Source organism: Alligator mississippiensis, chromosome 2 (assembly GCF_030867095.1).
Source record: "Alligator mississippiensis isolate rAllMis1 chromosome 2, rAllMis1, whole genome shotgun sequence".
In the NCBI taxonomy this organism is placed as follows: domain Eukaryota; kingdom Metazoa; phylum Chordata; order Crocodylia; family Alligatoridae; genus Alligator; species Alligator mississippiensis.
The window spans coordinates 43531680-44108395 of NC_081825.1; the positions used below are offsets into that span (position 1 = coordinate 43531680).

The following is a 576716-nucleotide window of genomic DNA, read 5'->3' on the forward strand; positions in this document are numbered from 1 at the left end:
GGGCAACTGTGCATGCACTGCCAAGAGGGGAGGAGGTGACTGGTTGCACAGCCCTGGGTTGCACAGGCCCAAGTTTGAGCCACCTCCGGAGAAGTTTCTGGCAACAGTGAATATGCCCCAGCCACCCGAGAAGTGGAACTTCCACCTCCCGTCCCTGCCTGAGGGTGAAGGGGGTGGCAGCACCCCCCCACCAAGCCCTGACACTCCCAAAAACAGCTGGCAGGAAGCAGGAGGTGGCGGGTAGGGAGGGAGCTGTGGGCCAGGTGGATATGGAGCAGTGGGGATAGAGTGGGGCTGGACCCGGAGTGGCAGAGGGTTGGACCAGGACCAGACCTGGAGTGGCAAGGGGGGTTGGAGCAGTGGGGGGAAGTGGAGTGGGGCCAGACCCACAGCAGCAGGGAGTGTGAAGTGGGGCTGGACCCAGAGCAGTGGGGTGTGTGAAGCAGGACTGGACCTGGAGTGGTGGGGGGGCTGGAGCAGGACCAGACCTGGAGTGGCAAGGGGGGTTGGAGCAGTGGGGGGAAGTGGAATGGGGCCAGACTCACAGCAGCAGGGGGTGTGAAGTGGGGCTGGACCCGGAGCAGTGGGATGTGTGAAGCAGGGCTGGACTGGGGGGGGCTTGAGCAGGACCAGACCTGGAGCAGCAGGTAGGGTGGAGCAGCAAGGGGGTGGAGCAAGGCCAGACCCAGAGTGGTGGTGGGATTGGAGCAGGGCTGGACCCAGAGCAGCAGGGGGATAGAGCAGGGCTGGGCCCAGAGTGGCAGGGGGGGTGGAGTGGGGCCAGACCTGGAGCAGTGGGAGGTGGAGTGGGGCTGGACTCAGAGAGGCTGTGGGGTGGAGTGGGGCTGGACCAGGAGGGGTGGGGGAAGGGGGAAGGGGGGCCAGAACCAGAGCAGCAGCAGGGTGGAGTGGGGCCAGACCTGGAGCAGTGGGGGTGGGGGGTAGAGCAGGACTGGACCCAGAGCGGTGAGGGGGTAGAGCAGGGCCAGACCTGGAGCAGCAGGTGTGGGGGTTTGGGGGATGGGGCAGGGCTGGACCTGGAGTGGCATGGGGCTGGACACAGGGCTCTATCCCTGTCTGCCCCCTGTCTGCCCCCCCACACTCACTGTCATTCTTGATAGGAAATTTGCTAGGTGTGTTATAATGTTGTTATCAGGGATACTGGTTGTAGCTCTATTGGTCTATAGGCAAAAGGAATCAGAACTCATGGTAGACATGGTATCTTTTATTAAACCAATTAGATATTTTCAAAAATATTCTAAAACTTATTTACCTAAGTTTACCTCATTATCCTATGCTCAGTGAATAAAACTTTGAGTGCCAAGCTGGCTACATTCAGGATGAGACAAGGTGGAGCCTTAGTATCAACGTTCTTAAATGGCTTTATTCACATATCAAACCAAGAGGTATACAGAGGAAATAAGTATGATACTGGGAGATTGGGCTGGTGGAAAGCAGCCTGTCATTTTCTGGCCAAAAGAGTTGGGGGACTGAAACAGACTGAGACAATCCTTGGGGTTCTGGAAAAAACTAAAAAGGGAATATCTGAGTATCTTTGGGGGCATCCAGGTTTGTTCTGGCTAGATTACAGACAGAGGGATTGCTTAACCCTTTTGGAGGCATTAGAAAACTTCTCACTGAGTGGCTTTTGCCCAAGTAAATGCCTTTAATGAAGAGACTGTTGTATGCACAGGGTGTACAATATGAATTAAAAACAAGCAGGAATCTTATCAGGGGATAAGGCATAACGCTGCATTTATTGAAAATATAAAACCAACAAAATAAAAGAAAGAATAATAACAAGGTAGTGTTTCCTATTTCATACACTCACACATACATACCCTTTTATTTGCATACATATAAAAGGAGACAGACAGACAGTCCTGCAAATATCAAGATATTACCAGTCCTTAAGATGCTTGGGTTAGGTTGGTGGTCAGCCAAGTTAACCATGAGGATAAAGTCAGGTCTTATCAGATGTGCATCGATGCTGCTTCTTCTTCTGTGCAGGACAGACCCAAAGCCTCTATGTTCTTTTCCTTCTTTATAGTGATTCTTCCCCATACAATTCAATGGGTCTTGCTGTGTCATGTCCCCTTGATGATGAAACGTTCCTCTTCTTCTGTTGCGATATTATGATTGACAGACTCTTCTGTCTTTGTGGTCTGCAATTTTTTCATCTGTTGTCAGCAATTTCTTCAGCCATTGGAGCAAAACTTGATCTTGTATTTTGTAATTCTTAACTGCTGATCTTGGACATTGTTGTAACCTTTGGCTGGTAAGTCACAGAAGACTATTTCTATCTTTCTAGTCTGAAGTACAAGCCAGACTGTCTCAACATATGCATTTTGTAAGCAGGATTGTTAATTGAATTAGATTGTTTGCTTACTTAACTGTTCAAATAGGGTGCATTCTAGCTCCTAGGTCACAGCTGATCTTCTAATTAAGGTTTTAGTCAGAACATCTGCCCTATCTCACCTGCCACAACTTGTTGGATCAAAGGAAAAAGAGGGAGGCTTGCTGTTCTCAACTGCTGTTGACCTTGGGCTGGTTAGGTTTTTTTTCCATGCACTACTGTTTTTTTGATGGCACTGTTATACGGAGGCTGCTGGTATTTTACTTTATAATTTCCCATGCCTTTCACCAGTGTGTCCAGTCCATGTGATTTTCTCTGGCTTTGCTGTCGCTTTAAGAAAGGAACAGACTTGTTAATGGAATAGACCTTGGTTGGTACCCCCAGGGGGTCTCGCCTGCCACATCTTTGATGGAAAATTACTTTTGATGGGAGGAAGATGGTCTATCCTGTCCGCCCAGGGTACCTTCCTCCAGCTGTTCCAGTTGTCCTTCCTGTTCAGGGCTCCGCCTCCTCTACACCCCACCTAACGCCAACCACAGATGGTGTTGTCTGGGCCACCAGGTTTAGTATCGCACACCCTTCTGGTGTCTTAGCCCCTTTTGAGTGTACTCTGATGGGACTGGTATGTTGATTTGACATGGGTTTCTACACCTTGCCTTGCCTTAATTATGGGTCTCGTTGGTCCCAGCCTGGTGTGTTCTCTGGCGTCCCACTCTTAGCTCAAGTTTTGTACCTGCCATGAATTATTTGCCCGCTGGTCCCTTCTCTGTCTGGTTCCATCAATATCCAATCTGTGCTGAGGATCTCTGATGTCCATGGAGTATCCTCTAATAAACGGTGGAGCCGTCTTTGGCTCTGATGCTTCAAAAAGGCCCCCTCCTGGGGTCTCCACCACATCCCTGAGCTGGGACTGCCTTCAGGGCCTGGCCCCTCCAGGCCAGTTGTGGATTTTGCTTGGGGTCCTCTTTGCTGATTTCCTGCTGAGCTTTTTATCCTGGCTGCGGGGTTCTGGGCAGTGAATCGGCCCCGGCAGCTCCTATGAAGTGTGCCCATGCCAACATGGGAGCTGATCCTGGCTCCTTCGGACTCAGTGGTCTTTTTTTTCTTTTCTTCTTTCTTCACCCCAGTGGGTGGGACTGCCACGGTTTCACTTTCACCACACTCCGGCTTCTCTCCTCGTCGGACAGAGGTAAGTTTTTCCCCACATACTCCTTAGTATATTATCCTTATTATTAATTTTGGCAGGCTACAGGTGTGTGGATCCCTGGTATTCCACAGGTACACCAGTCCTGTAGCACTGCTACTCATGATTAGTAGTTTTGCATCTCTGTAGATTACTGGGCTGAAGCCTCCCTTGACCCACCAGATCCTGTTGATGGTGTTTTCTTGTTTCTGAGTCCAGATAAGTATAGAGACTTTTCTGAGCCTCAAAAGGAGAGAGTTTCCTACTCTCCTCCTTCACCCCTCCTGAGGCATTGTCTCTGCTTTAATTCCTTTAAATACTCCATCTGATCTTCTCCCTGGTCTCTCTCCTCCTCCTTTCCCCCAGTTGCTGCCGGGTGTGGTTTTTTAACTGCTCTCCATCCCAAGCCCAGCCAACCAGAACTGACAGGAACTAATAAATCTCATTGCATTTGAACTTTTTGCATCCTGTTCTTTCACTTCTTGTCTATCACAAGGTAAGTGCTCAGAGCAGCCTCCCCAGCACTCCTTATAATCTTCAGGGCCCTTCTCCCAGGTCCCTGTAGCATCTTTAGAGTGGGCAGTGTGATCCTTGCTGCCACACATTTCCACACATATTGTTTATTCTTTCATTACCTCTTTTCAAACATCCCAGGCATACCACAGCTCCTGCATACACACCATTTCTCTTAAACTATATTTAACCTACAAAATCACAAAACAAAATGACTGTTACACTTATGCTAAGCAATGTAAAAATCAAAATGGAATCTTAACTAAAGCTAAGCTACACAATTATTTGAGCAAACTAAAATGGATATTGGTTACAAAATAATAATTGACAAATCAATAAAGGATATTATAAAGGCAATATCAAGGGTATATACAGCCAAATTCACATTAGCTCAACAAGACTGTTTGTTGCGTTGCTTGGAACTTTGGGTTGAATGAAATCCCTGCCCCCCCCCCAGGTGGAGATGAAGCCACTGTCTCAGAACTGGATGCCACTTCTTGAGTCAGGGCCATGGAGAACTGGGGAGAGTTAGGGACCAAAAGGCCAGGATCCTTAGAGTTGGAAGGAGCCTGAGCACCCTTGTGTTCTAGAAGTCATGTCTGGGCCATGCCTGTTGGCTGCAGTCATCCTGAGCAAGTTCCCACCACAGTACTCTGTGACACCAAGGTCAATCACTTGGTGTTTAGTTATCATAGCTGGTGTTTGGACATGGCCAGCTATATGTTGTAATGTCAAGAGTGAAGTCACTTAACAAACTGAAAATACAGATTATACAGACAAATGATCAAAATAATAATACAGTAAAAGCTATGTTATCCAGCACTTTACCATCTGGAATGCTCTATTAACTGGCATCTGTCATAGACAGCAATACATCAATATGGAAGCTTCAGGATGCTGCCAAGCGGTGTCGCTAGCAGCAGTCTCAACTGTAAACATCCACCATCCACCATTGTAATCACGTTGTGCTTGTGCTGTATCATTGTGCTTGTGCTGTATTGTGTGACTTTATCACTGAATATCTTGCCCATGATGCATCTATGGCTCAGCATAACTCTCAGATAACTGGCAAATTGTACCAGATTTGGAAGTTATATACCCACCCAAAAAAATGGTTTCTGGCACAATACTCCAATAAAGTTCATAATTTTAATATGCTCAGGATAACATGCTGGTTTTTTTCTACTTCATAACTTGCAAAATGATTGAACTTGCATTCTTGTTTAAATGATGCATTTGAATACCCCCTTCTGAAGCTATTCTGAGGACAATTTTGTTACATTTTTAACCCCAGTATTGTCCTAGGACTCTGGAAATATATTGAAGCTAATAACTTTAAGTTGTTTTATCAGCTGAATGATAAGGTTAAAAAGTGTTGAAAGGCTGATATAGACTGAGCCAAAGTTTTACATAGAACCAATATATTCCATTTTACTAAAGTTTTCAAGGTTTTTGACAAAAAACTTTACACAAATTTGGTTGAAAATTAATGATTAACACACAAAATAAGAAAGAGCCAAACCTTAAAAGAAAAAATTGTGGCACAGTGGAAGGAAGAAAAGAATCAACTGCAAAAACAGTCAAACAAGCTCAAGTTGATCAACAGCATGATATATCTCATTGTGTGTTTTGGGTGAAACATCTTTTAGCTTTAAGCCTAGATAGATCTTGCTGTTGGTGAAGAAATTTGCTGTTAGGAGTTATTCAGGAAAGTACATTAGAAAGCAAATGTACAAGTGCAACAAATATTTTTAACAAAAATCTGCAATCTTCACAGTCTTTATCACAGTGTTTTGTGTGTCATTTAAATACACAAAGTGATTTTAAGATACTACTCCTGATTAAACATAAAAGAATGAAAAGTACATAGTTTTTATTTTCTTTTTCTTAATGTAATCTGTTTAAACTGTCTGTTTAAACATCTGTAAATGTTGTGGAAAAAGCATTCAGCCTTTCATTAAATATGACATATGAGCCATCATAAAGTAAAATATCATAAACTAATTGGCCTACATTTATTCCCGGTATCTCTCTCTCCATTTTAATGAAGAACAAATAGGGGTGATGTCTGACCTGTTCTCTTTAAGTGAACCCATTTAACCTTGTTCTTCCCTCCCCTTCACTAAAATAGAAGAGAGTGATGCTGGGTGCTCAGGGTAAAATGGCTTAAGACAGCCATTTATGGCAGCACATTTTGCAATATCTCTTACTTGTCTTACATAAAAAGAACACAAGGTTCCTTGGGTGAATTTGATATCTTTTATTAGACCAACCCAAATGGTTGGAGAATAGTTATTAAGCAAGCTTCCGGGTTCAAAAACCCTTCATCAGGCTAAAGACGCTGCAGCAGTTGCTGCGTGCTCTTCCTGGATGGAATGAAAAGTAAAGAAGCCAGGGGCTGGGCTGGGGAGTCAGTTGCCAGGCAGATTGTAATGTATCAAAAATCCAACGTCTGTGTTTAGTCCCTGATCTCTAGTATCCAGCAGGTTGATGAAATGGAGCTCATAGGCTCGTCTCTGGGATGTGTTGTGTAAATTTCCCTTGAGGATCAGGACTGAGAGATTGGAGAGAGAGTGACCTTCCTGTGAGAAATGTGCCCCCACTGGTAATTGGGTGTTTCTGTCTTTGATGGATTTCCGGAGTGCGTTTATTCTGGTGCGCAGTTGTTGTCTGATCTCTCCTACATATCTTCCATCAGGGCATTTGGTGCATTGGATGAGGTATACTACATTCCTGGAGGTGCAGCTGTAAGATCCTGGGATGCTGATGGCTCTGTTGTGGGGTGTAGTAATAGTGGAGGTGGTGGAGATGTGGGGGCAGGTTTTGCATTTCTTGTCATGGCACGGTCTGGATCCTTTTGGTGTGTTCTGGGGCTGAGGAAGTTTGCTTCTGGTGATGAGGTTGGCGAGGTTCGGTGCTTGTCTGAAGGCTAGGATGGGTGGCTCTGGAAAGATTTTTTTAAGAATAGGGTCTTTTTCTAATATGGGTTGCAATTTTTTGAGGATTTTCCGTATAGGTTCAAGGGATGGGTGATAGGTCATAACCAGCGGTGTGCGATTGGTGGGTGTTTTTCTTCTGTACTGCAGCAGTTCTTCACGTGGTATCCAGGTGGCTCTTTCAAACGTGCGATCTACCTCTCTGGACGAGTGTCCTTGCTGGGTGAAAGCCTTTTTAAGATTGGTGAGGTGGCGATCCCGGGTGTTCTCTTCAGTACAGATGCGGTAGTATCTGAGGGCTTGGCTGTATATCACAGCTTTTTTGGTGTGTTTCGGGTGATTGCTGGTTTTGTGCAGATATGTGTGTTGGTCTGTGGGTTTCTTGTATACTGTGGTCTGTATTTTACCCTTCTGGATACTGATCATTGTGTCTAAAAAGGGGATGTTGGTGCTGGAGTATTCTAAAGAAAGTCGGATGGAGGGATGGTGACTGTTGAATTTCTGGTGGAACTCAATTAGAGATTCCTGGTTCTCACTCCAAATGATGAAGATGTCATCGATATATCGAAAGTACAGCAAGGGTTTGATGGTGCAGTTCTTGAGGAAGTCTTCTTCCAGGTGGCTCATAAAAAGGTTGGCACACTGTGGGGCCATTTTAGTGCCCATAGCTGTTCCCATCGTCTGGAGGAAGTGTTGATTATTAAAAGTGAAATTGTTGTGTGTGAGGGTGAAGTGTATACGCTCAGTGATATCTTTGGGTCTGTATTCTGGGTTGTAATCTTGTTCCTGTAGATATGTAAGGCAGGCATGGATGCCATCCTGGTGTGGGATGTTGGTATATAGGCTGGTAACGTCCATGGTGGCTAGGAGTGTGTTGCTGGGAAGGTGGTCTATGTTTTTAAGTTTCCGTAGCAAGTCTGTGGTGTCTTGGACAAAACTTGCTCTGTGGGTGACAAGCGGTTTTAGGATGGATTCAACAAAACCTGATATTTCTTCAGTTAGGGTCCCATGGTTGGATATGATAGGTCTGCCAGGGTTCCCTTGTTTGTGGATTTTAGGGAGCATGTAAAAAGTCCCTGGGTTAGGTAGTGGGGGGATCAAGGTCTGTAGTTTTTCTTGTAATCTCGGTGGAAATGATTTGATGGTATTGTTGAGATTTTTGGTGAAAAGGGGAGTAGGATCTTCTTGTAGTTCTTTGTAGTAGGTGGTGTCAGAGATCTGTCTGTTGGCTTCCTTTATGTAATCCTCACGGTTTAGGATGACTGTGGCTCCTCCTTTATCTGCTGGTTTTATTACTATTTGGTGGTTAGATCTTAGAGATTCTATGGCCTTTTTCTCTGGTAGAGAGAGGTTGTTGTGGTGGCGCGTGTTGCTGATTATTTCATTGTTCATTCTTTCCCTGAAGTAGTCAATGTAGCGGTCAAGGTTAGGGTTTCGTCCACTGCGAGGTGTCCAATCTGATGTTTTTTGGGGTTTTTTGGCATTGATCTTTTCTTGAATGTTGTCAGAGGATGAGTTGTCATTGGGAGTGGGTTCAGTGTGGTCGTGAAAATATTCTTTGAGGCGCAGGCGTCGGAAGAATTCTTCTAGTTCTCCACATTGAAGTATTTTATTAGGGTATTTTTCTGAACAGAAATTTAGGCCTTTAGAAAGGACAGATTTTTCAGTTTTGGTAAGCGTGTGTGTGGAGAGATTGATAATATTTGTGGGTTGGTTGCTGCTTGCAGTTTCATCAAGTCTGAGGTTGGAAGGTTGTAAGATGTTGGTGTTGTTCCTCTGATGGTTGTTTTGTGGCTGGGGAGCTTGTTCTTGGAGTAATTTGTCCCATTTCTTTTTTTTATGTAGCATGAATGCTGTAGAAAGTTTTTCGTAGTCTCTTTGTATCTGCTGTATATTGTCAGGGAACATGCATGGATTTCTATCTTTTAAGTTGTTGTAGTGTATGACGATTTCCTTCCTGAGTTGGTCTCTTTTGGAGTAGAGTAGGTGAAGTAGATGATTTCTAATTTTCTCTGAAGTTCTTCTGCATAGCTGTGCAGCATATTTGGAGTTGTGTGTAGTAGTCAGGGGATTGTTGATGTTTAGTCCTCGGGGAATGAAGTTGTGTTTCTTGCAAAGGCTTAGAAAATATATGTCGCTGTTGAGTCTGGCTTCTTTCTTTTTCATGTTGTACACACTGCCCCATTTCTGCTTAATGATGACAGTGTATGAAGAAGAGTGTTACTAGCCTGGTCAAGATGTCTATATTCTGTTAGGGCTATGAGGTGCAAGCATGAAATGTAGGCATGTAGCAGCCTAGATCTCAAGAGGAAAGGTGCATTCTCCTGTTCCTTCCTATAAAAAGGAAGGAAGATCCCCATATCATCTTTTTCCTTCAGACAGCTCAGAAATTTGCTATTGTTTACTAATGCTTTCACCCTTGTGTGCCAACATTTTTGGCCTAGAGTTATATCCATATGAAAGAAAATTCTATGCTCATTGTCATTTCTAGGTTTGGTTTTAATCTGCATGCCATTAACAAGAATGATGTAGCAAGAATTAGCAGTGCTGGCACCAAATTCACTTCACTTGACATTATCACCTAAATCTCTCAGCGAATAGCGCTACAAGCATTCTTATTTTAAACTGAAGTGAAAAACAGCAAGACTCTTGCTGAAGATAATGACCAAAAAAGATAGCATCACAATAAAGTCAGAAGTGCCATTCATTTGTCTGCTTGCCACTTGTAACAAAATGTGCTATTACCTGATTTAGGATTGTGAAGAACATTGCTCAGGTGGTATTTACTTATTTTGGCAAGCTCCTCAGGTACATAATCAGACAAGCAGGATGCTTATCATTTGTGGCTTCTGTAGAACTCATGAGCATACCACATTTCCAAGTCAAATGATAAGGGAAACATAATATGTAATGCGATTCAAGATCCAAAACTGACCCTAAAAATACAGGGCTCCCTTAGTATTAAGATAACTGAAAGAGAAGAACAAACGCCCTTGTCACATGGTCATTTCGGGTGGCTCCTGGAGATTTTAACCCCTGGATTGGCCACACATTAACACTTTACTATTGCTAAAAGCATTTGTGAATGTGCTCAAAGTTATGCCACTCCAGGGCAGGATTTCCTTTTGATCCACAGAACCCAACTTCTGTTTCATTAAGGTGTGATTACTCCCCACAGATGTGCCACTCAAGTTGCTGTTGTGACTGCTCCAAACCAATCAACATTTGGGTGACTTACAGCATAAGGCAGAGGTGGGCAATTATTGCGGGCGGAGGGCTGCTTAATGAGTTTTGCCAAGCCATCAAGGGCCACATGACAGGCAGCCAGGGGCAGATCAATATTCATTTTCTAAATTTTTTAAGGGCCCCGTGGGCTGTATAAAATGGTCTGATGGGCTGCATTCAGCCTGCGGGCTACATTTTGCCCACCCCTGCCATAAAGTGTAACAAGGCCTATATGGTAGCCAACATCGAAGCAGTGGAAAATAGGACAAATGTGAACATTGAAAGGATTTTGTTCAGTTGGGCCAATATATATAGATATATAGACATTGATATCTATCTATATCTATAAATCTATATATCTATTTCTATATATCTATAGATAGACAGATAGATAGATAGATATGAGCTGGATATTTTGAGGAAAATAGCCATCCATCATTGGATCAAGGGATCAGACTGTTCTCCAAATTGAAAAAAAATAGGAAATTTACTTTTTTGAAAAAGTTACTTCAATATTCTTATACTTATCATGTTCAAAAGCATCTAGTTTGCAATATAATGATCATTATATAAGAACAACAGGAAAAGAAAGAATTAAGGTTTCAAGGACAGGATTCAGTGTGTGTCTCCTCTACACAAAGCAGCATTTGAACTCAAGCTTTACCTTTCCAAGTATGACCCTAATTATATATATTATTTCCTTTCTTATATATATATATATATATATATATATAAAAGAAAGAAAATAATCACATAATTCCTTCCTCAGAAAATTATTCATCAGAAATGCAGATAAAACTTTCTGTTTGTATGCCTGAAACTAGTACTGTGTGAAATACTCACTTCTGAAGGGAAAAAAGAATCAAATGTCATGAATCAAGGGTTCAAATTCCATCATGATTTCATGCAGCTTCTGCCAGCATTATATTGAATAATTACTGGGCGTGTCTATGTGAGATGCTGTCACCATAGTAACCAGCTAAATAGCATCACTGGGCACAAACCATGACAGCAAAGTTACTGCACAGTAGCAATTAGCTACTGCATAGTAGCTCATTGAGACTGCGCAGTAGCAGCTAAAAATTACTGTAGCAACAGGACTGCGTGGTAATGCCGGTTACTACACAGTCATTTAATACTTGCTTAAGCAAGTATTAAATGACTGTGCAGTAATAACTGTGCAGTCTGCCACATGTATAGATGCACCACTTTTCTCTATTTAAAAGTACTAAAGGATAATATCATATTTCTTATAAAAGTAGAGAGTTAAGTTTTGACCTTGGACATATTAAAGTAGATAAGTTTTTTTTTTTAATTCTATTTTTTCCTCTCTCAGATAAGGACTGATTTTGACTTTCCAGATAGAAGGAAGATTATTGAACTTAGCACCCTTTGTTTCAAGAGCAAAACAGATATGCTATTCTTAAAATCAGAAAAAAATCCCACTAATGAACTCTTGGTTGAACTACACATATTTTCTTAGGTTTTTTTAAAAGAAAAATAAGAAACAAAATCCTACACTAGCACTAAAGGCTGGATCCAAACGCTATGAAAGTAGATGGGATAAAGTTGTAAATCTTTTGAAAAGAAAATATAGGTAAATGTGAAAGAACAGAAATATCAAAGTGTGTAGTATTGAGTTGCATTGTGCCATAGAATCATAAAAAATTAAAGTTGGAAGGGACCTCAGGAGGTCATCTAGTCCAACCCCCTGCTCAAAACAGGACCATTCCCAACTAGATCATCCCAGCCAAGGCTTTGCCTAGATGGGTTTTAAAAACCTCCAAGGTTGGAGATTCCACAACATCTCTGGGTAAACTGTTCCAGGGTTTTACTACCCCAGTGAACAATTTTTTTCCTACTGTCCAACCTAAGCTTCCCTTGCTGTAACTTGAGACTATTGCTCCTTGTTCTATCATCTGTCACCACTAAAAACAGTCTTGCTCCATCCTCTTTGGAACCATGCTTTAGCTAGTTGAAGGCTGCGGTTAAAACTGGACACGATACTCCACATGTGGCCTCACCAGTGATGAATAGAGGGGAATAATCAGTTCCCTTGATTTGTTGGCATTCCTCCTACAAATGCAGCCCAGTATGCCATTAGCCTTCTTGGCAACAAAGGCACACTGCTTGCTCATATCCAGCTTATTGTCCACTGGAACCCCCAGGTCCTTTTCTGAAGAGCTGCTGCTTAGCCAGGCAGCCCCCAGCCTGTACTGCTGCATGGGATTGTTCCATCCTAAGTGCAGGACTTTGTACTTTTCCTTATTGAACCTCATGAGATTTCTTTTGATTCAAACCTTCAATTTGTTGAGGTACCTCTGAATCCTAGCCCTTCACTTCAGTGTATCTACTACTCCCTGCAGCTTGGTGTCATCAGCAAACTTGCTAAGGGTTCACTCCATCCCATCTTCCAGATCATTGATGAAGTTATTGAAAAAGATAGGCCCAGAACCAACACCTGGGGAACTCCAGTTGATATTGGCTGGCAACTAGACACTGAGCCATTGATTGTTCCTCTTTGATCCTGATGACACAGCCAGTTTTTGATTCACTTTACAGTCTATTAATCCAACCCATACTTCCTTAGCTTGTTTGCAAGAATGCTGTGGGAGACTGTATCAAAAGCTGGATGAAAGTCAAGGAATATCAGTCCCCTGCTCTCTCCACATCCATAGAGCCAGTCATCTTAACATAAAAGACAGTCAGGTTGGTCAGGCATGACTTGTCCTTGGTGAATCCATGCTGGCTGTGTCTAGTCACACTCTTCTTCTCCAAGTGCTTAGAAATGGATTCCTTGAGGATCTGTTTCATGATTTTCCAGGGACTGAGATGAGGCTGACTGGTCTGTAGTCTCCTTGATCCTCCTTCTTCCCTTTCTTAAAGATGGAAACTAATTTTGCCCTTTTCCAATCATCCAGAACCATTCCCAATTGCCATGAGTTTTCAAAGATAATGGCCAGTGGATCTGCCATTGGACATCTGCCGTTGGACATTGTCCAACTCCTTCAGCATCCTCAGGTGCATCATATCTGGTCCCATACACTTGTATCCTCCAGGTTTTCTAAATATTCCCTAAGCTGTTCTTTCACCACTGAGGGCTGCTAACCTCTTTTCCAGACTGTTCTGCCAGGTGCAGTAGTCTGGGAGCTCACCTTGCCTGTGAAGACTGAGGTAAAAAAGGCATTAAGTACTTCTGCTTTTTCCACACCATCTGTTGCTAAGTTGACTCTCGCATTCAGTAAAGCACCCACACTTTCCCTGATCTGTTTGCTAACGTACTTATAGAAACCTTTCTTGTTACCCTTCACAACCCTTTCTAGCAGCAGCTCCAATTACACTTTGGTCTTCCTGATTTCATCCCTGCATGCTCAAATAATATTCTTATACTCCTACCTGGCCATTTGTCCAAGTTTCCACTTCTTGTAAGCATCCTTGTTGTGTTCTAGTTCACTGAATAGTTCCCTGCTAAGCCAAGCTAGTCTTCTGCCACACTTGCTAGTCTTACTGTGCATCAGGATGGTTCATTCCTGCTCCCTCAGTAATTTTTTTTTTAAATCCAACCAGCCCTCCTGGACTCCTTTGCCCCTCAGACTGGTTTCCCAAGGGATCCTTCCCATGACTTCCCTGAGAAAGGCAGTCTGCTTTTCTGAAACCCAGGATCTTTACTTTACTTCTCTCCTTTCTTCTTTTCTTCATGAATCTGAACTCAGTCATCCCCTTGTCACTGCTAATGGCCAAGTTGCCATTCACTTCTACATTCCCCACCATTTCTTCCCTGTTTATGAGCAGCAGGTTAAGAAGAGCATGGCCCCTAGTTGGCCTCTTCAGCACTTGCACCAGGACATGAATGACGCGTGCCCCTGGAGGCTGGGGAGGGTGGGGGGAGGGAAGGCAACTGTCTGCAGGTGGTGGCAGCAATGTCGGCGGTGGGGACATGGCAGTGGTGAGTGGGGACCACCTGCAGGTGGCCGCGGTGATGTCGGCACTGAGGGTGGGCCGAGGGGGGACTGCCCGCAGCCACCATCCGCACTGTTGTCATCTGTGAGCAGGGACCGCCCACGGCCACCGGCAGCCACATCAGAAGTGAGGGGGGGGAGGCAGTGACTGCCCACAGAAGCCAGTGGCAGCTTCAGCAGTGGCCCATCTCAGGGGGGGCACATGCCCCCCCTTCCCCCTCCTATGCATCGCCTATGCACCAGGAAGTTGTCTGCTATACTCTCCAAAAACTTTCTGGATTGTCAAGGTGATTGAAGCCTTCCTCTTCCTCTTCCTTCTCTTGTTTCCAGAAAACTGTTGGCAAATATCTGTTTGCTACCCCTGTTCACTTGCTCCACGGTCACTTAGGCAGTCTCATTTTATGCCCTGCTGGTCCTGAACTGGCTCCATCCACTTTTTAGGGCTTTTGTTTGACACAGGCAGCAGTCACCCAGCAATCACTCAGCTAGCAGCACTTCCAGCTGCTCAGAGCAAACACTCAAACACACAGTCATTAAACAAATACTCACCAAGCCAAATATGCAGGCAGCCCTGACTCAGTTTCCTTCCTGGAGTATCTGGTGCCTTGTATCTGGCTCCTCTTCTCCTTCCTCCTCCCAGCAATCTAATTGCAAACTGCCCTGTTTGCTTCCCCTTTTCACTTATTATATTATATTATATTGAAGAACAGAAAACCCACAGACCATACCATACATATGTCCAAAACACCAACAATTATCCTAAGCACGCCAAAAATAGCTGTTATCTATACCCAGGCCTTCAGATACAATCACATCTGCTCTGAAAACACCTGTGATGCCCACCTGATCAGCCTAAAATCTGTCTTTATACAACAAGGACACTCCAATAGAAAAATAGATTGTACATTTGACAAAGCCATCTGAATACCCTGCAGTAACCTGCTATAATACAAAAAGGAATCCTGTGATCACACACCACTGGTAGTCACGTATCATGTTGAACTGATCAGAAGAATCACCAAACAATGACTCATCATCAAATCAACAGAAGCACGCTCCATTGCCCAACAGACAACAAGTGGAACATAGCCTTACCTTGGCAAGAAATGTTTAACCTGTCAACACATCTCCACTATTCTAAAGAATATGATATGTGGTTTTGAAAAGTTCTTTGATGACTTTAGAGATAATGATAGTGTAAGGGTGATGCTATAGCCACAATGGTCCAGAAATTATGAGAGAGGCAAGGATTTCTTAAAGTTATTTCTTTTATTGGACCAACTATGTAGCTGGAATAAAGTTAGAAAAACTTTCAAATGAAAGGCATTCTTCCTCAGGTCTCTGATCAGAAAGACACAGCATAATGAAACACCACAGAGGGAAAATTCTTAGGGTTAGCAGACACACAATTAGCAGAAGAAAGAAGCTGTTTACTGGGAGATCAAGGCCTAACAGAAAGGAAGGTCATTCAGGAGTTGGGTAAAATATAATGTTCCATTAAACCACTATCTATGTTTAGCCCTTGAGTCTTAGTGTCCAGCCAATTTACCAGGTTTTGTTCCCAAGTTTGTATGTCGCTGTCCTTTATATTTTTTGCTTGAGACTTCATTTTGGTGTGTATCTGCTAGTTAGTTTACCCAAGTAGTTACCATGAGGTATATCACATTTTGGAAAAGGCATGTGTAGTAACCATTAATTCTGGTGGGTTTTTTTTATGGGAGAGTTTTGATAGTGGCAATGGAGATGTGATGACAGGTTAAACATTTCTTGCCAAGGCAAGGCAATGCCCCACTTGATGTCTGTTGGACAGCAGAGAATGCTTCTGATGAGTTGGGCAAGCTAAGGGGGCTATTTGAAAGTCAGGAGTGGAGTAATGTTCTTGGGGAACATCTACATAAGATGCTTTACTGCTCATTAGACTAATTTAATGCACAGTAAAGCATCACCATCTATAGGTGCATGGGGCTTAATGCACAGTAAATTAGTCTAATGCACAGTTTGCTAGTACCTGTAGATACAGGTACTAGATTAACTGGACATTAGCTACTGTGCCATAGCACATGTGTAGATGCTGACTGAGAGCAAATATGCTCCCAGTCAGCTACATTAGCAAAGGGATAGCCTCCTACCTTGGGGAGAGCCTTGTAGCTGGGAGTTCCTCTACGTACATGGCAGAAACATCTCCATAGCTGGCCCAGGCTGGCCTCCAGACCCCTAGTCTGAGCCCTGGGGCCTGTACCAGCTGCTGCCTGCTCCCTGGCACTATGCCTCTTACTGCAGGCATGGGCTTTATGCATCAGTACCACAGACCCTGGCTCTTCCCCGCAGTGCCCAGCTGCCTTGCCCCTAAGCACCATGCCCCTCTGCTGCAGGCACAGGTCAACTGCAGCAGTGCCTTAGATTCAGGCTCTGCCCCCTGGGGCCCATGCCGCCAGTTGCCTGACCCCCCAGCCACTGTACCCCTATGCTGCAGGCATGTGGCAAGCCCTAAGAGCACCCAGAGTCCCTGCCTGAGCCCCTGAGGCCTCTGGAAGCACCTCTCATGGCAGTGTCCCCAATTCCAGAGACATTATCCCAGAGCCTCAACTGGACCAAGCAAGAGACCGGTGACCTCATAGCCATCTGGGGCAAGACAGGCATGCAGCAGCAATTTGGATGGGCTACCCAGTCAAAAACCCATATATATATAAGGAGATAGTGGCCCACCTACAGGAGTGCAGCCACCAGTGGTTTGGGCCACAATGCCACGTAAAGGTGAAGGCCCCTCACGCTTAGTGGGTCTGTCTCACAGACCACAGCCACTGGTCCAGGGCTGCCCACAGGACTTTGTCCTTCATGCAACCCACACCCTAGCCGCAAGGGACCCTGGTGAGGCCCACCAAGTGTACTCAAGCACAGATGGCTTGCCAGAGCTTGCACTGCAGGCCAGAGCTTATGAGGAGTCTCTGGGGAAGGGTACCTTGGAGCACCAGTGGCAGGAACTGGCATGCACCCCACCCTCAGCCTCAGCTGACAGTGCAAGCAGCCTAGGCCAACACCTTCCCTATCAACTCTGGGCGTGCACCTCAACTAGGGAGGCCAGGCAGGGATGGCCCCAGTGACAAGCAGCTCTAGCTTCTCTCCAGAGGGGGCCACTGCCCACGCAGCCAGGCACTGTGCCTCCAGGCAGCTGGACCATCTCAGCACCAGCAGGGATAGAGTCGAACCACTGGAGCCATATGCCACACCTGTCCAGTAAGCCCTGCATAGGCAGGAAGGCCGGTGGGGAAGAAGGAAAAACAGCCACCCATGCCTGCGCCAGCCCACCTGGCTGCTTCCTGGATGCACACTTGGAGCCAGGGGTCCCATGCAGCGGGGTGCTCCCCTCTCCTACTCTCCCCTTCCCTCCCTGCCCTGCTTGGCCAATCTCCCCCTAGCCACTGGCATTCTCCCCTCAGCATGTAGGGAGGTGAGAAGTAGTTCAGGACTTTATTGAGCAGCCAATGCCCTGCTACCTAGGCAGCCAGGGACCTGTCACATACAGAGAAACTCATCAATGGCAGCAGTGATCTCCTCCTCAGCTGCAGGTGTCGGGGGCTCATAGTATAGGCAGAGACACCCCTCCAGGCAGTGGCACACATTGTAGAGAAGTGTGGCTTTGCCTGGGCTGCCATCGAAGCTTAGGGCCCCACACCAGGTTCTCAGTTGCACCCAGGTCACTATGGCAATCAGCAGCAGCACGGCATAGTGGGTCAGGTACACTTTGGTGTGCTCAAAAGGCTGGTTTTAGCACACCTACGGGACTCTGACCAGGGGCACTATTGGAACATAGGCCATGCACAGCCTTCCCAGAGAGAGGCACAGGGGGAGGCTGGAAGCATCACCAGCTCTGTGTCTGAGTCAGGCGGAAGCCCTTCTCCCCCTGACCCCAAGCACTGTGGGCCCAGCAGCACAGAAGCAAAGTGCCTGGTCTATAGTAAAGAGAAGGGCTGAGTTGTCTGGAGCTACCACAACAGCTGCTGGCAGGAGCTAGTCCTGGACTGGCCTGAGGAGGGGATGGGGAAAGCAGGCTGCCTGCCACAGGAGGGAAGTGTCCTTTCTGCCCCCACAGTGGGAGTGGAGATGGAGGACTCGGCCAGAGGATGCCTGTGACAAGACTTATCCAGCCAACTTATCATGGTCTCTGGGCACATCTGCACACATGGCCCCCAATCTGAGGCCTGGCAATGCACAACCCCTTGGTACAGTGCATGTTATCTCTGAAACATTGCAAACTCTCACAAAGAGCCCCTCTGTCCTTGCTCTGCAGATCCAGTAGCTGAACATATGGAAGAAGAACCAGCCACCAATGGGTGGGCACTGGCACCTGCAAGATGCCACCACCATCAGTTGGCACCCTCTGTATGCACTGCCTCCACCAGGAGTGGATACAGGACCAGACCCTGCTGCTGGAGCAGCTGGTCACAGTACCAGATGACTGGGTTATGGATTTACAGGCCTGGCAAGCCCAAGGCCTGGAGCAGGAGAGGAACTGGGAGGACCATGTCTTCCAGGAGAGGAATCTTGCCATTGAGGAAAAGCACATTGCCCTCCTTGAAATGATACATGAATCCCAGGAGCATCAGGCCGCCATGGTGGCCCCGGCAGTGAAGGCCAGTGAGGAAGACTTCTGGGTGCTGGACACTATCCTGGCCCTAGCGGTCAGCTTCATGCTGCCCATGGCCCAGCCCCTGGTCCTGGCCCCACCTGGCCCCTGGCAGCTGCTTGTGGCTCAGTCCCCAGCCCTGCCCCTGGCAGCCTCCTGCAGCTTGGCACTAAGCCTCCCTGTGGACTTGAGATGAGTTTCAGTGCCACCTGCAGTGGCCAGGACCTCCTCCCCCTGGTCCTGTTCTGGGTCCTCCAGCAGCCTGGCCCCACAATCTGGGCTGATACCTGCTACTTGCCCATGCACCATGCAGCCCCTGAGCAGGAGCTGCCCATAGCTGGGCCATTTCCACACACAGGCCCTGATGGCCCCTGCCATATGATGGAGGAGTGGAAGCAGGCTGAGTAGGCTGGACAGCACCTAATCTTACCCCCGGGCAAGCCCCTGGGCACCCCCACCATGGGTGCGGACACCTTGCCATGGTGTCCACACCCATGGTGGCACTGCCAGAGGCTGGGGTGCCTTGCACCTCTCCCCAGGATCCATGCCACAGCATCTCCACCTCACTGTTTCCCTCCTCACAATTCAGAAGGCAGATTATATATAGTTGCATGGGAAGCAGGAACTTTATTATTCTTGGTGCATGTTGGGGTTAGGGAAAGGTGTGTTGCTGGGAGGCAGGAAGGGAATGAAGGACTGTGCTGTTGTTGGGAAGGGTGGGGGGTCTGTTATTTTGTGGTTGAGGAAAATAAAGTTAGGTGCTTGTTGCAAACTGGGCATAGTGGGCATGGTCTTGGGGTTGCCCTACGGGCCTGGGGCCCATGGACAGATGCCCAGGAGCCCTACTGTGGGGGTGGAGGAGAAGGTGGTTCACGAGTACCTCATAGAAACTGTGCCCTGTTACCTGATTTTGGGGAGGAGGGCAGGGAGCATCCATGGTGCACTGGCCACAGGCTCCTGGGACAGCATCCCCTGCCAGCCTGAGGCTGCCCCTGGAGCCCGCTGCCAGGCTGAGCTTGTCCTCCCAGAGCCCTCTGCCAGCATGCAGCTGTCCCCAAAGCCCCTGGCCAGGCTGAGCTTGTCCCCTGGCACCCAGGCAGCTGCAGCCAGAGCCCGCAGCCCTCACTGGGCCTGGGTCCTAGGCTGCTGCAGGGGGCCAGAACAGAACAGGAGCAGGCCTGGACCTGCCTACTCCCATTGGGCACAAATCTGTACCCTACAGGATGCACATGTAGACGCATTCCCAGGCAAAGCTTACTGCACTTTATTTTACTGCTGAGTAAGCTTAAGGTGCATTATTAACATGTATAGACATGTCCTGGAGGTCTGATCTTTGTCAAGTTATAGGAAGGAATGAATTAATATGAAGTTGAATATGAAGTTGAAAATATGTTCCCTATAGTCCAGCCAACTGAAATAATTGTTTTATACTCTCTTCATAAAAAAAATCTTCCTCTAAAAACAGGTAAGAGTGCCTTAAACAAAGAGTTAAGGAATCCAGCCTATTTCTGCTCCCCTATAAATGTTCTTTATTCATTATCACTTGAACACCCAAAATTCATTAAAAAAAATATAGGCAAAGATCAAAATAATAACAGAAAACAGAAATGTCACCTTTAAATGGGATATATCATATTATAATCTCTCCAAATTAGACTGTAATTTTATAATCTAGACACTTTATTGAACAGGATCATCAAAGCAGGAAGGCAGACACCAACCAGAGTGACACTAATCCCCGCTCGTCCTTTTCATTAATGCAGTTTAAATTGACAAAATGTAAACATCTATCATGACACAAACTGCTGCATTATATGAGAGGCAGAGCCAAGACATTGTCCATTTGCTTATTTCCTCTGCATGGGCTCTGGTTATGCACATAGCTTGTTCAATGAAGAAAGATATCTCATGCATCCCTTTTCCCCTGTGTATGTATAAACCAGGTTTACAACTATGCATGTAAAGATTTGCTGTTTTCACTTTTTTGTATATGGCCCTGTCTCCCATATGCATATTAGAATCCATTACTGTAAGATTACACAAATGGGACTCTAAAGTTTCAAGGAAAAACTATGGTGCTGTATTGTATTTTAGAACTGATAACTCAGAGCTACATTTTGGTTAGAGCTGTGGATGTGCACAAGGGGAAAAGAGAGAGAAGAATTTTCCATCCAAGCCATGGTGCAACAGATCTTCAGTCTGGGTAAACAGCAGTAAGCAGGCCTGCAAGCTTGCTATTCTCCTTCCCACAATCTCCCCTCCTCTCCCCTAACCAATAGATTAAGGACTGATTGCTGTGGAATGAGGAGATAAGAATTAGCTGCAAATTATTAAATTCTCAGAGGACACGTCTATGTGTGCATTAATGTGCTTTAATTACAGTTTATTAAGTTTTTGACCTGTAACAACAGGTACTAACTTTATGCATCATAATCAGCGCTACCACTAAGTATTACCGGCACATGTCTTTTATGTAATGCTAATGCGCAGCAGATTAATTCTGCTGCACCTTACTGCATTAGCACAGCTTTCACTGTGACACACTAATGCTTAGTAGAATTTGTTTACTCTGCTCTTAGCATCTCATGAAGACACGCACACTGTAAGTGAACTGATCTCCCATATACAGAGTGGTGGTAAAACAACACTGTATCCCAGGGGTTGGTAATGTTTTTTGGTAGAGTACCAAAAGCACCCACAACCTTGATGAGGTGGACAGTGGAAAAGCCTACAAGAGGCCCAATCCTTGTTGTGGCTATGCAGCCCTGGGCCCTTCCCTGCGATCTGCCCTAAGTCGCAGGTACCAAGCAAAATGCCTTCACTTGCCATGCTCTGGCACCTGTCCTGGGAGTTGCCTACCCCTGCTCTAGCCCTCATTCATAGCATATACAAAAGAGGACAGAGTTAAGGCTGTTAGTGCAATCCTAACTTTGCTATTCTTCTATTTGCAAACTTAATATTATTTTAAGGTTATGTTTTGTGTGATATTTTCCTTTTTTTTTTTAAACTTTAACCACAAAGTCCATCATTCTTAAGTATTTCTAACCAGTGGAACAGAAGCCTGACATATTCATTTTTATCCTCTAATAGAAAAAGACTTGAAGCCCTGTATGAAAGGGCACAGGCCTGCTGTAGATACCTGACTATTTCTTTATACATACTCAGGTTTCCTACACAGCTTTATGCTTTGTATGAAAATAGGAAACACTTCCCATAAACCTTTCTAGAATGTCCATACATATGTATTTCCACTAGAACACATCCATGCATATGTATTGCCACTAGAACATTGTCAAACAGACACTTGATTGCATTTAAAAAGGCATTATGCATGTGCAAAATACGTATCTGAAACTCCTTAAGTCTGAAAGATAAAAATTCACTCTTACCAAGCCTCAGGGAGTCACATCCACAACCAAGGGATGACATCCCTCCAATGTCCCAGGAGCAACATCTGAGTCACTATTTCTGTTAAAAATGTAGTTGCATGCTGAAGGGGAAATATTGTTTCTTTCCTTTTTCTGACAATAGTTGAATGAATTTGGCCCATGATATTCTTAATTGTTCCAGGACTAAAAGCAAACATCCTAAACTTCAGGCTGATAGGAAAAAGTCCAAAAAAAGTTATCAGATTCAGATTTGACCTTCTCTCCAAGTAATTTCTTTTTCTGTTCCTTTCAATAAATAAAAACTGAAATTAGTGCAAACTTAACTATAACTATTACAGTGTGCTTCAAGACCAACAAATTACTTTACTGTTTTACTGTCTCCTATTTTTCTCTCTTTTGTTAATATTTAGGCTTTTTCTTACTGAATCAATAGCCTTATGTATAATGGGGACTTTATACTTTTTGTAACCACTGTACCAGCTACTAATCAAGGAGATATTTGACTAACAATAGGATTTTGATTAATGGTTAGTGAGCGTTACTGTACCAAAGTTCTGTTTTCACTTTCCAAAATACTGTTTTTGATGTACTTTTGTGTTTGCTTGTGTGCATGTAAGAAGCATACTGTACTTTGCAATCAAGAGAACAAAAGAAAATCAAAGAAATGCCCACCTTAGTCAGTGTGTTATTTTACATTTTTTTATACTACACATATCTCCCACTATGTTTCTGATTGATAGTTTTTGAACCTAAGATTGACAGCATGTAGGATGTAATCAGTGGGAAGAGGAGTGGAGTGTTCAGCTTACAGAAGAGTGGTCTGCCTGCACAATAGCTTTATGAGTTGTCACAGTTGCCTGTTAGTGCACTTGAAGGAAAAAAATGGTAAACAGTGGCTGCAAAAAAGACCCCAAATGATGTAAGTGCCATCATTTTTAAATTATGATTTGCAATATTGATCCCTACCTTCAGGTGTTTGATGTCTCAGATTTAATGCTGCATTAATGTAATTTTTTACCTAGGACAAATAGATGGGGGTGGAGGAGGGAAAGGAAGAAGGGGGGAGAAGAGAGAAAGAGAATATTGCCATGGCTTCTAAGTAGCAAAATAGGGCTGGAAGAGACCACTGGAGATCATTTAGTCCAGGGGTGTCAAACTCATCTGGTCTCATGGGCCAATACACCCTAAGACCCAGCCCCAGTAAGCACCATGTGCACTGCAGTCTGGGCCCAGCGAGTGCTACATGCAGTGCAGCCCAGGACTGAGCAGGAGGAGACCACCATGTGTAGCATAGCCTAGGAGCAGCCCCAGAAAGTACCACATTATATATAAAAACCTTATTCTCTACAATGGGTCACCACTACCAGGTTTTCAAGTAAGTGACAGGTAAACACAAGTAGCAGCTTGGGGTCCCAGCAGATTCCCCAGGCAGGGTTTTAGACTCTATTAAACTATCAATACACAAATATAGAAGTACACAAAATATAAGGCACAAAATTACAACATATAAGCTGCTCACCTTCAAAATATAAAGCACTTCAACATCAGGTTAACTTTAACGTCTTAAGTCCCTTCCCCAAACCCCTCAAGTGGCCCACTGGGGCACTGGCTGCACTTCGGTAACCAGTGGGAGGGGAAATCCTTGGTGCTCTCCAGGTTCCACTGTGACCTTCAGGGACAGGCCCTGAGGGAGAGACTTTAAACCTGGGGAGTCTTCCCTTGCTTAGGCTTCCTCTGCAGCCTCACCACCTGGGGCAACTTCCCCCTCCCCTGTGGGAATCCCCCTTCCTGGGTAACTCACAGCTCTAGGGTCCCAGGTGGGTGGTCTATGTTTCCTCACTGGCGAGCTAGCACCCCTCCTGCTGAGACCTAGCTGCCTCTGCTTCTTGTGGCCTGCTGGCCAGCATGGGCCCCCATGCACCTTCAAGTGCACCCAAGGCTCTGCCTTCTGCTAAAGGGTTGGAGGCCTGGGCTACCTCGTGCAGTACCAGGGCTTGGTCTGCTCCCAGGCCTTCGATGCAGTGTCAGCTGCACCGAGCTGCTGGCCCAGTGCCAGCAGCTGTAGATCCAAGCTGCCTCAAGTGGCACCCTCCAAGCAGGACCTCCTGTACTGAGTTCCCTGCCTCATGCTGGGGGTTGGGGACCTGAGCCACTACGAGCAGCTCCCAGAGTCCTACTCCATGCATCAGCCCATGCACTGTGTCTCTGGCCTCATGCCAGAGGCTGCAGACCCGAGCTGCCTCATGCAGCTCCCAGGGTCTGGATGCTGTGCACTGAGAGCCTGGCCACTGGAGCCGTCTGCCACTGCCTGCCACTGACAGAAGTCTCCAGGGGCTCTTCCAGGCTACTTCTTTGCCCTGCTGAGCAGCTCTCCTCTGCTCTTCTAAGCCCTGCTCTTCTCTTCATCCCTCAACAAGTCTGTGATGTGCTGGGCACCAGCCCCTTTTCCTCTCTTCAGAGGCTCTGCCCCCTGAGTTCTGCCGGACCAGCAGAGTGCAATCTCAAACCAGGGCTGAGACTTTTCCTTTTTTTTCTCTCTCTCTCTCTCTCTCTCCCCCTGAGCAGAAACAGGGCAAAGCCCCTCCCAACAGTTACCTGATTGGTGGGTGGGTTCCATCAAGCACAAAGAAGATTCACCAAGCCCGAGATGCGCCAGGCTGTCTCTGTAAGCCCACCACTACATATCATACAAATCCTTATCTACCCTATTTCTAAAACTATAAATCAACCCTGTCACACAGCAGCAAGTTATACAATCATAACCTCCCACAGGTAAAGCAGGGGGATGGGGGCAGTAACTGTTGGAAAGGATTCTTGATATTCTCCTGAGAGATATAAGATGCCTATACCTCCTGCCAGAGGAAAGCAAAAATCCCCACAGTCTATACCAATCTGACCAGGAGATGAAAATCCATTCTGACCCCAAATGTGGCAACCAGTGCAACCCTGAGTGAAGAGGCAAGCCAGGAACCTTTGGCTTTTAGTCCCCATGGGAGCACAGGCACACCCCAGTCAAAATCCCCAGTCTTGGCTGCAACAAACACGCAATGTTTCTGAGGAAGGCAAAACCCTCCCCTATGTAACATGTAGCAAGAATGGAAAATACTTTCTTCCCAGACCCATGAGGCAACCAACAAGTCCCAGAAGCACAAGAAGTCCCAGAAGCACCTACAGCATAGCATAGGCATACCTACTTGTAGATTACCCCTGACCAATGCTTATCCAACCTCTTCTTGAATACCTCCAATGATGGAGAGTCCACAACTACCCCAGACAGTCTATTTCAGTGTTTTAACACCAAAGACATTTTTCCTGATATACAATATAAACCAATGTTGCTGCAACTTCAAGTTAGCTCCATGTCCTAGTCTTTGCAGCAAGAGGAGAGAAGTGCTATTCCCCTTCTTTATGGCAGTTCCTCAGGTATTTGAAAGCTGCTATCGTGTTCCCTCTTAAGTGCCTTTTCTGCAAGCTGAGCATGCCTAGCTCCTTCAATTTCTTCTTGTATGATATGCCTTCCAAGACTTCTATCATTTTTGTTGCCCATCTCCGAAATTTCTCTAACTTTTCCATGTGCACCTCAAGACTACACAGAGTAATCTAGATGTTTTCTACCATGTGCCAAATAAAGAAGGACTATCTCCTCGTGTCTTGCACCTAATGCTCCTATTTTGGGCAAGTGACCAAAATAGCATTCACCCTTTTTCTAACTGTGTCACCCAAGGTGGGCATGGCTGGGGAGCAATCCAGTTGTGTGGGGGGCAGGGAGTGGCCCAGCCTTGATCTTGATGTGCCGGGGGTGGGGCAGGGATGGAGGCTGAGGACAGAGAGGATCAATCTAGACATGTGAAGTGGGGTCCAGGTCTAATCCAGCTGCACAGCAATGACCTGGGCAGGGCTGGATCCAGCCGTACAGAGCTTCCACTGCTCCTCTCCCATCCCTTGTGATCCCTTCAGGCCACATGCTATGACTTCATGGACCAGATTTGGCCTGTGAGCTGGGAGTTGAGCACCTGTGGCGTAGGCATTAAGAGTATTCATCCATGAACTAGGAAACATGACTTCTAGGTGCTTATTTCCCTGTAGGGCCATGAATCCTAATCTTCCACTTCCCAGGAGGATGTCTACCTTGTATTATTCCATAACCAGGTGACCAGGGTACTTTTCTAGGAAGTGATAGATGCAAGTTCAAACTTGCTCAGCCAGGCTGGCCTAGAACACAGACCTCTTACATTCTGAACAAGTCTCTTAACACTTAGGTTATTAGGCAAAGGTCCCCCTTGCTTTTTGTGACTTAGGTACTTAAGGTTAAGTTTTAGGAGCATTTCAAAGAAGATGGATTAACTGTTTTCCAGATACTTGAATAGGATGAAATACGAGTAGAGGTTTATTTGCTGTGTAGACATCTAGGCAAAGTAGATCAAGGCCAATGCATTTTCAAGTAACCTAGAGCAGATTGCTTTTCCTGGCACCTGCTCAGCTGGGCTGCCTAATACATTGGAGAGCAAAATCAGAATTATGTTTTTCCCTCTTGATTGCCCACTAAATCTACCTGACAAAGAGGCAAAGTTACTGCCCATGAAAACTGCTCTCTTTCAACAGTACTGCCAGCTAACATGAGTGGTAACTGTAGGAAGAACACAAGTAATGGCCCTATATTTCCTAGGGTGGGCACAAAGCCAGGATCTCATTCTCATACATTTTAACAGAAATAATAATAGTATAAAATTTTGTAGTAGTGTAGACTATCCAGTATGAACAGGGATATTAGACAATAAAAGCAGAGGGCACCTATCACAATCAACAAATGTAGCATACCAATTTCAGTACAATGTATACCCACCTCAAGGAGCAGTTGGCCAGTTTCACAGGCTGATCATGGAGCTGGCTGGCCATTTTCACAGGCCCATCATGGTGCCCCCCCATGCCTCTGATTGGCCCCACTCCCTGCTGCTGATTGGTGGAGAGGCCTTTCTGTCATGCAGCAACACCCCTTGTCACTGATTGGTGGAGAAGGGTAGGGCTGCATGACAAGCAGCCCTCTCAGCCACTCAGTGGTTAGGGGTGGGCGCAGCAGTCATCTTGCCTGCTTACCTTCATGCCAGCATCCCCCTGGCCGTGCAACCAGGAGGACTTCTGGTTCCAACATTTCATTTTAAATAAATTCTTTTTAGTAATTTATTTTTGTTTCTTTTCTGCAGATTTCACAGAGATCAGACAATATGTCATGATTTCCAGGAAATCCACATCATCATGATTTGAGCAAGTCCTAACAATGCACTTCTATGCCTGCAAGATCCCTCAGCACCAATGGAAGCCTACCAGATTTCAGATTTTTTGTTATTACCTAATATTGTCAATGTATTTGGTTTGTATTTGTTCTCTATTTCTTCTACAGCACCCAAAACATTGTGCTAGGCAAAATGGATAAATATATAGGACCTAGTTCCAAGAATTTGCTATGATGTGGCAAGTGGGATGAAAAACAGGAAAGTATTGTATAATATAAGTGCCAAAGTAAGGCTGTTGAGGCATACGTCTGGGTCTGAAGAGATCAGGAATTCAGCACTTCACAGAAGGATTGATGTTCCATCTATTTAAATCACTTCAAATTTGGAAGCACCATTTGTCTTCAGTGGCTAAATTAATGTGTTACTGAACTACATCAGTAGTGGAACACAAGGATCTAGTTGATGGCAGGCAACCATAACATAGGAGCCTATCATGAATTTAAAACTCTGTCTTAAAACTTGTTAAGCTGTTTATCCTTCACTACTCCTATTAGAAAGCTATTCTAAAAGCTTGTTTTTTCTTGTGTTTAGAAACTTTTCTCTAATTTTGAACCTAAATTTATTCATGGCCATTTGTTCTTGTGCCAACATTGTCCATTAGTTTAAATAGTTCTTTCCTTTTCCCAGTGCTTAAATCCCTGATGTGTTTATAGATAGTGAGCAGATATACCTTCAACCTTCATTTTGCCTGATTAAAAAATCCAAACTTGTTAGTTGCCTCTCAGTGTTGTGAACCCTTTCTGCTGGGCAATGATTGCATGTCAAATCTGAGAACATTTTTGCCACTTTTGATGCACTGCTGCTTTTTTAACTTTTTCATTATTTTCAGTAAATTTTATAGTGATATCACTGGATAGTTATTTCCACCCAGCATGGGTTGCATCCCCAAAAGAGAAGAGAAAAAAACCCAGAATAATTTTGTTTTAGAATATCATTCTATTCTTTAAGACCTCTGAAATTTTATGATTTACTGGCTATGGAAAACATTTTGCTTTTTTTTCCTTTCAGCTTATTTTATGTTCCTTTATTTTGTATATTTTTGTAGTCTGTTTGTTTAACTTTGGGGTAGGAACAATGTCTAATTTTTTACTTCTGTAACATGCAATGGTAATTTATGCCACTATAAAATATTTACTACTGTTACTTACTCTCATATATCTTTGCTGGATTGGGGGAAAAAATACCCTGATTACATATCAGAATGTTGCTAAGACCTTTCTTTTGGTTCTCAAATATTTCATGGAATAAATCCAATGCATATTCTGCTTGTTCATCCACATTTCCTAGGAAACTATCACAGTGCTATCTGAACTACCTGAGAAGGATGCTGTTGTGAGTAGGGAAGAAACTACAGATCATCCTTCAAATTGGGACAAATGAGACTGCATGATTCTCACTGGAATGGACCAGGAATGACTATACCTTGAAAGAGAAGACACTCAACAAAAATTTGGTAATCATCTGCTGGTTTCTTGTAATTTATGGAGGAGGAAAACAAAGGCATGACAAAATAGTGATAAGCAATAAATGAGTTATTTAGTTGGTGCTATAGGAAAGCGTTGGAATGTTTCACCTAGATTCAAAGAGAAAGGACTCTTCACACACAGACTTCTGGAATCAAGGCTGCCATAACTGATAAAATGGATTCTAAGCTAAGAAACAAGGGAAGAAGTTTGGAAGGAAATTTGTGTAGTCACCATGCCTGTTTTTGTACACAAGCAGTATATCTACATGTGCAATTAATACAACTGAATCAACTCCAGCGCAATTTGAGCCTAAGTAAACTAATCCCAATATCACCATCTATATGTGCATGTAAGTGCAGTAATTTACTTCACTGTTGAATAGACACTTTCTTTGATAATATAATGTATTTTCTATACAAAGGAAACATAGTGCATCTAAATAATCTGGATATCAATAAAGCATTTGATAAATTATAAGTGTATTTGGAAAAGATAAAGATTAGTAGAGGAATTGTAAATTTGGATAGGTAGTTGCTAAATGAAAGATAATAATTAGAGGCTACCTAAATCACAGGGACTTACTAATTTTTGCTGGTTGATCATGACATAAAGTTCTAATTCCCTGGTCACTTTGTGTCAGCCCCGCCCCCAGTGCTGATTGGTGGAGAGGCCCAGGGGGTGGGGAGGAGGAGGGATGAGGGGACAACCACCATCTTGATTTCTGGTTGCCCTTCATGTGGCCCAATCCCCTAGTGCTCATTGGTGGAGAGGCCCTGGTGGCGGAAGATGGGATGAGGGGGCAGCTGTCATCTTGTCTGCTGTCCTTCATGTGCCTTCCCTTCCCAGCAGCAAGGACTTCTGGCTCCCACTGGAGATCCAGCATTTTATTTTAGTTAAGTTTCTTTTTTGTTGATTTTGTGCATTTTGCAGGCAATCTCAGATTTTCAGTTTTTGTATAATTGGCAAAACTGTGAATTAAGTAGGTCCCTAATAATAATGGGCTTTGTTGAAAGGAAGCCTCAGCCTAGTAAGCAATGTCCAGATGAGTGTGGCCATGAAGTATGTGGCTCTGTAGACCCATCTGCAGCACCACACATCACGCATTCAGGTGTTCCCCACGCTCTAAGGTAGCCGTGTGGGGTTTTTTTTTTTAACATGGGTAAAGAATCCCACGTGAAAAAGAAGCAGGGCAGCACACATGGGGGCAGAATGCACTGCCCAAAACCAGACCCTGGCAAAACCTCAAGCAGCAGGATCATTACCAGCTGCAGTCCCATGAAGCCCCCAGAACCCTAGGTAAGGCTGCTGGGGCCAGCACAGTTGCTGGCCCCAGCCTCGTCCAGCCCACCCAGAGTAACCTGCCACACACTAGGGCACATGGCACAGATGTTTCCCCAGGGAAACAAACATCCATGTTCATGTGGACATAGCTGTAGAGCAGGAGTTTTCAAACTTTTTGCATCATTGTACCTCTGGTGGCTGGACAGGGAGCAGCGTATCCCCATCTGCCAAGAGTGGGGAGGGAGAAACGACGGGGTAGCCAGATGCAGAGCAGCAGCAATCACCATGTGTGAGCTTCCCTTGGCTCCCACATCTGGCCAGGCACACAGTGCCCTGCTCATCAGGGCAGGATCCTGCGTGGTGGCACTCCATCCCTACTCACCCACACATACCCCCTAAGGCCATCTCAAGCACTCCTGGGGGTACATGTATCCCCAGTTGACAACCCCTGCTGTAGAGTATTTTTATTACCTTGGAACAAAACATGAACATGTGTTAATGAAATGTGTTGATGACTCACAACTAATAGTCATCGTCAATACTTAGGTATTTTGGGATATCACTTGGAAAGAAATAGATGGTCTTGAAGTCTAGAATTAGAAATAGACTGAAATTAATAATGCAAAATGCAAAGTTAACATACCATCAGAGATAAGTTGAGATAAAACCATGAGCTGATCACAGAACTAGGGGCAATTGAGTGACTCAGGAAAATTAATATAGTACTACCGCTGCTGTCCCTAAATGGTGTTATGTCAAAGTCAGTTGTGAAGGCATTAAGAATATGGAAAAGGAGCACATTATTCAAGTAATTAAAAAATTGTATTCCTATGGACAGCAAGGATTATACACAAAGGGTGCCTATACACATGCAGGGAGGCTGCTCCAATGTGCTGTAATTACAGTACATCAGAGCAGACTCGATTAATCAAGGCTGCTGGAGTGTGGGTATTACCGCATTCCAGCAGACTCCAGCACCATGTGTATCAGCCTCCCCACACTGAAAAATGGTGGCAAGGGGGCTTTAACTAAAGCTCATTCAACGGGCTTTAGTTAAAAACCCCTGCTACCAATTTTCAGCATGAGGATGTCGATACACATGACACTTTGGAGGTCCCCCCCTTCACTGCTCTCCCTGTCCCACTCCTGGAGCACATCTATAAACACTCAAAGTTATTTGTCTGTAAGCTAGCAGTCCTGGCTTGGCCATTTATAACCTGACATGTTCTGTACATATTCTATCATATATTGTAAACCTAGACTTTAATAATATTACCATAATAATAGCAATGGTGGTGGTAACAGTAGGAGTAATGGTAATAATAATAATTTGTAACTATAAAGGGTAGTATATATGACATTATGAACTAAAGAAAAACATTTGCTCTCAGAGTTGCCCGGTGAGATCTACCTGTAATTTTTGTGGGAACTTGTTGATAAAATATTTACAGCATGACACTACTGTTAAGTTCTGGTGCCATCAACAGGTTTGTCTGTTGTCACTGAATCTTGTGCAGTCTAGTACACTCAGAGAAACCCCAGTGTGATATTTGGAAACTAGAAAGCTTTAGATGACATGAGATGTAAATTGCTTGCCAGACCTACTATTTTGTTTTACCCCACCTCACTGGGAAATTGACCTATTGCTGACCATAATAAAATGTTACTGACTTGGTGTTGACACTTATTTAAGTTTAAGTGTAGTCAGAACATAAATCATTTTCAGTGATATTGTAGAAAACAATTTCTACCCCCCAAAAAACACATTCATGCTTCCTAAACTGGTGTCAAAAACATTTTGTCCTGTCTTCCTTAGCATATCTGTACCATTTTTAATATTGATTTAGATATTGTTTTCTAGTAACAGGATAATTTCTGAATTTATAAAGAGTTGTAGATATATTTTGTGGGATGTTACAATGGATAGTTGGTAGTACAGTAATTACTTTTTTTTCAAAATTGCTTTTCCCCTTCAATTTGGAACATCTGAGTTCAAATTATCTGCAAACACTGGTTGCAATGAATATATTTACAGAATCATAACTACACTTTGATCTTTCAGTGATGCTATAATTATCAATGTTACTCAGTACAAAAGACATCAATGAATTTTCGGCTACCATGTAAAAGGTCTGATGTTTAAACAAGCTCCTTCTCTACTCTAGCTGCTCATGTCTCTCAAACTTCTCTCCTTGCCAGAAAGTTCTTTCCAATGGTTTAGACAACATTGACTTTGTTTAATGGGGCAACATTATCAGTTCCCTTCCAATACTTGACATACAGGGTGCCTGGAAAATAGACTAATTTTCTACTTATCTAACTACTGTTTTTTGCAAGGACTATGAACTATAATCTATTTTATGGCTAATCCTTTATCTTAATTCCCTATTTATGGGCATAGCCAATGAGAGAGAGGTAGCAAAATAATGATCTAACCCCCTTCACCCTCTTAAGGGACAGAGTAATAGCAGCACCCCAAGAATGCAGATTTCATATGCATTCCCTTTTTCAGTTAAGTACTTTTGACAGTATAATTTAATGTCTGTCAGCAGTTTTTTTCAGTAACTTTCATTTTCAAGACTTTATTGCTTAGGCCAGCAACAAAGCTTTGATTTTCATGGGAATTTGATCCCTGTTCCCTGTCCAGGCTGGCAGATTTTCAAAATCTCTTGCTTCTGCCTTTGTGTCACCTATCGTCACTGTTCTGAAATTGCACATGTAGATACAATGCTTGTTTCTGTAAATGCAGATTCAGGATGGCAGTGCACTAGCAGCCCCTATGGCTGCTGCCAAAATTCTTTAAGAGTGTTTCAAACTCAAACAAGAAATGTGAAGATGAGCAAGCATAAGCTTCTGACCTATGGCTCAGGGAGAATACCTTTTCACCTCGTGTTTGAAATGCTTTACAGCAACTTCTTATTTTGGCTTTCTTCTTGCCATTCTGTATATTGTATGATGTATATGCTGGAATGAACTAGGAAACATTAGAAGAAAAGCACCTTGAGATTGTGATTTGGGCAATGTGTCTATGTAGTGAAATAAAGGAGATTAAGAACTCTACCATGATTCACATTTTTATTTAGGATGAAAATTTGTATGCAGGAGTAAATGGCCACTACACCATGGCCTATATTATAAGCCCACTATAATAGCAAACACGAGGTTAATTGTGGCCCCTTAGATCCCTGAAATATGCTTATTAAGGTAACACAATCTGACCTTAAGTGAACAATTGTTCATGTGTAGAGGAAAGAAACTTTCTCTAGAGAAGGACTTCCTAAAATGTATAAATAATGACTAGAAATGTTTCAGAATAGTAGAGAATAATGCTGTCTAGGATAGTGTCTTAGAATATATCTGGAATTTTACAACTTCTTAATGTATCTGGAGAAGGGGAAATATAAACCAGTGTTTAAGAGAAAAGAACATATCTGGTGCCTTACCTTTAGTATATATCCTGTTTTGGATATTTTTTATTCAAGTGAATAAAATCCCTTACCCCATCCTCCTTTGAAAGATACATTTCAACACGTATCTTATTAACATAATAACAGCATAGGCAAAGGAAAAGACATCTCTGAACTCTAAGAATCCACTGGAATTAAGTGTAGTTGGACACTTATCAAATCATGCAAGCAATAAGATGGATTCAGCAGTTCTTTAACATTTCATATTTATAGCTTAATACTTCAGTGCATGCAACTTGAAATTCTTGCCAAATCATTCATTTAGCAGATGAGTAGACTATGAAAAAGGTGTCTTGTTAATATAGAATGCATGGTTCTCAACATTTATTTTTCACTGTGACAAAACTACCAAAGTAAAAGGAGATCCCCAAGCAATCTGTGAAAGAGAAACACACAAAGTGGTGAAACATGTACATACCAGATGGCTGTGTTTTTCCAGTGCCAATAAGAGAGTATTACACCTTATACAGAATGCATAGGAACTTGATAGCTTGATGAAGAATGTGAAGGCTAATATGCTATTAATAGGTAATATTCCTAATACTCCTGTAAAGAGTACAGTATAAAAAGATAGGCTCTTACAAAACCCTTACATATTACAAATCAGGTACTCCATAGACAAGAGCCACTGATCCATCTGTTCTACTCAGAAATGCTTTCTTCTGTTAAAAACAATTCACAGTGGTATATTCAACAATTCCCATTGTAGAGTTGATTTTCTTCTACTAGCACAAGTTTGTATAAAGCTACTACGTGCTATTTCTTGCAAAGTAGTTATGGCTCATACCATAAAAGACCAATCAGCTACTATTTCTAGCACTTTTGTTGGGAATGAATTGTTTGAAGTGACCTTCAAAAAGGAGATGGTAGACACAGCAGAAAAGGAAAAAAACAAGAAATGAGCTAGAAGTTTTACCAAAAAAGGAGGGAAAAGACACCAGATATGTTAGAGAACTAATTTTAGTGTCTGTAGGGTTATATTTTTTTATTTGTTGTAACAGAGAAACATTGAAAATGGAAAGAACAAAAGTATTTTGAATCTAAAAGACTGTACCAACTTTTGAGAATTAACTACTGCCCACCAATGTTATCTTCAATAGTCCAGAAGATAAATCATAAAATAGAATCTAGACATGCTGTGTGTATGCATGTGTATGAATGTGTGAAAACTTGTCCAAGACTAGTGCCAGGGTAAGAGTGGAGATTCAAAATCTAAAAAAGGTTGTAGAAATTTGAAATTTGGAAGAGACATAGTCCCTAGTTTCAGATGAGCCTCTTGGTGATCCTATGAAAAATGGTTCAGAACAAATTATAAGTAGTACAAATTATAAGTAAACATTGCAGTTCTATTACACTGCATATGAACAATTTGCCAGTTGCATTGGAAATGCATACACTGGATACGCACATATAAAATAAGTAGAAATTTAAAGTGAAAGCAGAAGCTTTCACAAACCTTTTGAAGTTGCAGTGAATATGTAAGCAACTAGAATATAATTATTTTTTATTTGTAGGTGGATGTGGAACATGATTTGAAATGGTATGTATGGAAGAAACAGAATCTTGGCTGTAAAGATGCATATAAAATGAGATAGAGTTATACAGTTAATGGAGCAAGGGTCTATAATGCCATTACACACTGCTTTATTCACTGCAGAATATGAAATGTGTGGTGAATAATAAGAATAAGGCACTTTTCATCAATAAATCTCAATACAGATTACAAAGGAGGTTAATCTCATTATCCTATTTTACTGAAGGGGTAATCCATGATGAATGAATCATGACTTCAGAAGACATGGAAAAGGGGGTCTGGAAACAGGGCCCTTCATTATGAAGAACAGGAGTCATTTTCATTATCTGCAGGGTTTATATGCTGTGCAGCATATGAATGATGGAATCATGAACTGAACAATAAAGACAAGAATTATAGCAAACAGCTGCCTTATTCACTGAGCCCAGTCCAACAAAGTGAAGGATACAGGAAATCTTGTAAATATTGTATATGAGCATATAATTAAAAATTGCTCTGTATAGTTGAATCAAAAAATGTGATAATTTCCTGACAAATAAGTGCTTAAATTTGGAGCCCTAATGTTATATTGATGTTTTACATTTATCTTTTAGGTTTTCTGTCAACAAAAGTGGCAATCCTGATACCTAAAAGGTTGTTCAGCTGGGTACAGCTGAATGGAGGACTCTCACTTTTATAACAATGTGACTGCATTTTTTCACAAAAATAAAATACTTTAGAGACAACACCTTTATATATATGTTAATGGTCCAAGAATGAGGTTTACCTTCATTTTGCCAAATTCCTTCATAGAAGAACAATATAACCTAGATAGTTACAGTCTAGAAAATACTCCAAATTATCTTGAAAGACTAAAACTCTTCAAGATTATTCAACTGTTTTCATCATAGTCGTTGGGAAAGAAAGCTTTTAAGACCTATATAGCAAACAGATCAGAGGATGTGTACAAATCAGGAGAAGTTGTTCTATCTCATAGGAATAAAGCCCCCGCTGCTAAGACAATAGCATCTTTACCTTGTTCTTCATATGAAGGTCATGTAAAGTGGATAAAGAAATGTATCAGACAATGTATTTAACAAACCTCTGTAAGCTAGTCATATTGTCTTCTTTTGGTAGAAAACTTTTTAACAGAATGATGAGATTTTTACAAAAAGTTGGTGCTTTAAGACTATTTTAAGATATTGCTTTATTTCTTACAAGGAGTTACTATCACTCTCACTGCTAGCAACAGACTCTTAACTGATTTGAAGATAAGTTTTGGTATAAACAAAACTTGTTTGAGTTTATTACTTTTGGGGGGTGCAGGGTGGGAAGGGGAATGAAATATTGCCTACAATTTTACCTGGCCTAGAGAATTAATTTGGGGTGATTAATAGTTTGATCATGTAATACAAAATAATTCCCTTCTATATTCATGCCCTTTTGTTCGATGATGCTTGCCAGTGCTCAGCGTTATTGCACCTCTGGAAAAAGGAATTCCGGTGAAAGTTATCACTGTACCATATTTCTTGAAAATAAACAAAACAAAAAAACGGGGAGGGGAACTATAAAAACCAATACAGGTAAATTTTAACTTCCAGATCTTGACATAAAGTCTGCATGTTTATAAAATTACCAAGTTTTGAACTGTACTAAGTAGTGGAAGTACTGTATATTTAATTACATAATTATTATATTTTATCTGTAATATATTTTCTAACCATCTATAGTTTTTGTTTTTAATTTAAATGCTTTTTTAACTCTATCTGGCATATCAACATTTAAAAATATATTTAAAGAATTTATACTCATATCTAAGTTTGTACGGAAAATACATACTGCTGTGATTATGTAGCCAAATAATAATATCAAAATTCATATACATGAGGGACCTTGTTAAGGTTGTACATACCTTTTGCTGTAATGTGAATTCCTGTCAGGATTCTCTTTAATATTTCCTTTTAGCTTTAATATTGCATTAATTCAGGCCTTGGTGTAGGCTTTCATGCTTAATAGTCTAATATTTTTATGTTAATATTTGGAATTTTTTTTATTTTTGGTGGGTTTTTTAAAAGAAAAGAAGGATGTGGGGAGAATATGGTGGCAGAGAAGTAGACAGGGGACCTCCATAAAAGAGGTCGCAGTCCTCCTGGCTTTGAAGTTCTGCTGGTACAAGCAGATTCTGCACAACATTGTGAACAGGGCAAATGTTCTGTGCTGATTCCAGGACTTACACCCACTCACCATGCCAAGGGTTTCAGAGTATATATAACTTCCTCACAGAGCCACAGCAGCTTCAGTAAGGTCTGATTTGGAAAATACACACATTAAATTTCAGGGAAATTAATGTTTCCATCTTGATGATGACTAGGCTAGATTTGCTTGATTTGAAACATTGATTCAGGTAGACTAAACCTTTCCACTATGTTTAGATGAGACAACCACTCCCTCCAGCAGAAAGCTTCAGTTTTTCTCTTCTTTTTTGAAATCAGCTTCTCTTCACAGAAAATTATGCTGCCAAACAGTCGTGCTCACTAAGTAAGAGCTGTGAAGTGCAAAGAATTATTAAGATCTGTTAGTGGAAGAGAATTCAAAGACTCCAGGCATCAAGCCTAATTCATGTCCCCCTAGGCTAAAGGAGAATTACACAAAATAAGGTTTTCTTTACAAGGAACCTACTATAATAAATTACACAAGAAAGTGCCTTTCAGAAATGTTTATGATAATGCCATTTCTATGGTTGTCAATGCCAATATATCAGCATCTTAAAAAATGGAATAAGGAACTAGTATATACTTGGTGCACTCTAATGTCTAGTATCTAATAAAAATTACTAGGTTTATTATACTATCAGGTTGACATGAAGGGGGGGAATTGATAAAATGAAGAAATCTAGTGCAACAAGACTCAAAAGCTAACACACCTGCTTTCTAGATTACTTATGCCATCACTTCAGTAAGTTTTGACAGAACCTTTATTGTGAGCAGAAAAAATGATTCTTGATCATAACACTTTGCACCATATTTAATATCTTTCACACCAAAAATATTGCATCATTAGTAAATCAAAAGAAAAAAGGAGAAAATGACAGAGAAGACTGTTTATTCAAAAGGAGCGGCTACTTTTGGTCATTGCTACTTAGCATACAATTCATCTTAAAAATGTTCTGGCACAATGTAGAGAAGTTTATGGAGTATTATATGCAGAAGCACTTTGGCAACAGTGTCACATTTTTCCCCTTCTTTTTCTTCATCAGGGACATTTGTGAGCTCTCTGTCCTAAAAACAGAAAAGTAGAGAAATCCCTACTGCCATCTGTTGATGAACAGAGGAAAGACTGAATAGGAATTCCATATGAGAAAGAGCTCTCTTTTGCCATCTATTGGGGAATAGGGTTCACTACAGTAACAGAAAAAGTTAATTTGTGAACACACTCCGGGTGTGTCCAGACGAGTGCCCATGTGCCTCTTGCCCTGCCTCAAACCCCTTTGAGGTGGGACAGCAGGCACATGCGGGAACAAAAAAATGTTCCCCATGCTGCAAACTTGCAGCGCAGGGAGAAAATTAGACCCCTGGATATCCAGGGCTCTAAAAAATAAATGTTTAAAAAAGCGTTAAAAAATGCCCTGAGGAAACCAGAGGCTGGGTCCTCCATGGAAATGCTCTGCCTGCCAGAGCATCTCTATGGTTGGCCCTCGCCCTGGTGCTGAAACACGCTGCCGGCCAGGCTGCATGTTTCAGCACCAGGGTTCCAGTGCTGGTGAGTAAGGGACCAGGGGAGATGAAGGAGGGGGGAGGGGACCATGGGGGGGGACCCCTGGTTGGCCCTGCCCACTTCCCCAGCCCCGCTGAGGTCTCCGAGCCCTGCTGCGGCTGACCCCTCCCTCTGCAAGCCCCCATGAGGCCCCTGACCCCTGCTGCAGGCAGCCCCTCCTCCTGCCATCCCCCCCAAGGCCCCCAACCCCTGCCAGGACTGGCCCTTCCCCCTGCCAGCCCCCCCAGGCCCCTGACCCCTGCTGCAGCCAGCCCCTCCCCCCGCCAGTCCCCTGAGGCCCCTGACCCCTGCCCTGGCTGGCCCCATCCCCCCAAGCCTCCCTGGCCCCTGCCCCTGCCCCCTAGTTTAAACAAACCAAAAATAAAACAAAGCCCATGCACTTACCTGCTGTCTGGCTGCATCTGGCTGACTGAAGCTCCGTCTGTACAGTGCTGGGCAGGGTGACAGGCCCAGCAGCCCAAGCCCTGGCCCTGCTGCCCCGTGCTGCCTGGGGGGGGGGGGGGGGGAGGCTGTACGAGGAGGCCCTGAAGCTCCCCCACCCCTGCTTCTAAAGTAAGCAAAGGCTTTTTTTTCCCTTTTTTTTTTGTTTTTTTTGGGGGGGGGGGTTTAAGTGATGGTACCTGGGGTTGTGGGGTAGCCATGGGGGCCTGGGTGTGCAAGTTGCGGGGGTGAGGCTGGGTGGGGCAGCCATTGGGGAGGCTGCAGCAGCTGGTGGGGGATGGGACCAGGTGGGGCAGCAATCGGGGGCTGAAGTGGGGCATGTGGGCCTTTCAAGAGGGGTGGTAGCCCCTGTAGGGCCATTCAGCCATTTGTTGGGGGCCCATATCCCTTGTTTTGGAGTTGAATCCCCTGTGGAGGGGCCGAACCACGTGTTGGAGGGCCATACCCCTTGTGTGGGGGCTGAATCCCCTGTTGGGGGCCCATACCCCTTGTGTGGGGGTTGAACCCCCTGTTGGAGGGCCGTACCCCTTGTGAGAGGGCCAAACCCCTGTGTGGGGACCATCGCCCTGTGGGAGTGCAGCAAAACATGTATTCATGAATTCATGAAACATGTATTTAGAGTTCACTTTATTATTATGATGAGACTTACTTTAACACTGTAAGATATATCAATAAAACATTGTCCAAGTGATCACTGTCTCTGTCTTGCTCTCTGTCTTTATAGTGGTCTTTTGTTTTACTTGTGGAGGAACATGGATTTGGGGGTATTTTACAGAGTGACTTTGGGATTTTTTTTATCAGGGATTTTTCAGTTTTCCAATAGGGAACACCAGAATTCCTGCTAGGACCTGCTTGCTGGGAGCTGGAATCTTGCGGCTGACCTCCTGGACAAATGGGGCCAGGAGGACATGCTTTGACAGTTCAAAGCAGGTCACCACACCCAGAACATCTTCCGGGTGATAGCTGCCCAGATGGCCGGGCAGGGGCACACATGGCAGTAGTGCTTCACAAAGGCCAACCCTGCAACCGCAGTCTACTGGCAGCTGGCCTAGAGGGGCAGATGCCTCTACTGGCTCTGCAGTCCCCATCTAAGTCTGGCAGGTGCACAGCAGGTCACAGCCAGGCAGCAGCCCCCACGGCCAGACTGCTGCAGTGGGTAGAGGGTGCAGGGAACTCTCAGGGCTGCTTCAGCAGTCCAGCTGACACAAGGGGTAGTATCCACAAGTACCAATTGGCTAGGCCCCAGAAGCTCCTGAGAGCTAGTAGCCCTGAGCTACTTGCCAGGGCAGCTTTTTATACTGCTGGGGCTAGGACAGGGCAGCTTTTTATACTGCTGGGGCCAGCACAGGTGCTGGCCCCGGGCTCTAACTCCCCCTGGCTGAAGATCTGGGAGGAGCCAGGCAGCGTTATTTTGCCCCAAGTGGCATGATTTGCTCCACAACAAAGTGCATGTCCGAGCACTTGCACTGAAGCAAAAAGCCCTGGCTCAATTTCCACTGCTTCTATTTGAGCTGCTGCATGCGCACATGCTTGTATGTGTGGACGCACCCTTTAGCCACAGATCATCCAACTGACATTTTAGAGACTCACTGAAACTGGATACAAATACCAAAGGAGACAGATTTTAGTGGAGAAAGAAGTTTCTGTCTCGTGGCAATAACTCTGTTCATGTCATTGATTCCTTTTTACTGAATACTTTGGGAAGACATGATACTGAGGTGACAGCTCAAAGGCAGCTTTACAGTAAGAGTCAATGCTAACGAAAGTTTTTTCTTAAAGTCACAGTGAGCAGCAATGCAAGATCTAAGATAGTTTCCACAAAGATTCATCCCCTCCATACTTAACATCAAGAAAATTGAAATAATTATAATGAGATTAGGTGCTGGTACTCTACACCACACTTTCCCTTGAAGTTGAAACAGGCTTGCCTGATTGCACCACAGAATTCTGTGATTGTTCTAATCACTGATACCAAACTGAACTGAACTAATGGAGCAGAAAGTGGAAGAGTGGTATATTGAAGGCCAATTTGTTTATGGGATATTTGTACCAGCTGCGGAGAGTTTAGTTGAAAGATTACTGCCAAGATGTTGAAAAGAAGGATGTTGCATTAGTTTTTGTCCAAAACTGATGCTGTGTTCCTTCGTCTTTTGATAAAAGAAATTCCATTGTTTTTTATTCACAACGTTCAGTACTTCTGGACAGGAAATTTATTGTCTAGTACAGAAATTTAGAAGAGGTTTTTTTTATTTTTTCTTTATTTTATTTTTTTTTGGATTTGGGTTTTAATTAGTAGTGTTTTATGGTACTAAGAGGACATTTAAACCTAGACCTCTAGGCGTTTAAACCTGGACCTCATTGCTTCAGGCAACTGATTTACAAATAATAGCTCTTGGTAGTGAAAAGAATCTCGCATACAAATTCACAGTAAAATTAAGCTCTTCACTTCTCTTCAGCATTTTTCCCCTGCTAAATATCTTTCTCTCATCAGTCCTTTTGATACGAAGGCTATTTAAGTTCACGCTTGTTCATAATGAAACAGTTCAGCTAACGGTTATTAGAGTTACTTATTCCTGCAATGGCCTAGGATGGCAACGGTAAGGATATATAGAACATAATTTTGAAATATGCTCCATTCTTTCACTCTTGCATCATTCCCACCAAATCCTAAAAACTAGGTAACATAACGAGAGGCTCTGAACATATATTAATGAAAATGCCTAATACAAGCCAAGAATGGCTTTGTCTGCTTATATCCCACAAAATAGTAGCCCTCAGACTGAGACTGACTGGGACACAAGTTACTTTATTCTTACTCTTCACTTATAATTTAGTTATCCAGATGGAGGAGATCTGTAGAGTATTACAAGGATCTCAATACTTCCCCTCACTAGGCAAGTATACCTCTACAGAGTTCCTGACCCATGCTGGTATGAAATGCAAAGATGTGAAGCAAGATTTGAAGTGTCCATCTCCTTTTGGCATTGCCTTTTTTCCCCTTCTTTTTTGCCTTCTTCCACTTCTCCAGGATTGCATCTGTGCTGCTATTTCTAATTATAACTCTTCTCACAAAGTCCTGCTGCAGAATAAAACTGAGACAACTTTGTCAGTCTGATTTTAAGTTCCTGCTGGGAAAATGCTGGGTGGTGGAGGCCAGACAGGGACATGAAGTGTTGGCAGATGCAGCATTTGGAGAGAATATGAAATAACACCATAAAACGCCTTCATCAGCAATGAAAGATTGTGCTTGTACTGCTATTTCCCCAGCAAGGGAAGCAAAGGGAAACATCAGTTCTTTTCTGCTCCTACTGATGCTGGGAAAGCACTATGAGCAGAAGGACTACAAAAGTGTAAGTCTTTCAGAGAAGTAAAAAAAAACCCCTCAAAGCAGATAATGAGGCAAATGAGATTGAACCTCCTTTATAAACATAACTGTCTTCAGAATATTTTTGAAAGTTTACTAAGAAGCATCAAAATGTTTCAAAGTCTTGCATCTATATTCATTCCCACATTAAAGTGAAAGAAAGTCTTGACTTTATAATTACTTGGCTTTAGAACGGCTAAAATGGAATGCAGATATTTTACTACAGAGTGGAATGGTCTTAGTGCACATGGAGACAGCAAACAGATAAAACTAACCAAAAATGCCTTCTCAAGAAAAGGCGGAGTATAAATACATAGCAAATATGACAAGCTGACATCCCCACATCCTTGTTTAAAATGGAAATGTATCCTGTCTTAGGTGTCTATGCTTTATCATTGTAACAATGCCTCAGATCTTGGCAAACTAGCCATAGAAAGATGGATATCTTTATTAATCTCCAGTTAACACTTATTTATTGGGCAGTGAACAATGGAAATAAGCCATCTTAAAAGTGGGTCAAGAGATAGGTATTTAAAGCTTTTATTTTTTCTTTAGAATGAAGAAAGTTCTCTTTGAGAGCAATATTTTGTGGCTCATTACTCCCTACCCTTAGCCAAAGGTCAGTGTCTTCCTAGTCAGGTCTGAAAGAGAGCCTGAACAACGATATTACTAGGAATTCTTGTAGCTGGTACTTAGCCAGTCAGTCCCCAGCCTGTACCAATGTATGGGATTGTTCCGTCCTGAGTGCAGGACTTTTCACTTTTCCTTACTGAGCCTCATGACATTGCCGTTTTGTCCAATCCTTCGATTTGTTGAGGTCTCTCTGAATCCTAGCCTGACTACTCCCCACAGCTTGGTGTCATCTGCAAACTTCCTGAGAGTAAGATATACTCCATCCCATCTTCCACATTGTTGAAGAAAATCTCATGAGGTTCAACAAGGACAAGTGTAAAGTCCTGCTCTTAGGATGGACCAGTCCCATGCACCAGTACAGGCTGGGCACTGACTGGCTAAGCACCACCTCTGCAGAAAAGGACCTAGGGATTATTAAAGACAATATACTGAATATGAACCAACTGTGTGCCCTTGTTGCACAGAAGTCTAGCAGCATGCTGGGCTGCATTGGTAGAAGCACTGTCAGCAGACTGAGGGAAGTGATTATTCCCCTCTATTTATCACTCGTGAGGCCACATTTGGAGAACTATGTCTAATTTTGGGGCTCCCACTACTGAAAGAATGTAGACAAATTGGAGAGAGTCCGGCAAAGGGCATGAAAATGCCTAGGGGACTGGGGAAACCTGGCTTATGAGGAGAAGCTAAGGGAACTTATTTAGATCTGGAGAAAAGAAGACTGAGAGGGGATTTAATAGCAGCCTTCAGCTACCTGAAGAGTGGTTCCAAAGAGGATGGAGCCAGACTCTTCTCAGTGGTGACAGATGACAGAACAAGGAGTTATGGTCTCAAGTTGCAACTAAGGGAGTTTAGGTTGGATGTTAGGAAAAAAACTTTCTCATAAGAAGGCTAGAAAAACACTGGAAAAGGTTACACAGTGAGGTTATGGAATTTCCATTCTTGACGGTTTTTAACATCCATCTAGACTGAGCCTTGGCTGGGATGATCTAGTTGGGGATGGGCCTGCTTTGAGCAAGGGGCTGGACTAAATGACCTCCTGAAGTCCCTTGGAACCTTAATTTTCTATGATTCTATGATTATAAGGATAAAAATATAAGGGACAATATACAGCAGCAGCAAATTCTAGTGCTTCTGCCTTAATAGCTCTATCCTGAATTTTGTCAATATTCCATCCCTCAGCTTTCCACTTTTAGTTTCTGTTGTTATTTATGACCCTCAGATTATCAGCACTGCAGTGTTGTTCTTTTGGAACACTGGAATTGGCAAAGGATTGTTGGATACAGCCACAGAGAATAGGAGGGCTGGAGTCATAACAAGAAAGGGTGGTTGCATTTGGAAGAAGCCTGAAATTCTGGGCAGAAGTAAACTATATCTAAGGTACTCCATCCTTCTTTTTCAGTGTTCTTTTCCCCCTCTTGTCCCTGGACTCCTTCCATGCAGTTCACTATGCTTGGAAATCACTTCAAGCTCTGATTTGCCATATTGCCAGTCTGTCATCTTTGAAGTCCCTCCTCAAAAATCACACTTCTTCCCTGTAGTCTGTAAGCCTTGGTCACGCTTTTTAAGAAACAATTTTCACATTTGTGGTAAAACACATATTAGAAGCACAGAACATTTGGGAACCTCTCCCACCTTTTCATCTCCTGTGAAAGCTTATTGAAATTACTTTCCTCTTAACTGAAATGAGTTTAGATTTCACACCCTTTGGGGTGAGGATCCTTTCCTTCATCTGTTTGTCAGGCACCATGGAATACAAATTATATAAGTAGATTTGCACATTCACTTATATGAAGTAAAGAAGAAGTATTATTGATGTTGCAAAGTCAAACACATAACTGTTAGAAAATGATAGAATAATGGTTATTTGTATAACATTAATTTAGTCCACTTGTGCTATGTTTTATGAGATGGCCCTTAATTAATTGCATCACATGCCATTTGTCTCCACAGGATCCCTCTCTCATTCATTGCATAGGGTTGATCTGTTCTAGATATGAATTAGGGTTTGGCAATGAACCCTGCAGAATTTCTGATTGTTACAGAAGTTAAAACTTGTATAGTGAATGAGGAAGGAACAAGGGAACTGCAAGAAGAAGGATTTTTTTATGATCCAGGCTCTTGACTGCTACTGATAAATGCTGGATATTATCCCTGCCTCTACTACAGAGTTCTTGTGTGATGCTAAGCAAATCACTTCAAACATTTTTAGAGGTGGTTACTAATCATATATTCCTTATTTTCTTTGTGCCAAACTTGAAATCCAAAAGTCCAATTATTTGGACCACATTTGCACCTGATGACCACATTTGCACCTGATGACCTATGGTATTCTAAACAACCATATCTTCCTTAAATGCCATAGCTATTTGCTACTTTATAGGTGTTCTGTGTATATAATTATTCACATGGTCTGGAGTGGATGGTTCAGTTTTGCCAAGACCTTTCCCTGCTCTTTGTCCTGAAATGGTCTTTGACTCACTTCCTGCTTTCTTGCTCTTATTCTTTCTCTGTCTGTATAGCTTTTAGACAAGAGAAGTGATTGACATTACAGATAAATGATACAGATGGATAGACAGACAGACAGTGAGGAATCAGCAGCAAATGTCTATCATTGTGTCACCTCCCAAACTTCAGTAGAGTGACAAACCTGAGTCAAGTCTTATTCAGTTGACATTGTTACTATCAGGAAAATAAAGGCATTTATATGTGAAGATAGAGATTAAAGGAGACCAAGATATAGCCCAAAGCTAAATAAATATTTTGCCCTGATCTCAATAAGGATGATGATATTGAACAGGGCAGCAAAGTCAGGATGGATAATGGGAATGAGGTAATGGAAATGTATATTACTGTATCTGAGGTGCATGCAAAAATCACAGTTCAATTTACTAAGTTGAGGGGACTGGATAATATGTATCTTAGGGAGAATATGTGTGGGAGAACTGGTACATTAAATTATAGATTCTATGTCAATGAATTTTAGGAACTCTATTATGACAGGGATTACTACTGTATTAGTGAAAAACAGCAAAGCGTTTCCATTAGAAATAAGGAGACAATAATGTCATTCTATAAGAGACTGATAGGACCTCATTAGGAATACTTTGTATATTTCTGGGTACATATATTCAAAAAAATTAAATTAAAACTAGAGCAGGTGCGGAGCCGGACAATGATGATGATCTGGGTAATGAATATATCACAGGAGAAATTTTAAAAACCCTCATCATGGATTTGATTGTTCTATATAAATATGTCAGAATGAGAAAGACAAAGGAGAGAAAAGACTAATGTTGGACAATTCACAAATGAGTAAATGCTGGCCATAAATAAATTCAGGAAAGAATCTGAGAGCCTTCCAATAGGAGTAGTAGGACAACAAATCCAAACTAATTTTAAGAGTGAGTTTTAGATTTCTAAATTAACTTAAATGATGATGTTTCCTGCATCAGTGACACAGGTGGTCACCTCATTGAATAAATATAATCTCTATGGAAAAATAATAAAATCGATATTTACCCCTAAATAGGTCTATTAGTATTGATTTCATTTTTTTCTTCTGATTATGAACTGCATGAAATGCTTAACCATCAGTTTCACACCTTTAGCTTGAGGCCAAGCCCATTTTACTCAATGGAAGATTTAGAGATAAATTATGTTTCGTCTCTTAGATTCCTTTATTCTACCCCTGAAAAGCAGTTAATGTAAAAGATGGGTGGGTCTTCCTCCTGTTCTCTTCTTTTTGTTGCTGAATCTTAAGGGAAAGGTGTTGGTTTGTTACAAACATAGCTTCATTAATGGTTTTTCAGGGACTTGAGCAGGATGCAGTTAAATCACACATAGGTGTGTACGACCCCTTGGATGTCTAATAGGTGAAATAGAATATAGTTCTTAATGACTTCAGTGGTGTTTGGCTCTATAGCCTTAGATATTATCCCAATATTGTAGTCTTCCTGCTTTATTATATTTCTCTTTTCCCCATGATCTTGAAACACAAATGTTCTGTGTGTTCTTTAATGTTCCTAGACTGCAGTTATTTCCTGCCTACTCCTGGATGAAGTTTAGTTTATTGAAGAACACCTTTTTAATCATCTTGCAGTATGAATAGACAGAAAGGTATGTTAGGCTTCTATCAGATGAAAAATGATGAAGCTTATCAGTATCTCTTCCTCTGGATATATTGTAGGTCCTCAGAAACCCTCTGTACTGTACTTATTACTTTTAAAAAATGAGCTATAAATGCAATTATCAGAGGGTTGAATCCCAGAAAACTTTACAAATGAGTTAAAATAGACATAAAATGTGTGCATCGGTTCATGGAACAAAGTGAAAGAGTAAAGGAGGCAGCAGAGAAATACATCCATCACAGATAAAGTATTTAAAATCTGTCCAGTGTAAGGCACAGTTCTAAGTTCCCTAGGACTCCAAGCCTTTGCCTATTTAATCCTATGCTTCACTTGGAGTTGTAGGAGTAATGTGTTCCCTTACTAGACAGGAAGAGGAAGCCTTCTTTTCAGGAGCAAGCAGGAGGGTCCTCTTCTGCTCATAGAAAGGCAGGGGTGAGAGCAGGGGAGCATCAGTACTTACTTAGCAGACACAGAGCTTCTGTTTGCATGGGTACACACAACACAGGACCAGTTTCACTTTCTTCCCTGGACACACAAACAATGTCTTGGCAAGCATTGGCAGAACTAGCCCACAAGTCCTAGTTGTAGTTTATGTCCACCCACCCCCTGCCTCTGGATGAATGGGGAAGCTCACCACCCCAGAACTATTGTGTCTGGTTGTATGCAAACCTAGACAGAGGTCACTACAGTATATACACTCAGCTCACATTTTCAAACTTTCCTTCTCAATTACAGTAGCTAGAAGCTAACTTTTTTCAGAAAAAAAATTGAGTTCCTGACACGATCACGTGTCAGGCACAGATTAAGGTATGAGATGCTTTTCTGTACAGTAGAGCTAATTACTGTACAGTAACCATCTGCATCTACATGTGCAGATGCTTACCATTCAGTAATTGGCTGTAATCATGAGTAAATCTGTTACCTGCAAATGAAAGTAGCAAACCTATTTGAGATTGGTAACTGGGCAGTACAGCACGTGTAGACCTCTGACTGGAAGGAAGTGTGCTCCCGGTCAACTGGGCAGCAGGAGACAGCAGGGGATGGGAGATTGCTCCCTGTCCCTGGGAGTTGCCTGCTGTCAGAGTGTGGGGACAATGTCCCCCTGCCCTGGCATCAGGAAGCTCCCAGCCCCCACTCTGCAATCATGGGGTTGGTGCTGGGAGATCCCTATCTTCCACTCTGACCCCGTAGTCATGGGACCCAAGCTGAGAGATCCTTCTCTCCCAGTGCTGGCCCTGCCATCATGGAGCTGGTGCTGGGAGATAAGGATCTCCCAGCCCAGGCCCCATGATCACAGAGCTTGGGCTGGGAGATAAGGTTTACCCTTCCCTTAGTTCACAAGAAAGAAATCATGAATTTTGAGTGAAGTGTAACACTTTTGTTATAAATCATAGCAAAGAGAGACACTTGGCATTCTTTAATAATAAGTATAAATACATATGTAGGTCAGTGATTCTCAACTTGGGTGCCATGACACCAGAGGCGTAGCAAAGCAGCTCTGCACCTGGGGCAGCTGCGATGCATGGGCCATGCTGATTGCTATAGCAGCAGCCACAGGTGACTGGTAGTGGGGTACGGGGCGGGGAGGCACATACCCCACCTCAGATTGGGCCCCAACTCAGCACCGCTCAGGATGGGGCAGTTTTTTAGCTATGCAGGCTGGCAGCATGTTGGGGGTGGGTCACAGCACAGAAATATAAGAGTGGATATGGGGGTTTAGGTTGTAGCCATGTTGGTCTAAGGATATAGGCAGACAAGGTTCCTTGGGTGAATTTGATATCTTTTATTAGACCAACCCAAATGGTTGGAGAATAGTTATTAAGCAAGCTTTCGGGTTCAAAAACCCTTCGTCAGGCTAAGGAAGCTGCAGCAGTTGGTGTGTGCTCTTCCTGGATGGAATGAAAAGTAAACAAGCCAGGGGCTGGGGTGGGGAGTCAGTTGCCAGGCAGATTGTAATGTATCATTATTGATGGATATGGGGCTTTTGACCCATTCCTTGGCCCGCCCAAAAATTGTGCCCCCCCAAACTCAGGAGGCACCAGTCACCCCAGCCCAGCAGATGCTTTTGCACCCCTCACCCCTGACAAAAGCAGCTCCTGGGTCTGCTGCCCAAATCACCCGCCATTCAGTTGTGCTACTGTGTAACACTCTGGGGTGCCATAAGATCCTTCTAAGGGTGTTGCAGAGTGTCATGAAATATTAATGCTCTTAGGTGTGCATTAATTTAGGTAAGAATCACAAGATAAACCCAGAGATTTCAAATAGGAATCCCATAATGCCAAAAACATTCTAACCGGTTGTGATCTTTCTGAGTTCTTCAAAATATAAGAACTTATCTATTATATTTCCATAGTAAAAAAAAAAACCCAAAACAGTGAAAACTAAAAGGTGGCATTTTGCAAGGGGTACCTTAAATCTAATGAGGGGTGTGCATTGAGTTTAAAAAAGCTTGAGAACCACTGGTACAGACTTAAAAAATAGCACATTTAGGTATTAGGTCACTAATACTGAGGAAAAAAATACACAAGGCACTGGAGCTCCAGCAAATCCAGTATTTAAATCAAGTAACTGCAATATTATTAGAATTTTAAAACCAAAGGATCCTATGTTGAAATCTGCAGAACTGCCATTTTGTTTGGTTCTTTTCTTTTCTACTTGGGTGACTGAAATAGCAAATTTAGGCAAATGTGCCAAATCTTTTACAGCTATCCTTTACGTTAATAGTGAACTAAGGGTTATACAGGATGTTATAAGAGTATTAAAGAAAATATTTTATGATGTATTACCCTCATTTAACACAAAACAAGACTTTAACTCATGGAAAAAATACTTGTAGCACACTGAAAAGACAATTAAAATATGGAATGCACAGCTGCAAATGCAGAAAAAAAAAAAATTAACCCAGGATGTCCTGCATGGGGAACAGAGACAGTTAGTTATAGTTAGTGTGTATTGGACTTTGTAAAGAAATAGCTAATAGAAATATACAGGCATGGAAACAGTAGTTTAAAAGATCTTTATTGCAGTAATAGTAAAACAGTTATTATTCCACATGCCCCTCAGATTCCCTGGTGTAGGGTTTTTCTTTTGTGAACAGATTTCCTCTGAACTCCAGTTTGCTATGACTGTAAACTTCCCTTATTTTCCAATGGTTCACTGATTGCAAGGGAAACATCTCCCAAACATGTAGAAGGATCCAGGTTTCAAAATGATAAAATCTTTCAACAGGAGTAAATATTCTGACCACAATACATAATAACACCTTTCTAACTGTGTAGTCACCTGAATAGCTGTGGACATCACCTTTTCCACTTATAATGATACTTAAGTGCCTAAAACTCTTCCATTGATATGCAAACAGGCACTGCCATCTAGGCTGGACTGAGGCACTCAGCATCTCTTACTTCATGCATATGGCTTTTTAGGATTAACACACTAGGCAGCCTTGAACCTTATGACCCTGAAAGGCTCAATCCAGTAGTATTCTCAGAGTACTCATAACATAAACTGCCTGCACTAACTTCATCACATATCACAGGAGCCACAGACACATTCATTCAAAAATTTGGCAGGACATGGCTCACCTTTTCCCATTAAGACATGAGCACAAGAGAAGGTGATGACGATGCTATTCACCTTTATATATAGGATAGTGGTTAAAACAACTACCCGGAAATTAAGAGGTCTAAGTGGTTTTCTAGGCCCTCCTAAACCTAAGGGAGTTCAAACCCTCATTTTCCATGGGAGTACTGTGAGCACCACACTACAGGACACACTGGGCACATCTACATGAGATGCTATGTTGCCATAGCAACAAGCTTTGTCACTATAGATCATTGCACTGTAGCATTGGCGGGCATGAACTGTGATACCAACACTACTGCACAGTAGCTCATTGCTACTCAGCAGCTTTGTGGAAAAAAACCTGTGCAACATCGAGACTGTGCAGTAACGCCAGTAACAACTGTGCAGTTTAGTGCATATGTAGATGCACCCTCTGGGTGGTGGGCTTTGTTGACTGTGAAGCAAAGAACGTAAGATTCAAGAGGTCAGAGGCAAAACCAGTTGTGGAAAAGGGTATGCATGATGAATACACTCCTCTAAGAGGGGGCAGCCTTAAAGTTTTGGGGTTGTTTTTTTTACCAACCTTGATTATTTATTTTATCTAATGACTCCTTGATGCAAAATGCAGAAGCAGTCTCTAGAGTGAAGACCAGAACACAGGAATCCCCTCCTCAGAGATTTGTTCTCATCATTGGGTTATGCTTGTCCATCTTGCCCTTAAATCATGCTCTGGGTATAGAGAAATGTAACAATGGTATTCATATCAAATGATTTTGACATGCTGATAGTGTAGCAGAACTATTGAAACTTTAATCCTTCATCTTTCAAGGCTAAGATTACAGTGATTTAGCTAATTTATATCCCTAGAGGAGTAGGCAGATGTAACAGTTACACTGGAACAGCTGATACATTCCCCCAGCCTCAGTTCACCCTCCTCTTAGTAAAATAGTTAAAAATATATCTGTCCATAGTCTCTGCCTTGCTTACTTTCTAGTACTATGGATTCTTTGCTGAACAATGACACAGTTTGACATTCGAGTGGAAAGTGCTACACCCCAGAGTTGATGACTAAGGCATTTCCTGAACAAGCAAGTGAAACTATTGGGCTGCTGTACCATCCCTATCTTCTCCAGCTACATGGTAACAGAATAAAGTTAGGCACTTCTCTTAGCCTAAAGGGATGCCTTAGGAACCTAAGTCCAGAAGGAAGATATAGATTTTGAATACCAAACTCATACGGATGAGTCCAGGACAAGGGTTTCAAACACCCTCTTTGGAAGTCGCTCGTGGGTGCTTGCTTTTGCGACACTCATTCTTTGGCATCTGAGGACTTGTCTAAACAGGTGGATCTTGAGCTGGAGTCCTCTGACGCACTCCAGAGCCAAAGTTGACTTGTTACAGACTGGTCTCCAGTCCCTGCTCTCAAACCTGTCAGAAACCAGGGTTCAAGTTGCTGGGCTGTAGGTGGGACATGCTTATAATTCTCTCACCCCCTCCTCACCTCCCTCATCCCATTCACTATACAGGGAGCAGTTTTGGAAATCCACCCCCAAAATTAGGCTCCTAAAACTAGGCATAGTGAGGTTGAGCACCACCACACATAAGTAATTTTGTGGATATGGACATAAGCACTTTATTTCAGTCTAATTTGTTATTGTTATTTCAGTCTAATTTCAGTCTGTATGCCCTTTCCCTCAAGCTTATTTTGGACTTTGAATGGAAAGATAATTTAATTAAAAATTAAAAGCCACATTTAGTCCTGACTTACATCTCTGAAACTTCAATGAATTTAATTGGTTGTATGGAAGGGCTAAATCTAGCCCACTGTATAAATTCATATACTTTTAAAAAGAACTTTTACTAATGTCCTTGCAACTGGAAAGAAAAGCCACCTATAATCCTTGCAGTCCATTTACATTAAATTGCTTTGTCACCCAATGGGAAGATGTCACTGTCTCTGTGCAGAGTGCCTTTAAAAATAATACTGCTACATAGAAAATGTCTTCATTTAGGAAACAAAAAGATCTTAAAACTAAATCACAGTGATTTGTACAGAAGATAATGTAATCTGTCAAAAATTGGTAAACACAAATAGACTATGTACCTGCCCCACTTTCTCCTTTAAATGGCATTCTAAATTGCATGGCTTTCACCAGAAATTCTGGATCTCAGAAAGAGCAGTAAAATAATATCTGAATGAAAGAACCATTTTTATTACTTCTTTTAATTAGACAAGTTCAAATTTTGTTCCAGGGATGTAAAGTTTTAATCAAACATGTGTAGCTTAACTATGCCCCCCCCACCCATTTCCTGTAGCTGAATAGCTGGCTACTGTTGTTCTATCTAGCAGTATTAAATAAAAATCAGGTCTTTCCTATACATATAAAAAGCACCAGGGTGAAAAGTTTCCTTTAAACAGGGTAGCCAGTTTTATGTTTGGCTGGTGCTCAATTAACTAACCACGGATGCAAACAGTTATTACCTGCTTAAAAGGAAATCTGTGGTTTCCTTATTTAAACTCTTAAGTTTTAATGTCCATCAGAAAGGCTGTTATTGCAATGAATAATTTAATCTCTTCAGTCTGTTACATGGTGCTGTAAAGCAAATGGGATTTGCAGGCCGTGAAAGGCAGTGGACAGCATCTCCTCTTGCCATCAGCTCTTTGTCATTTCCCTGCCAGCACACGGAGGAAGCTTTTGGAGGGGGAAGAGTAGCGGTGGGGCTGCGAGGTGGGGAGATCAGGACCCGGTTACACTAAATCCGGGAGAAAAGAAAGATGAAAGGTCACCCCCGGTGCTGTTACGGTGTCATTGCAGCTGTTTGTCCCTTGGTGGAGTTCTTGAGTTAGTTTCGCCTTTCCGTCAAAACTGCTTTAACCGCCTCTATTTTTTCCCCTAGAATTGGCTATCATGTTTACTGTATTTAACCTTTTCCTTATACGATTATGAATATGCCACCTCCTTGAAGTGAAAGCCCACCTGAGATCCTGCCTTCGCGACCTCCTTCTCGCCTGCCTCCGAACCTTGATCACTGTTTCCCCCCATCCCACTCCCTCTCCCCCGCGGAACCTACCGGCTGTGTTGCAGTCTGAGACCCCGGCATTCCTACACTGCAGGGGGGGAGCAGCTTGTCTGGGGGAAAGAGCCGGTGGTTCAGTGGAGGAGGGCTCCGCCGAGACATCTAAATAAGCTAACAATTAATTACATTTGCATATTTAAGCGGTGCCTTTGCCTGTTCCAGCCGAAAAGATCCAATGACAAAAGATGCCAATCACCGAGGAGGGAATCCTAAGGATGCAGAGGAGAGGGGGGAAGCCGGGTGATGGCTTGAAAAGGATTCCCCGCCTATAACACGGGAGAGGGATGTCAGAGGCAGACGAGCCCCCCACGCCACATGCCGGCTCGGCAGGCAGCGATCAGCTGTTCTCTTGCAGGACACGAGCGAGCGTCTTCTTCCCTGCCTGGGAGTTGCGGGTGCCTGCATGTGCGGGCTGCTAGTGTGTGTGTGTGTGTGTGTGTGTGTGTGTGTAAGGGGGGATCCTTAAAGCTCAACAGGCTTAACCAACAGGGCAGATCGCCAGCTCCTGGAACAGCTGGCCTTGGTCCGGCTGACACTGGAGCTGCTGTGATCTGTGACCGGAGCTGCCAGGAGTGGGTCGCGGAGCCCGTCCTCCCGAGGGGGGTAGTACAGCGCGGGGGTGGGGGGAGCTCCCCCCTCAGAAAATGGCAGCAGGGATCGCGGGGGTGGGGGGCAAATGTAGGACAAGCAGCGTAGACCCGTCTCCTCCGGGGCCGAGGCACGTGGCCCAGAGGCACCGCTGCTCATCCAGGATGCAGCGCACGTCGGCCCCATTTCCCACGCCGGCAGCCGGGCCGCCCGGGGGAGGGAAGAAGGGAGGGGGCCGCTACCTCTGCTCGGCGAGAGGAGCCAATCCAGTGTGAAGGACGCGGGACTCCCGAGCGGAGAAGACCCGCACATGCAGCAGGGAGGAGGAAGAGGGAGGGGGCAGGCTATGTGCAAGGCAGATTGGGTGCGCGCGGGGGGGCGCCGGGCAGGACAAAGCCGGCGCTTCTCCGCTGGCTCTGGCCGAGCAGGGGGCACGGGGGGGAGATGCAGCCCCGGTGCGAGGAGCCTGTGATCCGCAAAGGTCGTGGCAGAGCAGGAGCCCATCAAAGTTTGACGGCGGGGGGTGGGGGGAGCCGCGCAGCCCTCCCCTCCCCGGGCACCACATGCGGTTTCCCGGCGCAGGGAGGCCGGGGGGGGGGCGAGGCACTGCGGTGCCGCGCGGGCCGGGCACTGCCGCCCGCCGCGCCTCATGGGCAGGAGTCTCCTCGCGCCGCTGCCGGACAGCGAGGGGCCGCAGCGGCACTCCTGCATTCAAGTTGCTCGGCAAAAAAAAACATAATGGGGATTTGGTATTAATCCCACTTAACCCGCTGCGAAGGCGCTGAGCTCCCCCCTCCTCCGGCCGGGACTGCGGCGGTGAGCACTGAGCCTGCGCCGAGCCGGGCTTTCTCGCTGATGCTGCAGATATAAAGCGGAGTGTCTCCGGCTGCGGGAGGGGGGCTTGGCGCGGCCGGGCTGGGAGGGAGGGCGAACCGCCCCGCCGTGGGGCACGAGCCTGCTGCCCACACACACGCGCGCACACACACGTCCCGGCGGTCCAGGGGGAGAGAGGTGGAAGCCCCCCCCTCCCCGGCACAGACACTTCGCCTCACACACGCGCCGCCCAGAAGGACCCGCTGCGATCGGTGCTTTGAGTCATGTCCACACCCCGCCGGGGGCAGCGCCATGGCTCGGGGCGCTCGTCCCCCCGGGCGGACAAACCCGCGCGCGCGGGGCGGCTGCCGCGGTGTCCCCGGCTCTCCCGGCCCCGGGCGGAGTGGCAAGGACGGGGGCAGGCAAATGCCACAGGCACAAAGTCAAAAGAAGGAGGGGGGGGGGGGCAGATGCACAAAGTTAAAGGAGAGCTCGAGCCTTAAAGTTTCTCCCCCACCTGCCCGGGGAGGGGAGGTGCCGGCCCGCGGCCGCGACCCCTGCAGCGGCTCAGAAATAAAAGCCGCGACTCTTTCTGCCATGTGTCTCCCTCCCCCCAAGTCCATTCTCTCAGCCTCCGAGGGTCCATTTTTTCCCCCTGCCGAGCACACACAAGGCTGCTGAAAACGTGCATTCAAATAGCTGGGATGAAAAGGGGGAGGGAGGAGGGGGAAGAAAAGAAATGCAGCCGCAGGGGCCGGGTCGGGGGATCTCTGAGCCCCCCGAGTTTCATCCTGCTCCAGCGGCTGCAGCTGTGACACGAGCCCCGAGCCCGCCGCAGAGGTGCGGGGCGGTGCGGAGGGGCTGCCTGCCCCTGCGGCGGTGCACAAGGCGCGGGAGGGGAAGAAACATGTGCTGTGAAAAAATCATTTCTGGGTAACTAGTCTGCAGGGGGGGGGGGAGAAGGGGGGTATTGCTAGAGACCAGAGGTTAGGGGAGAGTAAGAGCTGCCGCGCTCCGGCGGGCAGGAGGCTCGGGCTGGTGCCGCCGCTATCCCACTTGCTGCACTGGCAGCGGCGGAGGCTGAGGCTGGGCTTTGTGGAGTGCAGCGCTTGGCTCGTCCTCCTCCCTCCCTCCCTCCCGCCCTCTCCCCCTCTCTGTGTGTGTATGTAGCGCAGGCGGCTCTCACTGCTGCAGCGTCAGGGAAGAGCCGCCGAGAGAGGCTCTAGCAGCTCACACCACTTTGGGCAAACTTGCCGCTTTACTGCTTTTTTTTCCCCCTCTCCCCCTTCTGATTATTTGATTTTCGCGAGTGGGAAGCCTCGCCGTTGCCATTCAGCCCCGGCGAGCCCGAGCCGCCGTGCCGGGAGAGCGACTGCCCCGCACTGCTCGCGGACACACGCGAGGGGCTTCGCTGCACAACCGCCGGTTTCCCGCAGCCGAGGACCCCGCTGCCTGCTCGCCTTTCGTCTGCAAATAGGACTCTGCTTTTTTAAAATTTTATATTTTTTTTAATCGCATCATCGCTCCCCCCATTCCTCCCTCCCTCCCTGTCTTCCGCCTCTACGGATGTAATTGAGAATCTGTGTGAATTCACGTGGGGGATCCAGTTACAGCTTGTTCCGCTCCGGGGAGATTCAATCAGAATCGCCTTTTGGACACGCATCCTGGTTACTAACCTTTGCACTGCAAGGATCAAGTTCAGCTCCGGTCCTCGCATTGGGACGGTCAGGGAAGCGGCGGGAGACTGCAATCTCACTCGCGAGCCGCCCCGCGCCGCAGCCCCGCGCTGCCCGCAGCCCGGCGGCGCGGATGCAGGTAAGGCGCCCGCCCGCCGACTGCGGCTGCACGAGCCCCAAACTTGGGACCGGCGGGTGCCCGGCGGATGTGCCTCGCTCCAGCCCCGCACCGCTCCGGCTCCTGCGGGTTTTGTAGCGCTGCTTTGTGACTAATGACCTTGCGCAGAGTTGTTCACAAAAAAAAAGAAAAAAAAAATCCTCTCTGAACATTTGAGGAAGATGGATCTGGGTGCTTGTCTGCCGAGCAAAGGGACTGCTCTGTAATACCACGGCTCCTCTGCCGCCAAGTGCATCACTGGGATTTTGCATTGTATTTTCTATTCTTTCATTTTCTTTTTTCTTTTTTTTCCTTCCCTCCCCCTCTCCATTGCTAAGAGGATTTGTGGAGTTTTCCGGGCACGAGCCCTTTGAATGAAGCGATTCACATTTTTCCAGCCACCCCCCCCTGCGTATGCGGAGGGAGGGAGGGAGGCAGAGAAAAGCTTAATGCCTCGGTCATAAAGGGCTGGGAGAGAAAAGAGTGCGATCTACTTAACTCGAGCGGCGAGGAAGACGACCTGGGGGGCTTCGGTTCGCACTCTGCAGCTCCGGCTTTTATTGCAAACCTTGCAAAGTGATTACAGTAAAATCGGAGAGGAGGAGGAAAAGGAGGAGGAGGAGGAGGAGGAGGAAAATCCTGTCCTATCTGCCGAGATGAATCTTTAAACAGCAGCGCACGCTGTCCCGTGAACTGCGAGTGCCTCGCAACTGGGAGAGGAGCCGCCGCCAGGGCTCCGGCCACCGCTTGCACCGGCTCCGGGACCACAAGTTTGCAGCCGCGGGAGGCTTTTCTCGCCGCTCGCCCGCGTACCCGGTGGCCGCCCGGGGGAGTGTGCGGGGGGGGCGGGCGAGAGGGGGCTGGGGTGCAGAGAAGATGAGGAAGATGCGGACTCTCCTGGGTTGCATGCGCTGCTGCTGCTGCTGCTGCTGCTTCCTGCTGCTCCTGCCTCCTCCGCTCTGGCTTAGCCTGGCCGCGGCCAAGCAGCTGCTGAGGTACCGGCTGGCCGAGGAGGGACCCGCCGACATCCGCATCGGCAACGTGGCCTCCGACCTGGGCATCGTGACGGGCTCGGGCGAGGTGACGTTCAGCCTGGAGTCCGGCTCCGACTACCTGAAGATCGACAACATGACCGGGGAGCTGAGCACCACGGAGCGGCGCATCGACCGCGAGAAGCTGCCGCAGTGCCAGATGATCTTTGACGAGAACGAGTGCTTCCTGGACTTTGAGGTCTCGGTGATCGGCCCCTCACAGAGCTGGGTGGACCTCTTCGAGGGCCGGGTCATCATCCTGGACATCAACGACAACACGCCCACCTTCCCGTCGCCCGTGCTCACCCTCACGGTGGAGGAGAACCGGCCCGTGGGGACGCTCTACCTGCTGCCCACCGCCACCGACCGCGACTTCGGCCGCAACGGCATCGAGCGCTACGAGCTGCTGCAGGAGCCCGGCGGCGACGGGGGCAGGCGCGGCGGCGGCGGTGGGGCGGGCTCGGCCGCGGCGCCCGCCGACGGCGCCCTCTACCCCGGCGGCAGCAAGCGGCGGCAGGAGGCGGACGGCGCCGGGCGCAGCACCGTCTTCGAGCTGCAGGTGGCCGACACGGTGGACGGCGAGAAGCAGCCGCAGCTGATCGTCAAGGGTGCGCTGGACCGTGAGCAGCGGGACTCCTATGAGCTGAGCCTGCGGGTGCGGGACGGCGGCGAGCCGGCGCGCTCGTCCCAGGCCATCCTGCGGGTGCTCATCACCGACGTGAACGACAACAGCCCGCGCTTTGAGAAGAGCGTGTACGAGGCGGACCTGGCGGAGAACAGCAGCCCCGGGACGCCCATCCTGCAGCTGCGGGCCACCGACCTGGACGTGGGGGTGAACGGGCAGATCGAGTACGTCTTCGGGGCGGCCACCGAGTCGGTGCGGCGCCTGCTGCGGCTGGATGAGACCTCGGGCTGGCTCAGCGTCCTGCACCGCATTGACCGCGAGGAGGTCAACCAGCTCCGCTTCACCGTCATGGCCCGCGACCGGGGCCAGCCGCCCAAGACCGACAAGGCCACGGTGGTGCTGAACATCCGGGATGAGAACGACAATGTGCCCACCATTGACATCCGCAAGATTGGGCGCATCCCGCTGCGGGACGGCGTGGCCAGCGTGGCCGAGGATGTGCTGGTGGACACGCCGGTGGCACTGGTGCAGGTGTCTGACCGCGACCAGGGCGAGAACGGTGTGGTGACCTGCACTGTGGTGGGGGACGTGCCCTTCCAGCTCAAGCCGGCCAGCGAGAGTGAGGGTGAGCCGCAGAACAAGCGCAAGTACTTCCTTCACACCTCTGCACCGCTCGACTATGAGGCTGTCCGCGACTACCATGTGGTGATCGTGGCTGTGGACTCAGGCAGCCCCAGCCTGTCAAGCAACAACTCGCTGCTCGTGCGTGTTGGCGACACCAACGACAACCCACCTGTGTTCGGCCAGGCTGTGCTAGAGGTGTCCTTCCCCGAGAACAATGTGCCAGGTGAGCGAGTGGCCACGGTGGTGGCCACAGATGCGGACAGCGGCAAGAACGCTGAGATCGCCTACTCTCTGGAGCCGTCGCCATTGTCAGCTGAGACACTTGGCGGCCTCTTCAGCATCGACCCCGACTCTGGGGATGTGCTGGTGCAGGCCGTGCTGGATCGTGAGCAGCGTGACACCTATGAGTTCCAGGTGATGGCCCGCGACAAGGGTGTGCCGGTGCTGCAGGGCTCCACCACTGTGGTGGTACGTGTGGCAGACCGCAATGACAATGAGCCGCGCTTCATGCAAGATGTCTTCACCTTCTATGTGAAGGAGAACCTGCAACCCAACAGCCCTGTGGGCATGGTGACTGTCATGGATGCTGACAAGGGCCGCAACGCTGAGCTCAGCCTGTCCATCCAGGCTGGTGAGCAGGATGGTGCAGCTGGCATCTTCTCCATTGAGAATGACACGGGCACCATCTACTCTACCATGTCCTTCGACAGGGAGCAGCAAACCAGCTACACCTTCAGGGTGAAGGCGGTGGATGGCGGAGAACCACCCCACTCAGCCACTGCCACTGTGTCCCTCTTCGTCATGGATGAGAATGACAATGCACCCACCGTCACCTTCCCCAGCAACAGTTCCTACACTGTGCTGCCACCCTCCAGCAACCTGCGCACTGTGGTGGCCACCGTGGTGGCCACTGACACTGATGCTGGCCTCAACGCTGACCTCAACTACAGCATTGTAGGTGGCAACCCCTTCAGGCTCTTTGAGATCGACCCAGCCAGTGGTGTTGTGTCACTTGTGGGCAAGCTGGAGCCCAAGCACTATGGCCTCCACCGTCTCGTGGTTCAGGTGAATGACAGCGGTCAGCCACCCCAGGCCACCACCGCCTTGCTTCATGTCTTTGTTAACGAGAGCCTCTCCAATGCCACCGTGGTGGAGAGCCAGGTGGCCCGCAGCCTGCACACGCCCCTGGCCCAGGACATTGCTGGTGACCCTAGCTATGAGCTGAGCAAGCAGCGCCTCAGCATAGTCATCGGTGTTGTGGCTGGCATCATGACTGTCATCCTGCTCATCCTGGTGGTGGTCATGGCCCGCTACTGCCGCTCCAAGGGCAAGCATGGCTACGAGGCTGGCAAGAAGGACCACGAGGACTTCTTCACCCCACAGCAGCATGACAAGGCCAAGAAGCCCAAGAAGGACAAGAAGGGAAAGAAGGGCAAGCAGCCTCTCTACAGCAGCATCGTCACCGTTGAGGCCTCCAAGCCCAATGGGCAGCGCTACGACAGTGTCAACGAGAAGCTCTCCGACAGCCCCAGCATGGGCCGCTACCGCTCGGTCAATGGTGGGCCAGGCAGCCCTGACCTGGCCCGGCATTACAAATCCAGCTCTCCACTGCCTACTGTCCAGCTGCACCCGCAGTCCCCCACCGCCGGGAAAAAGCACCAGGCTGTGCAGGAACTGCCCCCGGCCAACACTTTTGTGGGGGCAGGAGACAACATCTCCATCGGATCGGACCACTGCTCCGAGTACAGCTGTCAAGCCAGTGGCAAGTACAGCAAGCAGGTAAGAGAGCTGGGGGCATCCCCTGACTACCTCACCTCTCTATGCACTCTTCCCCTGCACGCATGCACATGCACACACAGAACCATCCCACCAGGGCAGCAAGGAGGCTGAGACACCCCCTCTATCACCCTCACAGACCCAGAACCAAGCACAAGAAGGGAGCTCGGGACACCCCTGCCACTGTCTTGGCCTGTGCAGCCAGCACTCACTGCCTGCAACCAGCCAGAGTGAGCTTAGCAAACAGATCAGGAAAGCAAGGTCCTTATCTTCTCTCACCCCACAAACAGCCAGCCAGCTCACCGACAGTGAAGGAAATAAGCAGGTAAAGGACTCAGGTACTCAGGTAAAGCACAGCCACACTATTGCTCAAAGGCAGCCCACAGCAAAGTAGGTTAGAGTGCCGAGAGAGGCCTTCTCTGACCCCATTACTCCCATCCCCTCCAGCTAGGAGCCAGGACATGTACCAAGCAGGGAAAGAAAACCAGAGATCCCCTTATCAGCCCCCAGCACACATTCCACACATATCTGAGCAGCACCCTGCCAGCCAGCCAGCCAGGAGCACTACAGGCAGACAAGTCAGCTGGAGCCAGTCGGCTCTCTGTTACACCCTTCTCGTGCACTCCCTCCATCAAGTCAAAGCTAGCCAGCCAGAATCAAATCCAGCAGTCTCTACAACAACCATCACTACATGCACACACAGCCAAGCTGCCAGGGTCCCTCTGAAAGAAACAGTGGGCAGAAGGAGTCAGCAAGGATTCACTGCTGCCAGGGAACTGCTGACAGGGACAGGGAACTGTTTCCACTTACTGAGCCAGCAGCATCCCACTGAGGGAGGGATGCACCCAGGCATCTGGACCTAATCAGGAAGGAAGCTGCACTCTGACATTATTCTCACTTGCTAAAGCTGTGTGTGTGTGTGTGTGTGTGTGTGTGTGTGTGTGTGTGTGAATTTGAAGCCATTGTGTTAAATTGTCAGTGGTTTTAATTGCCAGACTAGTCATTAAGGTGTCTGTAATGTACTTGCTTGTTTGTGATCTAATTTACACCATTGTGACTTCATTGATATTAGGAGAATTATTTTTGATACCTGTAAGTCTGGGTGAATTCAGAATTAGCCTCTACTGTGACATGTGACATGTTTTTCACTGTTTTGAAGGATATTAAAGGAAATCCATTACCTGGGAGAAGGACCCAGTTCTGCCCCCTTTATTCGTGCTAAGTAGTACTTGACTTTATCTGGAGTCCTACTGATTTTAGTGGAACCTCCTACAGAGTGAGAGATTTCTCAATGGAAGGTGTTCAAAGGAATGATTCTGTCCTCAGCTACACTGATTCAGATCTGTCACTGTAGTGAGTGGAGTTCTGTTAGTGTAAGAACTGGTGTGAGGGACACAGCAATGCAATCCCTGAAATAAAATTGGGTAAAATGGTGGAGAATCACTTCATGTTCAGTATATGTTTAGTTTCAAACTTAGATAATGCTACTTGCCTTATCTGGTCAGGGATTGCACGCTAAGAGTTGGTCCTGTTACTGGGGGAGCCGCATAGAAAATCATTCTGAAAGTTTTCTCAACTACAATGCACATTATGAGGGATGCTACAGATACATGAATGCTGATTCATGCAAATATGTTGCCAAGCCTGAGACATGGAAATCCTGTCTAGTTTGACAAAAAATGCCTGCTTCTCTACTTATTAATATGCAAATATGGTGAAATATTCCATTTTTTTAATTCTTTGAAACATCTGTTAGTCTGCTAAAATTGACTTTTATAATATATAGCCGATACTTGCATTCTGCTTGTGAATACTAAAAATATTGTAAGCAGAAGTCAACTGCATGAGCCATTCATTCTTTTAGCTGAGCCACAAAAATGTGTGATTGATGTAATATTTGCCAGTATTATTTGTGTGTGTTGTTTTGTGAATCATACAGATGTTTTTTGGAACATTTGACACAGGGGTTTCCCAGTGAAATGTTTCACTAGCTCCCTCTTGGAGAGAACATTATAATGTTAGTTTCACAACTACTGTCTGTATAAAATATAAAATACTATAAAGGTTTTGAGGCTTCCATTTACTGTGGTTTATTGAAGACACAGCAGATGACCCTTTTTTTAGTGATCCCTATGCCAGCATAGAAAGAACCTAAGCTAATTGGCTACTAAATCTCTCTTGTTGGATAAATTCATCTAAAAATATAAATTAAAAACTGACAAGAATATCATTTATTGTGGGGGAAAAATGAGTTGCCTATTAAAAGTAGAAATTGGTAGAAGATTAGACCATACAAATGACTACTTGTTCTAATGAGTGCCTCCTTTGAGGTTATTGTACAAAAATATATTATCTTACTTATTATTTACATTATATTACCAGGAATTTTTTTGACATACAATATCTTACAATGTATCCTTGGAGAAGAAAATTACTTATTATAATTTTTCATGCAACAATCATACTAAAAGAAATACATCTTGAATTACACCATTATTTATCTCATTTGATACAAAGACAGTTTCTCAGTTAATGTCTGTCAGCTTTGCAAGTTTACAGTAGTTTGATTTGTTATGAAGTTTATTATGCTTGAGTAGTATATAGCGGACTTTTAAATGTCTTATCATAAGTGTTATTTTAAAATACACTGAAAAGTTGATGTTACTTAATATATCAGTTTAATATCTTTGTTAACATGGCAATTAAACTTTCTTCCTCCAAAATAAATCATAATGTCAAAACCTAACAAATGCAAAGGCCCCTTAAAGCATTCATATAAATTAGGGAGTGTGGTCATTCTTACTGTTTTCACAGAAACAGCAGGAATAATGTTAAATTATAGCTTTTGGCAGACTGCTTCTATTGCATACATCCTCTGAGTACCAGCTAAGTTAGTACTGTGTCACATTTATATACTTTTTGTATATGTTTCCACATAGCAGAGAACACACCAGGACACGGTTTATAAAAAAGAATAGGTCAATTTTCCATGTTTCAAACATCACCATTTTGGCATTGATTGATTTCCCATTTTATCCTTACTCTTGAAATCTTAAATCAGGAAATATTTTTGTTCAGCATCTGATTTAGAAGGGAAGACAAAATATTTATAAATAAACTATTATCAAATGACATTGATTGTATCATAACTGTACATCCAGATCATACAAGTGGCATATTAGGATGTACATTTCAGGAAGTGCTTAGCTAAAAGTTGTCTGTCTTCCTTTTATCACTAATAATTATTTTTGTTCTGTTGAGACATAATATGGTGTATAAAGTTTTAAAGACAAATAAATAGGCAATTAAGGAACTTTTTGTCCTGAGGAACTGTAGATGAGGGTGATATCTATTAGCCATTAATGTAATTAGAATTGGTAATGGATACATCATCAGATCCACAGTATTGTTGTCAGGATATAAGGTATCTATTTACAAAACTGTTTGTTGTGCCTAGGAGAGTACGTGGGCAAGGTCTTTCATTTTGATTTGTGGCAATACATTTTTCTTTAACAGATTTCATATTTGGGGGGTGTGTGCATGTGCACGCATGTGTGTGTGTAAGTTTAATACCATATACATAATTCCTGAGTGCAATTTTTTTGGCATAATACAACGTGAACCATATAAACAGCAAAATATCTTGGTATACATATTAAAAATAGAAATGCACATTTTGTCATTTGACTTATGTTTAAATTAAATCACTAAGAACTTTCACATTTAACCTTTACTTTACAGCAAGGTTCTCTATAATTTTTTCCTGAATTACTTTGCAGGAGCTCATTTTAAAGGCTATTCTTGTCTTATTAACATGATATTATGTTTGAAACAGTATGTTCTTTTAGGCTTCCCCTTTGAAGTCCATTCTAATTTACCAAAGCACTTAAACCTGTGATTAACTTTTCTTAAGTTTCCTAGAACTTAACCACTTGCTTGTAGTGAAGAACATGAAAAAAGTGCTTTGTAGAACAGGGATGGACTTAAGTAAGTGCTTTTCTGGATCATGGCCTTATTACCAGAAATTTTAAGTTGCTGAAGGCTGCTATGAGGTGCCAAAGGCCATTAATATCAGCACAGACAGTAGCAGTTAAGGAAGCTCAGTGCATCACAAGAGCTTCTTATGCTTCCTTAACCATAATCATAAAACATAACTAATAACTTTTACTTATCAGTATTGGTTTATAAATTTATAAAGTTATATTCCATTTTTCTTTACAGTTGAGTGTGATAGAAGCTTATGTATGAGCAGAATTTTCAGTGAAACTTTTAGGAACAAATGAAAAATGTTTAGATTAGCATTCTTTGGAGAACAGGCCCTTTAGGAAGTGAGGAGTTTGGTAGATTTTGATTTTGTTTTGCTTTGGGGTTTGCTTTGGGTTTTTTTGGTCCATTATTGTCCATTGTCTCTCTTTTAACTGCCAGAAAATGAACAGTGATAGATAGGATATTTAAAATGTTCTAGATGTGTTTGCCAAAGATATTATCAGCGTGATTTGAAGGAGCTATGCAGAAATTTGTGAATGGCATTATGTCTTTGCTTGAGGTACATTGTGCCTATCAGTTCTGTAATCCTTTAGAATTATCCTTATGCTTTTGCTAGTTAGAAAATGTGATGTTTAGTAAAGAAAGCTGTTATCACACACAGATGTAGTGACAAATCTACCCAGTTCATAGCACTTAACTTTGAAGAAATTAATTTTAAAAAAATCATTTAGTGGGTTATTCAGTTAATTTATTTTTGTAGCTATTATATATTAAACAGTCCTGACTGTAAAAGCACTCTGAATGGTGCGTTAGCACACATGTGAGTTGTAGCAGTAAAATAAAAGGGTCCGTTTTCCTGTAGCTATCCACATGTAACTTCCACAGGTGTTAATGGAAGCCCATACATTATGGGGACAATTAGTCTTAAATGAACAGTATAACCAACACAAAAATCATCATCTTTCTGGTGATAATAATGTATAAATAACTATTTAAAAAATAATTCATAGGAAACTCCAAGGGTAACGTTGGTCATGACTTTTGTCTAGACTAATTTTATAGGGTGTTGACAAATGTTCACAGCACCTGGCCTATGACCATGCGGCTTGCTTTAAGCCTTGTAATTGTAGACCAGGAGAACCATGTACAGGCCCTCATCAGTGCTGGAAGCTGTGTGAGAAACATGGTATAAGTAATTCAGGGTGGGGTTTGGGACAGGCAGGAGAATGGTGGGCCAGTGGGTCTGCAGGAGATTTTAGCAGGTGCAGGAGGGTTTGGCAGGATCAGGGAGGCTGGTGAGTTTCTGGGAGAAGAGGGAGGCTGTTGGGTCCATGTCAGGTGGGGTGCATCCAGAGATGGGAGGGCTGGGAGACTAATAGCTTGGTCAGGCTGGCAGGGGTAGGACGTGTGCAGCCCTGGGGTTGCGGCAAGAAGCTGGGTTTTCCCAGACCTGGGGCTGTACTCCAAATGCATGCCAATGTTCACTGGATCATGTTAACTCGTTCTTTATCTAAGTTAGGTGATCTACTCAGTTGACCTAATTTAGATCGGGCCCTCCTTTTATGGCCTGATGAAACCCATTGAACAAATGGGTATTTAGATTGACCTAACCCCTAGTTAGGTTAATCAAAATGTAATGCTCAGATGTACCTATAGGATCTAGTCAGACAAAAATAAAATCTTACTTTAGCGCTAGTTCAATATAAAAAGAGATATGAAACATTATGGTTGAGTTATACACATCTCATTTGGATATCTCATTAAAAATAATATTGATACAGTTTGTCAAACTATGTCCAAAAGTACACTTTAAGATTACATTTTTTAAATTGTATGATGTTAAGTATTCCACAGTTAGTTTTAAAAATGGCCCATATCTGACGTTTAGCAAGAAACGTTTCTTGAAAAGAGGGACTAATTAAACATATGAAAGATATATTCTTGAGGCTGTCATTATCTTTTCTTAACAAAAGTGTTCCACTGTTAAATGATGTCTTTGGGCACTGACAGACACGAAAAAACCCCCCAACACCTTGCTGGAAGAGGAAGCATGTTAGTTTGACCCGGCTCCCTAGCGTCTGTAGAGATTGGGTGCTTCAGCGGGGCTTTCTGGCACTTTTATCTAATAGCTGATTCACTCAGCTATTAGATAAAAGTGCCAAAAAGACATCAGATGAGCCAGGTCAAATTAACACCATGCCTCTTCTGGGCATGCACTGCACTTGGTGTGGGGGTGTACTGAGCTAAAAGTAAAGCACTATTTTTTTTTCATGTCTGTAAGGTTCCCCTTCAGTGAAACTGTCTTGTACTATGTGCAAATGGCTATCTTGCCACTGCATCATCTCTCAGTCCCATGAGATGTACAGTCCCTAAAGAGATGGGATCTGAGTAGAGTAGGAGTGCAATGCCTTGAGTCTGTAAGGAATTCCTATTATCATGTGCAAGAGAGGGAGAGAAAATGTCTAAGGAACAGTAGGCTGTGATTTGCCAGCTCTGACAGCTTTCTGACTTTGTATGTAAGGATATTAGTCCAGAATATTAACATACCAGTTTGATCTTTGCTGTTCAGTTTTTGCATTACATAAATCACATATACAAACAGCCCCAAAACTTTTTTTTCTTTTTCTTCCTGAGCATCTTGAAATGTTACATACAACTAAAATATTTCAGTCAATGAAATAAACATTTGTTAAATACTAAAAATGCAAAATGATTGGTATGGAGAACCTTCATTCTTTTACAACTATCATGCTATCTAATTGCCTACCTATCTATCATGCTACTTTTCTGCGCACTCCGGTATCTTGTATCTGGCATTGGCATACTCACTGGTTTCTCTGTTTCTGTTACATATTAATTGCTGTCCTGAAGTCACAGGCAGATTTTCCCTGTAAATATCTCTGTGGAAAGTTTTAGAATGTTTGTACAGTTAAAGTTTTATTGCATTGCTCTCAAATATAAAACCTGGCTGTGCTAAGGTTTTGCAGTAAAACATAATAGCTCATCATCAAACTTCAGAGTTCAGATCTTTCTGGTGTTGTGCTTGTTAGCTAATTAACTAGATCCTTTACAAGCACTCTAAATTGTTTATTACAATTGTTTAACATTTTATTTTTATATAGTACCTTAAACATGACATTTTATTTTCTCTTCTTTGTGTGCACATTTACAGTACATTTTTGTTAAGTACATTTGAGAAAAATTCCTAACAAATATTTAGGAACTATTAAAGCTGTAAAATGTATTATTTTTTTTCATTCTCCAGCTGAGTAAAATAAGTTATGTATAATTTATGCTGCAAGCTTCTCCATAATATTCTTTACTGTTTCACATATTAGCAAAGGAATGTATATTATTTTATTCAATCTAGGTCTGGCAGCTGCTGTTCAGTATCTTTTGGATTGCTTTCTCTCAAGATGAGAGGAAAAAAATCTGTTGTCCCTAATTTTTCCCATCTTGGGCCATTGCTTTAAATGTTACATTCTATGAAGAGTTGAAATAATGTAATTAAGTTTAGTCTTAATTATCACTTGTATTAATGAGTGAATCTCTAAAAAGGGTGAAAATGTATTTAATTATTACATTAAATTGCATTACCGATATGTCTTTGTTGAACTGAAAGATTTTAAGAACAAAACTTCAAGTTTAACATAACCATTGAGAGGCAGCTTCACGTTTATTGACTACACAGTTTACTTAAAATTGACTTGCAAAAGTGAATGACATAGTCCACGTAACTTTGCTCTTATATGCTGAATATCTAAATAAGAAGAGAATTTAGTGTTACGCTCTATGTATTACCTTTATTTTTCTTCACTCCGATTAATTCCATAATATCCATTTTCATCTAGTTTTGCTAGCTCTTACCTGATGCGATGCCTGGTATGTCAGATACATATTATGCTAGTATGTTATATACCCCCACAGAACAGGGCCAAAAGAGGCTCAAGTGAACCTTGTTTTTTTCTGAATTGAATAAGTTTTCAAAGTTTTCAAATTTAATTAAAAACAAATGGAAGACTACACAAATCTAAGGCCTGTGCTGTGCTGGGAGTCATGTCAAGTTATCAAAGTATTACCTTCTGATCTTAAAAATCTAATAACACCTTTGAAAAAAAAGCCCTCTTGCAGCCTAGAAAAAACTCTGGATTACCTACCCATCCATATATAAACAGGGCAACTCCAAGAGCTAAGAGTTTCAGAAGTAGCTGTTACCTCTCTGTGGTGAATGATGGCATGTTGCATTGGAGTGAATGTCAACTGGGTGTGGTGGGGATAGTTATAAGAATGAGATAAAGAAAGATACAGGTTTTTCTTTTAATGTTCTGGAGTGTTTTTTTCAGCCCAAGGCAAAAATCAGCAAACAGCATATAAGAAATGAGCAAAGAAATGTGGTACTTCCTTTTGCAAGTCACTTACAAGTAATCTCAAACCAGATTCATTATCAAAATAGCAGTTTAGCAGGGCACATACACACATGCCTAACTTTAAGTGTTTGAGTAGTCCCAAATACCTTACTGAATCTAGGACCAAGTGGTTCTCACTCACCCACTAAAGAAGGTTGATGAAATTCAACTATTTTATTTGAGACCAGATTTTGCCTTTATTTTTTTTAAGATGGAGATATAACTTAATTTGACATGTAAAATGGTATGGGCCATATTTATTCCACTTAGTAGGCATGTAAGTGGACTTAGGTGCTGACGTATGATCCCGTCCCTCCTGCTTGATTTCCTGACAATCAGTTAATTTATCTACTTTGAAATGCAATGTCATCTTACCCTTAAGACTTACCCTTAAGACAAAAAATAGTGATTCATAAGACCCGCTTACGTTTAATTTTTATAAATAGTTTTTTGGAGGTTCGAGCAAAGTAGAATAAGATCATTCTTAGGGTCCTAACTTCACTCACACCTAATAGGTAGAACAGAACTTGGCTCAATGTGTTGAAATAAAGTGAGCAAGTATATTTCAATAATTTTTCTAAGGGGAAAGCTAAACAAAACAAAACAAAATTTTGGACCATGTGAAATCTTATATATTCCTAAGAGTGGCTGTAGACATTTATTTGAATAGAAACAGATTTTTTGGGGGTCAGATGTAGAATAGAACATTTTAGAAAATGATGTGATTTATTTTTCATTATTTACATCCATTTTCCCCTGGCTTTGGCAATCAAGATGTTTTACTGTTATTAGTGTGTACAGATGATGTTGTGATATAACCTTCAAAATACAGTTTGATTATACTCACAAGGGATTGCATATATTATATATAACAAAAAAAAATCCAGACAAACAACTCACTGTCTCTCTCTCTCTCTCTCTCTCTCTTGCCATATATTTTAACTCTCTCTTTCACACACTAAAAAAATATTGTCTTGCTCCCAGAGTGGCACATTATGCCACTGGCCTACCAGAACCAGTATGACTGAGACCTGAAATTACTTGGTCTCATGCATCTCTACCCTGCCTTCAACACACCTATTTCTGGAGCCAACAGCTCACAAGGGAGCACCACAGCAAATGCTGCACCCATCCACTTTTGTCTCCCAAGCTCAAATATCTGTATACCAATTTATGCCTGGGCTGACTGTAGGCACATTAAGGCTTGAACTCATTTATGCCTCCGAGTTGTGGTGAAGCATCTTAACCATTCTGCCATCACTCTCCCGACATTTTGTAGATTCAGACTTTATTTTATCGGCTTCTTTACATCATCTTAAAAAAAGAAATGCCTCAGAACCTTGCCATTTACATTATTTTCAAGAACCCAGAATGTATTGTTTAAAGTAATAGCAGTCAGTGTGCTAGAGGCAATATATTTTATTAGACCAACTAGAGAAGCATATTGGTTCTTTCTATTAAGATTTTGTTAAATATTTTATCTTGAAAATCAAATAAATGAATGAAAACAAAAGAGTGCATGCGCATATGGTATACGTTCCTTTCATCTAAAATATTTTCAAAGTAGTTTCGAATCTATCTCTATCGCTATGTCTGTCGCAGGGATTTGTTGGTGTGTGTGTGTGTGTGTGTGTGTGTGTGTGTGTGCATGCCTCAACAAATACCTCTGAGCTAGGAGTTATCCATATTGTACCAATAATATAAATTCAATTTTTTAAAAAATCAGACACAGAACAGTTAACTTGCTGAAAAATCACCCAGAAAATCTATGGAAGACTTAGTAATAGAACTCATAAGTACTGATTCCCTATTCTTTATTCTAATCTGTAGACATGCTAAAAGAGATTGTTTTTCCTGGTCAGATCTGATCTGTTCCCTTTATGCTATCTTTCACAGACCCCCTAGACATAGTCTGTGCCCCACCCCACGTCCCAGCCATATAATCCAGCCTGTGGATGATTTCTTGGTCTGCAGTTGTGAGGCCTCTGAGAAATGTGGCACAGAACTTCACTCACTGTGTTACCAGAAGCTCCAATTCAGGATAGAATCCTTATTTAGATCTGCATTTAATCAAGGGTTAATTCTAACCATGTGAACATGTGCAAGTCCTTCCCTGAATCAGTGTCCTAGTGCTGGAAGTAATCTTGAGTAATTTATGAGACATGATGATACATTAGTAAAGTAGTTGTTACATTTTCAAAAGTAAAGAAAAAAAGTACATTTAGGTAGCCCTGCATCTTAAATTTAGTTGATTAGGTTCTTTTGAAAATGATTGTGGGTGTTTGGCCTAGGACCCTATTGGCACAGTTTTCAGTGACATTTATCATGAAACAGTGTTTAACATGAAACAGAACAAATAGATTTCCGATAGACTGAAGGCAGATAAATTATTTTAAATTGGTGACAAATTACTATTAATTTTCACAAATTTAGGCACCAGCAATATAGCTTAGTTGATTTTCCATCAGTCAACAGAGTAACTGGGATTGATTCTGCCTGCATATAATTTGGTTAAAATTAAGACCATTTCCTTTAAAGGCAGTATTTACACTGGTTTTCTATAAGTGTAAGATTAAAATGAGCCATGCTGATTATATGCCTAAATCTATTTGGAATCTGTCTATAGAGTGAATGGTTCTTAAGATGTTTTATCAGTGTATATCAGTGGTTCTCAAGCTTTTCAGTCAAAGACCCCTCCACAAATTTTTTGAATGTGGAGGCAACCCCTTTTGAGAACTGCTGTTGTACTCAACTTACCTCAGTGGTTCTCAACTAAGTGTTGCTCTCTTTAGGTTAAACTGTCCCTCACATCTCCTGCACTGCAGGACCAGGAAGGGTTGAGACATGCATGTGCTCCTCCTGCAGTTAGGATTCTCTGATAAGCCTAAAACGGATAAGAGAACTGCCTCATGCTGTAGCCCTTCCTGGACTGACTCTGCACAGCATCTCCTGGAAAGAGAAGCAAATGGGACAGCTGGAAGTGTCCCATGCACCCCTATTTCTGCAAGGAGTGGTAGTGGAGGGTAAGGACTGGGAAGATCTACAGCCCAAGTCAGCTTTTCTTCCTTCTTTAGTGTTATCAGACAACCCCACTGCAGGAGGAGTGTGTACTGCGTGTGTGCTGCGGTCCTTGCAGGTGACCACTTTTAACCTGGCCACCTGTATCACAGCACCCATGAGGGGTCTTGTGGCACCCCAGTGGAGAACCACAGGTGTATATGTTAAGCACCAGATCTTACTACATTTGTTTACAAGTAACCACATTGACTTCACAGTTACTTTTGTGAATTAACATTGATTAACATAATTTGGCCCTATGTCGAATGCAAAATATAGATTCATTGTTCTAATGACATTCCTAGAGTGATTTTACTTTGATGAATGTTTCAGGAGACTATAATTACATTCTTAAGCATATTGTTGCTCAAATTAATGGGTAGTGCATGGCTACATGTACTCATATATCTTTGTTTAATCTACTGGGTGGTCCACTAAGCATATTTGTTTATGCAAGCATGTGATAATCTCTAGAGTGTATAGTAATGCAACAGATTTGACCTTAAACGCATGTCTTCTTTTGCAATTAAAACTTTGCCACCCATCTGAGGTCATGCATGTTGTCTGACCAAGTTTGGCCATTTGCCTAGTCAAATCAATTTAACATAATACATTTGAAACTTCATTTCTATATGTAAAATTGAACCCAGAGCAAATCTTACCAGGACCTAAATCTTTAAAAATTAAGATTAGAGAGAAAAATGGAAACAGCTAATGATGGAATAGGAGGTGCTAATACAATAGGAATTTTATTATGCTGTTCTTTTTCAGCATTTCCACTGTGATAGCGTAAGTTAGTATTTTATTATTTCCCCCCACTCCAATTCGAAAGTTTGTTGCTTTCAATATATCTGACTTTCCAGGGTGTTACTCCAGTGGCATGCTTGTGTAATACCACTGCTTTAAACAAAATTACACCAACATAAAATTTGAATAATGAAGTAGTGAATCAGGCTTCTTATCTCCACCCACATTTACAAAATGAGTTGTAATGACATGGTTATATGTGTGTGTCCTGCTTGAAAGGAAAAAAAAAAAAGGATATATATCATTTTATTTGATCCGGGAGAGGGGATGGGGACTCTTATACTTTATGTAGATATAATTATGTTAGAGTTGTCGTGCAAGTTTATATAAGGACCATAATTGATTCCTTTGAAAGAAAAGTATTTATTTCATTTTCAAGTAATTATCTGAAACGTCTTTCAGTAGGAATAATTACACTGGAAACTTAAAGACATCTTTTTAACTAGAGGTCACTAAAAGCTCAGCCAGTAAACCTCAGCCCTGATCATGGGTGGTGACTGTCTTACAGATTTAGAACATTCATTCAGAGGGCTGCTTTGAATATATACTGCAGTTTAATTATGCTGCCTATCTTATCTGTCACCTTTACTCACATTAAGTAATACTTCACAATGAAGTTGTTTCATTGAAATAAACAGGATTATGGAGCAGGTACTGATTAATGTAAGGATGGCCGAATCAGATCCTAAAGTAAGTAGTATGCATTTTCTCGGTGTCTTGATGCTATTAGCAGTTTATTAGGATATACACAGGAATTAGGATATACACTTTACATTTTAATCATAATATATGTTTTCAAAGTAGAAATTGTACCTGGAATATATAAAAATATGTACATATAAGAAAAATAAAGGAGATGCCTACAGCCTGGAAACAAAACACCATTACACGGTCTTAAACTACCTTTTAAATATTATACAATTGTGAGCAGACATCCAGTGTAAACCTTTAGATCAATCTGGTGTAGAGTTACTTTTGGGGAAAATGCTAAAAAAAATTGGTGTAAGGTAGGTGTCATATGTAGTGTAGGTGATTGTCATATGCCCAGTTATTCTGAAGTATAAAAAAAGACTACTTTGTGTTCCACTGCCACTTAATGGAATATAAGAACATAAAAAAATGCCATACTGAATCAGATCACAGGTCCATCTAGTCCAGTATCTTGCCTCTTATAGTGGCAGAGTGAATGCTAAGGAAAAGAGCTTTTAAGCTGGACATGTCCAGAATGATCTATTTCTTCATACCTTCCCCTACTCTCCTACAGCTTCCCACATTCAGAGGTCTAGCAAGTCCTAATTGTGATGGAGTCATCTTTCATGATTTTTTCCAGTCTTCTTTTGAACTAGGTTAAATTAGTCTCCACAACACGTTCCACAAATAAATTATATGCTGAGTGTAAAATAATTGTCTTCTCTTTATTTAAAACCATTAGTGAATTATTTCATTTTATGTCCCCTAGTTCTAGTATTGTGACAATTACTCTGTCATATCAACCAAAATCATCTTTTTTCTAACCTGAAAATCCTAACCTATGTAATCTCTCCTCATACAGAAGCTTATCTATACATTTTAACTTTCTCTGTGCCTTTTCTAGCGGAGAGACACTATTATAATGTCTCTTGTCACAGTTATCTCAGGATAACTGGTCATCTGACCATACTAGATCCTAGTGTAATTTACATCTGTATAGACATGTAAAAGTAATGTAAATTACTGATGTGCTAAAGTGTCATTTGCCTAGGCCCCTATATAATACGTATATAATACACCTATATTAGCAGAATATAAATTGACTTACCATATGAAGTTTAATAGAGGCAGGCAGTCTGACAATAAGGTATATCAAAAGGAGACCCAGACTTTACTGTTCTAGGCCTTTTCTGGCATCTATGATCTGGAGAGTCATTTCTTACTAAAATCATTAATCAAATTCTTGTTGACTCCAGTGAGTTCAGGATTGAACAACTCAGGTTTATTCATCACTGATACTTTATGTTAATACTTTATGTTATATTTGTGTTACTTCTTTGACATTGGTGGAGTTCTGCCCCAGTAAAGCTAGAGTTAGACAATGATATCAGGTCTCAACTGTATAAGTTTTTCAGTTGTCTGCAGTTGTATAATATTGTAAAAGATGTTTTTTAAATGTCTTTGTGATGTATGTTTGTCCTTTGCTATACTGAATTTAGAAACAGAAAACTTGGAGAAAATAACTATTGAGTCTACAAATAAAGAAACCTGTAAACATGATTAACTGAGTTTGCAAAACCATACTACTCTATTACTTTCTGACTCTATAGAGCTTAGAAGTCTTTGGCCACACATTTTACCTCTCTTCTTTTGCACAATTATGTATATTCAAAATTAATTAAATATGCTTAAGAAGTCTTCTCTTCTTTTCAATTTTTCTTTTGTAAAGAGGAAAAATAAGCAACAGTAAGAAATCCCTTACGTGTAAAAGATAGAACAGATTTACTTATTCTCCTTTAGAGTATTACAAAATAGTTTTTGAGTAGCATGGTATCCAAAGGCAGGGGGTTTGCTATATTCCATTTGCCACGCACAATTTGCTGAATGAGCTGATAATTCATCCTGAACATTCTCACAGTGAATTTCAGTGTACTTTTGTAGAAGTCTTGAGTGCTGAATTTAAAGTGTTCTTTACTAGTTCTTCATTAAGTATATAAAGTGACTGAACTCAAATTAAATGGTAACCTTCCTAGAGAATTAATGTTACAGAAATATAAAAGGACTGGCTAAAGCTCCCCTCTATCAAATGTTTCTAAAAGGCTTTATGTATTTATAAGACTTCATGATCTACTATTGATGCAAATTACTAAGGATAAAAGAAAATCCATCTGTTATCAAAGAAAAAAAAATAAACGAAATAAGTCCAAGGATTTAAAAGACTTAGCATTAAGAACTAGGAATTCATACTTTGTGATGGGTTTATAGTAATTGACAGTAGAAAAGACTTCTTTTTAGGACTGATTTTTTTTTAATGAAAGGAAAATGAGTTTGCTATAAAAGCTTCTCATATAACATATCTTATTTCATTTCATTATTTTATGTTCTTCACTAGAATAGGTCATTTAAAATATGACATATCAATTCATGTAGTGTTGGGCATTATTAGTTGTGTTATTATTGCCCTTACATCTAATCAAATAGTTTGTAGTTAAATAATAGTACTTCATCAAGGGACACTGGTTTTCAGTCTACTAGGATTCAGATTACTGGCATGAAAACAGATCTGAGACAAGTGTCTTCAGTCTGCCACTAATTGTGCATTGATAAAAGCATTGCCCCTAGGCAGTTCTTTCTTGCTATCAGGATATATGATTTTTTTCTGAAAGTTAATATTAAAATTAGGAGACATTTTATAGTGCATCTACAACCCTTCACCTTTCCTTTTTAAAATTTGAAATATGCATTTTTTTGGAAATATTTCACATAGTTTCTGTAGGAATAATCACAGGGAAAATATATATTTGTATATAAGTATTATGTATACACAAAAACATACATATAGTTATATATGTATATTTAAATGTCTAAAACTATATATAGTGGTATGTGCACATTTAAATAATTAAAACTACTTGTAATAATATAAAATAGCCATTCAGTGTTTTGTAGCAAAATCTGACTATTATGCAAGGTTATCTCCAAGATGTTTTGGGGGAGGTAAAGAGGGTAACCAAAAAATGAACTGAAAAGAATCATAAAGCTATGCCCTAAATTAGCTTATAAAATCACCTGTTTGTTACTTAATCCCTCTTTCTCCCTTCCCTTTCTTCACTCCTTGTTGTCTTATTTTAGATTATATTATTGTCTTTGATGTCAAAATGGTTATAACACTTTTAATTTGGGAATCTTAGAGCACTTTGTATAAGTGGGTTTGTGTAGGTCTTAGCATGAAGGGTAACAAAAGCATAACACTAATCTGAACTTTTGAAAATGTGCATGTTTAAATATTACTAATAACAATAACAGAAACAATAATAACAATGATGATGATATTAAGAAGATATTATATAAACATGCAAGAATATATTATATAAAGACAATATAAAGATATTTTTCCAAGCTGAAAATAATGATGATGATGACCATAGTACCCTGGAATCCTAGTCATGGAGTAAGACTTCATTGTACTGGGCATTGTACAAACACAAAACATGTTACATTGTTGAATGTGACGGAAACTTTTAAAGAAGAGAAGGAATTTAGATAGAATAGTAATAGTGGGGCCACCACTATTTAGCACTATGAAAGGAAGCTATGAAACTATGTTATGATCCATGTAATATTGTTCTTGCAAAGTGATTCTAACAATTTGAAATCTATTTTTCACATTACTAGTTATGCGAATAGCTAGCTCTTCACTTTTTCAGTAAAGCAAATGGGAATTGTTCACTGTCACAAATAATAAATAACAAGAGTACCCAATCTGCACAGCATGGAAGTGATAAAAACACATGCTTATGAGTGCCTGAGATGTCACAGCTATTAATTTTGAATTTTTTGATTGCAGTTCTGTTTTACAAGAAAAGAAGCTGTTAGGGCAGCAGTACATGGTGACAGTGAGAGATTATGACAACATACATTTATCATTGTAAGCCTGATAAATTCACTCTAAAAAGTGGTCAGATCATGTCCCTAAAACCAAATCGATAAAACAAATGTCCCTTTCTACTTATTTTATACATTTTATATAATAATAATAATTGTTAAAAATTGTATAACAGTAACACAGCAAAGGACAGTTTATTCTTGAGAGGATTCCTGAGCACGAAGATGTTTTACTCTAATCAATGCTAATGGCACCTGTATGGTACATTCCGGGCCTTTAAGAATAACAGAGGTTACTGTTATGTTACTGCATATACAATACACTGGTTTATTCACATTCCCAGAAGTGTCTCTTTACTTTTCTTAAATATGCATTTTGGGAAGAAAAAAAGATGGAGCTAAGGCGACTGTTCAAGCTAGAAAAAAAAGAAAAAAAGTGTTAAATAGCTCCTATAAAAGATAGCTTGGGATCTATAAACTATGAGTTATAAGCATTTGTCCATAAAGCAGAATTCCCAAATACAGCTGTATAATTAATGTGGTGGCTTATTTCATTTTATGTCCTGTGACATGAAGTATTTATTGTATGATATAGAGTGTGAGTTCAACAATCCCATTTTTATCTTTATGGACATCATTATGAACATACCATTAAATAGAAATCATTCCTGAAAGTTTCCTAATACTAGGACACAGCAAAGTAACAGGAATCAGAATTCTGAATCTACCAGAGTTTTTTTATTTTTATACCAGACCTGATTCCACAGCCTTTACCCAGCAAAAAAAACTTATTTACTTAAATGGAAAATTAACCTTAATTAATTCAGTGGGCCTGAGCCAGCAGATGATTTCAAGGGCAGGATGGGGAAAATAAGACATGGTTAAAAACAATAGTAGGAAAGAAATAATTAATGGTAGGAGTAGTTTATTTTACCCCTGAAACCTGGCAACTCGTATTTATTAATTTTCAGTACCACAGGTGTATCCAATGCCCACTTCAAAAGATTTTTTTTTGTGTGATTTCTTAGTTGGTCTAATAAAGGGTATCATCTCTGAACCAAGAGTTCTAGAGTTTTGTATCACTTCAAAATAATGTATTTTTCAGGATGTCCAGATCATCACAAAACTCAAACTAATTTGATTTGGAGTTAATGGCAAGTTCTAGAGTTCCAACGCCTTCAGACAAAACAGTATTCTAGATGCCCCTGTTTTGATAACATTTACAGGGCGGGCTTTATATATTTTATATAACCCCCTACAGACTAATCCAACAATAAATAGGAAGTAAGACCAGGCTTTGAAGCACTGCTGACACATGTTCCTAGCAACATGCTGCACTTGCTTGGCTCTATATCAGTACTGATTTCTGAAGGGTTTGAGGTACAATCTCATTTTGAGTGCATTGCAGTATTGTCACCTTGAGTTAAAAAAAAAAAGCCAATGCAAAAAGGAAGTCCAAGTTGTACTAATCAATTTTTTGTTCCAAATACTTGTTTCTGTGGGAGAAAATTGCAGATATTTATTGTCTCTCCCACAGGAAGAGTATAGCATTCAAGCAAGATTTTTTTTTTTATAGAAAAGGAGAGAAGTTAGAGAGACAACTTAATTTTTTTTTCCCAAGAATTTTGCTTGAAGCTTAGAAAGAAGTGCTTTTTTAATCACTCTAGCATTGCAATTTCTGGCTGTGTCTTTTATTAAATAATTGAAAAGTATATTTTGGAGGAAACTTTGTCAAGAAAAGAGTGATTTTTCTTTACCTTTATTTTCCTTTTCATCAAAAGCAATACACACTAAAGACACTGGGGGACATATATAGGAAAGCTGCATCTTTTTGTGCTTTCATGATTGCTTGAATTTTTTCCTAAGCTTATATTTGGAAAGATTTTGAAAGGATTCTTACATGAGGCATAGACTAGCAAACTAGTATGAAGAAACAGAGAAAGAGTGAAATATAAAGAAAAGTTAACATGGAAAAAGCTATATCCAAAGATTTTTTTTTCTCATTTTCTGTTGCTTTATTTAAACACAAAGATTCCAATGGAATAAATCCATCTGGTGAGCTGTAAAATAATCATTGCATGCTGGCCTTATGAAAAACTGTTTTAAGAGCCAAATACATTGAATCTTTTATACAGTTTTATTTTCGTTTTTTGTTCTTTTTTCCTCCCCTGAGGCAGATATTTTTCTAGGGATGCAATAGTACAGTATTTTATGTATAGGAAAATTTTGACCTCCTCTGGCATGTACCAACGATTGTGGTATGGCATCCTATGGTATATGCCAAGTTTTTATGTATACCTATTCTGGTTTATCATGGCCCGAGTCTTTGGCCTTTTATTCCCCTGTGGTATCCTGCACTTTAACTCCCATCTTCATTCTTCCTGCCAAACAAGTTTAGTTTTCTCACTCTCTCAGTGGGAGTCAGATGTCAGTGAGCACCAAGCAGCCAAGCGATAAGAAATTTTGAACGTTGAACGTTTTTCAAGCTTCATTCTCTCTGCTGGATTGTAGTAAATGTTGAGGGCTCAGCAGTACTAGGCTAATTTTTTAACTTAAGACTGGTTTGAAATATTAGGCATTTGAAACTCCATGAGTATATGGGAAAGGATAAGGAAGGAGTGAGCATGTGCAGAATAAAATGCTTCAGTTGCAGAGTTCTCATAATATAGAGCACCACTATAATATAGAGCATGTGATTGTGGATCATCATCAGGAGTGAACATTAACAGCTTAACATGCTTCTGTACCTGACCACACTTTTAAGAAGCAAACAATGTAAGTGTCGGTATTGTAATTAATCCTCCTATTTTAATGAAACTTTCTCTTTTCAAATAAGGCTTAAACATCTCAGGCCCCAAAGAGAATAGCGCCCATCTCCTTTACTTTTCCATAATTTAGGAGTTAGGATTCCATTTTTTTTTTGTCTTTGTTTTGTAAGAGGTTTAATCAGTGAATTTCTGTGTAATTAACAGTGGCTGTATTTATACATGCACTTTGCTGTGGAGTAGATTAATTAGCTTCAGAGTAAAGTGTCACTGTCTACATGTGCAGTGATATTAGGCCACAGTCAATTAATTAACACTGCTGTAAGATAGTACTGTCAGGGACAATACTATTTTTAGTGGAGTAATTAACTACGATTAAATGCACATGTAGATGCTGACTGCAGATGTAAATTGCACCCGGTCAGCGCAGCCAGCAGGGTGCCAGACTCTCACCTGCTGCCTAGCCACACAGCTCTGCACTTTTGGCATCCTTGTGCCCCAGCTGGCCCCAGCCAGACACTGACACCTGGAGACTAGGGATGATCCTCTGGGATCCTTGACATGCCCAGCCTGCTCCACCTAGCTCAAACTGGTGCTGTCATGGGCGCCCATGTAGACCCTGCACCTAGGAGTAGTTTACTCTGGTTCAAACTGCTCCAGAGTTATTGCTTTTAGTTAATTGCATGTGTAGACTCATCCATTGAAGGAAAAAAAGAAGGCAAGGTAGACTTGTGAATACTCCTTCTAAGGAATGGAATATATCACTTTATGCTTTAATGACCAAAGCTATATTTAGAATCATGGTTTCTGGCACAAGTTTTGAGAGGTGGAGGGGCAGATCTAAAAGTAAGCTTTCTTTAGAAATTATGTCCCTTGAAAAAAACAGTATCTTTCCTTGACCTGAATAGTACTTATGGATATAAATAACCATACATGGTTTAACAAAATTATTATCATTACTCTTACTCTTACTCTTACTATTATCATTACTGCTGCTATTGTATTACAGGATGAAAAGCTGAAGGAGAGGAAAGAATATGGTGAACAAAAGATATGTGGAGGAAGGAATAAAAGCATGGTGACCACCCCATTTTATAATCTAGTTTCATAACCACCTTTGGTGCTGTTAAAATTAATTTATCTTGTTGCATGGTTATTTGACAAATGTTAAGAAAAGTACTTAGTGTCTTTCTAACTCTATTTTCAATGGGAAAATGGAATCTTTGGTATTAGCTTTGTTGGAAGCAGAGGTAGGCCAACACTGAGTGTATTAGAAAAAATTACCCTGATATTTTAAGAGGATTTGAAAGGGCTCCTTACAAGATTTTCCTAACATTTTTTTTTTTATTCAGAGGACTACTGAAAAATCCTGTGTAGGCATATTGATATGGTCCTCATGGTTAAAAATGAGATACATAAGTCAGACATCGATTTAAATAAAGGATCAGACTCTAAAATGCATTTAGGTGTCTAATGAGCAGGTATCCTGGTTTTTAGTGATTATGTAAGTAGGTACTTCTGAAAATCCGATTAGTTCCCTATCAACAACTTTATGCTCATAAATACCTTTAACAATCTAGCCCTTAGAGTTTAATATTCTTCATACTCCACGCTGTATAATTGAAGGCTACCAATATCTGACATCCCTTTTATTAGCAAATAAAATAGGTACCAAACCATTCTATCTATACCATCCAGAGCCATAACTGGGCAGCTCCCTACCTGGGGTAGCCACAACTCACAGGGCAGCACCAGCTTCCACAGTGCTGATGACAGCAGCACTGTTTTTGCACTCCAACGCAAAGGCAGTGCTTGGGGTGACTACTTTGATCATATTACTAATAATATCTTCTGATTACTGATAATATCTTCTGATTACCACAGCAGTTAAATTGTTCCAGAATTTTTGCCTTATCAGGATGGAAAATACCTGAAAAAAGTTTGTCTTTTCTGTTGGTTGGTTGGTTGGTTAGAAGATTAGTTACAAATATTTATTGTTGGTTTATGGACTATTTGAATTTTCTATAGCAGTTTGAAGTGAAAAAATATTAAAGTTATTTATGAATGACTTTCAAAGTATTCTACATTACTTTATATTAAGTTATATTTTTCCAAAATTTTCTTCAGACTCTCGTTTTAAAGTGGATGTGAGTAGTCTTCAGAATGGCATTTTGTATGTGGTTCTGTGCAATGAGCTAGTTTGGAAGAATGTAAGAGTTGTAATATATTTTGTCATATAAAGTTTTAAGAGTTGTAATATAAAGTTCAAGTTCTGAATTGTAATACTTATACAATGTTGTTGATGAATGTATGCATTGTTACGGTTGCTATAAGGTATATTGGTCATATAGGAGCTGGGTGAACTGGCCCTGAGGGCCCAGCCTGGCAGTGTGGAGGAGCCTTCCAGGTCTAGGCTTTAGTGGCAGAAGTGTTGCTGGAGGTGCAAGGAGGCTGTTGTCATGCCTGGTCCCCACCACTTAGGGGGCACCAGGAAGATCCACCATGGGGTCGGGAGTCTCACTGCTGTGGTGGGAATGCCCTGTGGGGGGCCTGGCACCTCACTCCCTCACTCCCTCTCTCCCTCCACATGGCAGCAGGAGCTGGGCACAGGAGAGGTCCGTAGCCCTGGCTCCTTTCACTGCCCCAGCTAGAGCCCCAACCCCTATCCATAGATCTTCAGCTGGGCGGCACCCCCTAGTGGATCAACCGTACCCACTGTCCCCTGCCCACAGCTCCCTGCTAGCAGCCTAGGGCCCACACAGTGCCGGGCTCATGGTGAATTCATAAGAGGCCAGGACCATTGCTGCCTTAGGTTACTAAACAATGAATGCTAAGCAGAAAGTGGTATAAATATAATTGTCATTTAACCATTTAACTGTTTCACCATTTACATTCCTAACACAAGGGGCCTTGGACCCCTTGGATGTAAAAGCATGAGCTATTTCTGTTTGAACTAAAAGATGAAGCCCATTAGGCGAAAGGCAGGATTACTGCCTTAATAGTCACCATATGAGGTAGTCACAACTAGGGGGCAGTTACACTGGTTTAGTTTGAGTTTCATAACGTGTTCAGCAGAGGAGGCAGTTCATAGCATTTTGGAATAATCATCACATCTTACAATGGTAGAATGCAAAGTGCTACTGGAATGCGATATACTGACAGATTTTTGATAACAGTAGCAAATATTGTCACTGTTGTCAGTTATGGTGGACCTTGGCTGCCAGGGCAGCTCAGGTTCCCCTTTAGGAGTACCTTTGACTTTCCCTCAGTCTTGGGGTTTTTAACTTTTCAGCCAACCCCTCTTAACTCCAAACCACCAAACCTCATTAATGTAACAAGATATAGGGTGATATGGGGCGAGATGCCAGAAGACAGGTTGTGTTTGGTTTGTGAGGAGATCAGTTAGGACTTTTGCAAGTTATTGTATGCTAAATTTAGTCTTCATGAACAATGGTAGAGGCTGAAAGAAAAGCTATTTCTAAGGTACTTGTTGTGCATTTTGAATGCTGTTGTTGCATGCAGTCAGGTTGGAAGGTGGAAGAGGTATGCTTTTCATGGACAGAAATGTCAGAGCACAATGAGTACTGTTGCTGGAGTGCAAGCATGTGCCCTGCTGCTGCAGTTGCTCTTGGTTACATGCATTTTCCAGAAACCTGAGAGAAACTATGATATGGTTTGGGAACCGAATAGATGCAAATCCTTCACAGAGGTCTCTCCAGCTGACAGTTTATGTTATTGCTCCTAAAAATGGTAGGTAGCTCTTAGCATAGGTATTTACTGTAAATATTCAACAGAGATAAAAATGACAAGTGTTAAGTTGATATGAGCATAACAATATAAGATTATCATCAGGGCTTGAGCAAGTTTTGATTTCACGGTGTAGCTAGAACTCTGATATTCAGTTTGTCTATCTTGTCCTAGATTTGTCCTAATCATCAAGAATATTCAGAAAGGAAAATGCTGTTAATATTACATACATATATTAAATAACACTAACAGAGTTCTATACGTTAGAGCATCAGACACATAACTATGGGGATTGGAAAAAATATAAATTACATTTTTATTTAGCCTTGATTGTTTTACCTTTTGGGTCTCTGATATTTTTTAAACAGATACAGACTCATCCCAGTGCAGGGCAATACTAAGTAATTTCATTCCAAAGTGTAATAGATTTGTTTTTGGATATAGGCACTTTGAACAAATAGAGATTTTTTTATGATTGTAGTAACAGTTATGCATGCTGATACAAATGTTTCAATTTTAAGCAACAGGTCTTTTTTTTTTAAGTTTTATTTTAATTTTGTTTCTCTTTGGAAAGGCAGAAAGGGGTACTGGTAGATTTTGTAAATGGAAATGTTCATCAGGGAGAAAAGAGGAAACAACGATTAGAAAATGAAAATATTTACCAGTATCTGTGCTATCAAATTAAAGAAAAGTTAGTGAAATTATTAAGATACCATACAAATGTACAGAGGAACAAAAACTGCCATAAAAAGATTTACCCTACTTGTAAAGAAAGTAATATGGAGTAAAAAGCTATCTGTCTCATAAAAATGTACTGCCCATGACTGGCGCTGCTGTGTGATAGTACAATATAACCTTTGTTACGGTTCCAGCAGAGCTCTTTATATACTGTGACTTTCTAAGGACTGCTTCCTGTGTTGGTCTTTCTTCAACTTTAAATAAGTAATTTATTGGATGAAATAGTAAACCAATTAAACCATAAATATAGTTAATAATAATATTCAAAGTTTTCATTTTTGAACTGGAAAATAGAAAAAATATATCATCCATTACATTAGATTTTTATTTTTTTTCAAAGCTTATATTTAGTGAATTCAAAATCAGGCCTAGTCTCCTTTTTGATGAGCAGTCACCAAGAGCAGGGTTCATATTGTGCCAGTATTCACCTAAACTTAGGCAGGGCTACACCTATTTTTTGAGTACCTACTCCAGATGGAGATTCAAAATTACTCAGTGAGGCTTCTGGCATCCATATCATCAACTGAGGGACTATAGGGATACTTTATGTTCTGTACAGAGAATGGGGATAATAGATCCCCATGGTATGTGCCTCCAAGGGTGAATCAGAAAACTTGGGAGCTTAGAGAACTTAGAGATAGCCACTGTTAAATCACAGGGGAATGTAAAAACTCCTGTCCTTCTCAGGTATTCATTACATCCATTTGTGATTCACAAATGGTCACACTTCTAAGATTCCCATGTACAGAGTCACTGAAGAGAAGCAATTCAAAATAATGATGGTGGTTTCCATTTTTTGCCTAACAATTTTTATGCTAAAAAAATTACTCAGGATATGAAATATTTGGGGTCTATACCTTAGGTACCTTGAGTGGATTGGAAACTAAAGCACTCATGTTCCTGCACACTAATCACCAGACTGCAGGAGAAGCTAGGTGAGAATGTCCACCATCTGTTGAAACTGGGATTTGGGATACAATATTCATGGGGATAGAATGAAAGCAAGCAATAGGGAATGTGTTACCTCGTGAGGGGAGGGGAATCCTAAATTTTACTTTCTGTTGCCAGATATTTTCTTTTAATTTTCTAAAACTAATGACTAATGTAGAGGAGTGGTGGTAAAGCAGTTAAACTAGCTCACTGTCATTCTGGAGGTGTGAGTTCCACTGAGGCAAATCATGTTTTTTGGTCTGCTTACCTTTAGCCTGAAGAAGGGTGTTTGGACCTGAAAGCTTTCATTAGAAAGATTTTTTTTGCTACTATTTAGTTGGTATAATAAAAGATATTGCCTCTAACCCAAGGGTTTTACTTTTCTATTGTTAGGCAAAACACTTAAGTCCCTTCTAGAGACGTAAGTAAAGTTTGGCCACTTCTTAGGACCAGTTTGGATTACCTCTGAGATCAGGCATGAGTTAAGATACCAAACAAGGGTGGATCAAGAAGGGGTGCAGTGGTGTGGCTGCACTACCCTTTTGGATTGGACTGCACCATGGGAGCCTCTGGGGAGTTTTTAAAGACCCTAAAGGAGCAGAGCTGTTCCTGTCTGCCCCAGCTAGGCTGTATGTAAGCTCAACTCATCTGGGAATGGGGAAAGCAGTAGTGGGGCTGGGCAGCAAGAGATTGCCTTCCCTGTGCCTGGTCCCAGAGGACAGGGCAGGAAAGGGGGCACCTACTTTTTTTCCCTGCTGTTGCCACTGTCCCCATCCCCAGATGAGCCCAGCTCTGGTGCAGAGCCCAGCTCTGGTGCTTCTCCCACAAAAGTGGCAGGTAGAGAGGGAGGAAGGGAAGAAGAGGGGGGATTTTCACTTGCTTCAAGGACTTAAAAATCCCTGGAGGCTCCTAAGGGTGGTCTGCCTGCATCAGTGAGGAGAGAGAAGGCTGGGAGCTAGGGGGTGCAGCTACTCCTGCAGTGCAGGTGGCTGCTTCTGCACCCCCCTTTGGGATATCATGGATCTTCCCCCGATGCCAAAGTATATGGTTTGGATTGCTTCTGCATGTATCCACACACCTATGTATAGCCTTGCTGTCTCAAATAGAGGTGAATGTTAAGTATATTGTGTAATGTGTTTTCAAGGTACCCCCAACAAGCAAATTTAAATTGTTCATGGGACTCAGGCAGATAACTCCCACCGAAATACTACTTATGCACATACTGCAGCCATGTGAATCTGGCTAAGTCCTTTAAACAGATGAAAGCAAGATGGAGAGTAGGGAGATTCAACAGAGAAAGAGATGTGAGCATATTATCATTCTTTTAAAGACTGGAACTGCAATGGGAATATTTATTGAATGTGTAGGAATATACTGGGCTGGGTTAAGGGGTGCATTGACATTTCACAAGTTTTATTAGAAAGGGTACAATTGTCCTAAGAGTCTACAGTTTACATGATTGCTAGTGGGTCTTGATGAAGGAGCGTGGGAGTAGAAGTGAAAGAATTCTGAATATGTCTGTTTGCAGAGTGAGAGAGCATATCAGGAAAGTCTTTATAGTATAGGGACAGGTTTTCTACACTGAGGAGGAACAAAGTGCTAAGAACAAAGGGATACCATCAAAATTTACGAGTCACTTACTTTGTGCAGGAATTATACGGTGGACTTTGATATGGTTCCCATGACATGATTGCTTATGCTTGAGACAGACAACAGGATCACTATCCAAAGCAAGAGAATATAGTACACATGCATCATAAAAAAGTAATTTGATGATAGAATAAATAATTTTTTTATAAAGCAATGATTGCATGTAAATGCTTATTGCATATGACTAGCAATTGTGGCCAGTTTAGCTAATAATACTATGTGTCTCTGACTAACTTTACAGTTTATTCTATCCTTACTATACATGTCCTTAGCGCCAGATCCTTTTCCTGCTGTTGCTGAGGCCATGTACGGGTTTTGCGTTTCTGTTGGAAGAGCTGCTGCTACAAGTGTTTAGTCAATTTCTCTACCAGGAAACAGTGCCCCCTCCCCTCCCCCCGAGAGAAAGATCTTCCAGGTGACAGCTAGGAAGGTGTCCCTTGTGTGAGAAAATCTCTTGCAAGAAAGAATACTAATACACTGTCTTCCCAGTCTGTTCCGGACGAGGGGAGTAGAGTAGTGGGGGAGCAATGGGGGATCCCCCTATATTGAGTCTCTAAGGGGATGGACAGGGAGCTTTTGGAGCTGCTCCAGTTCCCTTGTGGTTGGGTCTGGGTGGGAGGTAGAGTAGCTAGCTGCTCCTTGCCCCCAGGGTCTTGAGTCTGGGGAATGGATTGGGGAGAGGTGGGGAGGAGGGTGTTGCTCACTGCTCCCTTGCTTGGCTTCATTTCCTAGGAGGAAAGTCAGGAGCAGAGCAGAGATGTTCTTTGCTCCCTCCCGGCTACCTGGCCCCCAGGTCTATGATCTGAGGGGTGAGGAAGTGGGGTGGCTCTGGGTCTAGAGCACTTCCATCTTACTTTCTAACTTACAAGTGCATTTTTCTCTGAAAATACTTATACAAAGTGTTTCAACTCTTATTTAATTTTAATAATGCAAAGTGACCTTGTAAAGTTTAAACCAATTTTCACATTTTTGAAGGAAAAAAGAAGAAAAGTAAAAAAGTGATAGTTTAACTTTAACACTGTTAGTTCATGTAAGTAAACTCATTTTGAGATTAAAAAACTCACATTGACAGAAAAGTTTATTTGTATTTATTTGAATACATAATGATCCACTTCAAACTATAAGAAGTGTATACACACTGTATGTTGTGTATATAATGTAAGAGTGCATTATTTTTACCTAGATATCGTTTTAAACAACGATTTCCAAATTTTGCAAAGCATATATTTCTTTTGAAGAACCAAATTCCAAGCAATTTTGAGGAACTGTCTTTAAACTTGAAAAGATAAATGTTTGTAGCCTGAAAAGAAGCATGAGAAATTTAATCTCCAAAATTACTGTTTGGGAAAAAACAGGTAACTGAAAAGTAGGATTTACAATGCATCCTATGTAGTATCTGTTGAGAATGTGGTTCTGATGCCAATCAAGTATAAGAGAACTCAATTTTTTCTTTTTTCTGCCAAGTAGTCTACTAAATTAGTGAGATGTAGATTCCTGTATCTTCACAACTATTGTTAATATCACTCATGCGATGATAAACTACTATAGTACATTTAGACATAATAGAAAGGCAAATTTAACTGTTTTAAAATCTGAAATCCTCTACTTTCCCCTACAATTTTGTGAAGAAAAAGTTATGAATCATATGTGTGCATGTGTTCACATATTTCACACATGTGCATACACATATGCAGGTGTATTAGTATATGTTTGAGACTCACTGACATTTATTTCCTGGAAGCATGATTTGCCATAATATAGGTCAACCCATATTATATTTCAATGAATAACATTGATAATGAGTCCCGCCTAGAGATTTGTCCCTTTGGATACCAATGGCATAATCTCAGAAAACAAAACAAAACAAAACAAAACAAAGACACTAAAAAACCCAAAACACATTTCTAGCAACTACTGAGACATTATGTTCTTTGATGTTGTTGCAATGACTTAAATTTTTGGACAGAGAGCTTTTCTGCCCTATAGAAGGACAACTTCAGTGCAAACTACATAACTTGCAAGACATTTCATTCACCTATTGTAAAATGGTTACAAAATGCTTATAGCTACATTATTTAAATATCAGTCTGTTGGCTATCAGAAGTGATCAAAATTTGCTATCATATATCCCAGAGTATCCCATTCTTTTCTAGTAATCCCAGCAGAGGAAGCCCAGTAGAGAAGAATCAGTGAATATTACAGCGTTTGTGATAAAGAGTTACAAATGTCAGCATAGTCATCTTGTAAATTAGCTCATCCCAGAGGATGAGACAAGTTAGTGTATTACTGGTTATGTCTATGGCATTTATTGTGTGATGAGACCTATTTGAAGATAATCTGATCACCCATTCATGTAATAAATTTAGACTTTTATTCTGATTTTTGCTAAGTAGAAAAGAGATAGACATTTTCTTTATGTTGTGTTTTTTCCCCATTATGTTAATATATCAGTCACATCTGAAACACTTCTTTCCATTTTATTCTAATTTTCTATTTCTGTACATTTGTAATATGGTTTTATTTATATGGGACAAACCATGCCATTTTAATTTAAAGATGAAATAATATATTCATATTTATATAATAATACATTGTACTATATATATTTACTGTGATGCTACATGAAGTTTATATGACTGATGTGTGAATATGTGAATTTTGAATATTCACTGTAAATGCAAGTTAGATACAGGGTGCAAACAGAAATTACAGTTGTTGTGTGATCGGTTTCTTGAAAGCACTTTACAGCCATGCCCTAACAGAAGAGCATGGCTACAGAGTGCTCCAATGGCATGAAAAATTAACCCTTATTATATGAGAATTCAAATGAAGGTGCTCCAAAGTGAAGTGCCTTCATTAATGTCTGTCTGCTTGGGCGGGTAGGCTGATACAGCCCCGCCGCTGGTGCTGTCTGAATAATGGGAGAGGGGGAGAAGAGATGGGAGGGAGCTCAGGCTGGTGTTTGCCCAGCCTGTGCTGGAATGGAGGTGGCTGGATTGAAGCCCCCACAAAGCAAGGGCTATAATGCACCCTCCCTCCCTCTAGTGCATAAACTGCATGTAGCTTCACAGCAGCTTGGAGGGAGGGGACAGGGCTAGGGGAGAGAAGCTGCATGCCTGCAGCTCCTTATCTGGATTAGCTCCAAATGGAGCTTGATCACCTTCCCAATCCAACAGCGAACATCTGTTGATTCAGGAGGGTTGGTCTAACTCATGGGGCTTTCAATGAAGCACCATGAGTTAGACTGGGGAGCTGAACATCTGTCAACACCAACCGTCGTCAGGATTGGGCGCATATATATACTGTCATTTAGGCCGCAACATTTTCTTATCCATATTTTAATTTTTTTTTTAATTAGAAAAAAGACGATTAATTATTTATTATTTGATATTTACTTTTAAGATTTTATATATCAAAATGATTTACTACCTAAATTTGGGTATATATTTATTAGATGCATATGGGTTTAGTTGAAAAGTCCTTTTTAGTGTCTGCTTCCTCATTAGGTCCTGATTCAGCTACCTTCAGCTCAGTGACTTGGAAAGGGCTAGTCATATGCTTAAAATTAGTTATATCATTAAGGATCCTGCTGAACTGAAGTCGCAGTTTCACAGTTTTTGAATAAATTAAATAATTAAATAATTTTTGTGACTGAACTTGTCGTTTCTAAATATAAAAACCACTAGTTCTTATGTACATTTTGTTTGTTACAGTCCAGTGAGGAAGTTGTTAATTAAGGGTGTGCGAAACAGGCCATATTTGATTCATATTCAGATTCAGCCCAAATCGGGGACAGTGATTCAATTTGTTGATTTGGATTCAGCCCAAATTGGGGACAGTGAGTCGATTTGTTGATTCGATGTGGCCGAATCCGAATCTAAAGATTCGATGCTGATTCAGAGAATCAGTGATTCGGACATAGACACAGCTTTAAATGTCTTTTCTACATACCTTGAGGTACAAGGTGTGGATCATGAACACTGCCATGCTGGGCAGATCCTACAGGAGCGTGGGGGGGGAGGGGGGCCCTCTGCATGCTCAGTGGTGAACCCAGAAGTGGACCAGAAGTACTTCCAGTCCACTTCTGGGTCTGCTGCAGAGCATGCAGGGGTCTCCCCCCAGCCCCGCACCTCCCCTAGCTCAGCAATTGGCCACGGGGGGACCCTGGGTGCCCCCACCAGACCCAAGAGGCACCAGTCACTGAGTCAGGATGGGGGGAAGGGAGTCTGCTGAGCGTGCTGGGGAGCCCCCCATACCCCTGTGGGATGCTCCATTCGCCCCAGCATCGCAACATTCATAAGCTGCCTGGTACCTTGAGGTATGTAGAAAAAAAGATTTAAAGCTCTGTCTATATCTGAATCATCGAATCTTTCTGAATCTCTCTGAATTGATTTGGAGGGTTCCAGTTTGATTCAGAGAGATTAAAGGGTCTCCCGGTTTGACTCAGATTCAGAGATTCAGCCATCGAATTGAGCTGAATCTCTGCTGAATCGAATCAGGGACCGAAGCTTCACATAGCCCTATTGTTAATATATTCAGAAAACTGGCCTTCAAAGAGACAGGAGCCTTTAGGCTACATGAAAAAAAAGTGTATATACATGTCTTATATACATATATTTGTGTTCTGATGTGGTCAACTAGATATTTGACTGCTTGCTTTCTGTTTTGTGAACACATTTGTTACAATCAGGTATGCAAATTTGGCTGACACTTGTATGTATAATGTTGCATACAGCCCTAGATTTCTGTTGTTTTAATTTTAAAAAACTATAATTAAAATATACTTTAATAAATATTATTTAAAATATATCATTAAAAAAAACTAACCAATAAATGCACTACAAGCTAACAAAAGCTATTTATACATATAAAAGCTTTGTGACCTTTGTTATGGTTCTCTGATTATAGCACAGTACAGCATCAAGGATCTCACCCTGTTTCTAATACTTGACTATTGAGCCAAATCTGATGGGAAAGTAGGTGCTAAATCATTTCCCACTAAAACATTTGAAAGAAGATGTCATGGGAGTATTACCAATTAAGTTATAGTTACAAATTTTATTCTCAGCTACATGCATATAAACGCCACTGCAGTGAAATTATCCTGCATTTATATCTGTCTTATTATATATTCATCATATATCACTGCAGACTCATAACTCAAGTATAATTTTTTAAATGTAAACTCCTTACAGCAGTTGTTGTAGGATACCTTGGCTCAGGACGGTCATGGATTCCACAAATTGCCTAAAGCTGCCACTGAATAAAGTATCACTAACTAGCTATCAGCAGGCACACACTGTGTTGGGTGAACCTCAGAAAATTCTGGCATTGTAAAATTTTGAAAGGCTCTTGTTCACTTCTTGAGGCAAGGATTGAAATTTCTCATTGCAGTAAGCTAATAAAAATGTATTAAGGTTAACAATAGGAACTCTGGAAAGGTTTTTGTTAACCTCTTGATGCTAGGGATCCTCATTAAAATGTGCTAATGCAGGTATGAAAGCTCTAGAGTGGCCAATATCAAGGGATAAAATACCACAACTGTGAACATCATAGTTTGATGAATGCTTAAATCACTAAGGATAGGAAAGTACTCTATATTCTTGTAGATGTAAAAAGGCATCTAAACACCATGCTTGAATAAGCCCCAGATGGTTGAAGGAACATAATTCAATTAAAAAAATAAAAGAAAGAAACTTCTAAGATACGGCTAAGTATGAAAAGTTTCAACTCTTGAAATAAATTATTTAAGAACCATATATGGAATATGTATTTAGAATAGAACTGTTATTTCAGCCTATATGTAATTTATAACATTCACAAAAACATATATATTAGATGTAGATTATTCTAGTCACATAACATGGCTCCATGAAACTACTATAGCATGTTATTCCAAGGTCCATGCTACTGAAATTTGTATTCTTTTGGTATCAATCAGTCCTTATTATCTAACTTCTTAGGATTGTTCAGAATAGCTGGCAATGCTTGAAAAACTGCATTAGGTGTGAGTTACTATTAGCCTTTAAGATGGTTCATTAGAATATGTCCTAAAATTACTTTAGTTTTATACAAGATGGACTGTTGAACATTCATAAGTCATCTAACAAAAGGCTCAGAAGATGACTGTCATATTGCAACCGCAGTAGTTATATGAGCAGAAATGTATCACTTCATTCTTTTTTCTATGTGGAAAATAGAATGTATTGATTTATTTCAAATTGTTTGGGATCTGAGGTGTTTTATGCTTGTAAAAGTTATGAATTAAAGGCCCTAAAACACAAGCTTTTAATATGAATGAAATTCTCATACAATGTAGGAACTATTAGTTTGAAACAATAAATCTTGTCAAACTCAAGGTAGTTTTGTGGCTGTAAAAAATGAAGGTCAGACGTTAATACTGTTTTGGGAAGTATGTAATATGTTTAAAAAGATTGATTGTGGTGAGCAGTGCGCATAGCTATCTTTTCAGGAATCCTAGTATTTTCAAACTTGACATCACTTTGTCTTTAATTATAGTAACTTATCTTTGTTGACTGATTATTTCATTAATCTTTTAGTATGCCTTTCTACTTAAGTAGGCTTTCTAGGTAGGTTACTATTTGCCATAACTTATTTCCTAACTATTCAGCTTGGATATTTGGAAACTGGTCTTAATTGTAATACTTGGAATAGTCACAGAGGTAACAATCTAATCATCCTTCTTGGGTAAGTGAAGTAGAGTACACTTTTTGGCATTCCTTTAGTGTTTTATTTTGGGCAATAGTTAAGGTTTTAGGAGAAGTCAGCAATATAAGCTGGTAGCCTATTGTTCTGGTGGCAACAGTTAATGGAATTGATGGGGAAGAAGAGAGATCTTTAGTTTAAGACTGGTGAAATCCAGTTGGTTGTTGCTATGCTGTAATCACTAAATTGCTGACATGTATATAAGCATAGTAGATAATCCTGTTAGAATCAATGTTAAACTAAATTCAAGTTAAACCAAATTTATGGATCAGATTTAAATCAGTCCTTTAGACGTTTTTATTTAGGTATAGTGGGTGCACCTACATGTTTATTAATATGCCTAATTATGGCATATTAAGTTTAGTACCTGTAATTGCAGGTGCTACCTTAATGCACTGTAATCGGTGCTACTGTGTATTAGTTGCAGTGCACACTTTTTTGGTGATGCTAACACGCAGTAGACTAATTCTACTGCACATTAGTGCATTAGCACAGGTTTTGCCACCATGATAATTCACAGTAGAATTTGTCTACTGTGCTTGAAGCATCTTGTGTAGACGTGCCCAGTAACACTAAAAATTTAGACATCTTGTCTCAGGCAGATAATCCAAGTTGACAGGATTAGATTCCTAGGAACCTGATAGAATCAGTGAAGAGAGTCAGCCAGCTCCCAAAGGGCAATCAGGAGCACCCAAGTCCTAAGTAGATTCCTAGGTCTAGCCAACAAGAAATTCTAGGCAGAGGGATATAGCTTCACTCTTGCTCCTCTTTGTAGCTTAGATGCCCAAATTAGGACCGTGAAGGAGTTATTTCCAGCATTTTTGTATCCAGAGCATGGAAAAAGGACCACCTGACCAGGAGCACTGACTCCAGTACAAAATACAATTGCTAACCACAACTTTTATTCTTGAACCCAGCTGCTGCTGGTGGTGGTGGTGGTAGCAACAGCCGCAGCTGCAGGTGGAGGCGCAGGCGCAGGCGCAACTAACTGCAGGAGCAACTAACTGCAGGAGCAGCAGTAGCCATAGTCCACTTTTGCATGATAGCTTAATGACAGACACTTCCCCAGCAACTAGAACATATGGATTTTAGGCTTGCCTCAGCTTGTGGAGATTCAAGCCTATATCTGTCAGTCCCCACAAGAGTAATAGTCTATGTATAAAATAGACTTACTAGGAATACTCCTCATTCTCATGTTGAAGCTGATCCACTGGGCAGCCAAGTTTTTAAGACTTATAACATTAGATAGTAAACAAGGGATGCACCTACATGACCTAAACAAGGGCTGCTTACTGCACAGTAGCTTGTTACTACTGTACATTAGCGTTGCTGGTCATGAACTGTGAGATGACGCTACTGTGCAGTAGTAACAAACTACAGCACAATAGTAATGACCTACATCCCTGCTGCTATGAGGAAAGAAAGAAGAAAAAGACCCTTCCACCAGATTTGTTTGGTCACTGTAATAACTCCAGTGTCTGTCTGCTGCTGCTCATTCCTTTTCAAACATGGAATGGCAGCAGTAGCATAGTATGACCCCTGCTATGCGTTAGCGGGGTTATTCACAGAAGAAAAGCAACTGTCTGGAGATTGAGAAGAACAATCTTGTGGTTACACAAGTATGGATTATACATATGCAAACACTAGCCTATATGATTACCTCTAAAGCTTTAGTGGGATACCTCCGCCTAAACTGAAGCAGATACATGTGTTTTTGTAGGAAAGAGGTCCTAATTTACCTTTATATTTGTAAAGTAATTTTCAAAATATCTAGAAACCTGAAGTTTTTTTTTTAGTGAGATTTCAACATTTGCAGAAATTGAGTGCTTAGCCTTCCATACTCAATAGAAAATCTTTCCAATGAGTGGGTGGGTAGATATTTCAAGCCCTGTATATACAATTTACAGAACAGCTTTATTGGTATAAATAAATCACAAATAAATATAGAATATTGTATTTCTGAACCTTCTTTGTTATTTTCTTGGGGTTAATGTAATCAGTAATGTTATGATGCTTTTACTTTTTTTTATAATTTATTATCTGCTAAAATAACATAGCTATGATTTATTCAAGGAAACATGAAAATATTTGCCTTCTTTCTTCAGGGTAAAATGCTTACAATAGCTCCTCATTTTCTGAATAATGGTCATTTTCAAGTTATTTACTTTTTTTGCCTTGCTGTATGTGCTCATAATGTGACTGCTTATATTGATTATTTTTATTTTTATTCCAGCTGATTATACAAACCCCCCTGCTTTTATTATAAAGGAATATTTGCAAATCAATGGAAGCTGTTAAATTAAAATGGCTTTCCCCTAGAGGACATTCAAAGACCAACAAAAATATTACTTTGGAGGAAAAAGAAATCTTAGTCTTGCCTTATTGCTATCATTTACTGATCTCTGGTGTTCTGTTACAAGGGTCATAGTAAAAGCCAGCTTACTCCGGAAATAAAAAGTCAGATTGGAAGTTGATGTCACAGAAAAAAAGGGGTAAAATAAAGCCTTGTGCCTCCTAATCATTAAAAGCTTGATTTTTCAGGAGAGCTGAAAACTGTCAACTTCCACCAAAATCACCTCTGAAGATGAAGTACAGAGGGTGAATCTTAGTTGATGTTTTTTTCCTAAGTGGTCTACAGAAAGGAACCATGGATAAAGTCATCTCTCTCTCCATGGACATAGTAGCATTTACAACTTATGTGCATGTCCTGTATAGAGAGTTTGGCCAGGGGATCTATAATAATATAATTTTGCCCAAAAATATTTCACAAGATTTCAGGGGATAGTTTGGTACAGGGAAGAAACAAATAAGGATGCAGTCCTAGAATTAATCTGCAGCATGGGGTTTCACTCTAATCCTAGAATGCCAAAATCATTCTTTTTTGTTTGTAGAAGAATGAGCTCAGTATGCTGGAGCTGCTTCTCAGTATGCCAGAGCTGTTTCTTAGGGAGGAAAAGGAGGAAAGTGCCAGTTCCTGGCTAGAGCCCAGCTGCCTGTTAGAGTTCCAGAGCATGTCCCTCTTCATCTGTCTTCACACTTGTTCGCTCATATCTCAGCAGTAAAAACTTGGGATATTAGGATTGAAATATGCTTCAGAATTCCTTTCGTATTTCCTTTGCTTTGCTTCGCTTTGCTTTCCCTATCATTCCTTACTTACACAGCAGAAGCACTTCTTCTATAGACAGTTGCATTTATCATAGAAAATAGCAGAAGCTGCTCCAAATTGCCATCCAAATATATGGATATTTTCTCCATAAAATAAAAGCATGATATGAAAATAAGACATATTCTTTGGCCTAAATTCAGAGAGCAGAATGTGTCCTGACAAGCTAAATGCCTGAAATAAGTTGTAACCGGCCTCCATTCTCACACTGGTGGTGCTTGTGAAGGAGGATCTGGATATAGCAACTGCTTTGCTACTACCTCAGCTTTTCCTCTAGTCAGATCATTTGCCCAGTGCAATTCAGGATCCCTACCAGAGATTAACTCCGTACTTTATACACACCACTCATATATTTTCCATGCATTCGGGTCTATGACTTGGAAGAAAGGGGGATGGATTTGTTCATGTTTAAATAGACACCATAGGTCCTATAGTCTGTACTTTGCTGGAATTGAAGTAGTCACAGCTATGTCAGCATTCTGACAAAATTCCTGAATTTAACACTTAAAATTGAACATGTTTGAATCAGCAAATGTGTATCTGAGATCAGTTCTGAAAAAAGTGAAGAGGGATATAGTTCCATTCATTTTTTGGCTAGAATATAAATGTAAGTACCTATGAAGGCAGACTGTGAAAATGGAGAGAATATTAACCTATGGGCAGAGGGGTAAGTGATGTGAACATTTTTCAGACCTTAGTTTAAAAGGCCTCACATTAAATTTGTTCAGGTTGTCACTTTTTTGGATTTCCTACACTTGTGGAATGAAATTCAGAAGTGACTAAGTAAATCTAAACCTAAGGGAGGATTAAACTGGTATAGCACTGAGCTTTGTCTTCTGCCAAATATACAGTATATGACTTTACTCCACCTTTCTTAGACTCAGAATCATAACCACATAAATTCCTTCACCCCTTGCTTATGAGTTTAGCACACTGAGCCTAAGGGGATGCAAGCTGGTATAACACAGAAAATTGAGCATATTCTAGAAAACAATAGGGTATAAAGAATTATAAATGGAGGCAGGCACAACACATAAACTATCTGCTGCCTTCTCTGTATATAAGTCCCCTTTCAGTTAGATTCCCATATAACTAACAAAACTCTGTTAACAACTCTGTAATTTATAATGCATATCCCCTTGAAGGTGACTGCTAATGTTTGTTTTTATTTATAACCTGTATTCTAATTTTGCCCTGCTCTGTTTTCAGATTCATTCTACTTTACAACCAGAAATTGTTACTTTTTAAGTTGTCAAAATTTGAATATGTTTTATGGCATATTAGGCCATTGGAGTTCAGAACAGTTTACCCTAAATAACTGAGAAATACCCTAACAGTTTGACCTGGATTAACAGGCCTTATTGAAGAATTCAGAAAATCCCTTGTTTTTTTTTAAAGAACTAGAAACTTCAGGCCATTTAATTAGTTCCCCTTTGTTCATAGTTTTCAGGAAAGCTTTTCTGACAGCTTTGGGTTAAACCATTAATGAAAAGGGTATGTTAATTAAGCAACTTGTATATTTCTAATTGGCAAAATCTATCCTGACTCTCCTGAGACTTAGGACTGAGCAGAGCGACGTCTGCTAAGAGACACCAGTGGTTTGGAAAGAGACGTCATAGAAAATATTAGTGTGTCTTGGGGGAAAAAACAGTAATGAAAATCTTGTGTACTGAATGTTTCACAAGGGGTAAACGACGTGGATATCCATAGTCTCTGGAGCCTTCTTTTTTTTTTTTTTTACACAATGTAAAAGTGATATCAGAGTGATAGTTAAGGTCCACCATTAGAAAAGTTTGACATAAATCATAAGAAATTGACTGCAGTACTTGAAATTTTTAATTTATATTTCATTGGGCGCATCTACACAAGACACTAACTGCACAGGAGCCTAATAACAATGTGCAATAGTGTGCTAGGCAGAAACCATGCTAATATGCTATTGCACAATAGTATTAGGCTACTGTGCGGTAAGCGTCACTAAAAACCAGTGTGCTGGTGCTGCTGTGCAGTAGCACGAATTACTGTGCATTGATTTAGTACTTGGTTAACCAAGCACTAAACTTCATGTACAGTAACTACAACTTATTAATGAATGTGTAGACATGCCCAGTATATAGAAGTAGTACTCAGGTACCTTCCTCTTTCCCGTATTTGTCATTGGTTACATTGATTGAAAAGAAAAGAGACCCGGACAATGAAAAAGCTTTTTAGAGGTAGTGCATTAATTCACAGAAGAAAATGACAACATTACATTTTTGGTGCCAGTTTCTTCATTGGCAACTTTCCTGATGTAATTAATGGAAATCCTGCTGATAAGTCACTCAATTTAGGTAGCGGAACATGAGAGTGAAACTGAAGTGTTATTATGATGTTGCAAAAAGAACTAGCATCCAAAATGCAGTCATGTTGAATTTCCGTGAAACTCAGTTAACATGATTTTTACTGTAGTGCAAGTATAGTAAAAGGAAAAAAAAATGTTAAAGGAGTTTAGATATGTCAATATTTGGTTGTAAAATATATAAAACCATATGGAATTGTTATATTTTTTCATATTATGATCTTAAAACCAAAGTTATATGTTAAATTTGCTTGTCTATTTTTTTTATTTTTGGTTATCACAGCCTTGGTGTCTCTTATATAATATTTAAAATTATCCAAAAAGTCAGCTTTCTACTGTATTATTTTGCTGTTTATTAGAAGATTCCACAACAAATACAAAGAGGAAATACCTAGTAATCCAGTTTGGTGTTTTGGGGTATCAATTTTGTCGAGTGTGTACTATTCAGTAGCCACTCTCATGAGTAACGCAATGTATTTTCAAATAATAGAGAAGTCTATTTTATCAAAAAAATATTCTTTAAGAATTGTTCATACTAACTAGGTGTCAGCATTTAGCTGATGCATACTTAGTACTCTTTCAGGGGCAGTATCATTTTTTGTTTCTTTGTTTGTCTCATTTTTCTTGTTTTGTTTCACAATATGGCACACAGGGGGTGCATCTACATGTGAAATTAAGTTGATGTAATAAACCCCTGAGCAGTTTGAGCTTGAATAAACTGCTCCTGGGCACAGCATCTACACATGCACCTGGTACAGCAGCAATTTGAGCTGGGGTGGAGAAGGACTGGGCTGGCAGGGGACACGAGGCAGAGGGAGTCAGCCCCAGGCTCCAGGTTGGGGCATCAGATGGCAGAGGAGCTGGCTGGGCCATGAGGATGCTGACGCTGTGGAGCTACGTAACAGGCAGTAGTCTGGCCCCTACCCTGTCACCATCTACAGGTATGTTTCAGCATAGTAAATTACCCTGCTGTAAGATAGTACTGTACCCAACAGTACTATCTTATGGTGGAGTTAATTAGTTTACTGTACCCTAATACTGGTGCATGTGTAGAAAGTGATGCTTTACTTTGGAGCTAATTAATCTACTCTGCAGTAAGGTGCATGTGTAGATCCATCCGGGGTTACTTAAACCAAACTGACTGTCCTTTATGCATTTTTAATCTAGGCAGCAATATCACTGACGATCTAATGAATCAAGTTTGTCATTGGTAGCTGGCTCTGTAGCAACAGAACACAAAATATTGTGCATCTACATCATCTGAAATTATGACATAGTATGAGATAAACCAGTGGTACTCAAGCTTTCTGCCCAGAGGGCCAGATTGGCAGCGCCTGGTCTGTCTGCAGGCCAGATCCAGGTGGTTGGTGTTCCCAATCCTGTGCCCAGGCAGGCACAGTAGGCACCATCTGACTGTGGAGGAGGGTGGGGGGTAGGCTGGCCCCATTGCAGCTCCACAGGGGAAGGGAGCTTGCCCTGGTCCATGGAGAGGGAAGGGGAAGTGACCATCTTTGTAGTGGGGAGAAAGGGAAAAGGGGGACATCAAGTCTAAACCTGGCCCTGCAGGGAGGGTAGGGGGCATGTTCCAGCCTTGAGGGGTGGGAGGGAGCATGGCCAAGCCCCAACCTGGCCTAATGGGGGGAAGGGGATGTGGCCTAACCCCAGTGGAAGGGAAGGGGGTGTAGTCAAGCCCTGTTGGGCAAAGGGGTGTAGCCAAGATCCAACTCAGCTCTGCAAGGAGGGAAGGGGGCATGGCCTAGCCCTGATCCAGGAGCTGGGAGGGGAATGTGGCCTGACCCTGCAAGGGAAGGGGTTGCAGCCTGACCTGGCTCCAGCTGGCTGTGTGGGGCTCATAGTTTGGAAATTTGGCAGGGGGGAGTAAAGCCATATTAATGGCCACCGTTCCCCCGCTGCCAAATTTCCTGACCTGTGAGGAGACCTGAAGGCCAGATGTGATGGCTCTATGGGTTGCATTTGGCCCATGGGGCAGAGGTTGAGCACACCTGAGATAAACTGTTGACATTTTGAAGTAAGATGGCAAATTCTTCAAGTTAGTGAAAAAATAGTATATGCTTGAAGACTTCAAATATACTCCTTTGAAGACTGATAGCTGAATTTACAGGAAAATAATAATTACAAGGTTAGAGAATTAGTGGGTTGAGAAAAACAAAAATTAAGATAAGCGTTCCAGATATCCCTGGAATACTAAAATAGTCAAAGTTCTTACCAATTTCAGGAGAAACATCATTATATCCTGAGAATACTCATAATGTACATTTGTCCTCTTAGGTCCAGATTTCTACCAGCTTTGGTGAAATAAATTAAAAAAAATATGGAGCTTAATGAAGCGGGTACATGATTAGAGAAAGTGCGCATAGCTTGCAAATTGACATTTGTGGCAGTCTGAGAAAGCCTGAAAGAGAAGTAATATTTAGTTATGTCCTTTTTTACTGTGACTTTCAGAACTTTTTTGGTGATCTATAAAGTAATTGAGCCGCCTTGAACAAAGACAATTTTGTATTGCCTCATCATTGATGCTCATTTATTGTTCTAGTTCTTCTGGACTACAGTTTAGGTTCAATGTTTACAAGTTCATTACATGATATAATTCCTTTCAAAATAATGAAGAAGCCTGAACAGAAATCCCTAAGGTCTTTCTTTGGAAGATGCTGTAATAATGATCCCTTAAGATAAAATTTAGTGTACTGAACTGCTTGATTTCTGACCAGGTCTTGAAATGTGAGGAAGACAAGGAAATCTAAAGGCAATTTTAAACTCTAAAGTCACCCTTCTATTGTGATTTTATAATTCTTCTGTCAGCTGTAAGAGCAGAAGGCAGGATAGATATGCACCTTTGCACACTAAGATATATATAGATAGAGAGAGTGCACAAGCTTTCATGAACCCAAGCCACTTCACTGGGTGCTGTGAAAGGATGTGTAGAAAGCAGATTATAAAGAGAGAGAAATTATAATGCAAAAGACAAGGGATGAAGAGACAGAGTGGGAGACTGTGTGGAGACTGGGAATGTGGGAGTGGGGAAATGCTAGGAAGAAACAAACAAGCAATTAACCCTTAGGAACAAAGGTGTCACAAAAACTAATTCAGGTAATGCGGCAATAATCCATGGTCCCAGTTTAAACCATACTTAACAGTTCAGTTTGTGGATAATTTCTTGTTCCAAAATTTCCTGTTCAAACTGTTTGTTTGTTTTGTTTTGTTTTGTTTTGTTTTGCCTGAAAACAGCAATCCTGAGGTCAGCAATGGAGTTAACAAGGGAGGTTGAAATGTTCTTCCACAGACTTTTTTGTCTTTCTGAAGTTGATGTCAGATCAGTGCTCATTCATTTTTACACACAGAGATCACTCTGCCCATCCAGTATAGACAACAGAGGGATGTTGTAAAGCAGATGATGGCATATATGAGGTTAGTGAATCACTTTCTAATAAGTGCAGGTGAATCAGCTGTGAATGTTGTGCTCCTTGTTGTTAGGTCTAGTGATGATGTGGTCTGTATTGATCTGGGGACACAGCAAGCACTTGGGTCCATTGCAAGGCCTGGTGCCTTGGTGAGTATATTGGTTTCTTAGTTTGTTGAGATGCCATTTGAGACTGGGGGGCTGTCTGAAAGGCAGGACTGGTTTGCCTCCAAACCTTGAGAATGTCATCCTTTTCCAGGAGGGGCTGGAGGTCATTAATAATGTGTCTTCAGTGTTCAAGCTGGGGGCTCGAGGTGAAAACCAGAGAGATTCTGTTGTCTTTGTCCTGGGATTGGTATTGTAGCAGGTCAGAGTGAGGTATGATAGCTTTGTTGATTTGAGTAGCTACAGTTTTGATAATGTATTAATTGTAGAAATCCCTGCTCTAGATCCTTAAGGTGTTTATCTTGGTTGGTGGGGTCAGAGCAGCTGCAGTTGTAATGTAGAGCTGAGCTGTATCCCATATATCTAGCATTGCGCTTTGGATGAAGTTGATGGCGTAAAGATATTTGTGACTATCATTAAGTTTCTGATACAATGTGGTAGAAATGTGGCCCCTCCAAACCTTCATTGTAGTATCTAGGAAATGAATTTGATGCATGGAATATTCCAGAGTTCATCTGATGGAGCAATTTGTTAACCTTGATGAAATTTACCTAGAGTTTCCTTCCCATGTGTCCATATTATGAAGATGTCATTGATGTACCTGAGGGAGATGAGAGGGCATCTGTGGAAGAAACAAACTTCGAGACCTGTCATAAATATCCTGGCATATGGGGGGCCATACATGTGCAAAAGACAGTGTCATTCATTTGTAGGCATAGGGAGTTCTCAGACCTGAATTAGTTGTATGTGAGAACGAAGTAGGAGAGCTTAATGGAAACAGAAGCAGATATCTTGCCAGGGACTATGTTCTTTATGGTTTGTAATCTGTCCTAATGAGGTACAGAGGACAGATTACAAGGCTGTTGGTGTATGAGATGTGACATCCATGGCAGCTAATGTGGCATTTGCTGGAAGGTTGTTAATGGAGCCCGGTTTCTTAAAGAAATCTGTGGTGTCTTCCAAATAGCTGGCAACTCCAGTGGCACATGGGAATAAGATAGATAAAACATAGCCAGAAACTCCCTACATGATAATGCCAATGCCGGAGACAATGGGGTATCCTGGATTGCCAGGTTTCTTGCTGTTGGGTTGTAAGCAAAAGTTGCGTGGCCTAGGTTTCTGGGAGGTGGAAGCAGTAATCCTCTTTTGTGTTCCCAGAGGTAGCTTCATTAAGAGTTTATTTAGTTGTAAGAGCAGCCAGAGGATTAAAAAAGTTAGGCTTTCTTACTTATACAATGGGAATCATGCAATGACCAAGATTTGTTCCTAGCTAGAGACCCATAAAACTAAGGTGACTTACATGACCTTTTGTCTAGTATTGGGGAGATATTTTAAAGAATTCATAGGCTAAAATGGATTAATAGACTGGTCATTTGGTTTGATCGGCTAATTCCTAAGGTTGTGTCAGGAAAGTCAATGAGCAGCCTTATGAATTCTTTGGATTGTATTGAAGCAAAATTTTGTAGAGGTCTAAGGACTCTTTGGGTGCGTCTACATGTGACGCTGCATCACTGTAACAATGTGCTGTGATGATGTAGCATCCATGGGTGTCTACACATGACCAGTGGCTTCTTCATCATAGCAATGTATCATGTGCCATTATGGCAAAGTAGCTGCTAAAAATAACCATGCCCCGCAAGTATGGTGCAGTACGGGCTGCTACTGCCCTGTGATTTAGTATTTCCAGAAGGAAGTACAGAAGAAATTACTAAATCATGCCACAGTAACAATGTCGCCATAGCGACATGTGTAGATGTGCCCCTTCTAAACTTTCTTTTAGGATTTCTAAATAGCATAATGATTTCATAAGTTAAATGAAATACTGCTAGATGAAGTTACCTATGGAAGTTCTATCTGTGCTCAGGGTCTGGGGCAATATATTAAATTTTGTTAGAATACATGTATATTCTATATACGCGCAGTTTAATTTACTATGTATATAGTTTAATTTAATTTTCTGTTTTATCTATTCTTTGTGGAGGAAGAACTGGGATTTTTCAGGTGATATGTAATAGCTTACTGGGTTTGGGGAAGGAGCTATCAAAAAAAGATACTTTGAAAATTCTGGACACTGGGTAGTTTGGAGGCCAGGGACATGCAGTTGTGTGGATTGTTCAATGGCTACTTATGACCGTGGTCTGGATATTTTGGTGATTGGTGTTTTATACTTACCTAAAGTATATAGAACTGAAAAATGATATGAATGCAGAGATGCCCTTCATGCTGTCCTATAAAAAAGTGTCTGAAAAATTTTAACCTTCTTTATTTTGATCTCAGTGTTTGCAACTGAATGCAACTTGAATGAAATCTTTATTTGTCTTAGTCTATTTCCTGCTTAGTAAGGAACTTGAAATTGATTTTAACTTGACACTGAAGTAATATAAAATCTTTGTTTAATAAATGTATACAGAGGCTTTGTGGGCCATCAAGGTACCATGACTTTCCAGTGTATTGATTTTGTGGTGTTAAAGGGTCACCTATTTGGCGTTAACGGGCTATCTGAGAATCAGGATTTGAGTTGTACACCATAAAACTTTCCTATAATATGACAGACCTTCTATATTGCTGCAAGTAATTTTAATCTTGTTTATTTTTGTGTTTGAACTTGGAAGATTAAGCCAGTTTTTATGTAATCATAAACAGAAAAAAATGCAAAATGGTTAGAAAAATAAGAAAACGTAGAAGCAGATCTTCATCTTAGAAACATAACCAATATTAAAACAAACAAACAAACAAACAAAAAACATAAAAATTATTTTTGGACAAATACTTACAATTTTTAAGTTGTTTCTCAGAATATGAGAAAATCTTTTCTATCTTTGATTTTATATTATAAGCCAGTATAAGATACATTTATTTATGCAAAAATATGGCGAGAGTCATGAGAGGAGCTCCTTTTTGATATCGTGGTTGAGTACAACATGTAGGATTTGCTTACATTTTGCTTAATATTCTCACCTTTTCACTCATGCCATACATTGTGGTATTTGCCATAAATCACAAAACATGGCTAGGGGTACCAATGTAATGTTTTAGCACGTTTGTGTTACCCTATAGGTCATTAAATGTTGACAGATAAATCTGACAACAACCACAGATGAGTATTACAGAGGAGTAATAATGACCAGCTTTCATTGTACTCTTCTTTAGTTGAAGTGTTCTTTTTCAATTTAAACACCTTCTAGTGGTTGCATTGAAAATAATATTTTGATTATAGGATTATTGTGCGGAAAAAATCATGGAGCCAAGTCTAACTGTATCTTTGGAAACTAATGATAGGTGTACCAGATTTATGGACTTAAACCAATCTGTCACAGTCAGCTTTTAATTTATTTTTGCACGTTCTTGCTATTTTGTTTGAATAAGAGTCTTTCTGCAGAGGAATATAGAAAGCATTTCATAATATATGTTTGCTCTGTTTTCTAACAACATAAGTATTTTGCTTAAGCAGATTTGCTAGGAAGTGACAGCTCTGAAAAATTGGACACAGTGGCTGCTGGAAGCATTTCAGTTCCAGGCAATCTGAGTAGTGCAGAGGGGGGAAATGAAATATCACCGTATTTTGAAGATGACAGTTTTGTCAAAGATTCCTTTTCACTCTTCAGCTTAAAACAAATTGAGTAAATCAAGTATATCTATTTATAATGTGTGTATGCTCTTTGAAGAAAGTACCACTTTTTTTTTTTGCTTAAACCTCCAGTAAGAAATAATAAATGTAAAACAGATTGTGAAGAATTATAATTCTCCTGATTTAATTATGGGTTCTAAACAGTTTTGAATCATAACAAGCTTTCCTGGAATACAGAGTTATCTTAAGGACCTAATATAAAGTTTGGCAAGATTAGACTGTAGCTAAGTGTATTATTTTTCATACACCTGTGCTGCTGCTCAGGAATTAGAATGTTTTGGTTTAATAAATGTTCCTACAAGTTTAAATAATACAGGAATAAAAATGTATTAATGAATAAAAACAGGAAAATGTTTTGCTCTGATCAGGTGTTCTCCACTCTTTCTGTACTGTGATAACTTATTTCATAGAGAATGTCTGTGCCAGAACACCCTCCTTCTCTGCCTTCCTCTCCCCCCTTTCCCATTTAGCTAGCTTCCTGACATCAGTTCCTGACATTTCAGGATGTTAAAAAACACTTGGATTAGATCAATAGAATTTTTTAGAGTATATTGTCTCTGCCATTTTTTGTCTGAATAATTTTTATTCTATTAGTTGGTCTGCTTTGTACAGACTGCAAAGTTTTCATCTCCCTGGAAGCAGAAGCAGGGCAAGCAGCCAGACAAACCAAAATACTACCGCATCTTTCAGTGTCTCCTCTTACTTTACTCATTTAGTTCAACAGTTTATATTCTACGTCACAAGAGTACAGAAGTAGGAAGATGACCTTCAAGATCCACTTGTATTCATTTTCCTTAATTAATGAATTAATGAAATCTCAGAAACTTTAGAAAAGCCGTCCCTTTTTATTTAGTTTTTTCTATTGATTTTTAAATGCAATGTAAACATTATAACATTATATGTTTAGACATATATCGATCAATCAATCTATCTATATATGGATATAGATTATATTTAGATATAGACTGATAGATATTGAGACATATATAGATATATATAGAGAGACATCTGTCACAAATAATAAAGAATAAAGGGGAGGAAGAGGGAAGAGGGAGGGACAGAATCTGAAAAGAGAAATGTGCAAAGACAAATATTTTAATTTCCAAGATATTCTAAAAACTCCTCCCAAACTACACAAAAACATTCAAAGATGTTAAATCTGCTAAATAAGACTCTCTCTATAGATGCCAGGTATGCCATTTAATCACACCAGATTTGACCTTGGTAGTGTCTTCCAAATGCAGTAATATAATCCCGTATGTCATTAATAAAGCCCACTGTAAAAGTGCACTCTGGGAAGGATTCAGTTTGAATTCTTTAGGGATACATTTGCCAAAGATGTCAGTGTTGCATTGAAAAGCCATGTTAACCCTAGTTCTTTCAAAAAAGACTTGGTTGACATCACTTCCACTAAAGGTGGTAGGAAGGAATATGGAAGACAAGGTTAGGAGGAGAGCCTTTAAAATAGAGCCTGAGCTGTAGCTTAGTGAGATGAGTATTTCGCTGAGTTAGAGCCCTAGGTTACATGCCCTGTGCTTTTTATATATTAAGCATTACTTGGAAAAATGGATAAAAAGCAAAGAGCTGTGTATTGACTTCCAGCTTCAAGTGTCTTAATGCTTAGCTATTCAGTGACCCAGCTTCAATAGGAGGGTTAGAAGCTTCTGTCAGCCCTGTCCAGCCCATAGCTTTGTGATTGGGGCATTCTCCTGAGTTATAGGAGATAGGGGTTTAGAGCTCATCAAGATGAGTTATTTCCTTGGGCAAGTGCCCTAACTACTTAGCAAAATAATTGGTTCTCTTCAGTCATTTTATACTGCACTCAGTTAGATGTTCTGGTTTGGATAAATGTCTCCTCTTTCTGGAGGGTGTTGCTATTAGGAGTATAGGAGAATGATGTACCATTCCTTTTGGAATATTATTGATTTTCTGAAGTGACACATTTGGGTTGGAGCAGAAGGGGAGGGAAGGAGTGAAGGAATAGCTACTAAATCTTAGGTATCTAATAGGCAGAACAGAACCTGGGTCCAAAAGTTGTGTGTGAATAAATTAGGGAGATCAAATAATTTCCATCTCAGAATTTTGAAAAAAAAAGCTGATACAGAGCAGTACCATGTCAGTTGAGCAGTATCTAAAATTAAGCAGAGGGAAAATAAAACAGGCAGCTATATGCTTCTTCATCTGACCTCGATATTAATCAAAGCTTAGAACAGAATAGAGGATTAGTAAAGATATGTAGGTAAATGGAAAATGCAAACAAGTGCAACATGTATCACTGGAAAATAGGGTTACAAGGGACCTCACAAGGTCTTCTAGTCCAGCCCCATGCTCATGGTAGGATCATTTGTAACTAAGCCATCCGAGCCAAGTGTCCGTCCAACCTGCTCCTGAAAACTTCCAAGGATGGGGATTCTATAGTTTTTCTTGTAGACTTTTCCAATGCTTGACCACCCTTATAATCAGAAAGTTACTCCTAATCTCCAGCCCAAATTTCCCCTGTTGCAGTTTGAGATTGCTAGACCTATCCTCTATAGCCATGGAGAAAAGCCCATCTCTATCTTCTCTGTAATTACCCTTCAGGTGTTTGAATCCTGTTATCAAATGCCCCCTCAGTCTTCTCTTCTCCAGGCTAAATAACCTAGGTCTTTCAGCCTTTCCTCATAAGTTTTGCTTCCCAGGCCTCTAATAATTTTTGTTGCTCGGTGCTGTACTCCTTCTACACTGTCCACATCCTTTTTGAAGTGTGGAGCCCAGCCATAACACTGGAACACAGTACCACCGGTGAGATCTTACCAAAGCCGAATAGAACAGAATAGCTTCCCTTGATTTGCAAGTGGCACTCCAGTTAATACAGCCCAATATGCTTTTTTGAGGGCAACAAGAGTACGCTGTTGGCTTATATTTAGCTTACGGTCTTCTGCAACCCCCAAGTCCTTCTTTGTGGTGCTGCAGCCTAGCTATCCTGTTAGATATATTCTTTTATAGGGTAAATGATTTTCTAAACAAGAGACATGCAATAAATGTCATCTATCTAGCTTTCTGAAAAAAAACATTTTCTTGAGTGCTATATAGGAAAGAATTAGTTTAAGTGGAGAAGATGGGGATAGTAAGTTTGAGCTGGAAACAGAAAAAGCTTGTTTAATGAGCATAGGGACACTGATACACAAGATGGTTTGGGCATTTTAATTAGAATGGCTCTCACTTTAATTAAAGTGCCCCCCTCACTCCTGGAGCACATGTATAAATGCCCTGGGGGCTCCTACAGACATGCAGTGAGGTTGCTCTGGCATGCTGTAAATCTAGTGCATCAGAGCAGACTTGATTAATAGAGTCTGCTGGAGCACGGACCAGCAGATGCACTCCAGCAGCCTCCATCCAGCGTCACGTGTATCATCATCCCTGCACTGAAAATTGGTGGTGGGGCACTTTAAAATGAAGCTTGTTCTATGGGCTTCAATTCAAAACACCCCACCACCATTTTTCAGCACAGGGATGCTGATACACATGATGCTTATGTGCTTTTAATTAGCATGGTTTGCTAGTTAAAGCACCTTGCCTCCAGGAGCATGTCCATAAACACCCTGAGGTACTAGGAAAATGCACATTAGCCTGTCTTTAAAATAGGCTAATGTCCTTTGAAGTGCATGCATAGGCATGCCCAGGTTGGAGGGAAGTTACTAGTGAATTTCTGAAGGATAACTCTTGAGACAGGTGTTGTTTAACATTTTTATTAATGACTGGCACAAATTTAGGAAAATGCCAGTGAAAGGTTTGCATGACCAAAAGTTAGGAGGCATAAGCAAAATCAAGTAGGATCATCATACAAGAAGGATTAGATGACCTGAGGACAGTAGTATGAGAAATGACATGACATTCGATAAAATGCAAGATCATATACTTAGGGACTTTTAACAATAATTTCTCATATAAATTGGAAGTCATCAGTTGCAAATGGCAGAGGAAGATAAAGAGCTAGGAATTCAGGATTATTTGGGATTCCAGATTATTGTGAACCACCAGTGGAATGGGACTGTTAAAAAGGGAAACCAATCATAAATTTTATCAGGTGAGATATTTCTAGCTGAGAAAGAGAAGTATTAATGTCATTTTACAAGACAATGATGAATGTATCTGGAACACAGTGTATAGTTGTCACTTATGTTTAATTCAGAGTAGAAACGGTGCAGAGAAGGTCTGTGAGGATGATCAGAGGAATGGAGAGCTAATCTTTCAAGAAGAGGATAAATGAACTTGGCTTTAAATCAGGAAAACTAAGGCTGAGAAGAGATAAAATTGAAGTCTATAAATATAAGGGTTAACAGCAGGGAGAGAAAATAAATATTACTTTTGAAGGACTATGTTGGCAAAAGGAAAAATGGGTATAAACTAACCGTGAATAAATTTAGAGACAATTGGAAACTAACAGAAGGTTTCTAACAAGCAGAGTAGTGAGGTTCAATAGCTTTCCAGTAGAAATAGTAGAGGCAGCTGCTCCCCCAAAACAAACAAACAAACAATCAAGCAAAATACCTAGCAAATTTTCAATTGAAGCTTGAGCAATTTACTGAAGGGTTTATATAATGAGGCTGCTTTGATGACCCATGTTGTCAATCCCATTTCTGTTTCCAAGTTCTGAAGAAAGGACAATTATGGTCCGAGTTGTCCTACTCAGAACGTATTCTTTTGACTTTTTCACCATCTGCAGGTGGTTCAAACAGTGGTTTGAATTTCACATATGCACATTTAGGTTCTTGAAATTGTTTCCAGGGAGGCATAAATCTCATACTGTAAATGTATCAGGTTCAGAGGTAGATAAGGCCAGTGTTTGTTGTAGAACTATTTCTGTAAGGCATCTTACTCCTTTGGGATATTAACACTGTCCAATGTTTATAGTTACTACTAATACTACTATAGTTCCTCAAAGCTACTAGCTACTATAGTTCCTCAAATAAGACCATAGAACTACAGCCTGAAGACTGCAATAAAGATAGATTACATTTATAGCATTTTTATTTTTATTGTATTATTTGTTATGAGAATAGATTAATGTTTGAACCATTTTCTGTTGTATTTTTATTGTTGTATTTTAGGAAGAAGTGATAGGATGTAATATATATGTTAAACAAGTGTAACTATGTGTTTCTGTATATGTATATGGTAAACAAATGTGAAGCACAAGTGTGCTCTACTCTGATATTATCAGAGGACTCTATTTTGTTTAGGATGTTATTCCACTTCCTTTTACCTTCTGGGAATTGCAACAAGATTTTTCATTAAATAATACTGCCTGCTTATATTAAGTCCGTGTACCCAAAGTCAAAACAGAGAAAAAATGCTTTATAAATGTAATCAGGTGGTTCCAGAATTGTAAGATTCATATACTTAGATGATTTTCTTTAAAGTTTGTAACTTTTTACATACTTCATTATGTTTTTGCTGGTTTGCTGTTTATTTAATCTTACAGATGTTATTTTCCTTCTGTAGGTATCTTTTATAAGTGTGATTACTTTAAAATTGTTAATTGATATTAATAAGTCTGTTGACCTCTAATTGTTGGAATTTGGTCTTAGTAAACTAATAGCCTGAATATCTAGTTAAAAGCAATCAATTATGCTAATGAAATTAAGAACTCTAGATTTTGGCTTTTATTTTTACCTTTTGTAGATGTTTACTTGTTATTTTTGTCTTTTTTGGAAGCAGTGGTTTCTTTATGGTTTTTCTGTTATGACTATATGAATGTAAACTGTAATGGGTTGTTTCATTAGCCCATGAACTGACTATATTAATTTCAGCCAATGTTACAGATAGGGTGGCCATCATAGAGGACATTCTGGTTTTGTGCTACTCTGTCCTCTGTCCTCTATTGATATGAAACCTGACGCCTTTATCTCCTCTATTTTTCTCTTCAATAACTTTTCTTCAGGAGCAAAATAGAGGACATAAAGGTGTTAGGTTTAGTATCAATAGAGGACAGAGGACAACCGGACTGTCCTCTATGATGGCCACCCTAGTTACAGACATCAGTGTCTCAAGTTCTGGCCACTGCTTTGGTGCTCACATGGAACAAGATGAAGAACAAATCCAGTGCCACAGCACACTGTTGCAAAGTGTGATTTAGAAGTGAATAATGACAGATGAGGACAATGATTCTATGATGTGTCAATAATCTTTCCAAGAAGGTCTAAGCATCTTTAATTCAAGAAATTTGTAGAGAGATGAGAACATTCATTCTCCATTGGACTGGTAGGGTCTAGTACGAACTTTAAAAAGAATGATAGAGAAGTGCATAATCAAGGAATGATAGTTAAATAATAGTTTAACAGAATGTTAATATTGCTATTTTATTAGCATTACATTTTAAAAATAAACTTAAAGAATGTCAGGATTAGTTTCTTTTCCTGCCTGTTTTCAGCTGAAATTAGATTTCCTAGATTTGATAGATTAATTTATCTTTCACTTACCCTTTCTAAATCAAGAATAGCTGCATTAAAGTCAGTGGACCAAATCCTAAGGTGATGTGAATCAACAAATGAAGTAATTTGAACCAGCTGGGGATATGGCTTATTGGTTTTAAACAGGTATGAATAAGAGTACAGTCAGGCCTAACCAATGTTAAAACTCTGTACCACACTAAAATATCTTACCCTTTTGCATTGATTTATTTAATTTTTTTGAGGTTTGTCTCACTGTTAGTAAGATGGTTAATAGATTTTCTGTTATAAATGTAGAGCGTATGTCTTTTACCTCAGTGTTACTGAACCATATCTTAATCAACAAGACTATATCTTAGTTTCCTATTTAGCATTTTTGCTTTCATCTTAATCAAAACTCTTATTAGTTTCAAATGATTTTTCTCTTGAATAGAATGCACAAATATGGTCTTTAACAATATAGCACATAAAGCAAAAATGGTATTAAGTTTTTATTTTTGGATTTACATTTATCTGCTCCATTGTGGCTAGTCTATTATGAATTATTACATTTTTGTTCAGTTTGTCCAGTTTTGTTACTCACTCAAACTGTTGGCTGAATGACATGCACATTAAAGTTTTGGGGCATATTCTGTATATTACTAGGACATATATATTTTCTACAATATTTATATAATGCCTATGTCCTTGGAGATCCATAACATGTTAGGAAATTCTGTGTTTTTTCTTACATTTTAATAAGAAACATGTTTATTTTTTATATTCACTTCTATTGCAATAGTGCCCAGATCAGGGAGTTAGAACATCATTGAAGATGTAATTAAGATAAAATTATTCCCAGAAATTCCCCAAAATAGAAGTAATATTTAACTGGTGAATAAATATAACACCAGCATTGATCTCTCCAGAGTACTGCACATCACAACTGGGAATAAAGCAATAAAGGTGCGCTGAGAGCAACCTTCACCTCTGCTCTCAAGCATACTAGAGGCAGAGATCTTGATAGCAGTGCTGGCTGATGCCCTTATATGCCTCATTTCCAGGTTTGGCATATGAGGAGTGCTGAGTGTGTTGCCCAAGAGAGTACAGAAGAAATGGTATTGAAATGCTCAGGAAAACAATAGCATTCACTTCCCAAGAGCTAGAAAAGAGAGAGAGTCCCTATCTATCTCCACCAAGACTGACAGACAGACAGAGAAGCTTATTTCTACTGCCAGAGGGAGGAGGAAGAGAGAGGGAATATAGTGTTTTAGAGCCATGTCACATATTCACTTGCAACAGTTGTAAATCTTTGGAATGTTTTGATGTGCTAAAGTTAGTACATGTTAAAGGGTACAACTTTGCAACACCACTAAAACATGCTAAACTGCTAGAACATAGGTCTGCTTACATTTTAACTGCACTTAGTAAGGGCCTTGTCACATGGGACACTTAGCATGTGTTTTATTTAGATTGTATTATGCATTACCATGCCATATTAAAAATTAGAATGCGTTCTGAGCAGTTGTACAGTAGTGCTTACCATAGCATTACCTGCTCAGCCTGCTCTGGACAGGGATGGACCTAGCTATGCCCCTGCAACACTAACTCTGGCACTGCAGCTTGTACATCCGTGCCAGTAAAGATAACAAACTGATTGTTGGCCCCAAACCTGGCATCGCACCAGAATCCTGAACTCATAGTATCTCCATGGAGAAGTCCAACAATAGCTGAACACATGCTCCTTAATATGATCTAGAGATATTCTTCCCATGAAAAGTCAGAATGTTGCTACAAAACAAGTGCATTTAGCATGTGTTTTACTGCTTGAATGCAAGGATACTCAGGTTTAAGTGCAGTTAATATGTTCTAAGTGTACTGTGCAACATGAACAAATGTGTGAAACTTAAACCTGAGATTGCTTAAACTTTCTAAGCAATCATTAGGATGGGTTACCACTTGTCTGTGTGTGTGGATCCTTTTTCAAAGGGCATATTGCAATCCCACTTTACTCTCATTTTTGACTCAGAGGTTTAACCCTTTGGCTAGAAGATGTCTGGTAAGATTTTTTAAGCAATGTTTTTATTTTTATTTTGCACTATATTATAGTGTAATGATTTTTTATTAAAGAACACTGTTATCATAGAATGCAAATTGGGCAAATTGTCCTTAGAGGAAAATGCTTCATATATGAAGAGTAATGCATTCATTTTTATGCACCTCTGGTTCTCCAGGGAATCTTACAAAATCACATGATGCTCAATTTAGTGTTTATATCTTATACCTACCTTAAAGGTGCTTAAAAATTGCAATTAAGCAGAGCGATTTCCATTGACTAAACATTGGAGGAGTCAGTGGTGCTTTGTTCATTTCAGCAGGCACAAGAAATATCTTGTGTTTATTAATTATGGCAGGGCTACATATATTTTCCATCTGAGTACCTGAATAACTGTTAGAGTCAAAGCTTCCAACTTTTATGGAAACCATGCCTTATATATATTTCAAAATGCAACGTTTTTGCTTAAAGGTGCTACCTCTGACAGCACAAAAAGATGTGCTTGGTAATTGAATTAATGGCATTGAAGCATTTTACTAAGACATAAATACATTTCTGCTGCAACCAAGACAGAATGTTTTGCATGCTTGTCCCAGATGGCTTTTTGTAAAAAGATCGCATTTAGATTGGGGAACAGACGGTACTTATTTGAGCACATTTTGGAGTCTCATAGATTGTATCATAAAGAAAATATTACTTCTCTGAGATGCTTGATATTGTTATCTTGTATTTATGTAAATTGGGACTAACTTTGCATTATATGTAATGGACTAGGTAGAGTTTCACATTCCATTAAGAAGCTACAGTTTAAGAAATAAACTCCGAGGGATGCAAAATGAGCGTGCGCGCGCGCGCGCACACACACACACACACACACACACAGAGTAATAAAAGAAACCCCCCAAATCAGGAAAAATAAAGTACATGATGAATCTTAACTCATCTTTTTGTAAGACCTGTTTGTGCATGACAGAATTTCAGGGTTAGTATTTTTAGGAGGATGAACTGTTTTTGAATGATATTTTAATAACTGTTCTTTAACTACATATTGGATAGAAATGGCTTTCTTTTAATATTAGACATGCATGTCTTTTTGCTACATCATTTATCTCATATTGATTGTAACACTTCAAGGAAACCCATTTCCCATTAATTATTCATTTTTTTTGTATGCATCTTGCAGTATAAAGGCAGTACTTAATACATGACGCTTTCATAGTGCTCTGCACTTTCACAGTATTGCTCAGTATCACAGGGCATTGTTGCATTTCCTATTTTGCCTTCCACAGCTGTCTTGTCTTCTCTCTAACATTCCTATTCTAACTTTGCTTCTCTAAGTCACCTAATATTAGTGACCCACTGCACCATTAATTTAATCCTTTTGGAGAGAGAGAGCAATGTTAGTCACTGATACTTGGAAGATTCATATTGTTTCTAGTCTGTGACAAAGCAGGTGCAGGAATAATAGCTAAGGATGTGAAGGAAGCAGAACTTAGCACAGTTCTCCTGCTGTGTGCTATAAAACCAGTCTATTACTGGACTTTCTGCATTTGATTTAAATGATCCTTATACTGTTAAATAGTATGTTACATTGTTATGACTATTTTCATTGTAATGTAGTTATCTTATGGAGTATGCTTGGACTTAATGAAGAGAAGAGGATTCTCTCTGTTCAGTTGGGAAATCCATGCTGTAGGATTAGGGTAGCTAAACCCTGCTCACATCCCGGTAAGCAGACATATATTTTTGTATTTTTTATAGGTGGATACAGTGCAGACTACGCAGTCCCCTGGCCACATTGAGGAATCGTGTAAAATGAATGTATATGCTCGTAAGTGAAATATTTATAAATGAAGCTCCAACTCCAATGTGTGTTGGATCATAAAGCATGTGAACCCTGCTTATTGCCATATTAAGAAATCGATTCCCAGGAGGCAGGGCCACTGCGGAACTAGGAGGACATTCAAAGCAAAGCTCTTTTTTTCAGAACAAAACAAAGCAAAACAAAACAAATATAAGTCAAAATTTTGGATTATTAAGAATTGTGCAAACAAGAGATTCAGATTACCTCTTGGATGTATTCAGGATGTTTCTGAACTGATTCAAGATTTCAAAACTGAAAATGAAGGGATGTGAGAAAGGTTTTGTAAACTGAAGTCATCATCCATGGAGGAACAAATGCTTACTTAGGACCCTAAGTATGACCTGGAGAACAAGACATTTTGCCTTCAATCTGTCTTTGAAAGCATTGAAATGTTGAAACTGAATTTGATCAGATTATTCCTTCAGTTAGTAACTGGGCACTGGGTAGGGATGAGTTGAATTTTCTGTGGTTAACATGAGCAACTTATTATGGGGTGTTGAGGGAAAAGAAATATAAACTTGAGGAGATGCTAGATCAACAAAGAACATGGAATCTATACCTCAGAACTGAATTCCTGGAAAACCAGATACAGTCCCATTTTTAAAAAATCTTTGAACTACCTGAAGAGGGGAAGAAGATTGATATCCTCTGGATTTTACTGAGAAATGGCTGCAAAAGGAATTCAAATTATATATGCAGAAGAAACCAAAATATGCTACATGGTGCTGTCACATACCCAGACATCATTCTTCAACATTTCTGTTTTTTTTACTTTAATTAATAAACAGAGAGTAATCCATATGGATAAGACACTCTGAAGTATTGAACAGAAATGACCTTCCTGTGATTTGAGCAACTGCACAGAGAAAGGATTTTCATTTGTTTACATGAAAACTGCATGATAGGTGATTCTTCTTAAATTTCTAGTCCATGTTAAGCTAAATATATCATATAAATACAAAGACTATATTTTGGTACCCAAGGGATTAAAAATATATATTTGGACACCACAATGTTATTACATTATTTTATGACATGGGTGAGGGTTAATAAGGCTGAATACTCTGTTCTTAAGTTTTAGATTCACATAGTTCATCTTTATCTTAAGTAACAGAAAACAGGGAATAATTAAGTATTAGTAAATGTTTCAAACTGCTTCTCTGCTGAACAGTAAGGTGTAACTTTGGTTTATTCCAATTTTTGGTCAAAATCTGGTATAGTTGTATGAGAAAAGTATGTTGTATTCTATTATTAATGACTCATATATACTATCACCTGCCTTCACAATATGCCTTTGGAACTACAACGTTGAGGACTACATCTTTCCTTTTGGTTTCTATGCATCTAACTCTGAATTAGCTCACCCTCTGGGTCTGTCTTTTTGGAACTGTCTGCCCCTTTCTCCACTTGTGGTAATCAATATCAAGTGGTGGAATTTCTGATATGGTAGAGGTTTTGACCTCTTCATTGTATTAAGAAGATATTATCAAAGTCTGTATACTTCTAATGTATTGATTTTTTTTTCTGTAAGCAAAACCAATAGGCAAAATTAAAATAATAATAACAATTAATTCTTTTTTGAATTGCTTCATATTTTTATATACATATTTTGTTTATTTTAAAATTTACTGATATGGAAAGGCATCATAAGCTGCAGTAATGCTGAATAGAATATATAGATATAAAGTACAAAAGAGAATAAGCAAAATGAAGAGCTATAGAAATAAGAAATGAGGAGTGACAGAGAGAGAGTGAGAGAGAATAAAACAAGAAAGAAAATGGATAAAAAAAGAAAAAAATAGTGTCTGTCATTGCTGGGATGGGTTGGTCAAAAACATTATAGGAAACCATCAAAACTAGAACTACCACTAGCTCTCCAGCTTCTTTGGTTTTTAGGCTACTTTTCCAGCCATTTTGCATGGATCCACCAGCATCTCTAGTCACCCAAACATACTGCTGCTTAGTTCTCAAAATACTTAATTCAGTGAGTCACAAGAGAAAGCATATATGAATTAATTGTTATCCACAACATGCTTTGTTGTGGATCCACAAAAATCATATTTTACACTTGTTATCCCATACTGGTATGCATGCAGAATGACAAGTATAAAAAAAATAGAGAAAATAAAGAATGCTCCTTTGTTTGGCATGAAATAAAAGATTCTGTGCTTCTGTAAAAGACCTTTCACAACTAGGTGTCAGATGAAAAAGAGGCACCCATTATCCAGTTTCATTAGAATGTACCTCTTAATGACTGTGTCCTTGTGAAGTCTTCAAACTGAGGAACTAACTGCTAAAAAATATCAGATTTTTCACCACTGTCTCTAAAAATAATGTGTTTGGGAACATAATTCTTTCATAAGGTAGAATGCTTAAACTGCTAAGGTGACATGTTCTTTTAAATATTGTCCACTTACCCCATCACTTAATATTGTAATGTTAACAGGAGTTGTTCCTGCTCATTGAGAAGATTTTAAAGCTCACATGTCACATAATGATTTACAAATCATCTATGTATTGGCATATGATTTTATATGATTCTATATTTACAGGTCATTAACTGCAACCGTCTCCCTAATATATGAATGGGGTGAGGAAAATCTTTAAAATAGGACCTTATAGACAAATTCATTTTCATAATCAAGAGATGTGGGTTAATCTGGCACAGTCATCCTGGTATAACTCCCTCATAGAAGAAATGGAGTTATACAGATATAAAAACAGTCCATGTGAGTCAAGCCCAAAGAAAAAGTAATTTCATACTGAAGTAATTTGAATGACCTTTTCTTTGTTATGGAAAGTCTATCAAATGCAAGATCTGACAAAGCATTGCTAATCACTCAATGTGATTCTTTGGCCTATAGAAAAATGGGGCCAAGAGACATAAAAATGGATATACTATGTTGGTCTTCTTTCTCTATAACTGTTGATGGCCATGTCAACAGCAACACTGGGGCATTATACAGAATCGAAATCCGGCATCTGTATGCTTTTGAAGTAGGAACATCCTCCTCAAAGTATTCTGCTTTGGTTGGGGACCTGGGGAAAGTTAGGTTTAATTAACTACCTGTTGAATGTGTCTCTTTTCCATGATGTTAGCCATGCAACCTCTATTAGGTTAGTAGAAGTGAATTGATGTCCTATTTTCTATACTTAATGTCCTGCTCAGAAGCAATTAACAGCAGAGGATCCTTGAAGATATGTTGTATAACTACTGTAATTTTTAGATTTCACAGAGTTTAGCAGCCAAGTGGCTCACATGGAAAAAAAACACTTTCGTTTTTGCCTCCTGCTATTATTCCAATGGGGAAAGGTCAAGCCAAGCAGTGGGAGGCCAAATGAAAGAGGATTCTTTTCCTGTATGACATCAACTTGCAAGACTGTGAATTTCAGAATTACAAGATATTATAAAGCTTTTTTTTCTACAACTGCTCCTTTCCTTCTGGCCTCCTACTGCTGCTTCATTGTTGGATAAAATCTTTTTCCTGTAAGAGCAAGCTAGCAAAAACTTCTATGTGACAAGTGAAATTTCACTTTCTTTTTGGTATTGTTACAGATGGGGAAGTAAGTCTGGTCCATACCTGTCTCATTTTCTTAACCTTTGAAGATTTCAGTTAGGCCTTTAAAGGAAAATTTGACCTGCCTTATTCACCTCAGCAATCCACTGAAGCCAGAAAAAACTACTTATACAAGTAAAGTGAAGAGGATCTTTCCCTTAATGCCATTTTATTTTTTTACTTATATATTTTCCACCATAATATTAAAAAAACAGTAAGTGTTACTAACAGGCTGTCTGGGTAGTTGGGATATGCTATCACTACCAATATTTTTTAAATGTTATAAAAGTAATTATTGGGAATGAAATAAAAGTGGCAGTGGTGGAAGAGGCAAATTTTGCTAGCCTATTTTTTTTTGTTTTCGGTTTTAGCTACCTATACTTCTGTGGGTCTCATATTTCCCTCAGCCAATGGTGACATTCCCGTAATGGCAACAGCTCAGCTAGTTTGGTATCAAGAAACATAGAGGCATATACATAACAGACAGTTTGATAAGATATCTATAAAACCTAAACTAAAAGTTTTAAAAACTTCCCATCTAGGCTACATTCTAAGCTACAAGTGAACAGCATAATTTAATTTGAATCCTTTTTTTTGTGAAAGTTCATTAAAAAACTTAAAATCTCCCTTTGAGATTTCAGACTTATTATAAAATCTGTGTTCCTAACCTTACTGAAAGCTCCATAATGGACATGGAGAGAGGTGTATAAGCAGAAATATGGATTCAGTGACTTCCCACTCACATGCAGTGACAATACAAAGTTAAGGTAATACTGATTTTATTCCTTGGGAAGGGTTTTGCTAAGTTTTGTTGACGACTAGTAAAAAATGATGTTTCAATCTCTGTTACAATAACTACATCTCCATTTTGAAGTTATACTTATTATGCATACTTATGGGCTCAACGTGATCTATCTATCTATCTATCTATCTATCTATCTATCTATCTATCTATCTATCTGTGTGTGCGTGTGTATTTATTTATTTATTTATTTACTTATTTATTTTCCTAGTGGGAAATACATTTAACCTGTTATACTCAGAGGCATTATATTTGCCTTTTGACATAACACTTGGGGTTCATTTTCACTACCTGAATAAGTATTCCCAATTTCTACACAGTCATAAATGTTTAAAGGTAATCTGCAAATATAAAAATCCCTTCAAAAAATTATCACATTAGTAGGATAGTGTAATGAATGCCTCAAATAACTTTCTGCAGCAGTATGAACATGCCTACACATTTTCAGTGCTTAAAATCAAGCTATTTATTTCAGTTAGAACATGTCAGAAAATATCTAAAACCACAATCTAATTACTCCTCTCTATTATACTCTGGCTTACCATTCCAACATTGGGTTTCCCCTTTGATCTGCAGCTCTCAGTGGCATGACCAGATCTATTTCTCAGTCACAAGAAAGAGCATTAGCTCTCCTTTTGGGGAAAACAGAACAGTTTATCCTGCTTCTTGGCAACTGTAGTGTGGAGTATTTGAACCTCATGTAGTCTACAGAGCTCAAGAAAACTAATATTTTCAAATTTGGCTCAAATTTTTGCTACCTTGTATATTTTCCTCTGAAATCAGATATTTAAAAAAAAAAAACAAAAACAAAAAAAAAAAACTTTAATCCAGGGTCAAGGTTGAATGTCAATGTTTACCCTGAGAATATTAAAAAATATATATTAGGCTTACATCTGTATTTTTTTATTTTGCTCTCAAAAATATAATTATATAATATAAATGTTATTCTAGAATATAAAGCTTGCAGGTTTGTTTTTATGTGGCTATTCATAATAAATACCTACACAATCACTTTGTTATTTCCAAAGTGTTTTAAAGTTTCAGTTGCTAATGATTATTCATTTTCTTTTTTCTGATAGGGATTCTAAGTCAGAGGTATTAAAATGTTTTTCTAAAGCCACAGAGGGTACATCTACATGAAACTGACTGTGCAGTAGCCAAATAATACTGTGCAGTAGCGCATCACAGTACAGACAGTACTAATACACTACTGCACAATATTATTAGGCTACTGAACAGTAGCGTCACTTAAAAGACATTCTTCAGTGCTACTGCACTGTAACTCTGGTTACTGCACATTTATTTAGAACATGCTAATACAAGTACTAAATAAATGCACAGTAACTACTGTGCAGTAGCATCTCGTGTAGACATGCTCAGATGGATCTAATGTCAAAGTTCATATAAGATGTTCCTAAATATACAGATCACTGGTCTTCCTAATAAAACACAGAACAGTTAAAGCAATAAAAGGCCAGGGACACAACTTTTTATGGAGTATAGTAATTTAAAGTGAAAAATTATCAGGCAGCTGTTATATAACCTGTAATGCTGTATGATCATAAAGCTAGCTGACATCCACCATGTGCTTTAGGTATCGATATGATACAGCTTGAATCTCCAAACTGCAGACCAAATCCATTAGCTTTCTTGAGGAGTCTGTTTTATGTGTACATTACTGAGCTCTTCTATTCCACTATCCCCACTCTTATAGCTCCTCTTCCCAAACCTGCACAAAAGTTATGGGAATGATCATCATTGCAATCAACTTACTTTTATTGTAAATAACTCTTTCCAGTTGCAGTTGTAATATCAAATGCTTCAGGCATAATGTATAATGAAAAATATTTGCACAGTGCAATTGCCTGAATACAACTCTTAACTAGGATCTCTCTTCCCTTTACCCATGACTGAGAACATGCAAGCATAGAAGAATGTTCCTTTCCAATTAATCCTGGGATGCGGAGCAGAGAATCATTTCAACAAGGGAATGGAAAAAAAACTCCAAACTCCATTGGTATCTTCTTTAAGACATGATTCTTTGGATACAAGATCTTGCTGTAATCTTCTTTGTATCTGTTACCTAGGGTGAAAAGGGAAACTAGTCACCATAGTCAGTCTCCAGCTCAGGAGACACAGGAAAAATGAAAAGGAGAGGAATTTAGGTCACATAAAATCAGCCTCAGTAAACTTTTTGGCACCATGAAATAAGAAAACAAAAGGGAAACAGTAGTAGCAGCATAAGAGTTCTATGCTTGCTTTAATGTTACAAGGAACTCCTTTCAAAAAACAAGTATAATATTTCTAACCTACAGGTCGTATGGTATTAAAGTGAGCAAAATCCTAAGGTTGAATGTGTTGTTTTTGAAAAGGGCTAATATTTGGAATGTATTACCTGAGAAAACATTTTGTTTTATATTTCATATATAATTGTATTTATAATAAATCTAATTATATTCTATAGTTCTTCTTTTTTAAGGTTTAATTATTTGTTTATGTTACATTTATCTTACATTTACACATTGTGTAGTGTTTATGTTGAGGAAAGTGGCAAGACCAGAACTTGGATTATAGCGGGGAAAAAACAAGCAAATAGGCTTTATTTAATGCAAAAATGCTCAAAGCACTTACTGGCTGTGAAAAATCTTACCTTTCGAATACTTCCTGGGTAATTAAGTCTAGATTTTTATTTTCAGCACAGTCATGTAAGTTGGCTATTGCAGGAGAAACCGTAAGATTCTTAGTGAGTTAGAGAAATGCCTCTGCATCACAAATATCCTTCTGCTTTTTATCCTGGCTTCTGCTGTTACAGACCAGTGAGTGGTAAGGAATGGTATAGGCCAAAAAAGATATCTTTCTTTGTTCTCCACCTTTACCTGCCCATTTCTCCACCACCTGGTCCAAAGAACAAATTAGGTTTACTCATATATTCATTTAGCCTCAGAATCTGGGTAGCTCTTGTAAAGATAACGTAGGATAGAGCCTCATGTTCACACATGATGTTTAAACCAAAAATTAGAAGTTATTGTTTTTAAGCAACTTGCACAGAAAAGTACAGAAAAAATGTTCCCATTCAAAGTTTAATGTCATTTAACAGAAATCATGTTCAGCTTGAAATATTTCATTTCATTAAAACATTTAGGATCTGATACAAAGTAAAAGGTCAGAATGTTCTCAAATTATGCATATGTGAAATCTTCAGCAGTCTCACAATGTCAATTTACTGGAAAGCAAGAAAAATGTATTATTGTATGTATGGGCACAGGTCTTGGAAACTAGAGATCTAGATGTGGTACAGACATTCAAAAAAGCACTCTAATCTAAATTGCTTTAGTTTGAAACCACTTCCATGAAGTGTTAACCTAGAGCTTGATCTGCCATTTTTCAAGTGCTCTATGAGTTGTGAACATCTGTTCAGTTATGGCTTTAGAATACTTTCTGTGGGTTTAACATGCAATAAGTATAAACTCTGTACAGGCCCCCTGGAGTTTTTTTCTTGTTTATGCTGCTAATATCCTCTTCTGTAGGGGACTATAGATTCCTCACCTGTAAAATGGAGAATATGAATTAAAATTATCTTTTGAGTGATATTGTACATATTAATCTCTTATTTCTTTATGATCTGCTCATATGCTATTTTGATGAAGAACTTAGCATCTATAAACTGCTTCTTGGTGAAATAATTGATAGAAATTACATTATTTTTCATCATTATGCAGATAGTACATAACATCCTCAGTGTTTTTAATCAGAGTATGAATTTTACTGTTAGATGTGGAATTTGGGTATATTTATTTATATTTTACCTTCTGATGGCTGTGAAAGGTGATGGGATTGGCATTACTAGAAACTGCAGACTTCCTATAAATGGACAAAAGATGCAGTGGGGAGGTAATCTATTTATTAGTAGTAGCATGCCATTGATTATATCATGGCTGTCCATTTGATGGCCTATAGGCTGCATGTGGCCTGGGAGGACTTAAACTGAGACCCCCAGGTTCCCACATGGCCACTGCTTCCCCCATTGCTCCAACTGCAGAAGCAGCTGGGGCTTATGGGCTCCCTCCATCTGTCTCATCCTTCCCCACCCCAGGATGGTACAGTGTGGCAAAGCCTGCAATGCAGGAGAAGCCTAAAGCCTGGGGCACCTGGGAGGCACAGTGCAGCAGAGGAGCCTGTGGCTGGCAAATTTAGGGTGATGAAAGGTACCAGAACATGTGGTAGAGTGAAGAGCACCCTGACACTTGGTGCAGTGGTAATGGGGGCCTTGGCATACGTGGTACAGTGCGGATGAGGGATATGGGTTTGGGAATTCATTTCATATGCAGGAAGAAGAAAAGTGGAGAGCCCAAAGACATTAATGAGAGAAGGCTACAAATACTGTCATGACAATTGTCTGACAGCATTATAGTATCTGAAACCCAGATCTTCGGTAGTTTCTTAGCACTTATGATGCCTAAAGAAGTTTGAGAATTCAGGCCTGAGAATCCAGTTTGAGAATGTCTTGCTGTAAGTCAAAACAGAAATTAATCTTATTAGGTCCTTAGAAGATGTGACTCTCATGATAACATCTAAGTTTAAGAACTCGAGTATTGAGTTCATTTCATTGTTGTCTTTTCAGCAATTTTTCTCTCAAATACTTAAATGCTTAATTAAAACCTTGTCTGCCTATGTCATTAGACCAACACAGATACAGCCAGGATCCCTAAATACTCTTTGAATATTTTTATGTTTCTAAATGTAAATCAAGCCCTTTGTTCCCAACCCATGTTCCCAACCCTGTTTAAGCCAGTTAGGTCTGCAATAGTATGGCTTTTAGAAAAAGGACAGTGGGGTTATTTTTTGTTTCTTTGCGGTTTTTTGTGAATTGTTGAGCACATTGAAGCTTTCAGTAAGCAATAATAATACAAATATTGCTACTAGTACTACTAAGTTCAGTATCAATAACAGCTACATTACTAGAATGGTAGGATGTCACTTAAGAAATGTACTATGGGTTCAGAATATGGCATTAGATTATAAATATATTGAATTTTATTTTGTTCTCTTCTGCTTCGTGTGTGAAGTACTGCAATGCAGCCTTCCTCTGTTTGCTTTGTTTGAATCACTGTCATTGACATTACAACTATCAGTGAGCAGTTCTATGCAGACTTTTGACTCCATTTTGTAGTCATGCTAGGCTGACTTTTTACAAATTTACAGTTTCTGTATTTTTTTTCGGGTGATTTTTCTCACTGATTAGATAAAATTGCTCATAGCACATGAAACTGAATGTTTTGGTTCTAATTATAACATTCAGATCCTCTTAAGGAAAGGATTGTTTTCCAAAAATAGGTCTGGGAATTGTGGGAAGTAAAGTATTAATACCAGTGCTCCTTTTTAAATGAAATTCGTTATCATAAGCGATCAGAAAAGGTGATTTATTAGGAAGGTTTAAAATAAGACTGAAAAGTTTTAAAATGCCGTTCCGTCTAAAAACACCTTTAGTTATTCCAGTTCAGTATATTCCTAAGTTCTTACCTGCGTCAGTAAAATAAATATTGTAGCTCTGACACCATCAGTTAAGCTATCCTCTTCTTAAAAGAGCAATGTATAATATTGTGGTTTAACATATAGACCAGGGAAGTGAAAATCAGGAGCTTTGTATTGCCTTCTTAATCATTTCGCTGCATTGCTATGTGGTCTAATGAAATTTGCCTGACCATTCTGTACCTTTACTGACCCATCTATTGAATAGACATAAAGTATTTTCTTACCTCACAGAACACTGTGAAAATTACTTAAATAGGGGTGAATCATGGTTAAATGCGTGTCAGCAGAAATTTGACCTTTGAGATTTAGGCCTTATTATTTGGGAAGTGCTTGGAAATATTTTTCCAAAAAAAAAAAAAGGTAAGTGCTTTGATGTTTCAGAGTTTCAAAAATCTGGATGACAGAACAATACATTTAGATTTGCCTTTTAAAAAATAATAGATACTGCTTTTTTCATTTATCAGGACAATAGAATGACAGCAAATGAACCAGAACATGTAATCACTTCAGCTTTTTCAAGTGTATCAGAAACATCTACTTCTTCTAGGGGCTATGATCCTTTTGAGCCTCCAACATCCTGCAGCCGCAAAGATGCTAGAATGAACTTCACTAAGAAAGACTTAAAACTGCAACTGCAGGAAATAGGTAGGAAGTACATTTAGGGTAGAATTTTCAGGAACACGTAACATTGGCCTAATTCAGAATTGGGCCAGTTCTCAGTATTTTGGAAAATGCCACCCTTAAGTGCCAACACCAGGAAGCAGATGGCTGTCCATTTCCTGTGATAACCACAGTTTGATTTGTGCCAGTGTGAATTCAGTGTAGGCAGCAGGTGGGGAGGTTCTGGACATCTGTATCATCTCGCTAGCCTGTGCATCTGTCTCTGAGTCCTTTCAGCTGCAGGGGTTGCTTCACTGTATGGCATGGCCAGGAAAGAAAAGGCAATTGGAATTTAAGTCCCAGGGATAGACATCAGTGACTAGCATTTGTTGCTGAATTTTCTTTCACCGACTGTATTTATTTTTCTGTTTGTCAGCAGACCTTTTAATGTGCATGTATCTAAAAAGGTAGCATACATTTTCAAAATTCCATTTCATCCCTGTACATTGCTGCATTTTATTTTATGTTTTAGGACTGAATATGAACATATTGCAAGCTTTAGAGTCTTGGAAAAATAAACTGAAAAATGTCTACAGCTGAAGCCTTATCACATTTTAAAAAAGGAAGGTCAATTTATTACTGGATATTTTGATATATAATTTTTTTAATACATTGAAATTCTGTTGAAGAGATTTGGAATCTATGTGACTGGGATGGCTGCCAAACAGCCTTCCTTCACCTATGATCTTATTCAAATTAATACTGCAATATCATAAGTAGCTTTAGTCCTTCTATAATCTGCTCTTAATAGGAGAAAGAAATGCGGTCCATATGGTAACTTGGAGGATCAATTTCAAATTATTTCCAGGCCAAAACCAAATAAACATATATATATATATGTATGTATATTCAATTATGAATTGTTTCCATCCAGCAATAATTTCTGCTTACATGCACATTTTCTGTTAACTTTATTAACCCCCGAACCACTGATTTCATGGTGACCTCTTCATGTTTAGTTTAGAACAGTGATTTTCAACCTGTGAAAATCCAGGTTGAATGGATTTTCACAGGTCCATGGACCCCTGGAGGTCCACAGACTATGTCTAAGGGGTCTGTGAAAGATGACTATGACCAATCAGAAGCATGTGAATACCCACACTTGCAATTCAAAGAATTCTGTACTTTCGTTCAATATTTCCAAAGGGGTCCACATCTCCATTCAACAATTTGTAGGGGTCCACAAATGGAAAAAGGTTGAAAACCACATTTGGTTTAGAACATTTGAAACTTCCAGGCATGGTTTTGGAATGTTCTAGGTTAGAACGGGAGCTGATCTGTCTTGGCTGGTTTTGTCAGTGTTTTTAGGGCCTTTTCCTAAACTTACTGGAATAAATACAAAGATAGCTCATTTACATGATTAGCTTTGGACCATGTCCTTAGTCTGGAAAACAAATTCAAGAGAGAGAGAGAGAGAGAAGGATTTGTCTAAAATGGTTAGTATGATTCTACCTTTTTCAGTACCTCTTTTAAAAATGCATTCTTTCATGTACTGACATAAACCTACTAGTAAACAAATAGACTATATTCCACCTTTTGGACTGTTTTACAAGCTTTCACTTATTAAAAGTCTCTCAAAGGGATAAATGCAAAGTACTACATGTATCCATGGGGAAAAAACAAAAACCAAACAAAACATTGAATTCTCCAGAGACCTCATAGGTATCTAAAGTTATCAGTGTGATATGAAGTATACTGTTACTGTTCTTGAACTAGTCATGAAGAGTAATATGCATTAGGATAATCATAATTTTGAATTCACTTTATAGCTAGGTATTGATCTGTCACAATATTATATGTTGCCAAGAGACAACTGTAGCTGCTTAAAAAGGAATATACTTTTAGTTGAAACAATACAAGCAAGTCACTCAGCAGAACTGATGACAGGAATGCAGATCTAATAGTTAATTGTCAGGGCCAACTGATGGGGTCCTCTGCAACACAGAATTCCAATCAACCTATATACAGTCTTCCTTATTACAAAGGAAGGATGACACTGCTTGTCAGAAACTCCTGTCTTCTAGTAGATTGACTGTATACTTCTAGAACAGTATTAAAAAATGTGACAAGAGTCATGAAAATATTGGGCTATAAAAGAAATAAAACCTCCTCTATTATATTTCCTCTTTGTAGACTGCAACAGGTAAAAATACAAGAAGAAATAAAATTATATAAACTATTTGCTTAAATGTCAATTATATTTTCAGTGATATCTCTACTTGTCACTTAAAGCTGTTCATATAACTATTTTTATTATGGTTTAATAATTACGTGATTTTTCTTTTAGCAATATGTGTGATTTGGATAATAAAATGGATTTTCAGAGGCTTTCAAAAATACCATTATTTTTGGATCATTATATATTAAATAAGTACCAGCCTGTATGTGGGGGTTAATGTATGCATACCACTTGGAACTTACTTAGTATCATTATGTAATTCACAGATGTTTTATTATTCATAGTACTGTGCATTCATAGCTTTCTGTAGTCACTGCTGTGCAAAATCTAATGAGGGAAAGCCTGTGCAAGTCCTTTGCTGGTCTTTTACCCTTGTCAAACTCTTATTCAGTCAATTCAAGGTGCAAACAGTAGGAAATGGTTCCCTTTACTGATAAATTTGCTGTTTGACAGATGGAGTGGAAAGTAAAGAAACACAAACATTTTTTTTCTAATTTGTATATTTATATTTCCTACTTTTAAACTATAGTATTTGGGGGAGAATACCAAACAATTTGATCCTTCACCATATTCCAAATTATGCAGTGCTATACTTGTGTGAAGTACATCTATAACTTTATCAGATCAGAATGGCGTTTTTTTTTACCGGTTTGTACAAGTTAAAATACCCATAGAATAGAACCAAGAAAAATGAAATAGTTCATTATATACTTTTTTTTTTACTTTAAGACAAATTGGAAATATTTTCTGAAGCTTGTGTTTATACTGATTTTGATAGACTGTGTTTATACTGATTTTACTAGGGTTAGGGACAGAAATTATACATAAACTGGTATAAGTGATTGGAAACTGGTTCATATCTGTAACACTACAGAAGATCCATGCACATAAACCACTTTCAAAATGGCTGAAACCAGGTTAAAGTGAACCTGGATGGATGTAGTATCAGACTTAGCTGATTTAGGTTAAATTGGTTTATTGAACTTCCGTTCCAGATTCCCTCCAGATTCAAGTTAACTCACAGTCCCCACACATTCCAGGATGTTTTGCACCTCCCCTGCAAAGCCCCCAACTTCTGTAGGGTGGGCAGGCTAGCTGTCCCCTCCCCCACGTCCCCCATCACCCCGGATTCTGGCCTGGGACACTGCAAGCATGTGGCTGCATTTCTGGAATCAAAAATGAAAATCTGTTCACTTTCTTATCAGTTCAATTTTCATAGTTTAGACTAACCTGCAAAGATTGAATCGACTCAGCCTCATACATTTGACTGTCTGTACTTAGCTCAGATGATCAGTTCTAGTGTGCCCTTCTTGTGAAGAAGGCTAATGGTATACTGGTCTGCATCAGTAGGAGTGTTGCCAGCAGATCAAGGGAAGTGATTCTTTTGCTCTATTCAGCACTGCTGAGGCCACATCTGGAGTACTGTGTTCAGTTCTGAGCCCCCTACTACAGAAAGGATGCAGACAAATTAGAGAGAATCCAGTGGAGGGAACAAAAATGGTTCAGGGGCTGGGGAACATGACTTATGAGGAGATGCTGAGGGAATTGGGCTTATTTAGTCTGCAGAAGAGAAGACTGAGGGGGGATTTCATAGCTACCTTCAACTACCTGAAGTGTGGTTACAAAAAGAATGGAACTACACTGTTCCCAGTGGTGGCAGATGACAGAAGAAGGAGCAATGGTTTCAAGTTGCAGCAGGGGAAGTTTAGGTTCAATACTGGGACAAGTTTTCTCATCAGGTGGGTAGTAAAGCACTGGAACAGACTACACCCTGAGACAGGTTATGGAATCTCCAACCTTGGAGATTTTTAAGACCGAGCTAGACAAAAGCCTTGGCTAAATTGATATAGATGGAGATGGTTCTGCTTTGTGCAGGGGGTACGACTAGATGACCTCCTGTGGTTCCTTCTAACCCTTATTTTCTATGAATTGATACTAGGGCAGCATCCTAGAAGAAAGAGGAAAATAATGTTTGAGCTTGAAAAGATGTTTCTCATTTCTATTAATATAAAAAAGATCGAGTCTTAATAATGCTATAATTCCACACAGGGACTCATAAATCATAGGAAGAACAGTAGAGTGATTTGCTAATGTCCCCAGAATGTTGAAATGTAATTGTGGCTTCAGTGCAGATGGATGGATGGATGGGTGGGTGGATGGGTGGCTGGTTATCATATTAATAGTGGTACATGATTAAATTATTGCCCTCTTCATACTTTACTTTCTTATTCGTCTGCATATTACCTCTGAATGTTTTATTTTTCATGTGTTTTGGGATCAGCTTCTCACTATTCATCTTGGTCATTTTATGTGTTAGAATCACTTACTTTCCAGTAGTTATTTTTTATTATCATTTTACATGTCACCACTTTTGTCCTTACTATTTTATGCTACTTTTTAATTACTGTACAAAGACACTGTGCAATATTAAGCATTCATTTAAAGAGTGTATTACAGATCTAAATACCTAATACTTTAAATTGTAGATTTTTACCATTTCTCAGCAAGGCACAATATGCAGTGAGCTCAGGAGACATATTTCAGTCTTTTGTTTACCCATTTCTCTGTGAGGAAAATCATCTGTACCAGGTATTTGTATGGTGCAGATTAATTCTCCCTCTGTACCTGGCCAGCTGTGATAGTTGGAGTGAAGTTGATGTCCACTCATTATCCCTGACCAGCTGCCTGCATGAGAACGAGAATAGCAGTCTCTTGGGGATTGATCCATACTCCTTCCAGGACTATGAGTAACCCCCACAGAGGGCTATTGCATTGTTTTATTTCCTTACGTTGAGCACCTGACAGTCTTGCCCTTGAAATCAGGACTCAGCTTAAAGAGAAAAAAAAGATGAACTTGACAGTCTTTTAAGTGATTCAGTTATTCCTTGGGCATTTGTGAAATTTTGTTTTTCAGTTATTCAGCATTTCAAGCACTCACATGTATACTGTTGTTATGTTAATTCAGATACCCTTTTAGTATGTGCAGGCCACTTTGGATTGAATTGCAAATTCCCTTTGAAAAACCTATGGGAGAGAGACGACAAACCTAGGAAGCAGTGAAACTACTTTACAATATGGAACATTTCTAGAAAACATGGAATTTCCAAGAATTTGAAAAGGAGGTGGTGATTATGCATCCTATAGAGATAGTAGGCATGCCACTCACTCTGACCTGCTCAAGACTGTAGATGGAGCTTTGCTTTCATGGACAGCTCCTTTGTAGCTGCACAGAAGCAGCTGTGGAAAGGACTCAAAAGAGGTTAATGCTTCTTTCGAGCAACATTAAATCCCTGATTGGTTAGAAATCAGAAGGCACAGCAGGGAATGATACTGTACTATGTACAAAACCTTTTCTCCCATCCTCAAAATTTAATTGAACACCACATTCATGAATCTTCAGCAAGAGATTACACATAGTTCCAGCGAGCAGAAGGAAATGCCTCTTCTGAATCCTCTGGAGAGATTTGCAAGAGTTTCTAGGCTCACAGAAAATAACTTTCTAATGATTCCAATGATGCATTCAGTTTGACTTACAGGGATGTGTATTATCTATTTAATATAAATATATCTATGTGTATATGTGCACATGGATGCACAAACACATACTTTAATTGAAATTTGGATGTGAGAAAGGAGCTAGACTATTGCTTGGAGCCCTGGTTCATTTAATGGTTCCATGGGATCTGATCCCCAATCCAAACTTCTGCTATGCCACACATACATGGCAGGATATGGGATTTTGGGATCAGGGATCGCATCCTAGTAGCATCACTATTATTTGCCCATATAGGGAGAGCCCAGGGAGCCAGCAAGTTGAAAACTATATGCATTAAGCCCAGCTGAACTCAAGTAGCCACAGGACTGGGAGTGACAATCAGTTGATTTTTGGAGCCTCTGGAATGCACCAGGACTATTCAAGACTCTCGTGTGGTCCCAGGGCCCATTTGAGACTCCCATGCCATCCCAGCTCCAGGATTGTACCAGAGCTTATTTGGGCTATGGTGTGATCTTGGGGCTGGAATCAACAATCAGCTGATTGTAGTTCCAGCCCCAGGATTGTATGAATTTTGAGGTGACTCTGATTACCCTGCCATGTGTTCAATTTAAGGTACAGTGTAAACCAGCCACAAAAATGTCCCACATCTTTTATGGAACATTTTTGTGTCTGGTTTCCCATTTTGCCATGCCATTCATTCCTTGAGTGTATGGCAGAGTTACTATTTATTGTACTATTTATGGTTAATCACATCTTAATTGTTGTATCTGCTAGGATCCTATCACCACCACTGTGTGTGTGGGATATTAGAGTCATAGGGATTTTCTATCAGTGGCTCTTGCTTCTTACAGATTCTGGGGAACTGCAAGTCATGGATGTGTTTTTGGGCAGGAATCCAAACCCTGCCTTCCCAATAGTATCCTGCAGGGTAATTGCTGCATAGTAGTGCTTATGTATATTTCTTCATATAGACCCCTTCTGGAGCTTATTAAGTAAGGGATGGTGTATTAGTACCATTTGGGGGTAGCAAAAGCTTTAGGCTGCTTGATTTTTGTGATCTATTTCTTTAAGGAAGTTTTACCAAGAAGGACCCTAGGGACCTAGAATTCATCGTAAGATTTATAGTGTTCCCTGTGAAATAAGGAATATGAGTTCCCAACATATCTATGATCATGGTCTCTGTCTTCCATGGTCAATAATATTTCTGGTGATGCCAGTGCTTGTTGTTTGGCTCATATATATGTATATGAGCATACATTTGGCTCACATATATGTGGTGTATGTGTGTGTGCATGCTAAAGGTCCGACATCACAAACAGTATCAACAAAAGGTGTGGACAAGTGTTACATTTCTAGCAGTAGAAATGCCACTTATCCACTAGGAACTGTGAGCATATAGAAATTCACGTGTTTTTCTCAGAGGAAACCTGGCAGATCCATAAGAGAGATGCTACTCTTTGACTCCTGTCAAACCAGGAGGAGTTGAGCTGCCGCTTCTGCTTTCTGGGAAATTAGTAGCTCTAGAAATGAATGCCTGTCCATAACCAAAGCCATCACTGCCAAAGTTCACTAATCTGTTAGCTGTGTTTTATTTGACAGATAATTTGAAGGGTGAATAACTCATAAGTACCTACAAGTAGAAATAGGGTACACATTTCAAATTTCTCGGGAAAAACATGCCTTTTGTCCAAATATGACTGTGACTTGTCTGTTTGTGAATTTACTGGGCACATCTACACATGGCTGTATAGATGCCTTTGTTACTGCACTACCTCTTAATATTTCCTTTTGGAAATACTAAAAGATGGCACAGTAACAACCTGTACTGCACTATGCTGGCCACACACGGTTATTTTTGGCTATTATGTCTCTGCAGCAATGCATTGTAATGAAGGAGCACATTGCTGTGGTGACGTAGCAGCAGCGTCATGTTTTTTGCCAATGGACGCTATAACGCCATAGTACATGGCTATGGTACCATAGTGTCTTGTGTAGACATGCCCACTAGCAGTTAAGTTACTGTATGAGTGCTCACTATAAAGTGTCTTCTAAAAATAGTAAAACCGTCATATCAGTGAACTTCACATGAATTTATTATTGGCTAAATATGCCAAGCTACCTTTACACTTACAAATCATCATCAAATCCATCGTAGCAACTTATGAAAATTTTTACATGAGTAATATATTGAATTAAGAAAACTCTTTGGAAGAAACTATGTGTATTAATATACTGCTAACTACAGATCAACTCAATTATCCAAATGTTACAGGAACATAGCATGAGTATGGATAATCAATTTTTTTAGTTAGTTGAGAGCATTTTCAATAACCACTGAGGGTCATGCTCTGTTTTTTGACAATAGGGAGCTTGGGAATAGTTGCAATTGTAGAGTATATAATAACAAGCTTAGATGCACAGTACAGCACCCTATCTTATCTGGTGAGAAATTAAAGATGGTGTCTCATAGTTTAGTCTATTCTGGTTCTGTTGCTTAATGAGAGGCTGCTTGGCATCTCACTGATGTTGGTCAGTTGGGAGAGGCCAATAAGAAGAACACTGGGCAAGAATTGTTAATCCATGTGGATCATACTGCCAGAAAAAGCACTAGAGATAGTGTTAAAGAATTTCATACTGATTCTGTGTCCATGCTGCATTTGATTCAGGATTTGGCCAAAAAACAGCAAATGGGGCAGTTGTCCATAAGATAAATCTTCAAAGTCATATAGCTTTGGTTTGGCTCTTTATAAAGTAAAATTTAAAAAGCAACAATGAGTTTGTCTTCAGATATTATTTCAGCAAACTGAAGGCTTTTTAACTAGCTTATTCTATCCTGTTGGAAAGAGTTAACATGTAATAATCTTCTTAATTATGGATTCTTTGTTTCTGTATAGGCAGAGAGCAACTAAGGAACAGAGAGAGAAAGAACAGGGAGAAATTCATAGATTCATAGATTGTAAGGCTGGAAGGGACCTTGGAAGATCATCAGGTCCAGCACCCTGAAGCAGCAGGAAAGATAACTGGGAATCAGGTGACCCCAGCAAGGTCTCCTCTTGAAGATTTCCAGGGTAGGTGATTGCACCACCTCTGGAGGGAGCTTATTCCACAGAATGGACACCCTGACTGTGAAGAAGTTTTTCCTACAGTATTGAGCTTGAATTGATCTTCTAGGAGTTTGTGGCCATTACACCTGGTTTTCCCCTTGGGTGCCCTGGTGAACAGTTGCTCACCAAGCCCTTGATGTACTCCCCTAGTGTAGTGGTAAGTTGCTTCCAGGTCCCTTCTCAACCTTCTTTTTCTCAGGCTGAAGAGTCCCAGATCCCTCAGCCTTTCCTTGTATGGCTTGCCGCGTAAGACTCTGATCATATGGGTGGCTCTTCTTTGGACTCTCACATGCTTGTCCACATCCTTGTTAAAGTATGGTGCCCAGAACTGGACACAGTACTCCACCTACAATCTCACCAGTGCTGAATAAAGCAGAGGAATCACCTGCTTGGATTTGATGGAGATGCACTGATTGATGCATGCCCAAGTATTATTTGCCCTACTGGCTACAGCATGGCACTGCCAGCTAATATTTATATGTGGTCTGTTATTACCCCGAGGTCCCTTTCATTCATGGTGCTAGTCAGTTTGGTGCTTCCAAGCCTGTAGGTGTGTTGGGGGTTGCTTGTCCTGAGGTGAAGCACTTTACATTTCTTCACATTGAACTTCATCTGATTCCAATCCACCTAACTTGTCTAGGTCTGCCTGTATCTGTAGCCTATCTTCAAATGTGATCATAATCCCCCATAACTTGGTGTCCTCCGCAAACTTGGTCAGTGAGCCAATGTAGGAGAGATTATATCATTCTTGAGACAGAGCTGCACTCTCAAATTGAAAAGAGAACTAGGTGAAGAATATAGAAATAAAGAACAAAACCCAGATCAGAGTTCCTGGGTTAGAACATTTCACAAGTGGAATCGGGTAATTAGAAGTCTAACTGACATTATTTACAGCCCAAGATAGCAATGGCTATGAAATTGAGGAATTTAAAAGTTGATATGAAACTGAAAATGGATCCCGTAAAGTTAGGATTCTCTTTAAGCCCCAGAAAGTAACTTGGAAATGCCTTCTCTTCTGACAGAAAACAATCACCACCAAATGAGAACTAAGCTAAGCTTCTTAAAGCACAAAATCTTTTGACGCTGTTGTTTTACACCTCACCTAGAAAGCTTGGCACTGTTTCACTTTTGTATAGCACCATCTCTAATATGTGTTAAATTAAAAATATAGGATAATAGATGCCCTGGAGTGAATACAAGTGTATAATTCATTTGAGCTCTGTTGATGGCATAAGCTGTAGGAGCATGGCTCTGTTGTGTTTCTGCAATGACTGGAGTCATCTATTGTAGTTTTAACAGCTACTGATCATGCTTGAGTAGAAACATTAGTAGCTGCTGACATTTAAGCATTGTATTTATTAATTCTGACATGGGAATGTCATCAGTTTTAATTATGATTATTGTTTTGTTTCCTTAGAAGTGTCAATGTGTGAATCTCTTTTATATATTGTAAAACCTTCCCCTCCTTTATCCCCCTGCAACTCAAAGCACAGTTCTGAAAATCTGAAATGTGAATTCAGTTTTATTTCCAGGTTTCAAATATAAACAACTCTTACTAAAATTTGAATAGATGTCATTTTATTATCACCCTGTATTACAGCATAGGATGCCTTTCCTATATTTGTTTGCCAAGCCAGCTCTTCCCTATTTAGGCACCCTCTGGAAGATTAGTCCTGCTGCAGTACATATGGAAAGTGACCTTTCTTTTCTTTTCTCCCACTTCTTTACATCTATTTTTGCCCCATTCTTGTTATCATGATTGGTATGTGGAGAGTGCTCCCCAGGGTTCACACATTTAGATCAGCAGTGAATTTGGTCCTTTGTTGTAAAGGGCCTTAGGGGTATGCACTGTGTCTTTATTTGTTTCTTTGTGCCCAGTTCACTTTTATGTGCTCAGACAAAGGAAGCTGCATGTTTTGGTTTGTGACTGATTTTCTTTTGGTTTACTGTTGCCAGGTGAGATGCTGCAAAAGAGAACTGTACAATGAAGCCAAGTAGTTATGACACCATAATTATAATAGAGACAGTGCTGGCATAGAATTGGCTAAAAGCTATACATAGTGGTGTTTGGCTTTTGTTTTTGTTATTCCGCTTTTTGTTTATTTTGTTTTTAATTAGGTTGCTAAGCTCATAAGAGAGGTAATGGATTTAGGGATTTACCTGAGATAACTCCTTTTGCCCTTCATTTCTTTTGTGATCCAGACTAAAGAGATGCTACCACTGTCCCCAGTGCCATAATATGTTAAAGGTAAAGGCATACTTGCCTTTCAATTAACACCTATTACAGGGGTATAGAAAGGCATTTTGAGCAGACCAGGAAAGACTTGGTTAGGGGTAAATAGAGGCCGGCAGAAAAACTTACGGAGGGCCTAAGGATGTTGCTATGTATGTGAATTTGTCAATATTTACCATATTCAGCTATGATTTTTTTCCTCTTATTTTTTCTGTGACAAAGCAACTGCCCTAATTGTTATAAAGCATTTACATTTTAGGCTCAAAGGAATTGATATTTGTAGTTTTGTGGAAAAAAAAATGATAGTAAACGGAACATTTTCATAGTTCTTATGATGAAACATGCTTTGTTCACAGCCTACATGACAGCTCTGACAACATTATAAATCTTTCTAACCTTCTCATCCCAATTTAGCTATACTTGTGAGGATATTTGTTAAGGGCATCTTAAGCATAAAAGAAAACAAAGATGCTAAGCAATAAAACAAATATGACAAGTAGCATTTTTTAAACTACATAGATTTGGAAAGGATTTATACTGTGTATCAAAGGGCACTGTCTCTGTGCTTTTATGCTGTTCTAGGGGGTCACCTCTGACTTTTTCAGGGTGCCAAAATTGTTCTGCTCTGTTTTACAGCTCTTGAATTCTAAAAATGTAGGCAGCACTGCTCCTGAATAGCCAAAAATGCAGAAGATGGTGTTGCTGATAGCTTATGTCTTCAAAATGTCTAGGGCTTAGACAAATACAGTCTACTTAGACAGTAGTTTAGTGATGCAAGGGAGGCTCAGCTTCCTTCTTTTTGTCTTCTGTCCGTCATGGAATGCTATGGACATGATATTCAGGGTCAGAGAATCCTCTCTCTCATTCTGTATTAACCCATGCTGCCACATGAGAGTAATAATACTGACTGATCTGGAAAGAGTCCTAGCTGGCTCTTCTCCCTCCCCTAGACCTTTTCACTCTGAAGTTAAAAAAGGATCTCAAGGTATGGGAAGAAGATTCAGGGAAAGCAGAGCTAAGAGCCTGAAGAGGGAAAAAAACTTATCCACTGAGGGGAAAAAATCCCCCTAAAGTTTAATAATGAAAGTATGTGACTGTAAAAATGAGGAAGTGGTTTCTGATTCCTTATATAGTCATTATGTGGTTTTGCAAAAGAAAAAAAATATCTCATTAACATCTAAATTGATGGTGAAATGGAGCGAATGCGGCCCCGCTATCTTTTCACAATTTACTCCCCTTGCAGTTCTTGCTTTATTGCTTTGTTATTCAGGCCTTGTTTACTTTGAATTTTAAAATCCATCCATCTTAAAATTAAGAAAAGAGAGAGAAAGAAATTAAACAGATGTTTGGAATCAGAGTAGAAACAGAGAAGTTTGAGCCAAAGTTTCCCCTCCACTGCCGCTTGACATGGTGAAGGTAAAAAGTATAGAAAGCTTGTTCAAAGGGCCTGTACCTCACAGATTTAGAGGAGATGAAGTGTTTGTGGCATGCTCCCCCTAAGCCCACAGAAGCCCCTCTGTGTGAACACCTCATAATTGGGGCTCCATGTGCCTGCAGGGAGAGTACACAGCCAGGGAGCAGTCTTTCTACACAGCACGCTACCCTGGCAACCTGATAGATTTCCAGCAGAAATCTGTGTGGGAGTTAATGCTGATCTTTGCAGAATTAACCCTTATTTTGTTTTATATTTTAGAGAGAGGATTGTATGCAGCTATTATTGAGTAGCCAATGCAGTAAGTGCTAGATACAAAAATAACTTTTTGTTATATATTCCCATTTTACAAGTATTTTTAAAGTTGCACTCCTGCTCCATCCACACAGGTCCAAATCCTTTTGTGGGAAGAATTTTGGCAGCTGCTCTGCAAGTTCATGTACATGAACTGTGTCATTGATCTATCATCTCAGTGGTAGATAGGCTCTGACGATGGCTCAAATTCAGTTTTCCTAAATGAGCCTAAATAGCACTTACCCATCTTCAGAAGTGGGGTTTTTGGCACCTACATAATTACATAACCTACATAATTACAGCTTATGATTCTATTGCTGTCTGTAACTTGTGCATCAACAGTGTGTCAGTTGTACATGCTTAGTAGGCTGTGCACTAAGCCCATGGGTATATAGACCTATGTCTGTTTACAAGTCATGGAATTGTAGTCTGACAAAAATGATTCATGACTACTAGGTGTTGGATGCTAGACAAAGATGCTCCTATTCTTCACCCTCATAAGTGAGTGGTTAGGGCACTCACCCTGGGGGCAAGAGACCTGTCTGGGTTCTTCTCATGCAGAGGATATTGTACCTATGAATCGCTGACTTCTCATCACAGTGATCTAACGTCAGAGGTTAGTAAACATGCAGGCCTTCTTTTAAAGCATCCATGCTTTTGAATTCAAGGGAGGAAAGTCTGTGGGATCAGAAGGAGGCAAGTAAATCAGTGCCTGTATGGCTCAGTGAAATGACTTGTGTTCTTGAAAGGAGCTGGTCCTGGAGTATACCCTGTACTCTTCTTCCTTATGCAGTAGAAACTTTTTTACTCCTTTTTATCCACTAACTTTTAAACATAAGGTGCAGTTGGCTCAACTTCAAAGCCCAGTTAGGGATTTTAAAATTCCCCATAGGGTACATGGAGGCACTTAAGAGTAGGATTTACAGTAGTGAGCACGCTGAATGGGCAGATACTTAGGCGAGTCAAGATGAGATGCTGATGACAGATTTAAACACTTTATTTATATACTGGTATGAGATTGGGATTTAAATGCTGAAGTGGGGCTGGGATTTACAACACAAACCCCTTCTTTTGGCTTAAGATACTACACCATCTGTGTGTAGATGGACAGAAGAAGTGGTGGTGCTGTCCCTCTCTTTTATGCAATAATAGAGAAAATAGAAATATTAACCCAGGAGCCCTCAGCCAAACTCACATTTTCTACCTCCAAGCAGAGTGCCTTAAGCACCAGAACCTAAATCTTCTTTTATCTCTAAGGTGCTTAAGTGGCACTTAGGTACCATAGTACAATCCTATTTCACCTTCCTCAAATTCCTGAAAAATCTATTAATGTAAGAGTTGGAGGAGTTACTATAAAAGGTACATATGTTTTCCTTCTCCTCCTCACTGCTATCCTGGAAGAATTGGGAGAGCGCTGAGTTTTGATTCCTGTTTCCAGTCCTAGTTATGCATGTTATTTAATGACTCTACTGTAAAGTTTTTAACCATTTCCTGGAACAGGGACCAGTACAAAGAGATCCCTCATTCCACGGGAGTGCCCTCATCACTGAGCCACAGTCATGTTCCCTTCTACTTACAATCTCCCTCCTATTTACAGTCTCCTCTAGCTGCATGAATCTTGCATTCCTTTTGACACAGGGACCTATCCCATCCATCCCAGAGTTGCCTAAAACTAGGTGGTGAACATAGCGTCTTGGAAGTAGGAAAATGTGAGTTGGAACCCCCTGAGGTTGAGGAAGGCTTAGAACATAGGTTTCTCACTTCCTAGATGAGTTTTCCAAGCTGTAGGACAGCGGTTCCCAACCCCGGGTCACGACCCAAATGAGGGTCGCAGGGGCAATGCCGGTGGCACCGCACAGAAAAGATGAGCCGTGCCACATTCCAGGAGCTCCCCTGCCTCTACTCTCGGGCTGCTGCCACACTCTGCTACCAGCAGTGAGGTGTGGAAAAAAAAAAGGTTGGGAACCACTGCTCTAGGTTATTGTATAAAAGGCAAGGGGTCCTACAACTCTTCCTTCCCAGTTGTGTTTTTGATGAACTTACTGCTGTTAGTGTGGCTAGGGCATGGTTTGAGCATGCATACCAGATCAGGCCCACCAGGTAAATGAGGCCTGATTTGCCAAGTTTCTGGATCCCAAATGACCTTTAGTGAAAAACAGGGAAAGGTACGCTCAGCTCAGCCATGACGGTAACACCTCTGAATGTGCACAGTAGTAAAACTGTGTTCTTCTAAGTAAGTTTTCTGGCAAAAATGTAGGCACTTGTAACCTCTCAAGTACCTAATTTTTCCCCAAATTACCCTTTAGACACCTAAGGCTTTGCTTGGCTTTGCTTGGCTTTTCTTTTCACCTGTTCCTGATTGCGCTCCACGTAAAAGCAGTAGCTTTAGCAGAATCCCTGGATTGAATCTGTGGACTGCATGGTACTTCTCTTTTCTGTTTCAAAACTCAGCTTGATTTACCATGCTTGGTTTGGTTGTTTTCCTTTATTCTTTTAAGTTTAATTTTGAGGGAGGGGGTTGGTTTTGGTTTTGAGAATAAGATGTTAGAAGTTTGGGGAACAAAATAGATACTTATATCAGTAGCATCAGTTATTGTGGAAAAGTTTTATCAAAGAGAAAGGGATTTCTAGAGGTGGCCAGTTTCTGGATTCACCCAATCTCTGAAAGATTATTAGTATTATAACAATTTATTCAGCACTTTATAATATCAAAGAATGGAATATGTCTAATCTAATTAAGTTCCAAACCATCCTGTACTAAATGAGATAAATTCTCATTTCACATATGGGTAAAATGATGGTATATCTACAGCACTGCGACTGTAGGTTTTCTAGATGTAGTCAAGATTGCTTTAAAGTAACTATCTTGAACACATTAGTGACTTCAGTGAAGACATATCCTGAAGAATCTTTATAACTAACTTCACACAGCCACCTAAAGGTAGAACTAAGGTTAGAAATCATGAGATCTTGATATCCCACCAAAGATCACTTACTAAGATTACCACAAGTTCTCTACTACCAGTATAATGTAATTGTACAGTTTGTACACAAATTGATAGGAAACCACAAGAGCATGTTATCCTTACAATCAAGTTGTCTGGTGTTAAATATCAATATGTTAAATAACAGTTTTCCCCTAAATGTAGTTTTTACTCATATAGGGGTGTGAAAGGCTTTATGACCATATGGTATTCATCTGTGATTAATTGCCATTCTTACTTAAAGAATTTAAGGGATCAAACCAGGAAATAGTTTGCTTAGAATAGTTATTGTTCCTTACAAATAACATATAACAATAAGAAATGATTCATGTCATTCCTGGGGAACTCACCAGATAATGTGAAAACATGGAAGTTGTCATTTATCTTTCTCCCCTCCCGTACCCCCTTTAGCCATACCAAATGACTAGACTCATCAAAATAACTTAAAGGACTGCAGAAGTCAATTTTCTTATTTTCAAAATGAATACAGCTGTTCTGTATGAAAGACACATTCCCACTGTTTCCTTCTCTCTCTGAAATGGACAGCTATTTTGTCAGTCATAATGGTAATCATTCCTATACATCCATGGCAAACAAACAATATACTCCCCCCCTCCACCCCATTTCCTGTCATAATGTCTATGTCTTTGCTGTTTTTATGTTTTTTGCTCTTGAGTGTAATTTTTTACCCCTAGTCATCTTTAGGCCATAAAAGCTAAACTTTTTCTTGGCTCAGTATCCTTCAGTCAAATGTGTGAAAGCTTTAGAAATATGTATTTTTGGCAAGAGGATCATCTCCATATACAAGTCCATCTCTCTGAGAATCAAAGACTTTGCATATCAGAATACTACTTTCATAGTTCAACTCTGAACTAAATTCTTTTTTACACATTTCTAATACCAGGAAGATCAACCAATCACCACTACTGTATGTTCTCTAATGTTTATAGCCTAGTCTTCATCACCTTTCACCTAGACCATGTTTATTAGCTCTCCTGACTTAAGATTATGTGAATACTGATTTCCATTTTTCAGACATACCAATTGTCACTGTATCAAAAGCAACCTCATTCTCATACATATCCCCTGACTCTCTATTCATGCTTTGAAACATGGCTTTCCATAAATTTAGGTCAGCCTACTTTACAGACCTTGAGTCTTTCTATTTCTCTTCCAGCTCCTCTCCTGCCCCTTACTACCTACTGTAATATCTACTGATGTGATAACTTTCTCTCCTGCATTTCTTCCTGGGTGAAACAACCATACCTCATTTCTCCATCAGATTAAAACTTCATCTTTTTTTCAAACTTAATCATAAAAATGTGATTTTTGCCTATTCCTTCCAATGATTTGTTTGACTTTGATTGACCTTCATTTCTTAATCTTGGTTTTTAGGATTTATTTTTTATACATTTGAATTTGTTATAACATATTGCTAATTTTTAAATGAAGTTGGAAATAAAAAAATATGAAGGGCATACAACAGATAAAATTGGTATTGGTTTGTCTCTACCTTTTTGGGCAGGTGGATTCACTTTGTGTATAGCTCATTTTCACTATAGCACTCTTTACTTTTAGATGGATTTAGAGGGGAATTTGAAGGGTACAACAAATGCCATCTTTTGTCAGGAAGTCCTTCCACTGTGACAGCACTGTGACATGCAATTTTACATTTGTTCATCTCTGTTCATATTTATGCTTCAGAAGAGAATACCGAAAAAGGGAAAGAGATAAAGGTACAGAGTTTGAGTGGCTACTCAATCAATGATACCTTGCAGGTAAGGATGCTGATACAAGGTATCAAGAATATGAGGTTTCCAAAGTAGTACGGCATGTTATGCCCACACACACACAGACACACACACAGATACACACACACACACACACACACACACACACACTATATTATAGTCAAAGTGACTGACCAAACCACAAATTGCATACGTGGCCTAAGGATAATAAATAGGCAGGTGGTTGGTAATTGTAACTGACTTTTATTAATGTTTGCCTTTTCCCATAGGACAGAACCAGAAAAAAGATAGCAAATATGGATTTAGAATAATGTCCTTACTTTACCTACAGCAGAACTGTATAGAGCGAAGAACAAAAGTAAGAGCACATACGATAGATCCAATTTGTAATTATAGCCACAGCCAGGCAGGAGCTAATAGCAGTTTGACAGCACATATTTGACCATCATGAAACAGGCAGAAATGCCTTTTTAGCAGATTCTTGACAGGCATTTTACAGCAAACTTGTCAGTTTCCCTATAAGACTACAGTCTTCCTGTAAGATTAGACTTGAGTGCTACATGACTCAGTATTGGAAAGACTCTGTGAGTTCTGACATCCCTGTTCTCTTCTCTTGTGCTTATTTCAGTTCAGCTGATGCCATCCATCTGGCCCATCTTACACAGTGTGGAGAGTTAAAAAGCAAAAGTCGTGTTGTAAGACATGCTAGATTTTTCTGACTTATTCTGACTTTCAGAGTCTATGTTGTTGTGTACTTCTCAATTGGTAGCATTTTGTCTTTGGTTGCAAAGATCTAGGATTCTGGTCATCAATGAAGACTTGGGCTGCTAGTTAGTGGACATGTCTACACGTGTCCCTACAGTGCCTTTGTTACTGCACTATCATTTAGTAATTCCTTTTGGAAATACTAAACTAAATACACAGTATCTAAGTACAGGCTGTTACTGTACCATCAGTTAGTTTGGGAAGCACTAAATGATGGCTCAGTAACAGCCTGTACTGTGCCATGCTGGTGGTGCAGGGTAATTTTTAGCTGCTATGTCACCATAGCAACGTGATATAACAAGGGAGCTTGTTACTACAGCAGTGTACTTGTGGCATCAAAGTTCTAGCCCATGGATGCTATGGCGCTGTAGCACATTGCTATGGCGACATAGCATCATGTGTAGATGTGCCCAGTGATAACATTGCAAAGCAGCACTTCAGTGTATTGTTTAATTAGAGGTATAGCAGTCTCAATGCTACATTGAAAACACTTCTGGTTTATTTTAGTCTAGGTACAAATTAAATTCTCTTATCATTCATCAGAAAGTTTGGTGATTAATCCCAATGTCTTGAACAATATCCCTTCCTAGTCTCAGTTTTTATTCTGAAGCCTAAAGTTGTCTGAGCTATTGTAACGGATATAGTCAATTTTAACTTTGCCTTTAGTGCAGTACAGAAACAAAACACACAAGTATGCTGTTTTGCAAGGTGCTTCAGGATATTGCACATAGGAAGAAGAAATATTAAACTATTTTGCATTTTATTCTACTTTTAAATTGTTGTTCCTCTATTTGGAGGGCAATAGCATGCCCCTCAGATGAGTAGTACATTCACTCACATCAGGAAACAAGGCTTAATCCTACCATGAGGCAGAAGAGTATACAAACAGCATACCTTTTTTGGATACCAGCTCTGGTGAGTTTGAGCAGTTTATTGCAGAGGAGAGGCAGACCCATATGAGAGCTTGTGATCCAGGGAGAGAACAGGCCTTGTGGTTGCTTTTATTAAATATCTTCGTGAGAGTATGTGAAGGGTCTGATTCTTTGTGCTCAGTCAGTATCTTTATATAGACAACCCCACGCAAGGACTAGAAACAATTTCTTCCCACCTTGCTAGTGAGCACGGGGAACAACAATTATATTGCTTGGCTAGAATATACACTGATCTGATGCACTCCTCCATATGTATATAGGCTTGATCATGTGTTCAGATAATACAGTATAACTGTGTTCTACTCTCTGGGTGCATCTACACGTTTATTAATGCACCTTAGAGACTGCACATTCAGTTTAGTACTTATGTAATAAAGTATGAATTAAATGCTCAGTAACCAGAGTTACTGCACAGTAGTGCCAGAGCAGTTATTTTGTGACACTTACTGCACATTAGCTTAATAACACTGCACAGTAGGTTATTAGCATGGTTTTTAACCACCATGCTACTGTGCAGGAAGCATCTCATGTAGATGCACCCTCTGTGTTGTAAAATTTGCATATTCTCATTGGTATGTAGGTTCAAAAGGCTAGGGACCATTTTGTGTCTATTCCTTCATTTGTATCGTAAGGCTATGTTTAAGTGATCTGAAACTCGTTTAAACCTGTAACAGACTAGAAGTTCAATGCATACCACTTTCAAAATGGTCAAACTGGTTTAAGATAAACCTGGTTGGACATAGTATCAAACTTAACTGATTTAGGTCAGACTAGTTTATAGCACTTCCCCCAGAATCCCAGGATGCTTTGCAGCCTTGGGCTATGCTGTCTTCTTCAGTGGAGCAAGGACTGCCTCACTTTTCTGCTCCTTATCCTGCTTACTGCCTTCATCTGTCACCCCATGGGGTGGTGGGGCATGGGACCAAAGAACAGATCCCCAGCATCCCCAAGTCATGGTCTAGACAGCACATGGGGGGAAGGAAATCCCCTGTGGTGAGGCCTTTTCAGCCCGCAGCAACCCGTCCAGCTGCTGATTGCTTCAGGAGCTGCCATGGGAGGGAGGGAGAAGAAGTCCTCCAGGCTGGGTGCCTGCCCATACAGCCCAGCATGGGAGTACCAGGGAGACCCTGCCTTGGGAGGTTCCCTCTAGCTCAGCCCAGGGCAGCTGAAGAGAAATCTTCCCCTCCTGACCCCCAGGGCTATTTGCCTTAGCTGCTGCAAGTTTCAGGGATAGCTCAAGGCAGACTCAGGGAGTGGAGGGAGGGGAGCAGCAGGGAGTGAAATTCTTCTACTTTCTTGCAGTTAGTTTTGCCTTAGACTTGCAGCAGCTGAGGCAAAACTGGCTGTGGAGGAGCAGGAGAATTTCCCTCTGTTCCCTGAGGCTCAAAGGGGTTAAGGCAAGCAGCTTTGGGGTTTGGGAGGGGAAGAATTCCCCTCATGTCCTATGGGCTGCCCTGGGCTGGGGTGAGTGGGAGCCACCCAAGGAGGGGGCTCCCCGGTAACCCCATCCTTGGCTGCATGGGCAGGCACCCAGTCTGGAGAACTGTTTTTCTTTCCCTCCTGTGGCAGTGGCTGAAGTAATCAGCAGCTTGGAAGCAGGAATTGGGGAATTTCCCTCAGCTCTCCAGGGATTCTTGGGATGGGCAATCCAGGTTGGGGGAAACCTCCTGAGGGGGAGGCTCCTCCGAGGTGGGCCAGCATCCAGACAGAGGGATACTTAACCCTCTCTTGGGGAACGAGGGGGGAGCAAGGGGTTGCAGGCATGTACTGGGGAGATGACTGGGGATGTGGTTGCATTGGCAATGGCCAGCAGGCTGGGAGACATGCTCTAGCACCCCTTGCCTTCTGCCTTTACCAATTGAAAACTGAATGTTAGTGCAGTTGATTGTCAGTTCAACCTCTGCAGCTTAGAGGAAGCTGCTTAGACTGAATTGATTCTGCCCTGGGCTTTTTGGCTGTCTGTACTTAGCCTAAAAGAAAGGTGTGATGTAAAATCTTTGGCTAAAAACAGAACAGAGGTTTAATCCAGGGCTAATTGTCCTGGGTTTTGACTTGCATCAAAACAGGCCAGGACAATCATTTACAGATGCAGTTTGAATGGTAACGAACTCCAGTTAGCCCAAATTGTTTGAGGGCAAAGTGTTATTTTGGATGTTTCACAGGTATTTAAAGTGGAGAGATAGGTCTCAGGATAAAATTCCCAGGTGGCTCACAGTTTTTTTTTTTAAGTGGGTAGACAGCCCAGGTAGCTTAGGGAAAATCCTTTGAGGACTTTCTTTTTGAAGTTTAGAAAACCCTCTCTAGTAACATGCAGCTGAAGTTGTCCTGCTAACAAGACCAAGATTTAAAATTCTTGGTGGTGATGACTCTTCCTGAGTGGCAGATGGTGTGATCCAAATCAGCAAACCTAGAGTGACTTCTCTCTGTCCTAGACTGGGCAAGGTAACACCTCCTAGAAAAAGAGGAGTTTTCAGATAGAGACTGCAACTGAGAGATTGATAGTGTTTTAATAGTTGGGATATTTAATCATAGGGGTATTTGGTAGTGGGTGCCTAATATTTTGGGTGTTTGACAGTTGTGGGGTTTGGTAAGGTTTTGTTGTTTTCATTTTCCTTTAATAAATTATTATTTTATGTTTGATAACATTTTTTTTTGCACATGGGGAAATTGTTCTTGAAAGACCCTCAGTAAAGGTTATATCTCCCAGGTTTCTGTGTGTGGACTGTAGTTAAACCCCACAAAGTTGAACGCATTGAACTGCCATCGAGGAGGGTCTGACAGAAGGGTTACACTAAAATTTTGCTGACAAATTCATTAAACAGTAGAACTGTAAAAAGTAAGATAGGATTTTTATTTTAATCAAAAAATATATTACATACCAGTAGATAGTTTTGATTTTCTGTCTAAATTTGGGTCCAGTTCAAAGCCCAAAATTATTGACTTGACTGTAGTGGAATCAGACCCAGAGTACGAGGAAATAACATTAAAGTTTGCTTCCTTAACTTTCATTTGACTAAGCATTTGAGCCTTGTGCTTAAGTATATGTGACTAGTGCTACTGTCTTCCTTTAAATTAAGCATGGACTTAAGCTTTTGGGGCACGATTGCTTCAAAAAAAATCCAAAACAAAACAAAAAATTAATTCAAGAAAATAAAGTATGAATGAAATACAGTAAAATGAAATTAATATTATTTTTTTAACTGAGTAAACATTTGCATATTAAGTTCTCTAGTACTTGTAAATTTAATTAAACTTTTAATTAAAAATGAAATAGCAAAGTTTGTAAATGCTGCAAGACTAATCGAAATTGTAATATTATTAAAACAAAATAGTGCTTTAAATAGATAAATCCTTCTTTCTTTGTAGGTAACATAAACATAAAAATAAGTGTTTTTGTGTCTCACTTGGGGTTACCATATTACAAGTTACTTCTTCACCATACATTTTAATCTTTTAAAGGAGCTGAATTTTTGCACTGAATTACAACATTTAGTTTTTACCAGACCAAAAATGGAGAATGTAGACTGTCTCTAGTTTAAAGTAAAAAAAAAAAAAAAAAAGTAAAAAATCGAACACAGTTTTATAGATTTTAGACCTGTAGTAATAGGGTGTATCTACACATTACGCTTTAATGCACATTAGCCTAAGTTAACGAGCATTAAAAATGGTGAATTTAGGCTATTTGCACCTAAATTTGATACCTGCAAATGCAGGTATCAAATTTAGATACAAATAGTTAAAGTGCATTAACACACACGTAGATACATTAAAGCACAGTAATACTGTGTGTGTGGACTGACTTCAGACTAACTTTAGTCCCAAGTCAGTCTATACACGGTGTTAATGTGCTTTAATGCCTGCACGTGTAGATGCGACACACCCATAGATGCACAGATTTTCAGAGAAGAACCATGAGTTACAGTGCAAATAGGCTAGTCTAGCAGATTGAAGCTTCAAGGAAATCGAGTGCCATTGAAATTTCCAACAGTATTCAGCAATGAGAAAAATTAATTCTGTATTTAACATGTGCTGGAAAACTCCTTTTATAGAGTCCACATACGTTTTTCTGCAGCTTTTCCTTCCTATATTACTTAAGGGGTGCAAGAGAAAACAAAACACAACAAAAATGCTTCCTACTATGTTTTATACTTCTTCCCCATTTGATCAGTCTTTTAAAATTCATTTTATCCTTCATTACATTTTGTGTTTGTATGTAAAATACAGTAGCAGTAATCTATTCTTGCCCTTCTGCTCTGAAAATGATGGTGCTACCACTTTTATCCACCTACCTTTTTTCCTCTGGCAGATTATGAAACTCTCCTTTCCTTTATTAGATTTCACTTGAAGTCAGACAAATGTTATAATTGTGTACATTCACAACAATCAACTGGCTTCCTTTATGAGAACGAGCTGTGGTTATTAGGGCTGTGCAAAATGACACTGTTCTGTTTTGACTTGTATTTCGACCTTTCGACAGAACAGCATTTTGTTTCAAATTTTGTTTCAATTCGAAACTGCTGTTCTATTACATTTTGTCAAAACTGTTTTGCCCATAGGCTATAATAGGGAAGCTCAAAACAGCTATAACTTTGTCATTTCTGTCCTAATTTGGATAAAACTTATGAAAATGGTAGCCCCTTCTTAGGGCATAAAGCCAAGTTTCAAGGAAATAGGTGCAGGGGTTTTGGTGAAAATGCACCTTAGTCTTGAAAGCAAAACTCATCTCGTGTGTGTCTTTAGCCACACCGGTGTCAAAACTGCAGGCATGCTTGCCCCTACTAAGACCACAAAGCCTGCCAGGTTTCAAGGAGATACGTGCAGGGGTTTTGGGGAAACTGCACCTCAAGCCGCGGACAAGCAAAACTCGTGACTTGGTTGACACTATGTGTGTTAAGGCACAGCAGGGTGAAAGGATCGAAAATTTCAAAAGATTTCGACTTTCCTCATTTCGTTTCAAGGCTGTTTTGAACCTCTGTTTCTTTTCAATTTCGCTGTTTCAAACTTGAAACAAATCAAAACGAAACTGCTGGCAAAATTTCGCACAGCCCTAGTAGTTACATTCAATATGTGAAGATTTTTTTTTAATTGTGTGTGTACACAATATCACATTTATACTTAAACGTACATATAGAATAGGGACAGAAATTACACATAAACCAGTATAAATGATCAGCAACCAGTTATACGTGTAATGGAACAGAAGTGCAGTGCACATAGACTGGTTTCAAAGTGGCCAAACCTGGTTTAAGATAAACCTTGACGGATGTAATATCAGACTTAACTAATTTAGGTTAAAGCAGTCTATACAGTTTGTGTCCCAGATCCCCTCCTGACTCAAGTTACCATGAAGTCCTCCAGCATCCCAACACAAAGCTCCCTTACAAGGTAGCCCACTGGACACAATTCACACAGTTGCTCCAGCTGGCCTTACCCCTGGGCTGTCACAGATCGAAAGGAGAAAAGCCTGTGCCCTGCTTGTATCTGATCTGCAGGACAATGGTTTGGTACAATGTTAAATATGATAGTAAAGAATGACAGATCTCTCCTGAGCATCAGTCGTAAATTGCACAGCCGGAGAGTTGCTATGGATAATGTGATAGTTGGTAATAAATTAGAGCTAACAAGATGTCTTCCCACTGTTACTCCAGGCACTTTGCTTGTATGTTATAACACCTTTCATCCCTCTCAACATTTCTTTCCTCTTCTTTTCTTCAAGACAGTAGTCTTTTTATGGCAGGGACTGTGTACCTGTATTTCTGCACACCAGGAAAATTTAGAAATTTTGTTTGCTACTATATATACAGGTTTATGTGTGTTGATATATACGTATGAGAGAAAGCTGCTTTGCCTTTATTTCTTTTAGTCTTCATAGGTTTTGCATCAAATTAGTGAAATCCAGTTTTTCTGGATACAAAGATGCATCCCAGAGCTAGTATAGTAAAGGGGAGACAGACCTATCTGTTCTTAATATCCACTGTATCTTTGCCTTTGCTTTCTTTTTCTTTAAAAAAAGAAAATACTGCTTCCTTATTTAGATCAGGTCTGTTAGATGCAGCACAGACTAATGGGCAGTATGGAGTCATAATGTGCCAGAAAGAGAAATACTGGAATTCATGGAGAATGATGATACTCTTCTTTATTATGCACAGGGATGTATGTGGTAGCTGTGTTGGTTTGAGACAAAAAGAAATGCAAAAGTCTAGAACTTTTGGTTCCAAAATGATCCCTTTTATTAGACCAACTGAGAAATTGAGATCCCTTTGAACCATCACTTTCCTTGATGCTATGATTCCTTGAAAAACAAAAATAAATAAATTAATAATTAATAAAAAGGGAGAGAGAATCTTTTGTCAACAGAGGCCATAAAAATTATAATAGATAAATCCTCAAAATATCCCTTGTGAATATTATTCTTGTCTTTGAACTGAAGTGATTATTTGAGAGAATAAAGCCTTTATGGTTGCTACTGAAGGAAAAGCATAATTTGCTCAGTAGACAGACTACTAAGAAGAGGCCAATCTATGGAGTGTTACCGCCATGGTCAATGAGAATGTGCAGTATCTCAAGATGCACAATTCAAGAGGATTTGAGAATGAAACGTGCAGATTTATAAAATATTATAAAGTATTATGTTAACACACATTTTTCAAATTCTCTCTGACATTTAAAATTTCAATGTCTTGACTGGTTCTCCATCTTTTTGCAGTATTCTTCAGTTACAATAAATGGCTCCATTATGTCATAGCAGAGCTGTCCAACTTCTAAGTAGCCAGGGGCCACAAACCACCTGGGCCACACTAGTGGGGGCTGCACACCCTGGAGGCTACTCTAGTGTGAGCCACAGGCTCCTAGATTGCACCTCACCTGTACTGAATGCATGGCCAGCCTTCCTCTCACACACCCACTGCTGCAATGTACCACATGCTCCCCCAGTGACATCCACTGTGCCATCCTACCCCTGGGGTAGGAACAGGAAATGCAAGCTAATGGAAGAGGGACCTTGGGGACCCTCACTGCAGCAGCAGCCAGATAAAGGGTGGGAGCAGCTGGGTAAAGCCCGAGGGCTACACACTGATCCCTTGCAGGCTGCATGTGGCCTCCAGGCTGCCAATTATACAGCCCTGTAGTTAGAGAATTTGCATAACGCTGTCTTGTGGTTGTTAGGGATACATATCCCAAGAGCTGATTTTGAGAAACAAAAATCAGGCTTGCTTATTGTAAATATTCTTACTGTGTTTTATGGGCCTTATGTCTTAGAAAAGCAAAAGAACCAAAACAGTAAATAAACATGAAAATAAACAGAAACTGAAGATGTTACAGTTTCTCCTGTTTTGTCCCTTCTGTGAAGTTAATATAAAGGAGTTTCTATGTAGAAACTCTCCAAATTATGCAAGAATGATACCCTTTCTTGCAGTAAACACTGTTCTCTTGCTGGACTGAAAAAATATTTTTATTATTCCCCAAATTAGCAGATAGAATTTGTCTACTTAGTTTGATAATCTTTCCAACTACATTGAAATTCCATAACTTAAGTAGCTTAATTTACTTACTTAAATAAGCCTATTGAAGTTTATCCATTTCATGTTTTGTCATATCTCTTAACCCATTCACTAAATCACTCAATAAGTGGATTGTAACAGGCATATAAATATAATAATGAAAAATACTTATATTAAATATAATATATTATTATATTACTTTTATGTTAAATTTCTCTATCTTTGTTTCCCCATAGCTGATACTACCTCTTCAGGGACAGGTTGTTTAGCTAGATAGGGTTTAACAGAAGTTATTAATACCTTAAATTACAGTAACACATTGCTAGTTTATCATGATGGGAAGTATCTAAATAATTAAATTTAAGTAAAATGTTTGTTTTTGCATTAATTACTACTAGCTTTTGCATCGTGTCTAAAGGTTTAATTTTTCCAGTCTCATAAATGGTTAGGGAAAATAAAAAATGGTCAATTTCCTTTTCATTTTCATGATTTCATTTTCTTTCACCTGTCTTTTACAAAAAGGTATATGCTTGAATTTCTTAGGCTAGTGTTTTACTTCTAGAGCTGGCCTGACATGCCATTTAGCATTGCAGTAAAGCAGATCAAACCATGTGGCCTTATGCTGCATTACGTGATTAACAGTTTTACATACTGATGTTCATGTAACAGAATTTCGGAAGGCAAACAATGCACTCTACTTCATAATCCATGCTTCAATTTTTTTTTAAATTTAAAAATGAACACGATCAGTCAGAAGATGATCCAGGATATCCCAAAGGTGGGAGAGTGGGAGTAGCAACCTGTACTGCAGGAGTGGCTGCACCCCTTGCTTCCTGTGCTCGCACTGGTGTGGTCAGACTGTCATGGGAGCCTCTGTGGACTTACAAATCCTCTAAAGCAGGTGAAAATCCCTGCTTCCCTTCCTCCTTCCCTTCCCCTTGTGGCATGTCCCCTCCCCTCCCTTTCCCCCTTTCTACCAACCCTGCTTTCTTCACTTTCCCTGGGGCAGGGAGGCTCCAGATCCATCCAGGCTATGTGGGGGCTGGGCTCACTTGGGGGTGGCGACAGTGTGGGAAAATACTCATCCCTGGGAGTAGGCACAGAGAAAGGGAACTCCTCACCTGTTCCCATTACTTTTGTCCCTAGATGAGGCCAGCCCCCTACACAACCTGCTGGAGCAGGCAGGAATGGCTCTGGTGCTTCCCATACCCCAGGATAGGGCAAGGAAAAGCAGCAGCAGCAGGCAGAGGGAGGGGGCAGCACAAAGGGGAATGGAGGGAGAATTTTTACCTGCTTTAGGGACTGGAAAAAGTCCCTGGATGCTCCCATGGTGCAATCCAATCCAAAAGGGGTGCAGCTGTGCCACTGGACCCTTCTGGATCCTCCCCTGAGATCAGCTGTTCAAATACTGGGAAGCAAAATTCTTCTGCTTCAGTCTTGAACCAAAAGAAAAATTATGCCCTTCCTATATATATGCTTAAGTTTTCATGAGTGAGCATAATATGTAAGTCAAGATCTGTACTGCACAGCTGAGTGGAGAATTTTGCTTAGTTATACGTCTTTTATATAGAATGCTAAATTAAATGCATTAGTTGTAGCATTAATTCAGGAGTATATTTTTAGAATTCTCTTGGGACCGTGATAATGTTGGGTGGAGCATATGATTAATTAAGTGCAGATGGTTTCATATGAGAGCTTCACATTGTTAGAGGAAATTGAAATAGAGTAAAAATAGAATTATTTGCCTTTTTCAAGGACAAATTAAATGATTCATCTTCAAATTGTATGTCACTGAATTAAGTGAATAAGGGTGTTATGCTATGGCTGATCTATGTATAATTAGTTTAATGATGGTTACAAAATATTTTGTTTTGGTTAACATTAATTCTTAATTCACAAAACTTCTCTCTGCTAGTGTCATAACTAGAAAAGTTTGGAATTAAATGTGTATACTTGCTTAAAATGCTTTATTATTAAGTCACTAAAAAAACTTTGACTAAATTAGAAAAGAAAGAACCATCAAAGATGGGAGAAGACAGAGTAATAGTCAAGAAAAATGAAATATACTTGTATGTATAATAACTACTTAGTTTTTATTTTGCTAGCTCTTTTAAACATTGGTAGATATGATTTCCCCAAAAGTATGTAAAGTATACATAACTACATAGATGGACAGCAGTTCTCAGCTGCCCCTTAAATAAGACCTACATATTTATTTAGTCATTTATTACCACATTTTCTCATATAACATATATCTTTCCCTCAAAAATCAGCCCCTCAAAACTGGAGTGCATGTATTAAGAGAGGAAGGTGGTTTCTTGCTGGAAAAGAAACATGCCTGGAGACACTGTGCAGTCGATGCAGATGCTTAGATGGCTGCTGGTTGTGTCTTCCTCAGAAAACCAAAGAAGAGAAGTTCTGTGTTAATGTCTCATAGCCATAGCCATTGGCTGAGCATCATAGCCATTGGCTGAGCACTATAGCTTATGCCTGAAGCAGCAAGTGAGCTGCTGGAAGTATCTTGATGAAGCTTGTGGTGTGGAAGCAACACTTTATTTACAGGAACTAAAATAAGAACTATGTATGTATAAAACTAACTGTCCTACTCTTGCCCTTGCAAAGGTGTGGAGCCTAACCTTGTATGACAAAGATAAGTTCTCCTGAGGCTATAAATTGTCCAGGAAGTGTGATACCCCAGGAGCGAGTCCTGTCACAACATGAGGTTCCTTCTGTTTCTATCTCATCCAGACTGTGTCCAGGGATGCCACTTCTCAGCATGATGCTGGATCATTCTGTTTTCTACTTCATTACCTTCTGCCTTCCCAAAATAATATGTGTATTTTATTTGTGGGTATGTTATATTCAATAAAATATGGTATTCTGTAGTAAGGGCAATGGGGAAAGAGCATGGCATTTTTTTTCCTTAAAACTTGGTTTAAAAATATCTCTTCTTTCATGTGCATATTGAGGTGAGCATTTGTTTTCTTCAACTCGTCAGCAGTTGTGATTGAAGCATGATTTTACAAGAAACCAAGAGAGATACTTTTGCTCTGAAATCAAAAGTGAAGTTTTTTTACATTTTAGTTGTCTTGAGGGACTGTTTCCAGTTCTCTCTCATGTGTCTGATTGCTGTAACCATTTAACATCATAACAACAATGAAAAGCATGACTGAAACTATAATCTTAACAACAGATTTTCTTGCTTTCCATGCATACATTTGTAGCTGTAGAAGATGAATCAAGGAATGAGGATAATTTTTTTCCCCCTTTACAAACTTGCACAGAGACAAGACATTGATGGCTAGTATAAACATATATTTTACAGTACTATTGATTAGGCTGTGTAGTATTTTGGTTAGGCTATGATTTTTTTTTTCCCAATACAAATATAGTGATACAAGTCATAATATGGATGATGTTTTAACAGTTTGTAGTGTCTGATACCTCTATAGTTTATTATTCTTCTGAAACAGGAATATGTAACACCAGTATACATTTTTTATTGTTGTATCTGCAGTTACATTATGGGAGCTGTACTGTTTTCACTATAACAGCATATTTAAAATAATGTACTATTTTTGTATTTAGATGAGATCAGAATTGTTTTGTTCAGGAAGTAAATAGATATTAACCTGTAGCATTAGCATCTTGGGGCATTTGTAGATGACATGTTAAATGCTCTTTTGCACCACTTTAATGGTGTTGCTGTTTGCACGAGTTTGCAAATATAGCAGCATATTGAATGTTAATTCCAGCTGCTGTAGCAAATTCAGCAGTGTAATGCACCTTAAATGGCTTTGGGGCGCAGCAAACTAAAAAACCTGTGAGGAGTTTTAGTTAGCTACCTTACAGCTGTGGAGATAATTGCCAGGCTCTGTGTGGCTCAGGAGCTGTACAGATAGCCCCAGGAGCAGCCCAGGAAGGTAGACTGCACTGAAGGGGAAAAAAAAAATGTGGCGAGCCTGGTCTTTTTTTCCTTTTTTCATTTTCTTTTTTTTTCTTTAAATTATTATTCTTCCCTGGAGCCGGTCTGTCTGCCTGAGTTGTGTGTGTGTGGGGGGCAGGCAGTGCTTGCCTCCGCAGCTGCAGTGACCCCCGGGACCACCCAAGCCGGGTGCCTGCGGACAGGTGCTTCCAGGGGGGGCCCTGCCGCTGCCATGGAGGGAAGCACAAACTCCCCCCTATTCCCTGTCCCCCCTCACAGCTCGGGGACTGCTCAGCCCACCAGCAGCTTGCTCTCCCCTTCCTGCCACCGGAGAGGCAGGTAAGGACACGTGTGTACATGACACAGGGGTTTACTTCGCCCTAAATTGAAATAGTGTTTTTTTAAAAAAACACTGCTTCAATTTAAATCCCCATGTCATCTACAAATGCCCTTACTTCACCTCTTCACCTGCCATTGGACCTGGCCCAGGATAAGGATGTAAGTAGAGGCTACGTCCTTGGAAGGTTGGTTAGCACAAGCACTTCACCAGCCAATGCAGAAGCCCTCCTGAAGCCCATTGGAGAAGTGTGTATTATTGTCACTTACAGCATATTCAGTTTCTCATACACAGAGGAAAAGGCTGGATCTGTTTCAGTTAACTGGGGGATATCATATAACACCTTTTTCCTGGAGTAGACCATAGCAAATTAAGGAAGATGGCTTAAATGTATTTTTCTTAGGAGTGACATAACTGTAGGTATGCTGCTGGAAAATGGTGAGGAGAACTCTTTCCATTCTTTGTTCTATGGGTGAAATATATACCTGCATAGAGTGTCAGCAAAAGACCAGTGCACCACTTAAATCCACTTTAAACCCCCAAAGGGCTTGTTCTGTCTCTTTACAGTGTTTAATTTCACTCCCCATGCACTACTTCTTGTTTTGCATAAGTAACAGTAAATTAGCAGGAGCTGTGTATTGAGTCTGACAATGCTTCCTGTAATGGTCAAAATCTCATTAGGGCTGCTCTATAATATATCCTTAGAAAATTTGAAGGAGAAGATAACAATTATGCTACTCTCCCTTGAAGTCAGACGTCACAGCACCAGAGTTATCATATCATATCTGTGCTGCACATTTTTGGCAGACAGAAGCGACAATATTTAGCCAGGATATACAAGAGCATTTATATATAGTAGTACAATCAGTTAGTAGAGGATTGAAGGACACAATAAATCTTTGTGAACCTTGAGATATTAATAACTGAGATCCGTTGATCATAGCAAGTTGGCCTGGCTCAGCAGAAGAGTAGAGAATCATTTCTGTAGAATTCCTAAAGATCCCTAGCACTATATTTTTCTGGTGTCTCCATTTTTTTTCTTAGCTCACCAGCTTTTAGTAAACCACCAGTTCATCCTCACTCTTACAAATCACAGAAGTTTATCAGTTAGTATAGAGATTAAGCAGAAGAGATGGGGCTATAGAGAAAGAGAGATCAAGTTAAACTGTGAAGAACCCTGGTTCTGTAGCTCAGTGATAAGTTTGCTTTCTTAGGAAGGAATTCTGGGTTTTGATCCCTGCTCCCAGTTTTATGTCTGCTTTTTAACCATGAAGGGTATGTCCAGACAAGTGCAGACATTTGGTTCCCTGGGGACAAGTAGCAGTGGTGCACCTTGCACCACAGCTGCCTGTCCTGGGGAATGCTCATGCCACTCATGCTTTGGCATGCAGCAAGTTACCTCGGGGGCAGTAGGAGAGGCTGGAGCCAGCACTGTGCTGGCCCCAGCAGCCTTATGTGGGGTCCTGGAGACTTCCTGGGGATGCAGCAGTGGTGATCCTGCCAGGCGGAGCCTAGCCAGCAGCTGCAGCACAGCTCCAGTAGGCTCAGCTTCCCTTTTCAGCAGCCCTTACAGCATGGAAAATGCCTGTTTGTGCAATATGTGGCACTGCAGATGTGTTTGCGGTGCCACACCCCGCGTGGCCACGCTCATCTGGGTGTGCCTTAACTGTCTAATAATGATAATAAATAGTCTTAGGAGGAGAGACCATAAGCCAGTATGTCGACTTTTAGAAGAGCGCCCTCATCGCTAGATTGAAGGCTCAAGCTTCTTGCTTGCTGTGTCTCATGGATTATTTCTTATGTGGTTATGATCTACAAAATTAGGACCCAAATTCAAAACATGAACTTGCATAACTATAAGTGGGGGCCATACAGTGTACTCCAGTTATAGGCATATTAGATAAATGTATAATTTGTTTAACAGCAGAATTCAACACCAGTGTCAATTTTTGTCTGTTGTTTAGGTTGCAACAAACAACAGTTATCTGCCTGTTGGGTGAGTGCATAAACCACTAAGGGCATACCATTTTTGACCGCTATCTTCCTTGCAATGGAACTGTATTACCTTTAAGTGAATGATAATTGTCACTAGAATTGTTCCAACAGAGCCAGTTGACAAAGGTCTTCTATTTGAAGCCTTAAAAATGAAGGGAACTAATCAGTTTCAGGGCTGCTATCAGATTCAGGAAAGTATTTTCAAGGCTTCTAGTAGCAGTCCCAAAACTGAACTTTAGAAGTCTTGAAAAGTACAGGAGCTAATCAATTTTGGGATTGCTAATACTACAGAACTGTGTACTGGGTGAGCCTTGCATACATTATTTTCAGGTAAGTGCAGAGCTGTTTTTTTTTTTTTTTTAGTCCCAAGGCTATGCACTTTAGTGGAGAATACTGCATGTGTGATTTCTCACTACCTAAGCTTCTGTTCAGGATGATTCAATAATCTGAATCTGATTTAAGTTAATTATTTGAGGCTTACTTAAGGTCAAAAAGGTAAGTGGTAAAGAAGACTCAAGGATCTATATGGCCTAGCTCTGAAAAAAAAATACTTACTCTTCCTCTATTTATGAATGAAGGCTCATATCCCATTTTTAAAAAATGTATATAATGAGTTTTCCATGACAGATGATCCCTCTTAGTGGCTTTAGTGCAATTTTCAGTTAGATCACATGTTGCAATCAATGGCTGTGGACTTCTGGCAAGGGGAAGGGAGTGTACAAAATTGCACCATCTAGGAGCATCCCATTGAAAGAATTGCTGAAGGCTAATGTAACAAGAATAGAAACATGAGCAAGGTGAAATGTATATTTGAGAGGCTTCATTCAGAGGTTTTTGAGCTATCTTATGACTATTCAGAGGCTATTCAGATTTTATTAATTGGTAAATTAGGAAAAATATATTGATAACTTAAAAATAACTTTGCAGCATCTCACTTGTACAAATCTGGTGCTTGCTGATCATGGGAGTGGCTGCTTTGTCAAAATGTTAGGGATATATGGTATACATTGATTTACAAAATCAGCGTTCTATATCTGGCACATAAATTTAGCACCTTATGTTGGGATTCACCTGATAGATTCCCATAGACTTCAGTGGGCATTGCTTGGTAGTGGCCAACCCTGATTAATAAAAGTTTTGATAATGAGACCATAACACCATTAATAGAATTTCACTTTCAAAGATCATGACATTTAGCATTTATTGGGTTCATTCTTTTAAAAATAATCACAGTCAAAAGTTTGGAGAGGTTTTTTTAAATGAAAGTGTGAATTTGCACCTAGCACATTATGAAAAAAATGTCTTTTTGTATAAAACTTCATCCACTTTGCCTTAGAAAACATTGACAAAGAAAAAGATCAATTTAGATCTTGTTTTCTAGTAGATATAGCAAGCCATGCTGCCTATCAAAATAGCAGCTATGTATGCATCAGGTGTAGACCAGAAGGTCTATACTTGCATTATAAATACTGCCAGCTGAAGTACCTGTTTGTACAGTGGAGCACAGGCAGGCTATGAAGACTTCAGATTCTCATTGTTCCTGGACAGACTCCCAGTTTTAGAAAGAGACAAGTTGACCCACAATTTGCCAGTGGTAACAGAAACCGTTAATCAGAGTGTGGTAAATTAATTCTCTATAAAGGCTTCTGTATGCTTTTCATGCATAGTCATCTTCATTTGCAGTGCTTTGTGTTTTACCTATGGACTTTATCATAAACTGAAGTAAAGGGGTTGAGGGTGGGAAGAGAGAGAGAAAACAAACTAAACCTGCTGCTTTCAGCATAAGACAACGGATGACTTTCTGGAAATGAGCTTAAAACTGAAAATTAATACAATGAATGGTAAGGCTTCAGCCTGTGGTATGTACACTGAATTAAAAAGAAAAATGTTCTTTTTACTGAGCAAGCTTCTTGGCATATTTTTATTCATGCATTTGATAACACTGTTATCTTAACATTGTTCTGCCTGTAAAGCTTTTCCAGCCATAATATGCAAGTACTCTGTTTTTTCCTTCACTGTGATGACTCTGTCCTTTGGTATTTTTCATAGCTTGACATGAGACAGTAATGGTTTTATTAGCTGCACTGTATCTGCTGAGCTTGCTCTTTTCAATGAGCATGTCGTCACTAGTGCCTTTCTGCAGTTTCCTTATTAGCATGTGCCCTTTACTGACTCTGCAGGAGCCATCACCTAGAATTAAATATTTTCTGCTAGACCTGTCCTTACTCTGCTCAAAGTGATTACAATCCATTATCCCAGCCTCTTACTGACAGCCAGATACCATTTGAGATTACAATAAAGTTGCTTCAAATTTAAATTTGATACTAGCTTGGTGCGATGAGTAGTTGTTCATAGGAAATGTTTGAAGAAATATCTTTCAGTACACAGATGATGAAGAATTCTTGAGAGAAACTGTAGGTATTTATTAAGCTGATCATATAAACTATTGTGTTATAGTTATTAATAGCCATAATAGTGGAAAATATAAAGCATTTAAATTACCTTAGTGCTTCATTTAGATTGCTAATAACATAAACAGCAAAACTGTCCTTTAGAAATTACACTAGAAATAGAAGACAATGAAAAGACCTCAAATACTTTTATTTAATGCTGCATGTAATACAAAAAATGTATCATAATTAATTGTCCTTCAGGTTTTCACAGTTGAAGAATTTCTTGGCCCTCATATTATCAGAACAGAAATGCTAAACATGGTAAATGTCATAGTTAATTTTTTTCTTGGCAATAGAGACACCTTTTTAAGACTCAACCTCCACTGATTATTGTCATTATTGTAAACAAATATTATTGTTACCATTTTCTCTCTCTCTTTGAGAGTAGCTTCTTTCCCTTCTTCCTATTGCACCTAAACTGACATTCAAAAGCCTCAAAACAGTTTTCTCTCTGTCAGCCAAGGAGAGCTAGATGTAGTTCTCACCAGGGAAATGGAGAGATGTCAGGGCCTAGACATATTTACATAGATGTAACTCACTCTTACACAGGTGTAAACAAGGAGCAGACATACAATATATAACCCTACACAGGTCTAAGTTACTATAGTGTTATAGAATTACCCCAGAAAAAGGTCAGGATAGAATGACACTGGTACAATTTACACTGGTGTTTGGGGTTTGTATTTACTTCAATCCCAAGATAGCTTTTCCTCTGTTAAGAAGGTTATTGCTGGCTCCAACTCACCCAGTTGCAAGGTTCTCTAAAAGCACCTACTGCGACAGGTACTTGAGGTGACCTGGTTGCTGGTCATCTTCTTGCTCTGGACTCCAGTATAAATTAAACCAATGTACAAAATTAATGCAAGTTAAATTGCTGTTAACGTGTCATCTGTCCAGGCCATCAGCCTTTGTCTATGATTTGTATCAGTGACTTGCTTTGCTGGAAAATCTTGATTGGAATTCCTAGTACTGTTATGTGTCATGACCCAAAGGTCTGATTTTTTGTGTGTGCTTCGGCACTAAGAATTATCCCCGTGGGTTTACAGCTTCATTGCACAGAGGAGTTCTGCTGCACAGAGAACCCGCGTGCAAAGGAGTGTTCCCGCCACTTTGCAGCGGTCTTTGCAGGGTGCATTTTCTTTGCAACACAGAAATGCACGGTGCAAAGAGTTCCCGCTCGTCGTATGCAAATTCGTGCCCTGCAATTGGCTAGTGCTAAATTATTCCCATGTGGTGGCTAGCGATTGGCCGGCTAGCCGTATAAGAGGCTTGAGCAGTTTCCGCCCAAGCCGAAGAGGACTCCGCATCCATCTCGTGGGGACTCTGGGTGTGCGCGGCAGGGTAATAGAAACCCTGTGTGTTGCTCAGAGGAGTTTGGCGGCCTGATCCACCTTCCACCTCTTCCTGTCTTCGAACGGAACCTTCTATAAGATGTATCGACGAGTTTTATGCGCGCTTGTCCTGGACACACGGAGTTCTGTCTGCGTGGAGCCTAGCAAACTCCACGTGATTGTTCGTGTTCTGTCTGCGTAGAGCCTAGCAAACTCCACGTGTGTTCGTGTTTTCTGTTTGTAACCGCAACTCAAGCAAGTTCTCAGCCTGCACCACGACCATCTCGGTGTAAGTAAACAATCTTAAAATCAACCGTTACGTGTCTGTGCCTAATTCTAGCTCGGCGCCCGCCCTCTCCGACCCGGCCTGCCCGGGCTGCCGGCCACAGCCCACGTGCAGAGCAACGAAAAGGGCCCGGGGCCTGACCCGGCCCGCACATTATGATGCATGTAATGGTAGTAAGCTGCATACCAAAATGGTATGGAACAACAGACACACAACCACTGATTACCTGGGATGTGTTGCACTCAGTGCTTCTAGCTGTATTGTTCATCTCTACACTTAATACAAAGCAGGCCTGTGCTTAAATTGCACTATCAAGTGTTCTTTGTCTTGGCATGAAAATCTTGATTTTGAAAAACTTGGCCCTTTTTCTGTAAGCCTTTATTGCAGGCATTATGTCTATATAAGGCTAGAATTCTTTGTTGAATACATTACTGTGTGAGATCCAGACCACTCACTAGCATAAACTCAGTGAAAACTCAGTCCTATTTTTTTTCTAAAGAATGACACTTTAGAGAGAGAACTGGGAAAAACACAAAAAAGAAAAAGGGAAGGAAAATCTCCCTGCCATGAAGAATTTACTATATAAATATATCAGCCCAATTGTTAATCTATATTTTGTAAAAAAAAATCTTTACATGTTTAAGCTTTCAGCAGTGACTTCTTTGAGCACCTAGCAGTTAGTTTTTCATGTTTTACTCATGAACCTGTGTGCAGCACAAGGAAAGATAGATCACTGTCACATTAAAATTTGCATAGCTGCTACATAAAAATCATATGCTTCATTTACATGGGATTGTCAGCTACAAAAACTATATTGTGTAATACATCTTTTTGGGGTGAATATCATTTGTTGAACATATATCCTTCCACTCCATGCTGGATACAAAAAGTACATAAGGCAAAGAGGATGGTCAAGACAGATGGTGCTCCATAGGATATCAAGGGGCAGTCAGAAGGTATTTCAAATTGTTATGCTGAAAAAATTTGGCACACTTGATATATTTTCATACTTTCCTTTAGGTTATTCTTTTTCTCCCTTTTCCCCTAGCTATTTCTTTCTAAAAACTATAAGAAATACTAGTCCAAGTCTTTACTAAATCATGAAAGAAAGGGGAAGGTTTTAATCAGTCCGTTATGTGAGTATTATGTAGTCAAGTTGACTAATATAACAGAAAAAAAATTCCCTTGTATTTTTATTTTGGCTTTGGACTAGTAAGCAGGCCTGTTTTCCTTTATTTTCCTGTGGATTGGCTTGTCTTCTTTCTGTTGTAACTGAAAATTGTTAAGCCTCTATCCGATTTGGAAAGGAGTAGAAATATTAGATTATCCTGCCAATACTTCTGTCTCTGGGGATGTGTACAAGTGTTCACTTCAAATGGTTGAAATTTAACCATTTTGTGCAATCAGTTGGAACCCCAGCCAACTGTGAATAGTGCATGTGTTCAGGGTTTCAGACTAGAGTAGCATAGGCTGCCTGTGCTGGTGATGGTCTGCATCCAGAGGGCCAAGGCAGCTGTGCAGGCTCCACCCTTCTGAGGAAGATTGCAAAGGGCAGCCAAGTACAGGTTTCCCTCAATTTATGCAGTGCATACATTCCCAGAGAACGGCACAGAAATCAAATTTGTATAAAGTCAACCCACTTTACAATGTAACAAATAGGGATAGGCTCCCATGGCGGTGAGGGAGGGAGGGAGTGAGGCTGGGGCTAGGGAAGGGATGGGGGGAAGGTGCCACTCTCGAGGCTGCACAAAGCAGCAAAACAGAGGGAACACTCACTCCAGCCCAGGCTGCGGTGGACCCAGGAGCAGCTGGCGCCAGGTGCCTGCAACCACTAGGCTGTACCATGCTCTGCCTGTTCCCCCATGCCTGGGCTCTGCCTATCCCTATTCACCTCTGCTTCTGGGCTGCACCATGCCCTGGTGCAGGCAGCTGGTGTTGGCTGCTCCCAGGGCTGCTCCAGCATGGGCTAGGGTGAGTGCGAACAACGGATTTATGTGCCATTCTCTGGGAATGCATGCCTGTGCTGGAGCAGCACCGGGAGCAGCTGACACCAGCTGCCTGCACCAGGGCATGCTGCAGCTGAGGAGCAGAGGTGAGTGGGGAGAAGCAGAGCATGGTGCTGCCACTGCAACTGGGGCTGGAGTGAGTGGGGCCATGGCTCTTTCCCCTCCCACCACAGACTTACCTGCTTGGGTTGGGGGAGGGGGGCATCTACACTGATCGCATAAGAGATAATTTACCTCGCATATAACAAATTATGGGTCTAAATATGCTCATTGCATAAGAGCAAATTTTCATATAAAGAACCCACATAAATCAAGTGAAACCTGTATGCTGAGCAGCCCTGATTGGTTGCCTGCCACAGAAGATGACACCCCTCTGAATTCCCAAGCGACAGCAGCTCTGCTCTTTTTCCCTGCTTCATAGCTGCCATGGGGAGAGTCTCTGTTGCTGTCAGAGTCTCCCAGGGCATTTTAAATAGCTGGTTAGCCTCATGCCTCACTCTGCACTCTCCTGGAGCATGCAGCTGCTGGGTACTTCCTAGCTGGCCATGCTTCCCCAGGCCTGGTGTCTCCTGGGGCATTAAAATGGTCAGGATCTCCCTAGGCAGCCATGGTCCCCAAGCCCTGGGGTTTCCCAAACCTGCAGTCTGGATCCAGCTATGTGTCAATGGCTAAGGACAGAAGTTACACATAAACCAGTGTAAGGGATCAGAAACTGGTTTAAACCTGTAACTGAATATAAATTCAGTGCACATAAATCAATTTCAAAATGGCCTTAACTGGTTTAAGATAAACCTGGTTGAATGTAATATCAGTCTTAACTGATTTAGGTCAAACTGGTTTGTGAAACTTCTGCCCTAGACCCCTTCTTGGTTTAAGTTAAATCAGAGTCCCCCAGCATCCCACCATGTTTTTCAGCTCTGGGCTGGGCTGTCTGCTCCCAAGAGCAGTGCTAGACCTGCCCCTCTCCTTCCTAGTTGGAGCTCTGCCTGGCTTCCCCCTGCCCCACCCTCCCCTCGCTTGCTGCTCAAGCAGGAATCCTCCCTCTTCCACTGTGGAGGCCCCAGTGGCACAGACCCCAGCTGGCATCTAGACACAGCAACCCCATGCTAGCTAATGCTGAGATTTGTCTATTTGTGTGTGTCTCAAATTTCACTGGAAGAAAGACAGACAGAACAGTGTCTACTTATGGCTTTTTGGAACTAATTAACAGGTCAGCTGGTAATATCTCTCCTTTCTTTCTTACAAATGCCTTGGAAAAAGCTTTTTAAGAAGAGCTTGACCTAATGAGAGAGAGGCTTTTGTTTTCTTGATGGGCTGATAAGCTTTGTGTTCTGATAAGTTCCCTGCTGGCTGCTGGCTTGCTTCAAAGGCTGCAATCTGTCAGTTTTCAAGAAGGGACAGAGAGAGGTGTGAGAAATAACCTGGTTTACAATGAAAGCAGTGCCTGTCAGTTTGCTGTAGACAGTATGAAGAAACAGGGAGAGGGAGATTGAAACGCTCGGTATCATCAATTAATGCATGCAGTCCTCCCCCTCCCCAACCCCACTTTGCCCCAGAGTGCTAGCTGAGTGCTGAGGTCTGGTAACACTCCCCACCTGTTGAGCAGTGAGTGGGGGGAAGCCTGGTGAGAGCTGCTTCCCTTCCCCCCACCCACAGGCACACCCCAGCTGGGAACTGTGCAGGGCAGGGTGGGGGCTAGAACCCTTCCCTACTCAGAGCATCCTGCTGGGGCCTGGCCAGTTCTCCTCTTAACTCAGCTTGTGGAAGGCAAGGGAGGGCTTCCTCTAGTGCCACTTGGCTTCTAGCCTGAGCAACTGCAGGTGTGTGCCTACATTTCCTGATTGAAAAGTGAATGTCTGTCAACTAGCAGATTAGTTCAGTCTCTGCAGGTTAGATTAACATGAAAACACTGAATCAATTTAGGCTCAGACTTTTTGAATATCTGTCCCTAGCCAAGGAGGTTTGGGTTCTCTCTGGGGGACATGGTTGCTTTGACTCTCCAGGGCTCTCTGGAGACCTGTACTCCAATATAAGCCTGTAGAGGGGGGCTGGCCTTTCCTGACCCTGACACTGAGAGGGGGCAGGGTTTGCATCACTCTCAGACAAAGCATAGGTTTTCTGAGGGGGTTAAAGAATTTACCCTATGGGGGGACGTGGGGATTACAAGCAATGCACAGTGGGATTATGGAGGCCAGTGTGGTGGCCGCAGTTTGTTGTGAGTGTGAGACAACATTCATTCAAACTCTTCTGCCCCAATTGATAAACACTTCAACCTTGTCCAAGGTGATGGAGATTTTCACTGCACCAGCAATTTTAAAAGCAGTTAAAGTGATTTGAATGCTTGCACACAGCACATTTCAGCCAATAGAATTGTGATTCTACTGGGTGAAATGTAACATTGGTACGTACCAAAAAAGATATGCAAACCCATCAAGCTGTTGCTTTTTAAAAGCAAGATTCTTCATCTTTTATTTACATTGAATACTAGCTGAAATCGTGCTGAAGTGAATTTGAATGCCAGTTACGTTATGCAGTATGAAATGCTGTAAAGCTAGACCCCAAGCCTTGGGGCCTGAAGGCTCATTGAAGGAAATTGATGGAATTGGGTTGGATTCAGTGAGTGCTGGAAAAAGCCCTTTATGTGGTGCCATTATAGACTTTTGGATAAAACAGAGCAAAATACATGAGTTGGTATTCATGAACTAGTAATTAATTTAATTTTACCAATTAAACTCTTAGATTGGGAGGTTTTTATAATCTAAACAAAGTCTATGACTGGAGCTAGAAGTAACTCAATGAAGGAATTTGTAGAGAATTTTCTCTTTTCCTTATTTATGTATAGTACTGAGAAACCTTAGCTACAGATTAATTTTAATAGACAATAAGCAATGACCTTAAAGAATTTCTACAGTTTACAGTATTGTTTTCCCCCAAATTTCTTATTAAAGTCCTATCTCATGTAAAATGCTCATTTTACTGTTTACTTAGTTGCCTGTTTCCATGTTATATGGAAAAAATGGTTATAGTGACGTAAGGAAAAGCCCAGCATCCCAAACTTACTTTGCCAGACAAACAGTGCTCATTCATAGTTACTCTGGAATGTGGATACAATACAGTAGATTACTTGTACAAAACAAAAACATAACTATCAGAACATGCACAAATACATACCAGTCACACACACATTTCTACACTCTGGGCTGGATTTTTACCTAGTTTTTATATGTATGTGTGATGATTTTCAAGGGTCTCTCTATGAATTCTTATCAGTGCTGGTTATATTATTATAACCATTACATGACTCACAACAGTGAAGCCATCAGGGCTGGGTCATGGATCTCCCAGACCTGGGACAATGAAAGGTTGTTAAATATTGATGGCTTGCAGAAAGAGAGGTAATGATTTCCCCAGAGGCAGAACAGAGAACCAATCACTTGATGTCAACTGTTAAAACCACTGAAATGAGTGGGACAAGGGAAGAGATGAGGGAAGCTAAACAGGTTGAGAAGAACAGAGGAGCATGCTTTCATAGCAGAGGAGACTGTTTCTTACTGTGGGACCAGCTGAATACGAGAAAAATTGGCTGCTCAGGAGTGCGAGTTATCTACCACCTGATATGAAGAAGAAGTCATTTGCACTAGCTACAGGCAAAACATGACTGTTTTTGGAACCTTTAGAAAGCCTGTAGGCACATCTACATGATGCCTAATTAGCTCTGCAGTAAATGCCTCAGAGTCTACATGTGCAGTCCTATTAGGCCATAAGAAACTAATAAACTTCACAGCAGGGTAGTACTTTTAAATACAAGTGCTACCCTACAGTGGAGTTTTCTCATGTGCAGCCATGCACCTGTAAATGCTGACCCAGCTGGCTGGGGCATGAGGGTGCTTAAGTGTGGGGGCTGCCTGCTGGGTAGCCCCACACTGAAGCATGTTGAGCTGGGGCAGAGCAGCCCTGAACTGGCAGGCTGACCCCTGGGGCCTCCTGCTAGCTGGAGCTGCTCTGACTTGGCTCAGCATGCTGTGGTGCCAGGTGCACATGCGGCACCTGGGAGCAATAAACTATGGTACAAATTGTGCCAGAGTTTATTCAATTGCATTAATAGCACATGTAGACATGCCCTCTTAATCATATTTAGGCATTTAAGCAAAGAAATAAAGTGTAAACCTAAATTACCCACAAAGTTGGACTACTGTAAAAGGTCTATTTAAGCTATAGAAGCATTTTGGGAGTTACCACCTGTTCTATGGTCTAGTGTAGATGGTTCATGGGATTCAGTTCCATGCAGGAGTAAGGGAGAAGCTGTGCCAAGGAAATCTGCCAGAAAGAGCAGTGAAGATGGCTGGAGACCACTGAGATGTAGGGAAGCTAAGGGTACATAAGCTCAGTATGTTGGGTTAGAAACACAGGAGCATGATGAATGTCCAGCTGGAGGAACTCTACTAGAGCTTTCCCCTGAGTTCTACAAGCATCCAGCCTATTTCCTGTTTCCAGTGCTCTAATAACAGTGTCAATCTTCTCAATAATTTGACTTGAGTTTGTACAGCTGAAAAAGGGGTGACAACTATTGTCTAGGAGAGAAATGTTTCACTGTTTGTGTTTGAACCAGGGTGGTTCCAAAGTTGTTTTCAATTCTTAAGGTAGAGTTCTCAATGTAGCAGATAAACAGTGACCTAAAACATTAACAATTATGATTACTTAGTTCTTCTATTTTATTTTACTCAACCACTTTCTAGGTCTTTGTTATGTCTGCTATAAAAAAATAAAATAAAATGTGTTAATTTACAATAAAATATTTTTAAATAGTAACATTTTTTAAAATACTAAGCTGTAAAAATACATCCCTGCTGGGGATTCAATTTTTTCTTCAAAACATGGAAAAAATAAAAATGTATATGAAGTATTGACATGTGTACTTCTTTATACCCTGCATACTTTACCACGTGACAATTGCTCCATTGACTTTGTTATTTATTGAAAAGTAAAGTAAACAGGTTAATAAATCATTTTAGTACAACTATCCAATCAGAATTCATTTTAGTAATGAGTGTAAGGATCTCTCCTTTTTTTACACTGTGTACAGAATATATCATGCATAAAGGATACAAGGGATGCATTTGACCAATATCATTGTAATACTTCTTAAAAAGTGAAAAAATGAGGATTGAATAAAGACCATATCACATCTTTCCTGATCAAGAGAAACTTTCTGTTTTTTCTTGTTAATGTAGTTTTTAATGTTGCTGTATATTTTGGAATAGCAGCCACATTATGCTCCAGCAAGTACCAGCAAAAATTCCAAACCTACATTTCTAAGATTCATCATATGGTGCCATACTCATCCATTAAAATAAATTTGTCACCTTATGAAAGCTGTGGATATTCAGCATTCCAAAAAAAAAAAAAGAGCACTGTATTTAGGTGCATTGAGTTTATGGTAGAATGAATAAAATAACCTTCCTAAAATAAAGAAAAAATTATTAAACAAAGTTAACATTTATATGAGTAAAATGTGGAAACAAATGAAAACAAAACAGAAGTGAGGCCAGAATAGCATTTGGGAAAAATATTAAATTTAGATTTTTAAATAAAATCTTGTGAAAATAGTATTCTTGCATCTCGGTATAAATCAGTGGGATTTGCTAGATGTCTAACAGGAATGATTGGTCCATTTTTCTTTTTCAATTAATCTTTCTACGATCGTGAATGAATTCAGCACCTTCAAACCCTTCATAATCAGACTTTCTCCACTGGTCTATTCTTACATCTTCAGGCACTGTTTCCTGCAGCCCCGACTCTGACAATATCACTTATATTCACTTCTTTGTCAGCTCCTTCTACTACAATGTCTACAAAATCTTTTATACTGTTCTTTATGCAGAGAATGACCTCCATAAAACCCTTCATATGCCTCCACAAGACTAACATCTGCTGCAATTGCAATTTATAATTATATATAAGAGCACTAATATGTTACAGATTTATCCTCATATATCCAATCGCACATATTTGATTATGCAGTTCTCTCACCCGCATTTCCATATAACTTTCCTACTTAAGTTTCTGTTCTGCAAGCTCCTAAAGGTTTTCACTTCAATTCGGTGAGATTCTACATGGATGCAGGGGTAGGGGCAGGCAATTATTTCACCTAGAGGGCCACTTGAAATGTTTTGGTGAGCTGTCAAGGGCCACATGCGTAGCCCTACCCCTTGACGGTTGCCCTGCCCCCTGATCACCATATTGGGACTGGCAGTCCCTCCCCCTAACGCCTGACATTTGCCACTGGAAATCCCTCCCTTTTCTGCTCCCCCACCCCCCCAATATTCCTTTTGGGAGGGGAGGGTTACCATCTTAGAACCAGAAAAAAACAAAATCATATACTAAAAATCAAACACCTACAATAACATATTTAAATTTTATTACAAAAAATGCTTGTCATGATTTGTGTCTGTGTACTATATCCAGAAGGGATTGTATAATAACTCAAAAATAAAGTCTCAGTCTTTTATATTGAGTGTCTATGGGTGTGTTTGGTGGTGTATGTGTACAGGTACTCCTCACTTTAACATCATCCCGGTTAATGTTATTACATCAATGATCTATTAGAGAATGTACTCGTTTAAATTTACGCAATGTTCGGTTATTTTGGCTGTCACCTGCTAGTAGCTAACTACTGTGATGTAATTTGGTTTGCTTAACATTGTTTTGCTTGGTCACATTTTTCAAGAATGTAACTACAACATTAAGCAAGGAGTAGCTGTGTATGGTGGGGTGTGGGGATGTGGGAGAGTTTATGAGGGGGTGAGGCTGTGTGTGGGGGGCATAGGGTATGTTGGGTTGTATGTATAGGTAGGTATGGGGGCAGGGTGTTGGTATGTGAGGTTTGTGAGGTGTGAGGGAGGGTTGAGGGTTTTGGAATCCCCCATGCACCTGCCCCATGGTGTGCAGTCCCCACTGCAGGACTTCTCAGGAAAGCAGGGGGGACTCCCTCCACTCTTGGTAGAGTGTGGGGACCTGCACAGCAGCAGCTGGAGAAGGCAGCTGGCTCCAATGTGGGGCTTCCCCAGGTGCCAGTGTGGGAGATGCAGGCACATGGCCTGAAGCAGCAGGCCAGGCTGCGCTCTTTGCCCCACTACACAGCGCTGGTCAGAGCTGCACCACACCAGGTGCCAACCCCTGGACTGGGTATGAGTACCCTGAGTCCTCTGCTTGCTGCTGCTGCCAGCAGTGGGGGCTGCACACCATGTAGGGGAGTTTGTAGGAAGGCCCACACCTCCCACCCTCCCTCACACCCATACCCTGCCCAGCTGAGCTCCACACTCTTGCCGCCCCCCTGGGTGCAGGCTCCACACTTCCATCACCGCCCTGGGCATAGGCTTCATGCTTCCACTGAGCTGCAACTCTCCACTGCCCTGGCACGAGCCCCGCTACTTCCCTACCTGCTGCTCCAAGTAAACTGGATGTCTGGGAAGGCAAACAGGTGCAACAGTGTATGTTGGGGATGGATGTACACATGGGTTCCTTGCTAGCATCCTTGTGGGTAAAAGGGCTGGATGGGGCACAATTCACTGGGGGGCACTGGGAGCCAGATGAAAGTGCCTGGCAGCTGGATCTGACCCATGGGCCATATTTTGCTTGCCCCTGACGTAAAAGTTCATCAAGGCCTGGGGATTCAAACTCATGGCTTGCTGTGTGCCATGTCTGGCCATGTCTGGACCTGGCAACCTCAGCAGAAGCAGCTACAGCACAGCTCTTGCTCACTGTCATTGGAGCTTTGGAACCCTGATATCAGCAGCAGGCCTGCCTTCTCTCACCCTACTGTGCCCCTAATTCCCAGCCCCTGTGGGCTAGATGACATGACTACATGAGCCAAATCCAGCTTTTGAGCTGGATCAATTTGCACAACTGATTTGCCTAGAGCAAGGCTTTAGTTTGTAAACTGAGAGTGTGACTACCTGTGCATCTGTAGAGCATAAATACCAATTAAGATAAGACCTTCTAAGCATTACTTTAATGTTAAATAACAACAAATGATAAATATTGTGTTTCACGTGTTGAACCACATTACAAAACAATTAGTCCACGTTTTAACACTTTGGATAAGTGATAGTGTTCACAAATTAGATATTTATACTTCCAAATTATATTCTTGCTATTCATAGTTATTTGTAAGCTCAGAAAGGAAAGGCATATTTAAAAAAAAATAAATCCCATAGTTCTCCATGGCATATAACTAAAACCTGATTCTTCTTTCATTTACTCTGATGTAAGGCTCCATTCTTGCAAATACTTAAATCTGTGCTTAATTTTATGCACTAGATAACACTTAGTGGGATTACTCACCTTTGTAACATTAGCAAGGCATGTTTAAATTAGTGTATGCATGGCTTGAAGAGAGACTCAATCTCTAAAGATTTAATTTTGATTCAGATGTTATGGTTATATGTCACTGCATGTTGAAAATATATATCATCTTATTTCTAATTATTCTGAAAAGTACAAGTTGATGACATTTTTATCATTATTTTATAATGCCCTCTTTCATGATGAACAAAATAATGCTTTCTGATTTGAATTTTGAAGTCATCAAAACTCTTCAGTAGTGTTTGTTCCTACCTATGGAAGATGGGATTCCCATTTTGCATAACATAGAAATAATATAAAACAGATGCAACCAAATATACATTTTATAAATCACCACAGTTATACATTAAAAACCTGAAATGGTATATAAATTGGCCACTTACTTGATATTAAAGTTTTAAGAATAGCTCCAACATTTCCATCTGCTATTTTAATTGACACATGTAACATATAACATTCCATGGTATTTAAAAATCCATATTCTTGTAATATTTTTTGTGTATAAAGCATATTCTGTATCCTGTAGTACTCTTCAGCATCATGTTATATGAAGAAAAATGCAGAGGAAAGGAAATACTAGTAGTGCTGAGCTATTCATATAAGAAATGATAGTGTAAAAGAGGAAATAATTAGCCAGGTTTTTTTTATTATACAGCTTATTCAGCAGCCCTACAGCAGTTTTCCTGAATACAGAGTATATGTGGGTGCCAGTACAGGCTAGTACAAAGCAACATCTAATGCAGAAGAAAACAAAGAATTAAAGACAATTTTTTTTGGCACTCGATTTTTAAATTGTTTTAAACATGGGGGGGGGGGACCCTATAGTTTTGATGGGTTTCATTTTGCTTAAAAGAAAATCATGCAAAATGAGACCATAATCTAAAACATTAAAAACCAAATTATAAATATAAATGTATCACGCAAATGATTATCAATTCTGAAATCATCGCCATATTTTATCTTTTGCTAGTTTTTAACAAACAAAAAAAATCAAAACAATGTTTTCTATATTCTGCTGATTTAATAAATAAAATTGGTTGTTACTTCAACTAGGTATCTGCCCTCATTCCTGAAATATTTAAATTACTAAGGCTAAGGACAGAAGTTACATGTAAACCAATATAAATGATCAGAAACTGGTTTAAACCTGTAACAGAACAGAAGTTCAGTGTACATAAAACAGTTTCAAAATGGCTGAAACTGATACTACATTCAACTAGGTGTATCTTAAACCAGACTTAAATCGGTTCGAACCAAATCAGTTATGAAACTTCTGTCCCAGACTCCTTCCTGGTTTAAGTTAAATCAGAGTCTCCCAGCATCTCAGCATGCTTTCCGTGCTCCCCCTCCCCCTGCCCTTTGCCTCAGAGTGCTAGCCAGGATCTGGGTGCTGGCAACACTCCCCACCCCTTGAGCAGTGATCCTGGTGAGGGGACTGTGCAAGCCAGGGTGAGGGTTTAAAGTCTTCCCTAATAATAGCAACCTGCTGGGGCCTGGCCATGCACCCCCTCTAGCTCAGTACTGTGGAAGTGAAGGAAGGGCTCACTCTAGTGCCCCTGGCTTCTAGACTGAGTCACTACAGGTGTGTGCCTGCATTTTCTGAATCAAAAGTGAATGTCTATCCACTTGCAGATCAGTTTAGTCTCTGCAGGTTAGACTAAGCTGCAAAGATTTAAATAATTGAGGCTCGGGCTGTTTGAATGTGTGTCCCTAGCCTCTAGGACCAATTTTGTTCTCAGTGGATGCAGCTACATGTGCAATTAGTATGCCTCAATAAACTCTGGCACAATTTGTGCTGGAGTCAGCTGCTCCCAGGCTCAGCATCTTCACATGCACCTGGGACTGCAGCAGTTTAGGCTGCGGTGGAGCAGCTCTGGGCTGGCAGCAGGCTCAGAGGGTTTGGGGGAGGGGGTCAGGCCTGCACTATGGGTTGTGGCATCAGGCAGCAGAGGGGCTGGCTGGGGTACGAGAGTGCCCAAAGAGCAGAGCCATGTGGCTAGGTGGCAGGCCGGACTCTGGTCCCATGCTGTTTGGGCTGACAAGTCATAATTTACGCCCCGGTCAGTATTTACACCTGCATTTAAGTGCAGTTATTTTCACTGCCTGACAGCACTGCCTTATGGTGGTGAAAATTAGTTTGCTGCAGTCTAATAGCATTGTACATGTAGACTGTGATGCTTTACACTACAGCAAATTAGTTTACTGTGCAGTTAAGCACATGTGTCAATGCACCCAGTTACACTGGCAAAAATCCAAATTCATTTTATTGACTCAGTGGACCTAATTCAGCTCTACTTTAGAAATTCACAAAATTTAGCATTGAATGTAATGTGACTTTGTCTGTGTTGGCCATGGTCTCAGTTCCAGCTCTGTATTACCTCTGCACATGCAAACATAACAGTTTATATATTCCTTTATGTGCAACTTATACTGGTGTATGTTAGCTTTCAGGAGATATAGCACCCAGAAACCGCTGCAAAAAAATTGACATGCAGTCATCTTGACATCTATAAGCACTGAAAATGTTTTAGATTTTGAGTAGAAATTGGAAAAAAAATATGACTGAAAAGGTTGAAATATTAATGTCCTATGGGTTTAGAACCTTCTTTTTTATTGCATCATATTTTTTTTAGATGCCAAGGATGTGCTAAACAATTTTTTTGTAGCACACTTGCATCATTTTAAGATTGTATCGTTGGCCTGCTTATACCACCAATGATGAAGTCAAACTGATTTATGTGTCCCCTTTTTATTCTTGTGTCTTTGAAAAAGCTTCAGAAAGCCTTAATGTGTTACTTCAGTAGTCGAGCTGAGTGTTTCTTGGAGCTGATTGTAGCTGGCATTCTTTAGGTGCACTGAGTTCATCTGCCTAAGCACACTATAAGATGTACTGGGCTCTTTGACATAAATATAAAACCTTTAAACAATATAAAACTAGGTTTAATATAATATATTTCATACAGGTAGAGGTAAGTCATCTGGTTTGAAATGCTTTGGAAATGTTCAGTATGAGTTTTTAGTATTCTTAAAGCAGAATGGGTTTTATGGATGAGAAGAAAGCAAAAACTATTTAAAAAATCCCAGAGGGAACTTTACATTCATCTTGATTAGTTGGGTTTAGAAATAATTGAAAGGCTGTTGTTACTGGTTGCCACCTGCAGTGTAAAGTAATGCCCTTATGACTTCCTATCAAGGGCAGTGGAGGCACTGCTGGCCTGTCTAGTTTGACATTAGACAGTGTCAAGAAGAGGCAGGCATGCAGAGAAAGGGAGAGTAATTAAAGCTAGTTCATCACCAGGTAAAGGTTTGAAGACTCCTAATCCATATATTTAAGGTGTAAAAGAAGAACTGCTGGATAATGTGGATAATGTCTAAAATATATACACTAACTTTTCTTTTCCACATTTAAATGCATCATTGTTTAAAATCTTTGGAAGTGCAGAAAGACATGCAGTTAATACCATAAAAGTTAAACAATTAAACTGAGAAATAAAGGGTAAAGCAACAAGTTTTGGTAAAGATTTGGTAAAAGGGCTCTCTAAAAAGGGATTTAAATGAAGTTTATTTTATGTAGGTAATGGTTTTCAAAGGTTTCAATTACCTGTTGAGGTTTTGGGTTTTTTTTTAATTTTGAAAAGTGTAGGATGTCTTCAAAACATTTGGAATCTTTTTGGAAACTTATTTCATTTATCTGACTTTAATATGTGACTTGATTCATCACAAAGGTCACACCCTGAATCTGAGGACTGTGCACTTATGGAATTGGTAGGCAAAAAGTCCACTTTGAGGGTGGATTCTAAATGAAAGGGATGTTATGGTACTTTAAATCTCATATTCATCTGTCCACCTATCTCTATTTTTTATTTCCATGGAAACCTAAAAAAAATAGCAGTCTCCCACAATTTTGCATAGTACCCCCGCTTCCCCCCTTTCCCCTCCCCCCCAAAAAAGCTTACCCGAATACAGTCCCTGAGAAAGAACTACTGAGAGGCTGAGCTAGAGGCAGACTCAGTCAAGGCCTCAGTCAGGAAAGCTAAAGGATTTTGGTATAGTCTTTTAAGAAGCCAAATGCAAAGCTGCAGTAATGCTGCAGTCTGAAAATGAATGATTGGCTTCTTGGCAGTCAACGGTGAGGGGCAGGGCTGCTGGGGCCCCTCAGCCAAACAGTGGTGAGAGGGAGATTTGTGCAAAAAACACACAAAATTGACCCGTGAAAATCCCTTTGTGTTGCTGTGATATAGGTAGGTCCCTATCTTTTTCCAGTATGGATAGTACACAAACTTATGCTCTTTTGAACTTGTACTAATAGTTAACTTACAAATAGTTAACCTTCTTTCCTTCCCAAATTTTCTTTAAATTTAACCTATTAAGTAGTGGAATCTATGGGTATTTTAGCTAGGTTATCTTTACCAAATTTAATTTAACTTTTTATCTATTGGTAAAGTAGCCTGGACAGAGAGATATAACAAGAAATAGAATAACCAGAAAGACCATTGGGGGGTGGGGGGCGGGGATAGGGTGGTTAGTTATTTTTGTTGTTGTTTATGTTGTTTTTCTATTTTAAAGTCTTCCCAATTACTTAGAAAATAATTCAGCGCATGATCAAACTTTTTCCTTTGGAAGTCAAAAGGGAACTTAACTAAAATATTAAAAAAAATATATATTGTAAACAGTCTTCTACAATTGTTTCCTATTCATCTCCCTGAGATACTTTGAGGTGCCCTAAAAATTGCACTTTTTCCAATCCAGTCTTACCTATTTGCATCAATGAAAATGACTAGCACAATATTAATATATAAAAAGGATATTTGACTAAGAAGATATGAAATGATAAGTATTTGACTAGAATTATATCTTTTATTTTAAACAGGAAACAATCCAAAAACAATAAAGATATTGTTTTTAGTTGTAAGAATAACATTTTGCAGCATTTTTCTCTTGGGGACTTATACATAGAGGAACCACCTTTACATTCTCGCAATATGGTTTTAATTAAGAAACAAGGAAGAACAAATATTTTATGAATAAATTTCAAATGATCTCCTATCCTGCTTGAGTATCCAAGCCATCATGTTTTACTGTGGGCAATTCAATAGCTTAGGAATTTCCACACTATTAAAATATTCCTTTCAAGACAGAAAATTTACCCTTCCTGTCTCAGAGTGCTGCCATCTTTTGCTTTTCACTAAAGCAGGCTCACACAGAGGGGCTTTGAAGCAGGCTCCAAAGGTCAGCCACTTAGGTCTATTTTAGGCTTTGGTAGGGAAGAGCATTCCAGAAGGAAGTCACTTATAAAGAGTGATTTGCCAGCACCTCCACTCCCTGTTACAAGAAAGGGAATCAAGCTCGAGGGCATCTGCTGGTCTCAGCTATGGCGATGTAAATTATCTGTACAAATGCTAACCACAACCCACATTAGCATTTTTGCATTCCGTGTTTCCTGTATCATTGACTCAAGGCATTGTTTATTATATACCTAGAGAAATGGGCTCAATTTTTCTAATGATCTATCAGTACCTATATTTTGATAACAACCAGCTGTTTTTGATGAAAGCTGATGAATTATTCATTTTGGCTTGGCACCACTTAATATTATTTCCACGTGTTATAATGTGGAGTACAAATTAATGATTAATTGATTGTAATAATCTTGAGTTGTTTCCACTTGAATATCTTTGTGTCCATTGATTAGCTGCATACTTTCCAATTGTTTTTTTTTCCTAGACCTACTGAAGTCCATACCTAGTGTAAACTTATTTTAACTCCTACCCAGAAATTTGCTAGCTTTCTCTCTTTTTTTAATTAAATATAACTGGACACATTGAGCGTATCTACATTGCCTAAGGACCGGTCTAAGGACTGCTGAATTAAAGCCTATCTTGCCAGCTCTGCCTGTGCTATCCCGCAGTATGGATGTAATGTAGTTGATTTAGTATGATTTTGGATACATGCTGATAAGCTGTCTCAAGAGAATAAGCTCCAATACTGATGTGAGTGTCACAGGAATTATAAGTAGCCCTCTTAAAGTTAATGAGCTGCTCACAGTATTGAAATATGAGACTGTCCACGAGTTTTTGTAGGGCTGAGGCCTAAATCTATATTCTGTTGACCTAATGTTTACAAAGATTTATCATTCTGATATACAAAATATTATTTATAATGTGCCTGTATAATTTTGGAAAGTGGGGATACCCAAGACCACAAATAGGAATGTGTTTATACATACTTTTATAGAGCAGTCTAGGGCCAGAGACAGAAATTACGCATACACCAGTATAAGCGATCAGAAACCGCACCAGTATAAGTGATCAGAAACTGGTCTATAATGCAATAGAAGTTCAGTGCACATAAACCACTTTCAAAACAGCTGAAACCAGTTTAAAATAAACCTGGATGGATGTAGTATCAGACTTAACTGATTTAGGTTAAATCGGTTTATTGAACATCTGTCCCAGATTTCCTCCAGATTCAAGTTAACTCTCAGGCTAGAGACAGATATTACACATAAGAGGGTTTAAGTGTTCAGAAACTGGTATAAACTTGTAACTGAACAGATGTTCAGGGCACATAAAACAGTTTGAAAATGACTAGAAATGGTTTGAGATGAACCTTGTTGAGTGTAGTATCAGGCTTAACTGATTTATGCAGTATCTGTCCCAGACCCCTTGCTGGTTTAAGACTCCCCCAGCATCCTGACATGCTCTCTGGGCTGGACAGGGCTCTCTTCTCCACAGCAGGGCTGGCCCCTCCCCTCTGCTCTCTGGCTGGATCTCCGGCAGAGACTGCAGATACAGAGGGTCTTCCTGGTTTTCCCCAGCCTAACTCCCTCCTCACTGCTCACTGCTGAAGCAGGAATCCCCCCTCTCTCCCATCTCCCACAGCACAACCCCCAGCCTCATGGACCTTAGGCATGTGATATGCTAGCTAATGTCGAGCGGTGTCTGCGTGTGCATGTCTCCAATTTTACTGGGACAGGCAGACTGAACAGTGACCGCTTAAGGGATTTGGAGCTAATCAACAAGTCAGCTGGTAAGCCATTCAAGAAGAGTTTGAGCTAATAGACAGTGGCTGTTGTTTTTCTGATTGTCCCGGGGGAGAATGGGGGAAAGAACCCCGAACAATGAATAGGGACCCCATGGGGTGGGGAGCATGCGGCAAAAAGGGAAAAAATATAAAAATAGCTCCAAGGGATTACTTACTGGCAGCAGCAGGACCTGCGATGCAGATGGAGGGAGAAAGGAAATCTGCATGGGTCATAAGCCGTGCCTTTATCCAGATGAAACCAGCTGGTGACATCATTGGCAATCACCAGCTGGCGGGAATAAAGTGAACCACTGGGGAAGATGGAGGAGAGAGTGGAGCAGAAACAGGGAAGTCTTTGACACCGGGCGCCACCCGGGATACCCTGAGGGCTAGAGAGCCGGCAGGGGCTCTCTACATCAGTGGGAAACAACGTGTTGAAGAGACAGGGGAGCCAGAAGAGGCTCCCTGTGCTGACAGACAGGATCGGTGGAGGGAGGACAGAGCTGGAGGAGGCTCTCCTCGCCGGCACAGGTGGGAGCATCGGAGGAATGCAGGAGGCAAAGGAGTCTCTCCCTCTGGGCGGAGATGGAATGGAGCACCAAGGGAAGCTGAGGTACAGCACCGCCAGAGGCTGGGTGTCAGCCCACAACACTAGGAGTAGCCGGATATGTGGGGAGACACCACAGGATATCAGAAGCGGGGCACTCCGTACAGGGGAAAAGGACAGCAACAGCCCATGTCAGACAGGGCAGAGGAAGAGCTGTAATGACCCGGGGTGAAAGGCCGTGGTTTATGCTGACCATGACGGGCCAAACCCCAGCAGGATCAGAGGGCGTGAAGGTTATACCGTCACCCTAACATAAGGATAGGGGAAAAGGACAGGTCAGGTCCTCCTACACTTGATTTGCATTGGTTTTTCCTTTCTTTAGTTTTTCCCTCTTTTGGAGGGGCTGAGAGAGAAGGCAAGGTGATATAGACAGGATGGCACTGTGTCATATTTTTCTTTGATCCTCCATCTTTTATTTGAGCATAGAGTGAATTTGGAATCCCGGGTAGGGACTGTTTGAGCCAGGAGGGTGTGATTTTCTGTAGCCCTACTTCTGATTGAGTTAGTTACCTCGGGAGGCAAGTCCTAGAATCTGATAGGGCCACGTGAGCCACCGGGTCCCAGGGAAGACAAACATCATTGGGGGTACGGCCAAGAAGATCTGATGACCTGCTGGAGGTTGGCATGAGGTTGGGGTGTGGGGAGGTGGAGCCCCATGGACTACCACCGGGCGGTCTCCCCGCTGCAGCCGAACCCTGGGTGGTTGGCCCCCCACTGGTATAACATTCAAAGTTGTGGCAGGAAAGATTGGGGAAAACCACTCAGGGGATGGATGGCAGCCCATGGGCCTACAGGAGACCGTAGGACACCCTCTACCAGCTGCCTGGACCAAGGCCACACGAGACCAAATGTTTGAGGCCCGGCGGGTACGCTGATAAACACTGTTATCAGATTCCTGTTGGCTTGCTTGCCTTCCAGTTTGGTATAGACAGTATAAAAAAGCAGGGAGGGAGATTGAAAAACTCTGTATCATCAAAAGATGCATGCATTGCACTTCCCCCCCCCCCCCTTGTCTAAGAGTGCTAGCCTGGTGCTGGGGTCTGGTAACACTCTTGCACCTTGAGCAACCAGTGGGGAAAGCCTAGGATGGTGCAGGCAGACCTTCCTAATCAGAGGTCCTGCCAGGCCTGGGAATGCCCCGCCTCAGCTCAGCACTCTGGAAGGGAAGGGAGGGCTGCTCTGGTACCCCCTGGCTTCTAACCTGTGCCACTGTAGGCATGTGCCTGAATTTGCTCAGTTCAGAGAGAATGTCTGTCCAGTTACAAACCAGTTCAGCTTAGACTAACCTGCAAAGATTGAAACATTTCAAGCTCAGGATTTTTGAATGTCTGTCCCTAGCCTCAGCCCCTAGCATCCCAGGTTGCTTTGTAACTCTCTCCCAAGCCCACCCCGCCTCCTCCCAGGGTGGGTGGACTAGCCTTGGCCCAAGCTATTAGCTTCTGCCAACGAGGGAGGCATGCTCTACTACCCCTTGGCTTTGGGCCTGTGCCACTGCAGGCTTGTGGCTGCATTTTCAGAATCATTAGTGAATGTCTGTTCCCTTGCTTATTGGTTCAATCTATGCAGTTTAGACTAACCTGCAAAGATTGGATTGATTCTGCCTTGGGCTTTTTGATTGTCTGTACTTAGACTACAATATCTTCCCATAATTATCAAAATAAACTTAAAAAACAACAGCATTGGATTACAAAAATAATAAATTTAGGAAGCCTGAAAGTGCCATCATACTAAAAAGTGCCGTCATGCTATCTTGCTGGCACACATCCCCTATTGTGTATAATGCCTTCACAAGGTTTGACTAAAAAGCTTAAGTTTTTTAGCTCTTTTAATTATATATCTATTGTATTTCTGCCTCTCACATTTTGAATTAAGAAGTATAACATAGGTTTTGAGTTCAAAGGAGTAAAGTGCCAATAATTTTGGTACTGCTGTTTTAACATTATTGTTAATGGTGCTTTGTGCTTAGCTTTAAATAAGAGAAAAAAATCATTGATGGAATGATAATGGACTGCAAAATCGAGAAACAATAATTCTCAATCCTTTCACAGTAAAAAATGTAAAACAAAGAGCATTTTTAAAAATGTAGAGCTAGAGTTTAGATAATGATATTATTTATTTTTGTGTTCATAACAGACTGAAGCTCTCATTGCAGTAGATAGAAATAAAGAAAACATTCTCAACAAAGGTCAAATCATGGCATGGTTGGTTGTAAGGGGTAGCAGAAACATTATCTTGTGTACTTTACTTCACAGGAACTCATTCGTGCAGCTAGTGATTACTCATGGCAGTGCTAAATGCTGCAGTAATGCAGTGTACTTTACTTAGTGTCTGAATAGGAGCAAAATGCACATGATTGGTACTTCTTGTTCATTGCAGTGCATGTGTTAATGTCCTAGAAGGCTGCATACAAACCAATGATACTGATGATAGGTTGCTTTCTCAGCTGCCATAAACTGGCATAGTTTCACTGAAGTCAATATACCTATATGAATTTACTCTGATTGATTATCTGGTCACATGTTTTTTACCATACATATTTTTTCATATTATCTGAGATCCAGCATACTAGTGAACACTCCCCTGTGTAACCCCATGTGCTGTGGATATTACTTGCTCTGCTATTTGTGTGGGAAGGAGAATTTTCCTGTGCTATTTCCTAACCACCCTCTTTCCATTGTGAGAAATTGGGATACATTGCTTACAATATGCATCAGCCTCTTTGTTTACTGTCTCCACTATACCTGGGATTTTCAAAGGAAGTTAAGAGAATTAAGTTCTCAAATCTCATTGGAATCCAGTTCTCATATTCTCTTCTGAAATCCCCAGGCCAAATTCTCTGCTGATTTTCTCCCACTGGTTTGAGTGGGAGAAAATCAGCATCAGACCATGAAAATATATATCTTTCCATTTGTCTTCTGGTCTCATCAGTAGAGTTTAATTTATTGAAATTATAATAGTATCAAATACATTTGGGTGGCTGATCACACCCTGTCCCTTATGTGTTTCCATTAGGGTTTTTTTTCTCTTTCTTCCCTCTACTTATTTCGGCTTCTTTACTAAAATACATAAAGGTCCTTATGCAGTAGAAAATATTTTTGTTTCCATATTGGTATCAGTGCCATAGCATTAGACTGTTTTACCCTTCACACTGGCCTGCATGATGGTGTGTCTAAGGAGTTGGAATTTATTTGTTTGCTAGTCAGGCCCTGTCCATTATCATAAGAGCTGAGACTCATAGTTTCATAGTATATAATATGGTAAAAGAGTCAACAGTTAATTCATTTTGACAAACAGAATCGGGTACATTCAGCAGTACCTGAGATGTCATGTGCATTTAGTGAGCCTACCTGCAGGCAGGCTCCTGTGAAGGCAGTTTCCACAGTTATATCAGGCACTTGTGCACATCTGTGGGTATACTATACATGGACACAGGCAAATTTGCTGGTAGGCATACATTTTTCATGAAGTTCATTGTATAAAACACTATCATCAAAGTCATCATTGTCATCATTAGTCTTCTTGGTGAAGACCCAGTTTAAAAGTATAAAAAAAGTTCATTTTACTTTTAGTGAAGCTCTCAATCTGTCTGCAACAGTGGTGCAAAACATTGTTTGCTCATGGGCCAAATGAGCAGTGTCAGGTTGGTTAGGGTGCTGGATCTTGTCTCTGTGCCTGATCCAGAGAAAAGCCTGACTTGATCCAGCAGAATGGGGCCAGGTGCCAGTACCACATGGCTGCATTATACTGCAGCTCAATATAGCCGGATGTGAAAGGGCCCAATCCTTCTGCACAAAACTGATCTAGCCAGGGCCTGATTTAGCTGTGTGGGGTTCACAAATTTGGCTGTGGGAGAGTGGCTTAGCTAATTACTTGTTGAAATTTTTAGACCAATGGGGGAGGAGGTGGGGGGGGGGGGGGGCTTCAGGCCAAATTACATGAACTTATTGTTACAATATTTAGGTGGCTTGCCTCCATTACTCCTATTGAAGGCTGTCTAATTTTTTGTACATGGTCAGTTTATATCAATTTATTGTTGTAAAATTAGTGTCCTTTAGCTCTGTTCTGTCACTGGCATTTATTCCCTGATGCATTTACATAAAGCAGTCCAGTAGCTCTGGAATAGGTTTATTTGGTGTATATATGTGTTTTGGTGGCTTTCTTTTACAAGAGTCAAACTAAGCTCAAACATATGCATCAACAAAGTTCATTTGTCACTGAATTCACATTGAATTAATGGAGGAGAAATATCTGATATAGAAATGGAGCACAGCTGCTTGATTCCAAATCTAAATGGATGAATCTCAAAATCTCTTTTCAGTTATGGAAATGGTGAAGCAGAAACCATTTTAATTATTTGAAGGATTTCCTCTTCCTTTTCCTTTTTTCATGTTTCTTTCTTCCTTCATGAACAGACGCAAAGTTTGGCAGCAAAAACAAAGACCAAAAAAAAAAGAAAAAAAATCTGTCCATCTTTTACCTCCAGAATATTATGGAATAAGATGAACAATTTTTCCATACGACTTTACAGTTTACTTTATTTTTGTGGGCTCCTGCCCTGCTTCTTTTGATTGCTTCTGCTGCTTTTTGCCCTGTCATATCCTCCCCACAATTCCAGGGTATGGTAAACTGTATTTGCTCTCCGGACGTTCCAGGATAAGATCAGAACTAAAGAACAGCAAGTGCTCTCTGGCCCCATGTACCCACCACTTGACTTCTACATTAGCATGGATAAGTACTGACATTATAGCTGTAATATTACAGGAGCTCTACATCCCTTTGTTAAGCCATTAGAACTTGAATGACTTAAAAAATATATTGTGGACCACTGACCTTGACATTTAGGATCCACAATCTTTTTTGATTCTGTACAGGAAGTCAAGATGCTCTCTCAAAATGAAAGTACAATCAGTGTTGTTTTTCATAATGTCTGAGATGTTGATACAAACTTATTTGGATTCCATTGTCTGTGGTGTTTTCAAAATACTGTACATGTCAGTTTACTAGCATTTAGCATGTTCTGACTTTAGCTCATCTTTCTACTTCCTCACAATCTCAGTCCCTGATTTTTTTTTTAAATCTTCATATTCTTTTTAATTTTATTCCCTCATTTTCATTTTCCCATTTTCATTTGAATATTTGGATCGAGAAAGCTTATACAGGAAAGACTTAGTTAACAAGTAGATCATAGATCTTCATTTGCATATAATGAGATATAATCAGAGCAATGAAGTCCAAGAAGAGAGCAGCACTACAGTCAGTGTACATAAAACTGAGGCTACTTTCCTTTTATTCTTCAAATTTAGAAGAGCCAAGTAGTGATACATAAAATCACAGGGATCCATCCGTATTTTAGGTTGCGAATTTTAAGCCAATATACCCTTCAGGAATGTGCTTGGAAAGACCTCTTGCAAAGAATAACCTCTTCCTGCATTTGAAGATTTTTCTAAAATATGCTAGAGAATTGGTATAAGGAGAACCACAGATTTTCAATTTTTATACTCAGCAGATTTCAGATTGTTTTTCTCATTTTAAACCCCATCTATGTACTGTATTTGCCAGGTTAAGTAAAGCCTAAAAAGACCCTTTCTCTTCCAGAGGCTTAGTTTTGTAGATATAGTCCCATGAGTATACATGCCACTGAAGGTCCCTTAGGAATTAGTTCATGGTGACGGCTGGCTATTAAAATTGCATTCAGTACAAGGTTCTCTGAAGATTTTAATTCCCATTCCTTTTGTAAGTGACCTGAGTTATGAGGGTCCGAAAGTACAGTGTAATCTTAAGCTATTTTTTCTGTTGGCATAACTTTTGGGAAAGTAGAAATATGAAAATCATAAGCCATTGTCAGTTACTCATTTTATATTGCTTTAGGATTTCAAACACTTGTTAACAGAGCTGAGTGGAGTCAGTGGGAGGGGCAGGGTGGATGCTGGCTGCCTGCTGTGGACTCGGGGTTCCCTGCCCTGCTGCCCTCCCCCCGGGAGCCCTGGACTTGCAGCACTGCCATGTTGAGGCACCCCTGCCCACCTGGCAGCAGCAGAGGACACAACACCATGTCAGCACACCTGCTGCTGCTGGATGGACAGGGAGCAGCTTGCCATGGCAGTGCGCTGGCATGGGGCTCCTGGGGGGTGGCAGCAGGACGGGGAGCCCCAAGCCCACAGCAGGCAGACTGCATCCATCTTCACTCTATACACAAATCTGGGAGGCACGTGCACCCCCATACTCTGTCCCTGGGAGGGCTTACAGCAGCAGGGAGACAGCCCTCCCTACCCCTTGGACAAGCTGCCCATGGCTCTGTCTCACTCTCTACACTTAGCTCCAGACTTCATGCACCACCCTGGCCAGGATCCTGTCCTCTCCTTCCTGGGCCCGGCCCCTGTCCTCTCCTTACCTCACCATGGGTGTCTCAATCTGTCCCCTACCCCAATAGACTTAGCAGCTGCAATTGGGGGAGCTTTTTGGGCCCCCACATACTTGGTGACTATGCTCAGCTTCACCACATTCCTTCTGATTCTGTCCTACTTCTGGGACACACATGCACACCTCTCTTTATGCTAAGAGTTTACGATCTAAAATGGTGGAGCTGCTTCCATCAGCTTTCTACAAATAGCATTTCACCATCCATTTTCAACTGTTTTAAGTCTATTTATCTTAGCAGCTCAACGCATCTAGCCCTGCTTATCTGTGGCCATGTACAGATGTTCATTTTCTATTGGAAGAATTGCTGTTCTCCTGATACAAACTAAAGCATACAGACATTCAAGCTTTTTCTTCTGGAGCAAAAATGACTTCTCTTGGAGAACAATAACCTGACAATGAGTACATGAAATTTGCTACTGAGAGAGTTTCCCTTGGGACATTGAGGGCACATCCAGACAAACGCGTTAGTGTGGTATATGGTGTACAGTCTGGTGTTCTCAATGCTGCAAGAGCAGCACAGTGCTGGCCCCAGCCTTCCCTACCACCCCCCGGGTAGCTTGCCATGTGCCGAAGTGCATGCAGCGCAAGCATCCTCCAAGGACAAGTAGCTGTGGCACTAGGTCTGCTGCTGCTAATTGTCCCTGATGAACCAGATGCCCATGCACATCTGGACATGACCTGAATGTCTGCACAGTTTCCCCCAGATTAACTCTTCCTGAGAACCAGGAGGAGATGAGCTGGGGGAAAGAATCCTATGCTTCCCAAGACTGGGGTCACCCAAATCTGGAGGTCTGGAGAAGGCACATGGGGACAACTGCTTCTGCCCATCCTATAGACAGGCAGAGACTTTGTCCTGCTCATCCCTTTGCTCAGCTCCTGGGCACCAGGAGCCAAGCACAGGAAGGGGTGCTGCCCCCTGCCTGCTTCCCCAGGATGAATGAAGGGGACAAAAAAAAGTAGGTAGCGGGTAGCAGCTGAGCAGAAGGAGCAGTGGGGCAAAACCCCTGCTTGCCTTTCATAGTGGAGTCCCAGGTATATAAAGCAGGCACAGGTTTTGTTTTCTATCTCCAGTCCCCACCCTGGTCTGGGGAAGGTGCCAGGAGCAGGTGAGAAGGGGTAGTTGCAGTCTGAACATTTATACTGTCACCTTTCATAGAATCATTTCTAGCAATGGAAATTTTCCACCACTTGAAATGAATGTTTGTGCACAGACTGTATTTTTAATTCACATGTAATATGCCTTTTCAGAGTAGGTAAGAGTTTTACTAACTCTCATGCAGTAAACGAGAAAATATTTTTAATTTAAGGAATAATATTTATGCATATTTTCTATGATACCCAGTTCTTGCAAAAATATGAACATGGTTAATAATGACCTGCTAACAATTTAAAGGAATCTAAGAAGGGAAATCTTCTCACCAGCTGTGGCATTGACAACTAGAAAAACAATTCCATTTTCACCATATGGTCCAGTGAAAAAGATTGCTCCATAATTCTTCATTCCTTCTCTATGGTAGAGCAATGAATACACATCCCCTTTTGTTAAAAAATAAAATAGCCTTTTTATGGATATAGGCAGGTGAACAAATTGTAGAGAATTAAGAAGGGGAGGGAGGGGACTTGCTGTGGGTCAGCTGTTTTGTGGGAACTATTCTGGGTATATGTACAGATGTTACACCTGGATGAGGAACAGGTTAATCCAGTCTAATGAACATCTGTACACATTTGGAGCACAGTCATGGTGCTGGGAAAACCCAACCACTTTTACCAGCCCTGGGGCTATGTTTTCCTACCCCACCTTTCCCTGACCAGTCTGTTTTTATCCTCCCAACTCCTCCAGCCCCAATGGACACCCTCCGCATAGATCTACCAAACTTTGCCCCAGAGTCTCCACCTCCCCCTGCAATATTGCCAACCTCTGCACCTTCCCTGGACCTGCCAAACCCTCCTGTGGATCCACTAGCCTCTCCAGTCCCACCAACCCTCCCTTCCCCTAGTTAGATTGGGTTCCCAGCATGTTTTTGGCACTAGCAAATGTGGGCACAAACTGGACCCAATCTATAATTGTAAAGCTTAAAGCAAGCCACATGATAATAGATCAGGTACTGCAAACATGAGTATATACTCTCTGTATACACTTTCCAATCCCACGGAACTGGAGCAGCTTGCCTCTAACTAGCTTACTTTACTCCTACTTCGGTCAAATGTAAGCTGGTCCAAGTTAGCTTCCACTCGTGGGATAAGAATGTACTCATTACACAGTTACCACATAATAGGTCAAGTGCTCCCTCTGCCTTTGACCCTTTAGACTCAATATAAGTTTATTTGTCTGCCCATATGTCATATATCCTAACATATATCATATTGTTGATGTTAATTTATTAAGTTAGCTTTCTTGAATGTTTCTGAAAGGAAAACCCGAATCCAACATAATTTAGGAAATTGTTACCATTTCCAGTTCCATCTGCATATTAGAGTATTCTTTCCTTAGCTGTTCACAATTGCCTTATTTGCTAACTGGACAGTTTATTACTAATGTTTGAAAGTCTAGCTTTGTCACTTTTCTGCAGAATAGTAAAATAACTGTCCAGACTTGGCTCCCAAAATTCCTGACCATGCCCAGTACGGAACCCCCACGGCTTGGGGGATCATGGGTTCCATGCACTCCTGAGCCCAGGAGATTGTGGATGCTGCGATTCCCAGGCCCAGGGGTTTCATGGACCCTCAAGCATGGATGATCATCGCTTCCATGATTCCCCAGCCCCAGAAGTGCATGGATCACCCCCATGGCTGGAAGCTGCCTCACCAGAGGGGGCTCCCTGCCACAGGAGCTTGCTTCTTGCTGGTGTATGGAAAGCCCGGACTGGGCTCCCCCTGCACTGGCAATAATGTGTGGTGGAATCTAATTCATGGTCCCGCAGTAATGTCTCCTGCCATGTATGTGTGAATGGCAGAAAGCATAGCTGTGTGGATCACACAGCAGATCCCATTGTTCATGTACCTGCATATGTAGAAAGGGCCTTAATCAAGAACTGTAAATAATTAAAACTTATCAACATGCTCAAAATGTTCACTAATTATTCATTTTATCTTGAAAAATAATTTCATTTTTACCAATACAATTTCTGGTCATCTGGTAAGAGGAAAGTCTGAAAGCCAGTCAGACTTGCATTATAGTTAGTATAATTTTTCATTCAAACTTTGAGGTTACTAACCAAAAGAATTTCGTTGTTAATTTTCATAATAATTTGATCCAGCAGTCATTTTTCCAGACACTTATTAATGCAACCAATATTACTTGGTTCTTATGCATAAAACATATCTTTAAAATTTTTAGCCAAGATTCCTAATATTTATAATGAATACTTTAACAGCATTTTAATAGATAAGTTAAACCAAGATTTTTCCCCAGTAGCTTAAGTTTAGAAATTGTTCTATGTATGTATAATATAAGCAGACATTATATTAAAAATACATTTATACAGGGTTTTTAAAAGAATAACAGATGTTATAAGCAGGGATCCTGGTTTTCTCTGTTTAAAAATCCCAAATGTGGGGGAGAGAGAGAATATCAATTTAACACAATGTTTTATTGGTGTATTTACAATTTGAAAGCAATTTGAAAGCCTACCAGTGCCTCAATAGATGCAATAGATTAAATATCTACCATATTTCATGGTATATAGGTCCACATGGTGTATAGGTTAACCCTGGCTTTCCAACTTGAAAGGTAAAGATTTTCATAGGCACAATGTATAAGTCAGGGCCGTGCTAGCCAAGCGCTGAGCCCATGCCTGTCCCTGTTCCTGTCACCTGTGAGTGGCCTCTTCCTAGCTAAGCACAGAGCCTGTCCCTGTCCCCTGTGAGTGGCACCAGTTTTACAGGGGATGAGGCTGCGCCACCCAAGCACCAAGCCTGGCTCTGTCTGCTGTGAGCAGCGCTGATGAATGCTGAGCCCAGCGCCACTCGCAGGGGATGGGCCTAGGCATGGCGCTTGGGTAGTGCAGCTCCATCCCCTGTGAATCCAGCACTGCTCACAGGGGATGGGGATGGGGACTCAGCTGGGTTTAGTGTTTGGCTGGGGCTGCCTCATCCCCTGCAAGCAGCGCTGGGTGTGGTGCTCAGCTGGCGTGGCCCCATCCCCTATGAGTGGTGCTGGTAAGTGAGTGGCGCTCACAGGGGATGAGGCCATGACAGCCAAGCACTGAGCCCAGCCCTATGCCCAATTTTTTTTTGTGGCATGGTGTACAAGTTGAGTGTTGTTTGTAAGACCCAAAATTGGACTTCAAAACCCAACTTATACACTGTGAAATACAGTATATATTTTGGCATTTATTTCTTGTTTTATCATGGGTTGGCTTCGATGACCTCTTGAGGTTCCTTCCAACTATAATTTTCTATGATTCTATGAAAATCAGCTTCCCCTGCTGCCTTTGCTCATCAGGATATGGGCCCAGCTGCAGCTGTTCCCCCTGCTGCTTTGTGGTATTGAGAAGCTCCGATATGCTGGTGCCTTGCCCCTGCCCATGCCATTGCCCCTCCTTCCCAAGCCACAATCCCCTCCGCCCCAGCCCTGTCAGTGCTCCTCATTCCTGACCTGCAGCCCCCTGCTCTCCCCTCAGCTCTGGCAGAGGGGGCTCCTAGTTGCTCCCGGGCCAGAGTACAGCAGCTGTGGCAGCTCCAATTTATGTGGGTGGTAGGGGAGTGAGTCTGGCTCCAGTGCAGGCTGGAGAGAGGGGGAGGGCTGGTCTGTGACACCCTCTGCCCTGGGCTGGGACTTCCATGCCAGGCAGCCTGGCCACGCTTCCCCTGCACAGTGTCTCCTGGCTGCCCCACCTCTGCGAGCAAAGGCACTGGCCCCAGTGCCACTGGCCTGGTCATGCAGTTCCTCATGCTCCCAAAGGGCACCCACCTCTGCCCCCCTCCCCCTCCAGAGGGTCAGGAGCCTCCCTTCCACCCTCCTTCTCTGCTGCAGCCCCAGCCCCAGCACCTGGACACCTTCCCCCAGTGCTGGTGAGAACCTGCTACCCCTCCAACACCCTCCCACAGTTCCTTGGACAGTCCCTTAGCCCTTGCCCCCTAACTTATCCCCATAGACTTACCTGCATCCAGGTGCTAGGGCTACTCCTACCACCCTGCCTGGCTGTATACCAGTCACATGCATGTGCACGTGCACATGCACACGGTGCCCCCAGCCTACAATCACCTTCCCCAAACTCCCCCTAGCCTCAAGTAGCTCATTGCAGGCTGGAAGGCTGCCAGCCTGCAAGGCAAAACCTGCTGTTTTCTCCTTTAAAGAGGAAAATCAGCATTTTTCTCCTTTAAAAGATAAAATTCATGTTTTCCAACAGAAAACCTGGATCCCTGCTTATAAGTCTGTCCTTAGTACCATAGTTATGTATAGTTCTGAGTTGCGTATAGTGTAGGGGTGTATAGTTACTGGTAGGAGCTATAAGTAAAGCCTATAAATCAGTATAAACCCTAGTAATAAACAATATGTTGGACTGAATATCATTCAGTTAACCCTTTATTTCAACATATTTATCATTTATTATCCTTTAAGATAATGTGCGATCACTATATTCAAATGTTTTCCGGTACACAGTTCCAGTGCAATGACTTTTTAGTATTGAAAATCATATCAGCTTTGTACAATGTCACATTTTCCTTTATATAGGGGATTTCTGACATTTATGTCAGAGATTTGAGATGAAGAGAACCAGACATTTTAGTCTTCAAGTAAATGTAGACATATAACATCTGCAGTGATGTGGTGACACACTACTTCATGAGAAATTGTAGAGGGATTGTGCTTCATGGAGTTATAATTGTCACCGGTCATGTCATATATTTTTTCTTGTGAGTCAGACATGCCTAGTCCAATTTGTAATTCTATATTGAGAAAAATCAGAGCCATGGCTCCACTTCCTTCTTTCATACCCACCTCCAGGAAAGCAGTTATCAATTTATCTTAGTGGTGTTAGCCTCTTCATGGGCTGAAAGACTGGGTAGGCTGTTGGGACTTCTGACTCAATTATGATCTTCTGATGAAACCTGAACTCAATCCCTGCTATGTTGATGGTTGTTTTGCTCCTCTGAGGTATTCCCAGTGGGAGAATCAGCATAGTTATTTTGGTGGTATGATTGATATGTACTAATGGTTGGGACTAAAAAAACATTCCTTCTCTCATCAAAGCCAGGAAGAATCTTATGCACCACTTTCTATACACAAATCGTTTTCTTTGCATAGAAAAACCATAGTGGAAATTTATGAAATATGAAGACCAGAGACCAAATTCTTACCAATAGGGCAAAATATATTTTATGGAGAATTAATTAAAATATAAGGTACCTTATTTTGTGAAATTTCAAAATTGGAGTTTGTTTATTTTACCTGTTTCCTTACTGAGTTAGTCATGGGTGGCTCTGGAGACTGTCATACAATAATCATAACAATCTTGCATTTTATAAATCTATGCAAGTAACAAGAAGACAGAAGTGGGTAATTGGATAATAATGGAATAAGACTTAAGAAGTTTTTACCATTTTAATAAAAGGGGACATTTTCAGAGAGGTAAGAGGCATGTACAGAGAAAAGTATTTTTTTCTAGCTTTTCTGTTTGGAATTAGTGTTCAATTAATTAATAGTGTTCTGTAGAATTGAAAAACAGTGTTTTAGTTTAGACCTTTCCTTTCAGAGCTATGTTAAGACATGTTTCAAAGCTGAGTGCATATTCCAGCAAGCAGCATTCAAGACGGGAGATAAGGTCTGTCAGCAGTTCCATTTATAACCCACCTCTGTCCCTCCACACTTTTTTAAAAGCATTTTTTAATTGATTTTTAGATGCTTTAACAGCAACAGCATATCACTGGTTACATATAACATAAAAATAAAATTAAAACTTAATATTGTAGGTGATAAGTGAACAGTCTTTTGAACTTTACAGAATATTGCTTTTCCTTATAAGGTATTAATACGGTCTTCTTAAACAGTGGTACATTAAGCAAGCACCAGAGGCCCAGAAACAAAGTGAAAACTTTATTATGGTTATAACAGCTTTATTATTTGCCCCTTAGTTAAAACTGCATTTAATAACTGCTAAATTGTTTATGGTGTGTTTGCTCCTTATTTTCTTTTAGAGAGTTAGATCCTTCAAGGGGAAGCTGAGGACAACTTGTCTAGAGACCATTTCAGTCCCTGGTGTAGTTTAGAGCAACCTCAGAGAAGATCTAAGTGATGCTGAATTACTTATGGGTCTCACTGGGCCATTTGTTAACTGGGCTTTGCAAGAATCTCTGACCATGTCCCTGAAACCTGAGGATGCTCCAGGGATCTGGAACTTTTGCTGTATGAAAGGGACTAAAGCAGGGCTCAGAATGAAACAGAAAATTTGAAGGGTGACAGTGCTTCAGAAATCCTGATTGTGTGAGCTTAAGAAGGGAGAAAATATCCACTAGGATGAATAATTGTTTTCTGATAAAGTGGTAAATTTTATATTTTTGTCCGGAGAAAAACTGGTGATCTACATCTTTTAGTTTCACTTTTAATGCCCTTTAATGCTATTTATATAGTTTTTAGAATCACAGAATAATAGTGAACTAGGGCTGCAAAGGTCCATACCCATCTTAGTAAAACTACACAGTCAGCCCAACAATACAAGACATGACACCGTAACGTGCCACAGGTAAAGCAGGGGAACCATGCAGCCACCATCCTGCTTCTGTAAATTGTTAATATTATCTCAAAATATCCTAGGAAGAGGGCCATGCCCCACAGTACAGAGGAAGACAAAAAACCCCAGAGTCCACACCAATCTGACTGTGACATAAAATTCCTTCTTGCCACCAAATATGGTGACTGGTTAGACCCCGAGTGGAAGGGAAAGACCCTCTAATCAGGAACCCCCAGTTTTAAGTCCCAGTAGAGCACTGACACACCCCAGCTGCAGCCAATACCCATTCCCTCTGAGGAAAGTGTAAAACAAATACAACCCCCCCCTTAATATGTAGCAGCAGGGGGTGGGGGGTTGGTGAGGGCAGAGGAATCTCCTCCCAGCCCCTTGCAGTAACCAGCAAAGCCCATAAGAGTCAGAAATACCCATGGGTTTCAGGGACATAAGCATAACTACTCCTAGGCCACCCCCAACTAGTTGCTGTCTAGCCTCTACTTGAACACCTCCAGGGATTGCAAGTCTACAACTTCCCTAGGCAGTCTTTTCCGCTGCTTCCCTATTCTAACAGTGAAGAAGATTTTTCCTGATAGCAAGTCTAAGCCTACTTTGCTGTAACTTCAGGCCATTGGTATGTGTCCTCCTCTCTGCAGAAAAAGAGAAAAGGTAGTTTCTCTCTTTTTCTTTACGGTAGCCCTTTGGGTATTTGAAGACTCCTATCATGTCCTCTCTTAAGCATCTTTTCCACAAGCAGAACATGCCTAGCTCCCACCGCCTCTCCTCATATGATATAGCAACCATTTGCTAATGAATATAGGAATCTTGGAATTACAGACAAGCTGCATGCTCAGATTCTTTAACAGTACTTGAAAAATCAGAGCTGAAGGTAAATGTTTAGATAGAATGAATTTGCATAAAATGTTTGAGAGTAATTATTCCAGATGTGAGAAGGGATTCTGAAGGATTAGCAGCCTCAAAACTATGTTGGAGATGAATATGCCTCTAGTATCACTTTGTTATCAAATCAACTGCAATTCTGACAAATCTTGCAGAGTTTTTGAAATATATCAAAGTTATTGTAAGTGCAGCAGATGCAGAACTGAGAGAAATCGTGTCATATTGCGAGAACAGAAGGTGATCAGCCAGATTAGTGTCACCAGAGACTCTGAGACAAGCACAGAGTACCAAAGATTCTGCTTGCTGCCAAGCCATTTAGCTCAATATCAGGTATATTTTTTTTGGTTCCCATTTTTCTGTTTGTATTTTGGAGGGTTTGGGGGTTTTTTTAAGTACACAAACTGCTATGCCAAAAACCTTCTATAAATTAATCATACTGTAAGAAAATACCTACATTTTTTTCTAATTCTAAATCCTGTGCATTTCAAAAATATACAGAATCAGATTTGTTGTCATAGTTTTTTTTAGTAGCTGTAGGACAAAATAACTTTTAGAAGCACAGATTTAAAAAAAAAATCAAAGTTGTTGACTTATTTTAACTCTGTAAAGGAAAAAAAAAGCTTTTTTTTCTTTGAAATCCTCTGGGTCCATATTCTCTAAGGATGCCAAAAGCCTTTTGTAATGCACTTCATGCTCTCAGCTTTTATAGGTTCTATTTTATTATTACTAACATATATATTTCTATGACATTTTACCAAACAAATGCTGAAGTAAACTGAATTCTGGTCCCACTGAAGTCAATGGCAAAATTCCTGCCATCTTTAGTAAAGCTAGGATTTCATTTAGAGTTCCTTTATCAGTACTTTACTTTCATCCTTCGTGGGTGAAGATGACCGCATCCAGCGGGGGAGGGAAGGGGGGAGAAGAAATGGAAAAGAAAAAGGGAAGGAGAAAAGAGAAAAGGAGAAAAAAGGGAAAGAGAAGAGAATGAACCGGGGTGGAGGCTAGGTCACGTGAGAACATAGGTGACTTGTAAGTCTTATCTTTGCCTTGAACAATCTGCTGCAGAAGGAGCAGGAGAGTGATGAGGACTGGGTATGGGAACTTCTCATTTTCCTGGCCGTACATTTCTTCATTGCTTCTGCTGTGCATTGCTGTTCAAAGGCCAATGCTCCATTCTGGATTTGGGACCTCCAGGATGGACAGACACAAGTGATTTGCTCCTACAACTCTGGGTTGATGCTAAAACTCTTTAGGTGGACCTTTAGGGTGTCCTTGTACCACTTCTTTGGTGTGCCGTGAAATTGCATTCCATTTGATAGTTCACCATAGAAGACTTCCTTTGGCAGGCAAATGCCAGGCATTCTTGAGAAGTGGCCGGCCCATAGCTGTGCCAATTTCAGCAGGGTGTGAATACTGGGGAGAGGTGATATTCCGAGCACCTTGGTGTCCAGAATGTTGTCCTGCAACCTGATCTTTAGTATCTTTTATGGGCAGCATAACTGGAAGTGGTTTAGCTTCTTGGCGTGACACTGGTAAATGGTCCAGGTTTCACAGTCATAAAGGAGGGTCAAAAGGATAATGGCTTTTTAAACCTTCAGTTTTGTTGATGTTCTGATGCCTGGTCCCACACTGACTTACGGAGCCTGCCGAAGCCCACACTAATTTTTGCTAATCTCACATTGACTTTGTCATCTATATTGACAGCACAGGAGAGTGTGCTGCCTAGATAGGCAAACGTTTTGACCATCGACAGTTGTTCACCTTTAACTGAGATGTGTGGCTCCTGGGGTGTTGTGCCAGGTGCAGATTGAAACATCATTTCAGTCTTCTTCATGTTAATAGTGAGTTTGAAGTTGCTACAGGCTGACGAGAGTAGGTCCATGGATCATTGCATGTCAGGCTGTGAGCCTCTGTGTAATGCACGGTCATCAGAAAAGAGGAAGTCGCAAAGTGTGGCTGTCTGGACTTCGGAGCTCACTCTGAGCCTGCAGAGCTTGAAGATGTCTCCATCAAAATGGTACCTGATCCCCATACCAAGGTTATCATCTTGGAAGGCATCGAAAGCATAGCAGAGAATACCAGGCTGAAGAGGGTAGGCGCAAGTACACAGCCCTGCTTGATGCCATTTGTGACTGGAAAGGGGTCAGAGCATTTGCCATTTGCAAAGATGTATGCCATCATACCATTGTGGAACTATCAAACCATATTGATGAATTTTTCAGGGCCTCCATACTTCTTCATGATTTCCCAGAGGCCTTCGCGGTTTACCGTATCAAAGGCTTTGGTTAGAATGTGAGGTGAATGTGAAGAGAAGGTTGACATTCTGTTCCTGGCACTTTTCTTGAAGCTGCCTGATTGCAAACCCCATGTCGGTAGTTCTGTGTCCTTTTCTGAAGCCTCATTGACTCTCGGACAGTAGGTCATTTAGATGGTCAGTCAGCTGGTTCAGGAGGACTGTTGCGAGTATCTTTCTGACAGATGAGATGAGGGAGATGCCCTTTTGGTTGTCATAGAGTTGGCAACTTCCCTTCCTCTTGTACAGATTGATGATGGAGGCATCCTTGAATTCTTGGGGGACTAACTCCTGTGACCACATACAACAGAAGATCTCGGTTAGTTTCTCTGTAAGGCTGTGACCACCTGATTTGTAGACCTCCACTGGAATTGCATCAGCTCTAGGAGCTTTGCCACTAGACACTTCCATGATTGTAGGTGGAGCTTCAAGCGAGGTGTTGACAGTGATTTGAGGCAGCCTGCATATGGCATCCATGGTGATGGAGGAGACCTGATTGAGGATGGTGCTGAAGTGTTCAACCCATCTCTGGAGGATCTAGGTCTTGTCAGTTAAAAGTATGGTCCCATCTGCAGACAGCGGAGGGGAGGATCCGAGGACCTGCGGATCGTAGACAGCCTATATGGCACTGAAAAACTTATTTGCATCATTTTGGTCAGCATAGTGCTGGCTCTCATCTGCTTTGTTCCTCAACAGCGTGTCTTGCATCCTTTGCAGCTTGTATTGAATGGTCTTCTGTATTGAGCTGTAGGCATGTTGTGCTGACGCAGACTTATCGTAGAGGTAGGCTGTGTGGAGATGTTGTTTCTCTTCCAGCAGGCATTGTATCTCCTTGTCATTTGCATTAAACCAGTCTTGGTGTCTGCAGATGCTTGGTCCCAGAGTCTCAAGGACTGCAGAGTATATAGCTTTACAGAGCTGCTTCCATTCTGACTCCTTTATCAACCGTAAAATTAACTGGCTGAGTCCTTCACTGAGGTCAATGTAGGTATCCTGCCTTGTTCCTCCCAGATCCAAGATTTTCATGCAGATCATTAGGAGTGTAGAGTTCACTTCTACAAACCACTGGGTACATCTACTCGTGCCCCTGACTGCACAGTTGGTACTTGCTTTAGCAATGGTGCATGTGTTGTTTTTTACCCTGTTGTGCAGTAACAATGAGCTACTGCACAGTAGATCAATGCTACTGTGCAATAGTGGTGGCATCACAGTTAGTGCCCACTTATGCTACATTGCCATAGTGATGAACGACATCATTGTAGTTTGTTGCTACTGCCACATAGCATCTCATGTAGATGTTCCTACTATGTAGGACTGGAGTCAGAGATGAGAAAGAAAAGTAGGGGAAGTAAACAGAACAAGAAAGGGGGGCAAGGACAAGGAGTTTATCACCGTGAAATTGCTTGAAATAATAATGAAGGCAAAATAATGAGGGCCCAAATCTAACTCCCTCCTTTGGTGAACTTAGCAAAATTTTATATACCGTTATCTCTAGCCAAGATTCCTTTGCTTTTCTGGGCACAGCCAAAAAAAGGATTTACTGTGGCCACTTAAACTCTGTTGCAACCTCTGTTGCCCAGCAAAGCATGTAAGAGAGGAGGAGGGTCCTTTCACAATTTAGCTTAGAGTTTAGGGTACTAACCCTGGGAATAGGAAGCCCAAATTCCATGATCCCCCTCAACTGGAGGGGGTTTTAACCCTAGTCTTCTACTCACAGCAAAGCACAAATCATAGGTAGGAAGGATGAAGAGCACACTACACCTCTCATTGGACATTGGTCTACTGGGTGGGCATCCTGGCGGGGAAGATATATAGGAACAGAAAGAGGGAAAGCAGAGGGAACCTTTTTTCAGTAACAAGGTTTTGTAAGGGAGTGGGAGTCGTGTTCTCGACTGGCATTCCTGCATTTTGTGTTAAATCATAATCAGATAAGAATGATAGACTTCACTGGGGTGCAAGACCCAGTCTAGGTGCCTCAGCATAACTTCCTCTCTTGACTGAAGCTTGTACTTTTCCATGTACTCAAGAAAATGTTAATCCCCAAGAGACTAAAATAGTCGCATTTAAAAGCAACTTTAAACTTTAAATAGACCATTAAACTTCTTTAATTACACATTCCTTCATTCAGGAGATGCACATGTTTAAACAAATATGTCTTTAAAAATAGTTTATCTCTTAATTTTAATCATAAAAAATATTAAATATCTTGTACATGTTCCAACGTGACTGTATCCCTGTAAGCTGATTTATTTTTCCTTAAACATTAGAAAAGTGGTTTTAGCTTAAATTGAAAGGTATCGTATTAGAAGGAATATGGTACAATTTCAAGGTAAAAGGTAGTGTTATAATTTTAATAAGAACCTTATCATTTTTTCTTGTTCTGTTTTCATTAAATATTTCTATAGTATGTATACATAAATATATACATGAATATAAACATATATCATATATGTATATACATATATACAGTGTGTATGTGAATGTGAATATATGTATATATTTCTGGAAGTATAATTTATTTTAAATCTACTGACAGAAGATTTGAATAATGTATATATGGTATTGCAGTTTGCATCTGTCTTTGGCTTATAATAAAAGATTTAACATTAAATATCTACAAATCATTCAGCCATTTTGCTTTCTATATATACTGATTAGATAGGATGCAGTATTTTGGTTAGCTGCCTGTGCATAACTGCATATGCAGCAGAATTGTTGGATAATGGAAACTTTAATTTAATTAACCTGCCTTAGGGTTAGTATGACATACATCAAAATATATTGCACTGATAGTACTTTCTAAAGCTTTTTGATTTTCCATGATCCTGTGAATAGATTTGTTTCACTATGTTCCCCTTCATTTGTTCTCATTCTTTTTAAAGTTGGCCTTATCTTCATTTTCTCTAGCTTGGAATGCAGGGACCTGTGTGACTGACACTTTTTTTTTTTTCTGGTCAGTGCACAGTGCTTCTATTCCCCTGTGAAGAGTGAAAAACCTCCTCTCTGCAGTATCCTTAATCACCTGTGGAATGAGCCTTTCCTTTGTCGTGATTCATCTGTGTTTTATACCATTATTCCAGAAGCAAATGGGAATGTCTATTAATACATATTTAATTGCTTTTAATCCAGTAAATGGGATGAGCTTTAGCTCTCTAGTAGTTTGATTATGTTGGGAAACTTGGTAATAAATTGAAGTTAGCTGTAATGGTAGGAATCCTTTATAGCCTAATCTTTCCTTTTCTATCTTGCCATTTATATCTATGAAAAAAAGTAACGCATTATTCACCCATTCATTCAGTATAGGTCAGAAGAAAGAAACTTCTGAATCTTTTATTTGAAACTATGAAGTCATTTCAAGATAAAATTTACATTGAACTGGAATCCTTTGGACAGGCAGTTACTTCAGTAAATGTCTGAACTGTCAGCAACATTAGTGTCAGGGAAAGAGTTAACAGTTATCTTTTCTTTTTAATGGGCTTGAGGTTCCACTAATCAAGCTAAACCTTCTTAGGGAAATATTGCTATCTGCTAGCTAATCCTGGTCTCTTCTTCTGCTTCACAGCCCTTGAGTCTCTTTAGCTCTTTTCAAAATTACACATCAACCCATGGAGACCAGTGTTCAGCAGCAGCTAGAATTTTAGCTTTGGGTTAAGCAGGAATGGGAGGGTTAGTCAGCTGAAGGTTAGGCTCAGTCCCTGTTCTGTTGAACCATAACTCTGGAACTCTCTTTCTCTCTTTCTCTCTCTCTCTTTTTTCATTACCCAACACAAAGTATGTATTTTATTTGGGGTCATATATGCAAGAAAATATGGCATTTGGTCATATTGATGTTACTGGAACGCCACTGGAACTCATACAGTGTGATAAGGGGCAAATGTGGAGATGTGAAAGTAAAATGTGGAAATAAGTAAAAAAAAAAAAAAAAAAGAGAGAGAGAGAAAAACCATTATTAAGTCTTTTAAACATCTTCCATTATAACAACCTTTTATATATATTTTTTTTAAATATATTTTGTTTCTTGTTGATTCTTTTTTCTTCAACTTTTTGTCCACAATTAGTAGTTTTAGGTCTCTGATATCTTACGAATCCTCAAGCATAGAATGATTGCCTCAGATTCCCATTCATATTCACATCTCTTTTATCTCTGAAGTTCATAAAGAGTAGTTCAATCTCATTACTTTGGTTACATTTTTTCACTTTTTCCTCATACTCAATTTGAACTGCTGTTAAAGCCTGTTAGTTTGGTACTTCCTAGGAGTGCAAACTTAGAGGTAGAACTATTAGATGGTATGAGATTAATTATGCTGTAATAATACTGGGTGCATCTACATGTGCAGTTAGCACAAAGCAATAAACTCTGGTACAGTTTGTTTTGGAGTTTATTTTTCCTAGGTGCAGTATTTACACATGCTCAAAGTGCTGTGGAGGGGGTGGCTGGGGTACAAGGGTGCTATAGTGCAGTCCTCGGTGGGAGGCAGCCCCCACGTTACAGCATCCTTGTGCCCCAGCCAGTCCTAGTCACCGTCTACGCATGCGTTTCTGTACATGTAACTATTCTGCTGTAGGACAGTACTTGTCCCAGACAGTACTATCCTACAGTGGAGTTAGTTAGTTAATTTACTGTGCCATAATGCAGGTACACATGGAGACAGTGACACTTTACTGTGGAGCTAATTAGCCAGATCCACAGTACAGTGCATGTAAAGATGCCCCGGCTAAATTGCAATGAAAACAAATGAATGGAGTAAGATTTTGTTGTCAGAATAAACTGATTTCAGAACAGTTGTGACGTCCAGTTTGCCAGATTTATAATTATTTTTGTTAATGAGCATACCTATGAATTACTGCTTAATAGTTTCAAACAAACACGTGCACAAACAAAAGTGAATAATTGAACCCATTTTGTTTCTTTGTGCCTGCAAACCTGGCAAACATATTAAGATTTCCATAATACTTCTTCCATAATTCTTGCTTGCATTAAGTAAATTAGAGAAATTGTAGAACTTGAAGAAAAGGGTGAAACGTCCAGTATTTTATCTATTTAGCTCAATCATGGCATTTCAATTCGTTTTGAACATGGAAAAATAAACTGTTTACAAAGTCAGGGTGGAAAGGTAACTTAACAGTCTTCAAAATTTGTTAGGTGAGGGAGCCCAAGTGAAGATAGAAATATTAACTCCTTAAACTTTTTTGAAAAATCTGAAGTTTCGCATAGCTTGCAATGAGTTACACTACAGAAACTTGAATTAAAATTGGCCAGTCAGTGAGCACCCATGTTTTAATACTTTCCTGTCCTCAAAGAACTAAAAGGAGAAAAATATAAAAGTATGTTTAAGAGAGGTATATTTTTCTGATCATAATCCTGAATTAGTGGCCAAAAGAAGCATTTTTGACACTTGTAACTGCAGGCATCTTTTTAGAAGAAGATTGATGTTGGCTATAGAATGTTAAAGGATGTTGTGAGTGCCTAAAGGCAGTATTACAAAAATAATGCTAAAAGTTCTGTTAGCAGTGTCCCTCAGGTTAGGGAACTGCATGGGAAAGGCACAACTATATTCAAGAGCAAAATAGGCTGGGATTTAATGTAATTAAATCTCTGGTGTCTTGCTTAATCCTCAGACAGGATACAAAACAACAAATACTGAACACTAACAGTGCTACAGCTTCTTTGAAAATGGTAAAGCTCAGCAGGATACACAATTGTTTATTAATAATCAAGCAGCTAAGGTGTCTGATGAGTTACAGGGTGTAATAAAATGTTTTCAGACATCCTAATCATGCATTTGTCTATGAAACGTGTCAAGACACTGAGGAAACTTTTACAAAAATCTTTCTGTGGGCAATTTAAAACACATGCACAAACTCACTGTTCTACTTTGATTGTTTGTCATTGTGGATCTTCCTATACCTATGCATGAAACTCATGTACATGAGTTCATTTTTATTTATTTATTTTTTTGATTAGCAGTTTTCAGTGGGCCTCCTCATGTTCTCTGTGTGACCTTGTGCTATGGTTTGAGGCCATAAAGATGTAACTGTGACCTGCAAATATCTCAGATCCCATTTATACCTTTGCCAGGTGGACACAACATTCCTAACTTTAAAAATTATTATTTTAGATGTTCCAAAAAATTCTGTCTTTCAACTTCAAGTACAACCTGGGTATATGTTTCATTACAATTCCCATGCTAGCTTCTAGACTGTAGGAATTTGGTCTCATTCTTGTCAATGACTAGCATAACTGATGCTTTTTCTGTCTGTAGAAAGTCATTTTCCCAGTAAGCTTGTGGTAGGTAAATTATTCTTTTTGAGAGCACACAAGTCAAGGAATGGGTTGATCAAACCGTGCTCAAGCAGTCAGTGACTATTAACTCAGACATGAAAGAGCAGCAGCCTATTTTAGGCAGTGAAATATGGTGGGAAAGAAAACCAACCATTAGAATCATCACCAACCATATCAAATCCAATCCCTCCTAAGCATCAGGGCTTTTTGGGTGCATCTACATGACTACATAATTAACTTTGTCTATTATTGTACATTGTAATAGTTTCTTGCCTTGTCCTTTTAATATTGTTTTCAATAAGACTGTACAGAAGATACTAATTTCAGTAGTTCAATTTTAATTTGATATTATAATGAGTTCTGTTTAGAAGGACCCTTTGGGTTGGTTCAAGACAACAACACTAACTAGTCTAGGGCTCTTCCCTGCTTTTGCCTCCACTGTCTCTGTGCATAATCCCACTGTAAAAATGTATTAAAATGTATCTTTATTTTTTCAAATTAAATGTATCTTTATTAAAATGTATCTTTATTCCTGCTGTTATGATAAAAGCATCTGCAACCCTAGGGAGGACAGTGTGCATGTTAACTCCACAGACAAGTGCAAGAGAGTGATGTCATCATTGAATTGTATAAGGTAGGAAATGCAACTTAATGTCAACAAAGCAATGACAGTGGATACATTTCTCTAAAAACAGAGACTTCAGTGCTGTTATTTACCAGTCTTACGTGACAAATACCACAAGGGAAAAAAGTTTTGATTTTATGAATAAGTGACATACAAGTAAGCTTTATACTTCTTATTCTAAGTATATTTATTCTGAAGGTCAAGTAGCTCTTATTAAGGACTGGTGCTGAGTACATTAGTAAATGCTGCAGTTTCTCAATTTTCTCATGTTGTCAATATTCATTCTCTGTTTTTCCCCCATCCTGGGAACCCACACAGGCTCTTACACATATTCAGATGTTTTCTGCTATCTGCATTTTAAAATGTGCATTCTAGATTGTAGGGAATTGCACTGACTATGGTTAATAATTACATATGCGCCCTGAACCTGTAGGAGGCATTTGTTTGCTCACTTACTAGAGACCTGTCACCCCAAGGAGCCAGCAATTACCTTACTTTCTTAAATTTGAAGTGCTCCTACTTCTGTCTGGGTTCGTTTCTGTTCATGGTTTGTTTTAAGTTTAAAATGGCTTTATAAGTCAGTTGTATCGAAAGAAAATGTAATGCTTACAGCTTACTACAGAAAGGAATTACAATAACTCAGATTCCAATTCCAGCCCTTATAATGATATTAACATGGGGTGCATCTACATGCTGCCCTACAGTGATGTAGTGATGTGCTACATCACCATACAGTGTGCTATGGCAACATAGCAATCACATGGGTCTACACATGATGACCAGCTACATATAGTGTGTCCTTTATAAGTAGGTATTGTCAAATGTCTGTTTATTCAGAAGTACATTTGGTTATTTACTGGCTGCATCTATATGAGATTTTGACTGTAGACTTGTTACTGTGCAGTCATTTAGTACTTGCATACACGAATAGTGTCCCCAAATGGCTTTTTGGTGTTTCTGACTGTACAGTAGCTTGTTACTACTGTGTACAGTAGTGTTGCATCACACTACGCAGTAGTAATGAGCTATTGTGAAATCAGCATCTTGTGTAGACGTGGCCACTGAAAAGTATGTAGGTTTAAAATTTGGCTTTATCCTGAAACAGTGGGCAGAAAATATACTCCAGGACAAAACCTAAGATGATGTGCAAAGTGACTATGTAATAGCAAGAGGGTACCCTTACTTATTAGTTAATAGCTATATCTTTGTCTAAGATGCAGTTTTTATGGATGTAACAAGGAATATACCTGGATATCTGGATATGCATTCATGAAAGAATTCTTGAGTATTGCAAAACACATTGTGTAACTGTAGTCAGAAAAAACTAAGACTTGGTTACTGAAGTAACCCCATATAGCATGTCATAACAACACTGTGTAAATATCTTTGGATTTATTGCATTTGTTAAACATTCAGTAGCAGTACAAACAATACAGTATACATAAACAAAACCAATAAACAGATACATCCTTGGAACTAAGCCTTGTGAAATAGTCTTATTGCTGACTTCAAGCTGTTTTTTTCCCCAATAACTTTGGTTATCTCCTGCTCCAAGTTCCCCAGGAAAAGAATAAAGGCTTCACATTTGTCTTATCTCACTCCTGTTCCAAAAAGCCTCACCTTCCCTCCTTATTACTGAGAAATGAGGGAGTGATATCTGCTCTGCAAAGCATAAGTACTTTATATATCCTGACTGTGCTTTGTTTTCTATAATGGACAGTGTTTCCTGAGCCTGTTCCTTCCACTCATTGATCCACGTATATCTTTCTTGAATAAATAAGTAAATAAATTAGCATTGGTTATTGGTTACGTTGCAGTAGTAGCCATTGCAACGATGTCCAATTCACACAGATCTGTACCTAGTAATTATGGGAATCTTAGAAAGCATTCCAATTAACTTTCTTTATGGCTGCTCACAGGCATAAAAACAAACAAACAACCCCCCCCTCCCGCCCCCACAACTCCCCCTTCTCCCCCCATGTGCTTTACCAGAAGAAGCAGTGTGTTCCTTTGACCTGGCTCCACAGCATCTGTAGAGATCAGGCGCATCATTGGGGCTTTGGAAATTAAGTTCTGCCTGACTTGGAGATGAAAAATTTCATAGCCCAGGAGTACTGATACATTCTGACAGTATTAATGAGATGAAAACTCAAAATAATAATAATAAAAATATATTTCAGTGATTACATCAAGATTTCAAACGATCTTTATTAAATTGAGAGAGAGTTCCTCATCTGCACTGCAGATCCATTTGTGGAATTCTGCAAGGTTTCCTATTGCTGCCCCTCCCTATATGAGATGATATAAGGATACATTTTTGGTGTCATAATTGGATAATGATACCCCAATATTCATTTCCTTTTAATTGGTGATTATTCCCTGCTTTCCCTAAGAGTGAAAGGAGCTGTGTAATGACCTAGGTTCAAGCTGGCTGGGTTAGCCCTTTGTGCCTGATTTAAATAATCCCTTGATTATTGACAGAGGACATATTTTAAGATTCTGTGATTCTACCCATTTAGCTACTTATTTCATAATCTCAAAATCTTTATTTTGGTCTCAGATTCACAGGGAGTTTTAGTAACTAGAAATTCATTCCTATATTTTCACCAAGCAAAGAGAGTACTGAATCCAGATGGAGTACTGTGTCCTGCTTTTGGTGCTGCACTTCAAGAGGGATGTGGATAACCTTGAGAGGATCCAGAGAAGGGCTACTTGATGGTTGAGGGACTGCAGGTAAGACCCTATGAAGACAGATTGAGGGACCTGAACCTCTCAAGCCTCCACAAGAGAAGGCTGAGAGGCAATCTTGTGGCTGTTTACAAACTCATCAGGGGAGGCCAGCAGGAAATAGGGGGCACTCTGTTTACCAGGGTGCCCCTCAGGGTTACCAGAAATAGTGGCCATAAACTGAAGGAGAATAGATTTAAAGTGGACATAAGGAGGAAATTCATTACTGTGAGGGTTGCCAAAATATGGAACAGGCTTCCAAGGGAGGTCGTGCTTTCCCCTATCTTGGAGGTGTTCAAGAAGAGATTGAATAAGCATCTGGCTGGGGTTACTTAGCCCCAGCGCTCTTTGCTGCCTGGAGCAGGGGGTTGGACCCGATGATCTGCCAGATCCCTTCCAACCCTAGAAATCTATGAAATCTATGAGTGCATTATTTAGTCTCAAAATCCTGATCACACCAGATTTTGTTCAACTGACAAATTGTACTGGGCTAACCACTGAAGCTACCTTGAGATATCAATTAATACAGAATGTTGCACCACATCTTGCTTAAGATGTGTACTTTGAGATTATATCCAGCCTCTGTGGTTTTCATTTAAATGCAGATTCACTTTCAGATTCTTGATTATTAGCTGTAAAACTCTAAGCCTAGGAGCAGACATTAAGAAAGCCAGAGCCTGAATTCATTCAATCTTTGCAGGTTAGTCTAACCTGACCTGGTTGAACTGATTTGGAGGTAGATAGACATTTACTTTTAACTCAAGAAATGAAGGTGAGCCTGGAGGCATGTAGTACAGGGGGACAAAGTTATGGGTACATGATATAGTGGGGGAGCACCCACATGGGTGTGTGGTGTAGTAGTGATTCTGGGGGGAATAAGTAGTTTGGGAGTGGGTGGGTTGCAGTGTGGGAAGAGAATTGTAAGTGACCAGTACATGGATGGGGTTTGGCCATATAGTGTGGTGGGGATTGTGGGCATGTGATGCAATGGTGGGGGGCTACCTGTGGGGATTATGGCCATGGGAGGACCATGACCATCATCAGTGTGCCCACATGGCAGGCAGCCCCTGCTGCTGCAGCTTGTCAGATGCCCAGCCGGGCCTCTTGGAAGCTGGACAACTGTTTCCTAGGATGATCTCATAGGTGCCATGCATGCAATGTTCTCAGGTCTGGAGTGTTATAAAATCTAGTATGGTATTCTCCTGGGCATTGGGTTTCATGGCTGGTTATCTTTCTATCTATTGCTTCTCAATTAATTGTACTGAGTCAAGTGGATAAAGGCAGAGCATTGTTTGTTTCTATGTTTTATTTTAGGAAAGTATTTTATGTTGTTATTTGCATTATGTAAATGATACTCAACTCTTACGGCATTTGGCACCTTGTAAATATGTTTTGTAATTACAGAAATGAGAACTAGGCCCTCAGATTTAACACTGATCAAATCACTTCCTAATTAATGCCATTGGCTTCCTGTTTGATTTAGAGTAAATCACCTTATCTTTCCTTTGTGTATTCCTTTGTAAAATTAGTTCAATAATACAGTCTTATGTAACAAGGTTATAACTTGGTTTAAATAATTGATATTTCTGAATAATTTTGAGAACCTTTGGTTAAAGTGATTCACACCAGTGTAAAGTCTTATTATTAGGAAATAATTGAGCTTGCTTCTTGTAGGTGCCTTTTTTTCAATAAATGCAAACACCGTTGTGACCCAATGCTTATAGATTAAAAGAAAAGTAATTTAGACCAAAGTGCAAAATAAATCAGCTCCACTGATATTGTTATGCATCCCAATTGTGACAAAAGCATCTGTCCAAAAAATCAGGCTTCTGATGCCTACACATTTAATCAAGTATATCTTTTTTTTTTTTAATTTAACTTTTGACTCTATGTAGACACAATGTGGCAAAAGCACATGAAAGCTAAAGGAACTTTAATGTCCCTTTGTCTTTTAGCTTTACATCAAGGACAAAACTATCTTGCATTCTCTCATGGATATGTCTGTATGTCCATAGAAAGACACCAATTGGATGGTAGACTTTGATAACTCTAGTGCTTCCATCTCAGCTAACCCAAAGACCATCATCCCAGGCTGTAAACAGATGTTGCTAAATGACACGTTTGGCACAGCTGATCTATTGAGTCAGGTCCTTGCCACTCCAAGAGCTTCCAAGGTCTGATACTGGGGAACAACGGTCCGGGCATGATTTGGCAAGTGGGGAAACCCAGGGTTCCCCTGTTTGCAGAGTCATGCCCTGAGTTGGAATTGCTGGGCACACCTTTCGACATTGGGTTTCCCTACTTCCAGAGGTGCACCTTGCATTGGAATTGCAGGTGCATTTCTGCAAGCAGGGAAGCCTGGGGTTTCCTGCTTTGAGGTATGACCAGAGATTCTGATTTGGAGCATGTCTCTGCAAACAGGGAAACCCAGGCAGGTCACTGCAGGGCTTCAAGGGCCCAGTCCTCCTTGCCTGCCTGGGGCTCCTGGACAGCACAGGAAGCTCTGTCCAGCCTTAAAACAAACAGATGTCTGCCTCAATATAGCTGCAGAGATTTATATTGCCTTTTCTCACAGCCACAATTTTGGGAATTTGTGGCATGATGAAGGACATGGACATCTGTTTGCTTTCACTTTGTACGGCATAAAAATTGTTATGGTGGCACAAAGGCAACATCTGTTTGCAGCCTAAGGTACACAGAGAGATGCTTACATGTGTTGTTAAGGCTTCAGGTAAAAGAGGAGGATGTTAGAAAGGGAGAGAAGTGAAACAGCCACAACAATAAATGAGAAAAGGGATTTGGTCTTTGTCACAATTTAGGGGTTTTCACAAAATCTGATTTCATCAGGTCCATGAGGTTCAGCACATGAGAGGCTATATTTAATCCTATGCTTATACAGGATAAATACTAGGATGTTTTTCTACCAGTGATTTACTTGTGTATTTCCTAAACACTAGAGGATGTACAACGGTGTGAAAGCTCCAATCAAAAATAAATATTAAATCAAAATTATAGCTCTCTTGACAATTCATTTTATTCTGATTTGGAGGTCAAATTAAAAAAAGAAAGAATTATTTTGAATTTGATTTGAATTTTGAATTGATTCAAAATTGATTTTAAATGGGTTTTATTTTTATTGTTTTTTTCTTGTTAAAACAAACAACATGGATTAAATAATGTCTTTCATCTGATCTGAAACAAAGAATTTTATCTCATTTTGAGAGGTTATGATTATATGAATATAACCTTAGTTTATAGTTTGATATCTCATTCCCTATTATTTCCTTTAACTGTTCTTCAGTTTTATATGAGGTAGATAGTGGTGATTCATTAACAGTAGGCATGCAATAACTCAGATACTTTTGTAGATCAAAAATGAATTTTATCTTTTTTTCTTGGCATAGTACAAAAACTTTATTTTAAAAAAAAGTTTTAGCTTCTTTATTGAATTAAGTAAATATTTCAGTATCATATCAGTATATCTATAAAATGTTTTGATTTTCAAAACTATGCTACCTCTTTCTTTTTTTTTTAAACCAAACTGAAGATAACCTCACTTTGTGAATAGTTGTTGATACAATTTATCAAAATTTAATTTTTTTGGTAAGTATACTTTTTTGTTTGTCCAGAAGTTATATTCAACTCTAGGCATGGGTGAATCCTGGGAGGGGGTGGAAGAAATGGAAAGGGAGTGAAGGGATTGCTGGTATGGTTATAAACCCCCTTCTTTGTGCAGCACAAATGCAGTGAAGTTTCTGAGCTCACTAACATGTAAGCACAGATCCTGCCAGAGCTTGCTGAGCTCATCAGCTGATCAGCATGAGCTGTGACTGCAGCCCCTGATTTTACACAGCTCCAGAATTTGAATTCAATGCTGTACTGGGGGTGGGGTGAGGGGAGGAAGGAAGGCAGGGTGGACAGCTGTTTCACTCACCTCCTGGACTCCAGACCTGTCTGAAAGAAGAGATCAGTCAGAGCTTGCGCTGATCTGTTTGTGAGCTCAGAGAGCTCGTGGCATGTGCAGGTCAATGGGAGGTAGAAGATGATCTGATTCACCAGTGAACAAGGAGAACTCAATGGTATGCAACATGCTGTCATAGGGGGCATGTTGGCATGCCCAGTACCCTAATCCTGGATCTGCTCATGTATCTAGAAAAAAATATAGTGTTACCTCAATATATATGTGCATTTATCTGAAAAGAGATACACATACTCTTAAGATATTGACACAAGAAATATCTTCAATCCCTGGCAAGGTGATAAGTACTTTGATATAATGAGGTCAGCCATTTGGGGGTAAATGGATATTTACTTTCTTACAAAATTGATCACTGTTTGATTCACTGTTAGAACTTATTAAAGAAGTGTGAAGACTTAATTGTAAATTGTTTGACAGGAGTATAGTTGTCTTGTGTTCTGAGAATTTAAAAAATTTAGGGTGGGTTTTTCCAAGCAATATAGGTATCACTGAATTTCTATGTGACTTTTGAAAAAATAGCCCCAAAACTCTACTTGCCTTTCTGTTATTAAATGTGCACTGGACCCAACTTTAAATAATGTCACTCAGGATTAGTGCTACTGGAAATAATAATATGTCTATTAATTCATTATGCTTTTGGAAATAAGAATTATGCATTGTGCTATGTAAAATCCAAATTGAGACGTCTGGTCTGGATAGTAAAAGATACAGATATAAATAATCCAGGCATATCCATGTCTGTAAGCTAAAAAATCAGTACATTTATGCTACCTCAAACTGGAATTTACTGTGAAAATGTGGATAAAATACATTCTATGTGACGTCAAAGGATTGTGTCCCCTTTTCAGGTATGTGTAAATATGTTTGTTTGCATAAACTTCTCTTGGCTTATAGTAGAATGTCATTTTGGTAATGATATGCAGTTTTGAACTTGGGTCAATATTATTTTTTGTATATTATACTGTTGTTGGCTAGATATTTGCATATGTTCTTGATCCAACTTCAAGAAGATAAATAGGAAATGAGGATCACAGAAATTAGCAGCATCCTCTTTCTTGAATTTTGAAGCTTGTTCCAGACCACGATTATTGACTTATCCAAAATAGTACGTTGGCCTTCTGTAATATTTTTTTATCTTTTTACAAATATTCAAAAACTCAGTGTTACAGTAAGGTAAATGTTATCCCTATTTTGTGACTATAGATACTGATGCGAATACAACAAAGGCTTGCCCAAGGCAATACAATAGGTTTCTGGTAGGCCAGGAATGCAACCCAGACCTTCCAACCTTCCACTATTTCCTTGTAACTTTTCTTCCTTTCTATAAGAATGAGGAGTAACAAGGGGTATAACACTTTACTTACATTTTATCTGAAAAATAATCAAATAGGTTATGTATGTACCTTCTTGACATCATATATTTTATAGTTTCAGATTTAAAAAAAATTGAATTAAGTAAATATTTCAATACAACATGTGCATATATAAACCTGGTGTTACTCAACAGTTCTGAATCAGACTGTGGTTCATTACTGGAATATTTAATGACACTTAATATATCATACATAAAATAATTTTACAACTGTTCAGCCAAACTGAAGACTCATGCTTTTAATACTAATATAATAATATATTAAAAAGCTCAATATTATTTACTTAAAAGATAGGAAAGTGGCAGAAAAAAATGTCATTCAACTTTAATCAGTTCATCCAAGTTTCTCTAAAAGTAGTATCAAGTATTCTTTCCTTTTTTTCACTATAAATTTCTTGATATTTTCATTTTTGAAAAGAAAATCTGTTTTCTAATCATTTAAAATTATCTTTCCAACATCTATGCAGACTTTCTGCTTTGTTTGTCCTGAAAAGAGCTATATCTTTTTCAGCCACTTATCTTAGAGAATTTGGACAAAGCTCAAATGTAAATATTTGTGCTGTGAAAGTAACAGACATAAAACTGATACAGTGCTAAATAATTTTGTTGGCCAGATGGCATAGTGGCAGCAATAAAAACAGCCAAATGGGAGAGCTACATTTAATCCTGGACTTTGCAATATGGGCTTGCTGATGGTGAGATTGATACTTTTTTATTTTATTTTTAGAGGGCACTGACCAGAAATTGTTTTCACTAATGCCAGCTGGCCTTATGAAGTGCACATTGCTTTATCCAATCAAGATCCAATACTGCCTTCCACCATCACAACATTGTTTTTCATTATGTAGCCTTGTTTGGCAAGAACAAAGCATCTTGGTGTAAGTAGGTAGAGAACAGAAGTATGACGAAAGAAAGCAGACTTACACCATTTTATATCAGATGAGAATTGGACCTTTAACTTTTCTTATTCAATTAAATAAGAATAAAAAGCAAGATTATTACTGAAAGCTAAAAAGTTGATGAATGGAGGATGTAGGGATATATATCTATAGGCTAGAAATTATGACAGACATGAGAATTTGAAATTTCCACTCATCTCTCTTAGAAGTTAACACACAGGCTAGGTACACACATTACACATAAACTGGTTTAAGTGATCAGAAACTGGTTTAAAGCTGTAACAGAACAGATGTTCAATGCACATGAACCAGTTTAAAAAGATCTGAAACTGGATTGAGATAAACCTGGTTGAATGTAGTATCAGACCTAACTGATTTGAGTCAAACCAGTTTATGCAATGTCTGTCCCAGACCCCTTCCTGGTTTAAAATAAACCAGACTCCCCCAGCATCCTGGCGCATTCTCTGGGCTGGGCAGGGGTCTCTGCTCCACAGCAGGGCTGGTCCCTCCCCTCTTCTCCCTGGCTGCAGATCTGGCAGAGACTTGCAGGCATGGAGAGTCTGCCTGGCTTCTTCCCACTAAGCAGGGATTATTTTCCTCTGTCCCTCTGCCTTATGCAGACACCTCAGCATTAGCTAGCATACCACGTGCTGGCTACAGTCCGTGCTGTGGGAGATGACAAAGGCAGACAGGCTTTTTGGAGCTAATCAACAGGTAGCTTAAAGTCCTTCCTTAGAAGAGCTGTTTAAGAAGAGCTCCATTAGTTAATGGAGAGGCTTTGTTTTCCTAATGGGTTGATAAACACCTAGTTATGGGAGATATACATTCCCTGCCAGGCAGCTCAGGGGTTGGGGGAATAATAACATCTTGCATGGGCCTGGCCGTGCCCCACTCAGCTCAGCTCTGCGGAAGTGAAGGGAGTGCAGCTCTAGCACCCCCCAGCTTTTAGCCTGAGCTACTGCAGCCATGTGCCTGCATTTCTGGAATGAAAAGGAAATGTTTATCCACCTGCAAATTGGTTCAAGCTTTGCAGGTTAGATGAAACTGCAAAGACTGAATCAATTCAGGCTCAGGTTTTTTGAATGTCTGTCCCTAGCCACATTGTTACACATAACTTTTAGGGACTTTGCTATGCAGTATGCAGTAGAATTCTTAGTTCTGAGTTAAGTACTCAGGCCCCTATTACACATTTAAGAAAGACATAATCAGAAACTAGGAAATGCTCAAGTTGGCTAGGGGTCAAATGCTGTTCCAGTGTTTATGAATAGTGTACTTACAGACCATACACCTTTTCCCCTCAACTTAATCCTCCAAATTTGGGGTTTATGTCTTAAGTGATATAGCCGATTCTTCTTTGGCAGAATAAATGCATGATAAACATGGAGAGGCTGGCTGTAATATCTGTGAAAATGACTACCACTTCTTTCTGGTGTATCAGGTAGAAGGGGGCAGGAGCGTGTGGGGAGAAATCCAGTGTTAAACTTTTCACAGCCCCTAAGGAATTTGCAATAACCATTGGCTGAGCATTGTAGCTTGTGCCTGAAGCACCAAGTGCAGGTGAACTGCTACATGCAGTTTATAGCATCTTAATGAGGATTGTAATATGGAAGCAACACTTTATTATTTAGAGGAACTATTTACAGTAAAGAAGTACAGTTTTGTTACTGCCATTATAAGGGTCTGGGGCATAGCTTTGTGGCTGTCCTACCAAACCAGGAAGTTCCTGCTGCCTCAGGCCTCAGAAGTTCCTGCTGCCACGCTTCCTGTTCACTCTGTGCTTCCAGAAAAACTTGCTCCATGCCACACAGTTGGCTATGACTCTAGAATTTTCCCCTATATTCTGCCTTATAAAAACAATGTGTGACTTATTTGAGGGCCTGTGGTGTATAAGAAGATATGGTAATTCCATGTTTTTTAATTCATTTTTAGAAAGAATGACCCTCTGGCTAAGAATATAGATTATTCCTTTGTATATGTGGGAAACTGATAGTCTTACAGAGATGTACTTGGGCACTTCTGTGCCTTATATAGCTACTATTTTTGTGTCTCTCAACTCTGTACCCAAGGCTGTTGCCCTGGTCTCCTCTCATTGGCTATGCCACCGTATTATAGTCTGTACTTAAGGGCAGGGATTTAAACTAGTCTCTCATATCCCATGGCAATCACCTAGTCATTAAGCTATTCTGTTTTGGGTCAGGGAAAACACACCTTTTTGCTGCTTTGAAAGGGAAAAGGGAGCTACTATTTTGGAGCACACATTAGTTGTTATGATATAACTGTTATGCCTGCACAGCCTTATAGTGATACAAGTTAGCGCAAATCACTGTAACTTGACCCTGGATGAAACAGGGTTTCACTGCAACCACTTTATTATACTTCTATCACTACAGGATCGTATAGGCATAACAGTTACATTTTAATATCTTGTATCATTATTATTTAATGTTGATTCGATTGTTATGTCTGCCTATGTCCTTGGACACACACATGTTTTAACAGTATTGTGGTGCTATAGTTGTGATGGTCCAGGGAATATGCAAGAAGCAGGGTTGCTTTGTGATATCTGTCATTGGACCAACCGTATATGATTATATAAGCTTTCAGGTACAACTTGCTCTTCAACTTTAGAAGAGAAGCTGATGTATTCTAAAATCAGTATGTATGAAAAATAATCCTTTTTCATTTTTAATAAATATGGCTGTGCATGTACTTTGTAGTTCATTACAGAATTAGTATTGTTGGGGGGGGGGAAACATTTGTATCATGCCCCCAGCATATAATAATGCTGCTGTTGAAAATAATGCACTAAGTATATAGAAACTTATTCTCCCATTGATGAGCCTCCTTGAAGGCAATTATAATATAATGCAAAGTATTTTTGTGCAGCGATGGGAGAATAGACCTTTAAAACATAGGCATAAACACTGTCCAGTATTTATGATAAATCATTGGACATTTTTCTTGAAAGAAAGGTAATTGTAATTTGGCTGTCAAGTATAAGTGTGCTTTTCATTGGCTACAAACCATGCTTTTTTAATCTCTCTGAGGCATTCTGAAAATAAGGTAGTAGAAATAATGTATCCTAAGCTTAATATAGCTTGGTTTTGATTGCATGCCTCACATAAATACCACAGATAGCAAATGATTTATGATGCACTTTGTTTTATGTGTCTGTTGAAGGATGAATTCACATTATAGTTCATCAAAGGCTATATTTCCATGCTCATAAAGCATTCAGCAGTCATCAGTGTCAATCAAATGTTTATAGACATTTTGACCATAAACACATTATCAACTTTGCTCATGAACTGATTTGTGAAAGTTTAAGACAAGTTCATAAACTTTAGTATCTATTTCTGTGTTAGAGCTACAGATCTGCCTGGTAACTTTTAATGTCATGAGGAAAAGAAACCAGGAGTTTGATGCATTTTCTGGAATGAAATGCAGGTCTACAGGAGTATACTCTGAGTGATATGTAATGCACAGTGGTTAGCACTGTCTTTGAAGACACATTCATACCCTTTTTACATGGTCTTTAAAATATTCATTTAAAAATATGCTTAGAGGAATAATGCTACAACTGTGATTCAGTGAACTACTGTATTTATTATCAGGTACCACAACATTTTTAAATAAGATATATTATCATATAAAAATGTGTCAGGTAAAATAAATCTGCACCTATATTGGTAACATATGGGCATGTCAATTGAACAGACCACATCTCTACTAATTCTAATGGAAGAATTATTATGGGTCTACTTTTTCATGTAGCAAAAGTAACAAAAAGCCTTGGCAGGAACTGGGGTTTTGTTCTTCATGTGTACAGTGCTGAGCAAACTGGGCCCATTACTAAGGTCATAAGTGCTACAACAATACGTATTTCTCTTGAGAAATTAGACAAAACTGTGAGAGGGGAGGCAAAAGCCCCCTCAACTCGCCCCAGACCCACTCCTGAGGTGCCCTGATACTTATCACAGGGAGGGCAAAGAGCGGCAGCTGGGGAGAGACTCTAGGACAGGGAGAACAGTCTTGGGAGCTCCGGAGCTGCCTGGCCCTACAAATCAGCAGGTACAGGGGGCATGGCCTCAGAGGCACGGGCTGCTCAAAAAGCATCTGGGGTCTTAGCTGAAGGCTGACAGGGAGAAAGAGAGCTGAACACCAGCAGGGAGATGCCAGCCAGAGACCCAGACAGTGAAAGCCCTGCAGATGGGGGCAGGAAGCCGAGCATCTGCAGGGGGACACCGGCAGGTGAGCCAGGGAATTCAAGCCCCAGGAGCAGAGGGATGCCAGGGAGCTCCACTGGAGAGGAGCAGCCCCCAAGGATGCCACGAAAGAGAGACGAGGCCCCAACAGAGAACCCAAATGCCACGGCAGGAAATGGCTCCGCAGGACCACCAACATTCCCGGGCAGCACAGCAGTGAGGGAGGCAAAGAGAACCATGGAGCCCCATGCAGGGGGGATGGGCAACACTGGCTGGTGGGACTCAGACAGCCCAGCTGCAGCTCAGATGGGTCCAAAAGGGGAAGGGAGGTGGCCCAAGGGAGGCTTCCCTGAGAGGGCCAACAGAGGCCCAGCATAGGGCAGCCACCCCTCCTACATGCCTACTAGGCAAAGAGGGATGGTGGAGTCCTCAGCAAGACCAAAGGTCCTGGGAGACAAAATCCCAGGAGCCCATCAGCAGATGCTGACATTTTATGTTCAGCTTTTCCTAAGTTACACTTAACCCCAGACAGAGGTGTGCTTAGTTGCCCAAGCCCCAGTCTGAAGACAGATGGCCATTATATATGGCAAGTTCCTAATTTATTCACCCAATTTTAGGGAAAAAATATTCTGAATTCTTTATGGATTTGGACTGTTTTTTGAATGTGAATGCCATTGAGTTTATCATATAAGTTTCTATTTACTTAGTGCACCATTTTCAACAGTAGCATTATTATATGCTTGGGCATGATAAAAAAGTTCCCCCCCCCCCCTTTAAGTACTAATTCTGTAATGAACTACAAAGTACATGCACAGCCATATTTTTTAAAAATGAAAAAGGATTATTTTTCATACATAGTGATTTTTAGAATACTTCAGCATCTTTGTTAGTCATTAATATCAAAATTCTACTTATGAAAATACTCCAACCAAGTTTGAATTATTCCTAGTTTTGAGAATCAATTTCACTTTATACTTGTTTTTCTATTTTAACACCAGCATACATGTGGTCTAGCTTTTCCAGTTTCTATCACGTGCCTTTAGATATGGAACATATTGAACAGATATTAAAATACATGCCATTTTGTTATGGTGAAACTTTCAAAAGCTGAGTGGGGGAAGGTGAAAGCATTCTTGATTTGCACTGTGAAAATGAAAGTAAAACTACAGTTGCTAAAACTGATATAAATCAAAATCGCCAGAATGATAGAATTTTCAAACCTTCATGAGAGGAGATAAACCATGGGACTGTAAGTACCTATTACCTTGGAAATGAAGCCACTGAAGTTTTCATTGAAGCCTTCATATGAAGGCAAGTTCCTAATTTATTCACCCAATATGGGGAAAAAATGTTCTAAATTCTTTATGGATTTGGACTGTTTTTTGAATGTGGATGCCATTCAGTTTATCATATGCTAATACTGAGCTTTTTTCAAGCTGTTGGTCAAAGGTGTTATCTTATATATTCATCCTCCATGAACATTTTCTTAGAAAAATGAAGATAACGTATAAGTTTACACTTGCTTTATAGCCTGAGATGTTTATCATTGTAATCAAGGTAAAAAAATCAATTTAGGAAAACAAACGTATATAAAAGATATGCTTTGGGCTTCCTCTTGATTCAGTAAGGTATCTGTTTAAATATGAGAGGTAAAAAACTGGACATGGAAATCTCTCTGGTTTTTTTTTGTCAATAATCACCATTCTACTATATCCCTCCTTCAGTGTTCTTAAGCCCTGTTTAATTTTTTTTTAAAAAAGGAAAATAAAAAAAAACCTGACATATACTATGCATTTTTATTAATTCATGTTGCTATTCTTTAAGATATTAGAATTATTATAACAACATTTATGGTTTCAGAACAAAATGAAAACAAATGCAGTGAATCTAGATGATTTTTAATTCTCTATATAAAGAGAAACTATTTTGTTATTGGGGTGTTGGTGTTTTATCAGCTACATTTCATTACCAGGTCACCATTCCCCCTTCCATCACCCCCTCCCGCCACCTGTCTCTCACCTATTGCCTCTCACCCTCTCTGATTGCTCACTACCATATACTTGCATTTTCATTTACCTGCATTCCTGTATACTAGCTTCTATCCCAGTGCAACTGTAGACTCTCCCTCTGCCTGAAGAAGGGTGTTTGTACCTGAATGCTTGCAAAGAACAATTTTTTTCAACTATTTAGTTGGTCTAATAAAAGATAGCACATTTACCCAAAGAACCTTGTCTGCCTGTTTTGCTCCCGTGCCTTTCAAACAAGCATCTCAGCTAGGGACAGATATTCAATAAAGCCAGAGCCTCAATTGATTCAGTCTTTGCAGGTTAGTCTAACCTGGCTAGGCTAAATCACTTTGTAACTGTACAGACATCCCAGACATGCAGGCATATGCCTGCAGTGGCTCAAGCTAGAAGCTGGAGGGTGCTAGAGCAGCCCTCCCTTCCCTCGCACAGTACTGCGCTGGGGGAGGGGGAGGGGAGGCATGGCCAGGCCCAGGAAGGATGCTTTGATTAGGGAGGGTTTCCCCTGCTTCTGACCAGCCCAGCAGGGAATTGATAACCGTGTTTATCAGCCCTAAGTCAGCGTTTGTCACCTCATTAAGAAAACAACAGAGGGACATTACCAGCTACCTGTTGATTCTCTTCTCCCTTCTGCCATAACGGACCGTAGCTTGCATTTGGTCTGCTAGCTAATGCTGAGAGGTGTCTATAAGGCAGAGAGGATGGGGGGTGGGGTGCAGGGATGCCTGCGGTCTGTGCCAACCTGCAGCCAGAGAGGGGAGTGGCCAGTTTTGCATTGGAGCAGAGAGCCCCACCCAGCCCAGAGAGCATGTCAGGGGTGTCTGATTTAACTTAAACCAGCAAGGGGTCTGGGAAAGACGTTGCATAGACCAGTTTGACCCAAATCAGTTATGTCTGATACTACATTCAACCAGATTTATCTCAAACTGGTTTTACCATTTTGAAATTGGTTTTTATGCATTGAATATCTGTTCTGTTACAGGTTTAAACCAGTTTCTGACCAGTTTCTGATCACTTAAACTGGTTTACGTGGAAGGTCTGTCTGTAACCCTCATGTTTGGAAGCCTGAGGTATGACAACCTTCATGATTTTATCTTGCAGAGCTATGAACATCATCATTGAGGATGATAGTTTCCTTTAAAATTCAAGCATATTTTGTTTCAATATATTTAAATTTAGCATAATTTAGAAAAAATTGTGTAAGTCAAGCAAATAAAATTTAAGCGAATACAAGAGACAAGCTGATTCAGAAACTTAAAAAAAATGTATATGGCCTTGCACTTTTTGTTCTCCAGTCTAAGATTACAGTAATGTTACCTGTATGAAGTTATTTGGTATTCCCTATGAAAAGAGTAGAATGAGTATGTATATGTATGTATATAAATGTTGGGGCTGATTTCTATCCATATGCACTTTTAGGCTATGATCCTCCTCCAGAGGAAGTCAATGGCTGTTACTTTCTGGAAGTTTATTGTAAATAGCTAATGAAAACAAAAATAAAAAATGAAACATATGTTGAAAGTGAAGTCAAGCATACGGTGAGCCTCAAGAACCAAACAGATCTGCTTTGTTGCAATATATTTATAAATAATTCAAATCTTTATTGATTTTTTTTCTTTTTTTTTCTGGTTCATCTAATGAACTCTACACAGAACACTGTGGTCTAATAGCAAGGGTATTCAAAATGTCTTATCTAATCTTAGCTGAAAGAATGTTTTTCATTACTGAGAGAATGAAGTGCTCTAGAAGGCATTATTTCTTGCACTTATATATATATTTTTGTAATACCAGGACTTCATCCTACAAAAGGCTTATGCAGACTTATACCATCTGAGTCTCAATTATTTCAATGGGACTTTGTAAAGATGCAAGGGTTTTCACTGATGGATTCCCTGGCAGATTGAGGGCCAACATTTCTTTTTTGAAATAATTCTAGAGATAAGTGGTGTAAGTTGGTGGGGGAATGATAGGGGCAACCAGCCTGGGCACTGTCTAGAGGGTGGGAAGGGATTGAGAAACACCTGATTGTGTCCCTACACTGCTAGACATAATATAATAAGGCAAGTTTAAAATATATAAAGTAAGCTAAATTATAGTTATTGTATGGTATTCCACAGCAACATTCAAATCAAACTATATTTTTTCTTAACTCACCAGAATATTGCGTCAGATCTGTGGGTGGTAAAAACTGGTAAAGCTCCAGTGAGTTCACTGTGCTTAAAAGTGAACGCAGTGCTCCACATTCAACTACAAAGACAGGTCAAAAAAACTCTATAGCTTAGTGGTCTGGGCACTCAAGTAGCATGGACTCTTGCTCCAAAGACTCTTTTCATATTCAATAATAAATATGCATAATGACTGAATTCCATTATTATTATGGAATATTCATAGGATATATACTTGAGCAGTATTAGGCACAGGAACCTAAGTCTCCCCTTCCTAGGTGAGTGCCTTAATATTATGCTTAAAATGTATGTGCTGTGTTGTACTTTTAAATTCATCTTAAATATTTTTCTGCACAGTAACATTTTTCCAAAAGAAGTAGAGTGCAGAACCATCCAGAGAAGTATGGGGCCTGGTGGTTAGGGTTTTCCCTCAGGCTAACTAGGGATTGAGCCATACTTCCTGGTGAGTGATGCAAGTATTAGACTATTGGGGCACCACCTCCCTTGCCCTTCTTTTGCCTTAAAGATATGGACTGCAACTTCATTTTATTCTGTCATTATAGGTTAGGAATTCTCGGAAAAAAATCTGGAGCCTAGGGATATGGACTAAGTGGGTGACTCTGGGACTTAGCTGTTGTGATCCTGGAAAGTCCTGAGCATATACAGAATATTAGGCACCAGAGTATTTTTTTTAAAGTGAAACAGGAAGTGAGTTTAGGTACCTCAAGTGTTGGGCAGCAGTTGGACAGATTTTTTTGGAATGTAAGGGACCTCCACCTGAAAGCTGACTAATTCCTTAATTGTATATACTGCTAAATCAGACCTGGTGCTATAGAATTATTTAGGGCTTTTTTGCACCTTTCATGGCAAAGCATGTGGAAAGGAAATGTTAAGTAACAAAAAAAAATCACAATTGGAAGTACAGAAAACTTTTAATCACCTTATTTTGGTGCAAAGCAAAAGGACAGCAGCTGTAAATATTCAGAGGCGAGTATCCAAAATTTCCAGGTGAAACTGAAGATTTCAGCCTAACATACAAAGAATTGCCCAATGGCAGGGTTTCTTGCCCTCTATCAAGAGCAACTCAATCATCATGAAGTACATGGACTTACAGTCAACATATATACAATACTTTTATTCCAAGGGAGTTAGAAGTTACAGAGCAGAGTTCAATGCTGTGTTAAGTAGCGGGAACAATGTATAGGGGGTGCATGCAGGTGCATGTGGACTCCGTGAGTGCGGTGGTGCACCCCCTACAAAAAGGTGCCATTGACACTGTCGGCAGTGCTGTAGGCGGTCACCACTTGCCACCCCCCACCCGCCATCGACACTGCTGGCAGCATCTGTAGGTGGTCAGTGATCCCTGCTGCATGCCGCTGATGCTGCTGCCAGCATCTGTGGGTGGTCACGGACCCCTGGTCAACGCTCGCCACCCCTCCCCCTACCACCAACAGCGCTGGCAGCATCTGCAAGAGCTCTGTGCTTACCATCGCTGCACTCCCACCACTACCGCTGCACTCCACCCACCGCCATGTCCCCCCAGCTGCCGGGGGCACATGTCATTCATGTTAAGTAGTATTACTTTCCATAACATTTCTCATTGTACTGATAATTCACCAATTTATCAGGGAAGCATTCTATTATCATTCAATCCTATGTCTGTCTGGCTGTGCCTGTGATTTTATTTGGAGCTCCTTTTTCAGTGTTGGCAGCTAGGTGGCAGAAGGAGCAGACTGCAAACATGTTTTTATGTTTCTGGCCCCATCGTATGTGTTTTTACCACTTCCTTGTTTCCTTTATGCACAATGAAGGAGAAAAATACAAGACATTAAAATTTTACTTATTTGAAATCACAGAGCAGGATGTTGAGGACTAGTGTACTGGGCTAGGAAAAGTCAGATGCAATAGGAAATAACAGAGGAGTAATGGTTGATTCTCTGTATAGGTGGAGGTCATCACTGAAACATTGATTAGTGCTAGGATAAAAGTTTAATATATTTATAAAATTAAGAATGGATGACAGGTGGAAATGAAGTAGATTGTTTTTATTATATAAGTCTTCTGGAATTAGATATAAATAGTACCTAGGGAAGACAATGGACCAATACAAATTCAAGATTATATCCATTGAAACAAGAAGTTTAAATTATCCACAGGTATTCTTGACTTCTGAAATGCTTGGAACGTCATTTAAAAAAAACAAAACAAAACCTGTTACCTTGAATACTACATTTTGGTCATCTTAACAACCCCCCCCCCCCACCCCGCAAAAAAAAAAAAAAAAAAACAGTTAGAAAATATATTTTTAGAAGTCCAAGTGAGTAAGTGAATGCAACAAAAATATTAGAAAAACTGACAATTGAGGGAAGTGTAGTCTATTTTAATAAAAGTGTCTGAGTGGGGATAGAAAAGACTAGATTTGGTAGAGCTGCACAGGCCTCGTTTAAAAAAATATATATATATAACAAAGGTTCATGATATAAAATTATCATTGTTCTTGAAAAGGCCAATAGGCTATTCTCCTGTTACATTCTTATAGTAAAATAACAAGAGGTCATTTTAGGACATCACAAGAACCTGGTTCTTTCCATAGTACCCTTTACATGACACTCCTCAAATACATACACTTAGCCAATATTTTTGGAGCAGGATGGAGCTACTGGCTTTCAAAGAAGCCTGCATGGGTAGCCTTCAGAAGAGAGAGAAGGAATTGCTTTCTGCTTGTTAAGTTAGACAATAGCTCACATTCGGTATTTTGTCATGACTAATGGACATCAGTTAGTATTTGATAGTGTAGACGTAATACAGGCAGCCCTTGGACTTACGACACAATTGGATCTTGAAAACCGTGTCTTAAGTCGAAACGTTGTAACTTGGAACCCATTTTCTCATAAGAAATTATGTTATAAATGGGGGATTGGTTCCTGAACCAAGGCCCGATACCCTACTTTTACCAAAAATAACCCAGAATTTTGTACTCAATCAATAATAGATGAGTGATATAGCTACATGAATGTATTTATATTGTAAATAGCAATCATATTGATTTGGAAGGACTTCTTTGAGGTGACTTTGCTGGATTTTTTGAAGGGCTCTTGGTTGGACTTTTTGAAGGGTTCTTGGCTGGAGTCTTCTCAGGAGTCTTGGCTGCAAGTTTTTCTGGAGTCTGGTTTGCTTTCTTAAAGAAAGTGTCCAAGGAAGTTTGGACAGATGTTCTCTGGGGAGATGGGTGATGCAGTGAACTTGTTCACTGGCATGGTGTTGCATCAGGCCAAAACAGATGAATGAGGGCCAGGGCTAGCATGCTGCCCTGAAAGAGAGGGGGTGGAGGTAATGGGGGCTGGTAAGGTAGCCTGGAGGGGGTGTGGTCCGACCCTAATCCAACTGTGCAGGGGGCAGGTTATGGCACAGCTCTGATCCACTGTGCAGAGCTTGGGATTTTGGCAGCAGGGAGGGATGGCAGTTTTAACTGTTACTGCTTCCCAGCCACCAAATTTCCTGACCCTTGGGGAGACCCGCGAGCTAGATTCCAAGGCTCTGGCTCTGTGGGCCCTACTTGACCTGAGATGCTGGCAGACTGAAACTTTGAATCCCTAGGGGGATCTGATACAGAAATTCAGTAGATTGGTCTAACTTAAATTGCTTAATTTTGATACTACCTCCATCCAGATCTATCTTTATCTAGGTTCTGCCATTTTTAAACCAGTCTGGGCATACTGAACTTCTTTTTGGTTATAGGTGTAAGACCAGTTTCTGATCACTTAAACTGATGTATGTCTAAAGTCTGTACCTTACTAACGTCTCTATTGGAAAAGAAATATGATGAGAACAAAAGAAATGATGTCCTCTGTTGGAACTGGTGAAATAGCTGGGTCTGGTCTGGTCTGGTGTGGTCTGGTCTGGTCTTGTCTTGTGTTTCTTTTTGTTTTCCTTCTTTCCTTCCTTCCTTCTTTTCTTCCCTGAAGAAAGAGCCATTAAAAACTTGTTTAACGGTCACAACCATGTGAATCAAAAAGGATTTCAGACCTTTAAAAATAATTGATGTGATTAGACTACCAAACATGAATCATATGTAAAAAAAATAATTCTAAGATAATTTTTGATCCTTTGAAATTAAAAAAGTGTTGTTTTGAAATTTCCAGTACAACTGTCAGTAAAATTAGGAACATGAAATAATTTCTTTGCAAGTCAAATCTTAACATTTAGTCTTATTGTTAAGCAAATTCATATTAATGGACCATCCTGTTGTTTTTGGTTTATGTAAGATTTAGCAGAATAGAGGCCTTGTCCATGACTGGAACTGATAAGGACTAATATAATAGAGAGAAGACAATGACTACTTTTATTATTATTATTATTATTATTATTATTATTATATTTTTTATCATTTGTTCTTGGTATCGAAGCACTTCTTTCTTCGTCTGAGGGAACCCTCATCCTTCTGAGGCTGGTTCATTATCAAGTTGGCATGAACTCTTAAATTTTACTGCCTGTAGAAAATAATAAAAAGGCTGCCAAATTATTCCTCCTCTTTCTTTTTTATTGTAGTACTTGCCTGAGGTACTACAGCCTTCTCATTGAAAAATAATACCTATTTAATTTGCCAATTGTATATTAAGCACAATGACAGGGACTGTGAAATGTGTGGCTTGAAGGGGGAAAGGAGTTGTGTGGGTTGAATCCATTCATGCAGAATAGTAACTATTCATTAATATTTTGTTTGTTAGTCTTTTCACAAACTAATAGCAATTAAGAATGAATACAAAGAAAAGGGTAATGGTATGTTTTGTCAAAAATACAGTCGTTAAAAAACACCTTTAATTTGTATGATTGCTTGATGTTACTGCTTCCTAGTATGCAGATTTACCTCATTCATGTATCAATATAATTATTTTTATCTCATGAGCCATTTTACATTGTTTGACTCTCTGAGACTAACAAGGATTGTCTTGTAATATCTTCATTTGGCTTTATAGCAAGAATTTCAAACTCTGCTGGCTGTATAAATACCAACCATATGAGAAGTAATAGAATAAGTAAAAAAAAAAAAAGTAAAGGAATGTGAGAATAATGAGCATAATCATTTTAGTACCATCATAATAAAGCTGCTGTTGTCACTGAATTTAAGTAATATTAGAATTAGTGTCAATATCTCTCTGGTTTCTTGAATTGCTGTCCCTCCATGTTATATCCCCCGGAGCAACAGGGAAGGTAAGTGTTGCCATGATGCCACAAGATGAACTATTGCTATTGCTATAAATATTGTGGGTCTGATTTTCCATCAGCTCATGTCTTGAGCCTGAATATAACTTTTACTAATATAAAACTGGTGTAAGTCAGTGGGGGAAAAAAAAGAAAAAGTATGCCTCTAATGTCATTGCTGTGCAAAATAGGATACTTTTTAGATTGCAATTGATTTTACCAGGGAAGGGAGGTGTCTCAGCGTAGGTGAACCAAGATTCACTGAAGCCACTGTAATGTCTCTAGTCACAGCTCTCTGAGCTGACCAGATATCAGATAATTTCCCAGTGTGAACCTGTGGGTGTGTACAGAAGTGCTGTGTTGTGCACATTTTACAGCATGGGAACTCAGAGCACTTTTTATAAAACTATAAAGTTACAGCACTCTTAAACATGACAGAAGTGCTGTGTTTGGTGGTGGTTGGGGGGTGGGGTGCAGCATCTGAGCCTCCCTGCACTTTCCAGGCTAGGAGGCAGGGGGCACTTCAAAGCCTCCTGGGACTGCTCCATTGGTCAGAAATTTGGGCAGCATACAGAAGTTATTTAAAGTAGTGTAAGTTGATAAAGTGACAGCACTCCAAATTTAATAGCTCATATAACAAAGGTTACTTTAAAGTGCTGTACCCATTTTAAAGTGTTGTAAAGCCATAAAATTCTGTTGTCACAACAATAAAACACTTTAAATGGCAAAAAAAAAAATCAATTTCTGTACACACCCTGTGTTTCTAGGAGCCCTCAGTGGTATGTCAAGCAAGGAATGACTGGGTTACATTAACTGTCACCTAGAGCTAGGTAGATGATAGAAATTGTACTTTATGGAGGATTTCAAAGTTTCAGAACATGCCAATTCAGATTGCCCCCCCAACTGTAAAATAATATAGTTTTTAAGCTGTTTTCTGAAAATATTGTTTAGATCACTCAAGTGCATCAGTTCAGTCAGCATTTTTATATTTTGTAATATAATGTATAATATACCAAATATAAATTTTAAAGAGAAAAAAGTAATTTTGAAAGGAAAACATCAAAATGTGTCACGAAAGATAAAATGGGACATTTTGACATTGTCATTTTATCCCCTGTTAATGCTGAAACAATGTCAGGAAAATTGACAAAATCTTATGAAGGATTTTCATAGAACTACCTTTTTCCAATGGAGAACTGTTCAATCAAACTTTTTCAAGCCTTTTCTGGAATCTAAGTGTATGTGTTTGAGGGCATTAGCATGGAGGCCATTATAACATACTGATAGAGTCCTCCTATACAGGCAGAAATTTCCATTGGCTGGTCGCAACAGCTTGATACAAACTCCCTGAGCTGCCCAGTTCCTAAAAAGGCAGCTTCTTTGGGGGATGGGCAGGATGGGGAGAAAACTGGCTTAAGAGTTGGGTAGCTTTGTAAATCCTGGTGCTTGACAGCATACCAGAAAGGCATTTGCAAAGCAAGAATTTCCATTGTCAATTAATTTAGAAACTTAAACACCCCATTGTTTCAAAAATGTTTTAATTTGTTTCCAAATAACAAATGAAACAACAAGGGATGAAAACAACTTTAAAAAATACTTTATTAAATGAATGGCAGACAAGGTTCTTTGGATAAATGTGATATCTTTTGTTAAACCAACATAAATAGTTGGAAAAATTGTTCTTTGCAAGCTTTCGGGTAGAAACACCCTTCTTCAGGCAAAAGTAAATGCATTCACCAGCAAGTTTTAACTTTCCATGTTGTACGCAACTATGCATCATGCTTGGGATGTTCAGTTCTTTCTTGGATCACACACGTGTTCACGTGTATACATAAATACACGCACACCTTTTAAAAAATATTTTTTAAGTCCTGTTATCCACTGATGCATTTGAGATGCAAGTCACATGAGAACAGGAAGAAGTAATTTTCTCTAGTTCAGTTTAGTTTAGTCAAATAATTCAGAAGGGATTTCCCACCCATTCCACATTATGGTTTAGCTGAACTGATTTGTTTCCAGAATCACAAATTTCTGAAACTTTCCAGAAATGGGTTGATGATTATCTGGATCTTAAGTAATACAGAAAGGATATATTCACCCACCGATTACTATAGAACAGACAGAGCTGAACCAAGACTTAAATTCCACTGGATTAAAAAAGTTAGCAATAATTGCTGTTCAGAGATCAGGAAAGTGTGTAAAAGAACAGTCCATAAATAATGGAGAAGCACCAGGAGGAACAGTGGTTTTCTAACTTATAATTAAGGAGGTGCCAATTAGTCTGTACTTTCTCAAAATACAGAAACACATGGGGGTTACCTGCTTAAAGGAAAAAGAAATGTACCATCACACTCTCAATTGAGCTACCATGTATACATACATACATGTGTGTGTTTACATGTAAACACATATCTAATATATACAAATACATATCAAATGTGTGTATGTATGTTTGTATGTATTCATGCACATGTATATACATTTATGTATACATACACACTGTCAGCTGGGTGTGTGCTCAGTACACTTTCTTCCATATGTATTCCAGGAGTGTTGGGCATATGTAAACAGCGAGGAAGACAAGATACGTGGATTTTGTGATTTTACACACAAAAATATAGAAAATGGAAAATGGCCTCCAAGGCAGACTGAACAACTAATCAGACCATCTTAATACAAAAAAGAATAAAACTTAAGACATAAAAAAAAAATTGTGGGGATTTTTTGAGAGTAGAAGGAAAATCTTTATCATAATGGAAAGCAAATTTGTATCATAATAGAAAGGAAGTGTCAAGCATAAGTATGGTGCAATTTCTGCTACTCTATTTTCTCTCTGGATAGTTTTGCTGTACTATAGGCAAGGTACCAGTCATTGAAATTTATATTAAAGGGATTTAATTTTCTTGCTCAGATAATTTGTATCAGTCAATGCAGGGTGAAAGGCACTGTACACCACACAAGGGTTTAATATGACTTAAATATTGGACAGAAAAATGTGGTGTAAGCCTTCTTCAGTGCAACAAATTTTGTCCTTTTCAGGGATTGTAATACGAGGCATTTAACAAAAAGTATGACAAATTCTCCAGTGCTGATGAGTAAGGGGTCGGGGGACTGGGGTGGGGAGGGGGGAAGGGACCATGGGGGAGGGCGGGGGGGGATATTTCACATTAGTAACATCATGAATTAAAAATATCCACTAAAAGGGTCATAATGTGGGTGTGTGTAACTTGTCATTTCCTGTCTTTTTCAAACTTAGCCCTTTACAGTTTGTGTATTTTTCATAAGAGCAAATGATTTAATCTATCCTGACTCTAAATTAAGAAATACTTATGTATGTGATTTGTGTAATGACAATTAATATATAAATAAAAGTTTGGAAGACCAATCCAGCAACATTCCATTAGTTTATTAATTAAGAATATTAAAAAAAAAAACCTTAATAATTAACATAAAGCATGTATTACCAGCCTTAGTTGGATGTGGTACTGCAGCATATTCTTATGAAACAAGATCAGCATGTAACTTCATGTGATCCCTTTATAGCTAACTTGTTAATCCTATAAAATTAGCTCAGTCAGTGCTTGTATCAGGCAGAGAAGTGTTAAAAATATCACACTACAAATATTTCTTACTGGTGAATACCTGGCAGCTGCTGAAAATGATGCAATGTGGGGAACTAGACCCTTCCAAACAAGAATGTTATGCTTACCAGACAATATCCATAAAAGTAACTAAACTAAAGCTTATTCAAAGTTTAACCAGGCCAGTGGGTCTTCAGCCTAACTAAAAAACTATTATGAGAATTTGGTTAAATTTGACCACTACCAAAGCTTTATTTTAATCTATACATTAATTAACTAAGGAGTAGATGGTGAAAGAATACTTAAAGGTATTTGTGCTTACTGTATGATTGCACATTATATATAATTTTAAAGCTTATAGAGTATTGAGTTGCACACCATTAAAAAATTCTGACAAAAACAGGAGCAATTAATTTAAAATGGAATAAGCTTTTTCTTCCATAGAAAAAAGCTGTATGTGATGTAGCATATTAACATGTCTTGTATGAACTCTTAAGCAAGCTGGCAGGCAGTGCTGGACTTCTGTTCACTGTGAGACTTCATGTGAAGCAATCTCTGCCTGATTTTCACCGGCAGAATGCCATCTACTTAGAAAAAACTTTGTGCATGCACCTTGACCCACTCCTGTATACACAGTGAACACTGAGATTCCATTTGGAGAAACATTCATAGCTTTGGGAGGTGATTTCAGGCAGATTTTACCTATTTTTCTTTGTATGTTGTGCACCCTTATAATAGAGAACTGTTTTAAAACATCACCATTGTGATGACATTTTTTAAATATAGAAACTTCACTGTAACGTGAAAGCAATGGCTACAGCAGATTAATTTATTGCTTATCTCAAGAGAATTGAACAGGGGATCTGCATATGAAGATTTCTCTGATCTTATTTGAGTACTAAAATACTGCCTTTTAAAAAAATCTAATTTAATCAAGTGTGTCTATGGCAGTGACTTTTCAGAGAATGCCATTCAAATTATGTGATATTTTGCCCCCAAAATGAACACAGTGATACTATAAATGAGGATGCAGTTACCTGAATTATTGAAGAAGAGATTAGTAGATAGAGTAGATAACAAACATGGCAACAAGGAGATCCAGTATCCAACTGAGTTTTTCAACAGTTTGTCGCTACGCAGTTTGCCTGCCCACACTGTAATGCTTAAGTGGGAATAATTGTGATTCTGTTGCAAAATATGAATCTGAAAATTGGCTTAGCAGCATGAGACTGATCATAGAAAGACTTTACAACACTACAAGTATAGAAGTGATAAACAGGAAAAGCTACTGGAACACTTGTGCCTTTGCCAAGAGTCATGTTATGCCCATCAAACACAGCTCTTCCTTTTAAGATATGCAGGAGGCAATTCCCTGTCAGAGTTGCTTTTGCAGTGACTATCAACAAAAGCCAAGGTCAAACACTTGATAGAGTAGGTGTTTACCTACCACAGCCTATGTTTGTATATAGCCAGCTATATGTTGCAATGTCAAGAATGAAATCGTTTGACAACCTGAAAATGCTGATTATACAAATGATCAATATTACTAAATATGGAAGATGTATTCCATGAATTTTCCAGCAAAGTTCATAATTATAATATACTGCTCAAGATCTCATGCTGTTGCTCTCCTCTTTGTGACTTGCAGAATAATAGACCTTTATTATGTTTGTTTAAATGATATATTTGACTGCCTTTCTGAAGTATTTTGAGTTCAACAAGAAATTTCAAAAGGTAAATTGACTATTTTGTTATATTTTAACCCCAGATTCTGTGGAAATACTTTGAAGCAAATGACTTTAAATCTATAAATCAGCTGTATGAAAAGGTTGAAATGAGTAGACTGGGCCAAATTTTTTGACAGAAACAATATGTTCTGCTTTATTTAAGATTTCAAGGTTTTTGCCACAAACTTCCCACAAAGTCAACACAAATGCGGCTGAAGATTGATAGCAAATTCAATAGAGAGTCAAACATGAAAAGAAAAAAAAAACTTGAAAATCAGAGGAAGAAAAGGAAGAGTTGAAAAAATAAATTAAATGAGCTCAAGTTGGAGTGATGTATTTGATCACTTGTTATAACAGTGGGGGCCAATCCTTCTGGCAGGAGTATCACAAATTTGCCCTTCACACTCCCCGAGTGCCACTACCCAATCTCTTTCCCCTACCCAATCTCTTTCCCCTACCCAATCTGCTGCTGAACTTCCTACTCGCTACCCTGTACTTCCTGTGAGCTGCTGCTCTGCTTTCTACTTCATGCCCTGTGCTCCCTTCCTGTCCTGATGCTCTGCTTTCTGCTCCCTGCCTATCTGCCACTGTGCTGCCTGCCCATCTATCTCCCTAATTTGCTACATGTCACACACAGTTTGCCTGTGTCACTTGTGGCACTTGTGAGGCAATCTGGCCACCTTGGTGTTATAACCCGAAGCATTTTTTCACTTTAAGTCTTCACTCAAATTGCTCAGAGTTGGTGAAGAAATTTGATGTCAAGAGGTATTCAGAAAGAATCTTACTGAACCAAACATACAGTGAGAATAAACATTTTTAGTGAACATTTTCTGGTACATACTTTTAAGCTCACAAAATAAAATAGATATATGAATAAAACCATGTATCAGTAAGTGGCACAATTAAATGGCAATCTAATTTTCAAAGATTATGAGGACATAATACTTCAGTTGGTTTAAGATTAATAGTATCCTCATCCACTAGTATGTAGCCTGTACTAAGTATATTGCATGATGCTTTGTATGGAATTACTATTTATCATGAGGACCAGAATGAACAGCAGTACAACTATTGAGATTTTTCTATTTTTAAAATGCACTGAACTAATCAACTACAGTGTTTCTTAACTGTTCTGATAGCAAGCACATATTAGCATCAAGGTCTCTTTCATTTTATCAGCAAAGTACAGGCCATGACCTTACTCCATGAGGTATGATGCATTCAAAATTTATAATACTTTGACTGAGAAGATCTGCTTCTTAGAAGTCATGCAATATAGAGTTCAGAATTCCAATGTCTGTAGTAGCTGAAGAAGTGTAATAAATACTGCAGAATACCAATTAACATGCACATCAGTCTTTGGGGAAGGATTTTACCAGCATTATATTGCATTCATTTAAATTCTGTGGAATAGGCTAAATTGGCTCTACTGAACTGAATATGATGTGTGTTAATTTTGTGTGAAATAATTCTTACTCAGACCAGCACTTGAGAAAAATGGCAAAATGAAAACCTGTATCTGTTTAAAAGTCAGTGCTAATAATTTATGAAAGGGCCAGCACATTTTCTTTAATTTTGAGAATAAATAATGAACTCAGGGACTTTCAACCTTTTCTCCATAACACAGTCCATTCTTACATCTCCTCCAAGATCTCTTCTTTATTTGCTGGAATATCATTTCCCTTATATGCTATGGGAAGGGAAAGGTGTGGTCTCATTTCCTGGGACCTGGTCACAAGTCTCTGCTGAGCTGTATTACTCTGATTTTTGTGATAATTCTACATAATGCATGGGTGGGATTTTATTACCACAAGGTCACCCCAAGCTGGTGATATCAGCTGGAAATTGGAGTGTCACAACCCAAAGTTGTGATTTTTTGTTTGTGTGCGCGCTTTGGCACCGCTAAATTATTTCCCGCCAATTTGTCGCTTTCTTTGCACGGTAGAGTTCTCTGCTGCTAGAGAGAACTCTGGTGCAACAGGGGATTTCCCGCCAGATTACAGCTTCTTTGCAGTGTGCATCTCTTTCTTGCATCGTAGTGATACACGCTGTAAAGAAGTTCTCGCCATTTGTATTGGGATTTGCGCCACGTTATTGGCCGATTCCTAATGTAGGCACACGTGGCGGCTAGCGATTGGCTTGCTAGCCGTACAAAAGGCTTGGGTAGTTTCCACCCAAGCCGGAGAAGGGAGGACGAGAGAGATTCTGTGTGAAGATCTCCAAGCGCTGCGGACCCTCGCGGACCCGACGCGCCTCCCCTAAGCAGGCAATAGAGGCAATAGAACCGAGTCTACGGAGCTTTCGCTTCTAGCCTCTCCCCGTCACCGAGCGCAATCCTAGACGTATCCCTTTCCTGTAACTTCGGACCCGTGGAGCCTAAGTAACTCAGGGGAAACTTTTCAAACCCAACTTAACCGGACCTGAGGAGCCTAGCAAACTCCGTGGGAGCAATCGATTTGTCAGAGTCCTCCAACAAGGGTTCAAGCGGGAGCTGTGCCTGGAAACCTGTCCAGCCTACACCAATACCATCTTTGGGTGTAAGTAAACAATCTTTTCAATCAACCATTACACCTCCGTAACTAATTCTAACTCGCATGCGCCAAACCGCCCTGCGGTTCTCTCCAGCCCCGCGTGCCCGGGCTGCTGGCCACAGCCCGTGTGCACCGAAGATGGGTCCGGTACAACCCCGGTTCACTCCCGACTCGCCCATGGTGGCCAGAATGGGATTGGAATCACCGCCGCACATGGCGACGAGGGCAGGATCGGGGCCCGGCCCGCACATGGAGATGCACAGATTGATGACACCTTTGGGTAGACCACACTTTAAAGCCAAATTTTTAGAAGTGGGTGATGATAACTGTTTCTTGGAAATGAATGTCACATAAGGAACCAGAATGAAGTTGAGCTGAAATAGTATTTTAGGCCATTGTCTGCATATATTTAAATTGGAGACATTTATACAGTATTCCTATATCACATTTTATTGTAGAACAAAACACAGTCTTCCTCCAGAAAATAGTTGTATTTGTATACCATATTTACTCACATACTGTAAGCACCTTTCTCCCCCTAAATCAGGCCCCAAACATTGGGGTGCATCTCTAAAGCACAGAACCTGCTTTTTCTGCTTTGGAATAGAGGCAGTATGGAATAGAGCAAGTAGAAACCGTGGCTGCCAAAATGGGGCTGCAAGATGGGGCTCCCAAGGGGCTGTAAAAAACAGGAGCACAGTCCACTGTTAACCCTGTCAGCCACTAGTGAGGCAGTAGCCTTTGGCTGAAAAGCCGCTGCCCTGGCTGAGGTCAGTGAGCTGCTGCATGCAATCTATATTACCTTAATGAGGCTTGGGGAATAGAAGCAACCCTTTATTGCTTAAAGGAACTTTATATAAAGAACTGGTACAGTAAAGAAGTAACAGTGTTGCTACAGCTTTTGCAAGGATCTAGGGCCTAGCCTTGTTCCTGTTCTGCTACACCAGGAAATTCCTGCTGTCTCACTCAGACTGTACACCAGAATGCCACACATCATGGACTACTTTCTTCTGTGTTCATATAATATGCAAAACATTATCTTGCTTCCATATGGGAAAAAAGTAGTAGTTTTATTATTTATTGGAATAACGGTCCTTGTTTTTGTTGGGACCCAGGGCAGCCGGCCAGCAGCTCTCCCTGACTCCCACCCGGGCAGTATGGGTCCGGGGCCTTAGAAGGCCATCAGGCGGGTACTTGTGACGCTTGGAGTGGAATTAATTAGGCGGACGCTTATCGGTTGCAAAGGAAGATTATTTACTCACGCCATCAAGGTGGTAAAAGACGGAGGTCAAAGATACTTTGTTAGTTACAGCTTAGAGTTCGTAGGTCTTAGGTCGGTCTGCATAAGAGTTTGGAAGTCGGGCAGAAGGTCGGGCCGGTGGGTCGTTGATTTACGTCTGATTGGGTTGAGACGGGGGAAACTGACAAGTGATCAATTTGTCAGTTACTCTCATGCATACGTTCAGAGGTTTTTAAGGTGTGTGTGCGGAGGTCTCCCACTTCACGGAAGTGAAGATGGGTTTTATTTGTATAATAGCCAATTGCTTTTCGCCACGTCATAAATTTAATTAGAATCGCCAATTGTATAGTGGTCTTCACTAGAGTGTTATCATAGGGTTACTCCTGGTTTTCTTTGACCAATTATAATGATTTATGTACAGCACAGAAGGCTAAGTTCTATTTCATGTTAGTGTCGCAGTTATAAATTTCTTTTTGACACGCGCAGCAAAAAACTGTTACTATCTTGTTATTAGTTAACTCTTAGTTAACCTAGTGCAGACTAAAACTGTTTTTGATTAATATATTTCTTGCTTGTGGCATGGGCAGTACTTAATTTGGTTGTGACATGCCCCCTTGCCCATGGCACAGCAAGTTACATTATGTTTACGTACAGACCATTTTGTTTATCTTTGTTAGTGTTTGGCAAGCAGGTGTATACAAAAGCAAAAAGCGTGGTTAGCTTTGTTTTGAGATACTGTAAAATTCAACAACCAAAACACACAAATACAACAATGGCTATTATGATCCATGGTAAATACAAGATACTCAAAGACGCCGACACTTGAATTAACTTAAACGCAGTAAACTGTTCTTATTATATTTGAGTTAAATCGTAGCTCTGAAAACACCAGTTTTTCATACCGTCATTAGCGGCCTTTCTTTATTTCTTTGCGAAACACATCAACCTTGTCATGCATCACCATCTGCTTCTCCCCTTCTTTTAATGTATAGGTTCTTTTAGAACCTTGACTACTTGCCCCCTTCCATCATCATCTTTCTCATCTCTTTTTTCACGTTCCCTCAATGAATGTTTTTGTCCACACCCGACCTTTCTGCAACATTTTTTAAACCTTCAGACTATCAGTGCTGTTCTCTCTCAATAATTTAGAGCTTTTCACTCAAAACATTATGACTTGGCTTCACTGCGTAAAGTCTTGAACAGGCTTTAAAACAAAACAAAACAAGTATGTATAAGATCATTAACAGGAAAAAGAAAAAACATAAAATGAGTCGTTAGTTATGTCTTTGGCCTAAAATGACAGAAGGTTCATGATCGAGTTGGAGGTTTTGAAGTCAGCTCCGTTCGCTGAGGAACCTGTTGGTAACAGCAGGAATAGAGCGACGACCCTGCTTGCGACATATGAGTAGGCGGCCATTGTGGCGTTGACCCGGGTGTGCTGTAGGTTGGTGCTCGGTGATTCTTGCGATCGGGCAGTCACAGATTGCTGTTTCGTCACCACTGGGCCTGTAAGGGGACAAAACAAACGAACAGACAAACAAACAAAGAAATAAATAAATAGAAAACTAAAAGCAATAAAATTGTTTTTGTATATCTACGAGCATAATGTCATAGTGGTTGGAATAGTTCATAGATGCCCCCTTCGAGTAGTTGTTTGTTGGGGCTGTCTTGGACGGCCAGAGCCGACTCAAGGTGATTTAGAAATTACTCGTTCGCTGGGCGGGCTGGTGAATGGAGAGGCAGACAAAGCTTAATGGTTGCAAAAACTTTACTTACGCCGCTTGTAGCCGCGACGCAGACGGTCCGGTCGTTTGAACAACTATGTGAGTTGCTCCAGCTGGCAAGGCTCAGGCCAGCTAATCCATCCATAAATTAAGCCGGCGGGGAAAGGGTACGTCGAGGATTGCGCTCGGCGACGGGGAGAAGAATCGATAGGTGATCAGTCTATCGATCAGCTCAACCGCAAGTCAGATCTCTTTTGAAGCACTCTTCAGCGTGCTCAAAGTTCTCTGACTTGGGCAGAAGTTGCACGAAATTTTAAATGGCTAGCAAGCCAATTACTAGCCGCCACATAGGAATAATTTAGAACTGGCCAATAGCGGGACACAAATTTGCATTCAAATGGCGGGAACTCTCTTGCACCGGGGTTTTTCTGTTGCAACAAAAACCCTTTGCTGTGCAAGAGGCTCTCATGTGGCGGGAAAATTCCATCGTGCCGAGGCACCAAAATCACTGGGTTGTGACGGGGCAGGCTGCGGTGTTATCTGGAATGCGCTGCTAGGCGTGGGTGCCTCCGGGGCTCAGACCGGTTGGCGGGATCGGTCGAGGTTGGTAGCCTAGTATATGTGCCAGTTGTCGTTGTCCCGCATCTCCTAGGATGTGTAGTCGTTGTTTGGTAAGCGCGAAGTGGTTTAGGAGGAACCCAAACATGGCTCTTTCCTCCAGTGTCTTCTGGGGTGGCAGTCTTGATTTTTTTCGTGAGTTGAATTGGGAATGTCTTGGCCTTTGATGTTCGACTGGATATGCAGTAAGATAGCTTATGGCCATGGCTGAGTTTGCGGTTGCTGACTTCACAAGGGCTTGCAGTCGTGGAAGTTGACTTAAAAGATTCTCTGCTGGCTGAGTAACGAGCAGGTTGAGGAGAAGGCGAAGGGTGATGGTGTCTTTTTCTCCATAAATCTCCATGCATGCTTCGATGACATCAAGGGTGGTGGTGGTGGTTGAACCCTCTGGGTTGGTTACTTACTTGGTTATTGTTACAGGATGAGCGGCAGCTGTAGTTGTTACTGTGTCTGGTGGGAGGATCGGATTCTCGCTCGTTGCCCCCTCCCTGTGGTACAGAGATGGGGCCGTTGGCAGCGATGTCATCTCAGGGGGCGGAGTAGCTGGGTGGAGTCCCGCCTGTTCTTCTGTGGCTCCGCCCTTCTTTTCCAGGTCCTCCGGGCAGCTCATATTTTTCTCGGTCCCATTTTCTGGTGGCAACGGACGGTTTTGGCACGCTGCCATCTCTGCAGCAGCTTTGCTGACCATAGCTGGCTGGGTTTTTAAGTTAGCATTTTCACGCAGTAGGAGTGACACTACGTTAATCATCTTCCCTTTGTCCCACTCGGAGCTTGTCCACTCCTTTTCGACTCCCTCCTCTCTTTTCAGTGAGAAGTAGCCGCTGACGCACCCTGTCTCCGCTCTGCTCGCTTGGTGATAAGCGATGTGAGCCCATAATTTATCCGCGTTATCTACGCGGCGCCCCCCACTACACACCAGGGGCAGTTCTTAATTAATTCCACCTCCATCACATTTCCCCTGCATCCTGTTCGTGACGCTATGTTGGGACCCAGGGCAGTCAGCCAGCAGCTCTCCCTGACTCCCACCCGGGCAGTATGGGTCCGGGGCCTTAGAAGGCCGTCAGGCGGGTACTTGTGACGCTTGGAGTGGAATTAATTAGGCGGATGCTTATTGGTTGCAAAGCAAGAATATTTACTCACGCCGTCAAGGTGGTAAAAGACAGAGGTCAAAGATACTTCGTTAGTTACAGCTTAGAGTTCGTAGGTCGTAGGTCGGTCTGCATAAGAGTTTGGAGGTCGGGCAGAAGGTCAGGCCGGCGGGTCGTTGATTTACGTCTGATTGGGTCGAGACGGGGGAAACTGACAAGCAATCAATTTGTCAGTTACTCTCACGCATACGTTCAGAGGTTTTTAAGGTGTGTGTGCGGAGGTCTCCCACTTCACGGAAGTGAAGATGGGTTTTATTTGTATAATAGCCAATTGCTTTTCGCCACGTCATAAATTTAATTAGAATCGCCAATTGTATAGTGGTCTTCGCTAGGGTGTTATCATAGGGTTACTCCTTCTTTTCTTTGACCAATTATAATGATTTATGTACAGCACAGAAGGTTAAGTTCTATTTCATGTTAGTGTCGCAGTTATAAATTTCTTTTTGACATGCGCAGCAAAAAACTGTTACTATCTTCTTGTTAGTTAACTCTTAGTTAACCTAGTGCAGACTAAAACTGTTTTTGATTAATATATTTCTTGCTTGTGGCATGGGCAGTACTTAATTTGGTTGTGACAGTTTTCATTTGCAATATTGTTTTAGGGACAAGGAATTTCCCCAACAATTGTCTCAGATACGTTTTTTATATGAATTGGCGGTTTCAGCTGGTGTAAGGTCAATACAATGATCTGTGACTCAGGCTGCAGGTCTAGAAGGCATTGATCACATTGAATTCATCATAGCTGTTCTGTACCTTTGGTATTATACTATACCATATCACCTAGCAGTACTGTTGATCAGGATTGAAATCCGGAATATTTTTCTCTCTTTCCTGCCCCCAAAGAAGCTCATTAAGTGTTTCAGCGTACCTTTTGAGGTTTTGCTAGGTTACACTTATTTGTCTTATAGAGGTTACACATACTCTAGTCTTAAAAGCTTCTCTTTTGCTGCAGTCTTCCCAAGGTGGAATGAAAGTGATAATACAAAAGAGTTATGCTGTGTAACACTTGTTCAGATGATCTCCACTAGATTCCCTACTGCCTCTTTAAATAGAACAAATCTCCCTTTTTTCTTCTCAGTGTAAACCTGACATAAATAAATAAACAAACAAATAAATAATACTGCTCTATGGGAAAGGAGAAAAGGAAGGAATTTTAAATGGATCAAACAAGTTTGTTTCCTGTTAGGGAAGATGTAATTAATGACCAACTTTTCTGTACTTTTTAGTTTAGTTTGGAAGTCAATCCAGCTCCAGGACTAGGAATAAGAAAAAAATAAAGGGATATATTTTAAAATAACAGTTACATCTTCTTAAAGTATTTTTTTATTCTGCAGACAACTCAGCTTCAGCCTAAGCATAGATTCACAGATTTCCAGTCTGTGTATTCAAAACAGTTAAACTATTCAAGATCTTCATTTAGCATAATTATACATGGGATTTTCCTACAGGCAGGCTCCAATGCTCTATTAACAATCCATTCCAAGATAGTCAAAATGTGACCCATCTGGGCACACCTGCATCTGCATGAGCCTGAAGAAACTCTGACATAGTTTGCACTAGAGTGCTGGGCACGGCATCTTCAGGTGCACTGAGGACCACAGCACATTGAGCAGCCTCAGTTGGCAGGAGGTCCAGGGCATCAGCCTGCCATCCCAGAGCTGCTCCACCACAGCTCAGCAGGCTGTGTGGGTGGGGCTGGCTGGGGCACGAGGATGTTACAGTGCAGGGCTAGCCAGCCAGCCTAGTCACCATCTACACGTGGGTTGCAGCGACTTGTCTCAGACAGTACTATCCCATGATGAAGTTAATGAGTTTAGTCCACCCTTATAGTATTACACATGTAAACAGTGGGGCTTTACTACAGAGCTAATTAGGCAACTCAACAGTAAAGCACAAATGTAGATGTACCCACTGGGTACATCTACATGAGATGTTTTACTGCTCAGCAGACTAAATTGCTGCACAGTAAAGCATCACTGTCTACACATGCATGGCAATTAGGGTGCAATAGACTAATTTACTGCACTGCTGGATAGTTCCATCAGTTATAAGTGGTATCCAGCAGTGCTGGATGTTGGGATTAGTTTGCTCTGGCTCGAACTGAACTGGAGCATATTCAGTCACATTAATTGCACATGTAGATGTGCCCTCTGTGTATTAAAGCTAGGGACTAGACAGATGACTTAGGTGTGGGTTGGAAGGGATCTTTTCTTAGGGCATGAAGTCACTGGAAAGGTTTTCACAAATGTGTCACCTCTTTCCCTGGGGAAGGGTGGAGGTGGAGAAGAGGATTGGTTTACCTCTCCATTTTGACATTTGTTCTTATGAATGATGATTCTACGGGGGAGAATTCAGCACTATACAGATGGTCTGTAGCACATCTTCATAAATACACAACTATTCTTCTACTAGGGATCCATGAGCAGCCACAGGGAATGATAAAATATTCCTCAGTACAGACTGCTGTGTATTGTAATGGAAAAATATTCATATTATTGGAGCTCAGGCTACACAGTCAACTTTCTACATCCGTTTGGAATCTTATTTTAAAAATGTTTTGATGTCTGAACATTTTAGCTTTGAGCATTATTTTTATTATTTTTTGCTGACACTTTTGCTGTTCATATTGTCTTAGAGCCATCGGGAATTTGTCAGTTGTGTATAAAGGAAGAAAAGTTTAAATTGCTAAATAGTTTTATTTTTAGTGTGTTCTGCATTTTGATTTTTGGAGCTAATTGCTCTGAAAACTTCCATAACACTCATAGGCTTCCCTCCCTCCCCTTTTAATAAAACTGAGCCATACCCTGGATCTTAGCAGGGAGCCACTTGGAATGTACTAGTAACTGTAACATATTCAGGAAATAACGTGCTCATATTTCTAAAACAGAAATATCTCCTCTCATGAAATCAAGAAAGGTGGTCAGTCACCTTACGTGGTAATAATGTGATAAAAGGAATATAGCAACTATGTCAGAACAGTTGAAATAGCCTTGAGTTCTGTCAATGTAATGAGAATAATTAATGTTATTGAACTTGCTTAGCCTTAACTTTCTGTAGAATACATGCTTGCTTGTGCTTAAGAATATCTCCTATTGCTTGAAAATAGTCATATTAGAATGGACGGACAAGGAATGCCAAGAACACAGAAAACATCTACTTTTTTATTAGACCAATTTAAATAGTTGGGGGAAAAAATTATAGCAAGCTTTCAGGTTTAAAAACCCTCAGTCAGGCTGAGGAAGTCTCTGCAGTTAGTGTGTGCTCATCCTGGATGGAATGAATTGTATGAATAGTTTACTATTGAATACTAAGGAATAGTAAGAGTAGTCCAACATATTCCTACTTCTAACCTTACATAGGGTGACCACACGTCTAGGGTTACTATATTTCTATACTATATTTCCAGGTCCACCTGTCATGGAGGGGTGGGCAGGGAGGCAATGACATGCCACTGCCCTGCCCTGCCCTGCCCATTCTGTTGCCCCTCACTGACAAACCATGCCCCCCCACCCCAGCCCTGCTGCTGACTCTCACTCCCAAACAGCAGTACCCTGGCGCTGCTAGTGCCCTGGTGGTGCCGCTTGCTTCCTATCCACAGCCCCTGCCAGCCCTGCTGGTGCCCCTCCCGACCTGCAGCCCTCGGCTCTCCAGCTCTGCTGGTGCCACTCAATCCCAGCCCACAGACCTCTGCCCCCCCCCACCCCCCCACAGTCCTGCTCACCAAGCAGCTCCTGAATTGCACATGCACTCTCTCTCTCTCTCTCTCTCTCTCTCTCTCTCTGTGTTTACCTGGCTTGCTGCAGCTCATGTGAGGAACACATGACCCCGGGGAGCCAATTTCCCAACCCCAAGCAGCCAGTCTGGGAGAGCAAAGAACCTGGACATTTGTTCTTATTTTAAAAATCTGCCTGGACACAGCGCAGAGATCCAAAAAATAGGGCATGCCTGGGAAAACCCGGACATATGGTAAACCTGCCTGACATGTCCTGGTTTGGCCAGGACAGTCCCGGATTGCATAGGCTGTCCTGACATTCCAGCTGGTTGATGAAAAATGAAGCAAAACTCCCAGATTGGCACCACCCTGCCCACATGTGCCTGGCCCGAGTCCTCCTGAGCAGCAGCTGGTGGCTTAGGAGGCAGGCTAGACCGAGCACTGCTCCTCCTGCCTGGGGTGGGGATCAGTGTAGGTGTTGCAGGCTGGGGGAAAGGACTGAGGCTAGGGCCAAGGCAGCTGCATAGGGTGAGCCAGGATAGTCACCAGCTGCTGGCAGCCTTGTGCCATGCTGCTGAGCCTGCTGCCAAGGCCCAGGCTACATATGGTGGTTCTGGGCAGTGACCAGTGGTGGAGAGTGGCACTGTGTGGCTGTGCAGCATGGGCTGGTGGAGTCTGCGGGGGCTGTGCACAGGAGCCATGTCCAATTAGGTCCAGCCTCTGTGCATGGGGGAAGGAGCCCAGCCATTGGTCTCTGTGCTGTCTCTCCCCACCCTGTTTTTTCATCACCATGGATTCAAGTCTGGATGAGTTCGGTGCCCTCACATGCAAATGCGCTGGATAGGACTCTGGTGTCTGCATCTGTGTGTCTGCATGGGGAGGAAGGTGTGGATGCGCGCACGCACGTGTGTGTGTGTGTGTGTGCGTGCGTGCATGTGCATGCATACCACCATCTCCCGCCACCTCCAGATTTCCTTACCCCCATCCCAGATTTTTTTTTAAAACAATATGATTTCCCTAGGCACACATAACATCTTATTGTGGTACTGTTTGCATAATGCTTTGAAGATCCTAAGTGATAATGTCGGTGTTAGTGCTAAGATGATGATAGCTAAGAGCAATCAGATGCCTGGCACAAGTGGATTAGAGATTAGAATGTCTGGTAATTTTCTGTTTTTGTAAATTTGATCATAGACTGAAAATGCAGTTTGTTAATAGCAAATTAAAATATATTATTACTGTTTGTTGTTTCTTACAACTGATTTAACCTAGAATCTAAATCTTATTAAATGTTATGAAAATGAACTATAATGTTTAGTTTGTTTCAATGTTAACATAGTACCTTGCCCCGTTTTGGATAAACACAGTACATTCAGTGTCCTTTAAATGTGGAGGATAGATCTCTTCCACTTTGTGGAATACTCTTGGGTGGTAGAGTTAAAATATTAACTTTTTAGAGCCACAGTGATTTGTTCTGTGATACTTGATGTTCTGAATGAGCACAAATCCATAGCAATCAATGTTTGCATGGCTGCAGTGAAAGCATGTGGTGTCAACTGTGTCTGTGGTATTTTAAAGGCTTTATTAAATCAGCTGGCAACACACCCAATCTCAAGGTATTAACTTCTATTGCAACAGAACTAAGAAAGTGAACATTTTTTATCTTTCTTAAGAGGGCTGTCTTTCAAAACCAGATATTGATTATTTTTAAAAAGGTCTGCGTGTCATGGTGTTAGCCCTAGTCAGTTTAGGGTGAAATACACACGTGTGCACATGTACACAGATTTTCAAATGCCTCCATGCAGTGTTTCATAAACTCTTTGAAAAAACTTATCTTAGGAAGAAAGAAAGTATACAAAATTATGCATCTTGTGTGTGTGTGTGATGTATGTGTGTGTGTGTGTGTGTGATGTATGTGTGTGTGCGTGTGTGTGTATGTACGTATGTGTATGTGTGTTTCCCACTGAAAACACACACACACCAGATTTTTTCTATTTGCTAACGTATTTATTTTCTGAAAGGAGTTTGATAGACTGCATGAAGGTACTTGAGAGTGTTTCCCACTGAAAAATACATAGAATTTCTCATAAAATATCTTTCTAAAAATTATACGCTTTGCTTAAAGTCGGACAAAACTTTATAGTTTTTTTTTCTTAAATAGTAATTGTTAAGATATTTCTCTGTTTAAGTCATGTTTTGAGAATCACTTGTTTAAAGACCTAACTTTTCAGTGACATTCAGAATCTTTTCTCTTGCAGCCATTTCGTAGAGTGACGTTTTCTGTTGTGAGTCAGCCTCAGGACCCACATCAAGGGTCATTGCAGAGTTGCTATGACAGCGGTCTGGAGGAGTCAGAAACACCAAGCAGTAAGAGTTCATCAGGGCCAAGACTGGGTGCCCTTCCACTCCCAGAGGACAACTACGAAAGGACTACGCCGGATGGCAGTGTTGGTGAGGCAGAGCATATGGAAAATGGTAGGGGCAAACACAACATCCACACACATAATCACACTAGCAAGCAATAATAAGTAGACATGGAAAGGTCAGTCCAAAATAAATAAATAAATAAACTAGTTTAAATTATAATTGTTTTAAATGGCAACGTTTGCTAAACATAGCTATACAAAATAATGGATTATAACCTTACAGATAAAATCAGCAGCTTTTTCCCTACTCTTTTTTCTTATTTTATTTTATGTTATTTTATATTAATTTAAAACTACATTGCTGAGACCAATAAATATATTTTTTTAATACCAGCGCAGAGGCTGGGATGAAGCAATTACATTTTACTGAAGAGGGACTTCTGTTCTACTTTTCTTCATCCTATCTGGTCATGAAACTGCTGCTTATGAAGTTTTCCTGAAATTGAGGTTGTGCAGCATCAATAAAAATAACATAAGAATTTAAAACCCCCTTATATAGTCTTCCCATTCTCCTAATATTATGTAAAATGTTTTCTAAACAATACCAAGTTTCAGTTCCATGTTGAATTATTTAGCAAAGAGCAGCACTGGTTTCTTTTTTTTTCTTTTGCTTCACAATTTATTGTGGAAAACACCTTCAGAACATCTCACTTAAATTCAGGGTTCATTTATACAGGAATAAAAAAATGCACCCTGATTTGCAGTATGAGTAATTCTCCAGGAATTACAAAATTATGGTTATTTAATATTTAATAAATGTGAGGGGGATTTTGTGCCTAAAACTAGGAGTTTCTTTGTACCTAAGACCTAAAAAATGTTGCATCTTGGTAAAAAAAAAAAAAAAAAGAGGGCGGGGGGCTTGAAAAAACACTCTTTATGTTTGTGACAAATTTTAAATGACTTACTGTCCTCCATTGACTAGCCCTGATCTAACATCTTTTGAAATCCAAGAGCATTGATTTCAATGGCTTTGGATTGTGCCCATAAACCATAAAGCAGAGTACTACATGTTAAAGTGTACAGGTTGATGATGATCAGTGAAACAATGGGTTTGCTGATAAATTTTATATAGCTGTGTATATGGGAAGGATGATCTATCTTTACATTCTTAAACTTGGTATAGATTTAATGCTCTGGTGTGGTTTTACACATCCTTTTCGCTTCTTTCAGAGACTACATGAGTAGCTAATAGCAGTTTTTGTTTGTATCCCTGAAACAGATATACTGGGCTCATCTCCATGTGCCCCTGACTGTACAGTTGGTACTGAGCAGTCATTTAGTACTTGAAAAGGAAAGTACCAAATGACTGTGCAGTACCTGCTGGTATTGCACAGTCCCAGCAGTGCATGGGTTGCTTTCGACCCTATTGCGCAGTAGCGGCAGCATCACAGTTAGTGCCTGTCAGCGCTATGTTGCTGTAGCTCATCACTACATCAATGTAGTGTCTCATGTGCACATGCCCACTGACCTAAAAATCAGATCATTCTCTGCGGTCAGGAAATTCACAGATCTAATGTATATGAATAGAAATGGCTGCAGCAAGTCTGTATTTGCTGAAGGTCTGCATTTCAATAATACATGGCCATTTAAAGTCATACAAAGAACTGAGCAAAAAATGTAAACCATAATTATTTTATGTTAAATTATTTGTCCAGATGTGTGTGTGTATATGTATGTGTATGTGTGCATGGGCACATGCGTATATATTATATTTCTATACAAAATTCATTTTCAGGCATGGGGATATGTGTGGTATTGAAAAAAAGATGAAGGCATTTAAGTGACTTCTCTGAATTGTGATTTTTAAAACTTTTATGGTGAAATTTAGTGCTAAAAAATAAACATAAGCTCTGGCTATATGTAGTGTACACAGTATAGTAAAGGCAGGTACTGTTCAGGTATATTTTTATCAGTTTGCAACTCTTAAAAAAATGTTTTGATATCCAAAACATAGAAAGCAATGCACACAACTTAGACAAACTGTACAGCTGTGTTTTATAAGTCAGTAATGGGACAGCTCTTATACCAACGACATGGGAAAGATGGTATGTTTCAGTTGTTAAGCATTTTCAAAAATAAAATAGATTAGTGTGCTTACATTCTAGAGTTTGTGGGGAAACTAGAATTATATTCAATTACCCTATTTTCTCAGATACAGCACATCCCCATAAATAATATGCATCTTGATTTTGAAAGGCAGCATGAAAAACAATTTGTTTTGAAACTAAGTAGCAACAGGCAGGGAGCCAAGTCTGCTCCCTAGCATGCCAGCAGCCCTGTGCACCTGATGGGGTCTGTGGACCAACCTGGTGTGCTGGGTCTAGGGACACCCATTTCAACCCCACATGGGTTTCAGGGTCGCATGCCGGGTCTGACACCGTGCATCAGGTCTGGACTCGTGCTGTGCCTGGGTGTTGGGTCCAGGGCCGTGCTCTCGGTCTTGGTCTGAGTGCTGGGTTTAGGACCAGACCAGTCCCACACCCTGGCCTAATCCAGCACACAAGGACATGTCATCCAGCCATGGTCTGGAAATGTGTTGGTGAGGGACTGGTGGCAGCATTAACTGCTGTTGTTCCCAAAACTGTGGCAGTGAATGCTGCTGCTTCTCCCTGGGTTCATCTACCCTTTCATTAATTAGCTGTTGTTACTGCATATTTTGTTTAGTACCAGTAATAACATGTATTAACTGAATGCACAGTGACCAATGCTATTGCACAGTAGTCCTGTCACATGGTTTTTTGTGAGGCTATTGCACAGTAGACTAATTCTTCTGTGCATTAGCATGGCACACCATGACACACTGATGTGAAGTAGAATTAGTCTGCTGTGCTTTTAGTGTCTTCTGTAGATGCGCCACCTAACCACTAAATGTCTGAGCCTATGGCAATCCATTTTTCTTGCAGAATGCACACCCCAGTTTTCACCAGCTAGTTTTGGGGGAAGATGTTGGTTGTATGTGAGAAAATATGGTAATTGACAAAAGACTGTCACAATTGAAAAGTCTCAATAGGAAGAATTCAAGACTTGCAGGTAGTAATGGAGAATTTCTTTTATAATCACAAATCTTGAACTGAGCCCCCTGAAAAATGGGTGACATTGTGATTAAAATGATCCTCTACAGATTTTTAGGTTCTGCTGTCACTTGTTAAATACAGGATTTTGATAGTGCCATGTCATCTGCCTCTAGTAATTTTTCTTAGTGCTGGTCTATGGCTAATGACAGGAGAAGATGGAATGCACTTTTGGTTCTTTGTATATGTAGCATTTGACATTTGAATGAGAGTTTTCTCTGATCCAAGTTTTAAGTCCACTTGTCTAGCTATATAGTGCAATTGTATTGCTCAAATTCGGGTAATTTAATCTTCAATATTAATGGATCATTCTGACATAAATAGAATTGGAATTGAAACCTGTCAAGTGTTCATTTGTCACATTTAATTGGAATCTAGGTAATCTGCAGTGTTTTGCTTGGTTAGGTTTTAATCAGAATTTGTATTGGATTTTCATTTGGATTTTCCATGGAAACAGCATTTTGAAAGCTATCTTAGTCCTTAATTGTTATTACCTCAAATATTTACCATTTAATTTCAACCAGTATGAAACAATGCCGTTATAACTAATTGCTTTGGATTTACGTTCATTTTAAAGTTTGAAAAGATAATTTTCAGCACAATAACATAGAACCTTCTGTAACCTTTGATGCATTCTATGTGCTAGCTAGAAAGACTAATGAAAACAATGCACCTTGCTTGTTATAACAAATGAAAGAAGGCCGAGCGTACTACAACCAGAGTAAATATGGATAATGAAATTCAGTTTCCTAAGTTTGTTCCTTAGATGTCTCTTTCCACAGAAGTAAAACAATAGGGCAAGTGGGCTGGTTCTCTTAGAATAAGCAGTATGGTATATTACCAGTGTATGTGAAGGTCAGATCTAGACTATAGTCTCTTTCACATTATTAGCCCTGGTATCAGATGTTAGAGAAAAAATGAAACGTTAGAAGATTATGAAAAATGCAGTAGGAAAAGATCTATTAATTAGTAAAATCTGCAGAACCAGAAGATTTCTAAATCTTTCCCCATGCTTGGCCTTGCAGGTTACATTAAAGAAAACCCAGTCACTTGTGCAGAAGGCAGGGTCTTGTTTAATGTGCATTAATTGTTTCTCTAATATTGCCATATAAAGGTAGTATTATAATGTAAATTACAGGTTTTTTTTTCCCCTTGAGAACTTTTTCCTTTACATTTTGACTTTTCAATTTAGAAATATAGGCATTGTCATACTGGAACAGATCCCTGTTCTGTTTAACAGTCTTCAGTATTTAACAGTGACTGGAAACAGTTATTTCAAAGGAAGATACAAAAAAAAAACAAACAAACACATAAGGGGACAATTATAGCATAATGTTTCTTCCTGGCCTCTGTAGTTAACAGTTGGCTTGTGCCCTAAATTATGATTTTTCTAAAAAATACATTTTGCCTGTTTAATGCAATTGTGGATTTTCTCTTCATGCAAATGTGCCCTTTTATGAATCCTACTTAAACTAGTGGCTTCTTGTAGCACTGAATTCCACAGGTTAATCATCAGCTGTATAAAAAGTCCTCCTTCCTTCCTTTCTTTATCAGTTTTAACTTGTTTTCTTTGGTTTCACTGACAACCTGTAGTTGTTGTATTATGAGAAAAAGTAAATAGAAATATTCAGTTTACTTTTTAATACTATTCTTTAGCTGTATACTTTTAAACTTTTTCTTCATATATCCCCTCTCTGGATTATACATTCATATTCTTATTATTTTCCCTTAACGTTTGTTTACTGTCTCTAAACGTCCGTAATTTCTATCACGTGTTTTCTGAGAAGGTGTGATCATAACTGAAGTCCAGGTGAGGTCATTACAATATTTTTGGTATTATTTTCTATCTCAGTTACTACACAACTTATCATCAGGTCAAAGCTTTTTATTTATTTATTTATAATGGTGCCTGAGTCTTTTTCAAAGTAGATAATTAGAACGAGCAATTTAAACACATTCTAGTCCCTCTCCTCTCCTCTCCTCTCCTCTCCAGGTTACCTAGAGTTATGTACCAGACACAATACTGGTATCAAGATCCTGGGTGGGACTTAACTAGTTTTAGTAGATGAACTAGCTAGTTTAAAGCTTGTTCAGCTATATTTAACAAGTTTCAATTACTGATACAGGTCTGGACTGCAGTGAAGATATAGTTCAAATTAAAATGTGTCTCATTACTTAGAGTGAAGTACACATTACACTTAGTCCATACTAAATCTGTAGAATTTTAAGCAATGTTAAAATTAGAATGTGCTATGAGCAGTCAAATGTTAAGGGCTAATACCATTTTTTTCCAGCACGGTGCTGACTTGCCACTAGATGGCAAGCAGGGGTGTAGCTAGGAGCAGGGACACACATGGGTTCTATCCCTGTTCTTGGTCAGAGGGGTGGCCTGGGAGCTGTGCATCCCAGGACGCAGGGAGACTGCTTATTTTATCTTTGTGGAGAAGACTGAAGTTACCCTAAGATGACCTAGATATCACAACCCACAGTTAACTCTCCCCTAAAGTGGCATCACTTTGAAATGTTCAGAGGACACTTAGCATGAATTAATGAGCTTCATTATATAGACACTCACATTTTAAGTGCCTTTAGTATGGTCTAAGTGTAACATGTAACTTCACCATCAATCTACAAGGGGTGGAGGATAGTAATTATCCATCTCTATAAGGGGTTCTTAAACCTATAGATGAAAATAAAGAACTTATTTACACTCATTATCTTATATAAGGCAAACCTGAAGCGAAGAAGTGTCTGTGACTTTATCACACATGATATCAAGTAGCAGAACTTGGAAGAGAACTGACTTTAGCTTGTGGTTTAGTTGCTGGACAATTTTCTCCCTCCAGGAGGAGCAAGGAAACAGCAGGTAAATTGTGCTCCAGTTGACAGCTGACTAATTAAAGGAAAAGAAAGAAAACTTGTTTAGTTATATTAATATAATTTGATTGCACATTATTTTACCCACACGAATTTCAAATTAAGATCCTAGTTGACAAATAGTAGGTGGCAATTGAAAAAAACCCACAAAAAGCAGTTCTAAGAGGGACATGGCAAAAAAGCTGAGCTGGGTTTTTTTTTGTTGTTTTTTTTTCTTTTTCCTTTCCAAATATAAATCATTACAGGGTTTCATTTTACCAAAAAAAAATCTCTAAGTGCAATTCAGTGTTGATCATTTAGTAGCAGTCTGCTATCATTACAGGGTGTATCGGTCTGCTTCATTAAATACAAAACTAAATGTGAATAAAAGTGGAAGCATGTAGCTATATGCAGTTTTATATTTTGAAAATCTATTTTCTGCAGATCTTTACAATAGAGATATTAATAGTAGATTAATATTGCTGAAAACCAAGGTTAAGTATTTTCAAGTACAAATGACGCAGGGCAAATAAATAATCATGGACTTCTTCTACGAGCTGTTGTACATTTGCAGTTTGCATTACTTGCAGCTGTCCTGGTTCTCTCAGGTTGTAATTATTTATCAGTAGTTTTATTTTAGGACTTGATCCTGAAAAAACCCTTCTACATGTGAGCAGTTCATAAAACTGTTAAGATTTTCAGGAGTAGATCTATTCTGAATTACAGTTCAGCTGCTATACAAATGCAGTAATTACAGCTCTGCCTAGTAAGAATGCATATTTTCTTTGACTTTTCTGTCAAGGCAAAGCTATTATATCTGCTAGGTTTTCCTTAAGTATCACACACACACACACCCCACACCACCAACAACCGGAAGGCTTCATGGATTGTCATATTGTCTTTTCATTGATTGAGAAAGAATTCTTATGTTTGCTATAAAAACCTTCCACGCAATGGTTTATATCAGTTATACATCCAGTGATAGACTTTAAGCCCAGAAATAGTTTAATTCTAAGAATGAGATATTCTGATAAGACCTGGGGGGTTTTTTGAACAAGAAAAGCCTTTCTGATAGAAAGAGAAAAGGTTGTGAAGTTTTCTAATTGAAAAGATATTTATTATACTATTATAATTGCATGGAATCCAGCGAATCCATTTGCCCAAACATAGACATATTTCCTTTATTTATTTATTTATTTATTTTATCTTTTAAATCCTCTCCTCCCCCCACATTCCGCCTGAGACTTCTATTATGTTCTTAACTAGAGAATATATAATCAATCAGCAGATAGTAATATCCTTAATATGTCTATTGTGAATTATTTTTTTACACCGAAAATAAGGAAAAATAATACTCATTTTATAATCCAGTAATACTAGTAGTCCAGGAATATTAGTACTGTGATATTGTATAAGGTTATGATAGTAATACAGAAATATGCTAATAAGAAAATATATTTTTGGAATGGGGATAACTAGCACAGGTATTGTATCTTAAGGTTATTGTTATACATACCTTTTCTAGTTCCATCCGTTTATACTGTACTTCATATGCATAAAGCAAAACAAAGGACCAAATGCAGCCATATTGGGCATGTCTGCACAGGTGTGCACAAGTGGTTTGCAGTTCCACAAACAAATTCACCCATTCACTGCCCTAATTATCAGTGTGGTGGCTGTTTTTTTTACAAGGGAACATCCTGGTGTCAGAAAAAATGATGCTGAAAAAAGGGGCATGGTGCATGAGTCAGCAGTGTATGCTGCCAGAATGGCAATATGATCTGTCAGGCTGTGAGCAGCTGGCTCAGTGCCACTGCTGCCCTGGCAGTCCCCCCAAACTTCAGGTAAGGCTGCTGGGGTGAGCACAGGTACTGACTCCAGTCTCCCCTATCTCACCCAGGTCACTTTGCTGCATCCTGAAGCATGTGTGCAGGGGAGGTACCTGGGGACAAATAGTAGTGGCACAAATATGTGTCCTATGGGAAACATGCGCCCTGCATGTGCGTGCTCATGGGGATGCACCCAATGGGTGCATCCACACATGTAGGCATGTGTGGTTGCATCAGCTCAAATAGCAGTGACACAAATTTGTGCCGGAGATTTTGTGTCTCAACACGTGCCTCAACATGCACTTTGATGTGGGGCAAATTGTGCCACTTGGGGCAAACTGACCCTGCCCAACTCCTCTAGGATCTTCAGCCAGGGGGAGCTAGAGGCTAAGCTGCCCTGAGGAGTTTCTGAGGCCCAGTCAATTGGTATCTGGGGACACTAGCCCCTTGTGCCAGCTGGAATTATGAAACAGCCCTAACCTAGAGTGACCCCTGCACCCGCCTGCTGCCACTCACTTGCAACAGCTTCTGCCCCCATGGACCTGCGACCCCATGGCTGCACACCTGCCAGACCCAGACAGGGACTGCATGGTTCCCTGGGCTGTGGCATGGGCACTGCATCAGAGCCTCCTGCACCTCTGGGCCAGCTGCAGTGGGCTTTGGCTGCACAGTTGGCCTTTGGGTGGCACTACTGTCATGTCTTCTGGTGTCCCCGCTCTGCCATCTGGGCAGCTATGTCTTGTTGTGGTGGTCTGCTTTGAACTGTTGAAGCATGTCCTCCTGGCCCCAAATGGCCAAGAGGTCAGCCACCTTCTCTGCCCTCCAGCTATGTCCCCACTGCTGGACCTGGGTAGGCTCCTCTGCTGAGTCCCACCACTTACCTCACCAGCATGGATCCTGGTGTTCCCTCTTAAAAAATTGCAAATTCTCTCATTAAGAAAACCTAAATTCTCTCATTAAAATACCCAAAATCTGTGTTCTTCCACAATTAAAATTAAATGCCAATATATATAAAGAGATCAGTTCAGCAATGTTTTATTGATATATTTACAAGTTTAAAGCAATTTGGAAGCCTACCAGTGCCACTATTATCATAATAAATTATAAGTTCTAAATATCTATACACTTTGATGCTTGCTTTTGGGTTTTTGGTCATAGAAAAATCAGAGCTGCCCCTGCCCCCTTTAATCATCATGATGTGGAGAGCTAAGCAGCACTGACAAGCTGGTGCCCTGCCTCTGCCCTTGCCCCTCATTGCCAACCCACAGCCCCGCCAATGCCCCTCACACCTGACCCATAGCCCCTGCCTGCCATCATTAACTCCCTCCTGCAACAGTTCCATCCCAGCACCAGGACACAAGTCCAGCTTCAGCTGTATCATGCGCTGCTTTGTGACTCTGAGCAGTGCCAGCCCTTGCTGTTCTGCTCCCTGTGCCTGTGCCCAGGCCCCAGTGATCCCTATGCCATTCCTGGGAAGCCCTTGACTCGGGCTCAGGGACTGGGCTGGGCAAGGCCAAGCCTCCCCCTGCACAAGCTGCTCTAGGGGAGCAGGGGGGCTCTAAGCCCAACTCTAGTGGCCTCTCCTACCTGGACCTTTCCCCCTCCCCTGATTCCCATCACTCGTGCTCTCTCTCTCTCTCTCTCTTTCTCTCTCTTTCTCTCACACACACACACACACACGCACCTGCTACCACCTCCACCCTTCCCCCAAGCCCATCACACCCCTCCCCAAGTGATTTCTGGGACCAGGAGCCCCCACAGGCTGGGACTGCATGTCCCAGCACTAGTGTGGACACAGGGCAGGGCTGCAGTGTGGGAATTGCCCCTGCAGCTGCAGCTCCCATCAGCAGGTCCTATCCCATCCTGCCAAATGGCTGGGCATGCAGGGTATGAGATTTGTCGGGGGGGATGTGGGGTTTGTGAGGGGAGTGGTGTGGGAGGGTGGGTCTGCAGTTTGTGGGTGGCTATGTGGGTGGGGGGGTTGTGGAGTGGTTTGGGGGTGTGGGGTTTCTGAGTGGATTGTGGGGAAGTTTGTAGGTGTGGAGGGGTGGAGAGACTGTAGGTGTGAGAGGACTGCATGCGAGGGGTGGATCCCCCACTGGCCCCCTGCATGGCGCACATCCAGTACTCCAGCAGCAGCAATAGCAGCAGCCATCAGTGTGCTCATGCCAACTCCTGACAGAGTACCCTAGCAGTGTAGTGCCACCTCAGACCAGTGGCTGCACATGGCGCAGGCCTGGCATAGTCTGCAAGCTCTCAGACAAAACCGGGTCAGCTCCTGCTGTCACCCATGGCTTCCGGCATCGCAGGCAGAAGCTGTGCAGTCAGGCTGGGCCAGCTTCATGCAGGAGCAGTCATGCCAGAAGCTGGTCTGTGCTTGGAGCTGGCATGAGCACCCTGATGGCTGCTGCTGCTGCTTTTGGTGGGGTTAGGGGGGCTGTGTGCCATGTGGGGAGGTGGGTGAGGGACCCACCGCTCCTGAGCAGTCCCCTCACCCCCACAGTTCTCCCTACACCCACACCCAGCTTTCCCACACACACATCCCTATTTACCTGGGACAGTGCCTGGGTCTGATCCACCATTGCAGCCTTGCCGCACTCCTATTTGCCCCAGCAAACTGAGGCAGCATGCTGAGACAGCATGGGCACACGGCAGCTACAGAGATGCTCTGGCCAGGTGCGTCTCTGGAGGACCCAGCCTCCAGTTGTTTCCCAGCTTGTTCCAGGAGTGCTGCTTTTTTTCTTCTGGCGGTATTAAATTTAGAGTCTGCTCTGCAAATATATAGCACAGGTAACATCTTTTCATTCTTAACATACCTCTTGCAACATCTCCAACTGCTTTGAGATGCTGTAGCAAGCACGTGCTTGCTCATCTGGACATGACCTCCCCTGCTTCCTGCCCACCCATCTATTTCTTCCCCCTACAGCCTCTGCACCTCCCTCTCCCCCCCGCCTTCCCCAGGCCAGCTCTGGTCCTTCCACACCCTGGGGCATGGAGCATATGGTTTCTCTTCCCCCCACCTAGCCACATAGCAGTGGTTTTGGGAGTGGCAGCTCCAGCCTAGGAGCTGGGGCCAGAGTTGTGTGGCCAGGCAGGAACTGAAGTAACCATGTGCTCTTTTTGCCCCAGGCTAGAACACGCGCAGAGCTGGGGCCAGAGCCAGAACCAAAGGGTAGCAGTGATAGAAGTGGAGGAGATTGAGAGCACGTATGGGGGCAGGAATTACAAAGGTAGGTGGCTCAGGTCAGAGGCTGCAGAGGGCAAAGGTGGCAGGGAAACAGTGGCTGTTGCTTCAATGCCAACCTTGAGTCTGGGGTCAGAGATGGAGTCACAGTGCCTGCCACCCCTGCTTGTATTCTAACCAAAAATGAGTGACATGTTAAATGGGGAAAAAAATCTTAACCTTGTATTCAAGTAAATACAGTATTACTTTCCTATTTTATTTACAATAGCTCTTTTTTGTGCATCCCAGTGGATCATTTCCATCTAAATTTAAACCATGATTTTTTTTCTTTCTGATTTTTCCTATAAAACTCTTCAAAAGTGAAATATATATAGAAATCCCTATAGGGTATTCAGAAGGAAGAATAGATTAATATCAGATAATTTTTAAGTAACACTTCAGCAAAGTTTACTCAATTTTCTTTTAAAACTAACCAGAGCTCCAGAACAGAATTCTATCAGCCTTGCATAATTTTTTACACTATTACTGGCTTCACTGCAGGAAAAATATATAACATTTTTATTTTATATATAAAAGGGACAGTGGGCCCTGTTGTTGTTGTCCCACCAGGAAACCTACAAGTCACCCCTTGTAGTTTGTATAAGGAGGCCACTAGAGACATAACAACATAATTCTTGGGAGGAGGAGGAGTAAAGATCACAGGTTGATAAGGAGAGTTCCAAGGAGATGCATCAAGCAAAGAACACTCGCCAGTACCCACTGCCCCTCTAACATGTGCAAGGAGCCAGTGGAAGCCACTCAATGAAACTCTTATTCATAGATTCATAGATTCATAGATGTTAGGGTCGGAAGGGACCTCAATAGATCATCAAGTCCGACCCCCTGCATAAGCAGGAAAGAGTGCTGGGTCTAAATGACCCCAGCTAGATACTCGTCTAACCTCCTCTTGAAGACCCCCAGGGTAGGGGAGAGCACCACCTCCCTTGGGAGCCCGTTCCAGACCTTGGCCACTCGAACTGTGAAGAAGTTCTTCCTAATGTCCAGTCTAAATCTGCTCTCTGCTAGCTTGTGGCCATTGTTTCTTGTAACCCCCGGGGGCGCCTTGGTGAATAAATCCTCACCAATTCCCTTCTGTGCCCCCGTGATGAACTTATAGGCAGCCACAAGGTCGCCTCTCAACCTTCTCTTGCGGAGGCTGAAAAGGTCCAGTTTCTCTAGTCTCTCCTCGTAGGGCTTGGTCTGCAGGCCCTTGACCATACGAGTTGCCCTTCGCTGTACCCTCTCCAGGTTATCCGCATCCTTCTTGAAGTGTGGCGCCCAGAATTGCACGCAGTACTCCAACTGCGGTCTGACCAATGCCCGATAGAGGGGAAGTATCACCTCCTTGGACCTATTCGTCATGCATCTGCTGATGCACGATAAAGTGCCATTGGCTTTTCTGATGGCTTCGTCACACTGCCGGCTCATGTTCAACTTGGAGTCCACTAGGACTCCAAGATCCCTTTCCACCTCCGTGCCACCCAGCAGGTCATTCCCTAGGCTGTAGGTGTGCTGGACATTTTTCCTCCCTAGGTGCAGCACTTTGCATTTCTCCTTGTTGAACTGCATCCTGTTGTTTTCTGCCCTTCTTCCTGGAGACGTGAGCAGAGGAGTAACAGAAAAGCAGAACAAGGGTTGTCCTCCTGGCCTGGTAGCCGGTAAGTTTGGCCAGAGCCAGGAGGAAGTTGACCAGGAGGCCCTTGTGGCCTTGTGATGGAGACAGGAGGAAAGAGAGGTGGGGGGAGGCACAAATAGGGGGTATGTAAAAATAAAATCTGTGGGAATAAATGCAGCCAAACCTCAGGAAAGGTTCCTGAAAAAGCAGTAGGGAGGCTCAGGAAAAAGAAAAAAAAGCTATTCTTTCCTAACAATGATCTCTGATAAGAAGATAGTAGGGCAGTGTGGCACTTTGTAGACTATCTAGTTCAGACAGGCATGAGCTTTCATAGGCATTGAATTACTTCATAAGATGCCATGTAAGGACTGACAGAACAAATGATTTTATATAGTATAGAAGGGAAGGGAAGAGGGGGGATACTTCTACAAGAGGTATTAGGTTAGTTGAAGAGATTAATTGAGATGAACAAGGCAGGTGAAAAGAAAAAAAGGGGTGTGTGTGTTCATGTGAGAGAGTAAGGCCCTGCTGCAAGTACCTTGAAATCTAAACAGATTCCCTGAATTTCAAATCAATTCACAGAGGTGGGTAAGTATTAATATTCTAAACCAAGAGATGGGAATGCTAAGGCACCAGAAGGTTAAGTGATTTGCCCAATGTCAAGTTGCAAGTTGATGGCTGAGCTGGGAATTGAGCCAAGGGGTGAAATGTTGGCCCCAGAGAAATCAATGCAAGTTTTACCATTGACTTCCAGGTCTTATTGAAGTCAATGAGAGCTCTGCCATTGACTTCACCAGGGTTAGGATTTAAATCCAGGTCTCCTGACTTCCAGTCATTTGTGCCAATTGTTAGTTCATTTTCCCTTCCAGTGATGCAGCTTACAGAATTCTCTTTGCTATTGTCAAACATTTGGAAAGAGGGCAAATACATTCTTTAATTTTTTAGTCATGGGGTAGAAAAAAATATTCCTTGGTTTATAAAACGGTTAAAAGACAGTTAACATCCAGTGCAGCTTCTTCCAAATGAAAAGTCTCATACCAACAGTCAACACAAATGTATTTTTCCTCAATTCAGTAAAGTCCATTCAGCATGTTCTATTTTGTTCAGTCTTCCCCAGTTCTCTGAGTATTCACATTTGATGACTGTTTTGGGGGTTGTTGGTTTTTGGGTTTTTTTGTTTGTTTGTTTTTTGCAGTTTCCTGGATAGCATTAGGTCTTTCAGTTCCTTCTAATCTTCAAGTATAACGAAGACCCAAAAATTCTTTAGATTGGGCAGCTCCTCTCTGTTACAGTGATAAACAGGTTTTGTTCTCACCAGCTGGCTACCATTTCCTTTTTTATTTATTTTTTCATTGCTGCCTAGGCCAGGATTTTTTTCTCCACCCCCTATTTAAAGCAGTGTAATTAATTTTACTTCTTGCGTGTAGGTAGTGTGGGTTTGTATTTAGTATTTTTAAACACTTGTTTTTTTAGGGAAGCAAAATAGATAAAAGTAATAAGAAAAAAAAACCCCATAATTTATTCTTGTAGGTCCATTTGGTGATTACAGAGCAGTGATTCTCAACCAGAATGGTGCAGGACTTTGGGGTGTAATGAGATCCTTTTAAAGGTACTACAGGGTGCTTCTCAACTTTGTTAAATTCAAGGCACCCCTTGGAAAATGCCAACTCATAGCTTTCACTCATTTTTTGACTATGGAAAAATAATGAAGCAATTTCTGTTGCAAATAGAAAGACCAAAACAGGACATACATTTTTTGACACTGTGGATTTGCACTTGAAATTTCTGGGTTTATCTTGTGAATCATGCGTAGGTGTTTGCACTGTACAAAGAAGATGGTATGTCTTGGAGCATTTCCTTTTATTTACCATAAAGATTAAATATCCCTAATCAGATAGGTTTAAGGTACTAGTTTAGTAAATGCTGCACAACCATACAAGCAGGCATAAATATTATCTTTCATTATTTACACAACAATACATGTCTGCCTTAATTAGTCATTGCATTTTCAAAGGTAAGCTTTTTATGAAAAGTAATTTGCTTTTAATGTTTGGTTCCTCCTTCATGTTAAATGAGTTAACTAATTTTAATAAAGTTCATTGCATTAAAGTTTTACAAAATTAAAAGATAATGACCAAAACCCACCATCATACCAAACTATTTAAGCTCATACAGAAATATGAAGGGCCCCAGTCTTCCATTTCTTTTCTTGCTCACAACTATAACTGTAGTTTCTGACAATAGGAGATGGAATACACTGCCAGCGTCGGACCTCTTAGAGGTAGACAATCCAATGTAAGGGGGGAAAAATAGAAAAGTCTTTTCTGATCAGTGTACATCATACTTTAAAAAACAGTTGTGTTAACTCATTTCCTTGTGACCCACAAAAAAATTATTTTGGCACAAACATATGCTTCTCTTATAGAAATGGAATCAGATTTAAATCATGGTGTACAATTTAAACACATTTGGAAAGGATGCCAAATATGTCTGTGTAAATGCTAACCAGCTCATATGTTTTCATCATCTGCACTGAAAGTACTGAAAAAAGAGAGACATCCCTGTAACTGCTAGCAAAGTTTAAGCAGCCATGTTGGGCTAGTTTTTTAATCTTTCTGAGCATGGGAGACTAGTGCTGCCTTAGTAAGGGGAACACATCAGCAACTGGGGGGTGGTCCCCCACAGCCAATCGCTCCAGCCAATCACTGCAGCCACTTTTGGGAGTGGCTGCAGCCAATCGCTCCAGGTACAGCTGCTTCTGGGAGTGCAATGGCACTCCTACTCCCTGGCTGGTGCTTGCAGGGAGACACTGGCACTCTGGCCTTCCTTCCCTATCCATCACCTAAGCAGTGAGCATGGCTGGTCAGGGGGTGCACCAGCACTCTCAGGGGGTGCACTTGCACCCCTGTGGACCCTCTACATGTTGCCATATGCTAGTGCCACTCCTTCCCTGTTCTGCCCTAGGGTCCAGGTGGTGGCATCAGGCAATAGAGGGGCTGGCTGGGGCATGAGAGTGCCGAAAGTGCGGAGCCATGTGGGTGGGCAGCAAGCAGGAGTCTGGCTCCCTGATAGCTGGGCTGACAGGGTGCAATTTACTGTCCCTGACAATACTTATGGCTGTGTTAATTAGTTTACTGTAGCCTAATAGCATTGCATGTGTGGACAGTGACACTTTACTCTGCAATTAATTAGTTTACTCTGCAGTAAAGTGCACATGTAGATGTAGCCGGTAGGTGCATCTCTATAGGCATTTGTTCCCTGATCTGCTGGTACCCCTCATTCCCAAGCCACAGCCCCCCTGGCCATGCCAGTGCCCCTCACTCCTGACTCAGAGACCTCCAGCCCTGCTGGTGCCCCTCATTCCCGACCCACTTCCCCTCAACTCCAGGCCCCAGCTCCCCAGTGTGTGGGGTGGGGGGGTTGTGTGAGGCTTAGGGGTGTGGGGATGGAGAGGTGCCCAACATCATAGGTGCGATGCAGTAAGTGGTGCCAAAGGTGACACATTGGAGGAGCATGAGGGGGCACATACCCCTCAGATTTCTGCATACACATCTGGGATTGGGGCTGCGGCCTGGCTCAACTGGCACTGGGAAGAAGCTGCCTCCATGGCCCAGTGAGCGGGACCCAACATGGGATGGTAAAGCAGGGTGGCGAGATTCATTGCTGCTGCTGCTGTTGCCACTACCCACCACCACTGTGAGCTCCGCACCAGCTGAGCCTCCATGGCTGCCAAGCTGAGGCGACCCCCTGCCTACCACCACAGTAAATAAAACTTTCAGGAATGTACATTATTTCTCCACAAGGTTTGAATAAGTTCATTTTATCATAGATGCTCCTACTCAATGTCTGGCAGAGACAGGCAGACCCTGAAGTTTTATTCCAGTGTTTCTGTCAGACAATCACTATTGGTCTTCAGCTGCCATTCCTCTCTAAGTAGGGTCTAGAATGGAGTTGAGTCCTTATGGTTTTTCTCACTCCTGCCCAGGCCCAAATAGGCCTGCTAGTCTGGCAGACTGGCATTCTCCAATAATCAGCTTCCCTTTTATTCCTTTAAAGAATCTTAATATACTCTCTGGGGTTGTCTTATCTCTGACAGGTGAACTGAGTTTTATGTGGTATCTATCTTTTTGTTCCATGTTTTGAGCATCACAGTGGGGTCATAGTCTATTTGTGGGGTTCTTGTCCTTTTCAGCAATGCAAACAAATAACACACAAAGAACAAATGCTCCCTTATTCTGCAGAGTGTCAAAAGCCGTTTTTCATGAGGAGGGGGAAGAAGGAATTGATACAAAAGGAAACTACATGTTAATAAGTAATTGATGTTGATCAGTATGCAATTGTGAGCATGTGTCCTGTTTTTTTTTCTGAAATGCTTGCACTTTCCATATGCATAATCTATAATATATGAACACATATGCATGTTAATACATATTGTATGAACATACATATATGATTATATAGATGTATTCATATTAGATAAATATGTATTAGCATATACACACACTGTGGTTATATATAGCTATACATATATATTAACTGTAGTCTTGATTTCCCTAAATATGTTGCCAAAATTAAAAGAAGTAACAAAACAAGTCTCTTTTTCTTGTGGATGTAATCGCTTGAATAGTTAGAGATTCTCAGGAATGTTAGGCCTTTTCTAGGCATATAATTGGCATCTGCATATACTGCTTCACATCAGTGTAAGTCCATTGATTTAAATTAAAATACTCTGATTTACATCCATAAAACAGGCATTACTCAGGCCCATGTAACCTTACTTTTCATTGCACAAGTTTTTTTTTAAATTGTAATTGCACAGTTGTTTCTTTATACCTGTGTAAATGTGTCTTTGTTATACTAGTTGTTTAATATGTATTTTTTGAAAGTTTAAACCCAAATACTTTAGATCAGTTTCTCAGCATCAGATAGTTTGCTTCCTGTGATACATTTCAAAACCACTTGAAGAAATTTGCTTTTACAGTTCAGTTGACAAGTTTGCATGTGAAATGGAGTGGGAGAAAAATTAATCGTTGTTTTTAAGTTTTCACTATGAATATATCTTAGACTTGTATATCCTTTCCATTAATCTGAGAGAAGAAGCATCAACAAGTATTTTTGAACTAACTACCAATTTTTCTATCACTTACAAACAGTGTGTTGTTCTCTTTTTCACAAACAAGATTTCAGCTCTTTTTTCCTATCTGATTAAGTTACAGGGTTTGCTAATTTAAACCTGAATCTGGAATTGTATCAGCAATTCCATACGAACGTACCCTGAAGGGGTTTAAGACATATATCTTTAAAATTCATAGATTTAATAGATTTTAGGGTCGGAAGGGACCTATTAGATTGTTGAGTCTGACCCTCTGCCATGGGGAAGAAAGAGCGCTGGGGTCAGATGACCCCCTACCTGGGGTCTGTCCAATCTCCTTTTTAATACCTCCAAGGAAGGGGACAGCACCACCTCCCTTGGAAGCACATTACATATTTTGACAACCCTCACTGTAAAGAATTTGCTCTCCCTCAGTTTGTGGCCATTGTTTCTAGTTACCCTGATGGGCACCCTGGTAAACAGTGTACCCGCTATTTCCTGCTGCCCCCCAATGAGTTTGTAGATAGCCAGAAGATCACCTCTCAGCCTTCTCGTGCCCTCATAGGGTTTTTTCTGTAAGACTTTAACCCGATGGGTGGCCCTCTGAACCCTTTCCAGGTTATCTACATCCCTCCTGAAGTGTGGTACCCAAAAATGGATGCAGTACTCTAGTTGTGGCCTGACCAATGCCACATAGAGGGGAAGTATCACCTCCCTAGACCTGTTTGTGGTGCACCTACCTATGCAAGAAAGAGTGCCGTTAGCTTTACTTATTACTTCATCATTCCTCTGAGAAAAAGAAAGTGCAGGACTTAAAGTGGAAAAGATACTGTGGACATGAAGGAGGCACCTACTAGATAATGAAAATATTTTTAACTAAAGTTGTAGAAGACCATAAGGTTCAATTTCAGAACTTTTTTTCTAATTTATTGGACGTTATAAATATAAATCTTTTTCGCTAAGAAGTAAGATGATCAATTTACACAAAGGAAAGATGGAAATTAAACCCACAGACTTAAATTAACTGTGTTTATTGTATATTTCAACCTTTTCAGTGACAGATTTTATGGAACATTTTTAAGAAAAATTAAATTAAAATGTGGTTTTTTAATTTTAAAAAAAAGTAGTTTTAAGGAACTGAGGTTTTGACAAGTCTAAATAATGTTATTTCAGGTATCTTATAGTGCTTAAAGTTTCAGGATCAAGCCCCTAGTAAGCAGAGTTTAAACTGAAATGCCCAAACAAAGCCAGCCTTGTTTTATAAAACTAAAACAGAAGAAAACAAAATAGAACCCCCACAAAAAAGGAGAGAGAGAGAGAAAAAAAAAGGATTGTCTGGATAACCCTGGAGTCCTTTATGTGTGGATTTCAGGAAAAGTCAGAGAAAGACAAAATGTATTAGAAAAGAGATTATCCCTACATCCCAACAATGTTGTGCCTTCAAAAGGTAAAATTCAACCTTCATTTAAAATGTTCCATTTAAAATGCCTACCAAGTTAGAACATACTATTAAAACTAAATTAGCAACAGATAAAAATGGTCAGTCTTATATCGCTTTCTAGATTTATGTGAAACACTGATAAATCTCACTCTTTAAAGACAGTTTTGATATATGCTTGGGTCCCATATCTTTTTCTCTATAGGAAGTAACTGAAAATAGGGGCATATAAAATTAATATTTGAGTATGTGATTAAAAATAAAAATAGCAGAATATGAAGCTAATGAAGAAGGAACAGTCCACAAGGAGTTAATTAGTTTTGATAGTTACCTGGTACCTTACAACCAAACAAACGTGTCCAAGCTGGTTTTCCCAACTTGCTTGTCTTAACCTGCTTTTTGCTATATCTAAGGAACAAATCAACCCTAAAGAGCCCTGCAGGGGTACTTGTTCTTTTACTGAGCAATCTGTATTATTTCATCAGCAAGGGAAGCAAAATCAAAGTGAATCATATCTAAAATTTCATGTAAACAAGCCATAGGACAAGCTTGCATTGAAGCGTTTTCTTTTCCTGTGGGGTAATGGCAGATTTGTTTTCTTGATCAAACAATTCTTTCAGTTTTAGAGATTTGTAACAGTGCTATATAGATCAGTGGTGTCCAGAGAGAAATCTTGTAGAGTTGTTTTTCTTTTTTTTAACTGAATCTCCAAAAAGCAAAACATAGGCAGTATTTGTTAACTGCTACAACAGACAGGGATATCTTTAGTCTATTACAGCTGCACAGTGTAGAGTAGCTTAATTGCTTCCACAGTTAAGGGTCCTTTTTACCCATCACTGAGTATTTATGTGGTCCTCATATAAAAGACACTGTGATTCCTTTTGTCAAAATGAAATTACATGTATATGCTAATGACATGTTAATGCAATATTTACATATGAAATTTAAAAGTACACGCTTGTCCTAAGCTGCAGTGGCAATAGAATCTGATTCATTTTTCCCCCTCGCTGTCTTTAGTTAACAGTACACCTGACCAGCACAGTTCCTAACACCTTCTTCTCCAAGTGCTTAGAAATGGATTCCTTGAGGATATGCTCCATGAAATATTAGCTTGAAAACAGAATAACATAAGAACTGGTAAAGAAAATATAAAAAGTGCTGTATGTCTCCTAACAGCTGATGTGCCATCACATCATAATACAGGATAGATTGTGACTGGACCATTTGGCAGCTACTCACCTTCTAAGTTACATCATCAAGTGAGAGAGCAGATTTAATGGGCCCGTATTCCTCCACAATATCCTTATATGAAGGAAGATGAGCAGTGAGCAGGCAGAGGAGAGAAATAAACCAAGCTATATTTTCTGAAGTACTGGCCACAAAGACAAACTGGCATGAAGAACGTTTATGAGAGAGAACTTTAATTTTGGGGCAAGACAATAACCAGAAAGGGCTTTTGAGCTTTATGATTGTGACACTACCTACCACTCCTTACTCAGTGAAGATAACAGTTTTATAATCTATCCTATATGTAGGACATGACCTGCCTTCACTGCTCCTTGTAAATAACTCCAAAGAAAACAAGCAGGGGATTTGGGAGTGTAGGAGGAAACAGTTCCAGGTTTTTTCTTCCTGTTTTGTGTGCGTATGTTGGAGAATATCCATGAGAGATCTAGATGGAGTGTACAGAGAGAACAAAATAGATATTCCCCAATATATCGTGTCCACACACTGTAGATCTGCAAAATTACAGACCTTGTACCTGGGGACCTAATGCCTGGCATAAAGAAGCATGTGGTGCTGCAGGCTTATAGCCATATATAGGAGGGAACAGAGTGAGTTGGGATTGAAAGACAGCTGATATTAAATCTTTATAAAGTGTGATAGAGATGAAATGTTCCATCCTAGAGGTGTGCACCATCCTTAATGAAGGCTATTCCCCAAGGGATGAGCTTACTAAAAACTCAGATATGGGACCCTCACACACAGGCAGAACTAAACACATAAATAGCATAGAAGAACAGAATATAACCCAAGATGCCACCATAGCTTTTCCTCTTGCTTCTTTCTTCAAAAAAAAAAAAAAAAAAAATGTTGGGTTTTTTTTGCTTTAGTAAGTAATGTCCCACAAATGAGGCCCCGTGTCATGAACTGTAAGTGACAAAATTAAAAAGTATAAAGGCCTTATCTTACAATTCTTAGGGTATGTTATAGACTATCTGAAATATTTTATCTAATGCTTATCTCTATCTGGCAATGTTATTTTTCTGTTGTTTTGTAAAAGGTGTTAGGGTATTGTGGGAGTCTAGTACTTCATGGTGACAGATTTGCCATCGCTCCTCTTTACCCTTGATCTCCTCTTACCTAAAGAAAGAGAATAAGGAGAGGTGAGATGTGTGTTGCCAGTAGTGAATAGTGACTCACAATCTTTACAGGGCTCATCCTCCTCTATACCCTGTCTGTATCACACCCAACCAGATGTTGACCTGTGGCCTACTTTGGGCCTCATTCTCCCACAGACATGATATTGAAGCTAGGTTACCGACCAGACATCTTCTTAGTGGCTATCTGGCTTACTCCTTACTGCAGTCACTTGAGGGCCTCTAATTAGAGGCCTTTGCCAGAGCAGTACCTTTCTCTCTCAACCTACATTAATCAATCATTATTCCCTCCCCAGTTTGATCAATCAAATCAATTCACAGTGGGGCCATTAACTTCTTCTCAGTAGATTCATCCCGTGAATGCTAAGCTACAGTCTGTCCACATTTTACTAATCAGTTTTCTAGCAGTTCAATCAACTACCCAGCTGACCAGCTGAAATTAATCTCCATCACTCACAAAATTAGAAGGCCCCACCTGGGTCCAGCCTCTGTTTAAGTCTATCAGGCATAAGCCTGCCACTCACTGACCCATACTGCTATGTCAAGTTCAATATCACAGGCATATACCCCTTTTAAACTTCCAACCTTACCAGTTCCAGAAGTATTTTCCTGCCTGAGGCTGAAAGCATCATTGCCAGGGGATGTTTGCAGGCCCTCAGCATCCCACTTATTTCCACTTTGTCTCCATCACACTAGTCCAGCTCTGGTCATCAGTCTCACACCTCCACATGGCTTGCAGAAACTCTCTTTTACTTGTGATTTCCCCTCTCTGAGGCAACTCTCTCTGGACCAGCACAGCCTTATCTTCTGGCCAGGCTCCTCCTGGCCAATAGGAGACAGCTCCAAGGTCCCATGACCTAGTTTCTCTTTGCAGCCGGCACGGAGGCTGCTATGTCTGCCCTAGATGTCAGCATCTCTGCTTTCCTTGCCACTCTACTGGTCCTTCACTTCTCAGTGAGTCTCCCAGTGTGCTCAGGTCCAGAGAGGTTCTCCAGACTATAAGAGGGCTCAGGTTTGGTGCCCTGTTACAGGTATGCTTTTATAGAGGTCTTAGAGAGGTGAGCTCTACTGGCAGGATTAATTTGCTTATTACAGTGAAGATAAATAGTAAAATAATTTATTCTTGTCCTGATCAGAAGTGATTGAAAGTCATTACTGTATATAGACTCTTAAGTGACCTGTGTAAAATGAATTAGTGAGGGTTTAAGGGTTACACAATTACCTTCTAAAAGCATTACCTACTGGGTGGCTACTTAGATCAGAAGACACTAACTAGCTTCCTGCTTGAGACTAACAGCAGAGGGGCCAAAATATGTAGTTATAATATGAACTCTATTAGTTCTTGAAACAATGTGGCCAGATAGTAAAAGTCAAGGCCAGCTCAGAAGCACATTAGCAGGAAGCAAACTTGCAACAAATGGCTGCAGCTACACGAGATGCTGACTGTCCAACAACTAGTTACTACTGCACAGTAGCACTGCATGGCTGGAAGCATGATGCAATGCTCCTGTGCAGTAGTAACAAGCTACCATGCAGTCAGCGTCACCTAAAAGCTGTTCAGCGACACTACTGTGCAGTAACTCCAATTACTTCACAGTCATTTAGTACTTGTTTATATAAATAATAAATAAGTGCATAGTAATAACTGTTCAGTCAGCAACTTATGTAGACATGGCCACTGTTGATGAAGCAAGCTTTAATAGACAAAATCTAACATAAGTGGAAAAGATATTAGATTATATAGCTGCTTCATACTTTTTCTAATTTTTATGCCAATGTACGTTTAAACAGCTCAAGTCAGTGGGCCTACTAATACTTCAAACTCCCCATACCAAGAATATTAATAAGACTACTGCACTATAATTATGGAAAATCATTGCATCATAGGAAATAATTTTATTTTATACCTGGCTGCTCCTAAAAACAAATAAAATAGTCCTCTGCCAAAATGTGTTATAATACAGAACCAAAGGAAAAGAAAAAAAAAACAAAAAAGCATTTTGTTGTTGTCTCGAGACCTTTCCCATCGTACTCTGCACTCACTCAGGGAAGGTTACTTCACTAGATTTTCTCAGGAAAGAGTACTTCACTAGGTTTTATGTTATTGGCTCACAACTCTCTCTCAAGTGTAAACTTCATCTGTTCTCATTTTCCAAATGCTCCTGCTTTGGTAAGTGATCTCCATCCTTGTACCATAGATTGTGAGTGGCCAGCTGTCACCACAGAGAATTTAGATAGGATTTTGTTGCTAGATCTTATTGATCTCTCTCCCTCCATAAATACATGCAAAAAAAGTTGTTCCTGTGCCATGTTTTAGTACTTCCTTTTAGAAGTATTAAAGAATAGGGCCATAACTGTCCATACTGTGCTGTGCACACAGTGCACAGTTAATTTTAGCTGCTACTTTGCCATAGTGGCACGCTAAAATGGGGGAGTTTGCTGTTATGATGAAGTAGCTGCTGGTCACGTGAAGACTCATGTGATTGCTATGTTACCACAGCGCATTGTACAGTGATGTATCACGTTGCTACAGTGATGTAGGGTGATGCGTAGACATGCCTAAATAAATCTTGTGTTATGCCGTATTGGACTGAGCATGACTAAATCATTGGGATCTTAGATGCTCCAATTTTTTTCTACATCATTTTCCTTTCAACTAGTCAAAAAGCAGTTCCCAGTAACTGGTGCTCATTCACAATAATTAAGTCAGAAACCTATTAGATGTTATGCTGAGTTTTTCATTTCTTTCAACTGTTTAAACAAGGCTAGAAGACCTTGAAGCAGTGCTAGTGCTGGCTCTTTCCCAGTTATGGAAGGTATATTCATTACATTAATGAGATGATTTTTAACCTAATATATGACAACTCTCTCTCACAATCATAGAATCATAGAAAATTAAGTTTGGAAGGGATCTCAGGAGGTCATCTAGTCCAACCACCTGCTCAAAGCAGGACCATCCCCAACTAGATCATCCCAGCCAAAGCTTTGTTTATCCAGGTCTTGAAAACCTCCAAGGTCCACCACCTCTCTGGGGAATTTGTTACACTGTTTTACTATCGTCCAAATGAGAAAATTCTTCCTAATATCTAACCTAAACTTCCCTTCCTTCAACTTGAAACCATCACTCCTTGTTCTGTCATCTGCCACTACTTTGAACAGCCTAGCTCCATCGTCTTTCAAACTCTCCTTCAGGTAGTTGAAGGGTGCTATTAAATCCCACCTCAGTCTTCACTTCTTTAGACTAAATAAGCCCAGTTCCTTCAGGCTGCCCTCATAGTTATGTCCCCTAGTCCCCTCGCCATTTGTGTTGCACCTGCTAGATTCTCTCCAATTTGTCCACTTTTTTTTTGTAATGGGGCCTCCAAAACTGAACACAGTACTCCAGATGTGTCTTCAGCAATGCTGAAGAGAGGGGAATAATCACTTCCCTTGACCTTTCGGCAACACACCTAGCAATCAAGCCCAGGATGCTGTTAGCCTTTTTGGCAACAAGGGCACACTGCTCGCTCATATTCAGCTTATCGTAACCCCCAGGACCTTTTCTGCAGAGATGTTGCCCGGATAGCCCCCAGCCTGCACAGCACTACATCAAGAACAAGTGTATCAGTGGTGCAGCACATGTCAGTGCTAAGAATATGGCAGCGGTGCACTTTGAACTAAAGCACATCGAACATGTTTTAGTTAATAGTGCACTGCAACCATTTTCTCAGTGCTGACATGCTGCACCACTGATATACGTGACACATGAGGCTGCCAGCATGTGGCAATTTACATGCTTGCGCAGACTTAATCAAGTCTGCTCTGAGGCACTGGATTTCCAGCACGTCGGAGCACAGTCCCCTTACATAAGTGTCCTATATCTATAAATATATTTTTTTCTTTTAAATGAATGTTTAGATTCTGCCATTATCTTATGGCTCCAAAAGCTGTGGTTTTGGGTCTGGGTGCGAGGGGGTGTGTGTAATAGAAATAATGAGAGAGATGCCTATTCAGCAAGATATTATATTAAGTGTATTTATTTCAAAGGAAATCTTGGGAGAGGATTTTAGAGAACACCTGGATGACCCAGTATAACAGGAGGCACTTGTTTCACATCTGGCCAAAGCAATCTTGCTCATGGCATACTGAGTCTTGTGTCATGAAATGCCATTTTCACTGTGGGAGCATGTACACGAGATGCGTTAATGTGCATTAATCTAATTTAATGTACATTATGGGGCATGCATCTACATGTGTGTGCCCTTAACACATATTAACTTAGGCTAATGGTGCCTAAATGCAAATTCAGGTATCAAATTTAGGCATGATTAGTTAATATGCATTTACGCACATGTAGACATAACCGAACACTAACTTTAGTGCCAGGTTTGTCCTGCCACTAGGGGGCTGGCCTGGGCCCAGCCCTAGGGAATATCCAGGGGTTGGGGTGCTAAGGCCCTTCCCTGGGGTCCTGCTCCCTAGGCCTCCCCCCATGTCCCACCACTCTGGGCCTGAAGATCCAAAATATTGTATATAATTTTCCCCTTGTATATAGTTTCCTGCTTGTAAGCGGAGTTTTACAGTGGGTAGAGGAGGGGCTCTGTTGGTTGAGGGGGTGGAGAGGGAGAGGGTGTTCTGTTTGTTGAGAGGAGAGGGATGGGGATGGATGTTGTGAGGGTAATAACATTTTTTTGTTTCACCCATGTGCACGTCCTGAGAGTGGTGCTGGGTGTTGGCAGGGAGGACAAGGAGGGAGCTGCCGCATGATGCCCCTGTACTGGGCATGCAGCTCCTGGGCAGAGAAGGGGCTAGTTAGTGATCAGAGTATCCCAGATGATTGTCAGGTGCTGGCAGCCATGTGGCCAGATGCTGCATCTCCCCTGGTGGCCACAGGGGCACGTGCCAGGGTTGCAGAGACTTGGGACTAACTATAGTGCCAAGTCCAGGGACTTGGGACTAGCTTTAGTGCCAAGTCCCTGCAGCTGTAGACACTTGCCAAAAATTTCTTCCTGCGCATTAAACTTAGTTGCACTTAAATACATATGTAGGTGCACCTTAAATGTCATACCTTTTTGTCTTTCATCCACGATCATTATTATTAGCTGTCTGCTCTGAAACAGCATACCTTTTACTCCCCTGGCATAGTGTACATTGCTGATGACTTCAGTAAGTCAAGGGTACTTAGCACCTTGGAAAACCAGGCACTGTGTGTAATACAGATGTCTTTTAAAACTACAATACCTGTGTTTCAATGCTGAGAACGATGACATGTGCTACAGTTACAGGTTTATTAATATTATTTTTAATAATTCACTGGGAGTGCCAGCATTTTTCTTTTCTTGGCTTTCTTATTCGGTGCTGAATTTAAAAAATAGTATGTAGCTGATACGGAAACAGGTTTATATAAATATTTTTTTAAATCACGCAAGAAAATCATTAAAATTAAACTTTGACAACTAAAAATTTGCTACATTCTCATCATGCATTAGAGCTTTAGTTATGGAATAACTATTGCTATATTTGTACATGCTTAAATTCCTTAACAAGATCATTTTTAAAATTTGCTTTAAATCCAGTTTTATTAAATACATTGCAAATTGATTCATCTTTTTTGACAGGATCACATCCTGTGCTGATCTCAATGGAGCTTTGTCATTTGACTTGACATAAGTGTCTGAACTATATTTTTTGTGTACAGAGAGGATTTGAACTGAGATATTAAGTTACCAACTCAACCTGCAGCTAATTCTGTGATCTTTGCCTTAGTTTACTGTACAAGTGGGCATGTCTACATAAGATGCTAACTGCACAGTAGCCTAATAACACTGTGCAATAGCGTGCTGGGCAAAACCCATGCTAATATGCCTCTGGGCAGTAGTATTAGGCTACTGCACAGTAAGCATCGCTAAAAACCCATGTACCGGTGCTACTGCGTAGTAGCATGAGTTACTGCACATTGATTTAGTACTTGGTTAAACAAGTACTAAGCTTTTTGCATAGTAACTATGGCACATTAATGAACATGTAGACATGCCCACTAGTATGGAAATAATTTAAATTACTTTCCTCAAAGGAATATGGTGAAATATATCACTGTATATGGAACAACAGACTCTGGTTGACTATTATCAACCTTTAATTTTCTTACAGTTTTCATGGTAAAGATCAGTTATAAAGTTTATAGGAAAGATCATTTTGTAATGATTCTGAAAAACGTTGTGAGGTCTAATATCTATATAAAATCTGTTTATACCAGTATAATTCCACAGGTTGAAATGTAACTTTGCTGTCCTTGTATTGTAGGAAATAAAGTGAGAATCAAATTCTGTTTTCTACCCTTCCCTAATCCTCTTTAATATATATGATATTAGCTTGAATTCATTTTCCCTTGTTGAAAAGGAAGAGCGCTCTGATCAGCTACCTGATTTTTTTTTTTTAATGGAGATACTTGTCATCATTTAAAAAGTGAAGAAACAACCTATAAGGAAAGGAAACGTGGCTTATTAGGTTAAAATTTGCTACCTGACCATTCGTCTGCTAGTAAATTTTAGTTTAGCTCTTTTAATTTAGCTTTGAATCCTTCATGAAACTTGGGCTTCCTCTTCAATGTTTAAGTTACCATTTTCCTAGGTTAGAAGATTTTAACTGAGACCTTAGCTTTTGTTTAATCATGCAGAAGACATGTTGCTGAACAGTGCATCATATTTCTACCCACCTCAGTATGCCGTCAAGGAAATAAAAGAGTGAGAATGGACATGCTTTATTTTTAAGGCTTAAAAATGACCAAAATAATAGAAGAAAGTATCTTCTTGACAAGTAGCTCCTGAATAGAAACAATTGATTACAGCATTAGAATAAAAATTATGCCTTAATTAAAGTGGTTAGTAAACTATTAATCAATGATTAATCAGCAATTCAGGTAGCAAAATATTAATCTTTGTAAGGAACATGGTGGCATCATGCTGCCACAGATAGAAATATGATGATTCTGTTTTGGAGTCCAGCTCATCTTTAAATTATGTTCATTTCAATATCTACTTATATAATTTTTTTAATTTAAAAAGTTGTGTGTCTGTTTTGTTTTTTTAATGGAGATTACTTGTCATCATTAAGAGAAAAAACAAAGTTAGGAAACCTTTTCTAAGGAAAAGAAAATTCAGTTAGGCTAAAATTTGCTACTTGACCAGTCCTATTGATTTTAAAACCAAGGAGTTCCAAGAGGATGGTACCCACACCTTAGTCCATTATCCCAGATTAATTTTCATTATTTGTTTCAAGGAGATCAAGGAGATCTGTTGTTTGTAAGCAAATTTTAGTTTAGCTCCCATGAAACAAATTTGCAAAGTCTCATGTCAATGAGTAGCCTAAATGATGAACTAATTCCCTTCATTTTTATTTCTATGCTGATTTCCAAAAAAACATGCTCATCCTCCATTCTGAACAAGAATGGAGATTTTACCATTCTTAAAAAACCTGTCTGTTAAACCACAAACTAGTCTCAGCTTTAGCTATAGGGACACTATCACCATCCCAAAATACAGGTCATTTTGCTAGATGTTTTGGTAGCTTAAAATATATAATTAGTTTTTTGTTATGCATGAAGAAATAACTAATGCTGTAATTGAGACAATGATGAGTCAGCCTTGTAGGTGTAGTCACAATATATATATATATATATATATATATATATATATATATATATTTATATCTTTCCAGCAGAAATGGCATTCTGTTCTATTTGACTACTGGGCATGAGTTTAAATGAAGAAGAAGCATCACAAATGATGTATTAGTTAAGATGCATCCAAGTGCTTCTGAAAACCAGCCTTGCATTACAGTTTGATTTTTAATAAGTTGAAAAATCCCAAGCCTGCTGCAGGCATTTCAGAAATGTATATTAGCCAGCACAGCTGCAGCTTTTTAATTTTTTTAATTGTCACATGAAATAAAAGAAATGACTGTAGATAATTATATGACAACAGTATAATCACCAATGTGAAAATGACTTCAACAAAGGAAACTTTGTGGCATTAATTATAATAAATGAGATTCTTCAGCTGAAGAAAAAGGAAAAGGCATTTTATATTTATACTATGATAGTACCTAACCTTTTTTCTACAATAACATTTTAAAGTGTCATAAATCCAGCATTTTAAATTATTTACATGCTACATCCAATTAAAGGTTAAGTTCAGCCAGCTAAAAATAATCACAACTTAAAGCAGAAAAAATGTTTCATTAATTGCTTCATTATGTAAACACATTTTTAAAGAAAGTGACTTTCTATACTTTTAAAAAAGCAGACGTTTTCATGAAAAAAACTTACCAAAAATGGGTGTCGTTATAGCTACAAAGCCTCTTTATTTTTTGTGTGTAACATTGAAATAAAAGGCCAAAATAATTTCTTGTTTAAACAAGTATTGTGCAAGGCACCAATTCTGGGAAATAAAACCATGTGAGATAAATATTACATTGATTTCAATCTAAATAGTGACCATGGTATAGTTAAGTGTGTCTGTGTAGGACTAAGACCAAAGTGGAAAAAAACCCCTAGGATTTCCTTTGTATAATTTACGGTTAAATTTGCTCTGTTCTGTACTTCAAAAATAGTGGATCATAGGGTTTTGTATACCTGACTGGACCATTGAGATTGATACTCCAATTTTAGAGTAGGCCAGTTTTGGACTATTCAGAAAAGCTAGTAAAAATGTAGAACTTGCAGGTAATACTGAGGTTCTGGAACAAAAGAAATGGCCAATCTATGAAATTGTAGCAAATCAGCAACTTTTTTTTTTTCATTAAAAAAATTCAGAAAGAGTTGCAAACATGCTTTGACCAGCTATACTTCAACCAAGATGTTCCCAGCACAGGGTGGGAAAAGAAATCAGACCATATCTAAGCTGTAGCACACATTATATACACACAGCTAAGGAAATATTTTTTCCTGATATCACACGCAATAATAAACGTTCTGAAGTATCTATATCATTGTAGTCTACATAATTAAAAATACCATTAGCACTTATAATATTTGTCAACCCATTTTAAAATCCAGATGCATTATGGATTGGGAGGAGAAGGGGGTGCTGAGTATATTAAGGATTGATTCTGTACTATTTTACTGATCAGCTTATGGCATGTCTTTCACAATACAGACTTCCACAATCTATCTCAGTTTTAGATAAAGCTGGTTGTGTTCCGATGCATGTGAGATTTTTGTTACTTTGTTTTTTTAACATTGTATAAGAAGGTTTTGCAGTCAACATTTAATCATTGTGATATTAAAGGAAATTATTTGGCTTGGAGCATAGTAGATGGCAAAATACTCAAGTATTCAGTCTCTTGTGAATGTTGCCATCACCTCATGATGATAAGGTATTATGCAGCTTATTAACCTGGCAGGGATACGAAAACAAAGCCGCAATCCAGACTTGTGCTGGTGAAATAGTTCTGTATCACAGCTTGGTGATACTCTGGATTGTAATAAAATGATGTATTAAACATTCAATATATAAATAATATATAAAAATGTTTTCTAGATGATCCTAGTCTGCACAGAACATGTAAACAAGCCTAAAGCCTCAAACCTGTAAGTAATTAAAGCTACTGACTTTAAATGGTTGAGCTCATTATTTACCAGGTATAAAATAGGAATAGAAAAAGAGCTATTAGGTCATCTGGTCCATTCCCCTGCCACTGCTGGACTGTTCCATGTAGTATAGTAACTATCCACTAAATAACATGTTCATTTTCCGCTTTTATAGGTCTAGTGTTTCTGTTGGTATACTATAGGACCATTTATCTGGATATTATTGGGCTATTTAACCTATTAATTTATAGATTATTACTTTTATTAATTGTTCATCATACCCTCTATTCTCTACCAGAAAATGTGAGCATTCTCCCCACATGATTTAGCATTACTTTATGTATTTAATTTCTATCTTGAGTTTTAAGGAGCTCTTTAAATCCTCTCTTCTTTTTTTCTTGTATGTCTGTATGCTTTATATTTAAATTTCAGCTGAACAGAAACAAAAGGAAAGATGAACAGATTCAGAACACTATGCAACCATGCAGTATTTTACATCCAAAAATAGATTTTTAATTTATCTCCATTTTTATAATGAGACAAACCCAGTTTTTGGATCCAAATCCAGTTAAATCTGTATACAGATTTTCTATACTATGTAAACTGAGGCCATTTTTACTTTAATATTGATAGGTGAGACTTTAATTAGTGTAACTTGACATAGCACCATTGGCTTCATCCAGATGAGCGCAGACATGCTGTATGTGGTGCCACAGACCACACATGCAGGCATTTCCCATGCTGGTACTTTGCAGCGTGGGGGGTGGGTTTTTGACCCCAGGAGATTCTGGGGTAAAAACAAAAGGTGGGGCAGCACGTGTGGCAGTATTGTACAACATCCAAAACCAGAGCCTGAGCAGTTCGAGCCATGCTTTGGCTGTGGGCCAGGCTCTCTGCTGCAACAGCACTGTAGCTGCAGCTTCCTGAGGCCCCCAGGACCCTAGGTAAGGCTGCTAGGGCCAGCACAGTTGCTGGGCCCAGCTCCCCTTATCCCAACTGTGGTACCTGCTGCACACCAGACTGAGCATGACACGGGCATATCCCGGGGACAAGTAGCAGTGGTACTAGGTGTATACCTGGTACCACTGCTACTTGTCCCTGGGGAAACACACGTTCTCACTCGTGGGGATGCAGCCATTGACTGCACTTAAGGCCAATCTCATATAAAAACAAAACAAATAAATGATATTTAAACTCGCATTTAAATTCTAGATATTTTATCTATATTTTAAATAGATATTCAGGAAGTATTTGTTAACGAAGAATCGGCCAAAGTTCAACATTTATAAGTTTAAGAATAACTTAACTAACATAAGTTTATAACGTATAACTTAACATGTATACATTTACTAATAACTAACTATTAAAATATAAGTTTAGTAATAACAACTACAGAATGAATTATGATGGAGTATAACAGCTGCTTAAAACCACTGTAAGGTGTTAATGTGTGGTTAAGAGCTCCAGGAGCCACCCAAAATTACTGTGTAACAAGGCCCTTGCAGACCTTTAGGCCATCTCTCAGTAAGTTACTCCCATCTCCTTTATATTCAGTGTGGAGTCTAATGAGCCATGGCTGTCCTAGTGAGTCAGCAGCAATTAACCTGAAGCTCCCTACAGGGTTCCAGCACCTACTAATAGGGACGAACACTAAGAGAATCTTTCTGTTGTCTTATGGCTCTATTCCCCAAACTCTGACAATATGAACGGGGGTTAATATTAATGCCTTTTATTTAAGCAGTAAGTGTGCATAGGAAGAGGCAGGGTGGTGGGGGAGAGGAGGAATCCATCTTGCAGAACAATGCAGGAAACTTCTACTTCTAGACAAAACACCACTCAATCAGTTAGCATAAGTACAGACATGCAGAAGCTTGAGGCAGAATTGATCTAAGTTACACAGTTTGCTATAAGTGGCATAGTTTAGATTGGTAATGAATACAGCATACATTCACCCTTTGGTGGGGAGGGAGACTCTTAGACTGAGTTCCACCATTTTTAAACCAGTTTGTGTGTGCCAAACTTCTTCGTTAATTGTATAGACCAATTTTGTGTGCCAAATTTCTGTTCTGTTACAGAAATAGACCAGTTACTGATCATTTATACTGGTAAAAGTATAATGTCACAGCCATTCAGAAAGTAAGTATAATGGTTATATTTTTAAAGCAGGATTTCCTTTATAAACATACTGCATTATTTGAGTAGCATTAATAATAGTCCTAGTATTAGAAATAGGGAAGCAGAGCCCAATGCAAATTTATACATCTAGGAACAAAAACTTCAGGCATATCTATAAAATTAGGGCCTATATTTAAGAAAGCAGTCACTTGAAACTCAACCTGTGTGTTGACTGTCATGTTGTGGCAAAATTGCTAAGTAGCTCTTTACATATGTAAACAGTAGAGTGGAGAGTAGGAGTAATGAGGTGATTTTAATTCTGTATATGGCACTGGGGAGACTGAAGTATTGAAATACCATATATAGTTCTCCATATTTTTAAAAAGGATATTGAAAAATTGGAGTTCCTGAAAAGTCACAAAAATGATTCAATGGATGAATAACATGTCTTAAAGTGAGAGACGTAAAGAACTCCATCTGTTTAGTTTATCAGAAAGAAGATTCAGAAATGGCTTGACTACAGGATAGAAGTACCTTCACAGGGAGAAAATACTGAGAACTAAGGGGCTCTAGATGAAAAAAAAAACACATTGTGGGTGCGTCTACACATCTCCATATGGTGACGTTGCTACGGTGCTGTGATTTAGTACTTCCTTTTGGAAATACTAAAGCACAGTGCAATACAGGTGGTTACTGTGCTGTGTGTGCTGTACATGGGTAGATTTCACTGCTGCGGTGCTGTAGCAGTGCTATGGCAGTGTGCTGCTATGGCACCGTAGCTGGTGATCACGTGTAGACGCATGTAATCGCTACATCACTGTAGAGCACCATATGGCAACGTAGTGCGTCGCTATGTCGGTTTAAGGCAATGTGAAGATGCCCCCAGTGAGAACCAGCTTCTGGAAGCTGAAGCCAGACAAATATATTTAATAAATAATGCATATATTTTAATAGTGAAAGATGCTAACCCCTGGAACAAACTACCAAAGGAAGTTTTGTATTTTTAGTTGAGTTTATGTCAAGACTGGATGCCATTGTGGAAGATCTATTGTAGCTAAACAACCATTATTGGGCTTAAAACAGGGATAATAAGGTGAATCTAAAGGCCTATATACAGGAGACCAAACTGGATCTTGTAATAGCCTCTGTGAACCTGTAGACCAATAATTCTCAACCAGGATATGAGATCTTTTAAAGGTGCCACACTATATAAGCACTTTATGTGTGTAAATACCTACACACAAATTACAAAATAAACCCAGAGTTTTCAAATAGAATTTTATAGAGTCAAAAACATCTGACCTTCTGTAGTCTTTCTAAGTTCTTTGCAACAAGAGAATTGCTCTATTACTTTTCCACAATCAAAGAAACTAGTGAAAGCTAAGAGCTGGCATTTTCTGAGGGATGCCTTGAGCCGAAAAAAGGTTGAGAACCACTGCTTTAAATGCTAATCAACACTGGGCCTCTGTTGTGCTACATATTGCAAACATATTTATAATGTTAATATCTAATTACTATTATACTTTTATTTGCCTTACACTTGTGACTAAAATCCTTTTTTTTTTTGCAGTAATTAAGATTGAGATTATTTCCAGTGTTTGCTTCCATTGTTATTGCCATCATGTACTATGTAGAAATAAATAAAGTGTGGTTTGATGGCACCATCTACTTTCTTCTTTTCATCCTGTGAAAGATACTTTTCAGCTGATTTTTTGGAGCTGAGGCTCATGTATGGACAGAGTGGGCCATAGGTGTTTTATATATTTAAAGGATTCATTTTCAGTTCAAACAGCATATTTGAGCATTGCTATAATCAAAAATGCCGTTTGAATAAAAAATGAAGTTTTTAACCATTAAAAAATAGCTTCAGAGACTTACACTATCTCAAGAGCAAATTCAAAATGGCAACAAGAAGCCCTACAGACACTCTTAATGTTTAAAATCTTTGTATTCAGATAAAACAAACACATTTGGGTATCTCAAGTAATGTACTGTACTGAAATAACTGTTGGACCACAGGTACTACTATAATGTGATCAATGTTCTCCAAGTTATTCACCAGCATACTGTTTAAATTAGAAAGACATCTTATAAATTCTTAAAAGTGGCAGTTTGGATTTACTCTGGCTGAGGGCCAAATCTGAGATAGACATATGTTCTCTAACATATGGTGGGTAATCTCATCATGTAAGTGTGGTGTATTCACTGACATTCATGAACCTAAGTAGTATGCCTGAGAAATGTCCCTAAAAGGTTTAGAATAATACTTATTTAACAGGGTTAGAAAGAATGTGTTTGCACTTAGGATTTGTATGTCAGGACTCAATTAGCAGACTAAATTTGTACTTGGTAATGGTCCTTGGTACTGGTTACACATTACCAAATTTTAAAGACTTTAAATTTTAAAGATTTTAAAGTATATAGTAAACTGTATGCCCTTTTCTATTATAAGTTCCACTCCTTATAATGGAAACAATGGCTTTGTTGTCACAATTAAACATAATACCTATTCCAACTAGGTTTACCTCTTGTTTTTGTTTTGTTTTTTTTGTGGGAGTTAAGTTACCAACATTTAACCCACATTTTTGGCTCCAGTGCTATTTCAGACTGTGCTCAAATCTCAATGTTGTATATAATTTCCATTTAAGTTGCATATCGAAATGACATAAACCCAATTATTTTAGGCTGTTGATAAATATCTGTAGGTTGTGATATATCTGGCCTATACTATAAATCTGTTGCAAGGTTAACTAATGGCCACAAACTCCTGGAAGACCGTTTCAGACTCAACATTAGGAAAAACTTATTCACAGTCAGGGTGCCCAGACTGAGGAATAAGCTCCTTCTAGAGGTGGTGCAGTCACCTACTCTGGAAATCTTCAAGAGGAGACTGGATGGTCACCTTGCTGGGGTTACATGACCCGTTATCTTTCCTGCTTGATGCAGCGAACTGGACCTGATGATCTTCCAAGGTCCCTTCCATCCTTACAATCTACAAATGACAAGAATCTGCTGATGGATTTTGACTCAAGTGATTTGTCAAAGATTCTAGCATATAGGGGATGATTCAGGAGAGGTACAATGGTACAGTTGCACTCTCCTTTGATTCCTGCTCCACCCAAACTTTAAAACCAATGGCCTAGAAGAGGCAGTGGCATTTCTGTTCTGGAAGTACTGAGAATCATTTCTCTGATTCCTGCTAATGTTTTTACTTCACAGGTATTAATGACTCTCTATCCTTTCAAATGATCTTAATGTTCCATTATTCAAACTATCCTTTCTTCTGCATTTTTGCTGGCTGTTTGTCATTCTTGTATTTCAAAGCCCTGCAGCCTGTTTTTAGGTTGGACTAAAAATATTTAGGTGTGGTAATATTAACTATAGGATGCTTCTTTTTTTTAATAGGAGACTTACAGTTAAATATGACTACAGGACTAATGACACTATATCTTTTGACTATTTTGACTATTCTTAGCCGAGTTCGTTGCATTGTTCTTTATTAACTTTAAATATCATCTAGCAAAATAGTGCACATTCCAAAAGTTACATTTATTTTTGCTTTAATTATAAACTGAATAATATAGTGCTATCCCACCAAGCATTTTAATAAATCAACTAGTTTATCTTTAAATGTGTTTTATATGATGATGTGCCACCCTTTTTGCAACCCCCTTTTCAAAATCCTAGATCTGCTGAGGGGTGTCCATGTCTTGTTTTGGTATTTTACATTCTGCCATTAGGTGCATTTTATCATACTTATATCTTAAACCTTTATTTATTACTGCTATTATTGATACTACAATTAAAATCTTCTGCAGTAATCAAACTGGAAATTGATATAAGAAAAAGCAACTAGTGATCTGGATGGCCGATTAAAAAATACCTTCTGTATCTGTAGGTGCATTTACACATATGCTTTACTACAGAGTAGATTAATTAGCTCCACAGTAAAGAATCAACATCTACATGTGTGCTGGTCTTAGGGCTTGGGAAACTAATTATACTAATTAACTCCAGTATAGTATAGTAATGTCAGACAGAGTACTATCTTATGACAGATTAATTAACTCTGCTGAAACACACATGTAGACACTGACTGATGATGTAAATTGCTCCTGGTCAGCCCAGTCAGTCAGGGGCCTGCTCCACTCCAGCTAAAATTGCTGCTGTCCTGGGTGCACATGAAGACTCTGTGCCTGGGAGTAATTTACACCAGCTTGAACTGCTTTGGAGTTTATTGCTTCACATTAATTGCATATTTGGATGCACCCAGTGTTAGTTACTAGTGCATAACTCCTGTAAAACAAATAAAAATTTAAAATGAAAAATAGTACTTTTTTTCCTCAGAATTACACCCCCCTCCCCAGTAAGCCTTTTAACCAGCACTTGTCAATGCCTTGATTTAGTATACAAGGTTCTATTACCTCTTGTGATGGGAAAAGTGGTGTTCACAACAGACTCTTCATCAGAAATAAGAAGGAAGAGTGCCTTTTTTTCTATTTTTCCACAAGGAAGGAGATGGTGGCTGGATGCAGATATTTTGTAGAAATTTAACTTCATTGTCTAAGTTCTATCAGAATTACAGTAGCCCAAAATTAAATAGGTAAAATTCAGTTCCTAAGATTATCCATTTCTATGTCTGCATATGGAAGTTGGCCATTTTAAAATTATTATTTTTCCTTATGTTTCTACTTGAGAGGTATACTACACACTGCAGAGTTTGCATTTTATTGTCATTCAGTATGTCCTTTCCTTCAACCTGTGAAGGAAAGTTGGCATTAGTGATATTAAAACAACCTAATTAAGGCATTAATCATTTGGAGCTAGATCCAATTAAGGATAAAGCCTCCTAACACTTAAGTTCTTAGACCAGAAGTGGGAATCCCGCATTCTGCATTATATACCTGAGTTCTGTATAGAGCATATGGAGAAATTCAAGAGCTTCAGATTTATATTTGAAACAAGTAACACACTGATCAGGGAACTATCTAAAATCAGTATATTCCATGTGCAGCTTCTTAGAGCTAGCCAATAGAAAATATTGATGACAGGGATGAGTCTTGAATCCTATTTCTAGAAACCTCACTGTAGAGGTTAAGACTGTAGAGAGGGGCAAGCAACTCAGGCTCTACAGCCTTAAAATCTCTTCTCAAAATAGGCAGTCTTTTAAAGAACCAAATTTTTTTTCTTTTAAATCAGAGGAGGACACCTCCCATGACTTCTTCTATACCTAGTCATCAGAACACTTCATCTGTAAGTACATAACAGGGCTTAATTTAATCACCAGTCTGAAGAAACTCAGTTTGTCATCATCCACCATCCAGGAGATCATCGTAACCACTAGCCTATGGGCTTGTTTGAAAGGGGCCAAACTCTACTTCTCCTGTGGAAACTGAGCCACAGATTACAAGTAGGCAAGAAAAGCATGTGAAGCATGTGAACAACTCTCTGGAGTTCTGGTTCTTTCTTTATGAATGGTTCATGCATTTTATTTTAAACCATCATTAGATAAAATAAAGACAGTGCCCAGGCCTTAGGAACATAAACCCAGATATTAATATTCTCTTTCCCCTCCAACTTCAAGGTCTAAACCAGTATGATTTAGAATTATACTGGCCCTCATCCTGGTTTTGGTCCATTGTATCTTGATTTTTCCAGCACACTGTCATTGAAGAGCCTTGCAGAACAGTGGCATAGCTTTGGTTCGGAAGTGTGGGGGGGAGGGGCAGTAAGTACAATGGATAACCTATCCTTGTACAGCACCCCATGGCACCCTTAAAAGGAGCTCACAAAACCCCAGGATGGTATAGCTCCCCAATTGGGAATCACTAGTGAGATGGTAAGGGTACTCCCTTGGGAGGAAGGAAGTGTTTCGTTGGGCAGCTGAGCAAATTGAATATGAGCCTCTCACTTCTTCATTAAGTTCACTAAACATGAGTCTTGCATATGAAAGAGCAATAGAAATACTCCCAACACAAGTCCCATTTTAAGAGAAAGGGCTGCTTATCAGGTTTTGTATGGAGCCCAAAATTGTTCTATGCATGTTCTGCAAGCTTCTTCTAATATGGGGTACTTCTGATAATGTACAGAAGTAGAATTTTCAGATGGTTGGAGGTTGTTAAGATCACAAGTTTAGTATATCTATGGATTGTATTAGTCTCTAGGGATAGCAGCTATTGAAAGGATTTTCAGGATCACAATATTTAGACTTAATGCATAATTTAAGTCCCGCTTTAGTATCCTTCATTACATCTGGTCTTTTTCCTCTAAGTTACTGTGGTATTGCTCTAGGAAGAATGTTTACTATCAATATGATTCCAATAGCCTATGTGTAAACCGAGTTCCCTAGGTTTTCTTGTGTGACTGAGTTAAATATTGGGTTTCCTATTAAGTGATACGTACCCTGTGAACCTTTCCAGAAACAATGGAGTTTGGCTTATGGTAAATATAAATGTGAGGTTTTTATCTATTTTCTTAACAGCAAAAAGTCTGATTGCCTTTTAACAGAGAGCAATGGTGGTAGTAGTAGTAACATTCAGGATTTTAGAGAGAGTCACTCACTAATGAACTATGTCAAAAGACTGTCCAGCCATTTTGTTCTATTGAGTTCATTGTGGTAAGCATTCACTGCTGCTTGGTAGCTGAGTCATCTCAACTGAAAGTCAATCAGTTCAGTGGAGTTTTTACCAATAAAGACAATATGACTGAGCCAAGGTTTTTTGTGCCCTGTAATTATTCCTGCTGAGAGATCTCTTCATCTAAGTATTGTTTCTTATTATTCCTGTTTAGTAGATACAATTAGTATTATTGAAAAAATAAGGGTAACCCCCCCCCCCCCCCATGGGTTATTTTGTTAGGTATAATAATCTGGTAGGAGTTTCAGTTATTGTTTAACATCAGATTGTGGATGTTAAGGAAAGGGGTACAAAAATAAAAGCTTCATCTGATATAACAATAATCAGATTGATGCAATTCAGAGTGACTCACCATTTCTTGTGGCATCATGCCTAAATGTAGTCAGTCAAGACTAAGTCTTTTGAGTGTATAACTTTATGCCAGATGTTGACTAAGCTTGTGTTGTGAGGCTACAAATCATTAGAGATTTTACATCCATAGTTAAAATAACCAAATTCTATTTTCTTAAGAAGAAAAAACATATTTAAAGTAAGGACAGATTGTTATTTTGGTTGCAGTTGCAAAACAAATGAGACAAAGCTTTAAGTACTTACTGTTGAAGTTGTGCATGTTTCTATAACTGTTTATTAATTAGCAGTATATAATAAAGTAAGATGACTCTGTGGTCTTTATAGGGTACATATTGTTTTTATTTTTTGCATCATAATAACAGCTTATTTGTTTGAATAATGTTTCTGCCGTAGATCATGAAAATATACTTTACCTGTTATAAAAAATGCCAGTTGTGAGGGGATCAAAAAAAATTTTTTTTTTAAGAAGAAATTACATTATCCCATTTTTAGAAAAAGCTCCAGAAAAAGTGGACAGAGTTAAAGTTGCCTTCAGGCACCTTTAACTTGTATGACCTGCACTTACTTAGCAGATCAGCCTAGGTCTCATTGACCTTGGCAGCATAACAGCAGTCAGATTTTTACATGGATGAACTGTTCTTGAACAATTTCTCCAGTGTATTAGTCACAACATGCTTTTCTTCAACATCAGGCATGCATATCTTGTCTATATGTTTCTTCTGCAAGCATATTTATTTTGGTGATTACAATAAAAATTCTATCTTTTATCCACGTTTGAATATTCTGCATATTATCCTCAATAATGATAGAGTACAATATTATACTCTGTTCTTTTATTTTTAGACTTCATTTATTTAATAATGTTATTGTTTCTAGCAGACATGACTTATATGGTAGATATATTGATTTTGAAGGACTGAATTTCATTCTTCACAACTCAGCAAATCCAGGTTAAAATAAATAACCAAACAAAATGAGTGTTCTTCTTGCTCTGCTTCTTTACAGGCCATTAGAAATGGCAATTAGAGAATGCAAATTTTAAGCTACCAAAAACGGCAGCATTAGATAAATGTATTGAATCCTCATTTGTAGCATTAACATTTAATTCATATGTTAATTTTAACAGAATCCTCTGTCATTAGGTACCTCCTCCCTTTTCACCTAACTCTTGATCTCTAAATGAAAATATGCATTCTAGAAGACTGGTCAAATATACATTAAAGAAAATAATTCTGTCATGCTCTTCCATATGGATAAAGGGAGGGAAGATTTCAGAACCCTCCCCCCAACACATCTTTGCATGACTTACATAAGAATCAGACAAAAATGCAGGGACTATTTCACTATTCCTTTGAGGACTGCCTAGTGCCTCACAGGTTGAGAGGCAAGGAATATTTCTGTCACATCATGCACACTTCCTTATAGTATATGTGAGGAGCATTAAGCTGATTTCTGTAAAAGGGAGCTATACTTCTTTCATTAACCTGGGAGGCATTCTGCATTTAGGTGCTTTTCCTCTAATAGATAATTTATGGAGCTTTAAATGTAGAGGCAGAGTCTAGTCCAGCATAAATTAAAAATTGGGGATAGGGAAGGAGGAAAAAGGGGCATGAGAACACAGAAAGAAAGATCCCACAAGCACACCTAAAAGAAGCAGAGTTATTTTGTTTTAACATAGGCCATCAATATTAAGTCTTGGCAACAAATTTCCAGTTGGATATATTGTTCTTTCAGCTTTTAAAATTGTATAGAAAAGCCTATTTAACACGCAGAATTAATTAATTCTAAATTTGAACTCTTTATCTAATCCAGAAGTTTTGTCCTCTTGTCATACAAACCAAACTCTTGCAATGCTATAGCCCATAAAATATATGCTTCCAAATTAGAGGTTAATAGGGACACCAGTTTCTGTATTAGTACAGATTTTTTCCAAAAGTTGGAAGTATAATTTTTTTCTTTAAACTTGTGTTTTCCTGGCCATATAAAACAATTAAACTTTGCAAACCATATATTTGATTGTTTAAAAAATCTGTTTCAAACTATATAACTGCAGATTGATCATTTACAACCACCACTGCAAAAATAACAAATCAGTGGGATAAGCCAGTCTGTGATCTGATCCCTCATGACTTGATAATTTCTTTCTTGTACTACTTTAAGATAATTTCTAATTTGATCTTGTTCCTTGAATATTTCATATCTTGTATTTTGTTTAATCTGAGGTAAAATAGCATTGAATTTTCAGGAAAAGGACTCCACCAGAGGAACTGCTACTAGAAACTATGAATCAAAATGCCAATATTCTGCACTCAGCATAATAAGTGGATTGTGTTTGGCTTAAGGCAGAGAGAGTATGAGCAGAACTTAATCTCATCAGATATTTTACACTAGAATAGCATATGATGCTTCCTGTTTCCTGCAGTGTTTGATTCAGTAGGCATTCTAAGTATGCAGAATCTGGTTACCCTGCTGATTGTTCATTTATGCCCAGTGGGTAGATAACTTACTTGATTTGAGAGAGAATGTCTTCTCTGCCTCATTTGGAATAGAAATCTGAATCTAGATCTCTCCAGATGAGTACAGGCAGTCAAAAACCCTGAGGCTGAATTGATTCAGTCTTTGCAGGCTAGTCTAAGATGCAGAGATTAAATTGAGAAGCAACTGGTCAGACATTCAATTTTGATTTAGGAAATGCAGTCGCATACGTGTAGTGGCTCAGTCCAGAAGCTGGGTGGTGCTAGAGCACGGTTCTCTGGTACGTAGACATCAATGGTTGCTTCATTTTCCTGCTGCCCCTGTGATCTCTGGGACTTACAGTCCAGACTCACAACAGCAAAACTCTGCAGGTTTGCTCATCACTTCTTCCTGCCTCCAGGTGCCTCTGGGATTTGTAGTCCACAGTCACAGCCAGCAATAAGTTTTTAGCAAGGTAGGGCAGCTTTGGAGTTGGGGGAAGGGAAGTGTAACTCCTCTCCCTGGCCCCAGACCCCAGCTGGGGTTTGCCGGGGAGGAGGGGGGGGCAGGGGCCAGTTCCTGCCTCTCCCCACCTCAACCCGTCACTGCTGGAGCAGACAGCACAGCACAACCCAGACCAGGGCTAGAGAAAATGTTGGGATGCTGGGGTACTGTGGTTTAACTTGAACCAGGAAGGGGCCTGGGACAGATGTTTCATAAACCGGTTTGACCCAAATTAGTTAAATCTTATACTATCTTGAATCAGGTTTATCTTAAACCACTTTTAGTCATTTTGAAACTCGTTATGTGCACTGAACTTCTCTTCTATTACAGTTTTAAACTAGTTTCTGATGGCTTAAACTAGTTTATGTGTAACTTCTGTCCCTACCCTCTCTGACACCTGTCAGAAGAATGTGCTCACTAGAGACTCCTTTGAGATAAATGTCTTTCAATCTATCCTGTTAAAGATATTTGTTGCAAGGAATAAAAACCTAAATACTCAGTGGAGTTGGGACTGGGATCCTCGTTTCTCAGGTAAGTACCCTGGTTAAAATGATTCTGTCATGTGAATAAGTGTTGGGGTAAAAATTGACATCAGGCACACCAAAACTATTCTGGGGGAGATATTCCAAGCAGGAAAGGCATCCTTGAAGTCCTTCTTACCCACAGCACACACATGTACACATGTACACACACATGCACACACTTCAAACATTCACAAAAATGAAAGCAGAAACTCAATTTCTTATCACATTTAATATATCATACACTTAATAATTCAACCTACCTATTTTCTGTAATATAGAATGTTTTCTTCTCACTCATTCTCTGTTTATGCAAAAAAGGTACATTCCTCCTGTTTTCAGAGCCTCTTAAAAACAGAAATTAGGAGCTTTTTTTGCAATACCAAACAGATATCAAACAAACAAGCTGAGCAGAATCTTTTCAGTCTTCTTAAATGCAAGAATTAAAAATCTTAAATTTAAACTCTGATTCATTTTCAATCTCAATAATGTATAAAAATTTGCAGAACCAAAATTGTACATCCACATATTTCCATTTAAAAGCAAGCCATATTTACATCCATAAATGAAACATTTGAAAGAGTCATTAATCTTCATGTGATCACATATTTGTTAGTGTTATGGTTGTCATTCCTTTGTTTATTTCCAGCATACCTAAGTTAGTTTTGTCCTGCACAGAAACCATTTAGCTCACCTAGCACATTGATTTCTGCTGATTATGTTTAGCTTTCGATTTGGAATTCTGGAAGGAGTTTCATTACTGACTACATCATCCTTATCTTCTTTAGTCACATCACCTGCTGATTTTTCAGTAATATGGATTGAAGCTCAAATGAGTGGCTGAGTTCTTCCCTGTCTAGTCCTGGCTTCTAGCAGATTGTTAAAGCATCATCAGCTGTAGCATATTAAGCAGCAGGTGGTCTATAAGCAATGCAATGAAACAAGTCATGAGGTTGCTGCAGCACAGATTCTTTTTGGTCAGAGGGAACACAGATATCAGCATTTCTTATAAAAACCCACACACAGTTAATGAGCCATGTTCCAATTGTCATGGCCTTCACTGCTGAGGTTTGCTGCTTTCCATTAGCCAATATCTGTATAGTTATTCTGCTTTGGCCAGACTCATTGCTCTTTCACTAGTGTCATATTGTCTATTCACCCTACTAGTAACGATTGTGATAAAAAATGTGCAAAGTGTCGTTATTATCTCAGTACCTGTTGGTTTAAAATAAGAGAAGCAGCTTACCGGTACTATCTTTAGTTTTGTGCTTGAAGGAGATAAATTAGTATGAAAAGAGTGCAAACCATACTCAGCTTGTATAGAGTAAATAATTAAATTAATTAAAAAATCCCCCCATTATAGTACATACATTTCTGGGGTTCTTTCTCCTGTCTTCAAATAATAATTTTGGCTTTTTACAGAATAATTGTTATTCATAAGCTTCCTGATTAACAACTTTTCTGAAAATCACATAACTACATAGCCAGATGACTTTGGTCTAGTTTTTATTCCAACTTTTGTCTTAGGTTCCAAACACAAGTTCTTGGCTGATCATGATATATAATCTTTTCACATTATATTCCAGAATTTCTCATGATCTAATTTAAACAGACATCAAGAAATCTCTGCTACCATTTAATAATGGGGTTTTTTTTGCACATTCATTCATAGTTTTGATAAGATAATAAAATAGGATTTTGCCCATACTGATGTTAGCATGAGCTTTGCCATTAATCTTTAATGGAAGCAGCTTAGGTCCACAGTGGGCACATCTACAAGAGACATTGACTGCAGAGCTGCCTAATTAGCTCTGCAGTAAAGTCTCAGCATCTACACATGTGGCCCTATTAGGCTGCAAGAAACTAATTAAATCTGATGTAGATTAGTACTTTTAAATATAACTACTATCCTGCTGCAGACTTTTTATTCTGCAGCAGTGCACGTGTAGACACTGACCCAGCAGTCTGGGGCACAAGCATGCTTCCGTGTGGGGGCTAGCTAGCTCTGCACTGAAGCATCCTTGTGCTCCAGCCAGCCCCTCCATAGCATGTTGAGCTGGGTCAGAGCAGCCCCAGGTTGGTCCCCTGGGTCCCAAGCCACCTGGAGCTGCTCTGACCTGGCTCAGTGCATTGCGGTCCTGGGTCCACATGCAAATGTGGCACCTGGGAGCAATAAACTGTGGTGTGATATGCACTGGAATTTATTACTCTGTGCTTATAACATGTGTAGATGCACCCAGTGGAAACGTCCCCACATGCAGGGGTACGCACTTGCAGCAGCAAAAATAGTAGCAGCACAAATTTGTGCCACTACTTTTTACCGCAGTGCTTGCCCCTGCATGTGCACCTTGGTAGGGGGCAAATTACCACACTTCAAGCAAATTGCCCTTTCCTCGGTCCTCCCAGCTCCCAGTGTGCTAGAGCAGGGAGGCAACTTAAAGAGAGGACCAAGCCTCCATGTCTGCTGGTGCATGCACCTCTTGCATGCACCTTTCCACTTTTTTCGAGCTGTTTTGAGCCTACACATCTGGATGCAGCCAGTGAGTGCTTCTGAAAATCCCACCTGCATCATTTCTTTCATTTTCCCAGTCCAGTTGTCAGTCAAGATTCCTAAAAACATGCTGTTTGATGTAGGGAAAATCTAAGAAAAATTTTGATATAATTGGGAATAGTGAGATGAAATTAAAAAAGGAATATTTAGATGACTCTCAGGACTTTTTTTTTCTGATTAGTGGAAACACATAGAAGAGGTGCAAAACTCATATTTTAGTCTAGACTTGATAAAAAATGAGTAAACATATAGCAAAAAATAAAATTTCACTGATAGAGGCATGAACTATTAAATATTAATTATTAGACTTTCAATACCATTTAAGATATATTTAAAGCTACCAACCAAGATCCTCAGGGATACCTGGCATCTGTATCCTCAGGCAACTGTATCTACCATTTAGTTTTTTGTTGATATTTTCAAAATTGCCACTCAGCTGCTATCTCTTTCTGCATGCTCTTAAGATTTTCAGTAATGCAACTCTTCTACTTCAGGCTCTAAAGTGGAATTTTCAAAATAAGTATCTCATATGCCTTTTATGACATATGCCACAGCATCTAAGTCCACAGGTCTAAAATCCAGGCAAATTATGGCCCATGGGCCACATCCTGCCCACCAGGAAATATCATCCAGCCCATAGGCACCCACCAATTAATTGTAACCCACCCAGTCGACATGCCTCACTCCCACCCTCGTGGGTGAAAGGTCCTAGCCCAGCAGCATGCAGCTTCTGGGTGGGGCTACTGCTGCCACTGCTGCAGGGGATGTGCTTGGTTTCCCCAGCATCTCTCTCTCTGGGCACCAGGTAGAGAAATGGCGGGGGTGGAGGTGGGGGGGGGGGAGTTGCAGCTGGGCAGGAACACAGAACACGGGGCTGGGGCTGGCAGCAGCACAGAACCTGCACCCAGGAGGGCACCAGGAGTGCAGAGTTTGGATGGGCATGGTACACACTTCCCCCCCATGGCATACAGCTCCTGCTGCTGGTGGCAACAGCAGCAGCAGCAGGTGGGTGCTCAGGACACTCATGCCCCACACAGGCACTGCCACCTGGCTCCAGCCATTGCTGCACATGGTGTCAAGGAGTGCAGCCAGGCCAGCCCACCTCTATCAGTTGGGGCTCCATGTGGCACATGTGCAGCTCCTGGCACTCACACACAGCCAGGGGAAGCTTCACACACTGGAGCTAGCTTCCTTCACCTCTCCCTGCTCTGCAGGTCCTGGGACTCTGCTGGAAGTGGAGAGGAGCCTTGCCCCCTGCTTCCCGGTGGAGTTCCAGGACCTGAACAGGGAGTGGTAATGGCAGCTGGCCTCATCATTTGAGGCTTCCCCCAGTGGCGTGTGAGTCCTGACAGCTGCAGGTACAGTGTGCAGAGCCACACGTGATAGAAGCAGGCCAGCCTGGCTGCCCTCCTTGTCAAAACATGCAGCACTGGCTGGAACCGTGAGCCGCTGGGTGGCACCATCTGCACAGGGCACGAGTGCCCCAAGTGCCTATCACCTGCTGCTGCTGCCACTGGCAGCAGGGGCTATGTGCTATGCAAAGGAGTATGTGGGGTCTCTCCAAACCCTGCCCCCCACTATCCCTCACACCCCACAAATGCCACACACCTACACCCTGCCCTCACAACCCACCACATGCACCCCCCAGCATACCCTATTGCCCCCACACACAGCCATACCCCCTCACAAATGCCTCCACATCCCACCATACACACACACAGCCCCCAACCACACCCCTACTCCCACACACAATATACAAGAGTAAAACTTTATTTTTGAGTTATTATGTAATCACGTCTATATGCAGTACACAAATACAAATCAGGACAAAAATATGACACGGGGGAGGAGGGGTGGGAGAGGAGGGCCTGAGGGAGGAAGTAGGCCGACTCCTTCCCTCCCACCACTGCTGCCACATCGAGATGGGCCCGCTGCTCCTCCCCCCCACTTCCGTGGCAGGCTGGCTTCTCCCCTGCCTTAGGCCCGCTCCTCCCCCTCCTTGTGTCAGGCCCAGGCTCACTCCTCCCCTTCCACCACTGCCACCGTGTCAGCCCAAGCCCACTCTTTCCCCCCCACTGCTCCTCCCCCCTTCCTTGTCGGACCTGCTCCGTACCCACAACTGCTGCATCGGCTCTGCAGTTGATGATGATCAAGGGGAGAGGGGCGGGCCAAGGCCATCACTGTGGCCTCACCTCCCCCATGGTGTCTCAGCCCCATTTCTCCCCCCGCACTGCTGCCACCACCTCCAAGGAGCAACGCGCCCCCCCCCGCTCCATCATTGTGGTCTGTGGGGAGCCGGGTGGGGGGGGTGAGGCCAGCACTTTTGACCTCACCTCCACTGTTCCATCCACTCCATTACTGCCATCTCCAGGGAGCAGGGCGGAGGTGGGAGTGAGGCCAGCTTCTTAGCCCCCCCCTCCATTCCCTGCATCCCTGCTGTCATGGTGGCACTCCATTGCACTGCCACCTTCTGTCCCAAAGCTGTATTCACAATCTGATTGGTTGTTTCAGTCAACCAATCGGAGTACAAATAAAGCTTTATGGACAAACAGACAGATTAAGACTTTTATAATATTAGAATATCTTTAAGAATACTTTTCTTAATTTGAATGTTTAAGACTTACAAAAGAAGACAAGTGTGATGCTTTTAGATGTAACCATTTGCATTTTCAGACAACAATGAGAGAGAGCCACATGTGAAAATCTTGCTTCAAAATATATACATGTCACCTTTGGACTAAGAATAAAAGTAAAAGTTGCATGTTTGGACTACTGCCTGTATCTCTTGTAGGCAATGCTTAGTCACCTTTGGTTCAAATGATAGTAGTTATAACCACAAAGTGGAAAATACTTCATCAGAAGCAGAGGAATAATTCCTCTGACAATCACCCCTTCCTCCTTTAATTTTTTATAGTGTAGTCACAGTCCTTTCGATTTTATAATTTTTCTCTATGTTATATGAATATTTGTATATTTGTGTATCAAAATTTCTTATTCCTGTTATTAACATTTAAAGCATATTTTTCAAATTAAATAGTGGATTTCTTATTTTATAGAAACAACAGATGTTCAGCTTTTCTTTAATCTGAGCACTAATACATTTTTGCAGTTACATGAACTTTAAGGAAATTAATTCTTTATCGTAGAGCTCCTTGGTTGCTAATGGATCTGCCAGCTTATTTTTGGTTATTTGCTTACTCCTAACATAAATCAAAGAATGTCATGTGTTTACTCTTAACAGACACAGACTCTATACATTAAATGAAGAGAACCATATATGAACATTTCATTTCTATTTCATAAAAATCAAGTATGGAATCTGAGCTGCTCTACACATTAACCTTTAGCTATAATAGAAACAGATCTAAAATGATCAGCATAATCTATAACCAGTTGTATCAACTAGTTATCAATACAATTTGAGGAGGTTAAACTTGCTTAACAAGAAAAATGCTCAAAGATGCACATTCTTTGTAACATATAACACATTTCAAATAGATTGGGGTGCTCTGAAAAATAGACTGAACATAGAATTAGATTCCTTACTATGGAAAAAGACATTTGAAAACCTTGGCCTTGATAAAGACAATTCTTATTAAGCCAAAGTCAAAGGAAAAGCCAAAGTCCAAAAAATCTGAACTAGCTTTCACCTGCTAATCACAGCCACCTGTTCTAACACCCAGTAAAAGCTTAGTCCCTGTGAGAGTTCCTCCCTATTAATCACATTGCATTATCTGGCCATCTGTTATAGCTGCCAGAAAAGCAGCAGTGCCTTTGGTGGTCATTATTAACAGATTTCACACACTATATTTTACTTGCTGACACTCTCCACCCACCCTTCATCCTCAAAAAAGCAGGAAAAAAATCCCAACAACTCATCAGGTACTTTGAAAAGTCTAGCCTTTTTTACTTGAACATGTCAGGTGGGTGTTTGCTCCATGGGGTGCAATACCTGAGGCTCGGAAGCTTACGTTTTATAGCCAGGGCTTAAAACTTTCTATATTAATAAAAAATTTTGAATGGTTCAGTTAAAGCTCTCTGGGGAAGAAAGTTGACAACTATGCACATAACCTACCTCATTGCTTCAGCTTCAAGAATAGAAAAGGGCTGCTTGCATATATATATAAATAAAACCCTCAAAACAGCGCTTTACTTTAAACTCTGTGCACTCCTGTGCTGAACCCAGCGCATGCCCAGAATAAATATCGTAGTAGTTGGACCTGGCTCGTCCAGCATCTGTATAGATTGGGTACTTCAGTAGGGCTTTTTTGGTGCTTTTATTTAATAGTTGATTGACTCAGCTTTAGATAAAAGCACCAAAAAGCCCTGCTGAAATGCCCAATCTATACAAACACTGTGGAGCTGGGTCGAAGTAACGCACTGCTTCTTTCAATAAAGCACTGTTTTTTTTGTTTGTTTTTTTTAACATCTGTGAGCAGCCAAGGTGTCCCCTAGGTAACTTCAGACTATCTTTCTTCCTTCTTGGCAAGCATCACTTACTCTTGTGGCTGCCTGGAATATTTGGAGTGTAGTAATAAAAGTAGGAATTGCAGACAACTTGTACATTCTTAATCATTGGATTGAACTTGTCCTACCATGCTCATCGCATAAATTTTCTGTCTTACTGAGTTCCCTACACCCTAGGATATGATGGACTATCTATCAGAAGGCTAATGCAGGCATTCAAAAAGCCTGGGATGGATTGATCTAAGTTATGTGGTTTTCTGTAAGCAGCGGAGTTTAGATTGGTAGTGAACAGATCACACATTTGCCATTTGGGAAGGGGAGGGGAGGCAAATCTTAAATCAGGTTCTGCCATTTTAAATCAGTCTGTGTGTGCCAAACTTCTGTTCTTTTGCAGGTATAGACTGGTTTTATGTGCTGAACTTCTGTTCTGTTATGGGTATAGTCACAGTTACGGTCTCTGATCACTTATACAGTAAAAGTGTAATGGCATTACCTGGCCTATAAATATTAGTTATTATTAACTGATTTTAGTGATATTGCAACGGTGATTTGGGCCTGTGATTTCTAGGCAACCTTTGTAGGTGCTTCTAACCCCTGTTAAAACAAAGGAGTACTCATCCACTATTGGTTTTAGCCCAGAATGTTATTGTAGTATTAGTCTATTCAATGTGTCATCTGCAGTGTTGTATTTTGATATAAAATACACACAAATATTGTCAGCAAAAGGGGAAAATGGTTTAAATATGCCCTGTATTTTGTTTGAGTAAAGCCCTTTTCTTAACCTCATTTAAGTAACTGGGATGCAATATGTTCTGAAAACAAATCATCAGTGGCCTACATGCAGCTGTGCAATAGTTCTGACACACAGTAATCTGTACTTGCCAGCTGGACAGCCAGCAGATGGATTTGGGGGCAGACCACCCATAATGATTAAACAGATAGAGAAAGCATGGTAATTTATTAAGCCTCTTCTATAATTGAACCATTCATTCTCATCCTTTGAGGTGTAAACGGAGAGGCAAAAATGTAGGCACTTAAAACAGTCGTTGAAGTAATCAGGATTCTTCAGAATCTCATAATGCCTCTTCAGCCGCACTGAAGAATGTATTCAAAATACATATTTCATATGGGAAATTTGGATGGAAAACTGTTTTTTTTGTTTTGATTACATAGGTGGCGACTGTTTTCTGAGTTAGTTATCCACTAAAAAAGGATGTTCCCACGTGCCTAGATAGCCACCACTTTGCAAATCTTTATTTCTATTATAAAAACAAAAGGACATACCTATACCACCATTTTAGGTTGACTCTGAGGGTCACCATCAACCAGTCCAGATCATATCACCATCAACTAGTCCAACCAGTCCAGACCCTTTCTAGCTACCTATAGCATACACCAAAGCTGACCACATCATATTTCATGCAGAGCACTTGTAGGAATCAATCTGCAGATTCCTGTCTGTCTAATTACAATTAGTAGAGAGAGTGAGTTGGGTGAACATAGAAGTTAGGGCAGGTAGGATTTTATGGAGTGCTGCTAGTGGATTTTCTGTGTTCAACATCTGTGACACACAGGTAAGTTTTAAACTTACTGCACAAAGTGGTGGGCTAGGAGACATGGTCATATGGTGTGGACCTCATACCAAGAAGGGAGTTTAACTTTCAGAATCAGAAGAGACTGCCACCAGAGGCTGAGCCAAAAGGTTTACAGTAGAGTTATAAGGTTAGGGTCAACTTTAAAAGTGAGATTTAATTATAAATGTAGAGATACCATCAATCTAACTTTTGGTCATCAGTTAGGCAAAATTACTTCATTGATGTCCACTTTACTTCAGATCAATTCATCCAAGTAAATTGCCTAGTCCACTCATAATTTTTATACAATTCAAGCAATAACATTATTAATATTCATAAACAATTTTGTACTTAGGTAGCTCAACATCGCATAAAATATAGAAAATACAATGATCTGATCAACATGTCACCAATATGAGATTGCTATTAGTGTCTCCATTCTGAAGATGAAACATAGTTATGTGATATAATAGAAAATATGAGTGTTTTGTTTTTTCCATGATCTTACATTGATGAGTACCGTAATCCATGAGTATTTATTAATTTTAGTTTAGGCAACAAGTTTAAAATATGCCCATATTAAAGCTTTACATGCCAAGCTGTTCTATTCTGTCAAAACTGTGACAGTTTTATGTGCAGAAGTTCAACTCTAGATGCCAGAGAACTTTAAAGTGGAAAACTTTAGGTAGAAGCTCAGTGAAGGTTTCAAGATTTCAGTAAAATTTGGGGCATGGTTTAAATTTAGAGGTCTAAGTTCCCCCCTATCTACTCCTAGCTGTTTTTTTGTTTGTTTGTTTGGGGTGGAGGGGGAAGTTGAGAAGCAGGGAGGAGGGGTGTCTAGCACCTAATATTATCCCATTGTTTCTGGTTTCTGTTACTTTTCCATATTAATATTTTCTCCTTCTGTGTATTCACACCCTTTTAAATGTTTTTTAAATGCTTCCCTTTAATGAATACCTAGCCTAGTTATACATATTCAGGTCTGATATTCCTCTTTAAGTCATTATTTCTCAACTTGAAATCATTTCTTCTGCTCTTATCTACACTTTGTAAATATAATTTTGTCTTTCTGTTATAGAGAAGCACAGAAGTGAAAGTCCTGTTCTTGTTTGAAGATTATTCAGTTATCTGCCATAGATCCTGTGTCTACTCTATGACAACTTGGTATAGGCAGCCTCAGACAGCGGTGATGTTCTTTGCTTGTCATAATTCTTTGCAAATTCATACCCAAATTGCTACCCACTCATACGCCAAGGGCATTTAAAGACATTACCTTTAGAGCACCCTAACTGAGCTTAGGGCAATTTAAATGGCTAAGCATGCAAGCATTCACAAGGCTTAAACTGTCCTAAAAAATGGTTCACCCAATCTTAAGTTAGTTCACCTGAGACATGAACTAACTTTAGATCAGCCTGGGAATGCCTGAGTTAAAATGGGTTAAGCTGGCCTAACAAATACCTGCATGCATTCACAGCACAGCCCCGGTGCTGGGAAAACCCAGCCAGTTCCTACAGGCCTGGAACTGTGCTGTTTTAACCCTCCCACAGCTAACCCTCCCATTGCAGACAGTTGCCATGAACCTGCCAGCTCCTCATAGACCCATCAGTCTCCACCATGGATTTGCCAGTTGCCCCAGTCCTATTAGCCTCTGCCTTCAGCCCCTGCTCTCCTCTCCTTCCCCCCTCCCCCGCCAAACTAACTCATCTCCAGCTGCCTGGATGAAAACCTTCACATGGCACAATGCGACTCAGATTTAGATAGAAAACCCCTAACCTGAGTGTAGGTAGTCTGACTGCTTGTTCACATCCCTGAGGTCTTACAATATTAAGGGTTTCCAGAATTCCCAAATGCCCATTCCTAATGAATATTTGTATTTCTATTTTTCTATCACATGAATTAACATGTATTTTTCAAACTGAAAATTACTTTTGTTTTCTGTCTCTGTAACTTTCACCTCTGCATTATATTTTTGTCCTCATTTCCTCTCTCAATACCTCTCAACATATTGTCATCTTGCAATTAATTATCTAAAATAAGGAATGAAAAGTCCCTATTTATAAAGTTATACAAAATGTTGTTGTCAATCACTGTATAATTCCATAAAACTGTGACAAACACTGCATGTTTATAAATTGGCAAATGAACTTCATCATGCCATCTCCTAACAGGGCTGTGCAAACCTTCAGTTGCTGATTCAATTTGGAGGAGAATCAGCTTGATTAAGTGGCCAATTCTCCGAATCCAATTAAAACTGGGAGATCAATAAAAAGGTCTGAATTGATCCAAAGCCTCCAAATTGATTTGGAAAAAGATTCAGAGGAGATTCAGAGATTCGGCAATTTGGGCAGTCCCTGCTCGCCACCTCAGGGAGATGGACCCGGACTCCTTGTCAGTAAGTAGGGGGTGGGGAGGGTAGCTGAAGGAGGGGGAAAGGGGACTAGGGGGGACCCCTGCCAGGCCCCATTCCCTACCTGTTTGCTCTCCCAGCCCCATCAATGGCTGCCCTGCCCGGTCCCAGTGCTTTAAAAAAAAAAAAGCCCTGCAGTCACCGGCTGCTGCCAGGGCAGGTGGGGTGGGGGGGTGCGATCCTTGGCAGCAAAATCTCTGAATCAGATTTGGCCGAATCAATTTAGGATAGTGATTTGAATCACAGAATCAAATCATTGTCCTCTGAATCAGCCAAATCCAAATCTGAACTGAATACTAGTCGCTTTGCACAGGCCTACTGACTAGTAATTGACTACTTGTGAAGAACTGTGGTGTCCAATCAATTTCATTCTGCTCGTTTTTTCTGAATTCTGTAGGTCATAGGACTGTGATCCCAGTGGAAGTTTAGAGCACTTACTTTAATCAGAAGATATCAAAATGAGGGCTGTTGCCTATGCATACCTGTATTTTGCCTATAAACAACAGGCGTTGATGACTGGTTAGAACTGCAAAGTTTATAGATAATTTGAATTAAACAAATAGTAAAATAAAGTTGCTCTCTTCTTTCAATGTTTGTGTTAAAGATATTTAATTTCAGACAGTAGTGAGGAGGGGCCCTCTCATGCAGAGCTCTTCCTGTACTGCTTTCCATGTAGGTCATAATGGAGAGCTAATGTTCTGTTAACTAGGACTTGTACCTGATTTTTAGAAATAAGAACAGCTGACAAGCACATACCAATATTTGACTCTGCTCTGCTCCTTCCTTAACTATGCTATGGCAGCAGGCAATAATATAGTTAAATCACTGCCCACCCCCCAAAATAAGTATTTAAAATCTATCTATGCAACAGATTTCACTCATCTGTACAGAGACATGTGTACATGCTGTAAAACAAACCAGTAACAGATGCTGGCTTAATGCATTAGCAACAGTAATTTAAATGATGATACATATTTTAATGTCTTGGATTTTTCTTTTTTCTTTTTTTAATAACGCAATAAAGAAAGGAGCGCTAAGTACTGAAGGATAGACAGACAAAATTGAAAAATTGTGGAAAACTATTGCAGAAAACTAAAAGATTAATTTCTCTATTGTATTAAACTACAGCCTACCATGGGCTGCAAATACATTATTGCAGTTTATGGCATCTGTCTAGTTTGTGATTCAGCTCTGGGTGTATAAGTCTGCATGCTCAGTAGAGCTCCACTCTGGCCTGGGAGGCTGTGGTACATACATAAAACTAAGTCAGTCCTGCAATTAGAGCTGGGTAAAAAACCCCAGGACTGGTATGTGGGGGGCGGGGGGAGACTCTCCCTTGCTTTTGCCAAATAGCCAGGTTACTCTCTCAGGTAGCAAGAAACCCAGACTGTATTACCCTAAGAGTGTTTGATCGGCATCAGCTCCTTAAATATCAAGCTAGAGATTAGGCATTATCTAGACCTTTCTCCCACCCTCCTTTTGAAGCTGAACCCCTGAGAAGCCAAGAGATGTGGGGCCAGGATAAAAAGAACAAGCCAGAGAATATGTGACCAAATAAAATGCATGTTGCCTTGAATGTAATGGAGGCCTATGAGAAACTCCCCCATTGTTCTTTATCCAAAGAATAGTAAATGCAAGGTGCAGTGGAGCAGCTTCCAGAGAAGGGCTAAAGAAGGATTTGGATACCCTGTAAGTTGATGGTTACAACTTGTTCTTCCCAGCAAATTTCTGAAGGTTCAGAGTTCTGAAGGTGAAACTTCTAGGTAGGCAGGGCCTAGAAAATGGGTGTCTCACTCTATGGGTGTGTCTACACATGCTTTTACATATGCCTACACTTAATGTGCATTAGCCTAATGTTCATTAAGGCAATTTAGTGCCCATCTACAAGTATACACAGTAAGACACATTAACGTGGGTGTATGGACTGATTTGGGACTGAAGTTAGTCTTAAGTCAATGGACACACACCACATTAATGTGCATTAGTGTATTTACACATTCACTAATGTGACTTAGCCATTTGCACATACATTTGATATCTGCATAATGCCTAAAATCACCCAGTCAATCACCTTGATTAGCCTAAAATCAACATTTTTAAGGCACATTAAGGGCATGCACATGTAAACACTTGCCCTTAATATGCCTTAAATTGGGCTAATGTGCATTAAATATGCACCTATAGATACACCCTATAACTCTTAACTATTGGGCTAAAAAATGGGAGTGCCCATGAGACCCACATTCAAAACAAGTAACATTGGGACATGGCTTCCTACATGCACACACAGAGGGCTAAACAGATCCCAAACTGTGCATAAGCCACGCACATTGCGCATACCATTTTTGATACATAAAATAAAATAGGATCTCTGCTATAAATCTGAATCTGATGCAAGTCTGACTTCTACTGATTTATGGTGGTATAAATTATGAATAAAAGAAACATAATGCCTAGCTCAGTGGGGTCCTTGTTTATGACTAGGGCTTGTAGATTCCATGGTAATGCACATATTAAATAATACATTAGGATTTTGTTTTTGTTATACAAGTTTATATCTTATTTAATATTTTATCTGCTTTTATAAGTTATTTGGCTTTTTACTGTAAGCCACCTTGAACCTTTTTTTGGGAAGGGCAGCATACACATCTAATAAATAAATAATAAAATCAGATTTTGACCATCCTCTAGATTTTATTGTTCAATGGCCAGTCCTTAATTGTTCAGTTTGTGCTCTTTAATTTGCTCATGTAGTCCCATTGATTTAAATGAAACTGTGTAACAGTTTCTAGGATTTTGCCTTAATATTGTAGGAGTGTTACTTGGCATGTTCTAGTTCTGCTAAAATTCAACAAGTAAATATGAGATGGCAGACAGTGCAATGAGTCATTTTTAAACTATAGGCTGTGGATGTTATCATTCTATGAATATCTGAGCAAGACCATAAGTTAAAACAAAGTAGTTGACTGACTATATTTCATCTTTTGTCAAATGAGAAAATACAAGAAAAATGTTATCAATTCCATCACTGTTACAAATTTCAATACCGGAAGATGTATCACTGATGTTGCAAACTACAGGGTTGCACTGATCTGAATTCAAAGAAGATCTGAGAGTGGCAGAAACAAACCTTCATAACTCATGCCATGATTCTTTTGTCACTTTTTGAAACCTTATACAATTTGCATATGAAGAGCAATAAATAAAGATACAGCATTTCAGCAGCTGAATGATGAGATCACGCCATAGATTTTTGCAATAAAGTCTTTAAATATGAACTGCATGGTAGCAAAGTATATATCATATTTTCTTGCATATAACACAGCACCCAAATATGATTTGCATTCTCTTTTTAAAAGGCAGAACAAGGAGCTATAGGACATAGCCTAATCTTCAATTAACTCCCCATCCTTCTTTTCCTGCAAAAATAAGCGCAATACCTAGCTGTTGCTGAAGACTGGCTTTCATGGGTGAATCTACTATTTTAAAAAGCTAAGGACCTAAAGAGTCTGTGTTGAACAGCTAAAGCAAACTGTGTTGAACAGTTTGAGCTAAAGAGCAAAAGAGGCTATGAAATAGACTAGGGACAGCTAGCAGGCCAGGCAGCAAAATGCCTTCAGACTAAAGGTTAGCTTTATTAGTAGAACATTAAAAAGGCAAGAAAATTTGGAGGGCTGATTTTGGGGGAAAAGTTGTATATTATATGTAAGAAAGTATCATAGTATGTTTATTCAATCATATAAAATTGCACAAATGTTGCCTAATCATTGTCAGGGAAAGGAAGATTAACCTTCAGCTTTATCCAGCCAAGCTATGGTTATGTGTTTTTGTACAGAGGTGGGGTAAAATTAAAATCTTAGAGGGAGTGATGCATTTCAAGTATTTCAAGCTAATAAGTAAGTATGGAACAAGGAGTATTGTGTGGTTAAATCTATAAGAATTTATTGTGACTTGAAAATTATACAAAGGAACTTCTGCTAAGTCATTCCCCAGTTGTGACTTCCACCAGATAATGTATCCAGCTTCTACTGTAGTCCTCATTTCCAAAAATGGGGTCTACAACTAGGACTTCTAAATGCTGCTTTATTGCAAATATGAAATACTTCTGTTCATACAATCAGATTTGCACTCTGTTCTTAATTTTTTTGTTAGTCCTTTGCTCAACTTTACTCTTTAACTTGTATAAGCAGTCCCATTACTTTCAGTGAAACTAGTCTATAATTGCTATTTTTATATGTAAGGTTTTCTAAATTTACAAAATAGGTATCAGGGAAAAATACATATTACTATGTTTAGAGGTGTGATAAAATTAACACACCAATTTCTAAACCATAGGGTTTATATATTATTGTATGATGGAAAGTATTTAATTGTTCTCTTTTAGAGTCAATGTGACATAATAAAGAAAAACAGATGCCAAATGGCATCCATCTTTTCCCAAGACTAATTTGAAAACTGTTTTACAGGTAGTGATCAACACTTAAGTTCCTACCTTGGCAAGCAAATATGACATTTGTCAATAGTCAAGAAGATGTTAGGGTGTGTGGATCATGGAGATCTTTACAAAATATCATTGGTGCTTTCATTGCCAGATTTCTAAAGGGTATTGTAGAATCATCAGCACTGGGAACAACCTGTCATTTCCCCCAAATCTACATTATTAATAGTATAATGCCATCCACCAAAACATGGTTAATTCCTGTAGGGCAGGGGTGGATATAGCCTGCCAGCTGGATCCAGCCCACAGAGCCCCATCATCCATCTCCCAATGCTGGCTTTGCATCTCAAGTTGACCTACAGGTCACATGTGGTGCATGCTGGAACAACCCTGCATGCAATCCCTGGGACACATGCCATGTATCGTGCCCACTCTGACACTTGTGCTGTGTGTGGCACCCATGGCGGGGGGGGAGGAGGGGTGTCCGTCTGGGACACTTCTCCACATACACATTCTGAATCCAGTGCCCATGGTGCCTACTTTGGCCAGCTTGGGACTATACTGTACATGGCATCTGCTGCAGCCATTCTGGAGCAGGTGTCGCATGCGACATGGGGACTGGACTGGCCAGAGTGGTCACCGCTTGGGGTTCAGTCCCAGATTGACTAAAGGAGGCACTGCCTACAGTGTGCATCTCATACTGGCCAGAGTTGGTGGTGACTGAGGCTCACATCCCATACTCATCAGTGCAGGCACCATATGTGATGCAGTCCAAGCCTGGCTAGAGCAGATGCTGGATCCTGAGTGGAGGGAAGAAGGAGTCCGTGGGCTCTTTTTGGCCCATAACACCAGCCCTGCACTGTTGATCTAGCCCATGGACTGCTACTGCACCACTCATTTGGCCCACAAGGCCAGACAGGTGGGTTAGGGGAACTCTGTGAATATGTTTTTTGAACCAAATGAAACACATTTCAGCCTACTGAATCTAATTTGGCATTATCCCATCACAAGTCTGCATCTTGTTCATTCAAAACAAACCTTAGTAACACACATATCAGATCATCTACTGTAGTTGGCAAGCCAATAGTTGAAATACATAAATTTATGGGGACTGAAGTTGAGTAAGTATATTTGGCAAATACAGCAGCACAGAACACCAGGTTCAAACATTATACCAACTGAATAAAGCTGAATCTACCATTCTCTCAAAATAATTTATTAAAATTATTATTTGTATATGTATTTTACTGTGTGAAAAAACTCAAGTACATGCACACAGACATCAATTCTCTATTCTATTGAAAACTGAAAAAAAATGTATCATATTTGTATAGATGTTGTGCATGTTTCATAAATATTAAGGACCAGACTTTTTAAAAATATCTAGGTACCTATAGATACAGATAGTGCCATAGTGACTGTCAAAGCTTTTGAAAAATCTTTCTGGCATCTATCTGCATATTTAGATCTCTAAGTACCTTTATAAATCTGGTTTTAACTCCTCCCTGAGGGAAGACTCTTGATGTCTTCTTATAAGTAATCTTTTCAACAGAACACTTTTTTCATATAGAGCACGTGCAAATTTCCTAAATTCATTATACAGCTCAGGATATATAATACAAATATCAGTGCTGGTAGCAAGGTTGTAGTGAAATGAAATCAATTGTCTCTATAAAAATGTGTTCAATTGCTCTGTTAGCCAAGAATCCTTCTTGAATCCACAATATCCCATTAACAGACCTGTTTCATGCACCCGAGAGACAAGCATGGGATCCTTAGTTCTACCATAGAATATCAATAGGTTTTGTTCCCCCTACACTTTCCAAGATATTGGGATTCCATAAGAAAAAATATTTTCTATGTGGGAAAAAAATATCAACTTCATGGAATGCATGTAGTCTTGCACAAATGATCTTACTCAGGTCATTTAAATTTGTTCTTCACTAGATAGCATTGTACACCTACACATAAATAATTGCCTATTGCTGAGTTTGGTGAATATATGTTTTCTTGGTAGACATATTAACCTCTGTAAACCACCATAGTTTGTCATAATTTTGGAATCTTTGATCAGAAGAGGCATAGGAATAGATAATGAGGTTGGTACCCCAAATATTAAATCATTTAAACTCTGTTCATACTAAGGATAGTTGACATTTAAAAAAAAATTCTTTGCAAATGTTGTTTATTTTCACCCTCACTCCTCACCATCTCTCCCCCCCCCCCGTTGTTAGTTTATTATTTTTTTTACCTTTTATATTATCTTTTTGTGGATTTTTTTAATTCAAACTTTCTTCTTTTGAAATTTTAACAGAAAATGATTAGCTAACAGCTCTTATTTATACTATTACCAGTAAATATATAATAGAGGTTGCTTATCCCTCCCAAAATATACAGCAAGATAGAACTCAATAATCTCCAATACTCTGTCATAATATCCTTTTGGTACCTATATTTCTAGTCTTATTCTCAGTTTCAAGAATATAAGATTAAAATATTTCAATGTTTCTCTTAAAATGACAAGTCATGAAAGTCTTGACACATTTAGAAAATGTATACATACAAATATACTATATATACACACACACACACACAAAGAATGTAAGCATATAATATATAAACTACTGACCTATTTATTCATATAATATATATTTGTGTGTGTGTGTGTGTGTATAGATGTATGATTAAATAGGTTAGTAGTTTATATATTATATGCTTACATTCTTTTTTATTACTTTATTGCACATTATGTTTGACAGAGTTCATAACCTCCAGTAACTGAATATGATTCTGCTCATAAATATGTGGTCTAATAAAATCAAGTAGTTGTAATCAGTATGCATTCCGTGCAAAATTGTAACAAAACTGGCAGTTTGAAATATTTAATTGCATATTCAAAAGTGCTAGTGGATATGCCATAGCTTGAAGAAGATACTGAAATCAATTAATGTGGCTTCATTTATCAAACATGGTAGAGTTGTTATAAATACTACTAATAGCATCATAGCAGTATGTTTCCATTTGCCTGTAGATACAAAATGCTGCAGCATTTTACTATGCTCCTGAAGTAATGAACATGTCTCTTATAGCCTTAATTCAACAAAACTGCAGCCATTTTCCATATTATAGAAGTTGCTTTGCAGCTGAATAACCCTTTAAAAACTATTTATTTAGTCCCCAAAACAATAGAAAATAAATATAGCCTTATCTTGTAGTACCAGAAGTTTTTCATCTTTGAAAACTGACATTTTATAATGTTAAAGTGAATGGTAGGATCAGGGAGTCATGTTAGACTTCTAAGATATGTGTTTCATTTTTATATTATTAAACACAATAATTTAAGACAAAGAAGGAAGATTATATATGTGTATCTTTCTTCCCACTGAAATATGTGAAAATTTACCTTAAATTGAGGTATCATATAAAGTCTTCAAAGCATATAACAAAATAATAAATTGTAAAGGCCAGCCAAATAGTGACAGAAGCAGCCATAAAGTACAAAAAACAGTGGCCCAAATTCTGTTCTTATTTATATCCGTGTAATTTGCTAACGCCAAGGCTTATCAATGGCAGTAGAAAAGCTACTGCTGATTTCATTTGTCAAGTCCTACATCCTCCCACTGAATAAGTCCAACCCTTTGCAGATCATAGCCAAGAACTTCTAGATTGTTTCATGTTACTCAGAAAGGGTTGTATATTTGTTCCAATATTTTGAATCCAAATCTATATTGAGCATGGATTTTTGTCCCTCAAGGCCTGATTATGGACTTCTCATGTTGAGTAGGTCTTGCAAGATGGCCCATTGATCTCAGAAACAATTTCTGTCATATTTAAATGAGACAATGTGAGACAATTCATTTTAATCATTTGTCCCTCAGAACATATAGAATAAATGATGATCCCAAAATTCTAAAGTAGTGTCTAACTTTGTTCTAAATGATTAGTATGCCCAATTTTTGGTAAATGAATGGGAACTGTGAATGCTGAGCTGCTTTGAAAATCAGGCTGAGGCTTTTCCTGTTGAACAAAAAAGTGAGGTCTTTAAAATGAGAAGTGTTTTTTTTTAATGTTGCCTTTGATGTAGGTAGTATGATTAAGATAGCAATCCAAATGCCTTCAGTGATATCAACTCACTTTAATTCCACATCTTTCTCATAGATGAAGATGGGAACTCTGATAGAAGCACTTAATTTACCTGATGTGTAAATCACATTTTGTAAATATTAATGAACAATTAAAATATAAATGTTAACATCAGTGAAATTATTTAAAACCATATAATACCAGAATACTTCAAATGACACTGTATACAATAAAATCTATTTTTATTTTATCTCGTCTTATATTTTGTCAGTTTTAAGAATTTTCACACTCAAGTCTGAATTAGATTGAAACAAAGCTCCTAGAAACAAGGAAACCTAACATTTTCCATATGCACTGTCATATTCCATCCCTTTTCTAATATTCATGTTTCATTAACATTCAGTATATGATGAATGTAGGCCTGTCTTTACAGAATTAAAAGAAAAAAATAAGAAGTGGGCAAAAATAAAAAAAAGTTAAAATATTTCTAATTTGTTTCAATATTTGCTATCATGTAGTATTTGATCATGCAAGTCCTGGTTTTAAAGAAACCTGGCAGCCTGGTTTTAAACAAAATATGAACAAATCCAAATAGGCAAACAAATTATAATGTTGATTATTTTAGTACTTATAAAGAATTACCATGAAGGGATACTGAGTTACTGACTTAGGGAGTTGGGAATTTGCAACACTAACCACTGGTATAATTCTGGAAACAGCAGTACCACAATTTAGTGTTGGGAAATCCTACTCCTAGAGTCAAGAGGTTAAAATAACAAATGAGACTGGGAATGGAAGAACTCAGTTTATCTGCAGGCTATCTACAGCAATGGTAGTGTTAATGCATGCATCTGTATGATACACATAGAGAAGTTCAATCAAGTCACTGTCTTTCCTAGGGAAAAACAGTCTATCAGGAATTTAAATTTGATAGTGATTTTGGGGGAAATGTTTTTTTTTTTCTTTTGTTTTGTTTTAATATAATGTTTTACAGGACATTTTTAGATTTTTTGTTCCCCATGTTTCTTTTTTAACCAAACATACCATGTTTTAGTTTTATGAGCATACTATCTGACCAGCATTTTTTTAAATGTATGATAGACAAACTTGTTGCAAATGTCCTTTTATTAAATGCTTAAAGAATGCTTAGAGAAATCTAGTAGACACCTAATATAACAACTAAATGCAGCTAATGTTTCAATAATTGTGAAGTACATTACAAACTATTGGTGTCTCCCTAATTCAGAATGTAACATCAGTATTTGGATGTGAATAGATTGTTTAATAGCTTCTAATAAAGTATCTGTCTTTCTCTTCCTCATCTTTGCTTTTAGATTTTTAGTTTATTGGCATGTACTCTGGAATAGGTTAATTTACCTGCATGATATGCTTTAGTCACAGCTGCAGTAATATCTACCACCTGTAGTATGCCTGCACCAGTGCATGATCTTATCTGTTTTATATACAAATATTGTTTGTCTGTAGTGTATGTCTTTAATTTGTCTGTTATATGTCTGTAAGTGTATATGCTAACTAACCTTTTACAGGTGCTGCTACCAGACTTACCAACTCTCCTGATTTTATCACGACTCTCACAATATTTGGTGTGTGTGCTTTTGTTGATGGGGTTTTGTGGTTTTTTTTAGCTGGATTTTCAAATTAGGCTCATGGTAGATGACATGAAACATGAACATTTGTCCTTATTCCTAAGGGAGCTATCTTCCTTAAGTCAATAGGGCTGAATATATCAAAATAACTGCTATCACACTACAGTTTTCTACTTGAAAAAGTGAGGCTGTCCTTAGTAAATATGCCCACCATCTCACATTATTTTTTGTGAGAAGAAAGCCAGATTAGCTTCAAGGAAGATGCCTCCACTGTACAATTAGGTTATTGGACAGGAACTTCTGAGATCATGGGGGAACATATGGATTTACAAGGTAGGGAGGTTCAGACAAATCAAAATGGCAAGTGAGTGTAGGAAAAAGCTAGAGAGAAAAAGTGGGTATAGGGAAATATAACGGAATAATGAGGGAAAACAGCAACAAAGGGAACCTGCAAGGGGTAGGAGACTTAAAGGTAAATCGAGAAGGAATGTGGGCTGAGACGAACACAGGTGGTAAGCTGGGCACAGAAGTCTGGGAGAGAACATTAAACTAAATCAGAGCTAGATAGGAGTAAACTAGGTAATTCTGCCTGCCTCTCTTGTCACATTTACACTGCTTCAGTGACCCTTTGGGGAAGAGAAATGTAGGATCAGCAGTGGCAAAGGTATAGGGTACAAGCATTTTTACATGTCAATTTAAGGTTTAATTTTAAATAAAAGCAGACTGCTTTTCTTTAAAGACTCAAAACTTAGAAAGCAAATAAAAAATTACCACTGTTATTTTTATAAATCCCCTATTTTTTGCATACTTATGAATTGCATCCTTGACCTACAAGCCAGAGAACCTCAGATACTCCAAGGAAAAATAATAGCTTGACAAGCACATTTACATCCTAACCATTTATAATTTTCAGATCTATAGTAAGACACTATGTGATAGATCAACAAAAGGATTCAGTACATAAATCCAATATTTAGATGCCCCACAACCTCAAAATTCCTCCTCGGTTGTCACCTAATTTTATAAGCATTACAATACTTACAGGCACTTATACAGGAGCACTGAGGCTGCTCCAATGTACTGGAATTCCAGGAGACTCAATTAATCAAGCCAATTACTACATTTTAGCAGCCACCTGCATCTCATGTGTCAGCATTCCTGCACTTCAAGATGGTGGTGGGAGTGCTTGAACTAAATCTTGTTGAATGAGCATGTGAACTGCCACCATTTTGAAGCATGGGGATGCTGATACACAAAACATGGTGGCACTTTAATTAGAGTGGCTCTCTGAGCTGCTCTAATTAAAACACTCCCCCCCCCGCCACCCCCGCATTGGAGCATGAGTAGAAGTGCCCTAGGTATCTATATTTCAGTTAGTAAATCTCCTAGGTATCTAGTCTCCCTGGTGGACAGCTACCATCTTTTTTCTACTAAGCTATTTTTCATCCAAGACATTATAGTATTCTCAAACTAGGTGTATCCCCACCTATATCTTTAAGACCTGATTAAATTGGTGTTCTCTGAGTACTCAGCGGATTTTGGGGACAGTGGGCACGTTTACACATGCATTAATGTGCTCTAGTTATGGTGCATTACGTTTAGTACCTGGGGGCATTTCTACACATGCCAGTGCCGCAGCAGACGCTGCGACGCTTGCAGTTGTATAAATAGCAAAATCCACATCAGCGCTGAGAAAATGGCGGTGGTGTGCTTTTGAACTAAAACACATAGAAGGTGCTTTAGTTCAGAAGTGCACCACTGCCATTTTCTGTGTGCTGACATGCATTTTGCCACTTATGCAATGGCACATGATGCAGTGCAGTGTGCATCAGCTCACATGCAGAGCAGACTTGATAATTGAGTCTGCTCCGAAGGAGCAGATCTCCAGTGTGTTGCAGAACAAAAAAGTATGCATGTAAATACCCTGGAATAACAGGTACTACTCAATGTACAATAACTGGTGTTACTGTGCAGTAGTACTGGCACACACCTTTTTAGTAATTGCTGATTCACAGTAGAATTAGTCTACTGGGCATTTAGCTTGTTGTGTAGATGTGCCCAGTAATACTAATTTTGCTTTGGACTAGAACTAACTGGCTGAACTTTAATGATGAAGGTGCTGATATTAGTAATTATTTATTTTTATTATATGCCAGGTATGGATAGTTCATATAATTCTAGAAGATAGTGAAAACAGTGATGGTAGGAGAATCTCTGTTTTCCTATAAAGTCTTCACCATTGGCAAAAAATGAAATGTCTCAGGAAGGAGGAATATGCTGTAAACCGGCATTTTAAAACTGATAGGCTGCTGTGTTAACAAATAATTTCTTTCCTATGGTCATAGTATCCATTATTACAGCTAGTTCTAGTGACCAAATATGCACGGGAAGAGAAAGAGGCTGTGAATCTTTCCCAGCACCCTGGGTAACACAACTCCCTAGGTAGAAATGTTTGCTTGCTTTCCTATTTTTTCACCCAATGGACACCGCGGTATTTCTTGAGAGCTATTGGAAGTCCAAATAAGATGAATGCCATCATTATGGTACTAAAACTGTCTACACTGTTTAATACAAGGAGTCGAATGAGGAGTGCTTCCTAACTAGTTTTGTCAGCAGAACCCCCTCTGTAGACACAATTACACTGGAAAAATTGTGCTTCAAATGTTACATTTTGTTTTGCTTACAAGGGGATGGTTTTATTATAATGATACAAAGTATAGCTTTGCTGATATAGATGCATCCTCACTGGTATTCCTTGTTCGTGTACTATATTGGTATTCCTATACTGATTTAAGACTTGTAACCTAGATATAGCCTAAGAAAGGAACACAGAGCAATTTTAAAAAGAACACGAAACTAGAAACTTTAAACATTCAACAACATAACCATAGGGCAATATGCTGTACTTGTGTATTTTACAGAAGATAGGGATGTTTTAAGCTTTTGTTCTTGCGTAAGAAAAAAAATGGAAATTCTGTGTTCCCAATTCAACTTTTCAAAGTTAAGTAAAATTTCAAAGCTACCCAAACTTTCCCAGGTACTTGTCAAGTGTCAGAGTTGACTTGAAAGGGAAAGAGTGCTTTTTCATGTATTTGATAACTTGGTAAATATAAGGCTTTAATTCAAAAGTGAAACCTTTATAATCCTCTCCCAGCCAGACTGCTAAAGATTACAATTGACTTAGTAGTTGTTATATTTTACATTTGCCTGATTTGGCTGACCGTATAGCTTCTTTCCTCAAAAGGAACTGAAAATGCTGTTGTGGATTGAAGATTTGTTATTTGCCAATATTTTCTTTATTGAATATTCTCAGTGTATAGGTGCCCCCCTGCCCCCCACTTCCTGTGATTAGAAATTAGTCCAGGCTCTTTCTTATGCACTATCACCTGTTCTCCAGGATGAATTAGGCTCTCATATTTTTGTACAACCTCAGTGTCTCAGAGAGGTTACCCTGTACTAGATGATTGGATTGTAGTACAGTATTCAATTATTTTGGTGAAGCTCAAAATGGAACATATGCTGGATTATTCACTCTTAGCTGTGCTTGAACTGAAAGACTGTCTTACATTTATTCTATAAAAAGGAATATGCAGACATAAAGAGGTAGCAAAAATGTTGAATAAAGTGGTGTTGTGTTTAGGTCTTTTTCAGTAGAGCTGTACTTTTTAAAATGGATATTTAATCATGTCTATACCCCCCCCCCCAAAAAAAATAAAATAAAATAAAACCGCCCCATGCAACTAAAAAGCTAAAATAGTTACATTTGACTGAAGGGGCATGAGGAAGGAGGGAGAAGAGAGACTCATATTGTGCCCAAATTTGCATGTATTTTCTCTTTCAGGAGTAGATTTTTGACTCAAAAACTCTTCTAACCCTCCCTTTCTACTATGAAAATTTATTTTGTAGGAGTAATAAAAGAAAAGATTTTCAAACTTGTTGAACATCTTAATTCATCTCACTTGTTCAAAAAACAAGGCTGTAGCTAAAAGAAGAGTAAGAGTATAAATTTATACCACTGAAACTGCTGAAAAAGTTAAAGCATATATTTTTTTTTAAATCTGAATTACAAACATCCCTCAGTTGAAGGCACTCTGAGATGTTGGCTTTTGCTTAAACCTATTCCAGATTTTCAGGTCTTCTGTAAAATTCATTTTTGGCCCACAGTTTGAAATAATATTGCCCACAGGACTTTTGGGTGCTTAATTTGAGACACCTTAAAGTGAGACTACTTTAATAGGTTCATACACTACATATTCTGACAATTTCTATGCACTCTCCCAGGTACCTCAAAAATAGATCTCCAAAAATGAGGTAATAGCATAATGTATTTTTTTAGGAGAAAGAGTGAGGGGGATCAAAAGAAAAAAGACTCTTTTTCATTAAAAATATATCCGATTTGCACATAAATGTAGCTAAAATTGGATTGAAACCAAAATTCTCTTATTTAAACAATTTAAGCATTTAAAAAGTATGACAGGCCATAGACCTTTTATTCAAGGCAAAAATATTAATAAGAGTGAAATGTGGAAAACTGAATAATTCCAGGAATGTAAACAGAGGAGAAAAATTGAGGGAATAATTTTAAAACATTTTCACACAGATTGTGTAGCTGGAGTACTGTTAACATTTCTTTATTCTTAAAATTATTGCTAAGCTATAGGCACAGGAAATGGAAGTGTTGCATAAAGTTTCTCTTTCAAAAAAATCTTTAAAAATAAAAAACAAAACAAACAGACCTTAACACAGCTGCTTACAAATGTGGAAAAAAATATCCCAATATGGTGCATTACTCAACATACCCCTGCACCAAGTGTAGTACATGTCCAAAAGAGGCATGTCCAAAGGAGGCATCAGATTAGTTGGACCTGGCTCACCCAATGGCTGTATACATTGGGCACTTCAGAGGGGCTTTTTCATGTGTTTATCTAATAGCACCAAATCAGCTATTAGATAAAAGTGCCTGCAAGCCCTGCTGAAGCACCTGACCTGTACAGGTGCTGGTGAGCTGGGTCAAACTAACACATTTCCTCTTCCAGTAAAGCACTTTTTTTCATGTCTGTTAGCAGCCTAATGAGAATCTTTAGTCTCCTAAGGAAACATTTACTTCCTGGTATGTATTCTTTAGTCTTGTTGCACTCTACACTTCTCATGTAAACACAGGTTTTTCCTGCAAAAAGAGTCCTTTTAATTCTACATGCCTGGAAAAGGGCTAACGTCCCCATTTTCAAAAAGGGGAGGAAGGAGGAGCCGGGCAACTATAGGCCAGTCAGTCTCACCTCCATCCTTGGTAAAGTCTTTGAAAAAATTATCAAGGCTCACATTTGTGAGAGCCCGGCAGGGCAAATTATGCTGAGGGGAAACCAGCATGGGTTTGTGGCGGGCAGATCGTGCCTGACCAACCTAGTCTCTTTCTATGACCAGGTTACAAAATACCTGGACACAGGAGGAGGGGTGGATGTCGTATACTTAGACTTCAGGAAGGCCTTCGATACGGTATCCCACCCCATACTGGTGAACAAGTTAAGAGGCTGTGATGTGGATGACTGCACAGTCCGGTGGGTGGCGAATTGGCTAGAGGGTCGCACCCAAAGAGTCGTGGTAGATGGGTCGGTCTCGACCTGGAAGGGTGTGGGCAGTGGGGTCCCGCAGGGTTCGGTCCTTGGACCGATACTCTTTAATGTCTTCATCAGCGACTTGGACGAGGGAGTCAAATGTACTCTGTCCAAGTTTGCAGATGACACAAAGCTATGGGGAGAAGTGGACACGCCGGAGGGCAGGGAACAGCTGCAGGCAGACCTGGATAGGTTGCAAAAGTGGGCAGAAAACAACAGAATGCAGTTCAACAAGGAGAAATGCAAAGTGCTGCACCTAGGGAGGAAAAATGTCCAGCACACCTACAGCCTAGGGAATGACCTGCTGGGTGGCACAGAGGTGGAAAGGGATCTTGGAGTCCTAGTGGACTCCAAGATGAACATGAGCCGGCAGTGTGACGAAGCCATCAGAAAAGCCAATGGCACTTTATCGTGCATCAGCAGATGCATGACAAATAGGTCCAGGGAGGTGATACTTCCCCTCTATCGGGCGTTGGTCAGACCGCAGTTGGAGTACTGCGTGCAATTCTGGGCGCCACACTTCAAGAAGGATGCGGATAACCTGGAGAGGGTCCAGAGAAGGGCAACTCGTATGGTCAAGGGCCTGCAGACCAAGCCCTACGAGGAGAGACTAGAGAAACTGGACCTTTTCAGCCTCCGCAAGAGAAGGTTGAGAGGCGACCTTGTGGCTGCCTATAAGTTCATCACGGGGGCACAGAAGGGAATAGATGAGGATTTATTCACCAAGGCGCCCCCGGGGGTTACAAGAAACAATGGCCACAAGCTAGCAGAGAGCAGATTTAGACTGGACATTAGGAAGAACTTCTTCGTAGTTCGAGTGGCCAAGGTCTGGAACGGGCTCCCAAGGGAGGTGGTGCTCTCCCCTACCCTGGGGGTCTTCAAGAGGAGGTTAGATGAGTATCTAGCTGGGGTCATCTAGACCCAGCACTCTTTCCTGCTTATGCAGGGGGTCGGACTTGATGATCTATTTAGGTCCCTTCTGACCCTAACATCTATGAATCTATGAATCTATGCCAAAAAACCATAAAACAGCAATAAGAACAAAACCTGTGCACTCATTTAACTGAATCACAGAATCAAAGATTCTGAATGCATAAAAAATGTATTTAACCCCCCCGCTCCCCATCTCTAAGTAATTGTACTTTAAAGTTGCTAGCATAAACTAGTCATTAAGGATGAGTATGAACAAACAATGTTTTTGTTACGTGTGTGTGATTATGCATATGAGATATGTGTTGTTAATATATCACTGCTATATGACTGCATGTCAAATTTATATATATATATATTTCTATTTATATCAATGCTTTTTTTAAACTTATAAGGAATTTCACCATGACTTAGATCTTTCCAGAATCTCAATTAGGCTAAGACTGAGTAGGTGCTCATGTAGTTAATGGAAGTGCTACATCCTGTCTCCTGGCAAACCTGATTTGAGAATGCCTGGTAAATATAAATCAAGCTGTGGCCAGTTTGTTGGAGGGAAGAGGGTGTAAAAGAGATGTTGATTATTCTGATCTGAGCCAAAGATGATAAATCAAGTTTAAAAACAAGGTATTAAGCAACAGCATTACTTCATCAGAAAGATGTTTGAGTTAATGTTATAAAAACACTTGAAGAATAATGTTAAGCAAGATCCTGTTTCATAGAGGGGATTGGAATAGATAACCCAGGTGGTGTTTTTATATGAATAAAATGAACTGGGTATATTTTTATGCTAATAAAAGTTGAAACAATGTCAGAGTGAACTAAAGCTAGTTACACTTTTATGCCTTTTAATAAATCTTATTTTTGACATTTAACATCTTCAGCATTTTTTACATTTAACACCCTGTTCTCAGGCTGATCAGAAATTTGAAAATCAGGAATTATGTGTGATTGTGTTTTGTTTAAATGTATATTAGATAGTTTCAAATCACTACTCTCAATATTGCATGGTATCTAACCCATATTTGAACTCAGATGGCATGTCTGCATATGCATTAATGCACCATAATTATGGAACATTAAGTTTTGTACCCGTAGTAACAGGTACTAACTTAATGCACCATAATTGGTGCTACTGTGCAGTAGTGCCAGTGCACACTTTTTTGTGATGCTAATGTGCAGTAGACTAATTCTACTGCACATTTGTGCATTAGCACAGCTTTTACCTGCTGCACTCATGCTCAGTAGAATTAGTCTACTGAGCCTTTAGCATCTTGTGGCTAGTATACTACGTTGGCCAGTGACACAAGGCTGGCTGCACAGTAGCTCATTACTAATGTGCAGTAGCATTGCGTGGCATGAAGCATGACACAACACTACTGCGCAGTCAGCATCACCAAGAAGCCATTCAGGGACATTACGGCATAGTAACACTGGTTATTGTGCCATCCTTTAGTACTTGTGTATGTGAGTACTAAAGGACAGCATAGTAACAACTGCACAGTCAGCATTTCATGTAGACGTGGCCTGTGTAGACACGCCCAGACTAGCAGATGAAATATTAGTCTGTTAACTCAATAAGCTGGTCTGAACCTTTCTCTCAAAACTATTATAGGTAAGCTCAAACATATATGTTCAAACCTTAAAAGTAGCATTCTGGTGTTGGTATACTTTTGTTATGTAACAAATTATTATGTAACTATGATATATTATGATTCCATTTTCCAACTATAATTAGGTAAGGAATAACCCACATTAGAGCATCAGATTGTGAAATAATTGCTCCATAATGTTTGCATGTACCTAGTTTAGCAGATTTTCTGGTTTTATTTTTGTTAGTCTACTATTAAATAGCATTTTTCAGTCATTGTTTTCCCTCAAATTCCTTTATAAATTGTTAAGTTAAAAAAATAATTCTTTGAATCTTAGTGTTATATGATTTTAGAGATTTCAATTAAACTGGCATCTTCAAATTGGGCTTCTTGGTGTTAATCTATATATTGTGACTTCCTATTTTAAAAAGAAGGGATTTTTTTTTTTTTTTTTTTTTTTGCTTTCTTATTACCCCTCAACTCTGGGGGCAGGGGGTGGGGATTTTTTCCCCCGCAATTGTTAAAGTTTTGAGATTCAGGGTACAAAGTAAGTACAGGAGGAGATCTATGCCCCTTTTTTCTTAATATTTGAAATATATCTGGAGCCTGACTCATTATCTTTTAATATATTATCCACCTCCTATATTTGTTAATGCTGTTGTCTGACACATTTTATCCCAGTCTTTCTCTGTTTACCCCAACTCATTGAGATTTTTTTCTTATGTCCAGAATTCTTTCTGGATTCTGAGGTAACTTTGATCAGGTTACTTAGTGATGCCTTACAGTGCAGAAGCAGATTGCAGTTCTAGCAATAGTACCAAAATGAGGCAGATTCTTGTTCCTGGAAGTAATTTTTCCATGGAGGCTGTGTGCATTTAGGAAAAGGGGTTGACTAGATTTAGAAGGGAAACAAAGAATCAGGAATCAAAATTTGGGGGGAAAATAGAGGAGGGAAGGAAAAGAGGATGTGTATTCCAATTCCTAGGCTACCATACATAAAGTTTTTGTTTAAGCCTAACTGAGTTTATTCCCATTGGGTGCATCTACACGTGCAATTAACGCAACACAATAAACTCTGGAACTGCTTGAGCTGGAGGAAACTGCTCCCGGCACAACATCTACATGTGAATTTCAGCGCAGTTACATACTCCACCTTAAGATACTACTGTCCCCTAACGCCCATGCATGTGTAGACAGCGATGCTTTACTATGGAACTAATTCGTTTACTGCATTATGCAGTGAAGTGCACGTGTAGATGCACCCATTCTGTACCTGAATGCAACCAGAAGTTTGTTTTTTAATACCTGACAGCTTAAGCACTTGAGCGGCTTAAGCATTCCTATCTCACACCCTTGCTTTCTTCTCCTCCAACTTCTCCCAGCTCCTTGACACACACACAGATTCAACAGAATCATTCTTTGTGAATAAGATATTATGGCCTTCATGCTCAGAAGGAATGTGGAAACCCAAGAATACAAACAGTAGCAGAGGTGGGCGGATAATGAAAGTTCATGGTATGCTGGACCAGATCAGTATTGTTCTTCTTAAAAGTACTGATTGTTTTTAGGTGAAATTCCAGTGTGCATGTCTGAACCATCCTCTACGTGTAACGTCAATTGTTTTTGCTTTAATAAAAAGAAGAAAAGAGATGCTGGCAAATACAAGTAGGTTGTCTGGTAGGCTCTTCTGTTGTTAGCAGCAGCAGAGAGGTGGTTGTTTAGACAATGGTAACAGTCATATGCTTATTTATGTAGAAAAATAATGAATATACTTAAAGGTCTTTTTTAATGCGGTGATGTCTGCACAGTACTTGATAATGTCTACTGTTGTTATGGTATTGTTGATTATCTGTTTGGGTGAGAGAAAACCACACTCAACTACTCATGAATTTGAGAAGGTGGAACTGTTCTAAACAATGTAATAAAATCAAGACAAAAAGCAGATGCTGTCCAGGTGCAGAAGTGTCCTTGTTTAATTTCATATTTGAACTACTGTACCAGCTGCTTGGATGGGCAGATTGCAGGGGTCATAGACACTATTAAAATGGCACCTCTTCACCTGTTCAGATGCTGAACAGAACTGTTTTTGTACATGAAAGCAGACAGGAAACAGTGAAAGTGCAGACACGTTTTGAATAGAGATAGTGGCTTTCTTCAGCACTTTAATGTGATATTTTGTGAATAAAGATGGGTTATATGTATAAAGTTGAAAATAGTTTTGCTTTAAACAAGGTAACCTACTTGTTTGATTTGACATTTTATAACTATTTACATGTGGATTAACCTTAATATTTAAAATCTCTTAGACAGACGCATTTAAAGTAGAAAAATCTGACTAAATAAACTAAAAACATGTTAAATTATTTTTATATATGACACTTAATCAGTTTCATATTGTTTAAATTATTTTTTTGAGATTTTACTATGAAAACTATTTAAACCAGAGCTGGGAAACAGTTCAATTGTTTCACATTTTGGGCATAACTATATGAGCTCTTAGGCTAGGTACAGAAATTACACACAAACCAGTATAAGTGATCAGAAACTGGTGTAAACCTGTAACAGGTCAGAATTTTATGGGACAAAGGCTGGTTTTAAAATGGTGGAACCCAGTTTAAGATGAACCTGGGTAGATGTAGTATCAGATTTAATAAGTTTAGGTTAAATTAGTCATTAGAACTTTTGTCCCAGATCTCCTCTTGACTCAAGTTAGGTTGCAGTCCCCCAGCATCTCAGGATGCTTTGCAGCCCTTGCTAAATGGCCCTTGCTAATCCCTTCACCCTCAAAGGGCAAGTGGGCTAGCCTCTGCCCATACTCATCTGATTTAGCTGAGCCAGGCCAGGCCAGCTGTCAAAGAGCTGAGGCAGCAAAGACTCTTTTCCTAGCCCTGCATCCTGACTGTGCCTTTCAGGCCAGGCAGGAAATCAGAGCAGGGAGCTGGGGAAAGGAGCCCCAGTGCCTTCTGCCCCCTCCACGCCCCCCCAATGATGGGGTTTGCTCAGCAAGGGGCCCATATGGTGGAGATATTTCCCCCACCACTCTGCCTACGTGGCTGTGCATCCCATCCGACTGACCAGTCTAGCCAGGCAGGCACAGTGATGGGGGTAAGGCCCCTGCCGTGCAGGTTCACTCAGCTAGGCAGACCCCAGCTCAGGGGAGAGCCTGGGTCATGGTGGGGAGCTGTGCAGCCTGAGTGGCCAGCCCAGCCAGGCAGAGACAGCTGTGGGGTGGGAGGGGCAAGGGAGAGTCTCTGCTATGTGCCTCCCACCCCCAGCTGTTCTGGCTAGGTCTGGGGGGACTGGATCCACATGGTGGGCCTCCTCTCCCTCCATCACAACAGGGCTGGGGACAGATCTTGTGCTGGCTCCCTGCCTCTCTGCCTGTGTTGGGGCATGTGCTCAGTAGCCAGTCAGAGATGGCCCCTGCTCAGCTAGGCTCAGCTGCCCTTAGCAATGTCTTGCAGTCTGGGAGGCATGCAGGACCAGCCCCCACCTTCTGGGCTCAGCGCTGCAGGCAGTTGCCTACCTCCCTCAACCTAAGGGTGAACATGAGTTCTGTTCACACGCCAGCCAATCTACATATCTTAGAGAAACCTGTACAGATTGGATCTGTTCTGCTTCAGGCTTTTTGAATGTCTGTACTTAACCTTAATTGCTGGAAACCTAAAGTAATAACATTACTGATCCCTAAATGCACTGATATAAATACTGGCAACATATTTATCTATTTTATCATGAACATTTATTCAATTATAAGCAGCTTTATTCTTTGAAAGCCTGATTTCATCATTTCCTCTCTGTGATACTTCATAAGAATGCTTTGCAGTCTGTAGTTACATGTTATAAAATGATGTATATCTACAAATCTAGGAAAAAGAAAAGCTCAATATGCTCTCCAGTTTCTTCATCATCTTTATTTCTTTGAAATATTTGCCTCTTGCTGTATATATGTGTGTGTGTGTATACACACACACACACACACACACACACACACACACGCACACGCACACACACACATATAGTAGCAAGTCAAGGAATATGGAGTATTATACACTGTTTTAGGGGTAAGGCTCCGAAATTCTCAGAAATTCCACCCATGCATTGTGAGTTCATTGCTAACTTTTTTTAAATGTGATTATCACAGACTATGTTCAGCCATCATCAGGTGCCTAACCTTTTGGCCCTTCAGGCTTCATGAATGGTGAAAGGTCTGTCAGTGGGCTGCATCCTGCATGAGGTCAGTATGCTGGGTCAGTCTGTGGGCCTGATCCTGTATGCCCTGAACCATTCTGCCTCAATCCCGTGCTGCCCTAATCTGGCAACATGCTGCCCCATCTCTGCACCAGCCATGTGCCACCCCAATCCTGTACTGCCTTGATCTGGCTACACACCTCCCTGATCTGGCCCATGCTGCCCCAGTCCAGCTGTGCATGGCCCAGATCTGGCCACATACTGCCCTGATCCCCCACATTGGCATCTGACCACAGGCTGGCAGAATTTGGTATGCAGGCCATGTTATCTGGTCCTGGAGAGACCTGTGGGCTGGGTGAAACAGCTTTGTGTGCCAGGGGTTCAGCACCCCTCTGCTAGGTATCTGCTAGCTGAGTAGAAAGTAGCAAAATAGTTTGTTTGATCTACTTTTACAGGGATACGCATGGGGCCAATCTGCATCATCCAAAAAAATATATCAGAGAGGTGTAAGGGTTGCTGCTTAAGCATGGCTTTCATTATTTCTATATACTAGCCACTCTGCAGGCCACCTTGTTGTCTTCTGTGCACTGAGTTGTAAAGAGATGCCATAGGGAAAAACCTAGGCTTAAATTCAGCAAAACTCTTATGGCCATGATTAATACTAAGCAAGAGTTTAAGTACCAAGTTAAGTTGGGGCTTTGTAGAGCAGAAGCAAGATCCATGTTTTAAATGAAATAAGACGATACAACAAAAACTGCTATACCACACCTTGAAACTACTTATGCTAACACACAAAGGTACAAGAGTACATTCATAGCTGGCAACCACCTAGTAGACTAGAAGAAAAAAAACACTCTGTAGAAAGGAATAAAAATGGCCCAAATACCAAATATAAACAGTTGGACCATAAATACTAACTTGGTCTGCTGTTTGCAGGTTTGATAAATAATAATATCAGCCCATCTGTAAATACTGCTTTTATTCAAAGAATTTAAAGTAATATAAGAAATAAATTTAAAATGGCTATTGCTTCTTAATATACAATATCATTATAAATGAATGTTTTGCTGCTTACGATAATTAATGCAGATGATAATAATTAAAAGTAAATTTAGGTAATGATTATATTCTCTCACTATTGTTAGAGACAATTGATTCTTTTAAAGATCTTATATACGAAAGAAAGGTGTTAATGATGGGTTGATGCATTTTAAAGCATCTAATTTAAATTGTAATTCCAAGAGCAACTATGATAATAATGATTGTTTTAAGGCAAAAGTTTCTCTTGCAGAAGAACTAACACCATGAAAAATACCTGAGAGGTACATACATTATTTTATAAATCCTCACAGAAGTAGATTTGTGTTTGTATATACTCTGTAGCTGTAGGGTCTAATCTTGTTCCTTTTGAAACCAGTGGCTAAACTTCACCTAGGTTTTTTGGGGGCATGATCAAAATGATTTAAATTCTTTCTTTTGTCTAGTCATGATATAGACTTCTGGTATCATACATTGTTTCCCATGTAAATTCTCATGGACTCAAGGCAAATTCTGTGCAGAAAATAAGTAAAAAAATTGACATTGTGTATTATAGATCATAAATATTGGTTAGAAAAGAGAATTTCAGCTCCCTCTTTTTAATAGGATCCCTAATACAATAATTATATCACAAACATGAACATTAATTTGGCAACATGTATCTGTGTAGCATGATCATTTAAGAATATCAGAATGAAAGTAGGAATCAGAACTCATGGTAGAGAGATATTATTTATTATATCAATTAGATTTTTGCAAAAAATCCCAAAAAACAGCTGCAAACTTTCAAGCAGAAGCACCCTTCTTCAGGCAAAGGAGAAATGTTTCTAAAAGTTCCTCTAGGTAAAAATGAAAGTTCATATTTCATAGGAGAGTTAAAGGTGTGGTAAAATTTCCTGTTTGGAACAGTTTTCTTTATTCAGGTTAGGCTCAGAGATAAGTTGGAATAGTCTGTTTACCTTGAAGTTGTTTGGTATCAAGCAAGATGTAGTCATATTTCTTTCTGGAAAAAAAAATTAAATTAAATTAAATAAATAAATATATATATATATATATACACATACATATATATGAATGAAAGTAGAGCTTTCACTGTCCTTTTTGGATGAGTTTAGGTAATTGAAAAGTGTGAGATTACTATGTGTATTGATTATATCTTTTATGGGGCAGACCAATGTTCTCTATTTGACATGAAAATAAATAATAACTTATTGATAGCAACCAGTAGTTCTCTATAAAGTATACATAAAGATTTTTAAAAAAATGATGATGGAGTATGCATAACCTTCAAACATCTTTTGTTTTGTAAACTTTTCTCTAACTCTATCTAATATTTACTGACATTCGCTGTATTTATTTTTCAAATGTAGCTTGTAAGCTCTTCAAGACCGGCAGCCATACCTTTTACATATCCTAAAACTGCCTGGTACTCTTTAGGTGCTATATGAAGTATTTTTAATATTTTTAGCTGGAGCCTGCATATGAAAATAGAAATATGTCATATTTTGAGTAACAGAAGGACAGATTAGTAAGTACTGATGATGAGCTATGAGTGTTCCTGTTTTGTGAGGCTTTTTTGTTTGTCTGCTGGTTAAATTCTTATACGGCATATCGCAGATCAAGACTCACAATAGTAATAAACATTCCCTTTCACTGAGAGAGATTCCTTTCACCCCTGCCTACCTGTGAAGTGTGGTTGTGTGGTTAACAAAGTAAACTCAGACAAGGTACAGATTTCAATGTACTTTAGAATATGACAGGCCTTATAGAGAGGTTATAGAAGTATCAAACTGATCTAAACTCATGGTAGGATTGGAGAATATCCTGTTTTTTCTAGTTACTCTTTATGAAAGAAAAGCTTTAATGCTAACAAAGTTACAAATCAAAATAACAGTGTGCTATATATTCTATAAAAAGGCTTTCATTTGAAACACAGAGCCAATTAAATGAGCAAATGTGGACTGAAAGGGAAAGTTGTGTGTGGATTTGGGGATGCCATGTGAATCATGATAGTTTACTTAACAAATTGCATCCATGGGGAATGGAGATACAGACAATATACATCATGTTTCTATTACAAGCCATTTTGTATGTCTCTGGTACTTTCAAAGTTGGTGTAAGCTGTCTGTAAAGCAGATTGGTAATTGGGGAATGATGTAAACAACTACAAAGAGCTAACATTTCCGGACAAGTGCCCATTAGTACTGTGTGTATTATGGTGCTCCCAGGAAACAAGAGAATAGCTTAAAATCTTGCTGGAAAGTCATTAAACTGATGGCTAACAATACCAGCCTCAAGGAGGTGAGATAGAAAAGGCATAGGACTTAATCACCCTTTGAAGAATGTACGAAGAATGCTAAATTGTCCCAAATACTTAAGCAAGTTGGCAGATGACTTACCCAAAGGCAGATCTCATCATCACCATCTGTAGCAGGCAGGCCTGGTGCTAGATAAGAAGACTCAGGCACACAGCAGCTGGCTGCAAAGTGAGCAAAGAGGTTAGCTGATAGGGAGCCAAGCTTTATTAAAATTGGCATTGTTGTTGTTCTTGTCCTTGTTGTTACTACTACTACTACATCTATGTAAACTTCACCTACAGCAATAAAGAACAGTCAGCTTATGAAGTGAAGAATCTGGAAACTTCAGTTTGGTGATTTACTTTTGTTTCCCTTCATTTTTTTTCCAATTTCTATTTTAAACTTGCTTGTTTGAGATCATTTTAAATATGTTATTAGGCAATTCCAGTTTAATAAATATTAAAAGCTCAAGGAAACACACAATCCTTGAGCCTCAGCTTGGATTTTCCATTTAAGGTTCAGACCAGGGATCTTATCTTATGAACTACATACACTTTCCTTTCTGCAGTCCTCTCCTTTCCAAAGACAGGAGGAGTTTGAGCTACAAGGAGGAAGAGCTAAAGGTGTTAGGAATCATCTGCATAAAGTAGTGTTTAAAGTTATGAGAATACATAAAGCTACAGAGAGGTAGACCGGGAAAGAAATCACAAAAATGCCTTCTCTTTCACCTTGACTTCGGATGTCAGATGCTTATTCACAAATCAGTCAGTTGCTGAAAGCTAACCAAATGTTGCATGTTTTGATAGTGTTTCAGTCCCATTCTGAGTTACACTGGGATATGGAAGTCTTTGTAGTATGGTCTGGAACTTAAGCCCTGAATTTTCGTATTTTCCTCTGTCCTTAATGTGATGATCTTTGTATTATCTGACATGATATTCGGAACAACTAACATGTATATGACAGGATATGCAGTTTCTCCAGAAAATGCTACTGGGCTATTAAACCAGAGTGCTATTTAATAATTTTGGCTTTACTCTACCCCTCAATCTTTGAAAAGGTTGGATAAATATTTTTTATGGCAACTGGCCTTTTATTTATTTGAAAGGAGGTGTGCTACAGAAAGAAACACTTACAGGGCACGTCCAGATGTGCCCACACGTGTCTTTTGCCACATCTCAAAGCTGTTTGAGACACACCAAGAGGCACACTGGGAACAAAATAATGTTTCCTGCACTGCAGATTTGCCGCACAGGTTCAAAATTTGCTACCTGGATACCCAGCTATCAAAAAAAAAAAAAAATTGCAGAAAAAATCTGGGGCAGGGCACAGTCCAGGACCATGCTCTGAAGCAACCAGATGCTTGGGTCCTCCAAAGAGACGCTCTGGTAGTCAGCCAGAGCCTCTCTATGGCTACTTCTTGCCCCAGTGCTGCAGCACACTGCAGCATGTGTGGGGCAAGGAGCAGTGCAGGCTGCAGGGACCTGGACCCTGGGCTGCATCCCCAGGTAAATAGAGACTGGGGGCAGGGGGAACTGGATCTGGGACTGTGTGGGTGCAGGGAAATGAGGGGGAGGGGGACTGTGTGGGGGGGACTGCTCGGGAGGACCGGGTCCCCCGCCTGCCCCCACATGGCCCACACCCTCCCCTACAGCAGCAGGGGCCATTGAGGCTCAAAGCCCTCCTGGTACAGTCCCCCTGTGTGGCATGGGACAATGAGGTGCAGTCCTGGGCACCTGGCACCCGGTGCTGCCTGTGCCCCATTGCGCGGTCCCAGCCTGGTTCAGCATGGCACCATGTACCTTTGGGCAGCTCCAGGCTGCTCAGGCTCTCACCCCAGGCCCTGCCCTGCTTGTGGGGACTGTGTATCACACCAGGACATGTTCTGCATCCATGGGCCCATCAGGCTGGGCCACCTCTGTGCTTGCAGGACCCAGCCTGGAGCAACAAGCGGTCCCCATGAGCGGCATGAGGTCCCAGGTGACAGCCTGAGCAGCCTGGAGCTGTGCAAAAGTGCACAGTGCCTCACCAAGCAGGACAATATGGCACAGGTTGAGAGTGAGGGGCAAGGGCAGGGGCAGGGCACTGGCATATCAGTGCTGCTCAGCACTGCACATCCTGGCGAGCAAAGTGGGTAGGAGTAGCTCTGATTTTTCTATGAGAAAAAAGTCAAAAGTAAATGCCAAAGTGTATAGATATTTAGAATTGATTTTATTATGATGAAAGAGCCACTGGTAGGCTTCCAAACTGCTTTAAACGTGTAAATATATCAATAAAACGTTGCCCAGCTGATCTCTCTATATACAGTGGCATTTCATTGTAGTAGCAAAAGAACACTATTTTGCATATTTTAATGAGAGAATTTGGGTTTCTTATCAGACAATTTGCAATTTTTGAACAGGGAACACCAGGATTTCTGCTGGGGAGACAAGTGGTGAGACCTGGCCAGAGGAGCCTGTCCAGGGCCAGCACTGGAGAACCAGTTGGAGGGCAGACTAGGTGGCTGGCCTCTTGGCCATCTGGGGCCAAGAGGACACACTTGGACAGTTCAAAGCGGGCCACCACAAGCACATATTCTGAGCTATAGCTGCCCAGATGGCAGAGCAGGGGCCCTCCATTTGGGTCTGGCAGGCACACAGCCATGGGGCTTCAGGTCCACAGGGGCAGATGCTGTTGCAGGTGGCAGCAGCCCCCACTGTCAGACTGCTGCAGTAGGTAGAGGTGGCAGGGGACACTCCAAGTTAGGGCTGCTTCAGCAGTCCAGTTGGCACAAGGGGTAGTGTCCCCAGATACCAACTGGCTGGGCCTCAGAAGGTCCTGAGGGCAAATAGCCCTGTGCAGCTCACCAGGGCAGGTTTCTATACTGCTGGGGCCAGCACAGGTACTGGCCCCAACACTTAGCTCCCCCTAGCTGCAGATCCAGGAGGGTTATTTTGCCCCAAGTGGCACAACTTGCCCCAAACCAAAGTGCGTGTCCAGGCATGTGCACTGAGGCAAAAATCCTTGGCTCAAATTTGTGCCACTCCTGTTTGAGCTGCTGCAAGCGCATGTGCCCACATGTGTAGACATGGCCACATACAGCATCATGCCAATAAATAGTATTCAAAGAAGCGGAAAAAATTCCATTTTTGTAAGACTGTCCTTTTAACAGTCACTGCTACTCTTAGGAATTTCATATACAAATTAATTATTCCTAAGTTTTCATATATATTTCATACACAAATTAATTATTCCACAATTAAGTATTGTGCAGGTTTCCTTGAGATCTAAACCTATTTTTGTGTATAGTATATCAATTGAATCTATAAATTCATCCCAAAATATTTTGGTGAATGCATTTCTACAAAATTTGTAACATTACATACCCTCCAGTATATTTGTATTTTATTTTATTCTGGCTTGTTTCTATTTTCCTTGAGCAGTATGATCTAAGTCGTATTTGTGTTAGTCTTATTCCTAGATCCAAAGTGAATTTGCTTATTTTGAAACAATAGTTTTAAAATCTCACCTAGGCATAAAAGCTTTTGTTTTCAGGTTCAAGAATCATTCAGTACTTGTCTTTCCCTTCAATGTTTTGCTTGTGATTGCATTGACATGACCATATTCTTATGGCCTTAAAATTTTTCCACTTCCAAATAAAATATGGTTAGGTGAATATAGCCTTATTTTCCATAATGGATGACTAGAGTAACTTGAGGTTTTCTTTCCTTCTTTATATCCTATTCTCTAGGAATCTTGTCTTTTGATATTTTATTCATAGGGTTTAACTCTTTGGCAGACTTTCCTACCAGTGGAAATTAGCCTGTGGTGACTTGATCTGAAGACCTGTTCTACTTGTACATAAGCAGTTTTCCTTTTAGTAACTACCTCTTCCTATAGGGTAAAGTTTCCAGAATAAGAACATTAACCTGGTTATTCTTATCAACAAACTTAATTTCAATGTAAATTGAATTTTTGATTAAATTAAAAAAGTAGCAAACTTTATTATATGGAGCTTTGCAAAAGTATATATGAAGCAAACCAATATTCACATTAAAAACGCATCTGTTATGCTAAGACTTTTTGTTTAGTTTTTTCTGTTTCGTCCCCTGAATGTTAGGCCTCAGTATCCTTCACTACATGAATATTGTGTGGCTGATATTCTGTGCCTTATGCTGCCTTAGGTGAGACTAAGTTTAGATCAGAAATATTATTTGCTCTGGTCTTAAGTGTAAGCCTGTATTGAATTGATATTGAAAGGCCAGTAACCTCTATCAGGAAGTCTTTGGGAGACTTATGCCTGAGACACTGTGTCTCTTGGAGCCACAAAGCAGCATATTTGCTGTGGTATCCTTTGAGACATTTTTCCATTTCTCCCTGCACCGTTGGGACTAATTAGTAGTGTTAGTTGTATTAGTCAAGGGATAGCCCTTTCCTTTAGATAGCAGAGATACTATTGTGTTTGCCCTCTGTTTAAAGTTATAAGATGAGGGAGCAGTTTCTTGTGTCCCATCTCTCTTACATTCATCCACAGGATCAGGCAAAACAACAATTTAATGTACTTTCTGGGCCAGATAATTGACTGAGGAAAACTAATATAAAGTCATGTGGCTTCAGTGAAGCTATACAGATTTACATCAGTTTAGGAATACAGGGTGAATCTATGCATGCAGTTAATCCAGAGCAATAAACTCCAGAGCAGTTTGAGCTGGAGTAGACTACTTCAAGGTACAATGTCTACATGTGCGCCCAGAACAGCAGCAATTTGAGCTGTGGTGGAGCAATTAATGCTAGAGATGCTTCTGCTCTGCTGGCTCAGAGTATCGGCTCCAGACTCTGGGAGACAGTGTCAGGCAGTGGAGGGGCTGGTTTAGGCACAAGGGTGCTGAAAGTTCAGAGCCACGGTGCTAGGTGGGAAACAGGAGCCTGGCCCTCTGCTGGCTGGGTTTACAGGGAACAATTTATACCCACAGTCAGTGTCTACATGTGTGTTTAATTGCAGTTAATTACCCCACCTTAAGATACTGCTACCTTATGGCATCATTTTACTGTGGTTTAATAGTGTTGCACATGTAGATGGTGATGCTTTACTCCATAGCTAATTAGTCTACTTCACAGTTAAGTGCGTGTGTAGACACAGCAACAGTATACCAGATTCTGAATTTCTAAAAGCATCACAGGCTGATTGGTATGAAGATGAAGCCTTGTGGAGTTTCAGAGAGGTGTTCCATTCATGACTTTGTTCTTCATTTACGGTTTCCTAGGATTTCATTGTAACTCTTGGAATACAGGAGAGAAGAGCTGCTTATGAATCAACTATTATGGATGCAACCTGACTAAAGCTAACTACAGTCATTTTCTAATTTCTGTATTTACAAAATTAAATGATAAATTATACAGTGTTGCAAAGAATTCACTTAATTAGGGCAGTTAGATTTGAAACAGTTTTTGATAGTGGTTCTTAACCAGGGTGCTAGAGCATCTGGGTGTACCACCACATCTTTTGAAGGGTGAAGTGAGGTGTAAGGAGGTAAGTCAGGTGGTAGCAGATAAGAAACTAAATTAAGCAGATAAGTACAGACTCAGGCCTTTTCCTGTCTGGATCATCCCCCATTTCTACTGCCAGGCCTCTCTGTAAAGAAGCAAGTACAGTAAGTTATAATTAAAATTTTGTAATTGGGTGCTAATCAATTCACAGAACAGGGGTGAGACATAGGGGGTGCACGTGGGTGCACATGTACCCCCTGAGCATGACACTGCACCCCCTACAAAAAGGCGTTGCCACTTGCCACCCTGCCGCTGACACTGCCGGCGGTGTCTGCAGGTGGTCGCCAACCCTTGGATGGCACTTGCCACTCCTGCCACCTCCGGCACCTGTGGGAGCTCCCTGCTCACTGCTGCCATGCTCCTGCTGCCACATTCCTGCCACTGCTGTGCCTGCCCAGCCACTGGGGACATGCGCCATTCATGTGACAGAAGTTATGGAGGGGAGCCTCAGGTTTAATAAGGGGTGCCTTGAGTTGAGAATCACTGGCTTATGATACTGTAACATGAAGCACCTGCCATCAGTTGAGACCACATAACTTCTGTTCCCCTTCTTTTATTTTGCTATAGCACTTGTCATGTTAGAATCTAAGCTGTATGCAATGGGAACAGTTTAGTTTAACTCCTTGTGCCTTCTTGAACTGACTTGGATTCCTTGCCTGATCTGAATACCATTGGATAATCTTGTCATTCATGAAAGTGGATTGACAGAAAATGCTATAGCTGTTGCATAAACACTCCTAATGGTCAGAGCAATGCAAATGGATATTACAATGGCTCTTATTCACAGTACTGTATTACTAAAAATAAAGACAAAATCAGGAAAAGACTTGTGGAAAACAGTAGAAGGAGAATGTATAAAGAATGAAGCAGCACCTCTGAAAACAGCTGCTTTAAAAAGATTAATTAGAAGACAGTATTATAGAATAAAAACAAAATGAAATTCTAAGAAGTTTGATTTTTTGAATAGGCTGAGTTTTGTAATTTTTAGAGGTTTTTAATAGCTCTATAACTTTGGCCTTTGAATACTGAGCCTTCTTAAAAGCATTGCTGTTGGTTTGTTTTTTTGTTTATTTTTGGGGTTCTTGTGGGGAAGGAGGGTTATCTTTATACAACATATTGTCATCAGAATTTATTTGGGAAGTACAGACACAAAAATACCATATTTTAAAATAAGTATTTTTTAAGCTAGGTGAGGCTTTTCAAATGAGCAGCAATGAAAAAGAGCCCAGGAAATGCTGAATGTTTATGCTAATAATATTATATTGCAGCATGTTTGAGAGAGGTGCACAAGTTATTTCTAGAAAACAAGGTAAAAGTCTGAATTGTGCTGTGGATTGTGTTAAAATGCGTTCTCTTCCCTGGCTTGTCTACCCCGTGTCACTCCACTCCTTTTTTTCGCTCAGGCTGTGGCACTGCTGTACCTTCTCTGACCATATTCACTGATTGTGCATTACTCTCTGCAGAGTTCTCAATAAATAAACTCAATTAATAAAATTTACCAATCTTACCTCTACAGTCTTCAGAGCTTCTGCCTTTTGATCAATCCACTTAACTGTGATTTGCACGGTTCAATGCAGTTAGGATAACTAGACAAAAATACTTTAATTTCTTTTAATTCTTCCTATCTGATGTCTTTTCACATAGTTTCAAAGTTTTGTCTTGTCTCTCTTTCCACACCTTTTCCCCACCCTCATTTTTTCAGCTTTATTCAGTCTTAATTCCCTGTGAGCCTAGTGCTATAATGTATTCTTGTCAAGTAGGTACATCCTATACTGATGTAACACATTACCGCTATTATTGTGTCTCACCTCCCAGGTTCTCCTCCAAAAGCCTACTACCTAGATTAACCAATTAATAATCAAATGAATGCTAGAAATGAGAATAGGAAAAATAAAGCAACATCAATGAAAAGTAACAAATACACAGATAGCTATGGCTATTTTAAGAATATATCAGAATAAGAAAAATATTTTTATACAGTCTTTATCATTGCAGAGGTATGTACTTATAAATCAGAGAGAAAAGCACTATTTTATTTGACATATTATTCTTTCTTTTTTTATGAGATTTCCAACATATATCAAAAGATTTTGATTTTCATAAATTGATGCTCAAGGTCATTTCATAATTTTTATGCACAGTAATTTCAGTAAAAGAATGCAAACTGGGCACTTGTTTTTACTCACAAATTTCCCAATTTGTATGTACAATTTAGATAACTGTTTGTGCATATGCCTGCAGACCCTGGGCCTTCATGATATAAAAATCAGACCCAAAGTAACTACACTGTGAAAATAACTGGAAAAGCTAATGTAATCCAAATGGCATACTGTCTAATCTAGCTCAGTTCCTATCCACTGATGAATCCTGAAGCAATTCTGAGAATAAATTGTTTCCCATCTTATCATGCAGGTGGTGGTTTGTTTATTTTGCCATCCATTTGGCAGAAATACATTCTTTACATAGTGTAAAGCAGGGGTGCTCAGCCTTTGGCCTGCAGGCCAGATCCAACTCCTGTCCCCATGCTGTCCAGTTTGCAGTGCTCCCAATAGTTCCATGGGGAGCTCTAATTTGTTTTTGAGTACCTCCATTGTGATGTACTAGAAGAAGGCTCATTAATCTATTTTAATGCATATTAGTGAAAGAGCATGGGTTTTTTTTATGCTTAAATGCTCATTAAAGCACACATGTAGATGTGCCCAGTGACTCTGTGATAGAAGCTCCTAGGACTATCAATAATATATATTTCATGGAAATGGAAAATTAAAAGCAAAGAATTTTAACAGAAGCCAAGTTGTGCTTGAGACAGATAGTAAAACCTTTGAAAGGCAACCACAAATCACTGTTCAACAGCGGTCCTCTACTCAATGGAAAATTTCCTGGGTCACCTAGGTGTACATGAGCCTGGATAAAATTGGTTAGAAAAAATGAGGCCTGTTGCACTTTATTGATGGGAAACAGTATACTTGCTCCAGAGATCACCTGGAGTTCAGATTGGTCATGGTAGTGAGAAACTAGCTCTCACCTGAGTAGTCAGAGACAAGACTTACATTTTAGAAGTATATATAATAATATATAAACTTTCTCTTTTTTTGAAGCTAAGATAAAGTGGTCTGTTTCACTGGACTAATAAGGGATGGGTTTGTTTTTTTTGGGGGGGGGGGAGGGGGTTGTGTATGACTGTCTCACTTTTTTACATATATTCTAACTGTTTTTAATAAGCCACTGTTTGGGGGGTAGTCTATTCAGATCACCTATCAAGAATGCCAAGTTGTTCAGCTTAAAGGAAAAGTATAGATGTGCCAACAACTACATACTTACTCTTTGTCAAAATGGCTTGGGACTAGGTATCCTCCCCCAGCAGTATTGTTAGATGGGTGATCAAGCTGTTATTTTAACAGTAAATTCTCTCGTTTTATGATAGATGGCAGATAATTGCATGGGCGGCCAAAATGTACATTAATTCAGAAAGAGCTAAAGAATGCTCACATTGGAAAGAAACATTTCAGTGTTCCATCCTCAGATGAACTTAACTCATCTATCTTCAGATGACCTCATATATCTCATGTGTATGAACTTAATCAGAGGTGTCTTTTAAATGTAACTATCCTTCAAAAGGCAAGCATGTCACAACAGAGGAAAGCAGTTCCAAAGTGGAAATTCAACTGAGATAATAAAGTTCTAAGAGGTCACAAAGGGTAAAACAAGTGAAAAAACCTTGTTGCTTACAATGATTTAGGAATGATGGTGATAGTGGTAGGGAAACTTCATTGCACAATTTTAAATCTTGACAATGTTTTGTTTTTTTTTTTCAATAAATAAGGTAACTTAAGGGTCCAGTACTACAGTTCCATTTTTCAAATCAAGCCACACTGTCTCTCAATGATGTGTGTTGCACACAGCCTTGATGATGATGACACATTAGGGAAAAGTCTAACCATTCAAGGAGAAGACATGAGTAGGGTTGTACATGATGATTTTTTTTTTTTTTGTACCTGAGGCCCCCTCTACATGTTACAGGCATTGCACAATTAACTGGTTGCACAAGCAAAGTAGCTATTATGCCATAAAAAGCTCCAACCAGCTATAAAGTTAGACCTCAAAAATATCTACTAACCTTATGCCTGGCTGCTACTGAGCTTTAATTTACAAGTGTAGCAGGGTCTGCCCTGTGGCTGGAAGTCATGTCAGCTGATGGGCTAGGGCTCCATGATTTTCTGCTGGATATGGTGCACCCCTGTGGCTGGGAGCTCTGCCAGCTAATGGGGCTCACAGCCAGAGGTGAACCAAGCCCAGGGTTAAACCCCTGAGCTCTAAGTATCACAGCAGTGACCCCCTAAGGCTCAAGGGCATAGGAAACTCCTGGGGCTGGAAAATTGCTGCTGCAGCGTCTCCCCTACCTCAGGGGCATGTGAAACTCCCCTGCCACATACCCCCAAACTTTCTCTCCATACCCAGAGTGATGGTAGGTTTGAAATCTTCTTATCCATTCTTTTGTTTCACATCTATCATGATCCAGAGCTCAAAGTCCCAGAAAAAAGACTGAAGATGTGATATGTCTGCATCTTCCTAGGATCAGACCCAGAAAAAAACATTTTTGGATTAATGTTGCAAGTCCCAAACTGCTATGTTAAAAAAGAGGGGGGGGGGAGGGGGAGGGTGACCTCATCAGCTGATGACCCAGAAATGCAGTTCGATGCTCAAATTAAGGCTTCAGTCTCTTCAAGGAAAAAAGCTTCAGCATTTCCTAAATCAGGGAAACAAGTTCTTGATATCAGAGCTTCCGGTTTGAGTTTATCACGGGCTTAAAAATCCATTTGAGATCATTCTATGAGTTAGTTTTGAGAAACAAGAACAAAAATATTCAGCCGAGTATCATTGACAGATTTAAGGGCAGGATTTATCAGATTTTGGAAGAGGGGTATGTCCCAGTGGAGAGATGAGAATCCCCATTTTAATGGGATGCATAACTTTTTCATAATCCTGGCAGATTACAATATATAAAACTGCAAGATTGTAATGTATAGAAAAAGGCAAAAGGAGTTTTAGCTAATGTTATAGATACGTGCATCTATATACACAGACAAATACACATATTGTGTTATAATTTTTTTCTTGCTCAGTCAGGCTAGTTCTAAGATAGCTTGGCTTTACAAGCAAAATAATATGGAAAATATTACCAATAAATACTTTTAAAACTGTCAAAGCCATTCCTAAAATAGATTTTTCCATAAATGTGAAGCACAAGCAGCATACATGATAGCATAGTGCTGCATAAAGGTTTTATTGTCACTTGTTTAGGATGGCCTGCATAACTCACTTGTGGCTTCATGCCTAGTGAGTAATGCACCTTACCAAGCTTTAGTAACTATGCTAACAAGTATTCTTCATCTACTGCATGCCTGTTGTTTAGAAAGGCAGCAAAAGGTAGTATTGACACCAATCTACCTCATTTAGCGTAAGTAGTTTTACCTTATTGTTTCCAACTCCAGGACAAGACTTAAGAAAAAAAAAAATTAAAATGGATTCACTGAGGAAATTGTTAAGTGTGTGTCTTGCCTAATTACCTCCTGACATGGACAACAGAGTGCTCTGAGAGCCATAGAGAAAATCTCTTGGATGACAAGGAAGCTGGTAGTGCTAGAGGGACAAGGAGAGTACTCTATTTTCCTATCATTTTAACAGTTTTTCATTATCAAACTTGGCTGCAGAATTATATACGAATATATATTATATAGAGAGACAAATATTCATCATAGGAAATTAATCAAGAGAGCATTAGAAAGAGTGCATGGTATTGCTAAAAGGTGGTGTCATATTTAACACACAATTTTTGATTGCATGTGTTATTTTAAATCTGTACTGTACTTGGATCATAATCTGGTTGCTAATTTCACCATTAATCCTGCATTCTTGGGATAGCAAGATTATTTTCATTCTTGAGAATCATTAGAAAAATACCTTCAATTGGACGTTTGTGTGTGAAGCATACTCTTTCTACAATGTCCTTTAAATGCAGCTGATTATTTTTCTTTTTTAATAAAGGGACCAATCATGTCATTTCAGGGCACATTTGCACTGTGGAGATGATGCAAACAAATGAGTCTTTGGCCATGGGTAGACATTACATTTGTAGTGCTACAAATGCAAATGCAACAATGGTAGAAATGCTACAGAACTGTTCCTGGCTGATATCAGGACTTCTCTGTAGCACTGTGTTTTATAGAGCTGTAAGTAACATCCAGCCAGTGCACTGGGGTCTCTTGGTCCTCCAGCATCCCACTCAAGGCACCCCTTGGAAAATGCCAGTCATTTGCTTTCACTCCATTTTTGACTATGGAAAAATAGTAGAGAAACTCTTCTGTTCCAAAGATCTCAGAAAGACCGTAACAAATCAGAATGTTTGGGACACAATGTATTCCTATGTGAATTTATCATGTGAATATTGTGTAGATTTTTGCACACCTAACAGTGCTAATATTGTGAGGCACCCCATGGCACCCCAAAAAGGATCTCTCAGCAGGGAAGAGAATGAAAGCACAGCAGGGTGGACAGTTACTGAGTGAGTGCAGGTGAGGATGAGGAAGTGGTAGCAGGTGGCAGGGACTAGAACTGCCCGCTTATCATTGATACCACGCTTGCTTGTCTTTCCCTGATGTGGTTGTGGAGAAGGGTAAGTAGGCACGGCATCAGTAATCAGCAGGCTGCATCGGCCTCTCACAGCAAACAAGAGGTTCCTCACAGCAAATAAGAGGTCCTGGCAGGTTGTCATGATTGACAGGCAGTCCTGGTCTCTGCTGTTTGCTCCTCTTCCTGGCAGGGGAGCAAGCTGACTATAAGTGGGTAGGCTAACTGACAGGCTCCGCTCCTCCTGGTGTGTATGAGAGCAGAGCTACAGTGCTCGGTAACTCCCTACTGCCCCCTAGTTTAAGAGCATATTGCAGAATGCCTTCATGATGATTTTGTAGCAGTCTAGCTAGGGGGTTCTGTACATCTCTCCACACATTGTATTTCTACATTTTCATAGTGATTCAAAGTACTACGGTGCTTGTAGCACTTCAAAAGCACATCTGTCCATGGCTTCTAACTGCAGTTAGACACAGCCATTGTAACAGTATTTTCTATTTAAAACAGATGCCTCATTCATTGCTGCTATCCCATCAGTCTCTGTATCACCTGAATAAGGGCCAGGTGCAATCTGCCCCAAAATAACTAGCCATCTTCATAAAAACTGATACATTGGCTGAGTGTGTATAACATGATCTGCTTCAGTCAATAGCATACTTTCCACAATATGTTACTCTCAAAATAAGTTACTTGCACATCATAAGTGAGGGTGATAAAAGCTGGTCTTTTAGTTAGAAAGGCCTGAACTAAGCTGTTAGCCACTGGGGGAAATTTCAGTAGCATATGGCTGTACGCATCCTAAACAAATGGCAAACAATGTTATGTAAGCTACTATTCCTTCTACTTCATCTGCTTCCCATTAAAAATCCACTTCTCACTATTGCACATCTTGGAGGACTCAGAAGTCATAAAAGTTAAAGATGTAAAAAGTTAGTGTCATATGTAGTCTACTAACGGATATCATTCTTAGTTTAACCTGCTAATTGTATAGTGAAGACTGTAAGTATATTTACAGATTGGGTGAAGTGACTTCCCCTAAAGCCCACCAGTGTGAGACTGGTGGGAATAGAAAACTGGGCCTACGATATCTATTTAACTACAACAAGAAGTAATACTGATTCAAATGGGTGTATTTTTAGAGAAGCATAATTGACCATCTCCCAAATATCTTCCAATGTATATGCTGCCTACAGCTAAAAACAAGCAACCAGCCTGATTTAAATTTGAGCTTTTTATCTCACAGCAAGCCCAAGCCCTTGCAGATGGACAAACCCATAGTCTGACATTAAGTACCTGGGAAATATCTGAATTAACACTTTACCTTGTATCAGTCATGGCTAATTCATGTTAACTGCCATTAAGTCTTTTGTGTAAATGACTGTGCTAGATCTGTTTTGATGCAAGTCATATCCCAGACCAATCAGTACCACATTAAACTGCATGTCTCTTTTTAGCCTAAGAGTCAGTCAAGTTGTGTAGAGGTTATGAAGACTCTGGAGGAGATATAGCACTTCTCAGCACACCCCACACTGATTTCTGTACTCCTTTCAAGTGAACAACAATTATGGCAAAACAAGAAGGCTAGAACCCAATTAACGTAGCTGCAGGAACAACTCTAAGTATGTGTTTGATTGGCTTGGTTTTTTCCCTGACCACTATTTTACTTCTCTGAGTAAAATGGCCAGTAAAATTCTATGGCTTTACTTTATGCATTAAAACTATGAAAAGTAGGATTTTAGATGACTGGTCACCCCCAGGAAAGAGGTTGCTTTCTGTCTTTCTGGAGTTGGATATAAGGTCATCAAGCAAATTTCCCATTACAGCTCTTCTGTCTTTCTTAGTTCGAGGGTCTGATATTTATGGGGTAATTATGTGGGTCAAGAACTACTTTCTCTCCATCCCTCACTATTCTGTGGAAATGTAGGTTACTTCACACAATTAGTATTCAAACCTGTATGGCCTCCTGTGTGTTGAGTACTTTTCCCAAGGTACTCAGAACCCTCTGCTCACATTTGAATTCAAAACCCTTTTTAGGCAGCATGACGGGCACCAAGCCTGCCCCAGCACAGAACTTCGGGGGAGTGAAAGAAAGCAGAAAACTTACCTTAGCCACCAGTCCCAGGAGAAAAGGGCTGGGGCTACCCAGATGGGGGAGGGAGAGACCAGGATGAAAACATAAAGAGAGCAGCACAGAGGGGAGAGAGTGGTGGCTGTGAGAGAGACAGCAGATGGCTGGAAGGATTTAAAGGGGAAATAACCCAAATTTAGCTGGAAAAAGTGAAGAAAGCAACCCAGAAGAAACAGGGAGAAACTACAAGAAAGAGAAAAGGGAATGTAAGAAGAATCCTGGAGAGAGACTTACCTGGGAAGATGAAGTGAGTTAACAAAGAAGGACTTTGAGTCAGTGAGTCTGATACCTGAAGACGTCGAGTAACATCCCAGAGACTTAAAATTAAGAGAAAGGAATGAGATTGGATGAAAACTAACAAAGAGAAGAGAATCCCACAATGTTGATATCAGTAGTAAATACAAGGTGACCTAGGATTGCTATTTGCTTGGGACCCGAGTGGAGGAGAACAGGGCAAGCACCCAAGAAATTGAGAGTTCTCAAAGAGAGAGGGAACTAAATATATATAAGATGTTATATATCTAAGAGAGACATAATAGTTGTGCAGAAGAGTTATTTTTGTTGAACCGCAGATATGATATCTTCCTCATCTCTCAGGACTGTGTTTATTTCTGTATCTTATTCCATCAAAGTTGTGGTGGGCGAGAAATAAAGGAAATTAACTAGTTCATATTAAAACAAGAGATGGTGATTTATTTTGTGGGCCTAGCTTAACTGTCACAGGCAGCAAACAGTATTCAGAGGAACAGGCCCTTAAATCCTATCAGCCTGATCCTACATGTTATCAATGGACATATTTCCATTGACTGTACAATCTGTACGTGTGTGTTATACACATAAGGTGTGTTTACATGTGACCAGCAGCTACTTTGTCATAGTGGCAAGATCCCCCCGTTATAGTGCATCACAATGGTGAAATAGGTGCTAAAAATAACTGCACTGCATGTACCGTGCAGTACAAGCGGTTACTACTCCATGCTTTTACTTTTTACCAAAAGGAAGTATTAAAGCACAGCTCAGTAACAATGTTGCCATAGGGCAACTTGTAGATGTGCCTATAATATTATTAAATAAACCAAAAAGGAGTATTTAAACTCTAATTTCTTATTCTTAAAATTAAAGGTTAATGGAACAGTCTTTTCCCCTAGTCATTTCTTAATCTTAGTTTTAGAATGGGTTAGACTAGTTCTGCCTTCATGCCTCAACAGCCTATTTGAGTCACCAGACATCTGTGTTTTATGCATATGTAAAAAATGTTGTTTTTTGTGGGTTACAAGATGTCAATAAGTCACTTTAAAGAGTTTTAAAGCGGTTATTATTTCTGAAGCCAAAACGTAGCAAAATCATTTACTTTAACCCCCTGGATTTTGAGCAGAAAAGAAATATTACTTACAAATATAAAGCATTTCTCTACTATTTCTTTGTTTTTTTTAAGATGATCAGGACAGGAACTTTGTCTTCTTGTGTATTTGTATAATGCCTAACTGAAAATAATTAAATTTAATTAAATATTTTAATACTATTTCTTATTTCAATTACAGTAGTACCTTGGAGCCTGAACTGAGCTCAGGTCCTCATTGTACTAGGTACTGAAAAAATATATAGTAAAAGATATTCTTTTCACTGGAGAAAACTAAAACATCCTTGCTCATGATAATGAATAGTATATTATGAAAAATGCTTTCAATGTCATTTTGACTATCTGGGAAGTAAAATGTCATTTAGAAGAAGGAAAGGTATAAGAATCTGTCCCCAGAAAAAAAAATAAAGCATTGTATTGCAAACTAAAAGAAGACTGTGTGGTTTAAAAAAAACAAACAAACAAAAATCCCCCCAAAAAGTGAAGACCAATGTAAAAGAAAAAAAGTAAGCTTAATCTTCAGATTTCTTTACTACATAGAAAAATCCACAAAAGGTGTCATATATAATATTGTAAATGTATACACATACATGCACACACATGGGATGGAGGTATAAATAAAACTGACTGTACATAAGGTATTAGTATTGAAAGTAGTATAAATCAGAATAAAAACCCACATGGATAAACAGCTGGATTCATAATCTGGAGGTCAGGTGTGTAGTTTCACATAAAGTCTCCACCCTCATAATGATTTATATATTTGCTATATATGTATGAGTTATGTATATGTGTATCATTACTCCTTACAAAGAACTGGTAAAGATTTTTTCCCCCAGTACTTTTACACTCTAGGCATAAGGTAATAGCTTTAATCCTGTACCCCATTACTGCTTTTTGTTGTCAGCATAGCAGAATGCATTAACTCAGTAAAAATATTGTTTGCTTTATCGTGCAATAAATAAAGCCTAGATATTCTGTATTCTGGTCGGTACACCATTGCCAAGCAAGGCAATTTTTGTGTATTATTTCTCCAACAAAAAACTTTGTTTAAAACCTAGGTATGGTGGCACAAATGCATGTCATAAATACAACCAAAATAGGTTAAGAAATCTATACTTACATCCAATTCTCAGGGCTAAAAGCATGAACATCTTTTCTACTTTATCCATCACAAATACGTGATACATGCCTTCTCCCTTCACATCACATTCAGTTTCATAAACAGGTATATGTTATAATATACAAGCATGAATAGAGATTATTATACATATATATGTTTGAATATAGCTTTGTGTAAAATTATAAATGATGAATTTATATCACATCTTAAATTTGGAATGTGATTGAAAACTAGTGAGGCCCAGCAGTAACTGGGGGTGTGACTATGGGAGGCATGAGGAGAAGAGAGGCTATAAAGAGAAAAAGGTGAAAAGGGTGGGACTATTTTGTCAGAAGAGTTATTTTATTTTGTTAAGGGAACCCCAGCAAGGCAATAGAAACATAAAACAGGTGAACATTTAAAAAATGACCATTTCTAAATGTATCCACTACAAAGACTAATATTTGCCTGATATTTTTTAATTAGGTATAAAAATGTCATTTGTCAAATGACAACTTTATATAAAAATTGTTATTCTATAAAATTTAAAGACTAAATCCTTTCAGTGTGCAAGATTCAGAGCCTGATCCAGTTGTGACCAAGTGGCTCTGTACCATTAAATGGGATCAAAATCAAGCCCTTTATCTCTTTCTCTTTCTTTCTTGCTAGGAACAGACATTCAAAAAGCCATTGCCTGAATTGATTCAATCTTTGCAGGTTAGTCTAACCTGCCTAGATTGAAAAAAATTGCAAGTGAATAGACATTCAAGAAGTGCAGGCACATCCCTGCAGTGGCTTAGGCCAGAAGCCTGGGGGTGCTAGAGTGCACCCTCAGCTGCAGGGAAGCTGGGAGGCATGGCCTGTCCTGGCACTAGCCTCAAGTGAACTGGCCAGGGAGGGCATTTAATTCCCATCTCCCTGTCACACTGGCATGGACCCAAGTCAGGGTCTGCCTGGTGCTCCTCCCTCACTGCTGCAGCAACAGGGGCAGGGGCATGGCATCCTGAGGCAGAGGGGGCAAGGAGGGGGTTTATTCCCCCCTCTGCTCCATCTGCCCCCAGGAAAGCACAGCCTGGGTCTGCCCACCCTAACTGCTGCCACCGCCGATCGCTACCTGCATTGGGTGAATGGTGGAATAAGACCTTCCCTGCCCACTCCACCAGACACCAGAGGGAGGGGGGAAATAACCCTCTCCTCGCCTAAGGGAACCATGCTGGCTGGCATCTGGTAGAAAGTTAATATAGTACTATTTTCACTGAGGCCAGGTAAAATATTTTATCTGTTGTTTAAATCATGGAAGTTTTGTGGAACATCTAAGTATTTTTCCAGTGTAACAAACAGTCTTGGTTTTTTTTAGTTGTGTCTGAGTAGGACCAAATTTAGTCCTGGCATAGAAGGTTACAGGTAGTTAAATGAAATAACTGGCAATATTTCCTATAATGCAGAAATGGCCTTTAGCACTCATAGATCATTTTACTCTTCAAATACTTTTCTTACAAAAACAGCCACTGAAACAGCAATAATAGTGAATGGTCATTTGCACTTACACTGTATAGCTGTGAGGAGCATGAAAGTTCTGTTTCAGAAAGGTTTTCCAGTTGTTAATATTCAGCTGCATTTTGAACCAAGCAAACAGAAATTTCAAAATTGTCTGCAAAGGAAAATTCAAATTTTGTATCAATTTAACTTTTTGATTTTTGTACTGCATTAAAATGTTATACAGGAGACCCACACCATTCATGGGGGATACCTTCTCGAGATCCCCATGAATGGCAAAATCTTTGAATAAATCCCTGTGTTCATGAACGCCATCTGTGTTCACAAACGCAGTGCCCCTGGCTGCTGGGGGGGGGGGATGGCTGCGCTGTTGGCAGCGGGAGCCTAGCAGCGGTGGTGGGAGCCCAGCAGCAGCAAGCACAAAACTCCCAAGGAGCTTCTGTAAGTGTATTTAAGATGCAGGTTTGGCATTCACGAATATTTGAAACCACGAATGCCAAACCCACGAATAGTGAGGGTGTCCTGTACTGTAAATAACATAATATCATTCAAATTTAAGAAGAAGAAAAAAAAGAAAAATGATCTGGTGTTACAAGGCTCTGTCCATTTTTATCCAAAGCAAAATTCTGGTAAAATTCAACAGATTTAATAAAGCATTTTGATTTCAGCTAATCCAGCTCTAAATGAATTATGATTCAAATTAAAACTGCCCAGACAGCTCTGTTATTCAGCGCTTTCATCTTCAAAATTTTGCACAAACTATAATTGTGAGTATGGTTGTTGTTGTTTATATGTAACACTTCAAAGTGCTTTACTAACATAGTTATGTTTTATCAACCCATTTTGCAAAATAAATAATTTGGTATCAGAGAAGTGATTTATTCAAGCTTTCACAGTGATGTGCTGGCAGAGATAAATGGAACCCATTATACACATGCACACATGCACACACAGAGGCTAGAGCATATCATTAGAAATATAAGTGTGCTGTTAAACAATAATGCTTCACAAATATTTGCAGTAGTGTTGTTCTATTTGAAGACTGGTTCATTTTTAAAATACTGTATGTTTTAGAGTCTTGATTCAGCAATGGCAGTACTCATGCTTCAAATTAGGAACATGCTTAAACAGCTTTCTGATTATTATTATCATCATTATTAATCCTTTTGTACATAGTAAAATATTAAGGCTGTGCAAAGCTTCGGTTGCTGGTTCAATTCAGAGGAGATTTGGCCCGATTTGGTGGACAAATCTCCGAATCCGAATTGAGTCAGAAGACCCATTATCTCTCCAAATCAAATCAGAAGACTCTGAATCGATTCAGAGAGATTCAACGATTCAGCCATAGACACAGCTTTATATGTTTTTTTTCTACATACCTTGAGGTACCAGATGAGGCTCATGAGTGCTGAGATGGCGAGGCAGATGGAGCATCCCATGGAAGTGTGGAGGGGGTCCCCCGCATGCTCAGTGGCAGACCCAGAAGTAGACTGTAAGTCCCCTGTGGCTTGGCGACTGGTGCCTCCTGGGTCTGGGAGGGGCGCCCAGGGGCCAATTGCCAAGGCAGGGGGGAGAGGCATGAGGGGGTTTCCCGTGCAATTGGTGGCGGACCCGGAAGTGGAACCCCCTCGCACTCCCGTGGGACGCTTCATCCGCCCCACCATCTCGGCATTCACAAGCCACCCCTGGTACCTCGAGGTACATAAAAAATACATATAAAGCTGTGTCTATAGCCAAATCACTGATTCTCTGAATCAGAATCAAATCTTCAGATTTGGGCAAATTGAATTGGAAGTGAGCCGAATCAGCGAATCGAATCACTGTCCCCTGAACTGGGCCGAATCCAAATCCAAATTGAATACTGCCTGCGTCACACACCCCTATAAAAGATACAAACAACATTGAATTTAATGGAAGTACTCCTGTAGACTTAAGTGAGCTCTGAACCAGACCCATATGCTTTTTTCCATCAAAGGATCTCAAGAAACGCATAAACAAGGAACTAAGACTTAGCTCCCTATGAAGTGGGAAATTATTATTAGTCTCATTTTACGCAAGGGAGAACTGGGAACACTGTTTTCAAACTTAGTTGCCTAAAACAAGTGGCCTTCATTATCAGTAGCACTGAGTACCCACATTTCTCAGTGAAGTCAATGGAGTTACATCAGAAGTAAAGTTGCTTATGTGGAAAAAAATTAGCTGGCACTGATGTATGTGGCAGCCAGTCACCACTTACAATAAAAACATTCTCAGTCAAACAGTGTGTCACTATTATAAGGATTACAGTTATACTGCAGAGGCCTTTGGGTAAAAATCATTTTGTTAATACTGTTTGAACAGTCATTGAAAAAGAACATAGTGTGTCTTTAAGTTCATCTTTAAATCAATGGAAACAAATAGGATATGTTTTAGGTCAAAGAAGTCTGGAACTTACTGTGTGTGTCATAATTCTTAAGGTTATCTTCTATATATAAACTTTTTTTTTAACAAAAGATCATGGTCTAGAAACACTTATGAGGCACAAAGAATCTTAGTTTATTGGTTTGGGTTTCCCTTTAAAGTGCAAAACCATAACTTTTATTTCTTTAAATGCTTTTCAGCCCATAACTCCTTCAGAAGAAATTTGTGAAAATGCAGAAGCCAATTTGGAAATACAAAGGGTGGTTAAAAATAATAGTAATAAAGCTATCTTAAGCTTAATTCCTGATAGTAATTTTTTTGACCAGGTTAGAAACCTGGAAAAGAACATAAAATCAGTGCTGCATATCTGGAAGGAAGCCAAAGGGACCAGAACAGAGGTATAGTAATTGTGTAAAGCTGTGACACAGTCATGACTGTCTCAGGAGCCACATGAGCAGTCAGTCTTAAACAGAGAACCATAATAATATACACCCCTGGATAAATTGTGGAAAATATGGTTTAAAAGGGGGAAGGGAAATTACCCTAAAACTATAGTGCATGGTTGCTTGTGTTGGATTAATATAGTTGTAGAAAAACATATATATATATATATATATATATATATATATATATATATATATATAGCATATATTATTTTCTGTATATTTTGGTTTTCTTTGATGTTAGAAGACAGTGATATAGCAATCACATTTTCCAAAATATCTAAGTTCTAATATGTATAACTATTCCTTTTTTCTCCCCTCTATAGCTTATATTCTGGATACTGTTACTGTTTTTGTGCATTATTAGGCTGATGATAGCGCAAGATTACATGTTAGAGTTAACAGGGGTTAATTGTAAGGAATGTTGATCATTATTAAGGTTAGCACCTGCTAGTAATCAATGGCATGTTAAGGGTTAATATCCTCTCTAAGATGCACTTCTGAGACATGCTGTTAGAAGGCTGGCAAGGGGCTACAAGGCATGGGACAGACTTGCAGCCCCTTGTCAGCCTTGGTCTCCAGCTCTCTAGCTTCAGTATAGGCTGAGAGAAGGAGGGAATGAGCTCTATCCCATGCTGCTTGGATTGCCCTCCATCCCTCCAATTGCCCCCTCTGCCCTGAAAATCACACTGCCACCTCCTGTTAGCTCCTGGATCATTGCTTCCTTTCCTGCCATCTTGATTAGCATAAGAGTGGCAATGGCAGTGGCAGCAGCAGCAGCTGGTGGGGTTCCACTTCCCTGCCTGCTCCCACAGACCATGTCACCCCCATATGTCCAGATTGAGCCCCTGGTGGGCCCTGCAGCCACATGGCAACTGTTTGCACCTCCCTAACCCCTTCAATTGCAGGGCCTGGCAAGGGCTGGATCTAGGCATGTGGGAGCCAGTGTGGGTTTCAGGGAGTTTGAGAGCATAAAGGGAGAGGGAACTCCTCCCCTCCCCCACTCCTACACTGGTGCTGCTCTTGGGTTGATCTGGATGGACAGGTAGAGGGGGTGATCAGAGGAGCAACTTAGAGAGTGGAGGGAGACTAGATAATTTGAGAGGGCTGGGGGATTAAAGAAAGCAATGATCCAAGTAGTAGTGGGGTGATCAAGGTGGGAGGGGGGTGATCTGAGGGCAGAAGGGACAATTAGTGTGTGGGGGATGATTTGATGGGTAGAGGGAGCAGCATCCTTGTAGCTCCCTGCCCACTCCCTCTCTGCCCCTGCACTCCTTTTCCTCTCCCGCCTCCCCTTGACCCACTGCCCCGCTGCACTCCTTTCCCCTTTCTTCACACTCACCCCCATTCAGCTCACCCCACTCATTCACTGCCTGGCTGTCTCCAGCTGTCAGTCTAGGACCTGGATGATAGCTAGTTCACCTGAGATTGGTGCCTTCTGGGATCCTGAAGGACCACAATTTGTTGTTTTTGTCTCTGGTGAACAGCCAGAAGTTAACTTAACTTGAGTTAGGTAGCACAGTTCAAGGATAATTCTCACCCATAGTGGCTAGAGGGCACTCAGCACTTGACTGAATGATTTTTTTCAGTGCTGGTAATGTGACCTAACTGTAATGTGTATTCTCACCCATGGAGATAATGCTGGAATTCTGTATACTAGTAATTAGGCCACTGTCCTTGGAAAAAATTGATCTGGGTTCCAGTCCCTGCTTCAGTAAAAGAATCCCTAAGTGTTTCTTAGAACAAGAACTACAGTCCACATTTCACCGTTCCTAGGGACCTGTCCTACTCACTTGGATATAGACTTTCTCTGACCTAATCCTTATTTAATTATTCTCTGAGGAGTGGAACAGCTTCTGCTGGAGTAACTGAATCTCACAGGTCAAAATAAGTGTCAAGAAAAATGGTAGTGTACTTTCCTGAAAGTTGGGAGATGTGGGTATACTCTTTGGCGGAAGAGGGTCATTCACATCCTGCATTTAATCACTGGGCCATTAGGAAAAATGGGGTATCTCTTATATTTTTGGTGCTATTAGTTTGAAATCTCATCAAGTATGTGTACTCTGGAATCACCTACAGGATTAGGACTCACAGGTGATATAGCTGAAGTAACGTTTGATTCATACATCTGGATTTTGTTATGCTGAGAACCCTCCAGATCTAAGCAGTTCTGGGCATCAGTGACTGGTGCCTCCTGAATTTTGGGGGGCACCCACAGAAGCTGCTGACTGTGGCAGCCCTGTCAGGGGAGTACCAGCTCTACCAACAGCATCAGTGTTGGCCATTGGGGAGAACATCGGCCCCATACTGGGGTGCACGTGCACCCCTGCACACCTCCTACCAGTCAACTATGGTTCTGGGTATTTCCAGAAGTGCAGACTAGTATAATTCAAGGAATAATGCAGGCAAAGTAAATAAGATTCTTTTTTAAGTGGGGGTGGTGAATTACTGAGGTACTTGGGCACATTCTTAAATTTAAGTGTGCTAACATTTCTTATAGACTCAGTGAATTATGTATTACTCACAAGTGCCCTGAAGCTACTTTCAAAACAGAGATTTTACAAAATCTGAAGCAGTACCCATAATTTGGTGGCTACTCAGGTCCCTGACTTTTCAATTTGCCTCTTAACAGAATGTTGCATGCTGATCAAAGGGGACTGCTGGAGTGGGACTCCCAAAGAGGAAGGCCAGTCAGCAGAAATCTAACTCTGCAGAAAATCTTGATTAATTGCTGAACTGTCTTAGATGATTCAGAGTAGCAATAATCCATGCAGTGCCAAAGTGAATTTGACCATGTCCAAGCTTTTTTTCCTGTATGGCTAATCACTTTTCACCACATAGGGGTGACTTTTATTTTCATCAAATAATAAAATGGAGCCTGGGGAATGAATAATACAATCTCATTCATTGTACCACAGAATTGTTTCTGCTAACAGAGAGAATCATGATAGCTGAATTTACCAAATACGTGGCAATACCTGTAACCAAAATAATCAGATTACAGGCCTCACTGAACAAAGTATTTGCTGCATTGTATCTGGTGATCCAAATTACGCTATGTACTTCAGTATTTTACTGTCAAATTATGCTATGCCCAGTAATGAGAATTTGATCGCATAAAAACTGTATAATTTAGTTGTTGTAGCTAATTCTGCAATTTGGAATTAATTTATATGAAATTAGGACAGAAATTACGACCCACACAGTAACTGTTCAAAAAGGGGAAAATAGTATCAGAACAATAGTATCAAATTTACTTGGACTATTTTAAGTTATTAAGATGTCATCTGTTATACAATAGGATATCAATTACATGTTTCAAACCATCTATAATTTCACCAGAAAAGCATACCTATCACATTTAGGATATGTTCCTGATATTACTCAGGCTTTATTTCAAATTTGTACACCAGACTTCACAAAATGGGATACTGGAGTTGTACATCCATGCAATGAGTTGCATCAAGTAGCAACAACTCTCCATTTCTACCAAGTTCTGCTGCAGGACAAGTTTTACCCAGACTTTGATCCATTGAGGCATAAATATTCTGCATTGAAGATTACCAACTGTAGTTCATTGAGCACATTGTCACCTAAAGGAAGTTGTTAATCATAGTGTAAATATTTGCTGTGCATTCCATGCAGTTGCGAGATTTTTTTACTAGTATACTAACGAATTTATATCCACTTTGTTTACAATAGGTATGAAAAATCAAGATTTTTCACAGGGTCATTGTGGTGTTGATAGTTGATGTTAGAGGTATTGAGTTTTGTTGGCTAAAAGTAATGTTTGGTTCATATATCTGGATTTTGTTATGCTAAAACCCTCCAGATCTAAGCAGTTCTGGGCATGAGTGACTGGTGCCTCCTGAATTTTGGGGGGCACCCACAGAAGCTGCTGACAGTGGCAGCCCTGTCAGGGGGTATGAGCTCTACCAACAGCATCAGTGTTGGCCACTGGGGAGAACATCGGCCCCATACTGGGGTGCACGTGCACCCCTGCACACCTCCTACCAGTCAACTATGGTTCTGGGTATTTCCAGAAGTGCAGACTAGTCTAATTCAAGGAATAATGCAGGCAAAGTAAATAAGATTCTTTTTTAAGTGGGGGTGGTGAATTACTGAGGTACTTGGGCACATTCTTGTTGGTGTTAGCGGTATTGAGTTTTGTTGGCTAAAACTGTCTACAAATTGAGTTTTAGTATCATTTAGATGTGATATATATCAAATATAAATTTTAATATAATAGTTTTAATATATATAGTTTTGTCTGTTCTATGTGCATGTGTCTGTGTATAAAATCATTTCTATAACAGCTACTGCAGGCAACATTTTTTTTTTAAGACATATTACACTATTCCATGGGTTTAGATAGACATATATATTACCTACTCTGCTACAAGTGCTAAGTATGTATAGTCATTTCTCTCATTAGAGTCCAAAATAAAACTTAACTGTCTTCATTTCATGTGTCTATTGCTGATTTAATACTATGCTAGTAACAGCCAGAAAAAAAAAAGCTTGAGAAGAGCTGCAGCCAGTCTGATTTCATTTCAAAATGATTCTGCAATTACTGTTGAAGAATAAGTCATTCAGTGCTGTTGGTTCCACACTGCTGTGAGGCACTCTGATGCTGTTGTTTTGATGTGACTTCGAATTGTTTGTGCAGTGTTAGAGTGCTTAGAAGAATTGTTGAAGCAGTGATATGAAGGACCCTGAAGCAGTATCTAATCAGTAACATCACAACACCCTTTCTATATCATCTCTTTCACAATAATTACAAAACACAGTCACTTTGGAATTGCTGATGGTATTCTTGAGTCACTCACCTCACAGTCATTCTCTTTGCTCCTCGGAGCAGAGTTGAAGAGAAGTGTCACAGAGCAGTTCCTTGAAGCAGCAGAGCTGAAGAATAGCTTATAGTCTGACTGAAAGGTTGCACCGTGACATAACAGTGTACGGGCTAGAATTCTAATGTCCCGCAGCACTCTTTGATTTGGGAATAGGCAAGGATTATGGCTCCTTTAAATAAATAAATAAAAGGCACTGGGAGGAAATAGCTAATGGTGCGGTTGGAGACACTGACCATTGCTTGAGCAGAGCAAACCTGTATATTTTCTCAAAGCATGATCTCTGTAAGACAAGGGAACATGAGGATTGATTTTCATTGGCCTGTCATACATAGTCATTTATACTCACATTGATTATTTGGCTCTTCCCAGGATGACATCTTACATCTGTGACAAACTGAAGCTGGGGCAGGATTCAACAGTTTGTTTGCTACATCTTGCTGGGAGCACATTTTACCATTTTTGAATCTTTACTAGCTATCAAGCAGTAGGGAGAATTTAAGTGTTGATTTTGCCCTATAAAACCTTAAATCCCATTGGACCCACTGATTTGACAGACTCTTTTTCCTCCCATTGCTGAAATTACTGAGGACAAATGAGCTTGAACTCTACTTTTATGAGTGAGAGAGAAAGCATTCTCCAAGAGAGCTGGTCCATTTGGGATGTCACTATCCTATCTAGTTCAAAAATAGTTTTGATTTATCAATCTTTAGGTTGTGCTGAAAGAACTGTGTTGAACTGAGAAACAACTGTGTTGGAAGAACATAAAACATATATATGAATTTTACCTGTAGAGTTAAGATAAATATTTTAAAGACTGGATGAAGGAAGGGGTGGTCTATCTGTTCAGAGATATTACTAAACTGCATTAGAGTCTCCAAACTCCACAGGCCTATTGGCAACAATAAAATCCTCAGGGAAACATCACAGAGTACACTCCCTATCATCTTCAAGTTTAACTTTTCAGTTTTCTGTGGCTATAAACAATGTCAGAGTCATGTAGACAATATGTCCCCTGCAAGCCCTGAATTGTGGACAACTGATTCAAATATGGTTTACTATCATGGGCTTGTGAAATTGCCTTTGTTGCACCAAGCGATAATGTTATTGCAGAATATTTATTTATACTTTTTTTTCAATTATTCTATGTAACTTATATTTTTTCTTGTCTTCGGTAATTTGGCGATGCCAGCATATGACTCCCCCACCACAGTATTAGGATGTTTATTTATAATACAGTATTTATCCAAATCTATGATGGCTTTGCATTTAAGATCACCCTCCTAATAATTAGTTTCTATAAAGGGAAAATTGTATATGTTATAGTTTATATATATATGGAATCTAATTAGTGGAAGGTCATCTTAAATTTGTCCACCTCTCTACTGCTGCAGCAGGGAGAAGCAGCAGTGGGGGATGAGAAACTAAACCTCCACCTCTTGCTCCCCTGCCTGTTATCTTCCCTGCTTACTGCCCCATGCTGCCTGTTCCCCCTGCCACTTGCTCCCCATCAGCACCTGTTCTGACATGGTTCTTTCCCCCACTATGTGCCTCCCAGCCAATGCCCCTCTGTGCCTGTGCCTATGCACTGCTGCTTGCCTCCACCCCCTACACTTTGCCCTACATGCCTATGTCTGCCCCCTATTCCCTGCCTCCATTGTCTCATCTCCCCTGCAGCCTGCCCCCCCAAGCCCCACACCTGCTCCCTTGCTGCCTGTCCCGCATCTCTCACTCCCCACTGCAGCCTGCTTCCCACCCTTTGCCCCTGTGCCTGCACCTGCCCCCCAAGCCTCTTGCCTCTCATCCCTCTACCTGATCCCTAGTGCCTGATTCCCACACCCTGTCTCCCTGCTGCTTACCTTGGCTGCAAGTCCCTTCCTCCCTAAAATGAGCCATCCTGAACCAGATCAGGTAGCAGCTCATCTCTGGCTTTGGCTCCATACCTGGGGCCGAGGCTGAGTTACTACTCTGGATTGTACTCAAATCCAAGATGAGGCACTTTTTCACCATGTTGAGCTTATACTGCTGGGGGTGGGGGGGAAGTTTGGGAAGCAGGCGGTGGAGGAGAGTTGGGGGGGGCATGCACAGAGGCATGTGGTTTGTGGGGGAGGAACTTGCCCTGGATTTAAGTAAATATGGTAATATACATTCTATATATTTTGTACACTACGGGAATGGACTTTTAGAGAAAAAGTCTACCATGGATCTCTGTAAATATAATGTACTGTAGTCCTTCTTCTTCTTCTTCTACTTCTTTTTTCATGTACATATATCCAGATGTTTTGCAAAATAGGAAAGTGAACAAAATTTAAAATGATGATGATAAAAATAGTTAATAAAATGCTTAAGGAAAAAAGTTTTTGGTTTTTTTTAAGGATTTAAAGGTTCTTCTTTGTTTTTATATTATGGCGCAAACATGACTTGATTAATGCTTTAGAGAATTGCATTTTTAAACCACTCTCCTGAACAGTTGTAATTCAAATTACAGGTAGAAGTCAAATGACCTGATTTCGCATATGTTGCACTACTGTTACATTTCTCTCTAGAGTTCAGGGAATTCAATTCCACTTGGAAGGAAACAATGCCAGTAGCAGATATTGTGGGCCAAATTCATCTCTTGTGTCGTCTTTTTAAAGATCGTGTAGTTATTCTACAGATGGTATTGCCCCAGTTCTCTGAGAGTGTATCTTAATCAAAAGTACTTTGGGGGAAGCCTTGTTTGTACAGTAAAATAAAATTTAAAAAACAGAATGATTGCTGTTAATCCTTTGCATCCATCATATCTTTGTCTTGCAGCTAGATAGAAAATATTAATTTTTTTTTCCTGAAACATCATCCTTTTTCATATTTAGGCATAACAAAAATACTAATTCTGGAAAGATATTCAGTTGACATCAGAATATAATAATTGTAATAATTTCAAATAGAAAAGGAAGTTTTATAACATTAATGCCTTGAAAACCAATTGTGTATACTGTAGTCAAATAATGATTAGTCATTCAGATTCACCTAGATACACTCTTTCACTTGCAGAAGCCTTTTTCAGATATCCTTGTGGGACCAGTTATTTTTTTAAAGTTTTTTTTTCTTTGTTGCTTCAGGAAAACAACTCTCCTATTTTTCTTTGTATGTAACCAATTTATGCTCTTGACACCAGAACATCTTGTTCAATAATGTTTCATGGATTATACCTAAACATCTATTGTGTAGAGCTAGGATAGTAACTTAAAAAGTACCTTAAGTGATAAAACATAGTGCAGGGTTATACATTTCTTATTGGGCGTGAACATGCTAACAAAGGTTGACAGTCCTTTTTCAATAGCAAGATATAAAACTATAATGTCTAAGGTTTCAAATTTAGAGGAAAAAAAAGTGCTAGTGCAACCTTTTGAGGGTTACGTTTGTGTTGCAGATTGACCTGGCTAGAAAGGATTTGATGGAAAATATAGTTTAGCAATGATACAAAAAATGCAACAAAAATAAGGAACTCTTTTCTGTCTCCTCCTTTCCCTTCCCCAGAATATCTGCCCAGCCCCTGAAAGATACAACATGAAAGCCTTGTGAACTCAGAGAGGTGTTTTCTTTCTTTCTTTCTTTTTTTTATTTTAATCATATATGCTCAATTTACTTAGATTAACATAATTTAAAACCCCACTTAAATTTAACACCGCTGTCAATACAGTTTGACACTTGAAACTGAATCCTAGCAGACTGAGTTATAGCCAAAGAAGAATACAACAGACTATAACATGAACAGCTTCAGGCAAGACAAATGTTTGATCATATGTGTGATGGACTGTGTCTCCAGAAAACTGCAAAGTTCACTAAGCACATTATAAATATAGACCCCCAAACAAATACCTTTATTTTTCTTGAATTACATTGCATAAATCTTTATTTTATCACTTATAAACTTTTGTAAATACTTGGAAGACAACAGTGTGTAAAGGAGGCAGGTACTTAATCCATATTGGATTTGCATTTCCAACACCTTATGCCCTTATTAAAATCACAGCTGAAATGAATGAGGTACCAAATCACAAGATTGGAACAAATCTTAGGACCCAGTAGATTTATGTTCTGTTTTTATTGCTGTGTCAATAACTTTCCATATGTCGTTGTACAAATAATTTTTCTTATCTATATTCCTTAGGGTTTTTAAAATTAATTAATCTTGATAAAATGTATTGATATCCTTATATGATTTCTGTTCTGATAGAAGTGCAGAATATCTCCTAAAAATATAGCAACCTGCAAGTGTTTGTTTAAAGTAACCTACTGTGGAAATAAGGAGAGGAAGGGTTTTGTTTTTATTTTTGTTTGTTTAACACTCATTAACATATTATTTTTTTGACTAGTTTAATATGACAGCTAAGTTTTGGTGGTTATATATTCCTCATCAGTAATATTTAGGAGCTTGATAATGGACAAGATTAGGCCCACCCGTGTGTTTGGTTTTGACCTTTAAACGTAGAGGCCTTGAAATTTCAATGGTGTTCCTTTTCTAATATTTAAATAAAAATATGAATTATGGCAGGTATAAAATAAGTGTTAGAAACACATTTGTTTTTTAATGCACTATTTTATAAGGTTTGGAACAGGCCTGGAAAAAAATCCAAGCAAAGTGTTGCATTAGGACATAGGCATATAATCATTATCAATAACAATAACAATAGTGACATTATTAATAACAGCACTAATAATAATAATTGTTGGTGTTGACTTCATCTGAGATAGGAGATTCTATTTTAAACTGTTTCTTAGTTGTCAAAGTTTGTTGTAAATAGGCCTTAAACAGTGATCTTCTGTGTATTAAGACTCAACCTAGAAAATAGATTTGTGTTTTTGTAGGGAAGAAACAATTATTTCTGCTATAATTTTCTGTTTAATATGTATGCAACAGATGGCAAGATTTGACAAATAAACCTATGATGTATATGTTGTCTGTTTATGAATTAGTTATGCCTGATAATTGCTCAATTTCCATGTAATTGTGCTCGATTGCAGGTCCCTCTAATGTAACTTGCATATAAATATAATTTATCAACAAAGGTTACTTAATGTGGATGGCAAGACTCACCCAGCATGTATCTCCTGGGCAGGTCTGGATGGTGCAACCAGCACTTACACAGCGGGCAACTTATGCTTTCACTGACCTTGGCAGCATTACAGGGGTAATTTTGTTTTGGCAAGAATGAACTGCTATTAAACAGTGTCTTCAGTCCATTAGGAATGAACATGCTTGTCTTCACCATCTGGAATGCATATTTGTCTTGTACATATTTCCTTGGTACTATACAAAAAGCCCAAATTTTCAAAAAAAATTGCTCTCCATTTAGGCAAATCTCTGTTCCCTGTATAACTGTGCTTGACTAACAGTGAGTGCATCTACACATGCACTTTACTGTGGAGTTTGCTAATTAGCTTTGCAGTAAACCATCATAGTCTACACATGCACCAGTATTAGGGCACAGTAGACTAATTAACTCCACCATAGGATAGTAATGTTGGGACAGTGCTATCTTATGGCAAAGTCATTTACTGTGGTATTGATAGTAGTGCAGCCACAGCAGCACAGAGTTCTGTATGAGCTTGCTTTTGAATGGTTAACATTTTTCTGTGCATGTGTGTGTGTGTGTGCGTGTGTGTGTGTGTGTGTGGGGACGGGGTTATATCCTGCACTGATATGCATGCTGCCACTGCAAGAGTGCTACTGGTACCTGTACTAACTAGGTTAGAAATATCACGATTCAGCTTTTCTTCCCAGGGTGCTGTCCGTGGCAACTCAACATTGTACCATCTTTTATATAGGGTATTGGGCAAAGGCGTAAGGACACGTTTTGATTTAGTTGTATTTTAGTTTAAATACATTTAATAAAACAAAAAAGCACAGGGAATATCATTTTGCTATGCCATTTTATTGGCTGAGGATGTCATTCTTAGTGTATGCCTTACAACAGTGGTACTCAAGTTTTTGGCCCAGCAGGCCTCATGAGAGGTACAGGGCTGATATGCGAGCCAGATAGGATCCTGTGTGCTGGGTTCAAACATGCCAGAATCAGGCATAGGGGCCCTGTACCATCCCCTAGCCCTACATACTGGGATTGGGCCCAGTGGTGCCTTGCACACCCAATCTAGCACACAGGGCCATAGCCTGAGTGGCTCCACAGAGATTTGAAAGGAACCCTACAGGCTGGATGAAATAATTTCAGGGGCTGGATCTGGCCTATGGACCATGGTTGAGCATGCTTGTCTTACAATATTAGAAGGAACACTGCATACTGCAATGGTCCAAAAGGGTGTTTTATTTTATCTGTGTTTTAAAATATATAGTGTGCCATAACAAAGTCATTTGTTTTCTTTTGTATTGAAATTACTTGAAAGTTAAACTCACGGCTTGAAATAGAATAAAAATGGACTAAGCAAACAGCAATGACAAAACTACAGTTATTACCTTTCTTTCTTTATTTTAGAGTTATGGTTATAGCAGATTTTAGAGGGTAATGTAAAACATGCCAAAGCAAAATGATTTCCAATTTGAATTTAATCAACAGGTTTTAGATTTATGGGAAAATTAAAGTTCTGTAATATCTGGACTTCTTTATGACTATCTATGTTATTTCTATAAATAGACTTTACTGTTGTTGAAAGGTTAAAAAAAAAGAACCTCTCAAGTTTATCATTATATACTGTGAAAACAGTTAATTCAAGAACAACAGAAGGGCAACAGAAGTCAGGCTGATTCATATTTTTTAACCATGTCAGCTTCTTCTGCAAAAAAAGAGAAAAAACTTTTCTTACTAGTTTTTAAGTTTTGCCACCTAAAATATGTGATTAAATCAATTAACATAATCTATTTGATCAATTTAAGGTATTACGGGAGTGTCAATAATAGAAAACAGCAAAGCAAAGGCAATCAAATGTTAACAAGGTTGCTATTTTTCAATCTGTAGTACATAGTTGTACTGTACTGTTAGCAGACTGGGAAGCAGATTATTATTCAGTCAAAACCTGCCTCCCACATTATCTTTGTTATTTTTGGGGAGCAAAGGCAGTTTACTTTTCAGTGGTCATATACCTAATATAATGTACAATTCCTGGCATGCCTGGGCACCTGAAATGTCTGGAATGCTTTAGGAGTCAGAATTAAGTTTATCTGTATTTTCCATGTCATTCTACCTATGTTCTTCTTGCTTGCCTGGGGAATGTAAATGCTTTTCTCCCTTTCTTTGACTGTAGTGTGGGTAGACAACATTAGGGAATAAGTGGGCTTCTAACAGCCATTTACTTTGTGAAGGTGCACAACAATCTGGTCCTATGATCTAAATAAAGTGTCTGATTTTAATCAAACCCTATTTGAAAGCAATGGTACTATTGCAGTGGTACTATTTTGGAGAGAAAAAACAGCTCTTCTGACCTACATGGAATTTTCCTGCCCTTTTGTTCATATGTCTGCTTCTTATTTGTGTTTTTTTAAGTATCCTTGAGACATAATTATACAGAAGTACTATTATTTATCTCAATTTAACGAAACGAGTAAGGGATCAACATATTCTGACACAGAGAAAAGGAAATACTAAACCTTACCATTTTTTAAATTGCGTGTATGGTACAAAACAGTGGGAGCTACTGAAAAATAGCAAGCCGCTCATTAAAAGATGAAATTCCAGAAGCAGAATGTAAATATTTAATACAAATGGAGTCACAAAAGTAGGATCAACACCATCAGGTAGCTAACGAGCTTTAGCTATTCTGGGGGAAAAAATACCCACAGTGGTACATCTTTTGCACTACTTTGCAGTAGAAAGAGTTTTATCATTTGAGTTATGCAAAGAAATAGAATGTTGTTTGTTCCAGTATAGCATGAAACACTAGAAGGCTGAACAGATGCACAGAAAATTGAGTAAATTCCTATGTCACCTATCTTACTGTGCTTGTGGTTGGATCCAGAGCTGAATAACCTTGTGTGGATTTATTTTCCTTTGAAAGTTGCCTCTTCCCTTGAATAGCTAATTTAAAGAAAATGACAAAGTCTAGGGTTTTTTTAATCACAGGTGCTGATTTTTAACATAGGTTTTTTAATGGGCTGCTTCCTTGCTTTTATCACTGCTTGTGACTAAGATCTGATGCAATAACTTTGGAGTGCCTTATGTACAAATATAAAAAGTAGCAGCTGAGGTTATATAGAAACACAAAGATCCTAAAGTATTTTTCAGATTTTAAAAAATGATTTCCAACTATTGACCAGTTCCTGACATCTGTTGCACTTATGCTATGTGGATAGAAGAGATTGACCTACCCTATATTCTGCAATCAGCAGGGTATAAATAGACAGAATGCCATACCACTGAATCTATTGAGGGAGGTTGTAATAGGCCACTAGAATTTTCTCAGAAGATCAAAATTTTACAATTTTATAATTTTTAGAATCAAGTTTTACAACGACTACAACTGAACTGTACCACATTCAATATATAGAACCTAGAAAATCATTGTGATGTCATTTATTTCTTTGTGACACAATGAAAACAGAGGGTGCTGCTATGGCACCATTGTTACTGTTTCAACCTGTGTAACAAGCTGTACTGTGCCTTGCATGCCTCTCTCAGTTATTTTTAGGCATTACATCACCGCAGCAACATGCTATAATGGGGGAGCGCATTGCTATGGCGACATAGCTGCAGCATCACGGGTTTTGCCCGCGGACCCTACATCCCTGTAGCGCATTGCTGCAATAACGTAGCATGTGTAAAAAAGTCCAGAGGGCAGTGGTTACTATGCATTTATTTAGTACTTGTACATTAATCACAGTATTGGGAGTTACTGCACAGTAGCACCTGCAAACATTTTTAAAGTGATGCTATTGTGCAGCAGCTTAATACTGTGCAGCAGCACATTAGCACTGTTAGTATTGTGATGCACTACCGCACAGTATTATTTGGCTACTGTGCAGTCAGTGTCTCATGTACATATGCCCAGGGTCATCATCACTACTTGTTGAAGCACACAGACTTTCTTTAGAAGTCTTCAGGTGTCCACCAAAACCATGCCAAATTCTTAAACTGTATAACTGCAGGTATGCAATAGGAATATATTCACAGAAGTAATAACACTTGAATTATTTCATTTCTGCCCAGTCTAAATGATTATAACATTGAAAAACACAATTGAGAAATGTAAGAACATTCCATTTGATTCCAATTACATATATGGCTTAGCACCAGTAATTTAGAAGTTAATTTGTCCAGTAATGAACTTTATCTGTTTCTAAAAGAGACAACAAATGGTATTACAATGTTCAATAGCATCTACTTGTTCCAATGTCTCAGGAATTGAATTATACTTGACATCATTTAGGCTAAATATTAAATATGGCTTGATCCTAGAGCTATAGAACTCAGATCTGACAGGTTAAAATAAAATTCCATATAGTTATAAAGACTATTAGAGGTTAAGGGTGTTTCATTTTTTTTCTCCATACAGCTGTAATGTAGTAGTCAAGCTGCAAATAGTATGGCTGTTAAAAGAAACTGCTGTTGTGAGTAGCATTAGGGGACCACACAAACCAGGGAGGTGGTAAACACTCCCTCTTTTTTTCTGTGCACCTAATCAGTGATACAAAAGGCTGATGGCAAACACCACCATTCAACTTCTTACTAGTAAACCTGGCAGATTAAAATGAAGAATTGTGAAATACCTTTATTGCAGAATTGCATACAGAAATTTTCCCTCAGAAAACTAAAGTAGATTACCTGCTGGTGTTGATCTCACCTTTGTGACTATCTCTGTATTAAATTTTTAGCTGCTGGTGCTGTAATTTCACACTTTAATGACTTCTTTACCACTCCACCTTTTTAATAACTACTACTGCTGTGTATATGCAATTTAGCAGGAGTATTTGCCTCTATAGCTCCAGTTACCAAAGGTCAAGCTACAGCTTACTGGTATGCACCATATATATGTAATTTTCTTTAATGTTTGGCTCTATTGGGTTTTAAAATATTGTTTGTATATAGCTGTACGTCAAATAATGCTGTATACTAAGTCTATTTGTGAGAGCAGTAGAAATGTAACCCAGCATGGCACACCTTTTTTTTTTTATGCCAGTCCCATAATTACTAAGTTAAATATGTTATACATATATCTAAGTACTCCTTTCTACTATCACTCCTGGGAGCACCATGTGGCTCTGAATCAGCCCTTAACCTTCTCCCCAATAACAACATAATTATTTTAAGTGAAGCTCAAGGAAAGAGAGCTATGTTGTTTAAAGAAAACATGAAACTCTGTCTTCTTGAAAATAAGCTTTACTCTTCAACAATATTAAAAACAAAAAGTAACAATAAAAGCATTAGAACAAAGATTTAAACATTTTGGGCTACATCTGCAAAAGGACTTACAGAGGGGTGAACAAAATACAGCCTGCAGGCCAGATATAGCTCACCAGCCCATTCTATCTGGCTCATGGGACCCCTAAACATTTCAGAAAATTAATTATTATCTGCCTCTGGTTGCCTGTCAAAGCTGACAAGGTGACAGCAGCAGCAGGACCCAGGGGGAGCTGGCAGCAGAGCCTAGGGGTGGCAGGACCCAGTAGCAAGGCCTGCCAGTCTCCCCCCATCTGCTCCCCCCAAGCAGAGCCTTCCAGCCTGAGATCCTGGGGCTGTTCCCTGCACTCAAGCAACTCAGCTAAGGCGGGGAAGGGGAGGATCACTGGTTATTGCTGCAGTCCTTGGGGCCGGGCCAGCACCTGCTGCATCCTGTGGTTGGGTGAAGCTGTGGGAACCCCATGGTGTGGGAGCGGCCAGCCGGCAGGCGAGCAGAGGGGTAGAGAGAAGTGGTAGTGGTGGGTGGGAGAGCAGGACAATGACAGTTACAGTAGCAGGCAGGGCAGGCAGGGGTGAGTGACAGTGGGAGGGGAGCACAGCAACAGCTGGGCAGGAGTGTAGGGCCTGTATCTATGCCCCAGGGCCAGGGCTGGTGGAAGCCCAGGGTGGGGCAGCAGGAGCACAGAGCATGACCTGGCAGGAGTGCTGGTAGGGGCTTCACCTGACATGGGCCCTGCATGCCCTGAGGCCTCGTGGCCTGCTGCTGCTACAAGTGGTAGGGGCTGTGGGCACCCACACCCCCCATGCCCATCCCACACCGCCTCAAACATCTCAGCCATGATCCCCCCACACACTCTTACAGCCTCCCACAAACCCCATACCCACCCACACCCCACATATCCATACACATGCTCTCCCACCCCTTATATACCCACACCCCCAACCAAACCCCATACACACCTGCACCCCCAAATGTATCCAGCCTCCATGCCTCACATACATAATACCTCGACAGCCCCCCCAAACCTATACTCACCCACCCATACTCCCCACAGTGCCCCCACAATATAAAAGAGTAAGACTTCATTTTAAGCTATTATGCAATCATCTCTATGTACATTATACAAACACGAGTAAATCGGGACAACATTTTTTTTTTTAATCAAATTAATAGCTGTTGTAGTACATTTGATTTTTAAAATATAATTTGGTATTTTTCTAGTTCTGAGATGGAAAACCCCCTTCCTGAAAGGAGTACTTCTGGAGACAAGGGGAGTGACTTCTGGTGGCTAAGTTCAGGGGTTAGGGGGCAGGACTTTCAGTCCCAAAATGGCAACCAGGGGATGGGGCATCTGTCAACAGGTGGGGCTACCCACACAGCCCTCAACAGCTCATCAAAACTCTATAAGCGGCCCTCCACCTGAAATAATTGCCTGCCCCTGACTTAGGGGGAAGTTACACATTATATTTAGACCATACTAACTTTGTGGAATGACAATTGGTGTTAAACTTAGAACATGCTGTGAGCAGGCACACATTAAGGCTTAATACTATTTCTTGCCTCCACAGCTCTGACTTGCCACTAGAGGGTTGGTGAGCAGGGGCATGGCTAGGAGCCAGGATACCTGGGGTTTATCCAGTGAAGGAGAGCAGGGGAGGCTGGGAGCATAACATCCTGGGATGCTGAAGGACTGCAAATTGCTTGTTTTATCTCCGTGGAAAAGACTGAATTTATTGTAACACAAACTAGGTAGCATGGCCCAGAGTTGAATCTTAACTGAAGTGGTGTAACTTTGAAATTTTCAGAGGGCACTTAGCATAATTTAACAAGCTTTAACATGCAGATGCTTGCATTTTCAGTGTCCTTAGTATGATCTAAGTACAACATGTAACTTCACTAAAAAGCTTTTCTGTAACTTTCAGGCAAATTGGCAAATTGACTCAGTGTCTAAGAAAGACTGCACAGAAACACCTCATTCTCTGCAGGAATCTCCAAGATTTAGCCGTGTAAGCCAAGCAAGCTATTTATCACAAGAAATAGTGGGCATGGCTACGAGATGCTGACTTTGCAGTAGCCTGACACTACAGCGCAGTAGTATGGCTGCTATGTAGTAGCATCAGAAGGTGTTTGCCAGTGCCACTGTGCAATAACTCGGGTTACTGCACATTTATTTAGTAATTGTTTATACAGTAGTGTCTCATGTAGATGAAGGCAGTCAGAAGCATATGTCTGAGAGGATGTTAATCTCCATCTATCAGCCAGATAACTACTCTACTTGCTCTACAAGTTATTCTGTAGGAATAAATATTGGTTAAATTTACTTGGAGTAGCAATTAGGTGATGCCTGAATGGTTTTATGGATCTTGTCTTCCTTGTCCTTAGTGTCATAGGTCTTTATTGAACAACTCCTTTTCTTTCCTGAATTTCTTTTGTCCTAGGCCCAGATCAGAAAGCCCTCTCTGATCTTAGTAATATTTACTCCTAAACTCTTGATGCTTGTAACATCCTCCATTAAGATATTTGCCAAGGTACTTTCTCACCTTAAGGAGTAAAGGGTAACAGAATGCTACTAAAAATCAAACTGTAATGAAACCAGAAAGATGTTTACAAACCTTGCTGTTTAACTGTACGACCTTGTTATTGCTGTTCTTGAATTTCCTCTCTCTCTTTTTTTTCTGTTTCCAAACCTTTCTTGAATATACATTATAACCTCTCCAGAAGCAGCTATGGCCTAAATATACAGAAGAACTAATGATGTGGGGTCCATAAATAAATACACTTTTAAGAGCCCTTGATTTTTCAGAGAACAGATGCTGAACAATTTTTGACAAAGCAGTCTGTCTGTTACTTTGACCATCCAAAAATTAAAGCATGCAGAATCACTAGTTACTTAGAATAAATGGATATTAATCTTTCACTCTATAAGAATAATATTGCTCACACCAAAACCAAAAATGAAGAGTGTACTTCTGATTTGGAAGAAATTGCTACTTTAAAAAAATTAAATGGTGGACATTCAAAATATATTAAAACAGCGGTGATTAACTTCTGGCCCAAATGGCATATCTGGCCTGCAGAGCTGTGTCATCCAACTTGTGGGGCTCTGCACAGATCTATAAATATGGCAGCAATGAAGGGGTTGGAGTGTTAATTACTGCTCTTCTTCTGCCAAATTTCCAGACCTGTGGGGAGACCCGTGGGCCAGTTAGTGTACCCTGCATACTAGATCACCAGTCTTCAGCAGGTCAAGCATGTGGAATCACTCAATGGCTAGCTTTGATGTGTGGGTTCGGGCCGCCAGGTAGTCTGACCCAGGGTGCACAATTAGACCATGGGTGAGGAAACTACAACCTGAAGGCTGGATCTGGCCCACCAATTGTACCTAGGCCACAGCTTCCCCCATGGCACTCTGCATGGGGCTGAACCCAACCTACTCCCACCCAGGACAGCCCATGGTGCGCTTCCACCTGGCCCTGCCCCGTACCCGGGGACAGCTTGCTTTGCCAAAAAAATTGTTAAGTGTCTGTTCTCTGAAAACTCAGGGGCTCTTAAAAGTGTCTGTATATATGGACCCTTAGTCATTAGCCCCAGCCTCGGCCTTCAATCAGCATGCACAATGTTGCTGCTGCAGCTCCCTGGGTACTACTCAGTTCCCTTCATCTCCAGAGGCTCCTCTTCCTCTTCCAGGCAGCAGGCAGTGTAGGGAAGCATTGACAGCCATGGGGAGGCATGTGGGGCACCACATGCCAGCCAGGTGAAGAGAAAGCTGCAGCTGGGTGTCACCTACCACATACACCTCTCACATCCCTACATCCCCCCACACAAAGTATACAAGAGTTAGACTTTATTTGAGCTATTATTCAAATGTCTCTATATACATTACTAAACCTCCTCCCATAAATCAGGTAAAAAATATTTTTGAAGTAAAACCTAAATATGTTATAGTAGATATTTGATTTTTAGTATATTATTTGGGGCTTTTACCTATCATTTGTTAAAATCATAACTTCTGAAATATTTGTGTGGACCCCTTAATAGCTCACCAAAACTTGTTAAGTGGCCCACCAGCCAAAATATTGCCCACCCCTGGATTAGACGATGTGGTCAGTATATGAGGTAACACTTGTGCACTGATTCTGCATGTGGGATGTGGCCATGGGCCAGCCCCATGCTATTCTCATGGCCCACAGGGCTAGAAGATAGAGTGCCCCTGCAATAGAGCAATCTTCTCTTGTTCAATTTAAATCAGTAGATCATTAAATTTACAACATGTAGGCAGAACAAGGAACCTCCCATATAGTGTACATTACAGAATCAAAGCCCACATGTTGCCTAATAGTTAAAAATTATAAAATTATTTTTATGGAAAGGTTGAACACTTTTCCATGTAAGTCAGCAAACTTTTCTTTGTGATAGTGAATAATCAGAGTGTTAGCCAAATAAAACTCCTTATATGGTATTCCTACCTCCTCACTCAGGAGTGCCCCACACAGACTTGCATAATCTTGCTGAAGGCAGTACTGCAATGTATAAAAGGTGCAGTAGTATGTCTGAATAGAGAACTTTTTTATGATTTATCATTCATTTCTTTAGCATATTTTTTTAATTAACATGCAACCTTTGATAATGTAAATATTCAACTTATTAAGAAATCTGACGTTAGACTTTTAAACAGGCTTCACTGTTTCAGGAGCCTATTTAGCAAAAAATTCTGTTCCACTGCAGTATTGTACTAGGCCACAGGAATCGATTGTTCAGGGTTTGTTCAGTGTGAAAATGAGATTATATTCTAGCCAAAATGGTTCTGAAAATGAAGTATCAGAGTTTCAATGTGAACTTTACATCCACTGACCTTTTGTGTAAAAGTTTATATGCAAATTTTTCAGGGGCTAATGATTTATGTGGGCCTGGTTTTTGAATGCCCAAATAAAAAATACTTTCAAGGAGTCTGATATTCAGAAAGTATGTTATCTTGTCTCTGAAAGTCAGGCTCCCTTAAGATACCTCAGTGTGGGCACTCCAAAACTGGAGGATTACAAGAAATTCCAAAAATATAGGTTTCTGTAGCACCATTCACCCACTCTGCCCACACTTTTTTTCCCATCATGAGGAGGAGTATTGTATGACATCATTGTGGACACAAGTTTTGAAAAGTGCAGCCTGGAGCTGCATTAGTAGCTTTTTCCAATGGGTTCTGAATTCTGGCATCATGCCATTTAGATCAGCCATGATCTGGGGAGCCCTAACACCTGTTTATGGTGATAGAAAGGGTTCAGGTGGTTGCTAATGTTGAGCAACAGTGCCTCAGTGAGGACTAGGAGCAATATATTCCCTAAAACACATAGGCTCTAAGGAGCAACTGTGCTATTCACTCCACAGATAAATTCTTTCCACGCTTGTTCCAGCAAAACTCTGTGCTTGAAAACTTTGGATTCAGGGTCCTGCACCAGTGATGATCTGGCAATGCCAGCAACGGTGGAGACTATTTAGTAAATAGAGGTGTTGCTTGCTTTGTATGTGCAGCATCTAGCACAAAGCAGTCCTGTTCTTGGACTGAAATTCAAGGAGTTACAATAACATAAAAACACAAGAAAATACAGTGATCAGATTACAGTGCTGCCAATAATGTCCTGAAGACATTACTGAGTGGGATTTTAAAGAAGAGTATAGTGTAGTGTTTCATTTCTCTTCTCTGACTACTACAAGGAGCAATTTAAGGAGCACACTCCTTATTTAGCATGTCGAAATCCAGTCACTATTAATTTCTGTGGCTGAAATTTTTACCTGACAAGTGAGAATCAAACCAGTCTCCTGAGACCTGTAGGCTGTAAAACAAGCCCTTATTGTGGAGAATCCAAAGACTGAGGTGAATTATGCTTATTAATGCAGCTATTAAATTGACAGTAAGAACTTTAAAAGATGGGAAACAGCCCCAAACCATATTATAATTTCAGTTTTTGCTAGTTGCATATACAGGTAGCAGATAGCAAAATAAAAATTTAAAAAAGGAACAGAAAAGAACAGCTGAAATATCAGTTATTTTAAAAGTAAAAAAAAAAATACAACTTTTAAAATTCTTATTTAAAATATATTTCTATTAAATAAATAAATTAAAGCTAACATTAATAACAGAGTAACTACCTTTCTGTTAATGGAATCGGGTTTGCCTGTATGAGAGAGAGAGTGTGGTGGCTCTGCAGGGCTAAAAAAAAACAACAATGGGAATAGAAAAACTAATAAAAAAAAGTAATCATGTGCATCCAGGCCCTGTTCCCTCCGCAGTGAGACACCAGTTTTCCTGATCAAAAAAGCAACACATACATATAGGGGCACCGATGATCCAGTCAGCTGCATAGACATTCTCATTCTGAGTTCTGGAGGAAACTCACGGCTTGTTTTTTATAAGTTACTTTTTCTATTCTGTTAGGTTGTGTGTGTTTCCATGTTTTTGTTTTGTTTTATTTTTCCCTCCACCTCCATTATCTCTGATGTGAGAGAGGAATTTGATACTTCTGGTAATATCTGACCCTTGATTAATTAAAATAGCATGCCTACTTTTGTTGTGACAAATGCTGACCGCATCTTTACAAAGATAAAATGATCTACTATTTCCTTAGCATGAGAATGCATTCATATCATTCAATAGTATTTATATGTCTGGGAAGAATAAATCCCTACTTTCCCTATGTGAGCATATGGTGTAAGGGCATAAATACACATATTTCAACTGAAGAAAATCAATGTTACTTTATTTTGGACAGTATGGAGAGATACTGCACCCACATATTTCTATTTCAAAACAATTTGAGAACATGGAATATCTTACTTCTTTCCATGTTGGATGTGACAGAGATTTGATACCAGCATAAATATATCTAAATGTTTGTGTTTGCTGGGAAAAACAGATTCAGATCGCTATAACACTTGCATAACAATAGAAATTAAATCTAGTGAGTATCCATTAAGATACTATGACCTCTGGGAGTAGACTAGTAGAAACTTAGAGAGTAATGGCCTTTCAAATAAAAGAATATATTTGTTTTGATTGGATAGTCCCTATGATTGTATGACGTACAAGTTGTCCATCAAAAAAGACTTATTTATGAACACTGCTTCCATTCCTGGGAAAAAAGAAACCAAACTTTCATACACGCTGATATGAAATAGGCTAGTGCATTTATGAGGGCAATGATCAGCCTTTAGATGAAGTAATGTATTGCTTCTCCTACCTATAAAAGTTAGATACCCATAGCCACAAACTACCCTTTAGCCTCTTAAAAATAAAATGTGTTACCAATTTAGAGTTTTCATTTAAGCTAACTATTGTCAGATTTTGTTACATTCCTAATGAAGTAAAAGCAGTATGTTTACTATTTTCTTTGTTTTGATGCATATACCTCTAGGCATTGCTAGTGCTAATTAACTCTTTTTTTCATAATCTTAATTGTGCCATTGCATGAAAGGCTTCCAATTCATTACTCATGTACTGTTTTTTCTATCTTTGAAAATCAGTGTTGAAGTTTACCTTAACTTATGTTCTTGGTGTAACTTTAGGATGTTCAGTTCACTACTGATTCCTGTATTAATTATAGCATCGATGAATCATTGCAATTGACTATCTTTTGATTAGCTGGTAGTAGACTAAAATTTCACAAGTAATAAGGTGACTAAGAATGCATATAAGTAAAGAGGGCTAGAGCCAAAAAAGGACTGAGGTATTACAAACTTTTAGGTATATGACCCTGCAGCAGAACCCATAGCCTACAGTTAGGTGTTCTAATTCTATACGAAATGTATGGGGAGAGTCAGGCATTTAAGGGCCCACCAAAAACAGTGTGTTTATTAGGGAGCTGCTTAAACTCTCCAATAGGAAATAGCTATTATATAGGATTATCTTAAGTCTTGTGTCTCCCAGCAGTTTCCTCTACTTCGTACCCTCTCCTGAAATGAGGTGCCTAAGCAGGGGGTCATCTATTTCTTTCAAAAGATGGCAAAAGTAAATCCTTCATCCCTCTCATTTTATCCAGTAGTTCAGTGATTAGAGCAGGGGTAGGCAAGTCCTGGCATGAGTGCCAGAGAGTGGCGCACAAAGGCATTTTGCTTGGCATGCACGCCTTGAGGGGGACAGTGGGGAAGGGGACAGAACTGCACTGCCACAGCAAGGATCAGGCCCCTTTAGCTTCACTGCCTTCTGCCCCTGGCATGCCAGCATCTTACAAATCAAAGTTGTGAGTGTTGTTGGCACTCTGCCCAAAAATGTTGCCAACCCCTTGGGTAGAACATCACATGGAGCTTCCAAATTTCAGTTCCTTTCATTTTTATGACTGAAATTTGAACCCCTATCCCAAGAGTGTTCTAGCCACTGGTCTTCATGCAATTCTGGTGAGTTAAACTTGTTTTACTTTACATGGAGTAGTTGCATATTTATTGGGCGAAAGAAAGAGTGTATGGAGAACAGAAGGCATGGCTCTACACATTAGATTATGGCATTCACAGTGGAGTGGGGAGACTTGGACTGCTGCTCAACAATAAGTATTGACTGAAGTGGGAATTGGGTGCATATGAATTTTTTCAGAGGTGTTGGTTCTAGCTATGTTGGTCTAAGGACATAGGCAGACAAGGTTCTTTGGGTAAATCTGATATCTTTTATTAGACCAACTAAAATATTTGGAAAAATTATTCGCAAGCTTTCAGGTACAAACACCCTTCTTTCAGCAGAGGAAGCATGTTTGTACCCAAAATCTTGCAAAGAAGAATTTTTCCAACTATTTTATTTGGTCTAATAAAAGATAGCATATTTACCCAAGAACCTTGTCTGCCTATGACTTTTTAAAAATTTCTGCTGGGAACAAATCTGCCTGCTTGGGGGTCAAAATACCTATGTGTAGCTGACCCACTGCCTGTTAGTAAGTTGAAGGTAGAAGCATTAGAGTCTTCTGAACTATTTGCATACAGGGTTAATACTATAACTTGAAATTTCTGGATTTTCAACTTGCTGCAGTAGTGTGGTATGAAACTGAAACTGAAGAAAAGAATTGTATACACATTGACAGAGTACTTTGGTTAATAGGTATTATATTATTTCAAAAATTATATCCATTATGGAGCTTTGAGTAATAGAGTTACTGTTTTTCTGGAAATGATTATAAGATGGACATTCTTTAATTATAGAGTTTGTTTTTTATATTTTGTAATTAAAGGACACTAAAAACATTATTATTCTCAGCACTAAAATACAAATATATTCTACCAATAGCCTACAGGAGATAGGATGATTTAGTGAGTAAGACACTAGACTGAGTGTAAGGTGACTTTAGTTTCATTCCTAGTTCTGCCACTGACCTTCTCTGTTATCTTGTAATTCACTTTACTTTCTCATAGTTCTTTTTCTCTGTCCCCTTTTGATGGTCATCCCTATATTGACTGGAAGCAAAATAGCTATCATTTGAATGCCCATGGTGCCTAAGACAATCAGACTTCCATTTTGTTTGGGGACTGGAAGTATTCCCATAATAAAAAAATAACCATAATTAGAAATATGTTGAAGGCTTTGCTACCTTTGGATATTGTTATGAAGCTATACATTTAGGCTAGGGACAGACATTCAAAAAGCCTGAGCCTGAATTGATTCAACCTTTGCAGGTTACTCTAACCTGCCTAGGTTGAACTGGTTTGAAACTGGACAAACATTCTCTCTGGGCTGAGGAAATTCAGGCACATGCCTGCAGTGGCTCAGGCTAGAAGCTGGAGGGTGCCAGAGCAGCTCTCCCTTCCTTCCACAGTGCTGAGCTGAGGGGGGCATGGCCTGGCTCTGGCAGGACTCTCTCATTAGGGATGTCTGTCTGCATGGTCCCAGGATTGTCCCTGCTGGCTGCTCAAGGGGCAGGACTGTTGCCAGCCTCAGGTTAGCACTCTGAAGCAAGGAAGGGTATGCATTGCATGCATCTGTTGATGATACTGCACTTTTCAATCTCCCTCCCTGCTTTGTCATACTGTCTGCAGCAAACTGACAGGTGCGCAAGCCAGCTGAGGTGGAGGGAGAGGGGGGACTGATAACAGTGTTCATCATTCGATCAGCAAAACAATAACCTCTCTCCAAATTACTTCAAACTTCTTAAACAGCTTACCAACTGATCTGTTGATTAACTCTAAAAGCCCTAAGCAGTCACTATTCTGTCTGCCTATCCCAGTGAAATTAGAGAGAGAGACACACAGACACCTCTCAGCATTAGCTGGCTGGCCACATGCTGGCTATGGTCTGTGCTGTGGCAGAGAGGAGGAAGGGATCCCTGCTTAAGCAGCCAGTGGGGGCGGTTGGTACATGGTGAAGCCAGCAGACCCTGCTGTGCCTGCAAGCCTGTGCTGAGGTCTAGCCATCGAGCAGAGGAGAGGGGCCAGTCCTGCTGAGGAGCAGAGTCCTGCCCAGCCCAGCAAGCGTCCTGGGATGCTGGGAGAGTCTGATTTATCTTAAACCAGTAAGGGGCTTGGGACAGACATTACATCAACTGGTTTGACCCAAATCCGTTAAGTCTGATACTACATTCAACCAGGTTTATCTCAAACCAGGTTCAGTTATTTTCAAACTGGTTTTTGTACACTGAACATCTGTTCTGTTACAGGTTTAAACCAGTTTCTGATCACTTAAAACAGTTTATGTTTAATGTCTGTCTCTAGCCTTAGGAACTATATAAAATTTGCTATGTGCTGAAAGCTGTGTGAAACCTAGAGAAAATAAAGTGACTTACACAGAATAATATGACCAAATGATTTTATGTCTAATCCTTCTATTCTGTTATCTCTATCTGCCTTTTCATTGCATTATTCAAGTCATGATTACAAAGACCCAAGAGAAGCTTTCCGTGTTTGGGGAGAGATTCTAAATCCTCTGAATGTTCACTATTTTAGAGTAAAAATAATATTTGCCGAACCGAATATGCATACAGTACTTGTATTTTGCTCCTTTAGTATATAAATTGTATTAAGATGAAAAACACTGACAAAAAAACTTCTAAATGCTGAACAACCATGTTGTTTATTCAAAAAGATTGTTAAAACTTAAAATAGAATTCAAATATTAAAATTTAAAATATTAGTTCAAATAGCACCTATAATTATATTTATTTGCATGAGCTGTAAAAGAGCACCCCTACTAATATTGCTCATTGTAAATAAAACATTTTTTTAAAAAGATGCATTTAATATTTAATTTCAGGGAATGGAAACAATATTGAATATTTGAAGAATTGTGCATTTGTGCAAAGTACAATAGAATAAATTTAATGCCTCTGATTAAAGTTTTGCATTCCACAGTCCCCCATGATCCTTTTGAGAGGCATCCTATGCAACTTTAATGCTACTTAGTATTTATTCAAAATGATGGGATGGTCATAAAGGAATTATTCTTTTCTAGATCATACTAATACCTTTTACACAAATCTTTTACCGCCTCTTTCACTGTCCTATTACCTATATTTTTTTTATGTGTATACACATTCACAGACATGTATAAACAAATACAAAGTGACTTCATCAAAGAATAGTAGCACAATTCCAAAACACACTGGAACATGCACACAGTTGTATTATTAATTTGGCATGCTTGTCTCTTAATTATCTAATTCTTTCTCCTTCGGCAGTTGAGCTGATTCATTGTCATCACTCCCCAGTGTGAGATTGACAGTTTCAACACCCATGTGCAAAACTCTGGAAAGCTGCTTCTAGTATAAGCAATTGGTTTTCTTGGCTTTTTTCCTGCCTAGTCTTTTTAAGGCCTTCTTTTGGATTCAGTTTCTCATTGTGCCTTTGGGGCTTATACGTGTTCAGCCTGTTGCTGGGAGAACTTGTCACTTTTGGATGACATTTCTGACTTGCATATGATTGAGAGAAAAAAATGCTCCTTTAAGAGTTAATGTTTCTAAAGACCCTGTGAAAACTTTTTGTTATGTTTCCTCGTTTCTGTGCAAGCATGTATGTGTTTGTCATGTGTGTGTTTGTGTGTGTGTGTATGTGCGTGCACACACTACTATTCTTTTTTCCTTGCATTCATTCTTAAGACATTCTAAAAAGGATGCAGACATGTTTTAATTGTGGTAATATAAGAAATGTATGAAAAATTTTACTATAAATATGCTTTAAATTATTTATAAAATACAAAAAAACACATAATTTCTTGCATTTCTTTCTTAAATCAGGGGGCAAAATATAACATTGTAGTTTATCCTTAGTTAAGATTAAGATTTCCTAATGAATACAACTAATAGCCCTTACTATTTCGTAATAAGGGATTTATGACTAGTCCTCAGGCTTGATGCCAGTAAAAATCTTTGCATGTCAGAAGAGTCCAAGACTAATTTACTGTGATTATCTGGGAATTACTTTGTCAGACTTCTTGTTCACTTATGCAAGGACAGACCTGTTAATTCCAACTCATTTCCTTTATGTAGAATGAAAAGTGAATTCAACAAAAGTGGTCAGAAGCCTCAAGCTTTTACTAGTAACAGTTGATGTTGGTTGTACATACTGTACACTCAGTCAGGATAAAGCATCACAACTGTGCTTTAGAAATGTCAGAATGCTTAATTCATCAAACAAAGGCATTACTGCAATTCAGCAAAGCAAATGCATGTAGCTAAGTGCACACTGAGCTTCCCAACCAAAGGACATAGAAGGAACATTAAATCAGAAGGTTGTCTTAACAAAGTATCTTCTACATGCATCAAAGGAAGGGGGCAGAGAGCTGCCTCAGAATTTTCAAGATATTGGTACTGAAGAAGGATAACTGAGTACATGATGTATGATTCAAATCAAAACCAGAGGTTTACAAAAGAGAGACACCAAAAATACATTTAAAGGCACAGTTAACATGTTCACCAAGTTTTGAATTGGGTATCACAAGATGAAATCAAGTGGAATTGGGGTACCACAAAATGGATTCAAGCTAAATGCTAATGATTTAATATTAAGTAAGGTTAGCGTATTAAAGTTTTAATGTGTTGTTCTCTTAGCTTAGTCCTTTAGAACAATATGAAGTAACTATCAATTCAGATTTCAGTATTTTATAGCTGATTCTTTTCATACCATCTCTCTGTTTGCTGTAACATGCAGGCTTCTGAACTGAATATGAAAGTGAAATCAGAATTATATTCCACTGAAGACTATATAACCACATACCTTAAATCAACAAAACTATTGTTGTCTATTTATGTGATGTAGAATATTCTCATAGATTTCATAGTCACTAGGGCTGGAAGGGACCCTGAAAGATCATCAAGTCCAGCCCCCTGCCCAAGGGGCAGGAAGTCAGCTAGGGTCAAAGGATCCCACAGGCAAAGGATTTTCATGGCCTTCAGTTTTAATTTCTACTCCATCAGGGAAATATACTTCAAGTCCTTGAGATAAACAGAGAATTGAAATGTATCCTCTTTAAAAAGTTTAATTTAGTAGAAGCTCAGTAAACAGCAATCTTCTCAGTGAAAATTCTCTACCAGACTGTGGACTTACAGTCACTGTACCTATTGTAGAAAACAATGGCAAAGATTGTTTCCACAATTGCTGAGTATTATTCTTGCCCAAATTTAGTAAGCGATTGACTGAGCTATAATAGAAAATCAAAAAAACCTCACTATGTTTTAAAATTTAAAAGTTCTGAAGTTACAAAAAAAGGTTAAAACAATTCCCATTATGTTTTTGGTTATATTCCATTCATTCCTTTAATAATGAAATATTATGTATATATAAATATTTATCAGTGTATCTTCACGGTTATAAAATATTTTACAGCAGTCATATTTACAAAATAGATGTCCTAATGCAATTTGTGTTAAGAGAAAAAAAATAAAAAAGATTTGTTTTTCTTATACTGTTGAATAAATTAAAATGATGGAAATATTCTTCCTGAATCAGATAGATAATGTTACATTTCATATACATTGACTGTCTTTATACTTAAAATATAGAAAATATATAGTCTCATACTGAAATGGTAGTTTTGGGATTTTGGTTAATGCACACAATGGCTAGGTACAGACATTCAGAAATCCCAAGGAGGAATCGATCTGTGACATGGTTTTATGTAAGTGGTGTAGTTTAGATTGGTAGCAAATAGAGCACACATTAGCCCTTTGGGGGAAGGGGGGACAGCAAATCTTGGACCGGGTTCCACCATTTTTAAACTGGTTTATGTGCATTGAACATAGTAGAAAACTGACAAAAAAAAAAAGGGTGGAGAGTGAGAATTTGGGACACAACAAGGAAGAGTGATTTGTTGTTTTTTTTAAGTTTAGTGGACAAGAGGTGAAAGTGATGACAAAAATAAGAGCTAGTAAGAAGACTGAGCAGAGTCTAAGAAGGAAAGAATTAAAAGGCACAAGATAAGTTGTAGGTAATGGCAAAGCCACTCTAAATTATGGATTGAAAGTGAATTTTAGGTGGAAATAGATGGAGAATTAGATAAAGGATTTGAGAAGAGGTGAGGCTGGCACTGGATATCCTAGTGTTAATTTGGACAAACTAGTATGTCGTGTTAAAACTATTAGGAACCTATCAGTTCTTTTATCATTTGAATGTCTTGTTTCTGTGAAAGAATCCTGTATTATGTAGTACATGGTATATGAATATGTACTGCAGGAATAGATATGGAACTGAATAAAAGGCATAAAGGAACTTGCAACACATGAAAATTAGTAGCACAGACCACCAAAAACTTTAAGAAAAATAAACAGAACAGAAAAATACACTTGAAATATTGTGAGAGTATGTGTGTCATTTCCCGTGTGATACTGTCAAAGTTAATTACTATGTGGATTTTTTGTTGCATAGTGGCTACTTGTACAGTAATTAATGCAGCCCTTATACACAGCTTTCTTAATTAAAATGGAAAACCACTTTTGCATGTGTTTTGATTCTGCTTTTTTCCCTCTCATTATCTACTCTGTGCTACAGTTGCACTTTGCAACCTCTTACAGTTTGCAATATCTCTAACACAAACAGTTCCTTTGTTAGTCAGTCATCTTTATGTAGTCATTTGTTATGTTAATTAGCTTTTACCAGAAGGTGGCAGCATAGTGGCATACATACTTAATTGGTTAAACTGACCTGAGACTAGTCAGTTAATTTCTATTATTTAGCTGTTTTAAGAATTGATGTTAGCATGCACACACCCACCCACACACACACACACACACACATACACAAAAGAGTGTACATTGATTAGCTGTCTATGTTCAGTGATATCTTTCTCTGATCCCATCAGCTAGCTTATGCAAATCTCTGTTTCTTGGCTGGGTCAGCAGAGGGAAGTATTTCAGCAATACATCATGACAGGAAGTGGATTAGTATACTCTTGATACGAGTTTGCTTAAGTCATAAATCCCAACCACTTGGCTCCAGGAAACGCATTCATATCAGTCACCAGTTAGAACTTGTGTCCAATAATTTTTCATGTGTATATCTATACATGTTATTGTCTATTTGTAGTTGCCCTACAATAACGTTTGAATTAGACTAGAGCTTAACAGGTGTTCCCAATCTTGGTTTTAGTCTCTTGAGCTTGTTTAGAATGCTTATTTTTTGTTCGTATATAAGAACATCATGATATTTAAATTAATTTACTGTTATTCTCCTATAGTCTGTATAATTACTAGAATAAGCATGTATATTAAATTATAGTAATGTTTCCATTGTCTTCTGGATTTTGTCCATTGCCCTGCCTTTATTTTAAATCAGCTGCAGTGCTTTGGATGGAATTGCATCTGTTTTCCATCTTGACTTCCATATTCTCCACTCTCATCCCCTAAGTCTTGTAAATTGTTTTTACTTTTTTCCTGCTTAGATGTCATCTGTTGTGTCAGTGTCTTTTACCTTCATGTGTTTCAATTAGGTAGGAACAAGGTACATTTGCTATGTACTTTGCAGGAGCTGGTTTCTATTTGCCATCTCAGGTTCGTGCACAACCACCTATTTTTAACTTCAAAAGCACTTTTGCTGGTTTGTCATAATGTAGCTTTCGATTTTGTCTGCCAGCTTTTACTTGATCCCAAGCTTCTACTGAAGTTGTATATCTCAATAGCATTAGTGGCTGTTTTAGTACACAGTAGCTTGGTTTTAAGTGTATTGAACTTAAATGGTGAGCTACATTCTGCTGTAGGAATGGGTCTATTTTATTTGATTCCAAGATATTGAACATCTTACATTTGTTATTTTTACAATTTCTTCTTTAAACAGATTATACTTTTTGTTCATTTCTTGTGAACAATAATCATTTGCATGCAGTGCAGAGAGATATATATCTGTAATATATTTGAATTCCTTGAAGTATTCTAGATGTACTTAGAGATTTTTGCACGGGCTGGTTAAAAAGTATTCATTTTATTTTCTTTTTATAAAATACTGCTCTGCTTTTGAAACCTACCTTTTTTTACATAATCTATTATGTTGTCTGCTGAGTAGTTATTAAATATATACATTATTTCTGAATAATATAGAATATGTTTAAATACTTTTGAGATAATTTGTAATGCAATAATGTGTTACAGTGTGGTCCTGAACTTCTAGGACAAATATAAGAGATCTTAAGAAAATATTATCCTGAGGCTGTCAGTTGTAGAAGAAACTGAGAGGCACATGCTAGGTTGCTGTTGAATTGTCACAGCTCCAACAAAGCCATGGAATTATTTATACCAGTTGGGTTATATACCCTTAACAGAAGATTTCTTTGTCTATAAGACAAAACAAAGCAACCTGAGAACCAAGAATGTCTGTAAATCTAACTCTGACATGGAGTAAAGGTTGAGAACAGAATGATGTATTCATGGATTGTGGCTCTTCCCACATTTATATTTCTTTCAGCATGAAAAGAGGACAGAAAAGGCCTCGTAGTGAGATATACTGCCTTGCTGATACAGAGAGAACCAAAACCAGGCAGCTTTACATCTCTCACCTGGGAGTGTTTTGTTCTTAAAATCTCTGGTCTGTTATCTTATAGTCCTGTTCAGAAACTACAACACATACAATACCTGTGTGATTCATTACACGGCTATTTTTTAAACAAATGAGTTGTACTAGTTCAAAATACAGTGTGTAATAATGTAGGGTTGTTGGTTGTAGTTGTATTGGTCTAGGGACATAGGCAGAAAAGGATGCTTGGGTATATGTTATATCTTTTATTAGACTAACTAAATAGTTGGAAAAATTGTTCTTCTTTAGACATAGGAAGAGTCTGTTGGTGTTTGTGTGCTCTCCTGCATATGTAAAATATGAAAAATGCAGGTCTGTGAAAATGCAAATGTGTGGCACTGAGGATCTGAGGAAATGGGAGACAAGTGAGAGACAGGTTGGGGGTGGGGAGTAGGACTGTAGAACTGGTGATAGAATGTAGCTTGTAAAATGCAGAGAGGTTACCTGTCGTTATCAGATGGCAGCAGGCAGAAACAAGTGGGGGGATGTAGACCTGGTGATAAGATGTAGCTGGTAAATAGTAGAGAGGTTACTTGGGGTATCAGATGTTAGGAAGGTTATAGTGTGCCATAAATCCAATGTCTATATTTAGTCCATGATTTTTTGTATCCAGTATATTTATAAAGTGAAGTGTGTAGGCTTGTCTATGAATAGTATTTGTACATTCCCTTTGAGGATTAGAACTGAGAGATTGGAGACAGAGTGGTTGTCTTATGAGAAATGTGCCCCCACAGGTAACTGGGTATTTTTTATAGATTTCTGGTGTGTGTTCATTCTTGTACACAGTTGTTTGGTTTTTCCTACATATTTTCCATTGGGGCATTTAGTGCACGGATGAGATATATTACATTTGTGGAGGTGCAGGTGTAAGATCCAGGAATGTAGTTATTGTGGGAGTGGTAGAGATGTGTTGGCAGGTTTTACGTTTTTGTCCCAGCCTGGTCTAGATCCATTCGGTGTGCTTTGGGCCACAAGAAGTTTACTTCTGATGATGAGGTTGTTGAGGTTTGGTGTTTGTTTAAAGGCTAGGATGGGTGGTTCTGGAAAGATCTCTTTAAGAATTGGGTCATCTTCTTGTAGGAGTTGCAGTTGTTTGAGGATGTTCCACATAGGTTCCAGGGAAGGATGGTATGTCATAACCAATTGTGTGCGATTTGTGGGGGTTTTCTTTTTGCACTAAAACAATTTTTCACATGGTATCAAGGTGGTTCTTTCAAAAGTGTGATCTACCTCTCTGGAGGAGTGTCCTTGTTGAGTGAAAGCCCTCTTAAGTTTTGTGAGGTGACGATAGCAGATATTCTCCACAGTGCAAATGTGATGGTATCAGAGGGCTTGGTTGTATATTACAGCTTTCTTGGTGTGTTTCAGGTAACTGCTGGGTTTGTGTAAATATGTATGTTGGTCCATGAGTTGTGTAATAATCTGAGTACATTTGCATTTCTATTCCATGAGAGCAAATCTGTTCCTATAATTTGATATGGGTGACAAAAAAATTGAATTTTTGTCAATTTCTAGCTTATCTAAGTTTTTAAATTTATGTTTGTAATTCCTTACATGTTTTTTACATTAGTGGGTGTGGCATTTAGTTTAACATTCAGTACAAGTTTTGCTAGTTTTGATTTACAGTCTTCTAGCCTTGGTGTCTGCTCTAAAAGTAAAAAGATGAGAAGGTGCTTATACTTCAAAAGATTGTTTCCAAGATTTCCTTTTGCAAAGGTAGGATTTTTCTTATAGCCTCTTCTGTACTGTTTATTTTTTTGGTTTGGTTTGGTTTGGTTTTCTTGGTCCAGCTGGGTATGTCCCAAACAATATTCTTCTGCAACTTCTGTTAGTCTGGTTTCTTGTGTTTCTCTAACCAGTTTAAGTTTGTTAAACCATGCTGCAAGCAACTTCTGCCTTTTTGTTGTATATTAATTAACCCATCTCTCATATACTGCACTATGATATAAATAATACCTTCTCCATTGTACATATATGCATCTAAAGGTACTTTTCTGGCAGCTAATACCACTTGCTGAAATTTGGATTCTACTAGAGCTCATTAACTTATTCACAGTATGGTACTTTTATGCTTGCTTCTATTGACCTTTTGTGAGTTCTAATATATCTCTTCAGTTGTGCTTGCTGTATAATTACCAATTGTTTTGCCATATCTGCTGCCCTGCATAGTAAAGTTTAAATTGTGTTCATGCAACAACCACTGACTTCTCTTACCAATTTTATTTTTCCATAACATTTTATTGTGAACTGTACCTTCCCCAAGGTGTACCTAGTTAGCTAGTTTATTACAGACTGATCAGATCAGAATTTCATATGGAACTTCCAAACATATGTGTATGTGTGGTTATGGAAAACATAATATATATCTAAGTTGATTTTTTTTCTCTCTCATCATTGCTTCCTTTAAAAAATCCATTTAATTGTTTCCTTTTCCAATTTCAAATGGAAATGAACTTTTATATCAAAACAGAACTTGGGTAATACAAAACTAAGCAAAACAAAACTGACAAAAATTGCCAAATATGTAAGAACTAAAATAAGCAGGAATTGCACAGCTCTGAATTAAGACATCTCTAGCTAGTGGCTCCTCTCTTGTCATCCAGTGACAGAATAGTGGCACATACAACCTAGCTGTTTTATTGAGTGACATAACATTCTGTTTTGATTGTTCCAAGTCTAATGGTAGCTGTGCAAATTGCAGTATAAGTTGCATGAAAATCATCTGCAACAGGATACAATCAAAGACTCCTAAAGAAGTTTTTTGAGAGTATCAAATGTAACTGATAGTTTTGCCAACATTCAGGGACCTATGTTTTGAAAAAGATCTGAACATTAGTTGCCTACTTGATTTTGCTAAGGAGGCATTTAAATGGCACAGATTTGTAGAATACATTGATGAATCTTGCCAGTCCCCCATATTAGTGTATATATAGAAAAATTCTTAATGTTTTGTTGGATGGGCCTGACTTTGAAAAGCTTGCTGTCCATATGCAGCAGCATCACATTACATTGTACAGTAGCTGAAAAATTAGGGATTAATTTGTTCTGGTGGTCAGCCTTTTCAAAGATGGTATTGTAGTCTCTGATCTGACTCCTCAAACATGCTCTCATTTTTCCCTTTCAGTATGTTCAGTAATTTGGTAGGCTTGCTCTGAATATGCATAACATACATTGTCAGCATCAAATTCGGCACAAAACGCAGCAGCTATGGATATTTTCATTGAAAAGCATTGCTTTTGGGAAAACCTGAATTATGGCTTCTGCTGACAGTGATGGTTCTGTATTTTATCCAATGTTTGTTTACTGGATAAAACTGAACAGTATAAAACTTTAACAATACAAAGTTCAAAATTATACACATATAAAATAAACTCAAGAATTTATGCAACACATTGGGGATTTACACATTGAAGGCAATAATTAATGAGAGGAATATTAGTATATTGGTTGACTGGAGAATGATCACAAGATGCCAATGTAGTGCAAAAAAAAATCTGCCCCCTTGTGTACATAACTTTTTTTTACTATCTTTTTTTCTGAAGTATCAGGGACTGGTCATAGTTGGAGATAGGAGGTTTTGCAGGAGGTACTAAGGTTTTTAGTGGTACTAAGAAACCACTCAGACACAAAGTTTGTATCCTGTTTGTTGCTCAGAGTCAAGGCAATGTAATGCACCCAGCACTGGAGTGGCAAAGTCATCTTTCTTGGTCCCCTGGATCACACCTTTTTGCCCTCTCTGGCCCCTGTCCCAGTCTGTTATCTCACCTGCCATGCCATGATGTTAAGATTTGACAGGGAGGATGCTCCTAGACGCCCCTGTCTGGGCTGAGGCTCCCTGGCCTTGGCCCACTTTACTCCAGCTGGGTCCTTCTGCCCAAGGCCCACTGAACCAGGACCCTAGGCTCCCTGGCCCCAGCTTACCCAGTCCTCTGGTATTAAACACAATTTTAAAAGTTGAGCATCCACTCCAAAGAAAGGATTCACCACCTAGGGTTAATCCCACACCATGGTAGTGTTGCCATACTGGCTCAAAATATTTATTGTTCATTGTCTGGTGGTGCAGGGGCTTCCTTCCTACTCCCCTGTGGCCAGGAGTCCTTTCTCCTTGGGCAGCCTGCCCATTTGTTCCCTCAAGCTCTGCTTCCTGTGACTTAAAAAGCCCAACTCCTATCCCTGCTGCAAGCTAGGGGTTGCCCCTGCCTGCTCTGGGATGGGGGTTGTATCCCCAGCCCAGCCTCCTTCTAGTCATGTGAGTGGCCCTTCCACCCTTCTCCCCTAGAACAAGGTATAGCTAATTGCCTCAATAGCTGCCTGACCTCTGGTTCTTTACCTAATTAAGCTCTTCAAGTAATAGACAGTCACCACATTTGGGATCCAAAAGCAATATTCCTCCATGTCAGATTGTCAAGGGCTTTTGTGTGTGTCTCTCTCTCCATTTGTACCCAAGGATGATCCACATTTTAGGGTCATTTAGGCATATTTTACCTAATATTTTTTCATGTTATTTATTCTGTTTTACCTAACAAATTACCTTTCACTGTTGTAGTCCAAAGTATTGACAATACTCTTAGGGTGTGTACAAGCGTTACATTTGTATTGATAGAATAGTGTTTTTTAGCCCAGTAGAAATGCTCAGTATATACGTTATAATGCTTAACTCAGTCTAAAAATGGAGTGCCCAGTGAAAAATTAAACCTCACGCAATGCATGTTGACTCTAGTGTGATAGGAGTTAGTTTGGTTGAATGACTGCTTAGACACTGGCATAAATGATAGACTTCTGGGCATTCCTGTATGCTTTGCCTCTTCATCACCTCCAGACTCCACACACCTCAGACTCCACTGCTGTGTCGGAGTCACTCTCCCCCTGCCAGCCCCTGGGGCTGTGCAGTTGTTACCAGGGCCGAATTAACCCTTTAGTGGTCCCAAGACAAACAAACTCATGGGCCCCAGGCCAATGGAGACTCCCCCTCCCCACCCTGGCACTGCTGCCCACAAGGAGCGGGGCTTAGAGCTGCTGCTAGGAAGCAGCCATTGTGGTGGTGAGGCCGGTGGAGGGGAGGAAGGGAAGGGAGACAAATGAGGCCATTTGTGCCGCTGCCATGCGGGGAAGGACTGGGGCCCCATGCAGCTCAGGGCCCTAGGCATGTGCCTAATTTGCCTTTGCACTAATCCGGCCCTGGCTGTTACCCCCTGAGCAAGTAGGTGAAAGCCACCTGCCAGCACCATGCATGAACCTGCTAGCATCTTGTGGGTTGCATCAAAGCTGGCTGTTGATGATTGCAGAGGGCTGGGACTTATTGACCTGTGTCATCGAGTCCTATGCTTGTATGTAAAATCAGGATTTGATTGTTCCCTTAGTCTGCAGTGAAACTCTGACTAATGTCAGTGGGTGGTCTGCAGTGAGGACAAGGGAAGAACACATATTTGTGTAACTAAACTTTCACGTCTTTATTTTTTTAAGTAAAGATTGTGGGGGTGCCCAGGGTTTAACTAAATATGCTCCAGTTTAGATTTTACCTTTAGAATGTATTTTGTCTTAACTGATAAGCTAATTAATGAGTAAGCAATGATTAAAAGCCCTCCTAGTTCCTAGTAAACCAAAATCCCTCTGGGTATTAATTCAAACATTTTAGCAAATGTGAAAGGCAGTGCATCTTTCCAAAGTAGACTTTTAAATTATGTTAGCATCTATGAGCTGGTATACTTAAATCCTAGTCTTGGGAAGGTCAAAGTCTGGACTTCCATATCCTGTCATAGAAAAGAAAGCTTCCTCAATATTTAAAAAACAGTTCCCAGAAGGGAATGGAAATTAAGTTGTGGAGACAGGAGTGAAGGTACAGCACTGTTAACCAGCAGTACTGTTTATATTATACTTATTGTATATTATGAATTGTTCTAGTTTCTAAGTTCTGTCTTGCAGATGAGACCATTCATTACTCATTTTACCCAATGTGCATCCACTAACTGTTATGGACTTACTGTTCCTGTACAACAGCATAAATGAGAAGATAATCTCATTTAAACAGTATAAAAGACTTGGTTTTGCAGAGTGAAGTTATCTGCAAACTAAGAGCACTAGGGAGATGGTGGTAGTTGTGATTATGATGATAATTACTAATAATTAGTTTTGCCAGTCACTCCAAAGGAATAGCATTAGTTCAAAACATTTTCAAAATTCTTCTTGTCTTTCTGTTATCAAAATAGGACCTAAACAAGTTGTTGTTGTTATTACAGCAATAGATAATAAAGTCAAGAGTCAAACATTACCTGAATTTGGAAAAGAACCAATCTTTTAGTGCTGAATCAACAATTGCTTTCTTATAAATATAGTCCTCACGTTGTGAGCTGCACTGCCAATGAAAATCAATAAAAACAATTTCCAACTATGTTCATGATCCTCTCTCCTCACTGGTTTCTCCTTATTATTTTCTGGAACTATTTTATCAAAATGCCACAAGGCCCAGACAAAATAGGATTTTCTTTTCATTTTGCTAATTGTGTGACACCTTTTTTTAAAAATAATTTTTGATATGTGACTTCAAGCATACAACACGATAACATTTATTTTCAGTCTTGTGCTAGAGGATTCAGGACACCAGCAGCTGGTGCTCATCTTTGTGACACAAATCTGAAGCTATTGAACTAGGTCATAGTAGCAAAAAATGAGTTTATGTCAAGGCCCACATGCTTACTAGGTTCATAGAGTTTATTTGTGTGACAGTCTAAAGACAGACAGACGTACCATTAAAAGTGAAATTGAGCCTGGAGTCTGTATTGGTTGAAGACATTTAACAGAAAAAAAGGCTTAGAATACTTCAAAAAACATTCATTAAAGGAAAACTCATATAATACTGTCAAAGTCTTTGGAATGATTGTGAAACATCTTAACCATTGGTATGTATAATAAACTATGAACATCTGATCATGATACCTCCATTTCTGGTGCTTATTTCTCGCTTGTTATATACACATATTGGTAATTGTATATTTTTCCAAGGACAATAAGCTTCTTGAATGTAATACATTTTAGCGGGGGGGGGGGGCGGGGGCAGAGGAAGGGGGGCACAGCAAGAATTTTTTTCTTTCAATAAAATAAGAAGGTTCATAAGTTAAACCTACCAGATAGAATTTCTTTTAAATACTATTGGAAATTTCCAGTGAGGGAATCTAGAAATTAATTTAAGTTTTGTCATTTCCAGTAATTTTATATTTGTATAGTGAGTATGTCATGTATTCGTCATCCAGAGTAGTTTTGCATGCCAGCTTCAGTCAACTGTGTTTAGTGGTGAGTCGTCATAGCATCAAAAAGACCTGAGCTGTGAGGCCGACTAAGGCAGTACCTGAGTAATATGGCTGGGGTGAGGTTCAAGAGGGAGTGTTTGAACTAAATAGAGTTTTATGGAATGTCAAGAAATGTATGCTTAGCTTCATTCATTGTACTCACTCACTCATATATCCTCCCTTTTGTTAAGGAGATGCATTTGCTTTAAAATGTAGCATTGTCTAATAAAAAAATACACAGTAAAACAAAGAACTGATATCAATACTAATTCAGAGAACTCACTGAGCCAAATGTTTATGTCATTGTTTCTTGCAGTGAACAAGTATTTAAAAATATGATGAATATTTTCAAGTATAGTTTGGCTTTCTTAAGGCTATTGAAACCTTTTATTCAGTGGCATGTTGACCTTATAATAAAACCTAGGCGTGAAGTGATGTAACGTTGAAAAATAACATTCTAAATGGTACCTATGATTTTACTGACAAGTTACCTCATCTTTAGAAGACTGTATAAAACAGCCTTTTTTATTTTATAAAGTAATATGGCAAATATAACCACCAATGTTCAAACTTCTATTGTGACTACTTTTTAAAAAGTTTAAATAAATATTAAGGATTGAGTAGCTACCAACTAAAGTTGCAACCAAGTTTCTTTTTACAACTATTCTGTGGATGTGTGCATATGCACAAAATGTTTAATTTATATTTAAAATAGATTAATTTTTAAAATGAAAATCTTTCCTATAAACAACGAGTTGTATGGTAGCTGGTAAGAGAAAATAATTGCCTCAGATTACAAGAGCTGCATTTCCTAGTTGTAGTAGGAGTGCTAAAAAACAGAGATCACATCCTCTGGCACTGTACAGTGGGGACAGTAAGTCACAAGATTTCATTGACACTTCAGTGAGAAACATTGCACAGGCTATGAAATTTTCTAGATTTCTGTGGGGATTCTTTACAGTGAATGTTGGCTTTTTATTGACAGTTGCATCAAATGTGTAACAGAAGTGTAAACCTTCAAGGAAAAAGATGAAGCTTGTTGAAACTAGTGCTGCCTAGTTTGGTGTAAGTAAAGAATGCTAGAAAATAGATGAGAAGTTGAAGGAAAATGTTTTTTGGTAAAGGGAACATACATTTATCATAAATTGAATTGATGATCACTGCTGCCTGTGGATATTCCTGCTTGCACTTTCATTGCCATATAATTTTCCTCGGGCCAGATTTTTTACAGGGGGCCAATGGGGTAGGGGAGCATAGTGTCTCTATTCATTGGAGATTTGTGGATGAAGCTAGCTGTGTAAGGGCAAGGGGATCTGTCCCTGACATGGGAAAGAGCCTGATAGACAGGAAGGGAAACTGCTCTTAGTAAATTAAAATAACCTCTGTCAAAAGGCTTGCTTTGATGTTCAGCATGTGGTGAAGATCATCTCCCCAGTTCTCTCCTATGGAATTCCTCTGTGCGCAGCCAATATGGCATGAAACACTGTCATTTCTGCTAGCTACTTGGCTCACCTTCTGCCCCAGAGTCTACTAACTCTTCACAATGACAGGAACAAGTGGGAGCTTGTGATTGACGATACATAGCACCTATACCATCTGCTATGCAGATGGTCACACATATGAATATATTACTGTGGTAATAAAAGGTTCACTCTTGGGAAGCTAGAGGTGGTAAAAGAAAGTGAAAAAATAGGAATCTGGGGAGATCCCTGAAGCACAGAAGAACCTGGAGCATCCTTCTTTATCTCCTATATTTTATTGTAGCATGTCCATTAATAATAGAGTTGTTTTCTCAGTGTCCCCAACTGTATTCTGTAACTCCACACTAGGGAGTTATATGAGACAACAGCAAGTTTCTGTTGATGGTTTTACCTAGCTGTCCTACAAGTGAATTTGGGAGAAAGGTCAAACTGATTACTGCTGTTCTTCCTTCTTTATCTTATGTCATACCTCATGATGTGTAAATATTTTTACTGGGCCAGTCTACATGTGTGATCGACTGCACAGTTGTTACTCTGCAGTCATTTAGTATTTGCTTTAGCAAGCTCATTGCTACTGTGCAGTAGCAATGGCATTACGGTTCATGCCCACCAACACTATGTCACTGTAGTGGTGAGCAGTGTTGCCATAGCTTGTCACTACAGCGCTGTAGCATCTTGTGTAGACTCGCCCACTGCATAAGAAAGGGTGCCCTGCAGAGGGAGAAGATGACAGCAGTGGGTTTAGGCATATTCCTTTTCCCAGAGAGTCACAAAAATTAACTTCTTAAATTTGCTCCTTTCTTCAGTCTATAACATAAATAGGTCTTTGCTATTTCTACTCTACCTAGGACTATACCCTGAAGGTTGTATCTTTTGGTCTACTGGATTAATACAAAAAGGGGCAAGGATCTAACCAACTTTGATCAGTTGTAAGCAACTATAATAGAGATACAAGACAATAGAAGATTTGTCCTGTAATGAGATGCTCTGACTGCACAAAAAACCCTGTGCATTGCAGTCATTTCTTTCCTGTAGTGGCAGAAATAGCATTCATATATATAGAGATATCAGTATTTCCGCCTCCAGTTTTTATGTTCGCCTGCTAAACTGAATTAGGGAACTCACACATAATGTTTTCAACATATAAAACAATAATATCTATACCTTTCAAAATAAAAAGAGGTATTTCTTGCATTCTATGTGCCCCCAAGCAAGACACGTCTTGTTTTTAGAGAGCAAAATGTACATTTTTTTTTCAAGATTAATGACTTAGGTTGTGTATTTTCACAGAGAGGCTGTGCTACAAAATGGCCACTGGTTCTCTCTCCAGTTAAGAGCAGGGGCTGTAACTACCTGTAGGGATCCTGCAGGTTGGAATAAGTGTTGTAGGTAAATGATTTCTAGGGAGACACCAGGAATCTCCATGTGTTTGGGGAATTTCATAGTAGCTCTGAGCACATGCTGCACCCCACGGCTGCAGGCAGCAGCACTGAACACGTCACTTCAAATAAAGACCCAAGTTCTTGAAGTCCAAATGGAGTCCCCTTATTATTGAACAGAGATCTATACATAATCCAGGTGCAGAGTCCAGTATTAAACTTCTCACAGCCAATGCCAATTTAATAGCAGTTTTTGGCTGTTCAGCTAAAAGCTGTTGCTAATTCAGTTGTGCTGGTATGAAAGGTTTAACACTGGAGTCAGTCTCTGCTGCTTCCGTACTGAGAGAGATACAGCAGCCATTTTACAGAATAGCTTCCACTCCACCAGACTTCTGCTCTGGTGAGGAAAATCAACTTCTCCACTTCAGTCGTTAACCTCAAGGTCTGATTTTTGGGAACAAAAATGTGTTTCTTAAGCATAAATAGTTTACTAAAAATGTAAATGGACAATTTACTGAACAACAATGATAAGGACACATGAGAGGGGGCAAAATACAAAGAACAGAATTTTTAGAAAGCTCAAATACATGCCTGGGTTTTCCAACTATAAAAACGCTTATCCCTTTTCAACATTTTCCAACACTTATCTTCCACAATAAAGTAGTGGGTAAATTTTCCAAACATCTGCACCGTCTGCAGATTGATCTCTCATAAAAATCTACTCAAAAGTGGGACGTGTTGGTTGCACTAAGCACTTCTGAAATTCTCATAAATGGCATCCACCTTTTTCAAATAGTAGAAAGTAAAAAAAAAAAAACAACCCCCCCCAAAAAACAGTTTGAAAAACATGTAATTATACTTTTTTTCCATTTTTAAACTGGAAAAAAAAATCTGCAAATGTGTTCTTTTTCTGCTATAAAAGACATTTTTCATTAAAAGGATTTACATTAAAAATAGTCTACTAACTAATCTAATGCTTATCTTTTATGGCAAGCTCCTGTTTTTTTGCAAATCAGTTTGGATTTGAACTTGTTATTTAATTTACCAATCTGATTTTGAATGGTAACATCTCATTTTTGTAGCCTAAGCTTTTGGAAATAAGACCAGCTTATTTTGATGCTGGTCATATTTTGAACTTTGCTTTATAAGTAGGGATCAGGGTTTTCTATTCACCATGGTAAAATATGGAAAAGCATGAGTTCTGTCATTTTAAGGAGAAAAATATCGATTTTCTCTTTAAAGGAGAAAAACACAGGAAACGGTGGGTTTCCCCTTGCAGAATTTCAGCCTGGAAGGCTTGGGTATCCAGGGCCAGGACGATAATGTGTGGCTACAGGGCCCAGGTGGGGAGTGGGACAGTGCCATGGGCAGCTCATCGAGAGGATTGTGGGGGGTGGGGACCAGCTTCTTGCCAATGCATGCACTCCTGGGAAATGAGGGGCATGTGCCCCCTCATATTTGTGCACCAGGTGAGGATGGAGGGCAGGACCCAGTGCTGCAGGGCACAGCAGAGTAGGGAGGCTCAGTGCCACCATGGCAAGGGGCCCCCTGTCCACCTGGCAGTGATGAGGGTGACAGTGCAGAGTTAGTCATAGAATCATAGAAAATTAGGGTTGTAAGGGACCTTAGGAGGTCATCTAGTCCAACCCCCTGCTCAAAGCAGGACCATCCCCAACTAGATCATCTCAGCCAGGGCTTTGTCTAGCTGGGTCTTAAAAACTTCCAAGGATGGAGAGTCAACAACATCTCTGGGTAACCTGTTCTAGTGCTTTATACCCTCCTAGTAAGAATTTTTTTTTTTCTAATATCTAACCTAAACTTCCCTTGCTGCAACTTGAGATCATTGATCCTTGTTCTGTCATTTGCCACCACTGAGAACAGTCCAGCTCCATCCTCTTTCAAACCTCCCTTCAGATAGTTGAAGGCTGCTATTAAGTCCCCTCAGTCTTCTTTTCTCCAGACTAAATAAGACCAGTTCCCTAAGCCTCCCCTTATAAGTCATTTGCCCCAGCCCCCTCACCATTTTCATTGCCCTCCACTGGACTGTCTCCAGTTTGTCTACATCCTTTCTGTAGTGGGCGGCCCAAAACTGTACACAAAACTACAGATGAGGCCTCACCAGTGCTGAATAGAGGGGAATAATAATCTCCCTTGACCTGCTGGCAACATGCCTTGCAATGCAGCCCAGTATGCTGTTAACCTACACTTCAGTTTATCTACTACACCCCTCCCGGCTTGGTGTCATCTGTAAACTTACTGAGGATGCACTCTATGTCATCTTCTAGGTTGTTGATTAAGATATTGAGCAAAATCAGCCCCAGGGCCAACCCCTGGGGCACTCTACTTGATACTGGCTGCCAACTAGACATTGAGCCATTGACTACTACCCTCTGAGTCTGATGCTCCAGCCAGTTTTCTATCCACCTTACAGCCCATTCATCCAGCCTATACTTCCTTAGCTTGCCTGCAAGAATGTTGTGAAACACTGTATCAAAAGCCTTGCTAAAATCAAAGTATACCCTATCCACTGGTCTCCCCTCATCCACAGAGCCAGTCATTTCATCATAGAAGGTAATCAGGTTGGTCAGACATGATTTGCCCTTGATGAATCCATGCTGACTGTTCCTAATCACCTTCTTCTCCTCCAAGTGCTTAGAAATGGATTCCTTGAGGTTATGCTCTATGATATTTCCAGGGACTGAGTTGAGGCTGATTGGTCCGTAGTTCTGTGGATCCTCCCTTTTCCCTCTATTAAATATGGGCACTATGTTTACCCTTTTCCAATCATCCAGGACCTCTACTGATGACCATGAGTTATGCCCCTCATTGCTGCTGGATGAGCAGGGGGTGTCTTGCCATGACAATGCGGGGCTCCCAGCAGCAGCACCCAGCCTGCCCACTGCACTCTGCCCTGCTGCGCTGGGTCCCGCCTGCTGGGCTCTGAAGGCCTTGGGGTGAGGGCAGCAGGGTGGGAAGCCCCAAGCCCACAGCTGCCAGCTGGCATTTAGCCCCACCATGACCTCCACTTCAGCTCTGCTGCCCATGGGGAAGAGAGAGCCAGGCTCCACACTCTGCTCAGGCCACAGCAGCTGATACCTCCCATAGGCAGCGGCCAGCGCTTGGGCATTGCTGCGTGGGGGCAGGGCACTGTGGACCTAGTTTACTGACCCTATATCTCTGGCAGCTCAGGACCCCTTCCCACAGGGCAGGGAGTCAGAGGGCTGTGGGTGGGTTGTGAGGAGAACCAGCAGGGCCAGGGGACTGTGGGTATGGAGTGAGGTGCACCAGCAGGGCCGGGGTGCTGTTGCTTGGGAATGAGCGAAACTGGCATGGGCACAGGCAGGGAACCAACAGATTGGGTCTTCTCAGCACCACAAATAAATGGGGGGATAGCTGCAGCTAAACCCATGTCCTGGTGAGCAAAGCAGACAGGGGGAGCTCTGATTTTCCATGATAAAAAACTCCAAATCAAATGTCAAGATTTATAGGTATTTAGAATATATTATATTATAACAATTGATGCACTGGTAGGCGTCCAAATTGTTTTAATATTGTAAATATATCAATAAAGCATTGTGTTCAACTGATACCTATATATAATATAATATATTATAATTATAATAATATATTATATTATATTAATATATTATATATAGGTATCAGTTGCTTTATTGATATCTGGATTAAAATGAAATGCCAATATATATATAGGTTCATTTTAACCATGGAAAAACCCAGATTTGGGGTTTATATCATGGATGTTGTGGTTTTATCAGGCAGACACGGAATTTTTAATTTTTAAACAGAGATCACCAAGATTATCAGGCATGTTCTCACTGTTTGCTGCTGCTGCTAATGTATAGCAGAATACAAGCTTTATCAGACTGTGGGGAGCCATGGCTCTCATCCTAACAGGCACTCCTTCTATGGCAATTTTTGCAAACCAGTTCATGAAGCAGAAGTTATTGCCAACTCATCTCTGTACTCAAGGGCAGGATGCTGGTTGTCACCAACTTTATGAGCAATGCTGTACATACATGGGATATTAGCTTCCTGCTCCTTCAACCCTGCCCCTCCCCCACCAACTCCTGTCTGATGCATCTGAATAGGCAAAAATGTTATCTTACAATTTGTAATGTACCTTAGCTCCTTTAGACTGAAAAATGTTTTGCACATATGTTAAACATCTGAAGCTGGATTTGAAGTATGTGGGTCTTTAATGATAGTTCTGTAAAGAAAAAAATGAGAACCTATTTTGAAATTTGATTACCACATAGAAAAGATAGGGAAATTTTACTATTCTATGAAGAATAAGGTATGTGTGGTATGTTTTGATTTGTTTGTTTCCCATTTACTCTAGCATGTAAAATAAACTAGAATATAGTCCACGTGTGTACTGAATGAACGGAATACGGCTCCATCTAAGGTCCAGTTGAGCTCTCTGGTCTCAGGTATTCTTCAGTGTGCATTTGGCAGGCAGGGTGAGTTATTGATCCACCACACTAACAAAATCAGTCAGCAATGTAATATTTGAGCTGTTTCATTAAAGTGAAATGGCCTTAAGTATTTAGACAGACACCTGACGATTAATGCTTTTCAAACAAGTTGTGGAATGTTCATAGCATTCATTGATCTGGCTGGATCCAATACCCAGAGTGCCTTTCTGTTTAAATTAGGAGTCACTGCAGAATGTTCTGCTCCATTAGTGGAAGGGAATTGTTTGAGTTTTACACTGATGTTTTCAAGGGCACCGTGTGCCCAGTAGTTCTAATAGAAATACAATTATTTGGCTTGCAATGACTGCTGCATGCATGTAGCACAGTAAAATATACTCTCTCTCTCCCTCTCTCTCTCTCTCTCTCTAAGTCCCTAGGATATTAATATACATTATTTGCTAACAGCTTTTGTTTATCACTCAGAGTATAGTATATTAATCAAAATGGTGAAATATTTAAAATTTTGTGCATAAAAATGCTAACTTTGGGAAAATATGTAAACATATTTTTGCTTCCATATGTCCTGAATTCAGTGTTACTTTACGCATGAATAAGTAAAGGAAAAAAAAAAAACAACAGATAAACATTTTCCCATATTGTTGGAAACTTTCCATTATAATGGAAAGAAACCTAAACAAAGGAAAGTATGCAACTTTTATAGCTGAGTCTGTGTTAAATGCTACAGCTGTCTTTTAGCCTGCCTTTTTCTTGGAAAAAGAAAGATAGTTCTGTTGCAGCAGTAGAGCAGAAGCCTTTCTTGCCCTTATTCACTTTTAGAGACTTGCTCTGTCTGGCTGATAAATAGACTTTGACAGAAGCAAAGGTAATTCAAAGACCATTTACAGGTAGAATAGTTTGTAACAGATTCCTATAGAAAACCTTCAATTTCACCCCTTTCCTGGTGGGGAAAAAAACAGAAAATGCTTCACATTAAACTACTTAAGATTTAGTTATTCAGCCAATATTGAAAGTACTCTTAGCTCTCTATGGAATCATATTTTAATGGTATCAACAATGTGTAACTGTTTTTGTTTAGTTACTTACAAGATGATACATTGATTATCCAAAATGTAATGTGAATAGGTGCAAAGAAATATTTTTTCAATATAGCAAGAGATTAGTTTTATAGCACAGAATATATAACTGATCAGCAGTTCTGCAAGTATAAGACTTACACTGAGCATATCCTTGACAAGAACACTCCATAATTACCTTGTAGAACCACAGAAAGCAGCCCAGAGATTCCAGCGGTCTGGAAGTAAATCATAGCACTTTATGCTGTACAATCAATGGTCTACCAATCAGTGTATTAGGAATTAAAGAATATGATAGATTTACAGGGTAATTTAATTTATGCCAGTTGTCACACTATCTAGTTCATTCAGAGGTCTGAGTTAGTCTATTTTTATATGTGCATGTTTTCCCATTAACCTTTCTTGCTTTAAGACTCTACCGATCTAAATTAAACCACTTACAGAAAACCATGTAACTTAGATTGATTCCACCTCGGGCTTTTTGCATATCTGTGCCTGGCCTCTGTTTTACTTACCCTTGCAGGGTTTTTTTTTCCTTTTTAAATGGCAGATCATACTTTAGAACATATTGTTTCCAGTAAGACATTTTACACTAATCCTTTCATATTCAAGATACAATTTTTTCTTCTTTTGTTTTTGTTTTCCCCATTCAAAAGCAAATTTAATTAACAGAAACATTTGTTGGTATTATTTATTTTAAAGGACTCACACCAGAGTTACTTTTGTTCAAGATCGTTTTTTCAGTTATTTCATATAAATAAAAAGAACAACTTTATAAACTTCTCCAGTGTCATGATATATTTTGTTATCAAAGTTGCCCTTCCTACTATTGTTCAGCAAAGGGGATTAAGTAGATAAAGGTACTGTTCTGATTTAATAAACTTCTGTGAATAGATACTGAACTTTTAAACTATTATAGTTCTTTCTTATATATATATATATATATATATATATATATGTGTGTGTGTGTGTGTGTGTGTGTGTGTGTGTGTATATATATATATATTTTAGGGCCCAATCCTACATTTATTTAAATGTGACAAAGCTTTTATTGGCTTAAACTGGGCCAAGATCAGTTAAATAAATAGAATAGACATTGACCACCTTTATTTGTGTTCTTGTCATGAGATAAGTAAAATGGTTGCAAATAATATTTATATAAGGTTCACAGTCTTCTTTTTGTTGAATTTACAATCTGTCACTTTTTGACAACATTGCTGTTTGATTATGACAGTGACTAATGATATGGCAGTACTAATGTACATCAGAAAAGTTAAGAAAAAGAAAATTGGATTTGCTTTTGTGAATACATGCAATTAAAATTGAGTTGGATTCATTATATATATATAGGGCTTAGATAATGTGCTGCTAGAAACCACATAAACATCTAGATAGATTAGATATGTACATGATTTGAATGTAAGTATCTATACTCCAGTGTGCCTGATTTTGACTCTGGGCAAAATCAAGAAAAGCATGATGCAATCTGTAAAGCCTGAAGCCTATTATGATAATCAATATGGCTTTGCTGATGACAGATATTTTCATAAATGTTTTAAAAATTGACCACATTTCCTAGTTTTTAAACAAAGAAGACTTTTCTAATACCTTAAACTTTTGAAAATCATCCAGCCTTCTTATTTAATAAATAAATAAATAAATAAATAAATAAATAAATAAATAACCAGTTTAACAGTTTATCTAGGACCATAGTCAAGTCTGCTGCACTTGCCATGTTTCCATCAAGACAGACTATCTTTCTAAAACTCTGTTAAAGCTTAAAGACAAGTTGAAGGGTTGGTGTGAAAATTACTTATTGAGGTTGCTTAGATCATAGGATCACAGGCTGTGGCTCAAGCTATCAAAAAATACAACTAAGGTGCTGTCCACTGCACGCATGCTATTTTATTACAGGTTTCGGAGTCCCACTTGGCACCACTAAAATATACATGATTGAGGTTAATAATTTCAGTCCAGGCTGGCTTCATTCATAATGCTGGAATAGAACAATGCTGGGATATCTAGGGGTCACTCAATAACTATCGAGTGGAATGATTTTACTCATCTGATTCACAGCACTACGTTTACAGCTGTAATCAGTTTCCTTTATTTTAGATCTTACACACTGATTAGCTGTCTTTTGATGTTTAATTCAATTTCTGTATACTCAGGAATTAACTTCAAGGATTATGAGGGTGTTGAAGAGACATACAAGAAACAAACAGCTTTCTTCCTATACAGTTTACAAGGGAAATGCAAAATCAATTGCCTTTCTTTTAAAGCAGTTTATTTTGTTGTGATTTAGTTGTGAAAGCAAAGCATATGTATATGAGTGCAGGGGGCCAGTTTTTGATCTTGCTCTTCTTAAGAGATTGTTTTTCACACATAGGATCATTTACTGCTTTCATTCAGATATGTGTGCGTGGTTTTATTATGAGGAAAAAGCAGAAAAGTCAAACCAACACCTGACTTTCTAATTCTGCCAAATTTTCCTTCTATTCAATTGTCTTGATTTCAATGAAGAGAGTGCAAACATATATATTAACCTACAGCATCATCGCCTTTGTACAGTATGAGTTGTATACCCTGTTGTACAAATAATGATGAATGTGGATGCATTTCAACAAATAAGTAACATTAAAAGAAAATTAGTAAAGCCAACAGAGCAAATATCACTTCTAGTGTTACTAATTTGTTCAAATTCATCCACACTGGAAAATTTCTAATTTCCAAATTACTAATTTTCAGTAACTATTTGCTAGAATCACCAAAGAGAATCAAGTAGTCTTTATATCTATAGTTGGGCAGTTTTAAAGGTGAATATGAAACAAAGCACTAAAACCAAAAAAAACTACATTCTGCATTTGAATATAAATGAAGATTGAGACTGGAAATTGTGACTGTTGAAGAAAAGAAAATTTCCAGTACCTAGTATACTGAGAGGGGGGAAAGGCTGTGCATGTTTGTAAAACATGATGCCCCTGATTGCTAAGGGACATTCCCTGAGCAGTGGTATTTACTAAGTCCATAAGGTAGACTAAATGTGTTGTGAGGAAGCGATTGGCGCATACTTATAATGGCTCATTACACTTCTGAGGAATGAAGTTACAGCCTGTAGTGCAAAGCTGGATACTCCTGCCCTATGGGTGTTCTTGAAAGACAGGATGTTCTTCTCAGTGGGGTAAAATAGCCTATGCAGAGCTCCATACTTTTTCAGCTAGATTTCTTCCACTACCTGAGCTACCTTGGGTAGCTTGTATATTCTTGATACTTTTCTCAGTATGCCTTTTTTATTTATCTATACTTCATATACACTCCAAAAATCATTATAAGGAATTTGCAGAGATGGGGCTGGTAGGGAAGTAAGGATTAAATGGGGGGGAAAAAAAGGCAAGATTATTTCCAGTATAAATATCTGTTGCCTTGCTATACCGTAGCATCTGTTTGTAACTAAAAGTATCTCCAAAGTATCCTACTGCAGGAGGTAAAGACTTATTTGAAATATGTTTTTTTTAAACTTGTGCACTTCTGTTCTTGTAACTGTGATCCATTTCTGATAAGTATATTGCTTGAGCCATATTCTGATTCTAATGAACATTAAATATAACAAGAACCTATAGTTGAAAACTAAGTAGGTAAAGCTCAAATTGGAAATAAGATGCTATTTCCCTGTGGGAAATAAGATGCTATTTAGTACTGAAGATAATTCCCAATAGAACCTATTGCCAAGGTCATAGTAAATTTTTCCATTACTTGGAGTCTTTTAATCACAATTCAGTACCTTATTTTTTTCCTAAAAGAAAAAGAATCCTTCAGTTTAAAGTTACTGGGGATCGCTGACTTGTAATGATCTTTATATAGATTATTAGGAACTTTTACACATTACACTTAGCAGGTGTGAACTATACTTACTGGGTACTGACAGATGTGCAGCTTCTGGCTGTAACTCATGGCATTTTGCAGGAAGTGCCATGGGTTTCAGCTATCTCTGTAGATTGGGAGATGAGCTGCAGTTTAGAGCAGCTGCATCTTTGCAGCTGCTCTTCCTCTAGCCCCTCCTTTCCCCCCTCCAAGCCCTGGAATTGGGGGGGTGGGGGAAGGGAGCTCATTCTGGGAGTTGCCCAGCTGGTGCTGCAGTGTTGGGAAGGTCAACTGGGGGTGGGGGAGGGGTCCAATCCACCTGCCCCATCCTCCAGTGCTGGCTGTGCAACCCCCAGAATGAGCTTCCTCCGCTCCTTTCCCCCACTCCCATATAATGAGGGTTCAGACTGTCACTCTATCGGGCACTTTTTAACCATTCTGCCATGGACTTCTGTCAGTGCATGGCTTTAGGGTGCTTTCAGCCACCACTCATATGACAAACTGTCATGTCTGTCAATGAGACTGTCACATCTGTCAACGCCCACAATGCTAGTGTCAAAGCCTATTGCCTAACATGTTGAGGTAATATTGAACTCTTTGATGGTGGTGATATGATCAAGGGACTCTGGTGTGGTGTGGGGGGTGGGAGCTGATGAAGGGGTTTGTCAGGCTCCCAGCCACCTTACTGCATCGGAGCCTGGAACCAGGAAGGCTCCAATGTGGTTGGGGTGTGAGAGTCCATTTGTCAAGCTCGGCACCCTCCCTACCATCACCACCACATTGGAGCCTTGCTGTTTCAAGGCTCTGATGTGGTAAGGAGGCTAAGAGTCTGACAAATAGCTATGGTGCAGTGCCAGGGCTGAAAGCATCTACGGCACCCAGCCCCCCTACTTCATGGGAGACAGTTCAAAACTCCAGTGCAGGCTGGAACTGGCTCCCATGGTGTGCCAGTGTCATTTCAACCCCTGTACTACATGGGAGCCAGTTCAAAGAGCCATTTCCAGTGAGATCCCAGGATTTAGACTGAAAATTGGGTGATTTTTGGTTTCAGCCCTTGGATCACACCAAAGCTGGTTCTTGCCTCTGGTATGGTATTGACCAGCTGTGGCAGTCCTGTAATACAAGGCAGACAGGAATACAATCTATTGTTATAAACGTTCATGTGAAACTGCTTAGAAACTTTTTTAGTCACATTGATGTTTACGACAATCTAAATATTATACTTGCTAAGTGTAACATGTAACAAGGCCCTTATATGATCAGAATCAATAATAACATATTACATGATCATAATTTTCCTTATTTTAAATTTATGAAGACTGCAAAATGATATTTATTTCTCGAAGTTATATTTTAACCTCTTACTCATAATTTCTTAAAAGTGAAATCTATCTTCTTTTAATGGATTTCTGTGTGTGATACTCCAAAGCAACTGGATATATTTAATTAGCTTTTATTCAGAAATTTACATACGAGCCCAAATTTTTGCAGTTCAATAAATGGAAGATCTTTCTATTACTAGATGGATGGAATGAGTTCAACTTCTAATTCTGAAAGCTTTCCAGTCTGACTCTTCCTTCTCTCACTACCTTTCTTGCAGTGGTAGAGTGTACTTATACTTTACTTGTACTCTGCTACACAATGAGTATGAAATACAGTGAGCTGCAAAGGACCTTGTGTACTGTGCAGACATCTGTGATTCATTTAAAGAATCCCTGGAAACTGGTTCACCTCAAATAAGAACTATACATTTGTATAAAACTCAACATAAACTTGAACTTTTCTTGAAGTTGAAAAAAGTCTTTTTCTGACTTGTCTTTCTTTTATTTCCTTATCCTCTGAACTCCCTGACTTTGAATGCAACAAAATGTGAAAATAGCAGAAATAAAGTAAGAAAAGCTTTTCATACAACATTTCTTTCCCAACCAAAACCCATCACTACAGGAAACCATATTTAGTAGAATGGTCATGATTTCATAATTCAGATGAACTCTGTAGGGGAACCTACAGCCAACTTTTCACTTCATAAGCAGAAACATCCTGGTCCTGCAATCAGATTGAGCCAAAACATGCATCAATGCCAATTTACCATTTTTTTCTGAAAAATGTCCATGCATCTAATAGGGACTTCCTCTTCTTGTTCTATTTCCCAGCTGCCCAGAGAGTAGATTATTTGAAAATGGCTCTCTTTTTTCTGTTTCCTGAATTCATGACTCTTTTTCATTGGTTTGTATATCCAAATAGGAATTTATGTTTATATGGAAAGCTAAGTATCAGAATGTCTTGGTTTCTCTTTAGTCATTGGATCCACAAAGTGGACACTAAGCATTCTAGCAATGAGGCTGTGGCTACACGAGACACTGACTACACAGTTGTTACTGTGCAGTTATTTAGTACTTGCATACCCAGGTAATAAATGATTGCAGAGTAACTGGAGTTACCGCACAGTAGAGTCTCCGCACAGCTTTGTGGTGATGCTGACTGTACAGTAGATCATTACTACTGCACAATAGTTCATTACTGCTGTACAGTAATGTCATGTCATGGTTTGTGCTCTGCAATGCTAATGCACATTAGTAATGAGCTACTGTGCAGTGTCTCGTGTAGACAACTTGAGTGTTGCAGCTTCTAATTTTTAGACACTTCACTGCTTTAGTAAAATTCACCACCAAATTCAGCTCCTTGGGCTCCTTTTGTAATATAGGCTCCATATACAATGTTCCAGTACTGAGGAGCTGGATTTTTGAATGCCAGTTCATCGTAAAGACTAATGCCTCAGAGAGAGCCTTTGGAACTGTTCTTTTGCAGAACTTGGTGTTGTTTGGAGGATGAGAAACATTCAGTCCTTTATATGAGCTGAAATGTCCTATTCTGAGAGCAAAAATATGTTGTTGCTGAAAAAGAATGCCTTGCTATAAGGGCCCCTGCATGTGTGCATTCATGGGGACATATGGTGGGAAGGGTCCCTGTGGCTCTGGTCTTCCCACAGGAGACTTGCCCTCCTCCTAGCCCAGCAGTATCCAGTTTTGGTGCTTCTCCTCTGCCTCTTCTCTGGTTCAACTCGCTGGGGTTTTTGACTCCCTCCTTAGCCTTCACACAGCTTCAGCCCTAGCCATGCTGACTGGCTGCCTTCCCTTAAGGAGACAGGCCAGGATGTTACATACCTTTCCCTTCAAGAGTGAAGTCAGAAATACACTCTTCCAAATTTAATCCTCCCCTTCTTCCCTGCATTTAACAGGAGAAGTCTGCATTTGTATCTGCAGTCCCAGATCAAAGGTGTCTCCAACTCACATGGATGTAAATGGTACCAATGCATGAGTCTGGAATTCATGTCCCACATTATCTTCATCCAGATTAGAAATTCATGATTGGTCACAAGTGTGAAGGGGACCCCTAGGAGAGAATAGTGGAGATCTTCAACTGCGCACTTTATAGTGAAGCTTCTCTATCATATTTGTGCCACTGCTATTTGTCTCTGGACACGTCCCTATATATGCTCTCCACCACATGGCAAAGAGACCCTGGAGGGGTAGGGGAAGCTGGGGCCAGACCCTGGGCAGGCCCCAGCAGCCTTACCTGGGGTTCTGGGGGCCTCCCGGGGCTGCAGAAGTTGCAATCTCGGTGCTTCACCCTGGCCAGCAGCCAGAACATGGCTCTGGCTGCCCAGGCTCCTTTTCTGACAGCGCACACCGCTGCCATGTGTCGTGCACTGCTTTTTATAGTGGCATTTTTTTTTTGGCACCGGGAGATCCCCATGTCAAAAAAACCCACCTTGCTGGAATGTGTGCATGTGTGCCACATGCAATTTTGGTCACTGCAAACGGCACGAGCACGCTTGTGGGGACACACCCCAGTGTCCAGGAAAATGAGGATTTTTTGTTTGCTTACCTGCTTTATTTGTTGAAGGACTGTATGTTACTGAAGGCTTTTCCTCCTTGAGAGATACTCAAGGAGGAAAAGCCTGGTTGAAGAATCCCTGAGGCAGCTACCCACTACAGATACCTAATGGGGTAGATCCTTTGTAGCTCTAACCATTGTACAGTACTGCTTATCGTTGCATCTCAGCAAGTATTGTCAGCTGCTTCGTATACCCTGTCAGTTTTCACTTCAACATGCACATCTGATTGCATAAGTGATTTGCTATATCCGCTTGATAACTTATACTTTGTTCATAAAGAACTTAGAGCCTGCATATTTATTGTCCAATGAATTCATATTAATTAAGCAGTGAACCCAAAGTAAATTGAAGGAATAAGCAAAGTTAAAAAGAAGAACTCCAAAGCAAAAGAAGCAACCCCCCTTCATATTGTGCATGTTGACAAAAAATAATTCAGTATTTAGTTCTATTTTGAGTCTACTTTGTTAAATTTGTAAGTTGTTTATAGCAGTATTTTTAGACCTTGTGATACTTATTTGTTGAATCATACTTTTCATATGTTTAGAAGAATGAATTAATATGAAAAGGCATTAATATGCTTTCTGTGCTGTTAAGGGTCTCTATTGGGAATGCTGCCATAAAGCATACCAGTGCTCTGACAGTCTGAGATCTTCTCATAATTGTTAACACCACTGTGTTGTAGGTTCTCTCTATATGTGTTAAATTACAATAATTAACCTTGCGTCCAGGATATCAACCATTAATCTCTTGTGGGAAAATTATTCCCCAAAAGGGATTATTTTTATACTTCATTTAATTGGCTTTTGTGGCTTGTCAGTGAAAGGAAAGGGAATGGATGAATGGAGAGTGTGCTGTGCTTTCCAAAATAGGATAATATATCTTTTTTTCTTTAAAGCCAGAAAATATCTAAGAAAATAAATCGTTAAAAATCAGTATCCCTGATGTTCATGGTATAATAATCTTTGTGTGATTATTTTGGATAGTATGCAGTACTTGTATTCAGCTCTTCTAATATAGAAATATTACTAATATTGAGTCCACAATTTTGTCTGCATTAAACTAAGGGCTTTAGAATGCACTCCAGTAGTTTTAGTACTTAGCATTTTTTTCAATGTACTTAAATATTTTATTATTTTTGTAGATTGAGGAACTTAGGCTCTGAAGAATGAAGAAACAGGCTCAACCAACAGTCATATAAAGTCAATGCCCAAATCAGCACCTAGATGTATTCCAACTTTTAGTTTTCTACTGTGCTAAAGACTAAGCTAGATGCTTTAAATATAACTTAGGTAAAATTGCCTTGCAGTTTCAGCTGTTGCTTATTCTGCCCTGAATTATGGTATCTGTTGATGATGAATTACAGTCATATAGTCAGGCTGAGATTTGTTATGTAGGGGATTGGGATATCATTGCATGATATCCACCACACAATAAATTTAGCAGGAATCAGTGCAACTTTGAAAATTTCCATCTTAAAATAAGCCTCCTTTTATCAGTAGGGTTAATAATTCCATTTTATTAACATAAAACATATTGCAACATGTTTAGAAAATCAATTAATGCATGTCTACAGGACCTCTGAGTGGTGGGGATGAATATCAGGGAGAAAGTGAGAAAAAAAAACTGAAAAGGAAGGAGAGACCTGTTTCTTCCTCTTCCCATGCTGAGCTGCCTTCCTTCCCTTAAAGTGTTGAGATGGTAAGATTAGAATCATCCCATACAAGTGTCAGTGACACCTTTAACAAACTTCAGCCAGTTCAGAGACATTCCCTGATTTATTATATGAAGAGTTTCAATTACAATTTTAAACAGCATCAAAATGAATAGGAATGCCATAAATAACATAAATACCCATTTTCCCTTTACCTGTTCTCTGAGCATGCCCATGCACACCCACACACTGCATTCTCAGTTTACAATGTCTGAAGTGCAATCTTCCTCTAGTTTAGTAGTAAGTGAAGTGAATTTTCCTTCAGTTGCAGTACTAAGTGAAGATGATATTCAGAATCACAGGCAGTCTATTTTACAAATTTGAAACACTCTGGGTGTAAATCCACAAGCAATTAGCACAGAACAGTAAACTCCGGCGCAGTTTGAGCTGGAGTTTATTGCTCCTGGATACAGTGTTTACATGTGTTCCTGGGACTGCAGCACTTTGAGTCAGGGTGGAGCAACCCCAGCTGGCAGGGGACATAACTACTGTGCTGTAGGATAGTACTTGTCTTGGACAGTACTATCTGACAGTGGAGTTAATTAATTTACTGCACTCTAATATGGATGCACAGTGACACTTTACTACAGAGCTAAGTAGTCAGCTCTGCATCATAGCGCATGTGTAGATGCTCCCTTTGAATGCTCAAAGGCATACAGGTCTGGCTGAAATGGTAGCTGGTTCCATACATTTAAAATCTATGATTGGTTTCACTCCCGATTATATTCTTGCAGTATTGCTAGTTCCTCTTTAATGTTGGTAGTAAGCTTTCATTTGACAAAATATTTATTTCAAAATTTCATCCTGATTTCTAAAGGCTTATCTCTTAATAATCTGCTCCTACCATGTATGTTTCACAGTGATCGTATCTGCACAAACAGGAGACTGTATGTTTATTATTAAGACAGTGTTTAACTTCTTTTGGGGGGATGTTTCTGTGGAGCCTGTTCCTATGATCTGTTATTCTTTATCATTGGAAGCTAGTCCGTTCAAATACTAACTTCAGCATTTAACACTATAAATCACAGCATTTCTCTGAACTGGCAGATGCCTACTGAAGGTTTTATTGATTCTTGCTCAGGTTGATCATGGTTTTACTTTTTTTTGGTGCAGAATTATTCATATTATTTCAACAATTAAAAGGAAGGAAAGAAATGCAGAAGGAAGGAGAGAGAAAATTCCTTTCTCCAATACTTATTGTTAATTGAAGTATGCTTTCTTGACAATATCAATTAGGCCTGTGTGAAGCAGCAAATATTCAATTTGGATTTGGATTCAACCTATTCGGAGGAACATTGATTTGATTCAGCAGTTCAGATTACTGTTCCGATTCGATTTGGCCGATTTGGATTTGGAGATTTGGCGTCGATTCGAAGATTCAGCCATAGGCTATAATGGGGAATCACCAAAATACCTATAATTTTGTCATTTTCTTGCAGATTTGGATGAAAATAGCAGGGATGGTAGCCCCTCATGTGGGCATGAGGCCTGCCAAGTTTCAGGTACAGTGTGCAGGGGGTTTTGTGAAAGTGCACCTCAAACTGTTAAAAGCAAAACTTGTATCATTTGTGTGTGTTAAGGCAGAGCAGGATGAAAACAGAAGGGATGGTAGCCCCTTCTGAGGGCAAGTTTGAAGGAGATAGGCAAAGGGATTTTCTGAAAGTGCACCTCAAACCGTTGAAATCAAAACTCATAACACGTGTGTGTATTAAGTCAGAGCAGGATAAAAACAGCAGGGATGGTAGCTCCTCATGTGAGCAGAGGCAGAGTGGTGCAGGGGTTTCTGTGAAAGTACACCTCAAGGTTTTGAAAGCAAATAAAAAAAGGAAATACTTGCAAAGTGAGGAGGGTGGCACTCACTCTGTGTGCACGTGGAGCTTGGGGACTCCCGGTAGTGGGAGGTTCACCTTCAGGAGCACCAGCTGCTCCATCAACCCAGAATCCAAGGAGGTGCAGTGGGGTGTCACAACATGACCAGCAATTTTGAACACCCTCTCACTTGGAACACTGGTCAGTGGACAGGACAGGTGTTCCAGGCAACCATGGCCAGGTCCTGCCACACCCGGCTGTGGGTTGCCCAATACATAAAGGGGTCACAGTGCAGAGGCTTCATGCCCTCAGTGAGATAGGTAGCCACCAAGGCCTTCACGCTACCTACCTGATGGTGGGGTCTGGTGTCTCTGGACCACAACGTTGAAGCCATGCCCTTGGCCCACATTGGCAGCAGCTGTGGTGGAGGATATTGGCTTGAGGTTGGCGTGCTGGTACGGGAAAGTGCATCCCCCTCTTCCACATCCCCCCACTTCTGCCCTTCTGCCTCCCTGACTCTTCACCAGCACATCCATCCAATCAAGGATTTTGGTGCTGCAGTCACTCTCCTTCACCCTTGGGTCACACATGCCTGCCAGCTCTTTACAATACATGTAGGACTTTATTGAATTCGAGGCCTGTTATATAGGATAATATAAATTATGGAAATGTGCCACTATAAGAAATGGCAGGCATGGTTCTTTGGATAGATGTGATATCTTTTATTAGAGCAGCTAAATAATTGGGAAAAAGTTATTTGCAAGCTTTTGGGCACAATCACCCTTAAAGAGACTCTGCACTATATGACACTATACAACACTAAGAAATGTTGGGTCCATTTTCTACCCCTAATCATTGTATTTCAGTGTTTGCATTCATTTTTGCATGAGGTGGAAAGACTATTTAAATTTTAAATAAATACACTAACCTTAAACAATGTTAACATCAATAGAATCATTTGGTGTGAATTAGTATTCCACCAGCTAGCTACTCCCCCAGTTTTACTTGGTACTTGAGAGTGAAAAGCCTGGCTCAATTTGCTCAAAAATAGAAAGATAATAACATAACATATTTGTGTGTAATCTAGATTTTAGACAATTGTGTTCTTAATCTTGACATTCAAAGTAGATATCATGTGATGCTGTAAATATTTCAACAGGATGAAATAGAGGCTCCGGAGTCTCTAGGAGCATTCCAACCTGTCTCCAGTATGCTTGTTTTTCAGTGGTACAGAATCACAAAAGGAGTTTTAAGTCAAAAGATCCATATCTTGTTAGATAGATTAATCAAAAGTTGACTAAATTGTAATTTATAACACAGGAATCCTTTTCTGGCTATTTTCATTTTCCCTTTTTGCAATGTGGGGCTGCTAAAATAATTGCTCTGTAATGAAACTGTAAGTAGGTCACATTAACATTGAACTTAACAGAAAGCAAGAAAGAAAAAATAAACAATACAGGACTCTAGGTTTGTAGCTGAGAAGTCTAAAAATAAAAATACATCTGCAAACTGCTTTCAAATGTTTACTCGACAGGTACACTGAAAACCAGGCACTATGAATTAAAGGGTCAGATGCTCCACTGTCTTGCATGTTGTGTAGTTTTTCCACACTTGTACAAAATAGATGTAATGTGGTACCAAAACAGAACAAAAACATTTTATATTCACTTTGAAAGATAGATACAGTGTGCAAAGCAGTGGAGAACAGAGCCTAAATGTTTAATGTTTTCATTAATCTGTTTGCATGCAGGATGCAAAATTAAAGCTAGAGAGGTAATCAAAGTTAGATCTTGAAATGGCAAGCATTTCTAACCTTCATTGAGATAACTGAAAAGGGATAGCATGGATATTGTAGGGATTTTATGCGTGTGTTCTGATAGGTTAAGAAATTCAATATGGTGATTATGGGCTTGGACAGACATTCTGTTTCTCCAGGAAGAGTCCTTGTACAAGTGTGCAGAAGTTCATAATTTTTCTCCCAGAGTAAAAGTGGCCAATTGGGAAGAAAAATAACTTGGAAAGAACCCTGTAGAATCTCTCTTAGGAGACAGAACTTCTGTACTGACAGCAGATGCAGAGCTCACCTCCGTAATTCCAGAGTGCTTTGCTTCTCCCCACTCCCACAAAGGGAAAGAGAGCATGTGTCAGTCTTAGCCAAGCACAGAGCAGAATATCCCCCCATCTCCCCCTCCCCCCCCCCCCCCGGGGATCTCTAGCCATATATTAGCTTGTCGAATGAAAAGGAAAAAAAAATAATTTTATTGAAAACATTGTTATAGAAAGCCTGTGGCATTATTCATTTCTGTGGCCCAGAACTGCAGAAAGGAGATAAAATGGCTTCCATGGCCCGCTTGATTTGGGGAATGTAAAGGTCAGTTGGTTTAAATGCCAATTCCACAGCCTATATCAGTTCAAGCACTTGGATATTTTCTGGGAATAAGTCTGCAAGTTTTACTTCTGTATAAGTCTAGGTCTCCATTCTCTCCAGCTTTATATAGCATTTATTGATGATTAAATAATTAATAGGCTTCCTTCATGTCTGCATGATTCACCAACTGTCAGAACAAGGTCTGAATTCTTCAGCATTCACAAAAAATGATAGGGAACACAAAGAAAAACAAACTCATTTAATCAAGATTCATTTGGCGACTAGGTGATTGGCAGAGAGAGATATTAAGCTCTCAGATATGCTCATAGAAACCAGAGTGAATGTACAGCCAACACTACCATCTGTTGAATATGAAATGCTTGGATCAAGACATTACAGACACATTTCCCTAAACAAGAGGAGCAGCAGCCTTGCTGGAAACAAAATCACAATAGGGTAGAAATGTGTCAAGATAAGAGTCTAAGAGGCAGGCAGTTTGCTGACTTCTAGAAATTATGTAACTTCATTAGTATTTTGGAACAAGGTGACCTGTGTTGTTTATGTACTACAGGACTTTTATAGGATTTTACAACTGAGCTCTGAATTAATGTATTACATGCTAAAACAAAATAAGCATCAACACATTTTATTATTTTCCTTTCCTGTCCAGGGATCCAGTTTTGATCTGCAGATGAGCTGTGCTCTGTAGACCTTGGACAAAGACAGCTTTTTTGTGAGCCTTATCCTCAGATCCCTCCCATCCCCTTCACTCTCCCTTTCACCCACATTTCTTGGACTGAGATGGCTCTTAGAATAAATGATAGCAACCACAGGTGATGTTCTCACTTGCATTTAATCCCCAAAAGCTATTACAACAGGGTTAAAGCAGAGTGTGACCACACCCTATTCTACCAGGTCCTTCCCTATGCTGCAGGTTGGGAAAAAGGGTGCTAAAGGGGTGCTTACATCTGTAAGAACCAAGACTATGATTCCCTGCCCCTTACAGATTTGCCCCCATTGGAGGGATAAGCAGCTGACAGAAGCATGACAATCTGTACTGCTGGAATGAGCAGAGGATCCAAACCTTACTATGTTCCTTTCCCAACAAGGAACTTTGTAGGTAAATCACTTTAAGAATATGAATAGTCCCATTGACTTAGTAGAAAAAGAAGATTTGATGGAAAGCAATTAAAGGAGCAATATCAATTCAATACCTGTTCTGTAAAATGAAGGTTCCTCAGCACCTAAAACCAATAGAAATGTTTCCCCCACCATTTATTCATGTTCCAGTGGCTATAAATGTTTATAGAACCACTATGTTCTGAAATTTTTGAAACTATGGAAATTAACCAGAAACATGAGAAAAGTTCACTATGTAATTTTCATTTTCCAAGATGAGACAAATTACTGTTAGCAATCTCAGGGTCATTTGATAATCTAATAATGTTAGATTGTCTTAATAATATGACTAAATAACCACATTCATTTTAACGTTTCCTGACAAATAGGGTTATACATTTTGATAAACAGTGAACATTCTAGATTCTGCCCTGATATTTTTCTTGTGAGATGTCTTTTCAGTTTGATGAAATACTTCCGATGGAGGGAATTGGTTTCTACTTCTCCTTCTCTACACAAAGGTTAACCCATCAAAATTCCATTGGTCAGGATCGTTCAGCTTGTGCACCGTTGCAAGTCAACTGGATGTTGGGTTCTGAGCCTCAGAGTAGGGTCACTGCCTGCTCCCTAGCTCCCAACCACTTGCATACAATCCTGCCAACTATTCCAGAATCTGGCAGTCCCTGAAGTGTTAAATCATACTGGGTGCCTCCAGACAAGCACGGACATTTGTTTCCCCAGGGAAATACCAATTGCAGGGAAATACCAATGCCAATACCAAATACCAATGCAGGGAAATACCAATGCCAGGTTTTCTAAGAAAATATATATTTAAAGCAAGTTATAAGGTATGTTGATTTATCATTGCATTTTACAATACATTATCTTCTGTAATACAACGTAGGGTGAAGTGAACATATCATATTTTAAAACAGGAAAGAACTTATTCACTTGAAAAATGCTTATCAGAAGTAATTTGATTTAGTAATTATCACAAAAAATAAGTATGAAATAGCTGACTCATTCCCCCCCCGCCTTTTTCACAACATTATAACAGCAGTGCCACTTCTCCCTGCCTAAAAACATTAACTTTAATAAGGTAGATAAATAACCATATCAGAGCTTTGTGCTTACTACTAGAAGACATGGGGTTAGACATGACTCCAGTTCTTAGAGAGATAAATAGATATCTAATACTAGAAAAAAGCTTTGTTACGTATACAAACTCCCATAACTTTTTGGTTTTTTTTTTAGATTAAATCTGAGAGGAAAAATAACCTTAATTAGATGCAACATGTTATATGTTTCTTAGTATTATACACCCGGTACTGGGAACAGTATAAAACAACATATTGACATGTCATGTTCAATTACTGAAAGAGCAGCAATAGTTGAAATGCTCTTGTGTAAAAGTCTTTAAATTACTGATTACAGTATGTGTACAATAATGAATACAATAAGGAGAACAGTTCAAAGACAGGAGAGTATTAAGAGATGATTGTTTATATCATTGTATCCCCACTTTTATCTGGAAAAGAAATCAATATGGCATTGCACCTTGCTTACAGAAATTCCTTGAATGGTATTTGCATTGCATTTGCGGAGCCACATAACTGGGAAGATGGAGTGTCAGATATTGAGAGACCTCCACTGGAGGTTCTTATTGCACCTTAAATTAAATGTGATCAACGTCAATCAGCCATTCGGTGCTCCCTGCCTTGGGAGTGCACTGGAACTTTGAAGAGCAGTGGTGCACTTCTGTGGCTGGGAGCACCAGTCTGTTGACCAGCACTCCCACCCACCAGAGGGTACTGGAACAAGAAGGCCCAATGCACTCCCCCATCTGTGAGCACCAATTGACTGACTGGTGCTCTCAGCTGTGTGGAAAACAAACACTTGATCTGCTCTTTGCCAGTGCAGGGGAAGCCTGGGGTCAAGATCCCAGCTCTCCTGACATGGGCAATAGACTGCAATTGGGATCTGCCCCTATTCCGGCAATCATGCTTCCTGCTGCGCACATAGGGCATGGTGGGAGAAGCAATTGTTGAGATCACATATCAGATCTGATAGTATCTTTAGCTGAACATCTTTCAGCAGCCTTAGGAAAGCAGTGAGCTTGATTTAACTTCCTACAATGGTTTTACAATGGTGCAACTTCATTGAGTCCAGTGGTGCATCCCAGATTTGTATCAAAGTCAATGAGAGTGGAATTGTGTGTGTCTGGGTCAGAATCTCATTTTTTTTGTATATCTAAGTGACCCTTACCAGTTAATACCATTTTTCAGATCTGACTCCATTAATTAAAGTAAAAATAAATTTCATAGAAAACTATTTCTTCCCATAGGTAAGTTCATATGTGTTAATATTACTTTACTTAACCTTTTAACCTTTTCTTTTTTTATTCTTTTTTGGTTTTGTACATCGTTCCAGGGTGCTCTTCTCACAAGAGTTGTTATGGATATAGAGTTTCATTATATTACACTGACGCCTGCAAGCACTTATCCTAAGCCTCCAAATGGGTTGTGACCCACCAGCAAAAATGTAGGTTACCACCCTTGAAAGGAGCTGCACGACCATAAATATATGGGAGGAAAATCAATAGAAAAGATATAATGCATTACTTAGCTTATTTTCCAAACATTTTTTCTTTTGTAATGAAAAAAATATTTTAATACTAGGTTCCTAGCCAGATTACTGGGAGGAGGAAAAAGTGTTTCCTTATTTACTGTTTGAATGCTGGTTTGTAGTCTTGGCTTTACTAGTAGATTCATAGATTCATAGACATTAGGGCTGGAAGGGACCTCTGCAGATCATCGAGTCCAGCCCCCTGCCCAAAGGCAGGAAGTCAGCAGGGGTCATAGGATTCCAGCAATATAGACATTCAAATGTCTCTTAAAGGCATTCAAAGTAGGTGCTTGAACCACCTCTGGCGGCACTCTATTCCAAATCTTGGGGGCTTGGACAGTAAAAAAAGTTCTTCCTTATGTCCAGCCTGAAATGGTCATGAAGGAGTTTGTGACTTTTCGACTTTGTGACCCCTTGGGGAGCTCTGGTGAACAAACATTCCCCCAGATCCTGGTGAGCACCCCTGATAAGCTTATAGGTGGCCACCAGATCACCCCTGAGCCTGTGCTTTTCCAGGATGAAGAGTCCCATGTAATAGTATTAGTGAAGAAGAGAGGAAAGAAGGGACAATCTGTGAGAGTAGAAGGGTAAAACAGGATTGCAAAAGAAAAACAGATGAAAAAAGAATAATGCAATAACCTACTTTGAGCATAGTATAACCATTATTTGTCAGACCCTTATTAGATCTTTATCATTGTTTTCTTCATTTTTATGAATGAACAGTAGGACAGAAATCAATATTAAGGTATGTTGTGTGCAGAGTAGGAACTCTGCACACAACAGAATATTTTCTGGAATATTTTAATTAACATAGACTTCATGCATTTGTCCAACTATCCTAACAGGAGTTTATTCTTACCTAGAAGACGTACATCTTTTTTTTTTCCTCCAGCTTGATTTTTTAATTAATATAGTACCTTATGACACATCCTAATCACAATCCTAAGCCTCTACAAAAAGAAAAAAGTAGACATGAGATCAAGGATATGCTTTCTACATGCAGTGCCCAGGTCAGAATAGAAAATATCTTTATTTAGTAGCTTACTCCATTGGAGCCATGCTACATAACATTCTGTCAAATAAACCACCCAACTTGCAAGAGGAGACTGCTGTCAGATAAAGTTTATTATTTGGCACATCAGCTTTCACATTCAACATCTTTAAGGCAGAACTTTCAGAATCACAATAAAGCTTTTGTGAGTACAAGCTATAAATAACAATTTGATATGAAAAATCAACACAGTTTCCAAAAGTGATAAAAAAATTAATTCTGCCTAATTGTTGGAACATATAAGGCAGCAACCGGAACACCATTGGTCCTTTCATTGGTCCTTGTCTGAAATTCATTTTGATTGGAATAGGCATTGAACAGGAATACAGTAGATTCATAGATTCATAGATGTTTGGGTCAGAAGGGACCTCAGCAGATCAAGGAGTCAGACCCCCAGCCCTGGGCAGGAAAGAATGCTGGGGTCAGATGACCTCAGCCAGGTGCATATCTAGCCTCCTCTTAAAAACCCCCAAGGTAGAGGAGAGCATCACCTCCCTTGGAAGCCCATTCCAGATTCTGGCAACCCTTACTGTAAAAAAAGTTCTTCCTGATGTTCAACCTAAATCTGGTCTCCATCAGTTTGGGGCCATTGTTCCTAGTTACTCCAAAGAGTGCCCTGGTAAACAGAACGTCTCCTATTCCTTGTTGCCCTCCCTCTGATGAATTTTTAAACAGCCACAAGATTGCCTCTCAGCCTTCTCTTGCACAGGCTGAAGAGATCCAAGACCCCCAATCTTTCCTTGTAGGGCTTTGCCTGCAGGCCCCTACCCACTGGCAACATGTAGGGGGTGCACACAAGTGCGCGTGCACCCCCTGAGTGTGACTGTGCACAACCGATGAAAAGGTGCCACCGACACTGTTGGTCATGCCTGCAGGTGGTCACCACTTGCCACCCTCTCCCCCACTACCAACACTGCTGGTGGCATCTGTGGGCAGTCAGTGATCATCGTTGGCTTCCACCAATGCTGCCAGTGGCATCTGTGGGTGTTCATTGACCCCGGTCAGTGCTTGCCACACACCGCCCCCCCCCCCCCCCACTGCTGACAGCTTTGGCAGCATCTGCAGGAGCTTCCCACTTCCCACTGCCGTGCCCCCCCAGGTGCTGAGGGCACACATCATTCATGCCCATAACCATACGAGTGGTCCTCCTCTGAACTCTCTCGAGGTTGTCCACATCCCTCTTCAATTGTGGCACCCAAAACTGGATGCAGTACTCCAACTGCAGCCTGACCAGTGCCACATGAAAGGGAAGTATCACCTCCCTGGACCTGTTTGTCATGCACCTGCTAATATACGATCAAGTGCGGTTAGCTTTACTGATCGCTTTGTCATATTGATGATTCATGTTCATCTTGGTGTCAACAATGATCCTGAGATCCTTTTTCCATGGTTGTGCTGTGGAGAAGTTTCTCCCATAACCTGTAAGCATGCTGGTGATTCCTTCCCCCTAGGTGCAGCACCTTGCACTTATCCTTGTTGAACTGCATCCTATCCTGTTCCAGCCACTTTTCCAACCTGTCCAGATCCACCTGGATTCATTCCCTACCCTCTAGCATGTTAACTTTATCCCATAATTTGGTATCATCAGCAAGTTTGGACAGAGTGCTTTCCACACCCTCATCCAAGTCACTGAGGTCCTGGACCTGAGCACCAAGAGTGCTCAAACAGCCATGCCAGTGGCTCTGCTATGACACTGGCCAGTTCCTTCAGCACCCTTGGATGAAGATCATCCAGGCCTGCTGACTTAAACACATCCAGCTCCTCCAAGTGTCCCTTCACTAAGTAGTGTTCATTGCTACTCAAACAAAACCTTTTTTTTAGGATTTTTATTTTATCACTTAATTATTTAATTTAAGCTTAGTGTCAAATTAAATTTGACAAATGGTTGAGTCCATATAGCCTTTCGTATTTTGAAATAGATTATCTTCCCTTGTTTTTCAAATGGCAGACATCAGGTCCAGTTTTTACCCTGGTTATATTCTAGTGGAATCATTACTGTTATGGACAAATACACTTGATATCTATTCTGCCTTGGGAAAGGTCAAAACCCTGACAAAAGGTCTATGCGTGGTTTCTTATTGAATTCATGTTGAGGCTGATTGAGCCACTTCCAACCCCATCTGTTTCATCCTTCTGTATTATTATATGGCCCTGTCACAGTTGTAATGGAGTTATGACCCCATGACTGATCTCTGAGCTGCCCATTCTCTGTTCTTGAAGTATCTCAGTGATCTCTCTCTGAGCTGACTTTCAGTTTGAGTTTAAGACTCAGTTTACATTCCCTATGCTCAATGAACAGACATTCCATGTCAAGATATAATGCAAACTTTGCTGAAGACTTTTAATGATCTGGAATGATCTTTAAAAGTTTATTGTAATTTTGCTGCCTGTCTCTTTAAACCAAAAACTGAAGATAGAAAGAAAAAACCTCCATTATCAGTTTGATAGTCTTATGAACTACTAATTGGGATCTTTAGGGCAAGCCAGAAATGTTCTTTGAGTGACTGAGTCTATGATTCCTGTTCAAGACAAAGGAAGGAAAGCAGAGGCTTGAATTTTATCTGTCCTACCTAACTCTGATTGATATGATGTCATGCTTACTTCAGTGTTGACAGAGCTTTTATTTCTATCCATATTATTTAGGTTTTTACATGATACCATTGCATTGGAATTCAGGATTATTTTTCACATCTTTGCAACAGACTTTCAATGTTGAGGAACACAATTTAAGACTCCTGCTATTATTATACAATTGAGAACACTTAAACTATCTTCTTGAGTATAGTGTCTGCTTATTAATCATTAATATGAAGGCAATATTAAAAAAAAACCTTCATAGTATGAATTATGCTTCAAAATTATTACATTATCAATATATTAAAATTAAATTTTAATATCAAAATGTATAGCGGAAAAGTGGACTACAAAACAATCAAATGTAACCTATATTACAATCATATCATACTATCACACACTTTGGCTAAGTACAGACTGTCAAAAAGCCTGAGGCTGAATTGATTCAATATTTGCAAGTTAGTCAAAAGTGCATAGATTGAACCAATAAACAAGTGAACAGACTTTCACTTTTGATTCCAGAAATGCTGCTACATGCCTGTAGTGGCCCAGCCAGAAGCTAGAGGGTGCTAAAGCATGCCTCCCTGCTCTACTAGAGTGGACAGCTTGGGTCAAGGCTAATCTGCCCACCCTGTGAGGAGCAAGGGGAGGATTTGTGGGGGAAGTATAAAGCATCTGGAATGCTGGGAGCTGTGAGTTTACTTGAATCTGCCACCAAAATCAGTGCTGTATGAATAGTTAAGTGATGAAGTAGCTTTCTGGGGGACCTCTGCACTTAAAGCAAATTCATCACAGTTAACCTAGAGTTTAGCCAAATTACTACTTAAAGAATATCTTAAAATATGTTACACAAAATTAATACTCTGGGAAAAAAATGATGGCTTATTTGTTGAATGCAACTACTTACTTATTTTCTCAGATGGTGATATGTATATAGTCCTATAATTCTCATTATTTTCAAAAGCTGTGGAGCAAAACTCATTAAAACTTTTATATTTTCATTCTAAGTTTAGAAAATACTGTTTTTAAGAACTTTCAGAGAACAGGTAGGTTGGAGGCATGGGGGATGGAAGCAGTTACTAATGCATAAGCTTTGTTCAAATTGGGCTGCCTTATCTGATTGAAATACAGGTGTCGGGGGGAAAAAAAGAACAAACACCAAAACTAAAACCTTGTGTTTCAACTTCTATTTTAAAGACTTCTAGCAGCATTAATGCCCAAAGATACTTTTGAAAAGGATATTCCTTATTTAAAATGACAAAAAAAGTATTTAACTGCTACAAAAAAAAAAAAGAAATGCTCCTAACAATTAAAACGGATCTGCACACCTCTATGCTGAAAAGAGATAAACGAGATAAGTGAGAAGGGCCCAAACTAACAGCGGCAGAAGATGCAAGTTAGTTTTCAGGAAGGCAGCTGAAAGAAGAATTGAACCTGCTTGATTAGCAGACAGTAGTGACATCTTGATTCTTGTCTTACTTTCCTCTTCAAAAAGTGCTTATTGAAACTTCGTGGGAGAGCGGAATTTGCAGCTGTCCTTTATTTATTTCACTTTATTATCATCAACCCCCCCCCACCCCCCCAAAAAAAAACAGAATTGTTTTTTAAGAGCAAGTCCCTAGACAAAAAAGAGTGTTTCACTAGCCTGCTTTCTATTTGTAATGAGAGAATTGTAACAAGATCTCGCCAGACATTTTCATGGAAGTGGCAACTGGAAAGAGATGCACACAGTGATTTGCAAAAAAGATTATTAATAAAAATACATGAAACTAGGCTTCCTTAAGTTTTGTTTTGTCCCTATAGCTAACCATTTATTTTTAAGGTTGGAAAGAGAAACTAGATTTTCCTGTGCCAAAGTATGTTTTATGATGTCCTCTACAAACAGATGTAATTCATTCTGTAGAAACTAATAACCAAGATCGTTAATTGTTACTATTGTTCTTAGAACCACCAGAGAAAGATAAGCTATCCAATAGGAAAGAATGGCAGGTCAGGTAAGTAATTAAAATCATTTTAGTTTTCTAGTTTATAGGGGAAGAACTATGAGTGATCTGTATACTTCCAGTATTATGTTTGGGAAGTTCTTTGGTACAGCATAGCAACAGGCCCATAAATGGAGAGACATGAACAGTGTCAATTTTTCTCTCCTGTGAATCCCCACATATTTAGTTGAATGTTTCATAAGAAAAAGGAGAAAGCTCTAGTGGATAAACAGAGAAAAAGAAATATCTCAAGATAATATAATCTTCAAATATTTCAGAAAGAAACAGTGAATAAAAATCAGGAAGTCTAAAAGTATAAACACCTAACAATGATGAAGGAATACATTATTTTGCATTAAAAAAAAATTAAGATCAATTGAGTTTCTTCTGAAATATTCAAGTTAATAATAGTCAAGGCCATAATATTTGTGAAGGTGAACTTAGAAACTTAATAACAATCCAAGATACACAGCAACCCACCAGTTGGCACAATATAAAACAGTCTAAATCCCTTTGTAATTTCATAGTTTCTTTTTATAAAGGGGGTTGTGTAACTGGACAGGAAACCAACTACAAATTTCTACCCCGGCTCTTAATATCACAGCTGGAAATAAATGCATTCCCAAGCCTGGCAACTGCATCCTGCACTGCAAAACACAGGCAGTAAGTGGTTAGTCAAGAGTTCTGCCTTTAATGTTGAAATGCATTACATGTAGAAACTGAAGTAGAGAAAGATCAATACCGCTAGTATCAGGACAATGAAAAGCCAAGTCAGCATCAAAAGTAAAGTCAAGTGCCAATTTGCCTTGAAATTATGATGCTGTTTTGAAAAGAGAGGGATGGAAATTAGCATGGTATCTGCAGAGTGGTTGATAATCTCCATTTTAATGAGTGATGCATGTACAAGGAACAAATATATTTGCTGATTTTTAGATTTTTTTTCTTTTGTCCGGGCATTGTTATGGTTTTTCAGACTAGGGCTCTTAATATTTATACAATAGTTGTGCACTTTATTTTCATGAATTACATTTTGGATCAGCAATTTTAATGTAGATGTTCAAAGAAAGAGAATGAACTACTATTTATACTTCAGTTCTTTAAAAATATTGAAGTTATGTCAGGTTTGACAGTGAAGCAAGAACACTGATATTCAGCTATTTACTAAATCAATATACTAGGATTTAACAACTTTTGATACAGTAAACAAAACTAATGGGAAGTTTATGACATTTTATTTAATCTTTGGATTTGTACGCACATTTTAAATGCAGATTTCAGTAGCAGTTACTGTGGCAAGAAACTCTCTTAAGCTGCCTCAGTGTGATTGGTGTTTGCATGACTGTTTCACTGCAGAGCAGTTATCTCATTAGATTCCAGTGGAGCTTTTTTTGTTTTTTTGTTTGTTTTGTTTTTGGTAATTTATGCTCTAAAGTCAAATTAAGATTCAGTATTAAAGAAATAGAAATTCTTTAAAAGTCTACTGGATATAATGCCAGAAGGAGTTGCCCTTCAATTCACAAGACAAGAAAAGGTTAGGTACAAGGAAGGTGTTTGACACAAAAGGCCACTATCCTTAATCAGTAATAGCTGAGAGTCCTGAGCACTTTCTCAGAGGCCTCAACACCTTAAAAGAACTAAGGCCGAAATCTGATTTAAAAAATCACTGTTGGTATATTTGAAGGCAATAAGGAAGGGGTGGGTTTCCTTTTTTTTCTTTGAAAAAACTTATCCCTCTTCTAGGTTTGGATTTAGGGAGAGGATTCTAGTTAGGGTGGATTTTTGAGCTTGGGCCACAAGAAGATTTCCAAAACATAAATATTTTCTTAGAACAGAGTTGATTGCTGAAACTATCAGGTAGCTTTTAAGAAAATCCCCTTGAGTAACCCACATCAGTAGGTTCTAACCAGAATCTTCCATTTGATGCAGCTGTTTTACATTGTCATACTGTTGGATATTTCAGGTGTAGGGGTACAGGTGCTGTTCCAGGCTCCTGGGGCTGTCAGCAGTTTCAGTTAAGCAGCAATTAGGCAGCACAAAGCTGTCTGGGTACTAGCCATGCACGCAAAATAACTAGGAATGATGGAGTATAAAGGTGATTTTTTTTTCTTCAAACTTTCCTTCACTCCCTCACTTGCACTGCAATGTGCATTACTCAGCTATGGCAAACCTCTAATCCCCCTCCTCTTAGAAGGAATTCATTGTCCTGGAGAAAGTAATATACATATGTATTTTAACTTGGATATTAAAAGCTCTTAATGAGGACCAGTTGGACAGATACAGAAAATGATAAACCTACAACAAAGGGAAAATTTCTGATGTAAATCTGCAAGCTTTAAAACAAATATTAAAGTCCTAAGGTTTGAAATAACTAGAGTGAAAGAAAGAAAATAAGGTTGTTTTTTTTTACATTAAGAAGAGAATTAATAATTCATAAATCTGAGTATGGTAGATTTGGAGGGAAAAGTCCACAGCACACTGGAACAGTTTATTTTTTACATGAAATTGTTTCCATTAATAACATTTCCAGATTGATTTAAATGCATTATTGATGGGTGGTTAGAGGAATAGTAAAATTTACATATTATGTCACATCGTTCAGTACACCACTGCAAGAATATTGCTATGGTAATGTTGATATAAGAAACACAATTGAATTGGAGATGGGAAAAATACAAAAATTTTGTCTAAAACTAGAAATGTTAAAATTAATTTGGTTGAGATGCCTGGAATTATGAAGGCCAGAGCAAAGACTTATCATCTTCCTTCCCTCCTTCCCAAAATATAAAGGAACACCTGGGGGGAAAAAAAGAATAAATTTAGACCTTATATTAGTAACTACCACTGTTTCTATTATAAAAGCTATATGTGGAATTCATTGCTGTTCTGGTAGACTTTTTTGAAAGAGTAGATACTTTATAAATATTATGAACATTAGCAATGGATTAAATATTATTGCAATCAAAAATTTAAACTCCAATTGACTTTGATAAAAGTGGAATAATTCCTAATATATTTATCAGTGCAAGCTAGGACTGTGAATAGTAAGGATCTTAAAGATACAAAAGAAATGCAGAAAGCTTTCTGTGCCTCCTAAGGCACTAAGAGTTGCAGAAGGATAAATATTCATTATATAAAGTTTTCAGGAGAGAACCGGAACAGAACATCCAAATAGTGATTTTTAATAGGCAAGGTTCTGTTATCCTTACTAAAATTGTTATAGTAGAATTATTTCATAGTCTCAATGAAGATAGCAGAATCTGGCCCTTCTCCTTTCACTCAATATTTATGCTTAAGACAGATAGACAATTTAATGGAAAAAAATGTAACTTAATATTTTTCCAATACAGGAAATACAGTGGATTTCCAAACTTTGTAAGTGTGTCAGTTCCAAGCTGTATGAAACCCCAGAGGGAAATAAAAGCATTGAAACAGCAGGGCTGCTTGAATAACCTTAACTCTGCCTTTTGAATGTATCAATTTTTTTCCCCCAAACTTCTGTATTGTAGTAAGGTTAGAGTGTTGTTATAGCTGTGTTGGTTCAGGAAATGTATGAGAAGCAATGGTATTTTTATTATATATTTTGCTCGACCAACATATAGCTTGTAGATATTTCAAATATCTATGTCATGGGGAGCTTAAGTTCCTTTGAAAGTCATTTATTTTCTTGCATGTTCTGAAATAAAATGATTGTATATTTTAAGTCTTCTATATTTATTCAAGCAGCCATATACTGTAACTCCAGTCATTCCAATGTATGCAAGTAAATAGTAACTTAAAAATAAGCAGTCAGCAACTTCATATCTTTGCTGATAAAAGTAAATATAATTCCAAACTCAGGATTCATTTTAAGTCAGTGTAACAAGTAAAATGTAACATAAAGCAGTGAAGAGCTGATTGCTTTTACCAGATGCCGATCGGGCTCATCATTTTGAAAATACCAAAATTCTAAGTTGCTTTCAGTCTATGTTTTCTCACTTTTCTGCCTATATATCTATTACAAAGAACACATTTTCCCTTAATTTCATGACAGGTAGAAAAATATTGTATAAACGACAAAGAGACATAGTTCATTTTATTATAGTGATTTCTCTATATAGTATCGGACCAAAGTATTTGTAGTAGTAGAATTAATTTTACTCAATATAACTATGTTAGTAGTAATGAACCAACAGTCACAAATTTAGGACATCATATACCTGCACATATGACTACAGATGGCAAATGGAAAAAATGTATTCTGGTCATTCCTAGATGTTTCAGTGTTGACTATTAGGTGCTCTAATTCATTTCTGCATGCCTAATTTTCATTTGTATGAAAATCCAGATAGAAATGAAAGTAATGTATTAGATGTATTGGAGAAAATGTTAAGTCAATTATACTTTTGCAAGATTTATAAGAACTAAAGTGAGTTTAAATTTGAATTGTCAAAGGAAATATTACATGCATTAACCACTCAGTAAAATCCATCATATGTACTTAATTATGTACTGGGTTTTGAACCACCATCTCCAAATCAGCGTAAAAAGAGTTTTCTTAAGCTACTGTTCATAGGCATTGCTGTGAATTATACATTTAAAAGTCTTTCTGTACTCAAAATTGAGGTCTTTCCAGAAAACCTACTGTTCGTATGCTCTTGAAACCTTTCCCAGCAACATGTGTTATAACAAGACAGACATCAGCCTTTCACTATTTAACTAAACAACCATTACTAGTCATTTAAGGGGAAAATTGCCTGTTGGTGAAAATGATATTTGTTCTCCTTATTTTTGTAAAGGGTTACCAATTTTTTTTTTTTTTTGCCATTTTGACACCAAAAATGAAATTACTAAAGAAAGAATTAAAAAAATTAAAAAGAAAATGAACAACCTTCTCTCCTCCTCCAAGGAAAAAGGTATAGAGTCTGACTTTAATACACCATATATTCAAAAGAAAAAAGCTCAAAACTATTGATGAGAAGCAACTATACCAACTGCACCCCAAATATATACAAATCATTTTCTGAACTAGCAGGTTTGTTTGCCTTGAATTCCTAGGGCAGACATACTCAAATAACTTAGTTTATTGTACCATTTGTGTATGTGTTCACTGGGGACTATGCTAAGAAAATTGCATCCAATTGCAATGTGTGCATTTTTGTTTTCTACTTGTAAGGATTAAATTAAGACAAACCAGGCTTGCTGTTTCTACTGGAAGAACTGATATAGTGCTAACTGCCTTTGGTACTAATGCTTTTTCTCACTGATTGTGTTTACCATCCCCATGTTCTTTTATAAGAAAATATAACTATCTGTGTATAAAAAATTGTTACTGTACATTCTGCCTTCCTAGAACATGTTAAGCAACCACTTATTATGATTTAATTTGCAGGAGTTCTGTGCCTAATAAGCTTTTTGTTTAAAATCCAAGCTCTGAGCTTTCTAAGAGCTACGTGGTCTACATGTAAAGTCTTTGCAAATAGCATCTGAATAACAGGCAAGAGCACACATTAGGAGCTGCCAGAATTGTGTTTGTTGTGGCTGCCCCGTTAGTTGCTGCTTGAACAGCTGAAGTAGAAACGTATTGATCGATTAGTGCCAGCTCAAACAAGAAGTATGCCAACCTAAAGGGAAGTTAGAAATGAATGCAGAAATGGTCTGTAAGAAGTGTGTGTTTGTCATGGTAGAGGGGCAGGAAAGAGCCATTGATTATGTAGTCATGAAACAAATGTTTGGCTGTGATTAATTTAGGTCACAAATACAGAAGCAGGTTGTTAATTTCAGGAAATCACTGTCAGATTATAGTGTTCCAGTTTTATGTGTTCTAATATAGAATAGTGGCTATATGAAATCGTGTTTTACTAAAGTATGCAGTTACCTAATATGGCAGGTGTATAAAATGCTGATAAGATTAAAATATGAACTTTTTTTGCAATGTAAAAATGGTGATAGTAAACTGCAAACACAAAGGGGCAGCTGTTTCCTCCTCCCCCTCCCCCCTTAAATCAGTTGTTTTCAATGGTGTTACAGCATAGATTACTATGGACTGTAGCTCCCACCATTCTTTATATATGCAAAGGACATCCATCTAATTAAGTAGAATGCTTATTTGCCTACCATGGATTGAAAACTTACAATAGCATTTGTCACCACCATGTATTGTTGTGTTGGGAAACTACTTGTCTGTTTTTATTTGCTTTAAAAAGAAAAGCAGCCAATTACTTTTTTATTCAGAGCAATTGAATTTAATCAAACATACTGTATTATCCAGTATCGAAGAATAAAAGTGTGTTATGTAGAAGAGAAAATAATTAAATTTGGGAACTGGCAATAAAAAAAAAGTTAAGTTCTGCTGGTTTTGATGTAAGATATTTGAATCGATTTGTACACCTAAAATTGTTTGGACAGCACGCTATTCATAAATAAGCATTTGTAGTAAACAAATAAGGACATAAATATAAGAATGACATAATGTAGTTTGCAGGCCAAATGGTGATGGAAATGCATCTCAGCTAGGTACAGACATTCAAAAAGCCAAAAGAAGAATCAATCTAAGTTGCGTAGTTTTCTATAAATGGTGTAATTTAGATCAGTAGTGAACAGAATTCACTTTGCCCTTTGGTGAGGGGCACTAATCTTAGAATGATTTCCACCATTTTAAACCAGTCTTTGTGTGCTGAACTTCTGTTCTGTATTGCGTATAGACCAGTTTTGTGTGCAAAACTTCTGTTCTATTACAGGTATAAACCAGTTTCTGATCACTTATATGGGTAAAAGTGTAATGCCTGTACCTGGCCCTCATGTCTATACATTTCTTTACATAAAGTAGCAGGGAGAAGCAGAAACATTATAACTATACATTATGAAATATGAAAGGTCCATTAGCTGGCATACAATTTTTTATAGCTTTGTGCTACAGTTCCAAAACAAAAATGGCATATGATGAGACTGAGAGACTAGACTGTTTTTTCTATAATTAGAAAAAAATCCCAGAATACCAAGAAGTGATATTCAGACTGCCTTTGGTAATATATATGGCACTTGGAGAAAGGTTAATACCACCTCAGATAGAAAGAGGAACATTAGTCTTAGTGACAAAAAATTTCAATATACTATTCCTCAGGGTCAGCTGCTATTGAATTGTCCAACTTTGGTCATATTTCCAATCTTTCCCTCTTTGCTTCAAGTTTTAGAATGTATTTGCATGGCCTAAGTAATACTAAGTCAACTTATTTATCATTCTGGTTGTACCCATCAACTCATGCAGAATGGCACAGTACTTTTAGCCATGGATAGTTGTCCAAAGGACAACAATATAGTACAGTAATGGAAGGTAAAGAAAATATATAAATAAAGAACCCAAGGAAAAAATAGGACTAATATTTATTCTGGGTTTCATGGAAGAAGTCAGTTTTCAGACGGTAAGATTTGTGGTTTGATGCAACAGAGTAACATGAGGAGTGTACATGTGAGAACAAATGGAGAAATCACAGCTAACATTGCAAAGGAAGTGAAGGAGGAACAGACAACAAACTAAGAGACAAAACAGAACGGTGGAGGGGGAGCTATATAAAACCTAAAACAAGTAGACATACTATATTAAATGCCTTTCATACTATATTTACATCGAGCTTGTTTTATCATAATTTAACATGCAAGTAAGAGAATAGGCTGGGAAACTATGCCAGTGTCAGAAAATTAGATTTTTCTAGTGCTTTAACATTATTTTTAGGTGCTTGGTTATGAAAAATACTAAGTACAGGAGATACTAAGTACAGGTGTTTGGTTATGAGAGATACTAAGTGCAACTTGGTTGCAATGGCTGTTTCAGAGACAGATGGGATAAGCAAAGTGCTTGACCTACTCTAAGCTGTAAATGCCTTTGGGTACTTCAGTTTTATGAAACTGGCCTTGCCCCAATTCTCCAAGAGTCTAAAGAGGACAAAATTGATATCAATCAGCATCTAGTAATTAACTCAACAAGAAATAGCAATGGATTAAAATGGGACTAGCTGATATAAGCAGTGTAAAAGAACTTTTTACAACACACGGCTGTAAATCCACTTATCAAGGAACAATTCATTTTTTAATTGGAATACAGTCCATAAAGAAGTTCCATGAGAGTGTGTGAGATTTCTTTGTGTATAACCCTCGTACTTTAGAAAATAATCTGTGTTAATAGTTAGAGAGTTTTGGAATACATCAGGAGAAACTTTTAATATATGTCCACGTATTGCGCAAAATAAAACCTGTTTTTATAGGTTGCTTTACTAATTTGTTTGAGGAAGGCAATATCGTTGATATAATACACTTATATTTCTCCAGTGCATTTGTTTTAGTAACATCTGACATGTTGATTAAGAAAACTTACTGATAGATTTCAAAATGCCATGGGGAGACATCAATAAGTACAATTATTACTAGTGGGGGTTCTCTCAGGATCAGATCTTGGTTCAAATCTATTCAACATATTTATCAAAGTAGTAAAGTACTATAATTTCTTGTTTAGTTTACCAGTAAATTTTAGAAATGGCATGAAAATTAGTGGGGAAGTAAATGATGATCAGGATGGGATGCTGTTACAGAGATAAATTAGGCATTTGGTTAAACAGTGACAATTCAATAAGTTTGGTAGCAAGGATGGGATAGAAAATAAGCCATGTAGAGGTATGTAAGAACAGGTTAGAGACTAAGAAAAGCTTAAAGTTTTCAAGTCAGCAAGGCCAGAATTTATACATCTTAGAATACTTAAGGAATTGGTTGAGGTAATTTTAGAGACAATGGCTAGTATGTCTGAGAACTTTTGGAGGTCAAATGAGGTCCCAAATGAAAAAAGCAAATATAGTACCCATCTTTAAGAAAGCAGAGAAAGAGAATCCAGGGAATTACAGACCAATCAGTCTGACTTCAATACCAGGAAAGACTGGAACATGTCATCAAGTAGTTTCTAAGAACTTGGAGGAGAATGAAGTGTGCAGTACTATCCAGACATGGACTCTTCAAGAACAAGTCATGCCTGACCAACCTGATTTCTTTCTATGACAAGGAAACAAGCTTGGGTGGATGCGGGGAGAACAGTGGATGTGCTTAAGCGAGGTTTTTGAGAATGTCTGCCATAATATTATTATTAGTAAGCTAAGAAAATACATTCTAAAGTACTGTAAAGCGGATACAAAACTGGTTGGATAATTGTGCTCAAAGATTAATCATCAATAGCTTAAATCTTCTTCTTGTGTCTCTACACCATATTTGAACATTTTGTTATGCATGCTTGTACACATTTATTGTACTTGTAACCTCCTGTGCATGTTCATCAATGACTGGATGACCGCTGGCCCAGAGAGTGAATATTCGTTCTGTGATGTGTAGTCAGCCTGCTACATAGGGCGTCTGTGTGAGTGCTGTAAGTTCTCTCCTGCCACATTTTGGATGTTGCATGAAAAAATAGAGAGGCTGATCTTCTTTCCTCTTGCATAGCCTTCTCACAGAATTTGCAATAGTCTCTTCCTGGTGCTGTCGTGAAGGTCTACGCAGTCCTCTGCGCCAGTACATTTCCCCCTCTACTCAGGAGGTTAAAAGTCCTTCTCATGCCCGCTATTCATATACTGAAGCTAGGGAATTTCAGCTTTCTTTCCTCAGTGTTCAACCCCAGTACTCACGACTACAGTGTGTTGCCTGTAGGTTGTCCTGGCCTGTCTCTAGTAGTCATCATTGCTGAAGCCCAGTCTCAACTCTCCAGAAATTGATCCAGCTCCTCCAAGCCAGTTCTGATGAGAACTGCTTGCTGCTGCAGTTCCCAGCATTCACCCCTGCCAAGGTAGGCCTTCCAGCGTGCGGCTACCACAGAGCCATTGTCTACATTTCTGGTCCCCTTCCACACCATGTCCAGGCATGTTTTGAATTCTGCTGCCACATTCTTCCCCTCCCACTGGGCCCAGCAGGTTCCTCTTAGCCGGGTTTGTCCTGGGGTCAGCATCCCTGGATGTGTTTGGTGTGCTTCTGGGTCACCATCGGGGAGCCTCAGCCCAACTGCTACCACAGCCAATCGAGCACCACCGCCACAGTACTTTGTGAGATTTTTCATTGTATGTATGGCTTCAAACAGTGGGTATTGCATTAAGTGTTGCAATAATCTGAGGTTCTGTGCTGAAGTCACAGGTGGTTGAACCAATGCTATAGCCCCACTTCTTCATTAGTTCTTTGGAGCATCTAACTTTAGTGCACGGATGGTTGAGTCATTGCCAACTTTGCTATGGTTCCTCAGACCCTGGTGGTAAAGCCTGGGCTGCTGGAATATCCATTTTTTTCACTATCAGGTTTTTCAGCCTCTCATTTCACTTCTGTAGTCATGTCTCCTTGGGTGTGGCATCAAGAGGTTAACTGCTGGTGAGAAACTCCTGTATGACTTCAGTTATTTGTGTGCAGAGGGATGGTTATACAGTGGGTGTCTCACATCTTCAGTTTGTCTCAATCATTTTGTCCTGCTGGCCACTGCCCTTCTGATGTCAGGCAGAGTGATGTCAGCCAGCAGGTACCCACTGTTTTGGTTGGTAGGCTTCCTGTTGGATACATTGGCAGCTATCATTCAGAGTGGGGTCAAGGCACTTAGCATGTGTGGATCTCTCCCATACAAAGTATGCATACTCAGCAGAAGAGAAGCTGAGAGCCAAATAGTAGTTTGGATGGCTGAGAGGCTAGATCCCCATTTTGAGTTGGCGGTGAGTGTTAGGGTGACAATAATTTGGATTGTAAGATATTCTTATGTGTGATCACCTTTTCTTTTGTCTTTACAATGTGTTCTTTGTATAATAGGGTTTGATTGATGGTGATTCCAAGGTTTTTGCTTGGGTTGGCATATGATTGGTTTTCATTGTAGTATTTGGTTAATCCAGTTATTACCCCACTTAGGAATTTTTCACCATGGTCAAAGCCATTGTTTTGGGCTGTTGTGCAGTGGTCATCTGCATAGATGAAAGGTTTTGTTTCCAGATCGGTTGGTTAGTCACTTATGTAAATGTTGTATAACATCAATGCAAGTACCCTTCCTTGGGGAGGCCATCATTTTTTTGCATCCATCTGCTTTGCTTCCCATCTATATTGACAAAAACAATGTTTATGAACAGAGTTTGTATCGGCTCTGTAAGGCATAAATCTTTTATCATTTTCAGAGTCTTATGGAGGAGTCATCAGAGGTTAACTTTATCATAGATGGCTGTTACACTGACAAACATGGCTCCGGTGAGGTACTAGTAGATAGAAACTTGGGCAGCAGTGACCATGAGATTATTGAGTTCAGGATCCTGAGGAAATGATGGATGGAGAGCAGCAGAGTAAGGACCATGGACTCAGAAAAGCAGACTTTGACTTTCACAGGGAACTCATGGGCAGGATCCCTGGGGAAGCCAGTCTGAGGGGGAGAAGAGTCTAGGAGAGCTGGAAGTACTTTAAACAAGCCTTACTGAAAATGCAGGAGAAAACCATCCCAATGTGCAGGAAGTCTAGCAAATATGGCAGGAGACCAGCTTGGCTTAGTGGGGAGATCTTGAGTAAACTAAATCACAAACAAGAAGCTTATAAGAAGTGGAAACTTGGACAAACAACTAGGGAGGAGTATAAAGGTATTGCTTGGGCATTCGGGGATGAAGTCTGGAAGGCCAAAATACTATTGGAGTTGCAGCAAGCAAGGGATGTTAAGAGGAACAAGAAGAGTTTCTACAAATATGTCAGCAACAAGAGGAAGATCAGGGAAAGTGTGGGTCCCTTACTGAATGGGGGAGGCAACTTAGTGACAGAGGATGCAGAAGTACTCAATGTCTTTTCCACGAAAGTCTTTATAGGCAAAGTCAGCTCCCAGACTACTGTATCTGGTAGCACAGTTTGAGGCAGAGGTGAGCAGCCAACAGTGATGAAAAAACAAGTTAGGAACTATTTCGAAAACCTAGGCAATTGCAAGTCCATGGGGCCGGATGGGATTCACTCAAGGGTGCTGAGGGAGTTGGCTGATGTGATTGAAGAGCAGCTGGCCATCATCTTTCAAAACTTTTGGCAATCAGAAGAGTTCCCAGATGATTGGAAAAGATCAAACATAGTGCCCATATTTAATAAAGGGAAAAAAGAGGATCCAGGGACCTATAGGCCAGTCAGCCTCACCTCAGTCCCTGGAGAAGTCATGGAGCAGATCCTCAAGGAATCCATTTGTAACCACTTAGAGGAGAAAGTAAGATTAGGAACAATCAACATGGATTCACCAAGGATAAGTCATGCCTGACCAACCTGATTGGCTTCTATGTTGAGATGACTGGCTCTGTGGATATCAGGGAGACCAGTAGATGTGGTATACCTTGATTTTAGCAAGGCTTTTAATATCATCTCCCACAACATTCTTGCAGGCAAGCTAAGAAATTATAGGCTGAATGAATGGTCTGTAAGGTAGATACAAAACTAGCTGGAGCATCGGGCTCAGGGAGTAGTAATCAAAAGCTCGATGTCTAGTTGGCAGTCAGTATCAAGTGGAGTGTCCCAGGGGTGAGTCTTGGAACCAGTTTTGTCCTATATCTTCATCAACAACCTGGAAGATGGCATATAGTGCACCCTCAGCAAGTTTGCAGATGACACCAAGCTGTGGGGAGTAGTAGGTATGTTGGCCAAGGTATGTTGGTCAAGGGAAGTGATTCTTCCCCTCTATTCAGCACTAGTGAGGCCACACCTGTGTTCAATTCCTCCCCCCCCCCTGCAGAAAGGATGTGGACAATTTGGAGAGAGTCTAATGGAGGGCAATGGAAATGGTGAGGGGGCACATGACTTATGAGGAGCAGCTGAGGGAACTGGGCTTATTTAGTGTAGAGAAGAGAAGACTGAGGGGGATTTAATAGCAGCCTTCAACTACCTGAAGGGCAGTTTGAAATAGGATGGAGCTAGACTGTTCTCAGTGGTGGCAGATATCAGAACAAGGAACAACGGTCTCAAGTTGCAGCCAGGGAAGTTTAGTTTAGATATTAGGAAGAATTTTCTCACTAGGAGGATAGTAAAACACTGGAACAGGTTACTCAGAGAGGTTGTGGACTCCTCATCCTTGGAGATTTTAAAGACCCAGCTAGACAGATTGTTGGCTGGGATGGTCCTGCTTTGAGCATGGGATTGGACTAGATGACCTCCTGTGGTCCCTTCCAACCCTAATTTTCTATGATTCTATGATTTGACCTATTTTGAACCGTGATTTAATATGTTGAGTTAGACTGAGCAGTTGGTTTGTTGTTGAATTTCTAGAGTGAAATCAGTCTTGTTCGGGGATTACGTGTTTATCCAGGTGTGGGCCAAGCCAGTTCAGTATGAGTCATTCATAGTTTGTATATATTACATAGCAGAGAGATAGGTCTGAAGCTCTTTGGGTCAGATGGATCTTTCCCTGGCTTTAGAAGCACCAGTACCTGATCATGTCACCATATCTTTGGGATTTTTGGAGTGACTGTGCATGAGTTATATACACAGAGGAACCATTCCTGAGTCTGGGTATTTGTTTGATTTGTGCAGAAAGTATGTCATCAAGGCCAGCTGCTTTCCCAGTCTTCAGGGTGCTAATACCAGCATACAGTTCCATCGTTCAGAAGAGGCTTGTAAAACCCAGGTCTTTTGGGTACTGGTGCCATTCCAGTCTGAGTATTTTTTGTTTGTTTTTGATGTTGGAGCTTTTTTTTATTGAGAAACATCTAGTGGGCAGTTTGGTTAATGGTGACATTATGATGTTGGCCTCCCTTTCACAGGTCATTGCTTAGTTTACGTATTGTTTCCCATGTCTTTTTACAATTATGCTTCGTATAAGTTGACTGAGTCAGGGTCTGCAAGGATTTCCTGCATTCTTCTGTGATAGGTGACATAAGCTTCTTACCTGTAGTGACACTATTTACAGAAAAACGGTCTAGTTCAAACTGTTGCCTATAATCTTTGTATAGGCCAGTGGTTTGCAGAGCGAGACATGGGATGCAATTCATTTGACAGCCCTGCAGGATGTTCTTCCTTTGCAGATTTATGTACAGATTTTATGAACTGGCCATAGTTTTCAGGCAATACTTTGATGGTTTTGACTGTGGCATCAAGGTATTCTGCAAAGCCTTTCCAGTTTGCCTTTGTAAGGTTGAAATGTCGGTGAAATGGCACTGCTATTCAGGTGTTACTGTGACTTTGATCTGAATGCCAATTGCTCAATGTTGGGAATGTGGGATAGGGTCTAATCTAATATTATTTTATTACTTAGCCCAGTGATGGTGTTGCTGTTGAATATAAGGTCTGGGTTTCCAGTGGCTGCTATTGAATGATTTAGGTAGCTTTGGGTTATGTATCAGACTTAGCTGGTATGCTTCCAACCAAGCTTCTATTACTTCACCATCTTTATTGGTCTCATTGTAGCTCCAGTGCATGCTGAGGCTCATAAAGTCACCACTGATCATGCTTGGTTTGTTCTGAGTGATTTTTGGTGCATTTACAAAGGTGAAACTCAAATTGGGTGGTTCATAGACTAAAGTGATTGTAATTCCATTGAGTTTTATGGTCAAGATTTCAACATTGTTTTCTTCAATCTTTGCTGTAGAATTTGTTTCTGTTCCAGTTTTAACAAATATGGCGCTTCCAGATTGCTTGTGTGCTCTTTCAATCATTATAAACTTTCTAGATATAAATGACAGTGATTATGAGGCCCTCAGTATGTCTCTTTACGTATATTTGCAATCACTTCTTTTTTTGCCGTTGAAAACCCTTTGCGGTTTGTGGACAGTACTGTCAGTGCTGGCCCTGAAGAGGGCTTGTATCTATCTTGGTAACAAGGCATTATGATTGATTATAGTTTATCAATTTGCAAGAGCAAAATTGTGTTTTGGAGTGTTAGCAGAATTTGCAGGTATTACCTGACAGGGGTTGTGATGTGAACACTTCTGCTGTGACTCTTTGTCTAATTGGGAGGAGTTATCAAATGGGGTCCTGGATATGGTATTGTTTAATATTTACATGAATAGGAAGATAGGATTGAACAAATTTGTGGATGAAACCAAGTTCAGTGGAATATAGGATTAGGATTCAAACTGAACTTGATAAACTGGAAAAATGGCATGAAATGAATTGAAGAAAGTTCAGCAAGAACAAATCCTGCTGAAAGTCCTCCCCAAGTCCTGCATTTGGGATGCAACAGCTGCATGCAGAAATACACAAGGGGATGACTGGCTAGATTGCAGTACTGCAGAAAATGACTTTGGAGTTGCAACAAACCATAAGATGAATTTGAGCCAATAATGTGCTCTTGTTACAAAGGAAGTCAATAGCATACCAAGATGTATTCATTGGAATGTCACTTACAAGTCAAGAGAAGTGATTTTTTTCACTCTCTTGAACACTAGTGAGTCCTCACCTAGAGTACTGTTTTCAGTTTTGGGCACCATAGTTCAGAAGACGTGTGGACAGAATAGAAAGAGTCTAGCAGTTAACGACTAAAAGGAGAAGAGGTCTGAGAAACATGATTAATGAGGAGAGATTAAAAAATTGAGTTTACTTAGGCTGGAGGAAAGAAGACTGAGGGTGGATTTGATAAGTCTTCAAACACATGGAGAATGACCATTAAGAGGATGGTGATAGACTATTTTCTGTGAATGCAGAGGGCAGAACAAGAAGCAGTGATCATGGATTGAACAAGGGAAACAGGTTGGATATTAGGAAGAATTTTTCTCATTGTGAGGGTGGTTAAGTATTGGAATAGAATACCTAGAGAGGTTGTGTAATCTCTGTCCTCAGACTTTTTACATCATATTGGACAAACCCTTCTCCTGGATGATTTAGACAACTCTAGACTTCCTAAGGTCTCTTCTAGCTCTACTTTTCTATGGAAATATATATTAAATACATTTTAAATATATTTTAGCCAAATATCAAGTTATTCTTATGGAATCAAAAATGTAGTTTATGTTTACCAGATGGAAGATTACTATCTTGGAAAGCAATGACCCTAGAATATGACTTTGGATGTCATTGTAAGTAATCCTCTGATTCTAAACAAACAATGCATTGCTGTTGCAGAAAAATACTTAATGAGTTTCTATGTTTTATAAAAAAAAGAGCATATAAAATAGGAGAGAAGGTATCTTACATCTATACTCAGCTTTAATAAAACTGATACTAAAATATTGGCATCATAATGTATTCAGTTCTGATATGTACACTTAAAAAAAAAAAGAATGAAAAATTGGAGAAAGTTAAAAGAGGGCCACATGAAATAATCATAGGTCTAGAAAACAAGCCTGACATTGAGGGTTAATTAGCTCAATATATTTAATTTACTAAAGATAATGCCAAAAGGTAACCTAATCATATGGGGAAAGAGATTTCCAATTGCAGACAAGATCCAATGGGTAGAAGTTGAAGGCTGACACATTCAGAAGTGAAAAACTAGGCCGTGTTTTCTAGCAGCAATGTTAGAACTACTTGGTGATATTATGGAATCATTATTGTTTGTTGTTTTTAAAATAAGATTAGGCATCTTTTCAAAATTCATGCTTTATCCTGCATCTAGAAAATATCTTATGGCCAGTGTATTTATGAAGAATGGCTAGATGACCACTGAGTTCCCTACTGGCTTTAATGTCTTTGAATATTTCTGTTAAATACATTTCTTTCTTTTAGTATTTTTAATTAAATAAATAATGACATTGTAATAACGGAAAGTAAACAAATTGGTGAAAGTTATGGAGGCCTAAATACTGAGTAATATTATTCATTAATCTCTCATACAGTATGAAGAATTAAAGCAAAACATTTTTTAATGTAATATGTCTAGTGCTTAAACAGACTGATGAGAAACATGAAATGAAATTCAGCCTAATTAGACTACTTCTAACGGTCTGGTAACCCATGTTTAATCATACTAGTTAGTGAAACATTGATTAGTGTTATAAGTCTAGCAATGAACAGATAACAAGGGCATGAGTGTGAGAGAAATAGAGTAGGTGCTTTGCATGATCTGCATCAGTCATGTTAGAGACTCACTTAGAAGACTTCTAGGTCACTGGCACTAGTGCATGTTATTGGTTCTGAGAAGAAGAGTTAGTCAATCAAATGGCTAATATTCTTTGTGTTACTTTTAGATCATGTTAATAAGTGACTGACAGTCATTATTTGCTCCCTGCTATCACATCTTAGAAATATACGCAAGGTTTTCATTTGTGCAATTATGGAAACTAGCAGATTTGAAATGCAACTAGAAACAAAATATTGAGTCCTTCTGTTCACACTGAGAAATCTAGAATCAGTTGTCATCTTACATTTATTTTAAAAGACTTTAAGGGATATTGAAAATTTTCCAAGAGGAACTGATGGCTCTGGATTTCAGACTATTAATCCTGTGAGAACAAGGTGATGATGAGATAAATGTGAATAATTTGCAGAACAAAGGGATATATCAATAAACTCAACCGCATTTTGATCAAATGAAATCAAATATGCCACTTTAAAGCATTTATTGATGTGTGTGTGTGTGTGTGTGTGTGTGTGTGTATCTGAACTATTAGCCTAGAGAGAATATTAATAGCCAACATAGTTCAATATTTAGTACTTGCTTTGGAATTTAATTGATCAATTAAAAAGCAGAAGAGAAACCTTGTCTTTCAAATGGAGGAAGGATTTACATTTCTCATGCCCCAGCTAAAACGAGGGACCTTTTGTGCATGAGACAACTTTGAACATAGATCTGTTGCTTGAATTTCTGGTATGCTGTATCTGAGTTACTGGTTGCAGCTTTAGTCATCAAATCTCTTCCTTAGCTCTGTTCTCACTAAGATACCATATTATGTTTCTACTCATTTTATTTCTCTTGCAACAAAGCAATAAACTTTGCCATTTTATTGACTGTTTGCGACCCTGGGAATTTTAATTGTAACATTTGGCTTGATACTACCAACCTAGATTTTAAAAAATTAACACAAGTCAGTACTTTAGGTCACAGTACATATTTATAATTAAAAAAAAAACCAGAATAAAGTCAACTGTCATGAATTATGTTTTCCTTAAATGTGCTAAAACACAATAATATGGATATATAAGTCATCTGCTACAGAGACTTATATTGACTACAAGAAAAAGCTCTCTTTAGAAACATACTTTGATATCAAGAAGTTAAACAATTTTAGTATTAAAATACCATAGATTATTCATACATAAATGAGCAGGTTTGAAACTCTCTGCTTTTTGTTTGAACCTGCATTTGCCCTTTGTAATTATTCCCTGTGTATCAGGCTCTACCAACAGACTGAAAAATCAAAGTATATATTTAGTATATTTTAGAAAATGATCCCTCTTTCCAACATGCATTCCTTCTTCAAATTTCAGATGGTTGATAAAGCTAGAAATTAAATTTATTTTGTCAATAAAGGATTAATATTTTCCTACTAAATTTAACTTCGTGACAGGTGACAGCTGAGTTCTTGACAATAGCTAATAATCAGCAATTTAGTTTGGATTGCTTTTATGAGATACTGCTTTTGAAGTAGTTATCTTTTTCTTAAACAATGCCATTTATATATATCTGTTACAGGCTATGAGGTCTTATGATATCCTGGATTCTAAACATATGAGGAAGAGTCCCTCTGATATTTATAGCCTTTAAAATGAACTGTTTCAATTTTCCCAAAAATTGCTTCCTGTAAAGAAGAACCACATAATTTAAAAGAGTAACTAGGATAGAATTGTAATGCAAGTATTTTGATGCATTTGATGGATTTTCTTAAAATAAAATGACTAGTAGTTTTATTACTGATACTTTTCATTCTAACCAGGATTTGCATAACAACATTAATTAGTTTGTCTAAATTTCATTTTGAAAACGGCTGCAAATATTAAGCATGAAGGAGGTAATTATACTATTTGGGATAATAGTCAGGTTTACAGTCTGGAATAGCAATTCAAAACACTACATAAATATTATTACAATTGCTTAGATCTTGTTTAGACTAAAGCTGTTTTCCTTTTAAACTTTGCTTTAAAGCTTCCTTTTTTTTTTACAAGTAGGCATCATTTTACAAACACGAATGCCTCTTTTATGTTTTTTTTTAACCTTCCTTTGTTGTCCTTCTTAAAAAAAAAACCCACAACCCTTAACTGAAAATAAAAACTTGAACAGAAGGAGTAATTTCAGAGGTGTATGACAGTGGGTGCATCTACACATGACGCTACATTACTGTAATGATGCACTATGGCAGCATAGCTTGTCACTACAACACCATTGTATTGGCAGGCACAGACCATGATGCTGATGCTATGTCACCTCAGTGATGAACTACCTTGCTACAGCACATCCCTATGGTGACATAGCTGCTAAAAATAACCGTACACCTGCAAGATGGCACAGTAATGGCTGTTACTGCACCATCATTTAGTACTGCCTAGTCTCTACTCACCTCTGTGCCCACTGAGCAGAATACAACTGAAAGCGTGGTCAACTTTGAAGACCAACAATATTTGCTGAAATAGGATGCCTTGTTCAGCTAATTACAACTCCACCCCTTTTTTGTTCCACGGACTGTAATGTTTTATATAACTTTCTGTGTTTAGTTAAAATCTGCTTGCCTGTAGATAGGTAGATAATCTACAATTTTGAATAGGGCGTATATTTTGGGGGAAAAAAAATGTTAATGCATAAGCCAGGTGTTATCTGGTTTGAATCTGTGAAAGATTAATTTCACCCATAGATTTAATATATATTAAAATGTTAACATTACTCCACGCTGCAGTTGTGTTTCCATTGTAAACTCAATTTAAACCCCTACTATTCTCACCCATCAGCTCAGCAGCAACAAAGCTGAGTCTGGTCCAGTCATTTTGTTTTTATGCTCGAATTTTCTCATAGTGTTTGTCTACAGCCCCTTGGATTTTATCGGCATCACCTGCAATTCTAAGGTAGTCTAAAGTGCTAGTCAGGCTCAGGACTGTTTAACTTCCAATATGACAAGTTCAGATGTATTCAGCCTGGCTTGCTTGCACAGTTTTGCACCTCCTCTGCTCTAAAGCCTATAAATAAATAGTATCAGCTTCAAAACTGAGAGGTGAGGCTCGTGGAGTTTACTCTGGAAAACTACAGGAAATTAAATCAGAAAAGTAAAATGTAAAAGAGCAGACTTGGTGTCTTTTTTTCCTATTCCTGAAGACCCCTTGTAACTAATATAAATCTACATTTTTTGTTTGCCCCCATTTTCTATTTTTTTAAATTATTTTAGCAATTATGTTCTTATAAAACAAATGAAGGAGAGTCCATCAAATATAGCATCAGCCATCTTTCACATAGATTAGATTTTTGTCTGGTGAATATTATTCAGAATCTTGGACATGGGAATCATCTGTGTATATGGAGGCTATTTATTGTTGATCTACCATATTACAGAGGCAAATTTAGAGTTCTAGAATTTGATAAAACTCCCTTACTTATAGTAGGCAAAATGTAAAACATGAACAAAAAATCTGAGAGACCTTTGTTCACCCAGAACTCCCAGGTGAAATCCTGACACCTGATTCTGAGCTCATATACATAGGTTTTGGATGTGGATGTGGAACTCCAGTGGACTGAGTGGAGTTAATTTTAGTTCCCAGTTCTTTTCACTGGGGAGATAAAAATTGGACACTGCATTTGTAATATAAAATTGGACCTTGGTAACTAAAACATCTGGGGGGTTTTAGAAATTTAAATGAAGTTTAGATTGACTAGATTTCTAAATCCTTTGTTCTAATGATATAGTACATCTTATCAAAGTTGTGCCTTAGGTATATATTGCCTTTCCCCAGAAGACCAATTAGGTCACCCTGCACCAGTGACAAAGTCTCTCAGACCTTTATTAAAAGAATGATTGCTCAGATCATACATTGCCCAGATCATTCTTCACCAATGAAACTGAGGCCTTAAAATATGTCAGAATGCAGAAGAAAGTTGTCAAAATATGGTTGATTATAAAAATTTAAAAAGCTCTCTTTTGTAGAATCAAAGCAAAATTGCCTGCAGCTAAATAAAATCTTATAAAGTAAGAAATAATAACTTAATCTAAAGTATCAGTCACCAGATAAATTAAATTATACTTCATTTTTTGCAGTACTGACAAGGTTTTTCCCCTAGAAATAGGCATTTTGTATAAAACTGCTGCAAATTAAAGCTTTACATAATTAAAAATGTGTTAAATGCTAACAATTAGAATAGCTTCATTTTACAACATAATCAATTGCTAAGTATTTGCTGCTAGTTTGTTATCCTAACAGAAGATATCATTGTTATCAAATCAAATCAAATCAGAATGGTTTCAACTATAGAAAATATATTTTCTCTATTTTGGTTTCAGTTGATGGCAATATATACTATGTTAAATGCAGAGAATCACTGCTAGTGAAAGACAAAAAATGTTTAATCTATTGGAACAGTAATTGGTACAGTATTTCTCCAATGACTTGATGAAACAAGACTTCTTCACTTTTATGACTGATGCCATGTTCTCAACATACTTAAGTTTAAAAGTCACTGGAAATAATGTCTTTTTTGGAGGTATTGTCCAGAATTCTGTAACAGAAGCAACCGGACATACATACCTATTCCCATAAATGACCTAAATGTTGAGTTATCAATTTACTTAGGAATTTAATGTTACATGATTAAAAGAGTTGAACAAATCTTTATTATCATTTGACAGTTATTTGGCCCATATCTGCACTCTGGTAGTGTTATCTGTAGGCAGATCAGAGCTGTACACTTGTACAATAAATCAAGGGCGTAAGATATTGATGTTAAGTATTATATGATACCATAAAACACTGAACTATGTCAAGTATCAAATCAAATGTATATAGCAGAATTTATCTGATGTGGATGATTGGCATCTGAGCAAAGTATGTAGGGAATGAGAGTAAAATTCAACTTATTAAGTATGATCCTTACAGCAAAATAAGGAAAAGCTGTCTTTCAAGAACTTTGCTTGAAGCATGAAAATTGTTAAAGGGCATCCTAATTTAGCCAGTTCACAAAGCTATCTGTGATGGCAGGAAAAGACTCTTTCTTGAAATGGATGCCTCATTCTCTTTCCCCCAGTAGCTATTCTGAGTCTTTTGTCTATTTATATTCATTATTGTTGCTGTAAGAACAGTGCTGTTTTTCATTACTTCATTGGCATGAGATGCGCTGATTCAGTTTTGCTGTCAATTCTGACCTCTTTCCATACCTCCCCCACTTTCAATGATTAAAAACATTAAAAAAAAGAAGAAATAAATAAAGACACATCATAGCATGTTTCTGTAGTAATGCAAAATGTTTAACAGCATTCAAGATAAATGAAATTGGGGTGCATGGTATAAATTTGGTATGTTACTGAATACCTTGTAAAAAATCATTTAGTTTTTTATGATGTTATCATATGGCCAGTATGTTTTCACATACCTTAAGTATAATTTGGAAACTTGGATGCAAACACAAATAGCCCTGTCAAAACTAAAGATTCTTACAATATTATCTGAAGCAGCACACTGAAGAACAAAACAAAACTAATATAAATATTAACATGATGAAGTTATTATTGTAAAGGGTTTTTTTTTATATAATATGAGCCCCCGTTCCCAAATATACAAACAGTTTCCAGGCTTCCTGGTTTCTGGTTTAAAAAATCCATAAATTGATAAAATTCATCCATTAAAAAGTGTTTCTGCATCTCTTCCATTTGGCATTGGTCTGATGCTAATTGTGAGCACTGATCGCAAGATAGGAAAATTAAGTTATCTAATTAATAGTCATTCTAATAAGGTGTAAAATAATTCGATAAAACACAATTTTTTTTTCAAATGGCTTTCTTTTTAAATATTAATAGTTTGGATCAAAAATATTTTTAAAACACTTGAATGAAAGTCATTTGATTTAATGAGATCAGTAAAGCATCTAGTAATACACGTTCCATCGGCACCAATATGGTTGCCTTCCATCTTATACTGTTTACTATGATATTATTCAGTTTCTTTCTAAACAGGCTTTCTCTTTGAGATGATTTGCTTACATAGAAGAACTAAGTATGGCTGACAACTGTTCTTTTTCACATGGGAACTAAATATGTAGGTCCTGGAACATCTGAAGACCATAACCCATGAGTTAGAGTTAATGAATGGAAATGATGATAACGAGCATGATGACAATGATGATGATAGCTTTTCCAAACAGCATTCTGCTCAATAAATAGTGAATACTTCAGGTGACTGGTTGTTAGAAATGGAGTCTTTTTGCCCTGGGGTCACTACTTCAAATCTGATCCAGATGGTAAAGACCAATAGTTGGACCATCTGATGTTTATTTAGTGGACCATATGAAATAAACTAGCTATAGTCTAATGACTATTATAACTATTATGCCACTGTTTAAATTCACAAAAACCTTTATGTCAAATGATTATCATAACAGAGACCCATGGACTGAACCACTAAGAATTTAGTTTCCTCTCTGTATATAATCTTTCTAAAACAATTTATGTTGAGCTCTGGAAGGCTGGTGAAACTAAAGCTGAAGTAGAGCGTTAAAGAAAGTGTTTGCTTGAGTAGGTGTTATATGATGAGTGATGAATAGTGGTGGGTGACTAACAGAGATGAGATTTTAAATTATATCATCCCAATTAAAGACTATCTTCTGAAACATTGAATGATATGGACCTTTTATAGGTTGGAATTAAAACATACTGCATGCAATTTAGTGATATATTAGCTAAACATGTTAGTTAACAACATTTAGCAAGATAGCAAGTTAAAGACTCACTTGTAGGCAAAATACTGATAACCCTAATTATTTTGTCTAAAATCCAGTTTTCATCAAAATAGAGGGAACTACCATGGGTGTATCTGGGGAGTGGGGATGTGCAGTGGTACAGTAGCAACCCCCTTTGGCTGTACCATATAAGTGTGCTCTCAGAGCAGGGGATGGTCAGAGCCACTAGTTTCATGTGGCTCTGGATCCCAGGGGATAAGTAATGTTACCTCTCATTCTCTTCTTTTCCCTGCCACAGAATTCAGTGGGGAGAGTGAGAGGTTGGGGAAAGAGCAGCAGCACTCACCTTTTGGGCTTCGGAGCCACATGAAAGTCATAGTTCTAAACAGACCCCACCCAATCATCTGGTGAGCTCAGAGTTCACTGCTCACATGAGACATTCAAAAAGCCTGAGCCTGAATTGATTCAATCTTTGTAGGTTAGTTTAACCTGGCTAGGCTGAACTGGTTTGAAACCAGACAGACATTCTATCTGGACTGAGGAAATTCAGGCACATGCCTGCAGTGACTCAGGCTAGAAGCCAGAGAGCACTAGAGCAGCCCTCCCTTCCCTTCCAGAGAGCTGAGCGGGGAAGTGGGGGGGCGGGACTTGGCCAGGCCCCAGCAAGAAGCTATGATTAGGGAGGGATGTAAACCCAAACCCTGCCTGAACCGTTCCAGGTTTTTTTCCTACTGGTTGCTCAAGGGGAGTGTTGCCAGTCCCCAGCCCTGGACTAGCACTCTGAGGCAAGGTGGGGTGGGGAGGGGAGGAGTGCAGTAGATGATACAGAGTATTTCAATTTTCCTCCCTGCTTTGTCATACTGTCTCCAGTAAACTGACAGGCAAGCAAGACAGCTGAGGGCTGATAGTGATAACAGTCTTTGTCACCTAATTAGCAAAACAATAGCCTCTCTCCATGACTTCAAACTTCTTAAACAGCTTACCAGCTGGTCTGTTGATTAGCTCCAAACAGCCCTAAGCAGTCATTGTTCTGTCTGCGTGCCCCAGTGAAATTGGAGAGAGACACACAGAGACACCTTTTGGCATTAGCTAGCATACCATGTGCCCAGGGTCTGTAGGGCTGGAGTCCCTGCTGTGGGAGATGATAGGGAGGGAGGGGGGGATTTCCTGCTTGAGCAGCGAGGACAGGGAGGATAGGGCAGGGGGAAGCCAGGCAGACCCTGCTGTGTCTGTAGGCTCTGCTGGAGCCTTACACAGCATTAGCTAGCATACCACATGCTGACTATGTTCTGTATTGTGACAGAGGAGGAAGGGATCCCTGCTTAAGCAGTGAGCGATGAGGCAGGGGAGCACAGAGAAACCAGAAGACCCTGCTGTGCCTGCAAGTGTGACGGAGCTCTGGTCAGCGAGCAGAGGGGAGGGGCCATCCCTGCTGTGGAGCACACAGTCCTGCCCAGCCCAGAGAGTATGCCAGGATGCTGGGGGACTCTGATTTAGCTTAAACCAGCAAGGGGTCAGAGACAGATATTGCCTAAACTGGTTTGACTCAAATCAGTTAAGTCTGATATTACATTCAACCAGGTTTATTGCAAACCAGTTTTAGCCATTTTCAAACTGGTTTATGTGCACTGAATGTCTGTTTTGTTACAGGTTTAAACCAGTTTCTGATTATTTAAACTGGTTTATGGGTAATGTTTGTCCCTAGCCATGGAGCTCCAGCAGGAGCCCATGCTTACCAAACTGTGAAGTCAGAGCTCACTGTACATGTAGAGCATAGCCAAAGCAGGTGTGGCCACACACTCCTTGCTCCATTCCTGGATCTGCTTCTAGGACCTACTACTCAATATTGAGTTTGATTAGCAACACTGTACTTCTGAGTTTTGTCATTTAAACAAGAGAATGAAAGGGGAAGGGGAAATAAGAAGATTCAAAAATATTTTTCTTATGCATTCAGGCTAGAATAATGACTGCAGCTCCCTGGTGAAAGTGACTTAGACTGTGATTAGAGACATTGATAATTAAGTCCTATTTTGAATGCCATTTAGATCGTTCTGCATTGATCATGCCCCATTCGGTCAATGTACACAGCTGGGAACTTGTAATTTTAGCACAAAAATCCTGATGCCTTTCATGGTTAACATGATTTCTTTCAGTAAATGGGGGAAATATTTAATATCTTTTCCAAGTATCCTTTTAAAAAAATCTTTAAAATCTAACCTTAGCTAGTATGATTTATTACTCCAGACATTAGATATGTTAAGTACAACAGCAGCCGAAGCATCTAACACCTATACACTTTGTTTCCCTCTTCTGCTTCTTTCTGTCTCCACCAGCCATCTATATTAAAATCTTAATGTTAATTCCTCTGATCTCTTAGTTTGTCTATAGGATGTTCATAGCAATCCAGCTACTGCTGTAGTTCTGATAAGCAGTAGCTGAGCTGGGGTAAATCAAGAGTGTTAGGAATATATTTTGCCTGTTATGTTTCTCCTCAGCAAGAGGCACTATGGATTATACTTCCATAATCAGGCAGAAGAGTCTGATGTTCTGATGTTCTATTTTATACAACATTAATACAAGGTACACAAAAGTCTCTATATTCTTTAATGCTCAGTGTTACTACAACTATTTTAAAAAGTTAATGTATTCTACTGATTGGGCACATGTACATGAGATACTACATCACTGCAGTGATGCACTACAATGACATAGCATTGGCAGGCACAAACCATGACGGTGATGCTACATCACCGTAGCAATGAGTTACCTCACTATATAGCGTGTCACTATGATGATGTAGCTGTTACTGCACCATCATTTTGTACTTCCTAAAGCAAGTACTAAATGACAGCACAGTAACACCTACACCATGGGAGGCACATGTAGACATACCCATTGTGTTTGATGGCGGCCTAGTTTCTCCCATCTATTGTCAAGCAGTAGTTTAACGATGTGCTGGTGAGCAGAGCATGGGTTCTGCCTAACAGAGAAGAGTAACCGTGTGGAATGGGGAGCCACTCACCCTCCCGTTCACCACTCTCCCTGCACTTTCTGGCTCCAGCCTCAGCAGTAAGTACTCTAGGAAATGTAGTCCTGTGGAGCAGCAGTGCCTAAACTTCACTGCTGGGGGTGGGGGGAGAAGATATCACCTTATATTTTTTCCCTCACTTAGCATCAGTGAGCTCAGGCTGCTGTTCCTGTACAGTGCCCACTTGTGAAGCCTCTGGAGCCAGAGAAAGTATAGGGAGAGTGGAGAGAGGGACCAGCTACATCTCTGTTGTTAACCATTTTCCTCCTACTTTCTAAATAGAAGCAGCTTGAAAAAAATACAGTCTAAAATCTTTCATAAGTTGCACAGGACTCAGTTGAAAGCATAAATTATTATGGGAGAGAGACCTCTCAATCTTAAAATAGAAGGTAATGTGCAGAACATGACTCAATGACTTTCTTAGGAACATGGAGCCATGGTCATTAAAGACAGCATGAAAACAGTTTAAAATGTGTAGGATACACTTCTTGAGAAATTAGAGGTAGCTGCTAGGTGAAGTGGAATAGATTTACTACCATAGTTTAAAATTATACCATAAAAAAACCACATTAAGTACACAGTGGGCGCACCTACACATTCATTAATGTGCTGTAGTCACTGCACATTAATGTAGTTACTAGGTTTAGTACCTGTATAGTCAAGTATTAAATTAATGTGTAGTAACCCGCATTACTGCACAGTAATGCTGATGCACATCTTTTAATGATGCTATTGCGCAGTAGCTTAATAATACTGTGCAGTAGAATATTAGCACTGTTTGTGTGCTACTATGAACTATTATTAAGCTACTGCGCATTTAGCATCTCATGCAGACATGCCCACAGATAAATAGAATGTGTATGGAAATCCTTTTTCAATGGAAAATAAAAAAGGAATAACTATACTATGCCTGCTTTTCAATCTACATACAAGTCAGAACAAGTGTGACAAATATTTCTTCTACTGTGGTTATTTCTATCGGTTCCAACTATAGCCCTCTTTATTTATTTATTTGTTTTCTGCCCCACACAAGTAAAACCTGTCAAAATAGAACAAAAAATGTCAAATATTGTAGGCTACAAGGAGAGTTTAGTGGGGCAAAAATTCTGGAAAAGCTCCCTGCCCACAAGCATGTATCATAAACCAGAGGGAGTCACCCTTCTTAAGGATACAGGATTGCTTGGCAGTTCGAATGCAAGCTAGAAACCTGGTTTCAGTTCTTCGTTCTACCAAGTGATTTGGCAGTTTAAATGTGTGTCAGTTCCTTATGTGTACAGTGAAGAAAGTAACACATCCCTGCTTTCCAGGAATGTAGAGAGGGTTAAAGACGGTGAGGCACTCAAAGGCTTCAGAAATGAGGGTGATGCAAGCACAGTAGATATAGCTAGGCTCCAGCAGAGCCTCAGCCTTGCCAGCAGGCCTACTATCACAGTTACTAAAAATGTCAGCTCAACTCCATTTTTGTATTTGCAGGTGCTTTTCCTCTACTACTTTTTCTTTTGTCTTTACTTAGTATTCTGATTCATTTATTTTTCCACTAGAAGATCTGTTCTATTTCTTTTTTTAAAAAAATTATGCTTCTCTATCACTGTATCTGTTCCTTCTTGTTGTTAAGTAACAATTGATATTCTTCATCCTTGAATATATTTCACAAGAGGCAGTATCCCTTTGAGTCATGTTTATGGATATGCCAGAGCCTGTCTACTGTACCAGAGTGAGGGGAATTAGTGTTGTGCTTAATACTTAATTACTAATGGACTGTAACACAGATGAATCTGTCATAAATCTGTAACCATTCTGAGCTGATGTTTGTAATTAATTCACATGCTGTAATCTGTATACACAGCTGAAAATCAATAAAAAGTTAATGACAAAAAAACCCTTTCAACAGGGCATAAATCAAACCGGGAGATTCATTATGTTTCTCTATTTGAGTTTCCTTTTCGTGAAGATTTTTCTACATTTAACTATAAAATAAATTAATTTCAGTGAGAAAAATAAGTTCTTACATTGAAAATAAAGTCCTAAAAGTCCTTAATTATCCTCTCTACTTTGTCACAGGGGATTTTTTACTAGATTCCACATGGACCAAGAGGACGTGTAATAGCGAAGTTGCAATAAACTCAGGGCTATGGGTTTAGTCTTTAGGGGGGCAGATCCAGCAAAAATTCCCTTGGCTTTCCCAGGTGTGTAAGGGAGAACAATACGTTTTCCACAGTTTGTAGCAATAGACCTGCTCTTACTGTTTCATCTATTGCTTTTTTTCAGGTAGCTCTCATCTGAACGTCAGAGTTACATCATAGTTCATTCTTTCATGGAAGCCTAAATTTAAAAAAAACAGATTTCTTGCATCCTTTCCTTCATGCAACTATATTATGGTTAAATTTTAATAATCTGGCTGGGATTAGGTTCCACAACTTCATCACTCTTGGCCCTAACCTTTTCTAATAAATGCCTTCTTGCACTTTAAACAGCATTCTTCTCTTCTTGTCCTAACGTTGCCATGTACGTATATGTAATATTCCATTACCTTGATAGCCACTGGAAGAAATATAAGATTAGTTGATTAAATATTAGCACTGTGCAAAGCTTCGGGCAGTGATTCGATTTGGAGGAGATTCAGGCTGATTTGGTGGCTGAATATCCAAATCCAATTCAAATCAGCAGACCAATTCAAAGGTCTGAATTGATTCAAAGCTCTCCAAATTTTTGGGAAAGATTTGGAGAGCTTCGATGATTTGGTCAGTCCATCATGGCTACAGCAGGTAGCTGCAGCTGGATTCAGAGCTGGTAAGTACTATGGGCGGGCGAGGTGGGGCTGAGGTAGTGGGAAGGGGACCATGGGGGGACCCTTGCCAGCCCCCAGCCCCTCCCTGCTCCCCCAGCCCCCCTGAACCCACCCTCTCTCCCAGCCCCCCATGGTTGCCCCACCCACCCCAGCTCCCGGTGCTTTAAGAAAAAGCCCTCACACACCAGGTGCTGCTGGGCAGAGGCGATCCCTGCTGCCCCTCACTGCCCCTCTGCTACGAGCCCCCTCCATTCCCCCAGCCCCTCCATGGGTGCCTCGCCTGGGCCAGCTCTGGCCCTTTAAGAAAAACAACAAAACAAGAGAAGTCCCAGGACTTGCTGCTCCTGCAGCAGCCTTGGTGCTTTGGGGGGCTTGTGCAGAGCCCCCCATGTGGCATGAGGCAGCAGGAGGCAGTGGGGATTGCCCCCCACCAGCAGGAACAGTGAGTGTGGGGGCTTTCTTGGGTTGTTTTTTTTTTTTCTTAAAGAGCAGGAGCTGTGGCTGGCATGGCAGCCATGGGGTGGCTGGGGGAGCAGGGGGGGTTGTGGAGTTCCTATAGAGCCCCCTACACAGCATGGGGCAGCGGGGATTACCCCCCTGCCCAGCAGCACCCTGTGAGTTGAGGCTTTATTTTTAACAAGAGCTGGGGCAGGCGGGACAGCCATTGCTGGGCTGGGAGAGTGAGCGGGGGATGGGCCTTGCTGATTTGGAGATTCAGAGATTTGGCAGGAGCCGAATCTCTGAATCAGATTCAGCTGAATTGATTTGGGACAGTGATTCAAATCACCGAATCGAATTACTGTCCCCCAAATGGGCTAAATCCAAATCTGAAGCGACTACTAGTTGCTTCGCATGGGCCTATTACGTATGATCAAATTCTGACTAAATAGCATAGGATGCATTTTTCCATACAGCACTAAAGAGAGAATAAGAACTTAAGATGTTCCATACTGAGTTGGACCAATGCTCTATCTATCTCAGTATTTCATCTCCAACACTAGCAAGAGTGGATGCTCTAGAGCAGTGCTTCCCAAACTCTTCCCCAGTATGTCACCATTTATGAACCCATTTCCTCATCATGGCCCCTCACACCCAATACACAGCTCCCCACCCCCCAGATGCCCCTCACTCCCCACCCACAGCCCCCCACACTCCAGCTCCCCTCCCCCCCCACAGCTGCTGGGGCTACAGGACCAGGGCCCTCTGCCCCTACCCCCACCCCCAGCAGCAGCAGAGTCCTGGCTGCTGCCTGTGGGAGGTTGTGGCTGCTATGGCCAGAGTGGAGTTTGGTGCCCTGCTTCCTGCCCCTCCTACCTCTCCCCATTGGCAGCATGGCCAGTGTGAAGCCCATGTGGGAGGTGAAGGATGTGGGCTACCCGCTGTGGGCTCCAGGCTCTCTTCCATTCTGTCCTCCCCCTGGGGCCTCCATGGCCCAGCGGGCAGGAGAGAGGGGAGGTTCAGTGCCACTGCCAGGGACCCCATACTGGCTGCACTGCCATGGAGTGGGGTTCTTGGCATTGGCAGTGAGCTTCCCCATCCCACTGTGTTATGGAGGCCCCAGGGGGAGGGCAGCAGGGTGGGGAGCCCCAAGCTCACAGTGGGCAGCCTGCAACCACATCTGTCCCCACCACATGCCCAAATCTGGTAGGCATGTGCTCCCTCCCCAGGGGTGCGCAACCTCATTCATATTGTTGCAACCCCAAGATTGGGAGCCACTGTTCTAGAGGAACAGCATTGAACTGAGTATATCTAGAGTGATCTATTCCCTGTTTATTATCTTCCCTGGCACCCATGGGAATGGGATTGAGAATCCATGAGAACAGGAATATTCCATTTACACATCAGTTTCATGATTTGTTTAATATTTCTTGTCCATCATATTTAAGAGTGATCAGGATTATCTTTTGCATATTTGAACTTCCTGGGTCAGGCTTTGAAATCAAACGTTTTAGTTGAATTACAACACTTTAGGTGAAGAAACTGCTGTCTTGCGTTCCTTTCCCTTACTGTATGTGCATAACATAAGAGACATTTTTTTTACTTAGTTCATAAACAATGGATGATGAGCATTCATCATCTAACAATTCTGTATCCAAAACCTGACCATAATTTTAAACATGCCTGATCATACTAAATTCCTATGTGCATTTTTGAGACAAACAGGTATATCATGGGCAGATAATTAGGCCTCTCTTTCACTGGACAGGATTTCACATAATTAAATGGAGCTTTTAAGCATGGCATAAAGGCTAAATGAATCCCTTAAGTCATTGCTAGTTTTCATTCCGCAAGGCAACTTTTTCTTGACAGTTACTTAAAAAGACAAGTAGTCTCAAGATATTTGTTTTCCCCTTCAAATTCTCATGCTGAGTCCTGCATTATTTAGAGGATCATTAACATGCACAGCATGGAGAGGTTTTTTTAACTTTTTCCCCCTATTTGAAGGCAATTTAATACACATTAACAGGGATTCAGCACACTTTACACTTTTTGTTCAAGATCATTTGGACTAAATTATGTCTTGTAACAAAAAAGAAGATGCAGTAGTAAGAAAGAAACCTACTTATGCAACCTTCCTAAGAAATGATTTAGAAATGCTTCTTTTATAAAAGAATTGCTACTATTTAATATTTGCCAGTGGCACACTATTTCTTAGTTCCTGTGTGCAAGAATGACATAGAATCTTAAGAGTCCATAAGGAAAAGAACTATGGTGTAAAGTAGATTTGTTTGAAGTGTTTCATTTTTAACACCGGTTATGTGGTTATGTCAAGATAAGCAGTTAATAAATGCCCCATAGGATAGAATTATTCGTTAAAAGAATATATGCAATATTCTAAAAGATGCAAAAGAAGCAACACAAGATTCCTCCTTAAAATTAGTCAGTAATACTTTTAATATATAATTATGAATTTTAATCGTAATCTTAAAAATAAAACTTAAGGCGTCCATTGTAATTTGTGTACCCTTACAGTAGTGGATAAACTTAACAACAAAACTTCCACCTTTATTGCATCAATTATCTCCCTATCTCTACCACAGTCCATTATAGCATCTCCCATAGAAATTCAATGCCTCCTAAAATTAGGTTTTTCATTTCTAGATGGAAATGTTTTTTTCATGATCATATACCATAATTTGCTTGCATATCCATATAATATTGCTGAGAACAACTCCGCAAAAAAGTTTCCTTTGTATGAAAGTTATATGCAACTGTATAGTCAGGAGGAAATACAGAGAAAGAGAGAGAGAGTGCGCACTATATCTTTATGAGAGAGAAAGAGAGAGAGATTTACACAGTTCCCAATCCCACTCCCCTCCCCCTCCCCAGACACCTATAGCAAGATTTATTAGTATTTCAGCCCAAAGTTCTTTGCTAACCAGTAAAATAGTATGGATCTGGTACCAAGAAACTGAATTTAAAAGATGTACAGAATATAGTTGAAACAAGGTTATAATGGATTCTAGTCATGCTAGGTCACTTGGCCAGGATTATCAGTGAAATTATGTTGATGTCTGAGTCCTGGGTCAGACTTTTCTGAAGTCATCTGTAGGAGGAATGACATTCTAATTGTTTCATGAATTGTTTTATTCCAGAGTTTAAGCACAGACACGTTTTACTGAAAAACCTAAAGGTATGCAATTTGACACAGTGATAGATTAACACTTTAGCATTAGACCAGCAGAACAATTAGACAATGTAAATGTTCCTTCATCTTAATGTCTATATGGCTTTAGGAATCCACATTAAGATCTACTTTTTGAAAAGATCGGTTGCCATTTTACTGGTAGAAATAAATCAGACTTTCCGAGTTATAAATGGATTGCAAGAAGGCTCGTAACAATTACACTTAGCTCTCAAAAAATAAAATGTAGGGAGTTACTTTAAATGCAGGATTGAATATTAAACTGAGTAAATTTAGTACAGTATTTTGAACAGTAGATCCCACCATTATCATTAAATTCAGCACTAACTAGTCTTGTAATATATTTGAAACTTATATTAATACAAGAATGAATGAAATACCAAAACATGAGTTGCAGTTGAAATATTTAATAAAGGGAAAATAACTGATTCATAATATGGTACCTTCATACCATTAGCTACTTGGCATCCTAAATTACTGTTGCTTATGTAGAATTAGGTTCCAGGCATGCATGCAATTGTATATAGGAAATTCAAGCTCTGTAACGATCATAGTCACTTACTTTGGCTACAAGAACCTAGAGGAGTCCTGTTAATTAAACAGCCAACTGTACAGTGCTAGTATAAGATATATTTCAGTTACTCTTCATATACCTTGAGTCCTTGCAGATCATGGATCCAATGCTAAGAGTCTAGTATAACTTATAAATGAGAAGGTTTTTCTGCATTCACCCAAGACTTAGATGAGTGGCTACACAATGCATTACAATAACCTGCTAGGAGGCATTTGTGATTGAAATAAAAAAAACAGACTTAAGCCATGATTTTATTACTTTAGTTCTTTGTTTACCTGCCTAAAGGCAAGTAAATAGCTACTAAGTCTATTCTACCTGATTAATTAAACTAAGAAGGAGATGCATCTAAATCTAATGTCAAGTAGATGAATGAAGACACTAGGTGCTTGTTGTAAAAGGAAGCTAGTAATCCTGATGAAGTGCAGGATAAATAAAACTAGAACTTCATCCTAAATATCACATCTGAAAAATAGGTATAATTGAACTTTATAGCCAGATTTTTTACTTTTTTATACTTTTGTGATCTCATTACCTCTAGTTGAAACTAATGTTAAGTTAGTACAGCAAAACCTTGAAGGGACACACCTAGGGATAAATGATAGCCCACCCTGAGATATCAGGGGATGAAGCTTGCCATCAAGAGACTACACAAATGATTAGAAATGCAATTTTTTGTTAAACTTAATGTCATCATCAACAAAACAGCTATGACTGATGACAAAAATATTGAAATTCTAACAATAGATACCCACAGAATTTATATCACATCAGCCGACAAACCACCAAACAAAACCCTTAAATTTACTAGTCCATCAAATGGCAGTCATGATAAAACTTGACTGATTAGCAATTTTACCAGCCACAGCATCAACTGGGTATACAACACAACCAACCAACCAAGTTGGGGAACAGGTTGAAGTATGGGAAGAAGTACATCAGTTGAGCCTCCCTGATGATCCAAAGCTTCCCAATTATATTAATAAGTGCTACAACACCAACTGGCATTTGATACCTGGATTCTGTAACAAAACCATTTTAAAAGCTATTCCCCACTCACAACATAGACCAATCATCTTAAAAATCAAAGCAGTCGTAATAGCAATCTTCATTTCCCTGTGTTGCCACTTCAACTTCAAGAAAGCAAAGTGGAATGATTTTATCAAACATCTTGATGCTGCAGTAGTAAACATCAAACCAATACCATAAAACTATGAGCAATTTGAAAAAAAAGCTATGTAACATTTCAGAAAAACATATTCTGAGAGGCTGCAGAATGAATTAGGTACCAGGACTAACCAGCCAATAGATACACAGTTGGCCAATAGGCACACAAAAAGAACAGGCTGTACAAAGCAGACCTGTTTGCTGAGGAAACTATGACTGCAGGAAAAGAACTGGTTGCTACACTAGTGGAGGAAGGAAAGAAGTCATGGCAGAACCACATTGAGAATGTGAATATAAAACATAATAGCACTTAACAACAACTCCCAAAAAAGAAAGAGCAACACTATAATGTCACTACAAATCAGGTCCTATATCAAGTCATTGAAAATGGTGGGGCACCAAATAAACTACTCAGTCCTCAAGCAAACTGGCTTCCACCCAGGGAAGTCATGCATTGGTCAATTATTAATCATCACATAACAGCCAAGATGGCTTTGAAAAATAAATGGTTACTGGTGATGTGTATGGAAACCTGTTAGCAGTTTATGATATGGTAAACCACCAGAGACTCCTTGCAAAAATACATGACAAAAGGTTACCAATTACTACATGTAACGTGATCCTTGCTAGAAAATCTATGATTTTATGCTGAATTATACGCAAATCAGAGCTGTGACAAAAACAAAAGAATGGCCTACCAAAAGGGGGTGTATTCTCACCTATGCTTAGCATGTTTAACATCTACACTAACAATTAACTGATTCACCTATGCACAAGAAGTTTTATTAGTTTTATCTATGAAGACGATTGTTTTACCACCACCTAGGATAAGAACTTTGCCCAGGTTGAGGCTATGTTGTTAATCTACTTCAACAAAAATCAACCAATCCAAATTTATTTGCTAATCCAAATAAAAGACAGGTTAGTCTTTCACATCTTTGGAACTCAGATGCTAGTAAGCAACTCAAACTAAACTGGAAAGAAACAGCTCTCACCCACTGTCTGAGTTCTAGCTACTTGGGAGTGACACTAGACTGCACACTTTCATATAAAACTCATGTAGAAAGGACAAAGTGCAAGGTTAGTTCCAGAAACAACATATTGAAGAAGATCAACCTCAAATGTGAGACCAGTCCAACAATGCTATAAACTACTGCACCTGCATTTTGTTATTTGGCAGCTGAATACACATGCCCAGTTTGGGACAGATCGACACATACAAAGTGGTAAGATATTGTGCTGAACAAAAGTTGCAGGTGCATTACTGGATGCCATAATCCAACAAATAGCAATAGTGCCTACGTACTCATCAGAATCACCCCACAGGACACCAGAAGAGCAGTAGCAAACAAAACAGAATGTACCTGGTAGATTGAACTAATAGACTCCTGCTACATGGTCACATTATGGTTCCCAGTAGATTAAAATCACAATAAAGTTTTCTCTCTACAATGCAGCCACTGGATGAAACATTGGTAGCCACATGAATAACAATGTGGTAGTTGTGACTAGAGATGACCCAAGAGGGAGCTGGAATGACTATCAAAGCTGCTGGACATCTCCCCTCAGGTGCAGAACTTGATTGGCCAACATGGCAGAACTTGAACTGCCTCTGAACAGGGATTTGTAAAGTTAACATGCAACTCTGGGGCTACTCCAATGATGCAAACAGTATGTGCAAATGTGGAGGAAATTTTCATATTACATAACACCTATGGGCCTGCCTATTTATAGGGTACTAAGCACCAACCAGCAAGGACCTTACTAAGGCTAAAAATCAAGTAATAGTATGAGTCTGTTTCTAGATCCAGATTTTTTCCTGGTGATAGGACATGAAAAGAAGTAGTAGTAGTACAGAATCAGGGCCTTAGCTTATAGATAAGCTTGTAAAGTGGAGCAGGGCTGTTGGGACTCTGCCAGAGTGCACCATGAGTTATTTAATCATCATGCTGCACACTGAGGACACTATGCTTTACATTAATGACCTTTTGTTTGTATTATTTGTATAGTGTTTTCTCTATTTGATTAAGTCAGGTCTTAAATGTTTGATACATTGGTGTTAAACTCTGTTTTACTGCAGTCACTGTTAGGACAATGTTCAACTAAATAATGCCATATTTAAGCATGTAATACATATATAGTATGCATATTGGCTTTTAAAAGGAGCCCAAAGAAAAGAAGTAATCTTTGATGAAGGGTAAGTGAGTGTCAGCAGCTAAGGAGCTGAGCCTACTTGCAAGGCTGATGCCAGCCCTGCATGCTGATTGGCCCCGCAGACTGACTTGGTGGCCCAGGTCTAGGGCTGCACGCTGGCTCTGGAGGCACGTGCCAAATTGGATTCAGTGTGCTGAGTTCAGGACTGCATGTCAGGAGCCATGATAGCACATAGGGTCAGACATGGCATGTCAGATTCAGGGCCACATGCCAGGGCAGACTCGGTGCACTGTGTCTGGCTACATAGATCAACTTCACATGTGAACCCAGTCTGGCATGTAGGTGGGGAAGAGAGTTCTCTACAGGTTAAAATTTGGTGATGGCAGTGGGAAGAGGGAGCAGTGGCAGCATTAACTGCCATGGCTCCCAGAGCTGCAGAAAATTAATGCTTCCATAGCTCTCTCTCCCTCCATTACTCACTACCAAATTTTCAGAACTGGGGAGATCCTTTTTTTTCTCATATAATGCGCATGCCAATTTTCCCCATCAGGTTTGGAGAAGAAAGATGCAGGTAATATGTGAGAAATACAGTTTTGAACAGAAGAAAAAATTAGGAAAATATCTTTTTGGCAAATTAAAAAGGAGCCTCTGCTTAAAAGAATCATGCATCCTGCAGCAGAGCTAAAACAGGCCCATTTCTGTTTCTTCTTTTTCCCCTACTACTTCTGAAATTTACTCTTGCATCAAGCCATCCTTGAAAGCCTAAACCATCCCCACCCTAGATTTCCCAATGGAAAGACTATTTTGTGCATCTTTCCTGCCTGGAAAAGGAGTAAGACCCCAAGAACAGGTGTACCCTGGGGCCGGGTTATGGACCAGGATAGATGATAGAGTCTATACAGGTGAAAGGAAGGCAGGGATGAGTGACACTTACATTGTCAACAATTAAATGTGTTCCAAAGAGAAGATGATAACCTGTAGCGAGAGCCTCCATGCCCAAGGGCAACAAATAAGGAAGAAGATTTCTTACCCAGAATTTTATTTCCTACAGATTTTACAGCAAAAGAGGCTTCATTAGGGCCTCAATTCCTCTTTTTCAAAGTAAAACATAGGAGCTGGAATATTGTGTTAGACCTAGGAGTGTATATATAAACATCCAATGTGAGATTTTTTAAAGTTCCTAAGGGAGTTCTAGACACTTCTTTCCTATTGACTTTCAATGGGGGAATGAGTTTCTAACTCCTCCTTTTCCATCACTGTTCATGCCTTAGACTTTCTGTGCCTAGACTTCTGTATTATTATTTTATTATTATTATAAAACATTGAAAAGGACTTTAAGATTTAACATGAAAAGATTCTAGTTCCAAAGCAATTAGTGTGTATTATTGTTGTAATGCAGTTTGCGTGTCCCAAACAGCAGATTTGTGTTTGACTATATTCCGCAAGACTGCTTTAGAGATGGCATACACTATCCCTGCAGTACATGATAATGCCACATTCAGAATGACAGCAGTCCAGGCCTTGGGGCAGTAAATGCTTCTTGAGATATGTTCAATTGCTGTTTAACTGTGTTTAGCCTAAGGTGCAGAGAAAGAAGTTGCTGATGCTTTCAAACATGTTTAAGTATTTTAATAGTGTCTTGGCATGTCAGACTATGCCACAGTACTAACTGGGTTCAGTTCATTGAATTGCTGCAATTAGAAACCAGGAATTTCCATGGCAGTTATACTGTAGCTGCTGCTCTCTTGTTCAGTCTTCATAATAGTGCATTTGTATACCCGGTACTATCTCAGTTATTAGTTTTCTCTGATCATGTAGTCAATACTTTACAGGCTCCAGTGTGCCACCAATTACACCAATTACAACACAGCTTGTAAGCCAGAATGCCATTTAATATGAAGATTTTTATGGGCTTTTGTTTAATTATACAGATTTTATACATATTCACTAATCTTGCTCATTGTAAGAATCTCTGGTTGCATATTTTTTGTGCATGGAGATTAAGGAATGTGGCTATAGGAAGTGGTAGAGAGGAAAATTGTGAATTAAAGTAGATAAGTAAATATGTTTTTAACAGAATCAAAATTCTCCATATTATTAGTGAGAGAACAAAGGAAAATGGCTACCGTTTTATGGATTTCTAGAAATTCTGTAAGGGTATTGTTTACTGGTTTGATAACTGGGACCATGGAGTGATATAATGGGGCATGCCCAATGGAAGGAAGCAGAATAATCTACAGGCTAATATTATGATATTTCCTGATCTAGTAATGAATAGCATTCATAGTGACTGACTGCTGTTTTAATAGACATAGGTTGGATCATACTTTTTAAGCAGGCCCTGTGTTTGGAGTGCTATAGAGCTGCAGTTCTGCTACAGCAGAAGGGTTCTGGGGTAAGAACTGTATAGCAAGGAACATGTGTTTTTCCCTTAATGATCCATTGCACAGTAAGATGTTTTAGTCCTTTGGGGGAAATGGGTGGAACAAAACATGTGAGTCATTGAGCACAGGGGCCATCCCTGCGAATATGACTTACATGTGAGAGAACAGAGAGGCTCCTGGTAGTGTGAACTGATACTAAATTTGGACTGATTTAATTATTGATATGGTAGTATCTATAAATGCAGCTAAAGAGGGAAAGATTATGTGGCAATGTTCTGCCTGTAGGGATGTTAAAACATTATTAGTGGTAACTTTGCAACCTCTTTCGCTCTTGTGTGTGTGTGTGTGTTTGTGTGTACATGTATGCATACCCTGAGAGTTAGTGAATTATAACTAGCTGACTGGTTTCCCCATGCTCGCTAAAATTTACTACTCCATGAATCTCTGCCTCCTGGGGAAGAAAAAAAACATTTAAAAAAATTTAAATACCCGAAATGATACAGTTCTATCTTAATGTGAACCTCACGTTCTCTCTAAACTGTTGGGTGCCTTGCCTTCTCAATAACAACCAATCTTTCTAGCCCTAAAGCATCAGCTATTCACAAGCAACGTAAACATGTGAATGGATATAAATAACACTACTCATTTGCATGCTTCTGTACAAAGGAATTAGGAAAACACACGCAACATAAACATTGTAGAGATTAACTAAGTATAATTAGTTCAACAGAACTTTAAAATTGTAATTAATAATTACACAGTTGCACAATACCAAATATTAGGAACTAGGAAACACTGAAACCTCTTAGAAACCCTATTATAGGGGGTGTCACAGTAAGAGTATTTTAGTGCTCATGAAAATCCTTTTAGGAAAATTAAAAGAAACCGAGACCTGCAGCTGTATTTTATGTTTGAATAAATTCCCCTTTATCTATCTCCATCACCCTCCCCAGAATGTCCTTTGGCTCTCTCCCCACTCACTTGCAAACATTGGAATACAAGGATACTTCCTCTGCTCTCATTTATTGTTTGATGAGTAATGTAACACTTAAAACAGTGTTGGTCAGTATCTACATTGCTAGTAATCTTTTTATTTTTAGGCTCCTAAGTAAGAGGGCTGACTGTCAAATGCTAAGCTCCCAATAGCTCCCACTGAAGTCAGTGGGATCTTGTTAGATGCTTGTCAGATGCTTCTGAAATTTGCTACCTACGAAGGCCCCTTAGAGATGTTCATTTAACAAAAGTGATGGGTTCTGATGCATGGCAGGAAGCATGATTTTGAGATCAAGGATCATATCCCAATTTCACCATACTTGCCAGTGCATGGAGAGCCCAGAAGCATTATCTTAAGCTCCTCCTATGCCAGCAAGTTGAAAACCAGGTGCCTCGACAATCAGCTGACTGTCAGATCCACCAGGGACCATACCAGGGTTTGGAACTAGGCCCAGTATGGTCACCACCAGGCTGATAATCAAAGAATCATAGAAAATTAGGTTAGAAAGGGACCTCAGGAGGCCATCTAATCCAACCCCTTGCTCAAAGCAGGACCATCCCTAAATATAATATACCAGCCAAGGCTTTGTCTATCCAGGTCTTTAAAAAAACTCTAAGGATAGAGATTTCACAACCACTTTGGATAACCTGTTCTAGTGTTTTACTACCCTCTTCGTGAGGAAGTTTTTCCTAATATCTAACCTGAACCTCCCTTACTATAACTTGAGACCATTGATCCTTGTTAAGTCATCCACCACCACTGAGAACAGTATAATTCCATCCTCTTGGGAACCACCCTTCAGGAGTTGAAGGCTGCTATTAAATCCTCCCTCAGTTATCTCTTCTTTAGACTAAAAAGCCCAGTTCTGTCAGCTTCTCCTCATAAATCATGTTCCCCAGCCCTCTAAGACTTTCCATTGCCCTCCACTGGACTCTAGCAGTCTGTCCATGTTGTTTCTGTAGTGGGGCCTCCAAAACTGGACACAGTTGAATGTGAGCAGGGTAGAATGAGTGGACTAGATACAGTGATTACACTGGGATCTGGAACGGACTCTGGTGATATCTCAGACCCAGCTGACAAAAGCTGTTCAGTACAGGATTTAAAGTCACCACTGTGGGTGGTGCAGGGAGCCTCTGTTCCTCCTTCCCCCTCAACACTGGGAACCTCTGCTTCCATGCTCTGTGCAGCCCAGCCAGAGCTGCTTGGCACAGGGTTTAAAGGCCTGGTGGCAGGTTTCAGTCTGCGAGGATTTTTAAGCCCCATACTGGGAAGCCTGGCACATGGAAGCCTCTGTTCTACTGTGTCTGACTAGTGCTATTCTATGCAGGGGTTAAAGCCCCAGGGTTTAAAGGGTTTAAAGCCCCTGCTCAGTCTTCATAATAGTGCATTTGTACACCTTGTACCATCTCAATTATTATTTTTCTCTGATCATGCAGACAATACTTTATAGGCTCCAGTGTGCTACGAGTTACACAAATTGCAACACAGCTTGTAAACCAGAATGCCATTTAATATGAAGATTTTTATGGGCTTTTGTTTAATTACACAGATTTTATACAGATTCACTAATCTTGCTCATTGTATGAATCTCTGGTTGCATATTTTTTGTGTATGGAGATTAAGGAATGTGGTTAAAGGAAATGGTAGAGAGAAAATTGTGAATAGAGGTAGATAAGTAAATATATTTTTAACAGAATCAAAATTCCCCATATTATCAGTGAGAGAACAAGGGAAAATGGCTACCCTTAATACTTTAATCATCACATAAATATAATGGGTAGAGGTCTAAGACGCCTAAAATGGGTGTTGGAGCCTAACTTTATGCACCAAGTTTTGAAAGTTCTGTACTAAAAACAATGTATATTGGAAACAGATACTAGATTAGCTGCATTGCAGAGGAGGATGTGTATGAATAGCTACGCTCAGAGTTTCAAGCATATCCTAGTATGTAGCTTTTAGCTTTCCTAGTTAATGTATAGATATTTGTACAAAAAATCAGTGAGATTAGAACTGACTTGTCTGTGCAAAAATATTTAATAGATTGAAAGAAGGAAGATAATTTCTTCAGGTGATTTCTGTCACTAATTAGCATTGCAAGAAAAATTGTGTTGGTTAATCACTCGCATTTTAAAACACTTATTTAAGTCATGGCATTTTAAGATATGGGGCAATAGAAATCTGTTATTGTTTTTCTTGATGATGTACTAACTATAATGACAAACACTTCGACATGTCTTGCCCAATTAGTCCTGTCAGCCAGCAGTGAGGACTCCGATGAAGCGTTTAAATTTTAAAAAGTATGAATTCTTTATGAAAAACCATGCCTCTTGGATAGAGATATGCTTTCATATGAATTAAATGGCAGAAGAAAACCAACTTTTCTTCAAATGTAAACTGTGGAATTCAGTTGCATCTAAAACCTGGTTATAGAAATTCTCAATCTGAGTCAGCACAACTACTGGAACTCTGTTGCTACAGTAGCTTGGAGCTCTTTGTGAGTTAATTTACCTTGCTTCACAGGTTATCAGTTGTGGGGATCTACACTATTCTTCAATGGGCAATATAGATAGGATAACGTACTTTGTTAAAGGACCACAATTCCTGCAATGTAGTATAATGCAAAGCAAGCACCACGAAATTATTTGAAACAGAAAATATTTTAGTATGCACCTTTAACAAGTCATATTGCATCAATCAAAAAATGAAGGCAACCATTCAACCAAGGTCTTAAGCAATAATAAACCAACCAGTAAAACCCTTTCTATCCAATGAGTGAGATTTTCAGAATCAGTATTGCACTAACTCTGTTTCCATTGAAATCAGTAGTGTAGTGTTTTTGAAAATCCCACCCCAAAGAACTGAAGATAATGCTTAATTCGGGATATGACTAGCTTGCTTCAATGGGATTACATATGTGTTTACATGATTAAGTTATTTCCTGTTTTAGCACCTAAACAAATAAATGGAAGCCTAATGTGACAAATTCTAAATGAAAGGGGACCCAGCTTTATAATTATTGTATGATAATAGATTACAGTTTCTACCTGGATTTTCTACCCAGTCTCATGATTTCAGAATGAAAAAAAGAAAAATATTTTTTTTGGAGGGGGCACCAGGGAGTGAAGGGAGAGTAAAACTGGAACATCAAATAAAATGGCAGGTCTTGAACAGCACGATTCAACACCCACTGAAATCAATGGAATATTTTTTGTTGACTTCAAGGGTCACTGAATCAAATCCTGCCTGATATGGAGAAAAGAGAAAAAAATGAAACTGTACATAAAATAAGTCAGGACAAAATTATGGTAACTATCATTGAAAAATGGAGTCATTTCTTAATTTATTTATAGTAAAGAGATCACAGGCATTGCCACTTGCCATATATTTACAACAATTCTAGTCATAATTCAAATAATAAAAATGACCAACTTTTTTGCAGTGGCAATTGTTAGAAAATAAAAAATAGATCCTGAAGCTTATTAAGAGATAAAATAGATCCTGAAGCTTATTAAGAGATAAAAGTTAGGCAGGGTTGAGTCTTGCCTTTCTTTCTCTCTCTCTCACACCACATAATGCACATCTCTCTCTCTCTCTGTATGTGTGTATACACACACACACACACACACACACACACGCACACACACACCTCTCCTATATATAGATAGATAAATAGATAGAGAGAGGTTATATATATCTATAGATCTATAGATATAGATATATAGGTTGGGTTGGGTTGGGTGTTGGTTGCGTTAAGTAAGTTATGTTGGGTTGAGTGTTGCTTTTATGTATCGCTCTCTCTCTCTCCTAACCTCAATGGTACATTATCCATACCTCCTACCTTTAGGGAGTGTAACAGTAATTTTCAATTTCCTTTTATCAATAGTGGAATTTTTCAAGTTATTCTTTGTATTTGTCTACCACTCCCAGGCCACAGTGAGGGAACTGATAGGCTGACAAATTTCAATATTTCTGTTATCCATTATTGAAGTAGAAAATGGCGGGAGTTGAGTCTAAATCAATAATCCTTTGGTGTTCTATGGAAAACTTAGCGCACACGCACAAACATATTTTTTAAAACTCAGAACCTTAACCTTAACATTACTAAGTCCAGATGAGTGCCTATATGAATAATCATCCCATCTTGTTCTTACTGAAGTTAATAGGATATTGAAATATTATTAGGATATGACAGCTTTCTTTTGAGCATCCCCTACGTTGTAAAATAAGCAGCATTAAATCAACGTATACTAGGTCTCATGAAAATGTTAACATTTAGAGTTTGTTAGCAGCTGATTTTAAGAGTGTACAAAGAAACATTTAGCCTGGTAAAAGATAATATCATTGTAGGATGAACATCAGAAATGTCATTCCCAAGTGAAACTTGTTTACATAACTGTTGTTCTTCATGTAACTTTGCTTCCATGGAAGTTAATGGGAATTTTACCAGTGAAATCAAAATCTTCAGGTTTAAGCCATGGCTGAGTACCTTTGAAAATTCCACATCCAGATTTTAATGCCACTGTAAATATTTTAATAAAATTAAAAATAAAATAGTTTTTTATGATAGAAATAAAGTTATTGGATGCTGTGGTCATGTCTCCATGGGAGGTGCTGACTGTGCAATCAGTACATTACTTGTATAAACAAGTACTAAATGACTACACAGTAACCCATGTTACTGTGTAATAGTGCCAACAAATGGTTTTATTGTGATGTTGACTGTGCAGTAGCCTGAAACTACTGCATAGTATATTGTGTCACAGCTCCTGCCATGTGACACTACTGCGCAGTAGTCTCAGGCTACTGTGCAGTTAGCGCCTTGTGTAGACACAGCCTGTGTGTCTATAAGGGTTTAGTTCAGTAAATTGCAAAGAAATAAATATTTCACAGTGAAATTTCCCAACATTCATAAAAAGGCATGAAGCATGTTATGAAGAAGGAAATTAGGTAAAATAGTATAAAAGGTATTATTTAGGATAATGGATATGAAACAAATTAAAAACTATACATTATGTATTGATATTAAGTTTAAATATCTGTGTATACAACATACTTTTTTAAATGGGGGAATTTTTTGCCAACCAAACTTGAGTTAAATAGCCCATTACTAGTTTAAGAATCTAATTCAAATAATTGGCATTGCTCACAGAGGAATAGTCTACTCAATTTACACAATATCACATGTATCTGGATTATTTTATTGAGACATAAATCTGCCTATAAGAATGGCATACATTTCTAATTCATTTTCTGATGTTTGTACAAATACAATGTATTTAAGAGCCCCCTGTTGTAGCAGGTAGGTTTCAAAACTGAAACCTTTCCTGTAGCAAAAGCCTACTTGATATCAGTGCACAACTGCTGAAAAACTAGGTTACAGAGGTTTGGAACATGATTGCTTTCCACACAGCGCAGCTCATTTTATATTTGGCCAACGCTTCAGCTGTTAGATTTCTACACAAACACCTTTGCACATTTTAGATCACATTTGGAATGAATAAGTTTATATGTGTGTTCCTAACCATTCCTGATTGTAGAATTCATTTTAACATGTTATATACTAACAGCTTAGGTCTAGTGCTGAGAAGATTTATATGCATGTCAAGCTTTATGTATGAAAATAGTCACATTATGACAATGAGGCTACTCAAATGTAGCAAGATAAGCATATGCATAAATGTCTGCAAGATAAGGGTCTTAGATTCTATTTATAGAAGACAGAAATGTTGTTTTAAATAATCAAAAGAAAGGTTTTGTATTTTAATAACTTCAAGAAAATGGGTAATATGAAATGAAGCATTTGGTTCATGCATCGGTTTCAAAATCCAATGCGATCTTGAAAGCCAAAATTCATTAGCTAACTGTTACTATTCCCAAATGCAGAAAAAGAAAAACAGGCGGCCTAAAAATTACTATTATATATTAAGAAGTGCCTTTATGCTTGCACTTCTTTTTTGGACTACCGATATCTGGTATAACTGCATAGTTTGTTGTTGTGTATGACACATATGTAATAAAAATGAACATAATGCCAAGAGATTTTACATTTAAGATAAGATTTTGCTAATACAAAACCTTTAAAATATATATCTTTTGCCTTAAAGTTCATCAGTCACACTTAGGAAGGGAAAACATTTTCAGTAATTAAAAAGAAAAAAAAAAAAAGTAATTCTCCTCTGTTTTCAGATTCAAGGCCTCTACCAGATGTAGCCCTGACGGGGAAGTGTACCCGAGAGTGTGATGAATATGGCCACTCTGATTCCTGCTGGATGCCAGTTCGCACTTCACCTGAAAGAAAGCAGAAGAGCCAGCCAAAACTCTCCACGTTCATGCCTGTTGATGAACGAGGCAGTCAGGAAAAGCTGGCCAATGGAGAAGCCTCCCTCATGGGTGATCGCAACAGAAACCTCCTTAACAAAAAGTTGACCTCATCCTATGAGACCTTCAGTGCAGCTAGTTTCAGCAAAAACGAGGAAGCCAATCCAGAGGATATTCCCCTCACACAGACAGGGGAATACAAGCCATCTCCTGTCAATACCCTAACGAGAAGAGAAGTTTACCTGTAGGCTAAAAAGAAGCAACAACAAAGTTCTTTCATGTATAAGAAGGAAAAGGGGCAAAAATCTTTAAATCAAAACAGTCTAACTCAAACAAATAAAGGGGAATAAAAAAGAGGGGGCCACCAAAGAGACAAAAGATTTGCCTGCCACTTCTGCCTCCACAGCGGGCATTTAACTATACTGTCTGCTTGACTATACTATACAATGTAGAAACCATTGTTGTTACTTGCATGTCTAATCCCCCTCACTGATTTTTATTTTCCTAAATTTATGTTTGCAAATTCCTTTCATGGTAACAAGTCTGATTAAAAGACCACAACACACTGTTGTTACCCCTCTGCAGAAGCATGATTTAAGCCACTCGTATTTTGTTTGATTGTCATCTGGCTTGTTATGGAAAACAGGTCAGGAAAAATATATTCCAGACATATCATCTGAATATTGCTGATCCCCATCAGGGATGATCCTTCAGAAATCATACATATATTGAGGTAAATACAAAAGGAGAACCATTAATAGGCACTTTGTGAAGATCACAGCTTTAATATTCTCACCTGGGGCTGGAAGCAGCAGAAATATATTCAGCCTGAGACTGCAGTCCAAAACGTGGCATATTTCCCTATGAATCATGAACTCTGGGTTCTGTTTTATCTGTAGAATGAACTTTCTCTCTCTTTTTCTCTCTCTCTTGTTCTATCTGAAGGCTTACTGAAACATAAGTAATATTAGTATCATATGTACCATAGCATACTAATGATAAGCTGTTAAACTCGTGTTATTTTGGACAAGACCAACATCTAGCTGGGATGATCGTAATAACTAAAAGGCCAAAGATCACACAATGGATCAGGGGAATTGCTAAGTATTTGGGCTTGACTTAGAAACCTAATGTACCCACAAATGCACGCATATACACAAACACATTCAGTTACATTTTGCACAGCAGCATAGTTCACAAGCCCAAATGACATCCTTCTTTTTCAAACGGATTTTAGTTGAATACCCAAAGGAACTGAAATGATGATTTTGCTCATTATGACATGATATGCTACAGCAGATGTTGTATGATATGATACTACCAGTTCCAGGGAATTTTATTAGAGAGGTTAAAATTAAATATACTTATATATTTTTAAAGTGGAGGCTGTTTTTGTGAGACCCAGAATATGTTTTGGGAATGGAAAGAAAAGGAGAGTGGTGGGATGCAGTGGCAAGAGCTTATTGCAAGTTAAGTACAATGGTGTCTTCTCAAAGCGCAAGGAATGCTTGCTAAATCTTTTGTCATCAGCAATGCAGATTACCAATTGCTTTTGTCAAATGTACAATGCAGGTTTTCTTGAAACACAAGTGCATTAAAGCTGAGTCCGGTGCAATACAAAACCAATGTCGAGACTCAAAAACATTTAGGTCAGGTGACAAATGGCCTGACTGACTTGATCACTGACACGATACATTTATAGTAGATTGAGACAAGTCACAAGGTACCCAAACTAAGGATGATAGCTAAATTCTATGGGTTGTGACAGCTCTCACAACATACACTTCTTAAAAGGCATAGGAAATGAATAAGATTTTTTTGTGCAATAAAAAGCGACAAAGTGTGCAACATTTGAGCAGGTCGCTTTGTAGCTGATGATGTAGTAATAATTAAAAGCTGAGCTTGGACATTCAGATGAAACTGACAATCGATCAACACAGTGAGGATAGCTTGAGAAAGGTGCAAACATTCAAATCCTTGGGTGTTTTTACCTGGCATTAAGGCATGGGTAGAAGGCTCTCTAGTAGATTGTAGTCACAATGTAGCTTTGGGTAGTTTCTTGCTTTGAAAAATTACATAGATTACAATGTTAAACAGCCTGAAATATAGGTTGATAAATCAAAACAACTCATCACAACATTCACTTTTCAAATATTCTTCTCCTCTGTATAGTGGGGTGCCCTTTTTGGCCATAATATTCTTCCCTTTCTTAAGTTTACTGTTCATTTTACAGTTCATTTCTGTATAGCAGTTATGATGAATGGGCACGTTATGAAGAAAATATTAAATCAAAGATTAATAATGATTGAACATGGTTTATGTTTAATTATTATCTAAATTATGGAGAGATGCAAACTAGTACTTTGTTATGAGACTGCATAGAGCAGTTATTGCTTTGTATAATCTGTAAGTATCTGTTAAGAAAAAAATGCTTCTAAAGATGCTTATGTAATGTATACATATTTTCTTGCACGTTTCAACAGAATACACAATTGCATAACACAGATGTTCAACAAAACTTTTTATTTAATAAGAATTTATTTTACTTAATACTACACTCAAAATCACTAGATAGCTTGTTTCAATATATCTTTAAGCCCTTTTTTCTACAAAGCTATTAATATGGGTCATAGAAGACCTTCAGATTAAATGGATCAGCAGTCACTCACCAATTTTGCACCACATAAAAGATAGCCATGCCATTAAGTAATTTACTTGTGTGCATCTCCTTAGAAATAAAATGGGTGTGAAAGAATTAAAAAAAAATCAATGTACTGTAAGTATTCACAGTAATTCTAGTAGAACTAGCCATCATAACATGTTGATTATTCTTATGACCTGGCATGACACAGAATATATTTTGTGTTCGTATTTTTTTTTAAATTTGAAATAGGTTAAATCTGGTGCCACTTCATATATAGAGTGCTTTTGTAAAAAAAATACATAAATAAAATAAAGCTAAATAAAATGAAAAAAAAATTAGGGTGAATGCAAAATATGCAACTGTGCCTTTTATACCCGTTGTTATGAAAAAATGGTGTTGGGTTTGAACACTGAGGGGAAATGGGCTATTCCCAACTTTTTTGAATCTGTATATTTACCCTTGTTTATTTTCTGAGAAATTATAAATAATATATTTAAAAACAAGCTTTCTGTCAAACTCAGATAATGGACCAGTCTTATCTTTCATTATTAATATAAGCTTGTGGTTTAGGTATATACTCTGTCCTTCCTTCCTTCCTTCCTTTTCTTTTGTTGCCTCGAAGGCTATGATAAGGCGAATAGCATACTTTTGTTAGAATCTGTCATCAGTTCATTTTACCAGGGAATTGTTTTTTGGGATTTTTTAAAATTGCTTTTAGCTGCCATTCCATTTGGTTGGACAATATAAGAATCATCCTGCTTTTTCCTTTCCTTCCATGGGGATCTAAAATGAACTTTGCATGTATTTTACATTAGGACACACTTATATACCTTTGTATATATTAGAAAAGTCAATATCTTCAGTCTAAGATCTAAGGCTCATTCTGATTCTCCAGATCTACTATATTTATTCAATATGGTTTCTGACTGGCCTGCTGCCTGAGTTTCAGGAAAACAACAAAAAATGCAAAAAAACCAAAAAAAAGAAAAACCACAAAAAAAAAACAACAAAAACAACAAAAAAGAAAGGTAGACATTATTTTTGTGTGGGGAAGAGCTAAAATGGGAGCAAAGACACTTGGCTGAAAGGCTACCCTAGGAAGTTGTCAGTTAGAGAAAGGCCAAATGAAATTGCCACAAATATAGTTAGCACTGAAAGACTTCTAAGGATCTTGAACAAAAAAACAGGTATACTTATGTTGTATTGGTGACACACAGTTTTTTTTTTTTAAGAAATGAAAGAGAGGAGATGAATGACATAAGAGATGAAAATGGTTTAGCAATTCAGTTGTGTTGCTGCCCGAGGAGTGAAACACTTGGAAGAAGGCATCATTCCTAGCTACCTAGGGTATACTTTCAGACAACTTTTTTCCTAAATTTTAAAGCACTTGCATTCAGTGTGGTACGATCTGTTTGTAATATTAATCATTGACTATTGTTCTGCAACTTGGATGTTGATAGTGAAGCAGAGAACAATTTATCATTGTTTATTATGAGTCACTATGCACGCAACTATGCTAAACATGGCAAAATGTATTAAACGCTAGTCCACCTCTATTTATGAAATATTTACATAATTTAATTTGCTTTTGTACAGTTTTATGTAAATAAATTGCTTGTCATTTTTGTCTCTGCAAATTAAAATATAACATGTTCAAATGGTTGCCCATTCAGCAGCGTGCTTTCTCTGATAGGTTATTCTGTCTTGACAGGAAAAAAATAATGAATTCACATAGTAATTTGATTCAGAATATTCAGAAGCTTCTTGGATGGTAAAGAGTGTTATTCTAATTTTCAGCTACTTAAGCTTCTAATGTACAGTCATAGAATCATAGAAAATTTGGGTTGGAAATTACCTCAGGAGGTCATCTAGTCCAACCCTCTGCTCAACGCAGGACCAGTATAACTGTGGCCCACCTCTTTCTCTATAGTGACGTTCAATATAGATTATTCACATCCCTTAGTACAACTTATACTGCTTCTTGGCCTGCTTTCACAGAAAAATAAAGTACTTGTAATGGAAGCACTTGTTTCCCATTAATGGCTGAAAATGGCCTCTTTTTAAAGCATTTAGAAAACTTTTACATTAAGAGAAAAAACAAGATCTGAGTAAAAGTAAAGCTGTTTTTAGTCACATTATATAACATCAATTTTCTCTTTGGGAATAAAAAAAATACACTTAGGTCTCTATTTTTTAAAAGTTCAGAACCAATAACAATTCTTGAAAGGTCAATAAAAATGTCTGTGCTGAAAAGGAGGCAGTGACAGGGCTAACAGTTTTGTAGGGCACAGTGTGAAACAACACAAGCAATTCTTCCTACATATGAATAAAGTTTTCCCATCTCCACATACCGCATCAGGATCAAGAGTAAAGCATCTTCAAGAATGAAGAAGCACAACATTTTAAAAAGCTGACCTTATATCTACTTGAAAGAAACAGTATGATTAAAATAAAAGATAAATTCTCACCTTTCTCCTCTGTTTTACAAGTAAAACTACTGAAATTGTTTTTTCTCTAGTAAAAAAAAAAAAAAATCCCCAATTTTTGGATTAAAATAAGTAACTCCAAATCCACATTTTTCCATGATTAAAATGAAACACCACTTTATCTATATCTATATATTAGTGGTGTTTCATTTTAATCATGGAACAAAATCATTTTAGTTATGTGGATTTGCGCCGGGGGGGATTTAATCCAAAAATTGGGGAATTTTTACTCAGACAAAACCAGAATACCTGCTTACTAGGTCCTTTGTTGATTTTCTTTCCTTCTCCTCAATATGTTTAAACCTGATTTGTAGATATATCTTAACTATGCTTAAACCTATTTGTGAGGGTTTTCTAATAAATATGACATTGTAGAACAAATATTGCTTTATTATGCTATCAGTGTGCTTGGCAAACCATATGGGATAACTCATAAACTTCATTACCTTAGCTACACTTTGATTTTTTTTAAGTATAAATTGACTTGCATGCCTAAAAAGGTTCTGACATTATTTTAATCTACTTTTATTGTGATTCTTCATGTCTAAGCTGGTGCTTTCCCTAGCTGGTCTTTTCAAATGCATCTGTCAAGGGAGTGTCTTCTTCCTGCCATAAGCAAGGATTTAAAAATATTGTGAAGAGCTTTCAAACCAAAAAACTAACCCTAAATCTTCCCCTTGGTACTGCAGTGCACTAGCCACCAACCCCCCTCCAGCAGTATCAGTTTAATGAGTAACTTCATTCAGGTTTTCATGTTTACTTTACACTAAATGTAGTACACAAGGCATGAGCTTATGTTTTTTTATTTTGTCTTTTATCTTCATTCTTCTCTAATACTTGTTTACGAACGGCATCTAGGAAGGTGATTAAAGCAAGATAAAATAAATTTCCTAGGCTGCAGTGTGTGCTAATGGATGGAAATATTAAATGGGAAAGTTAACAATTTATGCTCCCCTTTAGCCCTGATTTCATTTTTTCCCTCTTACTTTGCAGTGAAATGTAAATCTTATGCAATGACTGAATTTAATATGTGTGACCTAAGCAGAAGTAATTTTAAGTCTTTATTGAGCCTCCTGTGGGAGTGTGCGGAGGATGCATAATTCTTCATAAATGTGCAAGCTGCCCAGATCAGTCAGGGGGTGAAGCAATACTGACACTATAGTGCAGACATGAAGTTTTTGTGTCTTATGACTAGTACAATACAGTAATAGGATACCAGTCAGCCTATTCACAAGAAAAAACAGGAGATGGGATGTGCATTTGATACAGAGGAAAGAATGCTTTTGCAAAGGGTCGGAAATATGCATCGGATAACCGAAAAAGTATGTGCAAAACATAATCAGATCCTCTATTTACAGAAGTTGGAGAATAAAAAAAAAAAAAGAACTTTAGCTTGAGACAGTAATGGGGAGAAAAAGGAAATCAGCGTTTAAAAGACAAGCAAAAAGTTTTTTGGTTGTAGATCTCTTACCTTGCCAAATGTATTGTTAGGACAAACATGCTATGCCAATGACAAAATCATGGGTATTTACTGAAGGCCAAAATACTTACCAGCAGTGTAACCCTTCTAAACAGATTTGCATACCTTATATTTAAGGTCTTAATACTAATGCTATGGATCAGTGATTCTCAACCAGGTTGCCACAACACCCTGGGGTGTCGTAGATCCTTTCAACAGTGCTGCTTAATGCCACTTAATGCACATTGTTGGCACTGTTCAATGTGCAAACATGATTCACAAGATAAACCCAGATATTTCAAATAGGAATACATAGTGTTAAAAAACATTCTGAGTTTTTTGCCACAGAAAAATTGCCCTATTATTTCTCTGTAATGAAAAACAAAAAAAGTGAAAATTGAGGCTTCTGGCACACATTTACTGAAAGGTGCAGTGGGATCTGAACAACAATCACAACTCCTGCCATGCTACCCATTCACTACCTGGTTAATCATGTCTTAAATGTAACATGTGCCAGGGGCCTAAGAGCTGGCATTTCCAAAGGGAGCCCTGAGTTTAACAAGGGTTGCATGGAGTCGAAAGAGGCTGAGAATCACTGCTATAGATCAATGAGAAAAGTAGTATTAAGATAATTTCTGTATGAGGATTTATTTTATTTTATGTAGCTTTGGCAAAGTATTATAGAATCTACTGTAGGGGCAACCACTTTGCTGAGATTACATTTGTATAGAACTGGTAGCCTAAAGTGCTTCACAAATGTCAATGGTACACCATTCATTTCTTTTCATTCCTGTATTTTATTTGTTTTCAAATAAATATTTTAGAATTAGTATGCTAGCATACCCGTGGAAGAATTTGTCAGATAAAGAAATAGCAGTTGCCTAAAAAGTATTAAAAATATTCAGATAAACAAGCCTTATGGATCAAAACCCGTTTTACTTTTATGCCAAAGTGGAATATGGCATTTTTAGCATATACACATCCTTTAGATTTATTTCCATCACAGACAGAATAGGATTGCTTGGTGATGAACATAACTGCCAACAGTGAGAGGAGAAATGAAACACTATCTTAATGGAGCAGAAACTATCCCATTGATGTTTATTCATCTTATGCAAAAAATATTAAGTGTTTTGTGCAGAAAAAAACCCCCACCTTTGGGATCAGAACCCAGATCTCCTTATCCTTGAAGTCATTTCACAGACCCTGAGCCATTCTCCCTCTCCTTTGGTACCTCTTCCTGGCCCTACATATCTTTTTTCTCTTGGCTAACATGTAAGAGAAGTGGAGGGCACTCCTATTAATGCCTAGTGGTTACAGTAGTTTGCTGGGGAGAAAGATGCAAATACCAACTAGGTGAAGGGGAAAGCTAAAAGTTTGGTCTTCCAGTCAATGAGCAAGTCCTTTTAATACTAGATTACTCTTTTTCTCTAGTAGAGTTTTACCGTGCTTTTCCTCCAACTAGAGATTAAGGATTTGTCTGACTTTATCTGCATAGCCATGCAATTCTGCTTTGCCTCAGTGTCTATGCAACCATAGTTTAGGTTTCTGAGTTTGCTGAAAAGGAAAGCACAGGGCCAGCTCAGCTATGAAAGTAGAAGTGGAAATCCAAATCTATGTAAGTGCTAAAAATTGCAGTTACAGGTACTTATGAGTTGTTTTTTGTGGAAGAGAACTGACTTTTTTGCAATAAATTACATTGGATAGCTTTGAGGAAAATTTCTTTCCCTTGATCTAACTTGAGTGCCTGTACATGTCTCTTGAGTATGGATGGTACCTGATATCCCACAGTCTTCTACTTTCTCCCACATTTCCTCCAAAGGAGAGAGAGGGAGGGAGAGCATACACTCTCTGATGGCCTGCCAAGGGGTGAACTTTGAGGGAGCCTTGTGCAGGACCTGTCTTGAAAAACTGCCAGTCAGCTGAATGGGGTTGGGGAAGAATCTTCTGTTGGGTGGAACCCTCAAGAAACAGGTACACCCAATGAAAGAATAACTGCCCTCTGCCACCAATCGGTTTATTGGTAATAGTGGTATGCATTCATCCTGCAGCAGGAGCCCTCCTAGAAGGTGTGTCTCTAAGACCCTTGACAGACATTCACATAAAGTCATAATAAAATATGATCCCAGATCACAACAATTAAACCTGTTGCCATGCCACATGTGCATGACAGAAGGTGAGATTGTGAGATCAGGAATCAGATCCCAATCATGCCATATTGCCAATGCAGAGAGAGCCCAGGATCATGGCAAGTTGGATGCTTGACAAGTAGCTGATCATGAGCTAGTTTCAGGGCCCCACAGTGACATTTGAGCCTCCTGTTGTTCCCAGAGCCAGCTGAGGATCAGCAGATTGTTGACAGATCAGGACTGCCTTAGGGATTGAACTCTAGGGCAGTCCCTGTATGGCAGGGGCAGGCAAAATACAGCCTATGGACTGGATCTGGCATGCCAAGCCATTCTATCTGGCCCATGGAGCCCCTAAAAAATGTTAGTAAATTAATATTTATTTGCCCTGGCTCCCTGTCAAAGCTGGCTGGAGTCAGGGGCAGTAGGACCCAGAGGGAGCCCTCAGCAGGCTTGCAGACTTCAGCAGCCCAGGCCTGCCCACCCCCAGCCAGTTCCCTGGTTTCCTGCCCCAGCCCTGCTCTAGCACCATGTGGCTGTGGCTCCCAGCTGCATCCCAGGACCACAGAGCATGGGACCACACTGTTAGAGGTGTGTGTGTGTGTATATGCTCATGTCGACAGGCATAGGGGCAGAGTATGTGCATGTCTGCAGGCATGGGGCAGAGTGTGTATATGTGTGTGTGTGTGTGTGTGTGTGTGTGTGTGTGTTCATAGGATGAGTCCCACATGCACACCCCACCATACACATGCACCTACACCTCCCCTCGCACTGCCATACACAAACCCCAGCCACCCTCCCCCCGTACCCACCCACACCCCACACACCCACAGTTCCCACAAACATATACCCACCCCCCACAATATACAAGAATAGGACTTCATTTTAAGCTATTGTGCAGTCACCTCTGTGTACACTACAGAAACACATGCAAATCAGGGCAAAAATACTTTTTGAAATCAAATTAATGAATGTTGTAGATGATCACTTTTTAGAATATAATTTAGTATTTTTCTGGTTCTGAGATGGCAAAATCCCTTGCTGGAAGGAGTACTTCTAGGGGCAAAGGGAGGGACTTCTGCTGGCAAATGTCAGGGATTATGGGGTGGGACTTCTGGTCACAAGATGGTGACAGGGGGCAGGACACCTGACAAGGGGTGGGGCTACCCATGCAGCCCTTGACAGCTTGCCAAAACTTGGTAAGCGGCCCTCCACATGAAATAATTGCCCGCCCTGCTGTATGGTATGCCACATGTTCAAGTTACAATACCATACAAACCAGCCACAAAAATATTACACATTTTTTGAGTAATATCTTTATGGCTTATTTTTTATTTTATGGCATTGTAACCCGGGCGGTACTCCAAGATGTACCCCCTCTCTAATTGAAGGGATCAGAGCAGGTGCACAAGCGCTGTGGGAGGTGTAGAGACCCTCCTCCCCCTATAGAGCAGAGCCAGATCACCAATGGGGACTTAACCATATACCTTTTAATGAGAGAACAATAGTGGGAACATAACAGGGATAAACCGGGGGTATAGGGGACACTACAACACCCCAAGGAGGCAGGATTCAATAAAAGTTAGACACTTACAATCATAGACATATCCAGTTGACAAAAGACAGGGTTAACAAAATATAAAACACAAACAGCAGAACAAACAATACTGGTGGGCAAAATATAAAAGGCACAGAATACAAAACGTCAAATAACAAGAAATATAGGGCCTAGGTACCTGGAGGGGGTGGAGAGAGGGAAAACACAATGACTCCTTTCCACTGCAACAAGGATTTCTCCCTGTCACTTCACCCACCCTAAGTCATCCCAGCTGGGACTTGCACTTGGATCTCTCATGTGGTAGGCAGAAACTCTACCACACAGCCACCAGTGTGGGTCTTGCTCCAAGCTGCTAGGGGTCTTGACCTTCCCGGAGCCCCCGCCTCACGTCAAGCTGCCTGGCCTCTTATTGGAGGAGCTGGAAGCGAGCTGGGAACCTCTCAGGTCGCTGCCCAGTTCCTTGCTGGAGCTGGGGAGCCTCTCCTGCTGGCCACAGCCTCTCATAGAGGGATCCTGGAGCCCAGTGGGAGCCTCTCCTGTCAGCCACATGCTGCGCTGCTGAGGGTCCAACTGCTGCCTGCAGGTCCCACTCCTTCAGGTGCTTCTGGGGCAACTGCTCCCACCCCACTGGCCCATCTCTTGCCAGCTCTTTGAAACTCCTTCCTTGTGGTCCCTCGCTGGTCTCTCCTGAGTCAGCTGCACTGCCCCTTTTATCCCCTTCCAGGTGACCCAAGGGGCCAATCAGGGGACATGAAGCGTGAGTCTCTGGGGCCTGATTGGTGAGGAAAGGGAATCCCAACCCCACAATCATCTTTTACCCTTTCAAAACCCCTGGGCCAAATCATTACCAGATTGGTGAGGAAAGGGAATCCCAAGTCCTCCAATCATGTTTTGCCCTTTCAAAACCCATGGGCTAAGTCACTGCCAGTTAGCCCGTCACAGCATCATAAATACTATGAACATGTGGTTGTTTGCTATTTCTAGTGTGATTAACCCCTTAATCATACCAGAAACATAATGGACATTTCTACACGTGCAAGCGCCATACAAAGTGGTGGCGGCGTGCTTTTGAACTAAAACACCTTGGTGGTGCTTTAGTTCAAAAGTGCACCATTTTTCTGCACTGATGCACATTTAGCTGCTTATACAACTGCATGCAGTGCAGCGCAGTGTGCGTCAGCTTGCCTGTGGAGCAGAATTGATTAATCAAGTCTTCTCAGAAGTGGCAGATCTCTGGCATGCTGCCGAATGAAAAGGTATGTATATAAATGTCCAATGTGTGTCAGGGTCCTAACATTCACTTCTGTCCCCAAACTTTTTTTTTCTGTGTCCTCCTAATTAATCCTTTCTCCTTCTGTGACACTTAAGATATCTCTATCACTTACATTAAATCACATACACAATCTCTTCTGTACTTCTGTGTACCCTTCTCACACCCAAATGCTAAAACACTGTGCATACACACTTCTTAAATATATATTTTTGTTTTCCCAGAGTGCTTTTCTCTCCTTCTATGATAGGACAGGTGTCACATGACATTTCTTAAGGGAAAAGCTAGCCCTAAAGATGAGCCAACATTAAATTGGGCATTAAATTTTTAAAGAACCACTGAGGTGATATCGCTGAACCCTCTGATTCTGCTCTTGTGAATATTTGTATCCTTTCTGTTGTCAGGAAAGGTAGAAGGACCAATTTTTAAGAGGAGATGTTGCTTTCATAAAATCTATATCCAAAAAATGCTCTACCAAATTTAGTGATCCAGCCACAGCTAAATAATAAATTGGAGTGGAGGGAAAGAAAAATTAATAGCCATAAAAAAGGGAAGAAAGACATATTTTAAAATGAGATCTAAAGAGATAGTGAGTCCACAAGGCAGAGAGCTACATGGGGGCTGTTTGCAGTGGTGGGAGTAGTAAGGGAAGCTACTACTACTGCAGTGGTGAAATAGTGTTAACTGGACAGAGAAAGTACAGTGGTAGATAGCTGGAAGCAGTCATTTTAGATGAATGGAGAAGAGACTTGTTTTTGACGTGTACTGGGTCAAGTCCCTTGAGGGTTTAAAAAAAAAAACAAAGCAAGACTGTTCTCAGTGATACTGTAATCAGCAGCTTGCTCAGACAGCATGCAAGTTATGCTGAAGGTACAGTAAGAACACGGAGGAGAGGTTCTATGTAGGCTCTGCTAAAACAATTTCAGTATTAATCAGTCTTGATTCACTTGCATAAATTGCTGGAATGGATATAAAAATGATTTCTTTTCTTTTAAAAAAACAGCAGTTAGCCATTTCCCCCCATTTTTTGCCCAGAGCCATCTTAGCATCTGCTTTGCTTTCCCCCACCTCGTTCTAAAGTAGAAGAGACCAGCAGAACATTAGGTGATTTCAAATTCTTTTTCAGTCTGACCTCTGAGAATCTGGCAGACAGCATGTTGCTATCCTTATCTTAAGAAACATTAAATAATGCTAGAATCCCTCACATATTGCTGTAAATGTGAGTCTGACTAGGAAAGGGATACTTTTCCAGGTAGTAAAGAAAGAACCTTGCCTTAATTTTAGAATACTCTGGGGTTGGGCTGATGAATTCAGGATTTTTTTTATTTGAAGATTGCAAAGCCACTCTCTATGATAACTACAATGCAATTTATAACAACAGTAAACACTTTCTCTCTCCCCAACATGCCACCATCCAGAGATTAAATGGAAATTTGTAAACATATTAGGTAAAGTTCAGTTTATAACCAACAAGCTTTATAAGCTGAGGATCTGAATCAGCAGGTGGGGTGGGAATGTAAGGTTGCCTGGACCGATGCCAGCACCAGGCAGCTGGGAGCTGTACCCATGCTGTCACTGCTTTTCCCCACCTCTAACTCTGTGGCTGAAGCATGGGTGCAGCTTTCTCCTGATGGGGAACTGAACTGGGGCTAAGCATCTGAAAGCTACATCCACACAGCTTCTGATTTTCCCCACCCCCTGCCCTGACTTCTGTGATGCAGCATGGGCCTAGCCCTGCTTCACTTCCTTACTGGCCAGAAGCTACACCCAGAATACAGCTGGGGAGCAGTGGGTAGAGAAAAAAAAGCAGCAGTGATGCTAGTAGAACTTCCAGCTACCAGGCCACAACACAGCTCCTTTCTGCCCATTCCCAGCACGGGCACAGGCAGAGCCAAAGGCTTCTAGCTCCAGATTGGAACATGTGGGCTATTCTTACACTGCTGGTTTATAGCATATCTTGAATACAAAAAAGGGAAAATTACGTAGATCCATCAATAGTTGACCGTACGCAGCTTTGTCTGGGATTTGAAGTGACATATGCCTTCCATCACTAAAAATATCCCATTCATGCAAAATAATTTTAATAGCTTTTTGTTTTCTCCTTTGTTTATGGCTAATTTGGATTCCCATGATAGGCTACAACTTCTAAGCTGGAAGGGAGACCACACTATGTTTTGGGAGGTTTAGTTTGGTCAAGGTGACTTCTCAGAAAGGAAAAAGGGAGCATAAGGCAACCAAACTAAGATTTCCAGGAGGTGCTATGGCACCTCAGATGAATGCAGATTGAAGTGGCTTTATTGAGAAACTGAAATATTTTGGTCCTGTTAGACTATTTGAATCTAAATGTTTTGCTTCAATTTTAATAACTGAAAATTCAAATTCTCTGCATAATTTACATATTTCTGTGCAGAACATCCCAGCCAACTTTACCCATTAAATCATTCAGTTTTATGAAAAAATGGGAAAAAATAAAATCAATGGGACTCTTGCATGTTGGAAAGATGAGGGTTGGGACAGAAGTACTAGCCCATTTATTCATGTGGCTCAGTAGGAAAGTCAATAATCCAGCCCAGATGTTTAAAGGTATTCAAGCATTTAACCACCACTGAAATCAGTGGGAGTTGGGCACCTTTAAAATCTGACTTTTAGTATGTCTTAATAATTCTAGTGGTATGGTAGGGGCATAGTTTGTTATGTAAAAGCTTGAGAAAAACTGAAGTGGAAAAAAGACAGCTCAGAAAATTGTGTGAGATGGCTAACCTCTGTGTACTGCAATAAGTTTCTGCATTGTTTTAAGTTTATCTTCTTTTAAAAGCACAACATTGAAATTTTGACAAATCAAAGTGCAGAAAATGTAGTAGGTGAAACTTTTTATGAAATGAGACCTTTGTATGTGGTGTATTTAAAAATACTTTGGTCATCCTTTTCCTTTGGATAATCCTCTATTTAAATGAGAAAGTCTGTATGAGCATCTTAATTCTCTGAGAACAATCAAGAATGTTTTGTTCCCTGGGAATAAAAGGATTTCCATTTGCTTGATTTTGAAGAAAACAATCTCTTATTAATAGGACTTAAATTTGAGGATATCAGGGTCTTTCAGATTAATCTGTAGAATCTGGTAGTCACATGCTTCTGACAGGATTAGGGACCAAGGGTGGCTATGATGCCCTCTGGTGGCCACTTGACCCCTGTCCCACTCTGGCTTCCTGAGGTACCTGTGTGGATACTTTAAAAATGTTATGTATAAGTTGTTACATTTGCCTGGGGATTGAGCAGGGAACAGCAGAATGTAGGCAATGTACCACTCTCTGAATAAACAAGCTTTATCATTCTATAATCTTAACTCAATCTTTTGAGAACTACACATGGTACTAGGCGAAGGGTGAGAAGGAAAAAAAAGAGCATCTCAGAATTCCAGGGGAGTTAAAGCTGTCCAGAAATGCAGCAGAAAACTGGAAGAAATTTAAGCAGAGCTTCACCATATATATGACAGCCAGCAGAGCTACAGAGAAGGAAGATTCACTCAAAGTAGCTTTTTTTTGTTTAAATATAGCAGGCCCAGAAGCTCTGTCTCTTTATAATAGCCTACAACTGTCACAAGCAGAACAGAAAAGCTATGGCACAATAACAAAAATGTTTGAGGAATATTGTATACCCAAACAAAACGAAACCTTTGAAAGATATAATTTCCACATGAGACAGCAGAAAGAATATGAAACAATAGAGGAGCTTGTCAAAGACCTCAGACTGCTGAGCCTGACATACAACTTTGGAGACCTAAAAGAGTCCATGATCAGAGACCAGATAGTTTTGTGTATAAGGGAGACAAGCCTCAGGAAAAGACTGCTAGATGATCCTGAGCTTAATTTGGAAAAGGCAGTTAGAATGTGCCAAGGGGTGAGATAACAAATGCCAGGCTGCAGAAGCTGGAGTAAAAAACAGAACAAGCTGAACTGGACCACAACAATTACAAAAGTTTCAGTCACTTTGCAAGAGTTTGCAGAAAGGAGCAGGATATATCACACAAGAAACAGTAGGCGCATGCTCTATGCAACAAGGAAAAGGAAGACTTCCTCATTGGCATAATGCAAGAAGAAGTTTGTTCTGAGGATTGGACATCATCCTGGACACCAACGGACTAATGGTAACTTTTAAATTAGATACAGATGCACAGGTTAGTGTAATAACAGAATACATTATTCAAAATATGAAAACTAAACCTGTGTACTATGAGAATAAGAAAGTGAAACTTAGAGCATATAATGGGAATATGATTGCAGTCAAGGATGTTTGTGCAATGCATGTTAGATACAAGGGTAATATAGTAAAAATTCAGGTTTTAACAGTCCCAAGAAAACTAGTGCCAATTATTGGGTTGCAAACATGTAAAATTCTAAGTTTGATTAAGAGAATGGATGCCATTGAGGGACTAGAAATCAAGAAAGCAAAAACATAAAAAAAGAGTTTTATGATGTGTTTCAAGGCATAGGGAAACTGCCAACTGAGTACAAGATAGAATTAAGAAAACCAAATACTCACCCATACATGCTCCAGGAAATGATCCCCTTGTACTAACACAGAAACTAAAAAAAGAATTTGATATATTAGTTAGCATGGACATAATAGAAAAAAGTACAGCAACCAGATGCCTCATTCAGTGGTCATAACAAAAAAAAAACAAAAAAAAAGATGGATCCTTGACATCATGTTTGGATCCTAAGCAAATGAAAATGTACATCATAAGGGAGCATTTTCCCATTCCCACCAGGGAAAATGTTTTTGGAAATATGGCAGAAGCTAAATATTTCTCCACTTTGGATGCCACTTCTGGGTTTTGGCAAGTCCCCTAGAAAAGAATACCACTAGATTATATACCTTCAATGTGCCCTTTAGAACGTATTGCTTTCATGGCTTCCTTTTGGACTGTGTTCTGTATTTGAAGTATTTTACTGAAATGTGCAACAAATTTTTGAAGGTCATGATGGAACTATGGTTTATATTGATGATGTATTCGTTTGGGAAAATACTATGGAAGAACATGACTTGAGGCTTAAAAAAGCACTAGAAATTGCTTGCAGAGCAGGTTTGAAACTGAACAAACAAAAATGCAAATTCAGGGTCAAAGAAATAACATATCTGGTAGAAAAGCTCTCTGAGAAAATGGAGAAAATCAATTGTGCAAGGGTTAGAGCCATTACAAACATGCTACCCCCTACAGATAAGGGAGTGCAAAAATTACTGGGAATGATCCGTTTTGTAGGAAAATATCTACCTAACTTAGCAGAGCAGACCAAACACCTTAGATCACTCCTACAAAAGAATGCTCAGTGGACTTGGAAACATGAACGTAAAGCTGAATTTAAAAACTGGAAGTAAAAAGTAATGAAAGCACTGGTACAAAAATACTGTGATCCTAAAAGACCCATTAAATTATCAACAGATGCTTCTAAGAAAGATATTGGAGCAGCTTTGCTTCAAAAACAGGTATAGCTGGAGACCAGTAGCATATGCATCTAGGGAACTCTGTAAGCCAGTGTGTCTAGATGCACAAATTGAGAAGGAAAGTTTAGCTCTAGTATATGACTGTAATAAATGTCATATATTCATCTATGGGAAGTCCATGATAGCTGAAACTGATCATAAAACTTTTGTAACTATCACAAAGAAGGGGTTATCAGAAATGCCACCCAGATTACAGAGACTTTTCTTTCAACTGGAAATATATGATCTATAGGCCTGTGCGAAGCGGTAAGTATTCACTTCAGATTTAGATTTGGCCAATTCGGGGACAATGATTTGATTCGGTGATTTGAATCACTGTCCTGAATCGATACAGATGAATCTAATTTGGAGATTCAGCTGTCACCAAATCAGACGAATCTCTGAATCAAACAGGCTCCATCCTCCACTTGCTTTCCCAGCCCTGTCAATGGCTGCCCCGCCTGGCCCCAGCATCGCAGCTGTTTAAAATAAAATAAAATAAAATGAAATAAAATAAGCCCCACACTCACCAGCTCCTGCCAGGGCAGGGGGTGGGCAATCCCTGCTGCCCCCCACTGGCCTGCACTGCATGGGGGGGCTCTGCCATGAGCCCCCTGAAGCCCCGACAGCCCCTGCAGCAACTAGTGAGTGCGGGGCTTTTTTTTTAAAGTGCTGGATTGCTGATACCGGGCGGGGCAGCCATTGATGGGGGCTGAGAGGATGGGCAGGGGTCCAAGGGTGCTCAGGGGGGCTGGGGGAGCAGACAGGGGATGGGACCTGGCAGGGGTCCCCCATGGTGCCCCTCTGCCCCCTACTTACCAGCACAAAGTCTGGGTCTAGCTCCCTGCAGCAGTGAGCAGGGACTGCCCGAATCTCTCCAAATCTTTTCCGAATCAATTTGGAGAGCTTTGAATCAATTTGGAACTTTTTATTGGTCTCTCGATTCGATTTGGATTCAGAGATTTGGCTGCTGAATCGGGCCAAATCTCCTTCAAATCTAATCAGCACCTGAAGCTTCGCACAGCCCTAATGATCTTGACATACAGTAAACACCAGGAAAACACCTACTTATTCCAGATATGTTGTACAGAGCATATGGCACAACAGAAAATGACAGAATTCTAGACATAGACATAGTACAGGTTAATCTAATTAAAAGAGCTATTCCTATCTCTGATAAAATGTGAACATGAATTGTAGAAGCACATTGCAAAAAGTAATAACAGCTATTTGTGCTGGTTGGCATGGAAAACAAATACTTAGTCCCTACTCTCAGTTCAAGAAAGAGCTGTCAGTACTGTATGGCATTTTGTTCAAAGGCTCATGACTTGTTCCAGCAGTACTGAAGAAAGACATGTTAAACAGAATATATGAAGGATAGCTAGGCATTGAAAAATGCAAAAGGAGAGCAAACGGTGCTCAATATTGGCCCTACATAAATAATGATATAGAAGATGCTGTAAAGGCTTGTACAATATGCCTAAAGTACAGATCAGTGCAAAGAAAAGAGCCCATGATGGTCATGCAGGAGCCTATAGCTCCGTGATATCAAGTGGGCATTGACTTATTCACACATGCAGGACAAAAATATGTATTAGTCCTGGATTATTATTCTTGCCAGACTGAAATTGAAATGCTCAAAAGCACAACAGCAAACCATGTCATAACTCACATCAAATTGATTTTTGCTAGACATGGGATTCCACAAATTGTGAGAACACATAACAGATCTAAGTTCAACTGTCTTGATTTTAAAGAGTGTGCAAACAAATATGGATTCCGCCACAACACTTCAAGTCCTAAATCCCCAGAATCCAATGGTCTGGTGTAAAATGGAGTACAAATAGTGAAGACATTATTGAAAAATGCTACAGATTCACACATCATTGTTTACCTGTCACTCTTAAATTACAGGGCAACACCCATTAAATATGTATTGTCCCCAACAGAAATGCTGTTTCATAGGAAACTCAAAACCAGGCTGCCAAACCTTGTGGATGATTCTCGTCGGAATGAAAAGCAATACATGAAAATGTTAAAAAAATATCAATGATCTCAAACAAAAATGGCACTATGACAGGGTTTCCAGGGAGTTCCCACAACTGCACAACAAATATAAGGTGCTTATTGGTCAAACGTAGAAACAAAAAGCACTAGTTTCTCATCAAGTCGCTCCCAGATCCTATAAAGTTGTCACATCAGAAGGGCAGGTATTAAGAAGGAACAGACAGCACTTGCAGCTCAGAAAAGGGAGAAAAGAAGCAGCATCATAAGATTCACCAAAGGAAACAAAGCTAACATCAAAGCAACAAGAAATGATGGAGGAGATTGAAAATGACCCAGAAGTAGAGGCATCTGAACAAGGAAACCAAACAAGAACTGAACCAATAAGGGCTGAGAATGCAGAGAAATTGAGAAGATCACTTATAGCTAAAAAGGCAACACAAAGACTAATACAGACTTCTTAAAATGTGTTTTAACTATGGGTTGAACTAAGCTGCCAATGTTAGTACTGTATTATATGGGCATGTTACATATAAAGGGGGAACCTTTGAGAATGAGACCAAACAACAACTGCGCACCAGAATGAACGCACACCGGAAATCCATCAAAATCAGAAATACCCAATTACCGGTGGGGGCACATTTCTCACAGGAGGGCCCCTCTCTCTCCAATCTCTCAGTCCTGATCCTCAAGGGAAACTTACACATCACTTCCCAGAGACGAGCCTATGAGCTCCATTTCATCAACCTGCTGGATGCTAGAGATCATGGACTAAACATAGACATTGGATTTTTGATACAGTATAATCTGCCTGGCAACTGACTCCCCACCCCAGCCCCTGGCTTGTCTACTTTTCATTCCATCCAGGAAGAGCACACACCAACTGCTGAAACTTCCTTAGCCTGACGAAGGGTTTTTGAACCCGAAAGCTTGCTTAATAAATATTCTCCAACTATTTGGGTTGGTCTAATAAAAGATATCAAATTCACCCAAGGAACTTTGTCTGCCTATGTGTAAATTGTTACATTTGCCTGGGGATTGAGGAAGGAACAGCAGAACTGCAGCCAGGATACTGTTCCCTGAATAATTATCCTTTTATAAGCTTAACTCCTTAATCTTCTGAGAACTACATAGTACCTGCCTACTCTTTCTACCTTACCTGCAATGCCCCAATATCATTTATAAGATTTTTGGGGCTGCTCCAGGGCCCCAGAGTGAACCCAGTCTAACCCCAGCTTGCCACTTGGACGCTATTAGTGCTTCAGGGTAAGTTGCTGCCCCTGTAACCAGGCCCATGCCTTGCAGTTGTTATTTCAACTTGTCCATCCATTGAACTCCCAACACCCTGCCTGGACCTCGGCCTGTCAAGACTCCTCTCTTTTCCCCTGGCCCTAGTCCTTCCCCAGACCTTGGCCCTCTCTGACAAAGCCTGCTCTGGCTTTAGACTTCTACTCTCTGGGCCCATGGCCACAGTATGGCTGCTATGAACCTATCCTAGCCCTTGGGGTCAGGAAGCCCAGGACCCCAGACCAGACTGCTCCCACTGGCATTGGCTCTCCTAGCTTCAGTCTGCACCAGCCCACAGCCCCCTGGGTCTATGACTCTGGGCTAGGCTGCTTGACCCTGGCCTTAGTTCTTCTAGCCTTGGCCTAGTACATCGCAATAGCCTCAGTCCCTGGGTCTCTGGTCCCCAGCTATGATGCCTGCTACTGAGGGCTCCTCCAGACACTCCCCTATAGTCACAGCCTGGTCCTCCAGTTAGCTTAATCAGAACATAAATGCAAACACAATGGCTATATGACCCAAACTGCTGCAAGCTATATGTCAATGCAGCCCTCTGGGAAAGCTTGGGTGCCAATCAGTATATCTTCTATGGCCATCTTGCTCAAAAGCTCCTCTCCCTGCAGTCTGCAGGGCTAGCCTGACTGTCTGGCCTCAGGCACTGAATTTATGTGCCTCCGGAGCCACATCTCTACCTGTCAGGTGGCTCACCAGCCACATACATGGTATTCCATTTAGACCTAATGGCTAGCCCACCTTCCTCCACTGCAGCTTGGCTCAGCTGCCTACAGTGGGTACCTCTGTGCTGCCTGGAGGGTACTCCCCTAGGGGTAACTGCTATCACTGTCATTTCTAGGTGACTTGCTCCCTAGCAGTTCTGCTTTGCGCAGATGCCAGACTCACATAGCAAGCTTAGCTTGCTGCATCCTCACTTTAAAGTAACAGGACCCCCTGGCTCCCTGTTCCAATGCCATATACACAAATGCTTTTTCTTTTCTTTTGAAGTTTTTTATTTTATACTCTGTTGACCAACTCATAAAGTTACATAGATAAATTTGTAGCGCTGCATTACACTGAGGCCCTCTCTACACATACAGATAAAGGTGCAATAGGATCTAATGCACAATTTACAACAATGGTAACTTCTGCCATGCCATTGCAGCTTATTGCCAGTGCAGTGGGAGCCCAATCACATATCCCCAAAGCTAGGAGACCACTGCAGGAGAAATATCCATGCCCCAGGGGTTTCACATACCCTCAAGGCTGAGAGATTGCCACTGAGGAGTGCTGCTGGGACCCAGAGTCCACAGCTGCTGGGACTGAGAATGCCCAGCAGTTGCAGATTTATAATGGCTGTGGCTGGGAGTCCGTAGCTGATGGAAGCTGTGGAAATTAAAGCTTGATAGCAACACACTATAAAGTTAGTATACATTTTCAAGGTTTAACTTTATAGCTGGTTGGGGCTTTTATGGTATGATAGTTACTTTGCATTTGTAGCTGGTCTCAAGCTAATTGTGCAATTAACCAGTTTATTGTGACATAATAGTAATGAGTAGAGGAGCCCTGGTAATAAAACGAGGAATGATCCAATGAAACTGTTAGCATTATATCAGTGTAGAACTGGTTAAAGTAAGTGAAGAAGCAAGCACTGGGATGTTCAAGTCATAGCAAAACTGGATAAAGATTGAGAAATGAAAACCTATAGCTGATAGGTCTTAACGTTTCCTTTTATATCTCAATACTGTGCACACGGAACACTGTTCCAGTTCTTCAGCTGGATATATATATATATATAGGATTTTTCTAGAATTTAGTCTATAACAACTCTACCAGATGTATTTAGCAAAATGAGATAAAGGCATGGGTCCATGTCCTCCTCTTAGCCTAATTCTACTTTCACATCAGCAGATATGCTCTTGATTCATCAATTTGTCAGGATGGGAAGATCTTGGACACTTTGAAAAGATGTAAGTAGCCATGTAACTATGTCAGTGAAGAAAAATAATCCCAAGTATCTAAATGATCAATAAAATAGGCACAAAAAAGAAGAGAAAAAACATGGCTAATTCTAGCCACATTACTGGTTCTTTACCAATGTGGACTTTCTTTAAAAGAGTTGATTCCAGCAGTTCCACTATTCTGCTGCTGAATTTTAGTTTAGCAGTGAAGGGAAAGGTCAACTTCCCATAAAGCACTTGGGCCAGTTTTTTATTAAGTTAATCACGCTGTCATGGATAAGATGGCAAAGTGCCTAGACCTGTTACTGAGGAACTCAGTCAAAGTTTTATTCAATAGGAAATAGGAGGAGCCCCTGACACCTCATTCAAAGGTAAATCTATACTCCACAATAGTGTGAATTACCTTTGGTATCCACATGCCTTTGCACTGTGGAGCAAAGACAAACTGAAATGGTATAGAGAACTCAATTTCTGCAATACTTTATCTGTTTGAGATGAAGAACAATTAAAAAAAGCTGTTTTGCTTTGTTTTTGAAAAGTGGAATAGCCCAGTAGAAGCAAAGAGTACCTGTAGAAGTGCAGGGAGGCTGCTCTAATGTGCTATAATTACAGTGTATTGGAATGGACTGAATGAATTAAGTCTGCTGGAGCATGCTAATTAGTGTGTTCCAGCCAGCCTCTATGGCTCATGTATCAGCATCCCCGAGCTTCAAAATGGCAGTGACGGTGCTTTAATTGAAGCTTGTTCAATAAGTTTTAGTTAAAGGGCCACCACCACCATTTTGAAGCGTTGGGATGCTGATGCACAAGATGCTGTGGGAGCTTTAATTAGAGTGGCTCTTGAAACCACTCTAATTGAAGTGCCTTCTACCTCAGATCATGTGTAAAAGTGTCCAAAGAGACTAAATTCCCTTTACTGCTATTTTTGGTGGGATACAACTAATGTACCTTGTCAGACTCTGTGGGAGGTGGGAGAGTCATAAATCTTTTTCCTTCAGTGCCCTGCCTGCCTCCCTTTGGGTAGTAGTCCATGCAATGTACTGGGGCTTTCAACATATGTCACACTAGGTGCCTATAAACAAGGACAAGAATCAACTGTGCCTTTAAAGGGAACAATAGTTGCAATTTTTGGATCTACCTGTTACTATTTTATAAACAAACCAGCTTCTTACTATAACCCTTTTTAGAAAGAAAAAGTTTTGACAATAACAAGTGAGTCATTGTAAAAGTTTTAAAGTCTAACACTGCAGAAAGTAATGACATCTCTGTCATGAAGAGAAAATCCTGCTTCAGGCTTGACACAGTGGTGTGTGATGTATAGTAGAAATAACAGGACAAAATCTGGTCTCAGATAAATCCATAGTGCAGCATGAGCTGGGTAGCACAAGGATAACTTGGAGCAGAATTTGACCCAGTGTATTCACACTATTAGGAAAGAGAAAAGGCAACATTCCTTGTGGCAGTGTAAATTCTTGATAAAGACTTCCCTTCCTTTTATTCAGTAGATTCTTATTTGTCATCTAATGTTTTTTTTTACTGGGGTGCTAAAAATGTAAAATCTTCAAAACTAGTCTCTTCTCAAGCTAAACTATAGTGATTTGAGGGCCTCAGAGGATCTGCTGTAGTGCAGAGTCCTATTATGGCTGTCTTAATGCATTATTCATTGTTTTATTATTTATTAATATGCATTGTTTGAGCACCCCAGTGCTTTACCAAAGGATGCCTTATTCCAATGGGCTGAGAGAAGCAATCTGCCTTTGACAAATGTGGACAGCTTTTTCTTTTGAACTTTTGTAGGAACTTCCTTGTTTTTTCTCTCTGAACTTAAAGCCACTGCAGAGCTATTTACCCTCTTGGTCTCAATAGCACTTAAAGACTTTAAAAAGTGCTTCCTGGGGAGAAGAAACAACAGCAGTCAGTGCTGGATTAACACAGGAAGGATTGGACACACACATGACAGCAATAACTCTAGTCTTTTTTTTTTTTCCTTACAAAGAGAGAGAAATACACAGCAACCCAGCTGCAGTGACATCAATTTAGTTCAAAGAAAGAAAGTGCAGCCAGATTTAATACTTGGCCTGAGAAATTATAGCTCCCAACATCTATTGCATAAAAACATGCTACTTGGGGACTTTTGAAGTGTGGTTTTGTAACCCAGGAGAATGTGATGAGTTCTATGAAAATTACTTGGCCAGATCATCAAATGATATATATCAACATAGCTCTGCTGAAGTCAGTGGAGAAACACTGTTTGATACCCAATTTGTTTGGATGCTTTTGCATACTGACACCTCCAATATTGCTACAGATTTTAAAGGAATATGGTAAACAGTTGATTCATCAGTATTTTAAATAACTTTATACAGTCCCTGTAAACCTATTGGAAAATTGTTTTCCTGGCATGGTCATGGTCAACTTACCCCATACTGTTTTCAGTGCACATAATCTTATCAATATTGTGGTAGCACCAAGCTACTGGTTGACACAATTTGGCATCAGAATTATGCAAGAAATATGTTTAACAATTCTCAAATATATCTTTATGTGAAATGCTTCTGCAGTCTCTTAGGTAAACAGTATTCATTTTCAAAATTACACAAACACGTATATTGAATTACAGTCTGTGGCAGGAAATGAATAACCCTTTGCATTTTCAGAGCCCAGCTAGTGTAAACTCAATGTTGTTCCACTGAAGTCAGTTTACATCAGTCATTATCTAACCCATACTGTTTATTTTTTCCTCCAGGATCCTTCAGACAACCCCTTGTGCCTGGCTATGGCCTGGATGTTTTCCACCCCACTTTCAACACCTTTTGCAGAAGTCACTCAAGGAGTTGTCTGTTAGGAAGGATTTGAAAACATGCCAGCACTGAGACAGCAGATCCCCTGTTGGTCTCTCCTCTGCATAGTATTTGAGTAAAGGTTTATTACAATGCACCCTGAAATTAAACAAAAAAATTTCAAGGCATAATTTGGATTAAAACACCTTTGAGAGGACAACAGTATCATAGTTCAAGGGAAAGGTACACTATCAGATATAAATTACCAAGACAAATGTTTCTTAACATTAAATGATTTAAAATACACATTTAAGTATATAGCTAAAATACAGTGGCATCTAAAGCTGTTGAGCACCTGCCACTTAGACTGTAGTTAATGAGATTTCTCAGGGCTCAGGCGCACTAAAATTTAGAAGTCTTTTTAATTTCAGCATACAAAGGCAGAGCAAATTCCATGCTTATGAAGCTAATATGAATGTACACTTACAACTGTCACAACCCAAAGTTGTGATTTTTGTTTGTGTGTGCTTTGGCACCACTGAATTATTTCCCGCCAAATTGCAGCTTCTTTGCATGGTGGAGTTTTCCGCTGCAAAGGAGAACCCCGGGTGCAAAAGAAGTTCCCGCCGTTTTGTAGCTTTCTTTGCAGGGTGCATTTCTTTGTTGCAGCACAGAGATGCACGTTGCAAGGAGTTCCCACCATTCGTATTCAAATTTGTGCCCCACCATTGGCTAGTTCTAAATTATGCACACGTGGCGGCTAGTGATTGGCTTGCTAGCCGTATAAAAAGCTTGAGTGGTTTCCGCCCAAGTTGGAGGACTTCACGAACACCAGGAGGAGGATACTTCACCCAGTGTGAAGATCTCTAAGTGCTGCGGATCCTCACGGACCCAACGTGTCTCAAGCAGGCAATAGAGGCTTAATAATCGAGCCCCCGGAGCTCTAACTACTCCGGAGGGAAAAAGGAAAAAGAATGAACTGCCCTTAGCCTCTCCTCATCGCTGAGCACAATCCCAGACGTATCCCTTTCCTGTAAACCCAATTTTCGAACCCACGGAGCCTTAACAACTCCGGGGGACCAGGGAACCAAACCAAGCCCACGGAGCTTCAACAACTCTGTGGGAAAGAATTGTCGAACCCGTGGAGCCTAAACAACTCCGTGGGAAGGAATTTGTCGTAGTCCTCCAGTGAGGATTTAAGCGGAGCTGCACCTGGAAAACTGTCCAGCCTACACCACTACCATCTTTGGGTGTAAGTAAATAATCTTTTCAATCAACCACTACGCGTTTGTGACTGATTCTAGCTTGCCGCCGGTTTTCTCCGACCCCGCGTGCCCAGGCTGCTGGCCACAGCCCGCGCGCGCAAAAGACGGGCCGTGGATCGCCCCTCCCGACTCGCACTTGGCGGCGGGATCGGGGCCCGGCCCGCACAACAACATGCATTTGCACCCATACATGTGTAACTGGCTGGGCAAAGTAGCAAGATTAACTGGTTCAGAGTGTTAATTTTCATAGGTGAAGGCATAACTCATCAGATCACAACCCCAAAAGCTTATGCCTTTGTGAACCGTTTAGTCTGTTCAGTTAGTCTGGCCTGCCTGCTACCTGACAAATTAACATGACTAGCTCTCTCTCCCTACACAGGGTAACTGTGGCAGTAAAATAAGTAACTGTTCATACAGAAGGAAAATGTGGTGTACGTAAGCAGGTTCCTATCTTTATGTGAAAGGCAAGATACAGGGAATATCTTTTACTGGACCAACTGCATGGCTAGGGTATACTTAGACAAGCTTTTGAATGTAGTGAATTCTTCAGGGACCTGAAGGCAAATGTATTCTATTTTAGGGACCCAAGAGATATCACCCACAACAATCCTTGTCTTTCTCATATTTCCTAGACCATCATGGCTTCATCATTCTAGCACTATCTTAACACTATAATGTCTACCTCTAGAGAATCCTGACTGTTGACATCTAACTCTTTTGCCTGGTTCTTTAAGTGTTGTGGCTTGAAAGTGTTGTAAACTTCCATACAGATAGGATCTTTAACTGCATTTTTTTTTCCCAGGCACTAAATAGAAGCTTTCAAATCTCCTTGCTGGGATTTAAATTACTGATCTTTGAGTCTCATTTATATATTTTTTTATGTTGCTACTGCTAATTTTTATGTAGTTCTCCATGAGTTTAGTCTGGAATAGGGTTTATGGTGTATCATGGTTGATATTGTGGCCATTCCAGAATATAAGTGTTGTCCATTCAACTTTCAGGAAACCATTTTGAACACTCCAACTCAGAGAAATGTCAATAATCAATGCTGTCTTGTAATCGTGGCTGTATCAGAGCAATACTGTCATTTGTAATTTTATTCAGGAAAGGTTGCTTTCCAAAATGCCCTGCATTTGCTTTCCCAGGTCAATTTGATGTTTATCATGAATTAAGATGTAGTAGTTTTGCCATCCTTGTAGCCAAATACCAGCAATTTCATTTGAATTTATGTTGTAAATTTTCTTGCCCAGTGACATATCAGGACATAATTATACATTCTGGGAGTCAACTGAGATCCAGACTCTAATTTGCATCTTACCTTGAACAATTTATTTTCTCACTTGTCATGAAACCTGTAATTGGAGTTGAACTTTCATAGCCCATTTGGCAACAGTGAACAATCACAAGTGTACTTGCAACTGCATTAGAATCGTGCTCTTCCATATTCGGGGGAAAAGTGCTCTGATGGCTTAAACTCCTATACTAGGACTGCAACACCAAATGGAACAAGGGGAACTCAGTACAGCTGTTTAATTAAACACTGAAACTTAGAAAGTCTTTTACCATCCAATATACTGCAGCAAATAATTAAACTTGCACCTCATAACTTACAATTTACTACAGTAGACAAGAATTCCCTAGCTTTTAAGACCAAATTCATGTGAACCTTGGTTATCCACTCTTTAAGATCCAGTCCCAGAACTATGATTATCTGGAAAGTGGACATTTAGGTTTTAATCTTCATGCAGAATTTTTTGTTGTTTTCCACACTTTGTGCTACAGTACAGATTGACATTTTAAAAGTAATTATTAGACTGTTAATAAAAGTATATTTTTCTGCTCCAGCCTTTTTACAAAACAGGGATGGTATGTTTGATGAGGAAATGACTGATTGTTTTACCCATTGAGGCAAATATAGATCCTTATACAGACATACTTGTCCTAAATATCCACATTGAAATGTAAGTCATTCCAAGAGTTATATAACTGGCCACATTTCTGTAACAGGATATGCCCAAGGAGTTTACAATTAAAAATTGGGGCATGGGAGATAATATTTGCTGTTGGGGAAGTCTGCATATTTATTTAAAAAAAAAACTCGGTAAACTTAGCAGGAAATAAAGCATACAAATAAGCAAAGTTGCTTACAGACTTAAGTTTCTAATATATAATTGGCAATTCATACACTTTTGGCCAGGTTTGTCTGTGCAGCAAATGATATTCCAGCTCTAGTGATGGGCGTATTTGTCTTTTTTTATAGAAAACATATACCTTCATCCTGTATAATCATGTCAGAATAGACTAAGAGTGAGATTCCATTTGCAACTCTACTCACTGGGTTCATATCCATGAGATGCTTAACTGCGCAGTAGTGTAGTTTTACTGCTCAATAAGCATGTGCGTCTACATATGATGCACATGCTTACTATGTAGTAAACCTCGCTAATCATGAATAAATGAACTACCCGCAAATGCAAGTAAAAAATTTACTTTTGATTAGTAACAGCACAGTAGTGCTTCTACAGATCTATAGTCAGCCCTCCACCAGGAGGCAAGAGATTACTCCCCCTGGGCAGGGACTCTGTCTTCCTGTCCCAGCAGCAGGGAGCTCTAAGCCCCCCACTCCGGGTCACAATTGGGGGCTGGGGGACTGGGAGACCCTTATCTCCAATGCCAGCTCTGCGGTTGTGGGCCGGCACTGAGAGATCCTTACCTCCCAGCCCAAGCTCTGCAGCTATGGAGCTTGGGATGGGAGACCCTTATTTCCTGTGGTGGCCCCACAGTCATGGAGCTGGTCCTGGGAGATAAGGATCTCCCAGCCTAAGCCCCATGGTCATGGAGATTGGGCTTGGATATAAGGGTCTCCCAGTGACAGCCCCATGGTACGGAGCTGACTCTGGGACTTCCTGCTGGCTAAGGCCAGGGAGCCTGTTCCCTGCCCAGCTCTGTGAACATGTTGCTGAGCAGGGAACAGGCTGGCAAGCTTGTTGTTCCCCACTCAGCTACACATGCCTGCAGCTGGGTGAGGAACAGGCTGGGGAGCTTGTTCTCCTCTCAGCTCTGTGTTCATGAAGTGAGCAAGGAAAAAGCTCCTCAGCCCCTTTCCAACCCAGTTCTGTACTTACGGAGCTAAACAGAGAACAAGCTCTCCAGCCTCTTCCCCACCAAGCTCAATTCTCATGAAGCTGAGCAGGGTATAGGCTCACCAGCCTCTGCCCTACAGTTGTGGAGCAGGGGCTGGAACTGTCCCAGTCAGGGGCAGGTCCCAGCCCAGTGCCCCGATTGGGTGATTGAAGCACAGGGCTTGGAAAGAGCTTGGAGTTAGGTGAAGCAGCTAGTAGCAAGCTAGCTGCTAGCTGCCCCACTAGTGATTGGGGCAAAAGGCTAGGACCTGCCCCTCCCATTCAGCTCCTTCCAAGACCCCTGCCTCTGATTGGGGACCCCACCCCATCCCATCAGCAGCAGCCATTTCCCAGGGGCAGGGTGTAATGTCCCAGCTGTAACCAGGAGACACCAGGCCAACTCTCTCCATGTGTGGTGCTGCCTGCTAGCCCCTGGGCTATCTCTAGGGTCTCTCTGGTGGCAACAGGGGCCCATTGCTGGACCCCATGAAGTGGCAGCAGTTTGCTGCCATTAGCAGCAAATCTAGTCCCACTTCCCTGCATGTGTCTTCCCAGGAGCGTTTACTCGTGAGTAGTTTACTCACAAATAAACTGATTCTGGATTAAATGCATGTGTAGATACGGCCACTATGTAAACAAAGAGGCAGTAAATAATCAGCTCCTTTTCCCAGCCTGGGATCGCCCTGTATAGGAGAATTCCCAGAAAGCATAAACTGCTTATTTGCCACCCACCCCACATCCTTCTGAGCTGTTATCAAATGGTATAATTTCAAGTAGCCTTGGGCTTCCACCAGAAGTAGACCTGGGAAATCTAACTCCAAGAAAACAGAACAGAATTGATTCCACCTCAGCCACTCTCTGTGGGGCCAGCAGAGCCTAGAGATATCTAAATAACATGATCTACTCCTGAAAATTATTCACAATGGGTACATCTACATGTTCACTAATATGCAGTAATTACTGCACATTTAGTTTAGTACTTGCTTAATGAAGTACTAACTAAATGTGCAGTAACTACAGTTACTGCACAGTAGCTTCAGCACGTGCGTGGGGTTTTTTTGTGACACTTACTGCACAGTAGCCTAATACTACTGCACAGTAGCATAATAACACAGTTTTTGCCTGGCATGCTACTGCACAATGCTCTTAGGCTACTGTGCATTAAGCGTCTCATGTATATGTGACCAATGATTTGATAGCTGCAAAACAGAATTATTTAGAGTAAGTTTATATACTAATGAAACATCTGGGCACAAAATATACTCCAGGATGCAGGACAAGTTACCTCTTTTCTCCTAGCAGCTAACCCATTTAGCTGTGGGGTGGAAAACACTAGTTCAAGATCTCTCCACTGTCTGTACAGGATATGAGTAAAGGATATGAACCCAAATGGTTTACTTCCCATTTCTCAGGTGACATAGGACTTTTTTAAGGCAATGGACACATAAACTGGTTAGTCTATTGCAAATCAGTACTTACCAATTTGCAAAAGATGGCAGTACATGGCCCAAAGTGATGTAGCCTTACACAAACAGTGACAAATTTACCCATAGAAGAATCAGGGGCAATTTTCTCACACTTTCAAATGCTTATTATTCAATGCATAAGCTGCTCATTTCTCACTCTTTCAAACAGCTTGCTCATTTGAGCTCAGCTGCCATGGTGCAATTTGCTACTGGTTTATGTCGTGAGCTTCACCTTTTCATTCACGTGTCAATAGTCTTAGTCTCTCCTGTTGAAGTTGTTGTACTTTGTACTCACACATGCATTAGAACAGCAGCTGGAACTCTGGTTTCACCTCTCCCAGGTAAGTTCTCTAATCACTAGGTTACAGAGTTATGCTTCTTGCTGCCTCAATGCATATTTAATTATACCATGCAAGGCAGAACAGCTTCAGCAGGGAAATCCTTCACTCTGATACATGTGCACACACACTAAAATACCTTCTAACGTTGTGCAGGGTATTTTCCCAAGAGAAGAGATGTGTGGCTATAAGCACCTTCAAAGAGAGGTGGAATTAGAACCTAGGTTTTTGCCATCCTGAAGGAATGTTCTAACCACTAAGAGCCAGATACTATTCCACCTAGTAGCCAGCAAGAAGAAAAACCTAGTTTATGAACCCTCTTTGACACTTACTCATAAGATTTTTTTCTGAGCTACTCAGTGCTTTCAAGGATCAGGTAGATCTCTGCATGTGCAGGTGCTGGAATTAGGCACCAAAGAGACTTTACTGGTAGAGATTATGGGGCCCAAGAAATACCTTCAGGTTTTGATGAGAGTTTTGAGGATTATATTTTGGATTTAATATAGTAGCTGGATGCCTGCATCCCTCTTGGAAATCTACCACTAAATCACTCCTTAGGCACCTAGATGCCTTTAGAAGTCTGTCCCTAGTCCTTTTGTGCCTAAATTTCCCAACTGTAAAATAATTTATGTCACAGGTTTCAGAGGACAAGCTTCTTAGATAATTTAGTAATCCCTTTAAGTATTAAGATATGAGTATCCACATAGATAATCATCTTAAAGAGGTATGACAAGTTTTTGTATAGCTATGATTAGGCACACAAGTGTGGAGCAGGTGCAAGAAGTTTTCACTAGCCTCCCTATGTTCATGGGATAGGCTGAGCTCACAGTTTATGCATATATTGCTCTTTGTTAGTGCCTTATGGGCTTGAGACACCTGAAATAATTTAATAGCCAATATATTCCCCTAGCACAAATGAGAATTCCAGGAACCATTGATTTTTTTTAATATATCCCACTAGGTCAGGGTTACCCCTTCTTCAGGGAAATCTCTTTAAAATACAGTCAAGGCCCTAACATAGAATGTGCAAGCTGCTGTTTTAGATCTATTTTGCCATTTCCTGTTTAATAATATCTCACAGTGAATCAGGAGGGGATTCCACCTTGGGAAAACCCGAAGAGAACAAATGTAGAAATGTGAGGTATAGGGCTAGAACATCAGCTGGTCTAAATCTGTTGCAATGATTGTGATAGTGCTGTGGAGATTTACACTAGCTGAGAATGTGACCCAGAACATATTCCTTCTGAGTTAAAGTCCCACGTCTGATCTGTCTATTTTTTACCTCTAGTAAGTTCACAACAGCCTTAAAATTGCTATTGTTTTGTAAGTTTTCCTTCACTAAAAGTCTTGTATGCTAGGGGGCATATCTACATGAGATACTATGTCACTGTAGTGACAAGCTACGGCAGTGAACCATGATGCCGCCGCTATTGCGCAGTAGCAACAAGCTACTGCTCAGTAGTTTGTTGCTTCTCTGCAGTAGGGTTCAAAATGATCTGTGCAGTGTTAGGACCAGTGGTTACTGTGCAGTCATTTAGTACTTTAGCTAAAATTTGTCACTGCTAAAGCAAGCACTAAATGACTCTGCAGTAACAACTGTGCAGTTGGGTGCACATGTAGATTCACCCATGTGGTTCCAGGAGAAACCTAAATGCCTCTTTGAAAGGTCATACCAAACGGAAGGATTCGTCTTACCTGAAGTTCAGACTATGCAATTATAATACCTCATACACATCTCATTTTTTTTTTCTTGCTGTTCATGTGAGATAGGGGGAAGTTTAAAATGTTGGTATCTGGCTCTGAATGATTGATAAAGGAAATCCTGATATAATTTTCATGGAAAAAAAAAATTAGCAGGAAAGACATTTGAAATGAAGAATTGCAAATTAAAGTAAAGGCAGGCCAAATATTTTTAAGGAAGTCATAGACTCGTAGAAAATTAGGGTTGGGAGGGACCTTAGGAGATCATCTAGTCCAGCCCCCTGCTCAAAGCAGGACCATCTCCAACTTGATTATCCTAGCCAAGGCTTTGTCTAACCAGGTCTTAAAAAACTCTAAGTCTAGAGACTCCTTGAGTAGTCTGTTCCAGTGCTTTACTACCCTCCTAGTGAGATTTTTTTTTCTCCTAGTATCTAACCTAAACTTCCTTTGCTGCAGTTTGAGATCATTGCTCCTTGTTCTGTCATCTGCCACCACTGAGAACAGTGTAGCTCCATCCTCTTTCAAACCTCCCTTTAGGTAGTTGAAGGCTGCTTTTAAATCCTCTCTCAGTCTTTTCTTCTCCAAACTAAATAAGCCCAGTTCCCTCAGCCTCTCCTCATAAGCCATGTGCTCCAGCCCCCAAACAATTTCTGTCACCCTTCACTGGACTCTCTCCAATTTGTCCACATACTTTTTGTAGTGGGGTTCCCAAAATTGACCAGTACTCCAGATGTGGCCTTACCAGGGCTAAGTAGAGTGGAATAATCATTTCCCTCAATCTGCTGGCAGTGCTCCTACTAATTCCTGCTATTAGCTGTTTTCACAAGGTATAGTATAGTATGCTGTTAGCCAATAGTATACTGTTAGCCTTTTTCACAACGAAGGCACACTGTTTGCTCATATTCAGCTTATTGTCCACTGTAACCCCCATGTCCTTTTCTGCAGAGTTGCTGTATAGGCAGTTGGTCCCCAACCTGTACCAATGCATGGGATTGTCCTGCCCCAAGTGCATTGAACCTCATGAAGTTTCTTTTGGTCCAAACCTCCAATTTTTCTAGGTCACTCAGGGTGCATGTACACATTCATTAATGTGGTTTAGGTAATGACCATTAAATCTATTACTTCCATTGTGAGGTAATAGAAAAATACACATTAACCTATTTTAATGTACATTAGATAAAGAGCATGCATCAAAATAGGCTAATGTATATTAAAGCACATATGTAGATGCGCCCTCTGAATCTTACCTCTACCCTCAAGCTCTACCTCTACTACTCCCCCCAGCTTCATGTCACCCACAAACTTGTTGAGGGTGCACTCCATCCTATCTTTCAGATCATTGATAAAGATATTGAACAACGCTGGCCCCAGTTTTGTTCTGTAAATCCTGGGGCACTCCATTTGATACTGGCTGCCACTAGACATTAAGCCATTGATTGCTACCCTTTGAGCCTGATGAATCAGCCAGTTTTCTATTCACCTTACAGTCCATTCATCTAACCCAGGGGTCAGCAACCCCCAGCACGCATGCCAAGCATGACACACAAGGCCATTTTACTCACCACACCACTGCCAACCTGGGCTCTAAGCAGCTGCTGCCAGCTGCGGAGCCCAGACTGCTCCCAGCAGGTGGTTGGGAGGCTGCAAGCCCTGCTGCAAGCAGACCAGGCTCCTTGAGCCAGCTGCAGCTGGGAGGCTGCAAACAGCTGCTCTGGCATGTCAGCACACCGATACCTTCCATGGTAGACATTGTGGTTTTTTCGGCACTCTGGCCAAAAAATGTTGCCTACCCCTGATCTAACCTTTACTTTCCTAGGTTGCTTCTGAGAATGTTGTTGGAGACCATATCAAAAGCCTTGCTAAAGTCAAGGTATATCACATCCACTGATCTCCTTGCATCCAAAGAGCCAGTCATCTTGTCATAGAAAGCAATCAGGTTGGTCAGGCATGATTTGTCCTTGGTGAATCCATGCTGACTGTTTCTAAGCACTTGGAGGAGAAGAAGGTAATTAGGAATTAGGATTTACTAGAAATGATAATTGTGTTACTATTATTATAATTATTTATTAGAAAAATGTGCAAAGGCATATATCAAGATCATGTGGCAGGCATTGTATAAGATGGTTCTGTAATATGAGACAATGGCGAAAAGTGGTGCCTAGTCAAAGCTTATTGTGGCTTTACTTATCCCTAGGATTTCTATTGTTCCTGAGCATTTTATGTTGCTGACTCAGGTTACTCAACTTCTAACTCTATTAGAAGTTATTGTTTATTTGTATTACAGCAGCACACTGAGACCCCTATCAAGGTTTAAGACTCCACTGTATGATGCACACATTCATGCAGTGAAATGCTGAGCCATCTGTGACAGAATTTAGAAAGAGATTTTTAAAATATTTAAATATCTAAACATATAGATAAGTGACTCTGTACAAATACCTTTGAGAGGTTCTGGTTTGAGCTAGTTAAAACTGATTATTCTGCAGTACCCTGGATTACATTATGCCACAGTTAGCATTTTAACTGGGTGCATCTACATGCATGCTTTACTGCATGACTAATTACCTCCATAGTAAAGTGTCACCTTCTACACATGCACCCATATTAGGTGCAGTAAACTAATGAACTCCTCTGTGGGACACTACTGTTCAGGCCAAGTACTATCCTACAGCCAAGTAATTGCATATGCTCAAATGCTTGCGTACACTGACCAGGACTGGCTGGGGCATGAGGGTACTACAGTGTGGGGGCTGTTTGCCGCCCAGCCCTGCAGTGTAGCACCTTCATGCCTCAGCCAGCCTCTCCATTGCCTGACACCCACACCCAGATTCTGGGGCTGACCTGGAGCTCCCTGCTAACCTGGAGCTGCTCTACCCTGGCTTTAATTGCTGTGATCCTGGGTGCATGGGAAGTAGCTGGCTCTGTCATGAACTGCTCTAGGGTTTATTTGGGCACATTAATATCACGTGTAGATGCATCCACTGATTATCAGTTAAAACTTAGATATTGAATTAGATAAACTTCTTTTGGACTCTGTGGCTCTGAGTAATTTCTGAACAGCACATGGTATCAAAAGTAAAGAAAATACCCTGTGCAGAAAAATGCTTCAATTAAAGGCAAACCAGAATTGAACATCACTGTAATTCAGAAAGAAAACTAACAAAAAAGAAGACTTAGAAAGTATTTCTCTTTGTAGCTACAAGCAACCCCCCCAACCCCCCCCAAAAACAAACAAACAAACAAACAAAAAAACCCAAAGAAAAAGGAAGACAAGAATAGAAAGACAAATAGATCATTGAAAAACTGAAGCCATCATCAACATGCTTGCTCCAACATACCGGAAGGAGTTAGAAATATTCCTTGGAATAGTGAATTCTTTAGGGAAGCATGAGTATAATGTTGCTGCCCAATTTAGCAAACTCAGAATTTGACCATCCAAAGATATTCAATGGACATGGGATGCAAATTTTAGTAAAAAGTTTCAGAAAAAGAAAGTTATTACAAGATATGACAGTTATCATAAAACTAAAGGCAAAATTCTACTCCCATTTGTGTGTCTAAAATACAGTTAACTAGCTGCATTAAGTGGCATTTTCAAGTTCCCCTGTACTATGGTCATATAAGTATGTGTATGTAGACAGAACACATACAATAGGGCTCTACATGTATGTGCATTTGAACCCAGAAAAAGGAATGACTGGGGGTAGTGAAGGAAGGAGCTCAGTACCCTGTTTTAGCCCCTTTATTGGTAAGATCTTACAACAATATAGTCAGAGCTGGAGGCCAGTAGCTTATCCATCATCACACTAACAGAAAAACTTTCATTATGATCTAATAGAAAAGGAGGTTTTTGGCCTACATCCATGGATATAAAAAGCTTCATATCTTTATTTATTGGAGAACAGCTGGCTAAAACTGATCATAAACCACTAATTGTCATTGCCAAAAGGACCTGGCAAACACCCCTCTGAAAATACAGAGAAGGTTTATTCCTATAGTTTTATGATTTGGAACATGAATATAAAATGGGGGAGATTTGATGGCTGTAAGAGCACTTTCTACTGTATTTGACAAAAGTGAAGTGAAACAAAACCCCAAACTAGATTATGCACATGTTATTCTGATTAAAAAAAAAATAACCAACCATGTACAGTTACAGACAAAATGCAGCCTGTCATTTCTACTAAAGATGAGATATTATTGAAAGTAAAGTTAATAATACAGAGAGCTGGAGCAGCATATCCATATCCTCCTTCCTTTTATTAATTAAAGGAGGGATCTCTTATAACAAGGGGCATCTTGGTTAAAGCCATGAAAGTGGTGATTCTTAAATAGTCACAGAAAAAAATAAGTTAAGAAAAAGACAAAGATAATGTAGGTATTGAAAATGTAATGGGGTGGGAAGTGAGAGGGATATCTATTCTATACTAGCCTTGTGAATGAATATTGACATTGAGAATGCTGCTAAGGCTTGTCACATATGTCAAACAGACTAAGTCAAGAGAAGGTCCCAACCTGGTAGCACAAGATTTTTTTTCCCCTGGAGCAACATATACATAGATTTGTTTATTCTGCCTGGGAGAATAAACAATCCTATGTACCCATCCTGAACTAGTTCTCATTTCTGACAGCTTGAGCAGCTTAGTAGTTGATAATGGATATTAAATCTCTTCTTGCTAGGCATGGTATGTCTGACACAGTAATGTTGTCTAGCAATGGGCCTCAGGTTAATGGACATGTATTCAAAGCAGTGAAGTCCAGGTTTAGGCACTGAGCAATGATTCTCAACCAGAGTGTTGAGCACCGTAGGTTACCACATGATTCTTTGAAGGCTGTTGCAGAAAATGTGAGAAGATAAGTGAGGTGTAAGGAGATAAGCAGAAAGGGCTGGCTCAGGCTTTCTCTTCCTGGCTGTTTCCCCTCCCCCACTGCCTGGCACATCTTCTTGGAGATAAGCACTGTAATAAATTAATTATTTTTTTTAATGGGATGCTGGTCAATTCACAAAAAGAGATAAAGGGGTGTATTAAGTCTAAAAAGCCTAAGAATCACCACATAGAGAATACGGAACCTTCAACAAACCCCAAAAAAGAAATAGGCAAGGGGCACAAAGTTGGCTTCTTTTGCCTGAGAAAGTCTCTATGTGGCAGAATGCCACCTCTGTCTCTCCCCAAAAACTCTGCTATGTGACAATTTGGTTAACATGGTCCATGCAAAAGGGAAGACATCCCATGGACTCTTTAGGTAACCCTGAGTTGTAACCTGAGCTAGATACATTCCTGAGGGAGCAGGGAAACCTGCTCCCTCTGCCTACATGACTGGCATCACATACCTGGGTGCGGGGCTTGGGCTCCCTGTTGTTCTGAGCACTGCCAGTCTACCCGGCAACCAGTGATGCATTTCAAATTGGATGGCTGGCAGCCAACAGGTGCTGGCCCCTGTTGGACCAGGTAAATGAGGTCATACGGTCTATATAAGTTAAGGACTTCCCAGGAGAAGGGGCAGTAGCCACGATGAAAACTCAGAGACAGAGAAGCTGGACCATCTGAAACTTGCTCTCTGTCTTGAAACTCATGATCAATGAACTGCCTGTCTCCAGAGGGAATCTCCACCTGCCTCTGGATGATACTCGTGAGTAAGCTACGTGAGATCTAACTAGATATATAGCTTGTAGTAACTCGATGCATGATGAAAGTCTACCTAGCCATGCCAGTTTGCTCTATGGGATTTCTCTGATATTGCTCTACCCTGTACCCTATTCCAAACCTACTCCTTGTAACCAATAAAGTTGTCCTTTGTACCTAGTGTGGAAGACTTATTGAGCATGGGTCTAGATTATGCCTTGGGGTCCCCTTGGTTTGGCTGACTAAGGGAGACCACTATTTGTGCTTCAAACTGAAGGAAGCACCCCAAGTTCTTGAAGTGGGTAGAGTACCCTCAAGGGCTACTAGGCCTGTGTTTCCCAGGGGGCACAAAGCCAGGATCACTCCAGACCCTGGGTGGTGGTGGCATTACCCCCAGACTAGTGGGTGTGCTCCAGGAAGGGGGTCAGCCAGATGTGAGGCGCCCCCAGGGAGGCACTCGGAGCCTGGAAGGTAGTCGGGCACAGTGAGGTGAGTGGTTCAGTGCAGAATCACCCCCTACTGTCCTGCCACACTCTAAAGGTATGTCTACTTGTCACAGTGTGGGATTAGCACAATGATAATGTGGTTTAGCACTTCTGGTACCCAACCTAGGCTTTTCAGAGCTAGTTCAGGGACCTCTACAGTACACTTCATTGTCTTATATAGATATGCCCAGAAAGGCAAACAGTCACTGTTTCTGAGAAGCTGAGTTCCAGAACATGGCATGACTGGAACTAAAAGATATATTGCCATCTCCCAACAGTTGTGCTCACAGGTGACCTGCAGATCCATGTGATGATAGAGAGTAATGGTAACTTAGAAACTAAGGCTTCTTTATCTTGTGTCCTGTCACCATACTCAATTTTGACTCCAAAATGGGTAGATGCTATTGATTGATCTGTAGTTTTAATGAGATCCTCATTGGTTCATAGTTTCCTGTGTATAATCAGGCCAGTAAGTGTTCTATAGTCAGAAAGTTTCCTCCCCATTAGCACATGGTGTTTTCATTGTTAGAGTAGCTGGAGCATTCACAACATGACCTTTTTTAGACAATGTGTAGTTAAAGTCCTTTTTAAGATAACGTGTAGTTAACTTGTCAAATTAATTGCCACAGGAGTAGTAGAGGCAGATAGCATAGGTTCAAACAGGGAATAGGCTATATGGATGATATATCTATTAATAGCTGTTAATGGAATGGTTGTGTATGTTTCCTCTGGCATCTCTAAGCCAATAATGGTGGCTGCCAGGGAGGGTAGTGAATAAGGGATCGATCACTTCAGATCTATACAGTTTAGCGCTCTCCTTCTAACATCCACTTTTGGGCACCTCAAAACCCTAGCTCCCACTGCCTTGTTATATATTCCTTATTTGGAAAAAGGCTAGGGAACATCACCCTGACAGAAATGCACCCTCACTGAAGCATTAGGCAGACAGCAACAGCTTTAATCTATTGCTCTCTGGCAGAAGCCACAACCATTGAGGCACTGAAGGTCTGGACTAGGTCTGGCTTTTGGATTCTGTCTCAATCATCTAAAGGAGGGATGGTAGATCTAGAACAGCCTCCAATCCTCCATACCCTTGCCTAGACATACATGCTGAAGGTCTTGGTGTGTTCTATACCGGCCAAAATGATAAAGTGACTAACATGCTGGAATGTTTGGACTCTGAGAGCTGGGTTAACTTTGGATTCTGATTTATTGAAAATGGCAATACTAAACTATGAATTGTTTAGACTTTGAATTACCATTGCTGCATGATTAGAAACTTGGCTATCAAATACAAGTTTATTCAAGAGAATGATTGTACCATATTCTGGCATGGGAAGCCAGAAGGAGAAAGGAGAGAGCAGGGAGTAGACTTTGCTATTAGAAACAGCTTACTATGTTTCTATGAAAGCCCCATTGCTGTATCTATATGACTCATGACGCTCAGAGTGCATACACATAATGGCTTCATCACATTGTTTAGTGTCCGTGTGCCTATCTTTCAAGCTAGCTACAAAGTCAAGAAAGTTTTGTACCAACAACTTGAAGAAGAGACTGAGAAAGCTCACAGAAATGTGACCACCATAATACTTGGCAACTTCAATGCAAGAATTGGATGTGGTTTTAAGAATTGCCCAGGTATTCTGGGCAAACATAGAATTGATAATATGAATGAAAATGGTCAGCAAGTATTAGAACATTGTGCAAGTCAATCTATGTGCTACCAACGCCTACTTCACTTGAAAAATCACAAAAAGACATTGTGGAAAACATCCAAGACCAGGGCACTGGCACCAACTAGACCTAGTACTGACCAGATATAACCACAGAGTCATATGACTGAATGGGGCAGGCCTTAAGAGACTCTTAAGCTAGGAACAGACATTACACATAAACTGGTTTAAGTGATCAGAAACTGGTTTAAACCTGTAACAGAACTGATGTTCGGTGTACATAAACCAGTTTGAAAATGTCTGAAACTGGTTTGAGATAAACCTGGTTTATTGTAGTATTGGACTTAATTGATTGTGTCAAACCGATTTTTGCAATGTCTGTCCCAGACCCTTTGCTGGTTTAGGTTAAATAAGAGTCCCCCAGCATCCCGGCATGCTCTCTGGGCTGGGCAGGGCTCCCTGCTTCACAGCAGGGCTGGCCCCTCCCCTCTGCTCCCTGGGAAGAGCTCCTCTGGCACAGATTTGTAGACACAGCAGGGTCTGCTGGCTTCCCCATGCCCCCTTCCCCTCCCCCTCCCCTCAGCTTAACTCTGTGCAAGGGAAGTGGTGGCTGCTCTGGTACCCCCCAGCTTCTAGCATGAGCCACTGCAAGCATGTGGCTGAATTTCCTCAGTCCAGAGAGAGTGTCTGTATGGTTGAAAACCAGTTCAGCCTAGCCAGGTTAGACTAACCTGCAAAGGTTGAACCAATTCAGGCTCAGGCTTTTTGAATTTCTGTTCCTAGCCTAAAGCCTGGGCCTGAAAAAAGGTAATAAGTCTGACAATGCTAGCTACAAAGTGAAGAGCTCTTGCCCTGGGAAGCTGCAGTGAGAGGCTCTGCTGACTCTGGAAGTGCCCTGACAATGCCAATAAAACATTGAATGATTGCTGCAAAGTGGGTACAACCCAGGGCAGCGGGGAAGCTTGTTAAACAGCCAGTGAACCTGGAGTTTTGTTAGAGCCAGTGTACTTATATGTTTGAGTTTTAACCAGTGGACTGGGTTTAGGACTGTAGGGTGGGTTTGGAAGTCCCAGAGTGCCAGAGAGGCATGCAACACTGTAGTTTGACAGAGCAGGGTACAAACTGCAGTGTAGCCTGAGAGGACAAGACTCAGGGCCATGGGCCCAGTATCTGCAAGAGGCAAAGCCAGGGCCAGGGGCCTGAATCTCATGAGGGACAAAGAAAGCACCACTGAGTCCGCAGCCCAGAGCAGGGCCAAGACTAGAGCCAGGGGCAATAGCCCAAGATGGGAAGAGATGCCTGTGAGAGGCGGAGCAAAAGTCAGGGATCAACAGCCTGGAGAGGAGCATAGATAAGGGCCAGGAACCCAGAGCCCAGGAGGGGCAAAACTAAGAGCTCAAGAGAGCAAAGCAAAGGCTGGGGACCAAAAATCCAGGCCCAGTGCAGTGAGTTTAAGCTAAAGGGTTCAGAGGCTACAGAGGCTGGAAAGGCCAAGGCTCCAACAAGGGAATGAAGATCTGAGGTGGCTGGGTGGTCTGGGTGAAGTTCTCACCTAAGTGATGATTGGAAATACCTGCAAGGCATGGACACAGCTGTAGGGAAGATTCAAAGGCTATGATTACTCCATAATGCATCAGGTATCTGATGGCTAGTAAATGATATTTAGAGGTTTGTTTTTGGGAATTGGCTTGTAGTTAAAGTAGATATTGCATTAGAATAAAGGGCCAGAGCAACAGCAAGGGTTAACCAATTTCTAAAAGCCTATCTGTGAAAAAGTCTCCTTCAAGGCCCACTGTGTCTGAAGCCAGCAGATACACAGGCTGAGAAATTGAAGACATGTATCACGCTGTTTCATAAAAGAGACAAGGGACTCTGCAGTATTGGCAACAGGTCATAGTAGGGCCAACTTAAGAGCCCTTGGGATTTCTGGATGTGGTAAACAGCTCAAATTAGGAGACCAGCAAATAACCAATTTAAGATGTATGCATGGGATCAGTTTGTGAAACAAAGGAATATGCTGATAGGACAGAATGTGGACAGTATTACAACCATAGGGAAATCAGTCAATGATACTTTGGAATGAAGAGTGTTTAGAGGTGAGAAAGAATACAAAAGGAGGGATTTTAGAGCACCAGAGTGGCCCTATGAGGGAAACCTGAGCCCACCATGGACAGAGGGCATACCTCCAGCCTGTCTCACTGGGGCTCCACCCTCAAACTTCAGGATACTGACATCTGATATTCAAGAAAGAACCTTGCATACTGGCCAAATGTATCTTTCCCCTGTGACAGCTCTAGGACTGGTAGATATAGAATTGGGGTGAGCTATTTTGTTTGCCTTGCCTGCCCTGGGGTACATACAGGCCAGCAGGTCCTACCTAGCGTGAAGGCTGGTTGGGCACCAGTAGGGTCCAAGAGGGAAATACTGATGGAAGGGCAAAGCAGGGCTTGCTCTCACTTGGGCACCATCTCTTTTCAAAGATTATGAAGAACATCAGGTTTGGCAGGCAGAAAAAAGGGGAGGATAACCTAGAATCGAAGTGGAGAGGGAGCCATGTGACCACCAGGTTTTATCACAGCTTCCCCTGGGGCACTGATCTTATTACAGTTGGATTGAACACTATGGAATTCTATACTCCAGTGAGACTAAAATCAAATGTGAAGATCTTGAAGGATTACCATACTTTAATGTTATGATGGATTTGGACAATGAGTCTACATTAGAAGATTTGCAGAAAGACATTAAATTGATTCTTAGGAACAAGACAACCAGCAACAACTGTTTACCTGCTGTAATCTACAAATGTGCCAACAAGAAATCACTCTGAACGCTTCATGAAGTTATGTTGTTATGTTGGAAAGAGGAAGCAGTAGTGCAAGACATGAAAGATGCTCAGTTTGTACAATTACACAAAAACAAAAACAAACTGTGACAACTACAGGTGACCCTCGCCATTCGTGGGGGATACGGTCTTATATCCCCCATGAATGGTGAAATCCACGAATAAGGCACTGCGTTCATGAACACCGTCTGCATTCATGAACTCAGTGCCCCCGGTAGCTGGAGGAAGTGGGGACACAGCTACTCTGGTGACGTCAGGAGCATGGCGGTGGTGGGAGCATGGCAGGAGTGGTGGGAGCCCAGCAGCGGGAGCCCAGTGGCGGCAAGCACAGAGCTCCCAAGGAGCTCCTTTAAGTGTATTTAAAATGTGGGTTTGGCATTTGCAAATATTTGAAACCGCGACTGCCGAACCCACGAATAGTGAGGCTTTCCTATATAGCAGTATCTCCCTATTCAGCATTTTTGCTAAAAAATGTTGTTCACATTTGCTCCCTAGATTGCAGTCTGTAGGTGAAAGTCAATGTGGTTTTCACTCAGGACAGTCCACCATTGATATGGTATTTTCAGTCAAGCAAGAGAAGTGTAGAGAAAAATGAACACCAGTGCATATAACCTTCATCAATCTCATGAAGACCTTTGATATGGTCAATAGACAGGAACTTTTTACTTTTCTAAAGAAATTGAGTTGTCCCTTCAAACTGTTGCCTATCATTCACTCACTACATTAATGTATAAAGTCAACTGTAGTGCATGAAAACAAACAATCAAATGCCTTTGACATCAACACCAGGGTGAAACAGGGATATGTCTTAGCTCCTGTATTTCTTAACACCTGCTTTTCATGCCTGCTTCTTCATGCATTCAAGGACAGCAATGATAGCATTTATTTTCAGACCAGGTGAGATAGAGGCTTGTTCAATAGCTCAAGGTTTAAAGCAACAACTCAGGTGAAAGAAGTGGTACTGAGAGACTTCCTGTTTGTGGATGGTGTCGCCGGTTGCCTATAGTGAATCTTCCCTGCAAAATCTCCTGGGCAGATTTTCTGAGTAATGTAAGAGCTTCAAGACAGCAACTAGTATCAAGAAGACTCTGATCATGTTCCAAGAGATGAAAAAACTAATACCTGACATCACTCTGGAGGAGAAATCTCTTGGTGTCATTGGCATTTTTTGCTACTTGGGTACTATGATCAGCAAGAATCTTGATCTTCAGACTGAACTGACTAACAGAAGCAGAAAAGCAGCTAAGAATCTTGGGCTATTACAGAAACATGCCTGAAAAAACAGCAAACTATCAGCTAAGGTGAAGATGCAAATCTATGAGACTCGCGTGTTGTTGTTCCTGCTTTATGGTTTAGAAACATGGACTATATAAGCCAGGCATCAGGAGACTGAACAGCTTCCACATGAGATGTCTACATAAGATCCTGAAAATAAAGTGGGAAAAGAGAGAGGTACTGGAGTGCGCAGGACTGACACACTTAGAAACCACTATCAAGAAAAAGAGGTTGTGATGAATTGGTCAAGTCAGGAGAAATGGGAGGAGACCATATCCCCAAGAATATTTTGTATAGAAAGATTTGAGTTGGCTCTAGAAAGTGCGGTTGGCCTCTATGGTGGTACCACAAAGTGTGCAATGTGAATTCATGCAACATCAACATAGAAAGATGTGAGGAGTGCACAGATCCTGTCTGATCTGGAGGGAACATCTGGCACTGGGTGCAGTTCAACATGAAGTAGCTTTGATCCAAAGGGTGGAAAAACATTTGGTGAGAAAGAGGAAAGTAGCATGCAGTAATCTTGGACTCCAACTTAGATAATATATGGATCTGTGACATTTGTAGCAAGCAGTGTCACTCTTGAATTGGGCTTGTCATGCAAAAATGGATTCATTAGGCATCTGACTAGATCTCTTACATGCACACAGTAATCCAGGGGATCACCGGTTGCCTACACATGGCACTTCATATGTTGTTATGTTCTTAAGAGTGTAGAAAGCATGGCTAGGTAGATGAGCTAGAGGAAAGAACCATTGAGCTACTCTGTAAGAGACTGAAGGGAGAAGATGCTTGTTCTGGGAATGCAATTCATGAGAAACTCACTGGGCTTACAATGGCAGGACACACCAGATCGAAGCTTGAGAGTCAAATACTTACGAGGTTCTGCCATTTTCACTTGGCTGTTCTTGGAGCCTCCAAGGTAGAGGGTTGCTGGGATGCCTGCCCGCTGTCCTTGTAGCACATCACATGTACATCTTTCATATCCTAAGGCCTGTAAGTCTTGGTGAGAATTGGGTTTTAAGAGACCTGCCATGGTCAGCATTTCTTATTGAGTCCATGCTTTGTGTGTTTCTTAGTCCGTGCTCTGTGCATATCAATTTTAGATTCCACTTTGAATTATCTTGCTCTCCTCATGTACTACATACAGACCCTAAACACATAACCATGGGTTCTAGATTTTACTTTGGCTGCCAGGCACCTAAAAATTAGGTGCTACCTTTTATGTACTTAAGACCTGAAATATATTTTAATTTCCAAGTTCTATCAAAGAGGTAGATCCTTAAGATGGATCTTCATAGGTATACACATGTGCACACCGACATCTGTGAGAGATTTAGTACCAAATAAATTACTAGTAGGTTAAATTCTTTCATTGTGTAAAGTGTAGAATGAATAAGCACCGCTGAAAGAACCTTTAAGTTATTTTGGTGCTGGGAATGGGTCTGTGCATGTACTGGATCTTGAACAATAGAATTAAATCCTTATTGGAACATTTGGATACTTCTGTAATGACAAAACCAACATCAACAACTTGGCTGTGTTTCTGCTATATTCACTCAGCACTACAGCTGTCCACATTGTTATATTAATGATGTCATAACATTGTCAGTGTCCCAGTGAACTAAATTGACAGGGGACAGCTGGAGTTTGCTTTTCATTTAAAGCACTGACCACAACACTTTATGTTTATTTGCATCCATCTTATCTGGACTGATGTTAAGAGAGTTGCATAACATATGCTCTACCCCACTGTTAACCCAGTGGTGGATTCAAGTTGTGAGAAGGTAACACGGGTTTTCCTCCTGCCAGGAGAGTGTCCTTTTCACTGAATCACAAGACATGCTTCCTCTTCTTTGTTCTTTTTCAGGTCCCTTAAATCCCACAATCTTTGCTACCAAGTAACTGCTCTGCTTCAATAGGAGGGTGGAAGGTTCTGTTCACTTACAGTATTTTACAGCCTGGTGGTTACGGCACTCTTCAGAACGGTGGGAGATAGGCTAAAGAGAACCTTGAATCCAGGTCTTCCATTTCCTGTATGAGTTCTTTAACAACTAGGCTACTAGGCCAAAATAGGTGCAAGTAAAGTTTGGCCCCAAATCAGGTACTTACAATCCTAGGAAGGGTGAAACTGACAAACTGCTATGTCCAGTGTTTTTAATTTGCTAGCTCAATGTACCTTCCTGTTCTGTATTTAGGCACTGTGGATTTACCTCTGGAGAGGTATAATTTACTGCATAGGAATCCAGATCTCCTAACCATATTGATTTGGATAATCTTCCTGAGGCAAAGTTTTTATTTTTAGGACCCAAAATGTCTAAGTGTCAGCTTGGATCTTTCCCCTAAATCCTGTCCAAAAGCAAGGTTCTCTCTCTGCTGTGCAACCTCTCCTAGGATTATGTATGTAAAGCCGGTCAGTCCTTTCTCATAAAAAAAAAATGTGAGAGCTGCAACCCTTTTATAGTTTTCCCTCCAGGAAAGGGGGACTTATTTTCAGATCCTCTGATAACAAATTTTGAGGGAGGTGGGAAAGGTAAAAAAGAATTTAAATAGACCCTTGGATCATTCCAACTAGTGTGAAAAGTTTATTGATTAGTAGACAAAAACAAGATTAATCACCAAGGATAGGCATAATGTTATGGAACGAGTCTCTTTGCCATAGAGCAGAATCAGCCAACTTCTAAGTCTACATGGGGGGGGAGGGGGGGAATCCTTCTTCAACTTTCCAACAGGCAAGCATCTGGTACCCACAGCAGTCTATAGGTGTTGTTGAAGACCTACTTTCCAAATACCTACCTTTCACAATCCCTGTTTATGGATGGCTGGTAAACATGATTTGAATTTCTAATCAAAGATCCCTGATTGGCTTTGATTTTTTTGTTTGTTTCACTGTAGCCTTCAGAGCTGGATCAGACTAGATTCTTTTTGCTGGATACAAAAGGTATTATTTTCATAGATTTCATAGACATTAGGGCTGGAAGGGACCTCACAAGATCACTCGGTCCAGCCCCCTGCCCAACGGGCAGGAAGTCAGTTGGGGTTAGATGACCCCAGTGAGATAAGCTTCTAAATGCAACTTGAACATGTCCAGAGTAGGTGCTTGCACGACTTCTGGGGAGAGTCTGTTACAGGCTCTGGAGACTCGGACAGTAAAGAAGCTTTTCCTTATGTCTAGTCTAAAATGGTCTTCCAGCAGTTTGTGGCTGTTGGACCTTGCCTTCCCAAGGAAAGCCCTGGTGAACAGATGTTCTCCCAGGTCCTGATGCATACCCGTGATGTACTTATAGGCTGCCACCAAGTCCCCTCTGAGCCTATGCTTTTCTAAGCTGCAGAGTGCCATGTCTCTTAGCCTCTCCTCATGAGGCCTGCTCTCTTGAAATCTAATCATGCTCTCCTCTGGACTCTCTCAAGTTTCTCCATGTCCTTTTTTAAAATGTGGAGCCCAGAATTAGATGCAGTACTCCAGGTGTGGCCTCACTAAGGCCGAGTAAAGCGGGAGAATGACACCTTGGGTCTTAATTGGGGACGCACACCTTTAGCAGTAGGATACATTCTTATTTTCTCTTTTTTGCACTACTGTCTCTCTCACAATTTATCAAAACTTCCTAACAATAAACCATTTAATACTTCATGCATTTGCCACTGCAGTTTGCCATATCTTATTTGGACAGATTTCAGCACCAGGATATTGTGTCCCTGCCTCTCTCCACCCTTTCTTGATATGTAAACACAAGCTTCTGTTATGCGAAATCAGCCTGATACTGTAGCCTGGCTGTCTGCTCTGAGTCACACACAGAGGCCCACACATCACAACTGCTTCAGTTCTCTGATAGCCACATATGTTACAAATGTCAGTTCTGTGCCAACACATCATTCTGCCTGATTTGGAATTTGAATTTGCATGAAAGTTTTCCCACACATGGTAAGTGCCCTCTAAGTACCAAGAGACTGGGTAATCTGAGAAACGTTTCTCAATGTCTCCCACTGAAGCTGTTCAATTAACTGTAAATAACGAAATAATTATTGTGCTATAGAAAGAAAGAAATCAGAAGAGATTGACTTACTTCCTAATGGTTAGAAGACTGATTTGGGAGAATAAGTCCCAGGTTTCAACACTGTGCTTAAATAAATATTTCCTTATTTATATAAAGTGGAATGCTTCAGCAAGACAGATTAAGAGCACTTAAACTTGGTAGTTTGGTAATAGGGCCCTACATTAGTGAGTACCAGACCTAGGTTCACATTCCTACTTAGTTTAAGTACAGTGCAAGTTTGAAAACAGGTTTCCCACCTCCAAGATTTGCCTCTGCCTCTGGCAGTCAACAGCTGTTGGACTGGGCCCTAGAGGGAAACATCTAGCTTCAGAATTCAGCTGAGGTTCAGGTACAAATTAGGGTGCTAGAGTGCTGCCATGATTCAAGCCCTGAGCAGTTGTGTGCCTAACCCCTGGCGGAGATTTGATTTTACCAGTAGAGACTTAGGTCCTGAGATGTGTCATGGCTCAATGGTAAAAAAACAGACAAACAAAGAAGCAAAACCAAACACAACCCCCCCCCCCCCCAATAAAACCCTAAAAAGGCATAATTTGGGGCCCAATGAAGCAGGTCAGTCAAAGTCCATTTTAGGATCTTGCCTCAAACACCTCAATGTTTGATTTAATTTATCTAATTCCACTAATTATATCAAGGGTCCAATTGTCCCCTTTTATCTGAGTTACCCTCAAACACAGGTAAACTAGTAATCATGTGTACTGACTCTTTGCTTTGTAAAACAAATGATGCTTATTGTTCTTTTCTTCAAGAACAATGAGATAAGGGAAAAGTATGTTGGGTGGAAATTAACAACCATTTATTAAAGATTTAGAGACAACAGGATTCATGAAGGCTATCTTATCAAAATAAAATATCAATATAAAAGTGAATGTGAGTCACACTGTAATTTTTTACCTAATGAATATGTATAGTTTATCAAACTAGATGTTCAATTTTAATCCTCTTTTACTTTATTAACTACAATGTGGGCACATCGACACATGCATTTGATCTGAGATCAGTTTACTTATGAATAAACTACTTCTGAGTAAATACTTCCAGGCAGGTGTCTACACATGCAGGGGTCTGGGAGCAGCTTTGCTGCTAATGGCAGCAAACTGCTTTCACTTCCTGTGCCCCTGCAATGGGTCCCTGCCACCACCAGAGGCAGCTTGAGTCTCCCCCGTGTGCTAGCCTAGGGTCTGGTAGGGAGCACCCAGCCAGGAGACAACCATTTCCTGGCCAGGGCTGGGACAATACACCATGTCCCTGTGGGCTTCCTGCTGCTGGGCTAGGGACAATGTCCCCCTGCCTTGGCAGCAGGGATCTCTTGGCCCTAGCTCCCCAGTCAGGGGAAAAGGACTTGGAAAGAGCTGCAGGGGAGGGGCAGGTCCTAGCCCCCTTCCTCAATCCACCAGTGGGACAGCTAGCAGCTGGCTCACTGCTAGCTGCCCCACTGGCAGATTGGGGCATGGGGCTGAGACCTACCCACCTGTGAAGCTCTTTCCAAGCCCTATGCCTTGATCACCTGATGGGGGCATGGGGCTGGGACCTGCCCCTGACCAGGATGGTTCCCAGCCCTTGCTCCATGATTGTGGGGCAGAGGCTGGGGAGCCTGTTCCTTGCTCAGATCTGTGAGTGTAGAGCTAGGTGGGGAGCAGGATGGGGAGCTCTAGGCTCCTTCTGCGTGTTAGCCCAGGGTCTGGCGGAAGCACTGAGCCAGGAGATAGCTGTCTCCTGGCCAGGGTTGGGACATTCCTTCCTGCCCTTAAAGCGTGCTACTGGGTTGCTCCCCAGCTTGTTCCCCACCTAGCTCTGGGATCATGGAACTGGGCAGGGAACAGGCTCCCTGGCCTCTACCAGCAGGGAGCTCCCAGCACCAGCTCCACAACCACAGGGCAGGCACTGGGAGATCCTTATTTCCCAGCCTGAACTCTGTGTTCATGCGCCTTGGGCTGGGAGATCCTTATCTCCCATCACCAGCTCTGTGGTTGCAGGGCCATTACTAGGAGGTAAGGATCTCCCAGCACTGGTCCCACTGTTGCAGAGCTGCTGCTGGGAGATAAGGATCTCCCAGCTTCTCCTCCCGATCGTGATCTTGCAGCAGAGGACTTGAAGCTCCCTGTTGCCAGGCAGGGGGACATAGTCCCCACCTGGGCTCCAGTGGTGGAGCCTGCCCTGGAAGCAGGCATCTCCTGGGGGCAGAGTGCATCTCCCATGCCCTGGGCAGCTGACCAGGAGCATATTTGTTCCCAGTCAGGTATTTATATAAGCACTACTGCTCAGTAACTACTCACGAGTAAATTTACTACTTGCATTTTCAGGTAGCAAATTTACTCATGATTAAAGAGGTTTACTTTATAGTAAGCATGTGCACGTGTAGACTCACATGCTTACTGCACAGTAAACAATGCCACTTTCCCTGTTTGAATCAATAACAATAAAAAAAAAGGAATTTCATTTCTAAAATGGTTTGCTTACAGCAAAACTTGATTGTAATGGGGAATGGCAAATAATATTCAACTTCAAATGTAAATATTACTATGCTTTACATATTTTGTTCCATCAAGACTAATAAGGTGAAATATCAGTATTATCCCCTTCATTTTATAGATGGGAAAGCTTAGACGTAAGGACCTTAAATTAATTACTCAGAAATAATTAATTTTGGCTAAAGTATTAAGGGCTTAGTGCTTATTAGTTAAAGGAAATTAGTAACAGAGGCAAGAATACACCCTCAATCATGGACCTAGGGAAAGGTTAATCATTTAAAGTGAAGTTCACAGCATAAATCTGGAGTAAATTGCATTGCCACACCTCTGGACAAACAAGCAGGCTGTGTGTAGTTGTCATTAATAAGGGCACATACAAAGAGAGGCCTCATCATAAGCTACGCAAATTGTAAGGCTTGATATCCCAGAGTCCTTCAGAGCAAGGGTTCTTTTTCTGTGCTGTAAGACACAATGCTGTTGATGGTGAGACATTGGCAGGAAGGTATCTTAGAGTCTTCACATTTTCTTTTTGGGATTAGTTATCAAAATACAATAAAATGAAATGAAATGAAATAACACAAACATTTACTTGTCAATTTCTTTTTTCAAACTGTAATGGCAGCAGTGTGGATGCACTCTTTCTTTGATCTTAACCTGATGTATTCCAGAAATTGTCAATTTGCAACTACATAGTAAGATGTTGTAACAAGAGCTCCTCCCAAGAGTGGTCTTGATGCCTCCTAGTGGCCACCCTGCTTGTGCTATGTCCTTGGTCCCTTAAGTATTCTCCCTTTCTCCTCTCCTGTTACTCTTTGATAGAAATATGTACTTAGAAAAAGAAAGCTGACTTTGAGATCCCTGAGTGAGATCCCGTCCACTCCTAAGTTTAGGTCTCATTACTCAGCACCTTAAGGACTTATTACATGGCTCCACTCACCCCATACACTATGCCTTATAGATGTTATCAATCTTGTCTATCATCAGCCCTGTTGGGCCATGGCTTCAGTCCCTGTGACTAGGCCTCCCTGTTTGGGCACTTTGCCTAGCTTGGCAACTCCTGGGTGTAGCTTCCTGGCTTGCACTCTCCATTTGGGCACTTCATATCTACAGGCTAGTCCTGGGCTCCGTATCCTGCCCTCTCAGCTACAGGTAGCCCCTGGGCTCCTGGGGCCACATGTGCTGGCCCCGACAGCCTTACCTGGGGCCCTATTGGGGCAGCAGCAGCATTGATCCATTTTTGAGACTTTTGGTGGCTGAAAACTAAGTACAATGCAGGCATTTATGAAGTAATGCCCAGGATTTTAATTTCTTGGTGCTGTTTTTGATAAATATCATATAAGATTTACTCGATTTCACTGTCTGATGTTGAAACAAAAACTGGGGAAGCTGAGATAAGATATAAACCTCAGTTAGTACGCATCTGCCCATACTTTGACCAGCTCACTATGTTCAGCTGTTGTGCTCACTATGTTCAACTGTTGTGCATTAAGGCTACTGATGGTTACCTGCATTTTGCCATTTTTTTTTGTAAAGAGATATATGTGATGGAGATGCTGCCAGTACCTACTGTCAAGATTTTGATATCATCATTATTTGCTATTGATGTTGTCCTGATGACAAAATTCTGATTGACCTAGATGGCACCACTGTGTTGCTCATGCATTCTTTAGATGGCCAAGTTATACTGGGTATTCAGAGGCAGTAATTTTTAATCCTCCTGTGCATCTCCTGGACATGCAGAGGGTTTAATAGTTGACATTTGGCATTTGAAGTCAGCATGAATTTTGGTAATAAGGTCTTATTTAGTAATTGAGAGCCTCTTTGACATCTGCTGATATAATTGTCAATAACAGCTCTGATGGGGCCCTTTTGAGTGACACTGATGACTGCATTGGCTTTCTGGTATGAATTGCTGAAAAACACCGATGACTACATTCTTTGATTGTAGTGGTAGGCATTCAGTATGATTTGCAGGTTGAAAATATTTTGAAACACTTCTAGATAAGAAAACTGCCTTCCTTCTATGACAAGTTGGTGTCCCTGGAAGCCAAAGTGGTAGAGCCTACTTGTATTTGGCAGAACACTGCAAGCAGGCCAATTAGTGTCCTGCTAACAGTTGCCTTTGGGAGCTGTGGGGAGGTGGGATTAACAGTTGCTGCATACAAGGCTTGACTGCTACCATCTCCATATTTGCAAGGTGGCAAGGAGGTTGCATGCTACTGTTTCATAGATATCTATATTTCCATGGGTTTTTTTGAGAGTTTGCTCCTCCTTGGCATATATCCGGAATGCAGTAGGTCAGGGGCTCCTCCATGGTTCCAGTGCCTACAGTGGCAAGAAGTCATCTTTGATTTTACTGATGTGTCATATCAAAGAAGGTGATGAAGGTGGGCTTCCAAAACCTAAAACCCCAGAAGTGTCCAAGAAGAAAGAGGCAGAAGCTGCCCAAGGACCAGAATATAAAGTGGTGAATAACATCTAGTCACCAGAGTATATCAGGAATTAGAAATATAAACAGTAAAGCTAAGTTTGAAAGTCTGCAAACCAATACAGGAATACAGTTGGTGTATCAAATGACTAAATAAGAAAGGGGTACAGGCATACAAAAGCTAAATTGTGGCACTGTGAAGCAGAAGAAACTGCTCTTGATTTGTCCAGAGGCAAACATACCTTGTTTGGGATGAGTTTTTTTTGTATTTACAACTCTTTCTTTTTATAACTGGGACCTCTTGAATTTCCACCGTAAACTCACTCATGTGTCTATGGCCTTGGTCTTCTACTGTAGATAACACTTACATTCTAGTCTAGCTCTTTGTTCTTTCTTTACTTATTTTATTCCTGACCAAAATTCATTGTTGTATGAATGCTCTGCTCAGGTATCTATAGGGCATTATCTGATCATTTACATCCAGTTCATAGGCTATGGGTTATTCCAAAACTGTTCCAATTAGTATAGATGGTAAATTGGTGGGTGGTACATTATTATCCTTTAAAAGGAGGTTTTAAATATTAGTGAATACTGAAAAAGTTAACAATGGAACAAGTCCAGAAATTGTAACTATTTCTGACTGTGACATATTTCTGACTGTGACTGTGACATAATTTTCTGGGGTCACCTGACCCCCAGTTATCTTTCCTGCTTGGTGCAGGGGGCTGGACCTGATGATCTTCCATGGTCCCTTCCGACCTTACAATGTATGAATCTGAATAGTTGATCTATGAAGAACTACACAGCTTCAACCTTTGGGAATGTCACATTGGGTGCATCTATACATGCATTTACTTTGACCAAAGTTTACTTTGGTATAAACTTGCAAGCGGGTCTTACTTTTCTGCTCTGGGCCTGTGCCTGGTTATACTGCCCAGTGCAAGGGCATGGAAAGGGACTAGCACCTACACAGCAGAGGCAATGCCCTACAGCACCTGCAGTCACAGGGCAGGCTGCTTGGGGGTGTGCTGCAGGCAGGCGGTGCTGGCCCTGGTGGCCAGAAGCTGCCTGGTGTTGGCCCTGGGGGCAGACAGGACTGGCCAGGGGCTGCAGCAGCCTGCAACACCCTGATGTCCTGGACAGCAATCTCCTAGCAGCCATGCAGCAGTGCAGTGCCAGGCAGCAGTGCTGGGGTGCTGGCAGGCAGGCACAGCTATGCTATAGTCTGCCCAGTGGGGCCTGCAGTGCCCTCCAACTCCCTGTCTGTGTGCCTCTGGGCTCAAAATGTTTGCAGACCGTTATAGCCTGCAGATAGGGGTTGCCTTAGAGGCAGCCTGGCTATGAGTCAGAAGAGGCTCCTAGCCCACAGCCCTGGGGATGGCCTCAGGCTGGCCCCCCTATGGTTGGGCAGACCCAGGAGCAAACTTGTTCCTTGGTTGTGTCTACATGTGCATTACTGTGCATTAACTAATCCTGCTTAAATTTGCTACTTGCATTTACAAATAGCAAATTTAAGTGGGATTAAGGGTTTTTACTGTGCAGTAAGCACATGCATGTGTAGAAATGTGTGCTTACTGTGTGGTAATCTATGCTAATGTGCTGTAATGAATCTCATGTACATGTCATCTACTGACATCTTGCAAAAGAATTAAATTCACACACATTTTAAAAAATGAAAACAGACTATATATTTAAACATGTTCTTTAATTTAAAAAAACCTAATGAAGTGCTTATGTAAACAAACACATATACATTAGCCACTTCTGAAAGATTTAAACCTCTGACACTTCAATCATTCTCAAAATATTTAAATCAATTAGCTCACATAATTAACTTGCAAAACTGTATTTTATGAATGGAAATGATACAGTGGTTGTGAAAAAGTACCCAAATACATGAAAATATATATTTTTTTCAAAAACTCATGTTATTTAAAAATCAAAGCAAACAAACTAACAAAAACATTACCTAACAAATATATTTAGTTTATACCCAAGATAAAATAAATTATGGGCTAATATTATTTTTGTGTGTGCGTGCTAAGGTTTTGTTTTAGAGCAAATTTTATGAACAATGTTCAACTGCTTAAATGTAAAGGTTCATAAGGAAGGTGCTGATACAGCTAATCATACTAAAATTAGTTTTCATCTACGTGATCTAAATGTATGATAGAAACTGAGTTAACAGAAGTGGTTAGACCACGACTATACATTTCTGACACAAAGACTTGATTTCCTTATTTAATAGTGAAATAGAATTTTTTCAGGCATAAAACCCCTATAATCATTAAATAAGAAACTTTTAACAATTCTTATTTACTGTACTTTAAAATAATTGCCTAGACCCCTTTTATCCATTAACTTAGCAGTGATAGCAGTCATCTAGAAAGTGGAAGAGCTGTGTTCTATTCTCTTTCTCATCTCCCTCCCTGTAAATAGTATAACCAGCTGGGTTTTCCCCAATGAGAGCATGTCTTTAATCTTTTCTGCTGAAGTCTTTCCACTTTGCAGAGTAATAAAATATTCCTTAGGTCTTGGAGGGCAGTATGACTATGGCCTAATACTAAGGGTCATTACATGGTAAGACTTGAATTCCATTCTATCTTGCAATGAGAGTTTAAGTATTTTATATTGTTTATTGGAGCAGGAGCAAGGTCCTTGTATTCTTTCACCAAGCTGAGTGTCCTAAACATTAGACCGGAGAGTTAGGAGTTTACTGTTGCTGGTTCTTTCTATTTCTGGTACAATTAATACTATATTATTTCAGTTTCAATGGGAATAATGTAGAGAGCCCTATCAATGAATATCTTATAGTTTGGTTGTTAGAGTATTCATTTGGAAGGGGGCTCAAAGCCTTTGAAGCTAAGGAAGAAATGGACCTCAAGAGTACCACTTTATGGGTGAGTGATGTATCCTCTGCACCATTCCCTTTGTGAGAAAGGACTGATGTAGGCTTATAGTTACTTGTGTTACCACATGGAAGTATATGGCACAACTACCACAATACAGTGGTGTTGGGGATGAGATAAGATATAAAAAACATGGGAACCCTGATGAAGGAAAAGGTTGTCAGAGCAACATTTTTGGCCTTGTTTTGAAAACTAGTAAGAGAAGATTCCAAAGACAGAACTGCCCTACACACACACACACACACACGGAAATTTAACATAACAGTAAAGAAAAGTTTGAGATCTAATGATTTATTTGATTTCTGTGGAAATTACGCACCATATTTGTCATAGGTACCTATGTTCATCTCTAAGCACCAGAATGGCTTTGAAAATCTGGGTTACATTTTTTATTGGGCCAACTGTATGGTTAGGATAGACTTAGGGCCTTGTTACACCTTATGCTGTAAGCCACACAAATGTTGATCTGTGTTAGTGCTAGCTCAAGTTTGGAGCAGTCACAATTTAGGCCAGCAGGGGCCTGGAGGACTGAAAAGTAAGAACCATCCCCCACTCCAGACATCTCCCCTGCACCAACCCCTCTTTTTTCTTCCAGGTTTCCTCTTGCCTCCTTGTCCTGCCCCTGGGATATTACTGTCCCTGCCTGCTTCTCTGGGACAGACGATGTGGGCAGTAACAAGTAAGCATGGGATGGGGGGGGACGGGGCAGTGAGAAAGGATCTGGGATGCTGGGCAGGGGGGGCAGTGGGCTCAATCTGGGCCAGTGGGGGAGGAGGTGGGAGGGAAGTTTACTTGGGCTGTGTGAAATGGCAGCATTCCGTTTTGACCAGTGTTTCGACAGAACAGCATTTGGTTTCAAATTTTGTTTCAATTTGAAACGGCTGTTCTGTTTTGTACCATTGAAACAGGGTTGAAATGGCGAAACTGTTTCAATGTTTCACCCATAGGATATAATGGGAAAGGAAAAAACAGCCTATAACATTGTCATTTCTGGCTTGATTTAGATGCAACTTGCAGGAATGGTAGCCCCTTCTGAGGGCATGAAGCCTGCCAAGTTAATCATTGCTCATTAACTTGTTATCCTAGCTAGCTACTGTGTTATACAACCAATCATGATTCACTCAGGGACCATCTCAATATACAGTAGTTAATGAGCAAGGACTAACATCTATGAAACCACAGACTAAGGAGAGGAAAAAATCAATACAGAGCTGCTTCTGCTCCAAGACAGAGACAGTCAGTTGCACAAGCACCCATGTCATGAGTTTTACCTGTCAGCATCTAGAGGTGCAGGGCTCCAGAACCCAGAAGCCCCTGCACCTACCTCCTTGACAGCTGGCAGGCTTCATGGCCTCAGCAGGAGCTAGCAGGCCTTCAGCTTTCACCCTGCTGCACCTTAACACACACACTGTCACCCATGTCACGAGTTTTGCTTGTCCACAGCTTGAGGTACAGTTTCCCCTAAACCTCTGTACCTATCTCCTTGAAACTTGGCAGGCATTATGGATTCCACAGGAGCTAGCATGCCTGCAGTTTTGATCCCACTGTGCTTTAACACATACACGTGACACAAGTTTTGCTTTCACAAATTTGGGGTACAATTTCCCCAAGCTTCCTAAACTTGTCTCCTTGAAACTTGGTAGACTTAATGCCCTTGGAAGGGGCTAACATTCCTGCAAGTTACATCCTAATCATGCAAAAAATGACAGAGTTATAGGCTGTTTTGTCCTTTCCTATTATAGCCTATGGGCCAAACGTCAAAACGGCGTTGAAACGGTGAAACATTTCAACTTGTCTCATTTTGTTTTGAGGCTGTTTTGACTATATCTGTTCTATTTTGATTTTGCTGTTTCAACCTTGAAACAGGTTAAAACAGTGTTGAAACAAAACTGGCGGCAAAATTTTGCACAGCCCTAGTGTTTACACTGAGGTATAGTCTAGAGTGATAACAATTTAGTGCAACACAAGCTGGGTAGCACAGATCAGAAATAATCCTGCCCTGGAGTGGTGTCACTTTGAGCTGCATAACAAGTGCTTAAAACCAGTTTCAGGTTTTTAATGTGCAGAGAATCTAGGAGTTAAGTGTTCCAGGATTTACCCAAAACTGCCACGACACAAGACTTTTTGAATGTCATTCATTCTTCTTTAGGAGACTTGGAAGCTAGAGGAGACCTAGAGAATAATGCACTGCATTGGAAAGCTTATCTAAGTCTACCCCTACCATGCATTTGGTTGAATTAAAAATATCACCCATAAAAATCCTTGCCTTTTGCACAGTTCCCGGGTCATTATGGCTACATCCCTCCAAGACTTTGAAACTCTTGCACTTAGTGATTTAGGAAAACAGGTTCTAAAGGGCACAACTACACATGCACTTTAATCTGAAGTAGTCTATTTTACTGAGCATTAAAGGATCATGTAAAAACTGTGATTAATCTAATGTGCAGTAAAAATATTAAGCACCACTTTAAAAACATGTGTATTCGTTACTGAGCACTAAGACAGCCTAATGCACATTTCTTTAGTACCTCACATTGGAGGTACTAAATTTAATGTGCATTATAGAAAATACCTTAATGCATGTGTAGCTGCACCCAAAGGACAGTTCCACACATGCAGGCATGTGTACTTGCAGCAGCTCAAATAGGAGCGGCACAAATTTGAATCGGGGATTTTTGCCTCAGTTCATGTGCCCAGACAAGAACTTTGGTGTGGGGCAAGTTGTGCCATGTGGGGCAAAATAATCTGTGCTGGCCCCAGCGGTATAAAAAACATGTCCTGTTCTGGTGCCAGCAGTATAAAAGCTGCCTGGGGAAGTGGCTGAGGGCTACTTGCTCTCAGGAGCTTCTGGGGTACCAAGTGGCAGGACCTGCTTGGTGAGGGTGTGGCTGAGGCACCCCAGTGACTGAGTCTGTATTCCACCTTCATTCCATAAGCCACTGGGGACCTCAACTGGCAGCTCCTCCATTGAGCCATCTCCATGGGCATGTATGTGGCAAGCTTCATGGACACCCCAGTCTCCTGCCTGTTCTGCGGGCAGAGGGAGACCCTGGCGCACATGACCCTCAAGTGTGCCAGGCTGCAGCCCCTTCACCTCCACAGCCTCCTCTTGAGGTTCTGGTTGAATTTCACTACCCCGCCTTTTTGTTTCTGGTCACGCCATCTGTGGCCCTACCAAGTCCTGGGACCTCCTGGTCAACATATTCTGGCCCTGGCCAAGTGGGCCCTGTACTTGACCAGGCAGGAGGCTCTAGCCAGGAAAGTGCCTGGAGACTGTGGGGCTGCTTTCCTCTCCCTTGTCTGTGCACATTTCCAGGTGAAGCACCAGTGGGTGGCATTCACCAGCTCCATGGATGCCTTTGAGGACTGCTGGCTGTGGCCTGTGGGGCTCTGCTCAGTGCCCCCCTCAGGCGCATTTATTTTTACATTTTGACCCTTTAATCCACACAGCACTCTTATTTTTATTTTTTCATTAGTTGCCCCAAATATTTTGTTGTGTCATCCATCCATTGGTCCCATACAATAGGAGCTATTACTTAGCTGTGTGAACCTCAGGGCCCATGATAATTGGGTGATACAAATAGCCAGGAGCCTATGGGGAGAAGATGGCTGTGCCTCTTCCTGCCCCTGGCTACTGCTAGCTGCTGGTTTGTTCTCAGAGTTTTGGGGGTAAGTTGGCAGCACCCCTTCCTGCCTTGGGCTGCTGCTGCTGCTGTTTCCACCTCCCTGCATGGGGATGGAGGGCTTGTCCTCTGCAGCACACTGCTGACCCGCCCTCGGGAGGGACACACCACATTGCACCACACCCCAGGACCGCACCCCAGCTTCTGCACTCCTGTTCTGGCCTGCTGTCCAGCCTGCTGCCAAGCCAGGGTTGGGGGACAACCTGCCTGCCCAGCTGCCTCTGCAGCCCACCCCCCACCCCCACCTTCACTTCCACGTTCATCTATACCTGAAGTACACCTTAAGTGGTTGACCTGGACAGCTAAATACCACTGCTGCTGCTGCTTCCTGGATTGCTGCTGTCTCCTCTCAGGAGAGAGGGATTTCCCTGCTGCACCATCTTGCACTGCCCTACACCACACTTGCACTGGACTACCTCCCTAATTGACTGTTTGCTCCTGCAAACAGCTGCCTCACAGCTGCCTAACTGCATCTGATCCTGCTTTGTTTTTCTGCCTGATGCCCTATTGCTGAGTGCCTCACTGGAGGTCTGACGGGCTCCTGGATTGGATTCACAAGCCCCGCTATATATATATTTTTTCCTTATTGGTTCCCTCTCCCTTATGTACAACCATGGTGGGGCAGGAGCCTTCTGGGAGGGCAGACACCCCCACAGAACTTCCTACAGTCCCCACTATGTGGGCAGATCCCAGCCAAGTCTCCAAGGGGGCGCATGCCCCTAAAACCTCTACTCTGCATGCAGAGTCCAAATGACCTTCTCCAGGGGTAGAGAAGCCTGCAGTGTCTGCTGTGGGGGCAGGAAGCCAGCAGGAAGCCAGAAGGGCCAGGGGATCTCTCCTGGCCTGGCCTCCCCTGGAGGGGTTCACAAGCCCCCTCCCCCACCATCAGGGACCCAGGGCAAGGGCAGTGGGAAGAGCTCCTCTTCAGTCTCATCCACAGCTGGGAGTGGGAAAGACAAGGGTCCCGCCACCAAGCCTAGACCACCAGTGCCTGAGGGGACCAGGTGTGTTGCATCAGCCAGTACACCCACTCAGCCTGTCCCAGGCCCTCTGGCCCCACCAAGGCAACCCCCGCAGTAGGGGAACCACAGTTATGCACAGACAGCTGCAAGGTGACAGAAAGCCATGGGGCCTAGATCCTCCACCACCGGCCCTTCCAGCTCAGGCAGTGGGGTCCCCTTTCCAGTACTCACCTGCAGATGAAATGCAACTGCCCAAGTGGGATAACCTGCATTTTGAGACCTGGGTGCAGGCCCTGGCTCAGGTAACGGGACCCCCAAGATCGTGGTGGCCTCCTGCTTTCATGGCAAGGGGGTCTTTTTATTTGCCTCAGAGGCCGCTGAACAAAAGTTGGTGGAGAGGGGGTGGAGGGTGCGTACGTCCCCCTTGAGCCCCTAGAAGAGCTGGGGACCAGAGTGGTCCTCATCTCTCTCCCACCCTATATTCCCATTTGGGCCCTGCTCCACCAATTCCAAATCTTGGAGAGGGTTATCTCCCCAGTGGTGATCCTCTTGCTGAGGTGTTGAGACCCCAGCCTCCGCCCTGCGTGCTCATTCCATCGCCAGGTCATGATGCAGCTGGTGGCAGGAGCGCCTCTGGTGGCTGAGGGGTACCTTGTGATTCCATTTTAGGAGGCCCTGGTGAGGGTATTCTATGCACTGGGGGATCTGCAGTGCTTTTGGTGCCGTGCCCCATGGGACAGGTGGGGAGGGCATCTGTGGGTCCCACTAGTGAGACGAGTGCTCCAGTCACCAATGCCCCTCCCCCCTCAAGCCCACCTGGCATCTCAGCTGCAACACCTAGCCCCTCCTGTGAGCTCAGGGGACCCTTTCCTCCAACCAAGCATGGCAGAGTCCCAGGGAGGGGAGCAGTGGCTCCCCCTCCCCCTAACCACGCCCCTGCTGTAACCGTGCCGTTCCCAAACCCACACCTTGTACTGGAACCTGTCCCTCTAAGGACCACCCCATTGCTGAGTGGGTGCAGGTCCCCTCTGGGCACAAAGCCAAGAGGAAGGCACAGGCACAACTGGAGCCCTCTGATATGAAGGACCCCTACCCTCCCAAGACCACTACACGGGGGGATGGAGCAGCCCAGCTGCTGGCTCCCTCCCCAGCTGTGCCTGACATCCCACTCCTGAGAAAGATCAAATAGGTGATTCCAGTGAAGGAGGCTTTGGGGCTCCCAGACAGTCCTGAACAGGAGCCCATGGGAGAAGCCCCTCAGTCTGATGGCCAGGGCCTAGATCCTGAGACTACGGGTGCTGAGGCTGAGGCCTTGGCTGATCCAATGGAAGTTCCAGCAGTAGCACCCTCCTGCTTTGACAATCTAGGGTAGCCAGGGGCCCTGGGACTCACCCTGGTGAACCCTGAGGAAGGAGATCTCTTCTCCCAGGACCTCTTCTCCTAGGCAAATGCTGATCCCACCCTGATGCCTGACAGGTCCCCCTCCTCCAAAAAAGACCCCACTACCAGCCTGCCCCATGCTCCCACACCAAAGGGAGTTGAGGTGGGGTCCCCTGATTATCAAGCACCAGTGCCCAAGGAGTCCGCTGAACTATAGGACATGGAGGTGGAAGCTTGAGAACCAGCAGGCTTCATGGAGTCTGCAGAGTTCTTGGTCCCAGTGGTTCCCAGGAGGAGCTACTTGCTTTTCTTGACCGTGAGTAAATCCCACAGTCTGTCAGCAAGATACAGCTTGCCTTGACCCTCTGAGGAGATGTTAACAGAATCCTCACCACTGTGTGGGCACTGGCTGGGGAAGGCAAGGGCCCCAAGAGCTGTAATGCCCAGATATATAGGCAGGCCCACAGCTTTGTAGGTGCCCTCTACACTTATGGGAAGGTGCCGCGTGAGCCAGTGGGCCCCACATTGGGTGCTGAGGTGCTCAAGGCCCCCACTGCACCATCTAAATGAACTTCACCCCCCGCCACCTTTTTATTTTTGGGCACCCCATCTGCAGCCCCATCAAGGTCAAGCTCCTCCTGGCTTTGGCCAAGTGTCCCTGTATATGACCAGGAAGGAGGCTCTGGCTGGGAAGGTGCCCAGAGAATGTGGGGCCATTTTCCCTTCACTTGTCTGCGCACATTTTCTGGGCAGAGCACCAAGATTTGCTCAGTGTCTCACTCTGGTGCACTTATTTTCACATTTTGAACCTTTGACCCACATGACACTCATATCCTGTATTTACTTTCATTGTCCCAAGAATTTAGTTGTCCTATTCATCCATTAGCCACCATGTAAAGGGGCTACTAGTTTGCCAGGTGGGCCTTAGAGCCCACATTAAGTGAATAGACAAATAGATAGGAGCTTCTGGGGCCCAGACAATTGGTATATAGGACATTACCCCTTGTGCCAGCTGGACTGCTGCAGCAGCCATAACCGAGAGTTCCTTGAACCCTCTACCTACTGCAGCAGTTGGCAGTGGGGGCTGCTGCTTGGCTATGACCTGTTGTCACCTGCACCAGCTTGTGGCCACAAGGCTATGCACCTGCCACTCCCAGATGGAGACTGCATGGCCACAGCAGAAGCATCTGCACCTCTGGGCCAGCTGCCAGTGGTCTGTGGCTGCACAATTTGCCTTTGTGTGGTACTACTGCCATGTGTACCGCCGCCCTGCCATCTGGGTAGTTATTGCCTGGAAGATGTTCTCAGTGTAGTGGATTGTTTTGAGCTGTCAAAGCTTGTCCTCCTGCCCCAAGTGGCCAGGAGGTCAGCCACCTCTAGCTGGGACCTGGGTGCCAGCCCTGAGCAGGCACCTTTGCCTGGGTCCTGCCACTTGCCTCATGAGCAGGAATTCTGGTGTTCCCTATTTAAACACTGCAAAATATCTGATAAAAGTCCCCAATTCACTCTTTAAAATGCCCGCAAATCCAATCCATGTTCTTCCTCAATTAAAACAAAAGACCACTTTATTTATATTTATATAGAGAGAGAGAAAGAGAGAGAGAGAGAGAGAGAGAGAGAGAGAGAGAGAGAGAAATTAATCAGTTGATCATGTTAAAGCAAATTGGAAGCTAACCAGTGTCTTTGTCATCATAATAAAATACATTCTAAATATCTATATGTTGTGATGTTTTCTTTTGGTTTTCTTATCATAGAACAGTTAGAGGTCCCCCATACCCCTTGACTAATTAGGGTGTGGGGATAGCTGGTCCTGTAGCTACAGCTCCCTTCAGCAGGTCTCATCTGTTCTGGGATCTGGGTATGCTGAGTGTGTGATGGGGGGATGTGGGGTTTGCAGGAGGGGTGGGAAGGGGTGGCGGGGATGTAGGTGAGTGTGTGGGTGGGTGTGGAAGGATGTGGGGGAGTGTGGGGGAACTGTGTCAGGGGGCTGCTCAGGAGGGGTGGGTCCCCTGCCCTCCTACAGGGTGCAGCCCCCCCACCCACACAGCACATGGATTTCCCCCCTCCTTGCCTGGCCACAGTCCCTCCCCACAGGGCCCAAGCCCCTCCCTCCAGGACCCCAGCCTCCCCAAATGGCCACAGCTTCCCTTCCCCAACTCTCCCACCCCCACATCCCTACTTACCCATGACAGTGCCTGGGTCCTGATTGTTGCCGAGTTTCTGCTTGCCCCAGCATGCTAAAGGTTCATATAACTTGTGTGCTGGAGCAGCAGGAACACTATAGAGATGCTCTGGCCAGAAACCAGAGCTTCTGTCAGGAGGATTGACTCCCAGGTTACCTCCCTGCTTTTCCCCCTGTGTTTTACTTTGATACCTAGATATCCAGGTATCAATTTTTGAGCCCAGCGTGCCTCTTACCACATCTCAAACTGCTTTGAGATGTGGCAAGAGGCACCTATGGGCTCATCTGGACATGCCCAAAGAGATGAGAATTTTTTCTTATTTCAGTCAAATGTTAAGAAGCGAATACAAACACACAGTGATTGAAGTACATCTAAATAGAAATAGGAAAGGCTATAGTTTATGCTACTCACTTTAATATAACAAAAAGGGTTGAGGATAAATTAAAATTAAACAGTAATTTAATTATACAGGCCTTTCAGAATGAAATAAAGCTTCTTTTTTGGCTAACAGCAAAAGGAAAGAAAATACTGGCATGAAAAAGAATAATTAACTGAAGTGTTGAAGATTTGCTTTCTATTTTTTGGCAATTGTGTCTCCAAACTCTAAAGCTGTTAAGTAGTGCATTTGAACACCATAGTCATTTGCATTTTATTCAACTGCTTTTTGCTGTACCAGATTAGTGAAACAGAAGGGTAGGTTGCAAGCAACAAAACAAATAACAAGAGATGATACCACCAAAGCATCTCAGTGTGTTTTGCTGGCATTCAACATATGGTGTGTGAAAATGTTTGCTCTTCAAAGAACAGGTTCAGTGGTATAATCAATGGTATTGAAAATAGTTGGAGAAAGTGCAGTTAGATTTATCTTGCAATTCAGCAGTTTGTAGATGAGTGCAGATGAGGTAGGTTTTCAACTTTAAAATCTTTACCACACATCAGCTAGTCCTTCAGGAAATCCTGCTTACTTGGAGTGCCACAGTTTGCTGTTAGTTAAAAGGCTATAACATTTAGACTGAAGGAAAAAAAAAATATTTTGTCTGATTATTATTGATTTTGGGATAAATCCAAAAAAGGACTTAGGTGACTGAAACAGGATTTGAGATTGCAGTCAGAATTGAGGTCCCTACATCCAAAATCAAGGTCCAAAACCTCACAGCTCAGCTACTGCCTAACCCTGGACTTTAAATTCTAAATGTACAGGCAGTCCTTGGACTTACGATGCAATTGGTTCCTGAAAACTGCGTCTTCAGTTGAAACATTGCAACTTGGAACCAATTTTCCCAGAGGAAACAATGTTATAAAGGGGGTTTGGTTCCTGAACTAAGGCCTGATACCCTATTCACCCAGAATAGCCCAGAATATTGAATTCAATCAATTGTAGATGAGTAATATAGCTACATGAATATATTTATATTTTAAATAGCAATCATATTGATTTGGAAGCACTTCTTTGAGTGATTTTGCTGGACTTTTTGAAAGTCTCTTGGCTGGATTCTTCTCATGAGTCTTGGCTGCAGGTTTTTCTGGAGTCTTGTCTGCTTTCTTAAAGAAGGTGTCCAAGGACGTTTGGACAGATGTTCTCCAGATGTTAATTAAAACACCCCCTCCCTCCACCCCAGAGCATATGTATAGATGTCCTATGCTTCTACATTTGACCATAACTGTTTCAGCATCAAGAGTTAAGTGGCTAACTGCCACCTCAAGTCTATTGTGATTCAGAAATTAGGCCTTCCTCCACTTGATTGCAGTGAGGAAACTGATTTGATAGATGTTCTCAGAACATGCTTAGCACATGATAACATATTTAGTTGTCTTAAAAATAAGACTGTGGCCTTTTTCATAGATTCATAGATGTTTGGGTCAGAAGGGGCTTTGGTAGATCATCGAGTCCGATTCCCTGCCCTGGACAGGAAAGAATTCTGGGGTTAGATAACCCCAGCCAGGTACATATCTAGCCTCCTCTTAAAAACCCCCAACGTGGGGGAGAGCGCAACCTCTCTTGAAAGCCCATTCCAGATTCTGGCAACCCTTACTGTAAAGAAGTACTTCCTGATGTCTAACCTAAACCTTCTCTCTGTCAGTTTGTGGCCATTGTTCCTAGTTACTCCAAGGGGTGCCCTGGCAAATAGACCATCTCCTATTCCTTGCTGCTACCCCTGATGAATTTGTAGGCGGCCACAAGATCACCTCTCAGCCTTCTCTTGCAGAGGCTGAAGAGATCCAGGACTCTCAATCTCTCCTCATAGGGTTTTGCCTGCAGACCCGTAACCATATGATTGTCCCTGTTCTGAACCATTTCGAGGTTGTTACTGATTGCTTCATCACACTGACAACTCACATTCATCTTGGTGTCAACAATTACTCTGATAATTACTCTAATCCCTTTCTGCTGCTGTGCTGCTGAGAAGGTCCTCCCCCAGCCTGTAATTTTGCTGGTGATTCCTTCTCCCTAGGTGCAGCATCTTCCACTTGTCCTTGTTGAACTGCATCCTATTCTGTTCTGCCCACTTTTCCAACCTGTCCAGATCTGCCTACCCTCTAGTGTGTTAACTTTACCCCATAATTTGGTATCATCTGCTAATTTGGACAGAGTGCTTTCCACGCCCTCACCCAAGTCACTGATGAAGACATTGAACAGCACAGGTCCAAGGACTGACCCTTGTGGGAATCCACTGCCCACATCATTCCAGGTCAACATTATCCCATCCACAACCATTCTCTGGGTGCAACCCCTAAGCCAATTCGCTACCCACCTGACCATGTAATCATCTGTGTCACAGCTCCTCAGGTTTTCTGTGAGACTAGGATGAGATACCATACCAAAAGCCTTCTTAAAATTCAAGTATATGACATCTACCTCAATTCCTGCATCTAAGCATTTTGTAATCTGGTCATAACAAGAAATGAGATTAGTAAGGCAGGATCTACCTGCAATGAATCTGTGTTGGTTGCACTTCAGCATTGTTTTTCCCACTAGGCTCCCACAAATGTGATCCTTAATAATTTTTTCAAAGGTTTTCCTGAGTATAGAGGTGAGACTAACCAGTCTATAGTTCCCTGGATCCTCCTTTCTTCCCTTCTTGAAAATAAGGATCACATTGGTCCTCTGGGACCTGACCTGAGCACCAGGAGCGCTCAAACAGCCATGCCAGTGGCTCTGCTATAATATTGGCCAAATCCTTCAGTACCCGTGGATGAAGATCATCCAGGCCTGTCGACTTAAACACATCCAGCCCCTCCAAGTGTCCCTTCACTAAGTTGGTGCTAACAGTTGGTGGGCTGGTTGCTCTTTTGTGGCCGTCTACGATCCAGTTGGGAGATTTGTCCTGATCAGTGTTCAGGAATACAGAAGCAAGAAACACATTGAAGAGGTCAACCTTGTCCCCTCATCTGTCACTAATTGCCCTAGTTTGTCCTGTAGGGGTCCTATGCTACCTTACTCCTTCTTTTTACTACCTATACACCTCAAGAAGGACTTCTTATTGTCTTTATTTTTTGTTGCCAGCCTAAGTTCTATTTTTGCTTTGTCCTTTCTGACTGTCTCCCTGCAAGTGTGGGCCAAGTACGTATACTGCACCTTGGTAGCTACCCCCTGCTTCTACAGCCTATATGCCTCTTTTTTTCCCCAAGGCTTTCCAGGATTTCCCTGTTCAGCCAAGAGGGTTTCCTGGCTCCTTTGCTCCCTTTCCTGTGCAATGGGATTGTCTCCTTCTGCACCTATAGGATTGCTCCCTTTAGGAACAACCACTCTTCCTGGACTCCCATCTCACCAATGTTCCTGTTCCTCAGTGCCTCACTAACGAATCTCTTGAGCGTGCTGAAATTGGCCTTTCTGAAGTCTAGCACTTCTGCCCTACTGGTTATCTTTCCCACCCTATGCCAGATAGTGAATTCAATCAAGTGATGGTCACTGTCCCCTAGGTTACCTTGTATCAGTAGATCCTTCACCAAGTCATCCCTTGTAGCCAGGACCAAGTCCAGTAAGGTGTTTCCCTTAGTGGAATCGTATACCTTCTGTGTTGGTGAAGGTCCTGCATGCAGATTAAGAACCTACATGAATGGTTGGATCTAACTGACTGCTCCTCCCAGCAGATGTCAGGGCAGTTTAGGTCACCCATGACAACCATGTCCCTTGACAATACAGCCTCTAAAAGCTGTCTGGAGAATTCCAGGTCCAACTCATCATCCTGATGTGGTGGCCTATAGTAAACCCCCCACTACCAAGTTCCTTTCCCTCAAACCCCCTTGCATTCTGATACACAATAACTCAATTTGCCCCTTCTCTGGTCCCATCTTGATTATGAAAGATGTATATTGCTTCTTAACATAGACAGCACCCCCTTTCTCCCTACTCTCCCCCAACCTTTCTCCCTACTCTATCACATCTGTACAGCCTATAGCCCTCAATGATTACTGCCCAATCATGGGTAAGGTCCCACCAAGTTTCAGTTAGCCCAACTAAGCCGAAGTTCTTGTTTGCAAGCAGGAGTGTGAGTTTTTTCTTTTTAAGACTCAGGTAGAGAAAAAGTGTACATTGTTAGAGCATTCCCACAGGAAGTAAGAGACTTGAATTAAATTCTTTTCATGACTTGAGGGGATATAAACCAACACCTTACACTCAGCTAGTATCTAATCTAATCTTTTTCTGCTTCTACAAATCTTGCTGCCTTTGCTGCAAAGTCAAAGATGTTTAAAAGAAAGATGAAATGTATGTATGTATTTACAACCTGTTGTATTCAGAACATTCCCTGAGTACTGCAAACTGTGGGTTTGAACCTAGAAAGAACTAGAACTTTACATTTCCTGGATTCTATAAATGATAGACTATGAGATAAGCAGAGTGGTGCCACTCCCCCATCCTCTCTTCTTGTTGTGTTTTAAAAAATAAATCCTTCTCAGTTCTTTGCAAAAAAGGATTCAGGTGTCTAATCTTATGAGAGAATTCTGGGTTCTAGTGATAAAAGATGTTTCTCTTTAGCCCTGACTCCGGTGCTGACTTACTGGAGAGATGATATGAAGAGGAATGCTGCAGACATACTCCTGTCTGCATTATTTTCTATTGCCTAGGTTTAGGCAGCTCCCTTCCTAGTGTGTATGTTTTTTGGATCTTCTCAAGTGCCTAAATCTTCACTTACACTATAGACAGCATAGAGGGGATCTTATGCCTACAGCCCTCTCTATACATTACATGTATTATGGAATTACCTGCTTAACTGTAGAATTCATTTAGACTGGCTACACATGCAAATTAAGTATCACACCTTAAAAATAAACTATAAAGTTAGAGCTGGAAAATGTGTAATAACTTCATAGATAGTTTCTATCCAGCTTTAATTTTCATGTCTAACCTATGTCTCCATAACTGGGAGCCCTCTCAGCTTGATGGCTTCATAGATTCATAGATTCATAGATGTTAGGGGCAGAAGGGACCTCGATAGATCATCGAGTCCGACCCCCTGCATAGGCAGAAAAGAGTGCTGGGTCTAGATGACCCCAGCTAGATGCTTATCTAACCTTCTTTTGAAGACCCCCAGGGTAGGGGAGAGCACCACCTCCCTTCGGAGCCCGTTCCAGACCTTGGCCACTCTAACTGTGAAGAAGTTCTTCCTAATGTCCAATCTAAAGCTTGTGGCCATTATTTCTTGTGACCCCCGGGGGCGCCTTGGTGAATAAATACTCACCAATTCCCTTCTATGCCCCCATGATGAACTTATAGGCAGCCACAAGGCCGCCTCTCAACCTTCTCTTGAGGAGGCTGAAAAGGTCCAGTTTCTCTAGTCTCTCCTCGTAGGGCTTGGTCTGCAAGCCCTTAGCCATACAAGTGGCCCTTCTCTGGACCCTCTCCAGGTTATCCGCATCCCTCTTGAAGTGCGGCGCCCAGAATTGCACGCAGTACTCCAACTGCGGTCTGACCAGCGCCCGATAGAGGGGAAGTATCACCTCCTTGGATCTATTCGTCATGCATCTGCTGATGCACGATAAGCTGCCATTGGCTTTTCTCATGGCTTTGTCACACTGCCGACTCATGTTCATCTTGGAGTCCACTAGGACTCCAAGATCCTTTTCCACTTCCGTGCCACCCAGCAGGTCATTCCCGTAGGTGTGCTGAACATTTTTCCTCCCTAGGTGCAGCACTTTGCATTTCTCCTTGTTGAACTGCATTCTTTTGTTTTCTGCCCACTTGTCCAACCTGTCCAGGTCTGCTTGCAGCTGTTCCCTGCCCTCCGGCGTGTCCACTTCTCCCCATAGCTTTGTGTCATCTGCAAACTTGGACAGAGTACATTTCACTCCCTCGTCCAAGTCGCTGATGAAGACATTAAAGAGTATCAGTCCAAGGACCGAGCCCTGCGAGACCCCATTGCCCACACCCTTCCAGGTTGAAACCGACCCATCCACCATGACTCTCTGGGTGTGACCCTCCAGCCAATTCGCCACCCACCGGACCATGTAGTCATCCAATAGATAGATAGAAAATTATATTTAGAGATTTGCTTTTAGGAATTGGCTTGTAGTTAAAGTAGATATTGTATGAGAACAATGGTCCAGGGGTACAGCAAGGGTTAATTGGTTTCTAAAAGTCTGTGTGTTTCAGCCTTGAAGGAAGCCACTGTGTCTGGAACCAGCAAACAAACAGCCTGGGAAATTGAAGACTTTTAGCACACCATTCCCTGGAAAGCCATAACAGAGATAAGGGACTCTGCAGTGTATGGTCACAGTGACCAGCTGCAGAGCCCCTGGGAGTTCCAATTTTGGTGGACAAAGGAAATTAAGAGACCAGGGCATGATCAAATTAAGACATTGGTAAATGTCCAAATTGAGATGTATCCCTGTGATGGACTTGTTGGAACAAAGGAACATGCTGATAGAACAGAATGTGAACAGTATGATAACCACAGGGAAACCGATCAGTGGTACCTAGAAATGAAGAGTCATCAAAGGAGAAAAAGAAGACAAAAAGGGAGGGATTTCAGAGCAGCAAAAGGGTCCCTGAGGAGGGATCCTGGGGCCACCATAGACAGAGGGTGCACCACTAGCCCATCTCACCCACCCCAATGGGGGTGTTGGCTTTGGTCCTTGACCCCCAGGATTTCTGACATTCAAGAAAGAACCACATGGTAAATCTCACATACTAGCCAGGCATACCTCTGTGAACCCTAGGACTGGTAGATATAGGATTGGTGGGGAAGTGAGGAGTTATTTTATTTGTCTTGCCTGCATTACTCTTATCGGCTATCACTGTTCATCAATTAAAAAAAAATGCCTATTATTGAATGGAAGAAGCCATGGTTGGTCTGAGGGTTTGAGTCCACCCAGAATAAAGTACCTGGGTCATGTATCCAGTGCCAAAAAGTTAACAGGGCTCCTAGTCATACGGGTGCATTATGCACTGCTGCCTCTAGGAATGTTGTCAGTCTTGTCAGCTGATAGGACTTCCAGCCTTGGGAGCTTGCTACTAGTATGCCAGTACAGGGGGATCCCAGGATTGTGATCATGGGCTCCTCCTGCACCACCAATAAGGTGTGATAGGATCTGATGCTGGATCCCACACTCATGTTTCTTGCCATACATGTGTGGCATGGCAGGAGGCATGGTTGTGTATCATATCCTATCATGTCTTTATCTGAATGTCTACAGGGGCCCTACAATAGATTTCTGGATGCTCCTCCAGGGGACCAAGTGACTAAATGTTTGGCTAACTAGTGGCATGCTATGCCTCTTTTCTATCATGGGTATTTCCCATGCTTCTGGGCTTTGCTGGTTGCTTCTGACCCCGCTCCCTTTTTTCTGCTATATGTGACAGAGGGTTTTTAAGTTTTCCCAGAGGCATTAGGTGTTGGCTACAGCTAAGTTTGAGGATTTCAATTGGGGCATGCCAATTCTCATGCTAGGAGCAAAACCAGAGGCTCCTGGCTAGGGAACCCAGCTCAGGATCAAAATCAGATTGAGCACCATGTTTGGGGTCAGGAAGGATTTTCCCCCACGGTCAGACTAATATGGACTGTGGAGGGTTTTGGCCTCCTCTATACTGAGGGGCATGGCCCTCTGCCCAGGACCTCTTGAACATATACTGACAATGTTATAGAAGGAGGACATTGGCTGATGTGATTCTCCTGCTTTAGCTGGAGCAGGTTAGGGTGTTAGGACTAAGTTGTGTCAGGGTTGAGGGAAGTCTTATGTAGAATTTAAATTATTGTTGTATAGAATGGTTTGGATAGGGATGATCCTGCCTCAAGCAGTGGGTTAGACTAGATGACCTCTGGAGGTCCCTTACAGCCATATTTCTCTATGATTTTTTATGACATCTCATGGCAGAAAGCAGGTGAGAGATTCACATTATAGAGCTCTGGCTCATGAATGCTTATTAATCTCTGATTTAGTTATTCTATACTGTGCACCCCAGCCCTGCCTTCTGCTTGACTTCAGACTAACACAGCTAACTGCCTTTCTATCCTTATATTATTATTCTTACCATATTGCCCAAAAGTCAACATCTGATGGAACAAAAATTATTCATTGATTTTTAAATGCTCAGTAACAATGATAATCTCTAAGTAAAAAACCAACAAAAAACCCTGAAACACTTTTTTACATTAATAAATAAATTAAATACAATATTCTTCCCTCTTTTCTGCTTCTGCTGCTAAAGGTACAGGATAATAAAACTACTTAATCGCCAAAATCATAATAAAAGAGAAGTAATTTGTTATAGTGTCGATGCAACTGTTTTTATACAATCTCCTTATTCATGTTATAGTCAGTACTGTTTTGTTAAAGAGCTCCCTTAGCTAAGATATTTGTGATGGGAAGAAGTGTGTAATTACGAAGACCTTTTATTCATATGCTGTCTCTAAGAAAGCCTATATAACATCAGGGGATTATTTGCCAATAACTTTGCACATATCACATGCACATTCAACTATTTGTTTTCTTTTCAACCTAAAACATGCCCACATAAAATTATTTTTTAATCTAGTACCATAATAAACAGGATATGTGGCCACAGTACATGTGAAAGAACTAGTTTATAATCCTAGGCATATGGGCAAAATTTACAAAAGCACCTCAGCAATTTAGTAGTTCAGAATATGTTTTCAAACATACATCTGCATTCCAGGAGAATGCATTAACCATATGCTATAAAGAAAGGATAGGTCCATAACCTCAAAGATATTGAGATGCGTGACTTGCACTGATTTAGTTGCCAATATACCTAGGATCCAGATCTGCAAAAGGACTTAGGCCCAGATGCAGATTTTTAAAATAGGCACTTAAATAAGATGTAGAAAAAATAAAGGTACACAAGTTGCAAAACGTGACCCAGAAAATCCACTGCAGCTGGTAAGGGGGTTGGCTAATCCTAATCTTTCATGTGGTGGTTAGAGTACTTTATTACAAAGTAAGAGAGAAGGAGTGAAGGGGGCTTGATCCAGGGTATCCTGCTTCTGGGTGAATGAATTAACTGCTATTGGGATAAAAGTGGGATGTTTTTGCAGGACCAGAATTTCAAGAACTGTGGTCATGCCTGGCCAGAGCACATGGCCATTATCTGTGTAAACACATTCATCCATATTGCATGTAGAATAGAAGCCTAGAAGCCCAGATTGTGCTGTGATAAAAATGGCAGTTACATACCTAAGAGCCTTGTTACTTAGGGCGTTTAGTATGTGTTAAATCTGTGAAATGTAACACAGTAGTAAAATTAAAACATGTTCTGAGAATTTGCATGATAATGCTTACTATGAACCTACATGCACAACTTACACTCCCCTGCTAGAAAGCTGGAAGGGAAGCCTCCTAGCATAATGTGTTGAAGTGATTTTTCCGCTTATTTCTGAGAGTGGCTGAAAACAGCTGAGTGCAAATGAAAATGCCAGCTGGCTGAGGTTGGTTGAGGATGTGACTCCCAATCCCTTCTTGATCAACCATTCCAGCTGGCATGAGCTCTCAGGGGCTTCCAGGAGATGACAAGTGGTAGAACTAAGCAAATACTTGCCCTGACCACTTTAATCCACAGGTGCTTCATGCTTTGGCACTCTGAGCTCCTGACAGTGGTGAGGTGTTACTTGGAAGACAGTGATGCTGCCATATTGAGGGCATCATGTTGGCCCACTTGCAGGAGGCACAACATGACACCATAAAAACTGGGTGAGGCAGACCTGGTCCAGGTGCTGCCTTCATACTGTTAGGCTCTACCAGTGAACTCATACTGGTGGGAGCAACTTGTGCTTGGAACCTGGAATGATGAGCAGTGGCAGTGAAACTTTAGGATGCCCCATGGCACATTTATGTACCTTTGCACTAAGCTTCCCCTTGTGCTTCAGTGCCAGGACTTTAGGCCTTGGTATTCCTTGTCCATCAAGAGATGCATGGCTCTGGTGATTTGAAAATTGGAGAATGATGGCAGCCTTCATTCTGTCACCAACCAGTTTGGTATGGAGTTGACAATAGCAAGTATGTCTGAACATGAAGTGTGCAATGCTACTATTGAGGAACCAGGGCCCCAGTTCATTCAGCTGAGGGTCCCACAGCAGGTCTTTTCGGGGTTCAAACAGATGTGCTTTCCAAACTGTGTGGGGGCCATTGATGGGACCCACACCCATTCTGTGCTCACCGAACCTTGGATTACATAAATTGTAAAGGTTTCTTTTCAGCAATGTTATAGGAAGTCATGGACTGCTAGGATCACTTCACTAACATCAATGTTGGATGGTTAGACTGGGAACGCCAGAACTCTGGAGTTTTCTGGAGATAATGGAGCAGGGGTAATTTGTCTCTGGTGCCCCCACCATAGATTTCCTCCGCTGCCCTTTTCTCCCTTTTGCCATGGGGTCATACACTGGATGGATGGACCCCTGGTAGGAGTTCTTCAGTTACCAGCTGAGTAGGTGATGGATGGTGGTGGAATGCATTTCGCGTGGCTAAAGACATGGTGGAAGTCCCTAGGGGACCACTATGAGTGCAGGCTGAGGAACATTCCCAGTTTCATGGCTGCTGCCTACATCCTTCACGATATATGCAAGGTGAATGGAAAAGCCTTCCTGGACCCTAGGTTGGCTTCAGACTGACCCATGTTAGGGGAAGGCCCTGTCACTTTGGAGGTTGCCTTGGGTGAAGTAATGCTCTAGCTGACATCCCAGACAGAACAATTGCCAAGCTGTTCTAATCAGGGAATCCTTGGCAGACTTCTTTCTGGGACAACATTCTTCCAGGCAGGGGAGTAGGGAGGGATGTGGGTGACTCACCTCTGAGTCACTGTAAATTCTTCACTCGCTATACTCAGCTTTAATGTGCATTTATAAAACATCAGTAAACATCTTTCATGCTAACTGGAGGGTATTCGGATAGAAGAAAAAGAGGGGAAAGATGGAGAAACTGGACTCTGCAATAGGGGAACCAGAGTCCTGTGTTGGGAGTTTGTGAGGGCTAGTTGGGAGGTAGAAAAAGAGGCATGGGCCACTGGTTGAGTCATGGTTGTGACTGACTCAAGTTAACATCTGTACATAACTGTTTAAGCTTCAAATAACCTGCACAAACTTTGCTAAATGTACATTTGTGCTAAATGTGCTGTGGGGTGATTTTGGGTCCACCCAAGTTCCTTACCTACAGGTCTCTCTGCTGGTGGTCGGGGGGGAGGGCTCTCTGGATGCTGTGGTGTGGAAGCATGCCCCCCAACTTTGATCCATATGGCACCAAGGATCTCCAGAGGTGGAACTGACTCTACTGAGGAGGTGGATAGGGGCCAAATAGCAGCAGGGACCATCCTCCTAGCTCATTGTTGCAGTTCAGATACCTGTTTCTGGTTCTTCCCCTCTGCTGATTGGGTGCAGGCATTTGGAAGGGTGGTGGCATTCCTTTGTCACCCAGGGAACAGCTACTTCTGCTATGACATTCAGTGGACCTTCCATTCAAGCCTCCACTCTTGGCTTGGCACCCAAATACAGTAGGAGGTGCAAGGTTTCAGTTGGCCAGGGCATTTGGAATATGGGGAGATGTGCCCATGGCATGCTTAGCCAGCCTCCCTGTACTCTAATTGATCATCTGGCAGTGGTCACTGGCCCAAGAACTGGTGGGGAGGGCAGGCAGGAGGTAGCCAGTCTCCATGGTAGTCCACACTGGTGTGAAGCTGTTGCCATTTCCTCTGGTCAGGTCAGGGAGGGAAGGTGGCCACAGGTACCTGCTGCTTTACTGTCAAGGTATGGACATACTCATCCACAATGCTAGCCTCCCTGTCCAGGAAGGATTTGCACAATTCTGCAACAGATTGGAGGGATGCATGGGTTTGAAGAACCAGTCCTGGGACCTCTCTGAGGTTCTTCTAAGAACTGCTAGTCCTAAGTTGCATAAGTCTGCTTAAGAATTCTTAGCAGCTCCTCTGACTGGTTCTTCTGGGGCTTGCAGATCAGCCCTCAGTACTGCAGGTAAAGTGTGCAGAAGACTTCAGGAGGTCCTCCAACATCTGATATTGCTGGTCCAACTGACCTTTTAGGCTACCAGACTAAATATAGAAGAAGCAACTGTAACTGTGACAGTGTTTCCAGAGTTAGCAGATGATGGGTATCAGTTCTGGATATTCACACATTCTCTGCAGATGCACAGACAATGTGCATGGTAAACCTTGAAATTCTTACCAACTTCTAGATATTATGAAGGAAAGGCTGAGTGTCTTGTTCTCCCAGCACACTCACTTCCATGGGTAACCAGGACAATATTGGACTGCCAATCAGGACTGCCATGGTAAGCATGCAGCTCCCTGTTCTCAGCTAACTACTGTCTCACTCCTACTCTCTTCCTTCCCAGGAGATTCCTTTTAGGAAGGTACCCACCCATGCTGCTAACTTGTCTTTTTGCTTCTGTCTCAGTTCAAAAGTGTTCTGGCAGTGCGGAGAGAAGCTCTTTGAGTTTGCAAGTGGTCCTACAGTCTTGGAAGGGAAGAGCCAATTATGATGGTTCCCTGAAAAGGTAGCAATTCCATAGAATGTACATGAGACTTTGGAAACCTTCCATTACAGCTTCCTAGCTCTACCACAGCTCCTAGAACTGAAAGGAATGATCAATCACATTCTGATTGCCTTGCCTTGCCTTGCCCTGAAAGCTCTCCCCTGAAGAATGATGCCCCGTTCTGTGCCTTGCTTGAATGTGACAAGCCTGCCATTGCTGTGACCATGAGCTGTAAAAGGGACCTAGAATCCCAAAGAGTAACAACTTTAATGGTACCCAAAATGGCCGCACCTGGTATCCTTGGGGGTGAGAAGAGCAGTTACCAAACTAGGACCCAAACTATGACAGCATTCCTCGATGCCAGAACCATTTGTAGCTGGCTACCACAGAGAAGCATGTGGCACTGCCACTAGCCAGAGATGGGGATGTGGGGAGGCATGGAGCTATGATCCCCCACCTTTTTTGGACCTTTATCCCCTTTGCCACCTTTAAACTTGCACTTAGGTGTGCCTAAATAAAAGCCTTTGCTTGTTTTTACCAGCAGTACTCTTGTGGGGATGGGCATGGGGCCTATACTGCCCCCTAAGGACTTTACTCCATTACCACCTCTCTGTTCATGCTCAGGTATGCCTAAAAAAAGGACCTTTATTGTGTGTTTCATTGTGTTGCTGACCTGAAAAGCTGCCCCTGGTCATGTGGGGGGAGCTCTGCCAAGCCCACTCCTGGATACTAGCATGGCAGAATTCAACTGACAGTAACCTATATCTGTGGGCCAAGGTGAAGGTGGCCACCCAAACCCACCCAAATATCCCAGTGTGCACGGGATGTTTGAAGAGAGATGGAAGTGTGTGTATGTGGGGTGGGGTGGGGTGGGGTGATGGGGAGAGGGATGAAAGCTGGCAGTGTCAGGGTGGGCTGGGGCAGGCAGATCAGGTTTCCACTGACCTCTTTGCATGCATAAATTAGCCCTTAACTGCGGCTAATTCTAACTGGCCCAGCCATTGAGCACCTTACCTGGGCCATTGGCCTGTGCACAGTTTCCATGGTCCAAGCATAAGTGTGCCACCAGTTCTCATGTCCAGTGCATTGTGAGGAACACAATGCCCCATCCCTTCTGGTAAATCCCTAGGGCAGGAGGGAATCACTACTGATAGACACTCCACACCTAAGCACTTCACTGAACCATGTACAGGTTTCCCTTGCCAGCTGCTAGGACTAGGTTCCTGAAAGTACCTGCATTTGGCAAAACTGTCGTTGGCAAGACAAAAGGTTTATGGGAAAAATGGCAGGTGACAGGTTGATGTGTGGCCACAGAAAATTGTGGTTACTCAAAACTGTATACCATGGTAGCCAAAATGGTATATAGAATATTAAGTGTGGATACGCAAAACAGTGGTTGGCAAAACCATGGTTGGTAAGGGAAACCTGTACCACATAAAAAGTGAGTCCTGAAGTCACCTCCAAGGCAACACCTAGAGCCCCAAGCCACCCCAGAAGTCCCGTTTCCCCTGGAGTTTCTGAAACTTACCCGTGGCTGGTGGAGTATTGTTCTCACCCATCTGCTTGATAAGGGTCTCTTCTGAGCTGTCCCTGTCTTGTGCAGCCTGGACCTAGGTCAGGGTCAAGGTTTGAGTGGAGAACAAATCCACTGAGTGGGCATCTTTATGTTCCTCCATGGCTGTTTTGGCAGCAGGAAGTGGAGAGGGGACTCCTTTATTGTTTTCCTTTTTGCTGGACTACACCAGGCCTCTGGATGTACACTGCACAGTGTGACAAGGAACAACAGTGTGGCCTACCTCAAAAGCCCTCAGCAGGACCTTGCATTAGGAAACCATGGTTCTTGAAGTGCCTGAGACATTGTTGGCACCCCTTCCCCAAACATAGCATGACTTCAGGCACTAGTTTTGTGCAGATTTCCTGCTAGTTCCACTGGTGCCCCTGATCCACCCTCTGAGTGATGATGTGATTATAGAGCACCTGGTTTTGTTGACTTTCCTTACTGACCTTGGTTACAAACTTGGTGATGGTGGTGATGGTTCTCCCCTTGCCCCAGATCATGATGAGGTCCAGCACCTCATCACAAGTCCAGTTCACAGCCCTCTTGCAGGAGTCCAAAAAGGATATTCTATAGTTCAAGTTAGGTCAGTTCATAAAAATAGGTGATCACTGTTTGTACTGGAATACTGGAGCAAAAGTGGCAGGTCTCAGCATCCATGAGGCTTTCAATCAATGCTCAAGGTGATGCCATGTGGGCCAAGGTCATGCCTCCCACCATAGTCGGAGTGTCATCTTGGGGCTGGTACCATGGCCCTAAGCAGTAGAGTTCAGGCAGGTGCATAGACTGGGAGTAGGAGGGCTGGCAGTGGTGCACCCTGGGAGGCTGGACCGTAAACTACTTGTATCATCGATACTCCTTGCCTGAAAAGTCATAAGTTTGCTACAAAGTGGGTGTGGCTACACATGCTATTAATTCAAATGAGGCGTACTGCGCAGTAAGTCTAGAAGGAAGCACATCTACATGTGCTCTCTCTTGGGAGCATATTTACTCCCAATGGACATGTCTACATGTGTATTAACACACCTTTTTTAATGCACATTAAATTTAGTACCTCCACTGAGCAGTATCACATTTGCACACTTTTTCATTGACTATTAATGCATAGTAGACTATTTTACTGCACATTAGCATAATGTCATGGTGTTTACCTGATGCTTTAATGCTCAGTGAAATAGTCTATTGCTCATTAAAGTGCACATGTATTTCTCTGAATGTGAGACTCTACAGTCCTACTGGAGTTTTAAAATTTCACCTGTTTTTCAGGGTATTTCCTGTCCTGGAAGATTAATTTAATTGATTTAACAAGAAAATTATTTTAATGAAAAAGTCATTTCTTTCCGGTAGGACAGATTAACAAATTTTTTTCTGTTTAGTTTTTTTTTTTCCTTTCTATTCATTCTGTCTTTGGTGTCCCTGCTGAGACTTCCAAAAAGGGTGACAATTAGTGCTAATCGAGGTGGTGTTTTTTGTAATGGAGACATCTGGTCCACTGGGAACTGGACTAAATTAGTCAAACAGCCAGCAGATGGTAATAGATAACTACAACTTTTTGTCCCTCCTGCTCTGGTTTGATTTGAAATAGTGACCTAGAGGTGACAAAATCTTAATTATGTTGAGATCCTCATATGTGAATAGAAAATTCCACAGAAGATTTAAGCTTTGAAGGTTGGCATCTTACCTAACATATAACATCCAAGTAAACCATCTGCAGAAAGGGTGTTTTAGATTTGTTTGGCAGAAAGCCACATTACAAATGGAATTGTTTAATAATTTGTGCATTTGCAAATGAACAATATCAGGGCTCCCATTCTTTCAGTTGTATTTTCGTCTTTCATGCCAAACTTTGAATATGTTCTGGGAGCTGTCAGTTGTTTTTTCCACTTATTACCTTGCTTTAATGTCAGTTGATAGGTCAGATAAGTGATGGTATTTCAAACCTGACTGTAGCTGAGCATGGTGTTTGGGGTGGATGCACTAAATTACACTCAACCTCTGTGTGATGGCCAGAACCAAAGGGGTTAATGAGCAAATTATAGCAAAAAAGATCTGCTTCTTGAAAGCATCTAGCAATGGCATAATAGTTAATATTAGCTGAGGCAAAGCTTGCAAGATTGTTTCCCAGAAATGTACCCTGTCTGTCACAAGTATAACCGTGATGTTAACATTAACTGTCTGTACCAATCATAAGACTAACATGGGCCCCCAAGAAGTGCAACCAGAAAACAGAACTGCAAACTCTAGCTGACCTAATGGTTCTTGCTTAAAGGTCAGTAAAAATGACAAACCTGACCAGAAGGTATAATTAACAATTTCAAAAAATTCCAAAAGGAAGTAACCAAGTGGGTTGAACTTAGGTGGAGAAAATGCTAATCTCAACCCCCAAAGTGATGTGGTGTGATTTGCTTATTGGGTAAACCCAAGTTTAGGCAGTAACCTATTATGATCATTTCTCACACCTTTTAATCCCATAGGGTAACAGCTGTAGAGTAAGATTGTGAGTGGCTCTGAAGCCAACAGATTAGCATAGGGCAAAATATAAAGGAACATGCACGTCAGGTGACCAGTAGGAAGGACGGAACAGAACGGTCATTGCTGTTCCAAGCCCAGACTCCAGACTCCCAGTGTGAGCAAGGACCAGATCCTGACTGAGGGATCTTCCCCAGTGCTTCCTCTGACAGAGTCGATTGGGGACACCTGACTTTGCTGGATCAACTTGGCGTGTACCTGGCACTGAGGGACTATCGATAAGTTGCCAGCCAAGTGGGAACTCTTTGTCAATTTGTCTGTCTGTTGTTATTATCACTGCCAACTTGTAACTCTTATTGTTGTATTATCTGTTTATTAGATTAACCTTTCTGTTAACTGTTATACATGTAAACCATATTTTGATGCTAAAGCATATTTTTGCTGCTATTTTGTTGCTCTAAGTAAAATGTATCTTTACTGTTATAAGCAAAACTTGTCTTTGCTTCACTCTCAACTCTGCCTCCTCAATCCCGAACCAAACAGCCCAGTGGCTGATACATCTGCAGTGCCCAGTTGGTTTGCAACCAAATTGATACACTCACAGTACCCAGTTGGCCTGTGACACCTCTGGTACTCTAATTTGCATGGAAGTCTCTAGATAGCTATATATGGTCTGCTCTGTATAATAACACTTCTTTCATACCCATAGCAAGACACCTTCCACCCCGTCCCTATGCTAGTGTGCCTTTATCACTTGGACTGTAATACAGGACTCAATAGGTAACTCTGGATGTGTCAACATGAGATGCTATGTCACCATAGTGATGAGCTATGGAGGCATAGCTTATTGTTACAGTGACGTACAGCGACAACTGTGATGCTGATGCTACTGTGCAGTAGCTCATTGCTCATTGGGTTGGAAATGACCCATGTGCCACTGGGGCTGTGCAGTAACAGCAGTTACTGTGCAGTAATTTAGTACTTGCAAGTAGTGTTTAGCAAGTACTAAATGACTGCAGAAACAATTACGCAGTCAGGAGCATTCATAGATGTACCCTCTGTGTAGCTAACTTAGTGGGGGAATTATCACTACAGCTGCTGTGGCTCCTTTGGTGGCCACTATGACAGTATAGTGAAAAATAGAAGCTGGAACATAATGCAGAATCTGACCTGCAATATTTTGTAATATGTGACTCAGATTTCCAGAAAAAGTATGAAAATAAAATCACATTCTATACTGAATTTGCCAAAGATGGGGCCCTGTCTGCTCTCAGATTTTATATTAAACTCTGTTTGCAGAAGATACAAGTCCCAAGATGCAACACTCTCTTGATTCTCTGGCTACTGTGTGTCTGGTTCTTTAAACAGCATTGACACTAACTCCTTGAAGAGCCTAGCATGACCACAGAGAACAAAGCTATGTGAAGCAAAGCCTGGAAATTAGGCAACATAGACAACTTAGAGAGGCACTGAGCATGCATTTGCAAACTGCTTTCAGGCTTTCTCTCTCAGACATGCTTCCTGTCTGAGACATACATTTTGAACTTGCCATATGGCCTACTGCTTACCTTACTGACATGTGTGGAGTGGAAGTGAATGGCTAGGGCTTACTCCTCAACCATAGTCTGAATCTTGACAGGAAGTATTTGTAGACATAGCCTTAGGTCAGGGGAGGGCAAAATGTGGCCCCTAGGCTGGATGCAGCCCACCAGGCCATTCTATCCAGCCCATGGGGCCCCGAAAAGATTTAGAAAATTAATATTTACCTGCCCCTGGCTGCCTGTCATGTGGCCCTTGATGGCTTGCCAAAACTCAGTAAGCGGCCCTCTGCCCGAAATAATTGCTCACCCCTGCCTTAGGTTCTCTGGCTCCATCTACAGTCAGGGTAGTTTTAATCCATAAATCTTACAACTAGGGATCCTAGCTTTCCCTGATTTAAACTGCCCCCCAATTTTCAGTTAAAAAAAGTAACCCCAAGTCTATATGTTTACATGATTAAAATGAAAGTCCACTATATCTATATATATATATATATATCTCCATATATATATATATATATATATATATATATATCTTCTATTCATCTTAAACACCTAAAGTTATAAGCCGCATACTGTTCCAGAACGTCCAAACCTGGAAAAACAAACAAACAGAAAAAGAAAAGCAATAAAAAGAAAAAAAAAACAAAACCAATTGCAGTTCAGAAAATCCCTGTTATCCGGTATTCCATTATCCAGAACACTCTACTAACCAGAATTTCCAGCCAGCTGGCCGGACGCAGTGGGGAGGGGGTAGGGAAAGCTTGCACATGGTGGCTGCCACCACTATCCCCACTCTGCATCTGTGTTCTTCAGGTAACGGCATTTTTAGATACCCAGCACACCCCATTCCCCACTCATTCTGGATAACAAGGATTTTACTGTATTAAGTTCAGATGAAATAAGGCATTTTGGGCACCTAAAGAAAAAAAGAGAGAACAGAAAATAATTAGAAAGTCTGTCAATGACAAACAATGCTTTCTTGATTAATTCTTTAAAATGATTTGTTTGAGGGAGGAATGCTGTCATTCTTGTGAAGGCATTAAGAATATATCAGGACAATGGGCCCAATGCTCTTCTGTTTAATTATGCTGAGAGCAGTGGAACCAAAACACCAATGTCTGTCTTTGCAAGTCTGGAACTGATTTCAGGGCAGAGCTCTCTTTTGTTCAAATCTGATGCATCTTTATGGCTCTTGAAATTTTCCTGTTTGGGCAAAGTCAGGATTCCCCATGTTGCTTGTTCTTGTCCTTTGTAAATAAAAAAACCCTTTTCAAACCTTCTTCCTCTCTGTCATGCTGAATGGTTTGGCTGTCACTCCTGGCCAGCATAATACTGTTGAAAGCAAATCTGTGTCACTGACCTTACCAATAAGGTTGAGTCTGCCACAGAATGTCATCCCAGGGGACATCATTTAGAAGTTCCCTGTGAGACTTGTTGTCACCGACACACTAACTATGAGGTAGTGATGATAAATTGTCAGAACTAATGAATGTTGAAATATGCTTCAACAGACATTTTGCACTGAGGGTTGCAAAGAGGGCTAACATTTTAAGCAAGCCAATTAATGCTACTGCATGTGTGTAATACACAAGAAAATAGTTTCAAGAAAGGAGATATCACAGTGATGCCTTGGTTAAAAAATGCTCAGAATCCAATAACTCCAACGGGAATTGTCAAGTGCCAAACAATTTTGCAAACCAGGCCACTAATTTATATGTCTAAATACATATTTAGGAGCTCTACTTAAGGTACTTACTTTTTAAAACCTTGTATTTACTTTCAAATTAAAAGGGAAGAAATATCTAGTTGAAATAGGGACTTTTCTGGGTGCTTGGTATGAATAAGGAGTATAGGACTGAACCCATATTTGGAAGTCAGTGTTCCTTGACTTCCAACAATAGTGGTTTGGCTTCACCACTCAACTAAATTTCTTAATATGCTTCTAGTTACCCTAGTGATTCAGCAATATTGTATTAAACATACACATTTTTTTCTGATTTCTCTGACCTTGACTGCTTTCAGATGGTAAAATATCCTGCAAAAAAAAAAAAAAAAATAGCTTTGCAATTAACAGGATTTCATTCTTCTTAACAGCTTAACAGTAATTATGTCACACCAAAGCAGTATTCAATCAATATTAATGACCAATAATTTTCAGTTATTTTATTGTTGACCATGTATTACCATTAATGATAGTACCATGAATTATAGTAATGTTATTAACTATTAATATTTATTAATAATTAGTGGCATTCTTAGTGTGCTTGGTATTTTATGAAGCATGATGAAATTATCACCTAAATATGACCATAAAGAAGAAACCTGAAGAATTAGTAATGGGCTTTTCTGCCTTGTTTTCCTATTGTTGTGAATGTTAATTTGAGAAGATGGTAGGCTATGAGGTTTTAGAAGGAATTAAATGAGAAGAATCTGGCATAGGGAAGGGATCTTTGTATATAAGAATTTAATAATTTTTTGTATTCTCTTTGTATTTTGCTAAATGAATAAAATAGTGATTGCTAAAACATGTAAGATTTTCTCAATCTTAAACATACAGGTGGTTAGCCATGTTAGTTTGAAGTCAGGCAGAGGATAGGGCAGGATGGCACATTGGAGACTAACCAGTTTAGAGAGGCAGCAACCTACTTTGTCAGATTCATGTTGACACTAACCCACTGGGCAGTCAAATGATGCCAGAGGAAGTATAATTCTGTTTTATAGGCACTGCATTGGGAAGATTGGCTCTGGGTTCCAGCCTCTGCTCCTGCTCTCGTGTTATTTTTTCATTTTTCATGCAATAGTCAATGAATAGACGTGACCAGGAACAAAACCCAGAATTAGAGGCATAAGAAGAGTGAGGTGAGGTGGGGGAAGTGCTGCTGAGTGGTGGAGGGAAAGGGGTGCTGACACTGGGGTTAGCAAGAGTTTTACCTCCTGTGATGTAAATATGTCCTTGCTTGCTTCTACAGTGTGCTCTGCCTACTGGTGTCATTACTGCACAGTATGTGTGCACCTAGCTACTGGTGCAACAGCAGTGGTGTGGGGCTGTTAAATTGGCACCTAGAATGTCCCTCTGTCCCCACCCTGTTATGCTAATACCCAGAATGTCCTCCATTCCAGAGCACTACTTATGGGGTTTAGGCAGCTCCTCGGGTGGAATAAGATCAGAACAAAGTACAAGTGGCCACAGAAGGACCTGGAAATTTGTGCAGGGTGTGGAAATATTTAAACATTTCTGTTGCATAAATTAGTTGTTTCAATATAGTGTTTATCCACCAAAGCTGAAGCTGGATTTGAGCTACATGTTTTAACACAGCAAAATGGTGATAGCTGTGGAGTAAGAATGGCATTGGTTCACAACGGCTGTATTTTGTCTCCTGGGCTAAGGGCAGACATTACACATAAACTGGTCTAAGTGATCAGAAACTGGTTTAAACCTGTAACAGAACAGATGTTCAGTGCACATAAACCAGTTTGAAAATGGCTAAAACTCGTTTGAGATAAACCTGGTTGAATGTAGTATCAGATTGAACTGATCTGGCTCAAGCCAGTTTATGCAATGTCTATTCCAGACACTGAATTACTCAAGCTCATGACTTTGCTAAAATGAGGTAAATTGTAATTGTGATCATGAGTTAGTAGAAAATGTGCATTTGTGTATTACTCATATTGTGGCTTTAAGTTTTCAATGTGCATGTGCGCTAGAGTATTTGAAAACATTCTTGAACTGCTTTACCAATACAGAAACATTAGTATACTTTCCCTGTAAAGTTCTCTTGGTATGGATGTATCTATACCAAAAACAGTGTATTATGTGCCAGTAAACAAGTGAAATAAGCAAGACAAGGACAATTTTTCTAGCAAAATTGCTTCTTCATGAGAGGCTTCTGCCAGCAAAGATATAATCAGTCAAAGAATATGCATCTTTCCACCCCTCACTGGCATAGTTTTGCTGACATAAAACTAGTGTATATTTAGCCCCATTACAGAAGTTTTTTTTAATGTTTCTGCATATGAACATTCATTTTTCTGTGCTTCTCTTTATAGATATTTGTGGTTCCTGTCTGTATGTGAATGTATATTACTTTTTATAATACTGATACCTTGATACTAGGCATTGAAAAACTGGGTAAATCTTTCTTTATGCACTAACTTTTTCATAAGAGTGATGATTCACCAGTACTGTAAGTTCTGAATCCTATTGATTGTATTAAGAGGGGAAGGGAACAGGAATGACAATGTGGTAGGCAAGGAACCTGTTCTTGTAAAATCTGTGTAGCCTGGCTACTAGCAGTTCAGAAAAATAACTAATGTGTTTGTGTTTTATATAATCTAGCTTAAAATGGGCCTCACCATTAGAATGGAGGATTGCTACCTGATGATCATTGATACAGCCCAGGATAGTAACCAGTTTCCTCTTCAGGAAAATTTTCTGAGGATTTTGGAAGGTATGAACAATGGACCTCTGTGGGTTCCCTTTTCCCCCACCCCACCCCATCCCACCCCACCCCACCCCACTCATTTGTTATTATGCAGCCACAAATAAGACTGTTTTATGCAGTCAAGGTGTGTCTGTATGAGCAGTTTATCTATAACATAATACACCAGTTTGGGATGCATGCATGATAACAGTGGCTTATTTCTACAATAGTATAGAAAATGTTCTGAATGCCTATTTGAACGTCTTGGGAAAGGGTAAAGTCTGGTGCTTTGTGTTTATCTATTAAAACTGCTTGAGAAGTATGCATGCTCAGACTGGATTATCTATGCACTAAGGCTGCCTATACATGTACACATCAGTGTTCTAATTAGAATGTGTCAGAGCAGACTCAATTAATTCCACATTCTAATTAGAACACTCCAGTGTTGTTCCAGCATCATATGTATAAAGCCCCCATGCATTTTAAAGTGGCTGTGGGGCACTTTATCTAGACCTCATAAAGCATCCCACAGCCATTTGTAAATGTGCGGGGGCTTACCTACAAGACCATGACTTGTTTTAATTACAGCGGATGCCTGGGAACTGCTTTATTTAAAATGCCCCAAACCCCCCACTTCTGACCACAGGTATAGGCACCCTAACATAGGAGCTGACTTGAACATAGACTAAACATAGACAACTACATTGTGAGTTAGTTTCATAGTTTCATAGTTGGTAGGGTCAGAAGGGACCTGATCAGATCATCAAATCTGACCCCCTGCAATGGCAGGAAAAAAGTACTGGGGTCAAATGACCCCAGCAAGGTGTTCATCTAACCTCCTCTTAAAGACCCCCAGGGTAGGAGCCAGCACCACTTTGTTTGGAGGTTGGTTCCAGATTCTAGCCGCCCTGACTGTGAAGTAGTGCTTCCTGATGTCTAGTTTGAATCTACCCTCTGCCAGCTTGTGACCCTTATTTCTAGTGACTCCTGGTAGTGCTGGGGGGAACATGGACTCCCCCAATGCCTGCTGGTCCCCTCTGACTAGTTTGTAACAGACCACTAGATCCCCCCTCAGCCTTCTCTTGTGGAGGCTGAACAGGTTCAGGTCCCTTAGCCTTTCCTCACAGGGCCTGCCCTGCTGACCCCTGGTCATGCGTCCACTGCTACCCCTGCATCTAAGGATTTTGTGACCTGGTCATAGAAGGCCACCAGGTTGGTCTAACAGGACCTCCCTCTAATGAACCCATGTTGGTTGCCCCTAAGCATAAGCTCCCCTGCTGGCCCCTCGTGGACATGTGCCAGGATAATTCTCTCAAAAAAGCTTACACAGGATCGAGGTAAGACTAACTGGCCTATAGTTTCCTGGGTCCTCCTTCCTCCCTTTTTTGAACACCACACCAAACACCATAAGTGCTCGTAAAGCCGTGCCAGGGGTCCTGCAATGACCTCTGCTAATTCCTTCAGCACTCTGGGGTGGAGGTCATCAGGACCAGCTGATTTAAATACCTCCAGTCCCTCCAGAAGTTCCCTGACTAGATCCTCACTGACCCTAGGTCTGGGTGCACCTCCCCCGGGGTCTGAGGGGGTCCCGGCAGACGGGCTGATCTGGTCCCTGCTCAGGAAAATGGAGGCAAAGAAATCGTTAAATAGGTTAGCCTCGTTGTCTGGTGCGACAATCAGATTTCCTATCGTGTCTCGCAGAGGCCCCATGTTACCCGGTACCTTCTTTTTATCCCTTATGTATTTAAAAAAGAACTTCTTGTTGTCCTTGATCTGGGTAGCTAGTCCCAGTTCCATCTCCACTTTGGCCTTCCTGACCGCCCCCCCTGCAGCCCTGAGCAACTGAGATATAGTACTCCCTGGTGATGGCCCCTTTCTTCCATTGGGTGTACACCTCTCTTTTAGCTAGGAGACATTCCCATATGCTTTTGGTGAGCCATGGGGGCTTTTGCGCCCTCTTGCCCCCTTTCATCCTTGTTGGGATTACCTCCCTTTGGACATGGAGGATCGTCTCCTTAAGGAATGACCACTCTTCTTGGACACCTGACTCCCCTCCCATCTGGGACCTCAGTACTTCCCCAACTATTCTTCTTACCTTATTGAAATCCACCCTCCTGAAGTCCAGGGCTGCTGCCTTGCTGCAGGCTTTTGGAACTTTGCGCTGGATGGTGAATTCCAGCAGGCGATGACCATTGTCACCCAGGTGGTCGAGCACCCACAGCCCCCTCATGAGGTCATCGCCTGTGGCCAGCACCAGATCCAACCAGTTAGTCTGAAGTCAACAGAAGGCAAGGTAGATATGCACCTTTGTACAACGGTAAACATATAGGAATTAAAGGGGTCACAAGAACTAATCCAGATAAAGAGCTCTGAAGTTTGCGCTATACTGGGTTGTGTTAACCACATTGTGATAAACATGCTCAGGAGTGCTGCCCTGAAAACAGGCCACTCCCACTCACTGCTACTCCATATAGGCTGAATGCTGACAAACGCTCATGTACCTGTTGGTAGAATGAATGATCTGAACTTGAGGGTAGCACTGGGTTTGAACTAAAAATGACTATTTGGCAGTTTCAGTATGATGCACACAGAGAAGCAGCAAAAGACTGGGGAGGACTGTCCTTGGTTCTGGACTGGGACTCTTTGTGTATTGCCCATTCAATAGTCACTAAAAAAACCCCCAATAAACACGATGGAAGCACCCAGGGCTCGCTTTCTCACCAGTTTCTTTCTCACTGGACCTCAGAATCATATTTTCTCCTGTTTACTATCCACCTGGCTCCATGAATCTTATTCACTTGGCTTCTCAGTGGGCATTCCTCCTCCTGCCTTCAGTCTAAATTAGCTGACAGATTTGGGAAACTTTCTTGGGAAATGAGAAATGGGGATTCAAGCTCCTTGTGGAAGAATGTAGCCAAAAACCAATGCCTTTTACTTTCTAGGCAAATACTCTTAACTCTTAGGCCAGCTGTTGAGGGGGCGGGGAGGGGGGGGCATAAAGCATAACAGACACTCCTCAGTGGCCATGTCTACACAAGGTTTTTCTTACTGTGCAGTAGCACCAATGAACATCTTTTTGGTGATGCTACTGCACAATAGCCCAATATTACTGTGCAGTAGCATCATGTCACGATTGTTTGCACATGATGCTACTGCATTGTAATAACAAAGCCCATTTATGGATCTCACCTTTTTATGTGAATTAGGTAAAGAATCAAGATAGTTAAGGGATAGGTGGATCCTATGGCGGAAACATATTTTTTTATAAAAAATGAATTATGTATTTCATAACCTACAACACAGCTTCTCTCATTGTAATCACTTACCCTCTCTCTCAATTATTAAACAAGATTTTAATTTAAAATAAATATTTTTCTAACAATAGCATTTAATATAACATTTATATCAAATATTGATAGAAAATATCTTATAATAGATCTTTTCCAATTTTTTTTCCAGTTATGCATGTCAAAATACAAATTTCTCTGTTTTTTAAATTAATATTTAGATGCATAAGTAACCCTTTTTCTCTGACAATTTTCTTTGGTCATGTTTAGAAACACTTCACACTATATTTTAGACTTTTATTTTCATTACTTTAACTGCAGCTTTGTGTGTGTGTGGGGGGGGGTGTTAAACATATATGGTGTTTTGCTATACAACCATTATCTCTATGACAACGACCCTATGACATATTGGTGGTTTAGCATTCTGACATATTGGTTTCCCTCCCTAGGGAAGAGGATCATGTTAGATAAAAGTAATTTGATAGATTACACTTCAATTAAAATGTACTTTAAGATTTAAATTCCCAAGTATGTGTTTTATTTTAACAAGTATCCCCATATATTATTTCGGGAACCAGCAGCGGGAAGGAGAGGAGACAGCACACGTGTGTCCCGCACGCACGTGTGCCCTTCTTACCAACCAACTGACCGGAGGCGGCGGCGGCAGCAGCAACAACAGAGGAATCGGCAGCGGGGGCAGCAGCAGCTGATCCCCCGAAGGTAAGTGGGGCGGAGGGACCCGGCGCAGCTGAGCCGGATCCGGAGGGGAAGCCCCCCGGGTCCCATATAGCTGAGCCGGTAGGGAGCTGCGCTCCCGAGCCGCGCGGCGCGAACAGAGCGCGCAAACAGGCGCGCTCTGTAAGAGCATGCCGGAGTTTGCGCGGGCGTTTGCGCCGGAGGGCGGGCCAGGAGGGCCAGGAGTGGGACTCCTGGAGGGGTAGGGCGTAGACACCGCGCAGGTCTACAAACAGCAGCTTGTAGAATGGTGTCTACGAGGAGTACTGCTAGGGCCTCTGCCCAGGGGGACAAGGCTACCAGGGGCAGGTCTGAGGCCTCCACCCAGACCGAGCCCATGGGGGAGCCGGTGCCCCCCTACCTCCTGGCCTGTGGGGTATCCCCAGCAGGGCCGGGGGGAGCAGAGATTGGGGGCCCCCACACCTGTCCAGCAGGTGCCCGTGTTAGGGCTCTGGAGGCGCAGGTGAGGGAGCTCTGGGAGGAGGTTAGCAGGCTGAGGGGGATCAAGGAGGCGGAGGATGAAATTGACAGTTATTTCCTTTCCCTGCAGGCCCAGGCACCCAAGGAAGAAGCACCCCGGGGAATACCCTCCACAGCAGAGTGGCAGACGGTCACAGCCAGGACCGGAGCGGCACGCAGTGAACCGGTACCAGCTTCTCCAGTCCGACTGGTGAACAGGTACGAGGCCCTGGCGACCCTGCAGGAGATGGAAGGGGAGGAGGACACCCTTGGGCAAGAAGAAACACCACGTTCTTCACACTCCAAACAGATCAAGAGATCCACGATGACCCAGAGGAGGAGGCGATGAGTGCTCGTCATAGGAGACTCCATCCTGAGAGGTACGGAAGGACCCATCTGTCGCCAGGACCCCTCGGCACGAGAGGTATGCTGCCTCCCTGGAGCAAAGATTCGGGATGTGACGGAGGTAATCCAGGCCAGGATCAAGCCCACCGATTATTACCCCATGGTCCTAGTCCATGTGGGTACTAATGATGCGGCCAGGAGAACCCCCGATCACTTGATGGCGGACTACTGTGCTCTGGGCGGTGTGCTGAAGGAGTTCGGTGCCCAGGTGGTTTTCTCTTCCATCCTACCAGTGACCGGACGAGGAAGATGGCAGGAGAACTGCATCAGAGAGACCAACTGGCGGCTTCGGCAGTGGTGTCTCGAGGCAGGCTTCGGCTTCCTGGACCATGACCCGCACATCACGACGAGGGACATGCTCAGCTGGGATGGGCTTCACCTGTCCCCCAAAGGTAAGTGTGTGTTTTCTTCTAGGTTGGCGGATCTCCTCCGGCAGGCTTTAAACTAGGCTCATCGGGGGGAGGGGAGTACGAGGGCAGGGGAAGCTGTTGACCACCAAACCATGTGGCACCCACAAGGACAGCCCAGCCTGAAGAAGGAGAACATTGGGAACCTGAAAGCCATGGGGAGGCCAACACAACAGAACAGGTAAGGAACAAGAAGGTAAGAAACAATGGGCCCCATGGGACTGGGAGCGGGGGGGCAGCAAAGGTGCCAGTCGCAGGGCTCAAGTGCCTATATACTAATGCTAGGAGCATGGGGAACAAGCAGGATGAACTAGCACTCCTGCTTGCACTAAACACCTATGACTTAGTGGGGCTAACAGAGACCTGGTGGGATTCATCCCATGACTGGGCGGTACATATTGAGGGCTATAGATTGTATAGAAAGGACAGGTCGGGGAAGAAAGGGGGGGGTTGCACTTTATGTCAGTGAGCAATATACATCAACCCTCATCAAGACAGAATCCGAGGCTGAGGAAGTAGAAGGATTGTGGGTTAGGCTACATGGGGGGCAAGGAGAAAGGGATTTGGTGGTAGGGGTCTGTTACAGACCCCCACACCAAGGGGAAGAAATAGATGCGGGGCTCCTGAGGCAACTCTCGGAGACCATAAAAGCTAAAGAGGCGGTAGTCATGGGGGACCTAAACTACCCGGACATCTGCTGGGAGACGCAGACAGCAAGGTCCCATCGCTCACGCAGGTTTCTAACTTGTGTACAGGACCTCCACCTGACACAGGAGGTGTATGGTCCCACTAGGGGGAATGCCATACTGGATCTGGTATTGGCAACGGGAGATGACATGATAGGGGACCTCCAGATCGGTAGCTATCTGGGAGACAGTGATCACCTTATAATAGAATTCAACATAAGACGGCGAGTGGGTAAGGTAACTAGTAGGGTAAAAGTGCTAGACTTTAGGAAAGCTGATCTCATTGCACTCAGGCGATTAGTCAAGGAAGCACTGCAGAGTAGGAGTTTTGATGGGATGGGTGCCCAAGAAGGGTGGCTGTGCCTAAAGGAAACGATCCTTTGGGCACAAAGCAAGACGATCCCCGAGCGAGGCAAAAGAGGGAAAGGGGCCAGGAGGCTTCCATGGCTGACCAGAGAAATCCAGGGCAGCCTAAGGGCCAAAAGGGGAGCACATAAAAAGTGGAAACAGGGTGAGATCACTAAAGATGAATATACCTCCTCTGCTCGTGCTTGTAGGGAGGCAGTTAGGCGGGCCAAAGCTACCATGGAGCTGAGGATGGCAACCCAAGTAAAGGACAACAAGAAATTGTTTTTTAGATATATAGGGAGTAAAAGGAAGGCCCAGGGAGGAATAGGACCGCTGCTAAATGGGCAGAAACAATTGGTGACAGATAGGGGGGACAAGGCTGAACTCCTCAACGAGTTCTTTGCCTCAGTGTTCCTAAGCGAGGGGCATGACAAGTCTCTCACTGGGGTTGTAGAGAGGCAGCAGCAAGGCGCCAGACTTCCATGCGTAGATCCTGAGGTGGTGCAGAGTCACTTGGAAGAACTGGATGCCTTTAAGTCGGCAGGCCCGGATGGGCTCCATCCGAGGGTGCTGAAGGCACTGGCCGACATCATTGCAGAGCCACTGGCGGGAATATTCGAATGCTCGTGGCGCACAGGCCAAGTCCCGGAGGACTGGAAAAGGGCTAATGTGGTCCCCATTTTCAAAAAGGGGAGGAAGGAGGACCCGGGCAACTATAGGCCGGTCAGTCTCACCTCCATCCTTGGTAAAGTATTTGAAAAAATTATCAAGGCTCACATTTGTGAGAGCCCGGCAGGACAAATTATGCTGAGGGGAAACCAGCACGGGTTTGTGGCGGGCAGATCGTGCCTGACCAACCTAGTCTCTTTCTATGACCAGGTTACGAAACGCCTGGACACAGGAGGAGGGGTGGATGTAGTATACTTGGACTTCAGGAAGGCCTTCGATACGGTATCCCACCACATACTGGTGAACAAATTAAGAGGCTGTGATGTGGATGACTGCACAGTCCGGTGGGTGGCGAATTGGCTAGAGGGTCGCACCCAAAGAGTCGTGGTAGATGGGTCGGTCTCGACCTGGAAGGGCGTGGGCAGTGGGGTCCCGCAGGGTTCGGTCCTTGGACCGATTCTCTTTAATGTCTTCATCAGCGACTTGGACGTGGGAGTGAAATGTACTCTGTCCAAGTTTGCAGATGACACAAAGCTATGGGGAGAAGTGGACACGCCGGAGGGCAGGGAACAGCTGCAGGCAGACCTGGATAGGCTGGACAAGTGGGCAGAAAACAACAGGATGCAGTTCAACAAGGAGAAATGCAAAGTGCTGCACCTAGGGAGGAAAAATGTCCAGCACACCTACAGCCTAGGGAATGACCTGCTGGGTGGCACAGAGGTGGAAAGGGATCTTGGAGTCCTAGTGGACTCCAAGTTGAACATGAGCCGGCAGTGTGACGAAGCCATCAGAAAAGTCAATGGCACTTTATCGTGCATCAGCAGATGCATGACAAATAGGTCCAGGGAGGTGATACTTCCCCTCTATAGGGCGTTGGTCAGACCGCAGTTGGAGTACTGCGTGCAATTCTGGGCGCCACACTTCAAGAAGGATGCGGATAACCTGGAGAGGGTACAGCAAAGGGCAACTCGTATGGTCAAGGGCCTGCAGACCAAGCCCTATGAGGAGAGACTAGAGAAACTGGACCTTTTCAGCCTCCGCAAGAGAAGGTTGAGAGGCGACCTTGTGGCTGCCTATAAGTTCATCACGGGGGCGCAGAAGGGAATTGGTGAGGATTTATTCACCAAGGCGCCCCCGGGGGTTACAAGAAACAATGGCCACAAGCTAGCAGAGAGCAGATTTAGACTGGACATTTGGAAGAACTTCTTCACAGTTCGAGTGGCCAAGGTCTGGAATGGGCTCCGAAGGGAGGTGGTGCTCTCCCCTACCCTGGGGGTCTTCAAGAGGAGGTTAGACGAGTATCTAGCTGGGGTCATCTAGACCCAGCACTCTTTCCTGCTTATGCAGAGGGTCGGACTTGATGATCTATTGAGCTCCCTTCCGACCCTAACATCTATGAATCTATGAATCTATATATATATTATATTTTAAATATTTGTTTATATATTATTTGGTGGGGAGGAGGGGGCGGAGAGGGAGACAGCTGGTATTACTTAGTATGCTCTGGTTAATAGGTTGTAGACCAGATATCCAAATCTACTGGTTCCCTTCTCATCTAATGGCATGTCAGGGCCAAAAAGGGTTAGGCCAGAAGAGAAGAGGTTCTAGTCATAGCACTGTGTCTGATGCAGCATAAATTCTTGCAATAATGTCACTTGTGGTGGTCTTTCTTCCATTTAAGGTGAGAATTCCTGTGGCATTGAGGTTGGTGGAACTTCAAGTGATACTGTCCTTATTTTATCCATCCATTTCTTATCTTGTCCATCAATCTTTCTGACATTTGCTAGGGGCAGCCTTACTGCTGCCATTAAAATTTATCTCGTCCATGGCTACTTTTGCTGAATATTGACATGTAATGCTCTAATAGCTAATGTGGCTGTTCCACATATTCAACCACTCACTGCACTAAAATTCTTTAGTAGGATTTTAATAGTATAGAAAAAAGTTACTTTACTAAGAAAAAAAATAAAAAAGAGAATGTACATACCTAACAGTGTATGTGCATGACGGACAGAAACAGGGAGGTAATAATTTCCTTTTGAAATGGAAATTGCACCTGGCATGTTTCATATATTCCAAGCCAGTGCAACTAAAAAGATACTCTGCAACTGAATCCTATGCTAACCTCAGGTAACCTGAATTGCTGGTTAATGCTCCTTAATTGTGGGCAAAGTAATATATTACTGCAGTAGGTTGTCAAGACACAGTATTTCAGGATGGGGTAAATATGTGTGTATCTTTGGCTTTCTTTGTGCTTCCCTGCAGACAAGTAGTCCAAACCCTGAAACATTTAAATGTGATTAAACTGATTTTATCTATGATATTCCCACCTGCATGCCATTTCTGATGTACATCTGCCACATGCAAAATTAAAAGATAAGTAACATGATTACAATCAGATTAGCGAGCCTACGCAAGTAAATGAGATTTCAGAGTTCTATGAGTGAAAAACTGCTCTTCCTACTGAGACCACTTTACAGCACATTAGTTTAAAATGAATTTTCAATCTGCATATAAGGCAGTGAATGACTGGAAAATCCGACCCTTGTGACTGTATTGTGCGAGTCAAGAGAGAACCTTCCATTGTTGCACACTATTGAAGAATTATTTCCTGTCAGAACTTTTCACCTGGCACTTAATACTACCTGAATCATTCACTGATTGATCTATTGTTCAAGCCAGAAAAATTAGGCCTTTTATGAGTAGTATTAAGGGAATTCAATGGGGGTGGGGGATAAAGAGTAACTGTTTTGCCTTCATTAACAGTTATGTGGTTGGGCAAGGGATAAATAAATGTTCAAGACTGTAACAAGCACATATTATTAACATGCAATTGGAAAAAAAAAAAACCTGGAATGGGGCCAAGTGACATAAGTGTTCAGTATACTAACGCTGGTTTCACATTGAGAGGATTTTAGAAATCAGTACAGTGGGCTAGGTTCACAGCCTTGGGCAAGAGGCTGCTGTGAACCTCAGAGGACTTGGTTTCTTAGCAAAAAAATACAAATAGAACTTAGTTCTTCTTGGCTTCAGCTTTCACTGCAAAACTTCCACACATCCCTAATTAATGCTTCATTTTTACAGATCACATTTCAAGTCTGGTTTATGTCCTGTATAAAATAAGTTGAGGGGTGTTTAATGGCTATTTATTCATGTAACTGAAGTGTCACATCATTTGACACAATATTATTAGACAAGCAAGCTCACTCAAGTTAAAAGGGAGTTATTTAACGAAAGGCCTATAGGAGAACAGCTTGTGAAGTGCCAGCATGTAATTTACACCTCTGGGAGTAGTCCCAGTTATCAGACCAATTGTCTTTGATACAGGGAAGAAGAAGAAGAAGAAGAAGAAGAAGAAGAAATGTCAGAAAGTTCATCAAAACAAAATTCACAATATTTTAGCTAGAAGTGTGTATTTAGTCATTTGGGGATGAATCCTATTAGTGCAGACAGCTAGATTTAGTTTGAAAACTTGGCAAAATAATTCCTGGGGTTTCAAGCTACAGCTGCACAGAATTCTAAGTTTTCTTTATTGAGTGACTATAGATGATTGACAGCTAAAGTTGAAGCTTCACAGCAAGTTTGATATTAATCATACTAAACCTTGAACCCCCAAAGGAGTGAAATTTCACAAGCTAAGCTTTTTCAGGATGCTTTTTCTCATTGAAATTAAGGAAAAATAAAAAGAGATTTTAATTTACCATCTTTCAGAAATGGATTCTTCACCCCTTAAAATCATTAAAGCCAGATTAGATGGTCTATACAAGATACGGCACAAGGCAAGGCAGAGTAGCACTTTGTTCAGAGAGGCATAAACTTTATAATCCTGTCAGTGTGGTGCTATGCTTGGTTTAATTAGTTGATTATACAAGTTCTGAGTACCAGCTAATATTTCTGTATAGTACTGCACTATACTGTATACTCCTTCCTACTTTTGTTGTAATCCCATGTTTGTGGAAGTGATGTTTTAGGGGGGAATTACAATCACATATATTAGAAACAGCTTAACTTTACAGAACAATCAAGTCTTCTTTATCATTTTCCCCCTTTCTTTTTTCTCTGACCGCTTTAGCATGTCATGAGATAAACATGGACAGAGTTATTACACTGAAGACCTTAAGGCCCTTGAGAAAACTGTAAATGGTCATCATTATAGCTTTGCACTGTTTTGTCTTATTACGTTCTTGTCTTCTGTAGTTCAAGGGGATCATTAATTCTGGGTCTGAAACAGAAGCTCTGTGCTCTCTGTCTCTCTGCATTTAGCAAGCGACCTATTATTACATATTGAAGAGTCTCTTACCCAAGAGCATTTTACTTTGGATTTGCCCAAAACCAAGGATAAATAATGTCATGCAGGTGGTTTATAGAACAGCTAGTTTCAAATAAAAAGAATCTTTTTATATTTGTTCTTAGTTTATTACTACTGAGGTATAGAATAGCCAGCAGCTTTTACCATTCACATACAACAAGAGAAATCTACATCAGAACATGAGCTTGTTACTTTTAGAAACCTTCTTGTTTAGATCCTCATTTCCACTGTGGTTATAGATCTGAGAAAAGCATGGATCTTTTATGAAAAGCTTCAGTTCTACAAGTGTAGGAAAACAAGGCCTAAAAAGAATGTAGTCCTTGTAAATATCAAGGAAGAGTGAATACAAAACCTGATAGCTGTTAAACTAGAAGACAGGCTATATTGCTTCAAAGATTACTTTTATGCAGACCTTATGAAACTAGAACAAGCTATATGGCCGTACATATTTATTTATATAGATTTTCTAAGTAAATCTCCCAGCTATTCAAGTATTACATTAAGGTTTTGGCAGAAAGAATATAGAAACGTTTCAAGGTCTCTAAAATCAATATAGTCCTAGGACAGCTTCAAGCAGACATAAGTAACATGTTTCTGCTAAACAGTGCTCTTCTTCCCTTATGGTAGAACATTTTTATTTATGATAGCTAGTTTAAAATCATTGTCTCCAAAGTGCTTTGCCAACAGGTTTACATGCTTGAAAATATGCATGAGAACACTCTGTCTACTTCATTATGCAGTACGGCAAAGCCAAAATCTTTGTACCACTTAGCAGCAGTAGGAAAAGAACACTCTGAATAAAGAACTGAAATAAGATATATACAACAGAACTATAACCTAGCCTCAGGATCATATTAATTTTATTTACTGGCAGAAGAACATGTCTTTATTGATTAAAGGCAGTAAGTTCATAAAAAGCTAGCAGAATAGCCCATCAGATTTGTACACACAAAGACTTAAGTGATTGTCTTCTTTGCTTATAATGGAGTACAACAGAATTACCTCTTTTACCATCCCTCAGTATAATTTAGGCTTATAAAAGCAATAAGTCAGTCATAAGGTGAAGAGAAACAGAAGTGTTTAAGATGAAACCACAAGAGGGCATTTTGCTTAAGAAGGAAATTGGGGTAATGTTTCAGGTGGCTAAAATCACTTGACCTTGAAATGTAGAAGGGGGAAGGGATAAAAAGTGATAAGGCTAACAGGAATGATGAGGCAAATAAGGTCTGAGAAAGATGGTATAGTAGGACACAGCAATTTGGGAAACAAGGACTGAATATTTTCATTTAACTTGAAGGCAGCTTTTATTAACTTCCTGCTTAGTATGTTTAGATGACAAGGCTCTACATTTTTTTCAGTTGAATAGGATTTTATTTTGCACTCCTTGGAGTCTGCAGAGTAGGGATTTAGGGCAGGGCTGGTAGATCTCTTGTCATGTCTGATAACCCTCTACACTATAACTTAGGGCATTTATACACATACCTTTTTGTTCAGTGACAGGCCAGACATTTGCCACTTCTGAGAAAAGAGTAATAAAGTCTGCGCCTCACTCAAGCTGACACGCACTGTGCTGCACCACATGCAGTTGTATAAGTGGCAAAATGTACATTGGCATGCAGAAAATGGCAGCGGTTTGCTTTTGAGCTAAAGCATCTCAGAGGTGTTTTAGTTGAAAGCATGCTGCCTTCATTTTCTCAGCACTGTCAAGCATTTTGCCACTTATACAACTGCAAGCGCCGCAGCACTGGGTGCTTTTCAAAGCACCCGGCGCTGCGGCACTTGCACATGTAAAAATGCCCTTACTGTCTTTAAGGATTTCTAAGTTATCCCAGTTTGCATTTTTAGAGAAATTATTGATGATGTGATAAGAAACAATATTTTAAAGTTAAAATCAATAAGATAGGGTCAAGGTTCATTTTGAAAAACCTATCTTATATTGATATGAATATACACCTAGGAAATTCTAATAGAGAAAGTTCTTAAACCTGAAAAAAATCAAAGTGGAGACACTGGGCATATCTACACAAGATTTTTACTGCAGAGCTGCCTAATTAGCTCTGTAGTAAAGTCTCCGCATCTACTTGTGCAGCCATATTAGGCTGCAGTAAACTAATTAACACTCCCATAGGTTAGTACCTGTAAATACATGTATTATCCTGTTGTGGCATTCTTTACTGCACAACAACACACACAGAGACACTGCCAGACAGAGCTGGCTGGGGAACGAGGGTGCTTCAGTGTGGTGAGAGCTGCCTGCCAGCTAGCCCCATACTGGAGCACCCTCATGCCTCAGCAAGTCCCTCTGCAGCATGTTGAGCCAGGTCAGGGCAGACCCAGGCTGGCAGGCTGACCCACTGGGCCTGCTGATATGTCTCAGAGTTTATTGAGTTGTATTAATTTCACGTGTAGACATGTCCACTAACACCTAACAAGAAATAAAAATTGTTGCTGATCTGCTATTTAATGTATAAGCATTGAACTAAAGGAAGTCAATGGGAACTTGCAACTCGCTGCAAGATTGCCTGGAGGGTCTGGGATAGACATTATGGCAAGTCATGAGATTCTAAGTCAGCAAAGACAGAAAAATGACAATAGTAGTTTATAAGAATAAAGATCACAAGAATGGCAATAGTCATTTATTGAATTAAAGCCAACAATTTAGCAGACAAGATTTCTCTGAATGAATTAAAAGGTCTTCCTACAGCTAAAATTCATATATTGTTGAAAAGGGATTCTCACAGTCGGAGTTCATTCAAAGACACAGAAAGGGGTTTCTCATAATCAGCAATTTCCTTTCTCCCAAAGTGGGCACAACTCTTTGATCGTATCAAATCAATTTAGAAAATTTATATTGAAACAAAAAGACATAGAACTACAATGGACATCCTGGGTCATCAAACACAATTTCCTGCTATTTTAGGCAACTGATCCCATTAACTGGTTCTAAGGAGGACCATGATACTTTTTTAAAGATCCTTGCCCTCAGTACTCCAATCAGATAATTAAAAAACATCTTGTAATTTCCAGCCCAAATTTATTCTGTAATACTTAAATATGTCAACAAAAGAATCATATGAATGGTCTAGTAAGTGATTCTCCTACCTATTTAACACTGGTGAGACCTGACACTATGGATTTGGGTATTATATTTTAAGAAAGATGTGGATGAAATAGAAAGATGTTAGAAGAGAACAGCCAAACGATCAGAGGCTAAGGTAGAAGAAAAAGATATGAAGCAGAATTAGAAGAATAAAGATTACCCTAGGTAAAATCATGATCTGGAGTGTGAGCAAAATGCATAGGTATTACCAGGTATTACCTGACAGCGGTTGCAATGTGAACACTTCTACTATGACAAAGGTAGCAATGTCCCAATTGCCTATGAACCAGAGTCAGAAGCTGCATGGAACTAATGAGGAAGTGGGGCTATACCATTGGTTCAACCACCTGTGACTGAGGCACAGAGCCTCAGACTATGCAATACCTGCTGTTTGAAGGCACATGTACAATGAAAGATACCACAAGGTACAATAAATGAGCATGTGTAACAAAATAGTCAAATGTGGTGCAGAGATACAAGAAGAAAAAGACCCTAGATTAAAAAAAAAAATGATGGTAGAGTGCTAACAATCTTAAAATATCGAAGACTATATAGAGGATGGTGCTCAATTGTTTCCTGTGCCCACAGGAGTCAGGACAAGAAATAATGGTGTTAAACTGCAACATAGGAAATGGGTGTGAGCTACGAGCATGGTAGAGCACGGGAACAGATTACCAAGAAGTCATAGACTCTCCATCACTGGTAGTTTTCAGGTCAGGCAAGTATTTTGGAATGGTTTAGATAGGGATGTTCCTGCCACAAGCAAGGGTAAAACTAGGTGACATCTCAGAATCTCTTCTAGGCCTATGATTGTATGATTTACTCCTTTAATAAATCCAGTTCCTACTCCTTTTATTACCTAAAATTGTTCACTCCTTTTTTTTGATCAGAATGATGCTAGCCTGAACACAATAACTGTGCACATAAATAAATGCTTTGTTGGGCCCTAAGAGGAAAATCCAAAAAAAATCTAAGGTGTGTACTGGAACCTAGAACCAGAACTAACGACTGAGAGCTTGAAACCCTCATACAGCTAACCTCAACCCATGAAAGTGTTTAAATTTCATAGTTTATACACCCACATTTTACTTTAAAGTTGCTTAGGCACCTACAGTTGTGTGAACGTGTCCTGAACTGCCCTACTCCTGATACAGTTTAGGAACTCAGCACCTGAGCTACAGCAGTATTCACAAATTCACAACATTCACAAATTCATAAACAGGACTCCAATCATGAAAAGCATTTGATACTCTCTTTCTGGGGGAAGACGGCTTCCACTTCTCTTTTACACTGTTGATTAGAGAACTCATGCAGGGTATGGAAGAAAGTCTCTCCTCTCCACCCTTCCTGTTGAAGCTTTGCCACCATGCAAGAAAGAATTTCAGATTCTTTTGGCCACAGAAAAAACATAATAGTGAGCCAAACCCTGTGTTCTGGTAGCTAAGATAATCACCTGGTAGGGGAAGATATGGCATCTGGTCTCTGGTCCCAGATGATGCCATAACACTAAGCTACAGAGTCAAACTCCTCTGTTCTGGTCTGTCTGGCGCAATGCTGATTTCTTCTCTGCAAAGTGCCACAGCTGCAAAAAGAGCATGCTGTGGTGTAAATTAACTATGCTTACCCCAGCATTTCCTAGAGTTTAGTTATTTGGACATGGTTGAGAGAGATATGGGTTTGTCCCACCCCAAATGGAGGAGGGAATTGAATTTTGGTCTCCCATTCCCTGGCGGAAAGTTATATACATTAGGCTGTTATGAAAAGAAGAGCAATCCTTGTTCAGTTCTTTAAAAGTTAAGTCCCAGGCATCCATATTTAGGAAATGGTTGAGAACCTTGGATTCTGAGTTGATGAAGATACATCCTTTAAGCCTTGTGTAAGACATCTGAATGATAGGATTTAAGGTTGTCCTTATCCATCTACACAAGATACTTTATTGCGCATTAGACTAATCTAATGTGCAGCAAAGAATCAGTCGGCACTTATGCAGCAATTACTGCACAATAGATAAGTATAATGTGTTGCTTTCTAGTACCTGTTGGTACAGGTACAGGAACTAGATGTGAGCACATTAAACTAGTGTGCCGAAGTGCATATAGTAGTAAATAGCTCAAAGTCAGCCTAGGCAGCAGGGGACCACAAAGGCTAGGAAGAGCTGTCCCAGCTCAGTGGGATGCTGCCTTCCAGTCATGTGGCTAGGAGGTAGATGCCTGGCAGCTGGGAAAGCTCTCCCCAACCCTGATAAGATTAGGACCAGCCTCCGTGCCCCCTGCTAGCCTGGGGCTGGGACCCAGGGGAGCCTGGAGCTCTCCTGGCTGCTGCAAAGGGGCAGGAGCAGCCTTAAACTGAACTGCTCCCATCAGGAGCATACTTATTCCCAACGGGCACATGTTCATGTATGTGTGGAGGCCCAGTTTAATGCACCTGAATTTTCTGCACAGAAAATTCAGGTGCATTAATTTCACATGTATAGATGCCCAGCATGTATAAGTAGCTGTAGATTGATAGTGCTCACTTATATGGCTTCCTGCTCACTGTCGTGGCCCCCATTTTCAGGCATTTACTTCTCCTCATGTCCCTTTTAGAGAGCCTAGATGTCTAAATACAAAGACTCCAAATTCCATTCTGGAGTCTAAGCACTTGACTTTCTTCAGGAGCTATGGGTCTATCTTTTAATTGGGTCTGGCTTAAGTGATTAGCCCTCAGTTGTATTTGAAACTCCATTCTCCCTCAGTTCCAAGCTCACTTTCATTCCAAACCACTCTGTGCTCACTCTGTCACTGCTTTTGTTTGTCTGAAGCTACTGTTAGGGCAATAATGACCTACCGTTTTTAGTGGAACTCCCCACTAATTTAATGAATTCAATAGATTCAGAGCTTCCAAGGGCAGGCATGTCCATTAGTATCATTTTACCTGACTTCCTGTAGAATGCAGGGCAAAAAAAATGTCACCCAATAGTTTCTTCATCAAACCCATATCTTGTTGTTGAACTATAACATTTTAAATTTTTTTTTTAAATTTTCAGTTTTAATTTAAACACTTCAGGTAATATAAACTGATGTCTCACTATGGCCATTCACTTGAGATAGGCATTCTGGATCTCTTTGGACAAGTTAAATATTATCCAACTTATTTGAATGGCTGGGGAAGACACATCTAATTACTTGGAAAATTTGCTTTCATTGGTAAACCTGAATTTAAGAGGCTTTTAATTCCAGATAAAACATGGAAAATTATAATCTTCCTGCCCCAACACTCACTGTATCCATCACTTTTTATTGTTTAAATTAAAAGGTAATACAATGCATCCATATATTTAATTTAATTTTGTCTGGTTGTGTTTTACTTTTTGGGCGAGAAGGGTAGAAGAGGGCATGGTATTTCTTTTTTTGTACTTGATAAATGGGAATAGCTTGGCAACAGAGTCAATGGATTGACTTTACACATGCTGTTCTCATAAATTAGAGTCCAATTCCTTTACCCATGCTAGGCACACTGACATGAGACATTTACTGCAGAGCTGCCTAATCAGCTCCACAGTAAATGTCTCAGCATCTACACGTTCAGCCCTATTACGGCACAAGAAGCTAATAAACTCCACTGCAGGGTAGTACGTGTAAATGCAAGTACTATCCTGTGGCAGAGTTTTTCAGTGCATAGCAATGCACGTATAGACGCTGCCAGGGCACCCTCCACATTGAAGCACCCTCTTGCCCCAGCCAGCCCCTCTTCAGCATTTTAAGCCAGGTTGGAGTAGCCCTAGCCTGAACCCCCAGACCCTCTACAACCTGGAGCTGCTCTGACCCAGCTCAAGGTGCTGCGGTCCCAGATGCATGGGAAGACGTGGTGTCTGGAGCAATAAACTATGGCACAATATGGAGTTTATTGCTTTGAATTAATTGCACGTGTAAACACACCGGCTGAGTAGCATTGCTATGCCCAGCAACTTCATTAAAGTCAATGGAGATAGTTATAAGGTAAAGTGCTGGTCAGCATGAGTTAAGGGGATGATAATCTGACCCTTAGCTGTTAACTGCTGATGCTGGATTTACTGGAAGAAACTGCAGCAAAAATAGTTATATTGTACTGAGTGAAGCTGCAGGGAACCCATATTTTTTATTGCCTAGTTTGTATTTTCTAACTTGTTTGCAACACAAGAAAAATCATAAACCTTAGTGGTTCTGCTATATGTGCACATTTTTCTCATGAGTCCATGGAAAGAATGATGAAATTAAAGACACCATAAACTCTCCAACCAGAATTATGAGTTGATTAATCCTGTTGTAAGCTTAATGAACTAAAAGGTCATTACAGCTTCCTGAACTCATACTTGATTTATCATGTACATTCATGAAGTTAGCAAAATGAACAAACTCTTGCAGGGTGTTAGTACTAAGCAAAACAGTCTCAATTTTCTCACCAGAAGAATTTGTTTTCGTGTAGTCTCACAGAAGAAGACCAGCTGCACACTGCTACATAGCACAGATGCAGTGTTCGTCAGAAAACCTAAAACTACAACTATGTTCTTTTTTCTGTGTAGTTTCTGCTGTTGGTTAGATACATTTTCTTCACTTCTACCAATACAGTCTGGATGATTTAGTAGGGAATGCATAGGTGTAAATGTGAGCAGAGTTTGGTTCTTTCTATTAAAAATGGTATTTTTTTATGAGTCTTGCGAAATAGCAATTAAAAATCTTCATACACAATTTATTTCTTGCTCTGTCCAATGCACATTTGCAAAGAATGACAGAATCTTTTTTTGCACTTTCATTTATATATAGTTTTCTTCTTTCAAATAGACTGGTCAAAACTAGTCAGTGAACCAACAGAAAAAGCCATGTAATGTATAAAATATCCCTAGAGGAAGGGAATAAATGCTGTTTACAATATTGAACTGCTGGAATACAGCCAGTGTTGCAATTCTTGTGGAGTTGCATTTTTAGATGAATCATCAAGTCTTAAATTAATCTCTGGCTAAGGGCTCCAGGAGTCTGTTCTTTGAAGTACCCTGAACCCAAGAAAAGAGACGCATATACGAATAGAAACATCCTTTGTCCACCAAGAAATATTATTCAGGCATTCTCCAGTTGTATGCATTTCAAAATGTGGTAGCTTGTACCGACGATTAATCTAGAAAGATGGGTAGCTACTATAATCCTATTCCCTGCTTTTGCTTGAAGCAGACTTTTTTTTGGCCTGAGTTTATCATGAAAAATGAGGAGGAGAGCAACATAAAAAGTAGTGTTTAGCTCTAACATTGCTAAGTGTCCCCTAGAACCAATTTAATAAGTGGCCCCTAGAACCAATTTAAAGCAATAATGTTTGGGAAAAAGGAATTTATTCCAACCATTTGGAACATATGCCTTAATCTTTTAGAATGCTTAATTCTTGCTTTTTCCTTTTCTATTCAGTTCAGTTCCTGTTTCACAATATAATGATTTGTCTTTATTTATGTGCATACTCATTGTCTTTTAAATCAAACAATAGCTACAAATCAAATAGCATCTTCTCATTCCCTGTCACACACATAATAAGCTCCTCCAGAACTAGACTAAACAGACCTGGATTCACCATAGTTGTAATCAGCATTATCCTACCTTCTGTGCCAATAAATTTACTAATTAATGATGTAGGTAATAGAACTGGCCTTTTGCTCTTCCTCATTTCCCATACTCCTCTATTTTTAAGAAACTTCCTGTGAAAAACAAACGCTTCTACAATGTTAGGTTTAACATGGAAAGAAATGCTGAAATAAGTCTAATCTGTTATGTTTTTTTGCAACGTAATGAAAAACAAAGGAAATTAACATCAATATTCTAAAAAAAGGAAATGGACAATCATAAATGAAAAACATAAATGACCAGTTAGCATTATTTTATAATTTACTATTGTACATACCTTAACAGCAACAACAAAAGCTAGTTACCTAATGTGAGCCTGGGAATGCATAATGATAATGCCAAGATAGGAGATATCTCCAAGGAAGATTTCCATTACTTTTGGATAAATTAAATGCTTTTTGCTTTCATTTACCAGCAACAAAAAAGGATGCCTTTGCTTGGTAATTTTAACTGACAACTACCAGCTAACAAAGTCCAAAATGTTAGTATGTTTTGCACTGATAGTTCTGGTAGGGACAAAAGAAGACCGCTTGTCTTCACCCAGAAGACCTGCCAAGGCACAAGACAGTACAAAGCCAACTGTCTGTTTCAGTGCTACACAATTAATGAACTAAGCCCCACATGCATTTGTTTAGTCTGCTTGGGAACGGCCCAGTCTGTGACTCCTCTATTAGCAGTATGCACAGAGGGAGGATATTATTATTTCATTTTAGAAAAATGAAAGACTACTGCAGAGCATGTTGCCAATTTCATTCCACCTCTTGGGCAACATACGCTACAGTTCATGGCTCCTAATGATATGTGGACCCTTGCCAAACTGTTTTCTATTCACAAGGTCATCATTTTGTCTATAG

At 40.3% G+C, this 576716-nt stretch overlaps 1 protein-coding gene and 1 long non-coding RNA gene across 6 annotated transcripts; one reads left to right on the top strand and one right to left on the bottom strand.

Moving 5' to 3' along the window:
• Positions 1-50542: 50542 nt before the first annotated feature.
• On the bottom strand, positions 50543-56054 carry LOC132248529 (uncharacterized). Its single transcript, XR_009459750.1, has 2 exons — positions 54179-56054; positions 50543-53860 (listed from the first exon to the last, which is right to left on the bottom strand). It is a non-coding gene; the product is annotated as an uncharacterized LOC132248529 (long non-coding RNA).
• Positions 56055-56658: 604 nt separating this feature from the next.
• PCDH7 (protocadherin 7) lies at positions 56659-472312 on the top strand. Of its 5 annotated transcripts, none has more exons than XM_059721622.1 (3): positions 56746-61477; positions 248755-248947; positions 467874-472312. In XM_059721622.1, the coding sequence occupies exons 1-3, from the start codon at positions 58295-58297 to the stop codon at positions 468251-468253; spliced, it is 3756 nt and encodes a 1251-aa protein (XP_059577605.1). In that variant the 5' UTR covers positions 56746-58294; the 3' UTR covers positions 468254-472312. The 5 variants fall into 5 exon arrangements, with proteins under 5 accessions (XP_059577608.1, XP_059577607.1, XP_059577605.1 ...); XM_059721623.1 differs by having other exon boundaries at positions 248755-248863; XM_019480387.2 differs by having other exon boundaries at positions 56747-61477; positions 248755-248971.
• Positions 472313-576716: the final 104404 nt, after the last annotated feature.

Coding starts and splice junctions, on each gene's coding strand:
- PCDH7 (XM_019480387.2), top strand. CDS start 58,295: ATGAGGAAGATGCGGACTCTCCTGGGTTGCATGCGCTGCTGCTGCTGC. Junction 61,478..248,754: donor GTGGCAAGTACAGCAAGCAG/GTAAGAGAGCTG, acceptor TTTCTCTTGCAG/CCATTTCGTAGAGTGACGTT. Junction 248,972..467,873: donor GGCAGAGCATATGGAAAATG/GTAGGGGCAAAC, acceptor CTCTGTTTTCAG/ATTCAAGGCCTCTACCAGAT.